At 42.8% G+C, this 527,957-nt stretch overlaps 12 protein-coding genes, 2 long non-coding RNA genes, 2 other non-coding genes and 2 pseudogenes across 140 annotated transcripts; 10 read left to right on the top strand and 8 right to left on the bottom strand.

Annotated features, from left to right (window-relative positions):
• Positions 1 to 7,128: 7,128 nt before the first annotated feature.
• On the bottom strand, positions 7,129 to 51,470 carry UBE2D2 (ubiquitin conjugating enzyme E2 D2). Of its 3 annotated transcripts, none has more exons than XM_081500980.1 (8): positions 51,176 to 51,470; positions 21,037 to 21,220; positions 19,395 to 19,458; positions 14,850 to 14,881; positions 14,693 to 14,770; positions 14,501 to 14,606; positions 9,270 to 9,363; positions 7,129 to 8,056 (listed from the first exon to the last, which is right to left on the bottom strand). In XM_081500980.1, the coding sequence occupies exons 2-8, from the start codon at positions 21,082 to 21,084 to the stop codon at positions 8,011 to 8,013; spliced, it is 468 nt and encodes a 155-aa protein (XP_081357106.1). In that variant the 5' UTR covers positions 21,085 to 21,220; positions 51,176 to 51,470; the 3' UTR covers positions 7,129 to 8,010. The 3 variants fall into 3 exon arrangements, with proteins under 3 accessions (XP_081357106.1, XP_081357107.1, XP_081357108.1); XM_081500981.1 differs by lacking the exon at positions 51,176 to 51,470 and adding an exon at positions 38,023 to 38,150; XM_081500982.1 differs by lacking the exon at positions 21,037 to 21,220.
• Positions 51,471 to 69,408: 17,938 nt separating this feature from the next.
• On the bottom strand, positions 69,409 to 70,641 carry LOC145511001 (uncharacterized). Its single transcript, XR_014057363.1, has 2 exons — positions 70,557 to 70,641; positions 69,409 to 69,698 (listed from the first exon to the last, which is right to left on the bottom strand). It is a non-coding gene; the product is annotated as an uncharacterized LOC145511001 (long non-coding RNA).
• Positions 70,642 to 94,834: 24,193 nt separating this feature from the next.
• On the top strand, positions 94,835 to 100,647 carry STING1 (stimulator of interferon response cGAMP interactor 1). Of its 5 annotated transcripts, none has more exons than XM_081500952.1 (8): positions 94,835 to 94,882; positions 95,232 to 95,331; positions 95,936 to 96,162; positions 96,238 to 96,421; positions 96,668 to 96,776; positions 98,001 to 98,239; positions 99,043 to 99,229; positions 99,812 to 100,647. In XM_081500952.1, the coding sequence occupies exons 3-8, from the start codon at positions 95,936 to 95,938 to the stop codon at positions 100,000 to 100,002; spliced, it is 1,137 nt and encodes a 378-aa protein (XP_081357078.1). In that variant the 5' UTR covers positions 94,835 to 94,882; positions 95,232 to 95,331; the 3' UTR covers positions 100,003 to 100,647. The 5 variants fall into 5 exon arrangements, with proteins under 5 accessions (XP_081357078.1, XP_081357076.1, XP_081357077.1 ...); XM_081500950.1 differs by having other exon boundaries at positions 94,867 to 94,900; XM_081500951.1 differs by having other exon boundaries at positions 94,867 to 94,922.
• Positions 100,648 to 101,551: 904 nt separating this feature from the next.
• SMIM33 (small integral membrane protein 33) lies at positions 101,552 to 106,270 on the bottom strand. Its single transcript, XM_081500975.1, has 2 exons — positions 106,117 to 106,270; positions 101,552 to 104,717 (listed from the first exon to the last, which is right to left on the bottom strand). The coding sequence occupies exons 1-2, from the start codon at positions 106,123 to 106,125 to the stop codon at positions 104,328 to 104,330; spliced, it is 399 nt and encodes a 132-aa protein (XP_081357101.1). The 5' UTR covers positions 106,126 to 106,270; the 3' UTR covers positions 101,552 to 104,327.
• Positions 106,271 to 106,584: 314 nt separating this feature from the next.
• LOC145510231 (uncharacterized) lies at positions 106,585 to 124,753 on the bottom strand. Of its 2 annotated transcripts, XR_014056889.1 has the most exons (5): positions 124,387 to 124,753; positions 117,332 to 117,397; positions 115,400 to 115,442; positions 108,963 to 109,163; positions 106,585 to 108,003 (listed from the first exon to the last, which is right to left on the bottom strand). It is a non-coding gene; the product is annotated as an uncharacterized LOC145510231 (long non-coding RNA). The 2 variants fall into 2 exon arrangements; XR_014056890.1 differs by lacking the exons at positions 115,400 to 115,442; positions 117,332 to 117,397; positions 124,387 to 124,753 and adding an exon at positions 110,635 to 110,964 and having other exon boundaries at positions 106,585 to 108,076; positions 109,018 to 109,163.
• Positions 107,770 to 115,729, top strand: ECSCR (endothelial cell surface expressed chemotaxis and apoptosis regulator). Of its 2 annotated transcripts, XM_081500960.1 has the most exons (10): positions 107,770 to 107,886; positions 111,426 to 111,476; positions 111,637 to 111,690; positions 112,124 to 112,252; positions 112,670 to 112,717; positions 113,363 to 113,476; positions 113,876 to 113,974; positions 114,205 to 114,241; positions 115,128 to 115,224; positions 115,384 to 115,729. In XM_081500960.1, exons 1-10 carry the CDS (start codon positions 107,826 to 107,828, stop codon positions 115,390 to 115,392), a joined length of 699 nt encoding a protein of 232 aa, XP_081357086.1. In that variant the 5' UTR covers positions 107,770 to 107,825; the 3' UTR covers positions 115,393 to 115,729. The 2 variants fall into 2 exon arrangements, with proteins under 2 accessions (XP_081357086.1, XP_081357087.1); XM_081500961.1 differs by lacking the exon at positions 111,426 to 111,476.
• DNAJC18 (DnaJ heat shock protein family (Hsp40) member C18) lies at positions 116,232 to 153,509 on the top strand. 3 transcript variants are annotated; one of them, XM_081500957.1, is made up of 8 exons: positions 116,232 to 116,402; positions 126,612 to 126,798; positions 137,080 to 137,225; positions 140,047 to 140,232; positions 141,262 to 141,371; positions 142,379 to 142,488; positions 145,089 to 145,261; positions 150,182 to 153,509. In XM_081500957.1, the coding sequence occupies exons 2-8, from the start codon at positions 126,695 to 126,697 to the stop codon at positions 150,304 to 150,306; spliced, it is 954 nt and encodes a 317-aa protein (XP_081357083.1). In that variant the 5' UTR covers positions 116,232 to 116,402; positions 126,612 to 126,694; the 3' UTR covers positions 150,307 to 153,509. The 3 variants fall into 3 exon arrangements, with proteins under 3 accessions (XP_081357083.1, XP_081357082.1, XP_081357084.1); XM_081500956.1 differs by lacking the exon at positions 116,232 to 116,402 and adding an exon at positions 124,881 to 124,963; XM_081500958.1 differs by lacking the exon at positions 116,232 to 116,402 and adding an exon at positions 125,259 to 125,537.
• Positions 153,510 to 158,143: 4,634 nt separating this feature from the next.
• On the top strand, positions 158,144 to 162,933 carry SPATA24 (spermatogenesis associated 24). 10 transcript variants are annotated; one of them, XM_081500973.1, is made up of 8 exons: positions 158,369 to 158,419; positions 158,520 to 158,648; positions 158,832 to 158,914; positions 159,353 to 159,418; positions 159,647 to 159,777; positions 159,863 to 159,933; positions 162,576 to 162,678; positions 162,782 to 162,933. In XM_081500973.1, exons 4-8 carry the CDS (start codon positions 159,353 to 159,355, stop codon positions 162,909 to 162,911), a joined length of 501 nt encoding a protein of 166 aa, XP_081357099.1. In that variant the 5' UTR covers positions 158,369 to 158,419; positions 158,520 to 158,648; positions 158,832 to 158,914; the 3' UTR covers positions 162,912 to 162,933. The 10 variants fall into 10 exon arrangements, with proteins under 10 accessions (XP_081357090.1, XP_081357089.1, XP_081357099.1 ...); XM_081500972.1 differs by having other exon boundaries at positions 158,369 to 158,648; positions 158,878 to 158,914; XM_081500967.1 differs by having other exon boundaries at positions 158,369 to 158,648; positions 158,878 to 158,914; positions 162,767 to 162,933.
• Positions 162,934 to 164,737: 1,804 nt separating this feature from the next.
• PROB1 (proline rich basic protein 1) lies at positions 164,738 to 170,057 on the top strand. 4 transcript variants are annotated; one of them, XM_081500827.1, is made up of 3 exons: positions 164,738 to 166,071; positions 166,405 to 167,745; positions 169,580 to 170,057. In XM_081500827.1, the coding sequence occupies exons 1-3, from the start codon at positions 164,791 to 164,793 to the stop codon at positions 169,931 to 169,933; spliced, it is 2,976 nt and encodes a 991-aa protein (XP_081356953.1). In that variant the 5' UTR covers positions 164,738 to 164,790; the 3' UTR covers positions 169,934 to 170,057. The 4 variants fall into 4 exon arrangements, with proteins under 4 accessions (XP_081356953.1, XP_081356950.1, XP_081356954.1 ...); XM_081500824.1 differs by having other exon boundaries at positions 164,738 to 167,745; XM_081500828.1 differs by lacking the exon at positions 169,580 to 170,057 and having other exon boundaries at positions 166,405 to 168,181.
• A 337-nt stretch (positions 170,058 to 170,394) lies between these two features.
• On the top strand, positions 170,395 to 172,474 carry MZB1 (marginal zone B and B1 cell specific protein). The gene is made up of 4 exons (XM_081500962.1): positions 170,395 to 170,616; positions 171,429 to 171,550; positions 171,903 to 172,013; positions 172,112 to 172,474. Exons 1-4 carry the CDS (start codon positions 170,440 to 170,442, stop codon positions 172,266 to 172,268), a joined length of 567 nt encoding a protein of 188 aa, XP_081357088.1. The 5' UTR covers positions 170,395 to 170,439; the 3' UTR covers positions 172,269 to 172,474.
• Positions 172,475 to 172,912: 438 nt separating this feature from the next.
• On the top strand, positions 172,913 to 199,789 carry SLC23A1 (solute carrier family 23 member 1). 2 transcript variants are annotated; one of them, XM_081500890.1, is made up of 16 exons: positions 172,913 to 173,366; positions 174,904 to 174,965; positions 175,588 to 175,722; positions 176,196 to 176,353; positions 177,072 to 177,160; positions 177,295 to 177,362; positions 177,910 to 178,091; positions 178,223 to 178,343; positions 178,594 to 178,750; positions 179,072 to 179,219; positions 179,772 to 179,877; positions 180,132 to 180,261; positions 180,360 to 180,503; positions 180,978 to 181,073; positions 183,858 to 184,118; positions 198,071 to 199,789. In XM_081500890.1, the coding sequence occupies exons 1-15, from the start codon at positions 173,183 to 173,185 to the stop codon at positions 184,097 to 184,099; spliced, it is 2,022 nt and encodes a 673-aa protein (XP_081357016.1). In that variant the 5' UTR covers positions 172,913 to 173,182; the 3' UTR covers positions 184,100 to 184,118; positions 198,071 to 199,789. The 2 variants fall into 2 exon arrangements, with proteins under 2 accessions (XP_081357016.1, XP_081357015.1); XM_081500889.1 differs by lacking the exon at positions 198,071 to 199,789 and adding an exon at positions 187,366 to 187,785.
• PAIP2 (poly(A) binding protein interacting protein 2) lies at positions 186,629 to 205,721 on the bottom strand. 3 transcript variants are annotated; one of them, XM_081500977.1, is made up of 4 exons: positions 205,525 to 205,721; positions 190,047 to 190,210; positions 189,070 to 189,249; positions 186,629 to 186,867 (listed from the first exon to the last, which is right to left on the bottom strand). In XM_081500977.1, the coding sequence occupies exons 2-4, from the start codon at positions 190,182 to 190,184 to the stop codon at positions 186,811 to 186,813; spliced, it is 375 nt and encodes a 124-aa protein (XP_081357103.1). In that variant the 5' UTR covers positions 190,185 to 190,210; positions 205,525 to 205,721; the 3' UTR covers positions 186,629 to 186,810. The 3 variants fall into 3 exon arrangements, with proteins under 3 accessions (XP_081357103.1, XP_081357102.1, XP_081357104.1); XM_081500976.1 differs by lacking the exon at positions 205,525 to 205,721 and adding an exon at positions 205,227 to 205,345; XM_081500978.1 differs by lacking the exon at positions 205,525 to 205,721 and adding an exon at positions 192,781 to 192,950.
• Positions 205,722 to 210,858: 5,137 nt separating this feature from the next.
• MATR3 (matrin 3) lies at positions 210,859 to 250,580 on the bottom strand. Of its 50 annotated transcripts, none has more exons than XM_081500844.1 (18): positions 250,519 to 250,580; positions 246,596 to 246,634; positions 245,073 to 245,158; positions 244,248 to 244,328; positions 225,619 to 226,708; positions 220,804 to 220,865; positions 219,704 to 219,745; positions 219,274 to 219,386; positions 218,975 to 219,027; positions 218,415 to 218,540; positions 217,763 to 217,888; positions 217,402 to 217,569; positions 216,496 to 216,627; positions 215,799 to 215,842; positions 215,320 to 215,695; positions 213,610 to 213,976; positions 213,031 to 213,152; positions 210,859 to 211,959 (listed from the first exon to the last, which is right to left on the bottom strand). In XM_081500844.1, the coding sequence occupies exons 5-18, from the start codon at positions 226,528 to 226,530 to the stop codon at positions 211,909 to 211,911; spliced, it is 2,694 nt and encodes an 897-aa protein (XP_081356970.1). In that variant the 5' UTR covers positions 226,531 to 226,708; positions 244,248 to 244,328; positions 245,073 to 245,158; positions 246,596 to 246,634; positions 250,519 to 250,580; the 3' UTR covers positions 210,859 to 211,908. The 50 variants fall into 50 exon arrangements, with proteins under 50 accessions (XP_081356970.1, XP_081356981.1, XP_081356996.1 ...); XM_081500855.1 differs by having other exon boundaries at positions 213,610 to 213,832; XM_081500870.1 differs by lacking the exon at positions 213,031 to 213,152 and having other exon boundaries at positions 213,610 to 213,832.
• Positions 235,445 to 522,344, top strand: SIL1 (SIL1 nucleotide exchange factor). 50 transcript variants are annotated; one of them, XM_081500906.1, is made up of 14 exons: positions 310,344 to 310,447; positions 316,825 to 316,954; positions 317,567 to 317,755; positions 358,328 to 358,546; positions 373,711 to 373,825; positions 381,113 to 381,248; positions 434,919 to 434,984; positions 445,183 to 445,303; positions 453,701 to 453,800; positions 462,679 to 462,870; positions 468,089 to 468,210; positions 517,438 to 517,534; positions 517,953 to 518,117; positions 521,828 to 522,344. In XM_081500906.1, exons 5-14 carry the CDS (start codon positions 373,721 to 373,723, stop codon positions 522,182 to 522,184), a joined length of 1,461 nt encoding a protein of 486 aa, XP_081357032.1. In that variant the 5' UTR covers positions 310,344 to 310,447; positions 316,825 to 316,954; positions 317,567 to 317,755; positions 358,328 to 358,546; positions 373,711 to 373,720; the 3' UTR covers positions 522,185 to 522,344. The 50 variants fall into 50 exon arrangements, with proteins under 50 accessions (XP_081357026.1, XP_081357042.1, XP_081357062.1 ...); XM_081500939.1 differs by lacking the exons at positions 310,344 to 310,447; positions 317,567 to 317,755; positions 434,919 to 434,984 and adding exons at positions 304,192 to 304,384; positions 311,041 to 311,189; XM_081500924.1 differs by lacking the exons at positions 310,344 to 310,447; positions 317,567 to 317,755; positions 434,919 to 434,984 and adding exons at positions 310,246 to 310,308; positions 365,264 to 365,546.
• On the bottom strand, positions 244,396 to 244,595 carry LOC145511808 (small nucleolar RNA SNORA74). Its single transcript, XR_014058182.1, has one exon. It is a non-coding gene; the product is annotated as a small nucleolar RNA SNORA74 (small nucleolar RNA).
• On the top strand, positions 310,424 to 359,513 carry LOC145510221 (heterogeneous nuclear ribonucleoproteins A2/B1 pseudogene; annotated as a pseudogene). Its single transcript, XR_014056882.1, has 4 exons — positions 310,424 to 310,592; positions 316,825 to 316,954; positions 358,328 to 358,546; positions 358,648 to 359,513. The product of XR_014056882.1 is annotated as a heterogeneous nuclear ribonucleoproteins A2/B1 pseudogene (transcript).
• Positions 399,271 to 399,343, top strand: TRNAC-ACA (transfer RNA cysteine (anticodon ACA)). Its single transcript has one exon. It is a non-coding gene; the product is annotated as a tRNA-Cys (tRNA).
• Positions 478,170 to 502,822, bottom strand: LOC145509390 (phospholipid hydroperoxide glutathione peroxidase pseudogene; annotated as a pseudogene).
• Positions 522,345 to 527,957: the final 5,613 nt, after the last annotated feature.

Here is a 527,957-nt window from a genome sequence, read left to right as displayed (position 1 = left end):
TTTCCTCCAGTTAAGGCCTGGGCCCTCCCAGGGGCTTCCAGTAATCCCTTGCAGCCCGGGAGCGCCCCCTAAATGTTCCACCAGGAAAGACTTCAAACATTCTCTTATCTGGCTGTGTAACTGACTAATCCCTCAACCTCTGTGCCTGGATCCCAAATCTTGCCAGTTGATCCAAAATTCCAATACCTGCTCCCCTTCCAGAGCAGGTTATTTCCCTTCCTCCTGCATGTGTGCACACACACACAGGCACTCTTTAAGAGAGCTGCAGAACCACTAGGTAGCCTGTGACCTAGGATGGGGGAAAGCAAGGATCCTGGGCTGTGGGCAGTGCTACAATTACCTCTCATCCCTTATTCTCATCCTTCAGGTAGGTTGGAAAAACAGTTGCGGGGGAGGTCTGGCCTCCTTCCACATCATCCCCACTCCCAGGTGGCTGGAAGCTGCTCTTCCTAGCATCCCATTCCAGGCTTTTATTCACTAGAAAGGGTAGCTGGACCCGTTTGTCCCCCAAAAGAAACAGACACAGACCCTGTACAGGGACACACAGGCTGGCCAGGCATGTCCATCTAAATGCCTACCTGTTTTTTAGGTAAATTTTTGCAGGCCTTTCCCAAATGGGTATGTAAGGCATAGGCCTCAAAGGGGCCCAGACAACATGCCCCAAGTCCCTGGGTTTCCTGGGAGATGGTCCTGCTCAAAATCCTCTGGCTTGTATAGGAGTCCAGCAAAGATGTGCAACTACCTAGGCCAACTTCCCTGAATCCAGGAGCATTCACAGGCAGCCCCAACCCTTTAATATGTTAAGGCCATTTTCCACCAAGCATTGCTATGGGCCAGGTTGGGTCAAATACCCATTTTCTAGATGAGAAAACCAAACAAAAGAGAGAAATTTGTTGCCCAAGAATATACAACTGAAAAGTCACAGGCCTGTGATTCAAATCCAGATTTGACTTCTGTTTCTCAAAGGCTACACAGTTTAGGTTCACACCCATATGCATAAACACTAAGGAATGTCCATGCTCACAATTCTCTCACACTCTCACAAGTTCCTACACACATGGGCAGCCCCCTCCCGCACAAACACACACAAGCAGGCCTACATTCTCCCACGCCTGGGGCCTGTCAGCCACATTCTCCATGGCTCCCTCCCTCCAAAAGGGACAGAGGCAGGCAGCGAGTCCACATTCCCAGGTTTCTGCCCTGACCCTGCCGCTCCCCCCTTCCCCACTCAGAGCACACATTCCTCCTGCTACAGCCAGATAACCAGCCCCAGGGGGAGGCCTGGGAGAAAGCAAGGCATTCTGGGGGCCAGACTGCTGGCCCTACTCTGGGCTGCTTAAGCCAGTTCTATTCCCTGGATCTAGCATGGTAGGAAGTCAGAAGCTTTCCCTGCAGATAGCCCCCATCCTTTCAGCCACACCAGATCCAAGGCTTCCCTCCTTATTTCAGGGCTGAGAGCTTCACACTCCAGGACTCCAAGGGTCTCCCAACTCACCCTTTGGATGCAAAATCCATTATACAGTTAGTAACTAGAGCAGGACCTAGGGAGCCCCCAGGATTTCTCTCTCTACCACTCTTAAAAGTCTCTCAATAGGTAAAAGCATAGGTTCCATGCACCAACAGCCCCTAGGCAGTTTTCCCCATCTGGGGGTAGTAGCAGTTAATTCTCACAGCTCTGCCTGGGGTGCAGCCACTTGGCGGGCTCAGCAAATCTGGAGATATTTGCATACCCAGATGGCCAAGCCTGGAATTTCAAAGAATTCCCCAAGAAGAGGCAGCTGGCTTCCGGGTAGTGGCCCTGGAGGCTCACAGCTGTTGGGCTGGAAGACTGGGGAGTCTGGGGCCCCCAAACACAAGATAAGATTGAAAAGGACAAGGGAATAACATTTCCCAGGTCTTATTACCACTCCCAGCTCTGTTCCTCCTGTCCTCAGCCTCCATCCCTCAGGTATGAAGTCATGTCCTGGTTGCCCAGAGTAGGTAGGCAGGCAAGGCTAGTCAGAGGAACTGCCTAATCTTTGGGGAAATGTTAACGGTAGGCACCAGGCAGAGAAGTACTAGAAACATGGGGTCCCTTTGTTCACATGAAGTAACAGACAGGTCTTTGTGCCCATGCAACCTAAAGCTAGGTGGCAAAGGCCCTGGACTGGTCCCTACGAATCTGTCCACACACATGCACATGGCTACTATACCAATGCTGAAGGGAAAAGGTGGCTTGATACTTCTGGCAGACCTTGGCTAGAATACTAACCTGTTTCCTTACTGTGATTAAGGCTATGATGGAGCGTAACTGAGGTAGGCACTGGGCCACCCAGTTCTGGATAATCTGTAAACAAAGCCAAGCCCAAACAGGCCTCCCCAGCCCAACAAAAGCCCCTCCCAGGTTCTGTCCAAGCAGATTTACTGACCACCCACTTCATGATTGTTATAGCTATAGGTCACCACTGCCCTCTGCTGGCAACTCCAGGTACTAGCATCCACTCAGACACAGCTCTCTCTACCCAAGCAAAAGCCCCTTTCAGTCACCTCCTCCATCTGAAGGCACAGAAATTTAAACCTACCCAACTGTTAGTTAAAGTCAGAGGGTGGCAGGGGACAGGATAAGCAGGGAGGAACCCAGGGACGGTGTTAAGAGGAGAAATCACAAAGGAATTCTGCCCAATTCTTCCCAAAATTTACACCCGAAACTTGAAGTGTCCTTTCTATCCAGCCTAGAAAAACAGTACCCACCCCATATCCTCTTACAATGCACTAGAACCTCCCCCTTACTCTTTGTCCCCTCCAAAGAAGGGCCAGGCTTAGATGACCCAGAGCCATCCTCTGAGAAAGCTCAACTTCTCTGGCAGGTCTCAGAAAGCCTTTGTCCCCTGGTTCCTCTGTTACACTGCAGCAGGTGACTGTAAGTCCTGGGCACCTCTGAAGTGCCAGGTCCCAACTTTTACTTCAACACCCTGCAAGCAGCCACACCTTTCAAAGACAGCAGATGTAGAATGTAGGTAGAGGGGACACTGCCCAGAAGAACCAGTACTGCCCCTCAATTAGCTGGAGGAAGAGCCCATGCTCCTGCTGTCAGGGAGTTAACCTAGATTTGCTAACTCAAGCATGGAACATCTCTCACCCCTGAGCTGGCTCTGGAGCCCAATTGTCAGGTTGTATTTGTGTACTGTTTCTAGAAACCTCCAAGTCAGATGGTCTAAGCAGCAGCAGCTGTAGAGCTTCCAAAGCTACATTTCCTATGGAAAATCAAAGGTGAAAAAGCTGGCCAAACCCTCCCCACTCGTAACTCTTGTTCTCTAAGAGGCCCTACAATTTATGGTAGGGGAGTATCCTTTAACAGTCAAGATTCGTTAAGTATTTAGGAAGAAATTCAAATGGAACAAGTGGCTCAGGGCAAGAAGTGAGGTGCCTGGGAAAATGGCTGCTGTCTCCGCTCATATCCTTGGAGAAGTCTGAGAAGGAACACAGCACACTGACTAAGGCGGGCACTGCTCTTCTTTGGACATTAGTCACAGGAGGCCTGACCTGGGCACTTAGTAACTTTCTTTACTTTTCCAAAAGTGATCAACCATTTGTTTTCAGTGTGCACTGTCAGGTTATCAGGAAAAAGCCATTCTACTAACAACTCACACTGGAGGTTATAAACAAACCCCCACGCTGCGGAAAACTATTAAACTGCTATTCTGGTGATAAGAACTTCATATAGTTCTTCATCTGATGAGAGGCAGTTTGAAGGCAGGCGTCTAAAGTTTGCTCTGGTTAAGATGCAGCTCCACAAAATATTCAAAGATGAAAAGTAATCACGTGTCACAGAAATGTCCGACTCGACCTCTTCTTTAACCAGCCCAGGAACAGGCACTGAGAAAGGGCAAAGCTGGCTGGTGACTGTTACACTGAGGCCAAAGGCCTTAAAAGTTGTATAGTCAGTCTCAGAGTTTTTCCACTTATATTGATTAGGGTAAAATATGGCAACAATGGGGGAATGTATTTGTTTTGGGATCACTCTAACAAAGTGATCCCATAGCCAGTTTTCATTATTTCTAAGCCCACCACAGGAATTGGCCTGGAAATACTCAGAGGGGCCTCAATAGAAACCACTTACATCAGCTGGGGGCTTCCCTTGTGGCTCAGCTGGTAGAGAGTCCACCTGCAATGCGTGAGACCTGGGTTCAATCTCTGGGTTGGGAAGATCCTCTGGAGAAGGCTAGGGGTTAGGTTAGGAAAAGCTGGGGCTAAGGTTAGGAAAAGGTTTTTAAGGAAGGCTTTTGTTTGGTACTGAGAACTCAGAGCCACTTTTCATCTAAGCACACACAAAAGTAATAAGGAAATAGGGAACAGGCTCTAGGAGTGTCCCAAAGGAAGTCTATTTCTCTTGTTGGGTGGATATGAATGTATATTCTAATAGACTGCTACCTTCATAGTTATTCTCATATTAAAAATCTGCTTTCTCCACACTTCTCCAGGCTGCTGGCCCAGCCAGGATCCTGAGTGGCTTTTTAGCACATTCAAAGTTCTATGTTTGGGAGCTACCACATGACAAACTCTGGCTGAAAGTTGGACTGGTCTTGGGTACCTCCAACTTCTTGTGGCTCTAGCTTATCACATATAATGAAGATGTTTTAGACTATAAAGAAGAAATGAGTTGGAAAAAACTTTTGAAATGCTAATATAGTATGTTTTATATAGTGATTATAACAGTTCCCCTGGATTTACAAATCTATTATTAACGTAAGAGAAAAAGCTTCATGTGAATTTTATGTCAAGTCAGCATTTGTGCTTTGCATCATTAAATTTTTAAAAAATCTGCTTTCTCTTATATAACACCACACTCACTGGAATAACCCATCACTTAAAGACCAGGTCACAAATGGAATCAAAAGGAGACGAGTTCCTAACATGAGTGACAATTTTCTGCAGGGGTAACAAAGATGCTGTTCCTAACTAAGTAGGAAGGAAAGAAAGATGTGTTCATAATTCAGAAGACCTAGGAACTGAAGAAAGTTCTTCCACTAAAACCTACCTCCTGGATTTGTTAAGGGGTATGGTACAGCAGATGAGACAAGGCCAGTTTCACTTTAATTGCAGTCAAGGGGTAGTTTATAGGCTTTCCAACTGTAGTTGAGAAATAATTAATTTCTCCTCACAATAGGGCTCAAAATAACTTGTTGAGGCAAAGAGGAATGACTGGAAAAGTGGAATATTTTAGTTGCTGGAAGCAGAAAAGGAATGCTTCATTTGCTAAGTTAGTGCAGAGAACATGGACTCCTCTCTTTGTCCACCATATCCTTCTCTCTTATAGACTTCCTTGCCCCTCCCCTACCCAACAGTCCTCTTTCCAAATCTTTACATTACCCAAAATGTAGAAACTAGCGGACAATGGCCACTGGCCAGTAACAGAGCATGTGAGTATCTGAAATCATGTAGTTTTACTGAAAGAGACTGCTTCAACTATAACTTGATCGGGCGCTCCACGTTGTTGAGAAGCAAAGCAACTAACACATACACACCACTGTATCAAAAAACAGATAACCAACAAGGACCTATTATATAGCACTGGGAACTATACTCAATGATTTTATAATAACCTGTTAAGGGAAAAGAATCTGAAAAAATAAATATGTATGTATGACTGAATCACTTTGCTGTATGCCTGAAACTAACACAACATTGTAAATCAACTATATTTCAATAAAATAAAAAAAAGCAAAGCAACCCATACACTTGACATTCCCTTGTAACCAATGCCTCACCAAGATAATCAAATCTACTGCAAAGAAGCTTTTGTGATAAAACTAGAGACAGTTCTATAAAAAGCAACATGATCCCATATGAGACCCATCCCAAATGACACACTTTTTTTGGGAGTGGGGAAGATGGCCTCCCTCACTGAGCCTTCATTCTGACCAAGGAATATACAACCAAACTTGACAAAATATCTTCCAACCTCAAATGAGCAAGACCAATTGCATTCAAAGGCCTAATGTTTCATTCAGCACCTGAACACCAGGACGATGACTTTTACTTTAGCACTTGACTTAAAAGCACTCTTATAAAAATATCTATGTTATGGCCTAATAAATGGTAATAAGCTGGCTGGTCTCTAAGATGACCACAGAATGAGGCTTTCAGGATCTGCACAAATAATCCATGGTCAACAGTCAAAAATTGAATTCCCACTTACCCATGATACTGAGAATGAGGGTAACTCTAGGTTAGAGCTCAATTCTAACTCCTTTACCCACAACTATTAACAGTCAAACCTTCTTTGCAAAGTCAAGGATGCTAGAAATGCTAATAAGTAGCCAGCAGCTAAAATGCAGCACTTTAAAAGGTTTTGTGTATCACACTTGATATAGTGACACTGAGAGATAAGACAACTTAAACAGGTTTAAAACCAAAAGCAGTGGACATTTATTCCTCAATTTTTGTGCAAGAGTGTAAAGATGCATTTGAAAGTACCTGACGGCTAGAGAGCATCAGCCATGGCTTTCAGGCTAGCTTGGTTTACAATTAGATTAGGAGAAGTAGGGGGAAAAATGGTAACTTGCCTAGTTCACACGAACGATGTTTCTGGCAAACACAGTTGTTTACAAGTTTCAAACTACATTTTACTAGCGTCAAGGGAAGACTTCAAAAAGCCACATACAGTACAATTTAAAACTGGATGAACATCCTGCAATGGTAGTGCAAAGTAATTATGTAGACTGTCCAATACAAGATTGCGCTCATGTTTCCCAGGTTTGGTCAATGTTGCTCTTTTACAATCACCATCACAGAAGCTTAACTTACCAAACAGCAATGCCTTTGTTTTATGTCCTAGGTATCAAAGGAATGTCACAAGGTTTTGGTGAAATGCAGCTTAATTTCAATAATAAAGCAAATTTCTTATGTAACAGTCATGTTCCTGGAATACTGCACATATGTTTCATGGAAATTCTTTTAAGCTTATGTGTTTATCTTGTTCAATAAAATTACTTTCAAGATATACTTTTTACTATGTAAACTGGAACTGTTTCATGATTTTGAAGTGCAACCAGTATAAGTGAAAACATTTCAGGGGTGGGAGAAAACCCACCACTAATCTCAGCTAGACAAAGTTCTTAAAATCAAAAAGCCTATTCACACAAATTATATGTAATGACTGTAGTAATCAGTTTATTACACAGATTAATCATTCTTGAACGTACAAGCTCCAGAGGAGCAACTGGGTCTTTAAATATACACAAGTATTTCCATCAAATGAATTTTCACCCTTACATCCAGATAGACCTAAGCAGTTAAAAACATAAGAAAAATAAGAGCTATTAGCTGTGTATTAACTGAGAAACCACATACAAACCAAAGAATATGGAAGAGAGAAAGAGGGGCTGAAAGACGAAGGTTGAAGGGTGGGGAGATGTAAAAGAGTTGGGAGCAAAGCCCATCACACGTTACTTACTAATAGCTCCAATCCATTTAAGTGTTGACCAGTTAAACTTAGATCTTAAAATACAGGATGTGGGTAGAGTTTAATCTGGTTGGTCATAACTTTCACCTAAGACGTAAGTCCTTCGGAATAAAAGGAATACAGAAACAGCTTCATGTTTTTCACCTTGCTTTTCATAACTGTTTTGAGTTTAATAGGATTTCACTTAAAAAACAATCTCCTACAGGTCAGTGAAGCTTTTCTTCCCCATCCAAGAACACACCATACCCACCACCCCTCACCTTGCCGTTATCCAAATTTAAGTCAATAAGGAAAGCTTTTAGTCTCACACCTAGGTTATGCCTGGAGAACTGGCTTGTCACACACACACTTCTCTGCTAGGAGGCAATGTTGGTACAGAAGTACAGTATTTCTAGTTTGTTGTTCCAAGTATGTACAACACGCAGCACTGCTGTATCAGGTAAACATGTGCACAGGGGAAGATGAGGCGTGGGCTCATAGAAAGCAGTCAAATGGAAATCAAAAGGACTTTCTCTTTCAGAGTTCCCCTATCTTTATTTGTAGAGGTTATCCAATAATTTCTTTAATTACATCGCATACTTCTGAGTCCATTCCCGAGCTATTCTGTTGTACCTGTACACACAAAGAGAAGCTTGGCTTAACATAGGTGAGGAGTCAGTCAGAAAGCAACAGAGTTCATTCATTATCCCATCTAGTAACTTGAGGGGAAGAACTTATAGAACTTCAAGTGAAGCCATCTTCCTACTCCAAATTTCTAATAAACATTAGAAATATCCTATAAACGCTATACAGGATTCTAATTAAATTTCAGCATTTGCTGGCATACCTTCAGTCTCTACTTCACTGACCTATTTCTGAGATGATTTTCAACCCCTGTTTTACTTATTTGGAGTTCTTTAAACAATATAATTCTATATTATATGGTTCTTGAAATCACATAAAAATGATCAAACTGACATAATACTTTTCCTGCATCAATAAAACAACCAGTTCTGGCAGAACTTATTTTAACAATTTGGTTGCTAAAATGAATGGTTTTATTGCTTCAGAAGAACATTCCATTAATAAAATAAGCAGGGCAAAGGATCTTTAATTCTTATAGATACTATGTAGATTCAGGCACAGAAAAAAAACTAAAAAAAAAACACAACCTAAAAAAAAAAAGGGAAAAAAACTAAGACCCAACTGCTGTTAGAATACCCCATTCTCACTGCAGTTCCTTTTTAAAATAGCTTATCTATATGCCTCTCTTAACCAATAATTCAAATTGTTTAATCTTTCATATTTTAACTTTTGAAAATGAATCATTATCTCCCATCTATCTCCTTCACAATCTTATTGAATAAGCAAAACAAACAAAAGATTAAAACATTTCAGTTACTATATCTTTTGATACCCTGACGACTTTTCGATAATTCATAATACAATTCTAAAACGTGCAAATTCTGCAAGTTTTATTTTAAAGGAAATTTGGGGCTTTTGGGTCTTGTAGCATTTATTTATACTTTCTTATTCTCTTTCCCATTAATTTATAAATACCTACCTAAGACAACTGGGCTCTTGATGCAAAATCTTTACATGTCAAAAACCAAGAAGACATAAAGCTGTTGGAAAATATACTGTAGAAAAGTTCTTCTAGACAGTAGGAATCATACAAAACAGAGAAAATCATCTACTTATAATGATACTTGATGCAAATACTCCTCTTTCCTGTTCCCAACTGAGTATATTAGGACTTGGTTTTAAGTGTCTGATCCATACTCAGACCTTAGACACAAACATCTCCACCCTATCAGACACTCCTCTGTCTGGAGACCATACTTACTTTTCTCTATCTGTTTTGTAGATCCGAGCAATCTCAGGCACTAAAGGATCATCTGGATTGGGATCACACAACAGAGAACAGATGGACAAAAGTACTAGAATGAAAAAACATATAAATTAGGATAAAAGCAAAAAGGCTGAAAGAAATATGAGATGCCAACATAAGAGAAAACTCTAAGACCTTATTTATTGTAGTGTCTAGCAGGTTTGTAAGCTCTACCTAAGTTTATAGTAACAGTAATTAACAAAGATTCTAAGACTTCTCTAAGCTTGAACCAATAAGGAAGCTGGCCCAGGCTGGTGAACTGTCTTGCCCCATTTCCCTGGTTAGAGAGTAATTAGAGTGGAATTATTAATAGAATACAGGTCTTAAAGACAACCACACTACTGAATGCTCTTAGTAAGAAATGACAACTATGAAATTCAGCAATTATTGCTTTCTTGATGGCAGGTACCATGTTCAGATGCAATGGATTTGTTTCATTTTTAGTTGAAAACAATTTAGTTTAAGAACACAGAGGCCAGTACTTGTCCCCAAATGGGGCTGGCCACACTTATTACAGATGATATGACATATATCAAACAAAAGTCTCAAATTATCTTCAGTAATTTAAAATCTCATCTCAGTCATTTCCTCAACGACAACCTGAAATGTGGCAGACAAATCTCAATAGTACAATTTCTTCTACTTAAATTTGTTAACTTACATATTCCCTTATTGAAGGCAAAGAGGAGGCCAAAGCCACTAATTATATTAAATCCAGTGGCCTCTGACATACCAAAATAAATTCCAATCCTCCTATTCTGATGTTAACAGAACTCAGCTGTCTTATTTCTCTCTAATGTTCTGTAGCAAGAGACAATAATTCAGAGCCCACTGTACTCCCAAAACATCAATTCAGCAGGAAAAGGAATTTATTCATTTTCCCATCAAATCTATTCTACAGAGATCAAGGGCTTCTGAGAGATGAAGAAAGTTTACATGCCCTTTATCATTCAGTTGTTAACAAAAAAGCTATTTCCTTGCCTTAAGAGTATATGGAAAATAAAAAACATCAGGAAAGATGTTTTCTGACTCTTCATTCCTGTTGCCCACAATTCTGGCAGATGGCATTCCCAAAACATCTTCTTTTCCCATTGTCAGGTGTATCACCTGATGCCCTCTTCAAGCACAGAACATTCTAACAGCAATTAGGAAAGATTTCATGTATTTCCTGGAAATGACAACAGGGAGTTATAGATTTTTGATTGTTCATGAAATTATTGACTACAGAAGAAACTTGTCTGACCTATCAAGCTGGCAAGAATACTACTGACTCTTTACCTAAAATTAGATACACTACCAAATTAGTATGTTATACGTTCCCTTTAGTTATTGTCCAACTATTTAAAACAGGCCACTTTAAAGAGATATATATATATATTTTAATTGAAGTATAGTTGATTTACAGTGTTGTGTTAGTTTCAGGTATACAGCAAAGTGATTCAGTTATACATTCGTTTTCAGATCCTTTCATATTATAGGTTATTACAAGATACTGAATATAGTTTCCTGTGCTATACAATAGGTCCTTGTTTATTTTATATATACAGTAGTGTGTATAACTATTAATCCCAAACTCCTACTGATTTATCCCCTCCCCATCCCCCTTCCCATCAACCATAATCTGTTTTCTTTGTCTGTGAATCTGTTTTGTAAATAAGTTCATTTGCATCACTTTAAAAAGATAAGCTTTTAAGTAAATAACTTTCCTCACTTTCTTTCCAGGAAAGGAAGGTAGGATGGTGGTTATCTGGATCTAGTGAAAGGATTTTTAGTACACTACTTAGTTCCTTTAATTTGTAGAAAATTGATTTTGGGTTATAATATACTATACTTTCTTTCTCTATAAAGAGAGTAATTTCTATTTCTACAGCTTGTAAAGACTCTTTACTTAAGTAACTAAATTTTCACTTATATATATATTCTTCATCAGTACATAACCATTTTCATTAGTGTCATAACTCAGTCACTTCCAATTCTAAAACCATATAATCAAGTAGCTTTACGATACAGTTAACCTGCTTCAAGTTTTCTGTATATTTAGGTCCTTTACCTATATACTCAAAGAGGAGGGCATTTTGGGTCTAGATTATTGCCCTTAAAAACAGAATATGTTAAAGAATAATTATATCATACATAGAATTTGGGTCTTTCACAGAAATGCTTGCCCATACTTCAATTTACAAAAGAGTCTTTAAAACACTAAACCTAGGTATGCTGATAAAACCAAATTCAACAAAATGGTACTGTGGTTATTTTAAAAGATAGTTATCCAGACAGAACATATCAAGTCAAATAAATTAACAGCCCTTATGACTTAGAATAACTGAAAAACAAAACAAAACAAAAACCACCACTAGGCACAGAAGGGAAGGAAAAAAAGCTATGGTAACGATTTCAGCTATCCAGACAGACTCTCCCCTACCACCATCCACCCACCCGCCCACCCACACACAGAGTCCCACCTCTCTTGGCCCTGTTTATATCTAGATTTATATCTCCACAGTTACTTGGTAAAATAAGAGCAAACAGGTCAGGAAATCACAAGAACAAGAGGCATATGAGTACTTTCACAAGCACCCCTTGAATGTCACGGAGGCCTACAAAAACAAAAGGGGCCACTTATTTGGAAAACTATTTCAGTTACAACTTTTAAAAATGTGGTCCTCTGATTTTTTTGTTCATATTTTTGCCTAGGACCCCAGAAATCTTAATTTAATGCCTCAGAGTTTTTGTTCCTTTAAAAAATTAATGTGGAAAAAAAAATTAATGTGGAAGGGTATACAAGTGTTACCATAATTATAACATGACAAATATCCAATACTTTTTACAACAGTTCCTTTATCCCAGTTATTTGGGTGCTTACAAGGAATCAGTTAACTATGCATTTTTGCTTTTTAATCTCCAGAATAATAGTGAAATAGTTTTTATCACCCCTCCTCTATAGATGAAAACACTGTGGAATACAGAAGCTAATCCATATCAAATCTCAACCAATAAGATGTGGAGCTGAAATCCTAACACAGGCAGTTACATCCAGAATCTATGTTCTTTACCATGAAACTATGTTGCTTCCTGTCTAAATATATGCATTGAAGAAATGATAAAATTTAAGTAGACAGGAAAAAAAAAAATTCATGTACCAAATTTCAGCCTCAAATACCCAAACTATTTCTTTCTAGCTATTTAATATACTTTCTATACAATGCAAGGTACACCATATAACATTTTATCTCTTTTCTGCTTTTTCCAAACACTGTATCTTCCCATTTTCCACAGTATTTGTAAGGATCAATATTCTTTTGAATGTATGTGCCAGAATCGAATATGTTTTTTCTATTGTTGAACCTATATATCCTTTCTAATTTTCAGAAATAACATTGTTGCAGATGCACAGAAAGATTTTAGCAGTTGGGTTTGTTTTCTTAGTACAAACGAATGAACCTAGAATTACTGCATCAAAGGGATTCCCTGGTGGCTCAGATGGTAAAGCACCTGCCCGCGATGCAGGAGACCTGGGTTCAATCCCTGGGTCGGGAAGATCCCCTGGAGAAGGAAATGGCAACCCACTCCAGTACTCTTGCCTAGAAAATTCCATGGATGGAGGAGCCTGGTGGGCTACAGTTTATGGGGATGCAAACAGTTGGACATGACTGAGCGACTTCACTCAATATTAATGATTAAATCTCTTATCTCTTAATACATACAGGCAGACTAAACAAACCTATCTGTAGCATATATAAGCAATAATTCCAGTGTACTTCACAAAGTACTTCAATGTTCTTTTTCTTTTAAAAAGAAAAAATATTTAGTTTCCTTTTTAAAAGATCTTTAATTAAAAAGGTGAAGTGAAAATGTTAGTTGTTCAGTCATGTCTGACTCTTTGCAACCCCATGGACTATATGTAGTTCACCAGGCTCCTCTGTCCATGGGATTTTCCAGGCAAGAATACTCGAGTGGGTAGCCATTCGCTTCTTCAGGGGATCTTCCTCACCCAGGAATTGAACCTGGTTCTCCCACACTGTAGGCCGATTCTTTACCGTCTGAGCCACTAGTGAAGCCCCAAGAGGTGAAGAATGGGTATGTATTTTAATTTGTGTCTCCTTGATTATTCTGTTCCTTTCTGTCCATTCATCTACTGGGATCTAGGTTTTTCCTCTTACTGATTTATATGTTCTTCATATCTGTTAAACATATTAGCCCATTATCATGTGTGTGTGCATTAGTTAGTGTTAGTTGCTCACTCATGTCAGACTCTTCGCAACTCCATGGACTGTAGTCCACCAAGCTCCTTTACCATGGAATTCTCCAGGCAAGAACAACACTGGAGTAGGTTGCCATTCTCTTCTCCAAGGGATCTTCCCAATCCAATCAGCCCATTATCATACTTGTAGCCTATTTCTTGCATTGTATTTTGACAACATTTAATCCTCTTGTGAATGATGTTGAGAGCTTGTACAATTTCAAATCAACAAGTAAGATAATATTCAGTTCAGGGATATAAAAAAAATCTCCAATCTACTCATATAATTAGGTCTTATTTAAAAGAACTACTGGATCTTTCATCACGAAGTAGTAACTAATTTTCTCTACACATTTTCAAACACACACACACGTGCATGCAGCAATATACCACAGACTAAGACGCTCACATAAAAATATACATTAAATTGATTATCTTAGATGATGACTCTGTTCTTGATAAAAACCTAAAGACAAGGACAGGTAAAACCTTAAATAATGTGAATATGAATTCATCTATACTTTGTCCTTCGAGAAACTAGTATCTATAATTATAGTACAAACATTCCTCTACAAGGGCTGTTTTTTTCCTATTCCTGAACACTATCTATCCTTTCCATTCATGGATCGCAAGGCTGGAAAGACATTACTTGTCTTCTACTTTAACCATGTTCTTAAAAAAATGGATTCACAAGGGCCATATTCTAATCTATGCCTGAATAGCAAGAACAATGGACAGAGAGCAATCACAGCACCAAGGAATACGTATGCTTAAAAATTCAACTCTCTCTAGTGGGTCTAAACCCCAGATCAAAAATAAGGGGGATTGCTACATTTTCTTAAAAAGGAATTTGACTAACTCTTTCAAGAATAAGTAACCTAAAAAAGACACAAACACACACAAAAATAGTAGGCTTTATTTTGATATCAAATATCCATTCCATTACCTTTTGAAATAGTTAGTGCTGGAGACCACTGTGACCGTAGAATATCAAGACAAATGCTGCCATTACTGTTAATATTTGGATGATAAATTCTTGTTGTAAATGCAACCTATCAAAACAAGGAAAACTTCTTATAAACGGTTTCATTAGCATTGTAGAAAGTAGATAAAAAAACAATTTGCATATCCCAGTTACCTTAGGTGGTTTGAAGGGGTAATCTGTTGGGAAATGAATTGTCAAGAAAAATACTCCACCCTGATAGGGACTGTCATTCTGTTGATAACAAAAAAAGTTGGGTTAAAATGAGTGAATTACCTAAACTATTTATTCTGAAATTAATCTGAATACTTACTGGCCCCATTATTGTAGCTTGCCAATGGAACACTGAAAAAAGAACAACAAAAAGTTACCATGAAGCAACACCTACAGTATAACTACAACATAACAACATATTATTCCCCATGTAATCTCAGTTCATTTGTAAGAAACATGATGAGTCCTGGGCAGGATGAGGAATCTAAATTAAGTTGGAGTCTGAGAAGAGAAAACAAAAATAACTAGCATGGTGTAGAACACTGATAAGGTGCTCAACAAGAAAGTATTTGGGCTAAAACGTCTTAAAAATTCATGTCAGGGAGACAAAATTCTTGACAAGGCCGAAAGTTTCACTTTTAAACAGCCACTTCCTTACCTCAAAGGGTAAAAAAGAACCACAAGATTCAATTCTTTGATTCTATCATTTCCCCAACACAAATATCTGTAATATACTCCTTTTATAGTACTGGTATAGAGCAGAACAGTAAACTTAAAGTAGATAATACTCAAATTAGGAAATGCTAGTTTTTTCCAGTGAGAAAAAAATTTCCAAGAGTTCTCATGTGTAGATCTTTAGAATTACTGGTACCTCAATAAATAAAGAAAATGTATGCTGAAAGTCCCAAGCTTGATTACAAACTCTGGGGATAATCCCAATAAATCATAAACTTGTTTAGTAAGGAAATTTTCTCTTCAAACTGCAAAAAACAGCACATGTTCTGTTTCAAAGGTGATGCCACTAAGTACAACACAAAGATCAAAAACCCAGTTTTCACTTCTAAGCAAGCTACAAGCACTTAACATTCACACTAGGATCTGGGTAAACGAAGGGAAGCTGTCAATGGGATTATACACAAGCAACTCAAACCAGCTAACTCTTGATGCAAGGAGGTAATGTGAAGACTAGAAAGCCACACAAAAATCCACTGGGATGTCAGCCCAAAACCTTTAAATTCCTTCTGACCATCTGCATGAGAACTGCCCCTATGGTTGGCTTGTCCTTCACTGGGGCCTGAAGCTACAAAGAGCAATCCGTTTACTAGGGATTAAAAATAAAAGATAGGTATTGCTGAGGTTCTCCTTTTTAGATTACTCATCATTAGTACTAAGAAAAATTCCTCTTAACTTCTGCCAACTAATTTTTTTTATGGATTAAGTAGCTAAGGAGAAAGTTACTTTGAGACACTAAGATTAGTCCTAGTATCTTCAACAAAGGTTCTACAAAGGCCCCATATTAATTTAATTAACAAAAAGCATTTGGAGAGCTACCATTTTAAATCTTAATTGCATATTCTGCCACACTGGTTACATGTAAGAATACCTACTAGAGTCACTGACTTAGGTCTTCCTCTGGAGCATATTTAAGTTGCTTCCATGTCTTGGCTATTGTTAAGTAGTGCTACTATGAACACTGGGCTGCATATATCTTTTCAAATTAGTTTTCTCCAGATAAATGCCTGGAGTGGGAATGCTGAATCATATGGCAACTCTATTTTTAGTTTTTTAAGAAACCTCCATACTGTTCTCCATAGTGGCTGCACCAATTAGACTTCCACAAACAGTGTAGGAGGGTTCCTTTTTCTCCATACCCTCTTCAGCATTTATTATTTGTAGACTTTTTAATGATGGCCATTCTCACCAGTGTGAGATAATACCACATTGTAGTTCTGATTTGCATTTCTTTAATAACTAGCTGTATGAGCTGTTTGTATATTTTGGAAATTAATTCCTTGTTGGTTGCATCGTTTTGCAAATATATTCTATTCCACAGGTCGTCTTTTTGTTTTGTTTACAGTTTCCTTTGCTATGAAAAAGCTTTTAAGTAATTATGACCCATTTGTTTGTCTATCACTAGGTGATGGATCCAAAAAATATTGCTGCAATTTATGCCAGAGTGTTCTACATTTTCTTCTAGGAATTTTAGAGTATTTGGTCTTACATTTAGATCCCTGAGTTTATTTTTATAAATGGTGTGAAAAAATGTTCTAATTTCATTCATTTACACGTACCTGTTCAGTTTTCCCAGTATCACTTACTTTTCTCCATTGTATATTCTTGCTCCCTTTGCAGTAGATTAATTGACCATAAGTGCATAGGTTTATCTCTGGGCTTGCTACCCTGTTACACTGATCCATATGCTTTTTTCTGTGTGTGCAACCACCATACTATTTTTGATTACTGCAGCTTTGTAGTACAGTCTGAAGTCAGGAAGCGTGATTCCTCTAGCTCCAGTCTTCTTTCTCAAGATTGTTTTGGCTATTTGAGGTCTTTTGTATTTCCAAAATTTAAAATTTGTTTTGTTCTAGTTCCATGAAAAATGCCACTGGTTATTCAAAAGAGATTAAACCGAATCTGTAGATTGCCTGGGGCAGTATGGTCATTTTAACAATATCTGTTTATGTCATCTTCAATTTCTTTCACCAGCATCTTATGGTATTCAGAGTATAGGTCTTTTCAGCACAATGGTTTTAATGCTCATTCATGTTGTAGCATATATCAATATTTCATTCCTGTTAATCATCAAATAATATTCTACTGTATGGTTACACCATATTTGACTTTTCCCTTCATCAGTTGGTGGGCATTTGGGTTGTTTTCACCTTTTGGTTATTATAAATAAAATTTCTATGAACAATCATGCGTGAGTTTTTATAGGGACATATGTTTTTATTTCTCTTGGACACATACCCAGGAATGAACTCACTGGGTCATATGGTTAGCTCTGTGTTTTGCTTTTTGAGGAACTGTCAGACTGTCTTCCAAGCTGGCTGTACCATTTTGCATTCTACCAGCAAAGTATGATGGTTCAAATTTCTCCACATCTTCATAAACACTTACTATTTGACCTTTTGATTCTAGCCATCCTAGTGGGTGTAAACTGACACCTCATTATGGTTCTGATATGCATTTCCCTGATAATTAATGATGCTGAACATCTTTCCCTGTTCTTACTGCATTTGAGTATTTTGGAGAAAAAGCTACTCAGATCGTCTGTTCATTTTAAAATTGGGTTATTTATCTTTATAATGTTGAGATATAAACACTTTAAAAAATATTTTAGATAAATATGCTTTATCAGATATATATGACCTGCAGATTTATTTTCCCATTTTGTTTATCTTTTCACTTTTTTAATAGTATCATTGCTGTACCTAATTTTTAAATTTTGATGAAGTCTAATTTACCTTTCTTTTTCTTTTATTGCTTATGCTTTTAGGGGAGTTTAACTCTCCAGGGTAACCACTTTTCAATCTGAGAAAGGAATGTAATAGTACCAACTATGGTAGAAGCAAAGGCAAATTACTTTAGCACACTACAGAACTTCAAAAATGAAATCTAATCCCCAGACTTCAAACACTTTTAATTAAAAATCAGTCTCTCTCAAAAAAAAAAAAAAATCAGCCTCTCTCAACTCTGAGGAATTTACCTGAAATAAAAACACTCTTTCAAAACTGAATGACCACATTGATGCAGATGGATATGATACCATGGAATGACAAAACTAGATCAGAAAATCTGAGAGCAAGTCTACTTCAAGAACCACCACAAGGCTCTCACTAGATTCTTCTCTAAAACAGTCAACAATTTATTTTCCAATCACTTAAAGAACTGTGAGGCTTAAATGAGATAGTGTTTAAGTACTTGGCCTATCCTGTTTGATATCAAACACTATATATACTCAATAATACTGGACAGATCTAAATGTAACATAAATGGGATTTTTCATAACAAGTACTTAGTCTTATAATTTATAACATCTGTTTTATCTATACAGCAATCCTTGTACAAGGATTCTGCTTTGATTCCTAAGGATTTAGTGAACCAAAACAACAATCTTAAGAAAAATGAGGAAAAAATTAATTTTACACACAAGCCCATATAACCTCATTTATTTTCTGTCTTAACCTATACACTTCCCTTACACAAATGCTTCTAAATATACTCCAAGTATATTCCACTTGTCCTCTATTTGCTAAATGTTGCATTTTTGTGTGTGAGAATTAGTTACACAGCCTGTTCAAATATCCTCCATTTTTAAAAGGCCGAAAGATGGTATTAGGGGGAAAAGCTGTCTTGAGACAAGTGGAACAAAAGCAAAATTATTATCCAACACGTATGGTAAGATACAATAAGTTATTTCAAAAAGGATTAAGAAGATAAACTGGACATTAAAGATAAAGTTGTAGCTGTCTTCACAAATATGAGTCAATACAAAGAAAGACATAGACCCACATACACCACCCCCCATCATACTTACTAAAGAACAACAGCTTGCTGTAGACAAAAGCTTGAATATTTTGTCTTAGGTAAATACCCAGAAGGGACAAAGGATAGGTAAGGAGGAGCCAGAACAACTACGTAGACAACATCTGGCAGAAGACGTTCAAAATGCAATACAGTAAAAAAGATGATGGAATACACATAAAACTGCACCTTTCATGGGCAAATAAAGGTAAATTGCATAATTAACTCTTCATACAAATAATCTTAGCAGATATATATTTATTAGTACCAGAGTTCACCAGAGGCCGACTGTTATGCTGTTTTATGTTTTATTTTATTATTCCTTTTAGATACTTACTATCATCTCCAACAGGACCTGCTGAACACTGTGCTGGGGGGTCCCGTGCCAGGTCATTCAATTCCTTCAAGAAGAAGAGAATAAAGAAATGTATTTAACAAAAATGTAACTATTATCCATTAATAAAACCATCACTGTTACCAATAATCTCTGTCTCACCAGTAAAGCTTTTAGCAGCACTCCTTCAAAGTCAGAGAAGAGAAAGGTAGATTAATGAAATCTATAAAATATTTGGGATTCCTGAATATAAATGTATGTTTTTAAAAGTATTTCATTTTTGCTTTGTTTGGAGTTTCATCAGTTCAGTTCAGTTCAGTCGCTCAGTCGTGTCCGACTCTCTGCGACCCCATGAATTGCAGCACGCCAGGCCTCCCTGTCCATCACCAACTCTCGGAGTCTACCCAAACCCATGTTCATCGAGTCGGTGATGCCATCCAACCATCTCATCCTCTGTCGTCCCCTTCTCCTCCCGCCCCCAATCCTACCCAGCATTAGGGTCTTTTCCAATGAGTCAACCCTTCGCATGAGGTGGCCAAAGTATTGGAGTTTCAGCTTCAACATCAGACCTTCCAATGAACACCCAGGATTGATCTCTTTTAGGATGGACTGATTGGATCTCCTTGCAGTCCAAGGGACTCTCAAGAGTCTTCTCCAACACCACAGTTCAAAAGCATCAATTCTGCGGCGCTCAGCTTTCTTCACCGTCCAACTCTCACATCCATACATGACCACTGGAAAAACCATAGCCTTGACTAGACGGACTTTTGTTGGCAAAGTAATGTCTCTGCTTTTAAATATGCTATCTAGGTTGGCCATAACCTTCCTTCCAAGGAGTAAGTGTCTCTTAATTTCATGGCTGCAGTCACCATCAGCAGTGATTCTGGAGCCCCAAGAAATAAAGTCTGACACTGTTTCCACTGTTTCCCCATCTATTTCCCATGGAGTGATGGGACCAGATGCCATGATCTTAGTTTTCTGAACGTTGAGCTTTAAGCCAACTTTTTCACTCTCCTCCTTCACCTTCATCAAGAGGCTCTTTAGTTCTTCTTCACTCTCTGCCATAAGGGTGGTGTCATCCGCATATCTGAGGTTATTGATATTCCTCCCGGCAATCTCGATTCCAGCTTGTGTTTCTTCCAGCCCAAAGTTTCTCATGATGTACTCTGCATATAAGTTAAATGAGCAGGGTGACAATATACAGCCTTGACGTACTCCTTTTCCTATTTGGAACCAGTCTGTTGTTCCATGTCCAGTTCTAACTGTTGCTTCCTGACCTGCATACAGGTTTCTCAAGAGACAGGTCAGATGGTCTGGTATTCCCATCTCTTTCAGAATTTTCCACAGTTTATTGTGATCCACACAGTCAAAGGCTTTGGCATAGTCAATAAAGCAGAAATAGATGTTTTTCTGGAACTCTCTTGCTTTTTTGATGATCCAGTGGATATTGGCAATTTGATCTCTGGTTCCTCTGCCTTTTCTAAAACCAGCTTGAACATCTGGAAGTTCACGGTTCATGTATTGCTGAAGCCTGGCTTGGAGAATTTTGAGCATTACTTTACTAGCATGTGAGATGAGTGCAATTGTGCGGTAGTTTGAGCATTCTTTGGCATTGCCTTTCTTTGGGATTGGAACGAAAACTGACCTTTTCCAGTCCTGTGGCCACTGCTGAGTTTTCCAAATTTGCTGGCATATCGAGTGCAGCACTTTCACAGCATCACCTTTGAGGATATGAAATAGCTCAACTGGAATTCCATCACCTCCACTAGCTTTGTTCGTAGTGATGCTTTTCAAGGCCCACTTGACTTCACATTCCAGGATGTCTGGCTCTAGGTGAGTGATCACACCATCCATAGGTATTAAATATAAGGAATGTAAACATGTATCATATACTAAAGAACCACAAAAACTGTTTCTTTGGGTTTTCTTGGGCCATACCATGTGGCGGGATCTTAGTCCCTGGACCAGGTATTGAACCCACGCACCTACACTGGGATTGTGGACTGCCAGGGAAGTCTCACAAAAACTGGTTTTAAGTAAACACTTATTATTTTCCAATAAAGATCAACAGCTGGTTTTTGTACCTCAAAACCATTAAGTTACACTTCAGATAAACGAAGTCATAAATGTTCCAAATTATACAGAACCATCTGACAAGATGGTGGTATTTTTTCAGCTCATATCCATTACAAAGCTTCCAAAGGTAGGAGGAAAAACTTTAAAAAGGGATATATTACACAAAGGCTGGCTGGATATAACCCATCATAAAGTTTTGAAATCAGAGGTGGAATTACATGTAGTCATGCTCTACAAAACATGCCAGCTGCTTAGCTATTTTAACACAAGAACCCACAAACTTGAGATTTGTTACTGGGTGGGGATGCCTTAAAAACCACAAAGCAGAAAATCATACTATATTCCCTTTCCCTTTGGCTTGGTATGTGAGATAAAAACAAACTCTGAGGAAGGACTAGTTTTAATTATATTTTAAAACTACAACGGTAAAACCTACCATTTAAAAAGTATTTCAAATCCTATTGAGTTATATAAATAAATATTTTAAATTGCAACACAGATATTTCTGTAAGTTCCTTCTTCTGAGTTAACTTATTCAGCCAGTCATTACATCAATTATTTTGTTTTATCCTATCTGTAAGCTTGGAAGACAAAGCATAAAGTATAGAAATAAAGTTCTGTTACGTTTTTTTAAGTGCCGGGATTGAAATAAAGATTTAACGATATTTACTTTCTTTCACATTTGAATTTGAGGATTTTGTATTTCTCTACAACAGAGATTCCTTGCCCATCTCAAGGAGAAACACAAAAAACCTACTGTACAGTTCCCATTCCCAAATGTTTGCAATACAGGTCACTATAACTAAGACAGCTTGCCTGATCTGAGACACAAAAGTTAAGCTACTTCTTTTGACTAACTTCATCTAAGCTGAATATAAGGATTCATCAGGTGGTGATCTCTTTTTAACATATCAAACCATTATGTTGTATACCAGACAGTAACATAGTGTGGTAGGTCAATTATACTTCAAAAATAAATAAACTCACAGAAAAAGAGATCAGATCTGTGATTATCAGAAGTGAGGGGAGGTGGTGAGGTAGTCAAAAGTACAAACTAACAATTTTAAGTAAGTGGTAGGGCTGTAATATGTATGTGTGTGTGTGCACATGCATGCATGTGTGTGCGCACACGCACGGACTCAGTTGTGTCCTACTCTTGGCAACCACATGGACTGTAGCCCACCTGGCTCCTCTGTCCATGGAATTTTCCAGGCAAGAAGAGGTTAATTAACACTGCTGTATGTTATACATGAAAGTTTAACAGAGTAAATCCTAAGAGTTCTCATCCCAAGGAAAAAAATTTTTCTCTTTACCTTTTATTCTGTACCTGTGAGATAATGGATGTTCACTAAACTTACCATGGTAATAATTTCATGATATATGCACGTCAAATCATTATGCTGAACATCTTAAACTTATACACTATGCCAATTACATCTCAAAAAGCTAAAAGGAAAAAAAATCCTTGTCCTCTTCATAAGTCAGTATTATATAATTAAAAATAAAAAGAAAACCTTAACTCAAATTTGTGCTAATACACAATTAACATACTCATTGCAACACTTCCTTGGTTTAAGGCACTCACTTAAGTATGTTAAGTGAAATGAGACATAAAAAGACTATTCTGTATGATTCCATTGATACACATTCTAGAAAAGGCAAATTTATAGCGATAGAAACCAGATTAATAGTTTCAGGGGCTAGGAGTTGGAGGGGATTACAAAGGAACATGAGGAAAATCTGGGGGGCTATGGAAATATTCTATATTATAACTTTGGTAGGGACTGCAAAACTGTGAATTATACTCATTAAAACTCAAACTGTACACTTAAAATTGCTGATTTTATTGTATAGACCATAAAGTTGTTTACTAAAAGGGCATATATTCATTCATCTTCATATATGCATACAGTATCTCTGAAGAATAGACACAAAACTAGTTCAAAGTATTTGCCTTCAGAAGGAAACTTTGCTTTGGGGGTAAGAATAGGAACTACATGTATTTCTTTTATACCTTTAACAAGTATATTTATTGTCTATTTAAAAAATAACTTACCAGTTCTGACTATACATTTGGATAAAAAAAAAAACTAGTTCTGAAAAAGCTGTGACTATCTGAAGAGTAATCAGAATAGTGAAAACCCAGTTAGAATAAATAAACACAGAAGCTACAAAATTGAGGCTTCCCTGGTGGCTCAGTGGTAAAGAATCCACCTGCAATGAAGAAGACCACCTACAATGCAGGAGACACAAGTTTGATCCCTGGGTTGGAAAGATCCTCTGGAGAAGGAAATGGCAACCCACTCTAGTATTCTTGCCTGAGAAATCCCATGAACAGAGGAGCCTGGTGGGTCCTGTCCACTGGGTCACAAGAGTTGGACATAATTTAGCGACTATACAACCACCACCACAAAATCTGATGTCCCTGCATTATGATTAAAACTGAAGGGGAAGGGGGGAAACTGAAGGGAGTTTCCTACTAGTACAGTGGTTAGGATTCCGGGCTTCCACTACCATGGCCTGGGGGAACTGAGATCTTGCAAGCAGAGGAGTGTGGCAAAAAGAACACAAAATAAAGATAAATCTTGAAATTAAAGGCACTGATCTAGCCAAATCACTGGGCAGAAAAAAACACCCTATTACATCAGGTTGTTGGCTTCATCATATGGCTTTATACCTACACATTAATTCCCATGACTTTTTATTTCCCCCAAAATAGTATTCAGATTTGTCTTGTATATCATATAGCAAATCATACATTACTGGGATTGAGAGGAGAGCTAGGACAAAACCCAAAACCAAGCAATTTTTCTGTTTATTGGAAAACTTCTTTTCTGTAGAAATAGCAATAGAGAGAAAGTGAAAGTGTCAGTCACTCTGTCATATCTGACTCCTTGTGATCCCATGGACTGTACCCCACCAGGATTCTCTGCCCATGGAATTCTCCAGACAAGAATACTGAAGTGGGTTGCCATTTCCTCCTCCAGGGGATCTTCCCAACCCAAGGATTGAACCCGGGTTTCCTTCATTGCAGGTGGACTTTTTACCATCTGAGCCACCTGGGAAGCCCTTATAGACAAAGTACATATAATTAAATTTAGGGGAAAAAAAAGGGAGGAGGGAAGTTTGACAGTTAAGGTAGAGAATCCTCAATTTCTAAAAAAGACTTTATGGTCTTAACTTTGAAATCTAAAAATATATTACAATAGAAGTCTTAATAAGAGACACAGATGCATAGAACAATTTTATGGACTCTGAGGGACAAGGTGAGGGTGGGACGTTCTGGGAGAATAGCATTGAAACATGTATATTATCATATGTGAAACAGAACACCATTCCATGTTCGATGCATGAGACAAGGGCTCAGGGCTGGGGCAATGGGATGGCCCAGAGGGATGGGATGGGGAGGGAGGTGGGTGGGGGGTCCAGGAAGGGGAACACATGTAGACCCATGGCTGATTCATGTCAATGTATGGCAAAAACTATTACAATATTGTAAAGTAATTAGCCCCCAACTAAAATAAATAAATTTATAAAAAAAAAAAAAAAGTCTTATTTTGGAAATAAACTGTGGATTTTAAGAGTTCTCAATTAAGATTTTTTTCTTTGACATTGTACACTCCCCTTGTTTCTAGGTATACAGAACCATTATTTTTAAAGATTAAGGCTTATAAACAATTTTGATTATCTGAAACTTTCCCAAGCATTTAATTCAGTTCAAACAGCCCCCAAACCTTATACCAATTAATTATTTTCAAGTAAAGTTGAATTCACTACAAACTCTTTTGTCCATGTTGCGTGTCATGCAGGATCTTAAGCTTCTTGACAAGGACTGAACTCCTGCCCTGTGCAGTGGAATCGTGGAGTCTTAACCACTGGACCACCAGGGAAGTCCTCAAACTTTTAAATACATTTCCTACTACTATCTTTTTTGGCTCAGGAATATGTTTTCCAATAAAGATACACAGGAATGATTATAACACCTTATATATCATTATCTTAAAATACCTATTTTCCAAAGGATTAACCCTTCTTTAAAAAGGGACCACTGTTAAAGAAAACAGAACACTAAAGCCTCTGAGCCTGCGATATTTATGTATTATAGCACCATAGCAAAAAGAAAGGGGACTTCCTAACTGTGGGGATGGGGTCCTACAAGGGCTATGCTGGCTTTGCTTTCCTTGTATCCTCAAGTACTCAAATAGGTCGTTAATTGGTAAAACTTAATCCTATTAGCTATTTTTCAAAAACCCTCTTTCCCCAGTCTTAACAATTATTAAGCAAAATATACATAGTATGGAACACAGATTGTTTCACCATTTTGGTCTTACCCTATGGCAAATGGTAAAAGGAACAAGATGGGAAAATGAGAGATTATAGTTACTTTCATAGGAAATTGGCTCCAAAGTCAAGCATTAATAGTTCTAAAATTTCCTGTACAAATCAAAGGTCTTTGGTGGATAATCAGGATATGAGAAGATTTAAGAAGAAATTAAGATTCAACATTAGAAAAGATATCTAGACTAATCCATTTTATATATATAAAAAAGATACATAGTAGCTAATCCAAGGAAAACATGTAATTAGAGTAAGGACATGGTGTTCTACTATATATGTTCTATTATATCATGCTTCTTTAGTTTGAACCTAAAATAGTAGAAATGTACAAGTTAGAATATCTGAGAATCTATATGTTGCCCAGGAAATCAAACTGAACCTCCTTTAAGATGAATGAACAGCAAAGAAAGAACAGTTAGATAAGTAGTAGTTCTCAAAAATGAGACCCTGGCACAGCAGCATCATTATCACAAGAAAACTTATTAGATAAGCAAATTCTCAGGCTCCAACCAGACCTACTGAATCAGAAACTGCAGTTTCAGAGCCTAACAAGGTGCATTTTAACAAGTTCCCCAGGAAACTGTGATGTACACTAAATCCTGACTGCCTTTATGTTTAACGAATTAAGCATCAAAGACAAAAGACAAGGCTAGAAAACTCATTACCAGCAAGACTCAAAGTGAAGGGAAGGTGAAGGAAAACATGGTAGCACAGAATGAAAAACTCAAGAAAGGGGTGTTTTCCACATTTTCAAGGCACACTGAAGGCAAGCACTCTGTCATTACCATAGTACTGCATTCTCATTACCATAGTACTGCATTCTCCCTACCCTACTCCTATCTTACCAGGGTTGCAACAGAAATGCTAACTCATGTGTCCAGCATAAAATCTGAAGTTAGTATTTAAAAATAAACTGCTAAAGTATTTAAAATTACAAATTTTTAAAACTCTGGAAATATTAGTAACTCAGTTATGCTAGATCAGTTTGAAAAAAAATTATAATTTCTGAAAACAGCAAATTACAGAATCTTTTATATCTGGTACTAATAGACTTAATCCCTTGGCATTCTCAAATATTTTCTATTTCCCTCTTAATAATGCTGCCTTCTATTTTAAAAACAAATTGATGAAAATGTATGAATAGCAATCTTTCCCTGAACTGAGTATAAGCAGAAGTAGTAACCTTATTTGAGATTAATGTCTATACTCTTTTTAAAAAATTCAAGTCAACTAAGACTATAGAAAATACCCAGCACAAACCTATTATTCACCTTCAGTTCAGTTGCTCAGTCGTGTCCAACTCTTTGCAACTCCCTGGACTGCAGCACACCAGGCCTCCCTGTTCATCACCAACTCCCAGAGTTTACTCAAACTCATGTCCACTGAGTCGGTGATGCCATCCAACCATCTCATCCTCTGTTGTCCCCTTCTCCTCCTGCCTTCAATCTTTTCCAGCATCAGGGTCTTCGCATCAGGTGGCCAAAGTATTGGAGTTTCAGCTTCAGCATCAGTCCTTCCAATGAATATTCAGGACTGATTTCCTTTAGGATGGACTGGTTGGATCTCCTTGCAGTCTAAGGGACTCTCAAGAGTCTTCACCACCACAGTTCAAAAGCATCAATTCTTCTGTGCTCAACCCTCTTTATACTCCAACTCTCACATCCATACATGACTACTGGAAAAACCACAGCTTTGACTAGATGGACCTTTGTTGCTTTTTAATATGCTGTCTAGGTTGGTCATAGCTTTTCTCCCAAGGAGCAAGTATCTTTTAATTTCATGGCTGCAGTCACCATCTGCAGTGAATTTGGAGCCCAAAAAATAAAATCAGACACTGTTTCCATTGTTTCGCCATCTATTTGCCAAGAAGTGATAGGACCGGATGCCATGATCTTAGTTTTCTGAAAGCTGAGTTTTAAGCCAACTTTTTCACTCTCCTCTTTCACTTTCATCAAGAGGCTCTTTAATTCTTCACTTTCTGCCATAAGGGTGATGTCATCTGCGTATCTGAGGTTACTGAAATTTCTCCCAGCAATCTTGATTCCAGTTTGGGCTTCATCCAGCCCGGTATTTCACATGATGTACTCTGCATATAAGTTAAATAAGCAGGGTGACAATATACAACCTTGATGTACTCCTTTCCCAATTTGGAACCAGTCTGTTGTTCCATGTCCAGTTCTAACTGTTGCTTCCTGACCTGCATACAGATTTCTCAGGAGGCAGGTCAGCTGGTCTGGTATTCCCATCTCTTTAAGAATTTTCCACAGTTTATTGTGATCTACACAGTCAAAGGCTTTGGCAAAGTCAATAAAGCAAAAGTAGATGTTTTTCTGGAATTCTCTTGCTTTTTTGATGATCCAGCAGATGCTGGCAATTTGATCTCCAGTTCCTCTGCCTTTTCTAAATTCAGCTTGAACATCTGAAGTTCACGATTCATGTACTGTTGAAGCCTGGCTTGGAGAATTTTGAGCATTACTTTGCTAGCGTGTGAGATGACTGCAATTGTGTGGTTGTTTGAGCATTGTTTGGCATTGCCTTTCTTTGGAATTGGAAATGAAACCTGACCTTTACTCAGCTTAGCTCAATCTAAACACTGCTAGATCAAACTAGATCTTTAAGAAGTCCCCTGTGTTTTTCTCTCCAAAGTAATGATTATCTTGAATTCAGAGTTTATCATTCTCTTGCATACTTATATACTTTTTCTATGTGTCCATAAACAACATAGACTTGTTATCATGTTTTTAAACTTTTATTTAAAAAGTGTTACATGGCATGTATTCTTCTATACTTTGCTTTTCCGTCAACATAGTAAGACATTAATATTTTTCCACGAAGATCTAGTTTATTCCTTTTTACTGCTGTTTATTTTGCTAGTGGGTGCCTAAACCACAGTGTTTCCTTTCTTTAGGTGACAGATATTTATTTCCTATTTTTCACTATTATAATGTTTTGGTTAATATTCTTATACCCACATTATTGCATATACATGAGTTTTTCCAACTAAACACTCCTTTGACTTAAATAACAAGCTGTTGTTTAGTTGCCAAGTCGTGTCCAACTCTTTTGCAACTCCATGGACTATAGCCTGCCAGGCTCTTCTTGTTCATGGTCCAGGCAAGAATACTGGAATGGGTTGCCACTTCCTTCTTCAGGGGATCTTTCTAACCCAGGGATTGAACCCATGTCTCCTGCAGGCATCTCCTGCATTACAGGCAGATTCTTAACCGCTGAGTCATCAGGGAAGCCCTATAAATAATAAGTACCCCTCCTCTTTTTTAACTGTGTACCAAAGCCTTTGATTATGTATGGGTTTTTAAAAATTACTTCCTCAACCCATACACCAAGGCAAAAATAAGTGTACTGTTCAACACACTGGAACTTGCAAACCCAATCATTGCCTAGAGATGGGAAAATTATTCCTGCTGCTGCTGCTAAGTCACTTCAGTCATGTCCGACTCTGTGCGACCCCATAGACGGCAGCCCACCAGGCTCCACTGTCGCTAGGATTCTCCAGGCAAGAATACTGGAGTGGGTTACCATTTCCTTCTCCAGTGCATGAAAGGGAAAAGTGAAAGTGAAGTCACTCAGTCGTGTCCGAATCTTAGCGACCCCATGGACTGTAGCCTACCAGGCTCCTCCGTCCACGGGATTTTCCAGGCAAGAGTACTGGAGTGGGGTGCCATTGCCTTCTCCACCCATGGAATACTTAATTCTAAATTCCTTGAGTTAGAGACAAGGTATAATATAATCTTTACCTCATTTTCCAGAGTGGAATTTAAGAGACACTCAAATGTCTGAATGAGTAGATGAATGACTGTCTAGCACAATATCAAGCAGAACTGATGTTCAAACACTGGCAAATGAGATGACAAACAAAAGCACATTAACAACTTCCAAGAGGAAGTCCAGTCCAATTCAGCCTAATCACCTACAGTGCCAGGAAATAGAAAGTCTATAGTGACAAAATATATTCAGATTTAATTACTGAACATAAATGGAATAGGTGTTTTGAGTGAGACTGGGTAACACCAGAGAATAAGGAGTTCATTTCTTTGAGCACTTCAGCAATAACCACTTAGATGAAAATGTTCTAATTGAAGACAATATTCTTTGTTCATTACTGAGGATCAAGAACCTTTTCAAGACCTTATTTTACCTATATGAACTACCATTTACTCATTTCAAAGCTTTTTCTTAATCAATTAGCTTTTAAATTTCAACTAATTCAAGACTCTAGGAACAGTTTGCTTCGAATACTCTATGTACCCTCCTACCATATGCACCTTTAGCCTTCACTTAAATGTGCTGACAGACAGGTTTCCTAGAAGCCCTTTCCCCCCATTTCCTGTTTAAATACTGATGGAAAAGTGCAAGTTGCCTTAGCAACTCAAGATAGTTTTATGTATGATTATTTAATGTCTCTCAACCCAATTACAAATAGGAATTTGATATCCAGCACAGTTCCTGATACAGAGGGAGTCCCAGTAAATACCTGTTGAAGAATAGATTGTTACAATTACACACAGTAATTTTAAGTACATGCTGCTGCTAAGCTGCTTCAGTCGTGTCCGACTCTGTGCGACCCCACAGACGGCAGCCCACCAGGCTCCTCTGTCCCTGGGATTCTCCAAGGAAGAATACTGAAGTGGGTTGCCATTTCCTTCTCCAATGCATGCATGCGTGCAAAGTTGCTTCAGTCGTTTCCGACTCTGTGCGACCCCATGGACAGCAGCCCACCAGGCTCCTGTCCATGGAATTCTCTAGGCAAGAGTACTGGAGTGGGTTGCCATTTCCTTCTCCTTTAAGTACCTACAGAAGGATAATAATATCTTTCATTGATTGTATGATTTTTTAAATATACCTGAAATCAAGCTGCCTACTATAATCAATGGTATGTCAGCTTCATTGGCAATATCTTTTCTTTCTTAGTACATCTTTCAAGGCTTCCCTAGTGGCTCAGACGGAGAAGGCAATGGCACCCCACTCCAGTACTGGAAAATCCCATGGACAGAGGAGCCTGGTAGGCTATACAGTCCATGGGGTTGCTAAGAGTCGGACACGACTGAGTGACTTCACTTTCACTTTTCCCTTTCATGCACTGGAGAAGGAAATGGCAATCCACTCCAGTATTCTTGCCTGGAGAATCCCAGGGATGGCGGAGCCTGGTGGGCTGCCGTCTATGAGGTCGCACAGAGTTGGACACGACTGAAGCGACTTAGCAGCAGCAGCAGCAGCAGCAGTGGCTCAGACGGTAAAGGGTCTTGCCCACAATGCGGGTAGACCTGGGTTTGATCCCTGGGTTGAGAAGATCCCCTGGAGAAGGAAATAGCAACCCACTCCAGTACCCTTGCCTGGAAAATCCCATGGACGGAGGAGCCTGGTAGGCTACAGTCCATGGGGTCACAAAAGAGTCGGACACGACTGAGCGACTTCACTTCTTCTACATCTTTCAACAGATAGCATCTTAGATTTAAGAAGTAAGGCGCTTGAGAAGGCAGTAATAGTCTGATACTGCAGCCACAGGATCCTATAAATACCTAACAAAGAACAAGTTTAGAATTTTGGCAATCAAGGACAAAGTAGAAAGTGCCTGAGTAAATGACAGTTATGATAGGAAAATCACAAGTCTTCCAGAAGACTAATTCTGTAATAAGTAAGGGGACAAAAATATTAGGGAGGTACAAATGGTACCAGAAGCAAAACAGGTAAGTAGTGGCTTCTTGCTCTTGGAGCTGATGATGGCTGGTAGCTAAATTGTCAGGTTAGGTCAGACTACACACAGGGTCTCTGTCAGGATCTGAAATTACCTCTCCTTTCAGTTACTGAGGTAGTGGTCAGTGCTTTTCCACACTCTATTTCCAAAATGAGTCTGGCATATAGCCAAGTAGATAGGAAGAGTCTATGTGCTTATTACATATACCAAAAGATTTCAGCACTAAGCTCAGAAGAAAACACTGAAATACTAAGAAAAGACCTCCGTTCTTGGCATTCGAATAACCAGAATCTACAACAGTCGATTCCACCTCAGTTAACAACTACACAGCAAACTAGAAGCCTAAAGAACTCTTTCATGGCACTAATCACCATGTACCACACAGTCTAAAGTTTGAGAAAATGGGGAAATAAACAAATGATGCTATCATCATCTTGGTGTGCTTCTAGGCTACTTAAGAGTGGCAGGACAATGAGGACCTTAAAAAGAGTTAAAAACAACATCTTTTTTCTCATTATACTCCATAAAACCATAAGACCCCACCTGTCCCTAAAATAATTCACATGTACTATTTTCAGTAGTAGCATATGGTTAAGTTCTGGTACTCAGATGTTTTGAAATATAGAATACTATTTAATTAGGGCTTCCCTTGTAGTTCAGTTGGTTAAGAGTCTGCCTGCAATGCAGGAGACCCGGGTTCGATCCCTGGGTCAGGAAAATCCCCTGGAGAAGGAAATGGCAACCTACTCCAACATTCTTGCCTGAAGAATCCCATGGACAGAGGAGCCTGGCAGGCTACAGTCCATGGAGTCTTAAGAGTCGGACACAACTTAATGAGTAAACCACTACAGGACCATAAATCCTCAAAACTTAATAACACTTTCCATGGACTTTACTCTTCACTCTCCCAAAGCACAGATTCTGTTTCATGAGTTCTCTAACACTAACTCAAGGAGTTCATGACGATGAATCAGCATGTGTGCTCAGTTGCTCAGTCATGTCCAAGTCTTTGTGATCCCATGGACTGTAGCCCATCAACTTCCTCTGTCCATAGAATTTTCCAGGCAAGAATACTGGAGTGGGTTGTCATTTCCTTCTCAAGGGGATCTTCCTGACCCAGGGACTGAACCCAAGTCTGCTGTATCTATTGCACTGGCAGGTGGATTCTTTACCACTGCACCACCTGTTCAAGACGATGAATCTATCCACAGTTAAGTCAGTCTTCCTACAGACTGAAATCTCTATAAGATGTGACCAACAGTCCAGTAAACTTTAATTGTACTCCGGTAGATGACTTGCTACATACTTGCAAAACTGTCTCATGTGATGAATCAAAGCACAGAAAATATAATTCAAGTTAAAACAGGCACACACAACCAATTCTCAAGCTTGGGATTGTATTTTAGAACAACTATAAAGACAGATAAAAACGACTTGTCCATCTCTCAGGACAGTCCAACCTCCAAAACATGACACTAAATACACAGTATTAACCAAAGTGTGAATAGGTACATCTAAAGAAATGTCTTTTCAAAGTTACATTTTAGGTTAGCCTAGAGACAGGAGAGTTCTCTGTCCATATTAAAATCACTTGAGATGCCATTTAATCAACTAGATGCTACACAATAATAGAAACATGTACTACTATCTTGGGGAAGGTACTATAGTATCATGACAATAAGAGAAAAGAACAGTTTCCTTTTTGCTATGATGAAGTTTGCAGTACAAAAGGATTTCATTTTGTCTGCAGCAAAGATTGGGGGAGGGCCAGACAGAAAATTCAAGTCCATAGTTAGGCTGGAGAAAGGTTTGGTACTATTACCTGAGTCAAAAACATTTTATATTCCTGATGTTAACAAAGCATAGTTCTCCTAAGCAGTTTTTGATATGGCAGATCTAACCAATTAACCTACAGAGAATGTTTAACCTGTATAGTCATTATAGTGGTGCTACTTGAGGATTCTGAGAGCACTTTTTTAACAAAGAGGAGGTGGCAGGCAGAAGTTGTTCTTTGGTATGGTAACAGGAAAAGTATGAAAACATTATGAATCAAGTAGAAAAGAAAAAAAAAAGCATAACCTCGTCAGCCTTATGTTATCAAGATCATGAGTTATGTGACAGTCTTGGAAAGAATAAGACTGGTAGTATAAAATTATTTGTTCCTATAACAAGAGTACAAACTTCTAGTTACTAGATAAATAAGTTCTGGGGATCTAATGCACATGGCAATTATAGTTAACAATACTGTATTATATATTTGAAACTTGCTAAGAGAGTAGATCTTAAAATGGTCCCACCACAAAAAAAAGAAATAATTATGGGACATGATGGCGGTGTTAGCTAACACTACGGTGGTAATCTTTTTACACTATGTAAATATCAAATTCACACTGTATAAGAAATTTACACAATGTTATAGGTCAATTATATCTCAATAAAGCAGGTAAACAAAGCAACTTAGGTTATTTTGACAGGAAAAGACAAAACCCCAAGTAAACAGTTATACCTCTCCTCAAAACAAGCACATTTTTACATTTCACATCCAACAAGCCTTTCCCTTCCCCTCTACTCTTCCCTTCCTCCCTCCTCCTATTGATTGGCCAAATAAAACTTCATTAAAAACTTCTCTGAATTAAAACTGGAAAAAATGTTATTAATAACTTAATATTACCCAAACATTCAGAACTGTTTTTAATGAATCCAAAGAAGCAAAATTCTACTACTACAGAATTAAATTTATAACAAGTGACCTTATCCAAGAAGTAAACATGTTAGTATAAGAAAACACTTACTAGAACTTCTCCTGCAGTAAATAATCTCCAAAGATGGATGCCAACAATTTTTTCCTCCCTGTAAGAACATACCACTTCTCTTATTAGGAAGTAGTCTATTTCCTTTCCCCCTGAATCCCAGCTGGCCTTGGATCTTGTTCCACCAAAAAAAAAAATTAAGCAAATATGACGCTGCGTCAGTTACAAGTCTAGTGTTGAAGAGACTTGACAGCTTTTCTTTCTGCTCTTTCCACCACAGCAGCTCTAAGCCACCACACAGGAGGTCCAGGCTTTCTTGCTGGGAAGGCCATTTGGCGGACAGTGATGCACAATGCAGCCAAGTCAGCATCAAGGCCCCAGACACATGAGAGAGATCTTCTTGGACCTTCTAACCCTGAACACAGCCACAAGAATAACCCTGGCTGATAACACATGAAACAAAACCTTCAAGTCAATCCAGAATCCTAAGAAATAAATCACTGCTGTTTTACGTTTCGGAATCGTTTGTTATGCAGCAAAACTAACTGATAAATATCCTTGCTGCTGCTGCTGCTAAGTCGCTTCAGTCATGTCCGACTTTGTGCGACCCCACAGATGGCAGCCCACCAGGCTCCTCCGTCCATGGGATTTTCCAGGCAAGAGTACTGGAGTGGGGTGCCATTTCCTTCTCCATGTAGCCTCTAAAAATAATAAAACTCAATGATAGATCCTTCCAACAATTATTACCATAGCAATTTCTCCACAAAACAATACCAATTGCTAATTCTGCAACATACTGGAAAACAAACACACACATAACCCCCACCCCAAACTACCCTGCTACTGAAAGTTACTGGCCCAAGAAAGGTGAAAAGTCATGACAAAAGTAGTTTATTTCAAGTGATCCACATCCCTTCAGAATTAACATTTCAATATATTGCCCAGGGTTCTTTATAACACCAAATAATATTCATGAACTATTTAAAAAATATGTAAATGTCCAATACGTTTATCAGCTACATAAAGATAGTAAAATTCACAGGAGTTTTCTATGACTTTTACAGTGCTTGTTCTTTTAGAGTTACAATTCCCAGAAATTAAATCTTTGTGTAATACAACAGCATGTGTTTAGAAATATATACAGGAAGAACCACAGAATGTACCTCGGAATTCCTTATCTCAGGATTTCTCAATCTGGGAAATAACTGACATTTGAGGCAGGATAATTCTTTGTTGTGGGGGGCTATCCTACTCACTGTAGGATGTTCAGTAGCTCCCTGGTTTCTATCTACTAGATGCCAGTAGCGCCCAGTAGCCTCCCAGCTATGACAGTTAAAAATGTTCACAATGCCAAACGTCACCTGGTAGGCAAAACTATCCATACTGAGAACCAATGCATTATCTCTAAGTAACACATTCTGAATTCTTTACAGATAAAATGATATAACATTTGGGGTTGAGTTTGAAATACTCCAGAAGGGTGGAAGAGGTAATCAAGAATAAACACAAAATGACGAGTGGTGGGGCACATGGTGATATGTTGTGGACTACTGAATGTCTGGGTACGTCTGAAAGTTTCACTAAATTTATTAGACACCTGGTGTCTCAGATGGTAAAGAGTCTGCCTGCAATGTGGGAGACCGGGGTTGGATCCCTGGGTCAGGAAGATCCCCTGGAAAAAGAAATGGCAACCCACTGCAGTATTCTTGCTTGGAAAATCCTATGGACGGGGGAGCATGGGGGGCTACAGTTCATGGGGTCACAGAGTCGGACACGACTGAGTGACTTCACTTATTTGTGTACCTTTATATAGCGTGTTATATTCAAAACAATGAAAAATTTTAAAGAAAAAAGTTAATTTTGCATTATCTTACAAAAATAAAAAGCCTCTCTCTACAACCAAACAATCCTACTGACTATAAAGAGAAACTCTCACCTGCGTGCATCAAGGCAACACTGAGCTTTAACATCTTTACTAATAAAAACTTGTAAACAAAATGTCTATTATAGGGGGAATAAATTTTAAAATATATTGTTGGAATATTTATATTCATTTAAAATCCATGCTATTTAAAATATATACATTTCCATAACATCTATGTAAATTGACAACATCCAAAGCAGTATTATATGTTGTTTATGGGTAAAACTCTGAAAATAACTTAAAACTAAAAATGACATCTAGATCACTTCCCTGATTCTACCAGTGAATGTCCTTTCCATCCAAGCAAGCCAGAGGTTTGTTCTCCAGAGAGGATAAAACATAAGGTCTCAGAACTCAGAGACACTGAACATAGTTAATGGCATCAATGATGTGTGGAAATCAAAAGGTTAAGTGAATATTTACATACACTCTTTTTCCTGAAAACATTGTCCTAAAAACATACACACAACATCCTGAAAACATGGGAAGCTTGACCTGTACATTCCAGGCAGAAGATGAAAAGATCCTTCTCAAGAAAAACTGACCAGCACAAGATAAAGAGCTATATGACACACTGACATCAGTGATTCATCTGGAGAATAGCCCAGGCAGCAAACCATAGAGTTTCACAGTTGCCAAACCTCACTCCCATGTGCTCAGACCCTTTAATCAGCTTTTTAATGCCCTATTCTAAAAAAGGATGAACAACAATGAAAGAAACTGGCCATCTTCAACATCACTCAAAGTGAAAGATCAAGACCAAAACAATGTGAAGAAAAAAAGAAGCAGCAAAAAGCAAAGACCATGCAGGGAGAAGAAAAAGTTAAAAGAAAAACTATCATGAATATCCTTAAAGCTAAGAGAAGCTACTCCTTCTATGAAATAAGAGGAAAATCCTTAAAACAAGCAAGCAAGCAAACATTCTGAGAAAGTCTTTCCAAAAAACAGATAAAAGATAAAGATGGAAAATAGAAAATATAGGAAAACTAGCTCAAATACTCCTCAAATTTATCTGTAGATTCCATACAATCTCCATCGAAATTCCAACTGCCATTAAAAAAAAAAAAAAAAACAACTAGCAGAACCTAAAATTCATAGGGAATGCATGGGATCTAAAAAACCAAAACAGTCTTGGAAAAGAACAAAGTTAAAGGAGTCACACTTTCTAATTTCAAAAGTTAATACAAAGCTAAAGTATTTAAGACAGTATGGTACTGGCATAAGAAAAGACATACAGATCAACGAAACAGAATTGAGAGTCCAGAAATAAACTCACACATTTATGGCCAATTGGTTTTTGACACAGCTGCCAAAACAATTCAATGTGGGAAAGAATGATCTTTTCAACAAATGGTGCTAAGACAACTGGATATTCACATGCAAAAATGAACTTAGACGCCTACCACACACTATATACAAAAACTAACTTAAAATGGATCAAAGACCACCATCTCGTTCCACCAGGATGGTCACTATTAAAAAAGGGGGGGGGGGGCAACCAATCAACCAAAAACAGAAAATATAAGTGCTGGTGAGGATGTGGAGAAATTGAAACCCTTGTGCATCACAAGGGAGAGGGGGAGCCGGGGCTGAATGTAAAACAGTAGAGCCACTGTGGAAACCAATATGGTAGTTTCTCAAAAATTACAAAATAATTACCATATGATTCAGCAATTCCACTTCTTGGTATATACCCAAAATCACTGAAAGGGGGGTCTTTTAAAGATACACCCATGCTGACTGCAGAATTACTCAGAAGAGCTAAAATGTGTAAACAACCCAAGTGTCCAAAAGCAGATGAATGGATAGGCAAATATAGTATATACACACAGTAGAATACTCAGTTCAGTTCAGTCGCTCAGTCGTGTCCGACTCTTTGCGACCCCATGAATCGCAGCACGCCAGGCCTCCCTGTCCATCACCAACTCCCGGAGTTAACCTTAAAAAGGAAGGAAATTCTGACAGTATAGATGAATCTTGAGGGCACTGTGCTAAGTGAAATAAATCAGTCACAAAAAGAGAAATACTGTATGATTCTACTTTCATGAGTAATCAAGTCAAGATCATAGAGAGATAAAAGTACAATGGTGGGTGCTTAAAGGCTAGGGAGAAAGATGGAGTCACTGCTTAATAGGTAACTTTTGAAAAATGAAGAATTCTGGAGATAGCAATGGTTGTACAACAACACAAATATATTTACTAGCAATGAACTGTGTATTTAAAAATAGTGAAAATGGTAAATTTTATAGGTATTTTACAAAAATTAAAAATTGGAAAACACAGATCAAAGATCTAAATATAAGAGTTATAGCTAAAAAAACTCTTAGAAGGAAATAATTATAAAAATTTAAAATAAAATTACCATATGATCCAGCAATCCCACCCCTAGGTATATATCCAAGAGGAATGAAAACATATGTTCACACAAAAATCTGAAGATAAATGTTCATAGCAGTATTATTCTTAATAGTTAAAAAATTAAAACAAACCAAATGTCCATCAATTGATAAATGGAAAAAGAAAACATGGTATATTCATACAATGGAAGGAATTAAGTACTGATACACACTGCAACTTGGATAACGTTGAAAACACTGCCTAAATTAAAGAAGCGAGACACAAAAGGTCATATGTTGTACGATTCTATTTATATGAAATGTCCAGAATAAGCAAATCCATATAGACAGACCCCAAAAGACCAACTGAATGTCAAGCAAAATAAATGAAGATTGACCTACGCACCAAACATCAGGAAATTTCACAATACTGGGGACAAAGAAAATCTGTAAGCTTCCAGAAAGGAAAGTGGTCACATATACAGGATCACAAATCAGAATAGTTTTGGACTTAACAGAAGCTGGAAGATAATGAAAATACTGATTATAAAAGTAAAAAGAGTGCTATCACCAGTGGTCCTACCTCAGACTCTGAGATTCAAGTCATGTTCATGATTCAAATGCCAATACATTGTTACTTGTTCCTCAAAGTTTGAACAATTTTCTTTCTTTTTTCTTTTTTTTGGCATTCAAAGAGTTAAGTTCCAGTTTGTTTTTCTTTTTTTTTTTAAATAAATTTATTTATTTTAGTTGGGGGCTAATTACTTTACAATATTGTAGTGGTTTTTGCCATACATTGACATGAATCAGCCATGGGTTTACATGTGTTCCCCATCCTGAACCCCCCTCCCACCTCCCTCCCCATTCCATCCCTCTGGGTCATCCCATTGCCCCAGCCCTGAGCATTTGTCTCATGCATCGAACATGGAATGGTGTTCTGTTTCACATATGATAATATACATTGAACAATTTTCTTAATCTTGTATTAATGTTCTATGTAACCTCATGAAAATGACCTACTATAACCTCAGTGATGATATATTACTGCCTTGATATAATGGGTAAAGTAGAGGAGGTGGCACAAGTAATTCCCCATCACCAACAACAATGTACCTTTATCGAAACACGAATATTTCTAAATATATGCAAAGATCTCAAGCTCATAAATTACCAACAGAAGCCATGGTTCCTGACTAAACTTTAACACTGAAGCTAAATTACTCAGGTCTGAATCTTAAGCTGGGTAGTAAGTGCCTAGGTGTTGGTCATTATCAGTATCTAAAACTTTCATAATAAAAGATTAAGCTTCAGGATTTTAAATTATGATTGTTTCCAATTATTTCTAAGAATGGAGATGAGTTTACACAGGCTTCTAGAATTATCAGAATTGTTTCATAATAATAACACTAAACTAAAATTATGGCTTTAGTCTTTTCAAAAAAAGGGCTACAGAAAATGCTATATTCTCTAACTGGGAAAAGTGCTATGTGGTCATAGTCACTAGACTTGATTTTTCCATATCTATTTTAAAAAACAACTAACACTACTATTTTTAACAGTTTTTAACCTAAATATTTATGTCAAATAAGTCCTATATTTTAATTTGTTTTTTAAAAATAGTGAGGCTATCCACACTGGGATAGGCATAACTCAGTGCAGGATGTCCAAGTCAGGAAGGACATGAGTTAAGAAGGGCACCCCTAGGTGAGAGGGGAGCAAAGAACAGTATCTATGGAGGTGGGCCACAGCAATGGGAAGTTGATTATACACAGAGGAACTGATCAACTGAGTAATTACATTAACAAAAGCCAAGTTTTTCACTGTAAGAAAAGGAATGTCAATATTGAAAAGAAAAAATATAGGATGAACCCTATAGTACTGAACTGGAATTAAGATTCATCAGTGTGAATTCATGGTCTCTGATACACAGAGAGAAAAGTAAATCTACACATTCACATATTCCCTAGCTACATCCACTAATTACACTGAGAAAGTGTGGAAACAGTGAGATTCCAAAAGCAATCAGCATACCTAGATGATTACAGAGCTAGAGCAAGGAAAGTGTAAGAAAAAGCAGGAAACATCTTTTGTGCCAGAACATAAAGAAGTGCTCAACTGATGGGGAAACAAGAAAATTGGGGACAAGTTGAGCATTAAAGTAAATGACAGTAAACTAGTATAATTCACATGAATTAAAAGAAAGAAAGCATGAGCCCACCCAAATATAAATTTAAAAGTGGATAAATTAAAATTTCTGAGTAACTGTGAGGTACCCAAGTTGGCTCCCAGTGATCTTTAACTCCTAGTATTCACACCCTTATGTAGCCCTCCCTTCCACACTGTCCTGGGGTAATCTGTGAGGCCAACAGAACATAGAAGTGATGGTATGTTGCTTCTGAGATTAAGTTAATAAAAGCTACTACAGCTTTCACTTGGCTGCTCTATCTCTCGCAGATCACTCTGAGGGAACCCAGAGCTATGTCTTAAGTACACTCAGGCAGCCCTCAGTGGGAGAAACATATGTGGGGAGGAAATGAGTCCGTAAGTCTAGCAACCCATAAAGAACTGAGATCTGCCAATAACCACGGGACCCTGAGCCAGAACCACCCAGCTCTAAGCAGCTAAGTTTTAGGGTATTTTCTTATGCAGCAATAGATAAATAAAAAAAAAAAAACACAGAGAAGTAGTACACATATTCAAAGTGTCTCTGAACAAATTATTTATTCATTATAAAGGGGAAAAAAAAGTAACTTCATAGTATGAAACCCTGGTAGATATCCCCTTAATCAAGTGATGGAAGTGAAAATTCTCCATAATGGGTCAAACTAAAATTGAATAGTACCTGACAGGATGGAATGAAAAAAACTGAACCAAAATCATGCATCACTTAATAGGATGCAGAGAGGGAAATAGTAGTGCTTCTGTGACATTCCTATCAAAGGTACATGACCTAAACCCAATCTTGAGGAAATAACAGAAAAACACAAACTGAGGAACATTCTACAAAATAACTGGACTGTAATCTTTAAAAGTGTCAAGGCCATGAAGCAAAGGAAAGACTAAGGAACCAAAGGAAACTAAACAAGTAAATATGGACTGGATTCTTTTCTATAAAGCACATTATTGGAACAACTAGCAAAACTTAAACGGGGTCTGAGGATTAGATTGCAGTAATATTTCAATGGAAATTTCCTAATTTTGATGTCCATGTTTGTAAGAAACACACATTAAAGTATTTGGGGTTGATGAGTCATCATGTTGGTACCTTACTCTGAAATGGTTAAAGAAAAAGATGTTCTAGGTATTGTATTTGCAACTCCCTGTAGGTCTGAGATTGTTTCAGAATTTTAGAAAGTTAAAAACAGAAAAGACTAAAGGTGACTACAATCTAAAACAGTCATTGATTAGAATTTGGCGATTAGATGGTATACTTCATTGAATGCTCCTCAAAATGATATGTGACACATCTTAATTCCTATCACCTATAAATGTTAGTTAGAAAAAGGGTCTTTGTAAACATACTTAAAATTAAGGCTCTTGAGATAAGATCATCCTAGATTACCTGGATGGGCCCTAAGTATCCTTTTAAAAGACAAAAGAGAAACCACACACAGAGAAAGTAGTGTGAAGATGAAGGCAGAGACTGAAGTGATGTGGCCACAAACCAAGGAATGTTTACAGTCACCAGAAGCTGGAAGAAGGAAGGAAGGATTCTCCCACACAGCTTCCAGAGGGTGTGTGGCTCTGCTGGTATGCTGATTTCGGATTTTTGGCCTCCAAAACTGTGAGAGAATAGATTTCTGCTGTTTTAAGCCACTCAGTAATTTATTGTGTAATTTATTACAGCAGCCCTATGAAGTTGATACAGCTGGTGTACATGAGCACATTTAATCGAAAAAAAATCACTCACTCCCATTACTATACTATTATTTTAAGAAATCTATTTCTAAACTATTATCACTGTGGCTTCTGTAAAATTCCGCTTTGATTTCAAATTTTTTTAACCTGATATAGGCCCTTAAAAAGTTGACAAAGGAGTGCTATGATTTAAATAGGTAATGACGTTCTGCAAGTGGCGGGGGGGGGGCGCGGGGCGGTGGGCGCGGGGCGGTATGTGCTCAAAGGACAGAAGCAGATACTTCTATCACAAGATAATGTTAAGAAAATTGTTCTTAGTCTAGGCTTACAAAAACATAATATGTACTGGAAATATATTAAGATAACAGTAGTCAGAAGTTATTGCCAGGAGAAATATCAAGAATCTCAGATATGCAGATGACACCACCCTTATGGCAGAAAGTGAGGAAGAACTAAAGAGCCTCTTGATGAAAGTGAAAGAGGAGAGTTAAAAAGTTGGCTTAAAGCTCAACGTTCAGAAAACTAAGATCATGGCATCTGGTCCCATCACTTCATGGCAAATAGATGGGGAAACAGTGGAAACAGTGTCAAACTTTATTTTTTTGGGCTCCAAAATCACTGCAGATGGTGACCGCAGCCATGAAATTAAAAGACGCTTACTCCTTGGAAGGAAGGTTATGGCCAACCTAGATAGCATATTTAAAAGCAGAGACATTACTTTGCCAACAAAAGTCCGTCTAGTCAAGGCTATGGTTTTTCCAGTGGTCATGTATGGATGTGAGAGTTGGACAGTGAAGAAAGCTGAGTGCCGCAGAATTGATGCTTTTGAACTGTGGTGTTGCAGAAGACTCTTGAGAGTCCCTTGGACTGCAAGGAGATCCAATCAATCCATCCTAAAGGATATCAATCCTGGGTGTTCACTGGAAGGACTGATGTTGAAGCTGAAACTCTAATACTTTGGCCACCTCATGCGAAGAGCTGACTCACTGGAAAAGACCTTAATGCTGGGTAGGATTGGGGGCAGGAGGAGAAGGGGACGACAGAGGTTGAGATGGCTGGATGGCATCACTGACTCGATGGACATGGGTTTGGGTAGACTCCGAGAGTTGGTGATGGACAGGGAGGCCTAGCGTGCTGCAATTCATGGGGTCGCAAAGAGTCGGACATGATTGAGCGACTGAACTGAACTGAGTCAGAAGTTTATTGAAGAAAAAATTTGGAATTCAGTCCCTTTTTCCATTAAGAAGTATTATAAAACATAGTTTTTACAACATCAGGATGTACATTTTTTTCCTTCTTTTTTGACTGGGGTGGCAATGAAGTGAAATGGAAAATACTTATCACTGACACCATCTAAGATTTCAAGATTCTACTAATTTCACAGGTCAACATTACTGGGCAATTAAGCCAGTGGTAATTAATATTAAAAACTATCTTTTATGTGGTCCATATTTCCTTTCTACTCATACCCCACAGGCTTGCAAGGTATGTGACATTATCCTCATTCTACAGGCAAGGAAGCTGAGACCAAAGAAAATCAGTGAAGTAACTTGCCTAAGGCCACACACACAGGGTTAGAACATGACTGAGCAGACATGGAGCTCCAAAATTCTACTAGTTTTCCCACCATACTATTTGCTGTTGACATTCACTAAACGTTGCTGGCAAAAACTGAATGCCTACTATGTGTCAGGTACTGGGAAAATAATGAATAAGACAGGGACTTTGCCCAGAAGAATTCAGTCTAGAGGGGGTAATAATCAATCATGTCTATATACTAAGAAACAGTTCTATAGTAGAACCCTACTGCCTGCATGCCTGGGGCATGCTTCACAGAGAAGTGGTCTGTTGGATATCCAAGGATGAATAAGAATTCAGAAGGAGGAAGGGGTGGGTTGAGACGGCGTAAGGAAAAGCACAAAGACTAAAGGAAAATAATTCTGAGAACTGTTTCAATTACAGTAGTATTTCTTATGAGATGCTAACATGTATTACAGGGATAAAGATGGCAAAATTGTTGTCCTAAATTTTACCTAACTTTAATACATGTTTTTAAGAAATACTACATATTTACACTAATTTAAAGCAGTAATATGCCTCAAGAAATTTGCACATTACAAAGCAAATTATGTCTATGCTCTGATGCACAAACAGCATTTAACCATGGGTATTATCTATTTAACTTCAGTGATTTATTCTGCTTATTATAATTCAATATATATTTGAGAAGTTCTTTAATCAAAGCATATTGAACACTAATATTTCTACTATACCAATTCAGTCCCTATGGACTTATAGCTAGAATGTGGAAGTCTTAAATGAAAAGCAGAGTCCTTTCTTAAACCCCAAAATAATAGATTATTTTTAAATGAACATAAGTAAAGCAAATACTTTTTTTTAAATTAAGTGACCTGTCTGTCCATGAGACAATAATGTTGGTAGTAGTCTAACTACATGAATATTGCAAAATATGCAATTTTAATTCTTTCTTTTGCTGCAGTGCACCTATTTAAAACAAATGTTCACATTATACTGTAATGAAAACAACACAGAGTAACACATCTTTTTTTTGGCCACACCAAGCAGCTTGTGGGATCTTAGCTCCCCGTCCAGTGATTGAACCCCAATGAAAGTGGGTGTGAAATGAGCAGTGAAATTGAGGGGTCCTAATCACTGGACCACAGGGAATTCTTAAGAGTAACAACACATTTAATGCAGCACCTGATGATGATCCCTTTTATTTTCTTAAAATACTATTCTTAGTTTGTTACTTTACAGCAAAATGACAGTGAACAATGCTTCTTCTTAATGTATTTTGTTTGTAAATAATTTCCCTATTTTTGTGCTTGTGATATTATATATTGATATGTTAATTTATCTGGGGTCATGTGTGCTGTCAATTTTAATTCAAGTATACATTATTTCATGAACTTTTATTTGTATCCATCAATAATATTAATTTAAAATTATTCTAAAAAAGTTAAGAAACACTAACTTTATTAGAACACTAGATATGCAGGAGGAGGAAATGAGTAATAATCACATCAACTGTTACAGAAAGTAAATAAAAACTGAGGTATCCACTGAATCTGGCAATTAAGTAATCATCAGTGACCTTACTGAACAGTTTCAAAACCGTGAATAGACACTATCCTGTCAAGAATTTTGGCACTGAAATGTCAGAGATGGAAGAGATAAAGAAGAGGAAGGAAAGGAATCAGCTCTAGTTGGGGAGGGGAGGTTAAAAGTTTTTTTTGTTTTTGTGTTTTTCTTAAGATGAGCAAAGTCTTAGATAAGTTTGGATGCTGAGGGGAGTCAAAGAAGAGATCAGAACTAGGAGAGCAGGGACAATTACTAGAGAGCAAGGACCTGGCAAAAGAATAGGATGAATAGCAAAAGTTAGCTTGCAATGGGAAAAGCAGAGCTTCTCCAGAGACAACAAGAAGAGTGATGACTAAGGTACATTTGGAGCAATAGTTGGCTCCCTGGTCAAGACTGAATGCATCTGAATCCTGGCTCTTCGTATCATAGCCATATAATCACAGGCAAGTTTGTTTACTTCTCCAAGCCTCCATTTTCTCTTCTAACCTGAGAACAGAATTCTCACAGGGTTGTTCAGAAGAGTCAGTCATTCTGATACACACTGAGTACTCTCAAGATTGTGGCTATGAGGTCTGGTTTTTCTTTTTTCTTTTTAAAGTCTTCAAAGGAAATTTGAAAGGATTCACATAGATCTATATTTTCTCTACAGAATAGGTAATTGGGTCACCTACTGAGATTAAAACAGAGTGTTTAAGGAGGTAGGACAGTGATTCTTAGTCTTTTAGAGAGATTAAAAAACCCATTTGACTATGATGAAAGATATATGGAGAATAGAACACCCAGAATTTGCCTAGTTTCTTATTTTTCTGCTTTATAGGAATTAAAACAATGGAAAACAAAACAAAAACTGCATTGTTTTAAGGGAATTCATAGACACCTCTCCAACAATAAAAAGAGATGCTGAAGGTAAAATCTTCTGGTTCCAGAACATAAATACTCAATTGTTTGAACAGAAGAAAAAGCTGCATTCCCTGGGATTACACCCCTAATGACTGTGTAAGGGTACAGTGCCTGCCAGAAAAGACACTGAGCAGTCAAGAAATCCAGGTTCTTAATCCAGCCCTACTAAGTCACATGGCCTTTTTAGGACATAGCTCTGAGATGTGATGCAGAGCTAAAATTTTATGATTCTATTACTTGAAATCTCACTCGTGTATACAGAATAAGAAATGGTACTTTATTTTTCTATGTCATATTTTTAACATGATTTTGAAGGTTAGCCTGGGAACCTAACCACCAAAACTTTTGTTTCTACAGAAAAAACAAGTGTGCTCCTTCAATTTTGGGATGAGGCTGCAAAGGTTGCTGGCAGCATCAAGCATGAGTCAGGTATTCCTATCCTGGGAACTGCCTAGGATATTTTAGCAGCCTTCTCTCTCTGGACTAAAATATCCAGAATTGGACTTTGTCAAAACTTCCTCCTTGTCAGTCAGCAGTACAGTAATACGCTTTGGGAGACTTTAAACACCACCACCCCCCCGATTTATGAAGTTAATGACGGCTGTTTAAATTATATTTAAATAGCAACCCAAAAGAGCCAAAGAAAGTTTCTCAACTCAACAAACCTTTGTGAAGCAAAGAATCATTTCTAAAGGAAAAAAAAATTTTCCCAGAGATTTCAAGAAGTTTATCTTTTGGAGTAATAAGGGATGTCTGCTTTCCAATATGTAACTAATTCAGTCATCTCCTGTCAACCACTTCTTATATTAAAGTTTCAAATACTCCACAAGACTGTTTGCTAATTTGTTTCATCACTTTGACTGGAATTAACTGAATCCTTACTTCTGATAAGATTAATGTAATGTATCATATCACACTTCTATTTTAAAATAATCTTAAAACTAGTGCTATTATGATATTACAACTCCCTTCCCATATCCTTAAAAATCATCCTTTGGTAACTGGCAATCTCAGATATTTTGAAACTATGTAATCTACAGAAAGATGATTCATAACATGAAACAGATTACAATGAAGAGTAAGTTGTAAGCATTTGCCTGGGATCAATGTATCTATTAAACTGGTTTTTCCTACAACCACAACCATACAAAACTTCACTGAAGAAGTTAATTAAAAGTTCACCAAAAAAATTACTTAATTATGCCTATTTACATAAAGCAATACCTGGAAACTTTGAAAAAGACAGAAAGTATTGTTCAAATGATTTAATCCTTACACTCCTAGTTACTCACTGAACCTCAATCTTTTGTTAATTTTAATTCATACATTAAACTGGTACCTACCAATCTACCAAAAAAAGTGTGGAAGTGTCTTTTGGTTTTGCTATCCTTGTTTTTAATTTGAATTGGTTGCCAAAAATCTGGTTTTGTGGCTTCCCTCAAAAAAAAAAAAAAAAAGAAAATCTGGTAACTTTGGGCACAGATCCTGGTAACAGCAACATTTGGAGGGAGCTGAATAGCAGCTGCCCTCTTCTAAAAGCACATGCAATTTCTGGTTCCCTCCAATTCCCTTTGCTCACTTTGGTTACCTGCCTAGCCATCAGAGTTTGAGATTTTATTTTACTGGAAAGTTAACTGACTGATGGGGCTTTTCAGGAAACTTAAGACACTTTAATCATAGAAATACAGTAAATCAAGTGATAGTCCTGGCATTAAAGCTATGTATATCAAATGTTAATTATATCTAGCAGGACACTATTAAATGTACAAGTCACTATTATTGTTAAGAGCTTTTAGTATCCTAACTTTGGTCTGTCTTCAATTCCTCATGATATTTAGCCTTTTACTCTTCCTCAAAATAAATTTACCCTGTATTTTAATACTGTCGCACTATAAGAGCACAAAAAAGCCTCCTGCATCTGTATAACAAAAGTAAAGAAGAAAAACAGGAAGCAAGTTAAAAAAAAAAAAAGGTCTCTGATCAGTCAAACAGACCACACAGTTCACAGAACACATGAAGCCCTCTTCACTCAGAGCCTACTGGATCTTATTTTAGACATAATTTTAATAAGCTCAGTGATCTGGTTTCCCAGCCCACAACAGATGAGAGGCAGCCAACTGGAAAAAGGCTGGGGGTGGTGCTGCTACAGGCAGACACTAAAAGCATCAAAATCAAAGTTGAAGACCCATCATGTCAGCAGAAAACCTCAAAATGTAGCAGAGGCTGGGGCCATTTGGTGTAGATATAAACAATACCAAAGGGTCCCAAACCCTGCATGGAACCATAATGGATGTTCAAAATGAAAACTCTGGTAAACTCTGTTACAGCATATAAGACCTTAAAGTTTCTATCAAAATAAAGTCCATCAAGAGCTTTTTCCAAAAAAGTCATGGCATTTAAAGGACTGTGAGATTCACGGAACACTATTACCCTTTGTCAATGAAACACAAGACACAGAATTCCTGAAGCTGCCTTGGTCAAAAGTATTTGTTCTTAATAAAATTTTATTAGAACCCAGATGCAATAGTTCATGCTATCTGAAGTTGAGAGGTATTTAAACAGAACTACTTTCTAAGAGAGTGGTAACTGGGAAGATTCAAGACTAAGACCAATTATGTAAGCCAAGTCTGTCTTTGGGGGACTGCATCGCAGATACATTACTAGGGCTGAGGGTGAGATAGGACTGGTCTTATCCGTATCTAGGTTAAGTTTGTATTCAATTTAAAATTGATGTTATACAAAATGCCTGGTGGAAAAAAAATCTTCATTTTGTTTTCACAATCTTATGACTAGTATGTACACCAAAAATAAAGTTTATTTTTCAAATCCCTGGCAGTCTATGTTGAGCCATACTTTGAGGACAGTTCTAGGTTATAAACCAGGTGAAAAAAGGTTAATACTGAGTTGTTGTTGTTGTTTTTTTTTTAATACTGAGTTTTAAAGTTCAAATAATCATGGTATACACTTGATTTTTCTTACTAAAATTTTAGTAAAGGTATCTTTTAGAGAAAATCTAGCGAACATGCAGTATCTCAAAAGAAGGCAAGGAAGACGATTAAAATGCATGTTTTGAGTGCTATTTCCTTCTCTAAAAAAAACCTCCATAGCACACATATCACTCAGAGTAGAGATTAAAGGCTATATCTCTTGATCTGTGATTGCACATTATATTTATTTTTCTTCACGTTTTAGAAGTGCACAATCTTCTACAAGTATAATCTCAAGTTGATAACTTCTCAATTAGTCCTTAAGAATCGATTAACTCCTTAAAGCCTTAAAAATGCTATTATTTACTTGCATAACTTGTCCTCAGTGTGCTCCTGCCCCTTAAAAGGGTTCAAGAGATCTCTACTTAAGGATGAGCTTCTTTTAACAAATAACCTGTTTCACTTTAGTACAAGATTTACTGTCTGAAGTCTGCCCTTTTTCATTTGATAGAAATCAAAGTCAAAAGAAGTTGGTGAGGATCTAACCTAATTTACAATAACCACTGGGATTAATTCCACAGGAAAGGTCTTAGATCAAGAATAAAACCAGGACCAACTGCTGAGCTGAAGGGTTTAAACTGACCAAATCTCCATTTTTACTGAGTTTAATGAAAGGTAAAAATTAGTTCTCTTCCCCCTTGCATCTCCATCCCATCCTAGAGAATGGATCCCAGGATCTTCTTCTGTCTAGAGGTTTAGTACAGCCTCTCCAAGTAGCCAAGTCAAACACCAAACAAATCAGCAGTGCCGCTTCCCCCTTCTAAGTAAAAAAGATAGTGAGAGATAATAGGAAGTTATAATATTAGAGGGAAGGGAAAAAAAACCGTAAACTTTAACGCAAGTCCATAATCTAGAAGCAATATTAGAAAAACCTCCGTGGAGACAACTACAGATAACCCTTTATTTTAAAGGGCAAAGAAATCTTTTCTAATGGAAAAATCTAGCAAAATCCCTTCTACATTAAAAGCATCTCTCAAAAAACATCACCTAATTTAAGCGTTAAAATCCATTTTGCGAAGAGAATGTAAAAGGAAACTTTGTGAAATCCTCTCCAGTGGTTTTCAAACGTTCAGGTTTCTAACTCTACCCTTGACAATACCCTTTCTATTAAATACACTCCTGCAAACTGAAGTATGTTTCTGACTACATCTGGCAACCTCAAGGAATAAAAAGCTTCTCCCTCCACTTCCCTCCTTCCTCATAAAAGTCATGCTTATTTCCTCAACTTCCTACTTAGTTTCTGGACGAGCAGAGTGGACGGAAGCGTGCGGCCGCTAAACGGCAAGTGAACTCAAGAAATATTTCTGGATTGGACAAAAAGGTTTCCTCATACGGGCCCCGAGCTCAAGGGGTTCTGCGGAGGGAGCCTAGGCAGGTGGGGATAGGGGGTGCACAGGCAGAGATGGGGCAAAGAGCCCTTTCGACCTCCGTCGATGGGGCCGCCCAACGCCCTAGTTCCAGCACCCCCTCCTGGCACAGCAGGACAATGGCCCTCTGGCACAGCAGTCCCAGGCCGGGGAGAGGCCCTGGGACTCCATACCACGCGGGGCCTAGAAAGGAGGCCGGGAAGGAACGCTGAACCGGCGAGCATACCTCCGGCCTAAGTGCGGGTAGCGCGCCGGGGCCTCTACGGACGCCATCACTGGGAGTGGGGTGTGAAGGCCGCCCGGCCGGGCCATCGCCCGCAGCCCGGTCCGAAGAAGCCGGGAGTCCGGCGAAGACGACGGGAAGTGCAGGCCGCAGCCAGCTCGGCCGACCCGCCTAGATGCCCGAACACACAGCCGATCCCTGGCTGCTTACCTTGTGGATTCTCTTCAGAGCCATCGTGGGAAGTGGGTGGCGGCGGCCCCGGGGCGGGGACGGGGGCAGGGGAGGGACGGGGAAGGGGCGAGGGGGCGCGAGGCCGCCTCGGTGATTGCGGATCGGCCGGAGAAGATGGGGAGTTCCGGAGCGCGGGTCCGGCGGGACGGACTTAGGGCCGGGGCCAACTCGGCTCCTGGGCCTGCCGCAGCGGTCACCGCATCACCCGGCGGCGGCCCCTTTATGCGCTGCCGCCCGAGCCGCCGCCGCCGCCGCCGCCGCCGCCGCCACCACCACCGCGGTAGCTGCCTCTTCCTTCTAGGCTCAGCGCCGCCTCCTCAGCCGCCGCGGATCCCTCCGCCGGGAAGCAAGAGCTAAGGCCTCGGGCTCGGCCGGCGCCTCTGGGTAGGACAGCCGGAGGGACTGCCTGCTGCAGGTGGACCGAGGGACGCGCGGGCGGGCGGCGCCGCCGGGGTGGGGCAGCCAGAGCGCGGGGTGGGCCCAGGCCGAGAGGCAGGTCGGGAAAGCGGGGATTGGCGGGCCGGGGGAAGGGAGGGCCGGGCCGCGCCGGCGGCGGAGGGATACGGGCCGCCCCTGTGAGTACCTCACGCGCCGTCGCCGTCGCCGTCGCCGCCGCGGCCGGCGAGAGGATGACGCCGCGAAGCGCAGAGTGGAGATCTCGCGAGGCCTGCGACGCGGGTCGCAGAGGCTTGCCAGTAGTAGTCCTTAATTGCCCTGCTCGTGGGCTCTCATTCGCGTGATACCTGAGATGAATAAACGTTTAAAAGCAAATGTTTTCTAGATCACTCGACCGTCCCCATAGCATAAACCGACCGGGGAAGAGCACGTGGGTCCATAGGAGGAAAGGACTTGTCCAAGGTCACACAGCTCCACAGTGGCATAGCTTGGGACTTCCCTTAAGTGGAGAGCCTGGTAAAATCTCTCTCGGGAAGCCGCGTGGTAACAGCCTGGGCACCTGCGGGACTGTGGTTCTACATGCACACCGCCGGCAGCCCTGAGATGATTTTCCCCACGAAGGCCCCAAGTGAGCGACAATTTCAATGTCTCTCAGCCTCTGGCTTGTCAGGAGAGGTGCTCCGCTTGGTGAATTGTTAAAAATAAGCAATAAAGCTGTTACCTCAGCAAAAAACTTGCACAATATGTGCCCCAATAATTAAAACCAACTTTGCTTTCAGATCACCATCAAAAACAAGCTTAGAAAACCTATTCTGGATAGCAATGAAACATGTATATTATCATATGTGAAACAGATCGAAAGTCCAAGTTTGATGCATGAGACAGGGTGCTCAGGGCTGGTGCACTGGGATGACCCTGAGGGATGGATGGGGAGGGAGGTGGGAGGGGGGTTCAGGATGGGGAGCCCATGTACACCCATGGCTGATTTATGTCAATATATGGCAAAACCCACTACAATATTGTAAAGTAATTAGCCTCCAATTAAAATAAATAAATTAATTTTTTAAAAAACCTATTCTGGGGTTACTTTTAAAAGAGGCAAAAAGTGAGTTCACTGAGCAACTACTCTGTGTGGAGCCCTGCGAACAGGACCAGAGAAATATAAGGCTGACTGGTTTTATAAGGCCTGGTCTGGGAGGTGCTTTTTACCTGGTCGGGGACCCTGAAGACACAAAGAATAATAAGGAATATTCTTCTGGGCGATGATGCCTACATTCCCAAGTCTCCCCCAGGGTTTCCTGACTCTAAATCTGTTCTTTCCTCTGTCTGGAAGTCACCTTAAAGATCACTGATTAAGAGAGGAGAAACTGGAGCCCCTAAGGAAAAGGATCTTGTAAAAGTCAGTCAGCTGCAAAACTTGTAATGCCTAACCAACTGAATACAGGTTGGACCCATAAGGCAGGGCCACCATGGATCCAGCGTCAAAGGAGGGAAAAGCTATGTCCAGTGGCTCAGGATGGATAGGTTTTAGGTTGGAGGTGGAGAGGAAGATTCCAAAGTCCTAAATCTTTTCTTCCTAAGAACTGTAATGGGAGAGGTACAAAAATGCTCATTGGTCACATTTTTAAAACTTTTCTTCAACAATACTTTGTATTAAAAAGTAATTTACATTTTTCATTGCAAGAAATACAGATAAGGAAATAAGCAATACAGATAATAATACAGATAAGCAAAAGGAAGGAAATAAAAGTCTACTATACTCCCATCCTCCAACAATTAACCATTTGTGACATTTGGTTTCTGTCCTTTCAGTGTTTTCCCATTATATATAAATATATATTTTTCTTTGAAAAGTAGGATCATGCCATTATACTATTTCGTCATATACCTGTTTAAAAAAAATTATGGACTTAAGGTGTACAACATGTTGATTTGATATACATAAACATAATGGCATGATTACAGTCACGACAGTTAACTTCTCTATTCATTTTGTGTGTGTGTAGTGAAAGCACCTGAAATTTTTGGTTATTTACTTTTTAAAAAATATTTATTTTAATTGGAGGATAATTGCTGTATAATATTGTGTTAGTTTCTGCCATTTATTGACATGATATCATCCATAGGTATGCATATGTCCCCTCCCTCTTGAACCTCCCTCCCACCTCCTACCCCATCCCACTCCTCTAGGTTGTCAGGTAACTTACTTTTAAAATAAACAATATATGGCGAATCTTCCTGTGTCAAGACATATTTTTATTATATTTTAATGGTTGTATATTCAATCATAAACATACCATATTTAATTATCACATTTTGGGGGACATTTAAGTTTTAATATTTTTACTATTAAAAATATTACTATATGGAACTTCCCTGGTGATCCAGTGGCTAAGACTCCATGCTCCCAAAGTGGGGGGCCCTGGTTCAGTTTCTGGTCAAGGAACTAGATTCCTCCATGCTACAACTAAGAGTTCATATGCTGCAACTAAGAACTGATGCAATCAAATAAATAAATATTAACAGTGGAACAACAGACTGGTTCAAAATCGGGAAAGGAGTACATCAAGGCTGTGTATTATCACCCTGCTTATTTAACTTATATACAGAGTACATCATGCAAAATGCCAGGGTGGATGAATCACAAGCTGAAATCGAGATTGCTGGGAGAAATATCAACAACTTCAGATATGCAGATGATACCACCCTAATGGCAGAAACCAAAGAGGAACTAAAGAGCGTCTTAATGAAGATGAAAGAGGAGAATGAAAAAGCTGGCTTCAAACTCAACATTCAAAAACCTAAGATCATGGCATCTGGTCCCATCACCTCATGGCAAATATATAGGGAAAAAATGGAAACAGTGACAGACTTTGTTTTCTTGGGCTCCAAAATCATTGTGGACAGTGAGTGCAGCCATGAAATTAAAAAATGCTTGCTCCTTGGAAGAAAAGGTATAACAAACCTAGACAGCTTATTTAAAAGCACAGACATCAGGGCTTCCCTGGTGGTCCAGTGGTTAAGATTCTGCCTGCCACTGCAGGGAACTCAGGTTCGATCCCTGGTCCGGGAAGGTCCCATATGCCGCAAGGCAGCTGGGCCCACGTGACCTGCATGCCCTAGAGTCCATGTACCATAACTGGAGAGTAGTCCCTGCTCTCAGCAACTGGAGAAACCCCTCACACAGCAATGAAGACCCAGCACAGCCATAAATAATAACAGAAGCAGAAGATATTAAGAAGAGGTGGCAAGAATGTACAGAAGAACTATACAAAAAAGATCTTCATGACCCAGATAACCACAATAGTGTGATCACTCACCTAGAGTCAGACATCCTGGAATGCGAAGTCAAGTGGGCCTTAGGAAGCATCACTACAAACAAAGCTAGTGGAGGTGATGGAATTCCAGGTGAGCTATTTCAAATCCTAAAAGATGATGCTGTGAAAGTGATGCACTCAATATGCCAGCAAATTTGGAAAACTCAGCAGTGGCCACAGGACTGGAAAAGGTCAGTTTTCATTCCAATCCCAAAGAAAGGCAATGCCAAAGAATGCTCAAACTGCTACACAATTGCACTCATCTCACACGCTAGTAAAGTAATGCTCAAAATTCTCCAAGAGAGGCTTCAACAGTACGTGAACCGTGAACTTCCAGATGTTCAAGCTGATTTTAGAAAAAGCAGAGGAACCAGAGATCAAATTGCCAGCATCCACTGGATCATCGAAAAAGCAAGAGAGTTCCAGAAGAACATCTGCTTTATTGACTATGCCAAAGCCTTTGACTGTGTGGATCATAACAAACTGTGGAAAATTCTTCAAGAGATGGAAATACCAGACCACCTGACCTGCCTCCTAAGAAATCTGTATGCAGGTCAGGAAGCAACAGTTAGAACTGAACATGGAACAACAGACTGGTTCCAAATCAGGAAAGGAATATGTCAAGGCTGTATATTGTCTCCCTGTTTATTTAATTTACATGCAGAGTACATCATGAGAAACACTGGGCTGGATGAAGCCCAAGTTGGAATCAAGATTGCTGGGAGAAATATCAATAACCTCAGATGACACCACCCTTTGTTATTGTTATCAGATGACATCAATAACCTCAGATGCAGATGACACCACCGTTATGGCAAAAAGCGAAGAAGAACTAAAGAGCCTCTTGATGAAAGTGAAAGAGGAGTGAAAAAGTTGGCTTAAAACCCAACATTTGGAAAACTAAGATCATGGCATCTGGTCCCATCACTTATGACAAATAGATGGGGAAAAAGTGAGAGACTAATTTTGAGGGGGGTTTATTTTGGGGGCATATTGAGTGCAGCCTTTCACAGCATCATCAAGGTTCATTTAGTCAAGGCAAGGTTTTTCAAGTGGTCATGTATGGATGTGAAAGTTGGACCATAAAGAAAGCTGAGCACTAAAGAATTGATGCCTTTGAACCGTGGTGTTGGAGAAGACTCTTGAGAGTCCCTTGGACAGCAAGGAGATCCAAACAGTCCATCCTAAAGGAAATCAGTCCCGAATATTCATTGGAAGGACTGATGCTGAAGCTGAAACTCCAATACTTTGGCCACCTGATGCAAAGAGCTGACTCATTTGAAAAGACCCTGATGCTGGGAAAGATCGAGGGCAAGAGGAGAAAGGGATGACAGAGGATGAAATGTGGGATGGCATCACTGAATCAATGGACATGAGTTTGAGCAAAGTCTGGGAGATGGTGAAGGACAGGGAAGCCTGGCACGCTGCAGTCCATGGGGTGGAAAAGAGTCAGACACGACTTAGTGACTAAACAACAACAAAAATATTGCTATAGTGGATATTCTGTAGTTAATCTTTGTACAACTCTGAGGGTTTTTGGGTATAAATTCCTAGAAATGAAATTGCTCTGTCAAAGACTAATTAGATTTTTACATCTAAGTTCATGAGGGATAAGAATTTATAATTTTCTTTTCTTGTAATATCTTTGTCAACTTTTCATATCAAGGTTATCCTGGTCTCATAAAACAAGTTGGAAAGTGTTCCTTCCTCTGTGTTTTGAAAGAGTTTGTGCACGATTGTTATTTTTTTCTTCCTTAAATAAATATTTGATAGAATTCACCAATGAAGCCACCTAGTCCTGGAGTTTTCCTTGCAGGAGTTTGATAATAAGTTAATTTCTTTAATATGTATGGGGCTATTTCAATTATTGGAGAAGGCAATGGCACCCCACTCCAGTACTCTTGCCTGGAAAATCCCATGGACGGAGGAGCCTGGTAGGCTACAGTCATGGGGTCGCTAAGAGTTGGACACGACTGAGCGACTTCACTTTCACTTTTCCCTTTCATGCACTGGAGAAGGAAATGGCAACCCACTCCAGTGTTCTTGCCTGGAGAATCCCAGGGACAGCGGAGCCTGGTAGGCTGCCGCCTATGGGGTCGCACAGAGTCGGACACGACTGAAGCGACTTAGCAGTAGCATTTCAATTATTTTTTCTTCTTGCGTCCATTGTTTTTCAAGGAATTTGTTCATTTCATTTAAGTTGTCCAATTCATTAGAATGAATTTATTCATAGTATCTAATTTTTCCTCTACTACCTGTAGAAGAAAAATTTCCTACTCCAGGGGATCTTCCTGACCCAGGGATCAAATCTTGTCTCTTGTGTCTCCTGCATTGGCAGGCAAAATCTTTACCACTAGTGCCATCTGGGAAGTCCTAACAGTTATATAGTATTTGTTACTTATTTCTTTTTCCAATAGTGTGTAAAGATCACACAATATAGATAATGGCTGTGTTATAGGAAGAGAATAACATCTGTGTTTGATGGTTTCTGAGAGAGGATTATGAGGGACTTCTGCTTTCTAAGACAAACATTTCTGAAATGTTGAAAGTTTTATACTGAGCAGGTATTATTCTTATATAAAGAAAAGAAGTTTTAAAATCTATAACAGTTCAGTTCAGTTCAGTCGCTCAGTCGTGTCCGACTCTCTGCGACCCCATGAATTGCAGCACACCAGGCCTCTCTGTCCATCACCAACTCCCGGAGTCTACCCAAACCCATGTTCATCGAGTCAGTGATGCCATCCAACCATCTCATCCTCTGTCGTCCCCTTCTCCTCCCGCCCCCAATCCTACCCAGCATTAGGGTCTTTTCCAATGAGTCAACCCTTCGCATGAGGTGGCCAAAGTATTGGAGCTTCAGCTTCAACATCAGACCTTCCAATGAACACCCAGGATTGGTCTCTTTTAGGATGGATTGATTGGATCTCCTTGCAGTCCAAGAAACTCTCAAGAGTCTTCTCCAACACCACAGTTCAAAAGCATCAATTCTGCGGCACTCAGCTTTCTTCACCGTCCAACTCTCACATCCATACATGACCACTGGAAAAACCATAGTCTTGACTAGACGGACTTTTGTTGGCAAAGTAATGTCTCTGCTTTTAAACATGCTATCTAGGTTGGCCATAACCTTCCTTCCAAGGAGTAAGCGTCTTTTAATTTCATGGCTGCAGTCACCATCAGCAGTGATTCTGGAGCCCAAAAAAGTAAAGTCTGACACTGTTTCCACTGTTTCCCCATCTATTTCCCATGGAGTGATGGGACCAGATGCCATGATCTTAGTTTTCTGAACGTTGAGCTTTAAGCCAACTTTTTCACTCTCCTCCTTCACCTTCATCAAGAGGCTCTTTAGTTCTTCTTCACTTTCTGCCATAAGGGTGGTGTCATCCGCATATCTGAGGTTATTAATATTTCTCCCAGCAATCTTGATTCCAGCTTGTGTTTCTTCCAGCCCAGCGTTTCTCATGATGTACTCTGCATATAAGTTAAATAAGCAGGGTGACAATATACAGCCTTGACGTACTCCTTTTCCTATTTGGAACCAGTCTGTTGTTCCATGTCCAGTTCTGACTGTTGCTTCCTGACCTGCATACAGGTTTCTCAAGAGACAGGTCAGATGGTCTGGTATTCCCATCTCTTTCAGAATTTTCCACAGTTTATTGTGATCCACACAGTCAAAGGCTTTGGCATAGTCAATAAAGCAGAAATAGATGTTTTTCTGGAACTCTCTTGCTTTTTTGATGATCCAGCGGATATTGGCAATTTGATCTCTGGTTCCTCTGCCTTTTCTAAAACCAGCTTGAACATCTGGAAGTTCACGGTTCATGTATTGCTGAAGCCTGGCTTGGAGAATTTTGAGCATTACTTTACTAGCATGTGAGATGAGTGCAATTGTGCGGTAGTTTGAGCATTCTTTGGCATTGCCTTTCTTTGGGATTGGAACGAAGACTGACCTCTTCCAGTCCTGTGGCCACTGCTGAGTTTTCCAAATTTGCTGGCATATCGAGTGCAGCACTTTCACAGCATCACCTTTGAGGATTTGAAATAGCTCAACTGGAATTCCATCACCTCCACTAGCTTTGTTCATAGTGATGCTTTCTAAGGCCCACTTGACTTCACATTCCAAGATGTCTGGCTCTAGGTGAGTGATCACACCATCGTGATTATCTGTGTCGTGAAGATCTTTTTTGTACAGTTCTTCTGTGTATTCTTGCCAGCTCTTCTTAATATCTTCTGCTTCTGTTAGGTCCATACCATTTCTGTCCTTTATCGAGCCTATCTTTGCGTGAAATGTTCCCTTGGTATCTCTAATTTTCTTGAAGAGGTCTCTAGTCTTTCCCAATCTGTTGTTTTCCTCTATTTGTTTGCACTGATCGCTGAGGAAGGCTTTCTTATCTCTCCTTGCTATTCTTTGGAACTCTGCATTCAGATAAGAATATCTTTCCTTTTCTCCTTTGCTTTTCGCTTCTCTTCTCTTCCCAGCTATCTGTAAGGCCTCCTCAGACAGCCATTTTGCTTTTTTGCATTTCTTTTCCATGGGGATTTTCTTGATCCCTGTCTCCTGTACAATGTCACGAACCTCGGTCCATAGTTGATCAGGCATTCTGTCTATCAGGTCTAGTCCCTTAAATCTATTTTTCACTTCTACTGTATACTCATAAGGGATTTGATCTAGGTCATACCTGAATGGTCTAGTGGTTTTCCCTACTTTCTTCAATTTAAGTCTGAATTTGGCAATAAGCAGTTCATGATCTGAGCCACAGTCTGCTCCCGGTCTTGTTTTTGCTGACTGTATAGAGCTTCTCCATCTTTGGCTGCAAAGAATATAATCAATCTGATTTCGGTGTTGACCATCTGGTGATGTCCACGTGTAGAGTCTTCTCTTGTGTTGTTGGAATAGGGTGTTTGCTATTACCAGTGCGTTCTCGTGGCAAAACTCTATTAGCCTTTGCCCTGCTTCATTCTGTACTCCAAGGCCAAACCTGCCTGTTACGCCAGGTGTTTCTTGACTTCCTACTTTTGCATTCCAGTCCCCTATAATGAAAAGGACATCTTTTTTGGGTGTTAGTTCTAGAAGGTCTTGTAGGTCTTCATAGAATCGTTCAACTTCAGCTTCTTCGGCGTTACTGGTCGGGGCATAGACTATAACATGAAATAGCAAAAACTGGATACAGTCTAACTATTCACCAATTAAGAAAGGTTAATTAGAGTACTAAATTCATACTACAGGATACTATGCTACCATGAAAAGAATTATTAAATCCATATGTCCCACTGTGGAAGAACTATCATAATATTGTTGAGGTAAAAAACAAAAACTGCAGCAAAATGTAATTGATATAATTCCATTTTTGTGGGTTAAAGAATGTCCAATAAAAACTCATGGAGCTGTTTACACTTGAGATTTACACAATTTATTCTAACAAATCTCTCTCTTTTTTCCTTAAATATTTATTTATTTGGCTGCACCATGTCTAAGCTGTGGGGTCTTTAGTTGTGACATGCGAGGTCTTTCTTGGTTGCAGCATGTGGGATGTAGTTCCCTGGCCAGGGATCAAACCTGGATCCCTTGCACTGGAAGCCTGGAGTCTTAGCCACTGGACCACCAGGCACATGCCTGACGAATATCTGAATAGAGGTTTTTTTTCATCTTTATGAAATTCTGGTTACATCTGTGTATGTGTTAGAATGTGCATGGGAAAATATCTAAACAGATGAAAACCAAATTTTTAACTTAATTATTCCTGGGGAATTACTAGAAGAAAGTGAGTGAAGGCACTTGCATTTTTTGCTTTACATACTCCTCTATATTATTTACATTTTAAAATAATGAACATGGAAATTCCCTGGCCATCCAGGGGTTAGGACTTGGAGCTTTCACCGCAAAGGCCACAGGTTCCACCCCTGGTCTGAGGAACTAAGGTCTCGCAAGACTCAGGGATGGGCAAGATAACAAGATGATTTTCTTTTGTTAAAACCAAATAGAAAAATAACATTCCTTGTCTTCTGTGGGGTCCCCTAAATCACTCCATTGGTTTCAAGGACATTTTTGCTGCCTTCCCTCCCTCTCACTGGATAAAGAAAATGAAGTCAAAACAGTCCAAAGGCTTCAGGCAAACTGTGTCCAGTCCACATAACAGTATTCCTGATTTCCCCTTTAATTTGCATTAAAGAAACTGAACTTTTGATTGAAGTCACTTTTGTTTCAAGGAGAAAGCAGACGAACTTGAATGCCAAGTACCGTCTCACAACCTTTTAACATTAACAGGGCTCTCAGGAAAGAACTGGGATTTGGCGGCAAAGCTCTGCGTGAACATTATCACTTTTTAAATGTCTTATTTTTGACGATGCCCTAGAAGCATTCCTTTGGAGAGGTTCTTAGTACCATACAATTTAGCCAACGGGAAACAGGAACCGGTGACCTGAGAGGCGGGACTGGTTTCGAGAATCTTGAGCCGCGAGTGAGAAAGCTGCGTCTTCCGCCGGTCGCCTCCTTACAGCTTGCGGCTCCGTCCTGGTCCCACAGTCTCTGCTCTCCCGCCAAGTGGGGCGGGGGACCAACCCGAATGGTTGGTCTTTCCCCTGCATCCAGCCCCACCTACAATCCAGGATCCACACAGATTTAGAGGGATAACTGGGCTCAAAGAAGGCAGAATGATCAAAGAGATGAACACAAAACAGGGTGAGGAAAGGGGACGTTCTAACAGAGGCTGGGGGCTCACCTGCCAAGCTTTGGCTTTCAGAATAATATTTTGACTATAGTAGGGTAACCCAGATCCATCGTGAGGCGTGGAAGAGGGGCTGCCTCAGTAGCTTTACTGCTTTACCTTTTAATATTTTTGCCTGATTTTTAAAGTTTTATTTATTGAAAAAACAATACAGAAACCTATAGAGCTGAAAATTAAAGCCACCTTCCCTAATTCTACCTTCTTAGAAATAACTGCCATAACAAATACTGTGTGTCTGTCCAAATCTTTTAATGTAAATATTGTATGTATAAATATACATATGGTATGATGTAGTGGTTAACAGGTTAACCACTAAAAAGTTAGCCTGTTAGATACAGGCTAACTCTGACAATTCAGCCTTATCCCGGACATCAGTTTTCTCAAATGTAAACTGAAGATAATAGTAAATAATAGCTCCTTTTTAAAATTTCAAAAAAAATTTTATAGACATAGATTCATACTACCTTTGTGGTTCCATAAATGTAATTTCAAATGAATTTTTAAATTCTTACAGATTCACAGGGAGTAGCAAAATAGTATAGAAAGTTCCAGTGCCCTTCATTCAGTTTCCCCCAATAGTTACATCTCACATAATGATAGGACAATATCAAACCAAGAAACTCATGTTGGCACAGTGTGTATATATAGTTTAATGTCGTTTTATCACATGTGCAGATTACTGTGACTTTCACTAGAATCAAGATGCAGAACTATTCCAAAACTACAGAACTCCTTCACAGTACCTGTTAAAGCCATCTCCGCCAACCATCACCCTCAACATCTCTAACCCTTGACAATTACTAATTTACTTTCCATTTCTGTAATTTTGTCATTTTGAGAATGATATATAAATGAACTCATACTGTATATATGAGTTTTGAGATACCTTTTGAGACTTGCTTTTTTCACTCAGCAAAATACCCTTGAGATCCATCTACATGTCTCAACATTCATTGTTTTTTATTGCTGTGTAGTATTCCATTCTGTAATGTACTTAAAACTTTTTTAAAAATTGTAGTAAAATATGTGCACATGACAAAAACTGCCATTGTAATCATTTTTAAGTGTACAGTTCAGTGGCACTAAGTATATTTACATTGTACTTAATGTACTTACATACAACCACTACCACTACCCATCCATAGAAATCTTCATCTTGCAAAACTGAAACTCTGTACCCATTAAAGAATAACTCCCATTTCTCCTTCTCCCACTCCCTGGCAACCACCATTCTACTTTCTGTCTCTATGAATTTGACTACTCTAGATAGCACAAATAAGTAGAACATATAGTATTTATCCTTTTGTGATTGGCTTATTTCACTTCACATATTGTCCTCAATAGTCAACCATGATATAGCATGTCAGAATTTCGTTCCTTTTTAAGGCTGAATAAAATTCCATTGTATGTAAATCCATTCATCTGTTGATGGACATTTGGGTTGATTCTACCTTTGGCTATTGTGAAAAATGCTGCTATGAACATGGATGTTCTATAATATACTTTTGTTTGTTAAAACTGTATCATGCCACCTATTAACAGAATAGTACATGAAGGGAAATTTTTCTTTATAAAAGTAGTGTAGCTAATATTTTAAGTAGTAATGAGAAAGTATCAGCATTTTGTGTCCTATAATGAATTAATTGATCTAGGCATGGAGCGTAAATGGCTGCTAATTTTTTAGTAAGAGACATGCAGACAATTTGCCTTCTGGTAGAAGTACACTATACCAACTATGAAGCGGGGTTGCCATCAAACCTTTACATCCAACTATGTAGTAACAGGAAATACAAAGGACAGAAAAGCAGGTCAAAACTACATCAGAAATGCAACCACAAAATTCAGATTGTGAGAACAATAACAACACAGTTTCTTTAGCAAGAAGTTGCAAGTAAGGACACACACACACAGACAAAACTTATAAATTGAAAGATATTTAAGAATCCCCACCAAAAACTTGTGCAAATGTTCATAGCAACATTATTCATAATAGTAAAAAAATGGAAAAACCTTAATGTTTATCAGCTGATGAACAGATAAACACGATGTGGTATGCCCATACAGTAGAATATTATTCAGCAATAAAAACATGCTACAACATGGATGAAACTTGAAAATATGCTCAACAAAATATACCAGTCATGAAAGACCACAGATTGTATGATTCTGCTTATGTGAAATGTCCAGAATAGGCAAATTCATAGAGACAGAAAGCATATATGGGGTGATGGGGGATTTGGGAGGTAATGGCTAAGAAGTGAGGGTTACTTTGGGGGATGAAAGTGTTCTAAAATTGACTGTGATGCTTGTACAACTCTAATATACAAAAATGTGTTAAATTTTACTCTTTAAATGGATGAATTATATGGTATCTGATTATATATCAATAAAACTATGAAAAAGTATTTAAGAAGTATATGAATCAATCACAACATGTGGACCCTATTTATATTCTGATTCAAATTATTAAAAATGAAATTTATGATACAATTGGAAATTTGAACACTAACTAGATACTTGAGGATATTAAAAAATTTATACTATTTTTAAAAGTGGGATGACAGTATGGTTATCACACAATGGGATGATAGTTATGGTTTTTAATAGGGCCTTTTACTTTCAGAGATATATACTGAAATATTTTTATAGATGAAATAATGTCTGTGATTTGTTTTAAAATGAGTCAGGAAATAAACAAGTGAAGGTACAAATGAAACATGACTTCCCATGACATAATAATTATTGAAGTTGGGTAATGGAGCTATGCCAGGCTGGATGAAACACAAGCTGGACTCAAGATTGCCGGGAGAAATATCAATAAACTCAGATACGCAGATGACACCACCCTTATGGCAGAAAGCGAAGAGGAACTGAAGAGCCTCTTGATGAAAGTGAAAGAGGAGAGTGAAAAAGCTGGCTTAATACTCAACTTTCAAAAAAACAAAGATCATGGCATCCAGTCCCATCACTTCATGGCAAATAGATGGGGAAACAATGGAAACAGTGACAGACTTCATTTGCTTGGGCTCCAAAATCACTGCAGATGGTGACTGCAGCCATGAAAGTAAAAGGCTCTTGCTCCTTGGAAGAAAAGCTATGACCAACCCAGACAGCATATTAAAAAGCAAAGACATTACTTTGCCAATAAAGGTCCATCTAGTCAAAGCTATGCTTTTTTCCAGTAATCATGTATGGATGTGAGAAAGTGAAAGTGTAAGTTGTTCAGTCGTGTCCGACTCTTTGCAACCCCATGGACTATACAGTCCTTGGAATTCTCCAGGCCAGAATACTGGAGTGGGTAGTCTTTCCCTTCTCCAGGGGATCTTCCCAACCCAGGGGTTGAACCCAGGTCTCCCACATTGCAGGTAGATTTTTTACCAGCTGAGCCACAAGGGAAGCCCAAGAATACTGAAATAGGTAGCCTATCCCTTCTCCAGCAGATCTTCTTGACCCAGGAATCAAACCGGGGTCTCCTGCATTGCAGGTGGATTCTTTACCAACTGAGCTGATGTGAGAATTGGACCATAAAGAAAGCTGAGTGCTGAAGAATTGATGCTTTTGAACTGTGGTGTTGGAGAAGACTCTTGAGAGTCCCTTGGATGGCAAGGAGATCAAACCAGTCAATCCTAAAGGACATAACTGAGCGACTGAACTGAACTGAATGGAGGTATGAGAACTTATTGTAATCTAGTCTGTCCACCTTTGTGTATGTTGAAAATTTTCCATGAAAATACGTATTAATGAACATATTTCCATGTCAATATATGGAGATGTATTTCATGCTATCTTTTTTTTTAACAGTGAAAACTTTTATATTTGGAATTAGCCAGATGGACTCAGTTTAGATGATCCCAATTTTGTTGGCAACATTCAAAGCATCATAGTCAGGAGCCAGTTGAACATATGCCTTCTTCTCTCCATCAGGCCTGATCAGGAGATGACCTTAGCCACATCAATGTCATAGAGCTTCTTCACAGTCTGTGTAATTTGGTGCTTGTCAGCCTTGACATCCACAATGAATACCAGTGTGTTGTAGTCTTCTATTTTCCTCATGGCTGACTCGGTGGTGAGGGGGAATCTGATGATGGCATAGTGGTCAAGTTTGTTTCTCCTAAGGGCACTCTTCCGAGGATATTTGGGCTGCCTCCTGAGCCACAGTGTTTGGCTGACACCAGGAAGGTGAGTGACATCGGATCTTCTTTTTTGGTGGATGTGGACGCCTTTGAACACTGCTTTCTCGGCCTTCAAAGCCTTTTCTTTGGCTTCGGCTTTAGCAGGGGCAGGGGTTTCCTTCTTTGCCTTCGCCGCCATCTTTGTGAAAAAGAGTTTCTGTATTTCATGCTTTTTAAGAGCTACATATACTTTCATACTTATATAAACAATTCCCTATTAGAGGATATTTGGATTGCTTCCAAAATATTTAATATTCTAAACAATGATGCAGGAAATATCCTTGTCTCTGCTCATCCTAAAGGAAATCAGTCCTGAATATTCATTGGAAGGACTGATGCTGAAGCTGAAACTCCAATACTTCGGCCACCTGATCCAAGAGCTGTCTCATTTGAAAAGACTCTGATGCTGGGAAAGATTGAAGGCAGGAGGAGAAGGGGATGACAGAGGATGAGATGGTTGGATGGCATCACCGACTCAGTGGACATGAGTTGGAGTAAACTCCAAGAGTTGGTGATGGACAGGGCGGCCTGGCTTGCAGCAGTCCATGGCGTCGCAAAGAGCTGGACATGACTGAGCGACTGAACTGAACTGAACCGAACTGCCCAACTAGCCATTTCCTTAGAATAAATTTCTAGAAGTAAAAGTGTTAGGTCAAATGATGTGAATGTTTTAGATTTTTATATACATGGAGAGATCGTTTTCCAGGAAAATTCTTGCACTTACTTACTTTCCCACACAATAAAATATTGGTCACTAGCAATCCTTTCCTTTTTTATAAAAAAAGCTTTATTGCCATATAACTTTTTTTTTTTCTGATCAATTTACTCAATTTTAATTATCTGAATATTCCCTAGGACTTTCCGAGTACAAAAGCATGTCATCTGCAAACAAAAGTTTTACTTGTAATCCTTAAGCCTTTTCATTCTTTCACTTCCCTGGCTAGGTCCTTCTGCACAATACTGAATAAGACTAGGGACAGCAGATACCACTGTCTTTTTTTTATCTTGGGAGAAAAGTTCCAATATTTCACTATTCAATAAGCTGTTTGTTGTAGCAGAAGATATTCTTTACCCAATAAGTGAAAGTGAAATCGCTCAGTCATGTCTGACTCTTTGCGACCCCGTGGACTGTAGCCTGCCAGGCTCCTCTGTCCATGGGCTTTTCCAGGCAAGAATACTGGAGTGGGCTGCCATTTCCTTCTCCATGCCATATAACTTTTATACCATCAAATTCACTCATTTCAAGAGTACAAGTCAATGAGTTTTAGTACATTAGTTATAGTTATACAACCATAAATCTATAAGTTATGCAACCATCACTCTATAAGTTATAGTTAGGCAACCATCTCCACAAATTAATTTTAGAATACTTTTATAACCCCATAAAGAAACTTAGTGTCCATTTACTGTCAACCCTTAGTCCTACTCCCAGCCCTATATGAACAGTAATCTACTTCTTATCTCTATAGATTTGCCTTTTTTGGACATTTCATGAAAGTGAAATTATATACAGTATGTGTTCCACTTAGCACGCTTTTGAAGTTCACCCATGTTGTACTGTGTGTCAATATTTTGTTCCTTTTTATTGCTGAATAGTATTCTATTATGTGGATATGCCATATTTTGTTTATGCGTTCATCAGTTAATTGACAACCGAAATGCTGTTTCCACTTTTTGGCTATTATAAATAAGGCTGCTATGAATATTCACATGCAAGTCTTTGTGTGGGCCTGTGTTGTCATTTCTCTGGGTAGATACCTAGGAGTAGAATTCATGTGTCATATGAAAATTCTGTTTAATGTTTTGGATAACTGACAAACTGTTTTCCAAAAGACCTGCACCATTTTACATTCTCACCAGAAGTGTAAGAGGATTCTGACTTCTCCACATTCTGACCAATGTTTGTCTATTTTTTTAAAATAGCCATCCTAGTAGGTATGAAACGGCACCTCATTTTGGTTTTGATTTGGGACCATATTAATAATCCCAAAACAAAAATATAGGTGATTTTAATCCTGTGGGATAAACCCAATGAAAGTGAAAGTGAAAGTCACTCAGTCGTGTCCAACTCTGCAACCCCATGGACTATACAGTCCATAGAATTCTCCAGGCCAGAACACTGGAGTGGATAGACTTTCCCTTCTCCAGGGGATCTCCCCAACCCAGGGATCGAACCCAGATCTCCCGGACTATAGTCGAATTCTTTACCAGCTGAGCCACAAGGGAAGCCCAAGAACACTTGAGTGGGTAGCCTCTCATTTCTCCAGTGGATCTTCCCGACCCAAGAATCGAACCAGGGTCTCCTGCATTGCAGGCAGATTCTTTACCAACTGAGCTATCAGGGAAACCCTGGAGTAAATCCTATAGCAACAGTAAAAACAACAACAGTCATCATTTTTACTGACCCCTAACTCTGAACTTTATTCTCATTTAATCTTCCAAACCACCCTATGAGGCAGATACTACTTTTAAGATGAGTAAACTATTTCCAGATCAGGAAGCCAAGGCTTTGGTAAAGATAAGCACAGACAGTTGTGTAGCACAAAGGAGGGGTCCTCATTTAGACTGTGGGGTTCAGGGAAGGAGTTTTGGAGGGCACAACCTCTCATTGGAAAACTGAGTTACACGTAGGTGGTACCAGGCCTTGGTGAAGAAGGGCTGCCTTTCCAGGCACAGGTAAAGCAGGCACAAGGGCTCGTGAGTTGGGGGAGCTATTGTGGCCGTTCTCTCCCCGTACCAGCATCCAGTTCCAGAATTCCCAGGACAAGCATCTGTCCCCTGCCAGCTCTGCCTGTTTCTCCCCAAGACCCCTTTGTCATCTTGTAGACCAGACCGTGCAACCAAACTACCCTTTGAGAATAAGGGGTTAACTCCAAATACTGCCAAAACCCTGGGAATGGATAGCCTGTCACACTCACAGGGTGCCCAGAGTAAGATCAGCATGTCCAGCTGCCAACACCAAAGCCAGACTGGAAGTCGTGCACGTGTGTATGTGTGTGGGGTCTCCTTGGTAAGCCACACCCTCCCCCAGCCCCAGAATCTCCATCTTGAGGTTTACTCCTGGGAATCAAAATTTCCCTTCTAAAATATAAACAACCCTTGCAAAGGGGCACTTCAGCCCTTAACTCCTTAGGACAAATTGTATGAGTTATTTTATAGAGAATAATGAGAAAGATACATTCTCTCTTTCAGTAAGTGTTCATGGAGCATCTATTTTGTGCTAGCTCCTATGCTATCAACACTGGGCACCAGGATGTAAAGGAGATAAAGCCCCAGCCCTCATAGAGCTCACATCCTAATGAAGGAATGTTTAAAGTTACTGTAACCATGTAACAAATTACCCCAAAATTCAGTGAAGTAATAATTTAGTATGCTCATGGATTTCCCAGGTCAGAAATTCAGACAGGGTACAGCATAGATGGCTTATCTCTGCTCTGCCATATCTAGGGCTTCTGCTGGAAGCTCTCTATGTGTGGTGGTTGGCCCTGGCAGACTGAGTCCCTAACTGGGTCCAGAGGCTGAATATTTGAATGTAAAGGGAAGAAGAGTGCCCTGAGGATGAGACTCTGAAAAGGACTGTGGCGCTATAATAACAGCTCATGTTTCTTTTTAATAATTTTATTTATTTAAGTATTTATTTTTGGCTGTATTGTCTTTGTTGCTGTGCAGGCTACTCTCTAGTTGAGGTAAGAGGGCATCTCGTTTCAGTGGCTACTCCTGTTGCAGAGCATGGGCTTTAGGGCACACGCTTCAGTAACTGAGGCACATGGGCTCAGTAGTTGTGGTTCCCAGGCTCTAGAGCACAGGCTCCATAGTTGTGGTGCAGGTACATAGGATTAGTTGCTCTGTGGCATGTGGGATCCTCTCAGACCAGAGATGGAACCCATGTCTCCTGCAATGACAGGCAGATTCTTTACCACTGAGCCACCAGGGAAACCCCTCAGCTCATGTTTATTAAGTGTTTGCTGCTGCTGCTGCTAAGTCGCTTCAGTCGTGTCCGACTCTGTGCGACCCCATGGACGACAGCCCACCAGGCTCCGCCATCCCTGGGATTCTCCAGGCAAGAACACTGGAGTGGGTTGCCGTTTCCTTTTCCAATGCATGAAAGTGAAAAGTGAAAGTGACGTCGCTCAGTCGTGTTCCACTCGTAGCAACCCCATGGACTGCAGCCTACCGAGTCTCTGTCCATGGGATTTTCCAGGCAAGAGTACTGGAGTGGGTTGCCATTGCCTTCTCCGTATTTAGTATGTGCCAAATATAGGGAAGACATCCCATGTAACCCAGGAAACTAGGTGAAAATGGAGCTCCAATAAATTTATTTTTACTCAAATAATTTTTTAAATTATGTGTTTTCTTTCTATAAAGAGAAGCATACTATTTTTTGCTTCAACTTGCTGTTTTACGTGTCAATATATCAGGGACATCTTTACATGTTACATTCAGAACTATACTTTTCTTTTTAAAGACTGTAGAATCTTTCATAATAAGGATTCTATCATAGGTAATTTAATTAATCCCCTATTGAAGGAGAAAATTAAGGTTAATTTTTCTTGACATGTTTGTAGGATAAATCCTAGATGTGCTATTACTGGATGAAAGGATATGCAAATTTAAATTTTCAGTAGGTATTGCCAGATTATTTGCTCAAGAGGCCATAAGATTTACATTCTCTACCAACAGTATTAGTAAATAAGACCACATGTTTCCCTACACCCAACAACATCCCTCATCACAAATGGGTTAGGTATACCTTTTCGTATGCTTTTTGGCCACTTGTATCTTATGCTCAGACACCTGCATGTCTATATCTCCCAAGCTGGTGTCTTCATTTGTAAAAATGGGGTTGTAGACAGATGGGAATCCCAAACATGAAAATTACAAAATCAAGAATGAATGACCCCTCCTACACTGTTGGTGGGAATTACATTGGTACAGCCGCTATGGAAAACAGCATGGAGATTCCTTGAAAAACTAAAAAAAAAAAAGAGAGAGAGAAAGAGTTATCATATGAGTCAGCAATCCTACTCCCAGGCGTATATTCAGAAAAGTCGGAAGCTCTAATTTGAAAAGATACACACACCCCAGTGTTAACAGCAGTAGTATTTACAATAGCCAAGACATGGAAGCAACCTGAATGTCCTTCAGGTTGAATGAATGGATAAAGGGGATGTGATATATATACAATGGAAAATTACTCAGCCATAAAAATAATGAAATAATGCCATTTGCAGTGACATGGCTGGACCAGAGATTATCATACTACAGTAAGTCAGACAGAGAAAAGCAAATATCATAGAAATCACTTACATGTGGAATCAAAAGATGATTAAAATGAACTTATTTATAAAACAGACATAGACTCATAGACAGAGAAAACAAACTTACAGTTACCAAACAGTACATGCGGAGTGGGATAAATTAGGAATTTGGCATTAACAGGTACACACTACTATGTGTAAAATAGATAAACCACAAGGACCTACTTTATAGCACAGGGAACTACATCTTGTACTTATAATGGTAAAGAATCTGAAAAAGAGTAACTGAATCACTTTGCTATATACCTGAAACACTGTAAATCACCTATACTTCAATTGAAAAAAAGAAAAGAATGGGGCTTTCCTGATGGTCCAGTGGTTAAGAATCTGCCTTGCAATGCAATGGACACCGGTTCGTCCCCTGGTTCAAGAAGATCCCACATGCTGAGGAGAAACTAAGCCTGTGAGCCACAATTTACTGAGACTGCCTGGTGCAACTACTGAAAGCTGGGTGCCTAGAGCCTGTGCTCCCCAGCAAGAGAAGCCACTGCAATGAGAAGCCTGCACACCACAGCGAAGAGTAACTCCACTTACTGAAACTGGAGAAAGCCTGCATGCAGCAATGAAGACCCAGCGTGCATCCAAAAAATAAAATTAAATAAATAAATAAATCTTAAAAAAAAAAAAATGAAGGGCAATGCTTGTGCAGTTCCTGCCTTCTTACCTCCTACCCTCCAGATGAGAACCCCACACAAGGTGGTTCCATTTTTTAATAAAGCCCCTGGCCCTGAAGGGAGGACACTAGGGACTTCCGCCAAGTGGCTTTTGAGCCCCATTTGTAACTCACTGGAAGCCCCCCACTGATGGTAGCCAGTGACAAACAGCATCCACATTCATCTGTAAGAAGGTGACACAGCTTTATGGGAGTTACCCGACACTACAAATTAAACACAAGAATCCTTGAGAGGCCTTGAGGGAGGCTCTAAAAGTGGGCCCACCCAGTCCCTCCTTGAAAGTGTGTGTCCAAGAGGCAGAGTTACCCACTGGGTGGAGGTTTTGCCCCCACTGCCATTTACTTTGCTGAATAATATCGCACCAGTGGCTTCCCCAACTCTGAACACAATTTCTTCATCTGGGGATAATAATAGCACTGACCCAATGGGATTGTTGCAGAATCTGGTGAATTCATGTGCCAGGCACCAGGCACCTAACTAGGTAGTTAATATTATTCTTACAGGTCTCTGACAGAAGATTTCCAATCTCTCTGTAAGTAGCTCCGGCATCTCTGGTAGCTCAGATGGTAAAGAATCTGCCCGCAATGCAGGAGAACTGGGTTTGATCCTTGGGTCAGGAAGATCCTCTGGAGAAGGGAATGACTACCCACTCCAGTATTCTTGCCTGGAGAATCCCATGGACAGAGGAGCCTGGAGGGCTACAGTCCATGGGGTCACAAAGAGTCAGACAGGACTGAGCGACTCACACACACATAAGTAGCTCTCTTACATTGCTGTCAGTAGGTAAATAAAATCCCTCTGTAGTCTTATCTCATCCCTCCTACTGCTGATTCAGCTCCTTCACTTGAGTTCTGTAGCAAGGGAAGGTTATTTTTAAGATCCTCTGTAACTTACTCTTTTCCCTCTGGTTCCAGGCACAGTCTGTCAAACACCCTTGGGGAGAGAAGGAGGCATGAGAGGAGGCGGTGCTCACAGCAGCACCTCCCACTCTTTCTTTGCCCACACCTGTATCTGGAGACTACATGCTGTCTGCTGGCATGGGGAGAGGAGAACATTCTCACCCGGCCCAGCTTCTGGGTGTGGCTTTCACCTAGTTCCACCTGGATCTTTATTTATTTTTGCCATGCTGTGTGGCATGTGGGATCTTTGTTCCCCAACCAGGGATCCTAAAATGGGAGCTCAGAGCCTTCACCACCAGACCACCAGGGAAGTCCCCCACCTGGTCTTTAAACTCTACCTGACAAAGCCCTAGGGGGACTATTAACCCTTTCCAGAGAAAGAGGGGGTGGGTGATAGGTCTAGGTTTAGGATTGGGCCCCTGCCTATTGCTTAATAATCATCATAAAGGCCTTTCTGGCCTTGAAGCTTCCTGAGGGGCTTTCACATTCAAGATGCTCAGGCCTACTTTGATCCCTCCCCCTCCAGTGGTGGACCAGTAATACATAACAGTGGCCTCTTGTTACCGAGCACGAAGCACAGAAGGGACCATATCTTTAGCACTTGGTAATAATAATAGCTAGCATTGATTGAGAGCTTAATAGGTACCAAATCCCTCACAACTATTCTGGGAAGAAGATACTGTTACAGACAAGGAAAAGAAGGCAGAAGGTCCTTAACAGTTCAAAATTATGGCAACCAAAGGGCCAGATTGGCATCTGAAGTCCTGCTGGGATTCTGAAACCAGTATGTGCCACCTCCTGCAGGCTGCACTTCCAAACCTGTCAGTCCTCTTCCTTCTGCAGTGCTTTAGCTTCCCCTGACCTCCTCTTACCAGGAATTTTTTCCCAGGCCCCTCTCTCACCTCCAGGACACCCAGTGGTATTTTCAATACCCTTCATCATCTATCGTTGTCCCTCCAATTATTTAAGACTCTTCTGGGGTCACAAAGTGATCCCTTCCAGTCCAGCCACCCCTCCATCCTTTCTGGGGCACGCGCATGCAGGCATATGCTCGCACACCCCATGTTCCCCACCGCCAACAAAACAGACTACAATCATTACAAATTGTGCAGCAGCAGGTTGTAGTGACAGAAACAAATGTTTAGAATGTCTTTTATTTAACTTTTCATAGTTTTGAAGAAAATGATTAAACATTATATTAAATATTTCTTGCTGTCGCTTATCTGTGGTTTCTGATTTATTTGCAAATGAGCATGTATTAATCCTGTAGTAAAGGGAGAAAAGCCCATATTTGGAAAAACTTGAGTAGAGATGGGAGTTAATAGCCTTTGACTGGCTTTATATTTGCCCTCTGATGGATTCTTGCCTCCCATGGCCCAATAAACTCCAGAGTAAGAAGCCCCAGCAGATTTAAACTTTTGGGTCAAAAGAAAAGCAGTAGGAAGAAAGAACACCCAAGAACTTTGGTAGTCTCTTTTTTGATACTCTTTGGTGTTAGCAGTTGTATCTCTGATGACCTGGAGAGTCAGGGACATGATCCTGGCAGTGCCAATAGGGGGCTGGGAGTCCCCTCTCTTTCTCTGATATGGATAATTGATACCTTTTAATTCTTATGCAGGTAGACCTCCAAGACAAGTTTCCCAGAAGCCCCCTTCCACAAAATGGCTCCCTTGTTGTTCCCTGGTACACCAAGGGCTGAGCTACTTCCTCCAGAGGTTCCAGCCCCTCCCATGTTATCCTCCTGCCATTTCTCCAGCTCTCCTCCTTCACTATCCTTTGTTCAGGAGATGAACTCAGATGGTAAAGAATCTGAACTGCAATGCAGTTCGATCCTTGGGTGGACAATCCCCTGGAAAAGGGAATGGCTACCCACTCCAGTATTCTTGCCTGGAGAATTCCATGGACAGAGAAACCTGGTGAGCTACACTCCATGAAGTCACAAAGAGCTGGACAAGACTGAAGGACTAATACTTCCAGTTTGAGGCATGTTAAAGCTCTGGGGTCATTGTAGGGTATGTGACAGGCAGTCTTTTGAGATGAGTCTCAGGTGGCATCTGGGGTTTTCCTGGTGGCTCAGTCAGTAAAGAATCCACCTGCAATGCAAGAGACCCAAGTTTAATCCCTGGGTTGGGAAGATACCCTGGAGAAGGGAATGGCAAACCACTCCAGTATTCTTGCCTGGGAAATCCCATGGACAGAGGAGCCTGGTGGGCTACAGTCCATCGGGTCACACGAGTCGGACACGACTTAGCGACTAAACCACCACCATCAGTTGGCAAAGAGGGTCTTAGCAGGTAGGAAAAATGGGAAAGAGTCTATAGGTGAAGGTACAGAGGAATCTATGATAAAGCCAAAGGATGGGAAGTGACAGGAAATGAGACTGAAAGGCCCTTTACAGGCCAAACTAAAGGTTTGCCTGAGGTCCTGAGGGCAATCGGAAGTCACTGAAGAGTTTGGGCTAGTGAGTATATACCAGAAACACAAAGAGAAGTGTTAAATAGCTGACATTTATTGACCACTTGCTTTGTAATTAAAAGAGTTTATTTCATTTAGTCTTACCAACAATTTCATGAACTAGTATTATTTCCATATGATTTTAAGGGAAACTAGAGTATGGGAAGATTGTTTCCTCAAGCCATAGCAAGGTGCTGATTCTGAAATCTATTCCTTTAATTGTCATGCTAGCAGACCTGAGAAAGGGCAGGGATCAGTGAAGTCCTAGAGATGACTGGGAGACAGAAATAACCACTGGACTCCATGGCCTTTGACTGGCTTTATATTTATCCCCTGATGGATTCTTGCCTGGATGTGGGAGTGAGGATGAAAACTTTCTCAAGGATGATGCCCAGTTTTGCACACCTGGGAGATACATGCAAAAGTGCACATTCTCTGGGCCAAAGTACAGAGATGAGAGCCAGAGCCAGCCAGTCCGCGGACCCATTCTGATGGGTTGCCTGTGTTCGCAGGGAAGGCCCAAATCAGCCACACAAGGGGCACTATAGCCAGAGCAAGCAACCTGCCTTCCTGGTCCTTTCCCAGTGCCAGCCAAGCAGCAGGAGGAGCCGAGGGATGCTTGGAGCAGGGCCATCTAGCAGAGCCCGGGCCCTTGGCAACCAAGCCCCATGAGGGGACCGCACAGAAGCGTTCCAGGAATGGCAGCTGCTGGGGCGGGTCACCAGAGGGATGGAGGAAGGGTGTGGACCCAGCTGCGGGCCAGGTCTCTCTGGTGGTCTCTGTCCTACTGTGGATGAGAGATGGACCAGGCTGTGCGGGTTTCTGAGACTCTGGGGTCCCTGAAGGATTGTACCTTCCCTACCCTCAGGCACCAGGCATTGACATTATGATCTGACTTCTACCCCTCAGATTCCACACTGAATCCCTTTTACCCAGCTCAGGTCTTTTTGCTTGAAATGCAGCAAAGCCAATCTACTGATACTTGATTTCGGTGAGGGACATTACAGTGTTTCCTGCAGGGCACCAAGCAAGGAGAACCGGGTGGCTAGTACTCAAAAGTCCCAAACTCCCCAGTAGCTTTCAGGCAAGGGTTTTAAAAGGTAACAAGAAGGGTGAAGGTCACAGGGAGTATAATCAGCTCCTGGACATTTTTCTGAATGGCTGGTGGTGAAGTAGCAGGTGATGCTTCAGGAATCTCCATCATTAGCCTTCTGGTTCCAATCAGTCTGGAGTCTACATGCTGGTGGGCAGCAAGTCATCGTCATCCTCCACTGGGTGGGGGTCTGAGTTTCTGCAGAACAACTCACATTTTTGTCTATATCCTTTCAGACTCATTACTCTAGTCATAACTGCTTGAGTCTGCTCTTTGGAACTCAGGGAAGGCCAAACAAGAAACGGGGGCTTGTACCTGGGAAGGCCCCGCAGGGTCCTGCTCAGTTTCAGGGTTCCCTTTTCTTTGATAGTCCTCAATCCTGAGGGGGTCAGGGATGGGACAAAAAAGGGAATAAAGCTTTGGACAGAGAGGTTAATCATAAATTCAGCATGGGAACTGGGTTTTAGGGATTCCTCATACTCCTCGGACTTCCTGTACCGGGTTTTTGCCCCTCACCACTCATTTCCTTGCCCTCCGGCCACCTCATTTCCCTTATCTCACAGCCAGCCCATTACCAGGTCCTGTGGATGCTCCTGCCCGCCCCCGTCTTCTCCCAAATTCAGCCACTTCTCTGGCCCCACTGCCTTTTTCTCAATTCAGGCCAACACCCACTCAAGGCTGGAAGGTCACATCAGCCAGCAGTCCTGTCCTCTTTCTACACTGCATCTGGAGGAGAGATCTTTGCAGAGATTCTTGTTGTTCCCTGGATGAAAGCTCTTCAGTGGCCTTCTGATTCCTTTGGTATAAAGACTAACCTCATCGGGCTGACCCACCAGCCTTTACAGCCTGGTCCCTGTGATCTCCTGCCCATCTTTCACAATGTCTCCCTCACACGCTGAGCCATAGTCCCACCTACTTCAGAATCACTAGTGGAGCTTGTTAAATGTGAAGATTCTGGATCCCCACCCCCAAGTCCACCAAATCAGAATCCCTGAGAGTGGCACCCATGTCTAATAAGCCTCCCATGATTGAAACCTACTTCTTGCAGCTCCTCCAAAAGCTAGGGCTCTTATAACAAATTCAACAAAGCCTTTTAAAATGGTCCACACCAAAAATAAAAATCTTAAAAAAAAGAAAAAAAAAAGAATCTAAGGCTCTCTTTCCTCCTGGGCTGTACACAGGTTCCTCTTGCCTGGTGACTATACCTCCTCCACTTCCTTCATACTGAGTTTAAAGGTCACCTCCTTCCTGCCCTAGGCTTACTCCTAAAACAACAGTTATTAAGTGGAATATTGCCTGTCTGCTTCTTTGTCTGTCCCCACCCCTAATCCCCAACCAGAATGTAACCTCCTATGGTAAAGTGCCTGGTACAGAGAAGGGACTCAGTAAATACTTCCTGAATCCCAAATGAATGAATATCTGGGCATAGTCTAAGCTCAAGGATCTGGCATGGTGCAGGAAGAGAGAAGAGCAACCAAGAATAAACTGGCCCTGAGGATGGAGAAATGGAAGTATCCAGGGGTTAGGAAGTAGGGGTCCTTCCAGTTCCCCTCAAGCTGCTACTCAGAGGGGTCTGATTAAGGGTACAACCACCTCCCAAGGATGCCAAGGAGAACCTATGTTTGTGGATCAGCTTTCTTCTCTGTGGCCTTAAGGACTCACCCCTGCTCTTCTGCTGGGGGTTTTGAGTCCCCCGACAACCCTGTGCCACCCAGGGGAGCTGGGGATGGCATCTTGGTACTCCAGCAGCCCTTTGTCTCTCTTGGCTTTTCGATCCATCAGAAAAATCTCACACCCAGTCCAGACAAGTGACTCATTACAGCTTTAAGGAATGAAAGCTGCAAAGCCAGGCTCCGACAGCAGCACGTAGAGAAGGCGCTAAGAGAAACCAGTCAGCAGATGCCCTCTAGAGCCAAAAAGAGGTCTTCTCTGTGTCCCAGGGCTTCTCTGGACACAGAATCAAGGTATTCTGCTCTCTGTGCTCAAGGGTGTTTCCATATAGTTGTGGGAAGGTCTTGAACTGGGTCTTAATTACAACAGTAATAACAGCTGTCATTCTTATTGAATGCTTGCGTGTGTGCATGCTAAGTCGTTTCAGTCATGTCTGACTCTGTGCGACCCTATGGACTGCAGCCTGCCAGGCTCCTCTGTCCATGGGATTCTCCAGACAAGAATACTGGAGGGGGTTGTCATGCCCTCCTCTAGGGGACAAACCCCACCAGGTTTGTCCCTAACCCAGGGATCAAACCCACATGTGTTAAGTCTAACCTGCATTGACAGGAGAGTTCTTTACTACTAACGCCACCTGGGAAGCCCATTGAATGCTTACCCTGTGCCAAACATTGTTCTAAGCATTTGGCTAGCAGCTTCTCTCACACCTCGAACAATCCCTTTGCAGATTAGGAAACTGAGGCTCAGGGAGGTTAAGTCCATCCATACAGTGGAAGGGATGGATATAAAGCAGAGTGGTTGAGAGGAGGGTTCTGGGTGGGTTGGGAGGTGATGCATACTCATTTCTTCAGTTGAAAGGAAAGGCATGTGCTGGGGGTGGGGGGTGTCATAAGGTGATGGGAAAGCCCTGCTTGCCAGGCTAAGGTGCTTGTTGTAATCGCTCCTCTAGGCTCTATACCAACTGTTCCTTTCCTCTGTGTTTCTATGTTAGGTGGTCAAATGCTGTGATTTGACCTAAGGAGGTGGACCTGGGAGTCCTAGCCCTGCTACATTTTGGCTGTGGGACCTTAAGCAGGTTCCTGCCCTCTCTGCGCCTCATTGTCCTTGCCCTGAAAGGAGCTTTATTCGGGAACTTCCAAATCAGCCCATGGGTCTCTATTCATAGCTTAGATGAAGGAGCAACTTTTATTAATAATTAACTTTAGCCTTTTCCCGAAATAGACCCTTCCCCTACCTCATAGGTTCCCCTAGGACACAGGACAGGCACAGAGGAGGGAGGCAAAAGAGAAAGCAGAGACCATTTTGTCTGTACTTCCCTGAGCGGATGAACTGTCTGGCCCTCTCCTGTAGTCCAGGTTGGTCCACCTGCTTAGATCTCCGGATCAGAGAGAGACAGCATCTCTTCTTCCTCTTTACTGTCTGTGTTCATTCATCCATCCATTCATCCATTCATTCCTCAAAAGCCAGGGCCTCCTCCGGTCCAAGCACTGTATAGGACAGCTATGAAGCAGATGGACAGGACAGGTAGATGGTGGGGTTGCTTTTGTCCTTGTCCAGCTGGCCACCAGGTGTCACCAGTGCCAGCCACACAGCCTCCCTCAGGCCTGAGAAAGAAAGTGGGGCTGGGATGGGGAAGTGTGAACGAGTGAAAACATCCAGCTCTGCTCAGCCAGCCAGGATCAGAAGCAAGTTCCTCAAGTGCAAAAATAATCCACTTCCTTGTCCTTCCCCCACCAGAAAGACACACTCATGATTTCCCCAGCAGCCCAGCTTGCTTGGGATATTGGGAACTCATAACCTCTGTTCAGTCTGGAATTCTCTCTACAGCCCATCCCTCACAGCAAGCCCACCAAACTTCTTGTAAACCCCTTTGGTGACCACCGATTACCACTTTGCAGGTGAGACAGGCTGGGATCTGGGACCCTTTACTGCAGTTCCTGCACCTCGACAAACTTCTCCTTGAGCAACAGAATATCAGGAAACTACAAGGGACTGAAAATAACTGTGTACACGTGCAGCTGGGGCAAATTGTGAAAGAGATACAAAAAGACCAAAATCCAACTGCCACTTCTGGGGTTCAGGGAGCAAAAGCAGGGTGCTGTGAATGATCCCTGCACACGGAGCCACCCAGGGGGTGGGCAGACCACCTAAGCCAGTGGGCCCCAACCATTTTGGCACCGGGAACTGGTTTCGTGGAAGACAACATTTCCAGGACCGGAGATGGGGGATGGCTTTGGAATGATTCAAACACATTACATTTATTGTGCACTTTATTTCTATTATTATTATATCAGCTCCACCTCAGATCACCAGGCATTAGATCCTGGAGGTTGGGGACCCCCAACCTAAGCCATCCCTCTGGCCTGTCCCACAAATTTGCCCATACCTTCACTTTATTTAAGGGACCAGCTGCCTCCCCACCTCCCCACTACCCCACCTTCCCCTTCCTCATTCCCTTTTACCCCTCCATTCCCATCCACTACCACCCCCCCACACCCTCCCCCATCCCAACTGAGGGGAGCAAGCAAGACAACCCATTACTTGTTTTCACTCCCTCCTGCTGCAGCATCGGTCCCAGTAAAGTTTTGCCTGCATTTCTCCTCTGGCCTCTTATCAATTTCTATTGATTAAAGATTCCAAGAATCGGGGTCAGTAACACAGGCAGCCTTTATTCTTAGAAGATCCTTCCTGACTTAGAACCAAAACTTAACAATCATTTTGTCCTTGTTTTGCCTTCTATAGGCCAGTAGAAGAGAGCTCTTTGGCTGCATACAGCACTTCAGGCATTTGAAGAGATTGCTGAGGTCTCCTGAGTTTATTTGTTTGCTCATTATTAATGTCTGTATACAGAGAATTTGCTGTGTGACAGACCTCAGGGCCACAGCAGAGAACAAGTCAAATTGAGACCTGTCCTCCCGTGGCTTGTTGTCTGTCCAAGAAACCAACAACCAAACCAACAGAAATGATAAATCTTGCACAAGGCCAGATAGAGGATGTTTGGTCTGACATGGAGCAGGAGGCAAGGCTTTCACCCAGCCTGGTGGCGGGAAGACTTCCTGAGATCTCCCTGTGGTCAGGCAAAGGGTGAGCAGCTTCAATGCCATTCAGTATCAAACTTTTTCTTTTGGCTGTGCTGGGTCTTCATTGTGGAACACAGTTGCTGTACATGAGGTTTCTCTAGTTGCAACGAGCAAGGGCTACTCTCTAGCCGTTGCTCCGTAGTTATGGCATGTGGGCTCTAGAGCACAGGCTTTTGACACAGCTGCTGACTGTCCCCAGAGCTAGTGATCCAAGAAAGAGAACACGGAAGAAGTAACAATGCCTTTTATGATCTAGTTAATCCTATACTAAGGAGGGGAATTATGCTTCACCTTTTGAAGGCAAGAATATGAAAGAATTTGTGGATTTTTTTTAAAACTTCCAGATACCCCAAATTCCCTTCCCAAATAACTACTATGAACATTTTGTCATATTTACGACCAGAATGTTTCTCATGCAAATATATACATCAGCCTTAAAAATAAAAATAAAAAATAAAAATGGGTGTCATAATGTTCATTCTGGGGTTAATTTCTATCTTATGTAATGTTTGAACAGGTAATGCTGCTGCTGCTGCTAAGTCGCTTCAGTCATGTCCGACTCTGTGCGACCCCATAGACGGCAGCCTACCAGGCTCCCCCGTCCCTGGGATTCTCTAGGCAAGAACACTGGAGTGGGTTGCCATTTCCTTCTCCAATGCATGAAAGTGAAAAGTGAAAGTGAAGTCGCTCAGGTGTGTCTGACTCTTAGCGACTCCATAGACTGCAGCCCACCAGGCTCCTCCATCCATGGGATTTTCCAGACAAGAGTACTGGAGTGGGGTGCCATTGCCTTCTCCGTGAACAGATAATAACTCACACTATAAAAATTTAAAGGTATAAAAGTATATGCAGTTAAAAGTGAGTCTCCCTCTCTTACTTGCTCTCAGCCACTTAGCTCCCCTCCCTGAAGTTTGCCTTCACCTGATGCTGGCATATCACAGACACACCATGTGCTGTGCTTTGTGCTTAGTTGCTCAGTCATGTCCAACTCTGCGACTCTGTGGACTGTAGCTGACCAGGCTACTCCATCCATGGAGATTCTCCAGGCAAGAATACTAGAGTGGGTTGCCATGCCCTTCTGCAGGGGATCTTCCCAACCCAGGGGTTGAAACCAGGTCTGCATTGCAGGCAGATTCTTCACCATCTGAGCCAGATCAGATACATACATATCTATCCTTTTGTTTCCACACTCACTGCTCTGCAACTTACTCTTTAATCTCATTCTACAGCACTCAGATATTTCCATATCAGTACATAGGGAACTGCCTCATTTTTAAAAGAGTTGTAGAGTATTTCATTGAATGGAAGCAGCCAAATTTATTTAATATGGACTACTTTGTAACTAGTTCTGTGATTTTAAAATGAGCATAAGTGTCTTTCAGTGTCAGTAATTCTGTTGCAACATTATAATTTGTTGTGGCTGCTGACCATGTACTGTCATTATTTTAACTGATCCCCTGGTGTTGAATATTTGAGTTGTTTCTTATTTTCTTGTGGTGGATTCCAAAACAAACAGCATAGATCTAGTGAGCCTTTTCGCAATATCCATCAGAAGCCTGAAAAATAGGCATAATCTTTGATCCAGCAATCCCACTTCTAAGAATCTCTCCTAATAATCAGAAAAGTACACAAAGATACACCTTCCTATGCTTGATGCAAAGTTGCTTATTGCAGAGAAATTGTTTTTTGCTTATTGCAAAGAACAATTATACCAAAGAAGTTCTCGCACTGCTATGAAAGTTCTAGGGCACACAACAGATCACCCAACCTGGGGATCCAGCAAAGGGACTGAGAACCCCCAGGGAATTTGACTTTGAAGGCCAGTGGGATTTGATTACAGAACTTCCAAAGGACTGGGTAAACAGACTCTCAGAGAGAACAAACAAAACCTTGTGTCCACCAGGACCCAGGAGAAAGGAGCAGTGACCCCACAAGAGACTGAGCCAGACTTGCCTGTGAGTGTTTAGGGGTCTCTGGCGGAGGCGTGGTTTGACAGTGGGTTGCCATGGGATCAGGGGCACTGAATACAACAGTCCTGGCATAAGTCCTTTTAAAGAAGGTCACCATTACTGCCTGAGGCCAAACTACAGGAAGGGAACATAGCCCCACCCATCAAAAGAAAATTGGATTAAAGGTTTATTGAGCATGGCCCCACCCATCAGAGCAAGACCCAGATTCCCCTAAAGCCAGTCCTTCCCATCAGGAATCTTCCACAAGCTTCTCCTTATCCATCAGAGGGCAGACAGAATGGAAACCACAATTACAGAAAACTAACCAAACTGATCACTTAGATCACAGCCTTGTCTAACGCAACAAAACTATGAGCTATACCGTGTAGGGCCACCCAAGACAGACGGATCACGGTGGAGAGTTCTGACAAAACATGGTCCACTGAAAAAGGGAATGACAAACCACTTTAGTATTCAAGCCTTGATGGTTGGATGGCATCACTGACTAAATGGACATGAGTTTGAGCAAGCTCCAGGAGTGGGTAATAGACAGGGAAGCCTGGCATGCTGCAGTTCATGGGGTCACAAAGAGTCAGACACGACTGAGTGACTGAACTGACTGACTGATTCTTGCCTTGAGAACCCTATGAACAGTATGAAAAGGCAAAAAGATATGACACTGAAAGATGAACTCTCCAGGTTGGTAGGTGCCTATAATATGCTACTGGAGAAGAGTAGAAAAATAGCTCCAGAAAGAATGAAGAGGCTGAGCCAAAGCAAAAACAACGTCCAGTTGTGGATGTGACTAGTGATGGAAGTAAAGTCCAATACTGTAAAGAACAATATTGCATAGGAACCTGGAATGTTAGGACCATGAATCAAGGCAAATTGGAAGTGGTCAAACAGGAGATGGCAAGAGTGAACATTGACATTTTAGGAATCAGTGAACTAAAATAGGCTGGAATGGGTGAATTTAACTCAGATGACCATTATATCCACTACTGTGGGCAAGAATCCCTTAGAAAAAATGGAGTAGCCATCATAGTCAACAAAAGAGTCTGAAATGCGGTACTTGGATGCAATCTCAAAAATGACACAATGATCTCTGTTCGTTTCCAAGGCAAACCATTTAATATCACAGTAATTCCAGTCTATGCCCCAACGACAAATGCTGAAGAAGCTGACAGTTCTATGAAGACCTACAAGAGCTTCTAGAACTAGCACCAAAAAAGATGTCCTTTTCATCATAGGAGAGTAGAATGCAAAAGTAGGAAGTCAAGAGATACCTAGAGTAACAGGCAAGTTTGGCCTTGGAGTACAAAATGAAGCAGGTCAAAGACTAACAGAGTTTTGCCAAGAGAATGCACTGGTCATAGCAAATACCCTCTTCCAACTGTACAAGAGAAGACTCTACACATGGACATCACCGGATGGTCAATACCGAAATCAGATTGATTATTTTCTTTGCAGCCGAAGATGGAGAAGCTCTATACAGTCATCAAACAAGACTGGGAGCAGACTCAGATCATGAACTCCTTATTGCCAAATTCAGACTTACATTGAAGAAAGTAGGGAAAACCACTAGATCATTCAGGTATAACCTAAATCAAATTCCTTACGATTATACAGTGGAAATGACAAGTATATTCAAGGGATTAGATCTGATAGAGTGCCTAAAGAACTATAGATGGAGGTTTGTAACATTGTACAGGAGGTGGTGATCAAAACCATCCCCAAGAAGAGGAAATATAAAGAGGCAAAATGGTTGTCTGAGGAGGCCCTACAAATAGCTGAGAAAAGAGGAGAAGCAAAAGGCAAAGGAGAAAAGGAAAGATATATCCATCTGAATGTAGAGTTCCAAACAATATCAAGGAGAGATAAGAAAGTCTTCCTCAGTGATCAATGCAAAGAAATAGAGGAAAACAATAGAATGGGAAAGACTAGAGATCTCTTCAAGAAAATTAGAGATACCAAGGGAACATTTCATGCAAAGATGGGCACAATAAAGGACAGAAATGGTATGGACGTAACAGAAGCAGAAGATATTAAGAAGAGATGGCAAGAATACACAGAAGAACTGTACAAAAAAGGTCTTAATGACCCAGATAACCACGATAGTGTGATCACTCACCTAGTGCCAGACATCCTGGAATGTGAAGTCAAGTGGGCCTTAGGAAGCATCACTGTGAACAAAGCTAGTAGAGGTGATGGAATTCCAGCTGAGCTATTTCAAATCCCAAAAGATGATGCTGTGAAAGTGCTGCACTCAATATGCCAGCAAATTTGGAAAACTCAGCAGGAGCCAGATGACTGGAAAAGGTCAGTTTTCATTCCAATACCAAAGAAAGGCAATGCCAAAGAATACTCAAATTACCACACAATTGCACTCATCTCACATGCTAGTAAAGTAACACTCAAAATTCTCCAAGAGAGGCTTCAACAGTACATGAACTGAGAATTTCCAGATGTTCAAGCTGGTTTTAGAAAAGGCAGAGGAACCAGAGATCAAATTGCAAACATCTGTTGGATCATAGAAAAAGCAAGAGAGGTCCAGAAAAACATTTGCTTCATTGACTATGCTAAAGCCTTTGACTGTGTGGATCACAACAAACTGTGGAAAATTCTTAAAAAGATGGGAATACCAGACCACCTGACCTGCCTCCTAAGAAATCTGTATGCAGGTCAAGAGACAACAGTTAGAACTGGACATGGAACAACAGACTGGTTCAAAATCGGGAAAGGAGTATGTCAAGGCTGTATATTGTCACCCTGTTTATTTAACTTATATGCAGAGTACATCAGGTGAAATGAGGGACTGGATGAAGAACAAACTGGAATCAAGACTGCAGAGAGAAATATCAATAACCTCAGATATGCACATGACCTACTCTTATGGCAGAAAGCAAAGAAGAAGCAAAGAGCCTCTTGATGAAAGTGAAAGAAGAGAGTGAAAAAGTTGACTTAAACTTCAGCATTCAAAAAACAAAAATTATGGCATCTAGTCCCAACACTTCATGGCAGATAGATGGGGACACAATGGAAACAGTGAGAGACTTAATTTTCTTGGGCTCCAAAATCACTGCAAATGATGACTGCAGCCATGAAATTAAAAAAAGCTTGCTCCTTGGAAGAAAAGCTGTGACCAACCTAGACAGCATATTAAAAAGCAGAGACATTACTTTACTGACAAAGTCGATCCAGACAAAGCTATGGTTTTTCCAGTAGTCATGCATGGATGTGAAAGTTGGACCATAAAGAAAGCTGAGTGCCGAAGATTTGATGCTTTTGAACTGTGGTGTTGGAGAAGACTCTTGAGAGTCCCTTGGACAATAAGGAGATCCAATTGGTCCATCCTAAAGGAAATCAGTCCTGAATATTCATTGGAAGGACTGATGCTGAAGCCAAAACTCCAATACTTTGGCCACCTGATGCGAATAACTGACTCATTTGAAAAGACCTAGATGCTGGGAAAGACTGAAGGCAGGAGGAGAATGGGAAGACAGAGGATGAAATGGTTGAATGTCATCACTGACTGGATGGACGTAAGTTTGAGCAAGCTCCGGGAGTTGGTGATGGACAGGGAGGCCTGGCATGCTGCAGTCCATGGGGTCACAAAGAGTCAGACACAACTGAGCGACTGAACTGAACTGATACGTCCCCAAATAGGTCACTGATTAAATCATGATTCATAATTCTATACCATTGAGTGCTAGGTATACACCAAAAATTATGATGAATTTTATCTTTATTGACCCACAAATATGTCTATGAAATGATCCCTCATCTTAAAAAAAGCAAGTTACAAGACTGTATATCTAATAAAATTGTGAAAACTATTTCGTTTACAATTACATGAAAAAGAATAAAATAGAAAGTAATTTGAGGGTTCCTCAAAACGTCAAACATAGAATTGCTGTATGACCTAACAGCTCCACTTTCCATGCCCCAAAGAATTGAAAACAGGAACTCAAACAAATAGTTGTGTGTAAACATTCACAGCAGCATTATTCATTAGCGTCAAAATATGGAAACAACCCACGTGTTCATCAATAAATAAATGTGGTACATACATAGAGTGGAATATTATTCAGTCATGAAAAGGAATGCAGTTAGAAGTGAGTCTCCCTCTTACCTGCTCTCAGTCACTTAGCTCCCCTCCCTGAAATTTGCCTTCATAAAAAAGAATGACGTTCTGATATATGATACCACTATGTGGATCAACCTTAAAAATATTATGTTAAGTGAAATAAGCCAGACACCAAGGACAGATAGCATATGATTTAACTTATAAAAAATACAGAGGGTAGGTAAATTCATGGAGAAGGAAGTGGCAACCCACTCCAGCAATCTTGCCCAGGAAATCCCATGGACAGAGGAGCCTGGAGGGCTACAGTCCATGGGGTTGCAAGAGTCAGACATGACTGAACGACTAAACCACCACCAGCAGGCAAATTCATAGAGACAAAAAAGTAGATTACCAGAGACTGATGGGAGGGAAAAGTCGAGAGTTACTGCTTAATAAGTATAGAGCTTCTGTCTGGGATGGTGAAAAATTTTGGAAACAGATAGTGGTGACTGTTGTACAACACTGTGAATGTAATTACTGCACCTGAATCGTACACCTAAAGTGGTTTAAGTATAGACTTCCCCAGTGGTCCAGTGGTTAAGAATCCATCTGCCAATGCGGGGGACACGGATTCACTCTCTGGTTCAGGAAGATCCCACATGCCTCAAGGCAACTAAGCCTATAGGCCATAAATTCTAAAGCCCACAAGCCCTAGAGCCTGTGCTTCGCAGCACGAGGAGCCACCGCAATGAGAAGTCCAAGCACCAAAAGTAGAGAGCAACCCCTTCTCTCTGCAACTAGGGAAAACATGAGTGCAGCAATGAAGATCCAGCCCAGCCAAGAGTAAATAAACAAGTGAATTTTAGGAATTCCCTGGTGGTGAGAGGGTGACAGGCAGGAAGGCCAGGGGTCTCCAAACGGAGGAAATAATAGGCTGCAAGTGTCAGACATTTTTTATTTCTCTCTTAAGCTGCAGGAGGAAACAAGCAAGTGTTAGATTTTTCCCCTTCTCTACACAAATTTAAAAAGAGGTTTCTCTTAAAATTCTGTATTGCCATGACAACTGGCTCCACCTGAACTTAACTTTTCTCAAACCTTGAGCTAACCAATGCATTTTTCTTATGTAAATGTTTGTCATAAGGTATGTTAATGAACTGTGTATTTACCCTAGACTCTGTCTTCAAGTCAGCTCCGCTTGAGACCCAGAACTGATAAGTTCTCAACAAACCTGTATGCTTTACTCACACATTGCTTTCCTAATCTATGTTAATGAAATTATATATTTACTTAGAAACCTGCTTTTCTTCAAGATTCATGTCAATCATTTTATGGCCCAGGATGACTCATCTGGTTCCAATGTTATCTCAAAATGCATGTTGTGGGTGAGGGGCCTGGTGCCACTCTGAGTTTTGAGACATCTCCTTTCTCTAATTAACAGCTTGCTGATAGGTATATAACATACTGGTAAAGGCTAGCAGGGGGGCAGTCTTTCTGCCCCCTTCTGATGTCTATGTCAGAAGCTTTCTCTATCTCTTTTATATTTTAATAAAACTTTATTACATAAAAGCTCTGAGCAGTTAAGCCTCATCACTGGCCCTGGATTGAATTCCTCTTCTCCAAAGGCCAAGAATCCTTGTGTCTTTCACGGCTCAACAACAATCTTTCAGTGGTACAGTGGATAAAAATCCACTTGCCAATGCAGGAGACACAGGTTCAATCCTTGGTCCAGGAAGATTCCACATGCTGCAGAGCAACTAAACCCATATGCCACAACTACTGAGGCTGAGTGTCCTAGAGCCTGTGCTCCACAGCAAGAGAAGCCACCACAACAAGAAGCCCGTGCACTGCAACCAAGATTAACCCTCACTGTGTACAACTAAAGAAAGCCTGTGCACAGCAACAAAGACCCAGTGCAGCCAAATAAATAAAGAAAATTATGAGATGGTTGGATGGTCTCATCGACTCGATGAACATGAGTTTGAGCAAGCTCCGGGAGTTGGTAATGGACAGGGAAGCCTGGCATGCTGCAGTCCATGGAGTTGCAAAGAGTTGGACACGACTGAGCGACTGAACTGACTGATAAAAAGTAATAAAAATAAATTAAAAAAATAAAATGATTAAAGAGGCAAATTTTGTGTTATACTCATTTACCACAATTTAAAAATTCCAAAGAGTAAAATACTAAATAAGTGCAAAACTTCTACTGTATACAATATAAAACATTGCTAAAAGGAATTTTAAAAGACCTGAATAAATGGGAAAACATCTCATGTTCAAGGGCTTGATAATGTTAACATGATGATATTACCCAAACTGATGTATAGAATCAATGCAATACCTGTCAAAATCCCAGATGACTTCCTTGCAGAAATTGACAAGCTGATCCCAAAATTTGTATGGGAAATTAAGCAACCCAAATATCAAACCAATCTTGAAAAGGAAGAGCAAAGTTGGAGGACTCACATTTTCTAATTTCAAAGCTTACTACAAGCTACAGTAACCAAGATGGTGTGGACTAGGATAACAATAGATACACAGATCAATGGAAAAGAATTGAGAACTCATAAATAGAATTCACATTTAGAGTCAGTTATTTTTGACAACTGACAAAACAGTTTGTGCCAATGGAAAAAGGCTAGTTTTTGACTAGCCTTTTCAATGGAGAAAGGCTAGTTTTTGATAAATGGTGCTGGGACAACTGGGTATCTATATGAAGAAGAACATGAATCCCTAATTCACATCACATATAAAAAGATTCAAAAAGGACCAAAGATATAAATGTAAAAGCCAAAATCATTAAACTCTTAGCAGAAAACATATATACAAATCACTGTGACCTTAATTAGGCAATAGCTTCTTAGATATAGCACCAAAAGGACAAACAACAAACTAAAAGCTGAATTAAGTTTTATAAAAATTAATAACATTTGTGTTTCAAAGGACACCATGAGGAAAGTGAGAAAACAACCTAAAGAATAGGAGAAAATTTTTGCAAAGCATTTATCTGATAAGGGATTGTATCTAGAAAAAACAAACAAGCAAAAAAAATGCCTATGATTATCACAATAACAACTTATTAAATAATAGTAAAAAGACAAGTACCCAACTAAAAATGGACAAAAAGTATGAGTAGGCTTTTCTCAAAAAAGATATGCAATAGCAATAAACACATAAAAATATGCTCAACATCATTTACCATCAGGAAAATGCAAATCAAAACCACAATAAGATACCACTTCATATCAATGAAATGAGAATGACTATAATCAAAAAGACAGATAAGTGGGTCATAGAGTATCTTGCTTTGATTTATGTCATCAAGTAGTCAGCCTATGTTTTCCTCTAAGAGTTTTATAGCTTCTGGTCTTACATTTAGGTCTTTAATCCATTTTGAGTTTATCTTTGTGTATGGTGTTAGTAAGTGTTCTAATTTCATTTTTTTACATATAGCTGTCCAGTTTTCCCAGCACCACTTATTGAAAAGATTGTCTTTGCCCCATTGTATATTCTTGCCTCCTTTGTCAAAAATAAGGTACCCATAGATGCATGGTTATTTCTGGGATTTCTGTCTTGTTCCATTGTCCTATAGTTCTGTTTTTGTGCCAGTACCATTCTGTCTTGATGACTGTAGCTTTGTAGTATAATCTGAAATAAGGAAGTTGCTTCTTCCAGCTCCATTCTTCTTTCTCAAGACTGCTTTGGCTATTCAGGGTCTTTTGTGTTTCCATATGAATTGTGAAAATTTTTGTTCTAATTCTGTGAGAAATGCCATTGGTAATTTGATAGGGATCACACTGAATCTGTAGATTGCATTTGGTTGTGTAGTCATTTTCACAATATTGATTCTTCCTACCCAGGAACATGGAATATCTCTCCATCAATTTATGTCATCTTTGATTTCTTTCATCAGTGTCTTATATTTCTGTATACAGTTCTTTTGTCTCCTTAGGTAGGTTTATTCCTAGATACTTTATTCTTTTTGTTGCAATGGTGAATGGGATTGATTACTTTATTCTCTTTCTGATTTTTCATTGTTAGTGTATAAGAATGCAAGTGATTTCTGTGTATTGATTTTGTATCCTGTGACTTTGGTAAATTCACTGATTAGCTCTAGTAATTTTCTGATAGTATCTTAAGGATTTTCTCTTGTAGAGTATCATGTCATCTGCAGCGAGAGCTCTACCACCTCACTCAGTCCTGCACATCAGAGGAAAAAAAAAAAAACAACTCAGCCCAAATATCACCCTATACAAAGCTTACACAAATCACTGGACCAAACTTTGGAGGGCAGAAACCAAAAGGAAGAAAGAAGTCAACCTTGAAGCCTACAAGATTTCTTTTCAGGTGATGAAAATTTTCTAAATTTGATTGTGGTGATGTGAATATATTAAAAACTATTGAACTGTGCATTAAATAGGTAAGTTGTATGGTATGTGAATATCTCAATTAGGCTGTAACGAAAAACAGCTGTAGATTTCGCCACCCTCATGAATAGCATGGAGAAGGCAATGGCACCCCACTCTAGTACTCTTGCCTGGAAAATCCCATGGATGAAGGAGCCTGGTAGGCTGCAGTCCATGGGGTCGCTACAAGTTGGACATGACTGAGCAACTTCACTTTCACTTTTCACTTTCATGCACTGGAGAAGGAAATGGCAACCCACTCCAGTGTTCTTGCCTAGAGAATCCCAGGGACGGGGGTGCCTGGTGGGCTGCACAGAGTCGGACACAACTGAAGCGACTTAGCAGCAGCAGCAGCATAAATACCACCTTCCAGAAAGATGTAGGGCGATTATTTATCCTCTGAAGATACCGTAGCTCAATCAGCTGTGCTTCCTCAACCCAAGTCATGCATCATCCAGCCCCTTTCTCTATCACATTTACTAGGATATTGTCTTGTCCAAGAAAGACCATGACACACTAGACAGCTGCATGATGGGGCAATAAAGTCACAACAAAGAGGTAGCTGGGGTCAGACTCAGAGCCACCCACAGGTGAGACATCAAGTCTCTGTGTCTGCTTGAGCCCAGGATAGAGGCCAAGATGAGAGGGGCTGACAACTCGAAGAATGTGATTCTCAACAGTTATGATGATGATGGTGATGCTAATGGTGATTAGAGTTAGCTATCACTGAGAACTTACAAGTCAGGCCTACAAACACATTATTTCTTTTCATTCTCATGACAATTTTATGAGAAAAAAAAAAGTATTACTACCCCCACTTAGGTATGAGGAAGCTAAACTTCAAAGAAGTTAAATAACTGGGTCAAAGGGAGGAAAGTTAGATTCAAGTTTCAGACTGCCAAGCTCACAGGATGCTGCCCTCTGGTCAGTGTTTCTGAGTGCCAACACTCTGCTCCACAGCCTGCTTGCTCCTGGGGCCTCGCCTTCACTTACTGGTAGTTGCTTCTTTTCTCTAGACACCCTGGAAGTTCTGGTCTGAGATGGTTTTCATTTCTATTTCCAACCCAGTTACAGCTTCCATGTGTCTTCTACAACTTGGACCTAACTTCCCTTTGTGGTCCTCAGCTTCCTCTTTGGGTGCCAGATGGCCATCTGAAAGAGCTTTGAGGTCTCTGCCTATCAGCACAGCTGATGAGGACAATCCCATCCATGCAGTTGTTGACACTCCCCATGCCCCGAGGCCCTGGCCACAACCCAAAAGGCTCCAAACAATTCTCCAGAAATCTTTCTTCCAGCACTGACCTTGTTATGGATTGAACTGTGTCCCCCAAAAGAGATATTGAAGTCCTAACTCTCTGTACCTGTGAATGTGACCTTATTTGGAAACAATGTCTTTGTAGCTGCAACTGAGTCAAGATGAGGTGATTAGGGTGGGCCCTAATCCAATGGACAACACTGGTGTCCTTATAAGAAGAGGAAGTGCCATGTGAAGACAGGGACACACACCATCATCCTGTGATGATGGAGGCAGAGGCTCAAGTGCTACAGCTGCAAACCAAAGAACACCTGGGGCTGCCAGAAAGGCAAAGAAAGGTCCTTCTCTAACACCAGCGTACTCCAAACAACTAATACATGTTCAATGTCAGGAAAAGAAACCTTAAAAACATTATGAGCAAAAAGGGAAAATCATACCAAAAATTACCCATAGTCCTGCTACACAGAGTAATCACTGTTAGCATTTTTCCTGTCATGTAGCCTTCCAGACCTTTTCTCATGCAACGTGTATTTCTAAAAATGCAATTATACTATTTTGTACTCTGCTTTTTTCCAGTAAGAAGCAATATGCTAAAGATATTTAAGAGTCAACATACAAAATTACATCTTCATTTTTAGTGGCTACCTAACATTCTAAGATAAACCACAATTTAATCAGTCCCCTATTGTTGGACATTTAGTTTTTAGTTTTTCTCTGGTATAAACAACACTTGCACAAACATCTGAAAATGGGCATCTTTGTGCCTTTGTCTGATTATTTCTTTTAAAAAAAAAATTATTTATTTTTGACCGTTCTGGGTCTTCATTGCCTCTCAGGCTTTTCTCTAGTTGTGGCACACGGGCCCAGTTGTTCCATGGCATGTGAGGTCTTCTCGACCCAGGGATTGAACCCATGTCTCCTGCATTAGCAGGCAGATTCTTTACCACTGAGCCACCAGGGAAGCCCTGATTATTTCTCGATGAAGGATTCCCAGAAGTGAATTGCTAGGTCTATGATTCTATTGTGTCTTTTAAGGCTTCTGATGCATGGTACCAATCTGGCCTATAAACAGAGAATCTTCCTCTAGGAGAAGGGGGCAGAGATGAAGAACAGGTTCAGTGGAAATGATGACCATTGTGGAGCAGTGGAGCTGGCAGAAATGGTACCACCCAGGGGAGGTGGTGCTGGCTGCTGGGCAGGATGGTGAAGGCCAAAGGTTGTTTGGCACAGGGGGACTTTGGGACAGCTGTGGAGTTGCCCACTCTGGGAAGACTCTGCTCAGATGTTTTCTTTGACAACCTTGACATTCTTTGGTTTTGAAGCACTGGAGCCCCTTGTACACTGCAGGGGCCCCCTTTGTGAGCCTTTGTAGGGGAGAGAAAGTACAGGGAATTCTCTCCATTCTTGGAAAATTATTTTTAAAAATGAGAGTTTTCTGAGAGCCTCCTTTCTCCCAAGAGGCCAGTGGCATCTATGAATGTGGTGTGTCTTCTTGTGTCTGGTTGGGATGTGGGGAAGGGTCTAGGCAAGTACCCTCTGGCCTGGGCATATATGGACCGCTTCTGCTCTGTGGCTTCTGTCCCAATCCCACTCCTGAGCCTGCCCCCTTCTTGAATCTGATCAGCCTACTGGTATGCCAGAAACTGGCCAGCCTTCTCCACCCTCCGGAAAAGTGCAAGCATGAAATTTGATCCTGATCCTTCCACCCTTTTCTGGGGAATCAAGGCACAGAACCAGCTGGGTTTTGGAGTCAACCACCTGAATCACGTCCCTACTTCTTCCTTTACTAGCTGGGGGACAGGGGCAAGTTAATTCACCTCACTGAAGCTCAGATTGTCTGTGAGAATAGTATTATACCTTCCTGATAGGGAGGCTGAGTGGACTAAGTGAAACAATAATGTAACACTTGGCATAATGTCTGGAGCACAGTAAGCACTAAATTATTAATATTATTATCATTATTACTATCATTATCCACGCGACTGCCTTTTTGGCTGGAAGCACCAGGTTCTCTCCGGGAAGTCACAGGTGTTGCTATAATACTTCCTATGGAGAGCCGAAACCACACACTTCAGCAGCCCTTTGGCTCCCACTAAGTTTTTTACTAGAAGACTATTGTTACAGGAAATAACTTCATTTTCCCCGCCTCTAGTCTGATGTCACAGTCTTCAGAAAAAGAGGATCTGCAACTGCAAATCAGAATAAAACCACCAGGCAAGGCAGCATGGTGTGGTGTGTATGCTTGGCTGGGCGTGTGAGTCTCTTGAGGGTGTTGGTAGAGTGTGTTTGACTGGGGGGGCTTGAGGGACAGCTGGTGTTCAGGGTTGTGGCTGTGAGGAGTGTGAGAGGGTTTCTGAACACCCTCGGTTTGAGGGGTGGACAATGGAACAGAGGCCTTCTCAAGCTTTCTCCCTCACCCCAAGGCAGGCGTGGTTGACCAGGACGCCCTGGGAGGCAGGAAATAACCTCCTCAGCAAGCACAGTGAGGCTGTGGTCTGGTGAGATGCCAGTGTTGAAGTGCTGTGGAGGAAGCTTCAGTTGTTTTTAACTTTTCATTTTTCAGGCTCTACCCTGAGAGCCACCCTTGGTTGCTGGGAGCTCCTGCGCTGGGCCTTCTCTCCCTGTCGACTTCCAGAAACAACCTGCAATCTGAGAGGTAGAAGGTAAGATCAGGAGCTGGCCAGCCAGAGCTCTAAGGCTGAGGACCCTGCAGAGGCAGCAGAGGTGGGTGCCTCCACCCTCTGAACTGTGGTTTACAGCTTTGCTGCCTAAGGTCCTCCCTGGGGTGGACTGTGGGGAGAGGGAAGCCCTGGTCCCCTGGTGAGTGGTACCTCATAGGACACTTTCAGGTCTGGGTCTGGGGTAGTCGCTGTCTTCTTTCTTCACCACACCTGTGGTCTCACTGGGGTTGGGTGAGGTGTGTATGTGTTGTTGTTCAGTTGCTGAGTCATGTCCAACTCTTTGCGTCCCCACGGACTATGGCACGCCGGGCTTCCTTGTCCTTCACTATCTCCCCGAGTTTGCTCCAACTCTTGTATGCATGCATTTCTTTCTCCACCTACTCTGTTTGCAACAAATCTTTTTGGGTTGGAGCGCTGGGATGCTGTATGACCAAACTGTCCCCTAGAGGTATCTCCAGGAGCATCTTCTGGGCATGGCTGGGAACCAGGGAACTGGAGAGCTGGGGGATGTGCCCAGTCAGGGCCTCAGTCCTGAAACTGTAGGAGAGTGAAGGGAGCACAACCATGGATTTCTTGGTACCCACAGATGCCTCACTCCAGCCTGCATCCATCCATCCCACGACCCAGGGGTCACAGGGCCCAAAAGGCAGCCTTGGTCCTGCTAAGTGCCTGTCTGGTGGCCCTTTGGGGCCTGGGGGAGCCACCAGACTACACTCTCAAGTGGCTGGTGCTCCACCTGGCCTCCCAGCAGATGGGACTGCTGATCAAGGGGCTCTGCAGTCTGGCCGAGGAGCTGCACCACGTCCACTCCAGGTGACTCCTTGAAGTACCTCCTGCCCCTCTCTGGCTGAGCTGGGCTGGGGTCTGGAACTTGCATGTCACCTGCAGGTACCATGGCAGCTACTGGAGGGCTGTGTGGGCCTGCCTGTGTTCCTCCACGCGCTGCGGGGCCCTGCTGCTGCTGTCCTGCTATTTCTATTGCTCCCTCCCAAACATGGCTGGCCTGCCCTTCACTTGGATGCTTGCTCTCCTGGGCCTCTCACAGGCACTTAACATCCTCCTGGGCCTCCAGGTATCACACACAGGGAGGTGGAGGGTCTGGTCGGGGGGAGGTGTGGCTATTGTGACCTGCTCTGATCTCAGTACTGGGAGTGGGATCAGTTTAGAAGCTGATCCTTGGACTAGAGCCTAGAATAGTCTGGGTTCAGCAATGGCAGAGAAGGGAGCCAGTTGGCAGGAGGTTGGGAAATCTTCTTGGGGGAGGAGCGCTCTCGTTACCCTTCATGGAGGCCCCCTGGCCCCACCCTGCTGTCCACAGGGCCTGGCCCCAGCAGAGGTCTCTGCAATCTGTGAAAAAAGGAACTTCAACGTGGCTCATGGGCTGGCCTGGTCCTATTATATTGGATACCTGCGGCTGATCCTGCCAGGTGGGCTGTCCTCTATGCCCCCATTTCTAGATCTACAAGACAGACAGTAAGACACGCAATCTTGTTTCCAGAAGTCACTATATTTTTCAAAGCATTTTCTTTTTTTTTTTCCCAAGAGTTCTCAATTGCTATTTATTTTTCCAAAGCTTTATTTATTTATTGCTGTTGGGAGTATAATTGCTTTACAATGTTGTGTTAGTGTCTGCTGCACAATGAAGTGAATCAGCTATGTGTATACATATATCTCCTCCCTCTTGGACCTTCCTCCCACGCCACCCCCATTCTACCCGTCGAGGTCATCACAGAACACAGAGTTGAGCTTCCTTCAAAACATTTTCAGTCTAACAAACCATACGATTCCAAAAGTGATCTTATAGGCTTGAAGGCTGTTTTGCAGGAACAAATTCGGGGCTTAGATCCATTAACTGACTTGTCCCAAGTCACCCATGAATTCTTTCAATAAATATTTGCTGCAAGCTGTATGCCCTTCATTTACAGTTTCTCTTTTAATTCACATCCCCTGGAAAAGGGAAAGGCTACCTGCTCCAGTATTCTGGCCTAGAGAATTCCGTGGACTCTATAATCCATGGGGTCGCAAAGAGTAGGACACGACTGAGCGACTTTCACTTTCACTTCTGTGAGGACAGGATGATCATCACCCCTGTTTTAGAGATAAGAACATCACTATTCTGAGAGATAAAGTGACTTGTCCAAAGTCACACACCTTAACTAGAGGAGGAAGCAGGATTCGCACACGGGCCTGTCCAGAGCCTGGACCCTTGACTACCCCACTGGAAACTTACGAATCGCATCTCATTCTTCTGACTTGCTGGCCAGGGCTGTGGTTCTCCCCTATCTCATGGCTGCCTTTGCTAGACAGGAGGGCTTTGACTAGAGGCCTGGCTCAGTGCACCTGAGGTTGCTGGGCATGGCAACTCCCAGGACTCTGTCTGCCTCTCAGAGCCCTGAAAGCTGTAGTGGGAAGGAATGGGGCTAACAGAAATCTGGACAAAGGTCAAGTGAGGGGGAGAAAGGGGTGGTGGGAATAGGTGAAGCATTATTGCCTAATGCTTTCCCCCTCCTGGCCCCCCAGGCAATGCCTGTGGACTGCCCCCCAGGGCTCTTGCACCCACACAGTGAGGGCAACAATGGCATGCATCTCTGTCCTGAGTTGGTTGGGAGACAGAGTTGGTGGAAATGACTTCTTGGGCTTCTCCACCCTAGGGTTCCGGGCCCGGATCCAAATTTACAATCAGTTCCACAACAACGCGCTGCAGGGCGCAGGGAGCCACCGGCTGCACATCCTCTTCCCATTGGACTGTGGGGTGCCTGACGACCTGAGCGTGGCTGACCCCAACATTCGCTTCCTACACGAGCTGCCCCAGCAGAGTGCTGACCGTGCCGGCATCAAGGGCCGGGTTTACACCAACAGCATCTATGAGCTTCTGGAAAATGGGCAGCGGGTGAGTGTGCAGGGAAGCAGGTGGCACTGGGAAGGGGTCAGGCCTAGAGACTCAGAACTCCGAGCCCTGGCCAAGCCATGATAAAAATTCACTGCCCTTCTCTGTGCCTCAGTTTCTCTGATCAGTCCCAGGGCTGGGCAAAATTAGATTCTGAGTGACAATGATTAAGTAACGTTTATTTATTTATTTATGACCGTATCGTGAGGCTTGCGAGATTATTAGCTCTCTGACCAAGGATTGAACCCTGGCATGGAGTCCTCACTGCTGGACCACCATGGAATTCCTAGTAACATTTATTGAGCACTTACTGCAAGCCAGATCCTCTTCCAGGTGCTTCATATGACCACCTCATAGAATCCTCACCACCACTCTGTGGTGTAGGGACTGTTACAACCCCTGCTTTGTAGAAGAGCACACTGAAACTCAGAGAACCAGGGCAGAAGTGGATGATTTCACCTTGAGTCTACCATGCTCTGGAACATAAAGCTGCCCAGATGAAGGTCTAGAGAATGTCTGAAGGATTTCATGTAGGCTGTGGGGAACCCAAGCAGAGTTGAACCCAGAGTCCAGTCCCCGTACTTGACTTCCAGCTGGAGTAGTTGACAGCCTAGACAAAGGATCTGGGAAGGGTAAATTTAATGCAGTCCCTGGCTGTGATTTTAGGAGTGGGGTTCACAGGCAAAGGTCATCGACCCCATCAGGTGGCCACCTCCCAGACTCCACCCCTACAGATTGAGCAATGGGGTCCAGAGTCTGTCTGCCTGGCCCCTGGCTGAGTCTGGTCTTTCTTTTACCTCCTCCAGGCAGGCGTCTGTGTCCTGGAATACGCCACCCCCTTGCAGACCCTGTTTGCCATGTCACAGGATGGCCGAGCTGGCTTTAGCCGGGAGGATCGGCTGGAGCAGGCCAAACTCTTCTGCCGGACACTTGAAGACATCCTGGCAAATGCCCCTGAGTCTCGGAACAACTGCCGCCTCATTGTCTACCAGGGTAAGGGGGTGACAAGCTGAAGGACAGGAATGGTTGGGGGCCCCAAGGGCCTACCAGGGGGTCAGCAGGAGATAGGACAGTCCTCGGCTTTCCTGAGTGGTCAGGGCATTCAAGCCCTGCCCCTTTCTCCCCTGGACAAGGTCCTATCTCCCCACCATGGGACACCCGATGGCTTTCTGAGGTTTTTGGCTATGGGTCCTGAGTGGAGCGTGAAGGGGTGGCTCCAGGGGCCTCTTACTTCATCTAGAGTGCCAGAGGAAGCAGATAGCCCCCGGCCACCAGCCAAGACACCAGGACTGCAGCCTCAGCAGTGTCACTCCATTGCTCTTGGACTTAGGCAGGGCTCTGTCCCTTTCATCTCTAATGTATTATCTCTAAAAGCAGGAGGGTATCTCTAAACCCTCTTATCTCTAAAACCACTGCTAGCTCTAGGATTTCATGAAACTCTAGTCCCAATGGCTAGGGGTGGGGAGGAGGTGGGAGAGGGAGGGTTGGAGGGGCCCCCCAGCAAGTCCTCTGGGTGTGCTGGAGTGGGCATGTGTGAGGCCTTCACCCCCCTACACATTCCCTTCCTCATTCCAGAACCCGCAGAAGGAAGCAGCTTCTCCTTGTCACAGGAAATTCTCCAGCACCTTCGGCAGGAGGAAAGGGAGGTTACCATGGGCAGCATGGAGACCTCGGCGATCCCCAGTTCCTCTGTACTGTCCCAAGAGCCTGAGCTCCTCATCAGTGGCATGGAAAAGCCTCTCCCGCTCCGCTCGGATGTCTTCTAAGGCCCCAGTCACCTTTCCTGAGCCCCCAGCCAACCATGAGACTCGGAGAGGATTTCTTTCTTCAGCAGCTGGAGGCCTAGCAGAACCATTTCCTCCCTCTCAGAGAAGGTCCTTGGACTTGACATTTCAAGATGAATCCTGTGACCTTGGGCAAGTTGTTTCACCTCTCTGAGCCTCAGTGTCTTCATCTATGAAATGGGATTATAATCATTGCCCTATATATCTCACAGGGTATTTATGAGTAGTATGGCTGTATGGGTTTTCTGCAAACTCTAAATGCCAGGTCAGGGGCTTCCCTGGTGGTCCAGTGGTTAAGAATCCATCTGCCAACGTAGGGGATGTGAGTTCAATCCCTGGTATGGGAATATTCCACATGCCTCGGAGCAGCTAAGCCTGGTACTCCACAACTACTGAACCCGTGCTCTAGAGCCCGTGAGCCGCAACTATTGAGCCCATGGGCCACAACTACTGAAGGCCATGCCTAGAGCCTGTGCTCTGAAACAAAAGAAGCCACCGCAATGAGAAGCCCATGCACTGTAACTAAGAATAGCCCCTGCTCACTGCAACCAGACAAAGCCTGCATGCAGCAACAAAGACCCAGCACAGCCAAAATAATAATAAATAAATGAAAAAGTCCTTAAAAAATATATAAATGTAAATTTATTATAAGGTAATATTTACTTATTATAAATAAGCTAAATGTAAGGGATCCTCCAAGTGTCCTCCATTGGATGCTCAGACCTACGCTCCACCTCTCCTCTGTCCTAGGATGGCATCAACAGGCACCCTTGCCCTCTGACTTCTGGTCACATACAGACGAAGGGAAGCCGCAGTGAGAGAAGGGAGAGGAGGGGGGTGAGGCTGGGATATTTATTCCCCCACATCCCTCCCATGAGTTTCGAGGTCACTGTGGGCTCTCTTCATCTCTAAAGGACCCTTTCAGTAACCCTGTCTATCTCCAGGTTTCATTAACTTCCTCTTCCCCATTCCTTTTCGGGCCTGACCATGGTACTGGCATCTCACTGATGCTCACCTGGAATGCTCACTCTCACTTGTAGTTTCCTTATACCTGCCTTTTCTAAATAGTCCCCTTTAATTTTTATTTAAAAATTTTTTAATTACAAATTAAAAAAAAAAGTTTTGGCTGCATCACACGGCATGTGGGATTTTAGTTTGCTGACTCAGGATTGAACCTGAGCCCCATGCAGTGGAAGAACAGATTCTTAACCATTGGACTAACAGGGAAGTCCTTAAGCAGCCCCCTTTTTAAACACTCTTCAGGTTATTTATCGGAGAAGGCAATGGCACCCCACTCCAGTACTCTTGCCTGGAAAATCCCTGGACGGAGGAGCCTGGTAGGCTACAGTCCATGGGGTCGCTAAGAGTCGGACACGACTGAACGACTTCACTTTCACTTTTCCCCTTTCATGCACTGGAGAAGGAAATGGCAACCCACTCCAGTATTCTTGCCTGGAGAATCCTAGGGACGGCGGAGTCTGGTGGACTGCCGTCTATGGGGTCGCACAGAGTCGGACACGACTGAAGCGACTTAGCAGCAGCAGCAGCAGCAGGTTATTTATTTGAGTATGCCATCTTTTTCTGGCCAGACTCTGATACAGGCGGTTGCCCTTTATTATCAACAATGTCCAAATCTGCTTGCACACAGTTCCTTACACGCCTCCTCATACTAGTTCAGGGCCATGGCATAGTGGCCATCATTTCAATGCAGACAGAGCCCACCAGTCAAGCTGAGAGCATAGAGCTGGGAAGAATCCCACTTCACCTGCCCGTTCAAGGCCCTGTCTCCAGTGGGTGGCTTGGGAGACAGAGAGGGGCCTGAGCCAGTACAGAGATGCCATAAGGAGTAAACACAGCTGTGTCCTGGGCAAAGGGACTACTCAAAGAAGCAGGGGCCACTGAATAAATGTTCCCGGATGAGAATGCCCTGAATAAGGGGGAGGAGAGTTTGTATGAGGTGATGGGATATATTCTGGAGACCTTGGACAACACAGCTGGCTACTCACCTGCCACACTTCGTGCCGTCATTGTTAGAAATGATCCACCGTGGCAACCACTGTGGGGGCAAAGTTGCCCCCATCTGGGAGGCCAGACAGCCTATTTCTGCCAGTTCCATCCATTCCACCCAAGACTTATTCCCTCTCTCCCATCTTTGTTTTTATCACAAATGCTCAATATGAATTTCTGAGTACAGCATTACTATGGAGAAAAACTCCACACAGACACACATTTGTCAGAAGCAACCCACTGCCCCCAAGGATGACAGAGCCAAGAGAGTGAAGGGGAAACAATCCCCTCTCCTCCCCCACTGTGCCAGCCATTCTGCCCCTGAGGATCCCCCAACATCACATCAGTCACTCCAACACCTAAAAATTAGCCCAACAAGATCTTTACCTACCCATCCAGCCCCCAACATGGTGCTCAGACTGTGAAGTCTGCCAGTTCCAGGTTCAAGTCCTGACTCTACCACATAGTACCCGGGTCCTGCTGGGGTCTTGATATCCCTAAATGTAAATGGGGATAACAGTGGCTCCTCCTCCTCCTAAGGCTGTATGAGGAGTAAACATCATAATATCTGTAGGTCCACAGATGAGCCTGGAGCCCAGCACATAATGGGCCCACAAGAAGGAGCAACTATTAACATTATAGCTGCCTCTTACCAATCCCAGTGGAGTCCAGTCCTCTGCACACATTAGTCTCTGTTCCTCTTCATCTGTTATTTCTCAGAGTCCTTGATTGTGCTGGGGTATCTCTGAGGGCAGTCCTCAAGGTTGACTTGTTACACTCAGGTATTCCCCAGAGTAAAGCACCCAGAAGTCCCTCCACAAACGTCTGCCTGCCTGTTCTTGACTGCACAAGTCAAGTGAAGTTCAAGGGTGTCCAAGGAAGGGAAGTCTTTCCAGAGAGCCATTGAGAGGCTCAGCTCTGCCTTCCCTGCCTCCTGCATCTTCCCAACCTCCATGTCCCTCCCTCTGCAGGGACCTCCACTCCTTTCTTTCCCCAGACAACCTCCACAGAGCTGCTTTTCCTTTCCTGTTTTCCTACCAGCTGGAAGGTTCTGGATCTGGGAAATGTCCTGTGGTAAATTCTAGACTGGTTCCAACAGGCCAATGCACACAGAAAGTGGGAGGTAATGAAACCCCCCCAATTTCCCCTACCCCTGGGAAAGTGAGATAGAGTCTTGCCCCAAGATGGTGGAGGTGATTCAAAAACAATTTGGGAATCTACAAGTGGGCTTCCTAGGTGTCATCGGTGGTAAAGAACCCGCCTGCCAATGCAGGAGATGTAACAGATGCAGGTTCAATCCCTGGGTTGGGAAGATATCCTGGAGGAGGGCTTGGCAACCCACTCCAGTATTCTTGCCTGGAAAATCTCACGGACAGAGGAGCCTGGAGGGCTATAGTCCATCATGTTGCAAAGAGTTGAACACAACTGAAGCGAGTTAGCGCACACACATGCAAGTGGTGCTTAGGGCTTTTAGGCCCCTTGGAAGTTGGCCAGGCCGGGGACCTGACAGCCAAAGGGGTGTCGCTCAGTTAGTGAAGGGCGGTAGGTCTGCCTTCCTCTCCTGAGTCCCAGAGAAGGCAGACCCCTAGGTTCTTTGACTTGGCTCTCTCTGGTTGCCCTCACAGGACCTGGGGGCTGTGGGGACCGCGCCTCCACTAGGAACCTCTGACACCCTTACACAAGGGTGGGTGGATGGTGGAGTCTTCCCAGCTGAACTCGCTTCGACACCAAAAGGGGAGATAAGGAGTGGAGGAGGGGGTAGAAACTCGGAGGAGGAGGTCCAGGGGTCTGGTGGTTCCTGAAGAGGAGGGGTTAGGTTTGTTAGGGTGGCTTTGGGCACTGGGAACGCTGACAGCAGCATGTTTCTGGGCAGGGCTCTCAAGTTTCTTCTATTATTTTGGTCCTCATAGGGCTTCTTCTACAAATACTCTGCTGAGAGGGCAGCTCCAGTGAGTCCAGGTGTGCCCTTCTGAAGCTCTGAGGACCAGGCCCCGGTTTGCTTTTGCCCCACTTCTCTGTCCGGGCTTCCCAGGTGGCTCAGTGTGTAAAGAACCCACCTGCAGTGCAGGAGACGCAGGCAGACTCGAGTTCATTCCCCAGATTGGGAGGATCCCCTGGTGGAGGGCATGGCAACCCACTCCAGTATTCATGCCTGGAGGATCCCATGGACAAAGGAGCCTAGTGGGTGATAGTCCATAGGGTCGCAAAGAGTCGGACACGACTGAAGCAACTTAGCATGCACTACTCTGTCCAGTTTCTTGTTCTGACACAGCTAAGGCCAACTTTCCAAAGTCTCTCTCCTACAGAAAGGTGACTTCATCGATGCTGAACCTGGGCCCATCTGGCACAGGGTGGGAGTCAGGGCCCGGAGGTTCCTGCTGGGCGTCTTCATGACTGTCCTGATGGCCCAGCACGCACCAGCGGATGAGGTAGATGCCGCCTTCCGGCTTTGGGGGTAGTGGCTCTGTGGCGAGAGTGGCATGGCCTTTGTGCAGCCTTGGCCCAAAGTGGACCGCCACCACGATACAGACTGCCAGCAAGACAAAGACAGCGACGATGATGGTGAGCAGGGGCAGCCCGACCCCTGGACGAGGTTCCCAGGCCCCGCCCAGCACCTCCGGAAGCTGCTTCTGGGGCTCCTGCCCTGCTGAGCCATTGACAGTTGGAGAAAGCCACGGATGGCGGCCAGCCTGGGAGGGAAGCAGTAGAGGGAGAGGGTGACATGGGCATGTACACACAGAGAAAGACCACGATAGAGAGAGATAGACACCCAAAGGGAACTGAGAGAGACAAACAGACAGAGACAGAGAGACAGTAAAGACATGGAGAAATAGAAAGAGATGGCAGAGACAGAAAAACATCGAGATAAACACATAGCAATAGATAGAATGAAAGAAAGAGACAAGGGGATACAGAGAAAACAAGTAAGATACAAGGAGAGAGAGAGAGATAAAGAGATAGAAGTGAAGATAAATACAGAGAGACAGAAACAGAGGGGACAAAACAGAGATCAGGAGACAAAGTCATTCAGAAAGAGACAAAGAGAGGGGCTTTATTACAGCCTAGCATATGAAGTTTATCCTTCCTTCCCCCACCAAGTCTTCTCCCACTGATCTCTTTTCCCAGGTCTCCAGCAAAATTCCTAAATACATCTAATGTCTTGGGTCAGGAGTCCTAGCACATTTTGGACTGCTCTCCCATGTCTTGGTCGGGGGTCAGTGAGCAACTGTTCCTTACAGTCCCGGGAAAAGGGAGTCATTGTGTCTAGCTTCTTAGGTTCCCACTACTCCCCACCCACATGGTAGGAAGAGGGCTGGTACTCCAGGGGAGGGAGAGAGGAAGAGGAGGCATGAACTCCAGAGGCTTGGGGGAGGTAAGAGCTATACCTCAGCCCACAATATCCACTTTCGGATCAGGTTGTGGGGGGCGCTACAGGGTAGGGAATGCTCACAGGGGATTCCTGGCTCTGTCCAAGATGGACTAAGGAGACCCCCTGCCAGCCTCTATCTCTTTCAAGGTCCCAGCATTCTTCTGCCTAAATCTAGGGGTCATGATCCCTACCTCTGTCTGTCTCTACCCTGCTAAGTATTGGGTCGCGATGGGGTTTACTATCAAGGTAGCAAATCTCCAAACCGTAGGCCCCAGAGCTGGCAAGGTTATCACAGGCTCAAGAAGCTCTCCCCCTGGTCTTCCCTTCCCCAGCTGGACCATGAGGAGCAGCCCTTGGGGTGGAGACCCTCCCCTAACTCTAAACCTCAGCCTGGCCATCCCCATGGGTAGGCAACTGGGGTCCAGGGAGGGCTGGCCAGGACAAACCCACTCCCTTTAGTTCCTGAGTCACATTGTCCACCCCACCCATCCCTAGCACCTATCCTTTGGCATCTTTAAAGCTTAATAGCTACCTCCCCTCCCCTGCTTGAAAGTCTTGTGCTCTCTAGGGCCTAGGCCACAGAGCTCCCAGGGTAGGGGATGGGGAAGCAGTTCCGGATGTACAGGGGGAAAAAGGAAGCATAGGCTCGTGCAAGACTTGGGGCCCTTGATTGGGGTAGTCTCACCAGCCTGGCAGAAGAGGGTGAGATGAGAATCTACCTGATGCATTGTCCGGCTGTGCAAGGCTCTCTTGGGACTGGCAGCCAGCCGGGCAAAGAAGAGCCTGTTGCCTCAGCTGGGTCCCTACCCGGAGCTGCCACGTCTATGGGGTTTACAGGCACACACCCTCTGCGCACACACCCTCACTGCTCTCTCCCGCGCTTTCACTTCCTTGAACCCTGGGCCCAGCCCTCAGCTCTGACAGTGCTTTGATCTTACTCCTAGGCACCTCCTTTCACGTCCCCTGCCACCTTCAGGAGCTTGAGTCTGCCTGCTCATCCCTCCTCCACAGGATCCCAAACACTTGTCCTAACCCCACCCCTGCTCCCCAGGACTTGCCGGCTCTACATCCCAACTGATTCCCTGAAGTCATTATCCTTTGATTTTTTTTTTTTAAAGCAATTTCTCAAGCACACTGAAAAGTGCAGACTATAATATACTAAGTCTCTCTGGCCCAGCCACCAGCTCTGTTCATCTCAATAGTCTGTCACATTTATTTCAAAGAATTTTAAGAACTAAAACATTACAAATAGAAGCTTCACTCCCTACCTCTCCCCTCCTTCTCACCCTAGGGATAATCATCTTGTTGAATTTGATATTTATCGTTCCCAATCAAGGCATTCTTTTCTCTTTGTGCTTTTTCTTCATTGGTTTTTACAAGTATGAACTCTGTTATGTCTATTTGCATTCGTCTATAACTTCATTTGTGAATGTGTGTGCTTTAATGCTTCTGAGTTACAAGAAGTGCCCACTAATCTCGCTTCTCTCTGGAAACAGTATATAAAGGATAACTTTTGGTCCCCAGCTAACTCCATAGGACCAGCCATCCCTCAATCTGTTCCTCACTGTGCAGCCACCACCTTTTATTCTAGTCTGGAGACCAGGAGACCCCCTAGGAACTCCTCTCACCCAGTGATCTGATCCCAGAAGATAAGCCTCCTGATTCCTTATCTCTCAGCCCAGCTGCTACACACACTGATGTTTAGAGACCCCACTCAACCTCCAACCTCACTTAAGCTGCTGGTCACTGGGTTTCTGACTTGACCTGCAGAGTGAGTGCAACTGGCTGGCTGGATGCTAAGGACAGGGTGCTGCTGGAGCACAGGGAACACCTGACCCCAACATGAGGGGAGGGCTGAGGGAGGGATGCTTAGAACATGGTTCTCTAGTTTTTCTATGCAGAATAACAAGAATGTTGTAATGTCTCCCTGAAAGATTCAAGGAGTCCCAGCTGGATCTGGAGTCCTGAGGAGGGAGAGATGTGTAGAGGATTCAGAGTCTACAGAGGGTGGGTGGCCAGTGGGCCGAGCTTTAGGGCTCAGTGAGACAGAGTGATACTCCAAGAAAGCCTCCGGGTGGTGTGCGGAGGGACAGATGGACCCCTGCAGAGGGGAAGAGTGGGGGTGCGGGGCCAGGTCGCCATCACTGGCTTTTGTGCCCAGGTCCTGGCGGAGACCACGTGGCCCTAGCCAAGGCCACGAGGAGCCTAGGCGCAGGCGCTGCTGTTTCGGCCTTACATCCTCAGCTGGGCTGCCTGACTGAGCAGGGCCCCTGGAGCCAGTCCCAATCTGTTTCCTTCTATTCTTTGACAGGAAGCTCCTGGAGAGCCGGCCCCCACCCCCCACCCCGCCCCAGCAGTCCCTCTCTCCTCTCCACTATGGACAGAGCTTCCACTCAGAGGCTGCCTGCCCATCGCAGACCCAGCTGACATGGGGAGCGTCGGAGAAACACAGCTGCGCTGGGCCATCCTGGGCTTCCTCCTGTTCCAAGGTAAGAGGCACCCACCACTGTCCTTCAGCAGTTCCTCTCTGGTGGCCTGCAGTTCTGGGCGCCTGTCCCTCCTCTGGGACACACACAGCACGCAGGCTCTACATCCAGGGCTTCACTCTGCCGGAGGGAAATTCCAGAGCCTTGTTATGAAGGGGATCACTTGGGTGGGGAGCTGGTCATTCCCAGGCAGCTGTAACATAGAGATATTCTTAGACGCTTTGGTGAGAAACTTTCCAGGGAGAATTGGGCCCCCCAGGGAGGCTGGCCCCCTGAAATGTGGGAAGTGACTGTCTTGGTGTGAGGTTCAAGCTGGAAAGCTCCCTCCAGGCTGTCCTAGCACAAAATGGTCTGTACCTTGGGCTTCACAGGTGACCTTTTTTCTTCTTTCATATGAGAAATAACAACCTAGGATCTCCAAATATTGACTTTATGGTCAAATCACAGCAAGGAGGACTCAGGTTAGATACAAGGAACTATTTGCCCAAGAAGCTGTACACATTTCATCTAGGGGGCCAGATGAAACAATCCCCAGAATTAATGACTTGGGAACAAAACATCTCAGGGCTCTGGTAGCTTAGGACTTGTGAGGTAGTTCATAAGGGGTCTTCTAATTAGGGAGCAGTTGCTGGGAATCATGAGAAATCCAGGAGATTCTGACTCACAGGGCAGAAACTTCCCTTTGGTCATCCCTTCCCCACCCCCACTCTACCCTTCACAAGCCCTCTACTGAGGATTTAGGAGCATGTGCTCAAAGCGATAGAAGGAAGTTCCAGAGTATTTGGACAGGGAGGGGAGGGAGGATGGTTTTTTCTTAATGGTGGGTAAGAGAGCCTGAGTACTCCAACAGTCTGTCTCCTGGAGAGGTCAGACATGTCTCTGAAAGCCCAAAGACTCCAATCATCTCAATCCTATCCCGCCCCACCCAACCCCCTCCCAGGAGGACAGAGTCACACACTTGACCTGGGGCTTGGGACTAGGTGGTTGTAGAAACTGCAGAAATGGCAGAGGAGGAAATTAAAAAGTGAGACTCATGAGGGGACATTTTCACAAACCTAGGCTTCTCCCAGCTTCCCTACCTGCCATCCTGCCCCAGGCAAGCACCAGGGCTGGGAATGTCCTTAGTTTTTCTACCTGAGCTGTGAGCATCCTAACCGCTCCTCCCAGGATCTCAGAGCGCTCACTGTTGCCTTCTTTGTTGTACTGGAGAATCTTTCCAGGATATTCAGGCTCACAGAGAGACTTGAGTATGGAGATGCAGATTCAGGGCAGACTTGAAACTTGGAGGATTTAAGAGAAGGGGGCAAAAATTAAAATGTCCAGAATTTCTTGAGCGTGAGCTGTCAGGCCCTGTGTTAAGTGCTCTGTGTGAATTTTCTTATCATCACAACTTGTGGGCTACTAAAATCACTTGCATTTTAAAGAAGAGAAAACTGAGGCCCAGCTCAGACAGTAAGTGACAGAATCAGGGCTTGAACCAAGACCGTCAGTCTACAAAATCCATAATTTTAACTACTCAACTATGCTGCTAAGGAACACAGCGTGGTGGTGGTGAAGAGGGGAAGGAGAGAGGCTAGAAGGGAATGAAGCAGGTAGGGATAAGGGAGAGGACCAAGAAAGTAAGAAATCCCTGTGGTCAGTGTTCTTCCAGTTCTGCGTGCCCAGTGGTCTGAGGCACCTGGGCCTGTAGGAACACGAGCTTCACAAGTCCCTCCTCTCTTCAAAGAGGAATCCACTGTTGACACAGTGTTCCGGTCGGGGGAGGGGAGACGGGAGACAAAGAGAGAGCAGACCACTGCGAGTTGGAGCTTGTGACTTTGAAACTCCTTCTAACTAGTTTTGCTTCTAGAAAAGTGCAAGAAGGCAGTGAACTGTGCCTTTCCACTAAAAACCAAAGTTATAACCTTCTAGAACTAAGATGGTACCTTAGATATGCTTGATCAATAACTGATAGATTGATCTACCTGATAGATGTCTATCAATAACTGATAGACATGCCTCAGATTGAAAGTGTTTGCCCAGGGTCATCTCCAGCTGGGAAAGATTCTCTCTAGGCTGGCGCACCTAGAAGCTTTAGCTCCCCGCTTGACACCCCTACCCAAGGAGGGAATGGGGCTATGAGAGATGGTGACCTGGAAAAACACGGCCCAGGCTTTGGGCAAGCTTGGGCTTGGAAACAATTAATTCCTCTCCATCTGAGTGATAGCCTCACAGAGAAAGGCAGTGGTTAAAGAAAATAAACAGACCAGCAGGCTGCTCCAGGCTGGGCGGGCCCCTGGCCCTCAGCCGCCTCTGTTTACCCGGGCCCCGGGCTTCCAGGTCTGCTGCTTCCCTGTTGACCAGGGGCCGAGGGAGCAGGAGGCCAGGCCAGTGGCTGCAGTCCCTGCCCAGCCAGTGGAGGACGGGAACCCAGCTGGGCGGCTCCACTTCCCCACGATGTTTTCCTTTCACATTGTTCACAGGTTTCAGGAATGATTTCATTGTGGAAAATGAGCAAACACAACCTGACCTCTCAGGTCCCACACACACAGGGGACACATGTATGGGCACACCAGCACACACGACCTCTGCATGGAGGCCCACAGGCACACACATGTACGTACACAAAAGGGAACAAGGGCTTGTGACCGGGGCCTCCTGATAATCGCCTCCTCCCTGGGTTCGGCTAACAGTGACCATTTCCAAAGTAGCCTCTACCTGTTAGAGTACACTGGTTGCTCGTTCTAGAATTTCCCTGCCTCCAGTATGTACCTCAGAACTTGCTTCATGTGTAGGCCCCCACCTCCAGCTGGAGGGACAGAGAGACAGCCCAGACACCAAGCCCAGCCCCTAACTCCATCTTATTCACCACATCTTTTCATCCCCTTCCCTTGGGGCAAGGCCAGGATGACAGCATTCACAGAAAAGGAATGGCTCTGCAGCACTGTAGTGAGAGCTGCAGTGAGAGACCTGAGTTCTGGGTCTTTGTCTAGACGTGGCCTGTCACTGGCCCTCTGTCCTCGGACATATTGCTAATTTGAAACAACCTTCCCCTGTACTCATGTCAGGTTTGTATGTAACCCACATGGGGTTGAAGAGACCGGAAAAGACTTTGGGATACTGAACTGTGAAGTGGTGGTGACAGTGCGACTGAGTCACAGAGGAAGCCAGTACCATGAGCTGGAGTCACATCCTCTAGCCCTCTGCCAGGGTGTCTGTCTTCTAGCACAGGGGGCTGGAAGCCAAAAGGCCTGAGTTCTTCTCCAGGGTGGGCACTGGGCAGAAAGCTCACCAAGCTAGTCTATATGTTCTCCTTTCTCTTGCCGGCCTCAGCGTCCAGCTCACAGGGCCTACTCCATCATTCAGGGCTGGGTGCTTAGAAAGAAGAGCTCCAGGCCCGTTTTGCAGTAATCTCTCACATGCCTTGAGAGTGGAGAGAGATGGATGATTGGGTGGTGGGTGGGGTAGGGAGAAAAGTCTAGAAAACTCCAGCTTATTGAAGAAGAGAGGGAGACAGAGCAGTCAGAGGCAGTGGATCCTCAGTCTCAGATGATCTGTTTCAGGAGCCTTCAACAGTCAAAGTTCAACCACAGAGCCAACTTCCCCTAAAACAAGTGAGTGTGGCTGCCGGGTGGCCAAGTCCTGCCCCTTGCCCAGCCCTCTCCCCAGCCCTTTAGACCTGCTTGGAGCACAAGGGTTCTTGGGTGGGCTAGGGAGCGTGGTGGCATCACCAAACCTGCCCAGCCTCCAACTGCCCTTCGCCTATATTTGCAGGTCCTTCCACAGAAGTCAACAGCTTAAGCCCACTGTCCGGCACCTGGACCACAGGTACCCTGCTGCTCAGGTTATAGATGCCATCCAGAGAGGGTCCAACAATGAGGCAGACACAGAGTCTGCTCTAACGGACAATACAGAGTAATAGGGGACCAGACAAGTAAATAGGACCTCACATTGACAGTTAGGAGGCGGGGAAGGGCTGTGATGGGCATAAGCCAAAGGTGCTATGGGAACCCAGGCAACATCAACCACTTCAGATGTAGGGCCAGACATCCCAGACTGAGTGGTCTCTGAAGCTGAGGCCCAAAAAGGAGTCAGTCAGATGAAGGCTGTGGGGTGGAGGGCAGTAGGGCATACCACAGGCAGAGGGCACTGCAAAGGTAAAGGCCTAGAGGAACTGAAGGCAGGTTTGGGACTAAAGAGCCTTCCTGGTCACATGCTGGCTGAGGCCCTAAGCAGGCCACATGCGCTTCCTAATCTGCAGCAGCGTCAGAGACGCCCTCACAGTTCTCCACGGAAGCCGTGACTCTGAGTTCAAGCACCGTGGCTGGTCATTTGCTGTCCTCTCCGGGACTGACTTGGTCCCAGTCACAGAAACACACATCAGGACTCAGTGAGTACCTGGGGCTGGGGGTGGAAAAACACTGGGTCATGTCTGACTGGGTTCCTTCTTCCTCACTCAGGAGGCCCAGGGTCCTGCCCCACAGTGAGGGTTTGCACCAGGATCCACATCAGTGGTACCCCGCTTTGGGAGACAACTAGAGTGGCCTGGGGGTGAGGGTGGGGAGAATGGAGCTAGGAATGGGTCACAGTGAAGGTAAAAGGACCCTGGACTCAGGATTGATAAAGGCATGGATGAGATAAATGGGGGGGAGGTGGGGTAAGAAAACGCAAAATGATGGAAAGGAAGGCATAAAAGGTTGGGAAAGGGCTACACGCTTCTCAGGGTAGGCTGGCCTTCACCCCGCAGTATGGGAGAAAACCAGGAGTGGGTGGGTACCTTCCATCTGGGCCCTGTTTTATGGTGCAGGCACTGATGTTCCGAGCAGTGGCAGGAGCAGCAACAGCATGAGCGGAGGTATGTCCTGTCTGTGCTCACAGAGGAGAGTGCCCTGACCCTTTCTCTTGTCCCAGCCCTCTGCTCTGTGACTTTTTTTATACTTCCCACCTTATTTGGTGGGGCGGGGGGTGGGGTGAGGATAAGGAAGTGGAATCGTGGAATTGCAATCAGGCCTGCAGTAAACGTGTTGAAGCTGGGCAGAGATGGAAACTGTACTGCATTATAAGAGCATCAGAAACTTGTGTCCATTAACTGGCAGCCTGACTTGTTAGGTCAGTGCCTGGGGACAAACATCCAGTGCCCTTCCTTCCTTCCAATTCAACATTTGGGAAAACACAGACGGCTCCTCGTGTTTTGTTTTAGGAGCCCAGTCTGGCTCCCTATCTCCACAGCCCTCCTCTAGGCCCCATGGGTGTGGTGGGAAGAGCATAATGAGGGGAAGCATCCTGAACTTTCTGAAGTCCTCTGGAACTAGGAACACAAGCAACCAGCAGTTCTCTTCCTGTGATCCCATGTCTCCCAGCTCTGAAGGGTGGGAGAGTGTCTTTTGTGGGAGTTCTTCCTCAGTCCTCTACCTGGGGGAAGTGGGAGGGGGCTGGCTTTCTCATGTAGGCTGAGTCAGTCCCTTCGCTGACACTCCTATCCCTCGCTACTCCTTTCTAGACACCTCTCACAATGCTACTTCCACATCACTCAACATGAGTTTTAGGATGACAGCAGACTCCACTGTCCCACCCAGCCCCACGTCAGAGACGGTGCTCACTGTGGCTGCATTTGGTGAGAGGGAGAATGTAGGGAGTGGCGGGGGGGGAGGCTCATTGTGAACTGACTTGAACTGTGGGTCTGGGAACACAAGTTCAAATCTTGCCCGTTTGTTTCGGGAGGGTTGGCTGATGAGGAAGATGCTGGTGGGGAAGGAGCCTCCACTGTCCCTCCACTCAGCTCTTTTGGACTCTGGTGGACTCCATGTTCTTAAGAGAGGATGGGGTAGGCTGTGGAGGTCACTTTGGCTAGAGATACAGGCTGACAGCGCATTCATTTGGGAGTGAAGGGGAATTCACTTTGCTCCCAGAACCTGTATAAACAGCACTCAGCTGGGAAGGGAATTTGGACTTCTGTTGCCCTCTTTTGTCCCTTCCTCTGCCTTTCCCTCACCCCATTCTTTTTCCTGTTCAGGTGTTATCAGCTTCATTGCCATCCTAGTGGTTGTGGTGATTGTCCTGGTCAGTGTGGTCAGTCTAAGGTTTAAGTGTCGGAAGAACAAGGAGTCTGAAGGTACATGCCCTGACTCTCAGGGCCCCATTTGCCTCTCTTTGATGAAGGACCCACAGCCAGACTCTAGGCCTGACACCGAGCCAGGAATTGAGGGAAGGAACAGCACGCAGGGGAAATGAGAGATAGCCGGGGCGGAGGTGGGGGGGTCCACTTAGGTGGGCTTTGAAGGGCCAGTTGAGCTTCTGAGTTACAGCCTGTGGCCTCCAACCTGTGCCTTTGGGTTTTTACAGATCCCCAGAAACCTGGGAGTTCAGGGCTCTCTGAAAGGTAAGACTGTTAGGAGTGCAAGAAAAGAATCATCTACTGACCTCTTACTCCTCCACTCCAAGAGGGAACCAATGCTTCCTGCTTTTTACACACACACACACACACACACACACACACACAGACACACACACACACATACACACACAAAGTCCTGACAGCCTCACTGAGGCCAGGGCTGGGGGTGGACAGGATAGGGGTGGAACTGAAAGGAAATAGTCAGGTGAGAGGAGATGGACTTTACTCCCAAGGAATCCTTTACCCCCAAGGCTAAGTCTTTATTAATTTCTTCATGAAAAGTGAAGGAACTCAGATTCTAATATACTCCTTAAGCAGAGGGTACGTATTTAAGGAACCACTTTCTGAATACTTTGTATGTGCCAAGCACTATCTTAGGTATTTTGTAATTTTATCTCAAGTCCTTAGAGTTCTTCAAGGCAGATATTTCTGCATTTTACACATTAAAAAAGTTAAGGAGAAGTTGTGGCTCTAGAGGTGAAGAACCTGCCTTCCAGTGCAGGAGACATGAGAAATGTGGGTTTGATCCCTGAGTCGGGAAGATTCTTGCCTGGAGAATCCCATGGACAGAGGAGCCTAGTGGGCTACACTCTATAGGGGCACAAAGAGTCAGATACGACTGAAGCAACTTAGCACACAGGAGAGGTTTTAACTTGGTCCAGGTCACACAAGTAGTAGGTAATAAAACTAAGATTTAAACACAAGTCTTTTGGGCTTCAAAGCACATACTCGTTTGACGACAGTCTACCACCAAAATAAAGGCTTCTCAAAACAAAGGTTTAAGTTTCAACACCCCCCCCTCAACAATTCCTTGACCCCCAATGCCCTGCAGCTCTTTCTCTCTAAAATCCATGTTCCCTTCCTTCCCCAGTGGTTCCACAGCCAATGCAGAGAAAGAGAGCATCACTCTTATCTCGATGAAGAACATCAACATGAATAACAGCAAAGGATGCCCCTCAGCAGAGAAGGTGCATTTTTTTTCCTGGTTCCTTCCTTCTCCTTCCTCCTCCTTTCAGTCTCTATTTCCTTAACCAGAAAGGAGATATTCTCAAAGATCCAGACTCTTCTTTCCCTACCCAACCATGGCTAATAACTTCACCCATCCTCATTATGTATTTATTTTGCAGGTTCTTTAAAACCAACCTTGGATCCCAATGGATCTGATGATGATGCAACTGCCTTGTGACTGTAAGGAAGAAGGTGATGGCATCAGTAGAGGCAATGAACCAAATATAAATTATTGTTTCCCATTTACTCCCAGATTGAAAGGACACTAGCATCCCTCCAGATCTGAGAGGGAGCTGCCAGTATGAGAGACTCTTTCCCACGTGGACAGTCAGCCTAGAAACACAGCCTGCTCCTCCCTGCCATTTCAAAGTCACAGGAAGGAGAAGTCTACAGAGCCAGAGCAAGGAAAATGACAAAGTGAACTGATCCTTTTTCCTTGGCATTAAAGTTATTTTCTCACCTGCAGTCTAATTTCTTTTAAGGTCTATGCTCCCATGAGTATTTCTTAGAGTGTTTTAGCAGTTCTGGGGCCTCCTTTTGGAGGTAAGGCACGTGTACAAGCTTCTACCCCTGTGGGGAGCTCTCTGAGAAACATGGGAGGTGGAGAGAACGTTTGATTAGGTCTGCCTTGTTTTACTTGATTTATTTACTTATTGTTTATTTATTTATTATTATAAATCACTACTTATTTATTAAGTAGTGATGAGGACGAACCGCTCCAATAGAAGGGAGAGAAAAGGAGCTATAAACAGTGACCAACTGTCAGCAGTTGGTCTGCAGGGTGAGAACACCAGAGGCACAATGCATTTAGATTCAGACACTCCAGTGACAAGAGCTGAATAATATAAAGGCAAATGTCCTCTGCCTGCCCCAGGTAGACGTGATTCACCTTCATCCTAGTGGTGGGAATAGCACTGGAAAGGATAGATCTATGACTTCATAAACCTAAATCTACCCCCTTTGCCCCACACAGCTATGATTTCTGTGTCTGAGAAAGAGAATGAAGGTTCATAAACACTGTAAAGTCATTTAAAGAGAATGAGAAAAAGAAAGTCATCTGCATTCTTAGTAATCTCTACCACGACACTGGTTTGGAAGTGAATCTTGGTTGGGGAGAGTCAATGGAAGAGTCATCTGGGTATGTCTGCATGGAGTGCCATAAGCATCTGGTTGATGACAGTTTAGAACCCAGGAAAATACAAATTAGCCATTCTGAAGCAACCATATGCTATTTTCTTCTGGATTTAGACTCTGTGAAGTAACAGGAGAGAGAAAGCTTAGAACAGAAAGTTTCACTCTACTTGTCTCAATGAAACTATTAAAGTGTTCTGAAGAAACCTACTGGATTCTAATATCCTCTAGGGCAGGGCCTGTAACCTGCTCACATCTGTAGCTTCTATGTGGTACATCATGCCAAGTATATCAGAGGTCGTGAAGACTGGCTTGTGAGTGCAGAGCATCTAGTCAAAAGGCTGGGCTCTGCCACAGACTTGCAGCTTGATTTGGGTGAAACTATCCCCACCTCTGAAACTATTTTCTTACTTTTAAAGTGAGGTGGGTAGACTACTTGGTCTTCCCTATCTTTTTTGGTTCTTATATTCTACATTTGGTAAACTCAAGATATAAGAGAAAAGGAACACAATATTTTGAGCAGAGATCATTTTGGGTGGGAGCCAGAGACAAGTATTGGGTGACTCTGGGACTTAGATTTTCCTATGTGTTAGTGTGCATCAATGTGGAAGAATGATCCCAGCCTAGCCCTGTCTATCTCACAGGCTACTTGGTAGGTAAAATGGAATAGTAAATGTGGAGACACTTGGAAAGTAAAAGGGATAGCTGGCAACTGCAGCAGATAAGGTGGAGTACCACTACCCAGGTCCCACTTCAGGATCAAGACCCTTGATCTTAAACTGCTGGAAGTGTTGGCTGCTGAGGGCTCATAGCTGACTTATGACTGGTTGGTGAGAGTGGAGGTGGGAGTGAAGACCTGGACTCCTTATATCAATTTTTCCCTCTGCTTAATTCTGCTTCCCTTATAACTCACAACTTAATGTTAGGAACACTCACCAATAAACCTTCAGCATGCAAACCTCAGAGACTGTTTCCTGGAGTACCCAACATGTGACAGCAATTCTATAACATTTAAAAAATAATTGATATATTTTATTTAAGCCACAATGCAAAAAACACATGACTTCCTAGCCAGTTTCAGTACAAAAATCCATTCACTGGGATAGAACTCTCCAGGTGACCTAACAATGTCTAGAAGTACTGGATTCTTTTTGAATCGTTATTGTTACTCTGACTGCCAGGGGGACTTAGTTCAGTTCCTTATCATGCTGGACTAATTAGGTTAAGGACATGGTTTCATTCTAGGTAACTCAGTTGACATCTTCATTATAAGGCCACAAACTTCCCCCTGATTCTGGACAATGTTATACAAATATGAGCTGTTAGTCCTAAGGAATTTATATGTGGGAGAAATGGGGTGAACTGGTATCAACAAGAGACTGAAAGCCTTTACTCTGAAACTGACATTGAAATAACACATTAGCCAAGTTGACTTTCCTGTTGTCAAATATAAATACCCTTTGGGAAGAGGTTAAGGATGAATTCACTTCATGCTGAATTCTGCTCTCTAGCAAGCTATATTAGAGGGGTTTCTGCTGGAGAATCTTACTATTTATGTAAATACAGGACCCCACCTCTGACAGGAAATCCAAGTATAGCCTTTCCCTGCAGCTTCCCTGAGCCCATATTTCTTCCTTGATGTCTAGACAACAGGATGGTGGACGGCTTCCTCCCTATTCTAACATAGGATTCCAGGGCTCCAAAGCAGGAACAGGTGGCGGGGTGGGCTAGTTGCTGTGCGTCCTTCCCTTGCTTCTCCCTGCATCCAATGGGAGGTCAACTGACAAGTCAGCGCAGGAGCACAGGCTCCATCAAACAGAGGGATGATTTATTCAGTATCTTTCTTCCAGGGCTGGATAGGGCAGCACCTCAATCATATAGGGCACACAGCAAACATCAGTATCACCGGCAAAAATTCACTACAGTTAAACAAATTTTTCTAAAAATAGAGAAACTGATAGAAATCTGAGGCTGGTTCTAGGTGAAGTGGTTTAGCAGATGAGTTACTGGAGGCCTCCCAGCCTAGGTCTTGAACACAATTTCCCAAAGCCAGGCTAGTACTACTCAATTCTATTGAATTTGCTAGGAAACATTGTGTGGCTCTGCTCAGCAGCTTCCCCCTTGATTTGTGGACATCCTTTCTCATCTCTTTGAACTTCTTTCTGCACCTACCTCCCTTTCTTTGAGAACTGCCAAGTTTTCATCCCTTATTTCCTTCCCAGGTGCTCTCACTCTTCCTGCTGATTACTTTCCCCAGCACCTCCATCCTGAGCCCTTTAAGCCCACAGTTTCCTCTTTTACCAAACAGAGATTGAATTTGACAGTGGGAATTATGTTTGTTGTGTGGTTGGCATGCTTAAGCAAAAACTGGCACATAAGTGTTCTAAATGTTGAGGATTTGGAGTTCTAAGTTAGTCCTGGTGATATAGTCACAGAAAAATTCACCCAGAAGTGTTAATTGAGGTGTAAATGAGCTGAAGGACATATTTGCATGGTAATATCTGAGAAACTTGCAATGCTAAACCATTTTTTACTGATCTAGAAGTCACTGAGCCATCTAGAAGTGGAGGAAGTGAGGTTTCAGAGGATAACGGGAAACGTCATTGAGGTACCAGATATTTCCAAGAGGCCTCAGCTTCCCAAATCTTGTCCGGTATTCTTGAACCTGGACCCTACTCCTAGTTCAGTTCAGTTCAGCTCAGTTGCTCAGTAGTGTCTGACTCTTTCTGACCCCATGGACTGCAGCACACCAGGTCTCCCTATCCATCACCAACTCCCGGAGCTTACTCAAACTCAAGTCCATCGAGTCAGTGACGCCATCCAACCATCTCATCCTCTGTCTTCCCCTTCTCCTTATGCCTTCAATCTTTCCCAGCATCTAGGTCTTTTCCAAAGAGTCAGTTCTTCACATCAGGTGGCCAAATTATTGGAGTTTCAGCTTCAGCATCAGTTCTTCCAATGAATATTCGGGACTGATCTCCTTTAGGATTGACTGGTTTGATCTCCTTGCAGTCCAAGGGACTCTCAAGAGCCTTCTCCAACACCACAGTTCAAAAGCATCAATTCTTCAGTGCTCAGCTTTCTTTACAGTCCAACTCTCACATCCATACATGACTTATGGAAAAATCATAGCTTGACTAGACAAACCTTTGTTGGCAAAGTAACGTCTTGCTTTTTAATATGCTGTCTAGGTTGGTCATAGCTTTTCTTCCAAGGAGCAAGCATCGTTTGATTTCATGGCTGCAGTCACCATCTGCAGTGATTTTGGAGCTCCCCAAAATTAAGTCTCTCACTGTTTCTATTGTTTCCCCATCTATTTGCCATGAAGTGATGGGACCACGATCTTAGTTTTCTGAATGTTGAGTTTTAAGCCAACTTTCTTGCTCTCCTCTTTCACTTTCATCAAAAGGCTCTTTGCTTCTTCCTTGCTTTCTGCCATAAGGGTGGTGTCATCTGTGTATCTGAGGTTAATGATATTCCTCCCAGCTATCTTGATTCCAGCTTGTGTTTCATCCAGCCAGGCATTTCACATGATGTACTCTGCACGTAAGTTAAATAGGCAGGGTGACAATATACAGCCTTGACATACTCCTTTCCCGATTTGGAACCAGTCTGTTGTTCCATGTCCAGTTCTAACTGTTGCTTTCTGACCTGCATACAGATTTCTCAACAGGCAGGTCAGGTGGTCTGGTATTCCCATCTCTTTCAGAATTTTCCACAGTTTGTTGTGATCCACACAGTCAAAGGCTTTGCCGTAGTCAATAAAGAAGATGTTTTTCTGGAACTCTCTTGCTTTATCAATGATCCAATGGATGTTGGCAATTTGATCTCTGATTCCTCTGCCTTTTCTAAAACCAGCTTGAACATCTGGAAGTTCACGGTTCACGTACTACTGAAGTTTGGCTTGGAGAATTTGGAGCATTACTTTGCTAGTGTGTGAGATGAATGCAATTGTGTGGTAGTTTGAGCATTCTTTGATATTGCCTTTCTTTGGGATTGGAATGAAAACTGAACTTTTCCAGTCATGTGGCCACTGCTGAGTTTTCCAAATTTGCTGGCATATTGAGTGCAGCACTTTCACAGCATCATCTTTTAGGATTTGAAATAGCTCAGCTGGAATTCCATCACCTCCACTAGCTTTGTTCATAGTGATGCTTCCTAAGGCCCACTTGACTTCACATTCCAGGATGTCTGGCTCTAGGTGAGTGATCACACCATCATGGTTATCTGGGTCACGAAGGTATTTTTTGTATAGTTCTTCTGTGTATTCTTGCCACCTCTTCTTAATATCTTCTGCTTCTGTTAGGTCCATACCATTTCTGTCCTTTATTGTGCCCATCTTTGCATGAAATGTTCCCTTGGTATCTCTAATTTTCTTGAAGAGATCTCTAGTCTTTTCCATTCTATTATTTTCCTCTATTTCTTTGCATTGATCAGTGAGGAAGGCTTTCTTATCTCTCCCTGATATTCTTTGGAACTCTGCATTAAAATGAGTATATCTTTCCTTTTCTCCATCGCCTTTAGTTTCTCTTCTTTTCTCAGCTATCTGTAAGACCTCCTCAGACAACCAGTTTGCCTTTCTGCATTTCTTCTTCTTGGGGATGGTCTTGATCACTGCCTCTTGTACAATGTCACAAACCTCCATCTATAGTTCTTCAGGCACTCTATCAGATCTAATCCCTTGAATCTATTTGTTACTTCCACTGTATAATCATAAGGGATTTAACTTAGGTCATACTTGAATGGTATAGTGGTTTTCCCTTCTTTCTTCAATTTAAGTCTGAATTTGGCAATAAGGAGTTCATGACCTGAGCCACAGTCAGCTCCCAGTCTTGTTTTTGCTAACTGTATAGAGCTTCTCCATCTTTGGCTGCAAAGAATATAATCAATCTGATTTCAGTATTGATCATCTGGTGATGTTCATGTGTAGAGTCTTCTCTTGTGTTGTTGGAAGAGGGTGTTTGCTATGACCACTGCGGTCTCTTGGCAAAACTCTGTTAGTCTTTGCCCTGCTTCATTTTGTACTCCAAGGTCAAATTTTTTTACTCCAGGTATCTCTTGACTTCCTACTTTTGCATTCCAATCCCCTAAAATGAAAAGGACATCTTTTTTGGATGTTAGTTTTAGAAGGTCTTGTAGGTCTTCATAGAACCGTTCAACTTCAGCTGCTTCAGCGTACTGTTCAGGGCATAGACTTGGATTACTGTGATATTGAATGGTTTGCCTTGGAAACGAACAGAGATTATTCTGTCATTTTTGAGATTGCATCCAAGTACTGCATTTTGGACTCTTTTGTCGAAAAAGCAAGAGAGTTCCAGAAAAACATCTATTTCTGCTTTATTGACTATGCCAAAGCCTTTGACTGTGTGGATCACAATAAACTGTGGAAAATTCTGAAAGAGATGGGAATACCAGACCATCTGACCTGTCTCTTGAGAAACCTGTATGCAGGTCAGGAAGCAACAGTTAGAACTGGACAGGGAACAACAGACTGGTTCCAAATAGGAAAATGAGTACGTCAAGGCTGTATATTGTCACCCTGCTTATTTAACTTATATGCAGAGTACATCATGAGAAACGCTGGGCTGGAAGAAACACAAGCTGGAATCAAGATTGCCGGGAGAAATATCAATAACCTCAGATATGTGGATGACACCACCCTTATGGCAGAAAGTGAAGAAGAACTAAAGAGCCTCTTGATGAAGGTGAAGGAGGAGAGTGAAAAAGTTGGCTTAAAGCTCAACGTTCAGAAAACTAAGATCATGGCATCTGGTCCCATCACTCCATGGGAAATAGATGGGGAAACAGTGGAAACAGTGTCAGACTTTATTTTTTGGGGCTCCAAAATCACTGCTGATGGTGATTGCAGCCATGACATTAAAAGACGCTTACTCCTTGGAAGGAAGGTTATGGCCAACCTAGATAGCATATTTAAAAGCAGAGACATTACTTTGCCAACAAAAGTCCGTCTAGTCAAGGCTATGGTTTTTCCAGTGGTCATGTATGGATGTGAGAGTTGGACAGTGAAGAAGCTGAGTGCCGAAGAATTGATGCTTTTGAACTGTGGTGTTGGAGAAGACTCTTGAGAGTCCCTTGGACTGCAAGGAGATCCAATCAATCCATCCTAAAAGAGATCAATCCTGGGTGTCCATTGGAAGGTCTGATGTTGAAGCTGAAGCTCCAATACTTTGGGCACCTCATGCGAAGGGTTGACTCATTGGAAAAGACCCTAATGCTGGGTAGGATTGGGGGCGGGAGGAGAAGGGGACGACAGAGGATGAGATGGTTGGATGGCATCACCGACTTGATGGACATGGGTTTGGGTGGACTCCGGGAGTTGGTGATGGACAGGGAGGCCTGGCGTGCTGCAATTCATGGGGTCGCAAAGAGTCGGACACGACTGAGCGACTGAACTGAACTGAACTGTTGACTATGATGGCTACTCCATTTCTTCTAAGGGATTCTTTCGCCCACAGTAGTAGATATAATGGTCATCTGAGTTAAATTCATCCATTTCATTCCATTTTAGTTCATTAATTCCTAAAATGTTGATGTTCACTCTTGCTATCTCCTGTTTGACCACTTCCAATTCGCCTTGATTCATGGACCTAACATTCCAGGTTCCTAGGCAATATTGCTCTTTGGAGCATCAGACTTTACTTCCATCACCAGTCATATCCACAACTCAGAGTTGTTTTTGCTTTGGCTCCATCTCTTCGTTCTTTCTGGAGTTATTTCTCCACTGATCTCCAGTAGCATATTGGGCACCTATCAACCTGGGGAGTTCATCTTTCAGTGTCCTATCTTTTTGCCTTTTCATGCTGTTTATGGTGTTCTCAAGGCAAGAAAACTGAAGTGGTTTGCCATTCCCTTCTCCAGTGGACCACATTTTGTCAGAACTCTCCACCATGACCTGTCCATCTTGGGTGGCCCTACACAGCATGGCTCAAAGTTTCATTGAGTTAGACAAGGCTGTGGTTGATATGATCAGTTTGGTTATTTTTCTGTGACCCTACTCCTAAGTAGCCCCATAATTCATAGCACCTCTTCTCAATCCAACTTCTCCCATATAATGCTCTAACATCCCCACTGTCAACCAGATACCTCTGACTTCATGGTATTCTGACATCTTTGACTCTAGTCCAGTGCCCCTGGACTTCAAGACATATTCCACCTTTCCCTGCCCATCTTCTAGAGTAGTCTGTCTAGCCTCCCTAAACTAAATAAACTTCCTTTTTATATTTAACCACCTAAAGGATGTCCCTGATCAGACCCCTTGTCTGGAGAGCACAAGTGGCTTCTTCAGGACCCAGCCTTCTGTGTACACACTGATGCTCATGTATCCCAGGGCCATGACTGCAGGGAAGGGATGGAACTGCTTACAACTGAAGGCATTTACCTTTTCAGTTTGTGTCTAGGGCTGTATATCTCCCCCACTCCACCCCAACTACCTAAGTAGCTGCTGTTTGATATCATAATTGACATAACTTATTTGGCCTTCCTGAGTAAGATCTCAGTGAATTCCAGGTGATTTTTTGTTTGGGGATGTACATGATCATGTTTCACTTCTGCAGACCTGATTTTTGGCCATCCCAATTCACCTGCAGGGATAAGTCAGTAAGGACACTTAAGAATCGTTTTTTTTCTTTGCTAGGCTCCATGTAAACCTGAGTGGAAAAATGCAGGGATAATTCTTCATTTCCTTTTCACTCATCTCCTAGGGCCTGGTCCTTCAGAAAAGAGGATGGGCCCAGTGAACGAATGGAGTGGAGGAGAGAAGTCTCAGAGGGGCCCTGGAGACTTCAGGGATGGATGTCTGATGGAGACTTGAGACATCCTGGGATGGATGGAGACTAAGGAAAAGCAAAGATAGGAATCTAACGCCAGTTCCAAAACCTGCCTTTTTCTCCTTTCTCTACCCCTGACTTCTATTGGACACTCTAATGAAACTATGCCAGAGACGCTCCCTTCTAACCACATAAAACTCTCACCTTTTTATTTCCTTGATTCTTCCCAGGGTTGGGTTCAACATCACCAAAACTTGTCCTGGACCAAACACACACTTTTACACAGAATAGGCGTCAGCGTATATTTTCAAAGGACATCCCTGAGGCTAAAAATAGTCACAACGTCACCCTCTAGCCCATAGTTTGCAATGTCTTCCCCAATGGATCTCATCGCGTCTCCTTGAACTTCCCAGCTGTTATGCGGCGTGGAAGCCACTATCCCGACAGTACAGATGAGGAAAAGCTCTGCCTGCAGTTGTCACAGTAGCAGCTATGAGCCGCTAGGCAGAAGGCAGTCAACTGGCAGCAAAACGCTTCCACAGGCCTTTCAAGGGTCGCGCCCCTTTACACCACTGCAGCTGCGACCCTTGGCGCAATGCAGGCCGGAGATTGTAGTCCAGTGAGCCGCAGTTCCTATGGATTGGACTACAATGACCAGCATGCCTCGCGCTTTTTGGCCCCCCTTCCCTTTTAGCCTCGGGCGCGGGGGAGGCTCGGCAGACCTGCTGGCTGGGAACCGATATGGCAGCGACTTTGGGCAGCGGGGAGCGCTGGACGGAAGGTACCAGGTTCTGGCCAGAGGGTGGGACAGGGCAGGGTCTCGGAGAAATCAGGGATGGGACTCCTGATGGCACCTGAAAGGGCTGAGATCCTGGGCCTGAGATGAAGGACAGAGGCCTATGAGAAGATGCTGGGGCTGAGTGGGGTTCCTGGTGAGGTAGGAGACTGTCCAGGACAGGGGACCGGGATATGGAATCCAGGAGCGTTGGCTCAAGCTGAGGACCCGGCTCGGTACCCACTGTCACCTGTGACGACTTGTTGCCTCCGGCCCCCAGCCCCGCCCAGGGCCTGCAGCTATCAGGCCCCGCCCGCGCCAAGGTGGGCGGGGTAACGCGGTCTCCCGCAGCTTGCTTACCCGGTCCTTATCCTTGCCTCCAAACTGGGCTGCCTGACCCTCGACCTGGGTTTCGTCTTGTCCCTGCATCCAGCACTGGGACGGATAGGCCAGCCTATTCCATCCTACAGTCAGGCAAAGAGGACTGAACCAATGCCTATTATGTATTCTGCATTATGGATTTGACAGACATGGTCCCCTGAGCCCACAGAACTCTCAGTCTACTGAGGGAGTTTGACAGGTAAACAGTCAGTTACGAAAGAAGGCCAAAATGTCCTGGGCTACACAGCAAGGTTGTAGGTTTTGGGGGGCATACTGTTAAGGTACTCAACACGACTTGGGTTTCAGAGGAGGCCTCATGAAGAAAGCGTTACATATGATGACATGAAGGATACACTGGAGCTAGCCAGACCTACTTAGGGAAAAGTTTTGCAAGCAGAAGGAACAGCATGTGCTAAGGCCCAGAGAAAACAAGGCATTGCTGATCTGAAGGGAGATTGTTGTGGTAGAAGGTAGAGTACAGAGGAGCTTGTGGTGAGATTTGAAGCTAAAGAGACAGGCTGGGCCCATGAGAAGAGATCTGAACATGGAGCAATGGGTAGTCACTAAGATGTTAAGCAGGAGAAAAGGGTTTTTTGTCTTACCCAGATCCTCTAGACAGGACATGAGCATTCTGCCTTCTTTGACTATATTGCTATGGCCCTCTTCACACCCTGCAGGCATTAAGATTAATTAAATCCTCTCCCTTTAAGCAGTAACCTCTTTGTGGTCAGGAGTAGATCTTACCGATACACCTCCTTGATCTATCTAGCCAAATGTCTTGTACATATTAGTTCTATAACTGTTTAAACATTGAACTCATCTCTACTTTAAATCTTAGTGGTGGAAAGCATTGCAACAAAAAATAATATGTTATGAACAATTCTCTTCTGACCATGAACCACAGAGAAATAGACTTCCCCGGTGCTGCCCTAAATCCAAGGTATTGGGCAGATGCCTCTGGAGTGCCTTTACTGGCCCTGAGTCAAGATTATTTGCTGGCTGATGCATATAGGGGTGATGGACATTTTAATGCTTCATGTTTCTGACATTAAAAGTTTTTCATGATCGCTTCTATATTTTCTGTATTGTTTTCTCAAGGAAGATGTTTCTTCTGCTTTGTATGGATTTGGATCTGTAAAAGTCAGTATGACACCACTAACCTGGCCCTCAAACGTTCACTGGCCTACAGGCAGCCTCCCAGATAGCTAAGGCCAGTAGCAAAGTTGATTTGCAGGTCAGAGTGAACCCTCATGGAGGTGCTGTTGTTTTGCAGCTTACATTGATGCAGTCAGAAGAAACAAATACCCAGAAGACAGACCTCCTGAAAGTCATGACCCCTGTGGTTGCTGTAACTGCATGAGGGGACAGAAGGAAAAGAAGTCTGAGAATGAATGGAGTCAGACCCGACAGGGTGAGGGGAACTCCACTTATACAGAGGAGCAACTGCTTGGAGTACAAAGGTGAGCCTGTCGTGGGATTAAATGAGTGATTTTATGTAGCATGCCTAGCACAGATGATCTGTTATGTAAGTATTGACTGCTATTATTATTATTATCATTGAAGCACAATAACATCTTGGCCTCTGAGGCAAAGTTAGGTGGAAGTGGAGTGTTAGGCTATAATCTGAAGTAACTGCCCTGCTTCTACTCTAAGAGAATCAGGGAAGACCAGGTTGACATAACAGACATCTGTACAACATCCTACTCAACAACAGCAGAATGTACAATCTTCTCAAGTATACATGGGACATTATCCAGAGTAGACCATATGTTAGGCTATAAAACAAACCTTAATAAATTTAAAAGGATTAAAATAAAACACTGTATGTTCTTTGAAATTGACAACAGAAGGAAATTTGGGTAATTCACAAATATGTGAAAATTAAACAACATATTCCTAAATAACAGATAGGTCCAGAGGAAATCACAAGGAAAATTAGAAAATACTTTGAGATGATTGAAAATGAAAACACAACATACCAAAACATATAGGATACAGCTAAAGCAATACTTAGAGGAAATTTATAGCTATAAATGTTTATTTTTCTAAAATCTCAAATCAATAACCTAATCTAAAAAAAGAAGAACAAACTAAATTCAAACAAAGAGAAGGAAATAATATAGGGTGAAAATAAATGAAATAGAGGATAGCAAAACAATAGAGATCAACAAAAGCACAAGTTGTTGGTTATCAACAAAACTGACAAACTTTTAGCTAGACTGACCAAGCCAAAAAAGGGAGAAGACTCAGATAACTAAAATCAGAAGTGAAATAGGGGATATCACTACCAGTCTTACAAAAATAATGATTATGTAAGAGAATATTGTGAACAATTACATGCCAACAAATTAGAGAACTTAAATGAAATGGATAAATTCAATTTCCCACAAATAAAAGCCCAGGCACCAATGACTTAACTGGTGAATTCTACCAGATGTCTGAAGAAGAATTAACTAATCTTTCATTAACTATTACAGAAAATACCAAAGAAGGGAACACTTTCCAAGTCATTCTATGGACCAGTATTACCCTATAACCAAATACAGACGAAAGCATCACAAGATGGGTACAGATTTCTGCAACATATAAAACATGTAAAAAGGATTATATATCTTGACCAAGTGAGATTTATCCTAGGAGTACAAGGTTGTTTAACACATGAAAATAAAATAATGTAATACACCATATTTAGGTCATACCTGAATGGTCTAGTGGTTTTCCATACTTTCTTCAATTTAAGTCTGAATTTGGCAATAAGGAGTTCATGATCTGAGTCAGGTATGACCTAAATCAAATCCCTTATGATTATACAGTGGAAGTGACAAATAGATTTAAGGGACTAGATCTGATAGAGTGCCTGATGAACTATGGACAGAGGTTCATGACACTGTACAGGAGACAGGGATCAAGACCATCCCCATGGAAAAGAAATGCAAAAAAGCAAAATGGCTGCCTGAGGAGGTCTTACAAATAGCTGGGAAATGAAGAGAAGCAAAAAGCAAAGGACAAAAGGAAAGATATTCCCATCTGAATGCAGAATTCCAAAGAATAGCAAGGAGAGATAAGAAAGCCTTCCTCAGCAATCAGTGCAAAGAAATAGAGGAAAACAACATAATGAGAAAGACTAGAGATCTCTTCAAGAAATTAGAGATACCAAGGGAACATTTCATGCAAAGATGGGCGCAATAAAGGACAGAAATGGTAGGGACATAACAGAAGCAGAAGATATTAAGAAGAGGTGGCAAGAATACATAGAAGAACTGTACAAAAAAGATCTTCACAACCCAGATAATCATGATGGTGTGATCACTCAGCTAGAGCCGGACAGCCTGGAATGTGAAGTCAAGTGGGCCTTAGAAAGCATCACTATGAACAAAGCTAGTGGAGGAGATGGAATTCCAGTTGAGCTATTTCAAATCCTAAAAGATGATGCTGTGAAAATGCTGCACTCAATATGCCAGCAAATCTGGAAAACTCAGCAGTGGCCACAGGACTGGAAAAGGTCAGTTTTCATTCCAATTCCAAAGAAAGGCAATGCCAAAGAATGCTCAAAATACTGCACAATTGCACTCATGTCACACGCTAGTAAAGTAATGCTCAAGATTCTCCAAGCCAGACTTCAGCAATACTTGAACTGTGAACTTCCAGATGTTCAAGCTGGTTTTATCAAATTATTCATCGTTAAGTCTGATGTTAGCTGTGGATTTTTAGTAGATGACCTTTATCTGGCTGAGGAAGTTCCTTTCTACTCCTAGTGTACTGAATATTGTTATCATGAGAGTGTTGGATTTTGTCAAATGCTTTTTCTACACCTATTGAAATGATCATATGACTTTTGTCTTTCATTCTATTAATACGGTGTATTCAGTTCAGTTTAGTTCAGTCGCTCAGTCGTGTCCGACTCTTTGCGACCCCATGAACTACAGCACGCCAGGCCTCCCTGTCCATCACCAACTCCCGGAGTTTGAGGCAGAGGAACCAGAGATCAAATTGCCGACATCCAATGGATCATCGAAAAAGCAAGAGAGTTCCAGAAAAACATCTATTTCTGCTTTATTGATTACGCCAAAGCCTTTGACTGTGTGGATCACAATAAACTGGAAAATTCTGAAAGAGATGGGAATACCAGACCATCTGACCTGTCTCTTGAGAAACCTGTATGCAGGTCAGGAAGCAATAGTTAGAACTGAACATGGAACAACAGACTGGTTCCAAATAGGAAAACGAGTACGTCAAGGCTGTATATTGTCACCCTGCTTATTTAACTTATATGCAGAGTACATCATGAGAAACGCTGGGCTGGAAGAAACACAAGCTGGAATCAAGATTGCCAGGAGAAATATCAATAACCTCAGATATGCAGATGACACCACCCTTATGGCAGAAAGTGAAGAAGAACTAAAGAGCCTCTTGATGAAAGTGAAAGAGGAGAGTGAAAAAGTTGGCTTAAAGCTCAACGTTCAGAAAACTAAGATCATGGCATCTGGTCCCATCACTTCATGGGAAATAGATGGGGAAACAATGTCAGACTTTATTTTTTGGGGCTCCAAAATCACTGCTGATGGTGATTGCAGCCATGAAATTAAAAGACGCTTACTCCTTGGAAAGAAGGTTATGACCAACCTAGATAGCATATTTAAAAGCAGAGACATTACTTTGCCAACAGAGGTCCATCTAGTCAAGGCTATGGTTTTTCCAGTAGTCATGTATGGATGTGAGAGTTGGACGGTGAAGAAAGCTGAGCGCCGAAGAATTGATGCTTTTGAACTGTGGTGTTGGAGAAGACTCTTGAGAGTCCCTTGGACTGCAAGAAGATCCAACCAGTCCATCCTAAAGGAGATCAGTCCTGGGTGTTCATTGGAAGGACTGATGTTGAAGCTGAAATTCCAATACTTTGGCCACCTCATGCGAAGAGTTGACTCATTGGAAAAGACCCTGATGCTGGGAAGGATTGGGGGCAGGAGGAGAAGGGAATGACAGAGGATGAGATGGTTGGATGGCATCACCGACTCGATGGACATGGGTTTGGGTAAACTCCGGGAGTTGGTGATGGACAGGGAGGCCTGGCATGCTGTAGTTCATGGGGTCGCAAAGAGTCGGACACGACTGAGCGACTGAACTGAACGGAACTGAATACACCGTATTAATAGAATGAAAGACAAAAGTCATATGATCATTTCAATAGGTGTAGAAAAAGCATTTGACAAAATCCAACACTCTCATGATAACAATATTCAGTACACTAGGAGTAGAAAGGAACTTCCTCAGCCAGATAAAGTTCATCTACTAAAAATCCACAGCTAACATCAGACTTAATGATGAATAATTTGAAGCTCTCCAAGATCAGAAACAGGACAGGAACAAGACAAGTACATTCACTCTAGCTATTACTATTCAACATTGTGCTGGAGGTTCAGTTCAGTTCAGTCGCTCAGTCGTGTCCGACTCTCTGCGACCCCATGAATTGCAGCACGCCAGGCCTCTCTGTCCATCACCAACTCCCGGAGTCTATCCAAACCCATGTTCATCGAGTCGGTGATGCCATCCAACCATCTCATCCTCTGTCGTCCCCTTCTCCTCCCGCCCCCAATCCTACCCAGCATTAGGGTCTTTTCCAATGAGTCAACCCTTCGCATGAGGTGGCCAAAGTATTGGAGCTTCAGCTTCAACATCAGACCTTCCAATGAACACCCAGGATTGATCTCGTTCAGGATAGATTGATTGGATCTCCTTGCAGTCCAAGGGACTCTCAAGAGTCTTCTCCAACACCACAGTTCAAAAGCATCAATTCTGCGGTGCTCAGCTTTCTTCACCGTCCAACTCTCACATCCATACATGACCACTGGAAAAACCATAGCCTTGACTAGACGGACTTTTGTTGGCAAAGTAATGTCTCTGCTTTTAAACATGCTATCTAGGTTGGCCATAACCTTCCTTCCAAGGAATAAGCGTCTTTTAATTTCATGGCTGCAGTCACCATCAGCAGTGATTCTGGAGCCCAAAAAAGTAAAGTCTGACACTGTTTCCACTGTTTCCCCATCTATTTCCCATGGAGTGATGGGACCAGATGCCATGATCTTAGTTTTCTGAACGTTGAGCTTTAAGCCAACTTTTTCACTCTCCTCCTTCACCTTCATCAAGAGGCTCTTTAGTTCTTCTTCACTTTCTGCCATAAGGGTGGTGTAATCCGCATATCTGAGGTTAATGATATTTCTCCTGGCAATCTTGATTCCAGCTTGTGTTTCTTCCAGCTCAGCGTTTCTCATGATGTACTCTGCATATAAGTTAAATAAGCAGGGTGACAATATACAGCCTTGACGTACTCGTTTTCCTATTTGGAACCAGTCTGTTGTTCCCTGTCCAGTTCTAACTGTTGCTTCCTGACCTGCATACAGGTTTCTCAAGAGACAGGTCAGATGGTCTGGTATTCCCATCTCTTTCAGAATTTTCCACAGTTTATTGTGATCCACACAGTCAAAGGCTTTGGCATAGTCAATAAAGCAGAAATAGATGTTTTTCTGGAACTCTCTTGCTTTTTCGATGATCCAGCGGATATTGGCAATTTGATCTCTGGTTCCTGGAGAGTTCAAGCCAGGGCAATTAGGCAAGAAAAATAAGAAGCCAGCCAGATTGGAAAAAAGAAGTAAAACTGTATTCACATATGTTATGATCTAGTATAGAAAATTTTAAGGAATATGCACACGCAAACTATTAGAACTGATAAATGACTTCAGCAAAGATCAATATACAAAAATCATTATTTTTCTTTTTTTCACTTAATAAACATATATTTATAGATATACAATTTCAGAATTCTAATCAAGAAATACAGCTTCTCAGGGGATCCGTTAGGATCTATGTTCTTATTGCACATGGCTCAGCCCATCTAGGGACATCTACTGAGACCAGAGGGTCGGGGTAGTGGGGGCAGAACACCGGGGTCAGCACAGGCAGGTCGCTCTCATCCATATCCAATTCTGCGCATCTCTCTCGGCTAGGGTGGCCACTTCATCCCAGGGCAGGACTTTATGTATAAAGCCATATTTGACATTTCTTAACCAAGCTTCCTTTCCCAGCAAGAATCCTATTTGTTGGGGAACTTTTAAAAGAGAGCCAAGAGAAGCTCCGGGAGGGTAATGACCCCCTCCTGGCTGGCAGCTTGGGGTACTAAGGCTTCAGGGGATGGCTGGCTCAATGACACATCCACTGCCAGAGAAAAATTTGGGAAAAACAGTAATTCCAAAAGGTTCAGTATAAACTGTGGAAATGAATAAAACCACCCTCCCTTCCCCTGGCAGTAACTGCTCTTTTGAGAAAAACCCTCATTTGAATGTGATGATAAGAAACTCTTGTGGTTCATCCTTTGTCCAACATGCAAGAGAAGGCCAGGTGGCGTCACGACCATGGAGGGTAGAGACAGAGGTGCCCATGGTCACGGACTTTCTTCAGGAGCCAGCTGCTGCCTCAGGGTCCTGGGCACCACCTGGTTGACTCTTCGAGGAAAAGCCTTCTGGAGTCTTTGGTGTATAACTTAGCAAAAACCAGTAGCAACAATTGAGCTATGCCCTGGTGCACCTATAAGGGAAAACTTGCATAGGGAAATCATTATTTTTCTATACACTAGCAATGAACAATCTGAAAATGAAAACAGTTTCATTTATAACAGCATCAAAAAGAATAAAATGCTTAGGAATAAATTTAACAAATGTAAGATTGTACATTGAGAACTACAAACTTCATTAAAAGAAATTAAAGAAACTCTAAATAAATAGGACGTTTGCCTGTGTTTATGAATTGAAAGGCTTAATATTGGTTCAGTTCAGTCACGCAGTCATGTTCAACTCTACGACCCCATGGACTGAAGCATGCCAGGCTTCCCTGTCCATCACCAGCTCCTGGAGCTTGCTCAAACTCATGTCCATCGAGTCGGTGATGCCATCCAACCATCTCATCCTCTGTCATCCCCTTTTCCTCCTGCCTTCAATCTTTCCCAGCATCAGGGTCTTCACATCAGGTGGCCAAAATATTGGAGTTTCAGCCTCAGCATCAGTCCTTCCAATGAATATTCAGGACTGATTTCCTTTAGGATTGACTGGTTTGATCTCCTTGCAGTCCAAGGGACTCTCGAGAGTCTTCTCCAACACCACAGTTCAAAAGCATCAATTCTTTGGTGGTCAGCTTTCTTTATGGTCCAACTCTCACATCCATACATGACTTACGGAAAAAACATAGCTTTGACTATATGGACCTTTGTTGGTAAAGTAATGTCTCTGCTTTTCAACATGCGTCTAGGTTGGTTGTAGCTTTTCTTCCAAGGAGCAAGCATCTTATAATTTCATGGCTGCAGTCACCATCTGCAGTGATTTGGAGCCCAAAAAGGTAAATCTCTCTCTGTTTCCATTGTTTCCCCATCTTTTTGCCATGAAGTGATGGGACTGGATGCCATGATCTTAGTTTTCTGAATGTTGAGTTTTAAGCCACTTTTTCACTCTCCTCTTTCACTTTCGTCAAGAGGCTCTTTAGTTCTTCATTTTCTGCCATAAGGATGGTGTCATCTGCATATCTGAGGTTATTGATATTTTTCCCAGCAATCTTAATATTGATAATATTCCTCAAATTGATCCACAGATTCAACACAATCCCTATTAAATTCCCAGCTACCTTTTTTTGCAGAAATTGACAACTTGATCCTGAAATTCATAGGAAAATGCAAAGGACCTAGAGTAACCAAGTGTTAGTCACTCAGTCGTGTCCAACTCTTTGTGACCCCCATGGACTGTAGCCCGCCAAGCTTCTCTGTCCATGGTATCCAGACAAGAATACTGGAGTGGGTAGCCATTCCCTTCTCCAGGGAATCTTCCCAACCCAAGGACTGAACCTGTGTCTCCTGCATTGCAAGCAGATTCTTTACCATCTGAGCCACCATGGAAGCCAAAACAGTCTTGGAAGAAAGTGCAAAGTTGGAAGACTCATACTTCCGAATTTCAAAACCTACTGCAAAGATTCAGAATGAAGATAGTGTGCACTAGCATAGGATAGGCATTTAGATCAATGAAATAGAATTGACACTCCTGAGATAAACCCTTATATTTATGATTAATTGGTTTTTGACAAGAATGCCAAGACAATTTAATGGGGGAAAGACTAGTCTTCTTGTTGGGACAACTGGATATCCACATGCAAAAAATGAACTTGGACTCCTTCCTCACACAAATAAAAAAGTTAATTCTAAGACCTAAGACCTAAATATAAGAGCTAAAATTATAAAACTCTTAGAAGAAAACATAAATGTAAAGCTTTGTAACATTGGATTAGGGATTGATTTTGTGTTGACAACCAAAGTACAAGTTATAAAAGAAAATATAGGCAAATTGGACTTCATCAAAATTAAAAATTTTGTACTTGAAAAGATACCATCAAGAAGGTGAAAAATCAACCCACAAAACAGGAGAAAATATTTTCAAATTATATGTCTGATAAGGGAGAGATGGAAAGAGAAAGAGAGAGGCAGGGGAGTATTTGCCATGGAATCAGGAATTGGAAACTAGGGTGGGGAATCCATAGGATCCCCACAAGCAGCTATTGGGGAAGGGCCCCGACTGACATTCCAGACCCTGCATTAATAGTCCCGACTGTGTTACTAACTTACTATGAACTCTCCAGCAACGCTCTGAGCCTCTGCCTGCTCAACTGAATTGTGTGATAGAAAAAACTGGAGGTACTTTAAATGCCCATCAGTAGGGAATGTATATGCATGCATGCTCAGTCACTCAATTGTGTCTGACTCTTTGCAACCCTGTGGATTGTTGCCTGCCAGGCTCCTCAGTCCATGGGATTTTTCCAGGCAAGAATACTGGAGTAGGGGGCCATTTCCTCTTCAAGGGGATCTTCCTGACTCAGGGATCAAACCCAAGTCTCCTGCATTGACAGGTGGATTCTTTACCACTGAACCACCTGGGAAGCCCATATATCCATAACAGTGCAAGAATATGCACCCTTTAGAAGAATGTGGTAGATTTTTTTTATAAAGTACAGTTGATTTACAATGTTGTATTAGTTTCTAGTGTGCAGCAAAGTATTGTGTTATGTAAAACTGAATATATATATATGTTCTTTTTCAGATTCTTTTCTATTATAGATTATTATACGATATTGAGTACAGTTCCTTGTGCTATATATATATAGTACAGCCTTATTGATTACTTTATATAAAGTAGTATGTATCTGTTAATCCCCAAGTCCTAATCTGTCCCCTTCCTTCCCACTCCCCCACCCCTGCTTTCCCCCCAGTTCAGTTCAGTTCAGTTGCTCAGTCATGTCCGACTCTTTGCGACCTCATGGACTGCAGCACACCAAGCCTACCTGTCCATCACCAACTCCCGGAGTTTACCCAAACTCGTGTCCATTGAGTCGGTGTTGCCATCCAACCATCTCATCCTCTGTCGTCCCCTTCTTCTCCCGGCTTCAGTCTTTCCCAGCATCAGGGTCTTTTCCAATGAGTCAGTTCTTTGCATCAGGTGGCCAAAGTATTGGAGTTTCAGCTTCAACATCAGTCCTTCCAATGAATACTCAGGACTGATCTCCTTTAGGATGGACTGGTTGGATCTCCTTGCAGTCCAAGAGACTCTCAAAAGTCTCCTCCAACACCACAGTTCAAAAGTATCATTTCTTTGGTGCTCAGCTTTCTTTGTAGTCCAACTCTCACATCCATATATGACTGCCGGAAAAACCATAGCTTTGACTAGACAGACCTTTGTTAGCAAAGTAATGTCTCTGCTTTTTTTTTTAATTTATTTTTTTATTGAAGGATAATTGCTTTACAGAATTTTGTTGTTTCTGCTTTTTAATATGCTGTCTAGGTTGGTCATAGCTTTTCTTCCAAGGAGCAAACATCTTTTAATTTCATGGCTGCATTCACCATCTGCAGTGATTGTGGAGCCCAAAAAAATAAAGTCTGTCACTGTTTCCATTGTTTCCCCATCTATTTGCCATGAAGTGATGGGACCAGATCCCATGATCTTAGTTTTCTGAATGTTGAGTTTTAAGCCAACTTTTTTGCTCTCCTCTCACTTTCATCAATAGCCTCTTTAGTTCTTCTTCCCTTTCTGCCATAAGGGTTATTGATATTTCTCCGGGGAAGCTTGATTCCATCTTGTGCTTCATCCAGCCAGGCATTTCGCATGATACACTCTGCATATAAGTTAAATAAACAGGGTGACAATATACAACCTTGACGTACTCCTTTCCCAATTTGGAACCAGTCTGTTGTTCCATGTCCGGTTCTAACTGTTGCTTCTTGACCTGCATACAGATTTCTCAGGAGGTAGGTAAGGTGCCTTTATAACTTTTTAAAACAAAGTTTAAAAAGATAGCCATAAAAAAAAGAAGTACATTTAAAAAAATGGTTAGGGTATTTCTTCTGCCTTTACTGTCCTGTGGTTCAATTTTGAGGACCTTAGATTGGGCCTTAAAATAAGGATTAGTATACTTGTTCTACCCACTGACAGGGATATAGAAGGAATAAAATATTAGATGTAAAAATACTTTGAAAGGAATTAAGCTAACTGGGAAGAGGACATTGTTAGTCAATTGAATGATTCATTAATGTGTTCACCAGTTTTCTTTCTTTCTGCTTTGGGGCTCACAGATTGGAAAGAGGATTCATTTACTATTTTGCAGTTAATTGTACAAAAGGGATCTTTGTAAACATACCAAAAAATGTTTCTGATTTGTGTTTTTAGAATCAAGAAATGCAGAAATTACTATGAAATTCTGGGAGTTTCACGAGATGCTAGTGATGAAGAGCTTAAGAAAGCTTACCGAAAACTTGCCCTGAAATTTCATCCTGACAAGAACTGTGCTCCTGGAGCAACAGATGCTTTCAAAGGTCTGATCCTAAACTAATGCTTAATTATGCCCTCCTTGTGATGTTTGGTCACAACGAGTTGTTTCCAGCCTCCCTTGTAATTGTTTTCTAAGGCCACAAGCAAGGTCTTGTTTTTTCCTGCCACACCTCTTAGATAGTGATTATTAGCATAGCTCTCTCCTTAATTTCTTACCTTAATTTCTCTTGGAAAAAAAAATTGGCTTCTCTGTAATACCTTACAGAACCTTTTATTCTTTGATTCAGCAAATATTTATTGAAGATCTATGTGCCAGGTGCCAGGGTAAGTAAAACTGATATGATTCCTCTTGTGAAACTTAAAGGTTGGTGGCCACTTGCAGGTAGGGTGTAGACAGTGTTTCAAAACTTCTTGGACCATGAAACTCTTTGTTCATGAACCCTCCATTATAAACATGTGGTTAGTATAAAAAGGCTTTATAAGACTTTGTAAAGAGCAAAAACATAGTAATAGATCAAAGCTTTTTCCATTGATTTCTGTAATACTTTCAGAAACATATTCTCAAAAAATATTTTGGCTCCAATACATAAATAAAAATTTTACTTGAGAGCTTCACCCTGAGGAATGTTATTGATTCAGGAAAGGATGCTAAAACCATTGGGTAATAGGTTGTTGTTGAATAGAGTATTCACATAATGTCAAATGATTTTGTTGTTATTTAGTTGCTAAATCATGCCCGATTCTTTTGTGACGCCATGGACTGGAGCCCACCAGGCTCCTCTGTATGTGGGATTTCACAGGCAAAAATACTGGAGTGGGTTGCCATTTCCTTCTTCAAGGGATCTTCCCAACTCAGGGATCGAACCCCAGTCTGCTACATTGGCAGTAGATTCTTTACCACTGAGCCACTTGGGAAGCCCAGATCGCACAGGGAAAATTTTCTAAGTAATGGAGATAGCTAGCTGTTACTACTTTAAGCAAGTGATCTAATTTATCATCACCATTACTAGAACAATTTAACATTACATGTTGTAATACTATGTGGTATTCTTGCCAGAATGTTTGACCTGAATCTAATAAAGAGGGAACAATCAAAATATGGAACATTCTACAAAGAACACTGAACTACTCTTCAAAAAATTCAATAAAAGAAAAGCAAAAAAGGTGGGGAGACTGTTCCAGATGAAAAGAAACTAAAGAGATGTGAAACCAAAGGCAGTACATTAACCCTGAATGGATTTACTGGGTGATAATGAATTGGTGTTAATTTTAACTGTGATATGATATTTTGATCATGTAGGAAAGTATCTTTCTTCTTCAGAGATGTATGCTGAAATATTTAGGAGTGAAGTGTCATAATATCTTTGGCCTACTTCCAAGTGATTCAGCAAGAAAAAATGAATACATATTATATATATGCATGTATATGTAGAGCACTGAGAAAAGCAAAGTGGTAAAATGCTAACATTGATGAATAAGGGTAAAGGTGTTTATTGTACTATTTTTTTCAACTTTTCTGGAGATTTGAATTTTTCAAAAGGAAAAGTAGGGACTTCTCTGGTGGTCCAGTGGCTAAGACTCGGTGCTTGCAATGCAGGGGACCCAGGTTCGATCCCTGGTCAGGGAACTGGATCTCACGTGCTGCAACTAAAAGATTAAAGATCCCTAATGCCCCAACTAAGACGCAGCACAGCCAAATAAATAAATGTTTGTAAAAAAGAAAAAGTAAAAAAATGATAGATCTGAGACTTTTTTTTAAAGTCAGCATTTACCTTCGAGGACAAGCTACCTTTGTTGATGTGCCTTTGTGAATCTCATTCTCCCCACAGTTTCTATAAGGAAACAGATAAACCACATTCTCCTCATACCTTCATGTAGGGTACGTCACAGACTAATGCCATTTCTCTAAGAAATCTGCCAGATTTCAAGGGATGTGAATATTTAAACAACTCTGTTTAGGTTTTTCTGTTTGTTTTTTTCTGCTTAACTGTTTTATTGCTATAAATACTTAATACAGTTCCCCAACTAGAAGAATCACAAGGAAATGCTCTTTCTGACTATGTTTCTGATAGTGTGGACTGAATTAAAGGTAGGCTGGTGGGAGTGACTTAAAAGATTTTTTTTTTAAGATTTCTTTGGTGATTCTTTGATTGGTGGTACTGACTGTATGTTTAAATGAACTTGGACAAAGTTTGCACATTTGTGCACAGGGAGGAGAAGTGATGGTATGCTTATGTAGTCTCTTCAGATTTTGATCCCTCACTGAGGCACTGGACATACTTTTTTTTTTTTTTTTAAGCCATGATGATTGGCTTGTGGGATCCTAGTTCCCCGACCAGGGAATGAACCTGGACCCTCGGCAGTAGAAGCACAGGTTCCAACCACTGGACCACCAGGGAGTTCCCTGGAGATACATTTCCTAATTTCTAAAGACTATGTTTAAAAGTAAGCCGAAATAAGACTGATGACTGAGGACTTTGCTTTTAACCAAGTGGGAGCATTTTTATTTATTATTTTATTCAGGAGACTGTATGTGACTTCATGTTAGAATACCATTGTTTCTGTATAAACTGTTTCTGACCATGCTCTCAAGTGAAATAACACATTTTTGATGAGGGAAAACAGTACTTCTAAGTTTATCTTGACTACAGTGTTGTTTCAGGCTTATCAAACTAGATCTTGGGAAGATTTCAAGGGCAAGCACTTTGGTGAACTTTTCAGGCCCAAGCACCTCTCCTTGGGTAACTGTGAAGTTGTCCAGTACCAACTTTTCACTGCTACTCTGGGCTCTTCACTGCTAGTACTGTGATTACCCTCAGCTGCAACAAAGACTGTGTACTCTGGTGCTTTTTGTTTTTGTTGCAGCAATAGGAAATGCCTTTGCAGTCCTGAGCAATCCTGACAAGAGACTCCGCTATGATGAATATGGAGATGAACAGGTGACTTTCACTGCTCCTCGAGCCAGACCTTATAATTATTACAGGGACTTTGAAACCGACATCACTCCAGAAGAGCTGTTCAATGTCTTCTTTGGAGGACATTTTCCTACAGGTTAGTATCCCAAATTTTTTCATTTAAAAAGTCTTAGGGACTTCCCTGGTGGTCCAGTAGTTAAGACTCTGCACTTCTACTGCAGGGGGCTCAGGTTTGATCCCTGGTCAGAGAGCTAAGATCCCATATGCCACATGGCATGGCCAAAAACAGTCATATATATTTTCAGGATCTGAATAGAGGGGTCATGGTATGGTGGAAACAAGACGACTTTGGAATCAGATAAGCTGAGGTTGAAGTCATCTCCAGCCTCCAACTATGAGTGACTTTTACTTAGTCCATCTGATCTTGTTTCCTTACCGAAAAAATGGAGCTGATAACACCAACCTCACAGGGCTGCTATAAGGATTGGATGTTTTTTAAGTGTTTTATAAATTAGAAGCAAAATTCCTATATTATGATTATTGTAAACTAGCATTTATATAAAGGTAAAGGTTAGAAAAATACCCCCAGAGAGTTGGAAGTTGGGTTAATTAAATGCCTTGGAAGTAAATTGAATTTTCTGGAGTTGCTATTAAAGATACTAGTGGATTTCCCTGGTGGTCCAGTGGTTAAGAATCCGCCTTGCAATACAAGGGATGAGGGTTCAATCCCTGGTCAGGGAACTAAGATCCCATGTGCCTCAGGGCAACTAAGCCCACATACCACAACCAAGACCTGATGCAGCCAAAAATAAATAAATATATAAGAAAAAAAAATAAAGATACTAGTGACATAATCTGATATTGGGCAAGAAGGCAGATAAGAGCATGTCAGACAAGATTCATGGCCCAAGTGCTGTTTCTTTCTCTGCCTCTCGGGTTTCTCTCACTCATTAGTTACAAAGGACTGTTTAAATAAGGGTGAGAGAGCTAAGCATGTCCCATTTTCAGCTGGCTCACTTGATATACCTACCGTCTTATTTTTCTGCTGGGTAAAATGGGACAATTCCCTACCCTCAAAGAGCCTAGTTGGAAGCATGGACCTTGGAAAAGGCAAGGAAGAGGTGTATGCCATATTGCGTGCTAAGTATTTTTCTTTCTTTTCCAGGAAATATTCATATGTTTTCAAATGTGACAGATGACACCCACTATTACCGCCGGCGGCACCGACATGAGAGAATGCAAACACGGAAGGAAGAGGAAGAAGATAAGCCTCAGGTACCTGGAGAGGACAGGACAACAGCTGCCCATAAATGCTCATACTGAAACTGACCTTTATGGAGTAAGATCAGGTTTTTGAAGTTCAGCTTGAGATATGTGCTAAAGCGTGCTTTAGGAAAGTGGAAGCATGGTAAGAAGAGCTGGATAACTGGCCCAAATAGGCCAGAATGGTACCCCTCCCCCACCCGTTCTTTGGTGACTATCCCGGGAAATCTGTTCCCCTATGGGGCTGTCCTGAAAAAGATTTTCTTGACTACAGAGAATAGGGACCCCCTTTATAATATTCAGTACTAAAGAGGGTTTAAATTAAGGGATCGAGGGAGTCTCATGAAGCTCAAGGGCAGGAAGCACACTGGGCCTTGTGACAGATGGGAACCAGGACCTGGGGTGCTGTCAGTCATCACGCAGCTGTGCTCTCCGTGACTCTTGGGGCCAGACCGTCTCCAGTTTTCCTGACTCTCTGCATCTGCTTTGTTCTCTCTAAGCATTGTGGCTTTTCTACTTCCCCTTGCAAGTGTCCAGTCTACAGTGCCTCTGAGTATGTGTCCTTTCAAGTGACTGCCTAGCAGTGAATGGTGATGAATCTCAATCCTAGATTCTTAGGAGGGAGAAAGTGATCATCCCTGCTATGGTTAGATGTCTTCTAGATGTCCCCCAGTCTTCTCAGCTGAGGCCAAGGCAACAGAGCTGCATAATAACATGACCTTGTGAGAGTCACAGACTGGGCGGACGAGCGCACAGGTGTCTGCTTCATTGGTCTTGGAAAAGGAGGCTGCAGGATTACTAGTCTCAGTCCAGGTTGTGGGTGGGCCCCCTTCAGCCTTTTCAGCAGACAGAATGGAGCTGTTTGGTACTTCTCAGCAGAAAATAACAACCTTCTCAGAAAAACTTTGGGCAATGTGCAATGCATTGGTAATGCATATTTTCTTTGGGAAAACTGTCCTATTTTCAGTAAGCTATATATTGATGAAGAACACTTACACCAAATATTTTTTCTTTTTCAGACTACATATTCTGCATTTATTCAGTTACTTCCAGTTCTGGTGATTGTGATCATATCTGTGATTACTCAGCTGCTAGCTGCTAATCCCCCATATAGTCTATTCTATAAATCGTAAGTCAAATACTTACAAATCTTTCTTAACAACAAGCTGGTACATTACTAACATTTCATGTCACCTTTTGTTGTAGAAAACACTGGTTTTGTGTTTAAAGAAACAGCTGGATAGTAATAATGCAGAGACTCAAAATTACTTCAGGCAGTTTCCCATGCATTCAGGACCTGGATTGTTTTGTTCTACAGCGACATCATCTGGTCAACTGCGGAACAGCAACAGCTGGTTTCTGAGGGATTAACAGATTAACTGCAGGTTCAGATTAAATCTTTAACATTCCATGTTAGGGTTAGAAAGGACCTTAATGAGCTTGTGAAAGTATCGCTGCACCCCTGTGAATCTGAGAACATAGTAACTAAGATCTAGTGATTATGTCCAATATAAGAAACTGCAAGAATAGGACTTTTATTCATAAGGCTGTACAGTTAAACCATAGTATCTCATTTCTTTGCTTTTGCTAAAAATATAGAAATCATTATAAAGTTTGTATTGCATGAAAAATATGACCTCTGATAGGAGCTTTTAAATTTCTTCAATTAAATATTTCAGTTAAATCTTTCTCAAAGTTTGATCCCTAGACCAAGCATCCCTAGACCAAACATCCCTAGACCAAGCATCCCTAGACCAAGCATCCCTAGACCAAGCATTAAATGGCAACATGTTAGAAGTGTAAACTCTTAGGCCTTACTCTGTATCTATTGAATCAGAAACTCTAGAGGTGAGAACCAACAATATGAGTTTTAACAAGCCTTCCAGATAATTCTGGTCCATACTAAATTTTAGAATCACTGGTTTATTTTTTTTAATTAATAATGGGAAATGAGCCATTATTCACGAGTAGAGTTTAGCAGACAAAAACCTTTCAAAGATGGACTCTGTTGTGGAATAGTACCTAAGAGGAAGAGTTCTTGTTGGTGATCACTGTAGCCTTAAGGCTGTCATTCTAGATCAGTATCTTCATTTTACAGAGAGGAAAGCTGAGACTCAAAGAGAGGTTATTGCTATCAGGTCACGCTGGCCTGAGTCCCTCTAATTCCTGACTTCCCATATTTCTCCATATGCTACTGCTACCTCTTTTCTCGTCAGGCCAGTGAGGCAGGCAGGAACCTTCCCTCAGCTTTCCAGAGAGAGGTGAGAGCAATCATGGCCTGAGCTCTTAGACATCTACCAAGATCCATGAGTTAAGAGATCAAAGGAAAAGCTAGGAAAAGGTGAAATATAACTCCTTTAAGATAGACTTTGTTCAGTCTGAACAAAGTCAGCTTGGATTTGCACATTACCATCACATTGTTTTAACTGGAATTTGAGCTCCTTTCTATACTTTTTTACGGTTAGACTTTAGTTAACCCAAGACCTGTTAAAGTTTCTGAACATCAGAGACTTTTGGATAGCACTAAGAGTTAGCCTGGAGGTATAATTGAAATCTTTTGTCTCAGTTTTTTGCAATTCTCATCTAACAGCTATGTGTGAAGTACTTTTTATCATGTCCTAAAAGTTGGAACTAAGTTGGTATAAGCTGTCTAGTTATTTGTGAATAGTTTACAGTAGCGATCATTTCATTCAACCAACATTTACTAGTAGCCACTCTGTGCCAGCTGCCATGCCAGGTTCCGCAGAATATATAAATTGCTTTTTAAGCATTCAGCATTCTACTTTTAACAGAGAAAACAGTCTAAGAGAGGTAAATCCAGGTAGCTGCACCTTCATGTTCATAGCAACAATGTTTACAGTAGCCATGACATGGAAAAAGCCCCCCCCACACACACACACATACACACAGAGGAATATTATTCGGCCCTAAAAAATGAAAATTCTAACATTTCTGACTACACTGAGGGACTCTGAAGGCATTATGCTAAACAAAGTAAGTCAGAGAAAGACAAATACTGTATGATCTCACTTATATGTGGAATCTAAAAAAAAAAACTCAGAAAAGGAGATCAAATTTTTGGTTACCAAAGGTGGAGGAGAGAGGGAGGGGGAATTGAAGGAAGATAGTCAAAGGTGCAAACTAATAGTTGTAAGATAAATGTTAGTAAATACAATGTATGTCACATACAATACAGTGTTATAGTAGTTAACACTGCTGTGTGATAGGAAATGATAGAAAAGTTAAAGAGACTAAATAGTAAGAGTGCTCATCACAAGGAAAAATTTTTTCCTTTATTCTTGTCTTTTTTTTTTTTTTGGTCTTCTTTATTTTCTTTTTATTTTATCTATATGAGAAGACAGACATTAGTGGATTACCTATTAGACATGTTAGACATTGTGGTAATCATTTCACAATATACGTAAACCCATCAAGATGTATGTCTTAAATTTAAAGAGAGAGAAAGAGGGAGAAAGAAGAGAGGGAGATGACTTATTTAAGAGAATAAAGTAAATATGCTGAGACTGAATCCACTTGAACATGCTCATAGAATAGTGACAATGACGACATTGCACTTACTGCTTTGCTTGGGAAATAATGAATGTTGATGTGTTAGAAATGGTATCTGCATCTATGAAGAGATGAGTGTGATGATGATGTCAGTGAGGCCAGTGCTAAGAGTGATATTTCCAAATATAACAAGCACACCTGAGCCTCTCCTTGTTTCAGGACCTTGGGCCACACCATTTCTAGAGAAACCCAGAACCTACAGGTGCCTTACTTCGTGGATAAAAACTTTGACAAGGCCTACAGAGGTGCATCTCTGCGTGACCTGGAGAAGACGATAGAGAAGGATTACATTGATTACATCCAGACCAGTTGTTGGAAGGAGAAACAACAAAGTAAGATGCTCTGAAAGGGGCTCTAGCTGGTGCCACCCTGAGGTATCCCCAGCGTACTGATCTCTCCTCTCTTTCTGAGCTACTCATGTTTATGTGAACAAGGACAGGACAGAGGCCCATTCAGGATATTAGAAATATTATAATAAAAAAGGAAGTTGATTGACAGGATACATGTGGCCAGGGCTTGAAATCTTTAGGGATTTAGGCAGTACTAGTTGCCTGTCTGTCTGTCTGTCTCTGAGTTGCTACATCTGTCTGCCTATCTGCCTTCTGTCCTTTCTTTGTCAACTGCTTTCCTACGTTTTTTCAAGCTCTCCTCCTTCACAGCCTTGATTTGCCCTAGTTTATTTTGGTTGCCACCCTCCTATTTGTTCTCCCAACTTCCCCAACCCCACCAGTCATTGGCCCCTTTCTACGTCACAAGCTTCCTCTTTAAGTAGCTCGCTGCTTTGGGCCATGGTTTCCTAATTCCACATTTCCCAGAGGGAAATCTGATCCAGCCTAACCAAAGTTTGATAGGTTGTTGTTATTGAGTCTGTTGCCCCTTCTCTTCCCTTCCAGTCAGCTGTGGCCACACAGAACAAAAGGGACTCTCTCACTGGAGCAGGCCTTCCACACTGTTTCCCTGTCTGGTGACGGTGTTAGCTTACGATTTGGCTTACAACTCCAGTGAGCGTTCATGAGGAGTGCTGTAACAAGGCAGCCCTGCCTCAGCCAACAGGCTCCCTTTCGTCCCACTTGAATTCCCCCCACCACCCACCACACACACGCATTAGTAATTGTATCTTATAAAACTTGGCTTTGGTTAATTTTTAAAAAGCAAACTAACTCATTTTAAAAAAACCTATCACCGGGTATTATTAAACATCTAACAGTGTCTGATAAATTTAGATCCTCAGTCACAGTGCTACTAAGCACTTGCTGACCCATCTGCATCCCAGCCCCACCCCAAGTTAATCTCTCCTTCCTCTGTGTTTAAAGCCCTTCACTCATCCTACTGAGACCGTACCACCCTCACAGTGTTAGTGTTCTCTAGGTACACGACAGTCTCCCTGCTGGACTCTGGGCTCTCTGAGGTCAAGAACCATGTCTTACTAATTTTGTGTCCCAAGCCCTTGGCACAGTCTTTGCTTCAGAACAGATGCTCAGCAAATGTCTTTTGAAGAGAGGATTCTCAGGACTGGAAAAAGTGAAACTGCTGAGGACTAGGGATCACTGAGAAGGGCTAGTGTCCCAACCTTGGCCCTGAGAGACCTTGTATCCACTGTCTACTCCTGTAGGGTGGAGGCCACCTGACCTCTCAGTGCCTGAGGAGCATGGTGAGCGTTGACTTGGATGTAAGGGGGAATTCAGCAGGAGGAGGCGATTGCTTTTTTTTTAATGAAAAAACAAAAAACGAGGGGTCTGGAAGTAACCCTACCCCACTGTTAAACTAGGTTTTTCTAGTTTCAAAAACCAGAAAATAATTTTAGAGCAAGATAGAGGCCTTAGACTTAAAGGCATTATAATTGATAACCTGATCCAAATCAGGTAAGGGTCAGTGTATGTCCTAAGAGTCTCCATTGTTTTAGGCCCTGAGAGGGTTTTGAATTTGTTGCTTTATGCAAGAAATTGATGAAAATATATATTTCTTAACCCCCTCCCCACCATAAACACACAGCAGCTAGAACTATGAAAAGAGCTCATGGTTAGTATTTCCTGGTGGCTCAGATGGTAAAGACTCTGCCTGCAATTCAGGAGACCCAGTTTCAATCCCTGGCTCAGGAAGATCCCCTGCAGAAGGAAATGGCAACCCACTCCAGTATTCTTGCCAGGAGAATCCCATGGACAGAGGAACCTGGCAGGCTACATTCCATGGGGTCACAAAGAGTTGGACACAACTCAGCGACTAACACTTTCACTTTCATGGAAAGGATTACACTTAAGGTGGCTTCTAGCCTTGTGTCCCCATCCTCGTGAGGCCTGCTTCCAGGGCTTTGGCACCCTCCAGGTATAATCAAGTGGGTAAGCATGACACGTGTACCCACCAGTTCCAAACCAAGGGTTATCAGCACACACCCCTTAAAAATCTATTTCTGGCATTTCAGGATGGTGGCTGTCCGGAGCCTCCACACAACCCAAGTGCCATTTGAGAACAGATAGCATCTGCCCTCCGGATCCAGCAGCAAGTGCAGCCAACATGGTTAAATTTAGCACATGGATGGAGGTTGTAAAAATAAACCTGCTTGAGAACAAAGTTCAGTCTTGGCAAAATACCGAATGGAAACTGCTTTTAGCAAAGTTTAGCCATTGTCTTTTAAAATCTTTTGTTAACTTCTTTGCTCTGCTCTTCCTTAGAATGCTTCATCAGGGTGAATTTCTGTGAGTACTCCTTTACTGTAAACACTGATTGCCCTGTCTGCTCCTTCACAGCTGCATCTAGATAATAACGCCAACGCCAGGGGAGGTGGCCATGGCCCTGGGCTGGGACAGACCAAAATAAAAGGCAGGACTGCCTCCTGACCTGGCTGAGTGGGACTGAGACCCCAGCCCTGCCTGGCAGAGGAGAACTTTCCATGCTCTGGAGCAGGATAGCAGAGAGGGCAGAACCTTAGGCTTTGAAATGGGGATAAAATGAACTTCCTTTCAAAGAGGTTGTATGGATTATAGAGGATGACATGAGTATAACACTTAGCATAGTGTCTAGCATTTAGTAAGTGCCCAGATCCTAATAGAATCCAGACCTTGCTTGGCCTTGCTCAACTGAATGTATCTCTGTCTCACAGGGCTGGATCATGAGGGTGGTTGGGATCTGTCAGGACTCCCATCTGAACTTTCGGGCAGAGTATTTTGGGAGAGGAGGCTCTGGGACTTGCTTCTCTTGGCAATTTGCCCGAGTCAGTTTACTCTGAAGGCTCAATACTCTGTTCATCTGTTACACTGGCATTCAGGGCAAGGGAAACATTGTGCAGAGAAGAAAAAAATGTTCCCTTTATTCTGCCCCTGCCAAAGATTTTGTTTTTCCTTAGAAGGTACTGAATATTAACAGAACTTGTCAAAAGTAACATATTCATTGAGTTGACCTTTTGTTCATTGAAGTACAAAAGGATTCAGTGGCTATCTGGAGAGGTTTCTCCAACCATGATCATGGGAGTGTGGGGCATGGTTCCTTGAAACACTGTCCTTGTGCAGGGTCATTGCTCTGGAGCAGGGTTCTCAACCTTTGGAGCATGTTTTGAGAAAGCATTCATATATGTGCACACATGTTTTCCTTCATCAGCTTATTATAGTGGTTGTCAGTGTAGAAAATAGAATCACTAGCCCTTAATGTTTTCTGGAATGAGATTTCAGGCAGTGAGACATTTGGATAAGGTCAGTAACAAAACAACCTAAGGAATCATTTCAAGGAAAATCTGAGCCACAGAATCTGCTTCACATACTGGTGTAGCTGTGACTCCAGAGGACCACAGAACCCTCTTGAACAGGTTTCCCACAGGCCGAAGCAGCCAGACAAATGGAATCAGTGCCCATCTCTGGTGGAACAAGGCAGCAAGGGCTCTCATTTGGGTGTGTCCCATGATCCTCCACAAATCCGCATCACCCGCGAGGATGCCCATGCCAAGGCAAGCTCTGGCTGGCACGCAATGCAGGCCCCACGCCACGGGGTGAAAGCACATGGTTCTGGAGCCTAGGAGACTTGCTGCTTGCCAAGCAACTGCTGGGCCAGGGCCTGGGCTCCGAGCCCCTATTGTAGAGGGTGGGTTTTCATGCATCCCCACCCCTTGCCCTAAAGTCCTGCACTTAATCTGCACTTTGGGCCTTACTTGGTGTAAATGGAATTATTGTGAGCAGAAATGCCAGTATTTTGTGTTGATAGAGACTTATTCAGAAACCAATGCCCATTGTTCTCCATGGCAAAGTATTAAGTCCTGTTTCCAGTCAGTTTGCTGATTAATCAGACAGGTGCTTCTTGTTCACCAAGAAAAACAAAATCTGTCAGCAAGATGATTAAGAATGATAGGCATATTTAAGAATGATTAAAATAGCATTTTCTCAAGTATGGGCCTTTAAACACTGAGTAGCTATCTGCTGTTGAAGCTACACAGGCTCTCCAAGCATGCCTTCCTGTTAATACACAACACGTCTCTGGAGGTTCTCTTCAGGCATTCCTTCCTCAGAGTGTCTCTGAAACTATACAAAAGAATAAAAAAGAGAGGTAGCCAGACCACTGCTGAGTCCGGGAGGACAGCAAAGATTATATTCTGGTTAAAAATAGAATGACCTTCTCCACTATGAGGAGAAAATGAAATACATTTTGTCAAGGAGATAGAGGTCACCAGATCCAGATGATTTCACTTTTAAAAGAGCCCAGCTGCCTTTGCCCTTTGAGTCAGGGGCCCCCCATGTGGTGAGGGCATTAAGGACGCAGCCAGCAGCCTGGGCACCTAGAGCAGGCAGGCCCCCAGAGGAGGGCTCTGTGTCCGTCAGCGCATGTGAGTTATGCTCCAGCGACTCGGGAAGGATGAAGCAGCTGCCTTTGTTTCAGATGACAGGAATAGGCGATCTGACTCCATTCTCTCCCAACTGCCATCTGAATACCATTCGTAGGAAAGCCTTGAAACAGAGTCTCCTCTTACTGCACACGTGCAGGTTCCCTAAGTCTGGTGCCAAATGTTCTGTTGATAAGAACTAAGTCCAGTGCTTTTGTAATGGAGCACAGATACTGTCAGACTCCAGGATCACAGGTGTCCCTTAATCCTCAGCACCTGGTGTGGTATAGCTTCCTGATACATGTTTCTCGAGTAAATGAGTTTTTTTCTTAAACTTAATCGAAAGAAAAAGCATTAAATAAAGTAAAAGGAGCTTTGCTTCCAGAAGTATTGAAGTGAAACAAAGGAGCCCAACTCTCTTGATGAATTGGTTACCTCTTTTATCTTTCAGAGTCGGAGTTGACCAATTTGGCAGGATTATACAGAGATGAACGATTGAAACAGAAAGCAGAATCGCTGAAACTTGAAAACTGTGAAAAACTTTCCAAACTTATTGGCCTACGCAGAGGTGGCTGAGAGGCTGATAGTCTTCCGCAGGCTCAGGGTTTTGCTACGTGTTATTCTGTATGTTCCTAATTCCATTTTATAATACAAAATTAGGAAATGATGAACATTTCACAATTTGCTAACTTTGTTTGGTGGGCAGAGTTGGAGGCGCTTCAGCATGGAGCCAGGCTTGTCATCACAGAATCCATCCTGGGAGTTGGCTTCAGGAACAAGGGGCAGGTTATCTAAATTCACAGCCAAGCATTAGATCCAGCCCCCTGCGCCGTACCTACCTGCCTCTAGGAATGTAGTTCAGGGCATCCCAGAGCAGATTCATATTTTCTTCCTTCTTCAGTGAAGTCTCAATACCCAGTCATTCCTAGGCTTAGCCAAAGCAGCTTAATATTGGTTGTTTACAATGTGCAACGAGAATTATACCTCTCCTTTTGTTAGAGTCATCTCCCCACCAGATGCAGTTGTTGTTAACAACTCAGCTTTCCATTTTCAAAGGGGAATGCAGAGAAACGCAAACTGTTGTCCACAGTTTTCCATTTGCCTAATCTCTATTCAGTTACTGGCGTTAGCAAACTACCTGATTTCAGTTTATTTTACTTTCTTAACCCTCTCTCTTACAGAGGGCCCAGAAATTAAGAGTTACTGAGTAAACAGTTCAATGGACACACAGAAACAGGGGCCAGGGGTGAAGGTAAAACGCAAGTCTGAGTCTCAGCTGTTCAGTGCAGTTTCCCTAGTCCATCATAGAACCCAGAGAATGTTCTTTGTCATTTTTCCTTGCAGCATCACACTTGAGCTGAGTCCCTATACCCCATAGAGGTACAGTGGTCAGACCTAAGAGGAGGCATTCCCACCCAGCCAGGCTGCTCAGACCTAGAAATAGAGAGGAAAGACCCTTAGTCTATGGCTTTGGGGCCTGGCGGGATCTGGCGTTGGCCCAGCAGTCACTTTGTTTAACCCAGTGATCTGTGGTTGTGATAGAAGATACTTTTTTCATGTAGTCAGTGTCCATTAAGTGCCTGGTATGGATGGGAACATCGGCCCAGAGAGGCTGCATGGTTGACCTGGGTCATACAACTGGTTGTGGCAGAGCTAAATGGTAGGCTGATTATCAAGTACAAAGTGAGTGCACATCCCCCTTGCTCAGGCGATTCTAGCCATATTGGTAAAAGCAGAAGCTTTCCCAAGGATGCCCCTCCTGCACCACCTCCCAGCCTGGGACCTGGTATCCTTTCTATGGCAGTCCTGCATCCACTCAGCACACCTCACTACACCACTTATACCAAACAAAAAGAGGCAACTCTCCCCACTGGTGACAAGGAAGAGGGAAGCTGTCGCCTGGACTGTATGGTTCTGGGACTTCCTGTGGAGGTGAGCTACAGGACTGAGCTGCCCAGATTCTATCATGAATCTGAACCTAGAAGGATCAGTAGGTGACTGTAGTCAACACTCCATGTTTTTTTCAGGATGGAAGAAAAGTTCCTGTTGCAAGGATAGTCTACATTAAAACTCATTTCCAGAGTAGAGTTTCTCCTTTCAGTGGCAGAGCCATGATTTAAGCAGACGTATCTGGTGTGGTTCCACCTAGGGGCATCCTGCAGGGTCAGAAGATGAGTGCAGAGGTAAAGAGTGGGGCTTTGGTGGCTGGTAGGGGACACTTGCTCAGTTCCAGGGAGGGAGAGCAGCTCCAGAGATGGCCAAATTTTTGTCACCCAACTAGGTCTATCTTCCTGGGTTTAGGGGGACTTCCTTGTTCCCCTTGGAGTGACTGAAGGGATTTACATGGTAAAATGTGCCTGTGAGCCAGATGGGCTGTAGAAAGTTGTTTTCCTATACATACAAAAATCAAAGCTCTACTTTCCCCAGCCCCAACCTCTGCTAGAAAATGGGCCATAATTAAACTGACTCGACAGGTTCAAAGTCCCTGCTCTAGGTGCCCATGAATAGTGTAGTCACACATTTTATGGATTTCATGGCAGAGATGAGTTATCTGTGATGATACTAAATACAGGCAATACTAACTCACTTCATTAGATGTCAGGTCTATTGTCTGTTTTTATAGCACTGATGGTACTGTTTTATTTATTACCTAATAGACGACAACACTCACATCTGGTTTTCCTCAAGGGGATGGTATGTGCTTTGGATTGAAGGATAGTTTAATCTATTTGGTACTGTCCAGCATATTGTTAAACTATAACTTCCTGGGTTGCATTTTTAGATGGGTTGTTTGCATGGTGGTAAAATAAGCGTTTTCCTCTTGCCTACATCATTTGGAAGGTTTTATCATATATAAACTTCCTAGTTATGGCTTATTCTTGCTATCAGAACTTGGCATGCAGCTCTTGACTATCTTTGTGAGCATGAATGCAGACTGGAGACGGGTCTAAGAGGTAGGGCTTGAGGCTCAAGCAGAAAACGAAGCTCTCAAAAGAATGGAAGTGCCTTCTGTGGTGCATGATCAGCAGTGAGGAGGGTGGGATAAAAACCCTTCTCATTACAAAGGGCACTACAGTTTGAAGGCATCTGTGTCCCCAGGTTAGCAACCCTGGGGTTCATCTGCTCAAACTAGAAGGCTTCTGAACTTCCTTGATCGCCTCCAGGCCTCACAGTTTGGGAGAAGTGACCAGTAAGAAAACACCATTGCTATTCTTTCTGTTGGAAACTGTTAGAAATTATGCTGAACTCCAAACCCCACATGGAATCCAGCAGCCTGGCCAAGCTATGTGTTATTCTCATTTAAGTCCTCACACTCAGGACTGGCTTTGTGAGGAGACACTGTTGGGATTCCAGAGCTTTCTGTTATGAATGGCCACACATGCGAGTTCTTTGTCTGCATGCACTGTTCCTCACAGGAGCTAGCGCTTAATTAGTATTTATTTTTTATTCATTTAAGGTGTAAGCTTAGTGTCCTAATATATTTTTGGAAAGGACCAACTTACTATACATCTTATTTTTTGAGCCTGCATTGTTGATACATCGTGCAGTGACCACCGAGAAACTATATACCTATGTGTTAGATATTGATTACATCATTTGCATCACACTGAGTATTTATAATTAAAGATGTGAATGTTCTGTGACCAGAACCAGGTTTGACACAGATGGAATCAGCTTATGATGGAGTGAGAATCCTGAAAAATCTGGTCACCTGATCCACAGCATCTGGACTGAGTGTATTTTAACAGAGAAAGAAATTAAATGATTTTATATTAAAAGAACGGCTTTATATTTTTCCTTTGTTCTTTTACCTTTGCCCATGGCACTCTTAGGTCCTGCATATTGCCTGACTCCTTGGAGCCACTCAGGACTAGACTAGACAAGAGCTCTTGACCTCTGCTCCAGTGTTCCCTCATACATCAGTGGAATTTATTGGTGTTTAGAACAATAGATAGCATTGGTGACGCCACCAATTCAATATCTGTTTTCCATCGGATATCAGCAGCTGCAGCTTATTACAACCAACAGACACATCAAACTACTTAGCATCTGAACATCAGGTGTTATCCCAGTTCCTTGCTGGTTTTGTTCCTCATGGTCCTGTTAGGTTAGTCTTGGCTTAGAAATACAGGACATTGTTAATGTAATAGTAATACCTTTCATGTGAAGAAAGATTAAGATGATATTCAATTCAGCAAAGATGGAGAACTTACTATGTGCCAGGTGGGCTGAGCTTTTGGGATGGAGATCAGTAAACAGTGAAAGCCAGCACCACAGCTCCTGGAGCTGTCATCTAACGGAGGCCAACTAGACAAGGGTCCCCAGTGGGATGAATGTCAAAGGGGGCACCAAAGGAATCTATAACAATGGGACTTAATCCAGGATGAAGGATCAATGAAAACAATTCTGAGGGAAAAGAGACTTGAAATGTAATCATCCTTACAGAGTGCAGTGATTAAAAATGGGGATGGAAGCAACACCGTTGAAATGTTTCCATTTCCATGAATAGCACCACCATCCATCCAAGAAAAAAGTCAAAACCCAGAAGACTTTGTGTGGTAGACTTTTAAATTTGGTATCCTCCAATGGATCACACCTAATATTCATGACCTTGTGACCTCTTTCTGACCTAGGCTGGCCTTGATCTTTAACCAATAGAATGTGGCAAAGCCAGCAGCTTCCATTTAAGTCCTACCACCCTGAGACCACTAAGCTAACTGCATGGAGAAGCCATCCAGAGGAGAACCAAACAACTGAGCTGGCAGCAAGAACTGAATCCAGACACGTATCATCTGAGCCAAACTGGTTATGCCACCCCTGCAGAAATGAGCTCCATACTAAGCCCAGTTCAAACTGCAGAATCTTGAGCAAGTAATACACCAGCTACTGTTTTAAGCCATTACATTTTGTAGTAGTCTGCAGCAGTAGACAACCAAACACCTCAGCTCCCTTTCCCCATATCCCTTCCATTGTTAAGTCCTATCAGTTTTACCTCTAGGACATCCCAAATCCATCTACTCTGTCTCCTCTGATACCATCTGACTCCCAAACTACCATCCACTTTGACAGAAACCACTGCAGTAGTTGCCTAAGTATAAGTAGTCTCTGTGCATCTACTCAGAGTCCTGTCCAATCTGTACACCTTGCTGCAACCAGAGATATATTTTCAAAGCATAAATTATAGTATAACACCCTCTTGCTTAAAATATTTCAGTAGCTTTCTTTTGCCCTCATAATAAGAATCAGTAAAGTCTTCAGCATGGCCTAATGCTTAACAAGGCTCTACCAAAGTTTCTGGCCTCTATCCTTGCACGTCCTGTATTTTTTTTTTCTGCCATACTAACCTTTTAGTTACTACACTCTGCCAACCTTTTTCCCCCGAGGGACTTTGTATATACTTTTCCCTCTTTCTGGTACCCTTTCCCACTTCCCTGCCCCTGCCTGCCTTTGTTAAGTGCTTCCTGGTTACCTTAATAGGTTTCATTCAGCTCAAACATCTTTACCTTACAGCCTTCCCTGACACCCAGGCTGGGCTAAATCTCCTTCTAAATTACTCTTTCCTCTTTTTCTTGCTTGAATAATGACTTAAATTGGGATTTATTTGAGTGTTTATTTGATTATTATCTGTCTCCCCCATTTGACTAAGTTCCAGTCTGGTTTTATCTGAACTGAACCTTGAAGGAAATGACATGACAACTGTCAGGACTTCCTCTGGAAGTGCAGCTCAAATTCCCTGAAACTACTCCCATCAAAAGGTAGGATGTGTCCCCTCTGCTTGAATCTGGATTCTGTGGTTCCTTGAACCAATAGGATGGGGCAGAAATGACACTAACCCAATTTTTAGGCCCAGAGCTTAAGAAACTGTCGTCTCTCATTTTGTCATTTTGAGGGTTTATTGGCCGCAAATTCAGCTTGCAGGATCTTAGTTCCCTAACCAGGGATCGAACCCAGGTCACCAGCAGTGGAAGCGCAGGGTCCTAACTAATCACTGGACCACCAGAGTATTTCATCACTTTGGATGCTTTCTTTTAAACCCAGTCACGTGCTATAAGAAAGCCCAAGCAGCCCGTGGAGAGGCACCAAGAACCCTGGTCGTCATAGAGCAGAAATAAGTTTTCACCATTGAACTTTGCCCAAGCTGAAGATTTCTGAGCAAAATGACTTTTTTTAAGCTGTTAATTTTGGGTGGTTTGCTAATAGAGCAATAGATAACCAGAACATCAACCAGGATGACAGCCCTGTGAAGAAAGGCAGTCCTTCCTGGAGCAGGATCACAAAGCTATCTGTGATGTCATATTATCCTGAGCCTTGCTGAGCTCCAGCTGGCGAGGAACCTGTAGTGTCTGTTGACACAGAGTGGGAGTCTTTGGCAGTCCCCAACCAGAGTGACCATCCCGGATCAAGTCCGTGCTAGTATGCCATGGGCCTGGATCCAGGGTTCTCTCTTGCTCACTACTTCCCACCCCCTAGGAACTGGCTGCAGGAACCTATTTCACTCCAGGGTTTTGCCCTGAACATGGAGAGCAGCTGGTGGAAGTGATCTTTGAGTGGCAAGGGACATCAAGCAGCACCTCGTGAAAGACCCTAGAGGGGAGAGCCTCAGGGATTGCTGCCCCAGAGCAATATACAGCTTTGTCCAGGGTGATTCAGAGGAACATTCGCATTTGAAACACAAAGTTCCAAGAGGACTCTGTCCTGAGGTACATAAAATCACAGAGCACCCTATAGGCCCATGATAATCCAATACCACAGCCACTAGCCACATATGGCTATTTAAATGTCAATTTTAACTAATTAGAATTTTTATTAACTATTTAAAAAGCACTCCTCAGTCACATGAGCCATATTTCAAGTGCTACCAAGCCACGTGAGGCTAGTGGCTGCTGGCACTGGACAGCACAGAACATTTCCATCACAGAAGGGTCCATTTATGACCTTAGAGATTGATCCACAGAGGTGGCCTTACCCTCAAGGACATCAGAACAGACACAATAAAAAAGGAAAGAAAAAAAGGGAAAAATAAAACAAGGACTACCACTGGGAGATCCACAGGAATGACCATGTCTTGTCAGGTCACAACATCCAGCCAAAAAGAGATACCCAGGCAGCTGAGGAGAGCACCCTAAGTGACTTACCTGATATTTCAACTTCTCTTTATGGTCATTGACAACATTTTTTCCCAAATTCCTTCTTAATATAGTCATTTCCTACTTGGGAGTTTCAAATTCCATAACTTCAGAATCCATTATGTTCACAAAATACTGCATAGCATCATGGTTAAAAACATGGACTCTGAAATCAAACTGCCCCTGTCAAAACTCTGTTTCAGAGCTCAATAGCTTGGGTGACCTTGACTTACTGGGTTATTCATTCTCATAGAAACTACATTTTCTCATCTGTAAAATGGGGATATTAGAATCGAGTTCACAAGGTTATTATGAAGGTCACATGAAATAATACTAATAAGGCATAACAGTATCATGCAATAGTGAATACTTGATAAATATTAGTTCTGGTTTACCCCAAGCATAATCTTATTTGGGTTTCAAAACAAGCCCTCAACAGGGATTGGTGGGGATGTGTAATCATCTTATTCTTCCTTGCCTCCATTTTACAAGTCTCCTTCATGCCTGACTTCAGTTCTAATATCTTCAGACTCTTCAGGTTGCCCAGAGCCTAGTGCCAGAATATGAGGACTCTTATCTTAGATGAAGTCACTTTCCTTTTCTATTTTTGAGCTTCTCTTCATTGGGAAGCTCAGGTCCCCTAAGTACTACGTGTGTTCCTAAGAGCTTTGAAGACGGATCACAGGAGTCTCATACTATGAGGGAAATTCAGGGTTTAGAGTGGGATAAAGACACATGCAGGGGTTGTCGATAACTCTTGCTTCAAGGTCTTGTATGTAGTTTAATGGGTCCTGGGGGAAGGCTGTGGGCCGGTGTGAGTGTTGCCTGCTCCTCAGCCCTTGCTACTGCTACTGCTAAGTCACTTCAGTCGTGTCCGACTCTGTGCGACCCCACAGACGGCAGCCCACCAGGCTCCGCCGTCCCTGAGATTCTCCAGGCAAGAACACTGGAGTGGGTTGCCATTTCCTTCTCCAATGCATGAAAGTGAAAAGTGAAAGCGAAGTCGCTCAGTCGTGTCCGACCCCTAGCGTCCCCATGGACTGAGTAACAAAGACACCATATAACAAACGTGCAAATTCCCTATAAACCTAAATTACTAACGGTGCTGCAGGTTCTCTGCCCCAGGCGGCTCCTGTAAGAGAGCGACTCTTTTAAGAGGCGGGCCCCATCCCTGCAAACAAAGGAAGTCCCTGCCCCTGGTTGCCAGGGTGCTTTGTGGCGTCGCATTCTCATTGGTGGGTGTCAGCGGCGAGGCAGCCCGCGGCAGCCATTTCCAACGAGCTGGCGGGGGCGAAAGATGGCGACGCCCGTCGGGTGGTCGCAGGGGGGGTCGGGGTCGGTGTGTCTCGCCTTTGATCAACTGCGGGACGTGATTGAGTCTCAGGAGGAACTGATCCACCAGCTGAGGAACGTGGTACGCAGCCAGAGAGCTGGGGGAGGCCTGACTGGACGCCTACGTGGTGGGGGCGGGGCCAGGCCCTGTCCCAATGCCAGGGGCGTGCCGAGACCACATTGCCCACGGCGTCATCCGGAGGAGGCGGGGCCCAGATGTGTTCCGGCTGGTAGGGGTAGAGCCCAAAAGGGACTGTGTCTCAGGAACATTTACCCGGAAATTTTAGAGAAAACCAAGTTATTCTCTACTCTCTTTGCCTGGTTCTCCAGGGCCTGGTAGATATGGCAGCCTATTCACTGAGGTTCAGTTTCGCCGTTTCTAACTGGAGATGACTTCACTGTGTACAGATAACTATAACATCATCCCTATTGTGGAATCCCCTCCGCATGCTGAGTGCTGTAAGCTCTTCACATGTTGACTTAAGGCCTCCAACCCCTTTATGTCCTTTGCTTTTGCCTTGTCAATCAAATGCAAAGCTGGGGCAAAGCACTGGAACCACAAATTTCCTGAACATGTATGGTAAAATCATGGCCAAGTGGGATATATGATTTTTCTGTTTTGTTTTTTATCTTGATAAGAAGATGAGGACATAGATAAAACTGACTTCACATCTATTTCTCACTCCAGTGTTTGAATGCAGCTCTGAACACTGAATTACCTAAAGGTACCCAGGCCTTTCTGTTGACAGCTGGCCTTTACATGTGTGTTCTCATTATCTGGAACACATCTCTTTTCCATCCTTTTCTTCTGGCCCACCCATATTTAGCAGTCAGATATCAGGTTGACATCCCATATTTAGCAGTCAGATATCAGGTTGACATCCCTTCCCTTGAAGCAGTTCTGACCCTTCCCCAGGCTGAGGCAGAGGCCTCATGGCACACATCATGGTGGCCACGGTGTCTTCTCCATGAGACTTGTTCCTTGTGCATAGGACCTAGAGTTGAGCATCAGTGAATCTTGTGGAATGAACTCTCCCTTCCCTGGGCCCCCGTGTCATCGTACATGCCCTAGGCATCATCCATTATCAATCCCAGGCCCTGGTGCCTAGAGAAACCCCTCCCATCACAACCCCAGGCCCTCCCTGAGCCAGGCTCTGTTGCAGATGGTTCTCCAGGATGAAAATTTTGTCAGTAAAGAAGAGTTCCATGCAGTGGAGAAAAAGCTGGTGGTAAGTAATGGCCTCTGTTCGCTTCTCACCTTCCCCCATTTCCCAGGATCCCAGTGGTTGGGCAGTCCTTGAGCACTGGTCTCTGAGCGCCTCCAGCCCCCATAGTGAGGACAGAATCTTCCTGTGCCATGCCTTCTGTGTGCCCATCTGAGAAAGGGGGCTGATTAAGGGGGCCTAGGAGACTCAGCGTGGCTTGTGGTGATAAGGTCACTGCTGCTGCCCCTGCAGGAAGAGAAAGCTGCCCATGCCAAGACCAAGGTTCTCCTGGCCAAAGAAGAGGAGAAGTTACAGTTTGCCCTCGGAGAGGTAGAGGTGCTATCTAAACAGCTGGAGAAAGAGAAGCTGGCCTTTGAAAAGGCGTGAGTGGACCTTGGTAGTGGGGGAAGAGTTGGGGGTCTCATCTGCCCACCAGCCTTCCCACCTTTCCTTATCTCCTCCACTCAGGCTCTCCAGTGTCAAGAGCAGAGCCCTGCAGGAGTCCAGCAAGAAGGACCAGCTCATCACCAAGTGCAATGGTAGGCGGGAGGCCCGTGCTCCCTCCCACGCTTGCTTACATGGGCTTTTCCCTAACAGCCCAGTGCCTGTGTCCAGGGCAGGGTTTCACCCCAACTTCTGTCCCCGGCTGAGGATACAGGCCAGCCCAAGTGGGCCACACCTTCGCAAAGGCCTTCAGGGACCAGGCAGGCCACGGAAATGAGGGAAGTGGTTGGTGTACAATATTCTTCATGGCCATAAAGAAACGGGCTCGCTCCCATTTTTCTTGAAACATACGACCTTCTTAGTCCACCTTTTTGTTTTCCCACTTTTGGTGACTAATAGAAATAGTATACTTTACTCATAACTCTGTTTTCAGGGAAAGAATAGTCCTGTATGGAAGCTGACCCTTAGTCTGAGTGTTGGGGACCCAACAGGGAGAAATGGGGACTGTGGTAATGTGGAGAGCCATACTCCCTCCCAAGGGCCTAGCACCTCTGCTGTGGGAATAGGGGCCCAGTACTGTCAGATCTTTAAAAAAGAAACTGGAAAGCACATTCTAATGGAAGCTTTTCTGACTTTTTTGTGTTGGCACTAAATTTAAAAATTCAGAAATGTTTAAAGTATTGTATGGGCCAAGGAAAATGTGTCTGTGGGCCATTAGTTTTCACCTCTGCTCTATGAAGATGCCTGTGGCCACTTGTTGGCTCAGTTAGTGCTCTGAGTTTTGGGGCACTTTCGGTCAGCTATTCAGTGTCCTGAGACCTTAGAACCCCTTTTCATTTTCCCAGAATGCTAAACTCCCCTTACCTACTTTAAGAAGTAGATATGAATTCCATATGCAACATTTCCTTCATTCACTGCAGTGTTCATTTTGAGTAGACCAGAGTTCAAGCCCAAAAGAGGTTCAGGGTCTCTCCTGATGGGCCCCCACCTGGAGTCTTGGACACCCCCTACCCACCAGTGCAGCCTTCTCTTTTCCCTGGTGAGTACTCTCACTGGAAAGATGCCAGCAGGCTGCCATCTTGATCTGGCCAGGTGACTAACAAGCCTCATGGTTGTCTAAGGCAACCTCATGGCCTCATGGCCTCATGGCCCCTCTTGCAGCCCAACAGGCAGGCAATGCCTCCATACCCAAAGATGCTGTTCCCCTAGTCCTTCCCTTTTCCCTGGGCTTCCCCCTACTTCCCTTAAAGGAACCTAGGCTTCTTTCCTAGTGCTGAGGCCCTTCCTCTAGGACATTCCTAGAGATTAGCCATGGCCTCAGGGCTCTGCGTCTGCTTGTGGAAGGTGTGTGTGAGTCATAGGGGAGGAGCCTGGCTGCCTCCCCCCAAAATGTTCTGAATTCCTCCAGAAGGGCACAAGCCTTCACCTGAGCATATCTGGTGACCTGAGCCACCCCCTGGCCTGACTTCTAACCCCCCACACCTCCCTTTATGTGGTTCCAGATTGGTTTTACACTTACATAGTTCCTTATTCTTCTGAAAGTCTTTTCTAACCACTCATTGGGTGCCATTTAGCTCTCATTTAAGCTCTAAATAGCTCTCATTTAAGATTCAAACAAATTTCTGATGCTTTTTTCCCATAAGAACTTCATAAGCAATCAAATTGGATTCACTGGCTGACCTGGGGAAGGAGGTTCAATAGCGCTGGTCCTGTGACCCTGTGAGCCCAGGTTTTCCTTCTTTTCCTTCACCCATGTCTCTGTTCAACATATGCCATAACTTTTTACCAGATTTTCTCTTCTGAAACCTTAACTGCTTCAGCATTTTCAGAGCTTATGTTCTAGTTAATCTTTGTCTAGCCTTTAAAAGCTGTAGGATTTTCTTCCTTTGAGCATCAGAATTTTTCAGGGCTCCCTGAGGGACATTATGTAAATGAAGTGACCCCAGATCCCTACAGCCTCATTGGATTTTAAGCCAAGACACAAAACTCATCCTTGCATCTAATGAGCACTTAATCTGGGGGTAAGCTTTGCCACCACTATCTCCCTGGGGTCCTGTCTTCTCGCCTGAAGCCCTAACACAGGGCTGGGCATCCAGCTATCCCTCAGTGGGTGGGTGGTTTGCAGTGACTGAACTAGGTGATGTTTCTAAGACTTAAACTCCCAGGGGACATCTTGTTTATTCATTCCACAAATAAATGTATTGTGCATCTATTTAACACTATGTGCCAGGTACTATTTTAGGCCTTAGGGTTACAGCCGTGAATAAAACAAAAATCCTTGTGCTTGTGGACCTTAGAGGAGAAGACATGAACAAAACATGAGGTCTGTGAGATGTAAGTGCTAAAAGGGAAATAAAGCAGGAAAACGGGATAGGAAATATTGGGAAGTGAAGGGTTGTAGTTTTAGACTAGGAAGGGTCTCACCAAGGAGGTGATATCTGTAAAGAGCTGCAGGAGTTGAGGGCAGGGCTGACCATCTCTCTCCAAGGGCCTTTGGATGCCCACATGGGAGCCACCTGGTCCAGAATAGAGTTGTAAAGTCACTGACACATACCCCCACCCCATCGGGACTCTATAATAAACTCATCCTTACAAAGGCATTAGCAACTACTCTTGGACAACCCCTGGGTGGCGGGGGGTAGCCAAGTTCTGAAAAGACACACAAGGGAATGCCTTATCTCAGGAAGGAGCCCATGGGATGGGAACCCCTCCTCCTCCCTGCCTGTCTCCCCCACAGAAATTGAGTCTCACATTATAAAGCAAGAAGATATACTTAATGGCAAAGAGAATGAGATTAAGGAGTTGCAGCAAGTTATCAGCCAGCAGAAAGAGATCTTCAGGTGAGGGGTCTGGGCCAGGCTGGGGGTTGTTGATGGAAGTGGGGAGCCAGACCTCTGCTCCCTACCCTGGGCTGTCCCCCATGCCCAGCCGGCTCCGTTGCAGGAATCACATGTCTGACTTCCGGATCCAGAAGCAGCAAGAGAACTACATGGCCCAAGTGCTGGACCAGAAGCATAAGAAAGCCTTGGGGACGCGTCGGGCCTGGAGCCGCCAGCGTCCCAGGGAAAAATAAAATGGTTGTCGCCTTCCTGTTATCTGGCTGTAATGCCCAACCTCTGCCTTCTCTGCTCTGGAGGTCCCCATCCTGACCCTTCCTGTCCCTGTGGGTACTTCCCTCAGGCCTCACAGTGGCCTGGACCCCAGGGAAGAGGCAGGGTAAAAGGCAAGACACCCCTTCCTTCCTCCCTGCTTGCCTTTTGGACCACCACCTGCCAGGCCGTACCTGTGCTCAGAAGTCTGAGGATGCGCCTCGAGTCTCCAGCCCCTGCTACTCCCCTGGCTCCCTCCCTTGGGTGATAGTGGGGACCATGGGCGTATGGGGTGGTAGCCTAGGGAAGGACTACTTGGTAGGCACTGTCCCTTCTTACTCTTGGTATTAAATTCCTTCCTAGATAAACAGCCCTGGTTACCCCAGTGCCCTTGTGAATTTAACTCCAAACTTGAAGGGCTATGTGTGTATGAGCTGTGTATGTGTCTGAGAAACCCCAATTGGAGAGTTCAAAAATGGTGGGTTCCAGGACCACAGTGAAGTTGGGAAATCGGTTTCCATCACATAACAAGAATGTTATACCTGTGACTCACCTTTGCATCTTCTTACACTTCTCCCAAACAGAAGCTTATTTGCACAAATGGAGGAAGAGGAAAAGACTGCTATGGTGGTGGTGGTGGTTTTTGTTTTTTTTTTTTCCCTGCTATGTCTGTTTTTAAGGTGAGATAACAGTCTGTGGAGGGGTTATGACTTGCTCGAGTTGCATATACAGAGCTGAATGTGATGGCCAGGCTCGGTCCTCTCAGAAGCCATCACTAATGTGCCCTAGGTGATCAAGGGGATACACCCATGCAGGGGACCCACTCAGGGGAGGCTGAGTCAGATTGTCAAGTGTAGCCTTTCCTGGGTCAGTGTGAGGCTGAGTGCGTAGGAAGGGCTGGTGCTCTTGCTCTAGGGCCAGCTGGGGCCTGAGTCATAGCAGGACCTTGAAGCCAGAAGTTTAAGGGCAAGTGGTGCCCATTGTCATCGTCCCAGGATAGTAACAGGTGGTGGCTGCTTCCCCATCAGCAGTTGTCCCCAGGACAGGTCCTGAAGTGATGGGGCCTGAAATGAGGGTGTTGTGAGTGCCTGGGCGAACACAGAGCTATTCTTACCACAGGCCTTTAGAGAGGGGACCACAGCTACCCTAAATGTTACTAAAGATTAGCATCTGGGCCTTGTTCTGACAACCTGAAAAGCTAGCACTGTCCCCTCCAGCCTAGGTTTCCACAAAGGCAGTGGGTCTAGCCAGGGACATGTTTTCTGAGGCCCCAGTACAACTTTTGGAGTTGGGGGAGCCCTCCATGCGATGCTTCTCTATCAGAGATATAGGGCACGTGGTGGTGATGGTCAAGGAAGATGATGCATGCTCCCTTATGAGCTCTGGCTGGGACAGGCTTTGTGAGGGCCAGAGAGGAGGGGTGCGCTGCAGTGGTAGGAAGACGTGGGGAGTTGACAGATGAAATTGCCAGACCTGGGTTGTCTGGTCTCCTGGCTCACACTGATCCATACAGGATACTTGACCTCAAGCAGGTCCCTGCTTAGCCTCAGTTCCCTCACCTGAACGAGTGGAGTTGGGCCTGGCTCCTGGGTCCAAGTTGGATGTTTGCCCTCCGTTCACCTTCCCGTCAACCAAAGCCTGAAATGTCACCCTAGGCTCTCCGGTTCACGCCCGAGAAGGGATCTAGGAGGGTAGGGCCCCGGGCCCTCAGGCTGCCTATGCCGCTGTCTTAGGAGCGGACGCGGCCGCTTTAAGGCGCGGTGACCCCCACGGCACCCTCGGGCGGGGCGGGGACAATGCGGGCGTCCGCGGCTCCAGCGGAGGCGAATGCGAGGGAGGTAGTGCGCCGCGTCCGGCCCCAGCATGCTGACCGCGCTCGCCCAGCCAGCCCTGCCTGGGCTCCCAGGGCGGCTGCCTGCGGCCCCCGCTCGGCGCCAGGACTCGTCCGGCTCGTCAGGCTCCTACCACACTGCTCCGGGTTCTCCAGAGCCCCCGGACGTTGGGCCGGACGCGGAGGGCCGGGCGAATTGGCCCAGGGTGGCCCCTGCGCTGGGGGCGGGCGTGCAGCCTCGCCTGTCCGTCAGTGCCCAGAATAGCCGCCAGCAGCTACTGCCCGGCTCGGGTTTCCCGCGAGGCCCGGCCTCCGGCCCGCGACCACCCCAGCCCCAGCTGCGCATGCTGCCGTCGGGGGAGATGGAAGTCATCTTCGGCGCTGGGCCCCTATTCAGCCGCTCCGACGCAGAGGATAGAGAAGTGCAACAGCTCACGACGCGGGCCTTCAGCAGCCTCTCTCCGCCTGGGTCCGCGTCTCCCATCCCTGCCGAACCGCAGCCCCAGGGCCCCGACGGTGGCTCCCGCTGGGCCACTTACCTGGAGCTGCGGCCCCGCGCGGCGAGTCCTGCTACCCCATCGCAGTTCGAGTGTGTGGAGGTGGCGCTGGAGGAGCGTACCGCGCCTGCCAGGCCCCGGACGGTGCCCAAACGTCAGATCGAGCTGCGTCCTCGGCCCCGGAGTCCCCCGCGGGAGGCCAATGCGCCGCGCCCTCGACTGCTCCTGCGCACCGGCTCCCTGGACGAGTCTCTGAGCCGCCTGCAGGCTGCCGCTGACCTCGTGCAGACGGCGCTAGCCAGAAAACTGAGCCCGGCGCCCCCTGCCCCAAGCAACGCCACCTTTGGACCCACGATACGGCCGGAGCCTGCAACCCCGGAAACACTCCGTAGTACTCGGGTGGCCCTGGAGGAAGCCAAGTCTCTGCCGCCTCGTGTGAACTATAGTTCAGCCCCAGCCAGGGCCCCAAGACCGTGGCCAAGCCTCCGGGAGCGCGCGATTCGGCGCGACAAGCCCGCGCCCGGGACCGAGCCGCTGGGTCCAGTTAGTTCCAGCATCTTCCTGAAGTCGGGGGAGAAGACCGAGGAGGTGCACCAAAAAGAACCGAAGGCTCGTTTCCCGCGAGATACTCCGAATCAAACTGTCCTGAGGACACAGGGTCCGCCTTTCCAGTCTAGGCCCCCCTGGGAAGTTTCGAGTAAGGCTGTGAGACGGAGGAGCCCATCCCCGCCGTGGCAAGCCCCAAATGGGAACGTGCAGGGGCCTCACTGCACCTCCCCCCAGAACCTGTCCCCCTGGAATCGAACTATTCGGAAGGTGAGTAGCCCATCGCTCCCCGAGGCATCCTCCACGTGGGACAATCAGGATGCTGCTGTCACGGAAACTGTCAGCAGAAAGAGCCCTTCCCCTCCGACCCTTTCCCAGTGGAATCGGGGTGTTGCCAGGGCAAGAAGCCCGTCCCCCGAAGCTCCCTCCTTGTGGGAGGTGCCGCATCCGGCAGTTGGGGGTGCAGTTGAGGGAAGTAGGAGCCCGTCCCCGCCGACCTTGCCCTCGTGGGAGACTCCAGATCGTCCTGTTGGAACGTGGAGCCCATCGCCCCAGGAGACGTGGAACTCCACAGTGCAGAGCTCATCGGTTGTGTCTATGCAGGAAGCTATGAATGGCGCGGCCCAAGAGGAACTGGTGCCGCCCACGCCGTCTGCACCGGGGACTCCAAAGCTAACAGAGGTTCAAAGTCCGTCCATGCGGGAGACGCCGGATCTTGCCTTCCGAGGCAACCAGCTGTCGCCAGAGGTGGCTGCACCCCAGCTGCCTCTCAGTCGCACCCTGGATGCCGATGCGCGCCCTGAAGCAGTGGGCTCTGGAGAAGCGGCCTCAGGGCGCCCGCGCGTGGCCATTCCGCGGCCCCGCGACGTACGCAAGATGGTGAAGACCACGTACGCGCCGAGCTTTCCGGCAAGCACCCCAGGCTCAGGGCTCCCCGCCCCTCCTGCGGAACCCCGCGGGGAGGAATGCGGCGCATCCAAGACACAAGAGCTTCAGGCGCTGGGGCCCCCCGCCCCGTCTCACTACACTTCCATTTTTCTCAAGGACTTTCTGCCAGTCGTGTCACACCCCTACGAGCCCCCAGAGCCAATCCCAGACACAGTCCCCCGGGACGTTACGCAGTCCAACGGGGTCCCCCGGCGGAGGGCAGAGAACAGCACGGCGAAACCCTTCGCGCGCACTGAGATCCGCCTGCCTGGTGCCCTGGCCTTAGGCCGCCGGTCTGAGAGAACCCGGGGAGTCGCGGTGCACGGTCCTGGCAGAAAGAACCTGGATGCAGAGGCCCAGCGCTTCGTCCCGGACGACAAGGGTCGGACCAGCCCTCTAGGCGGCGCTCGCACCTCACCCCAGCAATCGCCCAGAGGGCCGGCAGAGACCCAACCTCCCGGACCGCCCCGCCCCAACTCCCCGCAGGCGCACCCTAGCTCAAGCTCTGGAATAGAATCCAAACTGGAGACGGCCCCTAAGGCCCCTGAGCCCGCGGTGGCGGTCCAGTTGCCCCTCCCGCGGGAGCCCCAGGCGTCGGCTCGTAGAACGGCCCGGGCCCAGCCCCGCGCTGCCTCGGCGCCTCCGCTGGACCGGTCCGCGGACGGTTCCTCCCAGGGGACGCGTAGGCCGCCGGGGGCGGCAAACCCGGGGAAGGTCCTGGTGGACCCCGAGAGCGGCCGCTACTACTTTGTGGAGGCGCCGAGGCAGCCTCGGCTGCGGCTGCTCTTCGACCCCGAGAGCGGGCAGTACGTGGAGGTGCTGCTGCCACCCTCGCCCTCTGTGCCACCCCGCCGCGTCTACACCCCACTGGCCCTGGGCCCCGGCCTCTACCCGCCAGCCTATGGGCCTCTTCCTGGCCTCTCACTGCCACCATCCCCCGGCCCGCCGGCCTTCAGCGGCCCGCAGCTACCCTGGGCCTCCGAGGCGGGGCCCCTGGACGGGATGTACTACCTGCCAGTGAGTGGGACCCCCAGCCCCGCACCTCCTCTGCTTCTCTGTGCTCCACCCTCCAGCTTGAGTCCCGCGCAGCCCAACAAGGGCTCCTTGTTCCGGGTGTGAGGCCCCAGGGCCTGATCCGCATGATGTTGGGGCCTATTGATGGCCTTAAAGGTTCTGGCATCCAGTCCTTTACCCTCTTTTCCTTCAATCATCTCTTCCTTTTACCCATCTCATGCCGGTTTTTTTTTTTTAGACCGGAAGTTACCTTCAGATTATGAGACACGTTGGGGTGGGGTTTGGGGGCTGATGGAGCTGGAGCTCAGGAAATGGCTGCCTGTTTCCTCCCCCAGCAAAATCCTATACCCTTTCCCCAAGTTCCAGAGTGTGGTGTGTTGGGGTGTGTGGGTGTGTGTGTGTTGTGGGCTGAAAAAAATACACAACATGAGATTTGTGAGTTAAGTGTTATTTGGGGCAAAATGAAAACTATAAGCCTGGGAGACAACCTCTCACATAGGTTGGCTATGTGGGGGTCAGTCAGTATGTATGTGATTTTGGTGAAGGAGGAGAGTGCAATCAAGCACACGTTTTGGAAGAAGATTGCTGCTAGTCACAAGGAGCAGATGTCTATTTTATTGCTTTTCTAGATATGAGAAGATGCAAGAAATTGGGCTCATAAAAACTTCTCCTGAAAATAAATATCTAGAGGCCTATTCTGCCAGTTTCTCCCAGAGCACAGAGGGCCTCATTCCTGATCTCTGCCCTGAACTTTCAGGGTGTGTTGAAGGTCAGCTATTGCAGTGGCTAGTGATTTCATCCTTGTAGAGGCAGGTGACAAGTGACAATTTTTAGTTGGCACTGTGAGAAATCCCAGGACATGGCCCCAGGAACAGACCTGAGGGGGTGATGGGGTTCCTCAAGGACAGCAGGAAATGGGAGCTGCAAGGAAGGGGCTACCCCTAGAGGTAGGGAGATGTCTGTCTCTCCCTGAAGGTGGGCCCAGCTGAGATGGAGCAGGCTAGTGAGCAATGATGGGATGAAGGGAGAAGGACACTGGTATCAAGTCCATTATTCTTTGGAAGGGGATCTGAGTCTTGGCCTGGGAGGCTATGGGGGAAAGTGGCTGGAGCACGCCCTAGGCGAGGATCATCTGAGAAAGGGAGCTGCGGGGACAGGAGGTGGATGTAGGTCAGGGAAGTAGTATGGGAGGGGCCGTGAAGGGTCAGCCTGGGACTTGAGGGGGGTGGGGACTGGGGAGAAGGTGGGAGGTGACTGTAGTCTGCAGCTGGGAGTACAGCCCCTCACTCTCCCCTCAACTCCAGCCTCTGACTTGGCTTGTCTAAACCCTCAGAACTGAACTGGCTCATTCTGGGATTATAAGGGGGGGTTCTGGCTGTTCCCACCGAGGGGGGAGGAACAGATGAGTAGGTCATTGGGAAAGACTTAAAAGCAGAGAGGATGGTTGAGCTGTTGTCCCAGAGGAGACTCTTGACCTCTCTGGATGAGGTGGAGGGTGGGTTAGGGCTGGCGAAAGAAGGGATGCCCCCGTGTGGAGCTCTCAGCCAGTTCCACTCACCTGGTAACAGATGTGGCAACCATGCCTAGAGAGGGGCTGGCTCTGCAGGCTGGTCACAGCATAGGAAGGGACAGGCCCCACAGCATGTGTTCCAGATTCCAGGAGAGCAGAGGGGGACGCACAGAGTGGGAGGTGCTCTTCATGGGGGGTCTGTGTAGAGTACTGAGTGAAGTGACTGGGCCTTGCTGGACTGATACGTGGTGTGATGAGTTTTCGGAAGAACAGTTACCATTAGAAGCAGTGTTAGGGATGGAGATCAATGCCTTTCTTAAATTCCAGGCCTCTGGTGGACCTGGATCTCTTGGAGTCACTGCCCCCCTCGCCTTGGATTGGAAACAGAGAACTGTGAGTCGGAATAACCTGGACATCTTTCTGTGGCCAGAGATGCCGATGCCAAGAAGGGCCCTGGGCCACTCCTGGGCCCCTCACCTCATCGTGATGTGCAATAAACCCAATGGCCCCGATGGCTGGAACAACTGGCGTAAAGTGTCTAATTTCCTGCTGCGGCCCCTTAACACCCTCTGCAATGCCGTCCATGCCTGGGTGTGGCTTGGGGGAGAGTATCACATGTGTCTTTCATACACTGTGGCGTCCCTCCTTCAGCAAACCTGCCTCTCAGAGAGGGAGCCCTAGGCTGGCAATCATGCCTGTGACCTCATTTCTTCTGGCGGCTGAGTGGTCAATGGGCCTTGGGGATCAACCAGGCTTGGGTTCCAGTCTCAGCATAGCCCTTCTAGCTGTGTGGCCTTGAATTTGTCACTTTTCTCTGAACCTTTGTGTTCTTGGGGGTAGATTTAAGACAACAGTGACCAGTCAACTCCTCCCCTAAGGAGCTTAGCACAGTACCTGCCATGTGGCCTGTCCCAGGTCATGAGAGGTATCAGCTCCCATGTGTCTTAGCCCAGGCCCAGCCCCTCTCCTTGCCTCATTGGCTGGAGCCAGGGTCCCACGAGAGAAGGTGCACACGTGGAGTCTCTAGGGCCCTGGGAGAAGGGAGAGAATGGGAGGGGTGAAGTGTCAGTTCCCCATTGGTCTGGGCCAGGTGTTCTGAAGCAGCCCCCACTATACATACACACAGATGCACCCACACACCTGCACCCCAACCACAGCCCTTGCTCACTGAGTCAGCTCCACCGGCCATGAGGCTGTCACTGCTGCTACTGCTGCCGCTGCTTGGGGCTTGGGCCATCCCAGGGGGCCTCGGAGACAAGCCCTCGCTCACTGCCACCGCCCCTGAGCTGGACGAAGAAGAGAAGTTCTCAGCTCACATGCCGACTCACCTGCGATGTGATGCCTGCAGGGCGGTGGCCTACCAGGTGAGTTCCCCTCCCCCAGCAGTTCTCCTGCCCCTACGCAGGCCCCTTCTCAAGCCAGACCCTTCTATCTGCCTCAGGTTCCACCACTGGCCTTTGATCCCCAAGCCCACCACCAGGCATCAAGCTAGATTCAGCCTTCCATGATATTGCCATCTTCACCTCACCAGAACCTCTATGCCTCAGTTTACCTGTCTGCCCAGCAAAGAGCAGACAGACCATCTCCGGGACATGAAGGAGTCCCTAGCTAGTCCTCTCAGACTTCTCTCTTTCCGGGCCGATCCTGAAGTCCAGACTCCTTCCCAAAGCATGCCTGGGGAGCACGGGGGTTTGTGTGCACGTGTGCGTGTTTGTCGTGTCTGTGAGCCCATGAGCATGTGTGGGTGTCTTGAGTTCACATACAAACCTGTCAAGCGTGTCTGAGTACTTTTGTGTGTGTGTGTGTGTAAGTGCTATGAATACATGTGCCACTGATGACTGAGTGGTTTTATTTTCTTTCCTTGTTCTTGTGGTTTTACATCGTGTGTGGTGATGGTGGGCAGGTGTGCCCTGCAGGAGGGTCCCCAGTGCTCAGGCCAGCTCAGCTTTGCCCACCCACCCACCTCATCCCAAGGCTGTGGATCCTGCCTCAGCTGGCGCGTTCCCAGCTCTCTGGACCTGGGGGAGGGCCACGAAGTCAGCCTCACAGGTGCTTCCTGTTCAAAAGGCTCTGTAGCCTGGTTCTTCCTCTGAGACTCAGGCTTCTGCTCTCCCCTGCCCCTCCTTCCGCACTGAGTAGTTCTGAAGTCCTGGTTCTGAACCCCTCCTTGTTCCAGATGTGGCAACATCTGACAAAAGCTGAGGCCAAGCTTTCACTGGACTCTGGGGGCCGTCGTGAGCTGAGCGAGTCAGTATACACAGACGTCCTGGACCAGAGCTGCTCCCAGACCTGGCAGGGGTGAGTTGAAAAATCTGGCCCCTGCCTCACTTCTCCAGGGGCAGGCTGATGAGTGGGGGTCTCCATCCTCCCACTCACACCATACACACTCCACAAGGGGCTCTGGCCCAAGGGTAGGGACTGGTTGGGACAGAGGCTGAACTCTGGAGCTGGGAGCAAGCAGAAGAGTGGGTGTCCAGGGGATAAGGGTGTTGTGTGACTTTGGGCCAGAGGCTTCCCCTTTCTGGCCCTCAGTTTTTCAGCAGAGAGGACCAGAATCTGGGCACTAAACTTGGCAGATGTCCCATGTGCCCAGCTTTGGGTAGATACAGGCTCCACTAATGCTGTCTCCCTCTCCTCCCTCCACCTCCAGCTATGGAGTTGGAGAAGTGGACCAGGTGAAACGTCTCATGGGCCCAGGACTTAGCACAGGGGCGCAGCCGAGCATCATGGTGATGATCATGGAGGGGCTGTGGCCCACCAGGTGATGACTGGAGGGTTGGAGTGGGATGGAGCCCTTGCAGCCTTGATCTGCCCATTATAGGCAGGGCAGAGTCTGAGGCTCCTGCTGGGCTCCCCTAGGCTCTCCAAGACCTGCTTTCACTACCTGGGGGAGTTTGGAGAAGACCAGATCTATGAAGCCCACCAACAAGGTCGAGGGACCCTGGAGGCGCTGCTGTGTGGAGGCCCCCGGGGGGCCTGTTCAGAGAAGGCTCCAGACACAAGGACAGAGCTCTAGTCCAACTTCTCCTTCCCGGTCAGCCCCTGAAGAGAGCTGGCCTCCCTCTTGACCTGCTTCCCTCCTTTCTGCAGGCAGCCTGGAGGGCGAGTGCAGGGAAGCCTCGCTCTCGTCTGTTCTTCCTCTCTCCCTCCCTCCTCCAGCCTCGGGGGCCTTGGACGTGGCCAGGGCCTTTCCCTCTGGACTCAAATAAAACCAGTGACCTCGATTCCTTCTCTCTGCAAAAGGTTCTTAGGGGGCTGGGAGGATAAACATTGCTGTTTCTGCTGGAGAGGGCCAGGGACAAGCCCCACAGTTTCCCAGAGGTAAGTGAGATCTGTCATGGTTGAAAATGTGAGTGAGCTGTCAAAGGCACATGAAATCAGTTTTCAGCACATTTGGAACCCCAGATGCCTCACGAGAGAAAACGAAAGCCAAGGAAAGCTCCATAAACACATCACCTGCGGGCACACCCACTGCAGCCACTGCCCTCTCTGTGCCCCTCCCAGAACACTAGTCTCCCTGGGTCTACGCCCAGCGGCTGCTCACTTTCTAGACTCCGCTTTTGACCCAGCTGGCATGACTGGGCCCTGGGACAGGGCAGGGCAGGGCAGGGTTCCCAGAACAGACTGTATTCTGGATCTTGGCTCTACGTCCTGCTCTCCCCAGAAATTCTTCTCACCTGTGGCCCTTCCTTTAGCAGCAGAGAAGAGAGCTCCACCTGGGTTGCATCTGAGTCTGGGTATCTGGGGTCAGTGATACTCAAGCTTACAGTTTCCTTTGTATCTCTGGGAGGTGGACAGAACAGACACTGTAATACTCTGTTGACACCTTGGCTCAGACAACAAAAAAGACTCAGGCAGAGTCCTAGGCTAAGTGACAGGGCTGGGAGGGAATTCACATTTAGGGAGTGGGGGAAGGATAGTGCTGGAGGAATGGGAGTGTCCAGGCAGGCCCTGACCACTGTGGCTTCTCTGAGCTGCCCTGCAGCCCAGCACTCTGTGTTCCATCACCTGATCTCCACCTGCCTGAGGCCCCTCCCCTGGCCCTCAAGAGAGAACCTGGAAGCCCAAGGAGAGCCAGGGTCCAGAGCATTGGCTGAGGCGTCAGAAGTAGCAGGTGTGGAGCTGGGAGCTGTGATGTGGACCCACGTGGTCCTGTGTTTGTGGGGTGACTTAGACTTTGCATCTGACTCTGGGTGCGTTTGTACAACTATGTATCTAAGATCATGTGCAACTTGCCGGCCTTGTCTCCGTGTGTGTGGTATGTGGTTTGGGTTGACTTGAATGACCAAAGGACAGTGTGTGGAAAGGGTGGGGCTGTCTCTACAGCCCCCTAGGGAGTACCGAGGAAAAGAGGGTGGGGAGGAAAGTGCTGAGGAGTACAGGCTTTGAACTGGTCAGACAACTTTGGGAACCTGGGAGCAGTAGCCAAGAAGGGAGAAGAGAGGACAGGCAGGCAGAGCAACGGACTGGAGGCTGGACAGGCCTTCGGATTCAGGGCTGTGACATGAAGCTGCTACCCAGCTGGACAGCGGTGCTGCCTGGGAGCCCTCTGGGCAGGGCCTGGCCGTGGGCACAGCGACCCAGAAGTAGGTAGACCCTGAGGGGGCTGGGAGGCACAGAAGGGAGCTGAACCTGGGACTTCAGGCTAAGCCCCCACCAGCCGAGAGCCTCAACCCCTGGGCTTTCCCCAGGGGAAGATGGTCCGGCCCAGGGCTGCTTCAGGGGCTGTGTGGCTGTCACACAGGGCCTGACGCTTAGAAAGGCCCCCCAGCTTGGTTTAATGCTCTGCTGTTACTGTTTTAAAATTTATAACACTTTTGGAACCAGGGTCCCAGGTTTACATTTTGCACTGGGTCCCACAGAGCACACAGCTGGTCCTGGCTGGGAGGGAAGGAAAGGAATCCTTGTCCTGACACAGAGTACAGGCAAGACGGGGCTAGCCCGGGCAGCTCCTTGGGCACATCTGATTTTGCCTCAGGGACCCTGAGCGGTAGTGGTGGGGAGGGCAGTCCTTTATGACTTTTAATGTAGAAATAAATATGGTGGGTTTAGGCGTTCAGGCAAACCTAATTTTTGGAATGGTTTTCTAAAACCTTGCGACCTGTGTGGCCTTGGTCAGATCACGTCTCCTAAATCTGTTTCATCGGCTGTACAACAGGTTAATAGCACTCAGAGCCTGGGGTTAGACTTGACAATACAAGGATGTTGCTTGGCACGCAGTTGTTCCTTAATAACAAGATGGGTTATGATGATGATAATGATTAACTTTTTATTAATAAGTAGGGAAAAGCCTGATTCAGAATGTGACATCATATGTGCCCAGGTTCACTCCCTTTCTTCTCACTTCACCCAGGGCCTGGTACCCTTCCAAGGTCATCCACTCCTCACCCTTACCCTGGCCCTCTCTTGGAAAACTTGTGGCCCGTGCCCAGGCTCAGGTGTGGGCAAGCAAGGGAGTGCTTGGGAGGTACATGTGGCAGAGGCTTGGGCGGCCTTTTCCACTACAGCCAGAGTTAATACGTTACCTCAGCCTGGGCCCTCCTTTCGCAATCAGTGCTAGAGATCTGGTTACAGATTTACTTCAAACAATGTCTGATATGTGGAGTAAAGTCCTCCTTGGCCTTCGTAAAGCCATCCCTCCTTCTCCTCAGGAACAGCTCACACCTATGCCCCAAAGATGAGGGCCCAGGAGGACACTGAGGGCCAGACACAGGTGCTGGGGGATGAGTGGGGGTCGGGGTGGGGTGGGGTGGGTGGGGGTGGGGCCCTGTGCAAGCCTGCTCCCTGGGAGGGCAGAGAGAAAAGTTCTGATGAACTGGATCAAGAGTGACTGTCCCAGGTGGAATGTGGCAACTGGGGGAGGGGGTGGGGATGGTAGTGGGGGTAAAGGAGATTTCTGCTTTGGGACTGGCTGACTCTAGCTTGGAACCAGCAGGGGCCCAGCCTACCACCCTGCTAGCGGACACTCCAAGGACTGGGGCACTGGTGGGACCAGAGTGGGTCCAAGAGGGTCTGTCACGGTCTTCAGCCCTCTTGGCCTCTTCCTGGGGTAGCTCCAGGCTTATGACTCACGGGGCCATTCCCTTGGCTAGAAGGCCCAGGTTCCAGGGGCTCCAGGAGCCAGCACAGTGGACTCGTTTCTGGACAAGGCAACGTGAGGTGGGAGCCAGGTGTAGCCAGGTCAAGGGAGAGCTGGGTGGGTGAAGCTTGAGGGAGGGCAAGGGCCCCCATCTGGAGCCGACAGGCCACTCGGGGCACCTGATTGATTCTGAAGCAGAATGGACTTTTCCGAGTGTCACTGCTCCATGCTGAATTCTTCTCTGTGCTGCCCCCAGCATGAGTCCCTGGGCTCAGCAGGGACCTCCACGAGGGACCCCCCAGTGTCCCTGTCCACAGAACCCAAGTTTGACATGTTGTACAAGATCGAAGATGTGCCGCCCTGGTACCTGTGTGTCCTGCTGGGCTTCCAGGTGGGCGTCTTCCCAGGGCGTGCCCCCTGCGCACCCCCCGCCCCGACCACCCTGCACCCGCCCCAGGATCCCAGCCCCCTCCCTGGCCAACGAGGTCATCCTGGGTAACAGGAAGAGAAACCTAAGGTCAGCAGCAGTGCCTGTCGCCAAGTTGGTAGGGAAGAGGATTGATAGGGCCTGAAAGGGATGGCGCATCACCCGCCAGGGGGAGCGCCAGTGACAGGGAGGAGGGCCCAGTCCACAGGAGCTGCAGGATTGTAACTTGGGGCAGATTAGCAACTCCCAGAGAGGTGAGCAGTCGCCCTGTGGGAATCCCTCATAGGAGTATCAGTCCCAAGTGGGCTCACTGGCAGGGGTGGCCTGGGCTCAGGCCCACTGAGGCAGGCATGAGGGCTCTGAGGTCCCCCCTGTTTCCCGGGGGGCTCTGTGGGCCCTGCCTCACATGCTCTCCCCCGGCTCTCTTCCACCCCTAGCACTACCTGACCTGCTTCAGTGGCACCATCGCTGTGCCCTTCCTGCTGGCTGAGGCGCTGTGTGTGGGCCGTGACCAGTACATGGTCAGCCAGCTCATTGGCACCATCTTCACCTGTGTGGGCATCACCACCCTTATCCAGACCACACTGGGCATCCGGTGAGCTGCCCCATGTGCCACCTGTACCTCCGACCCCGTTCCTATAGACACACACACGCAGTGACCCACACAGCAGGAGCAGTCTCAGAGGACTCTTGTGGGACACAAAGAGCTGCTATTTGTGCCTACCTGCTGCTTTGGCCTCCAGGCCAGACTTAGAGCTAGGCAGCTGGGGTCCCACCCTGGACCCTTGGGGGTTCCTCAAGGGAAAGGAATGTGCCTAGCTGGGCTCTCCTCTGGGTAATTGGGACCACTCGCTCTCCTGCTTCCAGGGTCTTTGCGGGCCCCTTCAAGGGCCTGTCCTCCTGGGGGCTCCCTGCCCCTTGTGCACAGTCCTAGGCCTGGGTGGCCGAAGGATGGTTGTTTGTGGGAAGGAAGGCTGTGAGCGGAGCTTGCACACAGGAGCCGAGCTGTCCACTCCCGTGCTCATGGCCCATCACAGTGCAGGAGCTGGTGCTGAGAAGGAAAGGGAGCAGGTTATGGGCTAGGGGCCCCATTTGTTTTCTTTCTTAGGTGCCCAAAGTGTCCCAGAGTCTGGCCTGAGGCCTCAGTGACTTCCCTCTGTTCTGCCCTGGCCCCTGTTCCTCTGTGTCTCTGTCCCTGTGATTCTCCCGGTGCCTCTCTCTGTGCTGGTCCCCCGCCCCTCGTCTCCCCTGTCTCTTGTTCCTGCCTCCCCACCTCCCGTCCTGTCCCCGTGGCTCTGTGCCTCTGCTTCCAGGCTGCCGCTGTTCCAGGCCAGCGCTTTTGCATTTCTGGTCCCAGCGAAAGCCATCCTGGCCCTAGAGAGGTGGAAATGCCCTTCAGAAGGTGAGTGCATTTCTGGGGTCTGCACTGGGAAGGGGAGTCCCCAGAGCCTGGAGGTCGGGGTTGTCCCATGTCCATTCAGGGCAGCATCTTTACTTTCTCTCTGTCTATGTGTGTGTTCCTATCTCTGCCCACAGAGGAGATCTACGGTAACTGGAGTCTGCCCCTGAATACCTCACATATTTGGCACCCACGGATACGAGAGGTGGGTTTGCATGTCGGGTAGAAGAGACCTGGACTTGAGGGTGTGGGTAGATGGAGGGGAAGGCCACTGCTGAATCGGGGGATATGAGAATGTGGTCCAGGAACTTTTGCTTTATAATTTTATTTAATTAATTTATTTATTTTTGGCTGTGTTGGGTCTTGGATGCTGCGTGGGTTTTTCTCTAGTTGCGGCGACCAGGAGCTATTCTTCGTTGCAGTGCATGGGCTTCTTGTTGGGGTGACTTCTCTTGCTGCAGAGAACAGGCTCTAGGGCATGCAGGCTTCAGTAGTTGCATCACATGGGCTCAGTAGTTGTGGTACCTCGGCTCTGGAGCACAGGCTCAATAGTTGTGGTGCACGGGCTTTGTTGCTCTGAGGCATGTGGGATCTTCTTGGACCAGGGATTGAACCTGTGTCTCCTGCATTGGGAGGCAGATTCTTTACCACTGAGTCACCAGGGAAGCCCCTTGGAACTTTTTTTTTTAATTTTTTTAACATAGATGTCATGGCTTCTACATAGTGACTTACAGCTGATCTTGCTTTTCCAGGTCCAGGGTGCAATCATGGTGTCCAGTATGGTGGAGGTGGTGATTGGGCTGATGGGGCTGCCTGGGGCCCTGCTCAGTTACATTGGGCCTCTTACAGTCACCCCCACTGTCTCCCTCATTGGTCTCTCTGTCTTCCAAGCTGCTGGCGACCGAGCTGGCTCCCACTGGGGTATCTCAGCTTGGTGAGTGGGCACCAGGCCTGATCCTTGCCCAGCCCCAGTCCCTCACTTCCCTTGTGTCCTGCCCCCTTAGCCTTGGCTCTTGCTCCCAGCGCACCCTACCAGCCATCTTCTCTTTGTGCTTCTGCCCCCAGCTCCATTCTCCTGATTGTCCTCTTCTCCCAGTACCTGCGAAACCTCACCTTCCTGCTGCCTGTCTACCGCTGGAGAAAGGGCCTCACTCTCTTCCGCGTCCAGATCTTCAAGATGTTTCCCGTGAGGAGCTGACAGGCAGCTCGGGCTGGGACTAAGGCAGGGGCTGGACCTATGTCCAGGGCCAAGGTTGGGGGAAAGGGCAGGGGCAGTAGGGGAGCTAGAGGCAAAGATGAGGTCCCAACCAGGAATGGGGGCCAGGGTCTGAGCTAGGGCTGGGGCACAGGCTGGGACTGGGGCTAAGGTTCGCTGGTTAGCCTGGACTGAGCTCTCCTGGGCCCTCAGTGCACCCCTCACCCCACCCTCACTTCAGATCGTGCTAGCCATCATGACCGTGTGGCTACTCTGCTATGTACTGACCCTGACGGACGTGCTGCCCTCAGACCCCACAGCCTATGGCTTCCAGGCACGAACAGATGCCCGAGGGGACATCATGGCTATTGCTCCCTGGATCCGCATCCCTTATCCCTGTGAGCAACCCATCTGGGCCCCTCTGCCTCCAACTGAGACCATCAATGTGGCCCTGGTGACCCCAGTCCATCTGATGACATAATAAGTATCAACTGCACATTTAAAGTGTTCCAGGCAGAGTGCCGGTGTATTCCGACACAGCCTCACTCCAGCTTTATGACTAAGTGATCCCAAATAAGCTCCTGCAACTGTACAGCTCCCATCCCAGCCTGAGATCCTTTTACCCCTCCCGCTGCTCTACCCAAGTACTGCCTGTCCCACTCCCTGAGCCACCTAGGAACACTCACTGCATCCATCCTCCCATTTCCCTGTTGATTCAGGTCAGTGGGGGCTTCCCACTGTGACTGCAGCAGCTGTCCTGGGAATGTTTAGTGCCACGTTAGCAGGCATCATTGAGTCCATTGGGGATTACTATGCTTGTGCCCGCCTGGCTGGTGCACCACCCCCTCCAGTACACGCTATCAACAGGTATGCCCACCTGCCCTCCCTAATGTCTGATCCCCTCAAGGGTCACTCGGGAAGCAAACATTGGGACAGTTGAACCCCAGAGGAGGGGGACAAGGAGTTGGGCAAGTCACTAACTCACCAGGATTGGTCCTCCTTACTTATGAAGTGAGGATGTTCCCATCACTTACTGTTGCGAATAGCTGAAGAGATAACAAAGTCTTAGAGAAACTACAGTCACTGACAACCTTCCATGTGTCTAGCCCTTGGTTTGCGTTCTCTTATGCAATCCATTAATGGCGCTGTAAGACAGGTACTAGTATCATCCGCATCTTACAGATGAGGAAATTGATATCCAGAATCACCCAAGGATTAAGTGCCAGGACAGTGGGACTAGCATTCAGACCTGGGATCCTGGCTTCCAGACCCTCTCTGGCCTGGAGTGGGGGACTACTATGGACAGTTAGTTGTAGCTCGCACAGTCCTAGAGACGCGAGAGGTCTGGCCAGGGCAATGGGGAGGACGCAAGCAAGGATAGAGCACGGATCAAGGCCCCCGCTTGCCCTTTCCTTACAGGGGTATCTTCACAGAAGGCATCTGCTGCATTATCGCGGGGCTGTTGGGCACGGGCAACGGGTCCACCTCATCCAGTCCCAACATTGGCGTCCTGGGGATTACCAAGGTGCCCGGATTAGCCAGAGCGGCCCAAAGCCCCGCCTCCATTCCACGTACCGCAGGCCCTGCCCCAAACTAGTCCTACTTTGGCTTAGCCCCACTGTGCCTTTGAGAGGCCCCGCCCTACATCCTGCCCTGACCCATTTGTGCCCTGCTCTTGTAACAGGCCCCGCCCACCTACCACACCCCTTCCGTCCCACAACTAACCCTCCTCCCAGCCTCGTCCTCTGGGTCTAGCCCCAACCCCTGGCTCACTGGCAGGTGGGCAGCCGGCGCGTGGTGCAGTATGGTGCGGGCATCATGCTAGTTCTAGGCACCATTGGCAAGTTCACGGCTCTCTTCGCCTCGCTCCCTGACCCCATTCTAGGGGGAATGTTCTGCACCCTTTTTGGTGAGTGTTGCGCGTGCTTTTGAGGACGCAGCGTGGTCGCAGTGAATGGAGCCCACTCAGCGGGCTAGGAGCCTCCAGCGGTTCTCTTGTGCCCTCAGGCATGATTACAGCTGTGGGGCTGTCTAACCTGCAGTTCGTGGACATGAACTCCTCCCGCAACCTCTTCGTGCTTGGATTTTCCATGTTCTTCGGTCTCACGCTGCCCAATTACCTGGACTCCAACCCGGACGTCATTAACACAGGTATTCCCAAGAGTCTACCCATCTCAGGGTGGGGGAGGTATGGTGGGCTTGACTCTGAGCCTCTTCCCTCAAAGGCTCCACACAACCAGAGCCACAAATCCTCCCCAACTCTGGATGTTAGTCAGCAGCCAAGTAGCTAATTAATAACTGTATTTTACTAAGACATTTTCTGTGTCTTAGCTTTACATGTGCTCTTTTAGTTTTCACAACAGCTCCATGAGACAGATACTATCTTCATGTTACAGGTGAGAGGGGTTAAATGATTTGTTGCAGGACAAGCAGCAACCAGCAAACTGGGATTTGAATCCGAGGATGGGAGAGGCAGAGGGTATAATCCTGAATGTCAGGATTTTGTACTGTCCCATCCCCACACCTGCTCGACGAAGTCAGCAGGCTGCGCAAGTGGGGAGAGTCTCTGAGCTCTGCTCTCTGGATGAGGCCGTCACATTCACTGGCCTTTGGCCTGTTTGACAGGCGTTCCTGAAGTGGACCAGATTCTGACTGTGCTGCTGACCACGGAGATGTTCGTGGGTGGATGCCTCGCTTTCATACTGGACAACACAGTGCCAGGTATGGGTCAGCCCTGGGAGGGGAACAGAGAACCATGGTGGACTCATAGGCAGTCCACCAATGTCTCCGGAGCCGTGGCCAGGTCAGATGCAATGCAGGCTCTGCAGGGAGAAGCAGGAACAGATGGGCTGGAGGGAGAAACCACTGGCCTCATAGAGGCCAAGTTTCCTCTTGGTCTTGAAGAGGATGTGGCTAGGAGAGTCATTCCTGGGCCCCATGAATTGTTTCCTTTCCATTTCTTGGTTGCCACTGGATTAAGGGGTGCCTATGTTTTCTTAGAGTAGGACAGGTGGGAATGTAGCATTAGTATGTTGGCAAAACCCACTCCAGATATACCAGTGATCTGTCATGCTGGCTACTAGGAGAGCTCTTAACATTTCTCTTTGGTATCAGGGCTTTTTACAGGGGTCATAGAGGATACTTTGTGGGGTCCCTGAGAATCCTCCTAGTCCATGTTTTTGTGCCCAGAAAATACAAAAACTAAATGTTACCAGGTGCTCTGACTAGTAATAAGACTTGTTAGCATTTACCAAATATTTATGGGTCAGGCATGGAGATAAATGTCTCATTTCATCCTCAAAAACTATCCTGTGAGGCAGACTATCAATGCCATTTTATGTGAGGAAAAAGAATCAGAGGTTAGGTGACTCACTGAAGGTTTTAAACACTGCAAATTTGGGATTTAAATAAAGTCTATCCAATGCAGTTAGTTCACAGTCTGTGTCCCAGCCACTCTACCACTTTGCTGGAGAGTTCCAGGGGAAGTGTAAGATCAAGGAAAGCTCAGTAGAGACAAGGGCTAGATTGCATTAGTCCACAGAGATGAGAGATTGGAAAAACAAGATGATAGCTCACCCACCATCCACTGCCACTTAACAGCCTAAACATAGCTGGCTCCACTTGCTTTCCCCTGTCTGAAGACACAAGTGCCTACTCCGAGCACAAGAATCAGGAGCTGGCTGTGCACAGCTGGTGGGTTAGAGTTTACATAGCGAAGGGGCAGGGCTCCCTGGTACTTTCAGGGATTTTAGATAGCATCAGATGAGGGAGCTCCTGGTAGCAGCTATCCAGTGAATGGATGGGTGGTACCTGATTATGGTACCCCGCCCCCCTACACACACCATCTAAAGGAAGCTGAAGTGAGACCTGAAGCTCGTTCTGTGGATATGAAGACAGGGAAGTGGCAACCTTGATGCCTAGGGAATCCAGGGAGATGGAGGGCATCTGAGGAGGCAGCTGTACAGAGGGGTTTGTGATTTGGGCAGCTGGATTAAGCTACCCAGAAGTTAACAGCCTCAGATTGGCAGAATTCCTCACATCCCTCTCCTTCAACCCAAATGCCCATCATTAATCCATCCCTGCCAATCATTATATGTATTATGCTCCATAGTAGATAACAGTCCTTTAATATGTATTGATAAGGAATCTGAAGCTCACGGTGGTTAAATCATTTGCCTAAGGTCACACAACCTGGACTCAAACCCAGGTCTGGCTGGCTCAGAACCCAGTCAATAATGGAGTCATACAGCTTTATTCTGTGGGATGGGTACACTCTGCGGATAGACCACTTTGTATTTGCTCTTTCCTCTTTACCTACCCACAGACCAACCTTAGAGGGGCAACAAGTTTCGTTCAGCAAGTGCTTCTGAAGCCTACCAGCATGGCCCTGAGTTAGACACGTTAAGGGCAAAAAAAGTCAGCCAACAAGATAGAAAGTGAAAAGTGGGTTGAAAGCAATTTAGAGCAGGAAGGTGAATGAGCCTGAGCTTGAGTCATCCAGAGTGCTTCCTGGATGATTCTGGATGGGCCAAGGAGACTGGACTGTGGACAAGTGTTGAAGGCACCACAGGGAGAGGTGTGGAAGGCAGGTGGGGAGCATGCACTGGTGGTTGTGTCCCAGCAGTGGTGAGGAGTGGGGTTGAGACACCCGTCTGGTGCCACAGCTCCAGCTCCTCTGCTACCTGTTCTCTTTGTGCAGCCAGGCCCAGCTCAAACAGCACCTCCTCCAGGTGGTCTCTCCCGAGTATCCCAGCCCTTCCTCAGTGCCTTCTCCTCTGAGATTGTGGGATACATCTGGTTTCTTAGCCCGGGTTTTTCAACCTGGGCTGCCAGTGTGTGGAAATCTCTGCACTAGATTTCCACTCACTTGTCTTCAACCTCATCTCTCTTGTGAAAACCTCAGAGAATTCACAAATCCCTCCCATACCTACTTCCCATTTGTGAAAAATCTCTTGTGTATCCCTACCACCAACAAAGATTTTACTTAGCTTGACTTTGAGGTTTGTATTACAGAGTTTATTTTCCAAATATGGAATCATAATACTGAATATTTATACTGATTACAGTATTTCAAAATATACCTTCCTACCTCCACAGCAGTCTGGGCACTACTTGGTCCCCACTAGCCCAGCAAACACCAGCACCACACTCAAGGTGAAGGCTGATAATTACTTAACCTTCTTCATCATAAAATTTTGTATAATAGTGCATATACACCTCCCACCAATGTTTCAAAGAAATTAGACAATGAACTTAAAGCACTTAAGCACAGAGCATTATGGCACACCGTAGATATGAAATAAATGTTGATTACGTATAACCAGTATCTTTTAGGGATCTCTAGAGCTCTAGCCAAGTTAGGAGCTGAGATCATAGATTCAACTTTGCAGGACCAGAGAACTGAGAATCAAGGTAACTCTTGGAATTTTTCCCTCATGACTAGGTTATGGGGAGGGGAGGTAGCAGAGGATTGTTGGCTCTGGTGACTCCTTTGTCCACTTGCAGGAAGCCCAGAGGAACGAGGTCTGATACAGTGGAAAGCTGGGGCCCATGCTGACAGTGAGATGTCTTCCAGCCTGAAAAGCTACGACTTTCCCATTGGGATGAGCATGGTAAAAAGAATTGCCTTTCTGAAATACATTCCTGTCTGCCCGGTCTTCAAAGGATTTCCTTCAAGGTCAAAAAACCAGCTTCCAGTTCCAGAAGATACCCCAGAAAACACAGAAACCGTGTACACCAAGGTCTGAAAAATTACTCCCAGGAAAGGTAGGACTGTATGTTAGTCTGTGGCTTTGTGGGAAGGTTGGAAAATCACATTCTTATGCTTTAACCAAAGAGACTACTCAAATTTCCATTTTTGTGACCTATTTGAACGTTTTCAATGGAAAGGCAGGCTGGGTAAAAAGTCACTGTATGTATGTGGAACTCCTTAGCTATTTTATAGTGACAATGGAACTTCCCAACAAGTGCGGGCCATTAACCCTGTAGGAGGTTAGACGTATGCTGAAATATTATTGATCCCTTTGGCCTTTGGATTTTATAGTGACAGTGGAACTTACCAACAAGTGTGGGCCATTAACCGTGTAGGAGGTTAAAAGTATGCTGAAATATCGATCCCTTCGGCCTCTGGGTATCTGAGCGGATACTGGGTCAACTGGAGCCTGTGAGCCATGACCTGTAGCTATAGGCAACCTCATCCATGCACTCCAGTATGATAAATTATACTTCATGATATGGAAAAGGTTGAGAAATGACTGACACAAGTATAAGAATATTAAAAATTCTCTCACATAAGGTGCCCTGTTTCAATAGTAATAAAACCTCTACAAAACAGAATGATTTCAATTACCCTAAAACTATGCCATACAGGCCCTGATGGGGTGATAATGTCTCAGGCCTTAAAAAAAAAAAGTAGTTTTAATGTGCACATTGCCACAGACGGACAAGTTCCAACAAGGTGAGAGCTTAGCTTAGATGACTCCATAATAGAAAGTTCTAGTTAAGTGATTTATTACTTTGTACCAGGGGATGGTCTCAAGTGCTTGATGTGTATTAACTAAATACACTCCTGAGATAGATACTATTATTACTACCATTTTAACAAGGTGGAAACTAAGGCACAGAAAGGTTAAGGTACTTACTTACCCACAATCACTGGACTCAAATTCAGTAAGTCTGGTTAGTCTTTGCTCTTAATCATTAGGTTACTCAAGCTTATAACCTCTAATTACATTGCATGATGATCATCTGGCAGTATGTGGAAATGAACTCATCTGCCCACCCATCTAGGCTTAGAGAAATGGTCTCTAACACTCACATACTTGGCAGCTTGCTGTGCCACTTGTGGTACTGAGCTAGTAGAGAACAGAGGGGGCTGGTGGTATTGTGGCTTCAAAAAGAATAAGAGCCATACAGGATCATCTACTTCAGAGTCTTAAAAAACCTACCTGTTTATTAGCTTAGTAAGGGAATCATTAAAAAAACACCGGGCACAGGTACTGACATCAAAGGACCATAGGGAAAATGTGAACCAGAACTGACTAGATGGCCTTCTTAATCTTGAGCCCTCCAAATTTAAGAATAGGGCCATGAGGCAGAATTGTATGTGGAACCAGGAAATTGCTAGTTGACCAACAGCCTATCCCAAATAAAGATTATAAATTAGTTTGTGAGAGTGAAAAAGGGGAAGATCCAGATGAATCCAAACAGCAAACCAGGCCAATCAGAGCAGCAATGGTTTGTGAAGGGCAGAAGCCAGTGGAGCTTATACTAGAGTAAGGTTACCATCATACTGGCCAGCCAGAAAGTTTCTTAACATGGATATGTATGATTGCCTTGACACTGCAGCCTGAGGTGACCAAGGTGGGCTGTGGAGGGGGCTATGGGATTTATTTTACTGCTATATTTTGGACAGATACTTATATAACAACATATTTGACACCATGGAATCTAATAAAGCTTGCTCTCTCAGCAAATCTTGCCCAACAGGGTTGTCCTAAGGGACTGGGCCCATACTAAAGCGAGTATCACCACTTGAGAGTCCGTATTTCAACACCAATAAACACAAACATCAGCAGCTCAGTTCTACTATTATTTATTTTTTTAAATATTTTTGAAAAAATATAATTTTTTTACAATATTTTCAACTTAAACACTATTCACACTGAACACGTATGGCAGCTTAGCCTACCCAAATAAGAAGTTTAAGAAGCCAAAACTGTTCTAGCTTTGTTAAAAGAAAAGTTGTGCTGCAGACTATTTAGTGATGGTTAACAAAGCAAGGAAAAGCACCACTCAAATCATATGTAACAATTTCTTTGTTCAATTGAATTATGGGTTGGTCAAATGTTAGATTTTACACAGGTAAATAGCTATGATGCAATGACTCCTTAGAAAAGGATGGAATTCTCAAATTACATACTTTCTTAGATGTTAACACGAGGCTAATTCAGTATTTTCTTACATGATAACACACCGTAAAAGCCAGGAGACTTAGGTTCACTACCTTGTAACCTCATTAACTAAAGACATACTTAAATGTCTATACTGAATTATTTCAATTAACCAGCAAGCCTTCTTTCAGAAAAAGGAGATTCTTTTTGATGGGAACAAACGCAAATTTAAGTCTGAACTGAGAAACTCACTTAACAGAATTTAATTTAGATTTAGATATCATTTAATTTGATGCATTAACACAACTTGACTGGTGCTTCTTTCCTTGCTGTCTTCACTTCAAGCCATGGGGCCAATTCTATTCTCAGTAAATGTTTGACAGCTTTTTACTTAATAACAGTCTCAGCACTTTTATTAAGCATGCAAGACTAACAAAACTTTGGCAATGCATAAGTGTAACACAGTGACAAGAGAGAGCTTTTACAATTAAGTCTTCTAATACTGCCTTCACAGTGTGGAAATTGTGCTACATCCACCAAAAGAGGGCCCCGTCTACTCAAATATTTTAGTACTTCACCCCAGGAACAAACTCCTTTGCATTTGGATTCAGATTGCTCTTGACCTGGAAAATAAGTACATAAAAAAGCAAATTCATTAACAGATGGCTTCAGATACTCAGAAGCATTCAACCCAGATCCACATGCAAAAACATCTTCCAAAAATACAAGACAAAGGCAAGAATTCAGATGGTAAGGTCAAACTGAATTAAAAAACATCTATAGCAGTGAAAGAAGGAAGCAGATGTAAGCTATGCATATTATATCAAATTTTATCAATTTCCTAAACAGAAAGTAGGAATTGAAATTAAATTTGCTTAAGTGTAACCAGAAACTCACTAACTGCATATCCACCAAAGGAATGTCTCAGAACACAGGATTCTATTCATTTAACTATGATAGTTGACTTTCTTTAAACAGTTTCATACTATGCAAACATTAAACAGGTGTTGAAATGATGATTAAAGTGATTGGGGAATTGTTTATGGATTAATTTTACTTTATGATGCTCCTTGAAAATATGGAGTTGCCTTTCTACAATTGCTATATTCTAATTCCCACAGGAAGCATGGTATATAACAGGAAAAGAAAACTACATGGGGAGTCAGAAGATCTAAGTTGGAACCCCAGCTCTGCTAACCAACTTCTTACATAGGCCTGGATAAGTCACTCTCTGGGACTGTTTTTTTATCAGTTAGGGGAGGAATGAGCCAAAGCCTCTCAGAGCCTTAGAGGCTTGTACCACCATCATTCTGTATTTCTAAATCTTTACGTTCCTAAGTAGGTATGTTAGCATACAGGGAATAGCTGGAAATTTTCCTCTACCACATCTTTGAATGCAAATTGATCAAGACAAAAAGAAACCAGGATGGATCCCAGGGCCTGAAATGTAGGCATGCTGGCAGGATTTTAGATTGAATCTGAGCCCTCAACATTACTTACTTCAAGACCAAAGCATATTAAACAACATATTGGAGCAACAATTTAAGTTTCGTAATTTATACATAATCATTCTCATCTCTCAAGGGAAATTAATCTAAACTTCGGGCAGATACAAAATAATGAGGAGTTAATCTCAAATAGACTGAGTCAAACAAACCAGTTTCTAGACAATGGAATGATACTGGGTCCAGGTAGTTATATGTTATGCCCAGCAAAGAGCTTTTTTCCTCAGAGGAATCAGGATTATTTGTGGAGTGACTAATCCAGCCATAAGCAAGCATATCCCAACAGACTGTTCAGATCACATATCTGCCTAATTGGGTTACTGTCCTTTACTGCAACAAAAGCTATACCACAATGTACATTTCAGTGTTCTTTATACAGCCCTTTAGGAAAACGGTTTCCAAATGTCTGAAAGGGCAGGATGGTGGTATCCTCTGGGAGTGCTTTTAAAAATTAGCATGTCTAGATGATTGATTCTATGGATGGGATGTTCCTGAGAAAATTTCTGTTTTTAATGCTTCATAGGTCATTGTGGTGTACAGCCAGTTAGGAAATCACTGCACAGTGAATAAAAGACAATTATAAAATGACTTCAGAGTCTAGGGGTATATTCCAGAGAACCGTCTTGCAGAAGCAACTAGAGACTGTCCATATGGAGAGAAAGTTTAACATTCTGACTAAATTATCTTAATTTTACCAAAAGGATCATCAGGTTTTACTTTAGTACTCATGCTTAGTTATCACAGTTCCTGAAAAAACTTTTTACTACAAATAAACCATCAGCAATGAGACACTGGGAACTAAAAATATAAATAGGTTTGTGTTCCTTTTCTGCCAAGAGTTTCTAAGTCTTTATTAAATCACAATTCCAAACGGAGTTAGGGTAACTCAATGAAAATCCTGGGTTAGGAAAAAAATCTCCAAAATTTTACCTTTCAGAAAAAATTTGTAATTTCACCAAATATTTAAGACAGAGCAAAACCTCTCCATCAAGCTACTTTTGCATAGGCAAGTCACATGAACATACTTGTCCCTTTTGAATGACTGCTTTTAGACATTTACATATCCTAGGGCATTGTAGTTGTCATAACTACAAGTAGTGTCAAGAAGTATATTAGTAGTCTCAGACTAGCTCCAGAGTGCTGCCAAAAGTCACTCCATATCATAAGTGAGACCAGGAGGCCTCTGCTTCCATAGGAAGAAGCAGTAGAATTTCTGAAGGGAAAGAGACATAGAACTCTTCTTAAACAAATGGGTGCTGGCTTTTCCACTTATGAGAAAGATGAGCTAGGTTTTAAAAAGGTGAAAAAATAACTCTTTACCACAAGATCTTCCAGGGACGAGCCATCAGTGATAACAAGGTCATTAAACTGGTCTTGGATTTGGTCCATAGTTTGTGGGAGATCTCGAGCTGGAATAAACCACTCATGTTCCTCTTCTTCTTCCAGCATTTCTTGGAAACAGCGTTCAATAAATTCTTCTTCCCATAACTCCTCTTCTATCTGGATTTATAATAAAGGGTAATTTATAGCATACTTGGTAAGATGACATCACTAAGAAAGGCTTAAAGTATCTTGAACTAAACCATTAAAAATCACAATGTCATACCTTCCTCGTCTGCTTCTATGCTAAGGTAAAAAAAAAAAATCGTTTCCATAAGACCTGGAAAGATCTATTTAGATTTTTGCTATGTCTTTACTTGTCATGGCAGAATATTCTTTCTTTCCACTAAAGATGGCAGGGAAGAAGTAACAAAGAAGTGTTCTTATGCAGGACTGGGTATCAGAATTATCTATGATACTTCCAAAACTATACAAACCTTAAACCTACCCCAAAATGACTGGAAAAATAATCTTCAGAGGGTCAGCAACTTAACTGTCATTGAAATAGAAGACTACTTTGGTACCTGTGCCTGTCTACTCTAGATTCTCTTGACTTTCACCACAGTAGGACAATCTGACTGGTGTAAGGTAGTGGTTTCCAAACCTTACAGCTCACTGGAACCACCTGAGACCTTCAAAAAAAAAAAAGTTTACCAGGTCTCACCTTAAATTCTTCTGAATTAGAATTTCTGGGGTCGGACACTGAAAAAAGCTCCCAAGGTTATTTCAACTGAGCAGTTAAACCTGGTAGTAACCAACATCCAAATAAAATAGGAGTGGTGGCACATAAATTCATGTATTTCATATATAAAGGACCAGGTGAAAAACACATTTCAGGGACAAGTACAAGTACAATTATATTATTTGATGGTTGTCATGGGCTACAATAAAAAAGAATGTTTATACACAAAACTAACTTGTCTGTTGAATTCCTCTTCATTTTCCATCCACATGTACTCTGCAAATGGATTGTCATCTTCATGAGAATGACCGTTAATTATCACATCTTCATTGATGATGCTTGGGCTAGTACTGCTGCGACTTGGATCTTTCATGGTTGGCGTCAGATGCAGTTTTTAACCTTAAAACAACAATACAGTTGATTTAGTCAGTCATTCTTTCAGTTCTTAGTGAGCATCTATTATTACCAGCCATCATGGTTAGGTATGAGATGCATATGATACATTAATGTACATGATAAACCAAGCGTTTGGAAAGCTTCATTTTCCTCCTCAACGATTTTAATATCTAAGGAATAACTGAGAATAGCCTAGATTCTAATAACAGTAAACAAAGGCAAACAATTGTTTAAATGGAATCACCAAATCATCCAATTTTTAAAACATAGAATATTCTATGTTTCATAAAACAAGCATGGCTTGGAAAATCGGTATTAAAAAACCCAGGGACTGGAAGTGAAAACTAACAAACTTTCAGTAACTCCTAGTTCTTCAGTTGCCAGGTACAGCTATGGCTCTCTCTACTTCATAGCCCATTCTCTATTTGCTTTATCTTTGGGTCCATGTTGAGTTCCTCCATGTCTGGATTTCCCCACAGTGAGTTTCAGGCATCTAATCTCATACAGTAATCTTATACTCTACTCAAAATCTAACCTAATTGATATACTGCAAGCTAAAAGTTTGAAGCATTAAAGTTCCAGATTCTACAATAGTCTGCCTGTGTGTGTACACCCAGTCAATAAGTTGTGTCCGACTCTTTGTGACCCCATGGACTGTAGCCCACCAGGCTCCTCTGTCCATGGAATTTCCCAGGAAAGTAGACTGCTATTTCCTACTCCAAGGGATCTTCCCAACCCAGAGATTGAATCCATGTCTCTTGCATCTCCAACAGTGGCAGGCAGATTCTTTGCCACTGTGCAACCTGGGACGCCCCTACAATAACAGTCTACCAATTATTAACTCTGAAATTGCTAAAAAATGTGTTTATGTAAAGCAACAGAGACTTGTACATAAATCCAAACATTAGTGTGATTTATGCCAAAGGAAGGCAACAGCATACCTAATGTGAAGATAAGAGTTTAAAAAATGTCTTCTTACTCCAAAGTTGTCATAATCAAACTAAACACTAAACCTAAAATATACTAGAAATAGTTTTCCTTCTTTGGGTAAGGTTCAGGGACAGACTTGCTCTATGTATGTTGCCTGGCCCTTTAAACTCATTTTATGAACTTATCCTTAACAGGACATAAGTATTAAAAAACTTACAGCTTTTCATATAATGTGAATGTAGTCTCTAAGCAGTGGGGGTGGGCCCAATTCTGATGCACATATGCATTTCCCCCAATTCTGAATACTAATGACAATAGTATTGTGGTGCTAACATTTTTAGTTGTTAGGAAGTCCTGAATTAAGAATTACTGAGAGGGCTTCCCTGGTGGCTCAGTGGTTAAGAATCTGCCTGCCAGTGCAGGAGACACGGGTTCGATCCCTGATCTGGGAAGAACCCACATGTCGCAGAGCAATTAAACCCGTGCGCCACAATTACTAAGCCTGTGCTCTAGAGCATGTGCTCTGTATCAAGAGAAACCAATGCAATGAGAAGCTGGCACGCTGCAACCAGAGAGTAGCCCCGCTCGCCACAACTAGAGAAGAGCCTGCTCAGCAACGAAGACCCAGTACAGCCAAAAATAAATAAATAAATAAAATTTAAAAAAAAAAAAAAAAAAGAATTACTGAGAATTCTGCCTTACTTAGTGTTGTATGTGTATGAAAGAAAGGCAGAGACAGACTGAGATTTATGTGCTAGGGTGTGGGGTAGAGGGCTTCCCAGGTGGCTCAGTGGTAACCACTCCACCAGCCAATGCAGGAGCTGCGGGTTTGAATTCTGAGTCGAGAAGATCCCCTGGAAAAGGAAATGGCAACCCACTCCAGTATTCTTGCCAGAATAATTCCACGGACAGAGGAGCGTGGCGGGCTGCAGTCCATGAGGTCGCAGAGAGTCGGAATACTACTGAACACGCACAGTGTGGGGCAGAAGGAAAACACGATCTGGGTCAGGAAACCGAAGCACTACGAAAACAGACACAGCAGATGACAGACATCCTTGATATTTTTATTTATCATTAATCTTGGATTAAATAAACCCTCTTATTTTGATAAGAAGTTCTGACTAAACAGCAATCAGTTCCTCTAAAGTAAATTACTCATTCTTATATATCAGGCTACCAAACATTTACATGCTCATCTTTAAACAAATTACATTTTAGAGTAGACTCAAATATTATGAAAAGAAGGTCAATTCTGCTTTGCAACTTGATGGAACTTTGTTTACTCTGCACACGAACCGATCATTAAACTATGTTCAAAGACATCTCAATATACAACAGCTTTTCATTATTTTCCCAACACGTATCCTATCCCAACTCATACCCATTAAATCCTACCTTTCAGAAGACCACAGTATTAATAAGTGACTTATATTTTTAGTTAAAAATAGCAAATAAAAATCATGTTTAGCAGAGTACAGGACATTCAATATTCAAGTAGAACTAAACAGTTAAGTAGCAATTATGTGTGAGACCTGTACTAGAAATACCACTAACTTGTTTTTGAATACGGTTCAAGTGACTCTAGTAGTATATATATATATATAAATACAAATTTTTTTAAAGAAAAAAAGTGTTTTCCATACATTTCATGAGCATAAACTTATGTAAACAATGAAAATCTGCATCAGCAAATTCTATAGTCTGGGAATCTCAAGGGAACCCCTCCCTCCTTGTTTGATGCCAACTAGTAACAAAATATAAATAGTGCTTAGCAAAAAGGGCCCAAGCTCTGCATTTGACATGTCTCTAGGTCAGCTTTTTGCCCATTATCACCTCATCAAACAACCTGTGGCTTTGGTACAGATCCCACTGAAACTATATGAAGGACAATAAGTAAAATTTCATTGTCAAGCAATATCTGGGAAACAAATCGCAACCGGAACCAGTAAAATCAACTGGAGACGGGGGGGTGGGGTGGGGGGGGCACTAATCTTACATCTTAAGATAGCTGAGGAAGGAACAACTGCTGACCAGATTTCTACTATAGCCAGTCAAGTGAAAAGCCAGAGGGGTGAGGATCATTTACTTTCAGAACACTGACAGACCTACAATTACTGAGTGTAAGGTGTTTTAATACAAGATATTGTTATCAGATTTTAAATTTTCTTCTATGACCTGTTCTTGATTCTTCTTAGACCACACACTTTATATTATGTCCTATGTATGTTTTGGGGCTTCCCTGGTGGCTCAGATGGTAAAGAATCCACCTGCAATGCAGGAGTCCTGGGTTTGATCCCTGGTTGGGAAGATCCCCTGGAGAAGGGAATGGCTACCCACTCCAATACTCTTGCCTGGAGAATTCCAAGGACAGAGGAGCTTGGCTGGCCTACAGTCCATGGGGTTGCAAAGAGTCGGACTTGACTGATTAACACACACATGTGTGTTGTTATTTTTTAAAAATTGAGTATATAGTTCAAATACCGTAAAATTTATTATTTTAAATCGGCATTTGTCAAAAACAGTTAAACGCAAATGTAGTAGCCAGTGCCAACAAAGAATAACAGTTGGGGCAACTAGGAAAGGAAGAAAGGCTTGTGAAGGAGATGCTTTGGGAATAAAGGCTTTGAAAAGCTCCTACATATTCTGGGAAACCTAAGAGGCCACAGGCATGCCCAGTGCTGGCAACACACTCAGAAAAGACCTGGCAAGATTATTCAAGCTTCAGGCTCTCCACATAAAAAGGTTAAGAAAGAGCTGTAAAGTGCTCAAGTGTTAAAGGTGTTCCTCAGCATACAGCAGCAGATTTGAGTGGGGAAAGAATCAGTAAACTTGGTAAGTCAATGAAGATTATTTAGTCTGAAAAACTGAACAGACCTCAGAGATCAGTAGGATACCGTTACATGTACCAATATATGCATAATGGGAGACCCAGAAGAAGAGAAAGAGTAAAGAATAATGGCCCCTAACTCCTCCAACTTGATGAAACCTATCCATGAAGCTAAAGGAATTCCCAAGTAGAATAAACTCAAAGCAATCCACATGGACACATTGTAATCAAGTTATTTAAAGTCAAAGACCAAAAGAGTATCTTCAAAACAACAAGATTAATAGATGATTTCACATCAGAAACTAGAGGCCAGAAAGCATGACAACATATATGAAGGGATAAAAGGCAGGGGGCGGGGGTGGGGACTAAGACATTCTGGGATTCCCAGATAAGTAAAAAAGTTGAGAGTTCATTCATTACCAATATACCTGTCTTATAGGAAGAGCTAAACTGAGTCCTTCACATTGAAATAAAAAGAATACCAGCATTAACTTGAATTCACTGGAAGAAATAAACAATGGTAACTACACAGTAAATACAAAAGTCACAAATAGATTTCTTGCTTTATAACTCCTCTTTTTCTCTAAGTGAAACTAAAGTAGCATTAGTTCACACTAGTTACAAACTAAGGTGTTATTTTTAATGTTCAGGGTAACCACTAGGAAAAACCACCAAAAAATATATAGTGTAACGTGTACTGCTGAGATGTATCATCATCTAATTCAGAGGCAGTCCAAAAGCAGCAGCTTCAAGTCAATGAGCTCAAATCTATATATATTAGTCTCTTGTGGCTGATAAAAAGCTTCTCTCTAGAACAAAACCAACAAAAACTTAAACAGGAACTCCTGAAAACAAAACAGAAGCACCTAATTTGCTTGAGTGATGTTTGAGGGCACAATGTATATAATGACTTGACAAATACAGTTTAAAAAAAAAATCTGAGAAGTAAACCATAACAATCTGTTGCTATCTTGTTTTTGTTCATGATTTAATGGAAACCACTTAAAAATTGGCAGAAATGAACAGAGAAAACCGCAAACCCCCTTACTCCAATTTTTAATGTTCATATTTGCTTCAAAGAACATTTATTCTGCTTCAAAGAACATTTATTGGTTCAAAAAACATTTATTTTTATTATTTAAAATCCTAAAATTATCACAAAATGTAGTTCAAAAAATTTAATCTTTAGCCTTAATCTCATAAAAGGATTTCTAAAACAACACAGTAATACTAATTCAGAACAAGCAATATTAAATTACTAATACTAAAAATCTAGTAGTTTTAAGACTTTTCCTAAACAAAAATCACAAAATGGTAAAACAACAATGTATCAGTGTTTTCAATAATCATTTGAAAAATTCTGGATAATGGCTCTTTCCACATAGTTAAGAAATTTTGTTGGAAAAGGAAGCATTAAAGTGAAAAAACTGTATGTACAAAGTAGACCCTACTTAAACAGGTCTTAAGTAAGTTTTTTCCTTTCCATCTTCAATCTTACCCAGAGGTAATCAATGTTAACAGCTTAGTATATGTCCTTTCATATTTCTTTGCTTATAGAGACACACATAAAGAATTTATAATATTTTAATAGAATCATGCTAAACTAAATATATTACATGAAATATTCTTACTAGTCAATGTGCACAAGTATACTTTATTTTTTTAATGGATACAGCAGCAATTATTCAACCATTTCTTCTCTGATGCACATTTATATTTCCAGTTTTTTCATTACAAATAAACCTGCTTTGATCACCCTTTTACACATATCCTTTTCTAGTTGTGTTTTCTGTAAGATACATTCCGTTAAGTGAGAATAACTGGGTCAAAGGCCATGTGCATTTGTAGCTTTACGAGACAGATCATATGCCAAAAATATTATGGTAATGTACATTCCTATAAGCTGGGTGCTCCCATTTCTCTGCATCCTCAACAGCTCTCTATATAATCAATATAGCATTTTGCTTTTGCAAACAGGTGGGAATAGAAGAATCTCAGTTTTCCTCTACAGCTGCCAGGATATATTCATCTTGTTTAGGAAGTCTTTTCCTATCTTGAGGTTTTATTTCCTTTATTTTCTCTCAGTATTTTCAGTTTCTTTTTTACCTTTAAACTTTTTTTTTAACCTATTTACATTTTTTTTAAAAATATGTTTTTACATATTTATGTGGCTTACCGGGCCTTAGTCGTGGCACATGGGATCTTTAGTTGCAGCATGTGGAACCTATTTCCCTGACCAGGGATTGAACCCAGGCCCCATGCACTGGGAGCATGGAGTCTTAGAAACTGGAGCACCAGGGAAGTCCTCTAAATCTTTAACTCATGCGAGCATTACTTTGAGTATGATGTAAAAGATCTATATTCATCATTATTTAAATGAAAGCTTGTTCCTCAGGTTTATCATGATCAAATTCCTACTATACTGTTTCCTCGTTTCATGATGGTATATTGTATACTGTTTTATCCCCAACTTTTATTTTGAAGAATTTTAAACTTACAAAAAAGTCATAATAATAGTATCGGGAACACTGGCACCTTTCATCTAGATTCATCAACTATTAGCTTTTTGCCACAGTTGTTTTCTCTATATAATTTTTTTGGCTTAACCATCTGCTATGTTGCAGACCTTTCATCATGATCTTTCATCTTCAAATATTTCAGCACAGTATCATACTGTTTTGAATACAGTAGCCTTTCAGTAAGTTTGAATACCTAGTAGCACAAATCCCTTAGCAACTTTCTTGGGGGAGAGGGGAATCTTACACTTTCATCTTGTATCAATTTCAGAATTGTCCATAACAGTCTGATGTGAATTTTACTAAAAATGTGCAGTGTAATCAGGATTATGTTTTTATGTTACGCCCTCTGGCCAGGAAGATGGCATATCCATTTACTTGGAACTGTTTCAATTCCTTAAAGCATAAATGAATCAGAACTTTTTACCAATAGTGGTAGACTAGATTATTTATAGTCTTCCCACTAAAAGTGATGGATAACATATTCCTATAGAAACACTCAAAAGTGTTGAAAAGTAAGTAAAGTGGGAATTCAAAGAACAAAGTGGAACTTTTAAACACTGAGGCTGCCTCTGCACTGAGGGCTTCTGCCCATTAGGCTTCTCTGAGTTGACTTGGATGCTTTGTGGGGCAAAAGGCATATAGGAAAGGTGGAACAGGAGATCCTCCCATTCTAAGCTGGGACCTTAAAGGGCTATACACTCAGGTTAAGGGTGAACCAAAAACGACTCCCATTCCCCACCAAGCAAATCAAAAGGAAAAGATGGAAGGGAACACAGACACTGTGACTATGGCGGGACCTCTTATGGATAGGAGGAATAAATTCTCATCACCTGGGAGGTCCAGAACATCCCAAGCCATAAACTGAGTATAAAGCGGCCCTTAGTTGGCAGTGTCCCTAGTGCCAGAGCCTGGCAAAAGCAAACGTAAAATTCCTTGGGAGGAAGGCATCTTCATTCTAGGCCTTAAGAACCTCAAAAAATAAATCTTTAAGGCCAATGAAGATTTCAAAATGAAAGATAACCAAATTCCAAAGGCAAAAACAAGCAAGAAGCAGTGCAATTTACAGAAAGCATAATCAAAACTCATGCAGCATGTTGCCACTCATGTGGCAAAATGATCATTACATATCAAGCTTGAAAATATCTTCAGAAAACAGCCAAATATAAAAAGTGCACACAGTAGATTTGGAAAACAGCCAAATGATGATATATAAAAATCGCAACATAAACAAAATATAATGGGTTTGGCAGCAGACTAGATCTATATGATAGAACTGAAGATAAAAGAAAGTATCCAGAAAACAGCAAAAAGATAAAAAATACAAGAGGGTTCAAATAATATAGATGGCAGAATGACAAGTATCAAGTTCCAAAAGAAAATAACTGCAAACCCAGACTGTGAGAACCCTACATAAAATATAGTTTTCAAAAAATTGAACTAGAATTTTTCCATCCTTATATCCAGGAATCGTTTGAATAACAAGAATTATGGGATCCACAAAGACAAATGAATCTAAAATTATAAGGGCTTGGTAGTTTTAAAACTAGTACGTTATTAACAACCTTTAATTTTCTCTTGTTTTGATAGGTCTATTCAGGTTTTCTACATGTATGGATATGAGTTGGACATAAAGAAGGCTGAACGCTGAAGAACTGACAGTTTCAATCTGTGGTGTTGCAGGAGACTCTTGCAAATCCCTTGGTTCAAGCCATTCAATCCTAAACGGAATCAACCCTGAATATTCATTGGAAGGACCGAAGCTTAAGTTTCACTACTTTGGCCATCTGATGCGAAGAGCTGAATCACTGGAAAAGACCCTCATGCTGGGAAAGGTTGAAGGCAAAAGGAGAAGGGGGTAACAGAGGATGAGACGGTGACATAGCATCACTGACTCAATGGACATAGATTTCAGCAAACTCCAGGAGAGAATGAAGGACAGGGAAGAGCCTGGAGTGCTGCAGTCCATGGGGTCGCAAAGAGCCAGACTTGAGTTGGCAACTGAACAACAACAAACCTCTCTGGTTAACCACAGTAATTTTTATTTCACTAAAATCTCTTTTCTCCAGAATTTCAATTTTGTTACAACAGAAACTAATTTCTCCTATTTCATAGCTAATTTGACTGTGTCCCTCTTTTCCTTGATAAGGCTGACATGGGATTTATTGTAAGGAAAAAAAATTTCAGCTTTACAATTTGCAGAACACAGTGAGTGTGATAAACTCTTCATATAGGTAAAAGAGGGGTGTGTGTGTGTTCACAATTTGCAAATGCATAGAATCTCTGGAAAGGCAGAAAAGAAACAGAAGCAAATCATATCTGATAAGGGAACTTTATTTAGAATAAAGACCTATTACAACTCAACAATAAAAGACCAACCAATTTAAAAATGGGCAAAACATCTGGAAAGTTCTCCAAAAGCCCAAAAACACATGAAAAGATGCTCAACATCCTTAACCATCTGGAAAATGCAAATCAAAACCATGAGATAATACTTTATATTTAGTGAAAATATGGAAAAATTGGAACCCTCATTTGCTGCCAGTGGGAAAGGTAAAATGGAAGACAGTCTGGTAGCTCCCCAAAAGATTAAACATGGAATTACCTTATAACCCAACAATTCCACTCCTGGGTATATTCCCAACAGAAATGAAAATATGTATCTACATAAAAACTTACACAGGCACAATGTTCATAGCAGTAGTATTCGTAATAGTAAAAAAACCAGATACAACCCAAAGGTCCACCAGCTGATAGATGAATACTGAAAACATCATGCTAAATCAAAGAAGTCAGTCACAGAAGAACACATATTGTATGACATATCATGGGCATAAGATTTTTTGGGGGTAATGAAAATGTTCTAAAATTGACTGTGGTGATAGAAGTACAGCTCTGGTAATATACGAAAGACTACTGCATGGTATGCAAACTATAGCTCAGTAAGAGTGGCTAAAAACAAAACTGAGAATATGGTTGCCTACATGGAGCTGACGGCTTCCCGGGTGGCTCAGTGGTAAAGAACCAGCCTGCAATGGAGGAGACCCAGGTTCGATCCCTGGGTTGGGAACCTGGAGGAGGGTATGGCAACCCACTCTAGTATTATGCTGCGGAAAGTTCATGGACAGGCTACAGTCCATGGGGCTGCAGTCAGACACAACCAGACTGTCGCAGTCAGACACTCAGACTGAGCACACATGCACAGGGAGGAGAACAAGATGGCTACGCATACATTTTGTATTGTGTTTTTGGAATGGATTACCTACTTAAAAATTCAATTTTAATAAACAAAACTACTGTTTTTGGTTTTATTGGTCTTTTCTACTTATTTTTATTTTATTAATCTTAGTTTTCTCACATTATCTCCCTTTCCTTTCTACATAACTTAAATTTGTTGCTCATTTTTACAAGTTGACATTTTCATCCTTTTACAAATAAAAATTTTGTATCTACGAATTTTCCCTAGAAGTTTTAACACAATACAGTTATCAATTTTAGGTAATTACAAATTATTTAATTTATATGCAGAAGAATGTTCTTAATTTACAAGTGATTAAGGTTCTTTTGGTTACCTTTTGATGCCTGATTTCTTGTTTTATTTTACTATGTTATAATAAAATGCAGCCCGAAAACCTTCACTTTGGGGAATTTATTACAGTTTTGTTTGCAGACAACTGTTTTTGCTGCAAAATGTTCTTTGGGTTTCAAGAGAAAAATGTGATTTGTATTTGTTATCTTTTTAAAATTTCTTTTTCAAAAAAAAAATCTTTAACTGAAGTACGGTTGCTTTACAATGCCAATATCTGCTGTACAGCAAACTCTGTTATACATACACACGGCTATCCATTAGGACTCTGCTGTTGTGATTTCTAACATAAAAAACGATGTATATATTATTAGGGTAATTCTTTAAATCCTGAAAATGATGTATTCAAGTCCTCTACTATACCAAGTAGATTACTTAACCCAGTCTGAGACTCTGTCTCATAGGGAATTAACATTTTTGGTAACTGATGTTTGGTAGTCTTCCATCATAACTTCATGTTTACCTTTATTATAGATTTTTTAATACTATTTCTGTAGTGTGTATTTTCCTACTTTAAGCAGATTAAAAAAATGTTTATTTTCTGTAACTTACAAACTACTGCAGAATCTCAGTTGGTTTTTTCCCCCAGTTTGAGACATAATTGACATACAGCACTGTATAAGTATAAACGTGTACAGCACAATGACTTGACTTGGATCTACTGTGAAATTAAACAGTTTGAATAGTTTCCTATCAGTTAAAAATATATTCTATACACCTTCAACCAATTCAAGACATTTTGAATGCTTTCCTTTCCTTTCTCAATATACTCAACCCAATCTCTGCTCCACACAAGGGAAGACCTTTAGAATTTTACTTACCCATTTTCTGGCCCCACCCCACACCCTGAACTTTGTAAAAATAATTTAGCACTGTTAGAGCTACACTATTAGATTTTCTCTTAGAGTATATAGATAATCATCTTGCCCTTACTTGTTTTGGCTTAGTATTTCTTCAAAAGATTACCCGAGAATACATAAATTTCTAGGCTACTGCGTATCTTAAAACTGTCTTTTGTTTTCATATTTGAGTAGTAATATTAAGTGGGATAGGTTTAGATTTGTCCTTTCTATCAGTAATCTACAAATATTCCAACTTTCACTATTGTAGACAATGAATTTTCTTTCTTTTGTAAACATGCTGTTTAGCTGAGAGCCTTATATTCAGATATTTCTCCAGGGACTTCCCTGGTGGCCCAATGGTTTAGAATCTGCCTGCCAATGCAGGGGACACAGGTTAGATCCCTGGTCTGGGAAGATCCCATACCCTTTGGGGCAACTAAGCCAGTTCATCACAGCTACTGAGCCTGGGCTCTAGAGCCTGTGATCCACAACTACCAAAACCTGTATGTGCTCTGCAACAAGAGAAGCCACGACAATGAGAAGCCCATGCACCGAAACTACAGAAAGCCCACACGCAGCAACAAAGACCCAGTGAGGCCAAATAAAATTTTTTTTAATTAAAAAAAAAAAAGAAATTTCACCAGATTTTGGTCAGGTTAAGAGCAGTTTTTTCCTGCTATCTGGCACTTTAAATCCACAAACTCTTTTCCTCAGCTGTTTTTTTTTGCCATTTATTTGTTTCCAGCAGTGTCCATACATTTATAATCCCTACAAAATTTTAAAATATGAAAATAAATCTTTTAAGTTCTAGAAAGTTTTCCCCTTCATCTCTTAAGAACTGTCATTAACCACTTCATGATATATGTAAATAAAATCATTATACTATATACTTTAAACTTATACAGTACTACATTTCAATTATATCTCAGTAAAACTGGAATAAAAAATAAAAAGATTAACCCTTAAAAAAATTCTTATTAAAATTCAAACAGAATTCTTTCTGCTTCTTACATTAAACTCACTCCACAAGGAATTTCCTGGTGGTCCAATGGTTACGACTCTGGGCTTTCACTGCCAAGAATCAGGGATCAATCCCTGGTGGGGGAGCTAAGATCCCAAAAGCCGAGTGGTGCCGCCAGAACCCCCACAAAACAACAAAAAGAAACTGACTCCACAGACTTATCATCTTTTCTTATTCCACTGGACTACTCTGAACTACTGTAGGCTCTTTAAACTTATTTGTGTTTAAACACACATATATTGTATACGTATGTATTTTAGTTAGTGAGAGAAGATATAGAAATTTCTGCATCAGCTTCTATATTTAATTCAGAAGGCTGTGAGCAGCACTGAATTTTTTGTTTACTGTTTGACAGTATAAAATAATGATTAAAAGCATGGGCTCTGGAACCAGGCTGCCTTTCTAGATATGTGACAGTGGGCAGGTTATTTAATCTGTTTCAGGTTCCCTATCTGTAAAACGGATAATAATAAGAGTACCTAGGCAAACAACCTAGCAGATAACAGTATTACTAAACATGTAGAACAATAAAGATTGCTAGGGCAAAGTATAAGATAAAAACAACACGTCCAACCACTTGTAGGAGTGAAACAATGTCACAGAAAAATCCTAAAGACTATATAACCCTGATCTCAACTGTAATGTAACTAGGTTATCAGGTAAGAACAAGGATGGTACAACACTGCTGAAAAAAGCTCAAAGTGCATCAGAGATACCATTATTTATAAAAACTGATACAAAGAAGAAGCAGAATCAGTTCAAATTAATTCACACTATCCATCTTGGTAGTCACCAGCTGTTGCTGCTGCTAAGTCGCTTCAGTCGTGTCCGACTCTGTGCGACCCCATAGACGGCAGCCCACCAGGCTCCCCCGTTCCTGGGATTCTCCAGGCAAGCACACTGGAGTGGGTTGCCATCTCCTTTTCCAATGCATGCAAGTGAAAAGTGAAAGTGAAGTCGCTCAGTCGTGTCCGACTCTTCGAGACCCCATGGACTGCAGCCTACCAGGCTTCTCCGTCCATGGGATTCTCCAGGCAAGAGTACTGGAGTGGGCTGCCATTGCCTTCTCCACTTGTTGCTATTTAAATTTAAATTAATTTTAAGGCAAAAGAAGAGGGTGGCAGAGGATGAGATGGTTGGATGGCATCACCGATTCAATGGACACGAACCTGGGAGAACTCCAGGAGATGGTGAAGGACAGGAAGGCCAGGGGTGCTGCAGTCCATGGGGTCAAAGAGTCAGACACAACTTAGTGACTGAACAACAATTTTAATTCCATACAATCAAAATTTTAGTTCTTCGGTTGCACTTGCTACATTGCAGGTGCTCAACAGACATGTGCTCAGTAGCTATCTTACTGGACAGTACCACTATAAACAATGAGGAAATTAAGAAAAAAGACTGAGTTACTGATAGTGAATCTCAGGCTGTATCATACGTGAAATCTTAATGTATCTGTGCAACAGGGTGATCCAGATCTCCAAGACAACTTGGACAACTTTCATTTTGGATTGGGTTCAAATCCCAGATATGCCATTAACCACCTAGAGGACTCTGAATATGTTACTAAATCACAGGCAGCATGCTAGAGGGGTTAAGAGCACACAATCTCTGCTTGGATTTGAATTCCAGCTCTTATTAGTTGTGTAACATTGGGCAAGTTACTTCACATCTCTCTTTCATTTATGATCTTCATTTTACAGTAGTACTTGCTGCCTAAAGACACTTAAGAGTAAATACTTGTAAAAGTACTTGGAACAATGCATTGCATTACTAAGGGCTCTAGAAGTATGTGCCTAATAAAATAATCTCTCAAGTTTCTACTGATTTCAAAATGGGCAGGATAAAACTTACTCTCCCTGCTTATCTCACAAGTTAAATACGAAAATCACCTTCCATCCCATAAAGAAACAGACAAGTAGGCTACACTTTTGGGAGAGTTACTTTTTTTTTTTGTTAAAGCCACCTACTTGTGAGAAAAAATTAAGTTCTGTTCAAGTTCACAATTAACAAGTGGTATAAACAGCGTAATTTGCTCAAAATATCCTCTCACAGACCGGAACAGAAACACAGAACAGCAAACACTAGGAATCTCATTAAAACCCTTAGAGAACTTTATTTGCATACATAACCTGCAGCCCATGAAATTTCAAAGGCTATTTAAAGAAAACTCAAACCAACACCTGACCAACTGCTTAAACGAAAACTGTGAAAAATCATACCACCAGGTTAATTAGACAAGATTAGCCAGCACATGCAAAATGGGAATTTGTCTTCTGCTGAAATGTCAAAAGCTGTCAGGTGTTAGACCTTCTCCCACGGCACACTGCATGCCAAATTCTTTCTAGAGTTTGTGGTTTCTGTGAGATGATGGCGTTGCAAAATCAAGGAAAACAAGACAACAAAAATAAGCAGAAAAGGCCCCTTTTTGCAGTTACATAAAATACCAAGCTGGCTGCTTCAACAAATGTTTTGAAACAAACAACTTTACCACAAGCTATATATTTCTGATGGTGCGAGAGAATAAGCATAGTATAGAGAAACTAAAAAGTGAAAGAACCAAAATTGAAAAACGTGAATTGGCTGAGCGCTTGAAAGTTCCACTGGTTCAAAACAGTCCTGGAGTAGGAGTTGCCAGTACTCCAAAGGACTTCCTAACTCGAATACAATGTAACTAAAAATAAGGGGTAGGGGATGTCGAAGAAACCGGAGAAAACAGATCAGAAAGGTACAGGCTCGCGGACGATTACAAAACGCTCTACTAGTACGCAAGGCAGCCCGCCAGTCCCTCCGCCCCTTTCTCTTCCCCCACCCAAGCTTCAGGAGGAGCGCGCAAGCGCAGCAAGTAGGGGCAGCGCGTGGCGACGCGCAGGCGTAAAGTGGGGAGAAACAATGAGCTTTGTTGCCGAGGCGGCAGCGGGGGGCAGGGGAAAAGGGTACCGGAGGGGGGGTGAAGGGACTGGGGTGGGGGTGGGGGCTCGCGAGAAAGTGCTATCCCGGCAACCATCGCGCGCCACCGAGGACCCGGATAGAGAGCTGCGAGATCCAAACCATAAATAATAATGACAATGAGAAAAAAAAGCGACGGCCATTTCTCAAAGAAGAAAGAGACTAAGTCGGTCCAAGATCATCTCTCAGACTCAACTGGAAGAGGCAAGGAATAACGGGGGCCGTACGGACTTGGTGGCCAACGACCCAGGGGACCCTCTAGGCCCCTCAGCCGTCGCCGAGGTGCTGTCCCTCGACCGCCGGGGCCGCCGCACCCTTCTCGCCGCTCCGCCCGAGGGAACCGCTCACCCAGTGCACGGCAGCGGGGACGGCAGCCAACGAATCCGGTCGGCCTCCGCGGATCTCCACAGGCAGCGCCGCTCCCCCGCTCGACGCGCGCTTCGCCCGCAGCCTCCCTTCTCCAGTCCAAACAAACACCCAGCCCGGAAGTGACTTCACTTCCGCCGCTGCCGCCGGCCCCGCCTCTCGTTCTGTCTGCGCTGCCCTCCGAGGCCACCAGAGAGCGCGCGCGAGAGAAAGGGCGACCCCCGAAGTTCTTGTCGCCCAAGCTGCACACGTGTGCATGCGCAAAGGCCTTTCTCCATACCCTTGAGACCGCGGGGAAAGCTGGGAGTGCCGTCGCGTTTTCTTAGGAAAACCGGAATGGAGCTGGGCCAGTGTCCCCACACGCGCCCATTCTTCAAGGATGATGGGATGCAGTGAGTGGGGGAGCTAGAAAGGAGACCCAGACAAGATACACAGACGTGGACTATTACACACCGCAACAGTTACCTCAAACACACTGACATCAAATAGGAACATCTAGATAACGAGAGTGCAGTCACACAGCCAGACACACACACAAAACGTGATATACAGCGTCACACTGAGTGACACGTACCAAATCATATCGAGAGATCCTGACACAGAAAACATAACACAGAAATAATAAACTAAGACAAATTCACAGAGGCATATTACACAAGCACCTGCACTCACACACGTCCAGGTACACCCTTTTCGAACCCAGATCTTACCACCACTATCCAGACATAGCATGAAAACGTGAAAGTACCCTTGGCCAATCAGGCTTTTTCAACCACAATGGTGAACTCAATGTGAGCTGGGAATTGAGATCTATAACCCCCTTTCGAAGTTACAAAGGAAATAGTCTGTTCAGAGGTAAGACAGAAGTGTGAGAGTTAAGGGTCCAGTAATTTCCTCCTCCATTATCTCGGATGCGCTGCCCGCCATACATTAATTCATTCTTCCTTGCTTCCTCATTGGCAAGTCCTAAGTATGTTTTTAGTGATACTAATCAAGGTATAGTATATAGTATGTGTAAAAAAATCTCCGAATATACATTTGAAAGGGGACACACGAAAACTTTCTTCCCCCTGGGGAAGTAAAATGAGGGACTGAGGTTTATCTTTTTACTCTCTTGTAAACCTTTAATCTTAAAACAAAAAAGTCAAGCTTTTCTATCTGCTAAAACTGAAGACAAAAATAAAAAAAGCTCCCTCCATGAAGTCCTGAATCCGAGAGGGCTTTTCTCTACCTAGGGCCATTTCATTCATTAAAAATCCTTGAGTCAGCTCAAAGCTCCAAAGAAATAAAATGTGGTGGTTACCCCTTAGTCAACCACGTTGGCCACATTTGCAAATCTGTATCCTAAATTGACTGAAGTCTCTGTGTGGATCACAACAAACTGTGGAAAATTCTTAAAGAGAGGGGAGTACCAGACCACCTTAGCTGTCTCCTGAGAAACCTGTGTGCTGGTCAAGAAGCAACATTTATTAATAGAGCCAGACTGAACAATCCTAAACCAGGGAAGAAGGGCTTGGTTTTCTTGCCTGCTCAACAAACAGCTCTGGGGAGGAAGACAGTGTTTTACTGGTTTATGGAGTATGATTAATTCAAGAAACCTGGAAAGTAATTCATCAACTCAAGGCTAGAAGAGGCATGAACAGAGGGAGTATAAAACCAAAATAGTTCATAATCTGTAGATGTTGTCTGGATGGTGGTGACGATGGTCTGATGGGAAAAGTGTCACAAGAAAGAAGGCTATTAAGTTTGCTAGTGATAAGACACTGCAATGGAATCATCAGAAGTCCAGTTTTAAAATGCTACAGAAATTCATGTATTGTTCAGGCACCAATAATTATAACTTGAGATGGAAGGTGAAGTAGGATGCAGGAACCAGGAGAGGATGGTTATGAAGGCACAGGATGGTTATGAACAGGCTCTCACTCTTGAGTTTTCATCAAATGTAAAAATGTGTGAATCTTCTGTCTCAAACACTCCATATATAGATGAAATTGGAAAGATGTCAAGATAAGGATCGGAGAAGGCAATGGCATCCCACTCCAGTACTCTTGCCTGGAAAATCCATGGACGGAGGAGCCTGGTAGGCTACAGTCCATGGGGTCGCTAAGAGTCGGACACGACAGAGCGACTTCACTTTCACTTTTCCCTTTCATGCACTGGAGAAGGAAATGGCAACCCACTCCAGTATTCTTGCCTGGAGAATCCCAGGGACAGTGGAGCCTGGTGGGCTGCCGTCTATGGGGTCGCACAGAGTCGGACACGACTGAAGCGACTTAGCAGCAGCAGCAAAGATAAGGATAGTCATAGCTGTTAATAGTCAAAATGGAAAAGCCTATCAAAAGGGAATTGGTTAAATGAATTATGGTATTAACAGAATAAGATGGTATTTTAAAATGGCTAGGATATTTTGTGTATGAAAACAAAAACTGGCCTGACTTATCAGGGTCAAATTTGTAGCAAGTTTTAAGTATAAATAGGCAAAGGTTTTTTCTTTAAAGGGTGATATATACCTACAGATGTGCAAAATTTAAGGGCAGAGGAAATTCCTCTTTTGCAGTGTCAAGCCCTTCCTTGCTGGTTTTGCAGCTTAGCTACTTACGATGAAATGGATTAGAGACACAACTTGTGCTTGTGAGCAGAAGTAGCCACAAATGAGTTAGGTTTTCGCTAGTTTTCATCATCTACTATACTAATGACCATTTAAACTCCAATTCCTTTGCACAGGTTTTTATCCCAGAGCAGATTAAATGCACACTCAGAGCATAAACTAGTGTCTTCCTGATACAAGTGGAGGGGGAGGTATACATGTAAAGAACAGACTTGGCAGTTGCGAAGGAAGTAGCTGATGAAAGTGATTTAACAACCTTGTCAAAACTGAGCAAATAGGAATTGGTCCTACTTTTGACAGTCAGGTGCAATGACTGAAATTGGAGTATTCTGTCCTTGTAAAAGGTAGGACATTCCTGCTGCTCTTGGTATACTCCATTTGGATCAGGTAATTAAACCTGCATACAAATGGTGCAATATATAAAGCATAACGACAAGATGGTTCCAAGATCATTAAACCTGTACTTAATGGCTACAATTTTCACTGTAAGTTTATTATTGGCGTGAACACCATTTTTCTCTACTACACATAAAAACTGCCCCCCCTTTCCTCTTAATTTTCATGTTCCCTATTGTACATTTGGCTTTAAAAATCCTTAAAATGTATCGAAATTATAAATCTAAAACCAGGGCCAAAGATAAAGGCTTTAATAAACGTCAATACAGCCTTTGAAAAATTAATCATATATTATCTAACAGTTCTCACGTGGAATTTTCTACAACTTTCACAACAAATATGTGAAATTTTCCCCTAATAATTAGTACCTTAATTGAGCTCTAGCTTCTATCAACTATAGTTAATTCAGCAAATTATATCTGGAGTGAACAGTATCCACTTCCATTTTTCCATTCACTTAAAACTTCAGTAAATTAGCTGCTCATTTTATTAATGTCCCAAGCAAAAGATAAAGGGTTCACCAGGGAAAGCAGTATTGAGGGCTCTGAAATGGGTGTCTCCCAACTTTAAATAATGCTTCATGAGGAATCCCAAATATTCTTTTCCAACATTTCCTTTACCTTTAGTAACAGTAGCAAAACCTTCAAGCAACAGTATCTAAATCAGGCATCTGACCACAAGTCCCTAGCAGTACACTTCAGCTATACATACACCATTCTCTTAAGTGTGGCCTCTATCCTTGACATCACCATCACCTGGGTTAATTTTTGAAAAAAAATTGCAAATTATTAGTATCAACCCTGCACCCAGTAAATCAGAAATTCTAGGAGCAGGGCCCAGTAATGTTTAAATGAAGCTTCCAGGTTAATTCTGATACATGAGAACCACTAGTCTTAAAAGAATTCACAGAAGCATTTTGTTTGTATACCATGTCTCACACCTGACATGCAAAGGACGTGCATCAGATTGGAGAGGCACTTTAACTCCAGCTTAACGAACAGCTCAGCTCAGGGTCCAGGTTGGAGAAGACCTCAAATGCATTACCACCCAACAGTTGATCTTTAGGCTATCCTAGGCCATATTCCATGGAAGCCAATACAGAGGAGCACAGAGCTGCTCACTCCTAGCCTTAGCGTGTAGTGACCCCATGGACTATATATACATCCATGGAATTCTCCAGGCCAGAATACCACAGTGGGTAGAGCTGTTCCCTTCTCCAGGGGATTTTCCCAACCCAGGGATTGAACCCAGGTCTCCCACATTGCTGGCGGATTCTTTACCAGCTGAGCCAGCAGGGAAGCCCAAGAATACTGGAGTGGGTAGCCTATCCCTTCTCCAGTGGATCTTCCTGACCCAGGGATCGAACTGCACTGCAGGTGTATTCTTTACCAGCTGAGCTACCACGGAAGCCCTTTTACCCTAAGAAAAAGGGGTAAGAGAATTCAGAGGCTGGATATAGGCTTTAAAAGTTCCTTATAATCTATACCATATAAAAATCTCTAGAAGCACTTACTTATTTGGTACTCAATAGCCAGAAACTCACATTCCTCATTTACAATTCTAAATAAAATTATTGGGTTGGTAAGATCTTATGGAAAAATCTGAACGAACTTTTTGGTCAACCAAGTGTTTTTAGGATACACGTTACTATAGCTAGCCAACTTAAGCCTTACCAGAGTAATTCTCATAGGCCATATTTATTAGCAATGATAAAATAAAATTGTAAAACAAACATCAAGTTTCCTCCACTCAGGATTAACGTCTATGTTAAACTAAAAACTAAAATAGGGGTGGGAAAATTTTCTATTTTATAGTTGGTTAAGGGAGAAACATTCCTATTAAATAAAGGTTTGTCATAATCTGGGAAATAGCTGTTACAGGTTTATTCATCATTAGCAGTTTATGAGAATTTCTACTTTCCAAACCCTAGCAAATGAAGATATTAAACAATCTTTTCTACACCTTGGTATATCTAACAAACTAGGACCTATGAAAAAAAGTTGACAGACAACAAGGGATTCCATTGTACACAAAATGCTTTGTCTAGCTACTGTTAGTTAACAGTTGGAATTAAAAGTTGGTAATTAGTAAAGGCCAAAATTAAACTGAAGTAAACTGGTAAGGATTTTTTGTGCATGTTACATTAAAGTGTCCTTTTCCCCTCAGTGGTAGATCATAAAATTTCTTCCATTTGATACATCCTTTAATAGATCTAAGTGGTTCAAAGAGAATCCCTTAAATTTTTTTAAATTAAAAAATTTGCTTGACAATAATCTCTTAAACCAATTATCCCAACATATTTTAAAAGGCTGATAGAATTCTTGTTATTCTATGTTATTTCCAAGTTTATTGTTAACACTTAGACATGTCTAAACACGAGCTTTTGTCGTTTGTCACCCTTAGCATTTTGCACTCCCAAGGTCTGAAAAAACTACAAATAGTCCAATTTTTAGTTATGTAACACGAACAAGAAATCCACCAGCACCAAAAGCTTTAAAACTCAGATTTTAGTAGCAGCTTTTAGAACACTCTAGATTAAAAATGGGATAATTTGTTAAAGCATGCAAGAAAGTGTAACAGTAAATAAAAACCACAACTGTGACAAATATATTGGTTAACACCTCAAACATGTATAACCAATGAACATGGCCTAGGTTTTTGTTTTTTATTGGTACTCACTTAAGAAACTTGAATCCACAGATATAAGCAGTATATAACCAGAAAGTTACAAGTAAACACAGATTATACATGCAAATTTCTGTTCACAAAGGTCACATATGCAAGTATATGAATTAGAAGCGTGCGTCTAAGATTATGGCCAAACTGTTTTTAAAATGCAGAAATGTAAAATTACATCTTGAAAATACAAAGAGATGGTCTACACACTTCAAAAATCAAATGTTGCTTATACCAGATGATGTATGACAGCTACAGGATTCAAGTGACAAGCAATAAGATCTCAAGAAATTAATACTGGTCAAAGAGAAGGGAATATTTTTACATTTCACTGAAAATACATTGACTTCTAGAATACGAAATCTAGCAGGAACTTAGGGAAAAAAATTACAAAATCTAAAGCCAATTATGTAATTTCTTATTACCTAAACAACAACATGACATTGAAAGAAAACTGCACCTGCATTTTAATTACCAATCTCACATTAGTGAAGTTCTCCAAAAATGAAACAAAACCAAAAATGCTTCAAACTCTAAATGAAAAGTCTGCAAGGCTCAGATTAAAATGTGGAATGTTTCAGATGAAAGTAATAAAAATACAATTGGTTTTGTTCTTTATTGAATGGAACCAAAAGTTTTGACATATCTTTGAAGCTTGAACTACTAAATTTCATTTCTCTGAATGCTTCTGCATATCTTTCTTAGTGGTGCAAGTGTCTTTAGCATACGAAGTCAGTCTCTACAAAGTATTTCTGTCTGTTACCATTTTGATAAAACAAAAACAATTCTTCATTAACTTAACCGTATATGTATTTTTGCTATAACACTTAACACATGAACAGACATCTATTATCTATTATTTTCCACTAGAACAAAAGAGTACAATAGTTTTCTTCTAACTATCAGTATTGTATTTAAAAAAGGTTAACATTTAAAAACAAAGAACCATTATTTTCTTTGAAATCATTAAGCTTCTTGCACATCTCAAACTTCCTTCTTCTGCCTGCGTTCCTCTGCCAATTTATTCAGAAATTTCTGAAAAGAAAAGAACAAGTTACAAGGATTAAGTCATCTTAGTGAAACATACCAAATGGATTAACTACAAAACAAAACAGTCTATTGAAGTTTAGGGACCTGAGTCTAATTTAACTATATAACCTTGTCAATATTTTTAAGATCCAGTTATTATCAAGCAGGTATAAAACTAAACTGGACACCACAGTAAGGCATGGGAAAAGAAACAGTAAAATATGAAAAAGTTACTTCAATGTGCAATTAAGACTAACTTACAGAGATGAGAAAACAAAGACCAAAATACGCACATAGAATAACTGCTGCTACCCCAAGAACTTAAGATTAGTTAAATAACATGTATTTATTCAATGCCCCTTCTTCTAAGACAAAAGGACAAAATATTATTAAATTGCTGCTACCACTGAAAATAACCACTGTCCTTGATACTCTAGCAGCTTTATATTATAAATCAGTATTATTTTTTTTAACTCCTACTTTCACGTTTTCCCTCATCTATTTCAATACTTGGTCCTTAAGCTACTAACTAAAACACCAAACTTCGAAATATCCAAACAAATTTATTATTCTTTATTATGTTGTGCTTTATTAATTTTTTCCTTTTACCTGTATATCCTTTTGGTCATAAAACTTCACTGAAGTGTCATTATTAATAAAATAATAATTTAAAGTCAATGTAAAAATCATTAAGTATAAAGGGATATGGCACTTTATAAAGTTGAAAAAGGCTCTATAGTATTTCACTTGACTTTCAGGCCTCCAGTATCTTCCAAATTAGAGAAATTACAGTCTAACAATCATTTGAGAATACTCAAATAACTCTTAATTATACAACAGAATTTGTAACGTTTAAATCTATAAATTTAGAAATTACTGAATTATCATTTAGTTAAGAGTGTATTCTAGAAAGAGGTTTAGCAGATGTTTCCAGAGTTCATCAAACTGCTCAAGGCCCATCAATAAAGAATGTTATCAGGATAAAGCGTGCTGGGTCCACAGGTGGTACTGGTCCATAAACTTACGTGACTTGTTAGTTTTCACAAAAGAACTCTCCTCTTTTAGATTCAGCCTTACCTTTAATTTCTGATAATGAGGAAGGCTGCTGCAATGAGTATTCTTTGCAACTTCTTCATTTGTATAAAAGAGTGAACACAGCTTACAGTAAAACCCTGTTTTAGGTATCACATAGTCTATACCTAGAACACAAACATACATTCTTACAAATTCAGTAAACTGAAGGTTTTAATAGTGTTCTCAAATCTTTTTTTCCTGTCAATATAATTTGAATGAGTTAACAGTTGTGACATGTCCAATACAGCCTACACTAAAACAAAGCAAAAACCATGACATTGTTAATAGCTTGTATTTAATTGATGTTTAAGGGCCCACACCTAATTGTTCTCTTAAAAATGTTGAAATAGAATGGTGAACAAAACAAAAAGCAATGTGAAATTCTCAGAAAATTTTATGAGGAGAAAAAAGAACATATTATGGAATGGTAACAAAAAGAGGAAAAAAGAATGCTTCAAGTAAGATTTACAAATTGTTCTGCATAGAACTTCATGTTATCAGAGTTTATGTTAAGACCAATTTTTAAAAATCTAGTAAGAGTTTGGGGAGGGTGAGGGGGAGTAACAAAGCTTTAAATCTCACCAACAGGAACATTGGGTTGATATGGTCCAATTCTATACTCATCTGGGATTGTATAGTCCTCCTTGTTTTCATCACTTTGGCCATCTGCATTTTCACTTGTATCTTTGTTGGGATCATCAGCATTCTCAGCAGATTCAGCACCTGGCTCTGTATTTTCCTCATTTTTAATTCCATTTTCCAACGCTGCTTCATTTTCTTGGTCAAGTTCCTCGATCTTGTCCACCTTAATTTCAACCAAACCATCATCATTTTTGTCACCAGATTTAAATGCCATGCCCGATTTACGAAGTTTCTGAAGTTCCGAATCTTCCTCATCACCAACCTCATCTAGAGTGACAAAACCTTCCATATTCCCTGGGAAACGACGCTGTTAAGAAAGACAAATTTACTCTGCAACAATTATCCTGCAGTATCCCTTCCATTTGCTTTACTTGAAGGGAAAGGGATAGCGTCTTTGCTTTCATTTTCTCAAAAAAAACCTTTTCTTTCTCTCCCCCCAAATTGACTAATCTTAAAAAAGAAAAAAAAAACCTTAGCTTGTTTTAAAACTAAGTAATCCAAGAGCAGAAAATAAATTTGAGGACATTCATACTCTATACTTTGAGACTTATTATGCTGCAAGATAATCAGAGAGCTGATTTCATGAAGTATCAATAAGTCGAATCATGTCCTTCAAAGAAGGTATCTTATGGAGCAATTCTTTTTGTTTATAGAACAGTCTAAAATACCACTGTGGTTTAAAAATCAAGCTCTGGAACATAACTGCTTAGGTTTAATTTTTGGCTCTGCCATTTATAAGCAGTATGACCACAATCTACTGAATCTTAACATGACTCTATTTTCTCATTCATGAAATATGGGTAACAAGCATTGTGGCATAAGGTTATTGTAAGAATCAGTTAATTAGCACACACAAAGAGATTAGGAAAATTGATGGCACATAATAAATGCTCAATAATTATCAGCTCTTAAGAGCACAAACATAGCACTAAATAACTATCATCTATTTTAGCCAGAAAAAGAACCTCAAGGTTAACTTATTTGACCAAGCCATCAAAATCTGGAGGTAAATATTAAGTTTTCTGGTAGTTGAGCATATCTTAGAATGAATGAAAGAGGATTATAACAACCTCATTTCAAGACTCATTTATCTTATGGGGTTCTAAAGGCACTGTAATGCTCTAATCTTTAATGCAGATAGTCAAGTACACCACAGGTCTTCTGATTTACTATTCTTTTATCATGTATATATTTTTATACTACTATTTGCCTTACTTTAATAGGAAAATTCTTTAAGTTCTACCATTTTTGACACAATGTTTTAAGTGTCCTGGGTCAGTTAACCCGGGTCAGGTCAGTTAACTTACTGTAAAATCCATACCCCATGTTTAAAAAAACAAGCTGGACTATATATAAAGGCTGCCTACTACTATTTACACAGTACCACTACCAAACAGAATCATATATAGCTTTAAGTCTTTCTCTTTTGTTACTGAAAAGTTCCCTTTGTGAAATGACATTTTTCTATTGCCGTTTAGTCCTATTCAATCTATGTATTGCAGAGTTTAGATTTCAATTTTTTTAAGTGATTCCTATCTATTTCTTTCTAATATAAGTGACTAATTCTATTAAATGTGACCCTAAGATAAATAATTTGAAACACTTATCTAGTTTTCTGCTGAAACAAGTCAACATAAAACCTTCTTTTACCTTTTTAAGCTTTTTCTTTGCAGCTCCAGAAGCACTGGCATTTGCATCTTTTTTCACAGCTTTGTCTGAAGGTTCTTTTTTCCCATCAGATGCCACATCCCCTAAATTAGCAAGATCTGTTTCATCTCCCACTGAACTGCCACTTTCTAGCAGTGCTGCTGCTTCTTCTTCATCTACAAGTAGCTCATCTTCAGATTCAAGAAGCATGCTAGGCTCTTGTTCTGCCTGGTCATCCTTTGTATCTTTTTCACCATCTTCACCTGACTTCTCTTCCTGTTCTTTACCTTCAGCAGTACTTTCAGTCTTCTGGGAACCATCAGTTTTGGATTTCTTATCACTTGGAGATTCTTTGCCATCTGGAGAGTAAGATCTTTTCCTGAAACCAAAACATACACCTGAATTAATTCTACTGAGTTGGAAAATGAAGGTTTAACATACTAGTGTATACAGAGACACACACACACACACAATGAAATTACCGGGATTTATCTTTCTTGAGTAAGTCAATGCCTCTGTTGGGAATCTAAAAGACAAAAATTTCGCCAGTTACATAAATGTATTAGATTTCGTAGAGTATTTAATTATCCAATTAATAAACAATGATCATCCTTTATATATCAACTAACCTTATTTAAACCACACCTAAGAATGTAAGCTGCCCTAAAGTTATTAGTTCATTACAACCAACATTTCAAGAGCAGTGAATAATAATTTTGTTAACAAAGCTGTTCAAATAAAACCTTAAGTAAAACAGATAAAAATAAAGATGCTTTTACAGACATCAGTTTAAAAACTTCTGTATTAATGAAGACCAGAAAAATAGAAAAGATCACTCTTTCAATAACTAAATCCTATATATGTATTAATTATTTACTTATTTCTGGTCATGCTGGGTCTTTGTTGCTGCGCTCTGGCTTTCTCCAGTTGCAGTGAGTGGGGCTACTCTTCGTTGAGGTGCTTGGACCTCTCACTGTTTCGGAGCGTGGCTAGAGCGCAGCTCAGTAGTTGTGCACAGAAGGGATCTTCCCAGATCAAGGATTGAACCTGTATCCCCCACACCACCAGGGAAGTTCCTAAATCCTATCTTCTTAGCATGTAAAAATGCTCATAAAAATGTCATGGCTTGAAAAGCATGAAAATAAGCTTTATAAAGAACCTGAATCAAACACTACATACCCTGAGTACCAATTTTTTGTATTTTTCAGACAGGTCAACTTTTACACATCTCCCTTGAAACCAAAGGGCCTTTTTCAAACAGTGGTCAACCATTGCCATTGCATCTTCTCTGGTCTCCATCTCAATAAAGGCCTGGGGCAAGGAAAAAAAATTAATTAAAAAGTAAAAGTTTGAAAGGATACGAACTCATGAAGCTACAAAGAGGTTAACAAAGAAAAGATGCTCTACTTACCATTAATTTTAAAAATGAAATATGAGTATGAAATAACTTAATCCATCTATTAATTAAATTCACATAATTTGAAAAGTCTGTAATACCTAGTGTTTATAAAGCTCTTACAATGCTAGTATGATTGTACATGAGTAATATTTTTTGAAGAGCATTTGGCACCGTCAAAGAAAAGAAAGCAAGTATCAGGATCCACAACTTCAATTCTGAAATTGTATCCTTCAGTTATATGCATAAATTCACATGCAACAAAATCCACAGCAGCATTAATGGTACAGCCAAAAAACCAGCATCTCTAATATCCATTAATTAAAGAAATTAAATTCATCAGTTTACTCAATGGAATCATGTGTCAAGTGGAAAGTAACAGTTTAATATAATCCCATTTGAAGTAAAGGGGGAAAGTATACTTATATACACAAAGGAAGATCTTTGGAAGCAAACTCTGGAAAAAATACTAGCCAAACTAGACAAAAAGATCTTTACTTTCCACTTTATTTACTCAATATTCTTGAATATCTATCTACTATGACTTTATGATAAAGAACCAATCCACTTTGGCCACCAAATTACTCCCCCACCCATTCACTAAAAATGAGGATGTTTAAAAAACAAAAACTTAAAAAAAAAAAAACTTTGAGAAATAATCTTTTTCAAAACTTCCACATGTATATTACCTGACTTTTCATTCTCATCAGTATATAATTCTTTATTTTCCCATAAGGCTCAGCAAGCTTGAGGACAGCACTGTCAGAATAGCCAGAATGAGGTAAGTTGCTGAGATGTATCACCCGTCCAAGCTCTTGTTTTTGATCAAACTTCTGGTCTGGCTTCCCCTCAGGTTTCTTTAATACACACAGGAGAAAAAAAAAAAACAGAGAGGAAATCAAATGTTAGTACGTATGCCATTATTATTAGTCGAGATTATCCTAGATATTAGCAACAGTTTTAAATAGCTGTAAGTTAGTTAATAAATATTAAAATGATACACTAAAATGACTGGTGATACAAATCTGGAAAAATATAGAGATTATTTACCTTTATTCTCTTATACTTCTGGGATAAATGAACTCTCACTGGCTTGCCAAATACTAACGCTGGAGTGGTTGTGTAATAATCCACTGCAGCCTGAGCATCTTCTGTGGTTGCCATTTCAATAAATGCCTAAAATTGAAAAAAATATATATTTACATTTCCAAAAAACAATATAATTCCACACTGTCCAAAGTCTTTCCAAAAATATTTAATCATTAAATAGAAAGCATTTTCAAGAACCTGAGAGAAAAAAAAAAAATCTCTAATTTCCTATTTTATTAAAGATCATCTCAGACTTTATTACTTTCATGACACTAACACTATCATTTATTATGCCTACTGAATTTGAAACAATAATTTGGCACCATTTGGGTAAAAGTTTAAAATGTTTTTCCAAATAATTATGCTTATATAGTCCTTACTGTAGTAGTAGTACAATAAAGACAATGTAACTGCTTAAGAATCACAATTTATAAAGTTACTAACAATCTATTAGTACTAGAATTTATTACTGATTAGTTCAACTATTGGCCCTTTCCGTCATTACATTCCACATTGATGATTTAAGCTAACATTCTTTTTTCTAATACAAAATAATGTATTCTCTTTAGGATATACTTTAGTGATGAATAAATACTACACACTTAACTCATACCTCATTAATTTTATTTAAAATAAGATGATTTGAAATAACTCCAAATGGTTCCACCAGTTGTAATAGTTGATATCTCAAGTTTTTCCCTCGCTGGAAATCCATGATGTGAACAACTCGGCTAGTTTCCTATTCGTTAGGAAAAAACCAAGTTAGTAAACAAATTTCTTTAGAAGCAATACGAAACAGTAAAATATTAAATATTTTATAATCTACAGTCAATCAGAACAAATTAAGCAAGTATTTAAAATATGTCACTGAGACAAGCCTCATAGTTTCAGAAAAGAGTGTCTACACTGATATTTAAATCAACTACTGTTACACATAATTAGATGGCAAACTTAACTTTGAATCAAGGTAAAATCTCTAGACTGTGGACATAGGAAAACAAAGTTTTAACTCTTATCAGAGTCACATATAAAAGCTGTTGGTTTTCAAACTAAAGCAATTTTTCTGTAATAAGAACTACAACACAGATTCAATTAGCAAAGATTCAAGTCAAATCACATTTCCCCAAAGAGTTAATAAAATAATACAGTAAAAGCAAGAGCTTTATTACTGACCACTCTGCCTTTCTGCATGTGTCTTGGTCCTTGCAGGTTTCCATTTCCAGCACCTTTACGGGGAAAAAGTATATTTTGTCTTAAACTAAGTATACTTGCCCTATCAGGCTATTTTAATTGAAAAACAGACATCTTTCCAACAGCAAAAGGATATTACAAATATCATATGAGTATCATGTATTCTCATGAAGTGTCATCTTTGAGTTACATTTCAATGACACTTCTTTTGCCTAAAATCACTGCAGTTAATCTTTATGATAAAAGCTCTTAGGAAAAGGTAACATGAATTTTATAATCACCCAGATTTCCTCTTGGTCCAACTGCTGGTCCCCCAAGATGAAATGATGGGGGTGGAGGTCCCAGAATTCCTGGTGCTGGGTTTGTAGATTGCTGCAACATGAATGGATCACCCCTGGGAATGTGAAAACATAAAATACAAAGTATGATCAAGAGATCCATCAAAAATAACTAAAATTTACTGCTAAAACACGCCTTGTGTGACTATGATTCCAATATTTGGGGGCATTTATGCATGAATTAACTATAATAAAAAAATTAAACTTACTACATAAAATAGTTTCTAAAAATTCTTTCACACATGGTGACTTTAAACAAACTCATATTAAATAAAGAAATTAAGAAAATATTGTTTATGAAATGTGAAAAATTTAACCTGAATTCCTTACATTGATCTCCTTTACAAACAACAGCTTAAAAAATTTAACTTACATTGTGTGTCCTGTATCAGTGTCAGGATTCCATTCTGGGTAGCTTTAAAAAGACCAGAAAATTAACTTTAAAATAAAACTGCTCTTTTCACAAAGTAGCCTTGCTTGGCCTTTAAAATAGATTTATTAGTAAAGTTATATGGCAATATAAGTGTTAGAAATATTACAGTTTAAAACATGTCATATAGCTACTTCCAAAGGAAAATTTCAAAATTTCAAATTAATCCAAATGAAGGAGAATTAACTTGCTCTGTACTGCTTAAAAATATTAAGTAATGTATATTGCAATTAAAACAGTCCTTTTTTTTGGGGGGGGTGGGGGTCAGGAAGGGTCACACGACTTGTGGGATCTTAGTTCCCTGACCAGAGATTGAACCCTGCCTGGCCCATGGCACTGAAAAAGTGCATGGAGTCCTAACCACTGAGCCTCCAGGAATTCCCTATATTTGTTAATTCACAAAGAGAAGACGTGCTATATGAGGGACTGGAAATGTGGGTTATATAGGGAAACAAAGATTGACCACATATTTTTTTCCTCCAACATTAAAAACGAAGAGCAGACCTGAGTTCTGGCACTAGACAGAAAGGACAGCCATAAAAATGGCCACCCCAGTGAACAATGGGTTATGTTGTTTAGGTAGGGAGATTCTTTACAAATTTTATTCTAGCAGCTTAAACTGCTAGTCACACATGTCTCAAAAGCAAAAAATACATCCTGAAGGGTTTTGCTTGAAAACTTGTTACTTCTAGTATAACTTCCCCCTTTTCTTCAACAAAAATAAGTGTTTTCTTTATTCTTAGAGCACGTATTATTGTTATTGAAAATGCTCTTATGAATCTCTTCTATGTATCAATGGTTATCTCTAGGTCTCTTAAAAATCCTTTCAATTTTAAATAACAAAGTACCACAATCACTCCATTTAATATTCCATATACAATTCCAGACCTAAACATTGTTTGTAACTGGCATTGCCTGGACACTGTCAACTATTCAGTAATAACAATGTGGATATTACAAGTAAACGATGAATTCCCCGAAACCAATCAATCGCTGTTTCTGACACAGTTAACTGATGCTTTAAAGGTATTTCAAACTCCTACATTTCAAGAAGAAGCTGGCATCGACGACTGTGACTTGCTCCATTGATATGTTGACTCCACTCCTGTAGCAAAGTAAATTAGTAGAATTAACAAAACTAAAACTAAGATTTCTTTCCAACCATTCAAACTCTAGGATGTTAATCTATATGTCTATAAGCAATTATCATAAACTGAACACCTGACCATTCACTAATCACACTTATTTAAAACCATTTCTCTGAATCCTTGTAGCTTCATCCTGCCCTCAAATACGCCATGCACATTCTTGGAAAAACTGGTAACTTGGTTAACAAACTAATAGACCTGACAGGGAAAAGATAGAGTTAATAAAGATGAAGAGTAGTAACTGACTTTGAGATCAGTAGGCATATTAATTTCTGCTGTAGACAAAACTGAAGTTTTATTCACATACTAGAATTGCTTTCACAGAACTGATAAAATATCCATGCTTGTATCACTTTTTAAGAAAACATATACTGTGAGTATGAATAATTAGTTAAAAATAGTATCTTTAATTTCATTGAGCCTTTGAGGTATATTACAAGTGTACTATAGTCACAGAAAGCTACGTTGATTCCACAGGAGTGACTTTTCTAAGAAACACTCCCCAATTTATCAAAAACCTAAGCTCACATTGTATTTCCCAAAATTAGAGAAGTAAATTTCAGGAATGTCCACTTCTAAATTTTAGGGAGGAAAACATTTTATTTCTTCAATATTTGCTTTGTGATTATTTTAAATTTTGAAGGGATTATTTTTTTCTTTATTCAAATAAACTATCCTTTCTTTAAAAATCCACATGTAAATGACTAGCATTTTAAGCAATATAAAAAGAGTCAGGAAAAGTAGGCTTTGCTGCCAGACTGCTTAGGTTCAATTCCCAAGGTACCACTTACTAGATGTGAATCCTTGGTACAAGTTATTTAAAAACACTGTGGTTCAATATCTTTCTAGGGTTTTGTGGAAAGTAAATGAATAATAAAGGTAACCTGTTTATTGGAACATTGCTGGGCACATAAGAAGTGCTAATAATAAAAATACCTTTTAATTAAAAAGGAAGAAAAGCAACTATTATTACACTTCTTATAAAGCTATCCTGTTTCACAATCCCCACTTTACAAGTATTATTGTTTCACAAATCCTCACAAAATAAGGCAACTTTTCCAAGACTCATACTACCTGAAACATTAGAATGTCCTTAAAAGGGAGTCTCACTTAGAGCTGAACTAAAGGAACCAAATTACGAGATACCATTCTGAAGTTTTAAAAAGTTAATTTATAAATGGAATCTAATTTTTAAAAACTTACAACTTGAGCATTTACACACATTTCTTTGCCCTACTAAAATTAATTAAAATTCTGTGAATGAGGTAAAATGGAACATTTCAACAGAATGGTACTTGTAAGAACTTGGGGAGCTATCTTTCAAAGTTAGATTGTCTTTATGGCTAACAGTTATGGAACTGGAAGAGATTTATTTGTCCAGCTGGCTCTATAACCCAATGTTTGGGGTATAAAAACTTTCTATTTGCAAAGCAACAGACCACTGACTTGTTGGAAGCCACTTTAAAAATGGCTGTAATCAAGAGGCACCATAGGCAAAGTTCACAAAATTCAGAAGCGGGATTAAACAAGTATGTTAACCAAGAATTTTCTTAATGAAAACTATTCAGATTTAAAATATCCTTGAGAAACAGTGTGTTCAGAGAGGAGTAAAAGTTACCCTATTAGGCATGCTTCTAATTAATAGGAGATGGTAAAGCTACCTAGTAGACCAGAAATTATTTATATCCAATTCCCCATGATCTTTAAGGGTTCAAACTTTTGAAAGTGTGGCTGGTCTTACAAAGTACTAGAAGGAAAACCAAGATCAAAGAATCAGTTATACCTCCCAAACCCACCCATTACTAATCTGCTCTACCATAATGGGTTTTTTAAAAAATCTGTATCCTTGGATTCTACACTGAGGCAACACTCAGATTAATAAAGAACAAGGATTCACTTTTTGAATTCAGAAGTTCTGCAGGGAAAACTACATTCACCTTAACGTCATTGAGATACCTAAATTATATAAAGAAAGGATAATTTGGAGAAGCACATGTGGAATGGCAAAATGAAGTTAAGAATAACTTAAGGGCGTCTAGAAAACTAAAAGAAAAACATGAACTCAAGTGACAAGACAGCGGAAGGCTGTAGTGGCCAGTTTTCTTTAAGTGAAAGGAATTTTGAGGCAAGTTTGAGGCTGTGCAGAAAAGCAACTTGACGTTCTAAAATGACCTAGAAAGAAATAAAAGCAACATCATCACTAAAAGTTACTTAAAATATCAAAAATAATGACAGATGTTTTCCCTCTAAAAGACTATTCATATTAAGAAGAAGTTTTGATCATGTAAGTTATTTAATGTTACCACTAAGTGAAAAGAACAGATTTTCCAAGTTATGCAGCAATACCAGAGAGCAGGATTAAATGTTTTAAAATTTTTTCATTATCTACTTTCACAAGAATTTTCTCTAAACTCAGTGATTCTATATCAGCTATAAATTAAAAAGATCCCTACCAAAAGTGAGCATTTATTTTTTTCAATAATGAAGACACCTAGAAAACATTAGCTATGTTAAGGAAACTATATTAAGAGAATCCAGGTGTTAAAACTTCTTAAAATCGGTACAATTTACAAATACTACAAATTTTGAAAATCAAAGGGCCTCTAAAGTAACTGTTTCTAAATTTGCATTTTTGCAGATTAAAAGTATCTCTTGTACTAGGTAAGGAGCCTTACTCTTGAATCCAAAGTTTCAAATATTCAAAAATGTTCTTTGGCCAATTTAGATCCATTTACTATCATTATTTATTAACTGTTCAGGAACTAGAAAGTAGTAACATCTGGACAGAAAATAATAATATACAAAAATAGAAACTTCTTCTGATTCAAGTCCTTCCTGATTTCCTTTTGTGTTCCTTTACTGAATTGTTTTCCTATATGTAAGTGGCAACAAATTACTGCTCAAAGTCAGGATGAAGAGACTTCCAACAGTGGCTTTTAATTTATGATGACTCCAGTAGCAAAGATTAAGTCCCTTACAATCATTTTCATTTGAGACACTGTAACTAGCTATCTTCCTTGGAATTTAGAGAACCTGAGAATATTTCTCATACTGTCATTTGGAGTCACTAGAGTTTAATGGATTTTTTCATTAAATCAATTCATACCAGATCTAAACCTTGAAGTTGAATACTGAACAAAAACTAAATATGATACACTAAGTGTATCCAACAAATTTGAAAAAACACCAAAATACCTACTAAATACAATTCTCGAACTTTTATGAGTTTGTGGTTCCATGTCTTACATTAAAATTAATCTATGAATGTAAATTTACCATTTGAAGTTATTGTGACATGGATTGAAGAATAAAATATTCCTCGTGTACTTAAACTATTACTTCAGAAGATTTTTGTATTATAGATATATATACATGTATTTTTAGCTAGAGATCACTCTTAAAAAGATATTTGTCAAAATACTCTGTAAATTCAAACAATATAAGAAGTCTCTTAATTATCTGAGACAAAAATAAGGAGATCTAAACACAGAAAAGGGATTGATTGATAAGACTTTTAAAAAGATTAAAAACAAAATCTCTAATGACTGACATGATTTAGTTTACTCAAAAATCAACTCACTTAAAAATGCATTTAAAGGGACAGATATGAAAAGAAAATGACCCTTCCAGATGTTACTGTGAAGAAAAAACCCTGTAACAGCAACCATCAAATCAGTTTCATGGCAGCAACATGTTCCAATTAAGTACAGCACATCAGGAAAAATGGATGGTCAGATTACAGATCAAGCTAGTGGAGTGCTATAATGCTGACTTTAAGTCAACTGCACTGTATTTTGTTTTGGGAAAAAAACAGTGCGAATGATTAGCATTGAAAACGTTGAAAGAGAAAGGACAACATATTTAAAAGGGCATTTTGAAAAAGTTCCCATTTTGCCAGATGTGATAATTAAAGCAAAGGAGAGTTCGATTTTTTTTCTTCAAATGAGTATACCAGAAGTCTAAGTCAGAAAAAGAATATGCTTATGAGGAACACAGAGCAGGATACTGCAGGTAGGTGATTTTCCCAAGTCTCTAAAGGGATAGATGCAATATGGGATAATAAAAAGTGAGTTTTGAAGTATGTTTAAGAAAGTTGTGGAAAAGGAGAAAAAAAAATGATGAAAAATTTCAGTTACAGCATGAGAGTTTGTGTTAAAGGGAAATTAAAAAAGAAGAATGAACTAATCTAAAATATGAAATATACTGAAACAAACACCAGGGCTCTACATTAACTCGTTCCCTGTAGCCACAGATAAGGAAAAAAAGAGAATTGTTCAAGAATGTATCTTTACTACATACGAATCAGTAATTAAGACAGATGGAGAGCTAATTATCTAGCATCCTGAATGGCAGAGCACATTGACTGCAAAAAAACAGAAAAAATACTTAAAACAATTCAACAAAGCAGACAAAAAAACCTGCTTAAATATACGATTAAGAAGAACATATTGATGCCAAAAACCAACAAGATAATTCCAGTGGATGACAGCTTTGTGGCCAGAAGTAATCTATGCAGATTATATTAATGTAAAGCCCTGGTTTAAAATGCTCAAAAACAATTACCTTCCAAATAAAGTGTTCTCAAAAGTATAAAAATTCTTGATCAACTCAATGTCATCAGACTACAGATTCAGAGTACAAGATATAGGTAAATACAGAATAGGCACTACAACGTAAAAGAAATTAGAAGTATCTGTTGCATTAACTCACCTTATTAGAATGAACTGGCAAATCACATATAGAGCACAGATGGGGATAACCCTTCGGTAAGAGTCCATGGAAGTCTTCAATATTGCTACTTGGAGGAGCGCCCCTCTTTTTCTCAAAGAGAGATCTCTCTTGTAAGGGGCCAGGACCACGTCCCATTCTCTCATACTCACTGTCAAATTTATGATAGTTATGCGAGGTCTCACCAAAAAAAGAATCATCCCTACACCTTTCTCCATCTCTTAATCTGTCATCTTCATAATCCATTCTGTCATAATAACCAGATTCTTGAGAACGACTTCCATGGTCATAATCAAGCACTGGGTTGAGACTAGGACCACGATCATCAAAACTATCTCTTCTAAAGTGCCTTTTTTCTTCCCAATCGTCCCTAGGTACTCTGTATGGTGGCTCCCGTGTAGCAGATCTGCCATCTCTACCATAACTCAATGTAGGGCCTTCTTCAGTTCTCCTCCTTTTAAGCTGCAGAAGGATTTGGGGCAAATTCTCAGGAGTAATCTTGTCCTCTGGATAACGACTCAGTTCATCTAAGTCTCTAGCAGACAGACCAAAGCTGGCCAAAATGTTACTGGCCTGGTCTGCATCTCCACGGTGTTGAGAAGACAAAGGGAGCGGACCTCTACTTCCAATGTTAAATATAGACTGCAAATTATGGGAAGAAGTACTAGCAGAAGACAGTGCACTATGAGCTCCTTGTTGATTCAATGAAGAACTCATTCCAAGATTCATTAAACTAGCAAGGCGTGCAGTACCCTGGTTCATCCTTCCAAGAGATGCTGGCATACTTAAAGACTGGGTAGCAGCAGCAAGAAGGCCTATTCCTGCTGCAGACAGGTCACGCCCATGACCCTGCGAGTCCCTACCGAGAGATGACTGCTGGAATGACTTGGACATTGTAGAACTATCTCTTGTCTAGTTTATAGATTAAAAAAAAAATTTTTTTTTAAAGATGGCCAAAAAGAAAGCTCAACTAGAAAACTAGGTTAACTTTGCTTCGAAAAATGGTAACGCCAAGAAAAAGGATCAATAAGGACTGTAGAATCTTCTTCAAGCTGAGAACCAGCAGACAACTCTGTAGAAAAATAAGCAATTTTAGTCATAAATCCCTTTAAGTAGATGCCGTTTTTTTTTTAGAAAAAAAAAAACTTATGCATCATGTTGATTAAAAAAAAACATTTAAGATCTCAAACTTAACAAGGAATTACATAACTTAAACAGATTTCAGATGTATGCAGAGCTTGCATATACTTAAAAAGTAGTCTTTCATGCTAAAGTTTAACTATTAAAGGGAATTTCATACTGAATTTAAAAACATTTCAATTGAAGGGTTCAGATGTCTGAATATATCAAAATTCCAATAAAAATATAGATGGGTCTTTTCTTTTAGAAGAAAAATACACCCTATAATATGATGCTTAAGTTCCAGAAGACTAAAAACAAAACAAACAAAAAAAAAATCAAGGTCAGCAAGTCAAAGATGAATCAGTTGTATTGTTTTAGAAAATGAGACCTATTAACACTATCAGAAAGAACCAAGTAAAATCACAAGTAACGAAGCTTAAGTGTCAAGTACCTAGCATAAGATCTAAGACCAAACACTATAGTTGAGAACTTTACGCAGCAAAATCAAATTGAGGTAAAGACAGATGTGAAGAAAAATAAGTGACTTCCTACAGTTTACCGATTTCTGCACAAATTTAAGCCAAATAATTAACTGCCTTATTCTCCATCCTCTATCAGGCAGTTGCTTATTTCATTTCTAATCTTAAAAGGTAAGGAAAATCAAATATGGTCAGTACAGAAATAGGAGACTCCCCAAGAACAACCACAACTACAGGAAGTACAGGTGATTTAAAGAAGTGAAACTCCCCAAGGTAGTAGCCATGAACATTCATTTAATGCTCAGAGCTATAACACCTCTAGAGCTCAAAACAGGTGAAAATGAAAACGAGATCTTGCTTACATAGACTTCTGTAAACACAGATTCCTTCACAAGAATAGCCTCATCATCCGGAAATTTTAAATTCTGAATACAATCCCTCAAGATGTGTTTCCTCCAAGATGTGATAGTAACAAAATTACTTTCATTTTTATTTTGTTATTTTACCTCAAAAATTTTTACATAATTCACGAAGCATTTACTAATGATCTCATAAAGTATTAAATGACGTACATAACTGTCCCTGGTGAAACAATTTTATAATCACAATTACACACAGAGGTTTAGTAAGTCTTAAATTGTTCGCTACATAATTCTACTATGTAGAGGCACTGCTCAGTTAACTCTTAAGTTTGATCACCCATATACCTAACCACTTAAGTTTAAAATACTAAACTTTATCAACATAAAAACCAGGCAATAATATTTAATAGTTACAAGTCAATTATGGGACCAATTCCACCAATGACAGATTAAAGTAAGGAAACACTAGACGAAACAGTGGTAGAAGAAGTATAAAGAAAAGTTGCAGGCAAGACTTAGTTAGATTTTACAAAAAGATGTAACAAAGTTAAAAAGACACAGAAATGCTATCAGAGGTGACTGGAATTACAGATGTTTTTGCACACCAAGAAAGATGAATTTGAGAAAAGACATCAAAGAAACTAGTTCCAGATGAGATCCATTATGTAAACTACTTAGACCTTAAGATTAATAAAATAAAGACAAGAGTAAGTGAACATCATTGGATGAAGGTTTCTCTGATATGACTTTTAAATACCATACAGAATTGCGGTTAAAACACTGTTGAAACATTTGTAGTACCCTCTTATGCTTTCATACGTTGTTTAAAAAGAAAAAAAAAAAAAAAAACACTCAAAACCATTAAGAGGGTTTTTTTGAAATCAAAATTTCAAAGTATCTAAGTTACTATTAATTGCAGCTTTGCCCTTCATTTGGGAGTCAAAGCTTTGTATACTGAACAGCCAGCCTTTCAAAAGAACTATTCTTTCCCTTTAGGGAAATTATACTATGGCATTATGATCATGTGTAAATTTTTAACAGTGATATTTTAAGGAAATGATTGTTGAATTACAGAGATCTCAATTAATTTTCTTTGCAACATATATGAATGGTGGAGCTGCAAAAAGGAAAGGTTAAGAGAAGTAAAGGTAAAAGGTGATTACCTTAAGACAAAACAGAAAATGGATGCCAGAAAAACTAAAAAAAAAGAGAAAGACAACCATGTAAATCCCATGACAACTTGTAATTTAAGAATAACTTTAATATTTTTGTGACTCAGTTTCAACTTCAGTCCCACACAAAGACATGAGAGTAGCAGTACTGAAAAAGAACTTAAGTCAAACTTTTGATTGAAACAAATATCTTAAAAATTTTCTATTAGAACAAAGAAATTAAGAGAAATCCGACAAGATAGCACTGATGCAAGAACATTTATTAAAAAGTTCCTTTAGTATTTTATCTTTGGTCAATGAACACAAGATGAACGAGGCACTTGAAAGGCTCCTTTAAGTGAGACCTACTGCCTATGAAACCATCACAATACTGAGAGGTCTACTAAGGTACTAAAGTGCTTTTTTTAAAAAAAGATTAGCTGCTTTTACTGTGTTTTTTCTCCATAAAGCTGCATTTTCATAGAGGTTAATAAAGTTTGAAAATAGTTCCTTTGAGATAACTAATCTACAATGTAATGTTAAAATCCAATTTACCCATTTAACTTTATACAATACAGATCTTTCACTTTCAAAAAAAGTGCCTCTGCCCTCCCGCATCAGAAAACATTAGAAAAGAAAAGTAGGCTTCACAAATGCCATTTAACTATACTCTGATATTCAAATTCTCAATGAACAAAGTTCATGATATAAATTCTATTAAAGATGTTAGCTTCACATTCAACATCTGAAAAAATATGTATGGTTGAGAAATAAGCTTCAGTTAATAATATTCAACCTCCACATTCCATAAATCTGATACCCTTTATTTTCTTCAATAATTAGAAGAAATGGAATACTAAAACATTTTAGAAAACAAACAAAAGCTAAACACATACAAAGTTCACGGAGAACACAAACAGTATTCCGTATCCAAATTTCCTGTGTAAAATAAAAATTGCCTATTATATATTCATTATTTCAGAGGGTTACTTAGCAGGAAGCAAAATGAGCATAAGCATACTTTAGTTCTTTAAAAGATGATACAGAAGAAACTTCCAGCATCTGAACTTAAAAACACTACATTTTAAAGGTATCTAATACCACCAAAGAGTGGTACACGACTGAGCGACTGAACTAAACTGAATACCACCATATGGATCTTTATACTTTTTGACTGTGTGAAATAAATCACTTTTTAAAAATAACTGATTTTAAGATAGTATAATCATAAACACACGTAGAGGTACTTAGAAAAGAAATATCCACATGTTGACATAATGACCTTTTAATCTCACATAAAAATTTAACATACAACAGCTAGAAAACAGCTTCTGAATTGTAACACAAATAGGTGCAAGAAATTTTGAGATTTTCCCATCTCTATCAAGGTCAAACACCTTTGTGATTTAACTTATTCATATGAAAATATGCCAAATATACACAGTACCCAACAACACAAATCCTAACCATGTCACCAACAGATGGCAGGGATAGTTCACTAATTTAAAGAAGTACTTGACTAATCCATCTCAAACTGAAGTACAGGGTCCTTCAACTGAAGTAAATATTCCTTAAAGTTCCTCATTTATTAACCTTATAATGGCTTTATAAATAACTTATCAACATAGCTTCCATTTTAGAGTATTAAATAAATTTTCATCTTAACGTTAGTTTACATCACTATATCTTTTTCTAGTATATTTTATAACTTGCATTTCATTTAAGGGTTGTTTTTTTTAAAACTGAAGTATAACTGATTTACAATACTATATGAGCTTCAGGTGTACAACATAGGATTCAGTATTTTTGCATATTACAATCCATTGTAAGATAATGCACAGATAGTATTTTCTGTGCTATGCAGTATATAATTGTTGCTTATCCAGCTCTATTAACTTTGTATACACCAATGTACCTCACCACACAACAATGAAAAACTATAAAGTGCAGTACCCAAGAAGGCTGGGAAAAAAAAAAAAAAAGAATATTCTGAAGTGCTTTAAAATGGGCTTTATAAAAAAAAAAGGGCTTTATATATATATATATATTGCTCGTTTAAAACTAATTTACACATGAATTAAAACTGCATTTTCACTGTTATATAGATACCATTATGGCATATATTACTTATGTTTTTCAGAAGATGAACATTTAGACTGTTTCTAATTTCCTGTCCTTATCAAGAATGCTGTTATGAGCATTTCTTGGTCTCCTGATGCTTCAATATAAAATTCCCTCCTCTATTGTCCTTCTCAAGAATATCATAACCCACACAAGGATACACAGTTAAGCATTACAATTGTTCTATTGCTTCACACCTTTTCACAGTGAGAATGTTTTAAGTACAAATGTTTGTATTTCTTTGCTATTACTGTTCCTTTCCCAACTACTGTGTGAGTCAGGTGTTCAAACACTTGACTTTAAACTTTCACATATGCTATAAAAGCTCTTCTCCTATCAGTGACTGTACCAAAGAGAGATGTTTAATATCCTTGTAATTTCCAGAGGGAAAAAACCATACAAATCACCTTTAAAGATCAGAAAATTATCTATTTCATTAACCAATTATACTACAAATCAGTGGATCTTCCCTGTAGCTCAGACAGCAAAGAATCTGCTAGCAATGCAAGAGACCTGGGTTCGATCCCTAGGTTGGGAAGATCCCATGGAGAAGGTAATGGCAAGCCACTCCAGTATTCTTGCCTGGAGAATCCCATGGACAGAAGATTCTGTAGCCCACAGAGGCGGGCTACAGTCCATGGGGTCGCCAAGAGTCAGACATGACTGAGCGACTAACACTAATACTACAAACCAAAGATCCTACTGAGATTCTATTATCAACAGACCCCTTTCCAATTTGCATTTACTGCTCACCATGACATGTTCTACAGACATTTTCCTCCTCTTTGCTCTTCTTATCCAGCAGCTATTCCAATGGCAACAGCTGAAGACCTATGATCCCACCCCCCACCATGGGAACCCTCTTTGTTCTCCTATTAACCCGTTTCTGCCTTAAGACAGGCACCAATAACCACAGGCTATTGGTACTCTACAAAAGAAAGGCAGAAATTTGTCCTTTAAAAAACTTTCCAGAAAAAGAGCAAGTTTTTATATTAATTAGTTTTAAGTTCTGGAATAGTTTTTTAAAATCTTGAAATTAAAAATTTAAAATAGTTTAATAATTTTTTAAATAAAAAATTTACATCTAAGTTTTAATCGTTACTTCACATCAATTTCAATGTCAGAAACTCCTGAGCCTTTTTTAGACAGACATTAGGGCTTGACCTACAACTGGGAAAATCAATCACATGGAGGTTGCAACACATCAAAGGTACTGCATCCATTCAGACCTGCTACCTAATAAATTATATTCGGGTCAGGAGAGAGAACACAGCACTTCATCATGTAACTTCTGTTGTAGCTTATAGTCAATATGATATGCAACAAATCAAAAGCTAAAGTACTTTAAAAGGTTTCATATTCACAGTTCTCTCAATCCACTGGGCTTCTTATGCTCTACCTTTTACTATCCACTAAAACAGTTTTTCTATTTAAAAACCTTTTATCAAACATTTCAGAACCCTTGACCTAATGCTCCAATGAGAAGACCCACTACATACTTACGAATTTTAAATTAAAGCAATTTTATGGACAGCGTTAACCTTGGAATAACCCCATATATAAAAAATTGCAAAACTACACACTCTCCACAACCCTTCCACCTCACTAACCATGAATTTGGTCATGTCCACCCCAAACCTTCAGTCAGTCAGGTATACTGAGAACCTATTGCCATGGTGTGGGACAATTTTAATGCAATTCTAACTAAAAGTAGTATATAAAAACAAAGCATGGACTTTTAACTAGAAAATTTACTAAGACCACTTAACAAACCATTGTCCAATTAATTCTTTGATTTTGATCATTTACAAACAGCTAATGGCTACAGTTCATATTGTAATTATTAGTCCTATCAATATTAATTTTATGTGAGAATGCTTTTGGATTCCTGTGTGCCTACACATAATAACAAGACTATCTTACACAAGCACTTCTTTTTGTCACATTTGAAAACTGCACTTCAGATTTCAAGAAGCTGGCTCATTTCCATCTCAATTCCCCTTAAACAGAGGTGAGATCCTAAAAAAACCCAAAATGTCAGATTCTGGTCTTTTCAGCAGTTCTAGCAGTTACAAAAAATGTTTCACTTTTCTCATTACAAAAGTAAGTGTAACGTCTTGTGGAAATTTCAGGAAAAAAAAAGGAGGAGGAGGAAATACAAATGACTGATAAAGCCAACATTCAGGGATATTTTTTACGTTTATTTTCATGTTCCTTCAAAAAAACAACAAAAGTCATCAAATTTGGTATCAGCAGCACTTTCTCCCCAATTAGTACTATGTTCCACTATAATTTTCCCATCATCAATCTTAAAATACTAAATAGCTGTATAGATTTATCACTTGATGGCCACACTATAATTAGCAGATCTCCAACTGTTGAATCCTTCGGATTTTTAATATGCTTAGTAACCAACATTAACATTTATGTACACATACATTTGACACACTATTCCCTTATTTACAGGATAAATTCCTGTAAGCGTAGTTCTTCCATTTTAAGCCTATTTATTATAACATGCAGAGCCTGAATCAAGTATCTAATCAAAATGTAAGCGTTCTAAACACACTGGCTTCATTGCCGTTGGTTACCTACGTAACAAGCACTTCCTTGGACAATTCTTTCTTTAAAATTGGGAATTTGAGCTACTTGTTATTTCTAAAATCATAAAAGATTTTTTCTTTGCATTCTTCAGTTGTTAAAATGTCTTTATATATCACTGACTTGTAATATTTAGCGTTTACACTTCCCTAAAAGCATTAGTAAAATTAGTATGATTAAAGATTTCTTTAACATACAGAATGTTTACGTCGAGTAGTTAAATACTTTCGAATTAATTAGTTCAAAATATTACGTAAAAGGAACTCCACTTACACACAGCTAAGAAAAGAGATCCGAATTCTTGATTTCCAAAACAATACTAACGTTGAACAATTATGTCGCTAGACTCCGATGATCGAGCCGTTTAATTTTTAAAAGGTAATTTTGAACACGTATGAAAATAGCCTGAAATACAGTTTTTGCCCTCAGAGTATAACTGTTTAAATTTACCTGGGAGAAAACTGTTTTGTCGACTATCTAAAAATCTTAAACCAACCTCTGTTCAAAGCGCAGAACGCACCATCAATGCAAAATCTCATGACTACGGCCTGGGAATTCAACAACTCGCACACTTTCCGACGCTCTTGAAAGACTAGAATTTTGGAATCGCCATAACCGTTCTAGAAATATCTGGCTGGAAAACTGTAACTGATCCAATAAGACTATTACACAGAATAGCGCCACAGAGCAGGATAAATACCTAGGAGATATTACTCCACTGTATATGGGAAAAGTCTTTGTATAACACAGAACGTGTGCGCCGGCAATGAAAAGAACAACGATGCCGCGACTACACCAGGCTACTCTAAACCCTTTGTCTGGAAACCGGAAGGTCCCCACACCACACCATCCTCTCTAGAGAAGCCTAAACTGATAGTATTTTAATAAAGATGAAAGGAATGTGAGGTGACTCTCTAAACAAGAACAAATCTCCTTCGCAGCGTACTGCAGAAGGCTTTATCCACGACGCAACACGATGAACAAGCGTTAACGTTTCATTTTTCGGCCATTTTTACGCGATGGCGGGGGGAGGGGGGATTGCTTCTGAGGTCCGGCTAAAATCGCGCGCGCCTGTGTGTGGGCGGGGGACAGAGGAGTATTAGGGGGCGCTACGAAACGATGGGCGAGGAAAGCAGCGAAGGCCGCGACACCAAGAAAAGCTCCTCAAACGGCTAAGCTTTTCAGAGTCTAAGAAATCCTCCATTTTGGGGAACGTTTTCAGGCGCAAAAGGTGGGGGTAGGGGAAAGCAAATATATCTGGGGCTGGTGTTAGCTTAACTATCCTCCCCAAACGGCAGGCCACCCCCCTCATGGTTAGTCGGTCCCTCAGGCCTCGAGCGCTCCTCCCTTTCCCTCAGAGCGGCAGCCCGCGTGTAACGGGCTCTTCGTCCCGCCCCCGCCCACAGCCAGCCCAGAACGCAGGAAGCTCGGCCGATCAGCTGCCCTCGGCGCGCCCCGACTCTGCCTCCGCACCCTGGGCCCTTGGCTGGCCGCGTGTCTCCCTCCGGGACCGCTCACCTCCGCCGCCCGAGTAGGCTGGTTGCGCCGCCACTGCGCTCCTAACATGGCGGCCGCCGATCAGGCGGCTCACATACGCAGCGCGGAGGGAGGCAGAGCGGGCGAGCGGGAGCGAGCAAGAAAGGCGCGCCGCCGGCTCCCCGCGGCCCCTGTTGCCGTCGCTGCCTCCTCCCGGCGGACGCGGAGAGCCCCCGGCCACCCCACCCCGATTCTTACCCGCTTCACGCCTACCTTGAAGAAAGGGAGAGGGAAAACGAGAGGTACCTCTCTCCAAGCGAGCGGGACGCGAAGGCTCCCACAATCCCCCGCAGCAACGGCGCTGGTAAGAGGTGGCAGCCGAAGCAGCAGCCCAAGAACAAACCCACTCTCGCGAGAGCTCGCCACAACCCACCTCAGGTCCCGTTTCTGCGCGCGCCAGGCTCCTCCCCCGACCCGGCGCGCGCACGCCGCTCGCGCCCTCAGCGGCGGTCGTTGTTCTCTGATCTTGTAGCTCGCCTATGGGCGGGAAATGGAGAGCCATAGTTTACAGAATTCGAGTCTCACTCCCCACAAAGGATTTTTTCCCCCTACTCTTCCATATTACTTGGTGCAAAATTTAAATAAGGTATGTGTTAGAAGTGCGTCGCCGGATTCCCTGACTTCGACCCTCTGGTATTCTCTGATAAACCGCGGAGAAGTGGTATAGTTCGGGGCAGGAAGTGGAGACAGATACAATTTTGAGTGATTTTAAGAAATTTTATGCAGGTCATTGAGGAAGATAGCGAAAACCCATTCCACTGAAAAGACCGCCGCCGCCATTTGGTGAATTTGAATTTGAATGTAGAACACTCTTCAAGTACCCCATGAGCAAAGAAATATAGCACATGTGAAAATCCTGAGAAATTGTATAGATAAGGATGGAGGAAAGGGCCACTTCCCTGGGGTTTGAAGTTTAAATGCAGAGGGACAGGCAGGCACTGGACGTCTGAGGTAAGTTAGCGAATACAAGTCAGATTAATAGCCCTCAAAAATTTGCCGAACCATTCTGGGTCCACTGTGAAGATAATGGACGGGGCAAAAATGAACAGACCGGTACAAAATTTTCGAAATCATTTAGGACAAAAAGCAAGACTTGATTGGATATGGAAGATGGAGAAGTATCATGTAAGAAAGACAACTGTTTAGCAGTGCTATTGAGAATGGGAGGTGGGGGCAGTAAGGCTTCGGTTTGGGATCAGCTTTAAAGGAGTTATATTTATTGACCTTGATCTCAGGAGAAAAGGTTGTGGGTTAATGACAAATTCGAGCTAATATAAATGAAGGAGTGAGAGTTAAGAGATGAGCTGGAGGTAGTATGGTAAAAAGAGAAGCCTTAGGACCAAGCCTTGAGAAACTAATCTGGTAGTTAAATGGCAAGAGACCATGTTGATGGGGGAGAAAAGCAGAGGGAAAGGCACCGAAATTGTACTGCCTTGACAGCCAAAGTACTCAAAGGACTAAACGATTAACAGGGTCTAATGCTACCAAGAGGTCAAGACTAAGACTAAAAACATTTACAAAAGATTTAGCAACAGGGACTTCCAGTTCAGTGGGAGAGGATGTAAGATGGGAGGTGCTTAGTATATGAAAAGTGTAAAACCAACTACCAAATGCAGAATAACTGGCTATAATGAGAAGCAGCGTTGGGGAAGGTTTGATTTACTATGGGAGAATTTTGGGCAATTAAAATGTTTGCAGAAGAGTTATATTATTAAAGGATTGGTTGGGAAAGGCAGCAAGAGAAGGAAAGATTCATATTGGACATTACTCAAAGGATGAGATCTAGAGGAGACATCCCTTTCCTGTAATAGGTACGGAGAGGATGGTACTAAGTTTTCATTAGAAATTAGTCAGGTGACTTAAGTTTTCTGTGACTAAGCCATCTATGGAAAGGGCTAGAGTTACATGAAGGAAAAATTTTAAATAGCCATTGTGAAGAGTGGAACTGTAATCCCACATCTCCATTATGTTGCATGATTTTCTACAGGCTTTGAGAAGGCATTTGGTAGAATACGTCAAGAACTGGGGCATCCCTAAGGCCACTACATAGTTAACTTTGGAATGAAATTTGTTCAGTGAATATTGGGTCCTCCTTCACTTCTACTCTGAGTCTTTGATTCCAACTGATTTTGGCTAAGACTTTATGTTCTTCCCAGATCTTAGATGAAAGCAGCTCTGCTTTTCTAGATTCAGAAACATGAATGCATGCTTATTTCAGATATACACTTACCATGCTTTTGTACAGGCTATTCATGCAATTTGGTGATTGTACAAAGAAGGAAAGGCAAACTTTTTCAAATGAGTAATTATTTATTGAGGATCTGCTTAGTAGGTCAACAGCAAAAAGACACACTGGAAACCAAAGGTAATACAAGCTTTCAGTCGTCAAATGCCTATTTCATGATGGATGGTTTGATCCCTGGGTCGGGAAAATTCCCTGGAGAAGGGCATGGCAGCCCATTCCAGTATTCTTGCCTGAAGAAGCCAAGGGACAGAGGAGCCCGGCAGGCTACAATCCACAGGGTCGCAAAGAGTCAGACATGACTGAGGCGACTGAGCATGCACGCATGCACACATACAGTGTTGAGTAAGACAGATTATCAGCTTTTGAGAATCCCAGTCTGATAAAGACAAGGAGGCTGGCCTCAAGATGGGCCTGGCTATGAGAAGAGATGGATCAAGAGTTCTATTCACATTTGGGTTTCTTAGGAGTGGGCATGGTACACCAGGGATGACAGAGACTATAATGCAAGAATTTCTGCTAAGACTTTGAAAGGTCTAAGTGACAAATTTGGAATAAAACTTTAAACACCAGGATACAATCTCCATAAAGCTAATGAGTACCTTTCTAAAGTTTTGAGCAGAGGAGTCATATTGGTTGAGGACATATATTTTCACACCATACAATCACTAAGCAGCTGATAATATAATTTTAAGAGTCAAGTACCATTACTCTTATTTTAAATAAGAGATTAAGAAGCTTGCCTAGCTAGGATTTGAAGTCAGTTCTAAATAAATCCAAACCCAAAGCGTTTGAGCATTATATTGGACTGCCTTCAGCAAGGCTGTGGTCTCCTGGCAGTTCACCATCTACTTTTTAAATAGATGTAATGCCCTGGAGGGGATTCCCTGGTGGCTCAGTGGTGAAGAATCTGCTTGCAATGCAGGTGACCAGGGTTCAATTCCTGGATTGGGAAGATCCCCTGGAGGAGAGCATGGCAACCCACTCCAGTACTCTTGCCTGGAGAATTCCATGAACAGAGGAGGCTGGTGTGCTACAGTCCATAGGGCCGCACAGAGTTGGATATGACTGAAGCAACTAAGCAGCAGCAGCGTCCTAGAACCAGGTCATTTCAAAACTTTAGGCTATTTATAAAAAACAGAAAACTGTTAACCAGCAGCTCTTTTAGCAGTTGCAAGGGAGGGGAAATGGGCTTAAAGATTTTGGGGAATTTTCTGGTGGTCCAGTAGTTAGAGAACTCCATGCTTCCACTGCAGGGGTCCTGGGTTTGATCCCTGGTCAGGAAGATACCGCAAACCATGCAACACGGCCAAAAATAAATTAAAAAATTGGGGGGAGTATTTGAATAAGGAATACATATAGTAAAATTCAAAGCACACACAGAAGTTTTCCCAACTGCTATTCCCTTAAGGGCAACCACCATCAACCATGTGTATTTTAAGGATTTCAAATAGTTAGGCACTGTTACATCTTCAGGACTTCCCTATAGCTCAAATGGTAAAGAATCTGCCTGTAGCGCAGGAGATGCGGGTTTGATCCTTGGGTCGGAAAGATCCTCCGGAGAAGGGAACAGCAATCCACTCCAGTATTCTTGCCTGGAGAATCCCATGGACGTAGAAGCCTGGCAGGCTTCACTCTGTGGGGTCACAGAGTCGGACACGACTGAGCGACTAACACATACACGTTATATCTTTAGAGTCCACTAAATGATCTGGAAACCGACGTATTTGTTTCCATGATTTTTTTCAAAATTTAAACAAAACCAAACCAGCACTCTTGTTATTCTTACTTACCGGGGTATTGTTAAAAAGTAGGATACACCTATGACCTTATTCTATATTGGGTACATAATGACACACTGATACTAATATTTACCAGTTGAAGCTCTTTAGTCAGCTATTGGTATAATTGAGGCTGCTTGGCTATATGGGAGTGAGATAAACATTTAAAAACTGGTGAATAATACCTTTTCAAAGGACTGTTAATATGGCACCTGGCTATCTAGCTCTGTGGTAGAACACAGCACAATGACACATAAAATGGGTGCTCAGGGAAAGTGCTCTCTGAGCTGAGATACAAAATTATACAAAGTGGAAATGGAAGATGGAATCAGAAAGGGAAACAGCATGTGCAGAGACCTAGACACAAAAGGACTGAAAGAAACCAACGTGGTCAGAAAGAAATCTGAAGATGGTAAACATGATCGTGTCGTGTTCATCACGTATCACCCATGTCTAGCATAGCGTTCAGTTAATAAAAGCTGTAAAACCATAAAAAGGGTATGAGTTGAATGACTAGTCTTCTGACAAGATGAGCAAATAGCATAGATTATTATCACTTCCTCAGCCATGGATATATTATACGTACAAATAAGAGGGAGGTTAGGGCCCCAAGAAACTAAATATGAAGAGTTCCCTGGATGAACAGCTCATGATTGGGCTCTACTATACAGGGGCAAGAAATGTAAGCCTAGTGTAGTAGTATAGTGCCATTGGAATAGGGGCAGCATAGGTCAGCACAGAAAACTCTCCTGGAGTGGCCAGCATATTGTAACCATTAGCTCCTGGAGTTCTCATCTAGAGAACTCTTAACAACTGAGAATAAGAAGAGGAAGTTCTACCATCTGCCATTCTGAGGAAGTCCAGGTTCTATCTAACTCATAGGCTGTGTGCCTTGGGGATTTGTCTACTTTCCTTCAACTCATTGAGTTGGGCCTACACTAGGGCCTGGGCTTGGCTCCTCCCTTCTCCCACCAGATGATACAAAATTCCATCCTCTACTGTGAGCTCATAAGGTAAAAATAATCAGTCATTTGGGGGCTACAGCATCTACTATAAAAAACAGGCTCAACCACTATTCTAAATGAAAGAGAATAGAGACTATAACTAAGGCATTTTGAGTATTAAAGACAACCTACAGAATGGAAGAAGATATTTGCAAATGATGCTATGGACAAGAGTTTAATTTGTAAAACATACGAACAGCTCATACAACTCAGTATTAAAAAAAAACAATAAAAAAATGGGCAGAAGATCAAGGAAGTCTAAGAAGCTGTTACAGCCAAGAGAAGCCTAAAGAGACATGATGACTAAATATAATATCCTCAATGGGATCCTGGAACAGATAAAGGACATTAGGTGAAAAATAAGGAAATATGAATAAAGCATGAACTTTAGTCAATTAGTAACATGTACTATACTAATATGTTACTATTAGGAGAAACTGGGTGCAAGGTACATGGGATTTCTTTGTACTGTCTTCATAGCTTTTCTGTAAATCTACAACTATCCTAAAATAAAATAAATTTCAAGGTCCATTTTATTACCTCTTCCCAGGTAGTAAAGTTACCCTTAAAAAGCAGTATAAAATGTTCTTACACCCTAAAGGGCTTGTAATGGAGAATAGGGAGAGCCAAAGGAACAGGGGCTCCTTTGAACCAAGCCTTAGGATCCTAAATTGACAAATCTATGACCTAGCAAGTGGGCTCATTAAGTGTTCCTAAATAACTGTAAAGAGCAAGGTGTTGCTAAACATTGTAAATATTAGAGTTGAATTGTTAATTCAGTGAAATTGTTTTCCAAGAGAATATTGACAGGTCTATTAACTGGAGCTGTTCATAAAGCCCTAATTAAGCAAAAAGATTTAGAGGAGCCATTGTCACTCTTTTAGGTTCTTAATTAGTTGCTCTAACCAGGTTGTTTTCCTTAGTGTGAATTCCTAGGTCCTGAGCCACCTTTTTGTGTCTCTTTGGGGCCTGCAGAATTTGTTTCTCTGGGGTTTTCTTTTCCTGATTAAAATTTGAGATGTAATCCAAAATTTCATTACAAAAGCTCATTGACGATAGTTTTTTCCAACCTTGAATGAAAGGAAATAAATCATTGACAGGTGACAGACTCAATACTTTGGGCCCCCTACTCATACTGCTTTAATTTTCCTTTCTTAATATGGTACAGGTCCTGAACTTGAGCAGCTCAGTGAAAAGGGGCACTTGTGTTTACTAATTGCTAGCTATGGCAGGAGGTGGCAGCTTGAATATTTACAGACCAATATCTGCCAGTTCAATTTCAGTTTTCATTGCAGCATGGGAAAAGGGTGATGGAGAAAGAGAAGGCATGGATTTAAAACTACTCTGAAATGTGTTACTTCATCTTAGACTCACCAGGAAAAAAAAAAAAAAAAACCCAAGCCGACAGGGAGTAGTAGGTGACTAATTAACTTCACTTATCAAGTAGGAAATCCCATTAAATTATTTTAATGTGCATGATTAAGCCACTGAAACCTCTGGGGGTACTGAATACAGGCATAAACGCCAAATGAATTTTCCTTTTTCAAGTAGCAACATAGGGGCCTCTCCCTGCACCTGGGTAGCTTTACCATGCTCAGGAAAACCATCTATATTCTAATAACTTGAGATTCCAGATTTTAAAACCTGGATTTTTTTTTCCTGGCTATTATTTTTTTTGTTTTTATGACATAATTATTATTTTTTTTATTCAAAGCGAGGTTTTAATTGAAGGATAATTGCTTTACAGAATTTTGTTTTGAAAGAATTGTTTTCTTTCAAACCTCAACATGAATCAACCATAGGTATACATATATCCCCTTCCTTTTGAACCTCCCTCCCCATCCCACTCCTTTAGGTTGATACAGAGCCCGTTTGAGTTTCCTGAGCCATATAGCAAATTCCCGTTGACTATCTTAAATATGGTAATGTAAGTTTCCATGTTACTCTTTCCATACATCTCACTCTCTCCTCCCCTCTCCCCATGTCCATAAGTCTATTCTCAATGTCTGTTTCTCCATTGCTGCCCTGTAAATAAATTCTTCAGTACCATTTTTCTAGATTCCATATATATGCATTAGAATACCATTTTTCTAGATTTCATATATATGCATTAGAGTATCTTTCTTCTGGCTATTCTTGATATATAAAAATTTCCTCTTTCCTTAGGAACCATTTCTACTTCACTATTAGGACTGGGTTTGTGATCAGGTTCTGCTGGAAACCAAACACTGCTGTTCTTTCTTAGGACCTCTTCCTTAGGTGTACATTTAAAAAAGAGAACCATTATAAGTAACCCATTCAAAAAGCACATACTGCTACTGCTACTGCTAAGTCGCTTCAGTCATGTCCGACTCTGCGTGACCCCATAGACGGCAGCCCAACAGGCTCCCCCGTCCCTGGGATTCTCCAGGCAGGAACGCTGGAGTGGGTTGCCATTTCCTTCTCCAATGCATGAAAGTGAAAAGTGAAAGTGAAGTCGCTCAGTCGTGTCCGACTCCTAGCGACCCCATGGACTGCAGCCTACCAGGCTCCTCCATCCATGGGATTTTCCAAGCAAGAGTACTGGAGTGGGGTGCCATTGCCTTCTCCGAAAAAGCACATACAACAAACCCCAAACATAAGAAATAAGGACTATCCTACTACTGGATAATTTACTAAAGTCACTCTAGTACTCTAAAAGCTGAAGAGTTTAATACTATATGGTAACAGCTTGTTATAAGGCAAAGGTATTGATAACATCTAATTTTTTAGGGACACATGTTGGTACTGGCCCTAAATCTGTTGCTAATGATCTGTAAACTCCCAAGGCCTGAATTTCATTCCCCAAGACAGGGGTTGGTAATTCTGGCCTGCCATCTGTTTTTGAAAGGCCCTCAAGCTTAGAATGGTTGAGGGAAATTTTCTTCCTTCGTTGAAAAGTTTATGAAATTTTGATTTCAGTGTTCCTAAATAAAGTTGTACTGGAGCACAGTAGTGCTCATTTGTTGACATATTATCTATGGCTGCTTGTACACTGCAACTGCAGAGTTGAGTAGTTGCAATAGATAAAAGTTTATGTGGTACACAAACCTAAAATATTATCAGCCCCTTTACATGAAGTTTGCTAGCCCCTGCTCTAGAATAGCAGTGTATAATAAAACTTTCTGTATTGGTGGAAATGTCTTCTGAGCTCGCCAGTAGGTAGTCACTAAGTACTGAGATGGAGAAATGGATTTTGTCAGTTTTAAATCCACATGTACTATGCAGCAGAGCTCTAGAATATGAAGACTTAGTTTTAAATCTTGGGTTTACTTATTTTTAGCTGTGCTGCACCTTACTTCCCTGAGCATGGATCAAAGCCAGGCCCCCAGCAGTGAAAGCGCAGAGTCCTAACCACTGGACTGCCAGGGAATTCCCCAGTCTTGGACTTTAAGCATTCTCCTCTAAAATTCTAGTTCTCACCACAGTTTTTTCGAATGTTAAGTATTTCTACCTTTTAAGAAAACCTCATGCCTCCTCTTATTTTTCCTTCAGTCTCAAACTCTGGCCATATTCTCAGTATTTTTGACACCAGATGTGTGGGTCTTGTCACCATCTGGGTGTCCTGCAATGTAACTCAATTCCAACACCATCTACACCTAGAAATAACTTCATATCTCAGAGGCTAAGGGCACAGTCCCACAAGACTGCCCCTCTTCAACTTCAGATGCCAGACCCAAGTCCGGGTTGTTAACCTGTGCTTCTGACAGAAAGGCTGTAAGTCAGAGATTGCCACAACCTTCTCCTTGGGTTTGACTAATTTTTGCTAGAGGGGCTCAAAAGAGCTCAGGAAAACAGTTTACTATTTACTGGTTTACTGCAAAAGGATATGATAAAGGATGCAAATGAACATCCAGATGGAAGAGATGCATAAGAGAAGGTATGTGGGAAGGGGCATCACTCTCCCAGCACCTCAGTGTGTTGTTAGCTAACCTGGAAGTTCTCTGAACCCTGTACTAATGGTATTTTTATGGAGGCTTCATCATGATCATTTCCAACCCCTCTCCCCTCTCTGGAGAATGAGTGTGTATCATATGAGTGTGTGTAAAAATTCCAGTCCCATTAGAACAAAGACTTTCCTATCACCCAGGAAGTTCTAAGGGATTTAGGAGCTCACTGTCAGGAACCAGATTCAAAGACCAAGTATTAGAACAAAAGACGTTCCTGGACCTTCAGGACAAAAGGACTACATACATTACTTATTTGGATGTCACAAAGGGCCATCAGACCTCCGAGGTCCCAACGGAGGAAGGTTTCTCACTCAGGCAAAGGCATCTAGGATTCAAAGAGGAAACAAATGACAGGCTGTCCATAAGACAGGGTCTTTTTCTAACAGAAAAAATCTGTTTGCACCCAGACTAGGACCAACTCCACAGGAGGAGTTACTCCACTCTCAGAGGTGCAAAACGCTGCCCAGAGGTACTCAGCCACAACACCAAAACAGTGCTGAAGTCAGACCTCAGTCAAGGCAGTGCTTGCTCTTCCAACAGTGTAACACCATCTGAGGCATCATGCTAGCCTGGATAGCTGACAACTGCTGGATGATTCCTGAAACAGTTTTGTTACTTGTTTCAGAAGGTATCCCCATGAATTGAACATTGACTGCAAAACAGAGGCCTGGAAGTACTGATTGCAGACCCTGCTGTCAAAACCTTGAAACAAATAGGAAACAAGAAACCCTTTCCCATGCCTTCAGTCATTTTATCCAACACTGAGAGTTCTTGCCATGTGGTGGGCACTGTGCTTGGGATCTAGGGATTGGGATCTGTGAACAAGGTAAGATACACTATCCTTTCCATCATGAAATTTACAATCTCCCCTCAGTTTTCTCAGATGTAATGATACAGATAATCTCAAATACCTTCAGACCATAATCACCAAAATCCTATTCAGCCTTTTTCTGCCCAGAGGCTGAATTTGTTAGGGACAAATACAATTGTTTCTGCCTTCCAGTTGTTTTCTGATGGGCTCCAAGAGGCCTGGCACATGGTCAGCATCGGAATGAGTAAGGACATTTACCTGATAATGCCATACAGATAGATGGTCCACTTGCCACTAATTTCTTCTCTTCAGGAGGGCCAAGGATGCCCTACTTTTGAGTCATCCTAAAAAGAAAGAGATTTCAGTGTTCAACATCCTAGCTTCTGAGGCTGCTTTTCTATAGAGATGGAAACAGAATGCTGTCTGCCATTTATGATTTACCATAATTTTTATATCCTCAGCAATTATTTCCCATTACTTGTCTTTTTTTCTTGCCTGTTACCACTAAAGTTCTCTAGATATCACTTGTATTATGGACCCATATGTAAAAGGCTATTCACAATGAACATCTGAGGTATTCACACAAAGCACCCAACGTTTAGCTAAGAGAATTCTTTTAAGGGAAAGCCAACTGATAGAACAAAACTAGCTTTGATAAATAACGCCTTTGCCTCCCAACATCCTCATCAATTCCTTCTGTAGAAACTAAAATGTTACTTTTCACTGAAAGCAGCAACTAAGTCTGCCCCATTGGATAACCTCCAGCATCACTCTTGCCTAGAACTGAGAAGCATCTCTACTCAGAAAATTAGCATTCCTAAACAAAATCACTACCAAGGAGGCTCAATTACTGCTCCAAAAGAGGCAATAACTCTGCTTACTCCTGAAAATCAGTAAAGTGAAAGTCACTCAGCCGTGTCTGACTCTTTGCAACCCCATGGTCTATACGGTCCATGGAATTCTGCAGGCCAGAATACTGGAGTGGGTAGCCTTTGCCTTCTCCAGGGGATCTTCCCAACCCAGGGATCCAACCCAGGTCTCCTGCATTGCAGGCAGATTCTTTACCAGCTGAGCCACAAGGGAAGATACCAAAAAAAATCAGTAAGATACCAACAAAAATTAGAAATCTGTCAACCTGAAGCAGAAATTAGTATTGCTGTAGCTAGGCCTAGTATTTGGAGCCCCTCAATTAATTGCTATTTTTATATTCTATTAATGAGATACAGAATGCTCATCATTTTAAAGCAAATTCACATCTACATTCCTTGTAAGGTATGGCATTCTCACAAGTAACTACAATTATAAAATCCTTCTACCAAGGGATTATCCTGAGTAGCTCTGTGTTGGTAGAGGAGTGGGAGCTATGAACTTTGATTTCAGTGAAATCTGCAAAAATCCCATGGCCCCCTTTGAGCACTCAGTAGACTCAAAAAAAAAAAAAGCTCAACTTTTTCTCTCTACTTATATATCCTTCTATTTCTTCTGTTTCCAAGGTATGATTCAAAGAACTTCATACTAGTCAAACTTGTCAGACCAGAACCATTCTCCTCCTTAGGTTTCTCCCTGCAAAGGCACATGCTTGCAGATTTAATCTCAATGGAAAAACAACTATGCTGGCATCCTGGTATAGTTAACAACAGAGTAGGCATGAACCAGGCCCAGAATGCCAACCAGCTATCGGCTGCTGTTCTCCCAGCAGTGTAACACTTGCCTAGGTACACACAAACCTAGGCAGCTGCCTACAGCTGGGGCCAAAGGTAGGCTAATGGAGCTGCACTTACCTGGGGCTGCATCTGCTCAAAAGTTCACAGCTGTATGCTCTGCAATCAAAGCACTCCAGATTAGAGACAGCCAACAGTTAGTGAACACTTGTGTGGCGTTCAAGATCCCTACCCTCAAAACTCCCTTAACTTAGTGAGGCCTGAACCACAGAAACAATAGTCAACAATAAAACAAACAGCTTTCCCTTGGTTAGCTATATTGTCGTCATTCTTACTTGCATACCACAGCAGTTCAACAGTGGCAAATTAATGGTCTCATCAACAAGTATCATACTATTATATCTACTACTGTGGGCAGGAATCCCTTAGAAGAAATGGAGTAGCCCTCATAGTCAACAAAAGAGTCCGAAATGCAGTACTTGGATGCAATCTCAAAAATGACAGAATGACATTCAATATCACGGTAATCCAAGTCTATGTCCTGACCAGTAACACTGAAGAAGCTGAAATTGAACGGTTCTATGAAGACCTACAAGACCTTCTAGAACTAACACCCAAAAAAGGTGTCCTTTTCATTATAAGGAACTGGAATGCAAAAGCAGGAAGTCAAGAAACACCTGGCATAACAGGCAAATTTGGCCTTGGAGTACAGAATGAAGCAGGGCAAAGGCTAATAGAGTTCTGCCAAGAGAATGCACTGGTCATAGCAAACACCCTTTTCCAACAACACAAGAAAAGACTCGACACATGGACATCACCAGATGGTCAACACCCGAAATCAGACTGATTATATTCTTTGCAGCCAAAAATGGAGAGGCTCTATACAGTCAGCAAAAACAAGACCAGGAGCTGACTGTGGCTCAGATCATGAACTCCTTTATTGCCAAATTCAGACTTAAATTGAAGAAAGTGGGGAAAAACACTAGACCATTCAGGTATGACCTAAATCAAATCCCTTATGACTATACAGTATAAGTGAGAAATAGATTTAAGGGACTAGATCTGATAGACAGAGTACCTGATGAACTATGGACAGAGGTTTGTGACATTGTACAGGAGACAGGAATCAAGACCATCCCCAAGAAAAAGAAATGCAAAAAAGCAAAATGGCTGTCTGAGGAGGCCTTACAAATAGCTGTAAAAAGAGAAGCGAAAAGCAAAGGAGAAAAGGAAAGATATACCCATTTGAATGCAGAGTTCCAAAGAATAGCAAGGAGAGATAAGAAAGCCTTCCTCAGTGATCAATGCAAAGAAATAGAGGAAAACAATAGAATGGGAAAGACTAGAGATCTCTTCAAGAAAATTAGATACCAAGAGAACATTTCATGCAAAGATGGGCTCAATAAAGGACAAAAATGATATAGACCTAACAGAAGCAGAAGATATTAAGAAGAGGTGGCAAGAATACACAGAAGAACTGTACAAAACAATCTTCACGACCCAGATAATCACGATGGTGTGGTCACTCACCTAGAGCCAGACAGCCTGGAATGTGAAGTCAAGTGGGCCTTAGAAAGCATCACTACAAAGCTAGTGGAGGTGATGGAATTCCAGTTGAGCTATTTCAAATCCTGAAAGATGATGCTGTGAAAGTGCTGCACTTGATATGCCAGCAAATCTGGAAAACTCAGCAGTGGCCACAGGACTGGAAAAGGTCAGTTTTCGTTCCAATCCCAAAGAAAGGCAATGCCAAAGAATGCTCAAACTACCGCACAATTGCACTCATCTCACACGCTAGTAAAGTAATGCTCAAAATTCTCCAAGCCAGGCTTCAGCAATATGTGAACCATGAACTTCCAGATGTTCAAGCTGGTTTTAGAAAAGGCAGAGGAACCAGAGATCAAATTGCCAACATCTGTTGGATCATTGAAAAAGCAAGAGAGTTCCAGAAAAACATCTATTTCTGCTTTATTGACTATGCCAAAGCCTTTGACTGTGTGGATCACAACAAACTGTGGACAATTCTGAAAGAGATGGGAATACCAGACCACCTGACCCACCTCTTGAGAAACCTGTATGCAGGTCAGGAAGCAACAGTTAGAACTGGACATGGAACAACAGACTGGTTCCAAATAGGAAAAGGAGTACGTCAAGGCTGTATATTGTCACCCTGCTTATTTAACTTATATGCAGAGTACATCATGAGAAACGCTGGGCTGGAGGAAGCACAAGCTGGAATCAAGATTGCCAGGAGAAATATCAATAACCTCAGATATGCAGATGACACCACCCTTATGGCAGAAAGTGAAGAAGAACTAGAGTCTCTTGATGAAAGTGAAAGAGGAGTGAAAAAGTTGGCTTAAAGCTCAACGTTCAGAAAACTAAGATCATGGCATCTGGTCCCATCACTTCATGGGAAATAGATGGGGAAACAGTGGAAACAGTGGCTGAATTTATTTTGGGGGGCTCCAAAATCACTGCAGATGGTGATTGCAGCCATGAAATTAAAAGACGCTTACTCCTTGGAAGGAAAGTTATGACCAATCTAGACAGCATATTAAAAAGCAGAGACATTACTTTGTCAACAAAGGTCCATCTAGTCAAGGCTATGGTTTTTCCAGTGGTCATGTATGGATGTGAGAGTTGGAGTATAAAGAAAGCTGAGCGCAGAAGAATTGATACTTTTGAACTGTTGTTTGGAGAAGGCTCTTGAGAGTCCCTTGGACTGCAAGGAGATCCAACCAGTCCATCCTAAAAGAAGTCAGTCCTGAATATTCATTGGAAGGACTGATGTTGAAGCTGAAACTCCAATACTTTGGCCACCTGATGCGAAGAGCTGACTCGTTTGAAAAGACCCTGATACTGGGAAAGATTGAAGGTAGGAGGAGAAGGCAATGACAGAGGATGAGATAGTTGGATGGCATCACCGACTCAATGGACATGGGTTTGGTTGGACTCCGGGAGTTGGTGATGGACAGGGCGGCCTGGAGTGCTGCAGTCCATATGGTCGCAAAGAGTCAGACACGACTGAGCAACTGAACTGAGGTGAACAACAAATATCAGGAAGCTTGGCTGTCACTTAACAGCCAAGTGATAGTGGGCAAATAACTTAACCTCTGTACCTCAGTCTCATTTGCAGAATGGGGGTGTTGTACACAGGGTGGTTGGGAGGTTTAAATGGAATATAAATTAAGTGCATAAGATAATATCTGCTATAGACTGGGCACTAAACATTTGCTATTATCAGGAACTTACTCTAAGCAACGAGATGATGAATACTGGTGAGCAGGAGGGAAGCTTATCCTTGGAAAGCAATGGGCACTGAAAATTGGAAAGAGTGGTTGAAACCAAATTGACAAGGACCTCAATTATGTGATCTCTTGAACCATAAAAGCAGCATTTTAAAAAATAACTGGATGCAGTAACGGATGGTAAAGAAACTGGCGACAGTTAGGTTGCCATTCCTGCAAACGACCCCAACTACTGGTTGAAAACAATAACCAAAATGTTTGCAAAAATGTTAATAAACACTCCTACCCATTCACCCTTACAATTTACCTTGTTTGTATAAGGTGAGAGTATCTAAGACAATACTTTTTCCCAGCCTTCCTCTAATTTCACTCCAAAACGCTTCCAAACAATTAGAGGAAAAGGAAAATAGAAGGGGCTCATTCTGCAGGTCTAAAAACGAATCTAAAAATAGCCTGTCCCTTTCAGCGTTCAGGTTCAAGGGACTGAGGAAGCTCCACCCGACCACGTGTTCCTCACGAACCTTCCCAAGTCCCTGGCCCTGGTGCCTGGGGACCAAGGCTCCCCGAGACCGACTCTCGGCAACTCTCCAGGGACAGCAGGGATGGTATAAAACAGGGGGTGACTCTAGGGGTACGATCCCTCAGCATTTCTTCAAGATGCCTTCCAAACCTGGGGTCACTAGGGAACGAGCCCTAGTTTCGTCCCGTCCCTCGGAAGAAACCTCCTAACCGCTGTCTATCGCCCCTGGCTGGTAAACCTCCAAGGCTTCTCCCCACTTTGCCCTTACTCACCGGCACGTGTCCGGAGCTCGGTAGGGACACTGCAGCCCGGGCAGAGACCGCAGGGGAAAAGGGCAGTAAGGAGCCGAGGGGAGCCCCGCCCCGGGGCGGCTACTGGGCGGGCCCTCGGTGGGCGTGGCCCAGAAACCCCGCCCAGGAAAGCGTTAGGAAAATGGGAGAGCTGTAGTAGAGGTGGGCATACTCTACACAGGAGCTAGACCCAACAAGAAAAAAGATAGAAATCCGAACAAGCGCTACGGTTATTTGACACCCATCTCATTTGTACTTACACGTGGAAAGCGCGCTGGGTTGGAAACTGCTTAAGAGAAAACTTGGTGTGTCCTAGTGGGGCGGTGCTTCCTGTCAGCCCACACCGAGCGCCGCGGGTTCCTCGCACACGTGTGTGGCGCCTTTTGGTTGCTGCAAGCTCAGCCCATGCTTTTTCCACCTCCCACGCAGATCCTCTTCCTGGCTTTCTTCAGCATTTCTGTCACTCAGCCAACGGATCGCCCACGCACACAGGTCACCTTGGTTTTTGGGATCTCTCCAGGAGGTTTTCGCCTGGATTATGCTAGTCACTCCTACAGCCTAACCTGCGGAACCACATCCCTGGGGCCCTGCAGTGGGATCTTTAGCTGAGCTGCAGCTGCTAAAGAGTACTGGATTTCTTTGCCAAGCTTGCCTTCCACCGTGGCACGGTCAGCCACCAAAGAGGCCACATCTTTGGTCTGGACGGGTTGCCCACCAGGTTATCAGCATTTCTTTTGAACACTAATTCTCCCCTCACTACTTGGAGTCAGTATGATTCTCTCCTGCTGAACATTTTGGTGAAGCTGAAGATGAGAAAGGCAAGGTCCAGTAAGAGTAATTCCTAAATCCACTCTATAATTTTCCAAATTCTAAAACCACTTTGTTCCTAGCATCTCCCTGCCCCCACCCCCCAGCAACTGGTTGGCTCTGCCCATGTATTGCACCTGGCACCTTTGTTAGATGAACCCTTGGGATTAGCCAAAGTCCTTGTCATCTGCCAGCATGTTTTATTATCTATTTCCTCAGGTATTTCATAATGGGGAAAAAAATGTGCTTCTTATAAACCTCAACCCTCCCAGACCTCTGCTGAGAAAGCCCAGAGTCCTACATTGATTCCAGGAAAAAATTTCAGGCTCTAAGGATAAAAAGCCCTGAAGTGGCAAACACAAATGCTCCCCAGTTTGGATGGAGCTGGACACAGTCTCTGGTAGGAAAAAGGCTTACATAAATACAGTAATTAAAAACATCACATGATCAGTGCTGGGCTGGTAGGCAGGAGATCTGCTTTGCAGTTAAATAGGAATGTGGCTGAAGACTGCCGCCCTAATCAGTGCCCACATCCAGCTGTCACAGTGTGTTCATAAAGGATGGTTCTGAGAGCTGTAAAACTGGGCAGATTGGGTGGGTAATTGTCCTGCAGAGCTCTGCTAAAGGAGAAATTGCATTGACATCTCGTATATTTTGCTTTCTTTCGTTCCATACACACAAAATGGAGAAGGCACAGCTACCCTGAGGATTCATGAAAAGGAGATGAAGTTTGTGTGAAAGTGTGTATGCGTGCTTTCAGAGCAGAGATAGGAAGTAATTGGGAATAGGTAGATACCAGGGCCTTTGGGGATAGAGGAACCAAATGACTTGGAGTCAACTGAATTCACAGATCAGTCCAAGGAGAAGGCAGGATTTGTGTAGAGGGAAGGTCAGTCATTATAAGTAAGGCTGAGAGATGGGCCATGTTCTCATGTGGTATTGAAAATGGAGTCACCTTTTTAAGGTATAGGCCATACAATGTGCTTTTGAGGAAAACCTAGATTATGATTTCTTCATTTTCCAGTTAAAAAGTCCTTTATAGTCTTAATCTCCATCCTTTTAAACTCTGAATTCATTTCGGTGAGTTGTATTATGTGGTCTTTTACTTGTAGTATTAACTACTTTTTTACCTTTTTGTTTGTTTCTTATGCTTTCAAAGACAAAATTGTTAGGAATAATAATGAAAAAGAAAAGGGAAAATTTTAGGGGAAAAAAAGCAGCCAGATGAGACAAAATTGTTAGGAATAATAACGAAAAAGGAAAGAGAAAATTTTAGCGAAAAAAAGCAGCCAGATGAAAGGCAAAAAGATTAGAATAGGTCCATTAGCCCCTAGTTTGACCTCATAATTGCAAATCTGGCCCCAAAGGACACTAGGTTTCCAAGCTTCTTCTTTTTTTTTTTTGTTTCCAAGCTTCTTGGCTGCCTTTGCCTTTCTCCTTCATTTATCCTCTCCATCTTGCTTCCTTACTGGATGTGTTTTGCCCTTGAGACTGCTCTTTTCCTCCCTTCTCTGGACAAGAATCACCAGTAGAGAAATATTTAATCATTTGTTCAATTAGTCAATCAGCCAATCAACATTTACTGAACATCTACCATTTACCAGATCCTGATCAGGTACTGTGTGTAAAGTCAGAGCCTGCCTAAAGCTTACAATCTAGTGGGGAAGAAAGATAAGTAAAATAAGTATCCCTGGGCATATGTCAGGGGGCAGCTAACCTAGCCTGCAGAATCAGGGAGAGTACTAAAGATAGTAGTATTCCCTCTGGCTGACTGTAAAGGCTTAGAGTAGAAGAGGGATCCCTCCTGCATCCCTGTACCTCTTGCTGCTGCTCTATAATAGCTACCCAAGTTAGAGTGGGGCCCTGTAGTACTTATTTCCCAAAAGCATATGGGGATTGGCAAGGATAAAGAGAAAATGGAACCCTCATACACTGCTGATGGGAATGTGAAATGGTACAGTCACTTTGGAAAACAGCCTGGCAGTTCCTCATAGTATTAAACATAGAGTTACTTTAAGGCTCAACCATTCCACACCTAGGTATATTACCCAAGAAAGTGAAAATGCAAATCTACACAAAAATTTGCACACATATGTTCATAGTAGCACTATTCATTAGAGTTTAAAAGTTGAAACAAATGTCATTTAACTGACAAATGAATAAACAAAATGTGTTATATCTATACAGTGAAATATATTTTGGCCATAACAAGAAATGAAGTACTAATTCACATGATACAACCTAAATGAACCTTGAAAACATTGTGTTAAAGAAGCCAGGCTGAAATGGAGTAGGACCCTATGGTTCTTGCTCCCCATGTCCTCCACCTGCCTTTAGTCTGTGCAAAAACTTTTGTTGTTATTTAGTCCCTTACTCGTGTCTCTCTTGTGACCCTGTGGACTGTAGCCCGCCAGGCTCCTCTGTCCAGGGAATTCTCCAGGCAAGAATACTGGAGTGGGTTGCCATTTCCTCCTCCAGGGGATCTTCTCCACCCAGGGGTCAAATCTGCATCTCCTGCATTGGCAGGCAGTTCTTTACCACTGAGCCAACAGGGAAGCCCAGAAAAATTTAAGCCAAAGTACCAGTTTAATCAGAGAAATGCAAAAACAAAGGAAAACAGTCTAACAAGACTAAATAATAGTTTAGCTCTTAGCATAGTTAAGGACTTTAGTTCCTTCTCAAGGGCATAGATAATATTCTGGGCCATATCCTGTGAGATGTCTTGTAGATACTGAAACCCCCACCAGGTGGAAGACGTTAACTACATGATGACCAGATTATAGCCATGACATAAACTGTCACAACTCTGAGAACTGGCCTCAAGGAAATATGACAACCTGACCATAGAACTGAAGATTAACTGTACCTAAAACAAGATGTTGCTGGTGAGACCACCAAAGACCAATTTCAAGATAATTGTCAGAGCTGACTGTACTGTTTCTGCATGTGGCCCCCTCCCTGCAACTATAAAAAAGCTCTTGTCTCCTGATTGTTGGAGGTAGAGGAGAATTGGCCTCTGGACAGGTGTCCCTCTGCTCCCCATCTCCCCAGTTACTAGCATCCCAAATAAAGCAAAGTTTCTACCAATCTGGCCTCTTTATTGGCTTTTGAGCAGCAAGCAGATCTCACTTTTGGTTACAAAACCACAACTTGCGGGCCTTCTCTGGTAGCTGAAACAATAAAGAATCTGCCTGCAATGCAGCAGACCAGGGTTTGAACCCTGGGTTGAAAAGATCCCTTGGAGGAGGGAACGGCTACCCGTTCCAGTATTCTTCCCTGGAGAATTCCATGGACAGAGGAACCTCATGGGCTACAGTCCATGGGTTCACAAAGAGTTGGACATGACTGAGCAACTAACACTTTCACTTACTTTCATCACATATTGCTTAATTCCATACATAAGAAAGTCCAGGATAGGAAAATCCATAAAGACAGAAAGCAACTCAGAGGTTGCTTAGGTCAAAAGGGGGAGGGCTGTAGGATAGCTAAAAGTTATGAGGTTTCTTTTTGAGGTGATGAAAATGTCCTAAAATTGTGGTGATGATTGCACACATCTGTGAATATAATAGAAACCATTGAATTGTATACTTTAAATGAGTGAGTTGTATGGAATGTGAATTATATCTCAATCAAGGGGTTAAAACAACAATGGAAAGCATACTTGGGGACCTAAAAGATCTGCAACTCTGATTAAAATAGTGGACCTCATGGTCATTGCCAATTTTAAGGTCTAGAAAGGACTTTTTATTCTGGGCCCTGTGGCCTTTCAGAGTGCCTTCCTCAGTATACAGAGAAAATGCATTAGGGTTGGCAGCACAAACAGATGCAGACGGATAGATTGTGCATTCTTATATTCCTCCTCCCTAGCTTGCCCTAGCTTGCTTCCCTGATAGCTCAGCTGGTAAAGAATCTGCCTGCAATGCAGGATGACCCCAGTTCAATTCTTGGGCTGGGAAGATCCCCTGGAGAAGGGAAAGACTCCCCACTCCAGTACTCTGGCCTGGAGAATTCCATGAACTGTATAGTCCATGGGGTCGCAAAGAGTAGGAGAAGACTGAACAACTTTCACTTCCTCAATTGACTCCCTCATACTGTTTTGGTTTAACATTTATAGTGTACCTACTGCATAGAAGGTATATGGACCTGAAAGAGCTAGAGTCTCTTTATTCTTTCCAGTGGCTGAAATTAAATTTTTAATAGAATATCCTGTATATAGACAGATAAAGGTCTTTAGAAAATAGACAATGTGGTACAAAGAACAGTTGCAAGGCATCCTGGGATTCTAGGCTCCCTCTATGGCATGTAGGGAAATATCATGGTGACATCAGCTAGAGCAAGACTAATTCCAAGTCCTTCTTAATGTTGAGTAAGTTCCAAGACTTGGCTCCCTCCTCACATGCTTCCAATCACTCCCTTCATTTGGTTTCTAGACTCAATTAGTTAGTCTATTTCCATACCCCTCATTTTCTCACCAACCCCACCCCCACAGTGTCCAAATTGGCCCTCCGATACTGAAACCATGTGCCGGAAATTCATTAAGCTGAACACATGGGAAATTACAGAGGAGATTTCACTTGTCACTTAGACTCAAATATAGAAAGTAATTTTAAAAGGACAGTGGCAAGAGGCTATTTTTATCTTGCTTGTTTGTGCTGAATTTTCTTATCTTGCTGTCTCTCATTCTCTTCCTGGCTATCTCTACTCTTCCTTGCTTCTTCTTTAAAATAAATGTTGGCCTTTTTAATCGTCATCTTAGTTTCTCTTATCTTGCATTATGGAGTCTTTTGTCTGCCTTTGTCATGCACTTATTCATCCATTCAACAAATATTGAATATCTACCATGTAGCAGGTCCTGTGCTAGGCACTAGGAGAATACAGTGGTGAATAAAACAGACATGGTCCTTACCATTGTGGAGATTACAGCCTAATGAAACAGGTGACATCAGGTAGATTGAGTTCAGTCTGGGTCACAGAAGAACCTTCAGGGAGTTATTAGCACCTTTCTGACGCTAAGTTTAACCTGCAGTAAATGAGCCTGTGAAAACAGGCCAGATCCCAGCATGTTTGTGGGGTTAAAGAATACACCAAATTTATTATAGGGAATGCAAGACAATCAAAGACCCAGGTTTCTCCATGTTATATACAAGCCCCTGGGGTAGAGAGAACATGTATTTGACAGTCAGATGTGGATCTGATTCTAACTCCACCACTTACATATTAGCGGTTTGATCTCTGGAGTTCAGTTTCCTCACTTATAAAGTGCAAATTATAATCTCTGCATTTTAGATTGTTGTGATGATTAAATAAGAGAGCATATATAAGGGACTAAGCAGGTGCCCAACATATTTGCTTCCTTTCCCATTACCTCCTTATCCCATCTTTGAATCTCACCATTACCAAAAAAAAAAAAGTCCAGTCTCTCATTTGGTGGGAAATGAGATTCTTCAGTTGGTATTAACCAGTCATATACCCAGAGGAATCGGTTACTACAAAGTGCACTATACATATAATTTATGACAGATTACTTCCTTATTCTGGGGTAAAGAAAAGGTAGTAAAAATAATGAAATTATACAAAAAGACTGAAATAAGGTGTAACAAAGAACTTCTTGACTCTGAGGGCTGGAAATATAAGTGGATGCCTGGGACAGCTACAGAATCTTTTTTTCTACAAGTATCTATTTAGACTGGGCTGGGGAAGGCTGATCCAGAGGTAAACCTGCTAACCTCTTCATGTCCCATTTAGCCTAGGGAATTTTTTCAAGAGAAATTGCACTTCTTCTTCCTTTTCTAAGCCAAACATGCTCTGGGGAGATGACTGCTGCCAGAAGGCTTATTGCTCACAAGGAAAAATGGCAGCTGCCATTTCAGGCACTTAATAAGTACACCAAATTGAGAAGCTGTTGATTTGGTTTACCTGATTCCTCCTCCCTGATAAAGAAGAAATCTGTTCAATCAGAGGTTCTTTGAAACTGAAAAGGAAGCCAGAGCTCTAACTGCGGAAATTGGCAGAGGCAGCGCTCAAAGGAATAAGCCTGGCTCAGCAGGCAGCACCAGGATTCCTGGATTCGCTCCCCCGCCCCCACCCATAGGAAATTTCAGGTTGCCTTTGTTCTGCTGAGTTCTTTTCAAAGGACATTATTTTAGTTGTCCTTTCCTCCCATTACCACCATTTTTCTTCTTCCTTCTTTTCCTTATTCTCGCTGCTTTCCTTCCCTCCTCTCTCGTGCCTCCTCCATTTCGTTTTTTCCATTTCTCCTCCCCCAAGTCTCCATATCAGCTGTTGGATCTCCATCACCTGCCCCGCTGGGATTTCGATTCCAAAAACTTTAGAATTCCTTCTTGGTCTAAAGTAACACTGTTACGCTGCTAACAAAGGCGATGCTCTCTATAGTTAGAGAGCAAGATTCCCCCCAAGTGTAGTCAGGTGCACTCGGGGAAAACCTTTCATGCAGAAGGGTTTTCAGAGCCTTTCATGTGCTAATAAGTTGTATGTCCATAGGGTTGGGGAGTTGAGGGGGCTTAGAATACTGGAATTCATTTTCCCAAACCTCTTGATCTTTTTTTTTCTCTCCACAGAGCATATCCTGGGGCAGGTGGTCTTTGGAACACATTTCAGAGACACTTATGTGTTAGATTTTTAAAAAATGCTGTAACATTCATTATCATTTGATTTTTTACAACTACCCTATGATAGGACAGGGAAATTATAATAGACTTATTTTATAGATAAGTAAAACTGAGGCTCAGAGAAATTACATGCCTGGCTCATAGTAACATAGCTAACCAGCAAGCAACAAAAAGCTAGGTCTTCTTATTTATGGGCATACTCTCTCTGCACTGCCTTGTGCATGCTTAGTCGCTCAGTTGTGTCTGACTCTTTTTGACACTTTGAACTGTAGCTTGCTGGGTTCTTCTGTCCATGGCATTTTTTCATGCAAGATTACTAGCTGCTGCTGCTAAGTCGCTTCAGTCGTGTCCGACTCTGTGCGACCCCATAAACGGCAGCCCACCAGGCTCCGCCGTCCCTGGGATTCTCCAGGCAAGAATACCGGAGTGGGTTGCCATAGAGTGGGTTGCTATTTCCTTCTCCAGGGGATCTTCCTGACCCAGGGATCAAACTTCTGTGTCTCCTACATTGCAGGCAAATTCTTCACCCACTGAGCCATTGGGGATTTACAAATATACAAAGTATAAAGTTAAATAGATTACTGAAAGGATAAGAAGAGAACATCAAGATGTCATGGTTGTTGTTGTTTAGCATGTCCGACCGACTCTTTTGTGACCCCGTAGTACACCAAGTCTCCTCTGTCCATGGGATTTCCCAGGCAAGAATACTGGAGTAGTTTGCCATTTCCTGTACTGTGTTTAAATATAATATATATGTGACATCAACATATGGCATGTAACATATGATATAAGATCTAAAAGACATACATACTATAATTGGTTAATTACAGCATTCATTTTCCCCATTCAACTAAATATGTATTGCACAACTCTTACAATGTGTTTATCACTATTTCAGTTGCTGGGGACAGAGCAGTGACCAAAAGAGACAAAAACACAAATTCTTGCCTTCATGGAGCTTACATTCTAGTGGGGGAGATAGAAGTTATAAATATGTAAAATATACTTTATTATTTATGTTACATAATACATATATATATGCCTTATAATCATAAAGAAAGAAAAAGTGAAAGTGAAGTCGCTCAGTTGTATCTGACTCTTTTCGACCCCATGGATTGTAGGCTACCAGGCTTCTCCATCCATGGGATTTTAATCATAAAGGCTAAGAATAAAAATAAAGTGGAATAAAGGATAGACAAATGTGGGAGTTGCCAATAAGGAGTGCAGGGGGTCAAGGAAGGCTATACTGAAAATCTTACACCTGAATAAAGATCTGAAGGAGATAAAGAAGTGACCATGCAGAGGTTTAGCAGAGTTTAATAGGGATCTCCAGCAGATATGAAAGCAAGTTCAAAGAGCCTCAGGCAGGGGAGAGCCTAAGGTGAGGGTGAGTGGGGAGAAGGGAGTGGTAGGAGATGAGGTTAGAGAAACTGAAGGGTTGGGGTCCTGATGCCAGCTCTTACAAGGAAATGAAGTGATATAATGCAGATGATATGTCATATGACAGGTATATTATACCATATGATAGGTCTGTTTTGTTACTACATAACAAATTACCCCCAAACTTGAAGAATTTCAAACAGCAAAAGTTAATCTCACACAGTTTCTGAACTGGGAGCAGCTCAATTGAACTGGCTCGAGTCACCCATGAGACTATAGTCAGGCTGTCCACTAGGGCTTCTGTCATCTTAAGGCTTGCCTGAGGCTGGAGGATCTGCTTCCAAGCTCAGTAAGGGGGCTGCTGACAAGAAGCCCCAAGTTCCCTCACATGAACCTCTCCATAGGGCTATTCACTATGTAGCAATTGGCTTCCACCAGAGAGAAAGTAACCTAGGGGGAAGCCTCAGTATCTTTTATGATCTAATCCTTAAAGTTACATACCATTACTTCTGTTATATTTGTTGGTTGGACAGATAAACCCTGGTACTATGTGGGAAAGGACTGTGAGTATGTGAATATCAAGAGATGGGGGTCTTTGGGGATCACCTTGGAGGCTGGCTGCTATAACTAGTTTGAGGAAGAAAACGTCCTTAAAATAACCATTACTTCAACAAATATGTGGCGGATATTAGCATGTGGCCCCTAAAATACTGGTGCTCACAACCCTATCTTGGTTGAGGCCTGAACAGGGCCAACACAGAGCAGGAGCTTCAGAAACCCACTGTGAGTCTGAAGATCTTACTTCATCCTCCTTTAGGAGGATGTTTCTTTTCATCAAAGCCCCACTTCCTCTAGGCCTGGCCTCATTACTTCATTCACCTAATTAACAGAACATGGACTAATCTTAGTTAAACCTGCAAAGAAAAAAAAAATGCTTTAAGGAAAGCAGTAGAATTTCAAGGCAGGCTAGGACCTCTCTGGGCAATTTAACCTTGAGTTGACACTGGACTTTTATGAAGACACACCTACCCTGCCACATCCTCCTGTACCTTCATGTGAAGGCTTCCTGCCTGGTCTAAAAAGACTGATGACAGGGAAGAGAGTATTTGCTCAGTCCCTGAGGCCCAGTATTGAGTCTGTTCAGAGACAAAGACAGGGCTCTCCTGAGACCCAGACGGGTTCCCTGCTGACTCCTGCCAGGTTCAGCTTTGGCTGTGCAGTCAGAGTTCAGCCAGTTTCCTCAGTTGAGCAGCAGATGGCATCGCAGCCTCAGGAGCAGGCAGCTCAGACTGCTGGCAAGAGCAGCAGCACAATTAAGAACTCAGGCTCCTGCTTGGCATCTGGGAGTTCCTGGGGTGGGGGCCTCTGCCTCCTCAGCTCCCAGCTCAGGAAGTTTCTGCTCTGTGCCTGCAGATTAGGATATGGTCAGGCTGGTATCTCAGTGAGCAGAGCCTGAAGCCCCCAGTTAGGAAACATGGTGAACTCAGGGTCTTTTCTATGATCTTCTCTGAAAAAGATGAAAATCAGAGGTTGCTGTGCTCAGAGCAACTGTGTTTTTCCATCACCGCCTATCTTTTGTTTGTCAGGGTCTGCATAGAGTATATCTTGGTTTGGGGGCTAATGGGTCCTTGGCAGAGGGCTTCTGGGATGATCAGATGGGGCCAAAGACAATTGAGGGATCAGAGGTCTCGGGAAAACATCTCAGGAATCCCAGGGGCTCAAAATTGAATCTTTTCCCCCCCAGTGACCTGAATGGGAAGCTAAGCTTTCTCCTAGCAACACAGGGAGGGCTCAGTCCTGCAGGCCTTCTGTTTATGCTTCAGTCTCCTTCCCTCTCCCTGTATTTCTGACTCCTCTTCCTCCACCCTCTGTTCCGCTTTTTCTCTCCTTCTTTTTTCCTCTGTCATCTCTGTCCATTGATGTCTTTCCCCTCTGCGGATCTCTTTCTTTCTCTGCTCCAGGTTAGAGAGGAAAGCCAGTTACCAAACTGCTCTGGCAGAGTGCTTATGAGCGTGGGGCTGCAACACCATTCCCTGTCCTTAGAGGCTGGGACCCTCTCCACGCGGCCCAACCTCCCTCATTCCCTTCCTCCTGGCTTCTGCTGCTGCTGCTTCATGGCTGATCCCAAGGAAACCTGGAAAAAGGGAGATCCAGAGGTCACCAAGAGAACATATTCTCCTCCCTCAGAGTCTATGCTCCATGCTTTGTAACTGTGGAGAGGAAAGTCCCCAGGGGCTTCCCAGTAGGACTGGGATCCACTCAACCTCCTGTTCACTAGTTACCCATATATGCCACTAGAGTATGAACTTGACAGCAGGGCCTGTCTATCTTGTTCACTGCCGTATCCAAAGTGTCTAGTGTATATATGTATATATGTATTTATTTATTTTTAACTTTATTTGACTACACCAGCTCTTAGTTGTGGAATGCCCAGATCTAGTTTCCTGAACAGGGATTTGCATTGGCAGTGTGGAGTCTTAACCACTGAATTACCAGGGAAGTCCTGATAATATTTTTTAAAAGAACAATAATGAGAAAATGGATGGAAGGATGAATGCTATGCTCTGTATTGGGTGTTGGAGTACTAACATGAAATGTGCCATGCCAGTCCATAAAGAGAGAGGAACACCTGGAGAAGCAGTAATCCATAAGAGTAACTCTGTGGATGATGGTGGCAGAAGCTGCAGTGGGGTCTGAGTTTGCACTATGAAGACAGAGAAGGCTGTGTTCACTAACCACTGCAACAGTTATCCATGGAGAGCCCATTAGTACTAGACTCTGGGTTATAGCAGGTGATAAGGTAGCCTCCCAATTGAGTTTGGGGGGATATGAATAAATACACAGGTAATAACAAACAGGATAAATGCTGTCTTAGGGGAAATAATGGGACTGGGGGCAAAAAGCAGAAACAGCTCGCCTAGTTTAGGGAGTTCTGGAAGGTTCAATGTGAAGGGAGTTCAGGCTGAGACCTGCTTGAAAGTTTGGTGGAAGTCAGCTGGGGAAGGAGAAGGGAAAGAGAATTCCAGGCCAAGGGAACATCATGTAGGGTCAAGAGAGAATAGCAAGTTTCAAGGAACTGAGTAAAAGTGTCAGGAAATCTGGCTGGAATACCAGTATGGTGGTAGACTCAGCTGGAAGACACACCTTCTAGAAAAATGGATGGGAGTTGGATGGAAGAGGCCCCAAACCAGGATTATGTCTTTACTTTGAGGACATGGGAAACCTTTAAAAGTTTTAAGAAAGGAGGTGATAAGATTAAGTTTACATTCTAGGAAGATTACTCTGGTTACAGTGTGGGAAATAGATGGTGTGAGGCCAGAGTAACCTATAGACCAGTGAGGGAATAGTCCATGCAAAGAATGATGGCCTGAACAGTGATGTTGGTGGGGATAAAGTTCAAGGTTTGAGTCAATATTGAAGATACTTAGGAGTTTTCCTGGTGACAGACTTGGTGTGGAGGGGATGCTGGCATTCCAGAGAAAAAAAATACATGTGCAAAGATTTCAGGAACTTGGCATGTTCTGAGAAGCTCTTGTGGTTATGTATTTTTAGCTTGTAAGAGGACACAGGGGTAGGAGATGAGATAGAGAGGAACTAGCCTTTGCTGAAGAGCCTTGGAAGCCCTGGATGAGGCCAGCCCCTTTTTGTTTGAGTTTGAGGAAGAGGGAGGAGGTATGGCTATCCTCTCCAGATACTTGAATTATCTGGAGGCTTCCAGAAGGTCCTGGTCCATCTAGGCATGTTCAGAACAAATACATTACCCAGAATCTGAAGAACAAGGGCAAGCAGAATCCAAGGAGGTGAAGGAAGATGTGGGAACTGGAGGAAGCAAGTGGGCCAAGACAGGGAGTGGGAAAAATGGAAAAAGACTGCCTCACAAGCACAGTCAGGCAGTACAACTAGGTGAGATAGGTTCTGTCAGAGCCCGGAAATCTCTCTTCCAGAATTATTTAGTCTCTGGATTCTTTCCTGTTCTGTCTCCAGACTTCACAACCTCCTGTGGACATCTCTAATTTTCTCCCAAAGAAGAGATTTTGGAAGAGGGCAGAGAGCATGGACCAATCAATGTACGCTTAAAAAATTGGGCTCTGCTACTTCCTTGATTTGCAATTTTGGACAAATCACTGGAATCATTTTTCTCATCTGTTACACAGGGACAATAATAACATCTACCTCATGTATACTGAAAGGTTGAAATGAGGTAGTGTGAACAGAAGGCTTGCACAGTGAAAGTTCTCAATACATTTTTGATGTTATTAAGATTGTGATATGAGCCAAATGGGATGCCGGGGGGCAAGATGGGTACAGAAAAAGATAGGAAGAGATGTGAGTGAAGAGGGCTGAGAAGAAGAGTGAGTTCCAACCTGTGCAGAATTCTTCAATGGCTTCCATGGCCTATGAGATAAAATTCTCCACCAGTGCTACTTCCTGCCTACCTGTCCTGCTCCATCTCCACTATTTCCAACCTCACTTAACATGATTAAACATGACACACGCTACCTATGTTTCCCAGAACATACCAGATTTTTTAAACTTTTATATGAGCTATTCTTCTGGAGAGAAATGACTTCATACCAAATAGCAGGAAGCTTTTGGAGATCTGGAGACTTACCCTAGGAAGGTACCTAGGGTAAGTCTGTTGCGGGAGGTGCATGGTCACTAAGGGAGGGAGGAGCAGGTAAAGATAACATGGCTCACATAAGTGGCATTTGACCGTATACATAGGTGAGACAGGGGTGGGCATGCTGGTAGGCATGCTTCGCTTGGTAGTGAGCCTAAGGCCGGAGAAGAGGGAAAGGGGAAGGGTTTAGGGGAGTCCCAGCACAGACCTAGTCTTCCTCCCTCTCCCTTTTCTCTTTCCTTTTTTCCTTTTGAGTTCATATTCCATGGGGGGAATTGCAAGAACTGGGAGTATTTCCTGGGACTTGCTTGTTTCTCTTACAAGCTAAAGCTCCAGGACACAAAGATTCCATTACTATACTATTTGAAAAGTGCCTTATAAAGACTTATGTGAAGGAAAATAGGAGCCTGGAGACACAAGCAGCTAACCCAGGCCCCAGGACGGATTTGCAGAGGAGGGGAGCAGGGCAGCGGGGCCTGGGGCAAAGGAGTAGGTTATTAAAAACAAAAAGGTTTCCAGGTGGTAGGCACAGCTTCTGCCTGATCCCTGTGGAAGATAAACACATTCTTCATCCCTCCCCTTTCCTCCGGCTCCAGATTTGAACTTTTGCACTTCTTTCTTCCAGCCCACTCTTAGAATCATTGGTTGTTAGAGCCAAAGAAAAAATCTTGGTGACTTGTAGGTCATCCCAGTCTTTAGAATTTTTTGGTGAGGAAACAGACCCAGAGGGAGGAAGAGCTTGTCTAAGGGATCTCAGTGAATGAGGAAGTTGGACTTAGAAATCAGGGTTTCACACTCATCTCTGCTCACATTTCCTGGTGCCATATTGCCTTCATCCTCCACCCTGAACCTCAGGGGAAGGTTTTTTTTTTTCCCAGGTAAGGACAAAGGGAAGGAATTTTTACCTAACCCTTTATTAAGTGAAGTCACTCAGTCATGTCCGACTCTTTGTGACCCCATGGACTGTAGCCTACCAGGCTTCTCCACCCATGGGATTCTCCAGGCAAGAATACTGGAGTGGGTTGCCATTTCCTTCTCCAGGGGATCTTCCGGACCCAGGGATCGAACCCAAGTCTCCCGCATTGCAGGCAGATGCTTTACCCTCTGAGCCACCAGGGAAGTCTTCATTACCCAATAGTAATATCTACAACAACTATCCTTCATTGAGCATTTGCTGTGTGTCAGGCACAATTCTAGGTGCTAGGGACGTAGTTTTCAATTGCATGTAACTCATATTCTGGTGTGGAGACAAGTTAAACAAGCTGTTCTGTAGTAAGTACTATGAAGAAAATTAAGGTCAGAAAAGGGGTTGAGTGTGACTATAAGGAGACCTTTAGATTAGGGCATGTATTAGTTATCTGTTGTTGCATCATCAACTCGATGGACATGGGTTTGGGTGGACTCTGGGAGTTGGTGATGGACAGGGAGGCCTGGGCGTGCTGTAGTTCATGGGGTCGCAAAGAGTCGGACACGACTGAGCGACTGAACTGAACTGAAACACGACTGAGTGACTGAACTGAACTGAACTGTTGCATAATTAATTGCTCTGAAACTTAGAGGTTTAAAGCAAAAATAAACATTTATTATCTCTCACGGTTTCTGAGGTTCAGGAGTGGCTAAGCTGGGTAGTTTGGGCTCAGGATCTCTTTTGAAGCTGCACTCTAGGGATCAGTCAGGACTGCAGTGAATGAAGCCTTGAGTAGGACTGGAGGATCTTCCAAGATGGCTTCTCACACGACTTTGGCTGGAGGCCTCAGTTGCTCGCCACATGGTCCTCACCATTTAAGTATCCCCATGGCATGGCAGTGTGTGAGTCAAAAAGAGCAACGGGGAAGCCACTTTTTATGCTGCAATAATTTTAGACTTAGAGACACGTTGCAAAGATAGTACAGAGAGTTCCCATATACACTTTATCCAAGCTCCTCTAACATTAATATCTTATATAACCATGGTACATTTGTCAAAACTTAGAAATTAACATTGGTACACTACTATTAGCTGAACTATAGACTTTATTCAGATATCACCAGTTTTTCCATCAATGTCCTTTTTTCTGTTCTAGCATCCAATCCAGGATGACACGTTGCATTTAGTCATCACATTCCTTTAGTCCCCTTTGATCAGTGACAGTTTCTCAGTCTTTGTTTGTTTTTCATGACCTTGAGAATTTCAAAAGTACTAATGAAGTATTTTGTGAAATGTCCCTCAGTTTGGGTTTGTCTGATGTTTTCTCGTGATCAGACTAGGGCAATCATAATGCCTTTTATGACTTTGTTTTAGCAGTCACACACTGTTACGCCTTATTCTGTTCTTTAGAAGCAGTCACTAAGTTGGACCAATATTCAGGGGAAGGAGAACTGTGTTCTACTTCTCGAAGGGATGAGTATTGGATGATTTGTAGGCATATTTAAAAATTACCACAGGGATGGGGTGGGGAGGACTTCTCTGGTGGTCCAGTGGTTAAGGCTTCACACTCCCAAGACAGGGGGCATCAGTTTGATCCCTGGTTGGGGAACTAAGATCCCACATGCGACATGGCAAGCCCCCCCTCCCGCCAAAAAAAATCACGGGAGTCAGGGAAGGCCTCTATGAAAAAGTAACACTTGAGTAAAGACTTGAAATAAGCAAGAGAGCAAACCATGGACACATCAGGATAAAGCTTTGTAGAGCTTCCCTGGTGGCTCAGTGGTAAAGACTCCATCTGCCATTATGGAAGACACGGGTTTGATTCCTGATCCTGGAAAATCCCACATGCCAGGGGTCAACTAAGCCAGCCACAACTACTGAGCCTGTGTTCTAGAGCCTGGGAGCTACAACTACTGAAGCCCTTGTACCCTAGAGCCTGTGCTCCACAACAAGAGAGGCCACCACGATAAGTTCGTGCATAGCAAGTAGAGTGGCTCCCACTTGCCACAACTAGAGAAAGGCCTTCACAGCAACAAAGACCCAGCACAGCCAAAAATTAAAAACAAAAAGCACTTTGCAGGCACAAAGGATAGCCAGTGCGAAGGGTCTGAGGCAGGAGTGTATGCAGCAGTGTTTGAGGAATGTCAGGAAGTCAGTGTGGTTTATCGGAGAGAACAAGGGGGATAATGGTAGGGCAGGAGGTCATAAACTTTGTGGCCTGGAGTTAGGGAGGTAATAGAGGGCCCTGTGGAATTACAGAACAACAGAATCCTATACTAGGGATTCTGGACTTTATGCTGTGTGAAATGGGGACATTCATTAAAGGGTTTTGAGCAGAGGAGTGACATGATTTTAAAAGGCTCTGTGGCTGCTGTGTGAATAGACTATAGGTATCGTATGAGAAAGAACTCAGTGTTCTAGAAGGAGGCTCTTTCCATAGTCCAGGTGAGAGATAATGCTTATTGTCTCATTTAATCCTTAACTCAAGGGCCATTATAGGATTAAATGAGATAACATATTTAGGGTGTTTGGCACATAGTAGGTGCTAAGCATAACAAAGTCTCAAGGAACAGCAGTATCTAGAGGGAGTAAATGAGTATCTTTGGGTCTGGACAATGTGGTTCTTGTATGTCCAGCATGTAGCCTGCTTCTAGGGATGCAAAGAAGAAAAAGTTGAGTTTTGGAGGCAGTCAGAATCCTGTGCATTGGATATTTCTGCAAGAGATAACCCCAATTCGAACTATCAAGCTGACTTAACACAGGGGGACTATGGTGGTCATTCAAGGAATGACTGATTTGAGGAAAGTACCCAAAGACTCATCTGACACAACTTCTGCTCCTGTCATCTGTAGTCTACTCACTGAGAAGCCAGGCTTCAGACTCAGGGCTGTGGGAATCTTCAGGCCCACTTTCCCAACCACTCTAATATACTGAAATGGAGTAGGACCCTATGGTCCTTCCCCTTAAGACTTTTGCTGGCATATTGTCCCTGGAAAATCTTTAGCCAAGGAAAAAGTTTAATCAGAGAAATGAGAAAATGTGTAACCAAAGGAAAATAGTCAAACAAGACCAAATAATAGTTTAGTCACTAAACAAAGTCAAGGACCTTTAGTTCCTCTTCAAGGGCTATAGATAATATTCCAAGCCATACTCCTCTGAGCTGTCTTGTAGATACTGAAACCCCCACAAGGTGGAAGATGTTAACTCCATCATGACCAGACTGTAGCCATGGCATAAGTTTCCATGATTCCAAGAATTTCCCTCAAAAAAATGGAACAAATGGACTCTGGAACTGAAGATTAACTGTACTTAAAATAATCAAGATGATGCTAATCAGACCACTGCATGACCAATTTCAGGATGCCTAACCCTAATAGAGTTGACTATACTGTTTCTGCATGTAGCCCCCTCCCTCTGCCTACAAAGCTCTTGCGCACTGATTGTCACTGAGGTAAGTTTGACTTTGGACAACAGGAGTCTGGCCTCACCCTTGGTTGGAAGCCTCTGAAATAAAGCAAACTTTCTTTTCCACCAGCCTTGCCTCTTCATTGGCTTTAGAGCGGTGAGCAGCCAAATTCTACTTTTGGTAACAATATTGTCAGCCATGTAGTGACATGGTTCTCCTTAACTTAACCCATGGCCTTGCTGGTTACATCCTGAGCAGAACGTACTATGCAGTGGGTTGAGGAGTTTTCAAAACCCAACGAGAGAGGGAAAGCCAGGCTTATTATCCTTTGATTGATATTTACGGCAAGTAACACTTAAATAACACACAGAGTGGGAGAGGAAATAAGTATGTGTTGGTTATGGGACTCCTATGGTTAAGGCTTTGATGAATCTTCTCTGGATGAGGATGCGGGAAGGTCAATGCTGTGATCCTGAGACCCCTGTCCCACAGGTCTACCAGTTCAGTTCAGTTCAGTCGCTCAGTCGTGTCCGACTCTTTGCGACCCCATGAATTGCAGCACGCTAGGCCTCTCTGTCCATCACCAACTCCCGGAGTCTACCCAAACCCATGTCCATCGAGTCAGTGATGCCATCCAACCATCTCATCCTCTGTCATCCCCTTCTCCTCCTGCCCCCAATCCCACCCAACATTAGGGTCTTTTCCAATGAGTCAACTCTTCGCATGAGGTGGCCAAAGTATTGGAGTTTCAGCTTCAACATCAGTCCTTCCAATGAACACCCAGGATTGATCTCCTTTAGGATGGATTGATTGGATCTCCTTGCAGTCCAAGGGACTCTCAAGAGTCTTCTGCAACACCACAGTTCAAAAGCATCAATTCTGCGGCACTCAGCTTTCTTCACCATCCAACTCTCACATCTATACATGACCACTGGAAAAACCATAGCCTTGACTAGGCGGACTTTTGTTGGCAAAGTAATGTCTCTGCTTTTAAATATGCTATCTAAGTTGGCCACAACCTTCCTTCCAAGGAGTAAGCGTCTTTTAATTTCGTGGCTGCAGTCACCATCTGCAGTGATTTTGGAGCCCAAAAAAATAAAGTCTGACACTGTTTCCACTGTTTCCCCATCTATTTCCCGTGAAGTGATGGGACCAGATGCCATGATCTTAGTTCTCTGAACGCTGAGCTTTAAGCCAACTTTTTCACTCTCCTCTTTCACTTTCATCAAGAGGCTCTTTAGTTCTTCTTCACTTTCTGCCATAAGGGTGGTGTCATCTGCATATCTGAGGTTATTGATATTTCTCCCGGCAATCTTGATTCCAGCTTGTGCTTCCTCCAGCCCAGCGTTTCTCATGATGTACTCTGCATATAAGTTAAATAAGCAGGGTGACAATATACAGCCTTGACGTACTCCTTTTCCTATTTGGAACCAGTCTGTTGTTCCATGTCCAGTTCTAATGGTTGCTTCCTGACCTGCATACAGGTTTCTCAAGAGACAGGTCAGATGGGAACACAGGTCTGGAGTTCCCATCTCTTTCAGAATTTTCCACAGTTTGTTGTGATCCACACAGTCAAAGGCTTTGGCATAGTCAATAAAGCAGAAATAGATGTTTTTCTGGAACTCTCTTGCTTTTTCAATGATCAGCAGATATTGGCAATTGGATCTCTGGTTCCTCTGCCTTTTTTAAAACCAGCTTGAACATCTGGAAGTTCACGGTTCACGTGTTGCTGAAGCCTGGCTTGGAGAATTTTGAACATTACTTTACTGGCATGTGAGATGAGTGCAATTGTGTGGTAGTTTGAGCATTCTTTGGCATTGCCTTTCTTTGGGATTGGAACGAAAACTGACCTTTTCCAGTCCTGTGGCCACTGCTGAGTTTTCCAAATTTGCTGGCATATCAAGTGCAGCACTTTCACAGCATCATCTTTCAGTATTTGAAATAGCTCAACTGGAATTCCATCACCTCCACTAGCTTTGTTCGTAGTGATGCTTTCTAAGGCCCACTTGACTTCACATTCCAGGCTGTCTGGCTCTAGGTGAGTGATCACACCATTGTGATTATCAGGTCCACCAGCACTTGTTAAAAAAACTGCCTCTTTTTTTAAAGTTTCTGCCCATTTTAAAGTTGGAGAAAAGTACCATCTATTGGAAGAAGGCTTTGGCACAAGACTGAACTTCCACTAGGCCTTTGAAATCACCAATTTGCAATTCTTTGGATGAGCTTTCTCTCAAAGAGAAAAAAAAGAAGCATGGAAGCAAAAAGAACAAGAATGAGAGTGAGACAGAAATTAAGAAGGATACAGTTAGAGGAAGTAGAATGAATCGTGGGACAGGAAGGGGCAGATCATCTGAGGGAAGTTACAAAGAAGACCGCTGAAGACTAGAGAGAAGAACACACACTTCTTCCTTCCTAAAGAAAGGTAAGCTGATAACAGCCCCCTTCGTGTCTGCAGTGATAGAGCACCTTGAGCACCTGCCCTCAGATCCCCCTTGTCATCATCACCCTGCACAGAGGACAGGGACTTGTCATCATCACCCTGCGTGGAGGGCAGGGAGGCACTCACTCTCCAGGAGCTCCCTATCCTTTGTTCCTTCATCCCTTCAACATGTAGTTAATGAGAACCTACTGTGCATCATCAGAAACTGCTCAAAATGCATGGGATACAGGTGTGAATAAGGCAATCAGCACACAAGTGAGTTAATACATTCATTGTAGATAGTGGTCAATGCTGTGAAGACAATGAAACAGGATTACAGGATGGGGTGTTTTGAAGATGGGGTGTGTTGACAACTAAGGTGTTGTCATCTGTCATCCCACCCAAGATGCAGTGGGAATAAGAATAGGAGTGTTTTCACTGGGTTTCTGTGAGGGAATTAATACATGAAGCACTTAGCACAGTGCCTGGCACAGAGTGAACTCTCATCTCTTATCCTGTTGTGGGCGGAGCCTGTTTCTCAGACAGCCTGTTTCTCAGAAGTATTGAAGTACCTTCATTGGATTGTCTTTTCCTGAAGGAAGGGACAATTATCTATCTTGTTTTCTGCTCTGTGGAAAATGTCTGGTGTACAATCAGTCAATATTTGTTGGACAGAAAGATAAATTCCCATTTTACCAGTAGAGAAACTGAGGCTGAGATCTTAGGGGATTAAAACCATCCACTTCAGTTAGTGGCAGAGCAGGGACTGAAATCCAAGCCTCTGGATCAGAAGGACTCCAGGTATTCTTTGAGCCCAGTCCTCATGCCCCTAGAAGCCCACCTGTTCTCTGATATAGGGGGATGGAGAGTGGTGGAATGTGACAAGAAGAGGCTCAGAGAGGTCTTCTATGACACCTTAAGTGGACTTTAAAGGAGTCCTGTGCCCTGAGACTCTCCTTCTTCCAGCCTCTCTTGACTAGCTACAAAGGTGAGAGCCACTCAAAAGACCCCTGAGTCTTTCTCACCCCACTACTGTGGACTGCTCCCCAGCAGCCAGCCACATGGCACAGAATCAATTCATCGCTTTTGCCATGAAATCCTTGACTGCTGAGATGGCTTTCCTTCTTCCTTTCTTGCTTCCTTTTTCCAGCTTGCCCAGATCTCTCCCTTTCTGTCCATCTTTAACCCTCTCACTCATTTCTCTCTTTCCAGATCTCCAATCTTCCTCCCTCCCTTTCCATTTTCCCCTCCTTTCCCCCTTCTTTTCATAATAGCCTTGCTCTTTCCTCCCAAAATGGAAGGGCAGGAATATAGTAAAACAAATCGCTGTCAACAAAGTACATTTGCACTGTCTTCATCCCCAAGCAGAGAAGATTTATCAGGGTCTCTCACTCTGCACTGTTATGTAAATGTGGTAATCCGGTGGAAATATGATATCTGAGGAGTCTGAGGATAAAGTCACCATTAAAACTATCAATTACCCACTGGGGCTTGGGTTTAGTTAACTCATTCACTGCCTTGCCTGCTTCCTACCTTTCCTCCTCTGGGGGGAAAACTTAACATGTGGCAAGAGCTTACAAAAAATGCTTCCTGCCTCCTCGGGTCTCTGGAGGTCATCTGGAGAATGAAATGTTTGTAAAGTGCCTGAGAAATTATAAAGTGCTACATAATTCAAGGTTGTTATTATTTCTATTGTCATGTGGGCCATCTCTGTGCCCCTTCAGTGTAACAGGTGTCTAATGTCTGCAAGCCTGGGATAACTGAGGCTTGAGTGCCTTCTTTTGGCTACACCTATAAGCAATGCACTTTCTTTTCTCTCTAAGTAGCCCTTGGGCACTCCTGAAACATGTTGATATTTGTTTGTCCTAGAAGTTTAATAGGAAGATAAGCTCCTGAGGGAGATGAGAATCCTAGATGTAGCTCTCCACATTCTCACCACTCAGTAGTAGAGAGTGGGCAAGTCCACAGAGACAATGGGAATAGGAAGGAAGGCTAAGGTCAAAGCTCATAGCCCCAGCCAGACCTCAGGGTAGCTGTAACGAGAACCTCAGGATTATGTATGCTCCCCTACATTACTGAGAGGCTGTGCTCAAGGAGGCCTACACTGCCCTCTGTTCCCAAAACAGGCAGAAAAACCTGGTGGTTAAGAGTCTGGATTTGAGTCCCAGTCTGCTACTTGCCGAATTAGTTCCCCTCACTTCTCTCATTTGCAAAATGGCAATGATAATAGTACCTGCCTCATAGGGTTGTTGCGAGGAATAAATGAGAAAACTTATGACGTCCTTAGGAGGTAGCAAAATAATTTTGTTGTTGTTTTACGCATTGCTCAGAACGCTTTCTACATCATGGGCAAGCCCCCTCAAAGGCCTGCTCGTGGGGGTATAGCTCTTACTTGGCTACTTCCCCCGATGAAAGGCCCCTAAGTCTGGATTGTGCCCGCTTCCCTAGCGATCAGGCTGTTTCATTCCCCCCAAACTCCAGCAATCCCTGGGAGCTGGAGTTTAGGGACTAGAGGAGGAATGGAAAGGCAGCAAGAGTTTTGGGGGAGGTGGGTGTCTCTTACATGGAAACATCAAGAATCAGAGCTGAAAGTAGAGGAGGTGGCGGGGGTGGGGGGAGGAGGGAAGAAGATAGGATGTCTCTAAGCTGCCAGAATCCGGATGGGACTTCAGCTCTAGGGCCCTGGCACTTCCTGCCACCCCCAGTCTTGGGGATGAGTCACTGGAGGGAGGAGTGATGGAGGCATCACGCTCTGCCCACAGTGCATCGGGCTGTTCTGAAAAAGAGGGCTGGTGGGAGGGAAAAGGAGATCCAGAGGGTTAGGGGCTGAGAGGAGCTAGGAACAGGGGAGAGAGGAGGAGCTCCTGAAGGTCAGCTACCTCTTACAAGTCCAGGGAGGCAGGCGCCACCTTCTCTCTCATGTGCCAGCTTCGTTGACCATCCTGGCCACAAATAGTCCCTGTGTTAGTTTGACTCTATCCAGTTTCCTTCTCCACAGGGCTTGGGTGGGGTGGGGGAGGGTGTGCTTCACATCCTCTTGGCATCCACAGTGGTGGGGGGACAGGGGTGCATGCATCACTTTCCCACTTGGCCAAATCTTTACCTCTCCTCTGCTTTATTTATTTATATTTACTTAAATTTTTTAAATTTTATATTGGAGTATTGGAGTATGATTGGTTAAAAATACTGTATTAGTTACAGATGTATAGCACAGAGATTATATGAGGTTGTATCAGTTATATTCATACAAGTATCCATTCTTTTTCAAATTCTGTTCTCATTTAGGTTATAACTGAATATTGATCTGAGTTCCCTGTACTATACAGGAGGTCCCTGTTGGTTATCCACTTTTAAAAATTTTGTTTTATTTTTTAATTGAAGGATAATTGCTTTACAGTATTTTGTGGTTTTCTGTCATACATCAACAAGAATCAGCCATAGGTACACCCATGTCCCCTCCCTCCCAAACCTCCCTCCTCTCCCTCCCCATCCCACCCTTCTAGATTGTCACAGAGCCCCTGTTTGAGTTCCCTGAGTCATACAGCAAATTCCCATTTGCTATCTATTTTACATATGGTATTGTAAATTTTCATGTTACTCACTCCATACATCTCACCTTCTCTCTCTTCCCCTCCCTCCATGTCCATAGTTATGTTCTCTATGTCTGTTTCTCCATTGCTGCCCTGAAAACAAATTCATCAGTACCATCTTTTTAGATTCCATATATATGCGTCAGTATACGATATTTATATTTCTCTTTCTGACTTACTTCACTCTGTATAATAGGCTCTAGGTTCATCCACCTCATTAGAACTGACTCAGATGTGTTCCTTTTTATGGCTGAGTAGTATTCCATTGTAGGTTATCCATTTTAAATATAGTCATGTGTACATGTCAATCCCAAACTCCCAATGTATTACTCTCCCCCTTTCCCCTCATAACCTTAAGTTTGTTGTCTAAGTCTGTGTTTCTGTTCTGAAGATAAGTCCACTTGTATCATTTTTTAAGGTTCCACATATAAGAGATATCATATGATGTTTGTCTTTGTCTGATTTATTTCACTTAGTATGATAATCTCCAGGTCCATCCATGTTGCTGCAAATGGCATTGTTTCATTCTTCGTGATGGCTGAGCAATATTCCACTGTATATACACACTACATCTTTATGCACTCATCTGTGGTGGCTTTTAGGTCGCTTCCATGTCTTGCCTAAATGGCATTGTTTCATTCTTTGTGATGGCTGAGCAATGTTGCACTGTATATACACACTGCATCTTTATGCACTCGTCTGTGATGGCTTTTAGGTCGCTTCCATGTCTTGCCATTGGAAACAGCACTGCAATGAGCATTCAGGTGCATGTATCCTTTTGAACCATGGTTTTCTCTGGGTCTACACCCAGGAGTTGGATTGCTGGGTTGAATGGTAGTTTTGAGGTTCCCTGGTGGATCAGATGTAAAGAACTTGCCTGCAATGCAGAGACCTGAGTTCGATCCCTGGGTCGGGAAGATGCCCTGGAGAAGGGAATGACTACCCACTCCGGTATTCTTGCTTGGAGAATCCCATAGACAGAGGGGCCTGGCAGGCTACAGTCCATAGAGTCGCAAAGAGTTGGACACAACTGAGCGACTAACACTTTCACTTCATGGTAGTTTAATTCTTAGTTTTTTAAGGAACCTCTATACTGTTCTCCATAGTGGCTGCACCAATTTACATTCCCATCAACAGTGTAGGAGGATTCACTTTTCTCCACCCTCTCTCCAGCATTTACTGTTTGTAGGAAGTCTCCTCACTTTTTAAGTCTCCTCCACTTTAAAGCCTTTTCCTCTGTCCCTGAGCACCTAGTCTATAACTCTGTTGCAGTACTTGTTTCATTTTGTTGGATTTTTTTTTTTTCAGGAATGCCTGATCTCTTAGCCTTCCAGCTCCTCAGAGTCCAGAGACTTTTCTTTGTCCCTAGAGTCCTTCCAGAGGATAGGCAAAAATGTATGAAAGTGGTCTTGGCCCATAAATACTATTTTTTTCTTCTTCTCTCCTTCTCTGGTTACTGCTATTCTTTGACTTTTTATAGTTTTCATTAACTGAGCATCTCCTATGTGCCAGGTATCTTTACATGTTAATTCATTTAATCCTCATGATGACCTCATGCTTGTTTTACAGATGAGATAACAGCTCAGGGAGGTTAAGTAACCTACCCAAGGTTACAAAGTCAGCAGGTGCCAGGACTGAAATTGGTTGGCAAAGCCCTCAGAATTTGGTTTAAGAACTTTGTTATTATTTTTTTAAATGCAGTGATCAGACCTCTTAGTGCAACTATTTCGTATAGAATTTTTAGTTAACTTTTGGCTTGCTTGTTGCTTTTCTTCATACATGTATGTGTATGTATGTGTATATAAAATCTTTATCGAGGCATAATTTATGTACTATGCCATTCATTTAAAGTCACAATTCAATAGTTTTAGTATATTTACAGAGTTGTGCAACCATCATCACAGTCAACCCTAGAACATTTTCATCACTCCAAAAAGAAACCCTGTACCCAGTTTGGAGTCATTTCCCATTTCCCCCCAACACTGCTAGCCCTAAGCAACCACTAGTGTACTTTCTGTCTCTATAGCTTTGCCTAGCCTGGACATTTCACATGAATGGAATCGTGTATTATGTGGTCTGGCTTCTTTCACTTAGCATAATGGAATCGTGTATTATGTGACTGGCTTCTTTCACTTAGCATAATGTTCTCAAGGTTCATCCATAATGTAGTATTTATTGGTACTTCATTTTTTTTCATTGCTGAATTTTGTTGATCAGTTTCTCAGTCATGTGTGACTCTTTGTGACCCCATGGACTGCAGCACGCCAGGCTTCCCTGTCCTTCACCATCTCCTGGAGCTTTGTCAAACTCTTGTCCGTTGAGTCAGTGATGCCATCTAACCATCTCATCCTCTGTCATCCCCTTCTCCTCCTGCCTTCAATCTTTCCCAGAATCAGTGACTTTTCTAATGAGTTGGCTCTTCGCATCAGGTGGCCAAAGTATTGGAGCTTCAGTTTTAGCACCAGTCCCTCCAATGACTACTCAGGGTTTATTTCCTTTAGGATTGACTGGTTTGATCTCCTTGCATTCCAAGAGACTCTCAAGAGCCTTCGCCAACACCACAGTTCAAAAGCAGCATCAATTCTTCGGCGCTCAGCTTTCTTTATGGTCCAAGCCCCACATTCATACATGACTACTAGAAAAACCGTAGCTTTGACTAGACAGACCTTTGTCAGCAAAGTAATGTCTCTGTTTTTTAATATGCTGTCTGGGTTTGTCATAGCTTTTCTTTCAAGGAGCAAGTGTCTTTTAATTTCATGGCTGCAGTCACCGTCTGCAGTGATTTTGGAGCCCAAGAAAATAAAGTCTGTCACTGTTTCCATTGTTTCCCCATCTATTTGCCATTAAGTGATGGGACAGGATGCCATGATCTTCATTTTTTGAATGTTGAGTTTTAAGCCAGCTTTTTCACTCTCCTCTTTTACTTTCATCAAGAGGCTCTAGTTCCTCTTTGCATTCTGCCATAAGGGTGGTATCATCTGCATATCTGAGGTTATTGATATTTCTCCTGGCAATCTTGATTCTAGCTGTGCTTCATCCAGCCCAGCATTTCATATGATGTACTCTGCATATAAGTTAAATAAGCAGGGTGACAATATATAGCTTTGACGTTCTCCTTTCCTAAATTTGAACCAGTCCATTGTTCCATGTCTGGTTCTAACTGTTGCTTCTTGACCTGCATACAGGCTTCACAGGAGGCAGGTCAGGTGGTCTGGTATTCCCATCTCTTTAAGAATTTTCCACAGTTTGTTGTGATCCACACAGTCAAAGTCTTTAGCGTATTCATTGCTGAATAATATCTATTAATATTAATGGAACGGAATAATAATATTCCATTGCATGCATATTGTATGGTTATACCATAAAATACCACATTATATTTATACATTTATCAGTTGTTGAAAATTTGGATTACTTCCACTTTATGGCTATTATGAATAATGTTACTATGAACATTCATGTACAAATTTTTGTATGAACACCTGTTTTCAACTCCCTTGGGTATACATATATCTAGGAGTGGAATTGTTGAGACATATGGTAACTCTATGTTCAGCCTTTTGAGAAATGCCAGACTGTTTTCCAAAGCAGCTGCATCACTTTATGATCTCACCAGCAGTGTGTGAGGGTTCCAATTTATCCACATCCTGTTCGGTACTTGTTATTATCTCTCTTTTTAAATTTTAGCCATCCTGGTGGTTTTACTTTTCATTTCTTTGATGACTAATGATATTGAACATCTTTTTTAGGTGCTTATTGGCCATTTGCATATCTTCTTTAGTGAAAAAGATATATTCAGATCCTTTGCACGTTTTTAAATTGGGTTATTTGTCTTTTTATTATTGAGTTTTAAGTGTTCTTTATATATTCTAGATTCAAGTCCTTTATCAGGTTTATGATTTATGAACGTTCTCTTCCATTCTGTGAGCTGCCTGTTCAGTTTCTTGATGGTATCCTTTGAAGCACAAAAAAGTTCTAATTTTGGTGAAATCCACTTAGTTTTTTGTTTTCCATTGCCTGTGCTTTTATTGTCATATCTAAGAAAGCTTTGCCTAACCCAAAGTCGTGAAGATTTACTTTTACGTTTTCTTTGGGGAGTTTTATTGTTTTAGCTCTTATATTTAAGTCTATTACCTGTTTTGAGTTGGCTTTTATATATAGTATGAGAAAGGGGTCAAAGTTCATTTTTTCACGTGTGGATATCCAGTTTCATTTGTTAAGAGACTCTTCTTTCATTTGAATTGTCTTGACATCTTTTTTGAAAATCAACTGATTGTAATTGCGAGGGCTTATTCTGGAGTCTCAAGTCTCTTCCATTGATCTATATGTCTATTTTTATCCCAGTGCCACACTGTCTTGATTATTATACTCCAACTTTGTTCTTTCTTTTTTTTTTTTTTGAGACTGTTGTACTCTTCTGGGTCCCTTGAATTTCCATATGATTTTTAGGATCAGCTTGTCAGTTTCTGCAGAGAAATCAACCGGGATTTTGGTAAGCGTTTTGTTGAATCCAAAGATCAATTTGTGGAGAAAACTCTCATTCTTAACCAGGACATCATGCCATCTATCAATCCCAATGCAAAAGGAAACAAAAAAAAAAGCCTACAAGAGGAGGGAGAGAGGAAGAGAAAGAGAGAGAGAGGGAAAGAGAGAAAATGGTCATCCACATGGAGCAAGTAGAAATGAATCCAGATGTGGTGAGGTCCTAAGAGGCAGAATTTGGGAATACTGAATTCTTCCGTACCAGATACATGTTCCATTTATCTGATTTCAGTGCATAGATGGAAGATGCTATGGCTTCTTGATTCCCAAGATCATTCATTCCTTTTCCCTAACCTCTCTTCCAAATACCTGGAGATTATGAGAATGCCTTATATGTCTTGATTGGTGGGATTTAATCAAAATTTCCTGTTGAAAAGGCCCAAGTCTCAATAATGGAAATAAATTAATCTCATCATACCCCTCTTTTTGCAGAAGGAAGTGTTACAGCCCCTTCTTGGTGAGTTTTGGAGAAGTTTGCCTTCCCTGGGGTCTCTGTTCTAGGGAGGCCAGCATATGGAGGGTGTGCCTGAATCTCCAATGGTGGTCTGGGGAGTGCAGGGGTGGAGAATGGGGCTGCAACTCTCTTACAGCTTCCTGATTTGGTGAACTTAAACATCTTGCTACAATCTGTACCTTCTATTCCCCAACCAGACCATCTTTCTTGCTTGCTAATTGCTGGTGAGGGAATGAGGACATGAGAGGTGGGGGTATAGGCTGGAAGAGAAGTGAGTTTAATTCCCTCCTAGTGGATGGGAAAGGATGATTGAAATTGCTCATTTAGCAAGCAATTTAGCCTGCTGTAGAAAATCCTATTAAATGACAATTCTTATCTTAGTCCGTGGCTCCTGGGAAGAGCAGCTTTGGGCTTTAAGAAGACCAGGGCACACAGTCTCTTCTGAATCCAGTCAAACAATCATCACCAATAAGACACTAAAAGCCAGGGGCAGGGAAACTTCACATTTCCATGCCTCTTCCCACCCTTCACCCTAGTCCCTCATATCATCAGTCAATTATCTGGTTAGTTGAGCCTTTTCTCTGCCCATTGTAATATAAATAGCAAGCATTTTATAGGTCCCCATTAAGCAATGTGATCAGCATCAATTACCTAATGAGACTCTGGAAAGTCATGATTTAAAATCCCATCCTCAGTTGTGATTCGGCTTTGTCTGGAGCCAACATGATAATTGCAGTGACACCCAAATTAATGGCACTTCAGATGTGGGGCCTTTGGTCCCAGCTTGGGTGTACCCCTGGGGAAAATTCACTCTCTGCCAAAGGGGCTGATCACTGTACTTAGTTCTGAACAGGAGAGTTTTATGTCTTACCAGGGCTCAGGGGGTGATGGCTAGATCTGCCTAGTTCTGCCCTATAGCCTCAGGGTCTCTGGGCTTGTAATAAAGAGGGTGCTTGCTTAGTTGTGTCTGACTCTTTGCGACCCCATGGACTGTAGCCTGCCAGGCTCCTCCGTCCATGGGGATTCTCCAGGCAAGAATAACTGGAATGGGTAGCCGTGCCCTCCTCCAGGACATCTTCCTGACCCAGGGATCGAACTGGAGTCTCCTGCATTGCAGGCAGATTCTTGACCAGCTGAGCTAGCAGGGAAGCCCAATAAAGAGGGTGAGACTACAGGAAAGTACAGGGAGGAGACTGTCAGCTCCTGAGGGCAAGGAGTTTGGTCTGTTTTGTTCTTTGCTATTTCCGTAGAGCCTATAGACTACCTGGCACATAATAGGGGCTCCATAAATACTTTACGAACAAAGAACTAGAATCTTAGGGTGGCCCCTCAGTCAGCAAGCCCTTCTCTTTGCAAGTTTAGGTGTAGTTCCCTGGAAGATAAGGAGAGATTTTTGTGTTTAGTGATGATCTTTCTAGCCTGAAGATTTAGTAAATGCTCCATTTGGTCTGGTGGTCTGAAATGCAAGCACTTGATATTGACAATCTGGTGGGTTTAATCTTTCTAACTATCCCCACCTCACCCCCAGATATCTTGGTTAAGGATTTATTTTCCAGAGTAACACAGGTGCTCCCTTTTCTTCCTCACTTTTCTTAGTTTCTCTCTTGGATAAGAAGCAACTTAAAGCCACTTGCCAAATCTATTTATCAATTTTCAGTTGTCATTTAGTCTGCGTCTCACTAACATTTGACTTATTCATGACACACTTCTTTTGGAACACTTTCTTCACTTGGCTTCCTGGGCACTAACATGCTCATGATTTTCCTGGCAGATCCTTACCTCACCCTTTTTTTTTTCTGGCCCTGCTACATGGCACGTGGGATCTTAGTTCTCTGACCAGGGATCGAACTGGCGCCCCTTGCAGTGCAAACACGGAGTTATAACCACTGGATCATCAGGGAATTCCTCTTAACTCATCTATTTTAAACTCAAGAGTCAGAGAAATCTTTTAAGAATATTGTCACGTGTCCCTTCTGCTTAAAGGTGTCCAATGAAAAGATGATCAGCATTATTATTAACCAGGAAAAATGCAAATTTAAACCACACTGAGAAGCCATTACATTCACATGAGAATGCTAAAATTCTGACACCAAGTGTAGGCAAGAATGTGGAGCAACAGGAACTCTCATTCATCGATGGTGGGAATGTAAACTGGGAAATGCCCTTTGGTAAACTGTCACTCTCTACTATAGTTAAATATTTACCTTCCCTATTATCCAACAATTCCACTTGTAGGTATACACCTAAGTTAAAGGAGTGCATGTGTAGACATGTACAAGAATGTTCTTAACAACCTTATTCATAATAACCCCAAACTGGAAACAACCAAAATGTGCGTAAAAGGAGAATGGCTAAATAAACTGTGGTACATTCATTCATGAAATACTACACAACAATGAAAGAGAATGAACTATAGTATATGTAAACTAATGTTGAACTTCTGACAGGAAAAAGAAATTTTTGCAGTTTTAAATCACCAAGGTATAGAAATTTGTTACGGCAGTCATAAGAAACTAATTTATTTATTATATCTCTTTATGATGAGTATCGAGTTTCAGTTTTAGAAGATGAAAAGAGTTCTGGAGACTGACTGCACAAAAACAATGTGAATGTACTTAATACTGAATTGTGCATTTGAAGATGGTTAAGGTGTTAAATTTTATGTTATGTGTATTTTAACACAATTTAAAAAATCGCAAGGTAAGATGAAATACAAAATAAGTAAATAAGGCTCTACATAATCTCACCCTGCCTACCTCTCCAAGTAGCTTTGTCATTCACATTGTTCTTGGCTCACTGACCTTGAGCATATCAAATGTGCCCTAATGTCAAGATCTTTACATTTGCTGACCCCACCCCACTGCCTGATTTACTCTATTCTCTAATATCTCTGCAGGGCTCTCCCCTCACCTCATTTAGTCTCTGTTTGTTTGTTTTTTTAATTTTTTTCTTGGCTGTACTGCACAGCTTATAGGATCTTAATTCCTGACCTTAATTCCTGACCAGGATGGAACCTGGGCCCTTGCCAATGGAAGCATGGTGTCCTAACCACTGGACCACCAGGGAATTGCCCAGATTCTGTTTTAATGTCACTTTAACAAGGACTTTCTGGACCAGCACATCTAAGATATGCACCATTCTATTACTGACTATCCCTTATCTTGTTCTATTTTTCTAAAAGAACTTTTTAAAAAATACATTTTTAATTTTAAAACCAGTCAGTTCAGTTCAGTTCAGTCACTCAGTTGTGTTCGACTCTTTGTGACCCCATGGACTGCAGCACACCAGGCCTCCTTGTCCAACACCAACTCCCAGAGTTTACTCAAACTCATGTCCACTGAGTCGGTGATGCCATCCAACCATCTCATCCTCTGTCATCCCCTTCTCCTACCTTCAATCTTTCCCAGCATCAGGCTCTTTTCAAATGAGTCAGTTCTTTGCATCAGTTGGCCAAAGTATTGGAGTTTCAGCTTTAGCATCAGTCCTTTCAATGAATATTCAGGACTGATTTTCTTTAGGATGGAATGGTTGGATCTCCTTGCAGTCCAAGGGACTCTCAACAGTCTTCTCCAACACCACAGTTCAAAAGCATCAATTCTTCAGCATTCAGCTTTCTTTATAGCCCCACTCTCACATCCATACATGACTACTGAAAAAACCATAGCTTTGACTAGATGGACCTTTGTTGGGAGAGTAATATCTCTGCTTTTTAATATGCTGTGTAGGTTGGTCATAGCTTTTCTTTTAAGGAGCAAACATCTTTTAATTTCATGGCTGCAGTCACCATCCACAGTGATTTTGGAGCCCTCCCAAAAAAAGTCTATCATTGTTTCCATTGTTTCCCCATCTATTTCCCATGAAGGGATGGGACCAGATGCCATGATCTTAGTTTTCTGAAAGTTGAGCTTTAAGCCAACTTTTTCACTCTCCTCTTTCACTTTCATCAAGAGGCTCTTTAGTTTTTCTTCACTTTCTGCCATAAGGATTGTGTCATCTGCATATCTGAGGTTATTGATATTTCTCCCAACAATCTTGATTCCAGCTTGTGCTTCATTCAGCCTGGCATTTGGCATGATGTATTCTGCATATAAGTTAAATAAGCAGGGTGACAATATACAGCCTTGATGTATTCCTATCCCGATTTGGAACCAGTCTGTTTTTCCATGTCCAGTTCTAACTGTTGCTTCTTGACCTGAATATGGATTTCTCAGCAGGCAGGTCAGGTGGTCTGGTATTCCCATCCTCTTTAAGAATTTATTACCTAAAATAAATTCTTAAGTAATAAATACTTACTTAAAATTTAAGTATTTATTAAAATTTATTTTAAGTAATAAACTAAAAATTTATTACTTAAAATAAATAAGCACAACTATATTACTGTTGATGTTATTGTTTATCACCTGGCTGAGTTTACGTTTGCTAGGTTTCTCCACTGTTAAGTTATTCCTCCTTCCTTTCCTTACTGTACTCTTTGGAATGAAGTCACTATGTTAACCCACACTTAAGGAGTAGATAGTTGCGTTCCACCTCCTTGAAGGTGGAGCAGCTACATAAATTACTTGAAATTCTGCAAGAGAAAATTGTCTCCTCTCCCTTGTTTGTTTATTCAATAAATTCTTTTAAATCAGTATTCATGAATACTTATTTTTTACTTGAGGTTATAATCCAGCAATACTTTATTTTGTTGCTCAGATTGTTCCAATTTTGTTTACTGTGAGCCCTTTCACATTGGCTCTTATGTCCCTTTGATATATTGCCATCATTGTGTTTTTGAGTCCTTCCTTTGTTTCTGGCACTGCAAGATGCTCCAGGCTCACATTGTATATTTCCTGCCCCATCCCTAGAATCAGCCCTTTCTCCACGGAACTCTGGTTTCTTTTATTACAAAGAAATTTGACTATCTGAAATTATATTATTTCTTAGTGTTCTATTTGTATCTTCCACTAGAACATTAGGTCCTTTAAGCAGGACCTTTTTTGCTTTTTCACTACTCTATCTCCACACTTGATCTTAGCCAAAAGGCACTGCTCTATCTCCATTACCTAGAATATTATCTGGCACATAGAAGGGTATCAATAAACATTTAGAGAAAGGATGAATAAATAAGGGAAATAGTATATCTTTTTATACCCATATTCTTCATGGTGCTTTGACACTTATAAGAATTTGACTAAAGGATAGATGTATAGATGGATGGATTTATAGATGTATGAGTCAAAAGTTAATGAATAAATGACTAGAAAGATGAATAGATTATTAGAGGTATGCATGAATCAAGAACGAGTCAGAAGTTGGTATTACTCCAATAACTGCACTCCACTTATTCACGATAGAAACTGGGTGGTGAGGGGTCTCATTCTTGATTCCTTTCACACCTGTTTCTCCCACATTCAATCAACTACTAAGTCCTGCCAATTTTACATCTCAAATACTTCTTAAATCCATTTCCTGTTTCTTATTCCAATTGTTATTGCCCTAGAGAAGGCTCTCTTTATCTCTTGCCTGGATACTGCTATGTCCTTCTAAGTCATCTCTGTGCCTTCAGCCTTGTTCCAGCTCCCATCACCATTCTCATTCCAGCCAGAGGGCTCATTCTAAACTATGACTTTGCCTGTGTCACCCCTCTGCTTAACCCTTCAAGATAAAGTCAAAACTCCTTAGCACCTACCCTACAATGACAAGAACCTTGACCATCTCTCTAGCCTCTCCTCTGCCATTCTCTGCCCTGCACTGATTTGTATGCCTCTGAAATACCAGACAGCAGTTAGTTCCCACCAGGGATCATGGTGCTTCCCTGTTCAATCCTTTGCTGACACTAGTCCCCCCTGCCTGGAATGGAATCTTAGCTCCCTAGCCAGGGATCAAACCCAGACGCCCTGCCTGGAAGCACAGAGTCCTAACCACTAGACCACCAGGGAATTCTGAGAACTTTGTCTTTTATTCCTATAATCCCTAGCACAATGGCAGGTGCTCAGTAAATGTGGGAGGGAAGAAGGGTGAAATAGAGGTCCACTGCCTGGGCCTTCAAATCCAGATTCTCTCTCTTACTAGTAAGGGGAATTTGAATAATTTCCTCTCTGTTCCTCAGTTTCCTTATTTGCTGAAAAGAAATATAATATCTCCATTATAGGATTATTTCTCCATGTTAAGGGAAATTATTCATCTCATTACAAATTTAAAAATTATTGACCTAAAAGTTCTTTACAGAATTCTGTTATGACTTAAAATTTTCTACTATATCTGCTGGTATGCCCCCCTCAAAACATTTTCATATTGTTTATTTATGCCTTATCTTTTTCTGGATTGAGCTTATCAAAAGGTTTTCTTGATCTTCTATAGTGCCTTTGTTTTCTAATTCATTAAGATTTGGCTTTGTCTTGTGATTTCTTCTTCCTACTCTCTTTTGGATTAGTCCTTTCTTTTTTAATTTCTTGAGTTGGATGCTTTTTTCCAGCTTTTGCTTTTTTACATAAGCCTTTAAATCCACACATTTCCCTTTAAGTATTACTTTATCTACCTCCCACAGCTAATTTTAATTTCTAAATATCTTCATTTTGATTTATTTTTTTGTCCCATGAGTCTAGTTCAGTTCAGTTCAGTTCAGTTGCTCAGTTGTGTCCGACTCTTTGCAACCCCATGAATCACAGCAGGCCAAGCCTCCCTGTCCATCACCAACTCCCAGAGTTTACCCAAACTCATGTCCATCGAGTCGGTGATGCCATCCAGCCATCTCATCCTCTGTCGTCCCCTTCTCCTCCTGGCCCCAATCCTTCCCAGCATTAGGGTCTTTTCCAATGAGTCAACTCTTTGCATGAGGTGGCTAAAGGATTGGAGTTTCAGCTTCAACATCAGTCCTTCCAATGAACACCCAGGACTAATCTCCTTTAGGATGGACTGGTTGGGTCTCCTTGCAGTCCAAAGGACTCTCAAGAGTCTTTTCCAACACCACAGTTCAAAAGCATCAATTCTTCGGCACTCAGCTTTCTTCACAGTCCAACTCTCACATCCATACATGACTACTGGAAAAACCATAGCCTTGACTAGATGGACCTTTGTTGACAAAGTAATGTCTCTGCTTTTTAATATGCTGTCTAGGTTGGTCATAACTTTCCTTCCGAGGAGTAAGCGTCTTTTAATTTCATGGCTGCAATCGCCATCTGCAGTGATTTTGGAGCCCAGAAAAATAGTCAGCCACTGTTTCCACTGTTTCCCCATCTATTTGCCATGAAGTGATGGGGCCAGATGCCATGATCTTAGTTTTCTGAATGTTGAGCTTTAAGGCAACTTTTTCACTCTCCTCTCTCACTTTCATCAAGAGCCTTTTTAGTTCTTCACTTTCTGCCATAAGGGTGGTGTCATTTCCAAATGTATGGGATCCTTATTATCTTTTTGTTGTTAAGTTCTATTCTTATTTTAAAAAGTAGTTTACTGATTTTTTAAAATATCTGAAGAGTTGTGCTCTTCTGTCTAGTATATGTTCAGTTTTTTAGGTGTTCCGTGGGTACTTGAAAGGATAATCATTGGCTGCATCATAGGTTTATTGTGAAGATAAATAATAGATAATACCTATAAAGCACTTACAATAATGCTTAGTACTTAAATCTCAAGAAGTGGTGGTTCTCATTGTTATTTTGCTGTTATTGTTGATGGGTGACAGTCAGTCATTACTGTGTGTGTGTCACTAGGTGCCCTGGGAATTACGGAAATTGAGCCCTCTCCTGCAAGTCAGTGTTCTACAGGTATGTGTCTACACTGCGTACAGGGTCAATTGACCTTTGACACACACAGAAAACACCACTCAGCTCATTATAATAGAAACAGTTCAGAGTTTGTGTCAGACTGACCTGCTCTGGGATCCCGGCATGACCCCTCACTAACTATATGATGCCTCCCCTCCCCCAAACTCAAACTCCTCTTTCCTTACTCGGGTATGATCTTGGACTTGCAGGGTTGTTAGGAAGATGAGGTTAACTGCCTTCAGCATAGGGCTGAATACAAAGTAAACCTTTGATTGTGTTGGTTTCTGTTCCCTTTCCTTCCACTGATCTTGCAAGGAGAGAGAGGAAGGGCAGTTAGAGCTCTAAGGTTACAGCTGTCTCCACTCCTTTCCAGGACTTCTCTCCATAGAGAGCCTCATTTTCAGCATGCAAGGCTGCACTTCTCTGATGCTGTTCCCCAGGGAGCAGCTTGAAACCAGCCTGACTGAGGGAGAGGGAGGATGGAAAGAGGATGTTGACATGTGTAAATCAGCACCCATCCTTCTGCCAAATTAGTGTGACACCTGCTTGGACAGAATTTTCATTTTATCTCCTGTCTGGAGCAGGCCAATTAATTTTTCAGGCTACCATTTATCTCATAGATGACAGCTCCTCAGACCCTCAGTGAGAGCAGGTTCAACCTCCTTGGCTGCCACACAAACTCCAGATTTGCCTCTGCCCTTTCTGGGATCCCCAGGTAGACTGAACATCTCAGGGGCATCTCTGCCTTGCCCTCAGTTTTTGCTCGACTTTCCTCAACACTGACAATGACCTTTCCTACTTTCTCTCCTCTAAGCCTCAATCCCAGTGTGCAAAGTGGGTTGTCTGCTTTTCCTGCTTTTGAATCCAAGGAAAAAGAGGCAGGAAATGCACGGAGGGCAGAGCTACAAGGGACAGAATAAAGGAAGCCTAGACAGGGGTGTTTCATAAGCAGTCTCATACAGGGAATTCCTTGGTGGTCCAGTAGTTAGGACTCATGCTTTCATTGTCAAGGGTGTGGGTTCAATCCCTGCTTGAGGAACTAATTTCCTATAAGCAGCAAAGTGTAGGAAAAAAAAAAAAAAGCATTGTTACACAAAGATAAGTCACTTTTCCTCCATTCTCACCACTGCCTCTAATTCCTTTGCCTCCTGTCATTTTGTCCCTACCATTTTAATTTCCACACATAGCTTGGACAACGTTAATTTTTTCTGCTCCTTCCTCCAGGCTACTAGAGAAAACCACAGAACCATGCTCATTGGCTCCAGTGTCTGATTTTAAGTTGTGGTCAGGCCTCCAATGTCCCTTGGTTATCTTTGTAATCATCCCCAGCTCTTGATCCCTTTCATTCTCCTCCTAAGGATATTTGGGTTTGTTTCCAGTTTCAGCTATTATGAATAAGATTGCTGTGGATATTCTCATACACATCTTTTTGTAGAGATATATTTTTCTTTTTCCTAGGTAAATATGTAAGAGTGGAATTGTAAGTTATAGGATAGGTATATATGTGTATGTTTAACTTTATAAGAAAGTGCTAACAACTTTCCAAAATGGTATACCAGTTGGGGCTCTTATCAAAAAGCAAGAACCCTGAGCTCTGTGGTGAATTTACTGAATCAGAGCATTCTGGGGATAAAGGACAGAAAACTGTATTTTTAGAAATCTCCTTCTGTAATTTTAATGCAGCCAGTTCATTAACTGGCATTTGGAAACCCCTGGACAACACTAAGAATCTTTAGTTTCTTGTTTTCCATTCCCTCCTCAGTAAATGTAATTCTGGCTGCCATATTCACAATGTATCACAATTGTAAATAATGAAATAGTTGACTAACAGTAATTTAAGCAGTAAGAACATTAATTTATCTCACATAACAAGAAATCCAGAGATAAGTAGCTTTAGGTTTGGGTAATTTAGCCACTCAATAATGTCAGGAAGGAGCCAAGCCTTGGAGAGTTCTGTGGTGGTCCAGTGGTTAAGATTCGGTGCTTTCACTGCTGTGGCATCTGGTTCGTCAGCCCCCCACCTCCCGAAAAAAAAAAAAAGAAAAAATATCCAGACTTTTTTCATTTGCCTTCCTCAGGGTGTTTGTTCCATTCTTTGGTTTGTCCTCTCATAGTCCTAAGACGGCAGCCACAGTGCTGAACAACATGAGCTCACATATAACTTTCAAGACAGGAAAGGAAGGAATTGAAGATATCTATTTTATTGAAAAGGATAATATTTTCCATAAACTTCCAGGCTCATTTTCAAGTCCCAGTGCCCAGAACTAGGTCACTTGTCTATCCTTAGGTTTAAAGGAGTGGTGGAAGAAGTACTGAGAATTATCCAGCATTTTTTTGAGCCCCTATAGTGGGAGATAGTCCTTGTCAGTAAGGAAGAAGGGTGGGAAAATAGCTTTGAGGTGAGTAATTGACAGTGTCTCCCACAAAACTGCTCCTTTGGTCACCTTGATTGCTAGTTCCAATGACTTTTCTCCAGTTTTCTTTATAGTTGACCTCTCTGTTATGGTCTACATGGCTGGCTCCCTCTTTCTTTTGTTTTCTGCTGTGTACTTCCTCTTGGGCTCCTGTCCATTACCTTTCTCTCTTTTTGGTTGCCATTACCCTAGATTGTTTCTCTTTTTTTCGGCTGAGCTGTGGGGCAAGTGGGATCTTAGTTCCCCCAACCAAAGATTGAACCTGAGCCCCCTGCATTAGCAGCATGGAGTCTTAACTACTGGACTGCCAGGTAAGTCCCTACCCTGTGTAAAGTACAAAGATTCAACAGGTAGGCCACAAACAGCTCTCTTCAGGTCTTGGTCACATGGTTAGGGTTTATTGTTTGATTTAGAAGCTCAGAGATATCTAAATAGGGTCTGGTTAAAAACCCAAGGTGGGCTTCTCTTGTGGCTCAGCTGGTAAAGAATCCACCTGCAACACGGGAGACCTAGGTTTGATCCCTGGGTTGAGAAGATCCCATGGAGAAGGGAAAGGCTACCCACTCCAGTATTCTGGCCTGGAGAATTCCATGGACTGTATAGGCCATGGGGTCGCAAAGAGTCAGATACAACTGAGCAACTTTCACTTTCACTTTCATGGGCTTCCTTTCCTCCCTATAGTCCTGATTCTCCTTCTGCTATCTCTGTCTCTTCTGTCTATTACAGAGCTATTGCTCTTGATAAGGTTCTTACTAGATTTTTCTTTTTTAAAAAAATTAATTTATTTTAATTGGAGGCTAATTACTTTACAATATTGTAGTGGTTTTTGCCAAACATCAACATGAATCAGCCATGGGTGCACATGTGTTCCTCATCCAGAAACCCCCTCCCACCTCCCTCCCCATCCCATCCTCCAGGGTCATCCCACTGCACCAGACCTGAGCACCCTTTCATGCATCGAACCTGAACTGGCAATCTGTTTCAAGTATGATAATACACATGTTTCAACGCTACCCTCTGAAATCATCCCACCCTTGCCTTCTCCCACAGAGTCCAAAAGACTGTTCTTTACGTCTGTGGCTCTTTTGCTGTCTCGCATATAGGGTCATTGTTACCATCTTTCTAGATTTCATATATGCGTTAGTATACTGTATTGGTATTTTTCTTCCTGACTTACTTCACTCTGTATAATAGGCTCCAGTTTCATCTACCTCATTAGCACTGATTCAAATGCATTCTTTTTAATGGCTGAGTAATATTCCATTGTGTATATGTACCACAGCTTTTTTTTTTTTTTTTTTAATTTTATAAATTTATTTATTTTAGTTGCGGGCTAATTACTTTACAATATTGTAATAGTTTTTGCCATACATTGACATGAATCAGCCATGGGTTTACATGTGTTCCCCTTCCTGGACCCTCCACCCACCTCCCTCCCCATCCCATCCCTCTGGGTCATCCCATTGCCCCGGCCCTGAGCCCTTGTCTCATGCATCGAACATGGAATGGTGTTCTGTTTCACATACGATAATATACGTGTTTCAATGCTATTCTCCCAGAACGTCCCACCCTCACCTTCTCCCTCAGAGTCCATAAAATTGTTCCATGCATCTGTGTCTCTTATTCTGTCTCGCATATAGGGTTATCGTTACCATCTTTCAAATTCCATATATATGCATTAGTATAGTGTATTGTTGTTTTTCTTTCTGGCTTACTTCACTCTGTATAATGGGCTCCAGTTTCATCCATCTCAGTTGAACCGATTCAAATGTATTTTTTTTTAATGGCTGAGTAATATTCCATTGTGTATATGTACCACAGCTTCCTTATCCATTCGTCTGCTGATGGACATCTAGGTTGCTTCCATGTCCTGGCTATTGTAAACAGTGCTGCGATGAACATTGGGGTACACGTGTCTCTTTCAATTCTGGTTTCCTCGGTGTATATGCCCAGCAGTGGGATTGCTGGGTCATATGGCAGTTCTATTCCCAGTTTTTTAAGGAATCTCCACACTGTTCTCCATAGTGGCTGTACTAGTTTGCATTCCCACCAACAGTGTAAGAGGGTTCCCTTTTCTCCACACCCTCTCCAGCATTTATTGCTTGTAGACTTTTGGATAGCAGCCATTCTGACTGGTGTGAAATGATACCTCATTGTGGTTTTGATTTGCATTTCTCTAATAATGAGTGATGTTGAGCATCTTTTCATGTGTTTGTTAGCCATCTGTATGTCTTCTTTGGAGAAATGTCTGTTTAGTTCTTTGGCCCATTTTTTGATTGGGTCGTTTATTTTTCTGGAATTCAGCTGCAGAAGTTGCTTGTATATTTTTGAGATTAATTGTTTGTCTGTTGCTTCGTTTGCTATTATTTTCTCCCCTTCTGAAGGCTGTCTTTTCACCTTGCTTATAGTTTCCTTTGTTGTGCAAAAGCTTTTAATTTTAATTAGGTCCCATTTGTTTATTTTTGCTTTTATTTCCAATATTCTGGGAGGTGGGTCATGGAGGATCCTGCTGTGATTTATGTTGGAGAGTGTTTTGCCTATGTTTTCCTCTAGGAGTTTTATAGTTTCTGGTCTTACGTTTAGATCTTTAATCCATTTTGAGTTTATTTTTGTGTACGGTGTTAGGAAGTGTTCTAGTTTCATTCTTTTACAAGTGGTTGACCAGTTTTCCCAGCACCACTTGTTAAAGAGATTGTCTTTTCTCCATTGTATATTCTTGCCTCCTTTGTCGAAGATAAGGTGTCCATATGTGCGTGGGTTTATCTCTGGGCTTTCTATTTTGTTCCATTGATCTATATTTCTATCTTTGTGCCAGTACCATACTGTCTTGATGACTGTGGCTTTGTAGTAGAGCCTGAAGTCAGGCAGGTTGATTCCTCCAGTTCCATTCTTCTTCCTCAAGATTGCTTTGGCTATTCGAGGTTTCTTATATTTCCATACAAATTGTGAGATGATTTGTTCTAGTTCTGTGAAAAATACCATTGGTAGCTTGATAGGGATTGCATTGAATCTGTAGATTGCTTTGGGTAGTATACTCATTTTCACTATATTAATTCTTCCAATCCATGAACACGGTATATTTCTCCATCTGTTTGTGTCCTCTTTGATTTCTTTCATCAGTGTTTTACAGTTTTCTATATATAAGTCTTTTGTTTCTTTAGGTAGATATATTCCTAAGTATTTTATTCTTTTTGTTGCAATGGTGAATGGTATCGTTTCCTTAATTTCTCTTTCTGTTTTCTCATTCTTGGAGTATAGGAATGCAAGGGATTTCTGTGTGTTAATTTTATATCCTGCAACTTTACTATATTCATTGATCAACTCTAGTAATTTTCTAGTAGAGTCTTTAGGGTTTTCTATGTAGAGGATCATGTCATCTGCAAACAGTGAGAGTTTTACTTCTTCTTTTCCTATCTGAATTCCTTTTATTTCTTTTTCAGCTCTAATTGCTGTGGCCAAAACTTCCAAAACTATGTTGAATAGTAGTGGTGAGAGTGGGCATCCTTGCCTTGTTCCTGACTTTAGGGGAAATGCTTTCAATTTTTCACCATTGAGGATAATGTTTGCTGTGGGTTTGTCATATATAGCTTTTATTATGTTGAGATATGTTCCTTCTATTCCTGCTTTCTGGAGGGTTTTTATCATAAATGGATGCTGAATTTTGTCAAAGGCTTTTTCTGCATCTATTGAGATAACCATATGGTTTTTTTCTTTCAATTTGTTAATGTGGTGTATTACATTGATTGATTTGCGGATGTTAAAAAAACCTTGCATTCCTGGGATAAAACCCACTTGGTCATGATGTATGATCTTTTTAATATGATGTTGGATTCTGTTTGCTAGAATTTTATTAAGGATTTTTGCATCTATGTTCATCAGTGATATTGGCCTGTAGTTTTCCTTTTTTGTGACATCTTTGTCTGGTTTTGGAATTAGGGTGATGGTGGCCTCATAGAATGAGTTTGGAAGTTTACCATCTTCTGCAATTTTCTGGAAGAGTTTGAGTAGGATAGGTGTTAGCTCTTCTCTAAATTTTTGGTAGAATTCCGCTGTGAAGCCGTCTGGTCCTGGGCTTTTGTTTGCTGGAAGATTTCTGATTACAGTTTCGATTTCCGTGCTTGTGATGGGTCTGTTAAGATCTTCTATTTCTTCCTGGTTCAGTTTTGGAAAGTTATACTTTTCTAAGAATTTGTCCATTTCTTCCAAGTTGTCCATTTTATTGGCATATAGCTGTTGGTAGTAGTCTCTTATGATCCTTTGTATTTCTGTGTACCACAGCTTTCTTATCCTTTCGTCTGTCGATGGACATCTAGGTTGCTTCCATGTCCTGGCTATTGTAAACAGTGTTGTGATGAACATTGGGGTACATGTGTCTCTTTCAATTCTGGTTTCCTCGGTGTGTATGCCTGGCCGTGGGATTGCTGGGTCATATGGCAGTTCTATTTCCAGTTTTTTAAGGAATCTCCACATTGTTCTCCATAGTGACTGTACTAGTTTGCATTCCCACCAACAGCATAAGAGGGTTCCTTTTTCTCCACACCTTCTCCAGCATTTATTGTTTGTAGACTTTTTGATAACAGCCATTCTGACTGGCGTGAGATGGTACCTCATTGTGGTTTTGATGTGCATTTCTCTGATAATGAGTGATGTTAAGCATCTTTTCATGTGTTTGTTAGCCATCTGTATGTCTTCTTTGGAGAAATGTCTGTTTAGTTCTTTGGCCCATTTTTTGATTGGGTCATTTATTTTTCTGGAATTGAGCTGCAGGAGCTGGTTGTATGTTTTGAAATTAATTCTTTGTCTGTTGCTTCGTTTGCTATTATTTTCTCCCATTCTGAAGGCTGTCTTTTCACCTTGCTTATAGTTTCCTTTGTTGTGAAAAAGCTTTTAAGTTTAATTAGGTCCCATTTATTTTTGCTTTTATTTCCATTACTCTGGGAGGTGGGTCATAAAGGGTCCTGCTGTGATTTATGTCAGAGAGTGTTTTGCCTATGTTTTCCTCTAGGAGTTTTATAGTTTCTGGTCTTATGTTTAGCTCTTTAATCCATTTTGAGTTTATTTTTGTTTATGGTTTTAGAAAGTGTTCTAGTTTCATTCTTTTACAAGTGGTTGACCAGTTTTCCCAGCACCACTTGTTAAAGAGATTGTCTTTTCTCCATTGTATATTCTTGCCTCTGTTGTCAAAGATAAGGTGTCCATAGGTGCTTGGATTTATCTCTGGGCTTTCTATTTTGTTCCATTGATCTATATTTCTGTCTTTGTGCCATTACCATACTGTCTTGATGACTGTAGCTTTGTAGTATAGTCTGAAGTCAGGCAGGTTGATTCCTCCAGTTCCATTCTTCTTTCTCAAGATTGCTTTGGCTATTCAAGGTTTTTTGTATTTCCATACAAATTGTGAAATTATTTGTTCTAGTTCTCTGAAAACTACTGTTGGTAGCTTAATAGGGATTGCATTGAATCTATAGATTGCTTTGGGTAGTATACTCATTTTCACTATATTCATTCTTCCGATCCGTGAACATGGTATATTTCTCCATCTATTTGTGTCATCTTTGATTTCTTTCATCAGTGTTTTATAGTTTTCTATATATAGGTCTTTTGTTTTACTTTATTCTTTTTGTCACAATGGTGAATGGAATTGTTTCCTTAATTTCTCTTTCTGTTTCTCATTGTTAGTGTATAGGAATGCAAGGGATTTCTGTGTGTTAATTTTATATCCTGCAACTTTACTATATTCATTGATTAGCTCTAGTAATTTTCTGGTGGAGTCTTTAGGGTTTTCTATGTAGAGGATCATGTCATCTGCAAACAGTGAGAGTTTTACTTCTTCTTTTCCTATCTGGATTCCTTTTATTTCTTTTCCTTCTCTGATTGCTATGGCTAAAACTTCCAAAACTATGTTGAATAGTAGTAGTGAGAGTGGGCACCCTTGTCTTGTTCCTGACTTTAGGGGAAATGCTTTCAATTTTTCACCATTGAGGATAATGTTTGCTTTGGGTTTATCATATATGGCTTTTATTATGTTGAGGTATGTTCCTTCTATTCCTGCTTTCTGGAGGGTTTTTATCATAAATGGATGTTGAATTTTGTCAAAGGCTTTCTCTGCATCTATTGAGATAATCATATGGTTTTTATCTTTCAATTTGTTAATGTAGTGTATCACATTGATTGATTTGCGGATATTGAAGAATCCTTGCATCCCTGGGATAAAGCTCATTTGGTCATGATGTGTGATCTTTTTAATATGCTGTTGGATTCTGTTTGCTAAAATTTTTTTAAGGATTTTTGCAACTATGTTCATCAGTGATATTGGCCTGTACGTTTCTTTTTTTGTGGCATCTTTGTCTGGTTTTGGTATTAGGGTGATGGTGGCCTCATAGAATGAGTTTGGAAGTTTACCTTCCACTGCAATTTTCTGGAAGAGTTTGAGTAGGATAGGTGTTAGCTCTTCTTTAAATTTTTGGTAGAATTCAGCTCTGAAGCCGTCTGGTCCTGAGCTTTTGTTTGCTGGGATATTTCTGATTAAAGTTTCAATTTCCGTGCTTGTGATGTTACTAGATTTTTCTTAAGGGCAGATTTTCTTTTCTAATTTATTTATTATCTTCCATAGCATAGGTTCTAAAACTGAAGGGCCCTTTGTTTTCAAACACTCCATTTTGAGATAGAAGTTGAATTGCTCCACAAAATTAAAGCATGATGTTTTTGGAGTCCCAGAGTTTAAAAGATGAAGAGAGACACTAGAGTCAGTTGAGAGCTGGGTGATGGAAGAGTTGAGAAGAATCTTCCACTTATGGTATGGCTACCTATGAGAATTTGGATAGACACGTCTAGAGCTGACTTTTCAAGTGAATGATGTATGTTGTGACCCCTCTCTGAGACTGCATGAATTTTTATGTAAAACTTCTGAAGCCATGATGTAAGTGGTGTGACTTGATTTCAGACAGATGCCATTGAGGGATCCAGGGTTCATGAGGCTGGCAGTATGGACAGTGCCACATCTGAGTCACACTTGGGCTATTGAAGTGTCTCACTGATCTTTTAGCCTCTGATCTGAAACTGCTTCCAGTCCCCCCCACCCCCCATGTAGTTGCCAGAATGATCTAAGACACAAACCCAGGTCATTTCCTTGTTTAGATCTTTTAATGACTCTCGAATCAATGTGTCTCATACCTGGGATTCATGGATCACTGGGGATGTATTCTCTGGGGTCTTCAGTACCCTTTAAGAAATTTATTATTTAATTTCAGAATTAATTAAGAAGTGTAAGCATAGGCTGTAAGATCCAGATGACTACCTTTTAACCAAGCACTTGGAGATTTTAGTGTTTGTTTGCACTTATTGATTGGGTTCGTGCCAAGTGGTCTTCTGAAATGACAGCATTTAACTTTTAATGTTGTAATTATTTTTATCTCATTGTTCATAGATATATCCCCAACACCCACTACAGTGTCTTGTACATCATAGATGTTCAGTAAAGATTTGTTGTGAATAAGCAAATGAATGAAGCATCTCAAACTGGTTTCTGATATCCTTGGGGAGATCTCCTTAGCATGGCATGTGAGGCTTTTCACAATCAAGCTAGGAATACTCAACTTGTAATTTTACCAGACAATCTGGGCAGGATGTGGAGGCGTAGTCCTTTTTAGAAAATAAAAAAGCAGAAGTATAAAGGATTTATGTGCATTTTGACAGGGCAGACATGATATGCAAATTACTTGCAAATATAATGCAAATGACATGCAACTCCTCATGCAAATGAGCATCCTGTCTTTGGAAACAACTGCCCAGGCATTCACTAATTTGTCTGTGGTACTGACAGTAAATCTTTCAAGGGCTTAGGATGCAAGTTGCTTTGGTGAGGATGTGTGTGTACTGGGGAGGAGGAAGTGGTGGGAAGAGGTCTCTTAAGATGTCAGTGGTGCTGTAAGCCTGAAGCTTAGCATGAAACTTAATACAATTTTCAGCTTAATATGAAGTTGTTCTGCCTTGCTATTCCAAAGACTGGCCTTTTGGATTTGGTGGTGGTTGTGGGAGCAATGAAATGCAGATCCTCATATATCCCTTCAACTCTTCAGCTACCTCACGTCTTCTGTCCCACCCATCTCACACTGTTCGAGCCCTGGTCTACTGGAGCAGAAAGTAAGGAATCAGAGATTCCTGGCCACAGGTCCTCACCATGAGGATGGCAGAACAGCCTGTGATAAGAACTCTTATAAATCATGTCTGAAAGAGATTAAGAGCATGATGTGGAGTTCTGCATTTCCTAATCTTATGACAAGAAAAATTTAGCTGAATTTCTGCTAGACCAATTTGAAAAAGATGGTTGGTTACAAGAAGCATGGGGCCTTTCTGAGAAATATAACTGCTTAATTTCAATGCCAATGATGCAGTATCTGACTAAATTGGAAGCTTACTTGGAAATCTGAAGGAAAAAATTGTCAACTGTGATTTTTTTTCATTATAAAACCTGTTCTTCCCTGTTCTTGATGTAAAAGGAAATTTTTGGTTACACAAACTCTTCTACAATGCTTATAAAAATGTTGGGTAAATGAAGTAAAAGAGCCTTGAGTAGATGCATTTTAAAATAACTAAAAATCTCTTTTTTTCCTCTGGCACCTTGCTTTGCAATCAGACCTGGGTTCAAATTCCCACCTCCCAGATACCCAAACTTGGGCAACTTACTCAACTTTTCTGAGACTCAGTTTCCTCATCTGTGGAAGAAGAATAATAGTAGAGCCCTCATGAAGCTGCTATCAGCGATAAATGAGATAATGCATGTACTTAGCACAGTGCCTGTTTCATACTAAGCTTTCCAAAAAGTAGTTATTTACAGGGGTCATCTGTAGACTTGCTGCCTAGAGCCCATCTACTAGCTGTTCCACATTTCCTTCTGGTGAAACATCATTCTCTCTTCAGTCCATGTTGTTCTAGTGAAGCTGACTCCAACCTCAGCACCAGGATTAGAGCCCGTGACTCAGACCATTCCATTCTCCAGGCCACAGTTCAGTTCAGTTGCTCAGTCATGTCCGACACTTTAGTGTGTTTAGTTCTTCTTTGCTTTCTGCCATAAGGGTGGTGTTATCTGCATATCTGAGGTTATTGATATTTCTTCCGCAATCTTCATTCCAGCTTGTGCTTCATCCAGCCCAGCATTTCTCATGATGTACTCTGCATATAAGTTAAATAAGCAGGGTGACAATGTATAGCCTTGACATACTCCTTTTCCTATTTGGAACCAGTCTGTTTTTCCATGTCCTCTTCTAACTGTTGCTTCCTGACCTGCATACAGATTTCTCAAGGGGCAGGTCAGGTGGTTGGTACTCCCATCTCTTTCAGAATTTTCCACAATTTGTTGTGATCCACACAGTCAAAGGCTTTGGCGTAGTCAATAAAACAGAAATAGATGTGTTTTTGGAAGTCTCTTGCTTTTGTGATGATCCAGCAAATGTTGGCAATTTGATCCCTGGTTCCTCTGCTTTTTCTATGTCCAGCTTGAACATCTGGAAGTTCATGGTTCATGTACTGTTGAAGCTTGGCTTGTAGAATTTTGAGCATTACTTTCCTAGCGTGTGAGATGAGTACAATTGTGTGGTAGTTTGAGCATTCTTTGGCATTGCCTTTCTTGAGATTGGAATGAAAAGTGACATTTTCCAGTCCCGTGGCCACTGCTGAGTTTTCCAAATTTGCTGGCATATTGAGTGCAACACTTTCACAGCATCATCTTTTAGGATTTGAAATAGCTCAACTGGAATTCCATCACCTCCACTAGCTTTGTTCGTAGTGATGCTTCCTAAGGCCCACTTGACTTCACATTCCAGATTGTCTGGCTCTAGGTGAGTGATCACACCATTGTGATTATCTGGGTCGTGAAGATCTTTTTTGTACAGTTCTTCTGTGTATTCTTGCCACCTCTTCTTAATGTCTTCTGCTTCTGTTAGGTCCATACCATTTCTGTCCTTTATTGAGCCCATCTTTGCATGAAATGTTCCCTTGGTATCTCTAATTTTCTTGAGGAGAGCTCTACTCTTTCCCATTCTATTTTCTTCTATTTCTTTGCACTGATCAGTGAGGAAGGCTTTTTATCTCTCCTTTCTATTCTTTGAAATTCTGCATTCAAATGGGTATATCTTTCCTTTTCTCCTTTGCTTTTCACTTCTCTTCTTTTCACAGCTATTTGTAAGGCCTCCTCAGTTAAGCCTTTTGCTTTTTTGCATTTCTTTTTCTTGAGGATGGTCTTGATCCCTGGCTCTTGTACAGTGTCATGAACCTCTGTCCATTGTTCATCAGGCACTCTATCAGATCTAGTCCCTTGAATCTATTTCTCACTTCCACTGTATAATTGTAAGGGATTTGATTTAGGTCATACCTGAATGGTCTAGTGATTTTCCCTACTTTCTTCAATTTAAGTCTGAATTTGGCAATAAGCAGTTCATGATCTGAGCCACAGTCACTCCTGGTCTTGTTTTTGCTGAGTGTATAGAACTTCTCCATCTTTGGCTGCAAAGAATATAATCAATCTGATTTCGGTGTTGACCATCTGGTGATGTCCATGTGTAGAGTCTTCTCTTGTGTTGTTGGAAGAGAGTATTTGCTATGACCAGGCCACAGTGATTGATTGAAAAATGGGGACATGGATAGTTACCATATGACCCAGCAATTCTACTCCTAGGTATATACCTAGAGAATTGAAAACAGGTCTTCAAGTAAAAGCTTGTATGTGAATGTTCATAGCAGCATTATTCATAACAATAAAAAGATGGAAACAACTCAAATGTCCATCATCTGATAAGTGGATAAACAAAATGTTGGTATATTCATAGAAAGGTAATATTATTCAGCCACAAAAAGGAATGAAGCACTAGTTCATGCTACAATGTGGATGAAACTTGAAAACACTGTGCTAAGTGAAAGAAGACAGGCCATATATTGTATGATTACATTTATATGAAATATCCAGAATAGGTAAATCTATAGAGATGGAAAGTATATTCATGACTGCCAGAGATTGGAGGGAGGGAGAATGGGGAATGATCGCTAATGGGTGTGGGGTTTCTCTTTGAGGTGCTGAAGATGTTTTGGAATTAGATAATGGTGATAACTGTACAACATTTAGTTCAGTTCAGTAGCTCAGTCATGTCTGACTCTTTGCAACCACATGGACTGGAGCACACCAGGCTTCCCTGTCCATCACCAACTCCCGGAGCTTGCTCAAACTCATGTCCATTGTGTTGTTGGATGATGCCATCCAACATCTCATCCTCTGTCATCCCCTTCTCCTCCTGCCGTCAATCTTTCCCAGCATCAGGGTCTTTTCCAATGAGTCAGTTCTTCACGTCAGGTGGCCAAAGTATTAGAGCTTCAGCTTTAGCATCAGTCCTTCCAATGAATATTCAGGACTGATTTCCTTTAGGATTGACTGGTTTGATCTCCTTGCAGGCAGATTCTTAACCACTGGACTATCAGGGAAGTCCTCAAGACCTGGTTATACATTGGAGTTTGTGTGTGATTTTCCTGATTTTAGGACTGAAAATCCGTTGTTCCACATTGGTCACCCTAGTTGGAGCTCTAAGTCTACCTCTGTTGAAACTCAGGAGTATACCTGTGGACTCTCCACTTACATTAGTCAATAAATTCCCTTTTTGTTTTAGCAAGTGTCATGGGTTGGGTTATCCAGAGAAAGGAACTGAGACAGAGTTCAGGGTTCCAGATGTTTATTAGGGAACAATATTTATGAAAGAAAGGAGGCAGAAGAAGATTGGATGGAGGAAGAAATCATTGGTCAATCCAAGAGAGGGCTCTGAAACTAGCACTGCCCTTCAGAGAGTCCCACACTGATCCAAAATGGTGGGCCCAGTATATTCTCCTTTGTTTCTTTTCACCTGAAAACTTCTAGTCATCCTTCAAGTCTCAGTTTAAATGTTGCTTTTGTGGGGAGCCATTGATGCTTTTGAACTGTGGTGTTGGAGAAGACTCTTGGGAGTCCCTTGGACTGCAAGGAGATCCAACCAGTCAGACCTAAAGGAAATCAGTCCTGAATATTCATTGGAAGGACTGATTCTGAAGCTCCAAATACTTTGGCCACCTGATGCGAAGGGCTGACTCATTTGAAAAGAGCCTGATGCTGGGAAAGATTGAAGGCAGGAGGAGAAGGGGATGACAGAGGATGAGATGGTTGGATGGCATCACCGACTCAATGGACATGAGTTTGGGTAAACTCTGAGAGTTGGTGATGGACAGGGAGGCCTGGTGTGCTGTGGTTCATGGGATCACAAAGAGTCTGATACAACTGAGTGACTGAACTGAACTGAACTGATCAGTAATGTTAAAGTCCCATGGCACCTGGAGCATGTGTAGCAATTTGATTAATTAGTAACTATTTTTTTTTTTGTTTTATGTTGTCTTCCTTGAAGTCTTCTAGCTTCATGAAGAAATGGACTGTTCTAGTTAGCTATTTCTAAGTAACAAACTACTCCAAACCTTAGTGGCCTACAGCAGAGGCTGGCTTAGTAGGACTCTGGTGCCAGATCTAGCCTACCACCTGTTTTTGTATAACTGAAAAACTAAGAATTTTTTTTCCACATTTTTAAGGGGTTATAAAAGAAACCACCCAAAAAGAATAATATGTGACAGAGATGGTACATGGCCCACAAAGCCTAAAGTACTTACTATCTGGCCCTTTACAGAAAAGGTTTGCCAAAACATCCATTTTGTTACATCTCATGATTTTATGCATCAGGACTTCAGGAGAGGTTTGGTTGGATGATTTTTCCATGTGATATTAACTGGCACTTCTCAGTGGCACTCAGCTAGAAGCTAGTCTGGTCGAGAGGGTCCAAGAAGGCTTCACTCATATATCTGGTATCTTGGTAAGATAGCTGGAAGCCTGGGTTCAGCTGGGCCCCTGTCCACACTGTCTATCCCTCAGGGTGACTGGACTTTAATAAGAGTGGCTCAGATATCCCAAAAACCAAAATGGAAACTCTCAAAGAAGGCTTATAATTGGAGAGTGTCACCTTTTCTATGCCCCATTGGTCAAAGCAGTCAGGCCAAGCCAGATTCAAAGGGAGGGGAAATATAACCCACCTCTGAATGACAGGAATGCAAAAACGTTGAGACTTTCCTTAATTAACTTGAGGACTAAGTCCGCTCTCTCACCATTATATTGCCAACTCTTAGCACACCACCTGGTATATGGACTCAATAAGTTAGTTAACTAATGAATACACTCTGGTAGATAAAATCTGAGCTATTTGTAATAAAAAATATTAGATTTGCAGCTTGATCAAGGCTGAGGTCTGATTGAACTCTTAGAAGCACGCCTTTCCGTATGTTCCCTTTTGGGACTACCATGGGTCTTCTCTACTGTGTCGTATCTCTCAGAGTGTTTGAACTTTAGTTTCCTTTTTGGTTAATGAGGGACAATGTATCCTGTATCTCACAGGATTCCTGTGAGAATTAAATGGTATAGTGAGTCTGAGAAAGTGTTATAAACTGTAAAGTTCTGTTTAACTTTAGATTGTCATTATTGTTATTGTTCCTTAGGATGAGGAGTGGACAAGGCCAGAACCCCTAGACCCTCAGGAGATGGGGAAGGACCCCTCAACCTTACCCTACTCCTCAGCTCAGTTCCTGAGGAACAGACATTAGAAGGGTGCACCATGGCCATGTAGTGAAATTCTAGCCAGGGAAGATTTATTTCTCCATAGTGGCTCTAATGGTGGGTATCATAATTCCATAATGATCTTGGTGCCAATTCCCCCCACCCTAGGCGTCTCTGCAGAGGCCATTGGGAAATGAGAAACCACACTAGGTAAACAAATAAGAATGATTAGTTGCATGTGACCAGCCCCTTGTCACCTGAGCTGGCCCGTTGTGTGCTCCAACATATGGGGTAATAAAAACACTGCTGAGAGAAACCACATTCAACTTGTCACTCTTACCTAACTCAGAAAATGCAGTATCCTTTTCCTTGGAAGACCCCCCCCCCCGAAACCCTCTGTCCCAGAGGCATTGCCATACCTTTCATTTTTTGTGTGTCTCATTTTTGACTGGAGGGAGGATTTGTCTGCCTGAGTAATACCTCTTCTTCCAACCTTTCCACAAAAGCTCCTATACATTCTGAGCATGATGTATAATGCATGTGTAGTGTGTGTACATCTGGGAGTGGGATAATTACTTAGAATATAAGTAGGATATAAAGCAGGATCCCTGTGTGAGTCTGTAAGTACCCACGAGTATATATTTGTGTCATTTAACTTTGCCCAGACTCTAGCACAATGTCTGTGTGGCCAACAGGCATGGAAAAGAATAGTACTAAAGGCTAAGAACTACTCAGCAGTTGTTACTGTGCTAAGCACCAGGCTGAATGCTTTGTATATATTATCCTATTTAATCTCCATAACAATTATTGAGGTGAGTACTAAAATTATATGCTTTTTACAAATAAGGAAACACACCTCTGATGTTGGTTAAGGTTAAAGCAACTTGCTGAGCTAGTGAGGAGCAGTCGGGACTTAAAATATGTCTGTCTGATTTCAAAGTCTGTTCTTAAATTACTCCACAACCCCAAATCTAGGCTCTGTGCTAACAGCGATATTGAATTTAATGATCCAGTGTTCTGTGACATGCCACATGGCAGGCCTTATTCTCCACATGTGATCTCACAAAGCTTTGGTGCTTGGAGACCTTTACTGAGGCCAGTGTCAGAGGAGGGAAGTGTTCTTCCATCATTGGCTTGCTGATCCCAGTCTGTGTTAGTGTGGTCAGTCACTGTACCCACCATGCCCAGGATTCCCTTGTAGCAGACACCATCCCTCCTGCAGTTCCCTGCATGGCCCTTGTATAGGGATAGGCACAGACTGGACCAGTATCAGATCCACATAGGCTCCCTGCCCTACGGTGGACCTGCAGTGGCCTGATTCTTAGGGCTCTTCCAGAGGTGGGCCTTGGAGATTGCAATGAACTATTACAGTCAACCGGGATTGCCCCAAATTTGGAATGTACAGTTAAACTGTCTTGGCCAGTTAGACATCTCAGTGTGATGCAGATGTCAAGAGTAAGAGAACAAGTGGTCCATGAGAAGGAGAGATGAAAGAGTAGCCTGTTTTCAGAGCACTTGGTTCCAGTTCCAGTCCTGCCTGTTTGTCTTTACATCAGTCCTTTACTATGGGCCTGGGCAAACCTGAACTGTATGGTTAAGGGGTGGGTGACGAATTTGGAAGCTTGAGGGAAAATCTAGGAGACAGAGATGTGAACTAGATGACTGGGTACTGTGCAAGGGAGAGAAAATGGTAAAATACGATCCATGGAGGTGACATAGGTGAGGCATGTACATGAAGGTGGGGGAGGAATGGCTCAGGTAGGCTGTCAGGTTATCTGCTGCAGGGTGTGTGGTATTAATGTCCTCCCCCATCACCCAACAATGCCTTCACTATATCCTGCGTTTCACCCTGATGCTTTTGCAGTATGGCTTCTTGGTGGGGAAATGGAGCAGAATGAGGGGACAGCTGACATCTGGGTTATACTCCATCTGTCACTAGTCTGGTTTCCCTAGGATCTCCGATTGGCTTTCAAGGCTACTTTATACATCTATGTTTGCGTGTTTTACTAGATATGTCTCATTGTGTAATTATAGAGAAATTGTCTGTGGCAATGTGCAAGCAATATGTAACAGAGTTCATATATGTAAATGCAGGATGTTTTAATTTATCTATACATGTAAACATGTATGTGTGCAGTGTGTATTATGAATCTGGATGTGTAATCTGGGTGCATGAGTGTGGGCATTTGTGCCAGGGTATGGGGCTTGTGGCCAATAGTATTCTCCAGAGGTGGCTGCTGTGATATATCACATCCCACATGTTCTCTTTACAAGATTATGGTGACACTCCTCCCATCGAGAGGTGGGCTCCCCTTCCTTCTCCTCAAATGTAGGCAGACCTCTATGACTCCCTCAACCAATGGCGTGTGGCAGAAATGATGCTGCATAACTTCTGAGGCTAGATCATAAAAATACCAGGCACCTTAACGCTTGGTTCTCCTGGGATGCTCATTCTTGGAAACCAGCCACCAAATTGTGAGGAGGCCAAGCAGCTACAGGGAGAGGCCACTTATCAGTGTCTTGGCTGACACCCCGAGCTGAAGTCCTACCTGCCAGCCATGTCTGAGCACTGTGCATTAGTGGAGCCAGCCCAAGGGGACAGTGCACAGAGCAGAGTCTGTTCTTCCCTACCAAGCCCTGCCCAAATTGTTAAATAAATGTGGATGCTTTGTTATGTAGCTATAGCTGTGTCTGCCCTAACTGTGTGTGTGTTCCTGTGATTTGATGCCTTTGTGAGCAACTGTAGGCAGTTTGTGTCAGATGTCTGTGTACTTCAGTCGGTGTGTGGTTGAAGGTGTTCCTTGGGGTTCTTGGGGTTTAACTTTGGCCTCAGTGGAAGTTGTTTGGTGAGAACCCTTTGAAATCTTGTCTGTCTTCTAAGTTTCTTCTTTTGCATGTTTTCCCTTTGAGCCAGAGAGGCCTGTTCAGCTGAAAGCAATTGCAGCTTAAATTTACTGACCTTTTTTCTGGTCAACCCCTCCAGAGATGCCAAAGCCTTCTAGCAGGTGGGAGGTTGCTATCCAGAGGCCTCACAAGCCTTTCACTGGGGCTGAAAACACTGTTTTTAAAATTTTCCTTTTCAGAAATGCATCAGAGACAGAGCAAAGCACAGACACTGGGGTCCTTGATGTCTCCTGGGATAGAGAGATTTAAAATTTCTGACTGCCACCAAGGAAGCTGTTTATGGGCTCAAGTGTGCCAGGTCTCAGGGCAGAGGTCATCTGGTCTTTGCCCTTCCTTGCCTGTGAGTGCAGCCTAGGAAGTAGAGAACCCTGGCTCTGATGGCCAGTTCCTCTTGGTCTCCTTGGAAGTACCCCATCAGCTTCTTGCTTCTTCCATGTTGGCTCTTGATTTACTTTTCCAGGAATGCAGAGAGCTCTGTCTGCTTTACACTCCTGCCCTTGCACTGCCTCTCAGGCTCTCGGGACCTCTAAAGCACCGTTGTCCAATAGCGCTTTTAGCAATGATGAAATGTTTCATAATCTGCACTGTCCAATATGGTAGACATTAGCCACATGTGGTTTTTGAGCACTTGAAATGTGACCAGTGTAACTAAGAAACCGAGTTTTAAATTTTATTTAATTTTAATTAATTTAAATCTAAATAGTACACATGGCTATTGGCTACTGTGTTGGACAGCACAGCTCAGAAGAGTTCAGAGAGAAGAGGTTTTCTTTTGTTTGTAAAATGGGGATAAAAATCGGCCCCATCTGCCTCATAGGGCTGTCTGAAAGAAACAAGATGACGAATGTGAAAGAGTTTTATTCACATAAGGGATCTGAAAAGATAGACAGCAGTGTAAACAGAGTGGGCTTATTCTTATAGCTCTTTGTTAATATTTCTGTTTTATGGCCCTTGCTGGACTGAGTTGATTTGATCTGTTTACATTTCTGAATCTCTCATCTGACTTTGAGCTCTTTGAGGGTAAGAACAGGTGGGATATTATCATAGCTGTATCCTCACAGTCAATTGCTGGCATGTAGCTTGATACTCCGGAGAAGGCAATGGCACCCCACTCCAGTACTCTTGCCTGGAAAATCCCATGGACGGAGGAGCCTGGTAGGCTGCAGTCCATGGGGTCGCTAAGAGTCGGACACGACTGAGAGACTGCACTTTCACTTTTCCTTTTCATGCACTGGAGAAGGAAATGGCAACCCACTCCAGTGTTCTTGCCTGGAGAATCCCGGGGACGGTGGAGCCTGGTGGACTGCCGTCTATGGGGTCGTACAGAGTCGGACACGACTGAAGTGACTTAGCAGTGGCAGTAGCAGCTTGATACTCATGTTCAAGCAAATAAAATGTCTAGAGTCCAGAAGTGATTGCTGGCAGCAGTATTTAAAATGTATGGTGAGAGCTGGGATTGGGGAGCACACAGAGAGGAGGGGAGCAGGAGAATAGGGTGGTGAGACAGAGAGCTAGGGCTCCAACTCCTGACACTCAACATTCTAGGGCCACCCAGAGAGACCAGTGAGCCAATTCCTGATGCCAGGAAGCTTTCACACAGCTAGGTATCAGGCTTGTGGGAGACTGAAAAAGGTTGATCAGAGGAGAAATGATCCACTCATGCATTTTGCTTGTTAAAGAAGGGGTTGAACATATAAATCTCCGCCTAGCTAGGGCCCTAGGGTGGGTGCTGTGGTTTTCTTTCTTTTCCTGAGGGTTCCTCAGGCCCTTTATCTTTCAAAGGTGTTGCTCTTCTGGGGAGCAGAGGAGGGAACTTGGAAACTCTCCAACAGAGCTTTAAGGGACAAAAGGCATTTTTAGTGGTTGTTTACTTATTTAAAAGGAAATTTAAAATTTACTTCTGCTCAATTCCAAGAGTAATACAGGGAAACAAACAGAAGGGACCAATGGGATCCTACCACCCAATCTGATCCCTGGATTTCAAACTTTCTGCTTTTACAGTGGTCCTCCTTGTTTTGGGGCCATGAGAATAAAGACAGTCTGCTTAGGCCCAGCCCTGAACACTGATTTTAGCAGCTCAATAGGCTTGAGCTCAGAGCTAATTCCCCTGGGAAGGTGGCTCTCAAACAGGGCTTTTAAAGATTTGGAGATTGGGGGACATGGAATTTCCCTTCTGTACATACTTGACCTGGTTAGATCTGTCCCAAGAAGGAAGCCAGGCTCCTGTGAGTGCTGGCTGCTCTCTGTCCAGCTGGACTCTTCTCTTGGCTCATGCATTTATGTATGAACTCTGAGATTTGAGCTTATTCTATTTTTAAGCTTCTTACTCTTGTAGTACTTTATTAATATCTTTTTTATAACTTGTGTCAGGCTCAATTGTAATTTATATGTTCACTCTGCAATGTATCCCAGATGCAATAAATATTTGTTGAACATTTATAACCTGTCTTCATGGTACTAGGCAGTGACACAAACTAGAATTATTCCTGGGTCCAGCTACTCTTACTGGTCTCCTGAGTGTTCCATGGGAAAAGTGAGCAGTTCCCTGTCCTTTCCCACCCAGTCCCAGTGAAGTGCCTTACATAGGTCTTTCTAATAAACTGGCAGTACTCACTAAAGTCTTGATCTTCTGGAGAAGGGAATGGCTACCTACTCCAGTATTCTTGCCTGGAGAATTTCATGGACAGAGGAGTTTGGGTGGCTACAGTCCATGGGGTCTCAAAAAGTCAGATAGGACTAAGCAACTAACACTAAGCCGTTCCAGGCAAGAAGGTACTATGGAAAGAGAACAGGACTTTTGCAGGCATCCAAATCAGACTTAAACTCCCGGTTCTAGCACTTTGTGATTGTATGACTTTGCATAAGTCCTTCAACCTCTTTGAGCCATAGCTTCCTCATCTATGAAAAGGGGTGTGTGTGTGACAATTCTGATCTTGAAAAGTTATGAGAAGTAAATATAATGTATATGCAACACCTGGCATATATAAATAAGACATTCAGTGGTAGAGCAGAATTAGAGCTGCAGGTAACTTTCATTTTTAAAATAATTGGTCGTTGTCAATTCACACAATACTTAAGCATATAAAGTAGGTGACTTGCAGGTGCCCTATTCTGTATGAATTTTCTAAAATGACTGTTTATTGTTTGAGACTGAAAAGAAAGTGAAGTCGTTCAGTCGTGTCCAACTCTTTGGGACCCTATGGACTGTAGCCTACTAGGCTCCTCTGTCCATGGGGATTCTCCAGGCAAGAATACTGTGTGGAATACTGAATGGGTTGCCATTTCCTTCACCAGGGGATCTTCCTGACCCAGGGATCGAACCTGGTTCTCCCACATTGCAGGCAAACTCTTTACCCTCTGAGCCACCAGGGAAGCCCTATATAAACACTACACACAACAAAAGCAGAAAGAACAATCTTCTCCAGTGCACATAGAACACTCTTTAGATAGTTCACATCTTAGGCCACAAAACAAGTATCAATACATTTGAAAATATTGAAATCATACAGTGTCATTTCTGACTACAGTGGTATGAATCTAGAAATAAATAAGAGAATGCGTGTGTACATGCTAAATTGCTTCAGTTGTATCCGACTCTTTATGGCCCCATGGACTATAGCCCACCAGTCTCCTCTATATATGGGATTCTCCAGGCAAGAATACTGGAGTGGGTTGCCATGATCTTCTCCAGGGGACCTTCCGACCCAGGGATCAAACTTTATCTCCTGCATTGAAGGCAGCTTCTTTACTGTCTGAGCCACCAGAGAAGCCCTAAATAAGAGAATAACAGCTAGAAAACACACAAGTGTGTGGCAATTAAATAACACAGTCCTGAAAAGGCAGTGGTATCTTACTGATGAGTTTTCTCAAAGCTTCTTTCATGTCCCTGTTATATCCCAGCTTAGTCACACCAGTTTGATTTTTTTCACTCCCTATCCTTCTGGTTTCTTTCTTCTTCTTTTTTTTTTGTCTAGGCCACGAGGCTTGCAGTCTCCTCGACCAGGCATTGAACCCGTGGCCCCTATAGTGGAAGCACTGAGTCTTAACCACTGGATTTCTGGTGCAGTGTCACCTCTAGTTTCTTTCTGATGATTCTTCCGCGAAGGAGAAGCTGTTGGGAAATCAGAGGTGAAACTTCAAAGTCCTATTTCTGTCTGACTTAGAAGCAAACTGGACCCGCAAGTATCTCACACTGGCGGAAGGATACTGGGTTTAACAAGATTCAGGCGGTTCGCTCAGGTAGACGCTAGGGGGCGGGACTTGACAGAAGCGAGAGGGGCGGGGCTAACAACTCCGAGTGCGGAAAAGGGAGTGGGACGCCGGTCGGCTATTCTGGAAGGCGACAATTGGGTGAGGAGGCAAGTGACATAATAGCCGCGCGCTCACGGGTTCTGACGGTAGCCGTCGCGTCTGCGTACGGGGAGCTGGTTGCCGCTGCGGCCGCCTGGAATTGTGGGGATTGTGTCTGCCCCTGGGCTGCCGGGCGGGAAGCCGAAGGTAGGGGCAGTAAGGCCACCCGGCCCTGGGCCTGGGCTGGAGGCTCAGGGCGCTGCCCCGGTCTCTACCCGCCAGCGGCCCTGGCGCCTTCCCTGCACTGTTCGGGGTCCCTACACATCCCACCAGTGTCTCTGAAGCGGGACGTGTAAGTGGGCTCTGGACTCCTCACTAGTTTCTGCAGACCTGGCCTCTCAGCCCAAGGCTGCCTTCCCTGTCTTTCCCACTCGAAACGTCTCCAGGATACTTGCTTGAATGCCAGGCGAGGAGGCAGTGGGGGTCCGAGATAGGCTTTTGGCTTCTCATTTGTTTTTGTTTTCTTCCCTATTCTCTTCTCCCGGTCTCAGTTTCTTCATTTGTCCAGATGCTCTAGGATTGACATTCTGGTGTCTCTTCACCATATGGAATTGAACGATACCCGCGTTGTATTTCCACTTCTATCTTGTGTTTTTTTTTTTCCCTAGGTAGATGAAATACTTGCCTGTAAAGTCAGAGTTAGAGACTTTGGTGTGTTTCAAATCACCAGAAGGTTGTGCGTATCCCTGGTGTGTTTCAAATCACCCAGAGGGTTGTTTATCTCTGGTCATTATTTTCAGGCATTTTGGGTAAAGTGAGGCATGGGTACCTGCAGTTTTCCCCAGGTGGTTCTGATTCAGGTGGTCCCGAAGTCCTCGCTTTGAAATTCTCTGCTACGGAAAGCAATAGAAAATCATTTGAACTATGAGCCACATGTGGGAAAAACAAGGTAATCAGGAAATGCCCAGCACCTGCGAGGTTATTGGGGGGTTCCTTTGCGCTAGAGGAGCTAGAGGGCTGTTTGATACCTTAAATAACTTAAAATACATGATTGATATGTAAGATTAGCTTTTTAAATAAATGTTTTTAAATACTTGGCCTCAAATTCAAGTCCAACTGGCTTTCCGACCTAAATAAAACAAAACAGCAAACTGTTTTTGGGGATTTAGGAAGTTAGATTAAACCTAGACTAGGTAAGCAGGAGAAGAATGAATCCTTCATGTTTGCCAAGAGAATAAATTGATATTTATAAACACAGTGTTTGTTTAGACAGTGTGAAAGATGTGTTTTGTATCTGTGTGTCTTTTTAGCTCTCAACCCACCCAAGTTTCTTTTCTGATAAAATTATAGCCAGATTTGGAGATTGGATAGGATTTTGATGGGAGCTAGGACAGGAGGATATCAGGATTGATATTTGTGTGAAATGGATCAGGACTTGGTCTGTAGCTTCAGTTGAGAACTTGGTCCTTGCACTTTTTTCTAAATGGAATTAAATTTTTTTAACTTATTTTTGACTGTTTGGTTTTCATTGCTGCATGGACTTTTTCTCTAGTTACGGAGAGTGGGGGCTGCTTTCTAGTTGTGGTGCGCCGGCTTCTCATTGCTGTGTCTTTTCTTGTTGTGGAGCAGGGACTTTAGGGGCTTGGACTTCAGTAGTTGGGGCGTCTGGTTCTAGAACACAGCCTCAGTAGTTATGATGCACTTGGGTGTAGTTGCCCTGCAGCAGGTAGGATCTTCCTGGACCAGGGATGGAACTCATATCTCCTGCAATAGCCGGTGGATTCTTTACCAGTGAGCCACTAGCGAAGCCTGGCCCTTGGGTTTTTAAGGTGTTGCCATATCAGGCTTATTTTTACTGTTCTTTTGGGTGTTTAGTGGATTTAATCTGCAGATTAATACATGTGCTGTTCGGATGAAACTGTCAACGGACAAGACTTACTGCCCCCATTTTACAGACGGTGAGAATGGGTAGTATATTAGTAGAGATGTGGTAGCCCGGAAATGAGCTTTGTCCTCTGATTCCTGCTCTCTTCCTCTTGCTTGATGTCTTTGAATGCCAGCTATTACTTTTCTGCAGAGGCCAATTTTGAGCCCTCGTGTGTTTCGTTGACAGGAGAAAAGAGTAATTAAAAAACTGCAAAGTAACAAAATGGTTTTCAAATAAGCATGCCAGAACTTAATTCTCAGTGAGTATTGTTCTTTTAGAATGGCATGTGTAAGTGGTGGGGATTGAGGGTGGCATCCTGATAATGGCCTTTTGTTTTTTTCTTTTTTGCCTCCATACTCAGCTTGTGGGATCTTAGTTTCCCAACCTGAAATCAGACCTGCATCGGAAGTGTAGAGTCTTAATCACTGGACCTCCAGGGAAGTCCCATTAAAAAATTTTTTTTATTGATATGGCCTTTGTACAAAATAGTTTTGAATTTTGAAAATCCATCTTGAAGTTGTCAGAGATGTTTTTGAACCATATGAGAGATCAGTTTCATTAATACATGACACCATACAGTTGCTGCTGTTCTTTGTTTTTTTTTTTTTAACTACAAATGGCATGGTTAGGCAACCTGTCACGTGACCTCAGGTGACTTAACAGTTCATTTGAAGTGGACGTAGTGGTAATGTGAGATTTTTTTCTTTTTGGATGGGGGTGAGCATGTTGCATGGCTTGTGGGATCTTAGTTCCCCATGAGGGATTGAACCCAGGCCCTCGGCCGTGAAAGCATGGAGTCCTCACCACTGGACTGTTAGGGAATTCCCTGAACATGAGTTTTGATTCTGAGTCTATCGCTTATTAGCAATATGACCTCTAACAAGTTATTTCACTTCTAAGGCTTGGTTTTCCAGTGGATAAAAATGGGACTAATACTTTGAAGAGTGGTTAAATGAGGTAGTACATATGAAGCTTTTGGGACACAGGAATGCAGTGACTGTTTTCACCCTCAATAAAGATTTGCTAATAATGAAAATATTAAAAGACAAGAGAGTTTGTAAAGGCAAGTTGTACCTTTTTCCAAATAGGCGGATGCCTTCTCATTGGCATTTCATTATGTTTGTAGATTCATGCTCTGACCTCATCCTGCCTGTCTTTTTTTTTTTTTTTCATTTTCTATCCTTTCCTGAGTAACGCTGTGCTGTGGAGGCTGTCTGCCAGTCTCTTGGAGTAAGCCTCTTTTCACGAGAGCTAATCTGAACACTCTTATAATGCCAGCCCCCTGGTGGTGGATTCCTGGGGATTTTTCTGTGGGGCCTCAGCTGGTGTTTGGATCACGCTCTATAGCACAGTCATCTTTAACTCCTGGATTTGGAGTCAGTTTGGAGACGTGTCCTTGTGAGCTAATCTTTGCTCTTTCTGAGCGAGGATGAATGCTTTATCCTTCTCTGAGTCGGCTTTAAGCTGCAAGTCTTAGTCTTCTGCAACATAGAACTTCTTACTTTAATTATATTTGGTGTAAGGAAGGAATATCCTGCCCTTTTCTTCATTTACTTCCACCAAGGGTTTTACTGCCAAGTAGGGAAAGAGGATAGCTGGTTGTCATTCAGGTGAGGCTGTGGGTGACCCCTGGTGACCAGCTTCAGCAATAATTGAATTTGTCTTTGGGATAAAAACCTCATAAAAGAGGGAAGCTACTCAGGACACGTGTGAAGAACCTGCTAGAATTTTCCTGATTTGTGAAGAGTTTACAGCTGGCATCCTCACTTGTGCAATTTTCTACCTTGGAGACAGAACCCAGGAGCAACTGAATTATAGTCCAGACTGATGGACAAGGGTGTGGTTGTGTTGGCTGGTCATGTCTGCCCTCATTCTCCTGATAGTGTCCTAGGAAAAATTTGAGGCCTTGAGAAGTCACTTAGTCCATTATGGACTGCTATAATGGAACACCGTAGATTGGGTGGTTTAAATAACACACACTTATTTCCTGCAGTTCTGGAGGCTGGATGTGAAAGATTAGGGTGCCAATATGATCAGGTTCTTTTGGAAACTGGGTTGTCCCTTTGGACATCTAATCTGGTGTCTCTCAACCTTTTGTTCATTAGCACCTTTTGAGACATTTTTTCCCCTAATTGCCCCTCTGCCTCCAATCAATGGAATTTTAATACAACACAGTATACTGTGTATCTGTTTATGTACTGTAGCCCTTTGGGCCTCAAGCTGTTGTAATAGCTAAGATTTTTTTTTCTTCCTCAGGAATCAATTTTCACCCCTTTGGGGGTGATTTTGCCCTCATTGAGAATGCATGGTCTTATCCTATATTGTCTCACTAATATAGTCATCAATGCTCATTTTTTTAACTTTTTTTTTTAATTGGGGTATAGCCAATTAACGAAGGCAATGGCACCCCACTCCAGTACTCTTGCCTGGAAAATCCCATGGACGGAGGAGCCTGGTAGGCTGCAGTCCATGGGGTCGCTAAGGGTCAGACACGGCTGAGCGACTTCACTTTCACTTTTCACTTTCATGCATTGGAGAAGGAAATGGCAACCCACTCCAGTGTTCTTGCCTGGAGAATCCCAGGGACGGGGGAGCCTGGTGGGCTGCTGTCTGTGGGGTCGCACAGAGTCAGACATGACTAAAGAGACTTAGCAGCAGCAGCAGCAGCCAGTTAACAATGTTGTGATAGTTTTAGGTGAACAGCCATTTTAGGTGAACAGCCAAGGGACTCAACTATACGTCTACATGTATCCATTCTCCCCCAAACTCCTCTCCCATCCAGGCTGCCACATAACATTGAGCAGAGTTCTCTGTGCTATATAGTAGGTCCTTGTTTGGTTATCCATTTGAAATATAGCTGTGTGTGCATGTCCATCCCAAACTCATTATCTCTTCCCCCCAAAAACCATAAATTTGTTCTCTAAGTTTGTGAGTCTCTGTTTTGTAGGTAAGTTCGTTTGTCTCATTTTTTTTGTTTTTAGATTCCACATATAAGGGATGTCATGCTATTTCTCCTTCTCTGTCTGACTTCACTCAGTATGACAATCTCTGGGTTCATCCATGTTGTTGCAGATGGTATTATTTCATTATTTTTAATGTCTGAGTAATATTCCATTGTGTATATGTACCACATCTTTATCCATTCCTCTCTCTATGGACATTTAGGTTGCTTGCATGTCTTGGCTATTGTAAACAGTGCTCCAGTGAACATTGGGGTGTATGTATCCTTTCAGATCATGTTTCTCTCTGGATGTATGCCCAGGAGAGGGATTGCAGGGTCATATGGTAGCTCTATTTTTAGTTTTTTAAGGAACCTTCATAGTGGCTGGACCAATATACATTCCCACCAACAGTGTAGGAGGGTTCCCTTCTCTACACACACTCTCCAACATTTGTTGTTTGTGGATTTCTTTTGATGATAGCCATTCTGGCTGGTGTGAGGTGATATTGTAGTTTTGATTTGCATTTCTCTAATAATTAGCAATGTTGAATATCTTTTCTTGTGCATCAAGACTTGTTTTTTATCCAGAAGTTCCAGATGTTACCATAAGCTTTTTCAATACCTCAAACACCACACTAGTAAAAACAGGAGACTATTAATCTCATTCAATCCTCACACCAACCTTATAAGATAGTTTATCTCCATTTTACAGATGAAGTAACTGAAGCTCAGTGAGGTTAAATGATTTGATCGAGGTGAAAAAGTTTGATGTAGCCAGTCTTTAAATCCAATTCTGATTCCAGAATTACTTCTTTGCAGTTTGCTACCCATTCCCACCCCTTAAAAGTCTGCAGTCATCATCAGGATAATCGACCATTCAGCTTACTTCCTTAAGGTCCTACTGGATGCCAAACCCAAAGAAAAATGTGAAAATAGTTCTGCTGTTGAAGAGGTCATTGAGTTTTTCCAGGTTGGAGATGCCTTAGGGATAGGCATCTGTCCCTCTCCTCTGTTTGGCCCTCTTATGAGATGGCTGGCTGTAGCTGACAGCTTTCATGGAAAGATTGGAGCTAGTTGGTTTTTAGGAGTGTCAAAGCTGTGGATTTGTACTTATTAACTCCATTTTCCAACCAGTAGAGCTGTTTCTAATCACTGAGCATGTCATGTATAGAGTTTGACCAAATGCATGTGGTGGGCCCAGTAAACTTGTTGGCCATTAGATGTTTGTGAGCATGAGGATTAGTAAGAATTATGTTTATTTTTTGCTTATTACTATTCTTAATAATTCAGAGCAGAAGTTGTTTGTCCCTTTCTGAAGTTATTCTGTATTGTCTGGTTCAAAGCCTAATGATGTTAAGGGAGTTGGAGAAGAAATGGAATATGAGTGAAGGTAGGAGGGATATTTTTATTTGGACTTCTCCAAATAGGCTGGAATTGAGTTTATTCTTTATTGTTTTTATTTTCTTCCAAATCTTAAGAGTTTTCAGGTACTGCATTTGCCATTTGTTTCTCTAGTGGCTCCTTGGCCTTTATTTATCACAGCTGAGTGCAGATGTTCTTGGACTGAAAATTGGGCAGTGTCTGTTCAGCCCATGTCACATGTCAGATTCACAGAGAAATGGGAAGGGGTACGTTTCTGAGGTCTGCTTGCTGGCTATGTCTTGACTGAAAGCATTCTTGATTATGCCTTTTAATTACCACTTACTGTCCTCACAGGTAGAAGAACATACAGCAGTCAATGAATTGATCCATGTCTTGCTACTTCCCTTCTGCAAGTTGTCTGCCCTTTCTGTCTTGTGAGAGAGAGGAGTTCTAGAAACTGGAAGATGAGAAATGCATCCCAAAGGTCTGGTGAGGAAGGCTGATGCCAGTGGACTTTTAAATGGACATTTCTTTACATTTGTGAATAGTTTCATGCTTATGCCTCTTATCTCTGTGAGACTCCCAAGGAGGTAGGATCCATTTGACCAAACTGTGGAAAACTAGCAGGCTTCAGTTCAGAGGAAGAAACAAAGTAGGACAATCAATACAAACATTGATTGATCATGCTTTGAACCTAGGAAGTAGTAGACATTGGAAGCATAAGAGGCCAACTCCTTAGCAAGGAGTTTAATCTTGATTTTGTGACCCTTGGCATGTCATACTCATGGGATTTGATTTAGATTATATTCACTCATGGGATTTGATTTCGATTATAGTCAGTCTAAATTCACATTATTTCTGTGCTGGAAGAGATCATCCTAGGAGGTCTTTATATCAATTTCATTGCAAAAATCAGGACTGAGTCTGGTTCAAATTCAAGGGATGGCTCTTTGTGGTTCCTTGGGTGAGTAAACAGTCAGAAGGTACCCTTCTAGTTCTGTTACCACCCAGTGCTTCAGTTTTACTTTTGATGGGTTCCTATTTTACTGATGAAATGGGCTTCAGGCACCTGAAATGGGCCATATACCTTTTTTAGGACCACCAGCATATTAGTGGCAGAGCTGAGACTCAAGCCAGAGGGCTTGCAGAAGATGGCCATAGAAGTTGTTGGAATTATTTAGAGCCTTGTAAAGATGCAAGATGTTATTGCAGTTAAAAATCCCTATGGAGGGAGAAGGCCCTGCCTCCGTTGACTGCCTTGTTCATTATCTTACAACTCTCACAGGTGAGGTTTTTGGGTGTCATGCCAATTTTTCTCCCATTTATAAGTGTTTCCTTTTGCTCTTACTCCAAAGGAAATAGATTTGAAGTTTCCACTTGTTTTAGAAACAATAAAGTAGTGCCCAGGCCAGACTGCTGTGTGTTCTATAAAGAATGGAGCCAGTGAAGCAGTGGACCTTATTTTGTGACCCAAGCAAACCTTTAAAACATTTCTAAAAGAAAAAGTGAAGAAATGGATGGTATGTCATAGTGGTTTAAAACCACTCAGGGGTCCAGTGTTCATAGCAGCATTATTTACAATAGCGAAGACATGGAAGCAACCTAAGTGTCCCAACAATAGATGAATGGATAAACTAGAAGTGGTGTGTGTATATATATATATATATATATATATATATATACACACACACACAATGGAATACTACTCAGCCATAAAAAAGAATTAAATAATGACATTTGCAGCAACATGGATGGATCTGGAGATTATCATACTAAGTAAAGGAAGTCAGATAAAGACAAATACCATATAATATCACCTATATGTGGAATCTAAAAGAAGTGATACAAATGAACTTATTTACAAAATGGAAACACAGAAATAGAAAATAAATTTATGTTTACCAAAGGGGAAAGGGGGAGAGGGATAAATTAGTTTGAAATTAACAGGTACATACTACTGTGTATAAAATAGATGAACGAGGACCTACTGTATAGCACAGGGATCTAGATTCAATATCTTGTAATAACCAATTAATATAATGGAGGGACTTCCCTGGCTATCCTATTGGTTAAGACTGTGCTTACACTGTGGGGGGCTTGGGTTCTATCCCTGGTTGGCGAACTAAGAGGTTGCATGCCATGCATATATATACAATATATGTTCTTTGTGTCTCTCAGTCATGCCTGACTCTTAGTGATCCCGTGGACTGTAGCCTGCCAGGCTCCTCTGTCCATGGAATTTTCCAGGCAAGAGTACTGGAGTGGGTTGCCATTTCCTTCTCCAGGGGATCTTCCCAGCCCAGGGATAGAACCCGGGTCTCCCACGTTGCAGGCAGTCGCTTTACCAACTGAGCCACCAGGAAAGCCCTATAATGAATATACTTTATATGTTATATATGTATAATATAAATATATATTCTTTATATATGTATATATTCTTTATCTGAATCACTGTTATACACCTGAAACTAACACAGCATTGTAAATTAACTGTTGTTGCTGCTGTTTAGTCACTAAATAGTGTCTGACTCTCCATGGATTTCTGCATGCCAGGCTTCCCTGTCCTTCACTATCTCCCAGAGTTTGCTCAATTTCATGTCCATTGAGTCAGTGATGCTATCTATCTCATCCTCTGATGCCCTCCTCTCCTTTTACCTTCAGTCTTTCCCAGCAGCAGGATCTTTTCCAGTGAGTCAACTCTTTGCATCAGGTGGCCAAAGTCCTTCCAATGAATATTCAGGGTTGATTTCCTTTAGGATTGACTGGTTTGATCTTGCTGTCCAAGGGACTCTCAGGCACCTACTCCAGCACCGCAATTCAAAAGCATCAATCCTTAAGCACTCAGCCTTCTTTGTGTCCCAACTCGCACATCTGTACATGACAACTGGAAAAACCATAGCTTTGATTAGACAGACTTTTGTTGGCAAAGTGATGTCCCTGCTTTTTAATATGCTGTCTGGGTTTGTTATAGCTTTTCTTCCAAGGAGCAAGTGTCTTAATTTCTTGGCTGCAGTCATCATAAGCAGTGATTTTGGAACCCAAGAAAATAATATGTCACTGCTTCCACTTTTTCCCTTTCTATTGGCCATGAATTAATGGGACTGGATGCCACAATCTTAGTTTTTTGAACACTGAGTTTTAAGCCAGCTTTTTCACTCTCCTCTTTGACCCTCATCAAGAGGCTCTTTAGTTCCTCTTCACTTTCTGCCATTAGAATAGTATCATTTGCATGTCTGAGGTTGTTGATATTTCTCCTGGCAGTCTTGATTCCAGCTTGTGATTCATCTAGCCTGGCATTTCACATGATGTACTCTGCATATAAGTTAAATAAACAGAGTGACAGTATACAGCCTTGTCATATTCCTTTCTCAATTTTGGACCAGTCAGTAGTTACATGTAAGGTTCTGACTTTTGCTTCTTGACCTGCATACAGGTTTCTCAGTTTGGTATTCCCACTTCTTTAAGAATTTTTCACAGTTTTTTTGGATCCACACAGTCAAAGGCTTTAGTGTAGTCTGTGAAGCAGAAGTAGATATTTTTCTGCAATTCTATTGCTTTTTCTATGATCCAGCAGATGCTGGCCATTTGATCTCTGGTTCCTCTGCCTTTTCTAAATCTAGCTGGTACATCTGGAGGTTTTTGGTTCACATACTGCTGAAGCCTAGCTTGAGGGATTTTGAGCATTACCTTGCTAGCATGTGAAATGAGCACAATTATACAGTAATTTGAACCTTCTTTGGCATTGCCTTTCTTTGGGATTGGAACGAAAACTGACCTTTTCCAGTCCTGTGGCCAGTGCTGAGTTTTCCGAATTTGCTGACATACTGAGTGCAGCACCTAAACAGCATCATCTTTTAGGATTTGAAGTATCTCAGCTGGAATTCCATCACCTCTACTATCTTTGTTTGTAGTAATGCTTTCTAAAGCCCAGTTGACTTTACACTCCAGAATGTCTGGCTCTAGGTGAGTGACCATACCATTGTGGTTATCCAGGTCATTAAGACCTTTTTTATGTAGTTTTTCTGTATATTCTTGCCATGTCTTCTTAATCTCTTCTGCTTCTGTTAGGTCCTTACTGTTTCTGTCTTTTGTTATGCCCGTCCTTGCATGAAATGTTCCCTTGATATCTCCAATTTTCTTGAAGAGATCTCTAGCCTTTCCCATTCTATTGTTTTCCTCTGCTTCTTTGCATTGTTCATTTAAGAAGGCCTTCTTGTCTCTGCTTGCTATTCTCTGGAACTCTGCATTCAGCTGGGTTTATCTTTCCCTTTCTCCCTTGCTTTTCACTTCTCTTCTTTTGTCAGCTATTTGTAAAGCCTCCTCAGTCAACCTTTCATAGATCACAGTGTTGTCATGGTGAAGGCACTTGCATAACTCAGTGAAACTATATGACATGCTGTGCAGGGCCACCCAAGATGGACGGGTCATAGTGGAGAGTTCTGACAAAACGTAATCTTCTGGAGGTGGGAATGGCAAACCAATCCAGGATTCTTGCTGAGAGAACCCCATAAACAGTATGAAAAAGTAAAGATATATGACACCAGAAGATGACCTCCCCCCGCCCAGGTCAGAAGGTGTTCAGTATGCTACTGGGGAACTACAGTCAAAAAAAAGCCCCACTCATGGATCAGTTCATTTGGTTTCTTAATCTTCTATTGTTAGATTTCAGATTGTTAACAAGATGCTTACTTTCTCTAAGCCTTGATTTCATGATCTGTAGAATGGGAATAGTAATAGCTACTTTTGTAGCTGTCTTGAGAATTGAGAATTGTAGAAAGTGCATTCACTGGCACAGTGTAAGTGCTCTGTATATTATTATCAATAACGACAGCAACAACAGTTTCCAGTTCCTGACCCGGTTAGAGGATAAATTATGCTGACTGTTTAAGTGTGCTCTTAACCATCACATCATTGTCTTTGTTGGCTGGTTTATTATTCCTGTCAGTCACGTTGATCATGCTCATGCTAAATAACTAAAAGTTGTGAACAGCAAAGGACTTTGCAGCTTCTTTGCCACCTCCATCCTTATTTGATTTAGTTCTCACCTGTTTGATTTAGTTCTCACCTTTTTGAGGCTCGCTCTACTGGCTATCCCAGTCAAGGGGCATCTGACATGGTGATTTTAATGAAGCAGGGCTGGCTAGTCCAGAGCCTGCCTACAGCCCTCTGAGACAATGTGTTCTCCTTGTCTCTGGCCTTCTGCTTTTCAGCCAGACATGAAGCAATTAGCTCATTAAAGGAACTTTGACTTCTGTCACGGCCTTTTTCTGATTTGTATGCCCATTTCTGGCCTTGTGAGAGGTCAGAGAGGCATAGTCAATTACACTGACCCGGATTTTGTGCTCAAGTTGGCTCTCTTTTGCTTTGAGATTTGCAACTGGTTCAGTGTAGCAGTGGGAGTGGAAGTGGGGGAAAAGCCCCTGAAGTTACTAACTAGCCTCGCCTCCATTTTATTGATTTCAAGCTGAGTTTTAAAAATTCTGACATCATAACTATTGCCTGTGCCTTACTTCTGAATGAAACAAATAGAGTTAAACCTCATTATTTAGGGGCAGGACCAGTCTGCATAGGTAGAAAAACAGAAATCAAGGAGTGTTTTCATGAATCGCTGTATGGCAAAAACTATCACAATATTGTAAAGTAATTATCCTCCAATTAAAATAAATAAAAAAATAATCCTGACTACTGCACACACACACAAAATGTTTTCAGAGATGCCATTGTCTTAAAATTTGGGGCAGGCCTCTGCTGTGTCTTTCTCATCCTGTCTTACTGCTTCCTCTGTTTCCTGGAAGTATACCTGAGTGCTTTTTTTTTAAACTTTTTATTTTGTATTGAGGTATAGCTGATTAACAATGTTGTGATAGTTTCAGGTGAACAGGGAGGTATTCAGCCATACATATACGTATATCCATTTTCCCCCATACACCTGGGTTTTTATAGGAGTCTCCTCTTATCTCCTCCTTTGGCTCCCTCCAGGACATTGTGTACCACTGCTGTTAGGGTCTTCCTAAATACATTTCTGATTGGAGAACCCTCATGTTTAGAAGTTTTCAGAGGCACCTACTGGCTGCTAAATAAATTCCCTATGTATCAGTTGTCCTGGTGTTCATGCCCATCACAGTGTATCCCTGTCCTACCACTTTAATTATATCCCCTGTCATTACATACGAGTACTGTTTGCTCCTGATACACTGATCCATGTGGTCCTCTAAGCATTCTGCATGTTTGTCTCAGCCAGTTCTTTTGTCTGGAGTGCTCTCTCCTTAGTTTCCTACTTTATTCTGCAGATCCACAGTCTTCAGTGGGCCTTGCCTAATACCTCCTCATCTGTATCTCCATAGCAACACTTTGATTATAGAGTTCAGCATACTTTATCCTGGTTTGTTGTTTTGTCTCTTATTGTATGAGATTCCCAAGGACATGGGCATACTTTATTTTGTCTCCAGTATAATGCTGTGTAACATGGACACTATAAATGCTTATTGTATGAGTGAATACATGAATGCCTGAGAAATGATTAGCAGTTCTGTTCAAATCCCAGTTCTTTCCAGAAACATTCCTTGATCACTAATCACAGTGAGTCTGGCACACTCAACTCCCAGAGCCCTTTGTGTCTGAAACAGTCTGATTCTTTAGAGTCAGTCTTCCCACCTTGATTAGAAATTCTTGGAGGGCACAAATTGCATTCCTCATTTTTCTTTGAGTACCCAGCCCCCAGCACAATTCCTGGCATACAGAGGGTGTTTAATACACGCTTTTGAATCCAAGAGTCCAGCCATTTGGTCAGTTGCTGTGCCTACCAGTTGATCAGCCTTCTGTCACTCACTGGCCAGGGGTCTCCAACTCAGAGATGTTCCCAGGGCCAGGTTGGAAACAGTGTGAGGCAGTAAGAAATGTTGGGCTGTCAAATTGGAGTGCTTATGTGCTCTGGGGAACAGCTACTTCCCAGTCCATTTTTGCCACAGGTGAGTATGGCTTTAGTGACCTCCTCATCTCATATTATGAGAGAAGCTAGAAATTCAGATTCTAGTGTGATATCTGCAAGGACTACCAAAGTGCATGTGTGGTCCAGATTTGACCTATTCGCTTTCTTTTTGTGGCCTTTGGGTTGAGGCTGAAATTTCCCAGCCACAAATTTTCTTTGTGGAAGAAGAAAGGGAGGGGAGAGCATAAACTGAGGGAGCTTTTTAGGGAGTTTTGGTGAAAGCCTAGCTTTGATTGAGAGTATCCTGTAATTTTCTATGGGTAGTGACTTACTCTCTTTGGCTGAGTGCTATAGAGACCATGTATGGTCTGGGCTTCATCCTCTTGTATTCTGTCCCTAGAAAGATGCTATTCTAGGAACTTTTGTGATTTTTGCTCTTTTTGTCCAGCCTCAGCTAAGACAGATTTGATGGTGGTTCTTGCCTCTGTCGACTTCTAAGGGCCTGGTGGTCAGGCTGGTACAGAGACCATTCCTGTTAAAGGCTTCCGTGAGAAGGGATTCTGGATGAGCAAGTACTACCAAAAGTGAAATATACTGAACAAAATCAATGCCTAAATGTCAGCCAAGGGGCAAAGCAGTATAAGAGCTGGAAGGAAATCTGTACCTCTGTGGAACCTCTTGCAGGGCCATATCGTATCCCCTGGCTGTCCTGTTCTTTGCATAGTCTCTAAGGGCACCTGTCAGTGCTTACTGCTTGGTATTACTTCTGGGTCTGAAAGTGTTGCCACCAGTGGTCTTCCCATCTGTGGCAGAAAGTAGCTGATGGAATATCTGGAAGACTACATGGGAGACTGAAAAGAGTGGTTGTCTTTGGTGAGAGCCCCTGCGTGGCTGGAGAAAGGGAGAAGAGGGAGGCTGACTTTTCACTGTGTACTTTTGTGTGCTTTCTCTGATTTGAACTGTGCACATATATTGTTATTTTCTAATGTACCTGAGCAAGCCCAAGTGTGAGCTCCTTTTCAGATTCTCTGTTGTCACTTTCTTCCTGAAGCATGTGTTTCTCTGGAAACACCTGGACCCAGTCACTGTAGATTGTCTCTCAGAGGTGCAGCCTCACTTCTCTGTTCTCCAGAAGTCTTTTAGGGTTTTTCACTTAGGGATCTTTAGAATGACAGGCCTAAAGTATGTTCAACATTTTACTATTTTTAAAGGGCTTTCAGATAACATTATTTTATCTGATCCTTAAAACATTCCCGCTTTCTAGAGGTGAAAAATTGAGGTTTGGAGAGTCTAAGTGACTTACTTGGGGCCATACAGCTGGTCAAGGTAGAGCTGTGACTGATCTGGGTAGCCATACTTCACATTCGTGCACCTCGCTCTAACTTCTTATGGCAGTGAAGTTGTCTTGTCTTTTTGGAATTCCGTTAGCAGTTTCCAGAGATGTTTCAGTTAGGGCAGGGCTGGAGCTGTGGTGCTTGCTCCTTCCTCTTTCTAGTCTTTTCCCTCTTTAGGACTCTCAGTTACATAGACCTGTTTTTTCTAGAAAAAAAGGGGTCAGGAGTAGGTTTCTCCATTTTCTACGTAGGGTAAATTAAGGCTCCATAGGGGCAGTACTTTTTAGGGAAGCTTAAATTGACAGTCTGGTTTCCTATGCTTTGCTGAATATTATTGCTGCTATTAGGCAGAGGGCTGTGTTTCCAGGTTACAAATCTTTTTAGCAAAGAAGTAAATGTGGAATAGAATTGGAAGGATCCATGTAGTCCTTGGATATAATTTAATGCTCCACATCCCAGAGAGAGTAAACATTGTAAAGTGTGCAAGATGGGTTTGGATTAATATCCTGACAACATATGGTTTGGCATGTAGGGCACTCCTGGGAGACCCTCCTCATGTACACAGCCCGCCTTTGCCGGGTGGCCCCTTCCCACAGGTCTTCCCAGCAGCTGTTATGCACCTGGGTAAATTGTCAGCTTCCCTAAACACTGAAAAAAAATTTTTTAGCTGATGAAAACCCTCATACAGGAGGCAAAATAAACAGACAACCCTGAGAGACAGTATGTTCTAGTACTTCTTAGTTTCCCCTGAGTTTGTCCAGGGTATTCACTTCCTTTAGAAACAATGGCTGATCATCACCACTGGGCTCTTCAGAATACAATATTGAAAATCATCTTACCCTTTCCCCTCTGTTTCCCATGCTGTCATGGTGTGGAAAGTCTCTGGAAGCTCCAGAGAGGCAGTGAGCACCATGGAAGGAAGTCTCAACTGTTCCTAAGCATTAAGCAGAAATTTTTGACATTTTACTTTTTCTATTCTTACTTAAATCAGAATTAGGTTGCCATCAAAGAGGATTCTGTGCATTAATGACACCACTCAGAGTGGGAGAGGCTCCTGGTACCTCCTTTGCAGTATCTGAAGAGAACTTGTTGGGGGCATGCAGAGATCATGCTCAGGTTATCTTTTCCTCACCTAGCCCTAACCTGTGCTGTGCCAAAGAGAGTTGTCATAGAGATACATACCAGCTGATGGCTTAGTCAAGGCCTCACTGGTTGGCAGCTTTTTAGGTCTGGAAGCTCAGCTAGTTCATCTAGGTTTAAGTCCCAGTTGGGTCTTAAAGTATGCAAAATTCATGAGACCATTGAGCTACAGTCCCAGTTAACTAATTAATTCTAAGAAACATGATTACCAAGTTGATTTGTGAGGATAGGTAGGAGCATTGTCTCCATTACAGGAAAGGTGAGCTGGGAGCCAAGTCAGCTCTGGAGGAAGTCAAGGTGAAGTGTGGTGGAAAGCTCTTGTAGATCAATCTTATAGATTGATATACCCAAATTCAAACCATATACTAGCTGTGAGACATCTGAGATGAGTTATTTAACCTCTGCCCTGATTTCTTCATTTGTAACCAACCCCCGGCGGCCACCCCCACTCCCACTGACTGCCCCAGGATTTTCAGATATGTATGTAGTAAGCACTCAGTAAAGACTGTCTTATTTATTCCCCCATCTCCTTCCCTCTGCTCTTCTTTCCTTCCAGCCTTGTTCTTCTAGGGCTATATCTATATTATGGCCAAAATACACTTTTCAGTCTGTTAGGGCACCAGGGATGCATTGGAGAGAGATTCACTTTCATTCTCTAGCTTCCCTTTTACATATCCTTTGCAGGTCAGTCTTTCTTTTACCACAGGTTACAGTAGGAACAACTAGATTCTAACTCTGCTGTCTGTTTCAAGCTAAGGAGTCTTTCTGGTTACTGTTGAATCTATAGTTCTTTGCCAAGCACCCACTATGGGTTAGCTACTGCTTGGCCATGAGAATATAGTGGTGAGTGAGGCAGAAACACCTTTCCAAACCCCCTTCTCAGATGGGTTACTTCTGTGGATGACTGGTCTTGTGCGTTTTTTTTGTTGTTTCATCCTAATTTCCTTTTGAGAGGGCAGTCTTCTCCCTCGACCTAGGAGACAGTACTCCTTTTGTGTTGCCTGGGCCTTGCCTGCTGCCTTGCTCGCTCCTAAGTGATGAGAGTAGCAAGCTGAGGCTGAAGGAGAAAGCCCTGTGGGCTATTACTGCCTCGGCCACACACGTCCCAAAGGCTTGTGCTTGGCACTCTTGAATGTTCCTTTTCTCCCTGCACATAGATTATAGTGTTCATGGGTAATTTAAATTCAAATAACCTTCCGCCTCCTCTCCTCCTTAAAAAAAAAAAAAAGAGCCCTGTGTATTACAGGTTAGAGAACAAAGAGGGGCAGCCTGGGTCTCCCGGTAGGGTTTGTTATATCATGTTTTTTATGCAGCCTGGCTATGGGTTGCCTTTTCTTTAACAAGGCTAATGTGTAATTCAGGCATACTGCTCTTCTGCAGTCATAGGATCTCACATCTTTCTCCACCTTGTTTGTCATATATAGTGTGACATATAGTGATGCATGCACACACACACACACACGCACACACACACACACACGGTGTGTTAGGGGCTTTGACTGACAGCTGACAGGAAGTGGAACTTGGTTCTTCACTTTGGACTATATGCTGCATCCTGGCCCTTAGTGGTTCCTGCATAAAGAATGCCCAGTAGCCAGGTTGATGGACTTCGTAGCTTCAAAATAGGGGCCTGAAGATAGCTCTCTGTTCCCTCTTCCTCTTTCTGTTGCCAATTTACCAGCAGTTGCCAGGAAGTGTATACAGGGAGCAGGCAGAATGGCTCTCTGGGAACCATTTATTTGAGAGCCCCCAGTGGAGAAGTGCATTTTCCTTTCCTCCTCCTCTTGCTGTGGTATGTAGCATTGTGACTTGCTACTGCTTGTCCCTCTGCAATACTGAGGCCTGTTTGTGACTCCTCTGGCCCTGTAGGGATTTTCAGCAATAAATTGCTTGCTGCTTGGTGTTTCCCCCAAATTCTATCACCTTCCCAGGAATGGGGGAGTGTGTCAACAATTAGGGACCTAGCAGAGTCTCTGTTTCTGACACTGGAAATACAGTGGTTGAGCCCACATGAGCCATGCTTCCCACTGCTTCTGGGGTTGGGCATTTGCTGCAGTTGGATTTAGCTTTAAGAGTCATGCTAGAGGCTTGCTTGGAAAGAGGGAGCACTGAATAATTATTTCTTATGTACCAGTTAAATCTATCAGCCAACAGATGTCAAGTGCAGGAAAAAAGTGCAATAATGTTATTATAGTGGTATAATAGTTATCATAATAATCAGCTGGCATAGCATTTGATAAGAGGCAGATCCTGTAATGAGTGCAAGGGAAGGGTTAACCTTCAACTACAGCACAATGAATCGGTGCTTAACTTTGTAAGAGATGCCTTGTTGATGCAAGTGATTCAGGTACTGATTTGTTCCCCTGTCTCTCAATAGCTAGAGGAGCTATGGAAACTTCAGCTGGGGTTGTCTGCCTGGAAGGTACTGTCTTTTTCATGGTGTGATGCAACATACACCATCCTTTTGTTTAAGTTTTACCATCCTAGCACCCAACAGCAATGGGTTTATTCCCATAGGTTCATTTGGGATTTTCAGAAAATTCAGCCTCATTTTCTTAGCTACAGTTGACGAACTCTACTTACTGCAGTGAAATGTGTTCCATACCTAGGGGGGGTGGTGTACCTCTTTTATGTGTATATACTAATTGTGGTGCGCTGTGCTTGCAGAAGACGGCCTCTTCTCACCCAGAGAGCTTGCTGGAGCTGCATTCCCACGTGGTTAGGAAGGTGGTGGTGAAGGGGTGAGAAGCAGAACTGGACTCATAGATGACCCACAAAGGCAGCACTGGGGTAGGAGAAAAGAGTGTTTGGATTCAGGCAGACCTGGGTTTGCTCCTGACCTTGGCACTCACTAGCTGTTGGAGAAGTTATTTAACTTGACTGAGCCTACACCCCTGTTTTTGTGCTCATCTGTGTCTCATTCATTCTTCACTAAGAGCCCTGTCTCTGAATTAACTATCACTATGCCTGCCACTAAGTAGAGCTTAGTGAATGCTTCTGCTTCCCCCACTCCACTCCCACCTGCCTATCCTAAAGAGTAGAAGGGCAAGGACAAGACCCTCTTGCTTCCAAAGGGAATTTTGACCACAATTGGAGATTAATAGGTGAGTTTCTTCAGGCAGACAGAGTGCCTGACGAACTATGGACAGAGGTTCGTGACATTGTACAGGAGACAGGGATCAAGAAAATCCCCATGGAAAAGAAATGCAAGAAAGCAAAATGGCTGTCTGAGAAGGCCTTACAGATAGCTGGGAAGAGAAGAGAAGCAAAAACCAAAGGAGAAAAGGAAAGATATTCCCATCTCAATGCAGAGTTCCAAAGAATAGCAAGGAGAGATAAGAAAGCCTTCCTCAGCGATCAGTGCAAAGAAATAGAGGAAAACAACAGATTGGGAAAGACTAGAGATCTCTTCAAGAAAATTAGAGATAGCAAAGGAACATTTCATGCAAAGATAGGCTTGATAAAGGACAGAAATGGTATGGACCTAAAAGCAGCAGAAGATATTAAGAAGAGGTGGCAAGAATACACAGAAGAACTGTACAAAAAAGATCTTCACAACCCAGATAATCACGATGGTGTGATCACTCACCTAGAGCCAGACATCCTGGAATGTGAAGTCAAGTGGGCCTTAGAAAGCATCACTACGAACAAAGCTAGTGGAGGTGATGGAATTCCAGTTGAGCTATTTCAAATCCTCAAAGGTGATGCTGTGAAAGTGCTGCACTCGATATGCCAGCAAATTTGGAAAACTCAGCAGTGGCCACAGGACTGGAAAAGGTCAGTTTTCGTTCCAATCCCAAAGAAAGGCAATGCCAAAGAATGCTCAGACTACCGCACAGTTGCACTCATCTCACATGCTAGTAAAGTAATGTTCAAAATTCTCCAAGCCAGGCTTCAGCAATACGTGAACTGTGAACTTCCAGATGTTCAAGCTGGTTTTAGAAAAGGCAGAGGAACCAGAGATCAAATTGCCAATATCCGCTGGATCATCGAAAAAGCAAGAGAGTTCCAGAAAAACATCTATTTCTGCTTTATTGACTATGCCAAAGCCTTTGACTGTGTGGATCACAATAAACTGTGGAAAATTCTGAAAGAGATGGGAATACCAGACCATCTGACCTGTCTCTTGAGAAACCTGTATGCAGGTCAGGAAGCAACAGTTAGAACTGGACATGGAACAACAGACTGGTTCCAAATAGGAAAAGGAGTACGTCAAGGCTGTATATTGTCACTCTGCTTATTTAACTTATATGCAGAGTACATCATGAGAAACGCTGGGCTGGAAGAAACACAAGCTGGAATCAAGATTGCCAGGAGAAATATCAATAACCTCAGATATGCAGATGACACCACCCTTATGGCAGAGAGTGAAGAAGAACTAAAGAGCCTCTTGATGAAGGTGAAGGAGGAGAGTGAAAAAGTTGGCTTAAAGCTCAACGTTCAGAAAACTAAGATCATGGCATCTGGTCCCATCACTCCATGGGAAATAGATGGGGAAACAGTGGAAACAGTGTCAGACTTTATTTTTTTGGGCTCCAAAATCACTGCAGATGGTGACTGCAGCCACGAAATTAAAAGACGCTTACTCCTTGGAAGGAAGGTTATGGCCAACCTAGATAGCATATTTAAAAGCAGAGACATTACTTTGCCAACAAAAGTCCGTCTAGTCAAGGCTATGGTTTTTCCAGTGGTCATGTATAGATGTGAGAGTTGGATGGTGAAGAAAGCTGAGTGCCGCAGAATTGATGCTTTTGAACTGTGGTGTTGGAGAAGACTCTTGAGAGTCCCTTGGACTGCAAGGAGATCCAATCAATCCATCCTAAAAGAGATCAATCCTGGGTGTTCATTGGAAGGTCTGATGTTGAAGCTGAAACTCCAATACTTTGGCCACCTCATGCGAAGAGTTGACTCATTGGAAAAGACCCTAATGCTGGGTAGGATTGGGGGCGGGAGGAGAAGGGGACGACAGAGGATGAGATGGTTGGATGGCATCACCGACTCGATGAACATGGGTTTGGGTAGACTCCGGGAGTTGGTAATGGACAGAAAGGCCTGGCGTGCTGCAATTCATGGCGTCGCAAAGAGTCGGACACGACTGAGCGACTGAACTGAGGTGAGTTTCTTCAGGCCCTGGTGTTGCTTCTCTGAACCACAACCTGTAGACCTCCTTTGGAGCTGACTCATTGGGAAGACTTTTGATATTTAATGTTTGGGCGCATCTCTGCTTTATCTGGACCTCCCTGGTGGCTCAGACGGTAAAGCGTCTGCCTACAATGTGGGTAGACCCGGGTTCAATCCCTAGGTCGGGAAGATCTCCTGGAGAAGGAAATGGCAACCCACTCCAGTATTCTTGCCTGTAAAATGCCATGGACGGAGGAGCCTGGTAGGCTACAGTGCATGGGGTCGCAAAGAGTCAGACACGACTGAGTGACTTCAGTTCAGTTCAGTTCAGTTGCTCAGTCGTGTCCGACTCTCTGCGACCCCATGAATTGCAGCACGCCAGGCCTCTCTGTCCATCACCAACTCCCGGAGTCCACCCAAACCCATGTCCATCGAGTCGGTTATGCCATCCAACCATCTCATCTTCTGTCGTCCCCTTCTCCTCCCGCCCCCAATCCTACCCAGCATTAGAGTCTTTTCCAGTGAGTCAACTCTTCGCATGAGGTGGCCAAAGTTGGACGGTGAAGAAAGCTGAGTGCCGCAGAATTGATGCTTTTGAACTGTGGTGTTGGAGAAGACTCTTGAGAGTCCCTTGGACTGCAAGGAGATCCAATCAATCCATCCTAAAAGAGATCAATCCTGGGTGTTCATTGGAAGGTCTGATGTTGAAGCTGAAACTCCAATCAGTGCTTTATCCAGGGAGTAAAACATGGGGTTTAAAAATCCCATCCGGGAGCAGTATCCGTACTCCTGCCTCGGTCCCCTGCCGCTGTGCTCCTTTCCCCTCTTTTGTTTGTGTGGGTCAGTTGGGAGCATTGCCTACCTTGGGAAGTGCTTGTTTCTTACAGAAGCTGCTCCTTCAGTCTCTTTACTGGGTAAAAGTTATTGTATTTCTTTTTTGGCTGCATCATATGGCGTGGGGGATCTTACTTTCTTGACAGATCGAACCTGTAACCCCAGCAGAGGAAGCGTGGAATTTTAATCACTGGACCACCAGAGGAGTCCCAGGGTTATTGTATTTCTACATGCCTGGGCCTTTGCTGTGGACTTTTATTTTGGAAGCCTGGAGTATTCAGACAAGGTGATATCTTTTTAGACTATTTTTGGCTATAGGCCAGCTTATCACTATGGCTACCACTCATTTGGAGAAAGGCAGGATACAGAAAGTAACTTTTGGAAGAAATTTGGGAAAGAGGAGGGGGGAAGGGGAAGAATAGTTTGTTTTAAGGTCACAAGAGGAGAATAGCTTCTCTAAGCAGAACCATTTTGTTTTGGACAGAGCTTCATTTTCCTTTTCTCTGAATTTTTCTTTCAGTCAATAGACATATTAATAGCCTCTGTTACATTCCAGACACTGTGGTTATCCCTTTTATATACTTGTCGCCAAGTCAGATACAGTTCCTGTTCAGAGTGTTGATGAATATAGACATTAATCAAATTATAATCTCATACATAAATGTGAAATTATGATTATAATAAGTGTGTGCAAAGAAAGGAATGTGGTACCATGAGAATATTTGACAGGGATTTGACTTGATCCTGGGTTTAAGAGGGTATCAGGGAGAGCTTTGTTAAGGGAGTGATTTTTGAGTTGTGAAGAACAAACGGATGTTTACTAAGTGAAGTGACATGAGGTTGAAGGGCATTTCCGGTTGAGGGCCTAACTTTTACAAAGCCTCCTGGGGGCACGGTGGGGAGCAAAGAAACGTGACTTCTGTGGGGAGCTGAAACAAAATGTGGCCAGAGCACAGAGAGTGAGAGGAGATAGGCACAGGGTCAGGTTGGAGGGGGTGGCAAGGACAGGCCTGTTCAGCATGGCAAGGCATTTTGATTGTACTAGAAGAGCTGGGAGACCTTTGGAGGGTTGTATGAACAGATAACTCTGTTAGATGGTACATTAGATGCATTTTGATGAGAGTGAGAATGAAGATTAGAGAAGGAACATTACTATAATGGGTTACTTTTTTTCCTTCAGTCAACTGAATGGTAATGTTGATATCGACCCCATGACACGTTGCCTTATACCTCCTGAGTCAAGCCCTCTCTCAGTGCCTACCGTCAGTGTGTTGTTGGGGCCACCTGGTCATTCAGCAGATGTGGTGGCTCAGAGTGTTGGCATTTGGCATTTTGTCATCTTCCCAGAAAAAGACCTGGAGGTTTCATGCCTGTCACTTGTTAACATGTGACAGCAACAACACACTTTGTAACCTGTTGACTTGCCATCTCTGTGTTGGCTGTCACTAACTGGGCAAGGGCTATGCCTTTCACCTTGGACCGCTTAAGCCACTGACATGGGTACCTTCCTGAAATGTGATGTGCCAAGTTAGCAAAGCCAGCACCTGTGGTTTGTGTACCGCTCAGTTCTGGTTGATGTTGGTGTGTACATGTTCTCTCTTGGCAACAGCCAGTGTCTGGAGGGCTGGAAATGTGTTGTTGTCCTTCTTCCCACTGTGTCATCAGGAAGACTGAGATGCAGGAGGGACCCATAGTATAAAGAAGCCTGGGTCAGTGTTACATGCTGTCAGACCAAGTGTTAGACGCGTGGTAGGTGGTTCCAGTCCCTAGATCAGAGCCTGTCCTCAGCAGTACTGTAGCCTAGGCCACTGCTCCTCACTTACTCAGCTGGAAGGCCATGCTGCATATAGTAGTTAGGAGCATGACCCTTGGAATTGAGCAGATGTTAGCTGGAATCTCTGCTTAACTACTTATAAGCTGTGTGATCTTGGACAAGTTACTTCACTTCCCTGACCCATAGTTTTCTTACCTCTAACTGGGAGATGATAATAGATTTCCACCTCATGGGGGAGTTGTGAAGTATCAGTGAGAATATATGAAAGGTGGTTAGCTTCTTCACAGCCTAAATGATGAATAAACAGTGGTTATGATTGTTGTTATGGTTTATTTGGCTGATTTTGTTAGATTTGCATGTCTGGTATATGCTGGACTCCTTGCTGGGCATGGCATAAAGATGTCCTGCTTTTGAGGTACTCAGTTTTGTGGTAATTTTTTCTGCTATTTGTCTCCTTCTGTGTGGTCATGCTTCAATAAAACAAAGAGTCTCCTGGAGAGGATCCTGGTCAGATGCCCACTTGGTGATGCTTTGTCTTCCTATGGGCGTCTTACTCCTCCTGCGGTCCCTGGCCTCCAGCATGCCTTGACTCCTGTTTGCTCCTGGCTTGCGGGTGGGAGCGATCCGCTCTTGGTGAGGTGTAGCCCTACTTCTTGCTGGTACTGCACCATCTGGAGCAGCCGTCTCTCGTTGTTGCCTTCTGAGTTTCCATTTCTGGTAGTGAACACATCCTTGGGCTCTTTTGTTTGTTTCTTAAAACAGTGTATTGTTGCTGCTACTCTTCCTTTGTGAAATGCCGTGTAAGGTGGTTGACATAAAAGAGACCATGAAAAATAACCTGTGTTGTAGTTTCTGTAAAGGTTTCTTCAGTACCAAATTGGGTAAAATAAAATACTCCCCAGTGGTCTTGGGATTGGGGAGGGGAATGATCTTTGTAATGGGATTGTATTTGGTGGAGGTGTTGGGGAAAGTTAATTTGATTTATTTGATTCCTGCGGGGGTGGAAGTGAAGGTAAGGTAAGGTCAGAGCCTTTCACATTCTCTGAATTGGAGCCTTTGTTGGCTGAGGAGGTGAGATATGTTGGTCTAGAGTGTCTGGAGCTGGAGTGCAGGCCCTGACCTGTGGCTGTGCTTTCTTCCTCATTCATGGTGGTAGGGGTTGCCACAGTGAGTTTGTATGTCCCTTCATTCACTCATCATTTAGTAGGTTGCATGCACTGTGTTCTGTAGGAAGAAAGAGAATTCCACTTCTGCTAATTGATAGTTCTTTCTCCCTGTCCTAGTACTTCTGTGACAGTTTCCTCATCTGAATAACTGTCTTACCTGCTGGGACAGTTAGGATGAAATGAGATAATGTATATCATCGCCTGACGTGTGGTAGATGCCCAGTGAGTGATGAAGCTTATAGTACCTTCAAAGAATTGAAACCCCATCAAGTAGAGAAGCCATAGATGAGACCATAGGTTCTGAGAAAGGCTGGCCAGTGAGAATGGATTTGGTTTGTTAGGGAAGGTTCCTGGGGAAGATACTTGGAGTCTGTGTTCCAATCTGTGTTTCTCATTGGGCAATATGAGAAAGTGCTTCAGTTTGAAGAGAAGGAATAATAGTCAGAAGGTTTGTGTGGCAACCTGAAAGAACTGTTCATCTTTCCCCCTACCCACCTATCCCCAAACAGAAAGGGGTTGGACTCTTTAGAGCAAAGTGTCTGGGGACCCTGGCTGGCTCTTTCTAGTCAGATTGACCTGGGTTCCAGCCTTGGCGCTGTTTTGTACACGCTGTATGGTTTTGGGCAAGTCACTTCCCCTCCTCTCTGAACGTTGGTGTCCTCATCTGTAAAATGGAAATGATAATATCTACTCATAGTGTTGGTTGAGGATTGAATAAAAATAATGCATGTAAAGCAGTTAGCAAAGTGCCCTTGACATAGTACATATTCAGTGACTTGTATATCTCTTGGGAAATGAAACTCTTCAAAATTTCTGGGGCCAGGGAAAGTTTTTGTAAAGTCAGTCTATATCTTGGAATAAGTTACCGGCTTTCCACAGTGAGTTCTTAAGGAGACCGTAGCTCCCCTGCCTTCAGTTTCTGTTGTCTTACCATCATACTGAGAATAATGTCCAAACTCCCTACCCTACTTATTGGCCTTTACCGAGCAGATCCCCCTCTGCCTGAATTGGCAGCCACATTTCCTGCACTCTCCCACTCACTCTCTGTGTTCTGGCCGCTCTGACATTTCTGCTCCTCACGTAGAGGACCTTTGCTCCTTTTGTACCCTCTGGCTGGAATACTCTTCCCTCATATTCTCTCCATTGACTTCTTGTCATTCAGATCTCAGTTCTGCTGTTACTTAAGAGAGAGGCCCTTCCATTTGTCTGGTATTAAGTAACTTCTCACATCATGGTAACATAGGTATCTGATACTTACCTTGTTTTCTTCTTGTTGACTGTCTGTTTTCCCTCTACCAGAATGTAAGTTTGTTGTTGTTGTCGTTCAGTCGCTCAGTTGTATCCAACTCTGAGACCCCATGGATAGCAGCACACCAGGCTTTCCTGTCCTTCACCATCTTCTGGAGCTTGCTCAAGCTCATGTCCATTGAGTCAGTGGTGCTATCCAACCATCTGGTCCTCTGTCGTCCCCTTCTCCTCCTGCCTTCAATCTTTCTCAGCATCAGGGTCTTTTCTAATGAGCCGGCTCTTTGCATCAGGTGGCCAAAGTATTGGAGCTTCAGTTTCAGCATCAGTCCTTCCAATGAATATTCGGGATTGATTTCCTTTAGGACTGACGGGTTGGATCTCCTTGCAGTCCAAGGGACTCTCAAGAGTCTTCTCCAGCACCACAGTTCAAAAGCATCAATTCTTTGGCCCTCAGCCTTCTTTGTGGTCCAACTTTCACATCCATACATGACTACTGGAAAAACCATAGCTTTGACTTTATGGACCTTTGTGAGCAAAGTAATGTCTCTGCTTTTTAATACATTGTCTAGGTTTGTCATAGCTTTTCTTCCAAGGAGCAAGCATCTTTTAATTTCATGGCTGCAGTCACCATCTGAAGTGATTTTGGAGCCCAAGAAAAGAAAGTCTGTCACTGTTTCCATTGTTTCCCCATCTATTTGCCATGAAGTGATGGGACTAGATGCCATGATCTTCATTTTTTGAATGTTGAGTTTTAAGCCAGCTTTTTCACTCTCCTCTTTCAGCTTCGTCAAGAGGCTCTTTAGTTCCTCTTCACTTTCTGCAATAAGCGTGGTGTTATCTGCATATCTGAGGTTGTTGATACTTCTCCCAGCAATCTTGATTCTGGCTTGTGCTTCATCCCTCCCGGCATTTCGCATTATATACTCTGCATGTAAGTTAAATAAGTAGGGTTACAATATACACCCTTGACATTCTCCTTTCCCATTTGGAACCAGTCTGTTGTTCCATGTCTGGTTTTAACTGTTGCTTCTTGACCTGCATACTGGTTTCTCAAAGGCAGGTAAGGTAGTCTGGTATTCCTATCTCTTTCAGAATTTTCCATGGTTTGTTATGATCCATACTGTTGGAAGCTTTAGCGTAGTCAGTAAAGCAGAAGTAGATGTTTTTCTGGAATTCTCTTGCTTTTTCTATCATCCAGCGGATGTTGGCAATTTGATCTCTGGTTCCTCTGCCTTTTCTAAATCCAGCTTGAACATTTGGAAGTTCTCGGTTCACGTACTGTTGAAGCCTGGCTTGGAGAATTTTGAGCATTATTTTGCTAGCGTGTGAAATGAGTGTAATTGTGTGGTAGTTTGAACATTCTTTGGGATTGCCCTTCTTTGAGATTGGAATGAAAACTAATCTCAGACACTCTTTTCCCGTCCTGTGGCCACTGGACAGGAAAGAGAAAACCAATCTCTCTTTTCCAGTCCTGTGGCCACTGCTGAGTTTTCCAAATTTGCTGGCATATTGCACGCAGCACTTTAACAGTATCATCTTTTAGGATTTGAAATAGGTTAGCAGAAATTCCATCACCTCCACTAGCTTTGTTCATAGTGATGCTTCCTAAGGCCCACTTGACTTTACACTCCAGGATGTCTGGCTCTAGGTGAGTGATCACACCATTGTGGTTATCTGGGTCATTAAGATCTGTTTTGTATAGTTCTTCATGTATTCTTGCCACCTCTTGGTAATATCTTCTGCTTCTGTTAGGTCCATACCATTTCTGTCCTTTACTGTGTCCATCTTTGCCTGAAATGTTCCCTTGGTATCTCTAATTTTCTTGAAGAGATCTCTCATCTTTCCCATTCTATTGTTTTCCTCTATTTCTTTGCATTGATCTCTGAGGAAGGCTTTCTTATCTCTCCTTGGTATTCTTTGGAACTCTGCATTCAGATGAGAACAGCTGCTGTCAGTCATGTTCACAGCTGTATTTCCAGTGGTAAGAATAGTTCCTGGCATGTAGTAATATATGATCAAACAACATTTATTGAACGAATGAGCTTGTGAATGAGAATGGATTTTGTTATTACGCTAACTGGGTACACAGGTGCTCATGTTCATACCGCTTTGTTTCCAAAGTAAATGTAATCAAGGTGATTTTCTTTCTTGTTCATTACTTATTAAGTGTCTTCCCACTTCCCCTCAACCATTAATTGGAACCTTCTAGAGGGAAGCTATTTTTCTCTGGCTTCATTTTACATGGCTTTGTTTCTTCCTGGCATTTTGTTATTGGAAAGAGGAGTTTGTAGTTATTGGGCTTTGGGCATTGATTTTTAGGTTTTCTGTTATAAGGAAGCAGACTTTAGTGAATTTGCTTGGAATAAAAACAAACACAGAAGCTTGCCAGGATGGCGAATTTATCTCACTTTGATTTTCTACTGACAATTTTTGCAATACTACCTAAGTACTTAGACAGGGGCATTAGACAAGAATTGACAAATCGACGATGGCCAGATAGATAAAAATTCACAGAATGTGAGTAAGTAGCAGGTGGAACAGTCAGGGGATAGTGCTTTTTTTCTTTCTGACAGTGGCCTGTTTTTTTTTTTTTTGGTGGCAATTATTAGTGATACGAGTGAGACCTGGACCAGTTAACTGTTTCCCTTGCAGACAGCCTATAGCCTGCAGAGCTGCAGGGACTGTGGGCTCAGTGCTGGTGTGCCCACCTGGTAAGTCCTAGATAGTCCTGCTTTGCTTTGCTAAGAATGCTCTCCAAGCTCCTAGAGTAAGAAAGGAGCAGGAATCCAGTCATCTTTGTAAATGTTTGGGTCCTAAATGTTACTAGTGCTCAAAGATTTAGAGTGCTTCTGGATTTAGAGAATGAAATCCCAGGCATGAACATGAGCAGGAAAGGGTGTCTGGAACGGAGTCAGCTGGCAGATGTGGGCTTAAATCCCAGAAAAGGTTCTGTGTTTATCGAGAAAGGTATCCCTCCAAGTACTGGTCTCTACTCGTTTCCAAGACTCCCTTTCTCCCAGCTAAAGCTGCCTTTTCTTTCTCCTTGTCTCTAAGTACATGGTTATCTTACCTTGCTTTAGATATTGTTGACTCTTCACTATTTATAAAGCTCAGAAAAGGAAGACATTGGATAGCTCTTTGTCAGTTTTCTCCTTTGCCTTATTTTCCTTCTTTGAAGGACTTAGACTTGTGGTTAATTCCGGGTATTTGGTGACACTTGTTACTACTAAGTCAGTAACTTAACTTGCTATCATTACTGACCATCCTCTATCCATCTAGGGTAATCTTTTATGTTTAAATTTATTTAGAAGTCCACTTTTAGTGAATTCCTCTTTACTTTTTTTCTGTTGTTGTTGTTTTAATGCAAGAATTTCAGCGATATGTCAGCAAGACAAGTATTGAATATTCTGGTACCAAAAGGTAGTTTTTCTCTGGGCTCAGAAATCATTATTACTCCTCACTTCTTTCACCTCTCCCGTCAGTCTTTTTTGAGCTAAATGATGATCTCTGTTCCTTTAATCTTCTCTCACTTGCTCTGTTTCCTGGTCCTCCTGTTGTTTCCACAATTCTTGTTCAAAGGAGTATTTTCTTTCAGAATTTCAACAGCTTTCTTCTGGCCAGGATTGTAGGTAACATGTTAGGCTCTGTCTCCTTTTTCCCCAGGCTATATAAGGGCTGTATGTGTGTGTGTGATTGTAGAAATGTGGTTGGGATGGGTAAAATGCACTGCTCTCCCACCCTATGTTCACTGTCATCCATAATCCTGAGTCATTTAAAGGTGCATCAGCCAGTGAGTCCCCAGGCTAGGGGTGGTGATGATGGCCTAAGTTTCAGGTAGCTTATCAGGCTACCTATTTCTTTCCTTTTTTTTTTTTTAGATTGAGGTTTTTTGTTGTTGTTGTTATTGTTATTTTTTGGTTAAAAAGTAAACCAACTCGTATCTCTTTTTATTTTGATTTGCGTTGATTGTCTGTCCTTAAATCCCAAGTGAGAACTTCTTTAAAACCAGTTGCCAGTCTTTGTGTTCACAAGTATTTGGAGGGTCAGGCCTCCCAGTCCTTCTTCACCTGTGTATCTGATAGAATAATCAGCCACTGTGTACACAGCTCTCAAATGTCTCTCTTCTCTTACACATGCATGCATGCACACACGTGAACACATTCTTTTTCCTGAGGAATGGACACTTCTCTAAGAGAAATCCATCTTGTTTCATGCAAATAACCTCCATTACAGCAAAATTCAGGAGACAGACTTTGAGAAAGGTAGAATTAGCAAGTTTTTCTTTTTTCCCCAAAAGACCTCAAAGCTCTTAAAATAAACCTTAAAAAACCTGCTACTCAGAGCCTCAGCTCTGAGAACAGACAAATTGCAAACCTGGTGCAGTGAGACTCTCCTCTCCTCTGATCTTTTTCCTTTTTCTCTCTCAATTTATTTTAACATCCTCTTTCATGGTCTTACCTAGAAAGTTGATTCAGTCCTTCATTGCCAGCTCTTAGCAGGAGAAGCAGCAGGGCTTCTGGCCCTAATTTATGGTTTATATTTCTTCTCCATTCTCTTTCTTGGCCACCCCAGTTCCTCATCTCCCAGCACCTTACTGATCCCTACCCCCATTAGAATGACAGTGACATGTAGCTTTGGAATTTGATGTTGTCAGTACTAGTCTAATGATTTGGGTAGAGTTTGGCAGCCTGTTTTGTGCATGTGCTGCTAGATAAGGAAATGGGGCTTTTCTCTCTTGGTACCTTCTTTCTTTCCCCTTGCCTGTCTAGTCCCGGTGAGCCTTGTAGCCAGGGGGAAGGGAGAACCCTTTACCTGATTAAATAGGGTATTAGCTTATGAAGCTACAAAATAGCATTTCAGAGCAAGAAGTCAGGGAGTTTCCCTGCAGTTCCCATGGAAGGAGGTGACCTTTCAGTTACTTTTTTCAACATCTTTGGGGGCCCGTTTGAAGAGAGCTGAAGCAATAATTAGGACTAAGCAAAGAAATTTGGAGCCAGAATAGTTTAAAAAGAAACTTAAAAAACCAGAACCTGCTGAGACATAATAAATAGGTGTTTGAGTTTTGTTCTCTTCTTACATATTCCATCCCTTTTTGCCTTTGTTTTTGATTTCCTTCCCAAGACTTAGAGATTCTCTGTTATTCCCTTGATAGTGGAATGAGGATCTACCTTGCTGATATTCAGGCAGGTAGAAGGAGCTGAGGTGAGTTCCCTTCAGGTACTGCTAAATCCAGGAGTTTTGGGTTGTCTAGGGAAGGGGTAAACCTTCCATTTTTATATTCCTTTGCATTCTCCCAAGGATTCTTTGGGGCTGACTGTATTTTCCAGATGATTCTCTCTGAGAAATGGGGAAAGAGGAAATTTTCTGGACAGTTTTTGCGAGGCTTTCTGAGCACTTGGAGCATCGTGCCAAAGATACATGGGCTTATCTCCTTAAGATCTTCTCTAGGCCCCCAGTTTGTTTGGGGAGGCTGGCAGTTTTGTATAGGTTAGAGCTTGGACTTTGGAGTCAGATCTGCTTTCGAATTCTGACTTTGCCACCGATTAGTTCTGTGACCTTGGAAAAGTGATCTTACCCCATGAGTCTTAGCTTTCTGAAACATAATGGAGGGTAAGGATGGTGCCTCTGACATAGGACTGTTGTGAGTCCAATGTCTGGTGAATAAATACTTTGTAAAACGTTAGCTGTAATTGTAATTTTAAGATACTGATAGAATATTAGATTGAAACTTCTTGGCAGGAGACAATAGGTAGGAAGTTGCTAAAAAAAAAAACTATGAAGGAAGATAGGTTGAGGGAGAGGAAAAAACATTTAGCAAAAAGAAACGGAGGAGAACGTTGGGTACTGTAATGAGTTACTTGTTGTTTTACTAAGTAAATCCCAAGTCTTCCCCTTTGTTAATCCAGCCAGTTGATTGTTCTCCCAGAAACACCCAGCCTTGTTACTGGCTCCTCTGCAAAGATTTAATAGACACAGCAGTCACGATGTCCTCCATTACCAGGACATTATTATTTTTAAAACGTACTGCTTTGTTTCGCCACCTGCACTTTGCAGCGTTATAAATAATTAAAGCTCACTGCACTTGTCAGAATAGGTTCAAAAAGTGCATTTTGGGATGCTGTACCTTTGCCTTGACAATGTGTTTATTAGCTTGGTTATTAATTCCAGGATTGGTTAACTTGAGGCAGCTCTGTGCCAGCCTGCTCAAACCAACACTCATCTTGAAGACTTCAGCAGAGGGGCTCAATGTGGTGGTTTTTTTTCTGTGTCCCTGAGAAGTCATCAAGTGGTGAACAAGGAAGCAGAGAACAGTTCTTGCAGCTGATATACTCTTCCCCAAATGTGTTTGTGTGGGAAAGAACAAATCATGGGCCGAATGGAGAAGAGCAACAGAGGTTGGCAGCTTCTTGATGTTCTGGAAAACAGTCAAGTGCAAACAAATCAATTCGGTGAAAACCTTTGTGAGACACTTTGGTTTGCATTTTCATCAAAACGTTGGACTGTGGGCTGTTTCTGTCCATTCCTGGTAATTGGAACAAATTTTCCTTTTGCCTCTGATAAGCGTTTGCTCTGACGTGGGAGTAGGAGGAAGAGAGGCTTTTCTGGGGGCATTGCTGTAGAGGAGCTGTCAGTGCCCATTGCTTCAAGTCTTGGCAGGGTCTCCTGTCAGACAGTGCACAGGTCTGGCTTGTGGAGGCTGTGTGCAGAAAAGGAGCGAGGCACAGGGCTCAAGTGCAGGCCTGGAATCACAAGGACCCAGGTTCACAGGCTGACTTGGTTGACTACTAGGTGGGTGTGTTAATTTCCTGTGGCTGCTGTGAAAGGTTAAAATAAGCCTGATGACTTAAAACAGCAAAGATTTATTCCTTTCTAGTTTTGGAGGGCAGAAGTCTGAAGTCAGTATCACTAGGCTGAAATCAACATGTTGGCAGGGCCGCACTCCCTCCAAAGGCTCTAGGGCAGAATCTGTTCCTTGCTTCTTCCAGCTTCTGGTGGCTGCTGGCATTCATTGGCTTGTGGCTACATCACTCCATTCTTTATGTTCAGTATCTTCAAACCTCTGCTCTGTTTTCACATCACCTTCTGTTCCATGCCTGTGTCAAATCTCCCTTTGTCTCTTTCTTACAAGAACATTGTGATTGTAAGGAATCACACTGTGATTGTGTGTTTAGAGTCTACTCAGATAATCTGAGATAATTGTTTTAAGATGCTTAATCACATCTTTGAAGACCTTTTTTTTCTTATCAGGTATATTTTGCAGGTTCCAAAAATTAGGACCTGATATCTTTGGAGGGCTTCTAGACTTTCACCAATATGTTTTCTTCCTTATCTTTAAAATAGTAATTGTATCTTCTGGAATAATTTCCATGGAGCTTAAATGAAATCTTGCTTGCCAGACGCTCAACACAGTGCCAATACATAATTGGTGCCTAGTGCCTAGTAAATATTCTTTTATCGAGGGGGGTATTTTAAAATTTTATTATTGAAATATAATTGTTTTAAGTGTTGTGCCAGTCTCTGCTGTACAGCAAAGTGACTCAGTTATCAGTTCAGTTCAGTCGCTCAGTCGTGTCCGACTATTTGCGACCGTATGGACTGCAGCACGCCAGGCTTCCCTGTCCATCACCAACTCCCAGAATTTACTCATACTCATGTCCATCGAGTTGGTGATGCCATCCAACCATCTCATTCTCTGTTGTCCCCTTCTCCTGCCTTCAATCTTTCCCAGTCTCAGGCTGTTTTCCATTGAGTCAGTTCTTCGCATCAGGTGGCCAAAGTATTGGAGCTTCAGCATCAGTCCTTCCAATGAATATTCAGGACTGATTTCCTTTAGGACTGACTGGTTGGATCTCCTTGCAGTCCAAGGGATTCTCAAGAGTCTTCTCCAACACCACAGTTTAAAAGCATCAATTCTTTGGTGCTCACCCTTCTTTGTGGTCCCACTCTCACATCCATACATGACTATTGGAAAAACCATAGCTTTGACTAGACGGACCTTTGTTGGCAAAATAATATCTCTGCTTTTTAATATGCTGTCTAGGTTGGTCATAGCTTTTCTTCCAAGAAGCAAGCATCTTTTAATTTCATGGCTGCAGTCACCATCTGAAGTGATTTTTGAGCCCAAGAAAAGAAAGTCTGTCACTGTTTACATTGTTTCCATCTATTTGCCATAAAGTGATGGGACCAGATGCCATGATCTTCGTTTTTCTGATACTGAGTTTAGAGCCAACTTTTTCACTCTCTCCTTTTACTTTCATCAAGAGACTCTTTAGTTCTTCACTTTCTGCCATAACAGGATGGTGTCATCTGTGTATCTGAGGTTATTGATATTTCTTCCTGCCATCTTGATTCCACTTTGTGCTTCATCCAGCCCAGCATTTCGCATGATGTACTCTGCATATAAGTTAAATAAGCAGGGTGACAAGATACAGCCTTGACGTACTCCTTCCCAGTTTTGAACCATTCTGTTCCATGGCTGGTTCTAACTGTTGCTTCTTGACCTGCGTACTGGTTTCTCAGGAGGCAAGTAAGGTGGTCTGATATTCCCATCTCTTTAAGAATTTTCCATGGTTTGTTATGATCCACACTGTCAGAAGCTTTAACATAGTCAGTGAAGCAGAAGTAGATGTTTTTCTGGAATTCTCTTGTTTTTTCCATCATCCAGTGGATGTTGGCAATTTGATCTCTGGTTCCTCTGCCTCTTCTAAAACCAGCTTGAACATCTGTAAGTTCTCGGTTCACGTACTGTTGAAGCCTGGCTTGGAGAATTTTGAGCATTATTTTGCTAGCGTGTGAAATGAGTGCAATTGTGTGGTAGTTTGAACATTCTTTGGCATTGCCCTTCTTTGGGATTGGGATGAAAACTGACCTTTTCCAGTCCTGTGGCCACTGCTGAATTTTCCAAATTTGCTGGCATATTGAGTGCAGCACTTTCACAGCATCATCTTTTAGGATTTGAAATAGCTCAACTGGAATTCCATTACCTCCACTAGCTTTGTTTGTAGTGATGCTTCCTAAGGCCCACTTGACTTCACACTCCAGGATGTCTGGCTCTAGGTGAGTGATCACACCATCGTGATTATCTGGGTCATGAAGATCTTTTTTGTATAGTTCTTCTGTGTATTCTTGCCATCTCTTCTTAATATCTTCTGCTTCTGCTAGGTCCATACCATTTCTGTCCTTTATTGAGCCCATCTTTGCATGAAATGTTCACTTGGCATCTCTAATTTTCTAGACGAGATCTCTGGTCTTTCCTATTCTATTGTTTTCCTCTATTTCTTTGCGTTGGTCACTGAGGAAGGCTTTCTTATCTCTCCTTGCTATTCTTTGGAACTCTGCATTCAGATTGGTATATCTTTCCTTTTCTCCTTTACCTTTCACTTCTCTTCTTTTCTCAGCTGTTTGTAAAGCCGCCTCAGACAACCATTTTGCCTTTTTGCATATCTTTTTCTTGGGGATGGTCTTGATCACTGCCTCCTGTACAATGTCATGAACCCTCTGTCCATAGTTCTTTAGGCACTCTTGTCTATCAGATCTAATCCCTTGACTCTCTTTGTCACTTCCACTGTATAATCATAAGGGATTTGATTTAGATCATACCTGAATGGTCTAGTGGTTTTCCCTAATTTGTTCAATTTAAGTCTGAATTTGTCAATAAGGAGTTCATGATCTGAGCCACAGTCAGCTCCCAGTCTTGTTTTTGTCAATTGTATAGTTCTTCTCCATCTTTGGCTGCAAAGAATATAGTCATTCTGATCTCGGTATTGACCATCTGGTGGTGTCCATGTGTAGAGTATTCTCTTGTGTTGTAGGAAAAGGGTTTTTTGCTACGGCCAGTGTGTTCCCTTGGCAAAACTCTGTTAGCCTTTGCCCTGCTTCATTTTGTACTCCAAAGCCAAATTTTCCTGTTACTCCAGGTATCTCTTGACTTCTACTTTTGCATTCCAGTCCCCTGTAATGAAAAGGACATCTTTTTTGGGTGTTAGTTCTAGAAAGTCTTGTAGGTCTTCATAGAACTGTTCAACTTCAGCTTCTTCAGCATTACTGGCTGGGGCATGTACTTGGATTACTGTGGTATTCAATGGTTTGCCTTGGAAACGAACAGAGATCATTTTGTCATTTTTGAGATTGCATCTGAGTACTGTATTTCGGACTCTTTAGCTGACTATGAGGCTACTCCATTTCTTCTAAGGGATTCTTGCCCACAGTAGTAGATATAATGGTCATCTGAGTTAAATTCACCCATTCCAGCCCATTTCAGTTCACTGATTCCTAAAATGTCATTGTTCACTCTTGCCATCTCTTGTTTGACCACTTCCAATTTGCTTTGATTCATGGACCTAACATTCCAGGTTCCTATGCAATATTGTTCTTTACAGCATCAGACTTTACTTCCATCACCAGTCACATCCACACCTGGGTGTTGTTTTTGCTTTGGCTCTGTCTCTTCATTCTTTCTGAAGATATTTCTCCACTGTTATCCAGTGGCATATTGGGCACCTACCGACCCAGGGAGTTCATCTTTCAGTGTCCTATCTTTTTGCCTTTTCATGTTGTTCATGGTGTTCTCAAAGCAAGAATACTGAAGTGATTTGCTGTTCCCTTCTCCAATAGACCTTGTTTTGTTGGAACTCTCCATGATGACCTGTCCATCTTGGGTGGCCCTACACCAACTATGAGCATGGCTCATAGTTTCATTGAGTCAGACAAGGCTATGGTTCATGTGATCAGTTTGATTAGTTTTCTGTGATTGTGGTTTTCATTCTGTCTACCCACTGATGGATAAGGATACGAGGCTTATGGAAGCTTCCTGATGACAGAGACTGGCTTAAGGGGAAAACTGGGTCTTGTTCTGATGGGCGGGTCTGTGCTCCATAAATCTTTAATCCAATTTTCTGTTGATGTTCCGGGCTGTGTTCCCTTCCTGTTGTTTGACCTGAGGCTAAACTATGCTGGAGGTAGTGAAGATAACGGCAACTTCCTTCAAACGATCTGTGCACGCACTGCCGTACTCAGTTATATACCCATATATATATATATATATATATGTTCTTTTTTTACATATTCTTTCCGTTATGGTTTACCCAGTGAAACCACACAGCTCAGATATGGGACTTGTAAACTCATGGGCCAGGACTTGAACCCAGTCAAAACCTAGACTGGGGGTTGAATCCATGTCTTTTGATTGAGATCACATACCTGGTTTCAGGATTTAATGAAGCTCAGGTTGTTTATATCTCACCACAGAAAAAATTCAGAGGCTAAGTGGTAGATAAGAAGTGGGTTTATTTAGAGAGAAACACACGCCTGAGATTGGTGGGCCATCTCAGGAGGCAAGAGGCTCTAAAATATGGAGTGGTTAGTTTTTATGGGTTGGGTAACTTCATAGGCTAACGAGGGGGAGGAGGATTCCAACTGTTTTGGGGAAGGGGGTGGAGATTTCTGGGAGTTAGGCCACTGCCCACTTTTTGATCTTTGGTTGGTTTTGGACCTGTCATGGTGCTGGTGGGTGAATCATTTAGCATATGCTAATGTATTACAAGGAGTGTATAATGAGACTCAAGGTCTTCTGAAAGTCGAATCTTCCACCATCTTGGACCTAACTGGTTCTAACCAGTTCTTGTTACAACTTATAGCTGTGTCGTTCTTTTAAAGGTTGTGTTCTGCCCCCTTCCCTCCTGTTTCACCAGGAGATTGGATATAGTTTGCTGCACTATAGAGTAGGACCTTGTTTGTCCATTTTAAATGTAATAATTTGCATCTACCAACCCCACATTCCCAGTGAATATTCTTATTAATGTACATATATCTTACTGCTATTATTATTTAGCCATCTTGTGTGAAAGAGAGACGAATAGTTCCTTAAGACTTTGACTTTGGACATTTTCCCCACCCCCCCACCCCCAGTCATTGTCCGCATATCCCTAGGATCTTTGGCCATCATCCACCACAGTGAGCAGCTGTGTCCTCAGGGCCACTCTATTACTAGTCCTCCATTATCCTTTCTCAGTGCATGTGCTAATCTTTAGGAACAGGCCTCACCCTTCTGTTGCTCTCCCTTCAAAATTCTTATGTTGAAGCACTAACCCCTGGTATGGCAGTATTTGGAATAAAGAAGTATTGGGTTGGCCAAAAAGTTCATTTGAGTTTTTCCATAAATTGGTACGAAAAGCCTGAATGAACTTTTTGACCAATCCAATAATTTGGAAGCAGTTATTAAAGTTAAATGAGGTAGTAAGTGTGGGGCCCTAATTTGATAGGATTATGGTCTTTATAAGAAGAAATACCAGAGAACTCTTTTTTTTTTCCTCATCATTCAAGTACACTGAGATGCCATGCGAGGCCTGGGAAAAGGTCGCTGTGTAGAAGCCTAGAAGAGAGCTCCCACTAGAAATAATAGCAGCCAGAACCTGATCTTGGACTTCTAGTCTCCGAAACTATGAGAAAATAAGTTTCCTATGTTTAAGCCACCCATTGTGTGGCATTTTGTTATGATATTGTTAGCAGACTAATATGGGGGGTGTAATCTGGTTCACACCCGCTTCTGCTCAGATACCTGAGGAGAAGCTTGGGCTCTGAAATGATTACCAGTTACCATTCAAGATAGTTTGCTGTGTTTCTGTTTTCCCATGGATAATTGTAGTCAGTGTAGCTGTAGCTGTGTAGTCAGTAGAGCTCATCACAGTCCTGTTGCTGGGCGAGGTATCTGTGAATCGGTATGTTTTTCCCTTGTACCTACCTAATGAAAGCCAAATTAAATCAATTTTTAATCAATGAGATGAATGACGTGTTTTTCCTTAGAAAAGAAACCACAAGGCCCCAAAGTACTGGAAACAGTAAAAAGTGAATTTTTTGTTTGCATGTGTGCCATTAGGCATGACTTTAATGTCAGACAAATGGGAAATGCCGTTAAAGTAGTATTTGGAAATATGCTGTCTCAGGGAGATGAGGGAGAGTGCTTTTCTCTCTGCCCTCTTTTCATAGTTTGTGCAGCCTGTATGTGCCCAGCAGCTTGCACAGGTATGTAGTATTGAGATCCCAGGGACACTTGAATGACTGGAGGGATGGTTTTGAGCAGGACCGTCCTTCTGTCTTGTTGCTGCCTCCCTCCAGCCTCTCAGTCTACTTATTTGTTGATTGCTTCATTCGTTTATTCAATATACATTTATTCCTGCTGGGCTTTTGTGTGGGCCACTGGTAAGGAATGGGATGAAGGGAAGTTCCTAATGAATTGAGGCTAAGAGCCACGGCTATATGTCCCCTTCTTCGTCATTGCATTTTATCCCTTTTTTTTGGCTATTGTTTTCTAAACTACTCTCAGCACCAACACCGTCCTCCTGGAAGTTGCTATCTTCTACCTGCTTTGGTGGAAGAAAACGGCTTCTTTTAGGGCAGATGGAGTAGGTATGAAGACTCTTTAGCTCCGTGGCTATCCCCATTTGTAAGTCTCCATGGGCTATGAGGGGTGGGACTATGAGGAGGCAAGTTTGCTTTGCCTAGGATTTGATTCCCATAATCACTGGTTTGGCTTTGGTCTCTGGGGTCCCAAGGCTTTGGTACCTCTAGAGGACTGTAGGCAACCAAACCCTCCCTGCAGCACATATTCCAGTTTGCTATTGTTATTGAATGGGTTACCTGAGTGATGCTCTTCATTTGAGGAAGCAAGTGGCTTTTATTGAATGCCTTTCAGAGGGGTTCAGAAGGCTGGGTTATTTCAGAAACCCTAGGCTGAGAAAAGAAACAGATTCATTAAAGCTGTTCACCTTCTGCTTCCTCATTGTGCTTATCAGCTTGGGTGCCCTCACCTGAGAGGTGGTGGTTGAGGGTGGCATCAGTAGTTTGGGAAGGTGAACTTGAAGGAAAATAGATAAAATCAGTTCACTTCAGTTGCTCAGTTGTGTCCGACTCTTTGTGACCCCATGAACCGCAGCACACCAGGCCTCCCTGTCCATCACAACTCCCGGAGTTTACCCAAACTCATGTCCATCGAGTCGGTGAGGCCATCCAACCATCTCATCCTCCGTCGTCCCCTTTTCCTCTTGCCCTCAATCTTTCCCAGCATCAGGGTCTTTTCCAATGAGTCAACTCTTCACATGAGTTGGCCAAAGTATTGGAGCTTCAGCTTCAACATCAGTCCTTCCAATGAACACCCAGGACTGATCTCCTTTAGGATGGATTAGTTGGATCTCCTTGCAGTCCAAGGGACTCTCAAGAGTCTTCTCCAACACCACAGTTCAAAAGCATCCGTTCTTCGGCGCTCAGCTTTCTTCACCATCCAACTCTCACATCCATACATGACCACTGGAAAAACCATAGCCTTGACTAGACGGACCTTTGTTGGCAAAGTAATGTCTCTGCTTTTTAAAATGCTGTCTAGGTTGGTCATAACTTTCCTCCCAAGGAGTAAGTGTCTTTTAATTTCATGGATGCAATCACCATCTGCAGTGATTTTGGAGCCCCCAAAAATAAAGTTAGCCACTGTTTCCACTGTTTCCCCATCTATTTGCCATGAAGTGATGGGACCAGATGCCGTGATCTTAGTTTTCTGAACGTTGAGCTTTAAGCCAACTTTTTCATTCTCCTCTTTCACTTTCATCAAGAGGCTCTTTAGTTCCTCTTCACTTTCTGCCATAAGGGTGGTGTCATCTGCATATATGAGGTTATTGATATTTCTCCTGGCAATCTTGATTCCAGCTTGTGCTTCTTGCAGCCCAGCGTTTCTCATGATGTACTCTGCGTATAAGTTAAATAAGCAGGGTGACAATATACAGCCTTGACGTTCTCCTTTTCCTATTTGGAACCAGTCTGTTGTTCCATGTCCAGTTCTAACTGTTGCTTCCTGACCTGCATACAGGTTTCTCCAGAGGCAGGTCAGGTGGTCTGTTATGCCCATCTCTTTAAGAATTTTCCACAGTTTATTGTGATCCACACAGTTAAAGGCTTTGGCATAGTCAATAAAGCAGGGATAGATGTTTTTCTGAAACTCTCTTGCTTTTTCTATGATCCAGCAGATGTTGGCAATTTGATCTCTGGTTCCTCTGCCTTTTCTAAAACCAGCTTGAACATCTGGAAGTTCACGGTTCACGTATTGCTGAAGCCTGGCTTGGAGAATTTTGAGCATTACTTTACTAGCGTGTGGGATGAGTGCAATTGTGCGGTAGTTTGAGCATTCTTTGGCATTGCCTTTCTTTGGGATTGGAACGAAAACTGACCTTTTCTATACCATTTCTGTCCTTTATCAAGCCCATCTTTGCATGAAATGTTCCCTTGGTATCTCTAATTTTCTTGAAGAGATCTCTAGTCTTTCCCATTCTGTTGTTTTCCTCTATTTCTTTGCATTGATCACTGAGGAAGGCTTTCTTATATCTCTCCTTGCTATTCTTTGTAACTCTGCATTCAGATGGGAATATCTTTCCTTTCCTCATTTGCTTTTCACTTCTCTTCTTTTCACAGCTATATGTAAGGCCTCCTCAGACAGCCATCTTGCTTTTTTGCATTTCTTTTCCATGGGGATAGTCTTGATCCCTGTCTCCTGTACAATATCACGAACCTCCGTCGATAGTTCATCAGGCACTCTGTCTATCAGATCTAGTCCTTTAAATCTATTTCTCACTTTCACTGTATAATCATAAGGGATTTGATTTAGGTCATACCTGAATGGTCTAGTGATTTTCCCTACTTTCTTCAATTTAAGTCTGAATTTGGCAATAAGCAGTTCATGATCTGAGCCACAGTCTGCTCCCGGTCTTGTTTTTGCTGACTGTATAGAGCTTCTCCATCTTTGGCTGCAAAGAATATAATCAATCTGATTTCGGTGTTGACCATCTGGTGATGTCCACGTGTAGAGTCTTCTCTTGTGTTGTTGGAAGAGGATGTTTGCTATGACCAGTGTGTTCTCTTGGCAGAACTCTATTAGCCTTTGCCCTGCTTCATTCTGTACTTCAAGGCCAAATTTGCCAGTTTCTCCAGTTGTTTCTTGACCTCCTACTTTTGTATTCTAGTCCCCTATAATGAAAAGGACATCTGTTTTTGGGTGTTAGTTCTAAAAGGTCTTGTAGGTCTTCTAGTTGGTAGTTAATGATGGATGGGAGCAGACAGGAAGTGGAGTAATGAGAGGGAGGTGTTGAGGCCTTCTAGGTTTCTGGCTTATGCAGTTAAAGCTAGGCATTTCTAGAGGAGGATCAATATAGTATCTCTGGGCATGTTGAGTGTGAAAAATACAGAGGAAAATAGAGCAAGGCATAGCCTCAGGGAGAGTGTGCCTAGATTCTCAGACTGATTTCCTATTCAAATTACCCACTTGGGTTTTGGGCCACTGTAGTGAGGGATAATACAACCCAAATCCAAATTTTGTTTACAAATGACTCCTTCTATTAATAGATGTTGAGAATTTGCGAGAACTAACAAACCCTGAACCACAAGGCAAAGGAGAGAGCTCATAAGCAGATTTCACAAACAGTGGTGACCCTCATATCTTCTTTTTCCTCTCTCTAGTCTCCCTTTCACCATGAGGCAATTCTGAAAAGGAGAGAGATTCCAGAGGGTTGCTTAGATAACCTAAGCTATGTGTTTGAAACCCATCTGACAAAGTGAATTCTTAACGTATCACGTCGCCACTCCTCTGTAAATCCTTTCCTCCAGCATTGTGGAAATAAATACATGTTCTGAGTTTTAGGCCTCCAGGCCTTCAAAAAAGCAGTCTTGCCTCTGTTTGGGATGCTTTTCTCAGTGTCTTTGGTTGGTTAATTCCTTTTCCTGTTTCAGGAAGTCCTCTCTGATACCGATTTCCTGAGGGAGATGCCTGTGCTTTCCTGCTGCCAGAGCCTTCTAGGTGGCTCCTTCAGGGCTCTTTCAACCCAGTGCTTACTATAACTGCTGATTTACTCATCTATTTCCGTTGGCCATCTGGAGGCCCCTGGACAGCAGGACCCCTTTTTACTTAATCTTTGTATTCTCAGCACCTGGCACATGTCTGGGATGTAGCAGGTCTCAATAAATATGTGCTGGAAGGGTGAATAATCTGCTAGTTGGATGTGTTGGAGGTGGTGGCAACTGGATATATGTTCCCTAGTAAGTGGTAAGGGTTTATTTATCTTTCATAGTGAAAAAGTTTTTGATTTTTTGGTAGCTCTTTTGTATGGGAAGGTGAACAAGGTCTTTGCAGAAATATGTTTCTGGATTAGTGTGGCTGTTGAGTGCTCACCTGGGGTTGAAATGATTTTGACGTGGGTGTGAAGCTACAGGTAGTAAGTGAATGGTTTTTCTGGGCTGCGTGGGTGTAGTGCTCTTGTGTTTTTCTGGTTGCTTTCCACGTTTTCATGAGCTGCCACCCAAACATCCAACTTTTCTGAAGCCAGGGCTTGTACCTGATTGTTGATGGGAGTGGTTGCCTTTCAGGCTAAGAGATTGTAGTATCAACCAGTCTTCATCTACAGTGTTTTCTGTTGGCATTACCGGGGGCTGTGGTGGCTGTTTTAAGAAGAGCTGCCACAAGAGGAATCCCTGAGCAGTGAGAGACTGAACAGAGATAGAATAATTGGAAAGAATTGCCTCCTACTTTGTGTCAGACCAGGCCCTTTAGGCAAGATAGAAGGAGTAGGAAAGGTGCTGGCTGACAGAAATAAAAATGTAATACCAACTGAGAGGTAAAGGCGTAGTTTTGTAAGGAAACTAGAAAGAACTGGGGTCCTTACTCTAAGGGTAAGGCAAGCAAGGGTCACTCGGCATCTGACATACCTTTGGTACTCTGGAAATGATTCTGTCTTACTCATGACCCAGTTTGTTTGGGTTCAGAGCATCTGTTGCCCAAAATGTGGGTTCCAAATGCTTACTAATCCTTAGCTGAATGTGCTCCACTTGAAGGCCAGTTGTGAGACTGATTGTTTCTAGGGTATGTTTACCTGGGCAGGTAGCTGGCATGTTATCCCCTTTCAGCAGATCTCGTGCTTTGAGAAGACTAGCTGGCAAGTCATCCTCATGGAGCCTACTGTGGCAGGAGAGATTTTCTGGGGTCCCACTGGCATCACAAGCTCACTCACTGGAACCCAGAGTCTCTTTGCAGGTTCTAGTCTGGGATACTGCTGTTGGTTGAGCTATACCCCTGTCAGTTGCAGGCTGATGACTCCTGACAGGCTGAGATGTGATTGGTGGCATCTTGCAGGGCCCTCTGACCCTACTTGCTGTCATGAATCCTGTTGTATTCCCCTTGTACACTTGCTTTAGCATCTCATGATATACCACTCTTAAGAACAGATAGCAGATGGGAAAATTGTCTTTCTTGGGTTTATTCCCTGGTGGCTCAGACGGTAAAGAATCCGCCTTCAGTGAGAGAGACCCAGGTTCAGTCCCTGGGATGGGAAGATCCCATGAAGAAGGGAATGGCAACCCACTCCAGTATTCTTGCCTGGAGAACCCCATGGACAGAGGAGCCTGGTGGACTACAACCATGGGGTTGCAAAGAGTCAGACATGACTGAGCGACTTGCACTTTTTTAAGTGCAAAGACTTTTTTAAGTCTTTAAATAATGATAATACATTAAAAAAATTGTAGCCTGGTTTGGCAATTTTCCTGGCTCAGGATATATTTATGTTCTCATTGGCCTATGGAGACCAGCAGAGCTGTGAAGAGAAACCACTTCATAGGAGACTCTAGAAGAAAACTGGGCTCTCCTGGCGCTTCCTCAGGGATTTGGGCCCTTCCCCTTCCACAGTCTGCTGGGGCCAGGGCCTGGGAACTGCTCCCCAAGGTGTGGTCTGTGCCAGTGTCCAGGGAGCTTAAGGAATTTAATTAAGCAACTAATAGACGTGGGGATGTTTAAAGTTAAAGTGTGATTTTGTTGACATTAAGCATAGTTATTTAAATATCAGTTAATTAGTGCTTTTTAATATTGCTTCTTGAACTCAAGTTTGGTTATTGCAGTTGACATAGATACTTGACAAACCCAAGTCACTGTGGAGGCGTGGGGCACAGTTGAATGTGGACTTGGAGGAGAGGAAGAGAGAACACATAATTAACAGCTGTTGAAATAATTCAGCTGTTTCCCTTGCTGATTGCTCTCCTCCTCTGTACTGCTGATGCAGTGAATTTTTAATGGGGTGGGCTCTTGCTGTGCCAATCAGGGTTAGGATGAGGCCTTTTTGATTGTTGGAAGTAAGCTATAAAAGATTGGGAGGAACACTTTACATTTGAAACTAATGCCATATTCCCCCTTAATCCCAGCACAGGATCTGAACTTTGGGGTATGCTTTGGTATGAGGGCTGCAACTTGTGTGAAAGCAGGCACTGAAACTATGGACATTATTGACTGGGTAATGAGGTTAAGTCGGGAGATCAGAGTCTCGGGCTAGGGTTCAGCTTATAGAGCTGCAGGTAAGCTGAAGTGCCCATAGACAGAGATGATGCCTCTATGGAGTGGTCAGTGAGCCCTCAGAAGGTCTCCTCGCCTGAAAAATCTGCTCTGCTCACCTTCTGAAGTGTCACTGTTATGGATTATGGTGTTTATCTGCTCACCCGGTCATGTCTCCACCTACCCATTCTTTATTTATTTATCAGCCATACTTTTATTGAGAGTCTACTGTGTCCTAGACCCTGCACTAGCTAAGATGGAACAGTGGATAAGGAAGGAGTCTTTCCTCTCAGGGAATTCATATTTACAATGCAGTTTGCCATTTTAACCATGTTTTCAAGACTCATCTATATGGCAGCATGTATAAGAACTTCATTTTTATGACTGAATAATATTTCTTTATATGGGTATACCACATTAAAAATCTATTTAAAAAAATTTATTCATCTATTGATACTTAGGCTTCCATGTTTTGGCTGTTGTGAACATTCATATGCTACTGTCTGTTGGAGTTACTGTTTTCAGTTACTTGCATATATACATAGGGTTGTATGATAATTTTATGTTTAGCTTTTGAAGAATTGTCAGATTTTTCCATAGTGACTACATCATTTACATTTTCAGTGGCAGTGTACTAATTTTCCACATCTTTGCCAATACTTTGTTATTTTCATTAAAAAAATAATTGTCCTAATAGGTATCAAGTGATATCGCACTATAACTTTGATTTGCATTTCCACAATGACCTCTGATACTGAGTATCATTTCCTGTGCTTATTGGCCATTTGTATGTTGTCTTTGGAGAAATATCTATTCAAGTTCTTTGCCCATTTTTAAATTGGGTTGCATGTCTTATTGAATTGTAGGAGTTGTTTATGTATTCTAGAATGTTAAACCCTTATTAGATATGTGATTTGCCAATATTTTCTCTCATTATGTGGGTTATCTTTTCATTCTCTTGCTAATGAGAGGTACAAACATTTTTAAAATTTTTTTAAAATTTATTTTTTTATTGCGGTATAGTTGATGTGTTAATTTCTACTGTACAGCAAAGTGATACACTTGTACATATACTGTTTTATATTCTTTCCTATTATGACATATTTCAGGGTATTGAATATCATTTCCTGTGCTCTACAGTAGGACTTTGTTTATAAAAGTTTAAAAACTTTGATGAAGTTCAATTTATTTATTTTTATCACCTCTGGTTTATGTCCTATTTAAGCAGCTGTTGCTTGATCCAAGATCAAGCACTTTGTTTTGACCCCTACATTTTCTTCCAAGAATGTTATAGTTTTAGCTGTTAAATTTAGGTCTTTGATCCATTTTTAGTCAATGGCACCCTTGTTAAAAATCAATTGATGTAATGATGTAAGAGTGTATGTTTATCCTTATATCAATATAAGATTATATGTTTATGTGATTTTCATGCAGTTTTGATTATTGTAACTTTGTGATAGGTTTTGAAATCAGGATGTGTGAATCCTCCAGCTTCATTGTTCTTCCAGATTATTTTGAGTATAATACCTTATTTTTATTTTTGGTTGGGCTGCATGGTATGTGAAATCTTAGTCCCCAACCAGGGATTAAACCCATGTCCCCCTGCATTTGAAGCATGATGTCTTAACCACTGGACTGCCAGGGAAGTCCCTGGGTAGGGTATCTTGAAATTCCATGTGAATTTTAGAATTAGTTTTTTTGTTCCTGCAAAAAATGCTTGTGGGATTTTCATAGAATATGTTAAATCTGTATCTTGACAGAATATGTTGAATCTGTATAATACTTTGGGTAGTATTGTCATCTTAATAAAATTAAGTCTTTCAGCTCATGAACCCAGAACATCTTTATATTTATTTAGGTCTTCTTTAATTTCTTTTAAGTCTTTTTATTTCTGTTGTAGTTTTCAGTGTATAAGTTTTTTGCCTTAGTTAAATCTTCCTCCTTTGATTAAATTTATTCCTAAGTATTTTATTCTTTTTGATGTTGCTTTAAATGGAATTATTTTCTTAATTTCCTTTTTGGATTGTTAGTGGCTAGTGTATAGAAATACAGCTGATTTAAGTTTTGATTTTGTACCTGTGGAATTTATTAGCTTTCATAGTTTTTGTTTGTAGATTTTTCAAGATTTTCTTTGTATAAGATAAAGTCACCTGTAAACAGATAGTCTTGCTTCTTCCTTTCTAATATGGATACCTTTTGTTTCTTTTTCTTGCCTAATTGCTTTGGGCAGAACTTCCAGTATTATGTTGAACCTTAGTGACAAAAGCAGGCATCCTTGTGTTGTTCCTGATCTTAGAGGAAAAACTTTTAGTCTTTCATCACTGAGTATGATGTTAGCTGTTGGTTTTTCATATATGACCTTAGTTATGTTAAGGAAGTTCTCTTCTATCCCTAGTTTATTGTTTTTATCATGAAAGGATGTTGTATTTTGTCAAATGCCTTCTCTGTATCAATTGAGATGATTATGTGATTTTTTTTTCCCTTCACTCTACCACTGTAATTTACTAAGTGGATTCATTTTCATGTGATAAACCACCTCTTTATTCCTAGGATAAATCCCACTTGATCATGTTGTATAATCATTTTGAAATGCAGGTAAATTTGCCTTGCTAGTATTTTGTTGAAGATTTTTCATGTATGTTCATAAGGATATTGGTTCTTATAGGGTCCTTGTTTTGCTTTGGTGTCAGTGTAATTCTGGTCTTGCAGAACGGATTAAGAAGTATTCCCTTTTCTTCTATTTTTGGAAATTTTAGAAGGGTTGGCATCTGCTACCCTTCTGAATAGGCATGTTGCTGGGTAATTGGCCATGGGCTTTGTGACATGGGGGTACCAATTTGGAGCTCTGGCATCCTTTTTTTTCTTTGGTGGGGGCTCTGCACCTTCATCTTGGCCCCCTGTCTGGGGAGCCAATTATACTGGTGAGGAAGATTGAAAGTTGTCTGTTTTTTTTTTTTTTTTAAAAAGGTGAACTTGACTATCTCCAGCAAGCTACTGGTTGCCTTCATCTCAGGTGTGGGCCACAGGACAGCTCTTGGAACTGAGAGAACTAGCATTCACAAATCAGACTGTTCTGGAAAATTGAAAGGTGCTCAAGAATTTCAAAGGGTGGTACCAGGTCCTTGTGAAGGTGCTCCTAGAAGGTGTTGTTCCTGGAGCAGTGGAGGTTCTCCCCTCAGATCCGGGGTGAGTTACGTTCTACTTTCTTGTTACCTCAGCATTGTGAACAGTCAAGTTGCTGAGCTTTCCCAGAGATCTCCCTCATCTCCCTCACCTTCCTTCACCAGGAAAATGGCTGAAGTGATGGAATCCAAGATCGAGCAAAGATTCCAAACCGTTAATTCTTGCAGGAAAAAGAAGGAACAAGAACAATTCCGTAAGCTCTTTATTGGTGGCTTGAGCTCTGAAACCACAGAAGAAAGTCTGAGGAACTATTACAAGCAGTGGGGAAAGCTTATAAGTTGTGAGATCATAAGGGACCCTGCAAGCAAAAGATCAAGAGGGTTTGGTTTTGTCACCTTTTCATCCATGGCTGAAGTGGATGCTGCCATGGCTGCCAGACCTCATTCTATTGATGGGAAAACAATTGCCCCAAAACGTGCTGTCCCAAGAGAGGACTCTGGACAGCGAGGGGTTTTCCTAACTGTGAACAAGCTGTTTGTTGGTGGAATTGAAGATACCGAGGAACATCATCTTAGAGATTACTTTGAGAAATATGGAAAAATCGATGCCATTGAGATAATTACTGATAGAGAGTCTGGAAGAAAAAGAGGTTTTGGATTTGTGACTTTTGATGATCATGATCCTGTGGATAAGATTGTGTTGCAGAAAAACCATACCATCAACGGCCATCATGCAGAAGTAAGAAAGGCCTTTTCTCGACCTAAAATGCAACAAGTCCAGAGTTCTAGAAGTGGAAGGGGAGGCAAAGCTGGTTTTGGAGATTCTCCTGGTGATGATGGAAATGTTGGACCAGGGTCAGGACGAGGAAGTAGCTTTGGAGGACAATCTGATGGATTAAGAAGTGGTCGGTGGACTTGGTCATGGTTATAATAGGTGTAGAGGATGAACAGGAAGTGGCAGTTTGGGAGTTAGCCTTGGTTATGGGGGAGGAAAAGGAGTTTATGGTGGTGGAGGACTTGGATATGGATAGACAAGAGGATCTTTAGCTTCCTATTTTACATGGACTTGACTGTAAGAGGAGAGGATAAGAGCCCAGAGGTAACAGGGCAGCTTTAGGTTATCCAAATAATTAATGACTTTAAGGAAACTCTTTTCTCAGTCATGCTATGACTGGCAGTGATGTAGCAGAAGACACCAGAACAGATGCAGAGAGTCATTTGTGAATGGATTGGTTTACTTAAGAACATCACCTTACTATGGAGGAAAGAATGAAAAAAATTGCTTTTGAGACAGTTTCCTGACTTTGTTTCTTTCAAGAAGATAGAAGCATCCTTTCTTTGATAACATTAATTTTTTAAGTGTCCAGTGACATGTGAACCTGTTTTCAAGATTTTTCTCACAAAGTTTTGAAAAACTGTTTTCTAGGATCATGGTACAATGAGACATTTAAAAAAACTGAAGTGTCTTGTAGTATTAAGAAGTTGTTGTACATTTATGATTTAATAAAGACTTCTAAAGGAAAAAAAAAAAAGGTGAACTTGAGAGGTGGATTTTTAAGACTGCAGTTATTTCCTTGTGTTCTTTCTTTCCTTAATTGGTGGATGGTCTTGCTGAACAAGAACAAGGCCTCTGTGATCCCAGTCAACAGAACAAATTAGTAGATAAGGGAACAGTTTCTGTGTTGAAAATAGCATATTTTCTAAGTATGTCTAACATTTTAGGAAGAAAATTTTCATTGAACACAGCTTCCCATAATTCTGACTTCATATCTGACCACAGAGATGGCTACAGGTACTTTTTTCAAAGTTCTGGTACTTCATACACATGTGCCATTATGTTCTGCTTCACTCAGCAGTTGTTGTTCAGTTGCTCAGTCATATCTGAATCTTTGCAACCCCATGGACAGCAGCATGCCAGACTTCCCTGTCCTTCACCATCCCCTGGAGCTTGCTCAAACTCATATTTTATTGAGTCGGTGATGCCATCCAACCATGTCATCCTCTGTCGTCCCCTTCTCCTTCTGCCTTCAGCCTTTCCCAGCATCAGGGTCTTTTCTGGTGAGTCGATTCTTTACATCATGTGGCCGAAGTATTGGGGCTTCAGCATCAGTCCTTCTAGTGAATATTCAGGGTTGATTTCCTTTAGGATTGACCGGGTTGATCTCCTTGCAGTCCAAGAGACTCTCATGAGTCTTCTCCAATACCACAATTCAAAAGCAATACTCAGCAGTATTTTATGCATTTTGTTTTCATGTTTCACTACAGTGCATATTTTAACTGACATTATTTTCCATTGTGTATTCCACATGACTCCTTTTTAGATTATTGATTTTATTCAACAAACAGATATTTTTTGAGTGTCTGGCACAGTGCTAGGCAATGAGGATCCAGCAGTGTTTAGGTGGACAATGGTCCCTACCCTTGTGGAGCTCCCAGTCAGATGGGTGGTAATTGTTATAGGCTCATGAAATGAAATTTCAGTGACCATGTAACACAGCCTTGGAGAGGATGAGGAGGTTGTGTAGTCTCTAGCCCTGGCTCCTATTCCTGCGTTCTGAAAAGCAAGTGAGACCTTGTCAGGGCAGCGGCAGTTCTGCTTGTGACAGGGATCTCAGTGAAGCCCAGGATGGGGAGCCCTAGGACCATAGCAGAGTCAGCTCTGAAATGGGACTGCCGCAGCAGGGAGAACTCCTGTTTCCTAGGCAATACTCTGCTTAATATTTTTAGTGCGTGGTCACGCAGAACTAAATGTGGTTTCTGATCCCAAATTGGTAATAAATGTAGACATATTTAGAGTCAGAAACAATGCGTTTTAAATCCTCTGCTACTTAATTGTCTTGCCAAGTGCTGAGTTTAGGTTTCTTTGTTTCTTGGCTACCTACCCAGCCTCCCACCATCTCTCAGAGAAGGCACCCAGATTTTCTCTGGGTGTTTGGTGGGATTGTGAAAGCCGTGAGTTATGGCTCCCTGAGGTGTGTTGAGAAGCATCTGATTTTTGTGTTTCTCCCCACATATGTAAATGTGTACATTTAAAAACTCATCCTCCTTTCAAGTTTTTAAGAATCTGGGATTATGAATAGTCTTGGACTCTCAGGCATGTTAAAAATCAAATATGATGCTTCAGTTGCTGACTTACCTGGAAGATATAGTCAGGGCAAACATGGTAGTAGCAAGTTCAGTGCTTGGTGACCCATCCTTGTGCTGCCGCTAAGTATTTCTGTAAGTAAATGCTGTTTTCTTGGGGTTCCTCAATTAGTTTAAGGATCACCCTAATTGTTGCCTTTCTCATCATTTCAAAGTTGTAATTTGTGTCTCCAGTTGCCGGTAACAGTATCTATTTTTTCGTGGCATATTCCTTAAGAGAGCTTTCTTCTTAATTGTACTGTCTGAGACTCAGATGTGGAAAACCATGCAAGTCATTGATAGTGAGCAAGACAGAAAGCACCTGAGGACAGTGATGTATATTCTGTTATACAGTAAGGTTCCCAGTGTGCTCAGGGGACCTGAGGTACAAGGGACCTGTTTCTAGAGTGTGAATACTGAATGCTTATAATCTAAAGTGCCAGAGTGGCTGACACAGAATAAGGGTTACTGTTCTTACTGATTCGCAGATAGTCCATTTGTAACTATGGACTAGAAGTTATACCCTCCTTCCTGTCATAGTCCCACAATGAGGCCCTGACCTTTGCTGGAAGTTTGGAGACAGCAGGCAAAGAATAGATGAACTCTGATACCTCCCTAGCCCCAGCTGGTGGTGTGTAGATGAGAGTATGAAAGTCTCTGGTATTCTTGAGGAGCAGGCTATAAAGAAAGGCCATCATGCTTACTGTTAGCAGATATTAGTTTAAAAGGAGAAGGAAGGAGGTGGCCCTTACTCCCTGGACAGCAGCTGGCCCTGTCTAGCATGGTCCAAGCAGTCTGTCTACTGAATTTGCCCATGTTGCTCCTGCCCTCCCTCTTTTCCCTTAGAGGTAGGAGAGCAGCAGCAGGAAGACAAGCCCGGGTCACCAGGAAGCTGGGCTCTGAAGTGGCTGGTCTTAGTCAACTCTTCAGTGGGCACTGATGCAGAGCCAGCCAATATTGCTTGAAGCTTTCAATGGAAATGTCTCTGTAGCTGCTAGAGTGTAGTCCAGGTGTGTGGGCAGATTTGCAGCTCAGGGAAGTTGGTTCTAAGGAGAGACTTGATTGTCAGAATACATTTCTATATGGGAGTGCAGTCTCACAGCTTTTGTTTATCCTGCCCTTTTCTCTAACAGTAGTGTTTAGTGAGAGCTACAAGCTTCTCAAGCTCTTGGTTTGTGTCAAGCATTGTGCTGTATGCTTCCTATCATCACGTCATCTCATTTAATGCTGATAGCCATCCTACAAAATAGTTACTGTTAAGTTCCTTTTTAGATGCAGGAATTGAAATTTGGAAAGAGGTTAAGCAGCTAGTCCAAAGTCTCACAACTAATTGGGGAGACCTGAGTGAAAATCCAGAACCCACATTCTTTTCATCACATCGGAGTGGAGATGCAATTGAGTAGAGCTTCTGGTAACCTTGGCTGCTTTCATTAGAAACAGGTTGATCACTCCTAGGATCTCACAGAGGGTGAGGGAGCAAGTATAAGGAGTAGATCTCCTTGCCCACAGCCTGCTACATAGAAACTTGCAGGTTAGGGCCTAATAGAAAGTACACTCACCCTGGCCGGGATATTTCTCTACTTTGCCTTGTTGCATTGCTGGTGTGCTTAGGCAAGCCCCATTCACCTTTTTGGTCTCTATTTTCTTCATCTGCTGTATAGAAATAATTCTGTCCTATGTATGCCATGTGTGGGAAATAGGATCAAAGACTAGTGGTAAGTGAGTCTGGATATCATCTGGGCCAACTTTTATGAAATAGAGCTCTCTCCTCACCTCTGCTGAGTTCTTTCCAGACAGTTGAGTGTGTATGAGGGGAGTGCTTAGTGCTGGACTGTAAGGGAAAGCAAGGGTGCTTTTTTTTCTTGGACAGCTGGGGAGCCCAGGTTATGGGAGGTTACGAGGTCAAGTCATACAGGGTGACAGTGAACTGGTTGCAGCCTGAGTCAAAGGCATTCTTCTTCTTGAGTGTCTGTGCCTCTCCTGTGGGCTGTAATGTGCCAAGGACATTCATTAATTAAAGTGTGTGTGTATATGGTGTGCAGAAATACAGATGTGGTAGAAGTGGTCTCTCCACAGTAGGCTCATTAAAAAATAATTTCTCTCTTGACACAGAATATATGCTTTTGTATTCACACTGTTGCAAAACAAATGAATGGCTGATTTCATCTACCACTGGAAAAGCAGCATGGTCTGGAAAGAGCATGGGTTCTGGGGGCAAACTGGCTTTGAATCCTAACTCTACTACTCTCTGGCTGTGTGCACTTGGGCAAATTGCTTAACCTCTCTGAATTTTAGTCCCATCATGGGCAAAATGAACAGCATATTAGAGCCCCATCATAGGGTTGTGGTGAAGAATAAATGAGCTTAGAACTTTGCTCGGAACATAGAAAGTACTTTATAAATATTGGCTATAATTAGAATTTATTTTTCTCTGGGCTGCCCAATATTGCATTTGAATACTTGAGGATTAGGTGTCACTGGGGTATTTCTCTTTATCCTTAAGTCTAAGTGCTGTAATTATGATTACTACAGCTCTACAGAGTGTAAGGACTAAGGCTTCTGAGTGATCTGAGAGCTCAGAGAAGGTGGAGTTGTGTCTTATAGGAGTTTGTTCTTGAAGAGTTTGTCTCCCTTCCTCCTTTCTCCACTGGTGTGACTGTGCTCTTCACTATCCTGAGGATGTGTGTGTTTGCGGGAAGCTCTACACTATCATGGGAACCTGTTGTATAGCATCAGAGAATCTCTATATAGGACCACTGGAGCTAGTATTTTCTCTCTTATCATTGTGACTCTAGGAAAAATGTTGAAAAAACTGGATTTAGAGAAGTGGCCCCAAATCTCCAAACTTCACTGGACCTACTCACCCTTTCCAAATGTACTACCCTTGTGCCTCTAGTTCTTTTTTAGAAAGGCCCTCTGGCTGTCTTATTGCCAAATCCAGTGGCTTTTTTCATCCTCATTCTGACTGACCTCTTGACTTTGTTCCCCACAACTTGTTTTTCTCAGAATTTTCTCCCCTTTTGACCTGTATAATTCTGCACTATTCTTAATGTTTTTCATCTTGTCCCTTGGATTGCTCTTCTTTCTTTTCCTAACCTCCAGTCATGGCTGGAAAACTCTTCTTGGCCCATTATTCCTTTCTCTGTACGTTTTCTCCCTAATTGAAGGACTCTTATTGCTTTGATTGTCACTTCTGGATGATGGCACCAAAATTCTTCTCTTGCTCGAGTCCTATCTACCTCTTTGTCTTCAACAGGCATGAGGTTGCCAGAGCCTTCCTGGATGCAATGACCAGCCCGTGCCTAAAGGCATTGAAATCTGGTCATTCTGTGTGTAGGTATCGATTGTTAGCAGGCCAAGTGAAGATTGAGTCTTAAGCTCCCTTCTAGCATTAGATTCTTTGAAGGCTGGGGCTGAATAGGATAGGTCTGGAGAGGGCCAGGCTGGGCTCCATTTTATTCAGTCACTCTACTTGTCACTCGATTTCCTTTTGATGGAGCCACTATCTTTTGTCTGTGGGATTGCAGTTTTTTGCTAATATGCTTAGCTGCCTTAGAAAATCTTTTTTAATTGAAATACTGTTGATTTACAATGTTGCTTTAATTTCACATATACAGCAAAGTGATTCAGTTATACATATCTATCTATCTGTTTTCAGATTCCTTTTCATTACAGGTTGTTACAAGATATTGAGGCCTTCCCTAGTGGCTCAGATGGTAAAGAATCTGCCTGCAGGAGTGCAGGAGACCCAGGTTTGATCCCTGTATTGGGAAGATCCCCTGAAGAAGGACATGGCAACCCACTCCAGTATTCTTGCCTGGAGAACCCCCATGAACCCGTAGAGGAGCCTGGCGGGCTGTAGTCCATAGGATCGCACAGAGTCGGACATGACTGAAGTGACTTACACACAAGATCCTGAGTATGTTTCCCTGTACTGTATGGTAGGTACTTGCTGGTTATCTATTTTATATGTAGTAGCAACTTGGCTACCTTCTTGAAGATCTGTTCTCTTCAAGTAGGGTAGGGATGGGCTTGGTCATGTCCCTCTCATTTTGGAGTACAGAGTATTGAGAAGGGCTTAGGAATGCCCCTTCCTATTTCATCCCATCCTGTGTTGTTTTCCTTCCAGAGCTGCAGTCCCAGCTGGGCCTGTGGGGTCCTTCTTGGTTCCATGTGCTCTCTGCCAGGGCCAACACCTATTTCTGTGTTGCCGCTGGAAAGGCTTCACTAGGTCTCTCCATTGTAGGCTTTACAAGCGGATTTTGGCCTTGTAACTCCTCTCTGGTCAGGCAGAGGCTTAGGTCCATTGTGAACTTTCTACCCTCCAGTAGCTTCATCTAATCACTTTCCTTTTAGGGTGCCTTGGGTTTTATTGACAGCAGTCCTCATTTGCTTGGCTTTAGGCATGACTTCAGTATTTGGGGCACACACTGTTGCCATTACACAAATGGTCAGTGGCTTAAGGATGTTCCAAGTCCAGCTTGCTACCAGTTACGGTTTAGACTGGGGTTAGAAGCGACATTTCTTTTGCAGTTCAAAAGCTCTTTTCATTTAATTGCTGCCTACCTCCTGACTTTCTGCTTAATTTATGTCTTAGGGGAAAAGCCTGTTTGCCTGACCTCTTCAAACTTACTTCTCTTGTCCTTCAAATTATTCTTGAAAAATCCATTTCTTTTCCTAAGCCTTTGCACGTTGTTCTCCCTTGTCAGGGCTGTCCTTTCAGTGTTCTCTCTGCATTGTTTTTTCAGCTTCATATTTGTTTGCCTAAATTAGGTGGTGAATTTCTGTTTGTGGAGAGGTGATTGTGTGTGTGTATGCATGTATGAGTTTGTGTAGCACACAAATAGTAGTGAATGTGTTTGTGGGAAGAGCTCATCCTCTTTCAGTTTGTAAAGCAGAAGACTGTTTTATAGCTGTTCCTGCAAATGAAAGCTCTACATGATGGTGGCCTGGCTCTCTGGGGAGTAATATGCTGGGAAAAGCACTGAGTGGGCTGGTCTGCCTCAGCACTCAGCAGAAAATTGGCTTGAGTCTCGCCATTTTTAGCTGTAGGGCTCCTCCTTTGAACATGTTTCCTTTACCTCCTGAGAGTAGATACTCAACAAAAGGCCTTGGTCCTAAATTTTGAGATGTAGGATCAGCTAGAGGGTATGTTGATCCAGCAGGAGGCAGGAGCTCTGGAGAGTGTTTCTAACGTGCCTCACCTGGCTCTGGCTGCCTGTGGGTCCAGGGGCAAGTCCTCATCCCCAATCTAATGATGGTGTGATAACTAGGTGCCAGGTGCTGTACCTGTACTTTCCATGCATTGTTTTGTTTAATCCTCCCTAATATTATTTGAAGTAGGAGCTTTTATTATGCCCATTTTATAGACAAAGAAATTGAGGCCTAGTGAAGTGTGTGTCCAGGATCACATAGTTAGAAATTGGTAGAGCCAAGACTTGGCTTTACATGTGTCTGACTCTAAATTCATATACTTACACTTTCAACTTAATGTTTTAAATCTCTTTGTTTTAATTTCCTTCTTGTAAGATGGAAGTATGAATTCTTGCCCTTTCACTTTTTTCAGACGATTTGGGAAAACAAATACATGGACAATATGCTATAGATTAAGAACCTGGGCATTTTATAAGATGGAGTTCCTAGCGTTACCAGGCAGGCTGCTGAGGTGGCTCTCCCTGCCAAGAATGCTTGTGACGTTTACCTTTTCTCCCTGTGCACTGGCCCTGCAACTGGAGAGCAGCCAGTATCCATGGGGCCTACCAGCCACGTCAGAAGTTTTCAGAGGTCCAACAGTTTCACTCCTCCTTCTCTTGGCTTCCTGCCATCCATCATGGCATTCTTTTGTTTTCCTTCCTTGAGAGAAGGTAAAAGTTATGGGAAGATGTCATGTTTATGTAGGGCCCAGTCGCCTCCCCAGTCCTGTATGAATTGAGAGGAGAACATGAAGCACCAGGGAGGCGTGGGCTGCTGAGTCCAAGGGCCTCCTCCCACCTATGCCCTCAGCAGCTGCTCCGGGCAGCAGTAAGTTGGCAATACACATTGCTGAGAGCATTCAACCTCTATTTAAGCAGAAGTACAGACTACAAATGGCCAGTTTTGATAGAAAAATGGACATCTTAAGTACCTTATTATCTCTTTTGTCCCAAAGCCCAAGGATACTTAAGGAAAGAGTTACTGGTGGAACACTGAAATACTTTGCTATTTCTTGGAGTGAATTGATGGTATTGTAAATCAGAAGAAGGCCTTCAATGTAAAGATGTAGTTCTGTCTTCTTTCAAGAGCCAGGGGTGATGGGAAGGTTTGTTGTGCAGGGTGTACAGGAGCAGGTGATGAGGTGAACCCAGGGCTAGTGGATGGCAAGTGGTTTGGGAAGAGTACCAACCTCAGGCCATTTATGCCACACTGTGCCTCAATGGGATTCTGTGACTTTGGCTTTAGTTACATCATGGCCTGAGGTTTTCTTTTGCTGCTGCCACTGCCTAGGTCCCTGCTTGTGATGGTGGAACCAAACTATGGGCTACTTCTCCTTTCCTTTTCTCCCAGCCTCCATGTAAAGCCCAGGGAAAACTTCCCTACTTGCTCTCCAGTTGCCACTTCTTAAATAAGGACAAAGGCCAGGTGGACATAGTTGAAGGCCAGGCCTTAAGAGGACGGAAGATACCATTACCCATGTCTGCATGCTGCAGAGTTTGCAGTTGTTCTCTGGGTGCCCTTGCAAAGCCTGGGAAACTGTCTCACCCCTTTCTCCCAGCCTCACTGTTCCTAGGCCTTCCCAGGCATACCACCCCCCCACCCCCGGCCCCACCATGTTCTCTCTCTCTCTGATTCATGGAAAAATATATGGAGGCAATAAATAGGTCAGTTGTGCAGTCCACATGGAATTATTGTGGGAGAGATGAAGGACCATTTGGAAATCAATCTCTTATCCTTGGTATTGGCAGAAAATGCTTCTGAGGTGTTAGTGTGTGTGCAGGAGATGGAGGTGGTAGGGAGCCCTGTGGGAGCTGCCATTTCTCTTGTACCCCCTGCCCCCCAGTCCCACTCCAGGAGGTGGGGAAGCTGCTGTTTGTACATCAGCTGCCGCAACCTCTTCTTCCTCAGTCCCTTCTGGGCCTCCTCCTGCTCATTTGTCATTTTTGCTCTTGGTTTCATTCTCATTTATCTCTTCCTCCTCGTTTTTTCCTCAGTGTCAGTTCCAAGTGTGTAACCCTGGCTGTAAGGAGGGAGCATGTAATTCTCTCTATGTGTATATGTATATACACATGAACAGTCTCATGTAGGGGAAGGGAAGACTTTTGGGATAAACCTTTTCTGTCTTAATGTATGTTGTCCTGCTAGTGCTGTGAGCCCACTGCTTCCATTTTTTATTCCTCTTTTCTCTACAGCCAAGGATGCAGAAATAAAAAAGGTATGGGACATTATAGGAAGCTTCAGGACCGTGTCTCCTTGGGACCCATCTTCCCTGGACCTTTCTAGACTTCTCAGTTTTGATTGCCTCTGCCCATTGTTCATCCTCACTGAGCCTGGCACCCCACTCCCCTGCACACCTAGGCATGTCCAGGCACCTGTCCAGAACCTAGTGCTGTGCTGTGAACTCACTACATGTCTTTCAGTGTGATTGGTGCCCTAGGGAGCCAGGTTGCTGGGGAAAGCTCATGTGGCATTCAGCCATTCCATTTTGTCTACAAAAAAAGAGGGGAGAAACTGGCAGAAAGCAAAGGCTTTTGCTGCTGGGTGAGTTTAGCAGCTATTTTTAGCTCCTAAGCCTTTGCTTTTCCATTTGGCTGTGCTTTTTTAGCACGGTGTCAGTCCAGCAGGGCTGTTTTCCTTCATGGCTCCAGATGTCCTTAGGGAAAGTTTCCGTCTGCCCCTGAGAAGGTGTGGGCTGGGCACGGGGTAATAACTTCTGATAGTGGGTTCAGGCAGAGCCTTGGGCTCCACTGCAGTCTTGTCACAGGACCAGTTTATTGAGGTGGAACATGGAGCGTGGCAGGAATAGGAAAGAGAAAAGGTAAAATACCATTCTCTCTGGAGGTGTTTCCCCTATAATTAATTCAGTTAGGACTTTATTGAGTAAACTGCCTAATGAGGTGTACTGGGGTTGAATGATCAACATGCAAACCTTTTATAATGGTCTTGGGCTGATACTGATAGGTTCGGAAGTTTTCTAAGGTTTTCCCCTCCCCCCAGATTTATTTATTTGGCTGCCCCCGGTTCTAGGTGTGGCATGCGAGATCTTTTAGTTGCAGCATACAGGCTCTTTAGTTGTGGCTTGTGAACTGTTTAGCTGTGGCATGTGGGGATCGAGCTGCCTGATAAGGGGTTGAACCCGGGCCCCCTGCATTGGGCGTGTGGAGTCTTAGCCACTGGACCACCAGGGAAGTCCCTCTAAGGTTTTTTTCTTTTAAGTTTATTATTTTTTCTTTCTGCCTTTCTTTTTGGGGTCATTTGCCTGTTTGGGTTAAGTTCTTTTGACTTCCTCTCTAGTTTACTGACCAAAATTTTTTTGCTACTTCAATTTGCCTATTCTGGATATTTCACTTAAGTACAATCATACAATATCTATTCTTTTGTGTCTAGTTCATTTCATTTAGCATAATATTTTTAAGGTTCATTCATGTTGAAGCATGTATCAGAATTTCATTTTTTATGACAATGTTCCATTGTATGTACCACATTTGAAAAAAAAAAATCTGTTGAATATCTAAGTTATTTCTACTTTTTTGGCTGTTGTCAATAATGATACTATCAACATTCATATGGAGGTACCTGTTTGAGTCAATGTTTTTGGAACTTTTAGGTAGAGTATGTACCTGGGGTGGAATTGCTGTATCATATATATAGTAGTTCTATATTTAACTTTTTGAGGAATTGCCAAACTGTCCCACAGCAGCTGCACCATTTTACATTCCCACCAGCATTGTACTAGGGTTTTAGTTTCTCCACATCCTCATTAACATTTGTTACTGTCTCTCTCTTTTTTTTTTAAATAAACTTTAGCCATAATGGTGGATATAAAATGGTACAGTGTTTCATTGTGGCTTTGATTTGCATTTCCTTAGTGATTAATGATGAGAATCCTTTCATGTCCATATTGGCCTGTGTATATCTTCTTTGGAGAAATGTCTATTCAAGTTTTTTGCCCATTTAAATTTTTGTTGTTGAGTTATAGGTGTTATTTATATATTCTGGATACTAAATCATTATAAGATAGAAGACTTACAAATATTTTTCTAATTTTTTGAGTTGTCTTTTCACTTTCCTTATAATGTCATTTGAGGCACAAAATTAAATTTTGAAGGAGTTCTGTTTGTGTTTTCATTTATCGTCTGTGCTTCAATTATTATATTTAAGAAACTGTTGCCAAATCTGAGGTTATGAAGATTTTCCCTATGTTTTTCCTAAGAATTTTATCTCTTAATACATTTTGAGTTAATTTTTATATATGATATAAGGGAAGAGTCTACTTCATTCTTTTGCATGTGGCTATCCAGTTGTTCCAGGACAATTTGTTGGAGAGACTGTCCTCTCCCCATTGAATTGTCTAGATAACATTGCTGAAAATCAATTTATCGCATATGTAATTATTTCTGGGCTCTCAGTTCTGTTCCATTGGTCTGTATATCTGTCCTTGCACCTATACAACAGTGTTTTCTTGTTTTTTCCCCACAGTGTTTTAATCACTGTAGCTTTGTAGTAAGTTTTGAAATCAGGAAATGTGAATCCTCCAACTTTGTTCTTCTTTTTCAGTATTGGGATTTTTTTTTTTTTTTTTGGCGGAGGTTGGGGGGAGCATACATTATGCTAATAGGATCTTAAATTCCCCAGCCAAGGACTGAACAGTGAAAGTGCCAAGTCCTAACCAATGGACTGTGAGCAAACTCCTCACCATCATGATTTAATAGGGATTGCATTGAATCTGAATATTGCTCTGTGTAGTACTGTCGTCTTAACAATATTAAGCCTCCAATCTGTGAACATGGGATATCCTTTTATCTTTGTATCATTTAAAGTTTAACAGCCATCAGGGCCTGCACTTTGGTTTGTATGATTGTCTGAAAAGTGATGTAAAAGGCTTTATGACTTGGGAATATTGAATTTTGCTCTTTTAGGGGATGCTGATGGTATCTGCCTTCAGGTATAACAGTAGATATGGTTTAGAAGGGAATGGTTAACCATTAGGGACTATAACCATTTAGGGACTTCCCTGGTGGTCCAGTGCCTAAGACTCCGCACTTCTAATGCAGGGGTCCAGGGTGCTATCCTTGGTCAGGGAACTGGATCCCTTATGCCGCAATGAAGATCTAATATCCTGCATGCTGCAACTAAGACCAGGCAGTCAAATAAATACAAAAAATTTTTTAAAAAAGTGAATGGTTATAAAGGCTGTGTGAACTTGAGCCCGTGTCTGTTCACACACAGATCATTTGGTTAGTTTCCTTCTTTCCTCACCATAGCTAATACCACCCTGTGCAACCTGATAACAACCTGGATAATGAAGAAGGAAGGGACAGGCCTATTATATTAGGTTGGAACAAACATAATTGAGTTTTTACATTGTTGAAATTTGCCATTTGATATTGGAATACCTTCTTAATATGGTTATGTTATACATCATTTTAATGCACATTTCTTTATGTTTTTTACCAATGACTTATTCCTGTTGTTTATATTTAATTTGGACTATGGAAATGATATTAGACAAAAAGTAAATTCAAGTGTTTTTCTTATTCGAGTTCAAAATGAGTCATAAAGCAGCAGAGACAACTCACAGTGTTAACAATGCATTTGGCCCAGGAACTGCTAACGAACGTACAGTGCAGTGGTGGTTCAAGAAGTTTTGCAAAGGAGACTAGAACCTTGAAGATGAGGAGCTTAGTGGATGACCATTGAAAGTTGACAATGACCAATTGAGAGCAATCATCAGAGCTGATCCTCTTAAAACTTACATGAGAAGTTGCTGAAGAACTCAGCGTTGACCATTCTACGGTCATTTCACATTTGAAGCAAATTGGAGAGGTGAAGAAGCTTGGTAAGTGGGTGCCTCATGAACTGACTGAAAATAAAAGAAATCGTCGTTTTGAACTGTTGTCTTCTCTTATTCTGTGCCACGATGCACCATTTCTCAATCGGATTGTGACTTGTGACAAAAAGTGGATTTTATACAACAACCAGCTCAGTGGTTGGACTGAGAAGAAGCTGCAGAGTATTTCTCAAAGCCAAACTTGCACCACAAAAAGGTCCTGGTTACTGTTTGGTTGTCTGCTGCCATCTGATCCTCTACAGGTTTCTGAATCCTGGCGAAACCATTACATCTGAGAAGTATGCTCAGCAATTTGATGGGATGCACCGAAAACTGCAATGCTTACAGCTGGCATTAGTCAACAGAAAGGGTCCAGTTCTTCTCCATGACAATGCCTGATTGCACGTTGCACAACCAACACTTCAAAAATTGAATGAATTGGACTATGAAGTTTTGCCTCATCCTCCATATTCACCTGACCTCTTGCCAGCCAACTTCTAGTTTTAAGCATTTCGACAACTTTTTGCAGGGAAAATGCTTCCACAACCAGCAGGAGGCAGAAAATACTTTTCAAGAGTTTGTTGAATCCCAAAGCATGGATTTTTATGCTACAGGAATAAACCAGCTTATTTCTCGTTGGCAAAAATGTGTTTATTGTAAAGATACCTATTTTGGTTAATAAAGATATGTTTGAGCCTACTTATAATGATTTAAAATTTATGATCTGAAACTGCAGTTACTTTTGTATACACCTGAATAGCTCGTGCAAGGGTCCTGGATGACTACAGTTTCAGCCAAGGCCTCTCTCCTCATATGGGGGAATGGAGGCTTACTTTAGGTTGACAGTTTCAGCCAAGGCCTCTCTCCTCATATAGGGGAATGGAGGCTTACTTTAGGTTGTTCTACGTCTGGGATAGGAGACCTGTGATACCTCTTTTCTGGAAATATCTGACATCATCTGAAATGTTTGACATTTGTGAAAAAAGTGACATCATGGGAATCACTGCGTTGGGGCAGGCGGGGAGGAGTGTCAGGCACAAGCTTCCTATTGACCTTCTGTCTTCTGTGTTTACATTCCTTAGGCCTCTAACTATGCCTCACCAGGGCCTGCTCCTTTTTAGGATGGCTCCTCTGTGCATGCTGCTCGGCATGCTGATGGTCTCCTGCTTCAAATTCTGCCACTGTCATGAGAACTCGGTAAGTATTTTCACACAAGTAGAGGGATCTCTGGGAGAAGGAAATGGTAACCCACTCCAGTATTCTTACCTGGAGAATCTCAGGAACAGGAGACCCTGGTGGGCTGCCGTCTATGGGGTCGCACAGAGTCGGACACGACTGAAGCGATTTAGCAGCAGCAGAAGGATCTTTGGGGTCCAAGAAAGTCTCCATGCTACCAGGGCTTCTGTGGGAGTTTCTTACAGGAATGTGACCAGTGCTGGGTCATGGAATATGTGCACTTCTTCCCCTATCCCTTAGTCCTCTGGCCTCTGTTTAAAGCTTACGACACATTTTCTCTTTGGGGAAAAGATGGTAATGATGATAATGATAAGCTTATCATGTACCAAACGTTATCAGTTCAGTCACTCAGTCATGTCCCAACTCTTTGCAACCCCATGGACTGCAGCACACCAGGCTTCCCTGTCCATCACCAACTCCTGGAGCTTGCTCAAACTCATGTCCATTAGTTGGTGATGCCATGTCATCCTCTGTGTCCCCTTCTCCTCCTGCTTCAGTCTTCCCTAGCCTCGAGGTCCTTTCCAATGAGTCAGTACTTCACATCAGTTGGCCAAAGTATTGGAGCTTCAGCTTCAGCATCTGTCCTTCCAGTGAATATTCAGGACTGATTTCCTTTAGGATTGACTGATTTGATCTCCTTGCAGTCCAAGGGACTCTCAAGAGTCTTCTCCAACACCACAATGCAAAAGCATCATTTCTTCAACACTCAGGCTTCTTTATGGTCCAGCTCGCACATCCATACATGTCTACTGAAAAAACCATAACTTTGACTATACGAACCTTTGTCGGTAAACTAATGTCTCTGCTTTTTAATATGCTGTCTAGGTTTGTCATAGTTTTTCTTCCAAGGAGCAAGTGTCTTTTAATTTCATGGCTGCAGTCATCATCTGCAGTGATTTTAGAGCCCAAGAAAATAAAGTCTGTCACTGTTTCCATTGTTTCCCCATCTATTTGCCATGAAGTGTTAGGACTGGATGTCATTATCTTCGTTTTTGGAATGTTGAGTATTAAGCCAGGTTTTTCACTCTCTTCTTTAAGTTTCATCAAGAGTTCTGCCATGAGGGTGGTGTCATCTGTATATCTGAGGTTATTGATATTTCTCCTGGCAGTCTTGATTCCAGCTTTGCTTCATCCAGCCCAGCATTTCGCATGATGTACTCTGCATGTAAGTTAAATAAGCAGGGTGAAAATATACACCCTTGACGTACTCCTTTCCCGATTTGGAACCAGCCTGTTGTTCCATGTCCGGTTCTGTTGCTTCTTGACCTGCATACAGATTTCTCAGGAGGCAGGTGAGGTGGTCTGGTATTCCCATCTCTTTAAGAATTTTCCACAAGTTTGTTGTGATCCACACAGTTAAAGGCTTTAGCGTAGTCAATGAAGCAGAGGTAGATGTTTTTCTGGAATTCTCTTGCTTTTTCTATGATCCAACGAAGCATTGTATTGTGTGCTTTTGTATGTATTCTTACTTAATCCCATCAACAATCCTGTTAAGTAGACAACTGAAGTTATTATCCTCATTTTGAGAAGGAGGAGAACTAAGAGATACTAAGTAACTTGGCCAACATTATAAAGCTAGTTTGTGGCAGAGCTGAGAAGGTCAGGATTTTCCCCAAGAACTGGGTACTTGTGTGGTGAGCACCAAGACTGCTTCTTCCTCTACTCCCCTCTTCCATTTCTGTGTCCTCTTTCCCTCTGTCCTTTTTTGCCTGTTCTTTATGGTCTCCTTTTTATTAACCCAGACCTCATTACTGAGGGTTTCTGTCATTGTCAAAGGCAGGGGCAGAATGCCTGAGAAGGCCCTGAGCTTGTTCTGGCTGCAGGGTGTCCTGGCCCCATTTCCCTGGCCTGCTCCAGCAACAGCCTGCCCTTGACCAGCTCCCAGTGCCCTCTCTTTCCTCTTCCTTGAGATGCCCTGACTGTCAACTCTTTGACAGTTTTATCCTCCCCTGGCCACCATCCCCAACCCCAGGGGTCCTACTTAAATGTTGGGTAGAGTGCTAGAGGCTTTGGAACTGGAGGGCCTTGAAGTGCAAATGACAATTGTGATCAATTTAATAGCAATTCAGCTCAGCTAAGGTTCACCTCTGGCTCATGGCAAACTTCCACCTTCCCTCTGAAGTCATTTGTTTTCTCTCTGCCTTTCTCCCTACTTTGTGGAACAGGAGAGAATGTACAGTTGGGAGTCACGAATCCTTTTGAGCTTTTAATGTTCTTTGACTAAGATCTTGTTGCTGTCATTTTTCTGGTCTCCTCTTCAAGGACAGTAAGACTGGAATCCCACTGGCCCCAGAGGGTGGAACTGGCCACAGCATGTTGGGGCCGGCTCTGACATAGCTGGCCCAGAAAAGCACACAAGTTTCCTGAGGGATTAGGACTGTGTCCCCTTTAGCCTGAAGCTCTTGAGGATCTGGGTACTCCCCATCATGAGCTGTAGCAGATGCACAATTAACAAAAGCATGCTGATGAATTTACTTAAGGACCGTGTGTTAGTAAGTCCCTTTTGGATAATAGTTCAACCAAATAGATGAGCTTTCAGAGCCATAATTATTCTGGCCCATTTATATTAGCTCTATTGAGCCTAGTCTCAGAAAAATGTTAATACTGACTTTCATCAGCAGAAGCTGCTTTTATCCTTATGTCTGTTCCTAAGCTGTATCCATTTGTCATAATCTTTCATCATGTGCTAAGTACAAGTAGGAATTGAAGCATCTTTTCTCTCATACCATAAAAATTGCTGCCCTGATGGCATTTAAAATCCAATTATGCAGCCAGCCACCTTCGCAACAGTGAAAATGGGTGGTGGGGGAGATGGGAGTGGTCATGATCCTTTGTTCAGAGCCTGGAGTCTGGACAAATGCTCCTGGTGACCTGGAATTGTTCTCCCCAAGGGCATTTGTTACAGGTTAATGGCCACCCAGCAAAGGTTGGCTGTGTGTATCAGGATATGATCTGGAGCCATCCTCCCTTCCTGTCTCCTGCTGTGGCGCCTCTCTGGGGCGTCACTTCTAAGGAGCAGTGTGAATGCTAAAGGGGTGTATTGTGTGGTATACTCACCTTCAAGAGGTGGTAGATGATGAGTGGGATAGGGGAACCCAGTATAAAGGAGCACAGAGCCTTAGAAAGCTCTCTTTTGCCTCCCACTTCGGCAGTTTGACCATTTCTGAGCTTTGTTTCCTCATGTGTAAAACAGGGTTGTAAAACAGGCACCTCCGTCTTAAATTTTACTGTAGATTAAATGTGATTATATATATAAAGCACCTAGAATTGAGACTGGCACTGTATGGCTAATGGATGGTCAATAAATATCAGCTGTTATTTTTTAGTATGGGGTGGCTGCTTCCATTGTTTAATTTATGGCTCTGTCAGCCAGGCTCCTATCCCAAAATGTTGCCCCCTCAGTCTGTCTCTGTCACAACAGCAATCCACCTACCCTGAGAGGTTCATTTATTCTCTTGGATCTTGAAGGCTTTGGTCTTTAAGGATCTCTTATTCAGTTGCAAGTGTAAGGAAGTGTATCATGGTAAGCTGTTGTCAGTTAACACCTTAGCTGGGATTTCTTGCCATTTCAGAGGAAATTGGTATTTACAGTATTGATGGCAGAGAGAAGAGAGAATTCAGCATTGAAAGGAGCCCTGAAAAGCCAACTGAAAGGGCACCAGAGCATGAGATTTACTTCAGAGCTGGCCACGGCCTGGCTGGCCTCCCTCATCTCTTGGTCTTTGTCTCCTGTTTTGGACCCTGCTGGAGCAGAGGGAGGGTCATCCCTTTCTCTGCAACTGTGTTTCTCACCCTGTCCATTAAAGGGCAGGGCTGTGCTAATAAATGTGCTGGGGTGATCTCATCCCCCCCGCTTGCTTCCCTTAGCATCCAAGGCACAACCGATAGAACACTTGACTAAGAACAGAAACATAGAAGTGAGTTATAAAAGTTATAAAATATATAAAATATAAAAGTTATAAAAGTCCAGGCAGTCCTGGACTTAAATCTCTGTTCTTCTCTCAGCAGTGTGGTTTTGCACAGGTCCTGTGTGTGTAAAATGGGATTAAAAGTGTGTGTTTCATAGGTGAAACTTGGACGGGTTGTGTGGCATGGAAGGCGCTTTAGACCAGTGCCGGGCATATGGGTAGGGGCTTCATAAATGGTAGCTGCTGTTTTCCTTACAACCCCATCTCCATGATGCTGCTTTTCCTGAAAACCTTTTCTGGAATCCACCTTCGAAGTGACTGTCTAGCCTGTAGTATATTCGTGTGACCAAGCCTCCCTCAGTGCTTGCTGAAGTCACTCAGAGCCAGATTTGGTGAACAGGGTGAGCTGATCAGACAGATGAGCACCAAATTTATGTCACCTCTACTAAAAACAGGTGAACTGTAAAATAATGGCAGATTGTGAGAGAGAGAGAGAGTGTGTGTGTGTAGCTTAAAATATGGTTCAAAGATGATACCAAGAGGAAACTTAAAAAAATATTCTGAGCAGTGATGGGATTGTTGGAAAAAGGGGCTTTCCCGAAGCTTCAAGTATGTGTCTCAGTGGTTCATATCTTGTTGTAATCCCTCCTCTTGAACCTACTCTGTTAGTCTCATTAAAGATCAGGGAGAAGGGCTTTCTTAGCCTCTACTCATCAAAATGAACGCTAGCCTTGCCTAGATTTTGAAGGGTCATATTTTCATCATTACCATTACCCTTTGCCTCTTTCTGCTTCTCTTGATGTTGAGGATTTGGTTAGTTGATTATGGTTATATACCTGCTAGGTGTTAACCTGGCTAATAGATACACTAAAGCCAGAGTTGTAATGTAAAGCTTAGAGATGTTTAGTTTGACCCTCTTTGCATTCTAAAAGTAAGAAATATCCCAGAAAAATACGGATTTCTGTTTCTCACCAGGTTGAATGCCTTCATGGCAGTGGCAGCTGAGTAACACCTATGTTTCTTGGTCAAGGCAGGAGGACTCCAGTTTTCACAGTTCCACTACTCCTAGTTGTTTTTACACTGGGCACACAGCACATTTACATCCATCCCTGCCTGGCTTCTGGAGGCATTTAATCCACATACTTCAGAGGTGAATATTATTTATGGTCTTCTAGCCCCGCGGTCTAGTGTATGGCACTTTTGGCAGAGACTGACCAGCATGGCTGAGCCCTGAAGTATATATGCTCCAGGTACTTAGTGGACAAGGTGGTCTTTGTTCTGGAGTTTGGGGCTAGTTCCTGGCTGCCAGCAAACTCTTTGGGCTTGTCTCCAGAAGATACACCTGCCTGTAGGAGGAAGTGCTTCTTTCATTCCTTTGTTGTGTGACTACAAACTAAGCCTTGGGCTGGGCAAGGGGTATATACAGTGGTGAAAAAGACTAACACAGTGCCTGCCCTCAGGAAACTCAGCTGTTGGAAGTGTGAAGTCCATGCCCTCAGAATGTAGGGAGCCTCCTGCCAGTCTGTCTGCTCATTAGTCTCACATACACCTACTCTTCTGTTGCCCGCTTTTCTTTTGAGCTCAGATTTGTGCGGACTTCAAGTTGAAAGGGTAGGAGGAGTTTGAGGTACCAGGCTGCACAAGTGACCACAACCCAAACCTGACCTGCCTGAGTGAAGCCATTTTGTGAAGTCCCTGCTGGATGTCACAGCACAGACTCATGACCTTCCCCCACGTATGACGCCCTTTACAAGTGATAGGTGTAATGGCTACTGTGTAGCCAGGGCAATACTTCTTCTAACATATGAGTGAGATGTTATTTCCTCTTTACAACTGTAGAAACTGAAGCTTAAAAAGTTAAGTAACTTTTCCTGGAGTCAAAAGCAACTTGGAATTGAACTTTGGGTTACCTGAAGCAGAGCTTCAATTTTAAACCACGATTCTATCATTGGTGCGTCTCGTTACTTGTAACATGATTTAAGGACCTCTTCTTGTCCGAGATAATTTTCCTTACTGGTCCTTAAGCAGATCTGAAATTCTGCCATCTGAATCTCATGCTTTTTTTCTTGTTAAAATGTAAAAATCCTTGGAGGGGCTTTACATTGTCATCATCAACACCTTAACCCCTTAATCTTTCCTCTGTCAGCTAGTTAAAGATCAGGCCCTAAGGGACCCAGGGAGGTAAGGGTTCCTATCTGGACCTGGGGCACTGCTTGAAAGAGATGGCATTGTTACTTCCCATGTAGGATTAAAGTTTTTTGGGAGACCAAAATGAGATCTACATAAAGTACCTAGCACAAGTTTGGGTTCATAGGAGGAATCCATGAAAAATACTCTTAGGGGAAGAATTGGGAGGTGGAGGTAAAGTGATGGCAGGGGAGGTGGGAGTGCTGAAATAATCTTCCAGTGTGCCAGTGTGGGTTCTTCTTTGCCCTCCCAGATGTAACTTCTCAGAGCTCTGGAACCCTCTGGTTCCAGTTTCCTGAGGCCTTACTGCTTTTTTATACACAAACAGGTTTAAAAATGGGACAGGAAGGATGGGAGGCTGGGAAGGAATAAGATGAATAATACTTTGTATTTATATTACATCTTTCTCTCCGGAGCTCAAAGTGCTCGACAGACACCATCTCATTTATCCTCCATACTCTCCCTGGGGTGGAAGGAAACAGGTTTTAGGAAGAGGTTTCCAACCTGGGCATCTTCTTCCATTAGCCCAGCTAGACTTGCACCTTCCCACTTGCACCCCTTCCTCCATGGATTGGAATGTCCCAAGAGGTCATGTATGCCCCATAGGTACCCTGGGGAATTCAGGTACCCAGGCCCTTGCTCTGCCCTGCTGGGTGCCTTAGGAATTAACTGGGGTTTAGCTACCAGCTTTTGTACATCTGAGTTGACCGTTTGAGGCCTTACTGTTCTATTCAGTTGTGTGCTTTTTCTTTTATAAATATCTTTAGTTTTTAATTATAAGAGTAATAGGAATTTTAAACATCAAACAGTATAGGAGCTTATCAAGTAGAAAGTTAGTCTCCTATTGTCTCATTTTGTCGATCCCTCTCCCCAGTGTGTTCCCGTAAACCCCTCATGATAGTGTGGAACCTTCTGGACTTTTTAAACAGTGCATATACAAAAGTGCCATATACACACAACACCTGCTGTGTGAATTTAATCATATCACCTCAGTTGTACTGGTTCTGAGACTAATCTTGTGAAAGGTCCAAACATGGCTAGGGAGGGCAGGAAAGGCAAGGAGGGAGGAGAGTGTACTCCCTCAGGCCGTTTTCTTTCTGCTTGCTTACTACCCAGCTATGGTGGTTCATGCCCTGTTTTCCTTTTTCTGAAGGAATTTGCACTGACCAATCCAGAGAAGAGCAGCACCAAAGAAACAGAGAGAAAGGAAACCATAACAGAGGAGGAGCTGGAACCCCAGATTCTGGAGGTGTTTCACCCGACCCATGAGTGGCAGGCACTTCGTCCAGGTACCAAGCCCAGCCCTGTCTCCAGGAAACAAACTTGAAATTCAAAATGTGCATGTCCTTTGTCCCCATTGGGCTGTTTTGAAGGAGCAGCCCCTCTCTGGCTTCCTCGGAGGGGAGTAGTGGTGGCTGCTGCTTCATGACTCAGGGACCTTCATGTTCCTGCAGAACAGAGACTGCCGTGTCTGAGTGCCCTGGAAGGCAGGGAGGTGGTGGGTGGCCAAGCTTTCTGAGCAAGTGATTGAAAACTTTCTTTCCTTGCGCTTCTGAAGCACAGGAGAGGCAGTGACATGTGCCTCACTCTGCAGGTGCTATTTTGGGCTCTGTTGCTCGGCTCAGTGCTGCTGAAATACTGTTCATGGGAGAGTCCTGAGCACCGGTGCAGGGTAGGAGTTTTCTGTTGTTAAAGGAGCCTGTGCCAAGAAGCAGGGGCTGATCCTGGCCTGGTTTTTGAACGGAGCATCCTCAGAAGGGACAACTTTTGAACCCTTTTATGGCCCTGGGCCCAGGGATTAAAATAATAATGGAATAAGCCAGCAGTTGTGGTGTTTACCATATTCAGATACTGTGCTAGGTGCTTCATGTGCATAAGCTTGTTCAGTCTTCACAATAATAGGAGCTATTATTGTCTTTATTTTCAGATGAAAACATTGAGGCTCAGAGAGAGTAGGTGACTTGCCCTATGTCATTCAGCTAACTTGTCCAACGTCATTGACCCCAGCCTGGACCCACCTTCCTCCCACTTGTCCTTGGCTGGAGCCCGACTGGGCCTGTTCTCAGGAATAGGCTGTTTGTGTTCTGCACTGTTGCAGTGGGATGACAAGCCCTGGCAGCTGCCAGAGCATAGTTTCATCAACTCCTTGCCGATATTCATCACCATGTTCTCACTGCTGCATTGCTGCTGTGCTGGGCAGGGGCAGCATTTGCTCTGCCAGCCAACTTTCTGATAGCAATATCGCCCCTGCTGTGCTTGAGTGCAGATAGTTACTGCCACAGAAAAGTGATGAACCACCAGGGAAACCAAGTAGGTGCTAATGGTGTTGGGTAGAGGGAGATTTTAGGGGCAGAGGTACTGGGTTCGGCAAATCCAACTTCTGGCTGCTTTCCTGTACCTTCCCTGAGAACTGAGCCCCCTGGTCTCTGAGGACTAAAACTAGAGGGACTCTCAGGGTGTGGAAAGTGGAGGATGTGGGTTATGTTCATTGATTTTATGTGATTAAAAGTTCTTATGCCACTTTTGACCAGGCAAGTGCCTGGAGCACATGGAAGTCAGTGTCCCTAACCCTACCCTCTTTTCCTGTGGCACCCTTTAAGGCACCAGTCCACGTTGCAGATCAAGCCTGAAAGTTCTGACCCAGGGCCCTTGCCCAGCCTCTGGGCAGTGGGGTTGCTGATAATGGTTAAGCAAAAGAACCTCTCTTTATATCTTTGGGGAGGGAAGGCCAACGCCTATGTGACAAGGGCAGGCTGAGGGCTCTAAGCGTCTCTTGGAGAGTTAGAGTGGAGTACTAATTTTTACATTTAACTTGCTGCCCCATTGACATCATCCTCTGCCTTCTAGTTTCTTAAGGCTCCTTATAAATTGTTCTACCCCAAGTTTCTTTGAAGCCACTCCAAAGGCTCGTGAATTGTGTTTGAGCACAGACACTCAGGCCCCACAGCTCTGAGGGCAAAGCAAGTCTAGTTCCAGTTGTTCTTGCCCCGTATTCCAAAAATGTTTTCATTTCACCTACACTCACTCCCCAGAGCAGGACCAGTGAGGGGAGGAGGGAAGGTGAGAGATTTGTTTTGGCCTCAAGGTTTGATGTGTGATGATTGAGAGGTACTGTTGAGTCAGACAGGACTCTCTTCAAGATGCTCTGTGTGTACATTGAGAAGGTTTTTATATATGTTTGTTGGTAGGAGATTGACATCTCAGGGGTCTGTGTGCATAGCTGGCATTTGCCTTTAATCAGTATATTTAATCCACCATATTCTGAATGCTACCTAGGAACTTCCATCACAGCTACTGAATGGTTGAAAGGAATGTAACTAGTCCTGAAATGAGTGGATAAATGAGGAGGTAGTATAATTTATTAATAGTGGTAAAGAGCACAGACTTTAGACTGAGCCAGTCCTGGATTCAGATGTTAGGTTTGCTACTTAGGGAATCTTGGGCAAGTCACTGAATCCCTCAGTTCCCCAATTGGTGATGTGGGAGACATGTCCTGCCCAACTCCCGCAGAGGCTGTTCTGAGGATTTCTAACATGAAGACATAACCTGGTACACAGCAGTTCTGATTTTAAATGGTAAATTCTCTGTTTGCGCCCCCCCTTAAACTTGATTGTGAAATTGGATGCCAGTAGGTATGCATGAGTGTGTAACCTTCCTATCCTCTCTGGCTTTAGATGGGGAAGGGAACTTACGGTGACAAGGAGAGACTTCCATGGTCTTCGAATGTTCTTCTCTCCTTCCAGGACGATTTTTGGTAAGGGAGTGGAATGGGTTAGCACAGCATTTCCTGCATAAGAACTAGGACGTGGTATAGGAAGATGGTGGAATATCTTTGGGGGGACTTCTAAGAGAATGGCAAAATGGCTAGTTTATGTTGACAGTTATTGACTTCAGTTCAGTACCTCTGTCTCATTAGGTCTCTGAAGGTAGGACCTCATCTGTGTTGTACTCAAGTCTCCAAGGAGGAGTTACTGGGCTACACTGTCTGGGCTTATTTGAAGGTAGATATCCTGCCTACTGTAGCCTGGAATACCAGGGGACCAACTTGTAACTTCATGAACCTTCCTACCAGGCCAGGTGGGAATTGGGCCCTAGCCACCCAGCCCTGAGCAGCTGCAGGTCACTCCCCCGAAGTCTCTCTGCCTTGTTATTACTGTCAGCATCCTTGCTGTGAGTTACTTGTTCCTGGAAGTGATTTTCCTGTCTCACTCTCTCTCTCAGTTTATTTTGGGATCTGTCATACCTTACGGAGGCACAGCAAGCATTTGAGTGTGGATTCAGCATCAGCTGTTCACAAGCAAGCAGAGGAAAACTGTTTGCTGGCAGGTCCTGTGGGTTCTGGGCAAGGAACTCAGAAATTTGTCCTAAGCCTGAGCACCCATGAACCCCAGGCTTTGTACCTGTGTACTTTTTATTAGAGAAAACGAGTCACAGCCAGATATGGTGGGTCTTCTGCTCCTTGGGCATTTTCTGTGATCCTACTTTGTGCCAAGCACTGTACTGGTAGCCAAAGACAGATAATAGCTCACATTTACTGAGCATCCACTGTGCCAGGCATCTTTTGAGGGTAGGTGCTATAACTACCCTCATTTTTATAGACAAAATTGAGTCTCAAGAGAAGTGACTTAAAAACGACCAAGTGATAGAGACAGAATTCAGATCTAGCTTTGTTTGGCTCTAAGCCTAACCTCTACCGCTGTACCATACTGTCTGTCTGGGTAACAAATGAGACATGATCCCTGCCTTCCAGCAGTTCATAGTCTCATAGAGGATACAGAGAGAAAAAGGCATTGCAATGAGAAGTTGCATTTGCGATGGAGAAATGCAAGCATCCATTGTCCTGGAGAAAGTGCCTGGTGCTCAGTGAGGGCACAAAGGAGGGTGTGGGGAGGCCAGGCCGGGGCCTTCTCTCTATCCCTGAGATTTTGGTGGAGCTTTGAGTCAAATTTTATGATGCTAAACCTCCAGACCCACTTTCAGTTCTCTTTGAGCTCTGTGGCCTTGTCAGATTGATGAGAATCTCTGAATCTTAGTTTCCTCATCTGAAAACAGGGATGAAAATACCTACTTCACAGAGATGGTGTGAGACTGAAACAAGATTAACATATGTAAAATGTTTCACACAGAGCCTGGCACGTAGGAAATATTCAATAAATGGCTATAGTTGTCATTTTAAAAATATACCTTTGCTGCTGCCTTCCTTTCCTTGGGACCTGAAGGAAAAGTGGAGGCGATGAGGCTGTCTGAGCAAAGTCATCTCTTGTTCTGCCTGTTACCCAGTGCTGTACGTTGGTCCCATATGGACTCATGGAAGCTTAGACCTGGGGCTTCTTATTGACCTGAGGTGACTTCCAGGATCTGAAATGCTGTGTGAGAACCTCTGAAATATTTTCATTAGTACAAAGAGCCACTTGATGGGAGCACGCAGGAAGCCTGTGCAGGAACACATTCATGTGAGGGGGTATAAAAAAAAAAATTAAATCATCAACAACTGATGAGAGCAATCCAAGAATTACAGAGCACCAGCCATCTGGTCAGATCATTTCAGATCTGTATGAGCGATAGGAGGGAATTGAATTTTAAAAACCTCATTTGTGGTAGACCAACTACTCTCTTGCAAGTATTTAAGGGAGGAGTCTGATTTCCTGCAGGCTCTGGACATCTGTCTGAAGGAGCACCTGACTCGGGTCTGGGTGACTGTGGGATTGTCTCTCTGAGGTCCTCTGCCCCTTGCAGCTTAGAAGAGGCCGTGTGATCTTCCAGTCCTCAGATCCCAACTGCATATCCAGTAATTCAATTTAGACACTATCTAGCTGGGGTTAGTGTCAGATCCCAGTTAAAGGAGTCAGTCCCATGGCCTCTAATTGAGATGCTAGTCACGAGTCCCAGACCACAGGCCTTGTGACTGACCAGCTATAAATTGGAGATTCCCCAAATTCCCTCCTCAAGTTTACTAGAACAGCTCACAGAACTCAGGAAAACATTTTTCTCATGTTTACTGGTTTATTATAAAGGATACAACTCAGAGTAGTCAGGCATGAGATGCATAGAAGGTATGGTCGCTAAGGTGTAGAGCTTTCCTGCCCTCTCTGGGCACACTGTCTTCTTAGTACTACTGAGGTTCACCAATCAGAAGCTGTTGAAAGCCCTCCAGGGGCTTTTATGGAGTTTTTGTTATTAGGTGTGATCAATAAAGTCATTGGCCATTGGAGATTGAACTCAATCTCCAGCCCTGCTTCCCTAACTGGAGGTGGGGCTAAAAGTTCCTTCTGTCTAAGCAAACCTTCATCTTTCTGGTGACCTGCCCCCATCTTGGAAATTACCTAATTCTACCCCTGGTCCCTCACTGGAGTCATTTCAGGAACCAGGGATAAAGACCAGATACTTTTTTTTTTTTAAATACCTCAGGCTACGATTGAGGTAGGACTAAGGGGCAAAGCTCTGGTGCCTTCTGCCACCTATCCAGCTCTGTGATTGGGAAGCGGGTAACCCTCCCTTTCTCCCCTAGTCAGGAGGATCTTCTTTATGGGTTATTTCATTCCCCAGGATGGTCCGCAAGAGTATGACCTGTGTGTGCCCTGTCATTCGCACATAGGCACGCACACACCTCGAGGTCCATGAGCAGTGGCTGAGAGTAGGAGTATTGGTTAAGGGCAGTTCATAGCTCAGCTCCTCTGGCTCATGAGAGTGAGGCAGTTGGGACTTCTTAGCTGCCACCAGGAGCTAGTGGCCTGAGGGAGGGCTTTAGCAGGGGACCTCTGTTGGATGATCTTTCACCCTGGCTCAAGAGCAGTGCTGGAAATGTAGAGCAAGGGCTGGGTAGAGAAGCTATGTGGTTTTTGTGTGGTGTCTTGGTAATGTGCCTCCTCCCTTGAACACAAGTTGCTATCTCCAGCAACATTTGAGGATGATGTGTTCAACAGAGCTTAGCTTTGGTGCTACCTCCTTCTGCACAGTGCCTTCCTCCCCTACTTTGAAACTCTTCAAGTCTTCAGGAGATTTTCTTGAGGACTTCATTTATCCCTTTCCTACCTATACTTCTAATCCATCCTCCCCTATTACTGCCACCTCTCTAGCATTTGTTAAGTGTCTCCACTGTGAGCATCTCCTTTACTGCTCAGGGCATAGCAGGATACCAGGTCTCTTGAGGCCTGTAGGAGCATTGTCAGAGGCTCCAAAATACCCTGTACTGGGAGAGAAAATGATGGTGGGCTGGAATACATGCAGTCCCCACCAGGCTCCATAAGGACAATTTAGAGCTCTTCATTTCAGAGAGACACCATTTCCCATATGTGAACTTCTTCCAGCATGGCTGACCACTGCTCCAATAGCAGCCAAATTCCACACCCTGCTGGCAAAGCAGGTAGAGACCAGGGCAGGAAGGCCTGTGACCTCCATAGTAGCCACTGCCAAGGCTAGAGGCCACTTTGAGACTAGCTGGGTGACCACTGTGCTGTAGAGATGCCCAGAGCATCTCTACCTGGGCTTTGCCTTTAAGTACAGAAGTATGAATGGGGCAGGCCAGGGTCCAGTTTGCATTCTATGGACTTTGGGGGTGATAAAGAGCAACTGTTGGATATCCACTTTCTTTTTTTTTTTTTTTTTTTTTTTTTTTAATAAATTTATTTATTTTACTTGGGGGCTAATTACTTTACAATATTGTAATAGTTTTTGCCATACATTGACAAGAATCAGCCATGGGTTTACATGTGTTCCCCTTCCCGAACCCCCCACCCACCTCCCTCCCCCTCCCATCCCTCTGGATCATCCCACTGCCCCGGCCCCGAGCCCTTGTCACATGCATCGAACATGGAATGGTGCTCTGTTTCACATATGACAATACACATGTCTCAATGCCATTCTCCCAGAACGACCCACCCTCACCTTCTCCCTCAGAGTCCATAAAATTGTTCCATGCATCTGTGTCTCTCATTCTGTCCCGCATATAGGGTTATCGTTACCATCTTTCATATTCCATATATATGCATTAGTATACTGTATTGTTGTTTTTCTTTCTGGCTTACTTCACTCTGTATAATGGGCTCCAGTTTCATCCATCTCAGTAGAACCGGTTCAAATGTATTTTTTTTAATGGCTGAGTAATATTCCATTGTGTATATGTACCACAGCTTCCTTATCCATTCATCTGCTGATGGACATCTAGGTTGCTTCCATGTCCTGGCTATTGTAAACAGTGCTGCGATGAACATTGGGGTACACGCGTCTCTTTCAATTCTGGTTTCCTCGGTGTATATGCCCAGCAGTGGGATTGCTGGGTCATATGGCAGTTCTATTCCCAGTTTTTTAAGGAATCTCCACACTGTTCTCCATAGTGGCTGTACTAGTTTGCATTCCCACCAACAGTGTAAGAGGGTTCCCTTTTCTCCACACCCTCTCCAGCATTTATTGCTTGTAGACTTTTGGATAGCAGCCATTCTGACTGGTGTGAAATGATACCTCATTGTGGTTTTGATTTGCATTTCTCTGATAATGAGTGATGTTGAGCATCTTTTCATGTGTTTGTTAGCCATCTGTATGTCTTCTTTGGAGAAATGTCTGTTTAGTTCTTTGGCCCATTTTTTGATTGGGTCATTTATTTTTCGGGAATTCAGCTGCAGAAGTTGCTTGTATATTTTTGAGATTAATTGTTTGTCTGTTGCTTCATTTGCTATTATTTTCTCCCATTCTGAAGGCTGTCTTTTCACCTTGCTTATAGTTTCCTTTGTTGTGCAAAAGCTTTTAATTTTAATTAGGTCCCATTTGTTTATTTTTGCTTTTATTTCCAATATTCTGGGAGGTGGGTCATGGAGGATCCTGCTGTGATTTATGTCGGAGAGTGTTTTGCCTATGTTTTCCTCTAGGAGTTTTATTGTTTCTGGTCTTACGTTTAGATCTTTAATCCATTTTGAGTTTATTTTTGTGTACGGTGTTAGGAAGTGTTCTAGTTTCATTCTTTTACAAGTGGTTGACCAGTTTTCCCAGCACCACTTGTTAAAGAGATTGTCTTTTCTCCATTGTATATTCTGGCCTCCTTTGTCGAAGATAAGGTGTCCATATGTGCGTGGGTTTATCTCTGGGCTTTCTATTTTGTTCCATTGATCTATATTTCTATCTTTGTGCCAGTACCATACTGTCTTGATGACTGTGGCTTTGTAGTAGAGTCTGAAGTCAGGCAGGTTGATTCCTCCAGTTCCATTCTTCTTCCTCAAGATTGCTTTGGCTATTCGAGGTTTCTTATATTTCCATACAAATTGTGAGATGATTTGTTCTAGTTCTGTGAAAAATACCATTGGTAGCTTGATAGGGATTGCATTGAATCTGTAGATTGCTTTGGGTAGAATACTCATTTTCACTATATTAATTCTTCCAATCCATGAACACGGTATATTTCTCCATCTGTTTGTGTCCTCTTTGATTTCTTTCATCAGTGTTTTATAGTTTTCTATATATAAGTCTTTTGTTTCTTTAGGTAGATATATTCCTAAGTATTTTATTCTTTTTGATGCAATGGTGAATGGTATTGTTTCCTTAATTTCTCTTTCTGTTTTCTCATTATTGGAGTATAGGAATGCAAGGGATTTCTGTGTGTTAATTTTATATCCTGCAACTTTACTATATTCATTGATCAACTCTAGTAATTTTCTAGTAGAGTCTTTAGGGTTTTCTATGTAGAGGATCATGTCATCTGCAAACAGTGAGAGTTTTACTTCTTCTTTTCCTATCTGGATTCCTTTTATTTCTTTTTCAGCTCTGATTGCTGTGGCCAAAACTTCCAAAACTATGTTGAATAGTAGTGGTGAAAGTGGGCATCCTTGCCTTGTTCCTGACTTTAGGGGAAATGCTTTCAATTTTTCACCATTGAGGATAATGTTTGCTGTGGGTTTGTCATATATAGCTTTTATTATGTTGAGATATGTTCCTTCTATTCCTGCTTTCTGGAGGGTTTTAATCATAAATGGATGCTGAATTTTGTCAAAGGCTTTTTCTGCATCTATTGAGATAACCATATGGTTTTTTTCTTTCAATTTGTTAATGTGGTGTATTACATTGATTGATTTGCGGATGTTAAAAAAACCTTGCATTCCTGGGATAAAGCCCACTTGGTCATGATGTATGATCTTTTTAATATGATGTTGGATTCGGATATCCACTTTCTAACAAGCGTTTGTATGCTTAATACTCACCCTAGGCTCTTATTCTCCTCCTCTTCTTTTTCCTCCATCTACCTGATCTGTTTGAGGCTTAATAAAGAGTCCTTAGAGTTGCGCAGCCACAGCTTTCAAAGATCAAGGACCCCCCTCCCCCAAAACTGGCTAAAATAAAAAACTTAGACTGGAGTAGGGATAGTGGAAAACTAGTTGCCAAAACTAGTCCCAGCCCTTATACCCAGGGCTTGATTTTAATTCAGAGAATCTCTGTAGCCTCGACTTCCCTTCTTTCTCTCATATTGACCTCACTTGACTGGCTAAGACTGTCTAGGCCATCTCCAAGATGGGGATTAACCTGGGTTGGGAATAGCTCTCAAGGACTAACCTGGAGCTGAAATCAGAGACCCTCTTCCAGAGCTTTTTCTATTCTTAGCTTTGTCACAGTACTGGAGAGAGGAATTGATGGATAACTTGAGATAATATTCGATTAGGTGGAGAAGAGAACAGGTAGGGAGCAGGAGAGAAGAGGGGGTGACATGAACTCTCACTCTAAATGTGAGACTGTATTGATCTAGTTGGAGAGGCAGGGATGTGTAGGAGAATAACGAGATGGTAGTGGTGCGCTGCATCCCTTCTGTCAGGTAGGGGGTGATGGGAGGAAAGAGAGTTGAAATACAGTAGATCTGACTGTGTGATAATAAGTGTGTAGTTTAGTTCCTTCAGGACTGTGCTGTGAATGAGAGTTGAGGAAATTAAGAAGGGTGATATAAACTCCTGGGTTTGGGGTTTGAAAATAAGTGGAAGAAGAGAATGAAAATAGTAACTTCAGAGACAGCCATACCAAAAAATTTATTTCTCGTTACATTTGTTGAACTCTTATAATGTTCCAGGTACAGTGCTTGATGTCGGAGATACCATGATGGGCATTAAACAGAGGCTTGCCTGCTTGGGCTTATGGTGTAGGAAGATCCTAGACAGGAATATAACGCTATGAGAATACAGAGGTGTGGCCTTAAGGAACGTCTTCCCAGAGGCAACGTCACTGAAGCTGAATGGAGAGAACTTTTGTGTATGTTGAAAGGCAAAGGAGAAAGGAGGCACTGTTGACAGAGATTTGAAATCCCAGAGAGCAGATCATTGATGAGACAAAGTTGTTTAGGTGGCAGATGGAATGTCTTGGCCTCATGAATGTGATGAACTTGGACAAAAACAAGGAAAAGTGGGAGAGATATAAAGGGAGATTGAGGAAGCTTCCAATAGATGTCTGATTATCTGAGTCCAGACAAGGGTGAGCCTTTTACCTTGGATGATGCATTAGAAGGGCTTGATTGGGTGCTTAAGGAATGGAGAGGTTAAGGAAGAACCACTGTGAAGAAGCTGTTTAGACAGTCAAGAGGTCAGAACTAAGCATTGCTCAGCATCAGTGCCCAGCTGACATCTGACAGCCAGACTTTGTGGTGGTCTGGGACCAGTGGGTTTGGCCACGTTCTAGAGCAATGTGAGCCCTGGACAGTGAATAGCTGGAGTGTGAGGAATGATGGGCAGATCATTAAGGAGATTTGTTGGATTGTTTTTGGGATTGATGAGAGAGAGAGACCTTTGTCTGACCTATGGGGCAAGCTGGAGAGCATCAGTGGAAGCTTTTCTGAACCTACTCCAACCTCCCCTCTTCTGAAACAGGGATTATCAAGACTCTTGGAAGTGCTCAAGGTCAGAGTTGGGGTGGTATCCCACTGGTTACTGATTTTCTAGGCAGGAGTGAAAATAACCTGAATGAAGCAGAGCTTGTGTGCAGGCTCTGTAAGCCTTGTGTTCCTTGTATTCTGATCAGGCTGGTTTTGTTTCTGTCTATGTTGTGTCTTGCTTTGTTACTTTTCATAGACTAGGAGGTTGTTGATCTTGCCTTATTTCCTATAATATGTTGATTTGAGACAAACAGAGATTGATTTGTATTTTAATTTGTTTAGTTCTCAGAATAGTGTGTTTATGGTTTGTATAATGCAGTTGTTTGAGAGGACAGAATGATTCCTTTGAATTAAAAAGTTTTCAGATTTGATTACCTGTGGCCATAATTGGACTTCCTTGGTGGCTCAGACGGTACATAATTAGTTTATCTGGGCAGAGGTGATGAGTTTTTATGAGTAGCACTATGATGTTTTTGTTGAGTGTTTTTTTTTTTTTTTTGCCTGGGCTGGGGGCGGGAAACACTACCCCCCTAACCCCTACTGAAAGCAGCTCTATAAATATTGCATAAGCATCGTCTTGTTAATCTCCATTCTGTCATCCTGGTTTTGCCAAGTCAGGCTTTTGGACAGAGAATGAGAAAGTTATTTAGTACCTCATGGCCAAGAATGACTGAGGCAGAGTAGGACCCAGGAACTCTAGTCTAGCTGATTGGGAAGGGAAGAAAATCAGTGCTTTGGGGGAACCCCCTTAGTCCTTGGTGCTTTGTGTATGTTATTTAAGGGAGACTTCCAGTAAAACAAAAAAACAAAAAAACTTCTGTAAAGAAGTATTTATCCCTTCTTTTGGTCTCTTGGAACCTGTATTTGGCCAATGAAGGGGCCTCAGGTCCCATTGCCCTTCCCAGGATTTTTTTCTTTCTTCTGAAGATAGAAACTGTAGGATCACTGCTTGAAAGTAGTGCTATTTCAAGTCTCTGTGGGAACAAACTAATGTGAATTTTGGAGGCTGTTGACATTGAGAGGGGAAATTATTCAAGAGGATGAAGAATTATTCAAGCTGCTCCATCTTTGTTTCCTAGGTTAGATCTTAGGGGTCGATCCAGATGTTCCATAAACACGGTGGAGTAAGTAGCCCTGTGTGCAGTGTGATTGGAGGGCTATTAGCTGGCTTTAGATTCCCACTGGGTTAGATTGCAGATGGAAAGGCTGGAGGGATTGTTCCCTAAAGACCATTAGCATTTCAACCTTCAATATTTGATCAAAATAGCTAGCTGAGGATACCTTGGAGTTAGATATAAAATGGTAGACTTCAAAGGAGAGGAGCTGTTTCTTGCACAAAGCTGGCAGTAATAAGGGTAGCCAAATGCAATTTTTGATTTACAGGAACCTAAGTGATGAGATTGGGAGGTGCCCTTTGAGGGGGTGAAGGAAAGTGGGGAGATGTAAGAGAAAGGCAAATCAAAGAAAGGCTGAGTCTTCTCACATGTTTACTGATGTCATTTAACCCTGCTTATGCATGTCAGTGGAAGTCTTGGCTCTGTAGTGACTGAATTTTAACCAAAATCTCTTTTTCTCTGTCTTTTCCTCCCTTTTCACACTCTCAGCTTTTCCTCCTTCACTGCCTGCCCTCTTTGCATTCTTTTCTCCCTTGCTGTAATGGCCTCTACCTGCAGCTGAGAGTCAGGTGGCAGGGGTGGATAGATGTGTGGGTGTGTAGTTGGGGGAGTATTTTCTCAATTCTCTCAGCATCAAAGAAATGACTTCCAAGCGAATCCTTTCAGCCATGTATTTCGCTGATTAGTCAGAACAAGAGGAAAAACACATTAGCATTGCCAGAGAGGGGATTTGGGAAAAATCAAGTCTGTGGAACTGAATGGTCTAAAGTCATAATCATTAAGAGCAAATCTTGGAGTGTAGCTAGAGTTCTTCCCAGCCCGACTTCCACAGCTATGTCCCTTGATGCTCTGCCCTGTGCTACACCAATGAGTTATGCTTCAACCTTCCCAAAGAACATGATGCTAAAGAGAAGGCTTGTGTTAGCTTGCGTTTTCCATCATTGGATATCTCTGGCCATAACATGGAAAAGAAGCAACCCCCAAAGGTTTCTTTTTTATCCTTTTACTGCAGTGTCTCCATGTATTTGCAGAGGCCTTTGGAAGAGAGTTCTCTTGATTCTAGCATACCTACGTGTTTGTATGTTTCACTCTTTCCTGGTACTAGTCAAGGGTGAGATCTCAGGAGAACACTGGCCCCTTCTTTGTCCTTAGGTCAGGAAGATGCTTCCTGTGAAGAGAAAGAAATTTCTGGTTGTATGGGCATCACTTAGAAATTAAAGTGGATAGTTTATCTCCCTTGGAAAAAAGACAGAAGCCTAGAATGCTCTCTCTGCAAAGAGATGGGTCCTGTGGGGAGGGAGTTGCCAGAGGGAAAAGTCCAGCCTGTATTTTGGCATCTGGTTGTTGTCACAGTGCCTTGAAATTAGCAGACAGCAGCGAGTTGCAGAGTCAGTCTGCCCAGGTTCAACTGTGCCTTGAACAGCTGGTTACCCTTGGGCCAGTTATTTAATTCCACTAAGGGTTGATGAAATATCCTGTAGTGAAATATCATTTGTAAAATAGGGATAGTAATAATTCCTACTTCAGAGGATTGTTGTAAGTGGGTAAATAAGGGAAGTACAGAAGTGTTTATGATAGTTCCAGGTGTATGAAAAAGTGAAAGTGTTAGTTGCTTAGTCATGTCTGACTCTTTGCAACCCCAAGGATTATAACCTGCTAGGCTCCGCTGTCCATTGAATTCTCCAAGCAAGAATAGTACTAGAGTGGGTAGCCATTCCTTTCTCCAGGGGATCTTCCCAACCCAGGGGTCAAATCTGGGTCTCCCACATTGCAGGCAGATTCTTTACCATCTGAGCCACTAGGTAAGCCTAGTGCTAAGAGTATAGGAATAGCTTAATAAATGTTAGCTACTATTGTTTCTGCTGTAAAAATGAGTGGACACCAGACAAACTCAGATTGAGACATGATCTAAAGATTGACCAGTATTCAAGTATGTCCAGATTGATAAAGACAAAGACTAAGAACTTGTCACAGATTGGAGGAGACTAAGGAGACGTGACAGCTAAATGTGGTGTCATATCCTAGATTAAATTCTGTAACAGAAAACAGAGGAAAAAACTGGTGAAATGCAAATAGTCTGTAGTTTAGTTAAGTACTATTGCAGCAATGTTGATTTCTTAGTTTTGATAATTGTTATGTAAGATGTAAATATTAGGGGAAGCTGAGTGAAGGGTATATGTGAACTTTGTACTGTTTTTGCAACTTTTTGCTAGGTCAGAATAAAAAGATAAATGAAGTCCAAGTGACTTTTTAGGTAAAGGAGAAACTAACCAGGTTGGAACCATGCATAGCAGATCATACCTGACTCAGCCTTACCTCCTATGTCACGGAGTGGGCTCTTGCAAAGGGGCTCTGATGCCTGGCCTTTAGTTCCTGAACACCTGCTGCATCCTGAGCAGAGGTCAGGTGGATAATTGGTCAGATGACGACCCAGACACATGCTCCAGTTCTGATTCTGCAACAGTGCCATAGCTACTAGGGTGGAGGCCACTCGTTGGGCTTTAGGCTGAGTGATCAGGGCATTTGCCTCTGTTCCTTGGAATATAAATGAAATAGTGCCTATTTTATCCTGTTATCTAAGCACCAATCACTATGGCAATATGTTTGCAGATCTCGTTGCCTACCCCTACGCTTACGCTCACTGTTTGATCATCTAGAAGAAAGAAAAATCAGTTCAAACCAAGCTTTGCAGTAATTTATTTTCCTTCCTGTTTTAAGTGCCTTTCTCTTACACAAAGCAGGTACTTTGCTTGCTCTTCTTGGGTGCAGAAGGGACATATGCTTTTCTTATGACTGATGTGGCCATCTCTGTCATGCTAATAGCAGGGTTTGTGGAAGAAAGCCATTATTATCATTAGGAGAATGTGAATCTTGGAGTTTTTATTTTTGCGTTGAAGTCAGCTGTGAGGGGAGGGGGTCTGAAATGTATAAAGTCTTCCATTCTAGCACAGAGCTCTCTCGCCAGTATTTACCTTCCGGAAGCCCATATTTTCTAAGTTAAAAAAAAATCAATGCTAAAGAATGTTCTTTGTATTTTAACTCACTGGCCATGCTGTACTACTTTTTGCTATTGATTTACAAATTTTATTGTCACACCCTCGGGATGTGTGCGGATTATTCAATAGTATGACAAATGGCTGGGCTCTGAATTACGTATTGTATTACGGGGGAGTTCATAAACCATATTTCTCTATAGGTTATTTTAGACATAAGACTAGTGAACCGTCATTTCCATGTGATTAAAAAGAAAAACAAAACAGGAGATGGTGGTAGGAGAGAGAAGTATCTGGCTCAAGATTGAACAGTAAACTACCCATGAAGGCTTGGGAATATAGCAGCTTGAAGTGGACACACCTTGGGTGTGGACTGGGAAGATTGGGAACATCTGGACTAGAGAAGAGAGACATGGTTCCAAATCAGACCTTTGCTCAGACTGGGTCCCCAGTGGAAAGATGACCAGTTTCCTTTCTCCTGGGGCTTCTCTTCAGTCAGACAACAAGTGGTCTGAGGCCAGAGAGTCTTGCACACTCAGTGGGCCTTCCATGTTTCTGCTTCCCCTCCCCCACACAGCCACTTGTGCTGATGGATGTGCAAACTCTTTGCACACAGTTTGGTACTGCTCAGCTCGCAGAGATCATCTGTCTCTTTTGAATGAGCAACTTTATGTTTGTGGCTTCTTTTCCCTGCACAGAGAGATACTGCCTTGTGTCAGCTTCTGCCTTCTGATGGAAATGTTTACCTTCCCTAGGGAAAGGCACCAGTCTTTGGGGGTAATGTCTGCCGGTGCTCCCCACGCCTTGTGGGAGCATAAGCCTGTGCTCAAGGGTGGATGGGAGGAGGCGGCCATTGAAGCGTGCACAGTTGCCACTGAGGTAACCATCTGCCGGTGTCACAGCTCGGAGTCTGCCTTTGAGGTGCCGCTGGGAGGGAGTGTCTACACTCCCAGGCCTACATACATTATGCACAGCCTATTCCCTAAATGAGCTTTCTAAGTGTATATAATTCCCTTCTACTCTGTTCTAGTATAGTCTGCCTCGGGGCACCATTCAGAATTTCCCCTAATTATACTGGAACTCAGCTCCTAGTGTCTAGCATTTAGGATTTCTGATAATAGCTGATTTTTTTTTGGATAGATTTCTAAAATTGCAGTGAGGGATTGATTTACAGTTAAAGGAAGATTTGCTTCTTAAAGGGAAATTATCAACACTGCAATGATAATAGTTTCATGGCAGTGGTATTTTGACTCTATCCAGAGCCACAGTCTGGCCCTCCTGGTGTCTTCCAGAATGGACTCTGTAGTTTGAGGAGGCTGCTCCAGCAGTAGAGTGAAGTCTGTGTTTCCAGTTGTAGACCACCACTTTCCCTTCCTGAGATGGAGGAGTTTTTGCACATGCTGCTTAGAAAAAAAGGGATTCATCGCATGACTCATTCCTCACCCACAGATCTAGGATTCCTGCCATCCAGTAAATTTTGGCAGACACGCAGTGTAAATGGAGATTGATTCTTGTCTCCCGATGCCTGCACTGCTGCTCCCCTCACTGTGTATGCCTCTTGGGTGGAGTCTGGGGTGTCCAGCTTTTTATCCTTTTTGCTTTTCCTCCCAAGTAGCCCCTGTGCCTCTGAGGCTCCTGCTCCCCTCTTCAAGTAGCCACAGGAAAGCGCATGGTCCTGAGCTGTGTGGCTCTTGCAGCAAGGAGACTGACCACTTGGGAGAGATTTAGGGCAAGTCTGGACCAGACCAGATGTGCCTTCTTTTTAGCCTAGCCTGTGGGAAGCTCTTGTTTTAGGAACAACCTCCCTAACCCCTAAGTCTCTGTAGCCATGTCTGGAGCTAAGCCTCTCCCTTCCAGTCTGACCTTTTGGGGCTTTCCTCCCTATTTCTGGCTTCAGCAAGCTGACCTGCTGGCAAGTTATGGAGCCATTGCAGCATATGGGGCTTGGCAGTGACAGAGTCTGTTGTAGGGCTGCCTTTATTGGATGTCCTTTGAAATTAACTTTCCCGTAGTCTGTAAGTGCACATGGGGCCTCTTCAGGGGTCTCAGCCTCTCTTGAACTTCATGCTCCTGCTGACTCCCACACTCATTCCTGTGTTTTCATTTTAAACGTGGTTGGTGATGAATTGGTGGAAGGGTGTGGGGATTTGCTTTCCCCTGCACCAGAAGTGCAGTGCTGCTAATTTTATTCTCCGCACTCGGTCTCTGAGATGAGCAGGCTCCTCTGTGCCCATGTTTAGTACTGCTGTGTTGCTGGACTCTCCTGGCAAAAATTAGGCTAATGTCTCGAACGACTGCATTAGCCACTGAAATTAGGTTCTAAATTGAAGGTACTATACCAAGTCTCTCTCCAAGGTATCTCCTTGTCCTCACTTTTATTATTCAAATTCATTCTCTCAGTGATTCTCTGCAGACTGGTATGCTGGTTCAGTGCGGCACATAGTACTAGCTGAAAGGCAGGATCACCTTTTAAGAAGAGGGAGAAAAGAAAGGGGAAAAAACAGCAAAAGATGAATGCTATGGTGCAAACAGTCAGCAATTTGTTCTAAGAGCCACTTGGCCAGCTTGTTCAATACCTTGAGATAGGGGAGGAAAGAATGAGGCCTGGAATGGCGTGCAGTGGGTAGTGTGAAGGTAGGATAATGTCATTACGTTAGTGGAATACGTGCCTTACAAGTTCACCACACTTTCTCCTTCCCATTTGTGTTTACTGAGCATGTAAATATGTGCCTTACTGGGTGCTGAAAACTGGCACAGGATACCAAAAATCAATAAAACAGGATCTTACCTTCAAGAAGCTCATAGTCTTATAGTTTCATGTGTGTGTGTGGTTTTTTGTTTTTGCTGTTTTGGGTGTGTAGGTGGCGGGGGGTGGGGGGTGGTGTGGCAGGGCTGCGGGGGAGGATAAGGGAAGGGCTCAAGCTCTGATTCTTGCATTTTACATCAGAAGTAGGAACCTTCTAGCAATCAATGCTTAGATGGTTGAGAAATTAGCTCTTATGTGTTTGTTTTTAAAATGGCTTTATTTTTTCCTTGCCTGCTGACAAAGTAATATGTTTTCGAAGCAGAAAACTTGGAAAACACAAAAAAGCACAAAAGAAAACAACAAAACCATCCCTACTCTACTTCCCAGATATAAAGATAACATGGTTTATGTTCTTCCAGTTGTTTTTATAAAAGTGCTTTCATTCTCTACATAATATTTGGAGGCTTATATTTTCCATTTAGAAATTGGGAGCTACATATTATAGGTGTTTAAAAGCTAGAGCCTCCAGCACATAATTAGGCACACAGTGAACATTTTCCAAATGCTGCTCTTTGTAAGAATATACCAAATTATGCTTAATTATTGAGACTTAACTATGAGACTTCCTTGGTGGCTCAGATGGTAAAAGCATCTGCCTACAATGCAGGAGACCCAGGTTCGATCCCTGGGTTGGGAAGATCCCCTGGAGAAGGAAGTGGCAACCCACTCCAGTATTCTTGCCTGGAAAATCCCATGGATAGATGAGCCTGGCAGGCTACAGTCCATGGGGTCGCAAAGAGTCAGACACGACTGAGCGACTTCACTTCACATATTTAGGTGACTTCCAGTTTTTCATTATTATAAATTCTACAATAAACATTCAAAAACATTCTGTATGTTTTTATGTGCTCTTTATGTTCTTAGAAGAGATTCACCAAAGTAGAGGTTGCTTATCTTTTCTGATTCTTTTGCCCAGCATTTCAGCTGGGGCAACCTCTTGTCTGGGCTGTTAAAATAACACCATGTTTTGAGTATCTCTCATTCCCATTGTGCGTCACACATCAGATGCCCTGGGATTTCTTTTCTTTGTGGTCCCTAGATACTTCTCCTTTGACTAGGAAATAGCTGGCTTCAGGGAAGACAGGGCAGCAAGCACAGAACCCATGTTCTCATTGTTTTGTACCAAGACTATAGGATCCCCAGGACAGGGACATTATCATCAATCTCTTTGATGGTAAACAGATGTTGAGTGCCTGCCCACCTGTGTCCAGCTTAGTGCCAGATGAGGGAGGTATATAAAACAGGCCCCTACTTTCAAGGAGCTCACTGAACTGGACTGCATAACAGAACTGACATGAAATAATCCACATGTGTTTATCGAGCACTTGCTCTGTGGTAAGTATTTGCTCTAGACTACTTTTGGGAGAGGGTAGCAAAGACTGAGATGCTCTTCTTCTTGAAGCTTCAGTAGGTATAAATAAGAGCTATTTATAAGTAAAGTTAACTGGCCATACAAGTCAGTAAGTGATAAATATTTAGTTGTACAGATAGCAGGTGTTACAGAGTTTCAGAGATGGGCTGCTGTGAAGCGGAATGTCATTTATTATGAACCAAAATTGATACATAAAGCTCAGAGAGAAGGAGGGACAACTAGGGCTTGATAAAGAGTTGGAATTTGATGAGGTGGGGCAGGAAGAGTTTTCCAAATGGGAGGAACAGCTTGCAAAGGGATGGTGGCAGTAATGACTATATCATGATGGAGACCAGTTGCACAGCAGCAGAGGAGCAGATAGAAAGTAAAAGTGTTAGTTGCTCAGCTTTGTCTGACTCTTTGTGACCCCATGGACTGTAGCCCACTTGGCTTCTCTGTCCATGTAATTCTCCAGACAAGAATACTGGACTGGGTTGCCATTTCCTTCTCCAGGCGATCTTCCTGACACAGGGATCAAACCTGGGTCTCCCCATTGCAGGCAGATTCCTTACCTCCTGAGCCACCAGGGAAGCCCTAGGAGCAGATTGAGGGCAGGAAATTGCCGAAAGGTGAGAGCTCAGGTTGCATACTGAGATACCTGAGAATTACGGGCTCCAGAACAGTACTAGGTACACAATAGATGGGAAAAATTTTGCTAAATTTGTTTCTGATTATAGGGCAGGTAAGAAGGCCTTGATTTTGCTCAGTGCCAGAGTGTCCAAGGCGCAGTCTTTGGACCCCTACTCTTCTCTTAATGCTTTGGTGATCTTGTCTGGCCTAATGACTTTACATTTTACTTGTAAGCTGATGACTCCCAGATTTTTTAAAATCTCCAGTCTATACTTTTCTGAATTCCAGACCCATCTATCCATTTGCCTCTATGTGGGTGTTTAATCCTTAACACGTCTAAAACTGAGCTCCTATAACCTTCTCCATCTATTTCTGCTTTATTGACTATGCCAAAGCCTTTGACTGTGTGGATCACAATGAACTGTGGAAAATTCTGAAAGAGATGGGAATACCAGACCATCTGACCTGTCTCTTGACAAACCTGTATGCAGGTCAGGAAGCAACAGTTAGAACAGGACATGGAACAACAGACTGGTTCCAAATAGGAAAAGGAGTACGTCAAGGCTGTATATTGTCACCCTGCTTATTTAACTTATATGCAGAGTACATCGTGAGAAACGCTGGGCTGGAAGAAACACAAGCTGGAATCAAGATTGCCAGGAGAAATATCAATAACCTCAGATATGCAGATGACACCACCCTTATGGCAGAAAGTGAAGAAGAACTAAAGAGCCTCTTGATGAAAGTGAAAGAGGAGAGTGAAAAAGTTGGCTTAACGCTCAACGTTCAGAAAACTAAGATCATGGCATCTGGTCCCATCACTTCATGGGAAATAGATGGGGAAACAGTGGAAACAGTGTCAGACTTTATTTTTTTGGGCTCCAAAATCACTGCAGATGGTGATTGAAGCCATGAAATTAAAAGACGCTTACTCCTTGGAAGGAAGGTTATGGCCAACCTAGACAGTATATTTAAAAGCAGAGACATTACTTTGCCAACAAAAGTCCATCTAGTCAAGGCTATGGTTTTTCCAGTGGTCATGTATAGATGTGAGAGTTGGACGGTGAAGAAAGCTGAGCACCGCAGAATTGATGCTTTTGAGCTGTGGTGTTGGAGAAGATTCTTGAGAGTCCCTTGGACTACAAGGAGATCCAATCAATCCATCCTAAAAGAGATCAATCCTGGGTGTTCATTGGAAGGTCTGATGTTGAAGCTGAAACTCCAATACTTTGGCCACCTCATGCGAAGAGTTGACTCATTGGAAAAGACCCTAATGCTGGGTGGGATTGGGGGCAGGAGGAGAAAGGGACGACAGAGGATGAGATGGTTGGATGGCATCACCGACTTGATGGACATGGGTTTGGGTAGACTCCGGGAGTTGGTGATGGACAGAGAGGCCTAGCGTGCTGCAATTCATGGGGTCGCAAAGAGTCGTACACAACTGAGCGACTGAACTGAACTGATCCTTTCAATTACCCAGAGGCCAAAACACTCAGAGCCATTCTTGACTCCTTTCTTTCTCTCACACCCACATTCTATCTCTCAGCAAGTCCTAAACAGATCTATCTTCACATATATCCAGAATCTGACCACTTCTCATTACCCCTGTCATTACCATTATCTCTCCCCTGGGTTATTGTAGTAGGCTTCTAACTGGCCTCCCTCCTGCCCTTAATGCTTCCAGTCAGTTCTCAACACAGCCAACCAGAATGATCCTTTTATTATGTGTTCCTGTGCTCAAAAATATCCTTTGGCTTTTCTTTTCTTAGGAAGAGCCAAAGTCCCTTCTGTGCTGTACACAGATTGGAATGAGACTTATGTTGTGTATTACCACCCTTACCTCTGTCATTTCATCTTGTACTACTCTCCCTCGCATTCCCTCTCCTCTAGACACCTTGGCCTTCCTCATGTTTCTTGAATGCACCAGGCCCATCATGCCTTGGGACCTAGAATGCTCCTCTCATAGATAGTTTTGTGGGTTGCTCCCTTGCTTCTCTGAGATCTTTACTCAGAAGCGACCTTCTCTTCCAGTGGCCAAAGCTGGAATGGTTTAAGCAGCAAAATAATGTAGTATTCGATTATAACCCAAAGTATAAAATAAATATACATGAGTGTGAACTTACATAAATGAATGAATGAATGAATAGCTAAATAAATGGGAGAGAGAAGATAAATCTCTTAGAGAAGAATTCCAATAGTATATATAAATTCTACCCCATTCCAGGAGGTAGAACTTAAAGTGTGATTTGGATTCAGTGACTCACTTCTAAAGAGTAGATTATGGAAAGAGAAAAATAATACCTTTACAGTGGAGAACCTGGTAAGCATTACTTGTGATTCAGGGTAACATCACCGTTCTGTCATGTGGATATGATAGGTCTCTTGATATGATGTGAAAATAAGAGTTCTTCACCTCTGTCGTGTTTTTCCTTGAAACTAGTAACTCCATTCCAATCATGAGAAAAAAAAATCAGACAAATTCAAGTTGAGGAACTTTCTACAAAATACCTGACCAGTATTCCTCATACTGTCATGGCTATGATAAACAAGGAAAGACCAAAAAACTATCATAGACCAGAGAAGACAGGACATCTAAATGCAACGAGGTATTCTGAAGGGTATGCTGGAACAGAAAAAAGTGGACAAACTGATGAAAGTTTAGTTCCTAATAATGTAACAAAAAAGATCTTCATGACCCAGATAGTCACAATGGTGTGATCACTCACACTCACCTAGAGCCAGACATCCTGGAATGTGAAGTCAATTGGGCCTTAGGAAACATCACTACGAACAAAGCTAGTGGAGGTGATGGAATTCCAGTTGAGCTATTTCAAACCCTGAAAGACGATGCTGTGAAAGTGCTGCATGTAATATGTCAGCAAATTTGGAAAACTAAGCAGTGGCCACAGGACTGGAAAAGGTCGATTTTCATTCCAATCCTAAAGAAAGGCAATGCCAAAGAATGCTCAAACTACCGCACAATTGCATTCATCTCACATGCTAGTAAAATAATGCTTAAAATTCTCCAAGCCAGGCTTCAGCAATACGTGAACTGTGAACTTTCAGATGTTTAAGCTGGTTTTAGAAAAGGCAGAGGAACCAGAGATCAAATTGCCAACATCTGCTGGATCATAGAAAAAGCAAGAGAGTTCCAGAAAAACATCTATTTCTGCTTTATTGACTATGCCAAAGCCTTTGACTGTGTGGATCACAATAAACTGTGGAAAATTCTTAAAGAGGTGGGCATAACAGACCACCTGACCTGCCTCTTGAGAGACCTGTATGTAGGTCAGGAAGCAACAGTTAGAACAGGACATGGAACAACAGACTGGTTCCAAATAGGAAAAGGAGTACGTCAAGGCTGTATATTGTCACCCTGCTTATTTAACTTTTATGCAGAGTACATCATGAGAAACGCTGGGCTGGAGGAAGGACAAGCTGGAATCAAGATTGCTGGGAGAAATATCAATAACCTCAGATATGCAGATGACACCACCCTTATGGCAGAAAGTGAAGAGGAACTAAAGAGCCTCTTGATGAAAGTGAAAGAGGAGAGTGAAAAAGTTGGCTTAAAGCTCAACATTCAGAAAACGAAGATCATGGCATCTGGTCCCATCACTTCATGGGAAATAGATGGGCAAACAGTGGAAACAGTGGCTGACTATTTTTTGGGGCTCCAAAATCACTGCAGATGGTGATTGCAGCCATGAAATTAAAAGATGCTTACTCCTTGGAAGGAAAGTTATGGCCAACCTAGATAGTATATTTAAAAGCAGAGACATTACTTTGTCAACAAAGGTCCATCTAGTCAAGGCTATGGTTTTTCCAGTGGTCATGTATGGATGTGAGTGTTGCATTATAAAGAAAGCTGAGCACCGAAGAATTGATGCATTTGAACTGTGGTGTTGGAGAAGACTCTTGAGAGTCCCTTGGACTACAAGGAGATCCAACCAGTCCATCCTATAGGAGATCAGTCCTGGGTGTTCATTGGAAGGACTGATGGTGAAGCTGAAACTCCAATTCTTTGGCCACCTGATGCGAAGAGCTGACTCGTTGGAAAAGACCCTGATGCTGGGAAAGATTGAGGGCAGGAGGAAAAGGGGATGACAGAGGATGAGATGGTTGGGTGGCATCACCGACTCAGTGGACATGGGTTTGGGTGGACTCTGGGAGTTGGTGATGGACAGGGAGGCCTGGCATGCTGCGATTCATGGAGTCACAAAGAGTCGGACATGACTCAGCAACTGAACTCAACTGAACTGAATGTAACAATGTTGCTTGCTTGCTTCTTTTTTTAATTGAAATATAATTTGACTTACAGCACCATTAGTTCCAGGTATACAACATAGTGATTTGATATTTCTATACATTACAAAATGATCACCACGATAAGTCTAGTTACCATCTGTGACCATACAAAGTTGCTATGAAATTATTGACTATATTCCCCATGCTGAACATTTCACCTTTTTAACCAATTTATTTTGTAACTGGAAGTTTGTATTTCTTAATCTCCATCACCTATTTCACTCATCGTCCTATTCTCCTCCCGCCACCTGTTTGTTCTTTGAGTCTATGAACCTATGAGTCTATATCTGCTTTTTTTTTAGATTGCACAAAAGAGTAAAATCATATGGTATTTGTATTTTTCTTTCTGACTTATTTTACCTAGCATAGTATACTCTAGATCCATTCATGTCAAAAACGGCAGGATTTCATTCTTTCCTACTGCTAATATTCCATTATATATATACAATGGAATGTATATATACAATGAAATATTATATACCATATAATATATACATATACACCACATCTTCTTTATCCATTCATGTATTGACATTTAGGTTGCTTCCTTTTCTTGGCTTTATAAATGATGATGCAGTAGCATAGGGGTGGATATATCTTTTCAAATTAGTGTTTTTGGTTTTTTGGAAATAGAAGTGGAATTGCTGGATTGTGTAGTATGTGGTTCTTTTTTTAATTTTTTGAGGAACCTCTGTTGTGTTTTTTATAGTGGTTGTATCAATTTACATTCCCTCCAACATGCAAAAGGATTCCCTTTTCTCCACATTTTTGCTAAAACTTTATTTTCTGTCTTTTTGATAATAGCCATTCTAATAGGTGTGGGATGATATCTCGTGGTTTTAATTGCATTTTCCTAATGATTAATGATGTTGAGCATCTTTTCGTGTGTCTAACCATTTGTACGTCTTTCTTGGCAAAGGTCCTCTGCCGGTTTAAAAAAATCAAGTTTGTTTTTGATGTTGAGTTTTATGAGCTCCTTGTATTTTGCATATTAACTCCTTATCAGATACATGATTTGCAGCTATCTTCTCCAGTTCAGTAGGCTGCCTTTTCTTGTTGTTAATGGGTTCCTTTGCTGTGTAAAAGCCTTTTAGTGTGATGTAGTTCCGTTTGTTTATTTTTGACTTTGTTTCCCTTGCCTGAGGAGAGACATCCAGAAATACTGCTAAGGGACTTCTCTGATGATCCAGTGGTTTAGATGCTGTGCTTCCACTGCAGGGAGTGTGGGTTCAGTCCCTGCTCAGGAAACTAAGATTCCATTTGCCACGCAGTGTAGCCAAAAAATAGAAAAAATAAACTCCACCCCAGAAAACCAAACCTCCAAATACCACTAGGACCAGTGTCAAAGAGTGTGCTACCTGTTTTCTTCGAGTTTTATGGTCTCAGATCTTACATTTAAGTCTCTAATCCATTTTGAGGTTGTTTTATATATATATATATATATATATATATATATACAGTGTGAGAAGGTAGTCCAGTTTGATTCTTTTGCATGTGACCAGATTTCACAACACCATATATTGAAGAGGCTGTGTTTTCCTCATTGTATGTTCTGCCTCCTTTGTCATGGATTAATTGACCACATAAGGATGGATTTGTTTCTGGGATCTCTGTTCTGATCCATTGACCTATGTGTTTATTTTTGAGCCAGTACCATATTATTTTGATTATTGTAGCTTTGTAGTATAGTTGGAAATCAGAGAATGTGATACCTCCAACTTTGTTCTTCTTGCTTAAGATTATTTTGGCTATTTGCAATCTTTTGTGTTTCCATAGAAATCTTATTTTATTTTTTTCAGTGTTTGTTTATTCCTGTTTTACTTTACATGTTTCAGTATAATTAAAAAAATTTTTATTTGGGTATAATTGACTTACAATGTTGTGTCACTTTCAGGTGTGCAGCAAAATGAATTGGTTACCCATATAAAATATATCTTCATTCTTTTTCACATTCTTTTCCCATTTGAGTTATTACAGAATATTAAGTAGAGTTCCTTGTGCTATATAGGGGCCCAGCAACACACTCCATCCTGGTCATCAGAGCTGTATGCTCTAGGGGTGCCCCCTATGTGGCCTCATAAGCCCTTTTGTGGTAACACCAGTTACTGTGGATGTGTTGTTTGTAGGTGGGACTAGCCCCTAGCCTACCTGGCTGCCAGCTCCTATCTTGTCTAGAGGCTACTGGCCTCTGGTGGATGGGGCTGGGTCTTGGCATGCCTGGCTCATGACTCAGGAGATCTTGGGGCTAGTACTAGGCTGCCACTGGGCAGGGCCAATTCCAGTGTGGCTGGCAGCAGGTCCCAGAGTGTCCCTGATGGCTACCTTCTAGGTCTAGTAGGCTAGAGAGAGGACTCCAGAAAGGTGCTTGCCAGCATTAGTATCCTTGTGGTAGAATGAGTTCCCCAAAATGGCTGCCACCAATTTCTCTGTTCCTAGGGGGCATCCTTTTGCCTCCATGGGAGATTCTCCAAGATCAGCAAGTGGGTCTGACCTAGGCTGCTTTCAAATTCTGCCTCTGCACTGGGTCTCAGACTATGTGAGATTTTTTGTGTGCCATTTAAGAGTAGAGATCTCTAGTCTTTCCCAATCTGTTGTTTTCCTCTATTTCTTTGCACTGATCGCTGAGGAAGGCTTTCTTATCTCTCCTTGCTATTCTCTGGAACTCTGCATTCAGATGGGAATATCTTTCCTTTTCTCCTTTGCTTTTCTCTTCTCTTCTCTTCCAAGCTATCTGTAAGGCCTCCTCAGACAGCCATTTTGCTTTTTTGCATTTCTTTTCCGTGGGGATTTTCTTGATCCCTGTCTCCTGTACAATGTCACGAACCTCTGTCCATAGTTCATCAGGCACTCTGTCTATCAGGTCTAGACCCTTAAATCTATTTGTCACTTCCACGGTATACTCATAAGGGATTTGATCTAGGTCATACCCGAATGGTCTAGTGGTTTTCCCTACTTTCTTCAATTTAAGTCTGAATTTGGCAATAAGCAGTTCATGATCCGAGCCACAGTCTGCTCCCAGTCTTGTTTTTGCTGACTGTATAGAGCTTCTCCATCTTTGGCTGCAAAGAATATAATCAATCTGATTTCGGTGTTGACCATCTGGTGATGTCCACGAGCCTCTTGATGAAGGTGACAGAGGAGAGTGAAAAAGTTGGCTTAAAGCTCAACGTTCAGAAAACTAAGATCATGGCATCTGGACCCATCACTTCATGGGAAATAGATGGGGAAACAGTGGAAACAGTGTCAGACTTTATTTTTTTGGGCTCCAAAATCACTGCTGATGGTGATTGCAGCCATGAAATTAAAAGACGCTTACTCCTTGGAAGGAAGGTTATGGCCAACCTAGATAGCATATTTAAAAGCAGAGACATTACTTTGCCAACAAAGGTCTGTCTAGTCAAGGCTATGGTTTTTCCAGTGGTCATGTATGGATGTGAGAGTTGGACGGTGAAGAAAGCTGAGCGCCGCAGAATTGATGCTTTTGAACTGTAGTGTTGGAAAAGACTCTTGAGAGTCCCTTGGACTGCAAGGAGATCCAATCAATCCATCCTAAAAGAGATCAATCCTGGGTGTTCATTGGAAGGTCTGATGTTGAAGCTGAAACTCCAATACTTTGGGCACCTCATGCGAAGGTTTGATTCATTGGAAAAGACCCTAATGCTGGGTAGGATTGGGGGCGGGAGGAGAAGGGGACGACAGAGGATGAGATGGTTGGATGGCATCACCGACTCGATGGACATGGGTTTGGGTAGACTCCGGGAGTTGGTGATGGACAGAGAGGCCTGGCGTGCTGCAGTTCATGGGGTCGCAGAGAGTCGGACATGACTGAGCGACTGAACTGAACTAAGAGTAGAGCCTCTGTTTGCTACAGCCCTCCATCTCTTCTGTGCACAAGCATACCGGCCTTCAAATCAGATGTTCTGGGGGCTTGTCTTCACAGTGCAGAACCCCCAGGCTGCAGAGTCTGGTGTGGTGCTTGGACCCCTTACTCCTTGGGCAGAACCTCTGCAATTGTGATTATCCCCCCGTTTGTGGGTTGCCTACCCAAGGTTGTGTGTCTTGACTCTGTGTATGTGTCACTGCTCCTCCTACCAGTCTTCTTGTGGTTCCTTCTTTATATCTTTATTCATGGAAAATTTTTTTTTCTAGTCTTCAGATCATTGATAGTTGCTCTGTAAATAGTTAAAAATTTTCATGGGCTAATGGGAGAAGGTGGGTTCTGTCAAAATCTTCCTGCTTGCACTGTCTTGACTGTACACGTCCAATGTTGATTTTTTAAAATTAACAAGTGTATTACAGTAATGAAGATCATAGTATTAGGGGAACTGAAATTGGGTGAGAGGTGTGCAAGAATATTTCAAAATCTTTTTACTATGATCATAAGTTTTCCATAAATCTAAAACTACCCCCTCCCCAAAAGTCACCATCTCAAACAAGGCCTTCCTTGGCCACCATCTGAAACAAGGTTCTTCCCTCCTTGTCCTTTCATATCTTTTCCCTACATTATTTTGATCCTTAGTACTTGCTTGTCTAATACTATATATTTTACTAATAATGTTCATTGTCTATTTCCAAACTATAAAACTCTGAGAGAATATGGATTTTGGCCTGTCTTGCTCATATTTGGATCTTCAAGGCTCAAAATTGTACTTAGTTCATAACAGGTGGTTAAGAAATATTTGTTAATGAATGAAATAATGAATTCCTCTGTAACACCCTTTTGTCCTTAAACAACATGAGGATTTTTTGTTTGGGCTTTCCTTTCTCTTCTGAGATTTCTCCTATGGTGTCCCATTTCAGTGGATGAAATGACACCTATTGTTTCTACTCTACTTTAGTTCACATGGAAATGAGAAGCATGTCAGAAGTGGGTTGTGTGCGTCCAGTGTGTTTATCCATCAGCAGGAAGAACAAGTAAATGATATAGTTTACTACTTTCCTGGCTGAAATTGTTCCTCTTGAAGGTGAGGATTGGTTTATGAGAGATGCTCTTTTCCCTACACTCTTCTCCCCCATGGTTAAACCTGTGTTCCAGGACTGGCTGGTTCAGCATGACAAACATGAAATGTGTATGGATAGTGAAGACAATGAGGGAAGCGTAGGACACTGTGACCTAGAGAAGTAAAGCCAGCGCAAGAAAATTCATTTAATCATGAAACATGTTAAGCTTCTCTGTGACAATCACTGAACATTTGGAGGACAGAGATGGTGGAAATGTGGACTGTTTCAGTAGTTCTTGGTCAGTAGAACTTGACAACACTGCTTGACCTTATGGCAACTAAATTTAGGATAAACTAAGGCAAACATGCCTCATACAATGAATAGTAAATACATGGTTAAAAGTTTGTTTGAGAAAAATGTGTGGCTGCTAGAAGTGTAATGGGCAAGGGACACAGAGTTTTGAGGACCATCACTGAAGAGAGCAGAGAAGGACCAGTCTCTTCCACACTCAGTCCCATGGCAGGAAGTCCTGTGCATTCCTCCGATGCATTAATGGAGATGGTGTTTGTGGATAATTGTCCTGTCAGCATCTTTCAGGTGCAAGAAGTGGGGAAATGTTGGTTGTCAGGTGGACCTGACTGAGGTCTGGAGGATTTCAGGCAGTGCTTGTTCAGTGTCAAGTTTTTCCTGCATTGGAAATATCTCATAGTATGTTTTTAAGCCTCCATAGGACATACTTCCCAAAGAATGGAGTCACGCTGATTTCAGGTCTGAACAAAAGTCATCAGTAACAACAAAACTGTAGGGTAAAAGATATTTCCTTTGTGCCTGGCATTCTCCATCTCCTGTTGCTTTCATGTTTCCCTTGTCTTGAGCCCGAATATATAGTGACTTTGCTTTGTTTTTGGCACTGTGCCCATCATACCTGTGGTGCTTTCTGAACAGAGGCCTGCTCTCTGCTGGGTACAGGAATTGGCCCTGGGCCTGGGTCTGGGGTAGATTCGTTTTGGATACAAATAAGCAGGGCATCTTGCATCCCTTCCATTTTGCCTGTCTTAAGGAAGAGGCCAAGGGGTCCCCTCCCTTTGCAAGTAGAGCAGAATGTGCCTTCTTAAAAGTATTAAAATATCACAGTTGGATTCAATTATCTGCAGAAATAGAGTTATATAAAGGGGAAACTTATAAAGGAGAAATTTGTACCAAATAACAGGCTACATTTTTGTTAAAAAAAATTTCTTTCAAGGCTATCTGGTTTAAAGTCTGAGTGTCCAGGAGAGAAGGGAAGCAAAAAGAAAGAAAGGAAGGAAAGAAAAAGAAACCAAGTACTTAAAGATCCTTGAGTGTGAATCAAAGTCTTGAGTGATCATATGCTCTTTACCAGCAATGCAGCCTGCCAGGGGCTTCCCATCCTTGACCTTCTTCCTCACCTTCCACTCCCCTACCCTCAGAGGATGGTCAGGCAGAGAACGTGGGCCTCAAGAGCCTTAGCTATTCCAAGGGCCTAACTCTGCCTACCTACTATCTAGCTGAACTAGATGGCCTAAGGTCTTGCAAAGCTGACTTAGTCTCATCTCTGGGTCTTGGTTTAAACCCATCTGCAGGTTCATATTACAGATTACAGAGGGACTGTTTACTTGTTTCTGCTTCTTTCTTCTAAAACAGTGCTATAGCCATATCAGAGTTGGGGGTTCTGCCATAAATAAGGACCCACAAGGTGTAGCAGCTTCACAGGTATGAACAGTTTTTTTTTTTTTTGGTTGTATTCTCCTGGAGCAGACACTGAGATTGATGATGGGGTGCACTGTATGTATAAGAGATCAACATCTGTGATAGGAGGGGAAAGGGAGTAGGATTGGACAGAGGATGAAGTCAACTTGTGATAAAACCTTAATGAAGCCATGGCCATCGTAGCAAGGCATTTGGGAGTAGGTATTGTTTTTCAGATTGCCCTACATTAAAACAAAATGGTTAGATTTTTATACCCATTCCTGGCTCAGTCACCAGTTATAGGCTGCCCCTGAACATCGTGACCTTGACCAAAGTAGCTCTCTGCAGTTGAGACAAACTGTGAAGGAGCTGACACTATAGGTAACCTGCTGACTTGTGCGTGTCTTTCTTTGAAAGGGGGATCTGAGCATATCTGCCACAGGATAGCTGGGAACCTTGCTGAAACAGCTTGGAGTTGAGGCAGATAGGAAGCTGACTTTCTCAGGATGAGTCTTCCCGTCGTTCCCCAGGAAGTGTTCTTAGAAACTAAGTTGATGGACAGGAGCTGGGTGGGCAGGTAGAGTTGGCACCAGAAATTGCACTCAACTTCTCAGGTAGAGCTGTGGCAGTTGAAGACTTGAGTACAAGTTCCCACAGGGAATGAAATCTCACTTATTAGAAAGTCTTTGTTCTCAGCCAATCAACTAACCAGGAATGGTTTGGATTTTGAAAATGTTTCATGATGTTTTTGACTTCACTATTCTTTGTCAGAAAAATAACAAAATGGAAAGGGCACCTAGTCAGCAGTCAGCAACTGTTTGCTAAATGAGTGAATGAAAGAACCATTGTGGGCAGAGCAGCAGCAGGAAGCGGGGGGTCAGAATTCTGTGTCATCTCTTCAGAGGAATCTGTGCTCCAGAGGTAGCAGCTTGACAGGCTTAATAATAGCTCAACATGGAAAGAGAGGGTGAGGGATAGAGTGTGAAACAGAGGCACAATGGTGGGGTAGGGAGATTCCCAAGTGATGGCAGACAGGTACCTACTGCCTCTGCTGGCTTGTACGAAGAGAGGGTGTGTACCTGAAAGTGGATAGGTGGCTGGATACTTGCCACATGTAGTCATTTGGGAAATGCAGGGAGTGGTCTGGTTGTCTTTTCTCTTAGGACGCTTTACCCATCCCCATTGTTTGAGAATTATGTGGCTTTCCTCTGCTTGTAGTAGTACCCTCCCATAGCCTCACAGCCCTACCCACTCTGTCACCTAGAATTTAAAACAATATGACTGACCCCCCTCTCTGGTCCATTGATTGCCCCCACTTCCCATTAAGCTGTTATTTTACTCCAGGGAGCCAGGCCTGTGACCCATCTTGATTCTCTGAGCCTCTCAGTGTCCCTGTGTCCTCTAAGTGATATGGTGTGGAACCTCATGGCACTTGTCATTTCCAAGACACTTTATTGTCAGCCCGCTTGATTCCCTCTCCTTGTTGTCATATAGGGGAAACGTGGGACCATTGTAAGATGTTGGATTAGGAATGAAGAATGGCTGTAGGGTGGAAGTTGGAGTCCTGGGGTCTGGCCTGGAATTGACTAATTGCTAGTTCTAGGAGTGGAGTTGGAGCTGGAAGAGGCAGGAAGGAAGATAGCCTATAAGTCTAGTTTCTTATTTTAATAACTCATTTATGTAGAAGTTATATTTGGCAAATTGCTTCTGTATCTGTTACTATAATGTGGTCCATTCTTACCTGTTTTCTGACTCCTTTTCTCCTTCCTATTTTTCAGATGTAGCCATTTATCAGGGCTGTCCAGGATGAAAAGTATTGTTTCTTCTCTCTTCACTTTCTGCCTCAGGGATTTCTGGCTTCAGTCCTCTTTGCCATGCCAGTGACTCCCAAGCCTGTGTTGCCAGCCTCAGCCTTGCCTCCTGAACCCTCATCCCATATTTTCAGCTGCCTGATTTATATCTACTTCTCCAATTGGTGCTTCACATTCTTTAAAACCAAGCTCATAATAATTTCCTCAGAAACCCTCTTATGACTTCCTATGTTCATATGTAATAGACTAGAGTGAGAAGGGTTTGAAGATATCTCATTCTTCTTCCTGTTTAATCATGGTGTCATTATTCTCCCATTTACCTTTCTTTGAAACTTTGGCATCTCCCTTCTTCCTGTCCCCTCAGCCCGTTCCCATCAGTCACCTTGCTTTGCTGTGCCTCATCACTTGTTTCTCTTCCCGCTTCTCCCTCTTGTTTTCCCACCCCTGTGACTTCTTACTGAGCTGTGGCTCCTCTCCCAGTTTCGCTAACTCCGTGTGCATCTGCCTTCAGGTGTATTCTGCACATAATTGGCCACTGCGTCAGTCTGTCTAAGCCATTAGAACACGAAGAAACTGAAATGCTTCCCCATTGCCTAGAGAGTTAAGGTCCAACTTCTCAGTGTGGGTTGTGAAGCCCTGTAACATCTCTTTCTTCCTTACCTCCTGCTATGATCCTATACATACCTCATTTTCTAGCCATGGGACTGCTTCTGTTTCCTGCATTATGTCCTGGACTTTCCTTCTTCGCTGCCTTTGTTGATGTTTCTTTTCATCCTGAAGTGTCTTTTCCGCTTTCCAATTTCTCTACTCCCTTGCTCCCTAGTTACATAATTTCTCCCTGTTAAAATCATGTTGATTTATATACATTACAGTGGAATACTGTGACCCTGTTGAGAAATTAAGTAGATGTATATGTGCTGACATGGCATGATGTTGAAGGTGTACTGCTAGATGACTAAAAAACATGTATGACAATATATAGGATCCCATTCTTGAAAAAATTATTAACAGTAAATGTATATGAATGTATACAGAAAAAATTGGAAAACTATGTCCTTTTAATGATAATTCCTGAAGAAAAGTAATGATTATAGGGATTGTAGGATGATTATATATTCATCTAATGTTTGATTTTTAAAATGGTTGTATATTTCTGTAGTAGTCAGAAAACATAAAGCAAGGAAAAATGAGAAAAAAAAAAATTGTCCCCAACCTTCAAGGTTCATCCAGATTTTTTCCTCCCTAGTTTCCCCCAGTGGCAGGTGCTTACACTTTTCACTCCCCCAGCTCCCACCCTCACCCCACAACCTCTCCCTTGAATCTCGCATTGAGCCTCATATTGCGGTAATTTTTGGATTTGCCTTATTCCCCGCCTGTTGTTCCTGAACCAGGAGTTGGTTATCATCTGAATCCCTGAAGGCCTGTAAGGGTCTCATTGGGTGCTCGTGCTCAGTGGCTGCTCCGTCTTTGTTGGCTGGGCTGCCATGCCCCGGATGTTTCTGGGCATACTGGGGCTTTAGTGCTCCTATGCGTTGGGAAGGACTAAAGGCCCTGCTTTTTCAACAGCCGGAGCTGTATGCCTGATGGGACTGATCGATTGGCCTTTAATTTATTACCAGCTTCCTGACTAGGATCTTGATGATTATGATTGATAAGGATGTGATTGGAAATCTCATCTGTGTTCTTACTGATCCCTAGAGGAATCCATTTCCACATTGCAATCTAGGCCCTAACCTAGCATTAGATAAATTCAATTCAGCAATCCATCAAGACACAAAGTAATTGAAGTGTGGATTAGTGCCTGCCAAGAATGGCAGGAGAAACTGATGGAAGAGTTTTGGGCCAAAGGGGCTGAGCTGTCCAGCCTCTAGGGAATCTATTATTCTTCCAGCTCACCAGTCTTTCTCTTGAGCTTTAATGACGTCTGCTTTGTAGGTGCATCCAGGCCCCAGATCACCATAGATTCTGATCTCTGCCTCAAAGGATTTGTACCACATAGTGAGAGACTTTTCTCTTTGACCTCAGTTAGCTTTCTTGGGGGGAGGGGTAGGCAGCAGAGGTTGTTGACAGTTAGGATCTGGTTGTTCCTGAAATACTGTCTGGCTCAGCATGGCTTCAGCCTGGCTCAGAGACAGAGTGAGGCAATTTTGGTTGTGGAAGAAGTGCTTTTGAAGTTCTTCTTCAGACAGACCTGGGCTGGAGGCCTGGTTCTATTACCAGTCTGAAGGAATCACTGTAGTTTGCAGAATCAAAATGCCTGGTGATTTGATATTTGGTAAATATTTGTGGAGTTGGGGTAGTTGTATAACCAGAGGATTCTCTTCTGTAAAATGGGACTACCTACCCCATAGAGTTGTCATGAAAGTGAAGTAAAATATGTATAGCAGCTATTCTAATGCCTAGCATCAAGAGGTAATTGGTAACTGCTAATTTCTTCTTTTCTGCCCCCTTCCCTCTTATACCTTAAAGGTTAGAAATCTTATGACTTACTATGTTCATATGTAAGACTACAGTGAGAAGGGTTTGAAGATATCTCATTTTTAGCAAATATGGCCTTTCTCTCCATCTAGATTGTCTTCTGTGGTCCTTGTAGCCATCCGCATGGTCTGTGAAGGCTTCATTCACATCAGTGACTCATGGCACAAGCATGAGTGCAGTGGAGAGAGCCAAAGACTAAGGCAAGATACCTGAGCTTTCATCATCTGTTTTCTTATCTGCAAAAAAGTAATATTTGCCTTATCTAGAATTTGTATTGCAGTTCAAATCTATTTTCTGAGAGAGCATTCCCCTACCCACATTGTCCTGAAGGATATGCCTCCCTTCTGTTGCCCTGACTATACTTGCTGTTCTTCTCTTGAATGTCTATCTTAGGACAGGATTTTATCAAGTGAATGATCATTGACAACACATTGTGATAACAGTGGTTAATGCTGTGCTCATAGTGTGGTAGTACAACTCTTTTATGAGGCTGCCTGCTAGTTAAAAGGACTTTAAGTAGCTTTTAGTAAAAGATGTATGACTGCTTAAATATAAATTTAAATTTAAACTCTCTATGGGTGTGGGATTGGGGGAAACAAACATAATAACCACCTTGTTTACTTTGGTTACAGGATCTAAACATTAAATGTAAATCTGAATGTCCTGGCAGGCAAGAGAAAAAGGGAAATATGATGAATCACATAATTTTCATCTAGTAAAATAGCCAAAAATTATAAAATAGGTTGTCTTCTGAAAAAGAAGCTTTTTCCTGGTACTAGTAAAAACTCATCTAAAAGCATTTTTATAATAGACATTAAATCATGTACTGGACAATGTCTTTAACAAGATTTTTTTTCAGAAAATGAAGAATTTTTTTTCAGTCTGTACCTTATATAGAACCTGAGGGCACACAAAAGAACAGATTTCAGTGAATATTTTATAGGGGACAAATCCAGTGAGCATTCTTCTGTTTTAACTAGGATACAATATAAAATCCCCTTAGCAGAATGGAGAGAGCCTGTATTTTAGATTGCTTTCCTCTAACATCTGCTCTGTCGGGTTGGTTTTTGGTCAGATTAATACTGAAAACTTTGGCCAGGACTTGGACTTCCCTGGTGGTCCAGTGGCTAAGAATCTGCCTGCCAGTGCAAGGACACAGGTTTGATCCTTGGTCTAGGAAGATCGCACATGCTATGGGGCAACTAAGCCTTTGCACAACTACTGAGCCCTTGTGTCTAGAGCCCTTGCTCTGCAACAAGAGAAGCTACTACAATGAGAAGCCCTTGCTCTGCAACTAGAGGGTAGCCCCTGTTTGCTGCAACTAGAGAAAAGCCTGAGCCACACAGCAATGACGACCCAGTATAGCCAAAAATAAATAAACAAAAAGGAAACCTTGGCCAGGACTTGGTACAATCTAACTGGTCAATATTTTCATTTTTCAAGACAGCACTTTATCTGGAATGATCCATTTTTGTTCATTCTCTGCATTATGGTGATATAGAAATGATTGGACACATGTTGACTTTTTAATAAAAATCATAGAGAATTGTTTAGCGATTTTCATTAGGATATCCAACGGGTCGTAAAAATCTGTGTCCAGTAAATTTTGTGTTTGTGTGCAGTTTTATTTCGAGAAAAGTGTATCACTCACAATCTGTTGCCAAGTGCAGTAACAGGCATCTACCCTCTCACCTCCACTGAAGATGGTAGCCTTCAGTGCTTTTGTTTAAGATCAGAAGTAAATACGGGCCTAGGAGATTTGCTGAAAGATGTTAGTTGTGGCTGTATGAGAGAAAGTAGAAATCCCAGGTTTTCCTATCTGTTTCCTGTGGTTTTTCTCCTCTTGGGACTTTGAAGTTGGCATGGAGAGGAAAAAAAAGTGGAAATTGTAAAATGTTGGTATAGCCAGCATTTGCTAATGTATACAATTCCTTTAGACCTCAGAAATGGAGGAAAGCCACAGAGTGTATATGAATAAAATGATTATGAAGTTATTTTCTTACGTTGTTAAACCTTTTGGTTTCAGTTAATCTTATAAGATGCTATTCAGTAGAGTTTAATTTGCCATTTAGTTCTTCTTTGCCACCACCTGAATTAAAGAAATCCAGGGCAGTTCATTATCCCTTTGCCCCTCCTTTGTAAGTTCGTAAGTTTTTTCCCATTCAGTCTCGCTCCATCTCTGAAAGGGTTATCTGAATTGTTTGGGAGGGCCAGGTATTCTGTATCTATTTTCATCTGTTATTTATGTTTGCATTCAATTATACTCAGCCTTCCTTTCAATTATGGAGATGACCCTTGAGCATTTTTGTTTCAGGGAATAGGTGTCTGTTATAACAATTAGCTTGGAGAGAGGGAATTAACCGTAATTCTTGTCCTCAGAGGAGATGTGGTTCTAATGGATCCCTGGCCTCCTGTCTGACTCTGGAAAGCCGCTACTCTTATTTACTCCTTCGCTTAGGGTCTCCTGAAGTGGAACTGGCAAGAGTTACTCAGTTTTGTAAATCACATTTGAATACCCTAGAGGAGCCTCTGCTGCACGGATCAGGTTTTCAGCTTGTATTTGTGCTGCCCATCATGCCTCTCCAAGCCCTTTTCCAGGCAGTGTTTGACTGGGCTCTCACAGTACTCCAGGGATGTGTCATTTGTGAACTGTGTATCTACTTCTGTGCTGTTTAATATGGTAGTCACTAGCCATTTGTGATTATTTAAATTCAAATAAAATTTAAAATTCAGTTCCTTAGTTTCATTAGTCACATGTGAGCTACTCAATAGCCATATGTCGCCAAGGGCTGCTATAATGGACAGCATGGATTTAGAACATTTCCATCACAACAGAAAGTTCTGTTGAACAATGCTAGTCTAGAAAGTAAGTGGCTGATGCTAGAACTCCTTAGTTGACTGCTGATGTGGAAACATAACCTCCTTATATATTTGTTGTTGTTCAGTCACTCAGTCATGTCTGACTCTTTGTGACCCTGTGAACAGCAGCACGCCAGGCTTCCCTGTCCTTCATTATCTCCCGGAGTTTGCTCAAACTCCATTGAGTCGGTGATGCCATCCAAACACCTCATCCTCTGTCACACATCCCCTTCTTCTCCTGCCCTCAATCTTTCCCAGCATCAGAGTCTTTTCCAATGATTCTGCTCTTCCGATCAGGTGGCCAAAGTATTGGAGCTTCAGCTCCAGCAGCAATAAGTCCTTTCAATGAATATTCAGGGTTGATTTCTTTTAGAATTGACTGGTTTGATCTCCTTGATATCTAAGGGACTCTGAAGTCTTCTCCAGCATCAGTTTTTTAGTGCTCAGCCTTCTTTATGGTCTAACTCACATCCGTACATGACTACTGGAAAAACCATAGCTTTGACTAGACGGACCTTTGTCGGCAAAGTGATGTCTCTGCTTTTTAATACGCTTTCTAGGTTTGTCATAGCTTTTCTTCCAAGGAGCAAGGTGTCTTTTAATTTCATGGCTGCACGCACCGTCTGCAGTGATTTTGGAGCCTAAGAAAATAAAGTTTGTCACCGTTTCCATTTTTTCCCCATCTATTTTCTATGAAATGATGGGACCCGATGCCATGCTCTTCATTTTTTGAATGTTGAGTTTTAAGCTAGCTTTTTCACTCTCCTCTTTCACCTTCATCAAGAGAGCTCTTTAGTTCCTCTTCATTTTCTGCCATTAGGGTGGTGTCATTGTCATCTGCATATCTGAAGTTATTGATATTTCTCCCTGAAATCTTGATTCTGGCTTGTGATTCATCCAGCCAGACATTTCGCATGATGTACTCTACATCTATGTTAAATAAGCAGGGTGACAGTATACAGCCTTGACGTACTTCTTTCCCAATTTGGAATCAGTCCATTGTTCCATGTTCAGTTCTAACTATTGCCTCTTGACTTGCATATAGGTTTCTCAGGGGGCAGGTAAGGTGGTTTGGTATTCCCATCTCTTGAAGAATTTTCCACAGTTTGTTGTGTTCCATGCAGCCAAAGGCTTTAGCATAGTCAATAAAGCAGAAATAGATGTTTTTCTGGAACTCTCTTGTCTTTTCTATCATCCAGTGGATGTTGGCAATTTGATCTCTGGTTCCTCCGCCTTTTCTAAACCTAGCTTGTACATCTGGAATTTCTCAGTTCACATACTGTTGAATGAAGCCTAGCTTGAAGAATTTTGAGCATTACCATGCTAGCATGTGAAATGAGTGCAGTTGTGCAGTAGTTTAAACATTCTTTGGCATTGCCTTTCTTTGGGAGTGGAATGAAAACTGACCCTTTCCAGTCCTGTGGCCACTGCTGAGTTTCCCAAATTTGCTGGCATATTGAGTGCAGCACTTTCACAGCATCATCTTTTACAATTTGAAATCGCTCAGCTGGAATTTCATCACCTTTACTAGCTTTGTTCATAGTAATGCTTCCTAAGGCCCACTTGACTTCACACTCCAGGATATCTGGCTTTATGTGAGTGATCACACCATCGTGGTTATCCAGGTCATTAAGACATTTTGTTGTATAGTTCTTCTGTGTATTCTTGCCACCTCTTCTTAATATCATCTGCTTCTGTTAGGTCCATACCATTTGTGTTGTTTATTGTGAACATCTTTGCATGAAATATTCCCTTGGTATCTCTAATTTTCTTGAAGCGATCTCTAGTCTTTTTCCATTCTATTATTTTCCTCTATTTCTTTGCATTGTTCACTTAGGAAGGTTTTCTTATCTCTCCTTACTATTCTTTGGAACTTTGCATTCAGATGGGTATATCTTTCCTTTTCACCTTTGCCTTTCGCTTCTGTTCTTTTCTTAGCTCTTTGTCAGGCCTCCTCAGACAACCATTTTGCCTTCTTGCATTTCTTTTTCTTGGGGATGGTTTTGATCACTGCCTACTGTACAGTGTCATGAACCTTTGTGCATAGTTCTTCAGGCACTCTGTCTCTCAGATCTAGTGGTTTTCCCCACTTCAATGTAAGTCTGAATTTTGCCATAAGGAGTTTATTATCTGAGCCATAGGCGGCTCCCAGGGTTGTTTTTGTTGACCGTATAGAGCTTCTCCATCTTCGGCTGCAAAGAATATGATTAGTTTGGTTTCACTATTGACCATCTGGCAATGTCCATGTGTAGAGTCGTCTCTTGTGTTGTTGGAAGAAGGTGTTTGCTATGACCAGTACATTCTCTTGGCAAAACTCTGTTAGCCTTTGCCCTGCTTCCTTTTGTACTCTAGGGCCACACTTGCCTGCTTTTCTATACTATATCCTTTGCTATACTGTATCTTAAATAGCTGCTTCATGGTCATTGTTATTTTGCTTCTTTATCAATTTAAAATTCTCAAGTGCTAGATATTGCTAGCTGAAGCCACTGGCAGCAGTCCTGAGCTCTCTGCCTCTTGTTGCCTGGCATTTCATATGCATTCCGTGTGGTAGTGGTTCTCCACCCAGTGGGAATGGTGCAGAGTTGACAGGCAGGTAGTGAGGCAAGACTTCTCAGCAGAGAAGCTGTACCTGACATTGAGGGTGGCCTCTGCATATTGGGATCTGCATTCTCCTGCTGCTCTGACTCCTCATCAGGGAGCCACAAAGAAGGTAGGTCTAGTGAAATTGGGAGGCTCAGGTAGGAAGATGCTTGGCTTTCAGGACCTACAGAGTGAAAATCAAGTCCAGAGAGTTCCATTAGAGTTAAAATGATTCCAGAAATGAAGACTTTAACAAATTTCCCAGACACCTAAATGAGAGATCAGGAAGCTTTTTTGTCAATTACAATTTTGTCCACAATTGTATAATTCTTTGCATTTTTTTTTGTTTTTCGGGCAAGGTGAGGTTAGCTAAATATTAGAGACACAAGAGTGTATAGTAACCAAATATTGTTTCTTGTGTACTTAGAAAGATGAATGTGAGATTTTAACGTGGAAAAATATAGCCACATTGCATAAGTGACCCTGGAGGTACATTTTTGCTGCACTGAGGGTCCCTGAGTTCATACAAAATCTTTCTAGATCCCAGATCTAGATGTATGCCTCCTTGATCAGTGCTTTAGTTTGTCTGGGCAGCGTTAGAGGGAATGAGGACAGTGGAAGGCACACTCATATATACCACTCCTGCCATGCCCTCCTCCTAAGGTACATTAAATCTTTTGATTAAGCTAAAGATTTGATTTTAAAGGTAGCTCTCCAACAGTGGAATTTGATTAATGGGATTTTGGGTGCTATTGGGATTATAGTGTCTTTCTGGTAGCCCTGAAATCCCAACTCATCAGTGACTCTTTTGGTGCCTCTGCATAGAACTTTGCCCCCTGCTCTACCCTTTCAGGTTTATTCAGCGAGGGGACTTCGGGTAAACTTAACTTGTAATGTGTGGCAAGGCCTCAGTTAGTAGCTTCCGGGAGTATGGTGGTTAGCTATTAGGAAAAGCTAAGATAGATTAAATGATAAATTCCTGGAGAGAATGAGGAAGATTATTAGATAGAAATTATATACTAGATAAGAGTTTGGGGAGATGGAGTATTTTGTTATAGGGAGGGACTCTGGCCTCCTCTTCCTGTATTTGGGCCTGTTAGAATTTCATTATGAAAGCTGATGAGAACTCAGAGAAACATCAGTCCACTTGATGGTGTCTCATGTGGTTGTTTGTCCTCTAAGCCTCAGCATCTTTCTGTAGATCGTAGCATGCCTCTCTGTTCCATTGAGCCTGCAGTCAGTGCTGTCCTTTCTAGGGATATGCTGTCATGCTGGGAACTATAAAGGAATTCAAGTTAAAAAATTACTATCTCTGGACACTATAAGCTTGTAATTGAAAGTCATGGAGAATATTTAACTAATGCTTATGACAAGATATGTAAAGTATAAAAAATCTGAGATAATGAGAAAGTCTTGGGTATTGGATAATAGAAATTTGGCGAAAATTTTGTTCATAAAATATAACGCATTTAGCACCATGAAATATCGGAAAAATTGGGGCGAATTTTGTTTTTAGATTGTAGAGGGGAAGGGTATGGTTAAAGAACCGGAATTAATCCTGAGAAGGGAAGAGCTTTTTATGTCTTATTGGAACCTCTTTTATTGCTTGATTTGGGTCAGAGTGGTCTTTTAACAGTGACCATTAGCCATACCAGTTGAAGGGAAATTGGTTTCTTTGTTAGTGTGCTGGTGAAATAATGGAGTGGCTATAAATTCGAACTTTTTGACATCATGCCCCCAGTTTTTCAAATGTCCACCCATCTGTCACAGGCCCTAGGGATACCTAGTTATTCTTCTAAATGGAGATGCTCTGAGTTATCAGAGCCCAGAGATTGATCGCAGGATGGGGCAATGTACGAGTGACTGTATCAGTATCAAGCTTCTGCTGTTTCCAACATCTATATATATTCAGCCATTTTAGTGGCTTTCCATGTAATGCATTTGACTTTTAGCTTCTGTTGCTAAAGTAATGGTAACATATTCTGTTTTCCATTTGTTTATTTATGGTCTTCTTTTTTACCCTTGCAAAACTTGATATAAGTACAAAGCTTCAGAAATGTACACATACCAGAGTAATAGATAACTCTGATTTGGTTACAAGGCAATAATTTAAGTTGACAGGTTTAGCTGATAACATAAAACACAAGAGAGAAATAGGATCAGTTTATAAATGTCAGCAGAACCCCTGAGAGTGAGTTGCTGCCTTGGAGCTGACTCTGGTACTGTTGTTTTGTCTAATATATTATAAAGTGGAATAAACTGATGTCTGTGAAAATCTGGCTGACCAAGATTAAAAGAATAGGGCTGTAAATTAGCTTCTTCCTTAATGTCACTTTTAAGCAACTTTCAGAAGAGGCTAAATAACAGAACATTAAGATCCTTGGAAAGACCTGGGGTCCACCTTCTCTGGAATGCCAAGAGGCCAAGAGAGTCGACCTGCTTGTGGCAAGTCCTACTGTGAATCAAAACTTGCCTGTTCTACATGCTCACTATGTATGTCCTGGGAAAATGGAACTTTAGAATAGAGGAGGTTGTGAAGTCCAGATTTTTGGAAGCTAGACCTTGTGGAAGGTCATTTGTATGTTCTGTCACTATGACTGCCATAACCATATGTGAAATATTTTAGTGATATGTAAAAACTGAAATCAATTCAGCATAATAGGCATTGACACACAAGATCACCATCTCCCTCATGGAAAATAAATATTCCTGTTTTACCTTGACATTTACTCCCCATAAATGCACCAGCATTTATGTAGCATTATCTTATGATCCTGTTTTATTACCTGTGACACACACACTCTGTTACTGATGTCTGCAGAGTCAGGGGAAGTGGTGGGGATTGCTTAGGGCATCTCAGAGTACTTGGTTTTTAGGGGACTACTTTCCATTTTGTAGAATTAGTGGGACTGGACATAAACTTAAGCACACATATCATTTCATACCCCTCAGTGGCTGCCACAAACTTAGAAAAGTCCTTGGAGTATAACTTTTACTCCATAGAGCAGTTTGGACTGATGTCCTTGTTTTGAGATATCTCGTGCTGCAGAGGGAAAATAAAGTTCCAGGCAATGGAAATTTTTAAGAAGTAATGGCTTCCATCCATCTGCCTCAAGGAGAACCCTGTCTAGGTTGGTCTGCACACCCTTCCTTCAGCATATTCTGTGGATAATTATGCTTTCAAACTCTGGTTTCTGATTTGTGCATTTCAATCATTATGGGCATTTAGCATGAACTCTTTTTTTTATTGAAGTTTAGTTAATTTACAGTGTTTCTGGTGTACAGCAAAGTGATTCAGTTATGCATATATATATATTCTTTTCCATTATAGTTTATTACAAGGTATTAAATATAGTTCCCTGTGCTATACAGTAGGACTGTTTGTTTGCCTATAGTAGTTTGTGTCTGCTAATCCCAAACTTCCAATTTATCCTTCCATCTCCTTTCCCTGTTGGTAACTAAAGTGTCATCTTTGTCTGTTTGGAATTTTATAACAAAATATCATGCATTGGGTGGCTTATAAACAACAGAAATTTATATCTCAGTTCTGAAGCCTGGGAAGTCCAAGATCAAGGCACCAATAGACTCAGTGTCTGATAAGAGCTCACTTCCAGATCATAGTTGTCTGTCTTCTCACTCTGGCCTCACTTAGTAGAAGGGGCAAGGGAGCTCTCTGACGTCTCTTATATGAGGGCACAGACCCCGTAGAAAGTGACCTAATCACCTCCCAAAGGCCCCACTTCCAAATAACATCATGTTAGGAATTAGGTTTCAACATAAGAATTTTGTGGGAGGGGTGGACACAAACATTCACTCCATAGCAAGCATTAAATATAACTCAGAGATGCTTAGCTCTGGAGGCAAGAGGGGTTGAAGGGACTTGAGTTCTCATTAAAAAAAGCTCTTTAATCCTCTCTACTCCCACCTCTCCGACCACTGTCACATGCATACAAATTCTGAAGTGCCCCTTCTCTTCCACTGTTTGGTTTCCTTTGCCTTGACGGGCAGATTGATTGATTGGGTGAGGGTTCTGATCGAGGTCATATTGGAATAAAGGCACTAAGGGTGAACCCAGCATCTTATTGGTTTGTGTTTGAGCAAGGCCCTTGTTCTCAGCCTTTGGGACCACCTTTTTGTAAAGTCATAACCCTAGCGAAATACCTTTCAGGTACTTTATTGCAATTTACATTTGATTGGTTGGACTTGTGTTTACTTAGCAGTATGTGTTAGAATGTATCTGAGTAATACATGCTGTTGAGTCATTATTTCTCAGTTTAGAATCTGTTTGTTGTTGGTATGTAATTTGTAGATAGATCCCAGTTATAACAGTGTATTTCAAGGGAGCCCAAATGAACCCGATCTATAGTAAGAGATTTCAAATGGTTGGTTTGTTTTTTTTCCAGCTCCCTTCCTTTTTTCTTTTTAAAATAAATCTTTATTTAATTTTCTGGTACTAAAAGTAATACATGCTCACCATTAAAAAGTCATAAGATGTAACATAGGAAGTAGAAATCCTTCCTTTTTTTTAATTTATTTTTTTATTGAAGGATAATTGCTTTACAGAATTTGGTTGTTTTCTGTCAAACCTCAACATGAATCAGCCATAGGTATGCACATATCCCCTCCCTTTTGAACCTTCCTCCCATCTCATTCCCCATCCCACCCTTCTAGGTTGATACAGAGCCCCTGTTTGAGTTTCCTGAGCCATACAGCAAATTCCCATTGGCTGTCTATTTTACATATGATAATATAAGTTTCCATGTTACTCTTTCCATACATCTCACCCTCTTCTCCCCTCTCAATAACGTATATTTAATATAGTCTTTTAAAACCATTTTTATTGTAAAATTAGATACAGAAAATTAAATAAAAATGTATAGCCTAATGAAGTATTACAAGGTGAACACTCATGAAATCCTACCCAAGTCAAGAAATAGAACTTTACCAAGCACCTCAGAAGCTCCTCCTGTGTCCCATCCTGGCTACACCATCTCCTTCCCACCAAATGCAGCTGTTCTCCTGGCTTTTATAGTAATTGCTTCGTCTCATTTTAAAATAGCATATTACCCAAGTGTGCACCCTAGACTCTAAATGTTTCCTATTAAAAAAATTGTTATATCCTTTAAATTTTCTTGAATCCACAGGTTATTCGCTTTTCTGTTCCTTATCTTTACAGTTTGTCTGTTGAAGAACTCGAGCCTTTTCCCAGATTGAATTTTACTGCTTTCATACTCATGACACAGTTCATCATGATCCTCACACCTCAGTGTTTCTTATAAATTGTCAGCTGGATATAGAGGCTCAGTCAAACTCAGATTCTGTCCCTATCACAAGGTTATAAATAGATTTGGGTTTTTGTATTGGAGAGTACATAATGTCTGGTTGCCTTTCTTTTTGTGGGGTTACAAGATAGTGATATTCAAACTTATCATTTCCTTTTTGCTTTTAGCTGTATAACTTAAAAAAAAATTATTTATTTGGCTGCATCAGGTCTTAGTTGCGGCCCAAGAGATCTTCGTTGCATCATGTGGGTTCTTTCTTTGTGGTGTATGTACTCTCTGGTTTTGGCACATGGGCTCCAGAGTGCGGACTTTGTAGCTGCGGAGCATGGACTTAGGTGCTCCACAGCACGTGGGATCTTAGTTCCCTGACTGGGTATCCAGTCTGCCTCCTCTGCATTGCAAGGCAGATTCTTAACCTCTAGACCGCCAGGGCAGTCTCTGTATAATTTTTATAAAGAGACATTGCCTCTCATATACTATTTGATTATCTAGTGGTTCAGTTCATAAAGGAAAGACAGGAGAAATGCTTGATTCTTTTTCCTAATTTATCCTAAACTTAATCAGTTTTCAAGATAATGAATTGTTTCCCAGTTAAGGTTTAATGAGTGATTAGATTTTTCCCTTTAAGAATGTTTAGTAAGTTTCAACCCATTGCAATGACTGTTTTTACTGAAACTGAAATTATATTGTCTTTTGTCATTTGATTCAAAGCTCTTTTGGTATTATCATAGTAGTTGTTGATAGCGTTTTTGCTATTCGGTGTGACAAGATAGTCTAGGCTCATACTGTTTATTTCCTGCTTAGTTCTGAAATCAACTGTTGCTCCAGGAAGCCCTGGTTTCTTTTAATAGAAAATGGTGTCTTAACACTATGTTCCGGCCATTAGGGTAGTTCACTGATACCGTACTGATCATTGTTTCTAGGTCTTTCAGTTGATGAGAGCTAGGAAATATATCTGATAATATACTTCATACATTTAAACAGATACTCATATTCAGGAGTACAGGATTTTTTTTAGCTTTTTGGTATTGCATCTGTATCTTTTATTTTACATTAAGAATTCTGGTTCTGGAATAGAAGTAGTATACAATTAGAATAATAATTACTCATTTGTCCCATGTCATATTATACATATTACAGTTTCAGAATGGCAGTACAACCACCCTGCTAGGATTACTGAAAAAAGTTTAAAAACATTCTTTTGTGTGTGTTTGCTCATCATTTGTAAACAGCTGTACTGTTTCTATATTGTCAGAGCATATAGGCACTTCTTCATTTTAACATTCATTTAGTCTTATTTCTACAAATAATTATATATATATATTTGATACTTCTCCTCCTCCTGCAGGAGGAGAAGGGGATGACAAAGGTTGAGATGGTTGGGTGGCATCACCAACTCGCTGGACATGCATTTGAGCAAGCTCCAGGAGTTGGTGATAGACTGGGAAGCCTGGCGTACTGCAGTCCATGGGGTTGCAAAGAGTCAGACATGGCCAAGTGACTAGCTGAACTGATTTGATACTTAACTCCAGTCTTAATGACAGTGTTTCTTCATAGTTATTTTGATTGTCTAAAATGGGCTTTCTAGTAGATTCTTCAGGCAGGACTCCTTGAAACAATATTCTCTGAGTTCTTGGATATTGATAAGTTTGTCTGTGGTCTTTATGTTTTAAATATAAAGTGACTACCCAGAAGCCGCTTTGGTAGACATAAACTTTTTGGTTCACATTTTTCTCTTTGAGTATCTTAAATACGTCAATTTATTTTCTTCTGGCGGTAGGCTTTGCTGGCAAAAACACTGATTAAGAATCTAATTTTGAGCTTAGATACCCTAAGGATTTTTTTTTTTCTTTTAAAATCAAGTAATTTTACTAGATTATGTTTGCTGTCAGACATTCCTGATCAATATTCTCTGAGGTACACAGTGTGTTCTTTTAATACATAGTTTTTTAAAACTTTTTTTATTTTAGGGGAAATTTTTTTGCATTACAGTTTTTGGTATTCTCTTTCCTTTTTTGAGTTTCCTTCTTTAATGTTGGGTCTTTTTTTATCTATCTTTGTTGTCAGTTTCATGGCAACCCACTCCAGTATTCTTGCCTGGAGAATCCCAGGGACGGTGGAGCCTGGTGGGCTGCCATCTATGGGGTCGCACAGAGTCGGACACGACTGTAGTGACTTAGCAGCAGCAGTTGTCAGTTTCTGATAAGTTTTACTTTTTTCCCTTCATTCATTTTTGTTTTTTCAGATTTTTCTCTGTTCACCTTCTACTTATTTTATGACATTTTTTGCTTTGATTATTATTTCTAACTTTCATTGAGTTCTGGCACCTCATTTCTTATTTTTTTCTTGAATATCTTGTATAATAAAAAACATGTATTTAGCTCCTTTTGAAATAGGAAGTTGCAGTTTGGGTCTGTTCATGGCCTGTTTTTCTGACTTGTTTTTATTTTCCATGGAGATGTTATTCCTCTCCTAATTCTATTTTTCTTTTTTATAATAACTTTAGGATTTGAGCTCAGTCCTTTTCAGATCATTTTTTATATGAAGTTAGATTTCTTGAATTATTAGAAAAGAAGCATGGCTTTAATTACCTTAAAAAAAATTCACAGTGCCCCCTTTTCTGTTTCCTTGTAGTATTTAAAAACATGGCAGTTTGCTCTGTGAGGATTCCTGACTCTGTTTTCTTCCAGCATTTTTATTTGGACCTTCTCTTTCCTTTATTGCTATTGTTTCAGTTCTGCTTAATTTTTGATGTCTCTTCCAGAAGTGTCTTCTCAGTGTCTCTGTCCTAACTTTTCAGTGTTCTAATAGGGAGCGTTGGTTGATTAAATTTGAGACTTCAGTAGGGCTCTATTGCTCTAGCCACTGAGTATTTACCACCAGGATTCTTGTACTTACCTATTATTAGACTGGGGAAAGTCCCTCCTAGGTTCAACTGCTGTTCTCCCATTGGCCTGTTTTGTTGTGTGTATGTGTGTGAATACCTACTGACTACCTACCTACTTTGGACTTCTCCTTTTTCAAATTTTTTGAACACCTGTTGTTTCCTGTGTCGTCCCTCACAGAGACTGATTCCATGTAGATTTGGTGATTTGTCTTCACCTGCTTCACTTCTGTCTGGAAATTTGTAGGTGTCTTTTTACTTCATTTTGATACAAATATTGCCTGTAGGATTTGTTTTGCTATCTAGTCACTGAGTCTGTTTTAATTGTGAGGGTTTGAATAGATGAAAAGCTTATACTGCTGCCATATTAAACATATATGTTCTTTAATAAGAAAGATGAAATTGTGTATTTGCAGCTTGTTCTTTTTGCATAGTCTTAGTCATCTTTTTGAAAGTGAAAGTGACATTGCTCAACTATATCTGACTCTTTGCGACCCCATGGACTGTAGCCTGCCAGGCACCTCTGTCCATCGGGTTTTCCAGGCAAGAATACTGGAGTAGGTTGCCATTTCCTTCTCCAGGGGATCTTCCCAACTCAGGGATTGAACCTAGATCTCCCGCATTGTGGGCAGACTCTACCGTCTGAGCCAACAGGGCATTGCAGGCAGATTCTTTTACTAGCTGAGCTACCAGGAAATCCTAGTCCTCTTTTTCGTGTCAGTGTAATTCTCTCTCCATCTTGTTGGAGACTGTTGTATTCCATTGAAGACGTAAGCTGCATTGTATAATAAATCCCTTACTGATTGACATTTTGTTTTGTTTCTCATTGTCTGCAGTTATTAAAATGTTATAATGAACATTCTGTCAGTATATCATTGGGCAGTTCGGTGACTGTCTCTATTAGATACATTTCTACAAGTGGAATCCACTGGGTTAAATGAAATGAACAGTTGCAGTTTTAATGGATGTTGCCAGATGCCCCAAAGCATTGCACAAATTTGTATCTTTACCTACAGTGTATTAGAATGCCTCTTACTGTGTAGCCTTCCTGGTATTGGCCTATAGGCACTTCAAGGTATGCATGTTTATATGTGTATTGGGAGAGAGATTTACAGACCTCTTTAGGAAACTGGTGAAAGCGATAAACCATTTCAGAAAAATGTAATTGTATACTTAAATATTTCACATACAGTTTTATAGTCTTCACCAACTGGTCTCAGGTGACATAGTTCTTGTTGTCGCCTTCCTAGCCATCAGATCTCTCTTGCTTCTGTTTGGTGGACTTGGGAATACTTGAAAGTTTAAGGATAAAGAGCAGTTGTAGAGCTTTGGCCAATATTCATCCACTGAAGCCTGTAATCAGAGGTTATGATACTCTGAAGTCCACAATGAACTCTGATGAGTGTAGTTTACTAACAGTTAAGAGCTCAACTGCACTTCTTTCTCATTCTGTTTTGTTGTTGTTGTTGGTTATTCATTTTTTCTTGAAAAATTTTTTATTGACGTATAATTGCTTTACAATGTTATGTTAATTTCTGCTATACAGCAAAGTGATTCAGTTATACCTGTGTGTACATTCTTTTTCATATTCTTTTCCATTATTTATCTCAGGATATTGACTATAGTTCCCTGTGCTATACAGTTGGACCTTGTTGTTTATCCATTCTATATATAACAGTTTGCCTCTGCTAACTCTAGACTCCCACTCCATCCCCCCTCTCCTCCTAGCAGCTACCAGTTTGTTTGCTATGTCTGTGGGTCCATTTCTGTTTCATAGATAAGTTCATTTGTGTCGTATTTTAGATTCCACGTATAAGTGACATGCGTTATTTGTCTTTTTCTTTCTGACTTCATTTAGTATGATGATCTCTAGTTTCATCCATGTTGCTGCAAATGACATTATTTCATTCTTTTTCTATGGCTGAGTAGTATTCCCTTGTATGTATGTGTATGGGGGTGTGTGTATCCTTTTTATCCATTATCTGTTGATGGACATACAGATTACTTGTATGTATTGGCTATTGTGAATAGTGCTGCTATGAACATAGGGTAATAATTCTTTTTGAATTATAGTTTTGTCTGGGTATTTGCCCAAGAGTGGGATTGCTGGGTCATTCGGAAACTCTATTCTTCGTTTTTTGAGGAGCCTGTACACTGTTCTCCATAGTGCATGTACCAACTTATATTCCCACCAACAGTGTAGGTCTCTCATTCTGTTTTGATCTCTTGCTTTCTGTTCCTTTTTGTGCAATCTTTTTTTGGCCCGGCCATGCAGCATGGTTTCCTGACCAGGGGTCAAACCGATGGCCCCCTGCAATGGAAACAGATTCTTAACCACTGGAAAGCCAGGGATGTTCCTCTTTGTGCAATTCTTAGTCTTTGTACCTCTATCTCATTTAACTTGTGGGTTGAGGAGTGATACTGTGGCATTAAAACACATTTAAAAGTATGTGTTGTATTTACTAGATTTTACTTTCCGATGATCCCATGTTAAAGCCTGTCTTTGCAGCAATACATCCCTTTTCCCCACATTTCAGAAAGAGGAAATCATTTTTCATCTCATAAAGTTGAATTATTTTTGTTTTGAAATATATATACAGTGGACATTTACTACCAGGCACTCTTGTTTAGTAATGTAGGACTATAAAGATGTTCTGACTTCAGGGGGAGTTTAACCTACTGGGGAAAATTTGACAAATATCATGTTTTTATATATTTGTTTCCCTCACTAGCCCAGTGATTTCCTTAAGTGTAGAGAGGCCATGTCTCTTCCTTAATTTCCCTAAAACCCGCCATATTGTAGGTGGTTAGTAAATATCTGTTGAATAAGTATCAAAGAATCCAAATGAGTAAGAAAAAATGAATAGAGGACGTGCCACTTGAGAGGAATAAGCAAGATACTCAAAGTTGAAAGGAAGGGAAAACAATGTATAAAATTGCATAGCATTGTTTGAGCTAGGCCTTTAAAAAATGGATTTAAATTCAACAGAGTAAAAGCAAGTAAAGGGGCAGTTATCAAGGACCAAAGAAAGTGTGGATGAGTTTGGCCAGAGAGTGGGGTATTTGTGGATGAGGGGAGATAATGCAGAGAATATCAGGCAGGGACTTTGCTTTATTAGGGGGACCTTGAAACACCAGCTGGGGTATTGGTACTTGGGAGGGTAGCAAAGAACCACTGAAGGTTTTTAAGAAGGGGAGTGCCAACAGTTTCCTCAGGGGTCCTCCTCCTGCCTGTAGTGGCAGGAGGCAGGGCTCGAGGAAGGATCTTGTATCTTTTCCAGTGGAGATTAGGTCTCATGATCTCCTCATGATCTCTAGCTCATGGTGCTTGTGAGCCTGGAGTTGTGAAGGGTTTGCCTTCTCTCATAAATTTAAAATGGCAGGGGGAAGAGGGTGTCTTGGAGATGGCTTTTTGTGAGGTGACTTCTATCAAAAGGGATCCACACCAGAATCCCTCGATAGGGAGTGAATTCGCTCTTGAATGGTAGTAAGCACCAAGGCCAGAACTTCCAGGCACTGCTTGGGTACTTGTAGGGGACTTGAGAGTGTGTAGCAGGTAGAGTACATGTAATCAAGTGACAGTTGCAGAGTTTCAGTGCTCAGGATTGGGAGCTTTGTGGGGAGGCACAGCTGGGAGCAGCATCAGCTGTTGTGATGGGTTGGAAGTATGAAGCAGGCTGCTTGTCAGAAGTGTACACATCAGCAGGTTTGCTGAAGCACCAACCTTGTGCCCAGTGGCCTGGAACATCCAAACCTCCTCACCCATGCTTGGATGGGCACCTGCAAGGATGATCCCCCAAGGAACATGAAGCCAGAGCAGGGCAGCTGCTTTTATAAGCCGGGTGGTGCATTGTTACAGAACTGGCTTCAACCTGTGTTTGAATTAAGTTTATCAGGAAACCAGAAACCCTTTCCCTTGTTGCTGGCTGGGCAGTTTTTCTCATTTAAATCCCTCCCACGTTTGCTTAAGTTATACTTATGGATATGGCTTCTGATTTCTATTCTGACTTGGGGAATGGTATAGACAGATTCTGCTCCATCTTTTTTAAAAATGTATGTATTTATTTTTGGCTACACTGGGTCTCTGTTGCTGTGCACAGGCTTTCCCTGGTTGTGGCGAGTGGGGACTACTTCTCGTTGCTGTGCATGGGCTTCTTACTGCGGTTGCTTCTCTTGTTGTAGGGCATGGGCTCTAGGTGCTCAGGCTTTAGTAGTCGCGGCTCACAGGCTCTGGAGCACTGGCTCGGTAGTTCTGACGCATGGGCTTAATTGCTCCTTGGCATGTGGGTTCTTCCCGGACCAAGGATTGAACTCCTTGGTGTTGCCTCCACTGGCAGGCGGATTCTTAACCACTAGACCACCAGGGAGGCCTGAAGCTGTTCCATCTTCAATGTGTTTGGTTGGCCTATGGCTGGACGTAGCCAAGGAGTGCTGTAGTGTGTGTTTTCAGTCTGGTAGAGGCCTGGTTTAACCACCTGCCCTCTCAATTTGTATGCCCTAAAGCCTTCATTGTTACTGAACTGGCTTCAATCCGACCTGAAAATTCTGCAAAAATCATGTACTCGCTTATCCCCTACAGAATTCAGTCAGATACATACTGAGAGCCTTTTAATACTCAGTCTAACCGTCTGTAATGGTCCCTGTCCCATAGGTGGGAAAACGGAACAAGTCACAGAGAGACAGGAGTCTGTAAACACTGTTATTGAGAGTTCTCTGGAGTCAGCCCTAAGCATCCTGCTTGCTTTATCTCTTACTCCTCACAGTGAACTCTGTGAACTCTCTGAAATGAGTACTTGGAGCCCCATTCTATACATGGCCACAAAGCTTATTGTCCCAAGATCTTAAAGCTATTAAGTGGTGGAACTGGACCTGGAATCTGGGTCTTCCTTGGCCTATGCCCTCTACCTCTGGACTGGATAACTGCCCAGGTAATCCAAGTGCTAGAGGCTGTAGCTCCTTCTGGTGAAACTAGCAATGCAGATGAAGAAGGCAAAACACAGCACACTTAGTAGATCTCTTAATACACATGATCCAAAACTTTAAGCTGAGAGGCAACAAATTGCGATTGTTATTACATTTTGCTAGGTGAAAGAAGGCTCAGGTAACTAACCTCATGTTGTTGTTCAAGTTGCCTACGTTTAAGGGGGGCCCTCTCATAATGCAGGGGCAAGGACTTGGGACCAGTTGTTTCTTTGACTGCCTTCTCTACACTGTATCCATTGCTCCACCTGCATCTTTTCACCTTCTTGTTTGCATTCTGCCCCCCTCCCTCAAAAAGGAAGGGAGTTAAGTCCCTTCCTTTAGAACTGATCTAGAGAGAAACTTAGCTCTAGGAATTGTGCTCCCCTCATACCTATGGATTTCCTCTCTTTCCACTGCAGGGAGAATCCAAACTGGGGGGCTTTTGCAGCAGACACTGAGGAAATTGTGGAGATCAGGAGTATCTGGTACTGTTTTGAAATTATTCACACAACCATGTTTGACTGTGGAGGTAACAGGTGCTGTTGAAGAGAACAGAGCCAATTCTGATGTCAGGATCCCTGGGGACTGATGGGGTAGGAAAAAAAAAGATTAAAAATTAAAGCGCAGCATCTTGGCACTTTGCTTCTTAGCCCCCTTATTAAATTATGACTTCTGTTTGTGGAAAATAAATGAGAACAAAGGGTGTGTTTAGAATACAATCTTTGTGTTTTAAATTTGACTAATGAATGGTTTTAGCACTTTCATTTGGTTCTTAGTCAACTTGTGTTCCAAGTGTCAATTAACCAATAAATATTATGAAAAACAAGAGTCAGAAATGGTTGCCACTCTTGCTAATGAGCTGCTAATGAAATTGTGCCTGGGTGGGAAATGCAGGCATTCTGGAATCCCCAAGAGTCTTCTCCAAAAAATGAGCTGTAGTGGAATTATGGTCCCTGACCTCTGAGAAAAGGGCACATTTAACTTCTTCACTCCCAATTGCTGTTTTTCCCCTCTGCGTTATTAAATGAAGCTCATTGTCAGTATCTCACAGTTAACTTCAATTTCAGTGAGACTTTTAAAATATGGTTTCATTTGACTCAGTAATTTCTAAGTGGTGGGATCGAAGAGCTGGAAGAACAGTAGCTTTGCTGTTTATTTTATTTGTGGTTTATTTCCAACTGCCTGGCCTTTGGTCTCTTAATGGTTCCTTTCTTCTTCCTGTTTTCTTGAGTCTTTACCTAGTCTCCTCATCCCCAACAGATACACATACACATATGCACAATTGAAAATGTGAAATCTGCATATAGTCAAGATTTTGTGGGTTTGAGAGAATAGGTGGGGAATAAGTGTGCGTGCTCAGTCCTGTCTTGTCCACCTCTTTTGCTACCCTAATGGACTATAGCCTGCCAGGCTCCTTTGTTCATGGAATTTTCCAGGCAAGAATATTGGAGTGGATTGCCATTTCTTACTCCAGGGGATCTTTCTGACCCAGGGATCAAACCACATCTCCTGCATTGGCAGACGGATTCTTCACTGCTGAGCTCCCTGGGATGCCTCAGTGGGGAGTATCTCTCTAAAAAAAGAAATGACAGTAACTGGTAGACTCTAGCAATCAATAAGATTATTAAAAACCAGTTCCCATGGATGTAAAAGCTCAAGTGCTCTGATTAAGGGGCTGTGCTTTATCTGCTAGTCTCACTGGGTCTTCTGAGCTATAGAGGAACATGAAACATGTTGAGGGTAGAGATGAAAGGGGAACAGAGGAAACCAGTGGGCTAGGAAACAGGCGTGGGATGCCCATCTTGGATTTCTGGGTGACAGTATCCCTCTGTTCCTCTTGTCCTTTACCCTGTTCTCCTTTACCCCTGGATTCACTAAACTGTGGGGCTCTGACAGGTCTCCTGAGCTAGTGAAGGAGGCACTGCACATGCTTAAAGGTCTGGTGCTTTTGAAGGAAGGAGGACTGACCACTGTCAGAAGAATTCCTTGTTTTTCTGGTCAAAATACTGTCATCCCTTACTGCTGTCTCATTCTTCCCATTCCCCACCCATTCCTCTTGTTCAGGCTTGATTGTATCTGATTAGGTCAAGTATAATATCTTTCTAACCAGTCTCCTTACTTCTTATCTTTCTGTTATATGCTGAGTTTCAGAAGGAGTTACTCATTGCCCCCTGAATATGCCCACTTCTTTGCTTGCCAGAAAACTGGGACTCTGAATGTTGTTACTCTTCTTCCTCGTTTATTTCATATTTCTCAGTTCAGTTCAGTCGCTCAGTTGTGTCCAACTCTTTGCGACCCCGTGAACTGCAGCACACCAGGCCTTCCTGTCCATCACCAACTCCCGGAGTCCACCCAGACTCATGTCCACTGAGTCGGTGATGCCATCCAACCATCTCATCCTCTGTCGTCCCCTTCTCCTCCTGTCCCTAATCTTTCCCAGCATCAGGGTCTTTTCCAGTGAGTCACTCTTCGCATCAGATGGCCAAAGTATTGGAGTTTCAGCTTCAGCATCAGTCCTTCCAATGAGCACCCAGGACCAGTCTCCTCCAGGATGGACTGGTTGGATCTCCTTGCGTATCCCTCAGTGGCAGCTGTTGGTCTTGTTGATGTGGTGTCCTTCCCAGTGCCCAACACTGCAGGTGGCTTTCTTCAGTGGATGCACAGTAAGCTGTGGTAGAAGGAAGGCCTAGAATAGAGCAGGCAGGCTCTTACCTAATCCTCAGTATATGCTTGTTGACCAACCAGTTGTGGACAGAGACTCACTGTGTCCTAGAAGGAAGGCCTAGAATAGAGCAGGCAGGCTCTTACCTAATCCTCAGTATATGCTTGTTGACCAACCAGTTGTGGACAGAGACTCACTGTGTCCTAGCTATGGTTACTTTGAGCCTTTGTGCTGATGGCTGTTCAGAGTACCTCTCCAGCTGAAACACAGGAAATCCTCTAAGTAGCACGGCTAGTCCTTATACTTGAAGAGCACTGCTGTTGTGAATCTCTGCTCTGTTGGGCAGAGATTTGTGAACAGCTGTTGTCTCTTCTTGGAACTGGAAAGGAGACATTGGTTAGATCACAGCAGATAAAATTTTGGAGGGTAGTTCTGGAATGTGGTGGGAGCTATCAGGATAGCTATTCCCAGAGGAAGACTGTGGAATCTCCTGATCTGAAGGGCTTTAGTGCAGGTGATGGAGTTCCACCCTTACTTGAAAGCTCTGCCAGAAAACTCTTCTAGGATCTGCCCAGATTGTAGATTATGCAGCAGAGTAAAAAAAAATCACTTTGGAGAATATTTTTATTTTTTCTTATCTTGCCATTGTTAAGTCCTTTTAGGAAATGCATGAATGTAATGACGGACTGGTTCACTCTGTGTTTTGCTGCTTACAAAAAAGATCTCCATTTGTGTTTCCTTTCAAAAAACATTAAGCGTTGGTTCAGGGTTCAGCACCCTAGAGAGGTTTGTGCACGTTTTTTTGTTGTTGTTACTGGTTCAGTTCAAGTCCTGCCTTGGAGACAGGATAGATGCTCATTTGTGTGAAGCCAGGATCTTGCCAGGACTTGTTTGGGGTTTTTGAATAAAAAAGCAGGAGGAGAGGGCTGTGGTAGTCATGGCAACCGGGCTTATGAAGTCTCAGCTCTGACTCGCCCTGGTTAGGAGCTTGGAGGTGAGTGGCGTTGCTTCCTGTCCCGTATTTCTTTTATTAATCCTGGTCTTGGAAGTGGGGCCAGGGGGCTGGCATTCAAGCTGACCTTTCTGGTGGCCTACTGTGTGCCTAGAGTTGAGCCTGAGCTGTGGGCACAAGTAATTGGTCCCTGCCCTTCAGAAACTTGGCATAATTGGGAATTTTTACTCTTGTTAACACATATATACCTACAGGACTTGATAAATAAAATGTCTTTGCTTCATCCTGGTTGACATTTACCTTTTGGGGGCTGTGTTTCCTGAAGCACTTTTAACTTCTTCTGAGCTCTGACACAGTGTTTTCTCATTTATTCTTCACAACAATCTAACACATTAGTGAAAGCAAGCACAATAGATTCTTGTCATCTGACACATAAGGTCATGAAGATTCAGAAAGAAAAAGGAATTTGGCTGATTTTACCGGCTCTCAAAGAAATAGCCGAGTGGGTAGCAGAGTTCCAGTGCTCATGGTCAATGACCAGTTCTCATCCGAGCAGACCATGCTGGAGCAGCCCTAGATTTTTCTGCCGTTGTATCCATGTTTAACTTGAAAGAGCCCGGGGTCCCTGGAGGGGGTGTTTCCAGGTCGAAGCCCACAGAGGACATCCCATACCTTTTATGCCTTCCAAAGACATATTACTCCTAGGCATCAGATGCCATCGCAGAAACCAGGACACTGTGGCATCCATCTCAGCTGGCCCTGGCTCCCCTGAAGCAGGGCAGTCAGACTATACAGAGGGCTCCTTGTGGGCACTTCCCAAGGAGGATGCTGCCACTCTGAGCCCAGGAAGGCTAAGTTTCTAATTACTGGGCAGTTAGGTGAATGGGGACAAATATTGAGTCAGGCAAGATTTGTCAATAGGTGAAACATCTTTTCCAGTAGTCGCAAATTGGTTGTAGGCTGAATTCCAAATATAGGTATGTTTTGTTTGGCTTTTATACTTAAAAATTTGAATGCTTTTAGAGAGGGCATTTTTTCTTCAGCCCTCACCATTCCCTGTTGTCTTACAGATGGCCTTCCTCACTCATCTCTCTTACTTGCCTGTCCCCCATGGGCATTTGAGTTGACTTCTACATCTAGGATCAATATTTCTTACTTGCCCTTCTGCCAGTATTCCTCTTGCCCAGGTGTTTGATGGCTTCAGGCTTTCTAGGCTCATTTTCTTTTTCCTACCCTACCCAAAACTGTCCTTCTGGGTTTGTGTTTAGGCTTTGAACTTAGCTTTTTCTTTGCCTCTAGTAATACTTGCTGTCACCTTGGACTATATTTGATAGTCTAATTACTGTTCCGGGATTCAAAAGAAGTACTGCTTTATCCAAAGAAATGAAATTTCGAAACAACTTTATTGAGATAAAATTTTATATCATAAAATTCACTCATTTAAAGTGTACAGTGGGAATAATTCTCAAATGTCCTAGGGAACATTGGTAGAATAGATGAGTAGTTTCCAGACTACGATATTTCATGAACCAGAAAACTTTAAAAGAAAATCCTGGGGACCAAAGGCCAGCTTTTTTACTTTTCTAAGCTAAGGACCTTAACATAGAAACAATCCACTGTCATCCATCATCATCATTATCTCATTTTATAAAAGGACGTTTTAACACTAAATAGATAGAAATGATATAATTTCAGAAAAAAGGACCCTTCTTTATATTGGACACTTTTAAATTCCTTGTTTCAGGACCATTGGAATGAATTGTGACAATAAACAAACCACTTCAAAACTCAGCTTTAAAATGATAGTAATTTCTTTTTGTATTGCTCTCTTAGAACTGTAGTAATAGTTCACATACCCTTCAGATGCCCCAAAATAAAAAATTAAACCAGCCAGGATGTGGAGGAATGGGGACAACAGAATGGAATACTGGCACTAACAAATGAACCAAGTATTACAAATTGATAACATAATCATACTGACTTGGGTAGGGGAGAATGGAACTAAACTAAATGGCCTTGTGACATGATACCTTGACTAGATACTGTAAAACTAAAGACAAAGGAGCTGTATATAAATGCTGTAATCTAGTTTGGTAAATGTGTTTCTGACAGTGGTATGGTTAGCAATTTTGAAACTGCTTTGTATGTATACTAGAATTGAACAGTAAATAAAACATTGCAGATAAAAAGAGCCAGTTTTCTTACTGTTGGAGAAAGAAGTTGCAAATAAGGAAAGAGGGGGGAGACAAATGAACCCTGTAGTGTTGATTGAAATCTCAGGTATCAGTATAGTCTATGGCCATATCACCCTGAATGCACACAATCTCGTCTGAGGTATCAGTACAAGCTTGTACTTTTTAATAGTTGTTGTTGTGCTGCCAAGTTGTGTCTGACTCTTCTGCAACCCTGTGAACTGTAGCCCACCAGGCTCTCTGTCCAGGGAATTTTCTAGGCAAGAATACTGGAGTAGGTTGCCATTTCCTTCTTCAGGGGATCTTCCCAACCCAGGGATCAAACCCTCGTCTCCTGCATTGCAAGTGGATTCTTTACTGCTGAGCCATCATGGAAGCCCACTTTTTAATAGGTCCACAGACAAATAGATACAGAAATATAGATGTGTATATACATATATAAATTTCTTATCTCTGATTCAAAGACAGAGCCCAGAAGCAATGACAACCTAGTGGTAATGAGCACACCTATTATGCAGATCAGTTCAGTTTAGTCGTTCAGTCGTGTCCGACTCTTTGTGACCCCGTGGACTGCAGCACGCCAGGCCTCCCTGTCCATCACCAACTCCCAGAGTTTACCCAAACTCATGTCCATCGAGTCGGTGATGCCATCCAACCATCTCATCCTCTGTCGTCCCCTTCTCTTCCCGCCCCCAATCCTACCCAGCATCAGGGTCTTTTCAAATGAGTCAGCTCTTTGCATCAGGTGGCCAAAGTATTGGAGTTTCAGCTTCAGCATCAGTCCTTCCGATAAACACCCAGGACTGATCTCCTTTAGGATGGACTGGTTGGATCTCCCTGCAGTCCAAGGGACTCTCAAGAGTCTTCTCCAACACCACAGTTCAAAAGCATCAATTCTTTGGCACTCAGCTTTCTTCATAGTCCACCTCTGACATCCATACATGATTACTGAAAAAACCATAGCTTTGACTAGACAGACCTTTGTTGACAAAGTAATGTCTCTGCTTTTTAATATGCAGTCTAGGTTTGTTATAACTAGACATATCACCAGTATAAGCCATGTTGACATCATGAACCCTTTGATATGATGTGTTGGGAAGAGCATGACATAATTCCTCTGGTGCTTCTGTCAAGGTGGCATGATTTGAGTTTAATCATGACAAAAACCAAACAATCCTGAATAACTGATTAGTATTTCTTGAGGGTGTCAGGGTCATGAAAGACAAGGGAAGACTGAGGAACTGTTGCAAAGTGCAGGAAATTAGGGAGAAATAACTGTGGTGTTGGAGAAGACTCTTGAGAGTCCCTTGGACTGCAACGAGATCCAACCAGTCCATCCTAAAGGAGATCAGTCCTGGGTGTTCATTGGAAGGACTGATGTTGAAGCTGAAACTCCAATACTTTGGCCACCTCATGTGAAGAGTTGACTCATTGGAAAAGACCCTAATGCTGGGAAGGATTGGGGGCAGGAGGAGAAGGGGACGACAGAGAATGAAATGGCTGGATGGCATCACCGACTTGATGGACATGGGTTTGGGTAAACTCCAGGAGTTGGTGATGGACAGGGAGGCCTGGCGTGCTGCGCTTCATGGAGTCACAAAGAGTCAGACACGACTGAGTGACTGAACTGAACTGAACAACCATGGGCTATATGGGATCATAGAATGAAAAAGGACTTTAGTGGAAACACTGTTAAGGTTTGAAAAGGATCTTTAGTTTGGTTACTAGTATTATTCTCCCAGTAGTTGTCTATGGCTATGTAAGATATTAAACATTGGGAAAAGTCGTGTGAGTGATGTATGGAAACTCTCTGTATTATTCTTATAAGTTCTGTGTAAGTTTAAAAGTAATTCAAAGTAAAAGGTTTTAAAAAGATATCCAGTCATTTATTCTTGCTTACATGTCTGCAGATGGGCTAGACTCGGCTGACCATGGTTGGGCTCAGCTCCAGTCTGCAATTTGGGTCCAGGTCTGCTCCATGGGTCTCTCATCCCTCTTGGATCAGAATGCTTGTAGAGCATGTTCTTCTCACAGTGATACACAATTCCGATACAAGCCAAATACACAAACACATTTCAAACCTCTTTGGCACATTTGCTAACATCCTGCTGACTAAAGCATGTCACAGGCCAAGTCCAAAGTCAAAGGGTGAGAAACTACACCAACTAGTAGGAGGGACTGTGAGGTCACACAGCACAGGGGGTGGATGGAACAGAACTGGTGACAGTGATACAATCTACGACTCATATTTTTTCCCCTCAGGGAGCCAGTGTTAGGGAAACAGACACTGCAGGCTTTGCAGGCCTTTTTGCCTTTCTGGGTTCCTGTCTTATTTTCTGATTATCCCCTTCTCCTCTATCTCCCAGTCCTTAAGTGTATCTGGTGACTTTTTGCCTCTGCTCCGTTCTTCTCCAGTATTCTGCTTCCTTCACAGAGGCCCTTCCTTCACAGAAGGAAGCAGGTCAGATCACACTCTCTCTCTAACTTGGCCTTTTTCCCAGTGGGGTGGAAACATTTGAAATACTGTGTTTTCTGTTGCTTCTGCCACTGCTGCCGTGGCTGGTTTCATGTATTTTAAATGAGCGTAACCCATATTTTAAGTTAATGTTATTGTGGTTGCTCTTGCCCCCTGTGGTGGCTTATGTGAAGGGAGTAATTTTGGAATTTTCCCCAAATAAAATAAATTGATTCACATGAGATCCTAATCTCTTCCTTGGCCAGTTTAGCACAGTCTAACTTGTTATTTTCTTGAACTTTTAAAGTCATGTACTTTTTCTCTTTTTTATTTCTAATTTTGATCAAAAGTCTGAAAATTCAAGATATTATTATTGTTATTATTATTATTACTGGTATTAGTATAGATTACTACTAAAAATAACTATCAACACGACTGCTGATTATTATGAATCTACTTGCCCTAGTGAAAATCTTTGTCATTTCCTCATACTACTAGATAACGCTAGGATTTTCCCGCTTCCATTTTTAATTTTTCACTTAACAAATAATTATTGAGGGTTTACCATATGCTTGGATATGTGATAGACCCTGAGAATAAAGTGGTGAACATTTTTATTAGCCAGATAAATTAAAAAACTTAAGATATAACTATTGATTGTGAAAAGTGTGATTGAGTAAAAGGGTCATGGTAAGGAGTTCCCTGGTGGTCCAATAGTTAGGACTCAGCGGTTTCACTGCTGTAGCCCTGGGTTTAATCCCTGGTGGGAGAACTAAGCTCCCTTAAGCTGCATAAGAACTAAGATCTGTCAAGTGTGGTCAAAAAGAAAAAGAAAAATGGTCATGGTGTTGTGAAAGCCTTTGGGGGACAGCCAGATCTGGTCTGGGGAAATAGAGGATGCCTCTCAGCTTCTCAGCTGGGATTAGAAGAATGAAGAGATGGAGGCTGGGGTTGGAAGGAGTGTTCTGGGCGAAGGGAACAGCAGGTGAAATGCCCTGTGGTAGGAGGAAGCATGGTTCCTTTCATGGAATGGAAAAAGGCCATTATGGCCTAGAGCATGGGGAATGAGGAGCGGACAGGTTTCGAAGAGGCAAGCAGCGGCTAGATACTAAAAAGGGCCTCATTGACCAGTGTGAGGATTTTCATCCTTAAGAACCGTAGGAAGCCACTAAAAGGTTTGGGGTGGGGGAATGACATCATCAGATTTGTATTTTGAAAAAAAAAATCATTCATTGTAAAGAATAGTTTGATTAGGAGATAACTGTAGTTAGTAGAGGGCAGTTGGAAAGCTTTGGCAGTATCTGGAAGAGAGATGGTGATGGTTCTAAGGGCAGTGGTGGGGAGGACAGAGAGAAGGATGTAAATTCACGAGAGACATGGCAGGAAGAACATCAGATTTGGGAGATTGATTGGATATGGGAGATACAAAGTAGAGGGAATATCAAGGATGATCTGCTTAGCTTCATACATTTGGAGACGGGATTTTTTTTTTTTTTTTGTCATGCATGGCTTTGGGATCTCAATTGCAGACCAGGGGCTGAACCTGGGGCCACAGCAGTGAAAGCACCAAATCCTAACTGCTAGACCACCAGGGAACTCCCTTAAGAGATGGGATTAATGCTAAAGAAGTTACCTCTTAGCCCATGATCATAGGAATAGAATAGAAGTTATCATTTTTTTTGTTATTTTTGTCAGGATTTGGCCTCCTATCTTCGAAGAAGCAACTTCCTCAGCGATTACTTTTATTTTCCTACCCCAAACTGGGCTTCAGGTAGTGCTTCAAGATATCAGCCTCCACAGTCCTTCCAGTTCTTCTGGCCTCTTCTGTTCCTTGCCTCTTGAATGCGTCCTGTCAGTTTCTGTGTCTGAGTCTTTGCACGAAGGACTCCATCTATTTGGGATTCACTTTTTCCCCAGTCTGGGTCTCACTTCTTGCCTCATTTAACCCATGACTTAACCTTATTCAGGGGGCCTCTGCAGAGAAATGTTCCCGTTCTACTTGAACATACCTTTTTAAAAAAAATCTTGAAGCCTTTTGGATGGATTTGAGGTTAGAAGTGGATCATTGCATACATACACTTATGTACTCAACTTGGCTTTTAATTTTTAGTCAAAGGTAAAGAAACTCCTTGCTGAAGTGTGATGGCAGGAACAGAAAACAGTTGTCTTGGCCTGGTGATTCCCTGACTCCTTGGTTCTCTGATGGAGGCGTGGTGGTTGGTGTAGCTTGTAGTTCACTATCATCTTGCCAGAATTGAGAAAACTTGAATTCTTGTTACATCATTGCTCTTTTATGCTCAGTATTTACCTGATCATTCCAAGAGAACTTGTGCTGTATGCTTCCCTTGAAGGAATTTTTCATGTTGCAGTGTCCCTCCAAGTACCATATCTCATAAGCCTTCTCTGTCTTCTTGGCTTTTAGGGCAGGCTGTTCCTGCAGGATCCCATGTGCGGCTGAATCTCCAGACTGGGGCAAGGGAAGTGAAACTCCAAGATGAGGACAAGTTTCAAACTAATTTGAAAGGGTTGAAAAAAGGCAAAAGGTACCGTGTCAAGCCTGGGGACTGGGAGACTGACAGCATTGACCCTGTATTGCTGAGAGTAATGACAATGTATTGTTCCTTTTTTTAAATTAATTTTTAAATTGAAGTATAATTGTTGTACAATGTTTTTAGTTTCTGCTGTACATCTGCTTGAATCAGCTATATGTATATATATATCCCCTTCTTCTTGAGCCTCCCACTCACCCTCCACCCCCATCCCACCCCTCTAGGTTATCACAGAGCACCTAGCTGAGCTCCCTGTGCTGTACAGCAGCTTCCCACTAGTTTTCTGTGTTGTACATGGTAATGTATGTATGTCAGTGCTACTCTCTCAATGCGTCCCACCCTCTCCTTCCCACCCTGTGACCATTCTTTACATCTGTGTCTCTAGCCCTGCCATGCAGATAGGTTCATCAGTTCCATTTAATGTATTATTTCTTGCCCAAATACATGTGGGTTTAAAAATTTTTGAAATTTAATAGCTTAGAATTTGTGATAAATATTTCATGGTTTTATGGATGTTTACCTCTATGGTCTTTGGAAAGAAATAGTTTGCAAAGCAAACTGATACTTTAAAAAAACGCTGTAGAGGAATGCTTAACCTGCTTTAAAAATGAAGTCTTTTTTTCCCAGTACTTTAAGAGCACCCATTTGAATCCCAACAATTAATGCGCTGATTACAGATGAGTCATCTATTCATTAAAACAGGCCTGTTAGGCCTTCTGCTTTGCAGTAATACTTCCTTGGTGGACAATAAAATTGCATTTTAAAGTCTTTAATTCAGAGTAACTTTTCGTCTTGTTAGTCCATATTAAAACAGGCTTTCTTATAATATAAAAGTTCTCCAATGGTAAGAATTGCCTATTTTTTAATAATCAGTTTAGTTGATTTACTTTTGGGCAATTCATAGTCTCTATTTTTCTGTTTTGTTTTTTTTTTCTTTTTGACTTACCAAGTTTTCTTTGCTTGCTATTTCCTGTGTAAGGGAGAAGGAGGCTTAGGCATGGGGTTACAGGGGCTGTTGGAATTGTGCAGTTTGAAAGGTCAGTATAAATACCAACCATAAAGTTTCTAACACAAAGACCAGTAAATTATGGCCTATGGCAAAATATTCAGACTACTGCCTGTTTTTGTATGACCCATAAGTTACGTGGTTGTTAATGTTTTTTTATGGTTAAAAAGAATATTTCATGACTGAATAAAATTATGTGAAATTTGGATTTCAGCGTCCATAATTAAAGTTTTATTGGAATATAACCATGTTCATTCACTTATGTATTGTCTATGGCTGATTTCCTGCTGCGCTGGCAGAGTTGAGTAGTTGGGAAAATCGTCCCATAAGGCCCACAGTATTATCTGGTTATTACAAATAGTTTCCTGTCCCTGTTCTAATATGGCAGTGTCTCGTTTTATTGCGCCTCACTTTGTTGCACTTCTCAGATACTGCATTTTTCACAAATTGGAGATTTGTGGTAACCCTATCTTGAGCAAGTCTATTGCTACCATTTTCCAATAGCATTTGCTCACTTCACGTCTTTGTGTCACATTTTGGTAATTCTTACAATATATTTCAAACTTTTTCATTAATATTGTATTTGTTATGGTGATCTATGATTAGTTCTTTGATTAGATCTTTGATGTAACTATTGTAATTGGTTTTTTGGTTTGTATTGTTTTTGTCATGTATTTTTTAATTAAGGTATATACTTTTTTTTTTAGACATAATACTGTTGCACACTTAATAGACTACAGTATAGTATAAACATAGCTTCTATGCACCAAAAAAATTGATGTGACTTATTTTATTGCAATATTTACTTTCTTGTGATGGTCTGTAACCAGTCCCTTAATATTTCTGAGATATGCCTGTTCATGTAAGTATTGGGAATCAATCATGGATTGAGCAAGGTTAGTGTTACTCAGTCCTTGGATTTTTATTATTTTAGCAATATTTTGAAGTTAGAGATGAGGCAGAAGGGGACCTGACAAAAGGTCATCCATCCTGTCCATGTGACACTCACAAGATCACAAAATAGCTTATTCAGATTTGGACATTTTTCACTGTCAGAAAGTTCAACTTTGTATTATGATCTGTAAAATAAGGAGTTATTTGTCCTCCTTATAGTCACCTAAACTGGGATGGATCTTTATTTTTCCCTGCCTCTCCAGATAGGCATGTACCTGGAGTAACACAGGTTATATGATGATTACTTTCTCAGAACCATCAAAGAAAGAATCGAATCTCATTGTTGTAACCCGTGTCAATATCCCTCCATTTCTAGCCTGCATATACATCTTTCAGTGTCTCAAAGTACTGAGGGAAAGTGTCTCAAAGTACTTAGAAAGTCTTCTCTCACATCTAAGCCAAGTCTTATTTTTGAATAAGAAACCTATTTTTTCCCTGGTTTAAGAATATTGAGTTAGGAACTTGGTTAATTTGGTGCTTTTTTTATTAATATTTGTTGGTTTTAATACTATGGAAAGTAATTTCTCCAATACTTGGCCATAGAGCATCAGTAGGAACACTTATTGCTTCACCTGTTGCTCCTGTCTTTTTAGACTAGAAAGCAGAGCCGTCTATGGTCTGTAGTAGAGACACCATGAGAGAAGAATATTCATTCCTACTCCCGCCTCTTTACTTTTCTCCTTTGAAATGTTTCTGAGGGCTGTGCCTTGGAATGTCCTCCAGGGTAAGCTGGATATGTCTTCTTCCTTCTCAGTGTTTATAGCTAGCCACAAACTTGTCTGAACAGAAGCCCAAAGGCATTGACAAGGTGGTTGAGGGTGTTCAGTGCTGTGAGCTCAGTGAGTCTCTGGTGGTGACTTTCTCCTCCGGCAGTGAACCTCTTTCTGTGCTCCTTTAATTCCACTTCACAGTGTCTTCCTGCTTCTTTAGTTCTGGAATGGGAACAGAGACCAAAGGACAGGGCTAATTTTCAAAATTGTTACAATATTTTGTTTACTGACTTAACTGTTTTGAGAAACAAGACCCACAGCTTTTCATCAGTCTGTCAAAGAAGTTGGTGATCCTGCAAAGTTAAGAAGAACCACTGGCTAGAGAGATGGGATAGTCCATTCAGCCTAATCCACAGCAGCTTCTCCACTAGTCCTGCTGGGCAGGTGACTGGCCACACTGCTACCTAGAGCTACAGTTCCTGTGAGCTCTAAAGCCCGGAAGAGGTCTCCTTACTCTGACTTGTCCCAGAGGGTTCTCTGGGCACTTGCTGAGTTCAGCGTACAGTTGGCTTGCAACTGGTTTTCCTCTTGCTATTTGTGTGTTAGACATTGCCATCTTCACTGGTTTTAGTCTGTATCCCTGTCAACTTCTCCATAGTACATCTTTTGCCTTGGAACAATCAGCTTTTTGAATCATCCTCTTACATTTAAAGGACCAAACTGCATCCAAATTGTTCCATATTGGGTTGTGTATTTGTTTGTGTGTGTTTAATTGCTAAGTCCTGTCTGACTCTTTGTGAGCCCATGGACTGAAGCCCACCAGGCTCCTCTGTACATGGATTTTTCCAGGCAAGAATGCTGGAGTGGGTTGCCATTTCCTCCTCCAGGGGATTTTCTTGACCCAGGGATTGAACCTGTGTCTCCTGTGTCTCTGTATTGACAGGTGGATTCTTAACCACTGAGCCATGTAGGAAGCCCTGTTGAGAGCATTTACCACAGTATAATATGGTATAATAGTTAAGGGAGTGGGCCATGGACAGGACCATTTACTTATTCCACCATTCGTTTCATAAAAGACCTATTAAGTGCCTGTGTGCCAGGCATTGGGGATACAGTAGTAAACAAAACAGACAAGACGCTAGCTTTATTGAGGCTGGCAAGCAGAAGAGAAATAAGTATGCAAGTAAGGTAATTATAGATTATAATAAATACTAGGGAAGAAATAAGGTGATAAATCCCTGATGGAGGCTATTGGATTGGGCGAAAAGTTCATTCATGTTTTTCTGTACCATTTTGTGAATAACCGAACAACCTTTTTGGGCAACCCAATAGAAAGGACGGTTTGAGAAGGCCTTGTCAAAGCCTGAGACCTGAAGGATGAGGGGCACTTAGTCATGCAAGGGGTTAATTTTATAGGTTTAGAGTTAGAGCATTTCAGGCAGAAGAAACAAGAGTTCCTGGCTTTGTTATGGAAAGGGCTTTGTCAAGTTCAAGAAAAAGGAAAATGATCAGAGTGATTAATGGGTAGGAGAAGGAAGAAGACTAATATGAGATGAGATTGGAAAGGTATGAGGGGCCAGATCATGTGGAATTTTGAGGAGCATGTTGAATGTTCTTCATTTAAGTAGAATTGTAATGGAGAGCCATTGGAGGATTTGGGGTAGGAAAATTATTTAATGTAATTTAGCAAGATCATTATAGTTGCTATGTATACTGAGGATAGATTGAAGGTGGACAAAAGATGAACAGAGACAATTAGAATGTCATTTCAGTGGGTGAGGCAAAACATAATGGTGGCTTAGTCTCTGGTGTGTAACAAAGAGTGGATGAATTGGAGATTTAATTTGGAGGTAGCAGCAATAGCTTTACAATTTAGGGGTTGGAAAAAGGGGAGTAGGGGTTCAGGTAAAGCCTCATTTGGGATTTACATAACCAGGTACTGGAAGATACTATTTATTGAAATAGAAAAGATTGAGAGGGGGACAGATTTATGGAGAGAACTGTCAAGACCTATGGTTTAGGTGTAATAAGTCTCAGGTGGCTGTTAAAGATCCAAGATCAGTAGTTAAGTTGTACAGGAGTCTGGCTAGTACTCGAGGAAGGGGTTTGGGTCAAAGATGTAATTTTAGGCATCACTGCCTCATAGATATTTTCAAGTATCTAGGGGAGAGTGTTAGTCGCTCAGTTGTGTCCAACTCTTTGTGACCCATGGACTATAGCTCACCAGGCTCTTCTGTCTGTGGAATTCTCCAGGCAAGAATACTAGAGAAGCTTCCCTGTTGGCTCAGACAGTAAAGAATCTGCCTGCAGTACAGGAGACCCAGGTTCAATCCCTGGGTTGGGAAGATCCCTTGGAGAAGGGAATGGCAACCCACTCCAGTATTCTTGCCTGGAGAATTCCGTGGATTAAGGAGCGTGGTGGGCTACAGTCCATGGGGTCACAAAGAGTTGAACATGACTGAGACACTCAAACACACACACACACAAACACACACACACACGCGCGCGCGCGCGGAGAGTGTAGAGATAGAGAAGAAAAGATTGTTCAAGATTGAACTCGGAGGTGTTCCAGCATATAGGATTCAGGTAAGAGATAAGGAACCAGCAAGAAGAGTTAGAGAAGGAGCAAAGAAGAGGAAAAATCCCAGAGAATGTGGCAACAAAAAGCCAGGAAAGGAGAGTGTTTCAAAGAGGGAGGGGTGAACTGTGTAAATGCTGCTGATTGGTTGAGAAACAGGCACTAATGAAGAATCCATTGGATTTGACCATTGATTATTGGTAATTTTGATGAGCAGTTTTAGTGGAGTTTTGGGAACAAGATCCAGGTTGATGCATATGGCAATCTAAATAGCGTTCAAGGAGGTATGGATAGTGAATGAAAACAATGTGTTCATAAAGTTTTACTTAATCTGAACGGAAGCGGAGAAATGGCATGATAATTAGAGATTGTGGAGTCAAAGGGGTGTTGGTATGCTGATGGGAATAATCCAACGCAAGGAAAAACTGATGATGCAGGCAGGTGGGAGTGTGGTATAATTATGGGAGTTAAACGTTTTGAAAAGGCAAGTGGGATCTCTATCCTAAGTTCAACAGGGGCAGAGACATTGTCATCCTTTTTAATAGTAGGGCAAGCAGAAAATGTAGATTTAGGTGTAGATTGGTATATAGACAGGGAGGCCTGGTGTGCTGCAGTTCATGGGGTCGCAAAGAGTCGGACATGACTGAGCAACTGAACTGGTATATAGAGTGGATGATGGGAAGATGAATGAGTTATTGATGATAGCATCTGTTTTTCTCAGTGAAGAATAAAATAATACCAGCTGAGGATAGTTGTACATGTGCCTGTGTGCTGAGAAGGCAATGGCACCCCACTCCAGTACTCTTGCCTGGACAATCCCATGGACGCAGGAGCCTGCTAGGCTACAGTCCATGGGGTCGCAAAGAGTTGGACACGACTGAGCGACTTCACTTTCACTTTTCACTTTCATGCATTGGAGAAGGAAATGGCAACCCACTCCAGTGTTCTTGCCTGGAGAATCCCAGGGACGGGGGAGCCTGAGTCTGACAGAGTCGGACACGACTGAAGCAGCTTAGCAGCAGCAGCTGTGTGCATGCAGGCACACATGTACATTTGTGTGTGTGTAGCTGGGGCTAAGAGCGGGAGATGATGGATGGCCTGGGAGAGTGGGACTTTATACAGTAAACAGAGATGTAGACATGATGGGGTTAATCCCAAGTCTTGGAGAAAGGAGATAATCTGCTTCTTATAGTCTTGTACATATACCGTGAGGAAAGTATAATAAAAAAAAAGACATACGTACTACAGTGTTTATCACAGCACTGTTTACAGTAGCTCAGACACACATCTATGGGGTCGCACAGAGTCAGACACGACTGAAGCAACTTAGCAGCAGCAGCAGACACAGAAGTGACCTAGATGTCTATAGACAAATAGATAAAGAAGTTGTGGTACTTATATACAATGGAATATTACTCAGCCATAAAAGGAACACATACAGTTCTAATGAGATGGAGGAACCTAGAACCTATTAAGTAGTGAAGTAAGTCAGAGAAAAACATCGTATGTTAATGCATATATGTGGAATCTAGAAAAATGGTACCGATGAACCTGTTTGCAGGGCAGCAGTGGAGACGCAGACATTAGAGAACAGACCTGTTGACACAGTGGGGGACGTAGAGGTTGGGATGAATTGAGAGAGAGGCATTGAAATATATACATAACCATATGTAAAGTAGATAGCCAGTGAGAATTTGCTGTGTGACGCAGGGAGCTCAAACCTTGTGCTCTGTGACAACCTGGAGAGGTGGCATGGGGTGGGATGTGGGAGGGAGGTTCAAGAGGGAGGGGACATAGTGTACCTATGGCTGGCAAAAGCCAACACAATATTACAAAGCAATTATTCTCCAATTAAAAATAAATAAATTTAAAAAGTTATAGCCCTAAATACTTCACTCCCTCTTCAGGGTAAGGATCAAGGCAGTGGCATCCTCTTGCAGCTGGCAGTAGGTGAGTCTCTGACAGGAGAGGTGTTGTCTGTCCTATTGGATAGGACTGTGGTAATGATTTGAATGAAATATTAGTTTTAAAGGATTGACACAGTGCCTGACACATGGTTAAGTGCTCTGTAAATGGGAATGATTAACTATTATTAGTTAGTTTAGGAGGATTGGGGTTGAAAGAAGTCAGGTGTTTTTCTGAGGGCTCTAAGGGGTCTCTGGGATGAATCAAAGACTGAGACCCTCTCATGAGAGCTGAGGCTGGCTGGGATATTGGGCCATGAGACTGAGGTACTCATCTCACCTGGAACAGAGGGAGCCAGTCTTGCCATGCACAGTCCACATTCTACACTTCCCTTTGTCTGTGTGTATCACTTTTCCTTACCTCTGTTCACTGAACTGAAATGAGTGCTGGTGGCAAAACCTGCCTTCCACCCCCCTGCCCCATAAATGCCTTCTCTCCAGTCAAGATGAATTGTGGCTTGGATCAGCTCCAGGACTGTTCCTGAAGATACCACTCTAGTCTCTGCCAGCTTTCCTGACATTACGTATACCTTGGTTCCTTTCTTCCCTCTCCTGAGAGGCTGGCTGCAGAGGGTGGCTGGCCTTGGTTTTAGTTCTTCATGTCTCAAACCCATTCCTTTGTCAGGTTGACTCATACCCCCTGCATATAGTCTGTGCTCAGGGGTTTGTCTTAAAGGTATGAATTTATTCAGCCTTTTTTTGTAAAGATAGATTGACTTGTCAAATCAGGTTAGGCACACACTTGGGTGGGAGGAGGCTCAGGTCCCTATTAGTCTCCTTCCTGGAAGATTATAGGGTACATGTTATGTCCTCTGTCTGTGCCCCATTGTCCCCCAGGAGGTCTTACTCTGGCACCTGCTGAGAGAGCAGCATTGCACAGACATTCCAGACTTGTTTCTGCCTGAGTAACTGGCTGAGAGCTCTCTGTCCACAGTGGGCTTCTGTTTGCCCCATGCCATTTTCTCCTCTTTTATGAAGTGACCCCATCTTCAGCTCTTTCCTCCTCTAGCTTCAAGGTGAGATCATCCTGTTAGACTTCTGGCTGACCCACGGCAAAGGTGGATAGTGTGCTGTGAGTTAGCCTGGCTTAGCTGGCCTCAGAGTGCCAGCCATCCAGAGGGGTGTTCTTTCTTGGGAAAGATGGTACCGCCTCATGACTCTCAACTTCTCTTTGGACAGGCTGGACATCAACACCAATACCTATACATCTCAGGACCTCAAGAACGCACTGGCAAAATTCAAGGAGGGGGCAGAGATGGAAAATTCAAAGGAAGACCAGGTTAGTAATGTTGTTTATAGTGAGTTCATACCATCCTGCAAAATGACATGAAAGGGAGTCACTGTTTCCTAAAGCTTTAGCAATAAACATGGGTAATAATAACAATAATATTGCCAAATAATTTAAGAAACAGTTAATGCCAAATAAATAACCCTTTGTGGACTATTAATAAATTTCTGGGAGCATTTCTGTCATCGTTTCATTAGGATTCAGCTTCCCATTACATATTTGGGAAAACTGAAGCACAGAGCATAGATAGCCATACTCTGTATTACCACAGACATCAGTGAGGGGAACAGAGATTAGAACTCACATCTCCTCACTTACACTTGGGTTAGACACAAGTTTAAAGGATGGGACCTAGACCAGGAAGGAAGAAGCCCAAGTCCTTGCCCTTTGAACATGTAGCAAACCTTTTCCAGACCTCAGATCCCTTAAATGTGTGATATGGGCCTGGGACAAGATGGCTGAGGTTTCCTCCAACTGTTAAATTTATGTACAAGCTATTAGGGAATGAGAAGGAGAAAGAGGCAGAGTAGCAGCCCCTTGGCTATGTCCCTTATGTCTGGGATGGTTCGTGGATCCTGACCTATCAGAACAAAGTCTTATTCTTAGATGGATCATGAGGTCCTGTGATAGCCAGAGAATGTTGCAAATCAGTCCTTAACATTTCTGCTTGAGTCCTCTCTTTGAAAGAACTTTCTCCAGTGGCCGCCTTGCAGACCATTTTATGTTCTCCCTCCTCCTCCTCCTCTTTACAATTCTCTCTTCTTTGCTTATCTCTTTGCCCTCATCCCAGAATTCTGGCAGTATCTTAGAGAGGCAACACCGGATTCTTGACAGACTGTGTGTTAGTGAAAGAAGCTTTAGATCCTTCAGAACTAAGTATTTCTGAGACAGACGGACCTGTGTGTGTGTGTGAGACAGAGAGGACCTCAGGAGGAAGTGTTAATATACAAGCCAAGCCTCCATGTCTTCACTCATCTTACCGAAGTTGTATCTTAATATGAAGAGTGCACATGATAAGAGAAGGTGAGTAGCAGGATGGCAGCAGTAGTGGTGAAGGAAGGTGATGCATAAAATTATATCCCACTGCTGCTGCTGCTGCTAAGTCGCTTCAGTCGTGTCCGACTCTGTGCGACCCCATAGACGGCAGCGCACCAGGCTCCCAGGCTCCCCTGTCCCTGGGATTCTCCAGGCAAGAACACTGGAGTGGGTTGCCATTTCCTTCTCCAATGCATGAAAATGAAAAGTGAAAGTGAAGTCGCTCAGTCGTGTCCGACTCTTCGCAACCCCATGGACTGCAGCCCACCAGGCTCCTCCGTCCATGGGATTGTCCAGGCAAGAGTACTGGAGTGGGGTGCCATTGCCTTCTCCATATCCCACTGCAGGTGTGTATTAACTGCAGGAGTGGAGAGGTGTGAGGGAAAGCAAATCCCCTACCTGGTGAAGGTGAGGCCAGCAAAGGAGAGCAGTGCATTCCTAGGTGCCTGGAGCGGAGATTGGTATTCCTGTGATCAGGACTTGGGCTCATTCCCACTCATTTCTCTCACTGTGAGCTCCACATGGGGCATATGGGCACATAAAAATCAGCCCTTGTTCCATGTTTTCTCTGGAGATGGAAGACCTACTGCACCCCTGTCTCTTCTCTTTACTCTCTTTACTGGTATTCCTATCTCATAATTCAATTAGTATAGAAAAGTGTGAATATTATAAAAATGTTTTTTATGTGTAAAACAAGAGGTTATTTAAGTTTTCAGTTGCTGTTTTTTGCAATTAAAAATAATTCTCTCTCTCTGCAAGAGGAGACCCCAATAATGGCAGCAAAATGTGACACCCCTGTTCCCTCTGATTTGTGTCAGCTGCCACTTCTGACCTATGGCTGCCACACTCTTTCTTTACTTCTGTGGTGCTTAGGTTGTTAGCTTCTTCACCAAGGTACTGAGTCCTGGGGTCTTTTTTTCACTTTCATTTGTATCCTTCCTGGACTGACTCAGCCACTTGCCAATGTACTGGGACTGGAAAATAAATCAAGTTGAAGTAGGTTGGGGAGTTTCTTACATGTCTCCAGCTCCTGGCTGCAGATACCATCATACTTTGGTTTATCAGTCTTTAAACAAAATCTTTACATGGTGACTTGCAAGTACAGGTATGTGCTTTTACTGTTTATAAGGACAATTCTGTGAGATATTGTCATATCTTACCAATTGAATGAATTTTTTTTGGGGGGGGAAGGGCATCAATTCCATTACATCCACTGGCAACTTATTAGATTTAAATGAATCAGTCCTTCCCAGAGTCCCTTGCTTTATGGAAAAGCTCTGTGTCACCCAACAGATTTGGGTCATTGTTGTTGAATCTGATCTCTTTATCCCCTTATTACCATACAGATTGCTCGATGCTTTATGTTTTATCATGTCAACTGTTGTTCAGCTGTAATCCTATAAATTGTTCCATTTAAAAATGTGGCCTTCTTAAACTTTTGAGTCTGGGCAAGATTAAATAGACTCATTTCTTCCTATTCTTCCTGCTGTTGTAGTTTGTTGTTCAGTCGGTAAGTCATGTCTGACCTCATGGACTGCATTGTAGCAGACTTTCCTGTCCTTCACTATCTCCTGGAGTTTGCTCAGACTCATGCCCATTAAGTTGATGATGCCATCGAGCCATCTCATCCTTTATTGCCCCCTTCTCCTCCTGGCCTCAATCTTTCCCAGCATCAGGGTCTTTTCCAATGAGTCAGCACTTCATATCAGGTGGCCAAACTATTGGAGCTTCATCTTCAGCATCAGTCCTTCCAATGAATATTCATTCAGGATTGATATCCTTTAGGATTGACTGGTTTGGTCTCCTTGCTGTCCAAGGGACTCTCAAGAGTCTCCTCCAGCACCACAGTTCAAAAGCATCAATTCTTCGGCACTCAGCCTTCTTAATGGTCCAACTCTCACATCCATACCCGACTACTGGAAAAATCATAGCTTTGACTAGACGGACCTTTGTCGGCAAGGTGATGTTTCTACTTTTTAATATGCTGTCTAGGTTGGTCATAGCCTTTCTTCCAAGGAGCAAATTCTTTTAATTTCATGACTGCAGTCACCGTCTGCAGTGATTTTGGAGCCCAAGAAAATAAAGTCTCTCACTGTTTCCGTTGTTTCCCCATCTATTTTCCATGATGTGATGGGACTAGATGCCATAAATTTCTTTTTTTGAATGTTGAGTTTTAAGCCAGCTTTTTCACTCTCCTCTTTCACTTTCATCAAGAGGCTCTTTAGTTCCTCTTTGCCTTCTGCCATTAGGGTGGTGTCATCTGCATGTCTGAGATTATTGATATTTTTCCCAGCAATCCTGATTCTAGCTTGAGCTTCATCCAGCCTGGCATTTTGCATGATGTACTCTGCATATAAGTTAAATAAGCAAGGGGACAATATACAGCCTTGACATACTCCTTTCCCAATTTTCAATGAGTTCGTTGTTCCATGACCAGTTCTAACTGTTGCTTCTTGACTGGCATACAGGTTTCTCAAGAGGCAGGTAAGGTGGTCTGGTATTCCCCTTTCTTTAAGAATTTTCCACAGTTTGTTGTGATCCACACAGCCAAAGGCTTTCATAATACTAAAAGCAAATATAAAAATATGTTAAAGATGAGAAGAAGTTGGATTGGATAGGGACCTTGGAATTTGAGGGATGACATGGCAGTGAATTTCTTGCCTTTGTTTTTGCTCTCTAAATATCCTGAAGTGGATACTGGAGAAGCCCATATCATGGAAATGCCAACAGATACAGATAGAAAAAAGGCCCTAAGAACGTCCTGCTCTCTATAAGAAAGAACCAGGAAAAGGGCAGCCTAATAAAAATCTTTTGACAATACCTATTCTTATTTAGCCAAAGACCATGGAAATCTCTCCACCTCCCTTAGTGCCAGTGGGAGTTAAATGTAGAATTTGGATTTCCACCTCCAGTTGGTGTAGTAGAGCAAAGCTATATTCTTACCTCCACCAGAGTGGTGTCAGCAGAAGCTGAGTGGGGAGCCTGAACTTGCACCCCTCTAGTGTCAGTAGATGGTATGAGGCGGTACTCTCCTATCTCAGCCAAGGTGGTGTTGAGCAGAGAGCTTGAATTTCTACCTTCTGCCCAGTGAAAGAAGACTATTCTCCTCTTCTCCCACTGCTGTGGTATCAGCAGAGTCCATGTGTGGAGCCTGATTTTCACCCCTCATAGGGGTGTAGCAGTCTGCTTTTTTCTGGTGGGGTGGTGTCAACAGAGGCCAAGAAGGGAACTTGAATGTCTGTCCCCTGCTGGCATCAAGGTAGTTTTCCACTTGCTTTAGCTCTAGCAATGCCAGAGGGTGTGGCCACTGGAGAGTCTGTACTTCTAACCTCCATCTGGTGGGAACAAGGCAGTGTAAATCAGCATTCTATTTTCCACTCTGGGGTAGTGTTAATGGGGATAAATGAGGAACCTGAACTTCTACCCCTAGATCAACAGTGATAAGGCAGTGCTTTAGTTACCCCACCAGGGTGATGTCAGTAGAGGCCAAGGAAAGACTTGGACTCCCAGTGTTGAGTGGGCAGCAGGGACAGATGATGTTCTTCTTTCTCCTTACTAGAGAGTGGTAGTAGGATTTTGGAGGGAAAGATGATGGAGAAAGGAATTTTGCAAATGAAGTTCTAGAAATGTTCCATAGTGATCCACAAGAGAAACAGATCGGATATAACAGCAGATTTAAGAATGGAAATACAGTGTGGAATACTGACCAGGATTTTAGATTAGCTCTGGGGGGCACACAGAGGAAGGAGACCAAAATAACACTGCAAATTCTCTGAAAACTAAATTGTCTTGGGTTCACAACCTCACAAGAAGACCAGAACCAAGATATTAAACTTAAATAGTGTGACTGCCTACTGAAAAGGAAGATTCAATAGAATTCAGAATCTTATAACATGATACTCAAAATGCTCAGGTTACCTAAATTGTATCTCATGATACCAAGAACCAGGAAAATAAAAACTTGACTTAGGAAAGACAATTAACTGATGCCAACAGTGATATGACCCATAAGTTGGTATTATCTAATAAGAATTTTAAGACAGTTATCATAAAAATGCTTCAAGCAGTTATGTATACTCTTGAAACAAATGATAACCTTAGCAGAGAAATAGAAGATAATAAAGAACAGAATGGAATTTTAGAACTGAAAAATGCAACTGAAAGGAAAAAAATCACTGCATAGGCCTAATAGTAAACTAGAGATGAAAGAAAAGAATCAGTGAATTTAAAGGCAGATAAAAGTTAATCTAAATAACAGAAAATAGATTGAAAAAAATAAATAGTGACTTAAGGACCTGTAGGACTGACTGTAACAGAAAATCCAAGATTTGTGTAACAGAGTCTCAGAAGGAGAGGAGAAATAATATGGGGCTGAGAAAATAGTCAAAGAAATAAAGATGGAAAACTCTCCCAATTGGTGAAAATCATAAACCTACAAGTTCATGAAGCTGAGTGAATTCTAAATAGGATAAATTCAAAGAAATCAACACCATGATGCATCACAGTCAACGTGAAAACTAAAGACAGAAAAACAGTTTGAAAGCAGCAAGATAGAAACCACATACTAGCAATAGGGAATAATGTTTGAATGATAACATCGTTTTCATCTGAGATCACAGAGGTCAAAAATATGTGGCATATTTTTCAAATGGTGAAAAAGCAAACTGTTCACTCAGAATTCTATAGCCAGTGAAAATACCCTTCAGGAGTGGAAGGGAGGAAATCACAACACTCTCACACAAAAGAAAGTTAAAAGAATTTATCACCAGCAGACGTACCTAAAAGAATGACTGAAGAATATTCTTCAAATAGAAGGGAAATAATAACAGAAGGAAACATGGACCATGGGAAGAAAGAGCTGTGAAGTGCATAAAAGTAAAGGAAAATATAATAGACTACCCTTTTCTCAAATTTTTAAAATTATGTTTGATACTTGCAGCAAAAATTATGACATCATCTGTAGTTCCATATATGCTTAATATATAGTTCAACTGCCAAAGTTACCACTTTTTTTTTTCTTTGCTGTGCTTTCAACTTTGTTGTCAGTTCTGTCTTTTCATTATCCATTTTTATGAAATGTTTCATGGTTTTATCCTGAGGAAGACATACTGCCACACACTTGACATCTGTATATGAATTGAATAATGGGTGCACAGTGGCCATTCACTGACAGATTTTGAAATAAATAATTTGATCAGCAACTGTTCATGATTGGCATTTATATAATTTACATAGTGATTTATAAACTGAAGAGCTAGCAGCATATTTGGTACTTAATGTAGTTAAATATATGATGGCAACTGAAATTTGAGTCATGTTGGTAGACTAGTAATTATGTAAACTGTGGTATTCGAAAGTGGTGCATATGAGATCTGTACAAAGCAAGGACTATCTGATAAAAGACTTGTATCTATCTAGAACATGTAAAGAACACTCAAGACTTAACAGTAAAAACAAACAACCAGTTTGAAAATGGGAAGAGGACCTGAACAAACATTTCACAAAGAGAATATATGGATAGCAAATAATCACATGAAAAAAGTCTAATGTCATCAGCTGTTATAGATAGGCAAATTAAATCCACCACAAGGTATCACTATACATCTATTAGAATGCCTAAAATAAAAATGATAATAAAATAAAAATGGGATGACCCAGAGGGATGGGATGGGGAGGGAGGTGGGTGGGGGGTCCAGGAAGGGGAACACATGTAAACCCATGGCTGATTCATGTCAATGTATGGCAAAAACTATTACAATATTGTAAAGTAATTAGCCCCCAACTAAAATAAATAAATTTATAAAAAAAACCCAAAAAACTCTAAGACGAAAAAAAAAAATGATAATACTAAATACTATTGAAGATGTGGAGAAACTGGGTCTTTCATTGGTGGAAATATAAAATGGTGTAGCTACTCTGGAAAATACCCAAGTTACACTCTTGAGCATTTATCCCAGAGAAATAAGAACTTAGGTTTATTTTTAAGAAAATCTTTATATAAATGTTCATGCAGTTTTATTCATAATACTCCAAACCTGCAAACAGACATTCTTCAACAGGTAAATGGTTAAACTGTACATCTATACAATGGAATACTACTCAACATTAAAAAGAAATAAACCATTGATATTTACAGTAAATTGGATAGTGAGTTAATGCATCTCAAGTGCATTAAGTTCAGTAAAAAGGCAGTCTTAAAAAGTTACAGACTTTATTTGTATAACAGTCTCGAAATGCTAGAATTATAGAGATGGAGAACAAATTAGTAGTTGCCCAGGCAGAGGGATAGGAGAGAAGGGATGAGAGAATAAAGTGCAGATATAGAGGAGCACTGTAGAGTCATTTGATGGTAATGGAATAGTTCTGTAACTTGATTGTTCTGGTGCCTTCATGAATCTTTATATTAGATAACACTGTATAGAATGACACACACACATGAATGCTAATGTGTACATGTAAAAGCTGGTGGAATCAGAATAAGACTTGTGGTCTAGTTAATAGTATTGTACCTATGTCACTTTCTTGGTTTTGACATTGTATTGTTATGTAAGATGTTACCATTGGAGGAAGCTGAATGAAGGGCATATAGTACTCTCTACTATTTTTGTAATTTCCTTTGAGTTTATAATAATTGCAAAATTAAAAATTTTGTTAAAGGCCTTTCTGGGGGCCAGGCATGCATCATTTTTATGAGGCAAAGATAACTAGTTTCTTATCCTGCTCACTTGTCTGTCAACCCTCAGCTTTCCTTGACCTCTTTACATGGCCTTTGGTGGCCACCAGAGTCCTCTAGCAGGGTGGAAGGAGAGCATTTCACTGTTTTAGCCTAAAGGAGAAGAATATAGCATCCCATAGATATGATTGCTGTGTTGGGAACGGTCTTTTTTAAGAGAGACTGATTCATTTCTTTGGTTGGTGTTCCTATGGCGTGCATGTAACTGGGGAGAAAACCCATAGGTAATAGATGAGCAATTGAGAGCTGACTGCTGCTCATCATCCTGCTTTTTATAAATATTCGTGCCTTTTAATTATTCTTGGAAGATGGAGACATAAGCCACTGTGACCTTTCAGACTATCTTTATAAGTACTATCCTCTGAAATTGGGAAGAAAACAGAAAGTGTCACATGTATAAAATATCTAATTAAAGTCTTTTATTCACCTCCAACATAACTTCATTTTAAAAATCTTTATATGTGTGTGGGGTGGAGAGGGACTGAGCAAAAATTGTTTGAGACTTGAGTATAGTACATACAGTAATTTAGCCACTTCAAACAGTTGAACAAATTGTACACCTGTAGTTAGATTGACAGTAATGACAGAGATTTAATTTTCATCAGCAAATTGCTCCCACTCTGACAGCTCTTTACCGACAGTTTCCTGTATCTGGGTTTCCCTAAAATGTTGCTGGATGGGCAGGGTAAAGCAAAGATATTCTTTAATCGTAGAAGAAAGAGAACCAAGATATGGATTATTCCACCTTAGACCTCGGCTTTTCCATGTGAGATTATGGGTTGAAGGTGAGCTGGAATTGTTTACCCTGACCTCAGTGATTACAAGGAGACTTTACATTCTTCCTGACCATTGGAAGGCAGGCTGAGATAAGTGGACCTTGGAAAATCTTGAGTGTGTTCTTGTGGCAGAGGGCTATATGTGTAGATTCTGAGGGCTCTCTCTCTGGGCATCCTATAACGTATAGATTTTGATAGTACAGATTAAAGAAGGTTGTGCCCTGGAGCAGCAGTTCTTTGAGGATGGGCATCCATGGCAGACCACAGGCTGGCTGGGGAGATGTCTGCAGTTGATGATTAATCATCTCTTTGCTACTCTTCTTAGGAAAGGCAGACCAAAGTTAAGCGGCTCTTCCGTCCCATTGAGGAGCTGAAGAAGGACTTTGAGGAGCTGAATGTTGTCATTGAGACAGACATGCAGATCATGGTACGATTGATCAACAAGTTCAATAGTTCCAGCTCCAGCCTGGAAGAGAAGATTGCTGCACTGTTTGATCTCGAATATTATGTCCATCAGGTATTGTATTTCATTGTCTCGTGGTCTGACTTTTAACTAACAGCTCCAAAAATATATCCTCTGCCCAAGGCCCTAAGAAAATATTGTCATCATCTTTACTTATCTCTCAAGGCATAGAACATTTTTAATCTAGGCCATTATCTGTTGTAGTAAGATACCTTCTTAGAGACCGGAGCCAAGCTCTATTTCATTCAGAGTGTTACTTTTAATTTTTCAACACTGAGGACACAGCAGAGATAAAATAGATGTGATACTTGTTCCGTGTAGCTTATAGTCTGGAAGAGGGTGCAATTAAATAGTGAACAATTGAATAATGAACCAATTAACAGTTTAATAATGAGATAATTTAAGATTGTGATAAGGATGAGTATATAATGGGGGAACTTAGTCTAGTCAGGGATACTGGGGAAGGCTTCTCTGAGATTGTGACATTTAGGCTAAGCATTAAATGATGATTAGGGGTTGAGTAGACAAAGAGGGGAGATTAGAGCTTGGGGTGGCAAACTCTGGCCCACTTTTGTGAACAAAGTTTCATTGGAACACAGTCACATCTCTTTGTTTATGTATTGTTTTATTGTCTGACTATTTTAATACTACAGTGGCAGAGTTGAGTGGTTGTGACATGAACCATTATGGCTCATAAAGCCAAAAATATTTACTATCAGGCCCTTTGGGAAAAGTTTGCCCCCATTGTATTGGAGCGTTTCAGGCAGAGGAAACAGCATGTGCAGAAATTCTGAGTCAGAGAAGAGCTTGGTGAGATCAAGGACCTGGTAAAGACTGGAGTGACTGGAGCACAGAGACCAGTGGGTGAGTGGCATAAAGTGGAAAGGTTAGGGGATCAGACATGTGGGCTTGAGAAAATCATGCTTTTCATAATTTTATCCTTGATCCTAAGAACCATTGGAGAGTTTGGAGCAGGGAAATGACTGATCTGACTTGTGCCATAATTATAATAGTTAATGTTTGTTGAGCATTGTCATGTACTTGGCACATAGTCAAGTGTCTTGTACACATTAATTCATTGACTTCCATACCTGGCTATGGAGTAGGCACTGCTGTTAATCCCATTTTGTAACTGAGGCAAATAAAGCACAGGTCACTTTTGTGATTGCCCAGAGTCACCCAGTTAGTGTAGAGTTAGGATTTGCAACAAGGTCTGTGTGACCCTAAACTCTGTGCTCTTAGTGTTTTGGATACTCTGCCTCTAACGGGATACTGGTACCACCTGAATGAAGCCTGAGAGAGAATAGATGGATCTAAGCAGAAGGAGCCAAGAGAAGTCATTCACTTATTGAATGAATTAATTTATTGCATGCCTGTTAAGTTCCAGGCACTGTTCCAGGCACTTAAAATACATTTGTGAATGGAATTGGAGCTTACTTTCTAGAAGAGGTGGATAGACAATAAACAAACCTAACAAGTAAATTATAAATAATATGATTGAAGGTGATAGATACTACTGAAAAATTAAAAAATAGAGCAGGATAAGGATTATCAGTGTTGGGAAGGAAGGTCTCAGGAGCAACAGCAGGTACCACAGCCCTAAGGTGGGAGCATGTCTAGTATGTTTGGGGACAGCTATGTGGCAGGAGCTGAGAGAAGTGGATGAAGCTCAGAGAGATAATGGGAGGGAGATCATGGAGCACTTTGTGGGCCATAGAAAAGAATAGAATTGGACAGTGTTGGGAGAATGTTGCAGAAGCATTTGACCTGACTTTCTTTTAAAGGATCCCTCTGGCTGCTGTGTTGAGAGTTAGACTGTTGGCCGAGGGCATGGGTAGAGGCAGAAAAACCAGATAGGAGGCTGTTGCAGTAATCCAGACTAGGGGCGATGGTGGCCTGGGAGGGCTGTGTAATCATCATCAAAGGCTTGCTTGAGATCTTCATCAAGATACAGATCTTCAGCGTCCTCCCACGCATGACAGCGTCCTTGTTCTCTATAAACTAAGCTAAAAGACATTCTTTAGGATTTTGCCAGCCTTTGTGTTGAGAGAGGATGAGTATGTACTGTATCTGCAGGAATTATGGGATGGCCTCTTCATCTCTTTCTGCTTATAATTCTTTCTCAGGCCTCAAATAGCAGGTCTGTGATCCTTTTAGAGAAGAAAATGGACCTGGGTTCTCTTTCCTCTTTCCAGTCTTTCTCTCCAGGGTAAAAAACCAAAAAGTTCAACAGCTTTTCTGTTACAGGTATTTAAAGGAATAAGGATCCTAGGGGTTATTGGCCAACTCAGTCCTGCTCTGATGTTGACAGCTTTTATTTTTTCCCATCTTAACATACTTCGATGGGTCTTTAGGTACCAGATTTCTGTAGGCTCTTCTTTTAGCTGCAGCATAAAAGGCCAAAATGACCTTTTATGAGAGCTTATCTTATCCAGAGGAGATTGAGTACAGAGGAGGGTAACAGGGCCCTAATAAATTTTATTTCCCTTGCAAGTTCTTTGGTCATCCTGCAGTATCATCACTAGGGTGACATCCCGTTGTGCTTTCATGGGTCACTGAGAGGGATTAACAATTTCTTGGACATCACCAAACTTACCCTGTTTATCAGTCCAGGAACTATTCCCCTGGTGGAGACCAAACTTGATCTGTTGGCTGAAGAGTCTTAAGTGTTCTAGATCATTAGTCTTTCGAGTGGAAATAGATAAGGTGGTGGGCTAGTATGTCAGGCTTCCATGCAGTAGTGTTAAGTTGTTATTTCACAGGGGTATTGAAGAAGACATAGCTTTGCCTCAAGTTCCAGTTGTGGTGGGCAATTGGGGTGATGTAGTGCTAGATTTGGGGAAGATAGGACTCTTCTTGCAAGAAACTTACTCAGTCCACTTTTATTCTAGACTGCTGATTGGAGGTTTTGAGGAGTCATGGGCTTCAAGGACCCAAACTGGCTCTGCCCCAGGATTTCCTCACAGCCATGTTTGAATTATTAAACAAGATTTGTGAAAAGCAAAATCATGTGTGTGGAAACAGCATGTGAATTATTTATAAGGAGCAGCCACTGTCTGCCCCATCCACGCTGTGACAGTGTATTTGCTTTCCCTCATGTGACTCCCCAATTATTTGCCATCATTTCTCCCTTTCTTTATTTTCCATGTTCTCTCATTGTCTTGTCAGTTTTCTGTTTCTCTTTTCCTCCTGAGTGTTGGCACAGTGCCCTACTGCCTCCTTCATTATGCACTCCCTCCTTCTACCTTGAGCTCCTTTCTTTCTGTCCCACCCAGTCCTAAGAGCAGCCTGGGGAAAGTTCTGGGCCCAGACCCTGGCCCTGGTCATGCCTTTTGCTGTGTGATACTGGTCAGGGCCCAGATTTTGGAGCTTGTGTGTACAGTAGGCAGAGTGACTCTTTCCTACTTCATCTCCCATAAAATAACAAATGAGAAAACGTCTTGAAAAGGCTGAAGAGCTTATGTAAATGTCAGCCTTTATAATACCCTGGATTATCTTTATAGTAGTGAAGATAAACTGAATCTATAATAGTACTTCTGTGACTGGGCTGCATTGCTTTACTCTGCTAGGAACTCATACCAACCTTGAAAAGTAGCCATCTCAGGCATGGAATTACAGGACTCGCTGAGCCAGGGTTTTGTATTTGGGAAACCTGGAGAAAGGAAGACCAAAGGAGAAGGTAGTGAATTCTTAGATTTTAAAATCAGAGTATGTAAGGAAGGAAAACTCAGTAAGTATTTATTTGTGCTTATGTCACAAAGCACCCCGCTCTGAGTCTCCCTAGTTCGCTAGGCTATGGTCCAATAATCATTCCCCTTCACAAGGACAGATTAGGGCAGACAAATGCCAACCCTGGCCTGGGGCCCTTATGACAGAGCAGACTCCATGCTTACTTCATGGCCTTGGGTTGGCCATCTTTTTTTAGGTCTGTGGTACAAGCAACCCATTCATTTTATTGGCATGGATAGCCCAGACTGCCTTTTTTACTCACAGTGGAGTTTATTTCAGTGACCTTTGTTTTCTGATCGAATTTATTCATTGATTTAATGACTGTGTATTGAACGCTTAGCTATATGCATAGACTATTGTAATCCTTGGGCCTATACCAGTGGACAGAAAGACAAAAAACTCCTGCTCTTGTGTTTGAGAAGAACGATCTTCTAAGTGGTAACAACAGGCTAGGCCTGCCCCCAAACATAGGCATAGTCAAATACAGCCCTTCAAACTGGATTTCTCTGCTAGAGCCATCTTCCAGTTTGAAAGAATAGAGCCAGGTAAGACTCTTAGTGGTATCTGGAGGAGAAAGGTGGGTAGTAGTCACATTGCTGTTGGGCTTCCTGACTCTTCCTGATGATTTGTAGAGTGGGATGAGCATGTAGACAAGAGGCAGCTTTTGTAGAAACAAAGATATTTCCAAGGGAGACTGTAGCTGCTGCATGGGGAAAAAAGGATCCAGTGACCTTTCTGAGGAAGTATAGTCTTCTTGTTCCAGGATGCAAGTGAAGCTTGGGAAATGAGATCCCCTATAGAATAAAAGAGACAGAGTCTGAATTTTGGGGCTTTGGACCTTAAGTATAGCCTAGACCAGTGTGGCCCGATAGAACTTTATGGGATGATGGAAATGTTCTACACTGTCCAGTAATAGCCACTAGTGAGTTAGCACAGGCCTAGGCTAAAGCTTTTGAGAGACACTTTTATGCAGATTTATCACAAAGTGTCCTCAGATTCATTCAACCTTAGACTATAAAGTGAGAAAGTGGGAAGAGAAGCATACTGTTGTTATTCTTCTAGCATTTTTCCAGCCCTCCACCTGCAACAGAATTCCTTTTATAGTCCCTGATTTCTAATTAAAAACCAGCATTTTAAAGTGTCTGCTGCCTCCACTGCCCCCACTGAGGCTGGACATCACCAGGAGCATAGTGTCATTTACTAGTGCCGATGACGCCAGATCTTGGTGTTAACCAAGCTTGTACATTACGAGTAACCTTGTGACTCGTTATGGTATTAGAATTTTCTAGGAAATGTTTGGCAATTGCTAGGTGCCATTTTTGCCAGTTCCCATGCAGGTGCTCATGAATCATAGTAGATGAATTGGGAATTCTCAAATGTAAGATTGTTTTAAAATTTAGGTGGTTCTTACAGACCCTTTCCTAATTAGTCAGAAAGGCCACCAATACATTTTACTTAATTTTTTTAGTTTGTTCTTGAATAGTTACCAAAAGAAATTCTTATCTTGATGTCTATACTACACTAAGCAGTGCCTCTGTTCCAGATGGATAATGCACAGGACCTGCTTTCCTTTGGTGGCCTTCAGGTGGTGATCAACGGGCTCAATAGTACAGAACCCCTGGTGAAGGAGTATGCGGCGTTTGTGCTGGGGGCTGCCTTTTCCAGGTGAGCAGCATGATGGTCGTCACATTGGTCAGGATCCTTTGTACCCTTCAAGTGAAGTCTAGCTTTACTCTTGGCCTGATTGGCCTGGAAGAAGGACACATTTGAACTCATGCACATCTGTATCCACAGCTTAGTGTAATCTCATTGAAACTAGAGTAAAAATTTGATTCTGCCTTTATTCTAACTAGATAAGAATTTTCACCCTTGTTGTCACCATCTGTGACTCTCTCTTCCCCCTCATCTTATATGTATGGACATTTCATAACATATTTTAGGTCACATTATCTGTTTTAGTCAAAGCTAATTAGAAGTTACACCAACCATCAGTAGTTGAGAGGAAGGGGAGTGAACTCCAAGAGTTGATCCTTTTAGCAGAAAAGCTTCATCTGGTGATGAATAAACGATAAACCTGACCACGGAGGGCCTTTGGGGGGAGATTTGCCTTCCTCCAGTTGCCTGAAACCAATCAACATGCCACCAGGTTATCACACTCTCTGGGTTGAGAGTTGTTTAAATTTCAGTTAGTCTGGCTTATGCTTGAAGACTGATCAGGTGAGAAGAATGAGCATCTCCAAAGGGTAGATGGAGAAATAGATAGGAGCACCATATCATTATACTCAAACTAAAAAAGTCAAAATGTCTTCAAGCTGCAGTTGGTCCGTTGGAGCTACAGTTTGTTCCATTTTTGAAAGTCTGTTCCTAGGACCATTTGTTCTTCTACAACAGGAACCATTATTCAAATTCTTGCTGTCAGGACATGTGTGGTGTCTATTAAGGGTTACCTTGCTTGCTTGCCAGGATTGTGATAACGTAGAAGGGCTATTTTGAACATTACCATTGGAATCTTTGTTTTGAAACTATTTCCTTTGCCTTTCATCTACGATTATCTTTATTTAATCAGAATCTCAATCTGATACTCTCTAATTCTAGAAGACTTAGCCATCTCTTCTTAGTAAATTGAGAGGCAAAGTTAGGAAAGCCAGAAGAATTGTTGCAGGTGAGAGGCTGGGAGCACTGCAGGCCTTTGTTTCCCTTCTTGCTTACCTGCCCCATCTTTAAGCCCTACTTGTCTTGTGGACTCCAGAGCATACCTCTCTTGCTGTCATTGACCAGAGCCACACAGGGAAATCACTGCCTGAACATCTACTGGAAAGGTGAAGAATCTATAAATTTGTCATTGGTAGCTGTGATTTCAGCCCTGCACAGGTTAAGATCTTTATCTTCATTAGACTTTAGAGGCTTGAAAACTTACTGAAGTTCACTTTTTGTTTCTCAAGCTATAGAATAATTGATTCACACATTATTAACCACTTTTCCCAAACCCTTTTTGGAAATCTCTGTAATCTCCAATACTTTCTCTGTACTTTGAATGTGAACAGATGATTCTGTGTGTACTTTGCCATTGCTTCTGGAAACACATTTCATGGGGGGAAAAAGTCTTGATGTCACGCCTTGGTTTAGGGGAACTAAGTGACTTGAGAAGCTTGCTTTGGGCCTGCTTAGCAGGCTATAACTCATCTGGAGGCTGTGCCAATATGTGGTGTTATTAAGACTTTTCCATGATTGTATTAGTGTAAGACTGTGTTAACATTTATGCGGCATTGCTAAAATTTAAATAGAGATAAATATAAAATATTGCAATTTAGTGTTTTGGTGGCAAGAAAACTGCCATATTCAAAATGTTCTAGCTGGGATTTTGATAGCTCACTGGAGGGCAGTTACAGTGACAGCATGGTATGGTGCCAGAGCATTTGGAAGCCAACAGCAAGCTCCTGAACACCATGAAAATGTAAGTGTTTTATGCAAAGAGGAACTTGATGCAAGGTAAGAATGTTTCCATGCAGAGGCAGGTTTCAGAGGTCTAGTCTGATATTCATTATTTATTCCTGGTGTCCTAAGTATTGGTTCTGCAGCTTCCTACCTGCCCTCAGCCTGCAGGTGAGCACACACATAGCACACGTGTATGCATACGTGCACGCACACAGTGATAAGATCAGCTCTTTCTCTGTCAAGAGCGCTTTCAAGGGGTCGTGAGCATGTTGGAATCATGGAGTCTCATGGTTTGGGAATCTTATTTAGAGATCGTTCCTTCCAGTTTTCTGCTGATGAACAAAAACATAGCTCACTCATTTCAGATGTTTGACTATTTGGGAGAACTAGGTAGACCACTGGTACCTACAGTCAGAAAACCTAGGTTCAAGTCCAGTTTCTATAATTTCCTGGCTGTTTACCTATGGGCAAGTGATTTCACTTTTCTAAGCCTCACCTTTTTCATTTGTTATCTAGAAACAATAATAGGTTTCCACTGCATTTCATAAGACTGAATGAATATGGAAGAACATAAGGGACATGCATGTGAAATGCTTATAAAGCACCTGTCAGTGACATGGGGTATAACATCATCGTGTTCATAGTGTGTCCTTTTTACTTTGAATTTTTACTGTAACTCAGAGTTAAAGTGTTTCTTTTGTTTTTTACAATGCAAACCTTTGTCTTCCTCATTTTCTCTTCTATTAAGTGCCTACCTTCTACCACATATATCTCTTGGTGTCAGTCTTGCTGCTTTATGAGGGTATTTGTTTGCCTGCCTGGGTTAATTAGTTCATAAAACCTCCACAGACATTTCTGTAGATGAAGAGATCTCTTCTGTAGTGTTAAATGGGAAGCAGTTATTCTAAGATCAAGAAGAAAGAGATGACATAAACATAATTGATGTGGCCACTCAGTGTTACATAGCCACTGAAACAGTTTGTTCCCTTATTTAAATATTATTCACACTTATTATGGGTCATGCACATTCATTTTCAGCTGCCAGTGTTTTTGTTGGCCCATGTGCAAGGCAGGTCAGGCTCTTGCATAAAAAGATATGTAGAAATAGGGAGGTAGGAGTCTGATGCCTTTGGCATCTTTACCTTTCCTTCCCTCCCTTTCCTTCCTGCTTCCCTTCCTCCTTTCTTCAAGTCACATATTTTCAGTGGTCTTTCTATGACCTGCTTTCATCTTATGATGGCACCTCTCTCAGTCACTTTTGGTGTCCACTGTCCATGAGTTCTTTTATGCATATGTATGAATTATTCAATTACATCGGCTTGTAAATGCTCACTATATGCAGTCCTTTTTACATGAACTTATGCATAGTGTAAAAAGGGAGGTATGTGTGCTATCAGTCTTAGTGCAATTATGTTCTCTTATGATGGATCCCTGGAATAGGATTACACTCTACCCTGTCTTTGACGTCTTCATTGGACCCTCCTTAGGAAATACTGGGTTACATACATCTCTTTGTAAAATGAATGTTCACCCCACTGCTGACCTTCACCCTCTCACCCTGTGCTTTGTTGGTTCTCTAATTTTCCTAGTTGTACTCTTCCCACAGGTATTTTACTAATTAATTTTAACCATTTGGCCAGTGTCAAATCATTTTGTCCCATTTCCATTTGTTGGCCTCCAATTTCCAGATTTCTTTCCTGCTATCCTTCATGAATTTCAGTGCTTATCTGTATTGTCTTTGTCTTTCCTGACTTTTGTGGGTTTTTCGGGGATCATTTCCATTGACCTTTACCTTTACTGCTGTCATCCACTCGATATCTTGAAATTCGATCCCCCCGCCAACATTTCATGTTCTCTGCCTACTTCGATCACTTCTTCACATTTTCATCTCTCCTCTTAAATATGGTTCTTACCCTTGTCATGATCTCCATCCTTTGCACATCCTCCTTTTCTCCCCTTCACTGTCAGTGTTCTTCACTGTCTTGCCACTCTCTAGGCTCCCTCCTTTTAGCCCACAAATGTTCGATTACTTAGCCGCTGACCCCTGCCAGCCTTCCCTTCCAAACTTCTTGAAAGATTAGACGGTTAGGGATCCAATAAGTGCATGTGAGATACAATCCCTGAAATGGTTCAAGAGTATTTTGTCTTTATTGATATCTCCATTAACATTCAACAATGTCAACCACTACTTTCCTTTGGAAACTACTTCTCAGCTGCTGTGTGATTGTAGTCCCTTAGTTCTTGGATGTCTGTAATTAGTTACTCCAACTTCTTTTCTTTTTATGACAACATTATCTTCTCAGTATCTCCTGACTACAGCCATTTACCAAAGTTTTTATGGCCTTGTCACTATTGTCTCTTCATTTTCTCTACCAATGGCCCTACCTTTTCGCATGGTTTCACATTCTACCTCTTTGTGGATAACTCCAGTGTCTAAGCCAGCCTTTCTTCTCAGGTCCTTTCCTCCATTTCTATCAGACTGTGTCATTGCACATCAAACTGAAAGAGAAGAAAATGGAATTCATTTTTGTCTATCTCACAAGCTAGGCTTTTCTTCCCAATTTCTCTTTATCTGTTCTTGGCCTTATGATTGTCTTTGTTACCAAAGCTTGAAACTTTGGAGTGATATTTGAGTCTTGTTTCTCTCTAGTTATTTACCTGGTCACTGAGTCCCGTGAATTTTTATTTTCACAATTATTGTCTACTAAACAATGATTTCATTTTTATAAATCTATTTTAAGGAACCTTGATATTGTAAGGGCAGCAACATGTTTAGGGAGGGGATTCCCCCTCCCAGTGCTAGGAAATGAGCCCTGAATAGTTTAAATCAAGCATGGCAATCCCATTTTCTGTGAATGTAGATTGATTTAGAGGTAAACATTTGACCAAGTTCTGGACAATGAGACATGAAGAGATGTTTGCTGGAAAAGCTTCTGGGAAGGATTTTGTTCTCTTGTAAAGATGTTCAAGCTGGTTTTAGAAAAGGCAGAGGAACCAGAGATCCAATTGCCAACATCCGCTGGATCACTGAAAAAGCAAGAGAGTTCCAGAAAAACATCTATTTCTGCTTTATTGACTATGCCAAAGCCTTTGACTGTGTGGATCACAATAAACTGTGGAAAATTCTGAAAGAGATGGGAATACCAGACCACCTGACCTACCTCTTGAGAAACCTGTATGCAGGTCAGGAAGCAACAGTTAGAACTGGACATGGAACAACAGACTGGTTCCAAATAGGAAAAGGAGTACGTCAAGGCTGTAGATTGTCACCCTGCTTATTTAACTTATATGCAGAGTACATCATGAGAAATGCTGGGCTGGAGGAAGCACAAGCTGGAATCAAGATTGCTGGGAGAAATATCAATAACCTCAGATATGCAGATGACACCACTCTTATGGCAGAAGTGAAGAAGAACTAAAGAGCCTCTTGATGAAAGGGAAAGAGGAGAGTGAAAAAGTTGGTTTAAACTCAACATTCAGAAAACAAAGATCATGGCATCCGGTCCCATCACTTCATGGCAAATACATGGGGGAACAGTGTCAGACTTTCTTTTTTTGGGCTCCAAAATCACTGCAGATGGTGATTGCAGCCATGAAATTAAAAGACGCTTACTCCTTGGAAAGTTATGACCAACCTAGATAGCATATTAAAAAGCAGAGACATTACTTTGCCAACAAAGGTCTGTCTAGTCAAGGCTACGATTTTTCCAGTAGTCATGTATGGATGTGAGAGTTGGACTGTAAAGAAAGCTGAGTGCCGAAGAATTGATGCTTTCGAACTGTGGTGTTGGAGAAGACTCTTGAGAGTCCCTTGGACTACAAGGAGATCCAGCCAGTCCATCCTAAAGGAGATCAGTCCTGGGTGTTCATTGGAAGGACTGATGTTGAAGCTGAAACTCCAATAATTTGGCCACCTCATGCGAAGAGTTGACTCATTGGAAAAGACCCTGATGCTGGGAAGGATTGGGAGAAGGAGGAGAAGGGGCCACAGAGTATGAGATGGTTGGATGGTATCACCGATGCAATGGACATGAGTTTGGGTAAATTCCGGGAGTTGGTGATGGACAGGGAGGCCTGGTGTGCTGCGATTCATGGGGTCACAAAGAGTTGGATACAACTGAGCGACTGAACTGAACTGAACTGAACTGAGTTACAGCAGCTTTAAAGGTAGAGCATTGTTGCTCTGAACTTTAGAGTTTAAGATCCCACTTACATCATGAGAAGTCAGTACAGTAAGATTTTGCCCATTCGTTAACCTTGGGCTTAGTGGATACTGCTTTTGATGTGAAAATAGGTGAGGGTCTTGAGCTTGATAATGACAGGAACAGCATTTTGTGCTTGACCACAGCTTTTCCATCAGCCCACACTTCAGGATTTACAGTTTGTTCCATTAAAAAGAGCTGGTTCCATATTCATGAAAACAGAGGCCTGGACCTTGTTTAGTATGTCCCTCTCCAGAAGGGGTGAGGGAGACCCTGGCACGATTAGAAACTCGTGAGAAGACAGCACAGAGTCCCAGTTGCCACTTAAAGGATGACTGATGACATAATAATGTTTGGTTCATGCAGATAGTCCCATTACAGTAGTGGATCGGGAGGAAGGTGTACCAGGGGCCTCAGTGAGCACAGAGAAAGTTGCCCCAGTGTCTAAAAGAAGTCAACTGATTGGCCCTCCACAGTTATTAATACCCGGAGTTCCTCAGGTATAATTAGAACGGGAGCTTGTATGGGGACCCCTGGGCACCTTCAGTCCAGATTGTCTTGAGAGTCCGACCCCTGGGGCCTACACTTCAGAGGGCAGTCTCTTCACCAGTAGGGTCCTTTGCAGACTGGACCCGGAGCCGGGGGCGGCTTAGATGCCTGATGGCAATCCCGCTTGAGATGCCCCTCCTTTCCACAGTAATAACACGTCCGTCCCTTTTCACCTGGGTCCCTCTGGACATTTTTCTCAGGCTGTTTCAGGGCAGGTCTAACAGCCATTGTTGGGGCTTCAGTCTTTTGCCTGGTTCTTTTTTGCCTCGATTTTTCCTCCTCATATTCTCTACCGTAATATACGGTCTGAGCCAGCTGCAACAGTTTTTCTAAAGACTGATTTGGTCCAAACGCTTGTTTTTGTAACTTACAGCAGATATCTGGAGGTGACTGAGTGAGAAGTCTATCTTTTAAGATCATTCCTCCTTCTGCAATTTCAAGATCAACATCAGTAAACCCATGGAAAGCCTCCCATAGTCTATCTAGGAATTTACCAGGAGTTTCCTTCTCTTCCTGTTCTATGTCAGCCAACTTAGCATAAAGTCTTAGCATGTGCTCACTTGACTCCTACAGGAATACATTCGGCAAAGTGACTCTGTTATTGGAACCGCTTGGCTCCCAGTAGGAAGGAGGGCTATTTCGTGTTCCCTCTTTCCCTTTGTCTCACGCTCAAGCCATTCATCTCCAAAAGTAGTAGCTTCCCCCAAAACTAGAGCTATCGTGTGAGGAATCAGTGTCTGTCCCAAGATATACATTACATTTCTCCAAGTAAGCTCATAAAGTAAAGTTAGTCCCATAAAGACTTCTATGTACATTTTAGATCCTCTAAATAGTCTCGACCGCAATTGGAACTGTTTGAAATTCTACTGAGACTGAGGCAACCCCCTCCGAGAAGAGTGCCCTGATTTTCAGCCTGTTCAGCTGGGAGCCCCAGGTAAAGGGGCAAAGTAAGAGAACAGGAGGCAGCTGAAGGTTTCACGCCCAAATCTGCACCCTTAGGACATAAGTCTGGCATGTCTTTCAGAGAGATAAAGAGCAACACATATGGCACTTCTACACATTTCACTTATTTTCTACAGAACCGGTCTAGTTGTAAAGCATTAGTAATTGAGATCCTTCAACAGGAAGCATTCCCTGTCTTCCAAAGGATACTGTGGCCATTCAGTATCACAGAAGATCAGGTGTGTCTTTTTAAATTCTGGGGACTGAACTTGTCCCAGTTTTTTTAAATACATTTTAAAGAAGTTGTTCTGAAACTGCTAGCTCCCATCTGTAAGAGAGAAAAAAGTGGCATTCACAGCCGTGGCTTTTTTCCACCGGAAGCGTCCTTCCCTGCTCTAGATGGGGGTGTAGACAGACTGTCCACTGAAACTTCCCTTCCCTAGTTTAACTTAGTCTGTCCTTACCGATGCAGGCGTCTTACTCGTCCCTCCCAGTTCTATCACCGAGGTAGGGTGGAGATGCACCAGTGGTAGACCTGATAGCATGCCAGATTAATTTAGTTCCATACCACCAAGACCTTTGTTTGATTTGCCCTTTGCTCTGATGCCACCCAGAGTGTAACAGAGCTTTCCTGGAATGTTTCCCAAGCTAGGACTACTAGGGGAAGCATCCATCTTATGTGTGCATATGTGCATTCCTGAGTACAGTCCTGACTGCAGTAGAAGCAGTGAGTCATAAAGGGACGAACAACAACCAAGATGTCCCTCCTGAGTGTCACCACACCAGTATATGTGATAGCAAAAAAGATGGTGGAGGGTTGGCCAGCGAGGAAAAAGTGATTTTTGTTCTCGAGCTATTAGGACCAATCCTTCCAGTTCATTTCCACAGATTCCACAAAAGGAATATCTAAGGAGTTGAGACAAAAGCCATCAGAGAGCCTCCTCTGGTCTACCAAGAGCTAGTGCTACCAGAGGAAGAAGCCCATTGCATTTCCAATCTGACCAGATCCTTCAATTCCCAATCTGTGTCCTCAAAAACCTCATGGTCAACAGCAGGGCTTCTATCCACATAGATAGGAGACACAGCCGTGACAAAGACTCACTTTCAGGTCGCTGGCCCCTGAGGCAGGCAGCCAAGAGAGTAACCTCTAGCCTGAGAGACGTTCCCGGAGCTAGAGCTCTGCCTCGCTCTCAAACATGCTTCTGTAACTCTGCTCCTAGCAAGGCTAGGAGCTTCCATACATGGGGTCTAAGTAAAAGTACATAGTAACAGCATGGATCACAGTTCCCCTGAAAGTCTATGATCCGACAAATTAGGTTAGTAGTTGTAATTCCCCATGCAATTACGAAATAGTCAAAGAGACCAGGGAAAGATGACCGAGAAAGGAAAAGTTCAGTCCACATGCTTTGCCCATTTCTGGTCACTCCCCTCGCAGGGACCTTGGGTTTCTCTTGGCATTGGCAGGTCGGTATAAACTCCCAACAAGGCTCCCCTTTTTGGGGTTGCCTTCAGTCATGACAAAGTCATTACGAAGGCACTGCAAAACCACAGAACAGGGCTCATCACTTGCTTCGTGCAGGACATGTCATTCATTCACACAAGCACACCATAGAGTTAGTAAAGCAAATCAGAAAACTTGCATTCTGAGAAAGCAGAGAGGCTAGAACTCTGAGTGTTCTTACCTTGTCCTGAAGATCCCGGACAAGCCCCCAAGATGATAGCTTATGTTGAACGATGTCGGATTCTTGATCTCTGAAGAAGAAGATTTAGCTTTGGGACCAGGGACCGGGCTTGATCATTCAAGAGCTTTTGTGTAGCAGAGTTTTATTAAAGTAAGAAAAGGGACAGAGAAACCTTCTGACATAGACCTCAGAAGGGGGACGGAGAATGCCCCTTAAGTGTATTTCTCAATTTCCAAATGCAACAGAAAGTTTCTAGTTACGTTTTTTTTAGTAACATCTATCTTGTGGTTAGAGAAACACTTTATAATTTCAATCATTTGAAAATAATTGAGACTTTCTGTTAGTGTATGAACAGTTTTTATAAGTGTTCACATGTGCCTGAAAAGAACATGTCTTCTACACTTTGATTATGAGATAGCCTGCCTGCCTTTCCCTTTCTTCCTCCCTTCTGCCCCTCTCTTTCCTCTGGATATGAAATTTTATGATGACATTTGTTTTCTCTTAGTGAATTAAATGTATTATTCCATCCTGCCTTCTGTTGTTGCTGTTAAGAATCTGGCTATCAAGTGATCACTGTTGTGAAAATAATCCCTGTCCCTCAATCTCTGCCTACTTTGTTTGTATTGTATGTCTTATCCTCACAAGGCAGCCAGGGGTGGGGTTGCCGAGATGCAGCTGGGTCAAGGGACCTTCCTCCCCCAAGGGTGGGTCTGCCCCACTGGGGGCTGGTTTTCAGGCAGACCATCATGGGCACCGATGGAAGGCTCCTGGGGCACAGGGGGCAGGCTTGGGTGAGGGCATCACACTTCTAGAGCTAGAGGTAACACGGCATGTTCTTCTCTATCACCAGAGGCTCTTCCATGGGACCATACCACTCACCACACAGCTGTTCTTGTCAATGAGGAACTTGGTAAATTTTCATTTGATGGCATTTCCCAGTGTGCTCCTCCCCTTGGGCTGAATTTTTATCCACTTCCACAGAGGGTGGGCATTATCCCCATTCACATAGATCTTACTGAACTTACCGAATTTGATGCTGTAGCCATGGCGAACTCTTTGATCTCAGCATTGCTTCCTGGCTCCTGCCACCTGAACTGGTTGCAAGGGAAGGCCAGAATCTGTAAACGACACTCTGCACATTGGCTGTTCATTTCTCCCAGCTGAGTGTAGTTTACATCTGTCTTGCCTCTTTGCAAGGTCACAGTGGTGACTATGCACACTTAGCCTGGTGCTTGTCCAGGTTAACCATGCTCCCGTCAATGTTCTTGACTGAGAATTCCTACATGGAGTGTGCCTAGTGCCATTTGTCACCGGACACATACATGGTGCTGACCAGGAGCGGGCAGGGCCCCACAGAGTAGTGCCAGCTTCAGCAGGTGGTACAGACGGCTCCCAACTGTCTACTTTGAAGATTTTCTGTTTTTATGATTTTTCTGTACATGATGATGTATTTAGGTGTGGATTAAAAAAAAAAAATTCCTGCTTGGAGTTTGTTGAATTTATTCAATCTGGATTTGTGTCTTTCATCTGTTCTAGAACATTTATAGCTATTATAGCTTGAAATATTGTCTCTGCCTGTTTCTTTTTCCTATCTTTTTGAGATTCCAAAGAAACATATGTTAGACCTTCTTATTCAGTAGTCTTTCATGTTTTTTTTTACCTGTTTTCCATATTTCCCCTCTATATGCCACTTCTATTGAAATCTCAATAGTTTTGTGCAGTGTATCTTCTGGTTTACTTGTTTTCCCTTCTACTGTGTCTAATCTACTATTGAATCTGTCCATTAAATACTCAGTTACGAATTTATAGTTCTAATTTTTAGAAGTTTTATTTGTATCTTGTCAAAGTTTGATTTATTCCTTTCTAAAATTTCCTATTTGCTGCAGATATTTTAAAGGATGTCTTTTATTTAAACTTAGTATACATATTTTAAAATACATATTTTTACAATTCCAGGTCTTTTTCTACCAGTTTGCATCAATGGTACCTTGTTTCCTTACAAGCTTGGTGGTGGTTTTACTATACTACTCATTATTATTAAAAATTATTTGGAGCAGATTTGAGTTCTCTTCTGCCAGGTGCCTAGAGGTAATTAATGATCTGCAACCATGGCAAATCAAGTTTATAACTTGAGGTTTTTTAGTCTGCCCAAGAGATGTGAATCTAGATTGTAAACTATATGGAAGCAGATTGTAGCTTCAGTTTTTTGGGGTCAGCTTTTTCTTTTCCTTTTTCTTTTTCCTCCACTTCCCTGTGCTCCCCACACAGCTGTTGTACTGAGGATTGCCAGGGCAGTCTTTCTAATTCACCTTTAAGCTAGAAATTCAAAAGACTAAACACTGAGGAAAATTAGTGGAGAGTTCCCAGTTTGGGTGGCTCTAGACTTTGACTTTATTCTCCTTTCCCCACAAGGCTGCCAAAACCAAAACCCAAGTTGAATGATCAATGAATGCTGCAGGGTTGAGGGGCTTTAGTACTCTGGTTCTGTTTTGTCTCTTCCTTAGCTTTCGGTTTTGTAATTCCTAAACATTTTGTTGCTTTTTTGATGCTTTTAGTGACATATTTTTATATTCAGGTTTTTTTGTTTTCAGAGTGGTTTGATCTGAATAATATAACTCACTTTATTGGAAATGAGTTGGCCATTGATTTTTTTCAAAAAAATATTGCAGACTATCTTACTAAACTATTTTATTGTTTATAAAAGATTTTCAGTTTATTCTTTACTTTATGCAGTCAAAATACCTGCAAAGAAAAATACATATTTTCTTTTATAGTGATATAGTAGGTCATTTGTTTTTGACAGAAATCCTTTTGGTATTTCATGATTATACGTGATGATGGCATTTGATGTGTATGTGTGTTTTATCTATTTTTATATGTGTTTATATTACATATGTTTATGTCAAGTAAATATGTTAGACTAGCATTCAGTTCAGTTCAATCGCTCAGTTGTGTCCAACTCTTTGCAACCCCATGAACTGCAGCACGCCAGGCTTCCCTGCCCATCACCAGCTCCCAGAGTCTACCCAAACCAATGTCCATTGAGTCAGTGATGCCATCCAGCCATCTCATCCTCTGTTGTCCCCTTCTTCTCCTGCCCGCAATCTTTCCCAACATCAGGGTCTTTTCCAATGAGTCAGCTCTTTGCATTAGGTGGCCAAAGTATTGGAGTTTCAGCTTCAACATCAGTCCTTCCAATGAACACCCAGGACTGATCTCCTTTAGGATGGACTGGCTGGATCTCGTTGCAGTCCAAGGGACTCTCAAGAGTCTTCTCCAACACTACAGTTCAAAAGCATCAATTCTTATGCACTCAGCTTTCTTTATAGTCCAGCTCTCACATCCATACATGACCACTGGAAAAACCATAGCCTTGACTAGATGGACCTTTGTTAGCAAAGTAATGTCTCTGCTTTTTAATATGCTGTCTAGATTGGTCATCGTTTTTCTTCCAAGGAGCAAGCATCTTTTAATTTCATAGCTGCAGTCATCATCTGCAGTGATTTTGGAGCCCCCCAAATTAAAGTCTGTCACTGTTTCCATTGTTTCCCCATCTATTTGCCATGCAATGATGGGACCAGATGCCATGATCTTCATTTTTTGAATGTTGAGTTTTAAGCCAGCTTTTTCACTCTCCTCTTTCACTTTCATCAAGAGTCTCTTTAGCTCATCTTCACTTTCTGCCATAAGGGTAGTGTCACCTGCACATCTGAGGTCATTGGTATTTCTCCCTGCAATCTTGATTCCAGCTTGTGCTTTACCCAGCCCAGCATTTTGCATGATGTAGTCTGCATGTGCTGTAGGTAATACTATTCTGGCTTTATAGAACAGGGTAATTGCTTAAGGACTCCCAAATGGTTTATGGGAGGACTTAAATTGAAGAAAGTAGGGAAAACCACTAGACCATTCAGGTATGACCTAAATCAGATCCCTTACGATTATACAGTGGAAGTGACAGATTCAAGGGATTAGATCTGATAGACAGAGTGCCTGAAGAACTATGGACGGAGGTTCATGACATTGTACAGGAGGCAGTGATCAAGACCATCCCCAAGAAAAAGAAATGCAGAAAGGCAAAATGGTTGTCTGATGAGGCCTTACAAATAGCTGAGAAAAGAAGCTAAAGGCAAAGGAGAAAAGGAAAGATATACCCATTTGAATGCAGAGTTCCAAAGAATAGCAAGGAGAGATAGGAAAGCCTTCCTCGGTGATCAATGCAAAGAAATAGAGTAAAACGGTACAATGGAAAAGACTAGAGATCTCTTCAAGAAAATTAGAGATACCAAGGGAACATTTCTTGCAAAGATGGGCCCAATAAAGGACAGAGATGTCATAGACCTAACAGAAGCAGAAGATATGAAGAAGAGGTGGCAAGAATACACAGAAGAACAATGCAAAAAAAAGATCTTCATGACCCAGATAACCATGATGGTGTGATCACTCACCTAGAGCCAGACATCCTGGAATGCAAAGTCAAGTGGGCCTTAGGAAGCATCACTATGAATAAAGCTGGTGGAGGTGATGGAATTCCAGTTGAGCTATTTCAAATCCTAAAAGATGATGCTGTGAAAGTGGTGCACTCAATATGCCATCAAATTTGGAAAACTCAGCAGTGGCCCCAGGACTGGAAAAGGTCAGTTTTCATTCCAATCCCAAAGAAGGGCAATGCCAAAGAATGTTCAAACTGCCGCACAATTGCACTCATCTCACACGCTAGCAAAGTAATGCTCAAAATTCTCCAAGTCAGGATTCAACAGTACATGAACCATGAACTTCCAGATGTTCAAGCTGGTTTTAGAAAAGGCAGATGAACCAGAGGTCAAAAGGCCAACATCCATTGCATCATAGAAAAAACAACAAGGTTCCAGAAAAACATCTGCTTCTGCTTCGTTGACTATGCCAAAGCCTTTGACTGTGTGGATCACAACAAACTGTGGAAAATTCTGAAAGAGATGGGAATACCAGACCACCTTACCTACCTCCTGAGAAATCTGTATGCAGGTCAAGAAGCAACAGTTAGAACTGGATGTGGAACAACAGACTGGTTCCAAATCAGGAAAGGAGTATGTCAAGGCTGTATCTTGTCACCCTGCTTATTTAACTTATATGCAGAGTACATCATGAGAAATGCTGGGCTGGATGAAGCACAAGCTGGAATCAAGATTGTTGGGAGAAATACCAATGACCTCAGATATGCAAATGATACCACCCTTCTGGCAGAAAGTGAAGAAGAGCTAAAAAGCCTCTTGATGAAAGTGAAAGAGGGAGTGAAAAAGTTGGCTTAAAGCTCAACATTCAGAAAACTAAGAACATGGCATCTGGTCCCGTCACTTCATGGCAGATGGATGGGGAAACAATGGAAACAGAGATTTTATTTGGGGGGGCTCCAAAATCACTGCAGATGGTGTTGCAGCCATGAAATTAAAAGATGCTTGCTCCTTGGAAGAAAAACTATGACCAACCTAGGCAGCATATTAAAAAGAAAAGATATTACTGCTGTAGTCCGTGAGGTGACAAAGAGTCGGACACGACTGAGTGACTGAACTCAACACCTTAAACCCAGAACTTGATGTTAAAGCCCATGTTCATTCTTTAGTTTGAAGAGTTAACAGATTCCCATAAAGAGAGCCATGTTTCTAAGGGTCTTGAGTGTGATACTAGTCTTTTTATTCATCCGTTATGCAAGCTCTGAACTTTGATATTTTGAAGTTGCAGGCAATGAGATGAGGATGTAATCGTTCAGTCGCTAAGTTGTGTGTGACTCTTTGAGACCCCCATGAACTGCGGCATGCCAGGGTTTCCTGTCCTTCACCATCTCATGGAACTTGCTCAAACTCATCTACATTGAGTTGGTGTTGCCATCCAACCATCTCATCCTCTGTCGTCCCCTTCTCCTGCCTTCAATCTTTCCCAGCATCAGGGTCTTTCCCAGTGGACCAGCTCTTCCAGGTGGCCACAGTTTTGGAGCTTCAGCATCAGTCCTTGCAATGAATATTTAGGGTTGATTTCGTTTCGGATTGACTGGTTTGATCTCCTTGCTGCCCAAGGAGTCTTGCTGCCCAAGTCAAGAGTCTTCTCTAGCACCACAGTTCAGAAGTACCAGTTCTTCAGTGTTCAGCATTCTTTATGGTCCAACTCTCACATCTGTACATGACTAGTGGAAAAACCGTAGCTTTGTCTATATAACCCTTTGTCAGTAAAGTGATGTCTCTGCTTTTTAATACACTGTTGTCATAGCTTTTCTTCCAAGGAGCAAATGTCTTTTAATTCCATGGCTGCTGTTACCATCTGCAGTGATTTTGGAGCCCAAGAAAGTAAAGTCTCTCACTGTCCATTGTTTCACCATCTATTTTCCATGAAGTGATGGGACCAGATGTCATGATCTTAGATTTTTGAATGTTGAGTTTTAAGCCAACTTTTTCACTCTCCTCTTTCACCTTCTTCAAGAGGCTCCTTAGTTCCTCTTCACTTTCTGCCATTAAAGTGGTATCATCTGCATATCTGAAATTGTTGATATTTCTCCCAGCAATCTTGGCTGGAGGAATCACAAGCTGAAATCAAAAGGTAGTAGATGGGATGTATGGAAAGGTCTCTTTATTCAGGCCATCTGTGATAGCCAGCAGTCTGAGTGGTGGTCAGGATGTGACTTGATAAAAATCTGTCTGTTCCTTCCTTTCTCTCCATGGTCTGCTTATGCTTTAGTATGGCAGTCCAGTGGGCGCTGGCTAGCATGAGCCTCCTTAGGAAATTCATGGCCACTCTCTTTTGCCCATTGGAGATAAACCGTGAAAACAGCTCTGACCTACCTTTCCAGGAACGAGGCTGCTCAGACTGGGCAAGCATGTTTGGAAGTTTGCTGCTCTGGTTCATTTTTCAAAACAGTTGAGTCCCTTCTCCGTGGTTTCTCTGTGGGATTTAAGTTACAGTGTCAGAGATGGGAAACTTTCTTTTGTCATACTTCCTCTCTTTTCTACCTCCCTTCAAGCACTTCTGAGTGTTTTATTTATTTAGTTATGATCAGTTAGACGTTTTCTCTCCCAGCCGTTCATCTGCAGGTAACATTAGTTACAGAGGAGAACCCAGAAAGACAAGGGGGCAGGCAGTAATTGAAGAATGGCAGGAAATATCAACCCTGTCCCTGCTGATGACAGCCATATTTCACAGCTTGCACTTCCTGAGTAGACGACTTGGGAAAGGGGAGTCTCAGAGCTTTTTCAGGAAGTTGGCTGCATCCCATTATCTCCAAATGTGTGCAAAGTGTTTAATGAACAGCACTGGGTACAAGGCTGTCATGTGGCTGTGGAGCAGAAGGATTTGCTCGTATTGGACAATTCATAATCCCTTTGTTTCAGGGAAATCTCTAAGACTGACTTCACAGGCTGCTTCCCAACCCCCATTGCATACACAGCCTTGAGGTTTAAAGCTAATTTATTTCTATCTCATTTTCTTTCAGCTTTATATACTGGGTTTAATCAGTTGCTTTAGTCTCACTGCCCCTTCAGCCAGGCTTGCCGAGAAAGGATTATAGCTGGGCCCTCATGCCCCAGCTTCATCTGGAGCATCTGGTCAGAGTGCCAGAACACAGAATATCTCAGAGGCTTCCTCTGATCTTTGACTGGCAAACGCAGGGTAGTTTAAGTTGTCATGGAGTCTTCCTTTTATAAAACATCCAGACTATGAGAAGGATAAAGGGGAAGCTGAAGACTCTTAAAAACCAGCTGGAAAGTGCATGAAGACTAAAATGTAGTCCACCTGCTCAGTTCCCAGGAGTCCTCCCCAAGTTCCTTTTTGTGATGAGGTCGTTTAGATTCTCACTCCAAGGGAAAAGGCCATTCCAGTAGGGTTTCTGTTTGGGTGAGGGTTCCTGAGGGGCATCCTGAGGGATTTTCCTTCATGATGGGCACTATGGTACTTCACTCTGAGCAAGTATCTTTTCACAGTCCTCAGTGTCTTTGTGGAAAACTCTTTTGGGTGTGTGTCCACACTGGGGTGAGTGTTAAGATTCAAAAAAAAGCAAAGGCTAAGCAGAAGGTGAGCCCAGGAGTAAACTTGCTGGGCAGTTTTCAGGCAGGAAGAGAGGACAGAAATCAGCAAACCCTGGTGCATACCTTTGCCATCTAACATGAAATGCTTATTGCATAGATGCTCTTGCCAAAGAACTGTGGAAAATAGCTGAGTGGAGGAGCCTCCAATCCCCCTTAGTGTCTCTGTTGAAATGATTTATTCAAGACCACAGAGCCAGCTGGCAGACAAAATGAAAAGATGAGTCAGAAATTCTGTAATTTTTTTCAAGCTAAGATGTGGCCTTCAGGTAGCATTTCCTGCACAGAGGACTCTTGGGATACAGAGCAGCGTGTTCCTGCAAGATTAAGATAAAGCCCCTCTCTCCAGTCCTGTAACTCACAGTAAACTGTGCATTAGATGAGCTGCAGTTTCTGCTTTTGCAAAAGTAAGAAATTGTTGGGGGCTTATCAAGCTAGATAGTGCCTTATGGGGTGTCTTACATAAAGTGTCTGGCCTGCCCTCCCTCTCCATCCCTCCACTTTCCTTTCCCTTCTCTCCTTTGTTGCTTCAACCTTGTCTTCAGATAGTCATGGTGATCACTTGGGTCCTTGCATCTTTCTAACTACAGCTAATCCTGATCCTGCATTCTTTTTTTGTTTGTTTTGTTTTTTAAGTAATTTTTATTTCTTTTTGCCTGTGCTGGGTCTTTGTTGCTGGATGGGCTTTCTCTAATTGCAGTGGGCAGGGCTACTCTTCATTGTAGTGTATGGGCTTCTCATTGCAGTGGCTTCTCTTGTTGAAGAACACAGGCTTCAGTAGTTCTGGCACATGGGCTCAGTAGTTGCTCTTCCTGGGCTCTAGTGTGCAGGCTCAGTAGTTGTGGTACATGGCTTAATTGCTCCACGACATGTAGGATCTTCGAGGACCAGGGATTGAACCCATGTCTTCTGCACTGGCAGGCAGATTGTTTACCACTGAGCTACCAGGGAAGCCCTGGTCCTACATTCTTAAAGTCTGCACCCAAAGGCTCACTAAAACTGCCCAGCTAAGAGACGTGTAAGAGTCTTATTTTCTCCATAAAATGTGGGTAGACCTCTCTATAGTATTTTGGCAGATGTCCAGATTAGTGTCATGAGGTGACTTATTCAAATTTAAATTTTATGTCTTCAGCTCTGATTTGGTAATATATTCACATGGTTCAAAAGTCAAAGGACACTAAAGGCCATGGTGAACTTCCTCACACCCCATCCCTGTGCCATCCAGGTTCCCTTCATCAAAGCAACCAAGGGTTGCCAGTTTCTTCTAGAGATATTTATGTATAGTCTAAGCAAATATACCCATATAGTGTTTTTTCCTATATTTACACAAAGGGTACTTCACTGTGTATACAACTTACTTGTTTCCATTTAACAATATATCACAGACATCATTCTTTATCAGTACATAAACAGCTTCTTAGGAGGTGACTTTCATTTTAATAAATGTAGAATGACTCAGGTAGAAACCTTTGGGGAAGTGTGTGCATTGACCCATGTTTAAAAATGACAGTGCTCCAATTAGACGTATTACTTAGGCACAATTTATTGTTTAAATGAAGGATGTATTTGATTGTTGTGTCTAAGAAGTGATTACTGATGGCTTTTTAGAGCCAGTATGACTCACAAAGCATCTTTGATGATAAGTTTAGAATGACTGTGTCATTAGTTCTGATTGGGAGTTTGTGCAATTCAGAATTTTAGTTTAAAACCTGTTAAGGGAGGAAAGCAACCATAAACTTGGCCATAAACTTGGTCTCCTTGGCTGCAGTGCTTTCCCTATGTTGTGCTGGGACCATTTTGTAATAATCAGGGGGCTGCACTAGGTCTGCCATGGCCACTCAGCACTTTGGATCTGGAGATGCCCAGATCTTTCTTTGCAACTATGAAAAGTAAAAATAAAAAAGCTTAGCTATTTACATTTTCCCTCCTGAAACCTGCTGACAGTTGGGAATGCTTCCAGACCCAGGTGGCTGACTGGTTGGGCTCTAGCCCTCTTGTGGTTATGTTCTTGGTAAAGAGATGATCCAAGAAAGATCAGGGAATGAGTTGGGGTGAGTAGGACAGCTCCATCTTGAGTGTTTGCCAGGGCAGCCACTTTAATGCTTGTGGGAGAGCCAGGCTATTTACAGAAGATAAAAGCCACATTTTTTTGCTTTGGAGGAGTGCATTGGTTTAGAATCCTCAGGGCCAATATAAGACATCCAGAGGTTCTGAACACTGAAAAGAATATGGTACCCATCTCCCCCAACCCTCAAATCACCTACTCCCCACAAATAGATAACTCAAAATAGAAGTAATTCCAAATTTTAAATTAAGTCTGCTAGCCCCAGGAAAGATGGCTCGTTATATTTTTTACAAAAATATGTCAAATTGACTTTGGGCTTTTTTCCTCACCTTTTTTGGGTACCCATGCTTTACTGATGCCCAAGGACAAATTAAGCGTCTCTGTTGCATGATCTAACATTGAGAGTTTCTATACCCACTTCCTAGGATTTGTGTGACAAGCATTATTTTACAGTATCAATAATTTTGAAGTTTTTAAAAAGAATGTACTTTTGTTTATTTAATATTATCTTTACCCAGACTGAACATTAGAATAGCTCTGAAATTTTCCTCCAAGAAATGCATTTTCTTCTTGAGTGTTCCATGATGAAATCAGTCTTAATTTCAGTTCAACTAGTGTGTAAAAACACACAGTGAGTGATTATTAGTCCCTGAAGGAGGCAAGACAGATGGAGCCCAGAATGGAATTGGCTTTATGATTAATTGAATCCTTGAAGAGCTGAATAGAGTTAGAGCTGATCCAGCCCAATCCGCGTCTTGAGACGGCTGGTGCTGTCCCGAGCCTGAGAGAGGAAAGGGTCACAGCAACCCAGATTTATCCTCTATTAAAATGGATTGGATATATGTACCAGACAGTTCCCATTTTTAAGCCATTGATGCAGGATAATTGGAATGGAAACAAACAAGATTAGAACTAGATTACAGGTATTTGTGCAAGTTGCCTTCTAAGTCGATCAGAGTCCATGATTTGTTCTGAGGGTGCGTTATCATTAGAGTGAATCATTGAAACTCAGCGACACATCTGGAGCCAGCCAGCCAGAAGGGAGAGAGGGAGGGGGGAGCAGAAGGCTGCTTAGGGTAGGGAACTGGGCACAACTGTGGAGTGCTTTTCGGCTTTTGGGGCAGAAGTTTTCCAGAGAGAATTTTAATTTAATTTTGCTCTTTCTTCTTTCCAGCAGAGATGCATGAAAGTATAGGTTTGAAATGACTGCCTCCTTTCCATAGTGAATAGATGGGTGTGTTCTTTTTTTAATGTTTGGACCAAACAGTCACCTAGGGCAGCTTCTGCCTATGGAGACCCTGCCATCCAGGGAGAGAGGAGGACGAAGGCCTTCTAGGTGCTAAGGAGGACTGCAGCCATGTGAGTTACCAAGTCCATTAGGATTCGGTGCCCTGGTGCCTTGCCAGAAGGCCTATTAGTACAGAACATCATGTGTGGAGCTAGAGAGCTCAGGTTTGCTTTCATGGATGGGCTCCACTCTTCTGGGCCTGGGGCTGAGGGAGGAAGTCCAGGTTCCCTCATAGCCCTCTGCTCCACTGACTCTAGCTGTGGGCATCGGCTGGGGTGTCAGGCAGAGGATCCTCAGCCCGAGGGTGACTCTCATCTAGTCCTGTACTCACATGGGTCACAGTCTCAGATCTGGAGCCAGCTAACTAACATCTGAGTAATTGTTTTACATATAAAAACACGAGGAATAGGTACATAAGGGGCTTTCTCACTAGAGACGTGTTGCCACCATCCCTGTCCTTTCTGAGTTACCTTCCAGGCACTGGTGCTCATGTCACGTTCCTGGCAACATGCTGGGTTTAGGTGCATAGAAGCCTCGTCTGATAGGCCAACCTTACCCTTACCTTCGAACTGAGCTTTTTTTCTTTTTTCCATTTTGAGCTCTTGTGAGTCAGGCTGCAGGCAACTCATTTACATTGGAGACAGTCAGAAGGCAAGCATCTTGAAGTCTACTTTCATTTTGCAGTGGGAGGTGTTTTCCTGTTGAATTGCTAACCTGGCAGGTCAGAGGGAATCATAAAGGATCTCGCTCATCCCTAGATGGAACAGAGTACAGCAGAGCACCTCCGAAGGGGGTGAAAAAACCTTCCTTGATGACAGTTCTGGCATTCTCTAAGCCTAGAGAGTACTTTCCCCAAGGGAACGAGATGAGGTTTTCTTGGTCCTGGCGGCAGAGAAGGTGAAGCCACGGTCCATAGCGCACACTTAGGCCGCTGTAGAGCTAAGAACTGGGCTTGCTTCTCTCCTCCCCTTTTTTTCCTCCCCAGTGTCCTGCTGTTACATTGGCCCTGCTAGCTGCTCTGGCTGTGGTTTCCACTGCTACCATTGTGTCAGGAACAAAGGAGTTTAATTTGCTTGTTTTGTTGGAGTTCCCTTTATGAAGAATGGTGTCTAATCCCTGAGCTGAGAGGCATCTAATCCCCCTGTGTCTGTTACAGCCTTTGTTCCTGTCTGAGTTGTCTGCTCCTTTTCCAGCTCAGCCTCAGCTGGACCCTAAGAGCCAGCAGTGCTCAGCAGACTCTCCTTCTCGCTTTTGTGTGGGTGTGTGGGGAGAGGAAGGGGGATGGCGATCCTTAGGGGGCTTGGCCTGGTTTCCTGGACCTGAAAGGACTCAAGTGTGAATGCGAAAAGGAGGAATTAGTGGTGCAGTGCCAGTCTTGCCTGGGACCAAGTGGTCCTTGGCATCCAGGTCTCAGTACTCATTCCTCTTTTTGTGCTTGAGCCTGGACATGACCTCTCATCTGCTTAAAGCAGTGCTGTTCCTGTAAGCGCAGCTGCTCTATTCAGTGACAAGAGGACAGGCTTGACATTTAACCTTGCTTGTTAAAACAGGTGAAAGAGGAACTTAGCAGTGCCATCTTTGGTTCTCCAGACTTTGGTTGGAATCCGTCCTCTGGGGCAGGGGGCAGATATAGCCACCTTTGCTAACCCCCCAAGGAAGGCCAGTATGACAGGAAGCTCTTACTTTAGTCTCCAGGTTGTCACATACTGCTTGTGGCTGTCGTCTCCCACCTGTCTGTCCAGTGTCCAGGGCTGTGGACAGGGAGAGATGTGGTCAGAGAGATGGCTGAAAGAGGCCATTCCCTGCAGCGGAAACTCATAATCTGTGGTTAGGATCTGTCTCTGGGAGGAGGGGTGCCTCCTAGGCTTGTGTCTCACAGACTGTCTCTTTCTGTTTGGGCTTCAGTGTTGCTCATGTTCAGAGTTTCTGCCAGGCCTTGTTGTCACTTCTATGGGGCCAGTGTTCTCTATTATGACTGGGTAGGTGGACAAACTCTATGGGAAAGCCTGGAACATGGGAGACCCATAAGTGTGGGATAGGTGGTGGCAGGACAGACGTCTGCTTGGACACATATCTCTGTATGTCTCATGCAATATGAGGGCCGTGTCCTTGCCCTGCTCCCCTCTCTGTGTGGCACCCCAGCCTCTGGACTGCTGTGCAAATGTGATTCTTGATGACAAGCTGGAAGGGGAGGACTAAGCCAGGTAGCAGTCAGGGCTAAGGGCTTCCCACCAAGGGGGACAGTTTTTGGAATAGTGCCAGCTACCACCTGCCACCACAGGTAAGTTGTTAAGAGGTGACTTTATCTGCTTTAGTGTCCCCAAAGAAGCATGCTGGGGAAGTCCTACAGGAAGCAGAAATACCATGCGGGGATGCTGAGGGACCCACAAGCCAGGAGCACCAAGACCCCACTGACTTGGACAGGGACGTTAGCCAAAGCCCTTGACCTCTCTGCACTCTTAGCTGGAACTGGGGAATAGTCTCTTACGCCTCCTGGGGCCATGGAGAGTGATGAGATTATTCCAATAAAATGGCTCTGATTGTCTTGGAAGAAGAATGCAGTATCTCTGCCAGTAGTGGTTGTTATAAATAGTGACACTTGAAAATCGATAGGGCACCACTCAGAGGAGCTGAAAGTACTGCCCACGCTTGTTTGTTTTCCAGTTTATTCTCACCTTTTCCTAATGAAGGGAGGGGCAGATGCTGCCCGCGCTGCACACCTCACTGAGGGTTGGGAGGATTAGCTGCGAGCTAATGAGCACAACAGAACTGTGAACTGGGCAGAAGCATTTGGCGGCCTTGCTTATTGCCCATGGCAAACAGGTGGAGAAGGGCCAGCTCATCTGACAAATGTTTACTGAATTGTGGCTCCTGTTACTTTCCAAAGAGATGGAAAGATGAATTTGGCGTGTTTACTGTCCTCAAAATGTTTATAGAGTCTACATCAAGGCATGAAGAATGTTGAGAAATAACCAGAATAACTGCAGTATTCCAGACACCGAGCTAAGAGGTTTACATTCATTTTGTCATTGAATTTATCCAGTAGGTTACTATGATGAATAAATATAACTATCATTTACATTTTATTAATGAGGAAATGAGACCTATGTGACCTGTTTCCCTAGGGTCGCGTAGCTAGACTGTGTTAGAGCTAAGATGTGAACCCGGGCAGTGTGACTCAAAAGCCAAGTTTTTCACCAATGTGCCATGCCAAAGTGATGACAAATGCTGAAGGAGAGACAGAAACATTGAGAAAGACAGGTACATTGAGGGACAGAGAGAGACAGAGATGGGGGAAGGGGAAAGAGAGGAGAAAAGATGGATGGAAAAGTGAGGAGATGAGAGAGGTTGAGAGAGGACCAGCTAGATATGTGGTGGTTTTCTATTGTTTTATCTGCCTGTGAGTGATAATCAGCCTTATTCTTTGCCTTTATTTCCATGTGCTGTAGATCAGATCCAACCCTAGGAGGAAAATCAGGATTTCTATCAGGAAAGGGCAGTAGATAAGAAACTTGATATTGGTGGATCACCAATCCCGGGAAATGACCCTCATCAAACACTCCTGTCACAAAGGACTCTGCTGCCTTGGGAGTGTAGTTTGGGGTTTCTTCCCTCCTTTTTGATAGATTGAGTAATGGTGCCTCTGTAGTTGAATTCTGCATTGGAGTCCTTTGCTCACTTGCCTCCTCATCACCACAGGCTCCCTTTGGAATCTTTGAGAGTATGAGTGCCCATCTCAGCTTGTGATCCTGAGCCCAGAATGCTTCTCAGAAGAAATCATCTACTTATTGCTGGAGATAAGCACCCAGGGTGAATCTCTAATGCACATATGAGGCTTCTGTGGCAGTGTTGGACCCACACCTCTGGGAGGAGAGTTTGCCTGTTGTCACCAAGCACAGGAAGGAGACCCTGTCAGTGGGGAGAGGGTCAAGCACAGTATTTTTAGCAAGTAATCCTTTATTGTTTATTCAGCCACTTTAAAAATAGATACCACCCTTTCTTGCTAATTGGCACCATTTGTCATTCTCTGTCCTTGATTTTCACACACTGAACTGTTCATGAATATTTATTTACCCTTCCAGGGCAACTCCATAAGTGTGTTTGTGTGTGTGTGCACGTGTGCACACACATGCTTGCATGCGTCACACAAGCTCTTTCTGCCCCTCCTTTCTTTCCTGTCATGAAAGATGACATAGTGGGAGGCAGAGGCTTCTTGAATCCCTTTCTTTGATGCTGATGAGTTCCCACACATGTGTTTCACATTCCTGCTTGTGAAGCTACCTCTCTGCCTGCCCGGATTGTCCAAACCTTTCCCACAACTCAGCCAACCTTGAACTCCCATACCATACCTCTGCCCTCTTTGCCTAGCTGGTGAAATGCTCCCCCTTGGCAGTGAAGTCCAGGATCCCCAAGGTGCTTTGATGAGGTACCCTGGCTTGAACCTTAGGCTCTTCAGATTTGTTGTTGTTGTTCTTGGCAACGGCTAGACAAGGGGCTTCCCAGGTGGTGCTAGTGGTGAAGAACCTACCTGCAAACGCAAGAGACACAAGAGACGTGGGTTTGATCCCTGGAAGATCCCCTGAAGGAGAGCATGGAAACCCACTCCAGTAATCTTGCCTGGAGAATCCTACAAACAGAGTAGTCCATGGGGTCACAGAGTTGGACATGACTGAGCGACTAACACACACATACACACTCCACTACTCATTAGGTGTCAAATGTTAGGCAACTTATGTAATCCCTCAAACAGTTTCTTTGTCTGTGAAGTAGGGATAACCAGCCTACCTAAGGTTGGTTATTGGAGAGAATTAAATGTGGTATACTTGTAAAGCATGTAGAAGACTGCCTAGCAGGTAGTGATCAGAATGGTAACTGCTATTATTATCATCTTTGTTCACCCAAATGTTAACTCAGAGAGTTGGCTCAGGACACTTTGTGTGGGCAAGGCAGTAGAAGGCACATAGTCATTAGAGCTTTGCTTGCTCTGAAAATATTTTTTTAAGATTTCATATGTATTATCTCCTCTGACCCAAAGAAATGCGTGCTCAATGTAAACTTTCCAAACCTTAAAGTAATATGTAGTATAGAAAGTTGAAATGACATCAAAAGGACATAGATCAGTTGCAGAGAACTGCCTATTGGTAGTTTATTCACTCATGCAACAAATATACATTGAGTGCTCATTATGTACATCTTCTGAGTAGCATTGTGAAGGGTAAGGGAGGTAATGTAAAAAGAGTGCCTTGCACATGGTGAGCAGCCAGTAAGCACGCAGTAATGATAGCTTTATTATTATTACTGTTACTCTGACTGGAGGCAGAGGTATGGGCATTGTTTTAAGCAGGCTTTTTTTTTTCTTTCCCAGCTGGAGAGCTGGGATATATGGGTCATAAAGTTGATTATCCTCTCTTGTATAGTGTTCTGGATCTTAGGGGCTTAGTCAGAGCTTTTGCTGGCCTGTGGCCCTGACACTGGGCCCAGTTCTTCCATTGATGTGTCACTTGCAGGAAACAGAACACTGTGAAATGTCTCTCTTGTTTCCTTGTTGATCATTAGTTTCTTGTATTGCTGTATAACAAATTACTTCCAAACTTAGTGAGTTCAACCAACAGTATTCATTGATTATTTCTCACAATTTCTGTGAGTCATCAATTTTGAAATGTAGTCAAGATGTTGGCTGGGCTACATGATCTGCTTCCAGCTCTCATGCCTGACAAGTTGGTACTGGCTGCTGGTTAGAGGTCTTAGTTCCTTTCCACGTGAGCCTCTTCACAGGGCTGTTCATGTATCCCCCATGGCTCCTTTCAGAGTGAATAACAGAAAAAGAGCAAGGCAGAAGTGTCATTACCTTTCATGATGTAGCCTCAGAAATCAGCACCATCACCTCCTCTGTCTTCTTTCTGTTACACAGATAAGCCATGTTCAGTGGCAGAGGGAAGTATACAAAGGAATCAATACCAGAAGGCAAGGATTCTTGGTGACCATTTTGGAGACTGGCTCCCATACCTAGAACACCAGAACGCTTTCCTAAAAAGACCCTGTGGAGGGAATCCCAGGCATCAGTCCCTTTGTCGATACTTGTCTATGAGGTCAGTGTTACCCACAACCCTTCCCCAAGCTCCACCTTCCCCAAGCACTGTAGGTGCTGAACTTTCTCTTAGCTGAAGTGCTGGCATATCAGGGGGAGGACAGTGGTTTGATTTTTCAGTCTTTGATCATGATAATAGCTAAAGTGAGTGACAGAAGACTGCTTTCTTGCAGCTCTGTCAGTGACTTGTGCATTAGACTTTGGATTTCTTGAGGTGGACTGACCAGTTGACCAAGCCTCCTCTTACAAGCTTTCAGAGGAGGGGGGCCGTTTTTGGTACATTGAAATCCAGTCATTTCAAGATGAGGGTAAATGGTATTGTACTAAAAAAGGGCTATTAACATTTTCATTCCTTATAGTATCATGTGTTCTGTTAGGAAGAGTCTCCCTTATGGATTGGGAGAGGTAAGAGTTGGGTGGCAAAAGTGCATCTTGGTTAAGAACCTGGGCTCTGGATAGACAGGCCTCTTGACACTCTGTATCCTGGACAAGTTACTTAACCTTCTAAGTTTCAGCTTCCTCAGCCGAGAAGTGGAGACAGTGCTGCTTCACTGACTCACTGTGAGGATTAAATGAAATAATGTACATGTAGTATAAACGAAACTCCTAGCACAGAGCATGGCACATGGTACACAAATACAAGAGCTATCCATAATAATATTGTTGGCATCAGTCTCATCATCATTATTCTTGCTCTCTTTGACCCTAAGTTAGACGAGGAGAGGAGCAGTGACTTACCCAGTAGCACAGAGGGACTCTGGGCCTATGGACTCCATCACTCCTCCAGCATGTATACTTTCCAGCTTGAATGTCCTTCCATGTGATGCCTGAACCACAAATAGAAGTTTGGGCAACTCCCAATTATCTAGGGTGAATAATTCACTCTGAGATAATCTGTGTGCCTGGCCAGCTTCTCAGATCAGCTGACTGGATTATTCTCCTCTTTCAATTATTCAACAGTACAAGTAATTGAGAGCTGGCATTAGAATGTGAAGGCTGTGAGGTCATCTCCTCTTGTTCTCAGTTGCTCAGCCCTGCCAGTGGTGATGTTTCAGAGGAGCATGAAGGCTATAGAGAGGAGCCCAAGGAGGGAGGACAAAAGTGGGGTCGGGTTTGAGAATGAAGGATGAGAGCCCTGGAATGACATCCTGGGGAAAGCAAAGCTGCTGACCACAGACCGGGAGAGCTAGCAAGGAATGGTTTACAAGGTGCCTTTTCTCTCACCTGGGCCAGAGGGAGGGCCCCTGTTGGAGTCAAGCGTCATGCTTCCCTGAGGAACTCTTTGAATTTAAATTTGAAATTTTTTTTGTTTTTGACTGAGCCATGCATCTTCCAGGATCGTAGTTCCCTGATCAAGGATCGAACTCAGGTCACCTGCAGTGGAAGTACAGAGTCCTAACCACTGTACTGCCATGGAATTCCTGACTCTGAAATGTTAGCTATTCCTGGAGTCCCTTAAAATATGGTTGACCATCCTCTTCCCTCTGTTTGGCATCAGGGGACTGCCTTAGGAAACTCGAGGAGCCAAACCTTCCTATAAAGTAGGGGCTCTACATTGAAATGATCCCTTCGTATAAAAAGTAAACAAAGATTTATTTACACATTTATAGTGCATATAAAGACATAATATAAAAATCAGCTTTTATCTCTGAGGGTGTGAGGAAGAGGTTTTGAAAAAGATAGAGGAACTTTTCTATTTTGCATCTTCTATGCTGTTATGAATCTTTTTTTTTTTTTTTTACCATGAGCTTATATCATTTTCTAATTAAAAGGTAGAATGAGATCAAAACATATAAGAAGTTGCTATTGGGTTTTCTGTTGTGAGTTCTTTGAATTGTTGTGGTATGTAGCCTTTAGTTGGCTTGATTTTTGGAGTTGGACGCAACAGTTCATTCAGATCCCTTCAGCCAGGTGGCCAGTGAGGCATTATTCTTGAACACCATGGCCCAGGCTCCCTTAGAGTTAAGTTAATGGGGCTTAACAAGCACTCATCTGCCCCTCATCACCAGTGCCTTAGTCCCGAGGTTGCCATCCTCCCTCCTGCTCTTATCATCACCACTCTCTCCTTCCCTAAGGACCCAGGAACCATTTCCCCTGCATCCGCTAGACCCGGGGTTACCCTGAAGTTATCCATTTAGATTCCTTTTTGCTTCTGAGAAGGAGGATTAAACTCTTAATCCAGATACTATTTTGATATGTGGTTTGTCCAAGATCAGTAATTTTGAAGGGAAGAGAAAGGTTAGTTGGTATTTGAGCTGTTTCTCTTGAGTTTAAAAAAAAAAAACAACAACTTTCATTTAGTTTGTGGGTTAGAAAAAGTTGTTTGAGCTCAGTTTGGGGTTCATAGTTACTGAGGTTCACGCCAGGTCTTGACTGGTGGTTGGTTCCAGCATGTATTTAGGAGGAGCAGGGGCAGAGTGGAGGCAGGAGCTTTTTTGTCTTTGGGGCTGTTAACAGCAGCATTAAATTGTGATGTGTGTGGAGCAGGAGCAGAGCCAGCTCAAAGAGCCCTGGGCCAGAGGGCCCATCTGTGGGCAAGCTGCTTTTCAGCCTGGCTGGAGGTTCTTACATCTGAGCCCAGCATGGCTGCATTAGGCCAAACCCTCAAACGTGGCTCCAGAGTACTAGGCATAGCCAGAGCATTTAGCTGCTCCACGTGGAAGCTGAACTCCATTTTCCTGCATTTCCATTTCTTGAGAAGACCTTAGTGGCAGAAAGAACTTGGTAGACACATGTTGGCCAGCATCACTGCTTAGGGCAGGCTCCAGGTCAGTAGTGAAGTTGTTAGAATGGCTCAAGAATGTGCAGAAGTTGGGAGCTGAATGAAGCCTAGAGATGCCTCTGCTGGATCTGGCTCCTGAAGGTCCCTGTGATCTCTTGTTCCCAGCTGGCCTTAGAGCAAAGAGGCCTCCTGAATTTGTCTCACCTCTCCCCAAGCCCTTCTGGGCTTTTGGAGGAAGGGTGTGACTTGTTTAGGCTGAAGGAGATAGGAGTTTCCAGAGTCCCTTGAGAAGGGGATAATTAGCCTGAGAGATGACTTAGGCTGTTGGCTGGGGCCTGATGAGGGAGTTAGAGGAGTTCGTGCTGTGCTCTGGAGGTGAGGAAGGCCAGGGACTCTCTTCCTTCAAGCCAGATTAGGGGGAGAGCCCGAATGCAAGCACTTTGTGTTAGATGCTGAGCAAGTGGTGGCTTTTGTGTCAATGGGGATGTGGTGGGTTTTCCCCTTTTGTACCTAAAATACCTGCTTTCCTCTCCAAGAGGTAGAAATATCCTGGAATAGAGAGCCACTCTATGGAGCCATTGGTAGGAATGGCAGTGATTCTGGAGGGAGCCACATACCTATTCTTAGCTCCTTATCAAATACGCTGAGCTGAAGTTTCCAGGTTTGGGGAGTCATATTCTTCATGGTTGGTGGGTGCTGTGGGAAGGAGGTTTGAGTTGTGGGTAAAGGAAACCTCCAAGGAGTTGGTTGTCTGAAGACTTTATGCTTTAATACTGTGTGAGTTTCCTAAGTATGAAGCTGCTTGGTGTCCATGTGGTTTTGTGCTTGGGCCGTGGGGACAGATCTGTAAGGATGGGCCCCTGTTAAAGGACTTCCCTGGCAGTCCAGTGGTTAAGGCTCTGCAGTTCCATTGCAGGAGGGCATGGGTTTGATCCCTGGTTGGGGAACTAAGATGCTACATGCCACGGGGTACAGCTCCCCCCTCCCTCCCAACCCCCCTACAGAAAGGGGACAGATAGCAAGCCATTTGGAGCATGTAACCAGACTGTTACATACCTGGCCTGACTCCCAGTCTAGCTCCAAACAGCCAATTACTATCCAATATTATGGCTTGAATCCCATGGACAGAGGAGCCTAGTAGGCTACAGTCCATGGGGTCGCAAAAGTCGGACACGACTTAGTGACTAAACCACCAACCATTATGGCTTGAGGTGGTATGAAACAGTATGGTGAGCTGTGAAGGCTCTTGATTTATATTGTTTTTGGTCTCTCAAAACATTCTTCTATCTTCCTCCTTTGGAAACCACCTTCTTTCTTTTGGGAATAAGGCTGTTAGTCTTTGTGACCCACCTCTTCTGTTCCCAGTTAGGATTTGTCATATAACCTGGACTAGACATTTGTAGTGCCTCTTCCATCTGTGCAGTGACTGGCCCAGGGGTTGGCATGTGACACAGGCAGGACCAATCAAAGTCCTGCCCTGGAATTCTATCCCACTTGAGAGGGAGAATTCCTTATGCTGGGATTGATGCATTTGGGGGCAACCAGTGGCCGTCAGACTCATCTTTCTGTGGAGAATGCAACTTCATCTAGAGAGAAGGCAGAGCCCAGAGATGTAGCTTGAGGGAGGGCCTGGCATGCTGAGCCTCTGGACCCAGTTTTCCTTTTACTTTCATCATCATTCTTCATGATGGGTCCCAACAAACTAAGTTTTTCTGTTAGATGAATCTGAATTCAGTTTTGATCCCTCAGAAAGAGTCCTGATTAATAGAAAACGGCTTCCAACTGATCTAACTCTTTGCTTCCAAATAGCCAGTATCGTGTCCAGGGAAGCTGCTTCATGGCTGGGACCCCATACAGAAAACTTGCTTCATACATGTTGGGTGCTCACTTCATGTTACTTCCCTGAGTAACAGTACCCTCTCCATCTGCTGCCAACCTGTGGGAGAAGGGTGGAGACCTGAGCCTGGATCTCCCAGCCTGCCTCTTGGTGTCAGTTAATCTTGTCATCTGTGCATGCATTTTTCATCTCCTTCCTCTGCTTCTGCAGAGATAAATACAAACTGTCAGTCTTGCTTTGCAGGGGCTTGCCAAACATGCCAGTGATGGGGAGTTGATCAGTCTACCGCAGGCTCCTGTCTTCCATATGTACAGAGGGAACCATATTCCCGTGGCACAGTGCTATTTGAGGCTGCAAATCTGATTATGTCCCTCTGAAATTGGGCTGTCCTCTGGTGCCCAGCTTGAGCTGGTGCTGAATTTATTGTCCTTAAAACATCAGGGCAATGTTAGAGGTTCCTTGCCCACTGCTTCTTTCCCAAGCTGCTTGTGCCAGCTGCGGGGCCCTTGTGAGGCTGTTAGGTGTCTCTCTGTGGCAGATTCATTGTTCCATATTTTTATTTAATTACTTACTTTTACAGCTCTTAGAATAAATCTAATTATCCATCTGTTATGCTACATTATGCCACTGCAGTTCACGCAATTCTTTCTCATTGTATGATATTTGTTAACTTGACCTTGCCCTCTTCCAGTGTTCATGCTCCCCTGTGTGGCTCTGTGCCACCTTCTCAGTGGATCCCCAGCACGTCAGTCTGTTAGGGCCCCTGGCAGAGCCGACTGTGGGTGGCTCTTAGATGAAGCAGAGGTTGGTGGAGTTTGGAGTAGTTCAGAGGGAGGAGCATGGCCAAGGAGCCACCTGCAAGGCCAGGCCGACCTGACTTCGGTTTGGAAAGCTGGATTGGTATTAGGCTGCAAAGAAAGAAAGCAGAAGTTGTAGCCTAAGTCCCTGGTCTTTAGCCAGAGTGCTGTTGTCAAGGTCAGCCAGATGAGGAAGTGACAGGAAGGAGGTGACAGTGTACACGTGCGGACATGTCTGTGACTGTCCCGCCATGGCTGGCAAGTGGTGCCTGACATTAAGAGTGAGTCGGCTGATCTCAGACACAGCACAAGTGGAAGTTACCTACTGGAGACTGATTTCAGGAACCACGTGGAAGATCCTGGCCCCCAGATTGTTTTGGTTTTTTTATTCTTTTTCTGCTGCCTAAAAAATTTTAATACTATTAGGAGTTAATGTCTTGATTTTTTAAATACATGCATTACCTCTCTTTGGGGACAAATATAGATACTCCCAGAAGGGGTATGCCAGGGGTCATGGAACACCTCTGCTGTGTCCATTTTCTCAAGCAGTTGGGAAAGCATGGTGATGGGGACACACAGAGAGTTGATTTAGGAGTCAAACTGGAGGAGGAAAGGAAGAGAAGGCAAAAATTGAGAACATTAACTGGGATCTGCCTTGTGTGAGCCCTTGCAGTGGTGGGTAAGCTGCTCAGAATGGGAGAGAGGTCGTGTGTCCAACCCATCCACATACCTAGTTATAGGGCTGGACCACCCAGACCTCAGTGTCCCAGCAGGGGAGTGACAGCAAGCTGGCCTTATCCTTTTAGGCAGCTGCTGCTCATTGAGTACTGGCTACTGGGCTAGACCATCTAGAAAGTGAGGTTACAGGTGAATAGGCAGCAAGGCATAGTCCATGTCCTTGACAGTGGTGACGATTTAGTAGGGGAGACAGACTTTGACCAAGTCTGTTGAGTGAAGGGGTCCCAGGAATGCATAGCAGGGGCCCTGTGTGGGAGGTGGTCACTGAGGGCTTCTTTGAGGAAACGGTTGGAGAGAGACCTGGAGGAATAAGGACTAGCCTGATGAAACTGGGGCCAGGGATGGGGAATGTTTGGGGGAGGACACTCCAGGCAGAGAGGTAGTGGTGATCTGTTGCACATTTGAGTTGAGAAGTTCATTGCAGGAGGAGGTCAGTTTTTGTTTTTACGTGGGCTTGTTTTCAGCGGGTTCCTGAATGGAAACACTGAGGCTGCTTCACTGATTCCTTGGGGGCATATGTGTGTGGCCAGATAGGCTTTCTGTATGGAGACACTTGGGTCAGAGGCTCTGTGTTCTACTGCCTCATCCTCCAAGGTACCCACAGCCCAGGGCTGGGCCTGCTACGCTGGCTGAGGCCTCCCCAACCCCCTGCCTCTGGCCCAAACCCACATAAAAGGTCTTCTGGATGCAGGCCCGGTTTGGAGCTCATTATAGCCTCATGGCCAGGCCCTCCATTTTCCCTTCCAGGTTAAGACTTGGCAGGTATCAAAGACTGCCAGGAACACCCCACAGGCCTTCTCCCTTAATGATCTTGCTACCGCTCCCAGTCTGCATGGCCTTCTTAGCCAAGCTTTTCTCACCAGAGCCTCTGGTGACTTTTCACAAGCTTTTCTTCATTCCAGCAAGCAAGATTCAGTGACTAATTGCTGGTATTTTTTTTTTTTTCTTCAAGACTATTTATATAGACTGTCATGTTGGGGGTGGGGAGGAGCAGGCTATAGTCTTGGGGGACTGATGTTTCCTGCTATTGCCGTCATTAGACTGAGGCCCATGTGGTATTGATGTCCGCACTTTGTCTTTATTCTTGTATTTTTTGTTGTTTCGACATTTGGTTCTTTGAACATCTAACATGCCTTTTATGCTTCTCATCTCCCACAGAAGATTGTTGTATTTTGCCCCCCACCGAAGCTGTGTTTTCCTTTTGTCAGATTTCTCACTTTCTTCTTTATTGTATTTTAATCAGTGTGGCCATGTAGGTCTGGGTTTTATTGGGAGCTTTTCATCTTCTTGGCAGTGGCCCTTGGGGCCTAGGTCTTCTTGCAGAAGCTGGGCTCTGCCACAAGCCGCTGAAGCAGGTTTCTCCTGGCCAGGGCTGGATAGAGCCCAGCCTGTCATCTGTCCAGGGACACTCCAGCGTAGTTGTTCTGAGATGTAATCAGGCATCAGCACCAGGCTGCTGCTGCTGCTGCTAAGTCACTTCAGTTGTGTCCGACTCTGTGCGACCCCACAGACGGCAGCCCACCAGGCTCCGCGGTCCCTGGGATTCTCCAGGCAAGAATACTGGAGTGGGTTGCCATTTCCTTTTCCAGTGCATGAAAGGGAAAAGTGAAAGTGAAGTCGCTCAGTTGTGTCCGACTCTTAGCGACCCCATGGACTGTAGCCCACCAGGCTCCTCCGTCCATGGGATTTTCCAGGCAAGAGTACTGGAGTGGAGTGCCATTGCCTTCTCCGATCAGCACCAGAAAGACTTGTTAAAATACAGATTTCCAAGCCCCATCCCCAAAGTTTCTGATTCACTAGGTCTGGGTTGGGGCCTGAGAATTTTTACTTTACCCTTGTTCCAAGGTGATGCTGGTACTGCTGGTCCAGAGACCACACTTTGAAAACCATGGTATTAGTGTAATTCCTGCTTTACTTTGAGCCAGAGTGTCCAGGGTCCTATGGACGGGACAATAGTGAGGGACCAGATTCCTTCCCCGAACTGGTCCAGCTCTCCAAAACTAAATGATAGCAGATGTTGGCAGTGGCAGCATAATGTTTTAAACACTTTTACACTGCTTTCAATCACCCTGTATTGTTTGATCCTGAAAAACAGACCCCTTGGTTAAGTAACTCAGCTTCTTGACAAATAATAGAAGTAAAGTTCATATAAGTTCAGGACTTTTTGATAGCGTGTGGCGTAGCCCCAGTGGAATTCAGATCTCTTGGCTCGTGTTCTTGAGCTTTCAGGCCTCAGCCACTTATTAGCTATGTGACCGTGAGAAAAAAGCTACTTAACTTTTCCTGAGTCAGCTTATTGATTTGTAAAATGGGGGTAATAATAATGTTTGCCCCATAGAGTTGTAGTGACAATTATGTGACTTAATATTTGAAAAGCACTTAATTGTTGTTAAGTGTTGGAACCCCAGAATCTATTCTCCTAATGACTGTGAGGCGCTGCCCTTATTTTTGTATTTCTGCTGTCACCAAGGCCCAGGAGAATGTCTCACTACTCAGTAGACGGCATTATCTCAGACAGTCAGGATGAGGCTCACTCATTTTCAAAAGGTCCTCCTCTCTGTGGTCTGCTCTGAGGGAATGGTGGATGGCATGTGCCTCTTGGAGTTGGGGTGGAGTGGTAGCTGCTGGACAGGGTCAGCGTGTGGAGTCTGAGACCAGGAGTGCAAGGTCATCAGTTAACTCCTCAGGAGCTGCTGCAGTTGAAGCTCAACCCTGGAGCTTCAGCTCACAGGTTAGTTTATAAGGAGGAAAAGCCCAGTCTGCCCTTGCAGTGTTTTTCTTTCTTCCTGACTCTTCCCTCCACCTTCTGACTGGGGCATGTTTTAAGTGGAGGGCTGGTCCTGATGATGCTAATAGTATTCAACCTGTTGAACAGTATGTGCCCAGCACTGTTACATTGGATATCTCGTTTAATCCTCCCAATGAAACAATCCTTACTTGACAGATGAAGAAGTTTGGGCAAAGATAGTTTAATTACAGTTAAGCAGAAAGGAGGTCCAAGATTCCAGCTCAGGTCAGTCTGGCTCCAGAGCCCATGGTCTTTATAAAGTTTTGTGAAGTTACCTCCTTGTATTCTACCGTGATGTTTCCCTCTGGGGTGTCATTTTCCCTCTTCTGTAGGTGCCTAGCCTTGTCCTGTTCTCGGTATTCTTTGCTCCTCAGCTTAGTGTCCAGGACAATGGAAGTTTTTTTTTTTTTTAATTCACTTTTGTATATTCATAGAATTTAACACAAAACGTTATACAGAGGATGACCATATGTTCTGTTTATGCCTCTTTTCCCAGTGCAATAATTAATAGTGCTTCTTTTCACTCTTAAAAATGTCCCAGTTTGAACAATAAATTATGTAGTCACCCTACTTGCACGCGATTGGTTTTCTCAACCCAGGGACAGTGGCATTTTAATAGAGGACCTTTAAGACTCAAGAAACAAACCCCAGATGGTAAGATTTTAAGCACTTTTATTGCCCAGTGAGCAGGAGAATTTAGACGAAGGTTCTGCTCAGCACCCCACAAATGTACCAAAAAGAACTATTTCTAAGACCAGACTTGAGGCCAGTAAGGGTCACAAAGTCAATTAGATTTATCAAGACAGAAGTCCCACTGTGGCTGACATGCGAGGCCAGGAAGCGTGGAAGTGCAAAAAACTTAGGCTTTCTCATTTCTCCCAAGCAAAAATGATCCCCAGCCTAGCACTTGGCTGTCCTTAAGCCCCTTAGCCTTCCTGCAGCAAAGAGCTAACTGGGCTTAAGCTATTCCACCATGCTGAATGAACTCAAGCCCGATGGGAGCCTGGGCTCTTGTCCCTTTGCTTTTTTCTGGGATTCTGCTCATCTCTGACTCTATCCCTGTACCCTGGACATGGGATCACACTCACCCACACCCTTGGTGTGTACAAGTCACACTCCAGATTGTGTCCTTGCTCCATTTGCAGGCAGCTGAAAACTGCTGTGCATATGTCACTTCACACTTGAACTGGTTTAATGTTTTTTTTCCTTTAAGTTGCAATCTACAATTCAGCCAGACAGGCTTTAATGAGCATTAAATTGTCAAGCCTTTTGTTTCCCTTGCTATTTCCCAGGCCATAGAGATTCTGTGTTTGGTTCAGCAACAATTGCTGAATCTTAAACAAACCATTTACATTTTGACATTAACTATTTTATGAGTGTAACTTTTTCATTGTCATTAGAATGCTTCTAACAGAAGGCCTTTTTAATGACTTATTAGTAAAAGAGTTAAAAGGGTCTATAGAAGGTGATTCTTAACATTTTCTTTGAAGGAAACAAAAAAAGTAGATTTTTATCTGAATTCATTGGGTAATAAATACATGCAGACTTTTAGCCTTTCTCCTCCGAGCTGAGGCTTTTGCTCTTGCTGAGGTCATTCTAGGGTACCTTCCTGGTCAAGCCCTCCGTTTTTCAGATTACAGTTCACCTAATATTGAAGCCCCCCTCTTGCACAGTTACTTGTCTAATAGAGTCCCTCTCTGCATGGTTCTGTCAGCTGTTAATTTTGTCTAATTAGAGGCAGGAACTATTTTCATTCTTCACTTTGGCCCCAAGATGCTTAGCTAAGGACCCTGTGCACTCTGGGCCCAATCAGGATTTGTCTACCAGCTGACTGGACAAAGAGCCTCAGACAAATAGCATGCTCACAAACGAAACCATCCATCATTCTGTCTCTGGAAGCTCTGAGTAATTGGGGCTGTTCTCCAGTGTTTAAAGATCTCCACAGAATGGAAAGTCTTGACTTTCCTTTTAGGCTCCCATTTCAGTGTCTGGTGAGTCAGGCACAAAGGCTTTGGGCAAGACTAGTCCTCCCAGTTTTGTTTCTGCATCAGGGAAGCTCTGTGTCTTAACCTGGAGGAGATCTGGTGAGCCCTGAGCCTAGCCAGGAAGTCTGCAGACCCACTCCATCCAGTTTTTTTCTCTGTTACAGAGGAGAAAGTGGACTGAAGTGGCTGGGATACATGGTCCCACAGTCACTCGAGCCATGAGATTGGCCATATGAAATGGAGCTGGCCAAGGAGGCCATGTTGATCCACCCCCATGGAAAACCAGTAGGAGCTTTGCCTCTCTTGAGGCTGTTCTTGCCTCTTGGAGCTGGAACTAATTGTTCACAAAGATCTTTTCAAATAGCAATAATGCAGAATATTTGGGTGGTTCACCATATTGTTCACCATATTTAAACTGTCAGAAACCTTAAATATCTAAGCAGAACCTCAGCAAACAAAGGATATTTTGGAGACTTGTTATGTATGTTGCACAGCAGAGAGATTTGTAGTCTATACGACTTCCAAATCCTGGAAATGAAGCATTTCAGTGTTGTCATTTTCTGCTATAGACCATCCCACGATCGTTGCCTTTCCTTTTACTATTGAGAGATGGCTCATTCATAAACATTTCTGCAGTTGTGTGGCAAAAGCAAAATAGGCTTTGCTTAACTCCATTGGCTCTGATTGAGGGGATGAGGCGGTTGGGAGGAAAGGTGAGTGATTTCCCAGCACATGTCTCAGAACTCTTGAGAGCGGGATTTAAGTGAATAAGGAAGTTCCTCTTGAGCCACTAAATGCCTGTTGAGAAGGCGTATTGCCTGCAGCTTGAAACGAGGATGGCCAGTGATCTTCCTGGGGTGCTCATACCCTGCCACACCAAGCTGTCTGTTCCTGTCAGCCTTTAGCACTTAGGGGAGCTGGTATAGACCCATCTCACATCCACTCTGGGTTCTCTGATAGACTTGATAAATCTCACTGTGGAAACTTTCCATATGATTTAGCCTAAATTTCCTTCTGTTTAACTTCGTTGATCCCACCTTGCTTTCCTCAGACTGCCTGAGACAATCATGGGAGACATTTGTTGAATATTTCTAGGGCCACAGATAATTTTCCTTTAGCTCTCTCTCTTCCATGTTCCCCACTCTGTGGCCTCCCGTTCAGTTTAGTTCAGTTCAGCCTCTCAGTTGTGTCCGACTCTTTGCGACCCCATGAACCATGCACACCAGGCCTCCCTGTCCATCATCAACTCCCAGAGTCCACCCAAACCCATGTCCATCGAGTCTGTGATGCCATCCAACCATCTCTTCCTCTGTCATCCCCTTCTCCTCCCACCTTCAATCTTTCCCAACATCAGGGACTTTTCAGATGAGTCAGCTCTTCACATCAGGTGGCCAAAGTATTGCAGTTTCAGCTTCAGCATCAATCCTTCCAGTGAACACCCAGGACTGATCTCCTTTAGGATGGACTGGTTGGATCTCCTTGCAGTCCAAGGGACTCTCACGAGTCTTCTCCAACACCACAGTTCAAAAGCATCAATTCTTCAGCGTTCAATTTTCTTTATGGTCCAATTCTCACATCTATACGTGACTACTGGAAAAACCATAGCCTTGACTAGATGGACCTTTGTTGGCAAAGTAATGTCTCTGCTTTTTAATATGCTGTCTAGGTTGGTCATAACTTTCCTTCCAAGGAACAAGCGTCTTTTAATTTCATGGCTGCAATCACCATCTGCAGTGATTTTGGAGCCCCAAAAAATAAAGTCTGACACTGTTTCTATTGTTTCCCCATCTATTTCCCATGAAGTGATGGGACCAGATGCCATGATCTTAGTTTTCTGAATGTTGAGCTTTAAGCCGACTTTTTCACTCTCCTCTTTCACTTTCATCAAGAGGCTCTTTAGTTCTTCTTCACTTTCTGCCATAAGGGTGGTGTCATCTGCATATCTGAGGTTATTGATATTTCTCCTGGCAATCTTGATTTCAGCTTGTGCTTCTTCCAGCCAGCGTTTCTCATGATGTACTCTGCATATAAGTTAAATAAGCAGGGCCTACCTTTAGCCGGTTCTAATTAGCTTCTTTGATCCTTCCTCTCTGTCTCTCCCTCTAGCTTGTTAATTACACTTCTCCCCCATGAATTCTTCCTGTACTGGCCTTGTCTGTCTAACTAGAGGAGCTGGGAATGAGAATCCAGGGCTCCTCAGTGGGAGGTGTTACCTTCTTTGTCCCGTACCACAGGTAGCGCCTCCCACTTCTGAGAAGCCTGAAAACCCAGCCACTGTGCCTTTCTTAGCAGAAAGGTAAGAACAATTTTCATTAAAGTACAATATATTATGATTTAAAAAGCTGTTATTTGAATGCTTGGTATTTGCCAGGAAGTGTGCTAATCTCTTTATATATTATCACATTTCATACCCACAGCAACCTCACGAGATAAATATTACTAATTCCTATTTTATAGATGAAGAAACTGAGGTCCGAAGAGGTTTAGTAACATGTTGCAGTCACACAGCTTGAAAACGCTGGAACTAGAACTTGAACATGGGTCTCTCTGACTCCAGAGCAGCTTTTAGTCAATATTTGCTTTTTGAGTTTGGGCTTTTTGATAAGATGAAAGTCCAGATCACTGCCTCTTAGATCACCAAAAACATGCTGGGATGTCAGCTATTTACCCTTAGTGTGGGAGAGGGTTTTTGAACTGAGATAATAAAACTTGGTGCGGAAGCAAGTTTGTGTGGTGCTATGGGTCTTTAATATATCTGGACCCTTGGAAAAACCTCCTTCTGCAAAAAACAAGAATCTCATCAATTTTTGAATTGCTCTAATTCTTAACTCACTTATCTGATTGTTTTATCCCTCAGAAGGTTAAGGGAAAGGGCTTCACTGAAATGGTATTCTGAGTATCATGAATGATTTGTTTGGTGAAGTGAAGGTGTTGGAAACTTTAGTAGAAAGTGGCCATGTTCAGAGAAACCAAGGAAAATACAGAACTTGGAGTTTGAGGGAAAGCAGATTTTAGAAGGTCCAGGGAAAAGCAGATATGATGTTTGGGCAAAGGCTTTGAAGGGAAGGATGACTCACAGTCTGAACAATGAAATGTGCTTAGTACAGTCACAAATGATTACTGCAAGGAACAGAGAGGAGACACCTATTCAGACCAATAAGGCAACTTGGGGAGTTGTTAGTGTTGAGCTTTGTCTAAGAGATGATAAAGGGGCCTGTAACCAAGAACAAACAGAGAACAAAAGGTGTAGATCTCCGAGAACACTGTCAGGACTGGGGTGCTAAGAGCAAAGGACCTGCCTGAGCAGTTGGTGTTTGGAGTGAGGCATGGCAGGGAGGACGTTGGGCCTCCTGCCCCAGCCAGGTGACACAGTGTAGCAGGTGACAGAGGGCTCATTGCCGTCCTTCTGTTTTACCTCTTCACTTCTCTTTTAAGGAGAATGGCCCTCCTGTCAGAAAGAGTAAAGCAAACATGGTTAAGAAGAACTTGAGGAAGGAGAGAGAAGAGCCACTGGCTTCTTAAAACTAATTAGGGTCTGAAAAATCAAATGAAAGCTCATGGATATCATCATGAGACTGTGCACATATGGATGTTTAAGCATCACTGAGAGAGGAGTAAGCAGACATGGTAACTGTTTTGCTTTTCAGAATAACAGGGCAAGTTTTGAGACCTCATTTATGAGCATTTCTAAAGAGAGGTGATCTCTTGGAGTTAGTGTGGGTTCCATGAAAATAGAATGATTTAAAGCTTCATATCCCTTCCTTCCTCCTTCTCTTCCTTCTACAGAATAGTACGTTCATCTTACATGTACCACTTGATGACTTTTTAAAAGTGAATATACCCATGTAACTACCACCTGAGTCAAGAAATGGAACTTTATCAGCACTCCAGAAGATTCCCACGCTCCCTCCTAACTCTGATTTCTTTTTTAGAAAGATTTGCCAGCCTAGAAGTTAAGACTCAGTGTTGTAGACAAAGAGGGAACCTGCATTTCAGAAGTATTTGTCCAAGCACATAGGAAAGTGACATTTTAAATTTTGCTGTTACTAAATTTTTAATTTTATAAATAACCCACATTCATTGTTTTGGTTTTTTTTTTTAATCTTACCATACAGGAACAAATACATGGTGTCAGTCCACTCATACCATTTATAACTGGCTTTTTACCTGCTCTGCTTGTATTCAGGGCCGTGTTGGGGAACCCTTGCCTCATCAGAGGGTGATAGGAACAGCCTTCAGGGATCTGACCTAGGAGGGCCTAGTGTGAGTCAGTTTTGTGATACTACTACCAAAAACTTGGATATGGCCTCAGGTTTTAGGAACAGATGGCCTTGGGACAGAGTATTAATTATTTTAAATAAAAATTATTAAGTGAATTCCAGAACTAATGGATGAAAGTTTGATGAGGAACAGGTTGTCTTCATATCTCAAGAAATCTCCCCACAAAATACATGTCAATTTCAAAGGGACAAGTAGTATCTTTATAGTGGAGAAATCTGGCAGGTACCACCACGATCAAGTAATCAAAGTGAACCCAACCACTCTTGAGCCTGAATGACGTCACGTGCCGCCTCATATCAGGCGCTGAGAAAGACAAGATGCTGCTTTTGTGTCACTCCTGCCAACGTGCACTGCCTCAGTCTAACCAGGAAAACACGTCAGCTTCAGGCTGAGGGATATTCTACAACTTGCCTGTTCTCTTCCAAACCGTCACCGTCATGAAAGAAGACAAAGACAGACTAAGGAAGGCTATCTCAGAGTTAAAGGAGATGTAGAGACTTGCTTCTCAATTCCATGATGTAAGGCCTGGGTTGGACCTTGAACTAAAATTATTTTTCTATAAAGGATATTTTGGAGACAGTTGGCAAAATCTGAATATCTGTAGATCATGCGTCAATGTTAATTTCCTCATTTTGGTAACTGTACTGTGGTTATGTTCTTAGGAAATACACACTTGATACATTTAGGGGTAAAGGGGCTTCAGATCCCAGGAAAAATGTGTAAATATATAGAGAGAAAATGTGGTAAAATGGTACCAATTTGTGACTCTTGATGAAAGTCTTTTTTCATTTTGCCACTTTTCTGTGAGTTATTTTTCTGTGTGATTTTCTGTGGTATTTTTAAAATTGTGTTTATTTATTTGGCTGCACCAGGTCTTAGCTGAGGTAGGTGGGCTCTTTAGATGCGGCCTGTGGAATCTAGCTCCCTGACCAGGGATTGAACCCAGGCCCTCTGCACTGGGGTCACGGACTCTTAGCCACTGGACCACCAGAGAAATCCCTCTACGGTAGTTTTTTAGTGCCTAGTCTGAAATGATTTGGACTTCCCAGGTGCCACTAATGGTAAAAAAAAAAAAAAACCCAAACAAACCCAGCAGCCAGTGCAGGAGGTGAGAGGTGCAGGTTTGATCCTTGGGTGGGGAAGATTCCCTGGAGGAGGGCATGGCAACCCACTCCCATATTCTTGCCTGGGGAATCCCACGGACAGAGGAACCTAGTGGGCTGCAGTCCATGGGGTCGCAAAGAGTCAGACACAACTGAGCAACTTAGCATGCACATGCTGCAGTGATTTACAGGTGGGGCAGGGAATGCCCAGGTGACTGTGAGGCAGTGCTGTGTTTGAGGGCTCCCAGATGTCACGAAGGTTCTTCAGTGCCCCTACTTCTGAGCCCCCTTTGTCTCTCCCAGGGTGGGCAGGTTATCATTCTGTGTGTTTGTGTCTGAAAAGATGTTCTGGAGATGCTCTCGTGAGCTGTATCATTGTGGTGAGCTGTGGGCGTCCTTCACTGGCTTCCTTGACTGGCAACTGTTTGGGGACTGTATTTGAATGGGTCCTGTGACACTCCCTTCTTTTCTTCAATGTCCAGATGGAACTTCTAAGGGGCCCAGCATGGTTCCCACCACAGTTACGTGGTTTGAAGCTCATTACAGGCTGGATGTCTTTATTTCTCCTGGCAGCTTTATTTCTCCTGGCAGCTTCATTTTCATGTGGAAGAGTTGTATGTGTTTTTTTTTTTTCCCTAAGTTGGTAACTGTCCATGTCTTGATTGATTAATTGATTGCTTAACCACATTAATCCCTAGATGGTAGGCTAGTATAGATCGTTAATGAGCCTGTTTCAGGAGTACACATCCTGCAAGTTCTTGTGTTCACAGGTGACCCAGGGCCGCTCGCTGGGGCTCAGAGAAGGGACCTTTCTCTCTCTGAGTATGCACAGCGTCATCAGGCAGGATCACAAATGATTGAGCCTGAGGTTTCCCCCTTTCCCCTCTGCACAGCATCTTCTGAGAGAGCATTTCAGAACAGTGGCAGCTTTGTCTTCTGTTATTAAGACAAAAGGAGTGATGATTGTCCTACCTAGAAATATCGCAGGGACTCAAGAGAGAGCACATACCCGCTGTGTCCCCCGCATGCTGTGAGCAGGCCCGACATCTCGGTTTGGGCTGGGACTCTGGACCACACAGGCTCTACGCTAGGGGTCTCACCTTAGTATTTCCTCAGCCCCCATTGAAGCCATCAACCCAATCCGTATTTCCTGTCCTTTCCCTTTCTGTTTTTCTCCTTTTCCACTGATTCAGACTCCTTTTTTAGCCCTTACTGTTGTGATTCACCCATGAGCATGCTGGGTGAGCAGATTCTGTGCATTTCCTGTTTCTGGGCACACGCCCCCGCTGCCAGCAGTGCCTGCTCCACGGCCCCCGTGCATTGCAGAGGACCCCACAAGGAAGAGGGCCTGTGCTTGACTTACTGCTCTGCCCTCACCATCTTGAAAGCCGTCAGTTTTAGAACAAGGGTCCCACATTCCCTTGAACATTATGTAGTTGAGTCCTGAGTGCCAGGGAGGGAGGAGGGCACTCCTGCCTCTGAAGCAGGCAGCATCATCCTGAGCCCCCGTGGCCAGGCCTGGCTGCCCACCCTGAGATCAGCTCCACCACCCCGTCAACACCCCCCCGACACTTGCTCAGCCTGGTTAGCTAAAACACAACCTCTGACCCTTGGTAGGTTCCCACATCGGTCACCCCAACCCAAACTGTTTGGTTTCTGCAAATGCAGTCTCTTCCGTTTCTGCAGTTCCCCCTCCCCCTGACACCAAGATTTACCGAGGAGCAGCTGCTGCTGTCCCTCTGCACTCAGACAGCTGACTTGCCTGCTGATTGTGAACATCCCAGTAATCCAAGTGCTAATGGTGTTTATTCAGCCCAGCCAGCTTAGCCCTGAACAAGGTTTATTCTCATTTATCTTATGGGAGACGAGCTATGTCCTTAATATCCTTCTGTTGACTTTGAGCACACCAGCGCCACTGATGTCGCTGAGAGACATGCCGGGCCCCTGCGCTTTTAACTCACTCACATCCTTGGTTGTCAGGATTCCACCCATCGTCCGGCCAGCAAGACACCCCCAACCCCACGCCTGCCCCCAGGCTCCATGGCTGTGGCTCTGATCCTGTGTGTGTGGACTGTGAGGGGCTGAGACCAGCATACATGTGCCTAGGGCCTCTGGGCTGAGGAGAAACTGTGTTCTCAAGGATATGGTCTGGCCACAAAACGTGTACTGCAAACGTATGGTGATTGTAATCTTCCAGTCACAATATATTGGCTGGCATTTTGGTGCTCACTGGCTTTTCTGTCTTTAACTCAACGTAGTTTTAGCTCTGCCTCCCAGGTGAAGACTCTGAAGCAAAGGGACTCACCTAAGGCCATCAGCCATTGTTTACAGGATTCTCGCTGAGTATTCTCCTGGCCCTACCCCTTGCACATCCTGTAGACCTCACTCTGCGCTGTTTGGGGGCACTTCTTCCCCCAAAACATAGCAGAGAGCATTCAGAGCCCAAGGCTGAGCTCTCAGGAGAGAGGTTCTCTGAGAGCAGGTTGGTGTCTGCCCTTCCAGGGCGGACTGCTCAAGAGAAGCCCTTCTCCACTGTCCCTGATGGATGGACTGAGTGCCATCTAGAAATGCGAGATTGGTCTTTTCCACCCTCCAGCTGTGTTTCCTCAGCCCCTTGACTGGACAGCACTAGAAGGCTGTTTTCAGAAGGGTTTTGTATGGAGTCTCTGGCATATACATGGAACCACTGAAGCCCTGAGCCCTGGGTTAGGGCCTCGAGTTACATGGGTTCTCTCATTCAGGCTGGTCAAGGTGTGGGCCCAGGGCTGCCAAGGCCACACTCGGCTACAGGCCCACATTTGGCCAATGGTCCTATTCTTCTTACCCAGTCTTCAGGACTCTGCTGCTGGGAAAGAGTAGATTGATTATCTCATGAAAGTGATTCTATCAAGTAGCAGAAGGCACGAGGCTTTCCCCTTTTCTCTCTGGTATACTTCTGTGTTTGCGCTCTATTCTTTCCTACCCTGGATGGGCTGCCCTGGATGGGCTTCCCTCCATTTGGAGGGGTCGGGATGGACCTGGCTGCTGTTGGCTGTAGGTACCCCTGGCTTGCAGCACACTGTCTGCTTTGTGGAGAAGAAACTTCTGTGTTCTGACTCCAGGGTCAAAGACTGAAGGGCTCTGATGGCCCATCCTCAGCAGCCCACTGAGGGCCTGGTGAAGGGGGAACATGAACCAGTGCTGGGCCAGAGGCCCTTACCCATCAGGACCACAGGGAGTGGGAGAGTCAGTCACAGGAGGAAGGAAGGAAAGGGTGTCAGAACCTGGTGAGGAGAAAGGACGCTGGGCAGGTACAGACACACACCGCACCGCAGCACAGCGCCGGCCTGACCTGTGCGTGGTGGGCTGGCCTGCCTCAGAGCGTCCCTCCAAGTCCTCTCCCACCCCTGGGTCATGGTCCTGACCCGGGCCCTTCTCCTGGGCCCTCTCTTGTGTCTGTGGGCCCTGGAGGCACCTTTCCAACTCCCCACGTTGCCTTGCAAGCGTCAAGGAAAGAGAAGCAGGAGCAAATTCCACTTACTAGGTGGGTTATGGGTCCTGTGTCTCCCTTGCTCAGCCACAGCCTGACTTGCCCTTGTGTCAGGGGTCAGCTGCACCTCTCAGCCCCTTTCTCTGTGATTCTTCAGGGCAGCCCTCCACTGAATGGTCTCCTAGCCTCTCTGAACGTGCTCATATTGTTCCCTGAGCACATGACGGTCTTCTGGTCCACAGACCATCTTCTCCACCTGACTCCCAGTCTCCTGCAGTCTCGCTTCTTTTGGGCAGCCCTGCTGGCTCTTCCAGACCAGACTTTCCTATTCTTTCTCTGAACCCCACAGACCATAGGTTCAGAGCCACCTGGCAGGGCCTAAAGTTAACATAGCCATTCACTTATTCGCCTGCAGCCTGTAAGTGGAGTATGGTGGTATGGCGTCTCTCCTATGTGTGGAGCCTGGCTTGTCAGTGTTGAGCGGCAGAGAAGAGGCTGAGTGTCTGCGAGGATCTGTTCTGCATGTGGGGCGTCTCTGAGCAACTAACTGCCCAGCCTGTGCCTTCCTCTAGATCTTCCCTGGCACAGTGCTGTGCAGCCCGTTCTACCCCACATCAGGCTTCTGTGGACAGAAATACTGGGAAGCCATGTCTTTTCTTAGCTTTGGGCATTTTTTGTTTACTCCCACTGGCTTATTCTTCCTCTGGAGGATCCTAGGGATTTGCCTACAGAGTACGTGCCCTCCCCTTGGCCTCTGGTAGTTTGTTTTTTACTGTTTGTGCTTTGGTTCCCTCTGGGGTTTGGGTCTTCTCTCCCATTCTACCAGCTGGGACCTGGGTGGGCAGAGACCAGTCTTCTTCATGTCTCTCCCTTCCCCCAACACTGCTCAGGCTGGTGACAAGGAGGTGCTCCAGGGCCGCTCAGGCTGGGCCTCCCTGGGGGCCCCTCCGCTCCTGAGCTGTGTCGCCTCTCTGGGTTTTGTTCTCAGCAGATCTATAGACGAGAACGAGGCTTCACATGCTGTCTTTGAAGGAGCTTGTCTGTGCCACTCTGGGGGCCCGCTGGGGATGGGACTCCTCTTTGCTGTTCCCTGAGGCTGATGCGATGTTGGGCCTCCTAGCCCCCCCTTCCTTGGGAGACTGCATCTGACGTTTATATGAATTTCTCAGCGTGGTTGACTTCTTTTCCTAGACCCTGCCTGTTGCGGGTGAGCGTTCCTCAGACACACGATGGCAGAGACAGCCCTAATTAGCTTACCCTTTGATGAAGCAGCTGCCTGTCTCAAGTTGGGGGAGCAGGGGGTAGGGGAGAGGCTCAGCGCCAGACTCCCAGCATCAGCACCCACCTGCCTGTCTGGAGAGGAGCTGTCAGCCTTCCTCCCCAGGGACCCCAGCCCTCTTCTCCAGACGGCTCTTCAGACACGAGTGAGGTTGCAGTGGGAGAGGCCGGCACCCACCCTTGTGTCCTTTCTGCGGAGGGGATGCCCCTCCCATTTCACAGCAGGCAGACTGGCCTTGTGCGCTTGGTCTGCACTGAGCCTTGAAGCCGCCGCCTGGCAGGAGTAGAGGGTGGGCCGTCGGGCACTCACTGGGCCCCATGACCGTACTGTCCAGCCAGGGCCTCTCCGTGAGCCGCCTGCTCTCTCTTCTTGCCCGCCTCCATTTTCTCTGAGTTTTGGACCAGGAATCGTCTCTGATTTGTCTGTATCCTGAGCATCCTGCCTCCTTCTCCCCATGCTGTGAGGGCCCCCTGCCGAGGTGGGGGTTTGGAGAAACAGGTGCTTTTTGGGTCTCCAGGGTACTTTTTGGCGGCCAGAGCGCGAAGAGAGTGGGGGCCCTCTGTGTGCTTGCATCTCACCTCGGGCCCAGCCCCCACCCTGTCCCCTTGCTGCTGGTCTCAGGCTTTCACTTGCCTGCCACCTTTCCCAAGGTCTCATAAGCTGCTAGTGAGGGCATCTCAGTCTTCCTCGAGGGCCTGACTACACAGGTCCCTGCACTTGGCTCTCAATCCTTAATTCATCACCAGTCTGGTCTTAGAAAGCAAATGGTTCCCAGCCATGTCCCTGTCTGGCACCCTGCCCCAGGGGAGGTCTCACCCTGCAGGCCCCCCATCCTTTCATCCAGGAGGGCTTTGCCTGAAATGTTTGTTTGAAGCTCATCACTCTTTTCTCCAGCCCAGAATGGGGACTGGCGTTCCAGGGGCAGCCCTGGGTTTTGAGTGTTTCATTGTTGCCCGTTTGCTGGTTGATGCAGTCACAGTTGTACTCGTGTCAGCTCACTCACACCCTGTTTTCCGGGGCCTGCGCCACAGCAGACCCTGTGCTGGGATGCAGGAACAGACACAGAGTGGAGAGTGCGGCGGGAGGCAGCTGGGTTGGTCCTGTGTCAGGATCTCCCCAAGACCAGAGGCTCCCTGGATCCTGTTCTTTCTCCCTGCCTTCCTCCCCATGCTCTGTCTGTGTGCGCCACCCAGGAGGGGAGAGGGCGGAAGAGGCCTTGCAGCTCCACACTCCATTAGTGTTTCCCCAGAGCATAATGCTCCTGGGATCCTGGAGGCAGCTGGGGAGCAGGTATGGCTGCCTCGAGGAGCCTGGAGGAAGGCTTTCCATTGGAGGGACCCTGAAGGAGCACGTTTAGCATAGCAGGATCTTAAAATGGGATTTCCATCCCCAGATCACCCCAGCCTGTTGGCTGATGTGGAGTGGATGCTGGCCTGGGGCCCTTGGCCCTGTCGCCTGTGCCGTAGGCCATTTGCCCAGCTAAGTCCTAGCCTGTCCAGAGTGGTAATCCCCCCTTGTTCTTCCCCAGGGATGGGCCACTGTGGCGGCAGCCTCCTTACCTGGGCTGGGCAAAATCATGCTTTCTTGTTCTTCCCTACAGCAACCCAAAGGTCCAGGTGGAGGCCATTGAAGGGGGAGCCCTGCAGAAATTGCTGGTCATTCTGGCCACAGAGCAGCCTCTCACCACAAAGAAGAAGGTGTGTTTCTGCCCTTTTTTCTTGTTCAGACCTCAGCACACCTGTAAAACCTAGAAGGCGAGGGTCCCTCTCCAGGCTGCACACGTCAGGGATGACCATCCCTGGGTGGCATGGGGGGGAGGGCCTCTCTCTGAAGCAACCGGGCAGCCTGTGAGATGTCTGAGGCCTGGGTTCAGCTCCCAGGTGCTGTCTCAGGTTCAGCACCCCAGGTCCTGCCCTGGGCCTCTGTTTGTCCACTGGGTGATGTTGAAGGTGTCTGATGTCTCTCCTGGCTCTCTCAGCTTTGGGTCCTGGGGTGCAGCTAATCCCGAGGGTGGCGGGTGGAGCCAGAGAAGGGGGTACTTGGGGCTCCGCCGGGTGCCTGCCCCAAGGCCTGGTTTCTGTGGCCCTTCACCCATCCAGGTCTGTTTCTCCCCAGGCCCTGTTCGCCCTGTGCTCCTTGTTACGACACTTCCCCTACGCCCAGCAGCAGTTCCTGAAGCTGGGGGGGCTGCAGGTGCTGAGGAGTCTGGTCCAGGAGAAGGGCATGGAGGTGCTGGCCGTGCGTGTGGTCACCCTGCTCTATGACCTGGTCACTGAGAAGGTGAGTGCCCGGGGCCCGGCCACCCCTGCCCTCTGCTTTGTGTGTGCTTCTGGTCATTTGACCTCCCCCTCCCCCAGTATCTGCCATCCGTCCCTCCATCCTTATAGTGGAGTGACCTGAGCAAATGTGCCAGCCTGGAGCTGGGCAGGGATGCTGTGGAGCCCAGGACTTCTGAGACGTCAGGGCGGATGTTCTGTGGGAGGTGACTGCTGAGCTCACACCTGAGAGCTGCGCAGAGTGGGAGGGAGGAGGGGACGCTGGCAGTGGTCAGGGCCAAGTGTGCAGGCACAAGGGTCAGTGTGACCGAAGGCCCAAACAGCCAAGATCAGCCCTCCATGGAACGAAAGTTCACGTGTGGTGGGGCGTAGGGTAGGGGCGGCCAGGAGCAGGTGGGGTGGAGCAGCTTGTATCTGGAGCCACCACAGCAGCCAGGAGACGAGGAGCCGGGCTGGAATAACAATGAACCTGAAGATTCTAGAAACCTAAAGGTGCCTCCTCTGGTTTGGGAGCTTTGGCTCTGGGCCGGGCTCAGACTAGTTGCCATCAAGGGCCCCAGGGGCTTGCTGTCTCAAGGAGACTTGGTGCCCAGCCCACTTTGGTCTTTGTGAGCTTGAAAAGTGTCTTAATTAAGGAGAGGGTGAAACCAGCCAGGCCTGATTCTTAGTTCAGCTGCTGCAGAGAGCTCTGGCAGGGTTTTCTCTGTTGCCTCTCTGGGGCCACACTCTCCCCACAGCAGACTCGGATTAGTGGAGCAGGGCTGGGCAACCGCGGGGACCACGCTGGAGCAGAGGGCCGGCCCCTTCCTCATCGCGCCCCCCCACCCCCGCCCTGGCTCTGTGCACCCCTCCCCCAGGCCTCAGGCTGGATCAGGGTTGTCCATTGCTGCTTTTCTCTCCACCTCTTGGCTTTTGTTTGTGTGCATTCGCTCTCTCTGCCTCTCTTGTCCTGTCTCGTCTCTCAGTCTGTCCCTCCCCCTCTCTCTTCCTTCACCCCTCTGAGCTGCAGAAACCTGATTTCTCAGAACAGCAGGCAGCCATGTGGTGCTCACACTCAGTTAATAAGGCCTGGGTACAGTGGATGTCCTGGGAACAGGCCAGCAAGCCTGGGGAAGGATGTGTGCATTGGTCGGCTTTTCCCGGGAGAACCCCGTCACTTTCCTGTGGTGTCTTGGGTGTCTCTGCTGCCCCCAGCCCTGGCACAGAGCACTGTGACTGCATCATCCCCAGGGAGCCGCTGCTGGCAGTCTGACCAAGGCTCTCTGAGTCAGCTGGCCCAGGAGCCGGACTGAGGCTTTGGGGTGCCATGAGGATCAGGGAGGGCCTGGCATCTCTCTGCAAACAGTACGAAGACAGCCGTCTGTCTGCAAGAGGAAGATGGTAGAGGGGTTTCAGCCTGAGCGTTAGAACAGATGGCAGACGTGCTCTATGCTTGAGGCCGTCAGCGTTTCTTGTTCTATGGTTTCTCAGAGAGAATACACTGGGGATGGGTACAGGGCTCCCGAAGGAAGAGGTGTGACAGGGTGCTGGGGTGCCATGCTCTTTGAGGGCATCTTTGGTGTGGAGAGGTAGTGGCTGGACTTTAGAATTCCCAGGAGAGTGTGGACCCACCTCCCAGATTATCAGGCTCCTCGGTCCTTGCCCCTTCCATTGTCTGCCAAACCCCAAGCATTTCTTCTTCTGTCCCTTGGCTCTGGGCAGGCCCTCTACTAAGAAACTGTGTCCTGACATCCGGGCTCCTGCAGAGCTGGGACGCTGCCTCTGGTCATGAACCCACGTCTTCCTGTGCCTCCGTGGAGCTGAAGGGCCCTTCTGCAAGTGTTGCCTGGGTGTCTGCCTGCCCAGTGCCATGCCCGGCCCGTAGTCCCTGCCCTCCTGGTGCTTCCAGGCAGGAGGAGACCCTACTAAAGTGTGTGGGCCCTGGAGGCTTACGATCAGGGCCCTGACTCTTCGGGGCAGTCAGGGGAGTTGCTGAGTGAGATCTGAGGTTGAGTCAGGGTGACTGTGGAGTTGGTGCTGGGTGAGAGGGTGCCTGGAAGTGCGAGCTGCCCCTGCACAGGCCCTGGGGGAGGGTTAGTGTGACAGGTACCAGAGCGAGGGCACCAGTTGGGAGGCATCCGAGCGCCCGGGGGCAGGGCCTACAGAGCCTCCACGTCCCAGGGAGGGGAGTCTATCTTTATCATCAGAAATGCCCAGTGTGAAGGGTTTGGGGTGGGTCCTGGAGGGGGCAGGCTGGGCCCAGGAGGCAGGGGACTGAAAAGTACAGTGAGGAGCAGGGCCCCTGGGGCAGAGAGCTGGCAGGACTGGGGTGTGTTTTGGGGGTGGAGCTGGCAGGATGGGAGTAGGTTAGGAAACGACAACCATGTCCCTCTCAGCATTTTCTGTGTCAGAAAGCTGACCCTCTGCTTCCCTGCTTCCTCTGCCGGCTCTGAGAGCCCCAGAGCCATCAGGTGGTCTGCTGTGGGCCCTGAGCTTTTTCTGGGCTTTCTTCTTGCCTGCCCTGTCATCTACAGGCCCCACTCTTCCCTGGAGTTAGGGCAGCGAGTCTTTCTGTCTTCCTGCGAGTACATTTAGCGCACCCACTGCTGCTCCTCCTTCTCTGCATACCTTCCTCTGACGGGTGAAGTAGGTTGGTAGACTCCTGGTGGTGTGCTGTGATCATGCAGTGGTTAGTACTCTGCGTAATGAAATGAGGTGGTAATCTGTCAGGTCGCAGGTATTCCCTTCCCTGCCTCTGAATGCCTGCCAGGATTGGTGCCCACCACATTCTGTTGGAGCTGGGTTTCTGCACATCACCGACACAGGCCATGTGTGAACTTCCTGCCCAGACCTCCCTTGGCGTAGAGGCCAGGGATGCGCAGGGCTGTGTGTGTTCTGTGCCCAGCCTGGCCCTGGTGCCCATCCACCGTAACAGCCTGCGGGCTACAAACATGAGACGGGCCCAGGCCCCTTGTCACAGCCCTCCTGTGTGTGTGAACCCTCCACCCTCCTCCCCTTGGACAACTCCCACAAGCCTCTCAAGACTCAGGGAAATGCCAGCCTCCTCTCCCCGCCGTGCCCGACTCCTCTGAGGGAGTAGATCTGTGGTTGTGGTGGTGATGCTGCTGCTGGCACAGCTGACGTTTGACGATGGTAAAGCTCACTTCGTTGGTGGGCTCCGTGTTCCGGGCACTGGCTGCATGTTCGCTGTCCCACTGAGTCCTCCCAACAGTCCTGAAGGGGCTTCGTCATCTCGTCCACATGAGAGATGGTGACATTGAGTCCTAGGGAGGCTCAGTGCTGGCTCAAAGCCATTTGGTCATTCAGCTGTCAGTGGTGGAGCAGGATTTGAGCCCAGACTATCTGCCTCCACCCCACCCTGCTGGACAAAATGCATCGTGACAGATAAGACTTGCTCTGCTCGATTCTGAGCTGCTTGAGGGCAGGGATCCTGTCCCCATCTTGGTTTCTTCAGCACCTGGCACATTGCGGTTTTTTTTTTGATGAGTGGATGGATGGACAGATGGGTGGACTGGACGGGCTGGAGAGCATGTGTGGAGCTGTGAATCCAGCTGACCTTCCCCCCGAAGGGCCTTTGAGGCCCAAGGGTATGGAAAGAGAGGGGACAGGCTCACGGGTGAGCCAGGTGCCTTCAAGTCTGAAGGGCAGAGCTGACGGCGCTCCGTGTGTTCTCTGTCCGTGTGCCCCCCCCCCCCCCGGCCGTGCGGACGGCAGATGTTTGCGGAGGAGGATGCCGAGCTGATGCGGGACATGTCCCCCGAGAGGCTGCAGCAGTATCGCCAGGTGCACCTCCTGCCCAGCCTTCAGGAGCAGGGCTGGTGCGAGATCACCGCCCACCTCCTGGCACTGCCAGAGCACGACGCCCGCGAGAAGGTGCTGCAGACGCTGGGCGCCCTCCTGGCCACCTGCCGGGCCCGCTTCCATCAGGACACGCAGCTCCGCAGGACACTGGGCACCCTGCAGGCTGAGTACCAGGCACTGGCCGCCCTGGAGCTCCAGGATGGCGAGGACGAGGGTTACTTCCGGGAGCTCCTGGACTCCATCAACAGCTTGCTGACAGAGCTGAGATGAGGCTGCCCCTGACACCGGGATGCTACTTGTGAGACTGAGGGGCACCAGTTTGGGTGGGCTCTTCGGGGGGTACCAGGTAGAAAGGAGGACTTCCCTCCTGGGGCCTGAGCATCATCTGGGCAGTGCTGGCTTGGCCATTAAATGGAGGCATGATGGCCGATGTCTGCTGTGTGTGTGCAGTCTGGGCACAGCGCGTTGGTGGTCACTGGGTGACAGGCCCCTGAGGTTCCCTGGTGACGGGCTGGGTAGTCGCCTGGTAACAGGCCCTATGGGAAGGATCCAGGCCTAGGAGTTAAGAGAATCCCAGCTGGACCCACCTCTCTCCCACTAGTGGCTCTGTGACTTTGGGATGACACTTAACTTCCCTGAGACTGTTTTCTCTTCTGTTAGAGGGGAATGCCATTAAACACGAGAAGACACACAGAAAGCACCACACCAGTGTCCGGTGCTCATGCTCGTCCCTCCTCACCCAGCTGTGCAGGGCACTCTGCCCCCTCCATCCCGTGCCTGCATGTTAGTTTCAAGGCCGGTGGCAGAAGCCTGAGGGCATCTCCACACACAGGGGTGCTGTGTCAGCCCAGGCAGCTGATGGGTGAGGCTGGAGCTGTTCATTGGCGCTGGGTCCTGGGTGGTGGGACTGGGGGAACTCGGTGCACTCTGGAGGCCTTTGGGTGGAGGTATCATTCTGGGAGAGGAATAATCTCTCTACAGCTGGTAGTGGGAGCCCAGGCCTGCTGGGCCCACCTGATGGAGCAGAGGGGCTTCTCCATGCCCTTGCCCCTCTTCTGCATCCATGTGATCTGCACTGAGCCGGAGGTGGCAGCCTTGGAGGCAGGGGCAGCTGAGCCTGACAAGTCGCAGCCCCCACCCCGGAGAGGCTGAGCCCCAGGCTGGGAGCCTGCTGCAGGTTGCCACAGCAACCCCTGCTCTGGGCTTTCCTGATTTGGATTCTGGTGCGTTTGTTTTTCAGCTTTTCCCAATGCACCAGAGGCTCGCTCCTGCTGCTTAGGCCGCCCCTCCCAGCCTCTGTGTAGAACTCTCCCCATCCTGGCCTTGCGTGTAGAAATCGAAGTTTCGCTGAGCTGAGGGCAAACTGAGGCCCAGAGGAACCTGGGGCAGGTCAGTGGCCTCAGCCTTGCTCCTGCCCACGGAGAGCCTGGGAGGGTTGCTGCGGCAGAGTGTTCTCCTGGGGGGCAGGAGGGAGGCCAGGGTCTGTGCAGTTGGGGTAGGATGCCTCAGGGCCCAGGCATCATGGGGCTCAGACCAGAGTCCATAGAGTTGGATGCCTGCTGGCTCGGGCGTCATGGGGCTCAGACCAGAATCCACAGAGTTGGATGCCTGCTGGCTCGCAGCCTCTAAACCTGTTAGTTGCCTTCCTTGTACATTTCACAGATGAGGAAGTCATGGCCAGGGAGGCTGAATGATCTGCCTGACGTCACAGGCGGCGAGGGGCAGAGCTGGAGTTTGCTGGGTGGAACATTCTTCGGAAAGCTTGAATGTTTGGCTCAGAAGATCATTTTAATCTGACAGGCGGTGGTGGGAGGGCCAGGAGAGATGGCCGAGCAGGCCAGGTACACAAAGGTGCTGGGACGTGGGAGTGAGTGAGGGGAGGCAGACAGTGCCAGGCGACTGAGCGCACAGCCAGGTGATGGCACTGCGTCTACCGTCTCCTTCACATACACAACACAAGGCGTCAGCAGGGGTGAAGCTTGGTCTGCAGTCTGCCTTCTCAGTGGCCTCATCTGGGTCGTCTTGGACCTCTGCCTTCTTGGTCCTTAGTCTCGGGCCCTGACAGAGCCTCCCAGGAGACAGGCACAGTGTGACCCAGTGCTTGGGCCGCAGGGGTGTGGCTTCTGGTTCCACCATCCAATTTATCCGCAACTGTTGTCTGCAGGTCTAGGAGGAGCCCTTGTCTGCCTTCCCTTGGGTGACATCGGGACCTATGGCCAAGGAGTACAACCTGGGCTACATAACATGATGTATGGCAGTGAATGCTGAAAACTGGGAAGAAAATTAAAGCCCAGAATGGGTGATGAGGAGTGTCAGGGAAGGCCTCTCTGAGGAGGTGCAGTGTGAAGAGAAGGAAGTGAGGCAGTGAGCCCTGTGGGATCTGGGGAAGTTCTTTGTATATAAGGAAATAGCAGAGGTAGGGACATGGCTGGGGTGTTGGAAGAAAAGCAAGAGTCGGTGGAAGGGAGAATAGTAAGCACCACGAGGAGGGCGGACCCTGGCAGCTCTGGTGAGGACTGGAGCTGCTGCTTTGCGATGGGGGCCATTGGAGACTTGTGAGCAGAGGACAGACCCAACATGACTGACGTTTTAACAGGACCACGCATGTTGCTGTGGTGAGAATAGATGACACAGGATGGAAGCAGGCAGCCCACGCAGGGTCTGGCGTAAAATCCAGGTGAGAGCTGATGTGGTGTGAACCAAGGTGATGATGGAGAAGGTGATGAGAGCTGGTCAGACCCCACCTGTGTTTTAAAGGTCACTGTGAGAGGACGTGCTGACTGACTACATGTGGTGTGTGAGGGAGAGAGAGGCAAGGATGAACTTACCTCAGGACTTCAATAAAGGGTGAAGCAGCAACTGGAGAGCCATGTTTTAGAAAATGAACCTTGACCTATAGCTGTGGTCTTACCCAAAATTTAACTCAAAACCAAATATAGGCCTAAATGAAAAACTGTAAAACTTTTAGAAGAAAACAGGAAAATAAATATTTGTGACCTTGTGTTAGAGTTTTTAGCTATACCACCAGAAGCACAATTCATAAAGTTAAAAACTGATAGATTGAACTGTATCAAAATTAGAAACTTGTTCTGTGAAATTAGGAAAATAAAGACAAGCCAAAAACAGGGAGAAAATATATACTTGGCAAAAAGGATTTGTATCCAGAATCAATGTCAAAAAAAAGACTTGACAAAGGATTTTGTATCCAGAATATATGAAGAATTCCCAAAGCAAGAAAACAGTCAACCCAATTTTCAAAAATAAAGATTTGCAAAGACATCACCAAAGTGGATATACAGATGACACATAAACAGGTGAAAAAAATGCCAGTGAGGCAGCATCTCAGTCTCATTCCTAGGTATTTACCCAAGATAAAAATCTTTGTTTATACAAAAACTTGTGCTTGAACATTTATATCAACTTTATTTGTAAAAACAAAACTGGAAACAGGTAAAATGTCCCTTATCTGGGGGTGGATGGACCAACATGGTAAAAATCCACACTCTGCTCCATGTGGAAAGAACAGACCACTATGCCCACAGCACATGCGTGCATCTCATGCTGCTGACTCGAAAGAAGCCAGGCTCAGAAGGCTGCATACTGTTGCTTTATTTATGTGACATTCTGGAAAAGGCAGAACTATAGGGAAAGGGTTTTTTCAGGACTTAGAGGACATTTTGACGACAATGGGGTAGCACAGTGGAATCGTAGGGAGCGTGTTGGAACTGTTCTGTGTCTCAGTTGTGGTTACACAACCACCACGTGTGTCAAAATTCAGACACCCTAGAAAGTGAATTTTACTCTGTAAATTATAGCTAAAAAATTGTAATAAATACTTCCCTGGTGGCTCATATGGTAAAGAATCTGCCTGCAATGCAGGAGGCCTGGGTTCGATCCCTGGCTTGGGAAGATCCCCTGGAGGAGGACATCGTAACCCACTCTAGTATTCTTGCCTGGGAAATCCCTTGAACAGAGGAGCCTGGTAGGCTACAGTCCATGGGATCACAAAGAGTTGGACACAGCTGAGCAACTAACACTTTTAAATACTCAAACGTTTCCTTAGCATTTGACTGTTATCTGTGCTTCCGAGATTACTTTAATGTCTATCTCATCTGATGGTGGAAGCACTAACCATGCACTCGAACTTCTTTTCCCAGCTCCACCAGCAGGACACCTCGTGGGTGGCTGGAAATCTGATGTCGTGGGAGTATTTACACCAGGGAAGTTGGGAAATGTACAAATCAAGGCTTAATTTATTGTTTTGTTGATTGTCTAGACTTAAAAGAGGGTGATGAAGAAGACATTAATGCCAATTAAACTTTGTGTGTCATCTATATTTAGCACAAAAAAATTGAGGAAATTGTCTTACAGTATTTGACAGATATTATTTGATTCAGCAAAGTCATCATTCACTGACAAGTGAAATTCCCACATATATTTTTGTTCTTTCACTTCCTTACTCCTTCAGGTAAACAAAAATATCAACCAACATTCATGTAAGAACTAGACTCATTTGTCAGTTTCAACCATAGGTTGGTATGGATGCAAGATTTGAGCAAAAATCAGAGAAGACCTCAGTGGAATTTAAGCTGTGTGGAATCGAGAGTAAAGAATATTACATATCTCGTTGCTTGTGAGTTGTATACTGTAATTCCTTTATAGGAGTAAAATGTGTAACAAAATATATGGATATATATATGCAACCTCTCCCCATCCCACCCTGAAAACCTGGTTGTTGCACATTATTCATCAAGCAGAAGAGAACCAAGGTCAGTGGCCTGGACCAGCTGAGTGTTAGAGACCAAGATGGGGAGCATGTTAAGGAGACTCAAGCAAGGTGAGTGAGGATGTGATGGTGGAAATCTGGAGAAAGTGTGACAAGGAGGAGAGCGTGGCTGCCAGCAGCACGTGGGGCTGAGAGGAGGGCAGGACCGAGCGGGGAGAGTGATGGTGGGCACTGGAGACGGTCCCAACGTTCCCCTGAGGAGCTCTGTCTCAGGGGAGGGAGACGTGGACCCAGGAAAGCTTTTTGTCTCCTTGTTTTAAACTCTGGGGTCTATGACAGCATGTTTTTGTGTGCTGATGAGAACCATTGGGAGAAGGCAAACTTGGTCAGGCAGGAAATGGGGGGGCGAGAATTGAGGGCTAGAATGCTTTGGACTGCGATCCAGTGACTAGTCACGGGGTGGCCTCACCCAGGAGCCTGGAGAATCCCCGCACACTGACACGCAGTCCTGAGGCCCCGTGCAGGAACGGGCAGGTGTAGTGGCAGCCTCTGGGGCTCCTGAGGGCTGGGCAGAACCTGGGGGCGTTAGAGGGGCTGTCTTAGCAGCTGGGAGGAGGGGCTGGGCGACTCGTGAGCTGTGTGACTTGGGTGACGGAGTCGGTCCCCACTCCTGTAGTTTGAGGGGCAGTAATAGCAACACATCACGGGCAGCAAACGAGCGACGGGGGGGATGTGGGTGAAGGCCTACATGGGCCCTGGGTGTGCCCAGCATGCAGCAGCTCCTCCTCTTCCTTCCGTGGAGGGTGATCCTTGCCTGGGTGGAGAGTGGAAGCTGTGAGGATTAAGGCTGCAGAAGTGAGGGGGGGAGGACCCTTTGAAGTGTCTGCCCAGGGGTTGTGGGAGGCACTGCCCTGTGGTTAGCAGGGGAAGGGGGAGAGCAGCGGGGCTCTGCCCACCCTACTTGAGGTCGTGGCCAGAGCAGGGGTGCGGGGCGGCTGGGCCCAGAATGCCAGGCTGAGACGCCAAGGGGAGGAGCTGGCCTGAGGAGGTGTCACACAGGGAGGTGACACTGAGGGTCGTGGCTGCCCTGGCTGAGAAGCAAGAAGCCTTGGGATGTGAGGGGAGGGGAGACAGTCCTCTTAGTGGTGGCCAAGGGGAAGGAGCAACCCCCACACAGACACGTTGAGGCTGGTCTCCCCCGAGCTCAGCCCATGGTCTGTGAGGAGGGCAGAGAATCGCTGGGCAAGACCTCTGGTGCCCTCTGTGACCTGCTTTCTGCCTCCCAGTATCTTCTAATTGACTGGTTTAAATAAGTAG

The sequence above is a fragment of the Giraffa tippelskirchi genome, chromosome 6, assembly GCF_054371585.1.
Source record: "Giraffa tippelskirchi isolate mGirTip1 chromosome 6, T2T-mGirTip1v1.2.pri, whole genome shotgun sequence".
Taxonomy (NCBI): domain Eukaryota; kingdom Metazoa; phylum Chordata; class Mammalia; order Artiodactyla; family Giraffidae; genus Giraffa; species Giraffa tippelskirchi.
This window is presented reverse-complemented; position numbering and strand designations above follow the sequence as displayed.

Coding starts and splice junctions, on each gene's coding strand:
- MZB1 (XM_081500962.1), top strand. CDS start 170,440: ATGAGGCTGTCACTGCTGCTACTGCTGCCGCTGCTTGGGGCTTGGGCC. Junction 170,617..171,428: donor GCAGGGCGGTGGCCTACCAG/GTGAGTTCCCCT, acceptor TCCTTGTTCCAG/ATGTGGCAACATCTGACAAA. Junction 171,551..171,902: donor TGCTCCCAGACCTGGCAGGG/GTGAGTTGAAAA, acceptor CTCCACCTCCAG/CTATGGAGTTGGAGAAGTGG.
- PAIP2 (XM_081500977.1), bottom strand. CDS start 190,184: ATGAAAGATCCAAGTCGCAGCAGTACTAGCCCAAGCATCATCAATGAA. Junction 189,250..190,046: donor AAGAGGAATTCAACAGACAA/GTTAGTTTTGTG, acceptor TTATAAATCCAG/ATAGAAGAGGAGTTATGGGA. Junction 186,868..189,069: donor CGTCCCTGGAAGATCTTGTG/GTAAAGAGTTAT, acceptor CTTATTTTCCAG/GTCAAGAGCAATCTGAATCC.
- SPATA24 (XM_081500963.1), top strand. CDS start 158,155: ATGGCGACGCCCGTCGGGTGGTCGCAGGGGGGGTCGGGGTCGGTGTGT. Junction 159,419..159,646: donor CAGTGGAGAAAAAGCTGGTG/GTAAGTAATGGC, acceptor CTGCCCCTGCAG/GAAGAGAAAGCTGCCCATGC. Junction 159,934..162,575: donor GCTCATCACCAAGTGCAATG/GTAGGCGGGAGG, acceptor TCTCCCCCACAG/AAATTGAGTCTCACATTATA.
- MATR3 (XM_081500844.1), bottom strand. CDS start 226,530: ATGTCCAAGTCATTCCAGCAGTCATCTCTCGGTAGGGACTCGCAGGGT. Junction 220,866..225,618: donor TGCCAGTTCATTCTAATAAG/GTGAGTTAATGC, acceptor ACTTTGCTACAG/GAGTGGAGTCAACATATCAA. Junction 219,746..220,803: donor TGCCAGCTTCTTCTTGAAAT/GTAGGAGTTTGA, acceptor GTCTTTTTAAAG/CTACCCAGAATGGAATCCTG.
- SIL1 (XM_081500895.1), top strand. CDS start 316,942: ATGCATCCCAAAGGTCTGGTGAGGAAGGCTGATGCCAGTGGACTTTTA. Junction 381,249..445,182: donor GTGGCAGGCACTTCGTCCAG/GTACCAAGCCCA, acceptor CTTGGCTTTTAG/GGCAGGCTGTTCCTGCAGGA. Junction 453,801..462,678: donor AAAATTCAAAGGAAGACCAG/GTTAGTAATGTT, acceptor TACTCTTCTTAG/GAAAGGCAGACCAAAGTTAA.
- ECSCR (XM_081500960.1), top strand. CDS start 107,826: ATGGGGAGCGTCGGAGAAACACAGCTGCGCTGGGCCATCCTGGGCTTC. Junction 107,887..111,425: donor GGGCTTCCTCCTGTTCCAAG/GTAAGAGGCACC, acceptor GATCTGTTTCAG/GAGCCTTCAACAGTCAAAGT. Junction 112,718..113,362: donor CAGCAACAGCATGAGCGGAG/GTATGTCCTGTC, acceptor ACTCCTTTCTAG/ACACCTCTCACAATGCTACT.
- PROB1 (XM_081500824.1), top strand. CDS start 164,791: ATGCTGACCGCGCTCGCCCAGCCAGCCCTGCCTGGGCTCCCAGGGCGG. Junction 167,746..169,579: donor ACGGGATGTACTACCTGCCA/GTGAGTGGGACC, acceptor CTTAAATTCCAG/GCCTCTGGTGGACCTGGATC.
- STING1 (XM_081500952.1), top strand. CDS start 95,936: ATGCCTCACTCCAGCCTGCATCCATCCATCCCACGACCCAGGGGTCAC. Junction 96,422..96,667: donor ACATCCTCCTGGGCCTCCAG/GTATCACACACA, acceptor TGCTGTCCACAG/GGCCTGGCCCCAGCAGAGGT. Junction 96,777..98,000: donor CCTGCGGCTGATCCTGCCAG/GTGGGCTGTCCT, acceptor TCTCCACCCTAG/GGTTCCGGGCCCGGATCCAA.
- DNAJC18 (XM_081500956.1), top strand. CDS start 124,924: ATGGCAGCGACTTTGGGCAGCGGGGAGCGCTGGACGGAAG. Junction 126,799..137,079: donor CAACTGCTTGGAGTACAAAG/GTGAGCCTGTCG, acceptor TTGTGTTTTTAG/AATCAAGAAATGCAGAAATT. Junction 137,226..140,046: donor AGCAACAGATGCTTTCAAAG/GTCTGATCCTAA, acceptor TTTTTGTTGCAG/CAATAGGAAATGCCTTTGCA.
- UBE2D2 (XM_081500980.1), bottom strand. CDS start 21,084: ATGCCAGCAAATTTGGAAAACTCAGCAGTGGCCACAGGACTGGAAAAG. Junction 14,882..19,394: donor AGGTCCTGTTGGAGATGATA/GTAAGTATCTAA, acceptor TTCTTTTTTCAG/TGTTCCATTGGCAAGCTACA. Junction 14,607..14,692: donor ACCCCTTCAAACCACCTAAG/GTAACTGGGATA, acceptor TTGTTTTGATAG/GTTGCATTTACAACAAGAAT.
- SLC23A1 (XM_081500890.1), top strand. CDS start 173,183: ATGGGAGTGTCCAGGCAGGCCCTGACCACTGTGGCTTCTCTGAGCTGC. Junction 176,354..177,071: donor CAGACCACACTGGGCATCCG/GTGAGCTGCCCC, acceptor CTCTGCTTCCAG/GCTGCCGCTGTTCCAGGCCA. Junction 177,363..177,909: donor GGCACCCACGGATACGAGAG/GTGGGTTTGCAT, acceptor TTGCTTTTCCAG/GTCCAGGGTGCAATCATGGT.